General features: G+C 35.5%; 5 protein-coding genes and 2 pseudogenes across 11 annotated transcripts; 3 read left to right on the top strand and 4 right to left on the bottom strand.

Annotated features, from left to right (window-relative positions):
• Window positions 1–39,460: 39,460 nt before the first annotated feature.
• ZBBX (zinc finger B-box domain containing) lies at window positions 39,461–134,527 on the bottom strand. Of its 2 annotated transcripts, XM_069472978.1 has the most exons (20): window positions 134,460–134,527; window positions 129,903–130,016; window positions 126,293–126,383; window positions 119,990–120,038; window positions 119,322–119,431; window positions 113,086–113,181; window positions 95,375–95,533; window positions 89,975–90,149; window positions 85,837–85,957; window positions 79,115–79,224; window positions 78,618–78,718; window positions 76,977–77,053; window positions 75,171–75,313; window positions 68,388–68,695; window positions 61,723–61,876; window positions 60,893–60,895; window positions 57,680–57,793; window positions 51,348–51,605; window positions 41,353–41,491; window positions 39,461–39,584 (listed from the first exon to the last, which is right to left on the bottom strand). In XM_069472978.1, the coding sequence occupies exons 1-20, from the start codon at window positions 134,525–134,527 to the stop codon at window positions 39,461–39,463; spliced, it is 2,514 nt and encodes an 837-aa protein (XP_069329079.1). The 2 variants fall into 2 exon arrangements, with proteins under 2 accessions (XP_069329079.1, XP_069329080.1); XM_069472979.1 differs by lacking the exons at window positions 57,680–57,793; window positions 60,893–60,895.
• On the top strand, window positions 82,007–83,264 carry LOC138387740 (malate dehydrogenase, cytoplasmic-like; annotated as a pseudogene).
• A 50,571-nt stretch (window positions 134,528–185,098) lies between the features above and the next one.
• On the bottom strand, window positions 185,099–213,153 carry SERPINI2 (serpin family I member 2). The gene is made up of 8 exons (XM_069472976.1): window positions 212,907–213,153; window positions 207,438–207,668; window positions 205,862–206,056; window positions 205,590–205,782; window positions 194,774–194,871; window positions 191,499–191,585; window positions 189,123–189,212; window positions 185,099–185,175 (listed from the first exon to the last, which is right to left on the bottom strand). Exons 1-8 carry the CDS (start codon window positions 213,151–213,153, stop codon window positions 185,099–185,101), a joined length of 1,218 nt encoding a protein of 405 aa, XP_069329077.1.
• Window positions 213,154–220,169: 7,016 nt separating this feature from the next.
• On the bottom strand, window positions 220,170–366,500 carry WDR49 (WD repeat domain 49). 2 transcript variants are annotated; one of them, XM_069472974.1, is made up of 19 exons: window positions 366,395–366,500; window positions 365,840–366,072; window positions 348,351–348,791; window positions 342,316–342,492; window positions 341,217–341,391; window positions 328,838–329,005; window positions 326,643–326,791; window positions 314,386–314,619; window positions 289,631–289,795; window positions 284,859–285,007; window positions 271,628–271,758; window positions 268,307–268,405; window positions 266,545–266,709; window positions 264,425–264,612; window positions 262,768–262,965; window positions 248,760–248,926; window positions 238,898–239,010; window positions 237,104–237,250; window positions 220,170–220,492 (listed from the first exon to the last, which is right to left on the bottom strand). In XM_069472974.1, exons 2-19 carry the CDS (start codon window positions 366,002–366,004, stop codon window positions 220,374–220,376), a joined length of 3,150 nt encoding a protein of 1,049 aa, XP_069329075.1. In that variant the 5' UTR covers window positions 366,005–366,072; window positions 366,395–366,500; the 3' UTR covers window positions 220,170–220,373. The 2 variants fall into 2 exon arrangements, with proteins under 2 accessions (XP_069329075.1, XP_069329076.1); XM_069472975.1 differs by having other exon boundaries at window positions 284,892–285,007.
• A 6,896-nt stretch (window positions 366,501–373,396) lies between these two features.
• Window positions 373,397–374,737, top strand: LOC138386513 (tubulin alpha-1C chain pseudogene; annotated as a pseudogene).
• Window positions 374,738–386,133: 11,396 nt separating this feature from the next.
• Window positions 386,134–460,216, bottom strand: PDCD10 (programmed cell death 10). Of its 5 annotated transcripts, XM_069472970.1 has the most exons (9): window positions 430,726–430,789; window positions 429,465–429,524; window positions 413,853–414,063; window positions 405,299–405,352; window positions 397,845–397,962; window positions 396,363–396,489; window positions 390,207–390,285; window positions 389,831–389,913; window positions 386,762–387,207 (listed from the first exon to the last, which is right to left on the bottom strand). In XM_069472970.1, exons 3-9 carry the CDS (start codon window positions 413,946–413,948, stop codon window positions 387,126–387,128), a joined length of 639 nt encoding a protein of 212 aa, XP_069329071.1. In that variant the 5' UTR covers window positions 413,949–414,063; window positions 429,465–429,524; window positions 430,726–430,789; the 3' UTR covers window positions 386,762–387,125. The 5 variants fall into 5 exon arrangements, with proteins under 5 accessions (XP_069329069.1, XP_069329071.1, XP_069329073.1 ...); XM_069472968.1 differs by lacking the exon at window positions 429,465–429,524 and having other exon boundaries at window positions 386,134–387,207; window positions 430,726–430,811; XM_069472972.1 differs by lacking the exons at window positions 429,465–429,524; window positions 430,726–430,789 and adding an exon at window positions 460,206–460,216.
• Window positions 431,633–508,678, top strand: SERPINI1 (serpin family I member 1). The gene is made up of 9 exons (XM_069472967.1): window positions 431,633–431,732; window positions 479,430–479,697; window positions 480,722–480,952; window positions 483,812–484,006; window positions 485,515–485,719; window positions 492,361–492,458; window positions 506,503–506,589; window positions 508,047–508,136; window positions 508,371–508,678. The coding sequence occupies exons 2-9, from the start codon at window positions 479,448–479,450 to the stop codon at window positions 508,445–508,447; spliced, it is 1,233 nt and encodes a 410-aa protein (XP_069329068.1). The 5' UTR covers window positions 431,633–431,732; window positions 479,430–479,447; the 3' UTR covers window positions 508,448–508,678.
• The last annotated feature ends 68,038 nt before the right edge of the window (window positions 508,679–576,716 follow it).

Raw genomic sequence — 576,716 nt, 5'->3', positions numbered from 1 at the left:
GTTTGTTTGTTTGTTTCCCTTTGGTTCTTCCTCTATAGGGGAGGTTTCTGACTCTATCTGCCGGCAAGATACTAGCTATGGGGAGAGGACGGTGACTTTGCTTGCTCAGCGCCCCAGTTGCTGTAGCTCCCACGGGCAAAAGTCTGTCTTGGCCCAATGTCCCCAGGGATCAGGTTCCACACTCTCGCTTCTGGAGAAGTATTCAGTGTTTACACTTGGGCAGGGATCCTATATAAGGTCCGTGGACCAGGGGAGAGGGCCGTCCGGGGAGCCTCTTGGTACCCTATTGCTCCGCAGTGACTTGGCTGTGGGCCCTAGAGTGGCAATTGCGTGCCCGCAGATCTCCGGCCCTGGGGGTGACTACTCAGGATCCGGTATGTACCAGAGCCAGGGACCTGGCCCGTTCCGAAGCTCACCGTGGGTCCCCAGTTAGAAGGCGAAAAGAGAGGAGAAAGAGAAGAGAAAAAAAAAAGAAAAAAGAAAAGGAAAGAAAGAAAAGAAAGAGGAGAAAACGAAAGAGAAAAGAAAAAAAAGAAGAAAAAGTAAGAAAGAAAAAGAAAAAAAAGAAAAAAAGAAAAAAAAAAAGAAAAAAGAAAAGAAACGCAAAAAGCCAAACCAAAAAACACCAAAAACGCCAACAAAAATGAACAAAAACAAACTACATAGCACTTCACCACACCGCAAGGCAGAAAGATACACAAATCTGAAGTATATAATTCAGCGACTCAATGTTTTTTTGTTTGTTTGTTTGTTTTACGCCTTAGCACAGCTCTGCCCCTTCACTTCCGCTCGGCTGGGTCCGGAGCGGCCATTAGATGTTTTTGTTTTTACGCCTTAACACAGCTCCGCCCCTTCACGCCCGCCCGGCTGGGTCCCGGGCGGTTTCGCAGTGGATTTCAAGATGGCGTCTGCGCGCCCGCACAGCTCCGAGGGTGGTGGGGATCCAACCTCCGCGCTCAAAAAGGCGCGGCAGCCAGAGGCCCAGAGGGCAAAGGTGCCCGCCGAGGCTGTCCGCCGCCGGAAAAAAAAAGAAAAAGAAAAGAAAAGGAAAGAAAAAAAAGAAAAAACCCCCAAAAAAACAAACACAAACACAAACACAAACAAACAAAACCCAGAAGAAATTTACCAAGAATAAAATATACAGTTCGGCGAGCCTATTCTTCTTGTTCGTGTTTTTTTTTTTTTTTTTTTGCCTTAGCGCAGCTCTGCCCCTTCACCCCGAGCGCGGCCCCGGCATATCCCGCACTCCTGGCGTTGGTTCAGAGACCAGCGGAGGGCGCCGGGCAGAGAGAGCCGCTCGGCACTTTATGGCTCCCGAGCAGTTTCGCCCTCGCTTTCAAGATGGCGCCTGCAGAGCTCCGGGGCTGGAGGAGACCGGCTCCTCGGCAGGCAGAGACCACCACTGCCCGGGGGCTTGCGAGCAAGAACGCGCACCAGGGGGTCACCGGCTGGAGAACCGCCGAAAAAGGCAGCACGGGCAGAAAGAGCCGCTGGGCACTTTTTGGCTCCCGAGCGGTTTTGCCTTCGCTTTCAAGATGGCGCCTGCCGAGCTCCGGGCCGGAGGGGGCCGGCTCCCCGGCAGACGGAGACCGCCACTGCCCAGGGGCTGGCCAGCAAGGACGCGCACCGGGGGTGACCGGCTGGAGAACTGCCGAAAAAGTCAGCACGGGCAGAAAGAGCCGCTGGGCACTTTTTGGCTCCCGAGCCGTTTCGCTCTCGCTTTCAAGATGGCGCCTGCCGTGCTCCGGGGCTGGAGGGGACCAGCTCCCCGGCAGGCAGAGACCGCCACTGCCCGGGGGCTGGCCAGCAAGGACACGCACCGGGGGTGACCGGCTGGAGAACTGCCGAAAAAGGCAGCACGGGGTACAACGCTATTTGCTGTCCGGGAGTCTTTTGTGTTTTTCTGCCCTGGGGCAGATCCGTCCCTCCTCGCCAAGCGCTGTCTCAGCTGAGATCCCCCAGGTTCTAAGGTAATTTCTCAAAAAAAGCCTCCTGTCTCCAATGCGCCACGTATCCCTCAGTGATTCTGCGCTGGCCTGGATCAGGGCTCTGTTCAATTGGGAGCGGAGGGCTAGCCGCTTTCCCGCGAGGCTGCACCCGCCCCGGCTGGGGGCGGGTGTATCCGACCCGCGCTCCGCTGGCTAGTGTCTGTCCCGCGTTCCCAATTTTCGTTCACCTCAGACCTCACTCGCTCTGTTTGTCCCACGCTGATTCTCCGTGGATTCACACCGCTGTTCCTGTGTGGGAGCGGTCTTCTAGCGTTGTGGCAGGTCCGGATCGATGCCTTCCTTCCCGGGAGCGCAGATTCAGGCCGTCACCACCACTCCGCCATTGATAGGGTTTTTTGATTTTTTCTTGCTGATTTTCCTGAGTTCTAAATAAATTCTTGTTATCAGTCCTTTATCTGATGTGTAGTATGTGAAAATTTTTTCCCATTCTGTTGGTGGTCTGTTTATTCTCGTGACTGTTTCTTTGGCTGTGCAGAAGCTTTTTAATTTAATCAGGTCCCAATTCACAATTGCGAAGATGTGGAAACAACCCAAATGCCCGTCAATTCATGATTGGATTAGTAAATTATGGTATATGTATACCATGGAGTATTACTCAGCTATAAGAAATAACAGTGATACAACATCTCTTTGGTTCTCCTGGAGAGAGTTGGAACCCATTCTATTAAGTGAAGTATCCCAAGAATGGATAAACAAGCATCACATGTACTCACCAGAAAATTGGTTTCCCTGATCATCACCTAAATTCACATCTGGGAATGATGCTAATTGGATATCAGACTGAGGTGGGGGGTGGAGGGAGGGGAAGGGTGTATGCCTACATGATGAGTGCGTTGTGCACCGTCTGGGGAATGGTCACACTTGAAGGTGCTGACTCGGGGAGGGGGGGTGCGAGGAGAAGATGGGTATATACCTACATGATGAGTGCAATGTGCACTGTCTGGGGAATGGACACGCCTGGAGCTCTGACTTGGGGGGATAGGTGGTACATGAGCAACGTATGTAACCTGAACTTTTGTACCCCCCATAATAAGCTGAATTAAAATAAAATCCATAAACCTACATCAACATACTATTATCACTCAAAATCCTTAGTTTACATTAAGTTCACACGTGATGTTGTATATTCTATGAATTTTCAGACAAATATATGACATGCATCCATCATTATAGCAGACATATAACGTTAATAGATATTTTCATATTTTACATGGTTGTTTGAAACTTCTTTTTTCAGTAAATATACTTCTGTTTAGGTCCATGTAGACCTACCTTATTTTTCAGTAATGTCATAGAATCTCATAAACATATGTACTTTAGAAATACATTATCGATAGTTTTTTATTTTACTTTTTTATCACAAACAAGGTTACAATGATATTCTTGCTATATATTATATATTGTCATGCTGCCATGTGTGAAATTCTGGAGATCCTGTAGATAAATCTAGATGATATAGAGGAAAGATCATGGTCTTTGGAAATATAAAAAAGATTTTTTTTTTTTTTTGGTGATTTAAACATTGAAATTCACACTGAAAAGAGTTGGGGTGCAGAGAGCACTGAGAGGAGGTTGCCAGTGAGCTGGCCAGCCATCAGAGTGAACTTCAGAACATCTTGGTGCAAAAACGCTACTGGGGCTCCTAAATTAAGTACAGGAATTAGAGTTTGTGCTTCTCTTTATTAAGGCAAGGTGTTTGGTATTTCTGTGGTCTCGGTTGTTATGTCTCCTTTTTTAATTCTGATTTTATTTATTTGAATCGTCTCTCTTTTTTTCTTAGTCTAGCTGAAGGTTTGTCAATTTTCTTTATCTTTTCAAAAAATCAACTTCCTATTTTTATCTGTATTTTTTTAGTCTCACTTTCATTTATCTCTGTTGTGATCTTTATTACTTATTTCCATGTACAAATTTTGAGTTTTGTTTGTTCTTACTTTTCTAGTTCTTTGAGGTACATCATTAGATAGCTTATTTGAAGCCTTTCTACTTTTCTTGTAGGCATTTATTATTATAAACTTCTCTTTTACTGTTTTTATTGTATCTCCTAGACCTCGGTATGTAGTATTTCCATTTTCTCTTTTTCAAGCAGTTTCTTAATTTCCTTCTCAATTTCTTCATTCAGCCATTGGTCATTGAGGAGCATATTTTTTCATTTCCATGTGTTTGTGTATTTTTGAGGTTCCTCTTGTTATCAATTTTTAGTTTTATTCCATTGTGCTAGAAAGGATTCTTGTCATAATTTCTTCTTTCGTTGAATTGCTAGAGACTTGTTTTGTGGGTTAAAATATAGTCTGTTCTGGAGATTATTACATGTACTGATGAAAAGAATACGTATTCTGCACCAGTTCTGTAAATATCAATTAGGACTGCTTGGTCTAGCATAACTTTAATGTTTCCTTGTTGCTTTTCTGTCTGGATGATATCTCCATTACTGAGAATGAGGTGTTGAAGTCCCTTACTATTGTTACATTGCAAACCAACTCTCCCTTCAGATCTATTAATGTTTGCTTTATGTATTTTGAGAGTCCCTTTTCCTTTTCATTATTTTTTTTCTTTTTTTCTCCTCTGATTGTGTATTTTCATATAGCATACCTTCAAACTTATTGTTTCTTTTTTTCTGCCAGATACATTGTGCTGTTGAAAGCCTCTAATGAATTTTTCAGATCAGCAAATGTATTTCTCAATTTTAGATTTCTGTTTGATTTTTTTAATTATTTCAATCCCTTTGTTAAATTTCTCTGATAAATTTCCTAACTGATTTTCTGTTATCTCAGATATTACTGAATTTCCTTAAAGCTGCTATTTTTGACTCTTTGTCAGAGAGTTAACATATTGCCATCTTTTTAGGGTCACTTTCTGGTCCCTTGCTTTAGTCCCCCTATTTACTGTTGTTTCTTGTAGACGTACATCAGTGTCTTTGCATTGAAGGATTAGTCACTTTTTTCCAGTTCTCTGTCTGGCTTGTTGTGGTTTTTATTAGAAATGTTTGCATAGAGATTCTTTGTAACTTAAGTATTGATTTTTTTTTTCTTTCCTCCCTTCACTAGGTTGCTGCCTCCTTTTCAGCATTAGATGATTCATTAAGCCTAGATTTGCCTCAGTTCTGGTAAACAGAGTGTCATCCATTCCAAATTGAAGAGGTCCCAAATGGGATGTCCTGGTAGTATGGGAAGGCTGGCTATGGGTTTGTGTCCCAAAGACATGTAGAACAAAATTCCTACAGTGTGGTGCTACTGAACAGCCAATCTGATTTGGCTTCACCTTTGTCTAAGTCACAGACCAAAGATTCCAGGGCTGGGGATTATAGTTTGGCCTCCCCTCTTTGTCTCTGGGTATCCTTACTGATATTTCTCTCTCAAGGCATTCCTGGTGCTTCCTGTGAGTTAATACAGGGATAGATATCCTGCCAGGGAATGCAAGAAGTTGGGGAAGCTGGTTTTCCACCTTGATCTCACTTACTCCAGTGTAGAACCCATGATTTGGAGGGGATTTTCTGTGAGCTTGGCGCTGGCAAACTGGAGGAGGGCATCACGGATACGGAAGTCTGATTCTCTTAGTGTATGCTTGACGTATTTTCACTTTTCTGTGATGCTGGGAAATGTCTCATTCTCATACTTGAGTTACATAATACTGATGGTGATAATCTTGGCACTGTATATGTTTAGTTTTTTGTGGGGGCTAGTGAAGCCAGCTTGCTTTTACAGTGCCATTTTGGAACCAGAAGTTCTCCCATGTTTATCCAGCACTATTTACAATGGCCAATATGTAGAATCAAGCTAAGTGTCCATCAATGAATGAGTAGATAAAAATATATATTGTCTATATACACAATGAAATACTATTCAGCCATAAAAAGAAGGAAATCATGTCATTTGCAGCAACATGGATAGAACTGGAGATCATTATATTAAATTAAATAAGCCAAACACAGAAAAACAAATATTGCATTTTTCACTCAAATATAGTAACTATAAAAGTTGATCTCATGGAGATAGAAAGTAGAATGGTGGTTGCTAGAGGCAAAGAGAGGAGGAAGGAGAAATAAAGAGAGGATGATTAATGAGCACAAACAGTTAGATAGAAGGAATAAGTTCTAGTGTTCAATAGCACCATAGGGTGACTATAGTTAGCAATAATTTTATTGTATATTTCAAAATAGCTAGAAGAGGTTTCAAACGTTCTCAACACAAAAAAAATGTTAAATGTGTGAAGTGATGGATATCCTAAGCACCCTGATTTAATCATTACACACATGCATGTATCAAAATATTACATATAACCCATAAATATGTATAATTATTATGTATCAATAAAAAAAACTAGTGCATGTAGCACAAAACAATCAAAACATAGACCCCGTACATCTCCCCTTGGAATTATGTCCACCACTCTAGAAGTAGCCTATGCAGGGGTGGGAAGGGAGACCTACATTATCCAGCTTTCTTGCCTATAACTGGGTGAATGAATCAACTCAAAGAAAAGGAAGCAGGAAGCAGTTTGATCTCAATTCCAAAGTTGTTTCCCCATACAATTTTGCAAAGTAATGGTGTTTTGATTTTGGAACCCTGTGAATATTTCAGAATTTGGAAGTGAGAAGTATGTGAAACTGAACAGATATAAAAAGTGTGGCAGTGATCAACCAGAGAGATGTCAATGCCCAAATTTTTTTCTGCTGAAGCAGAAGAAAAGCAATGACTTTGTCAACAGACTTGCCTTGTTTCCAGTCTTGTCACTAGCCCTTACTTTCTTCAGGTGGACATTTTTGAGTATCCCAACTGTTAGCATGGCCTTCGTGATGCCACCAGGACTTACCTTTATCTGATGTAGCAAAAACTCAATGGAATTTGATTCTAACCTAAAAGACTAGAGATTCATTCATGAAGAAGCTAACAAAACTGAAGCATTAAGTTGTTAAGCAAGTTTGCTTGCACAGGAACTTCCCAAGGCTCAGTGCATTCTTTTTCTTGAACATTGGGAGGAAGCAATGACCCTGGCCATGCACCAGAAGCACTGAGCACTCCTGTCTTCTTGGGGATTATTCTTTAAGGTCCTGGGCCACAGGAAGGGGCAATCAGCTTCCAACACCATTTCTACACAGTCCCCAGAAACAATCTTCCCAATCAGATCTCTTTGAGCAACCAGATTCTATCTTTTACTCCAAAGAGAATGTGAATTAGATGCTGCTTGCTGTATAGCAACCTCCTCCCTAAAGACTGGCCCAAGATGGGGAGGAGGTAGTGTTGGAAGTATAATCAGTGACAGTAAGGACCTAGGTGAGCTGGACCAGCTGAAGTATCAAATGTGATTCCAAGGAGTAAAGCCTGTAGTTGTCCAAGAGCTTTCTTCTCAGAGTTAATTTATCATTAATTCTTAGATTAATCATAAAAATTGACTTTAATCCTGGAAATATGTGATTGATACAACTTCTGAGTAACTATGAACTGGAAGACTTCCTTCCTATCTAGAATAAAACAATATGAGAAATCCCAAAATATAACATGAAATGTTCTTAATAATCTGGAAACAAAACATATGCCAAACTAACCCTTTTCCAAATGATATTTTACATAGAAATTCAAGATGCGTGGCTCTGTTGAAAGAATACATTTAATCAGCATCAGTCTTTATCAGATTGAAATTTAATGAAACCATTTTTCTTCCTAGCAGACACAGTAATTCTTATATTGCAGAGTCACACCATCTGTTGTGACATTAACATTTTGGGGATTTCTTAGAGAACATATTTATAAAATCATCATATATGCTGTTAAAATTGAAGCCAATTGGAGCTTTTAAATGCATCACATCTGATGTTTATAATGGCCTAAAGAAAGCCCCAAGCCATTTCTACATGCCAAAGCGTCTAAAGCAGTGGTTCCTAATATAAACTAATCAAGAACTGTCACAAGAGTTTAGACCATCTGGCATCACATAAACTCAAGTCTTCACTTAATGTTGAAGTTCAGGAGTTTCATCCTCTCTATATTAAATCAATTTGGGATTCCACAGTGTATTTAACAGGAAAAAATGATACATACAACAATACTTAGTGTATGTCTTAAATCAATGAAGTCATTCCCAAATATTTTCTCACCCCATTAATTGTTAAAATTACTGTGAACTAAAATAAAATCTTAAGGCTCCCCCCACCCCACCAGTTGACTGAATGGACCCCTCTTGGCCAAGGGGATACCCTAAAACTGAGTTGCCAGCAATTAGAAGGAAGGTCAGACATGCCTCATTACGGCCCTCTCCGTTCTTGGAAATATCCTTTGTAACTCATTAACAGGCCTAAGTCTATGCAAGCAACACAAACCTGCAGTTCCTCAATTTTACACAACAAATATATGATCAGTAGCCTGTCTCTGATTAACAGACTTCCTTATGTTAACTTAAAACATTCCAAACCTTTAGACAAAGCTTCATTTCTTTAACCAATTATAAGTCAAAAAGTCTTTAAATGCACCTATAACCTGTAAGCCACATCCCTACCCCCTTTGAGATGTCCCACCTTTTAAGCCAAACCAATGTATGCCTTCCATGTATTGATTTATGACTTTATCTGTAATTCCTGTCTCCCTCAAATGTATAAAACCAAAATATAACCCAACCACAGCAAGTCCACTTGCTCAAGGCTTCTTGGGCGTGACTCTGGGCCATGGTCCTCAAATTTGGCTCACAATAAACCAGTTTATTTTACAGAGTTTGGCTTCTTTTCTGTTGACCGTACTATGGCTGCTATACATTCTTCTGCATGACATCTATCTCATAGTGATGCCACTGAAAACTCTAATGAGTGTTGCCTTCTCAGTGCTGGTTTCTATAGCCATTGGTACTCACCATTAAATTGGAACTAATCAATCCACACTTATGTTTACATATGAAAATAACATTCATTGGAAATCAAGCAGGTGGGAAGGGGGAGGAGGAGATGGGTAAATTCACATTTAACAGGTGCAATGCACACTATCTGGGTGATGGACACCCTTATGACTTTGACTCAAATGGTACTTAACCAATTTATGTAACCAAAACATTTGTACCACTGTAATATTCTAAAATGGAAAATATATATTTTAAAAAGGCTGCTTTGAAACTGATTCACTGGTGTCTATGGAATTATCAAGAGAAGAGCCCATTAGAACAAATTGAGGACTAGTTCACTAAGGTTCTTGATAAGAATCTGAACACTAACATGGGAACTCAACTCTATCTCATCAAGATTCAGATATCACACTGATTGTTAAAGTCACAAATGTAATTTCTGGAGCAAAAGAAAAATTTTAAATAAGCCTAATCATCTTGCAAAACCACTTTTAAGACTTAAATAGTAAAGAATGCCAATCAGTTTTCTGGTATAAGAGACTCTACTTAGATATGATTTCATCCTGGCTGTATTTTAAATTATCTATAAAATAATTTAATAACAGATGCTTGTGATTTATATATACCATGGTTCTTATTTAAGTAGGAGATTTTAAAGTAAATTCATAACTTAAGTGGACCCTTATCTACAGCTCTTGGTTATCAATAGTTGATAATTACTAAAGTGGTAATATCATCAATGGTAAAACAACTGTTATTCATTCAGTAATACTTCAATTTTACTATTATACATTTTGTAATGTTGTCAGCAATAGAAGTTCCTAGGGTGTCAGGATTCCAGGTATACGCTAAAATATTTTAATCCCTGGCTTAATAGAGGGCTAACTTATTTAACACATATTTAAAAGCATAAGGACATTGTACTTAGGTACCTGAGTTAACAAAAATGGATAATTGTACCTTTTGGTATTACTTTCTGTGTTAACACATAAATGATAATGGACTCACCCAACAAAAAGAATTTCTGATGAAATAGCTCCAAAAGAGACTAGCTACTCCAAGCCTTCCTAAGGTTACACAATTTCTCTCACAATTTTCTTCTTTTTAGGACAAAAATAGCAAAATTGTATCATTAACTATTGACATAATGAGAAAATGTCAAAACATCAAGTAGATATTGACATATGGCAGGAGCCAAAACTGCTGGTATATGGAAATAAATGCAATAGACTATTTTTCACCAGTGATGCTTTCCTTTTGGTGAGGGACATTAAGAGGGACATTCAACTAAAGATTTCCAATGATTGTACCAGCTGCATACCACGGAAGAAAAATGATATCTACTGAAAGGAATTATACAAAAATTAATAAAAGCTCTCCTTGTTAAGGTGTTCAGAATTTAAAATGAAATTTATCATTTCAGGCTATCAAATTACATAGTTAACTGCATGTAATCCTCTATTAACAAGTACCTTTGAGAGTATATGCAAACAAAATCCAGCATATTCAGGGAGGTATGGCCATAGAAGATTGTATTTACAATAAAGATAATTCCCAAAAATGTTGTGCTATTGGCAAGCCATCAAAATGAATTGTATTTCAAAGATTATTTTATTTTAAAAATTAAGTTGTTATTAAAGATAATGGTCATGAAATCTCACTATGCTATACAGAAAATTATATTACATTCTAACGTTGTTTGTACAAAATTACATGAAATAGTATATACATCTAGGAACCATAGTGTGTACCCAGATATTTGATATAACAAGTTATATAGTCCCTACCTCTACATTGGAAATAGGTAAGAAGTTTTGGTCAAGTATTCATGTTGATATTGGAGAGCCATTATCAAAGAAAAGCCCTTTAAGTCTTACAAATATTCTAGTTTTTTACACAGCATTATTTCTAATAGCATTGCTTTTACCAAAATTAAAGTAAGGACATTTTTAACATAAGAAATCTTACCAGGGTATTTGCCTAAAGCAGTTTATAAAGGCAAGTCATATTGTTGGATAAGATAAGTAATAGAGAATTATCATTTCCCATTTCTCAATATGTCATTCCCAGTTCAAGTACTCTAATTAATCTTACTGAATTACTAATCAATTGATGCCTCAATATTTGTCTCAATGATCTTTACTAAGGCTGACCTGGCTTTAGAAGATACGTATATTAGATGTTTCTCTGTCTTTACCTGCTTGTCATTATCATTTTTGCAATAAGAGTTTATCTTCTAGCTTTCTAGGATTAATGAAGCCAGACCAGGGTAAACAGCTGGGTCCATGATACAGGTCTTGCTGCCTGAGCTGTAAGTACTGCATAACTACCAATGTAGTTTTGGGATATTTTAGAAAAGTTTTGTTAATCAATCATGAAGAAATTATTTATAGGATTCATTCCTTAATAAAAATAGGGCCATTTGAAGAATCTCTTTTAGAAGTTGTGACATTAAGTTTTCTATAACATCATTTAAGAATTAAACAATATCCAAAAGAGGATATATAATAACCCTCCCCCAGCCATCTCAGTTATGTCAAGAGGGGTGTCTGGATACCTGTATCAGTATACCTGATACTGTCTAGAGTATGGCAGAAACAACTTCTCAAAATCATAACTATGCTTTCCCTTTTTGGTTTGCTGTATTTTTAATATGCTTAAATGACTTTAGGTATAGCATAAGGACTTTATTAAACCTAAGGAACCTTTCTTTTTCTTGATTGTTTTATTGTCACAGACACATGGATATCCTAATATGATAATGCAAAAACATTATTTGTAATATTCTTGAAACATTTAGTATGGAAGAGACAAGAAAATCAATAGAACTTTCACCCATTAGATTTGAAGATAGTACATCTTTTTTAAAAGTCAATTAAAATTTGTTAGTATAGATTCTGTGGCTATTTCACAAAGGGATTTTTTTTACAAAATGGAAGCCATATAATAGTGACTGTGTTTTAGGAATTGGAAAAAAAAAAATGGAAAAGGTCTTGTCTAAATGATCCCATTTAAAATTGTGCCAGGTTTCCAGCCAAATAAAAGAGACTAAAATACTTATGAGATTTGAATGGAAACACAAAGCTTTCAAAATCACTGGGCATAGTTGGTTTTTGAGTTAGGCATTTTTAGCAATTTATTAAAACTTCAACTGCAGTACTTGTTAATGACATAAATATACCCTCAAAAGTGCTTTGTCCCTATCAGGCAACTGAGTGTTATCTTTGTCACACAGTATTCAGAAGTTTGAGCAATGCTTTAAGTCAGTTTAAAAAAAAAAAAGTAAAAGTCATTTGGTAAGAATGAATGTAAATTTAACCTTTCTGAAAAGCAATTTAATGATATTTATTTTCAAACATAAAGCTTTTTAAATGCACATTCACTTTGTTTTTATTTGGGTTCTCCTAAAAGCAGTAGGAGATAAAGAAAGAAAACCCACAGAGATGAAATTTTAGGCAAAAATTATTATTTTTTATTCATTCTTTTTATTATTATTATTATTTCAGCATATTGTGGGGGTACAAAAGTTTAGGTTACGTATAGTGCCATTGCCCCCCTGCCCCAAGTCAGAGCTTCAAACGTGTCCATCCCCTAGACAGTGCGCATCTCACTCATTATGTATGTATACACCCATCCCCTCCCCCACCCACATCTGCCCGACACCAGATCAATGTTATTCCTAAATGTGTTCTTAGGTGATCAGTGAAACCTATTTGATGGTGAGTATATGTGGTGCTTATTTTTCCATTCTTGGGATACTTCACTTAGTAGAATGGGTTCCAACTCTATCCAGGAAAATACAAGAGGTGCTATATCAACATTGTTTCTTATAGCTGAGTAGTACTCCATGGTATACATATACCACATTCTATTAATCCACTCATGTATTGATGGGCACTTGGGTTGTTTTCACATTTTTGCAATTGTGAATTGTGCTGCTATGGAAGGTGATTTGGAGAAGCACATAAGAGCATGGGGAAGTGAGAAAAGAAAGCAGGGGAAGCCAATAAAAGATGAGATAATGAGCAGATCCCCTCTGCAGGCAACTGGGGTTCAAGCCTGTTGGGGACATCTGAGAGACTATGAAATGTACCTCACAATTGTACCACTGAGAACTGATGAAGTTGGTGGGTTTATCCACCAACTCTCATCCCTTTTTGGTTGAGAGTCACTGCAAGGGCATGAACTTGCTGGTTCACCTGGCCCTACGATGTCAAGTACACCAGCTACAGCATCCAGAGAATACTCTCAGGCAGAGAGACTTGCAGGAAGGGAACCATCACAGATTGGATGGAAGTTATATACAGGTTACTTCCTTCCTAGAATTATATGCAGGTGCATAGAAATGCATACACATATCTGCAATTGTATGCACATAAGCTAGGAAATCCCAGGTAGAAATTTATTCTTCCATCATGCTTCTCACAGTGAGTACAGTAATGCTAGCAGTGGAGTTTCTAAGAGGTTTTTTCACATGAATATGGTTATATAAGAAACTAGTAGACTTTTGTTTAATGTTGGATTCTATCAAAAAGCCATCTTCTCCCACAATCAATTAAAATGTCTACTGAAATTATGGTCTTTTAAATAATTTGTTTTACAAATATACAGCTATAATCACAACACATCCTATTACCATTAGATGCCTGGTAATATGACTAAATGAATATTCTTAAAAGACTAGAGAGATCCTCCATAGGGTTGCCAGATTTGGCAAATAAAAATACAGGACACCCAATGTATTAATTACCAAGGGTTACCATAAAAATGTACCAAAAACTGAGAGACTTAAAATAACAAAAATGTATTCTCTCATAGTTCTAGAGATTGAAAATTTGAAATCAATGCATTGCCCTTTCTCTGAAGACTCTAGAGAAGGATCCTTCCTTTTGATTCTTTTAATTTCTACTGGCTGCCAGCAATACTTAGTGTTCCTTGGTTTATAGATCCATCACTTCCACTTCTGCCTCCATCTTCACATGGCACTCCTCCTTGTGTGTCTGTGTGTTTGTGTCTCTTCTTCCAAGGACATCAAGTATGGGATTTAGTGCCTACCCTTATCCAATAAGACCTCATTCTAATTCAATTACATCTACAAAACCTTATTTCCGAATGAAAATCACAGTCACAGGTTCTAGGTGGTATGACTTTGGCAGAGGAGTAGGGACCATGATTCAACCCAGTTCACCCAGTTAAATTTGAATATCAGATAAAAATGAATATTGCCTCAAATATTGACATAATTATACTAAATATTTTTTATTTGAAATTAAAATTTAACTAGGAGTCCTATATTTTTATCAGGAAAGCTTACTGGTAACAGGCATTTAGATGTCAGCATCATTTTATTTCTACATGCCTTTTGAAGAGGCTCGGGTTCTGAAACTGGAGGCTAAAATTAATTAAAAGTGTCAAAGACTCTCAGATTGTCTTAAATGCTGATCCACCTTCTCTAAGTAATGGCTTAAGCATCAGGATCAACCTCCTCAATTCTTTGTCTTATTTTCTCTCTGAGTCAGAAGTGATTATTTGAATTCCACTTGATAAATATTTATTGAGTTCTTCACAATATATGGGAATATATGTGAATAATGAGTACAGGCACTTATATGGGAGAGAAAGAGAGGTACATGTTTCCTTTCCCCATAGAGCCTACAAGTTAGTCCTAGTAATGAGAAAGATATCTCCCAAATAATTTTGTGAGACAGACAGAATATTTGCCACCATAGTGTGCCTTGAAAGTGGAAGGAACCTCAACTAATTGATACTCCTCCCATCCTGAAAGGTTCAGGTCAGATTTCATGGGGAGGTACCTTTGGAATTGGGCTTTAGAAGATGTATACAATGGAAATGTGAACTTGGTTTGGGGAGTATATCCTAGGTAGAGAGAATAACTTAACCAAAAATAGGAGTCAAGAGCCTGTTTAAGGATGAATGAGTCACTTAATTCAGCGGTTTCCAGACTTCATTATTCTTCAGAATCACCTCTATGTTGAATTCCTGGAGTTTATCCCAAAGGGTGCTGGTCCAGTATGTCCAAGGTGATTAGCTTTTTAAAAAAATTTCCCAGGTATCATAAAACAGATATAGACCCAAATAGATACAGACTCAAACACAACCTAAATTTATATGTTGTTCATATAACAATCCAAGGTCAGTGTGTTAGGCTAGGGTTGGGTTAGGTAGGAGTAGATTCAGAGAGAAAATCTACCTTGTATTTGTATAACACAAGTTATTTTTAGAGCTATTCAGTGATCTCAAAACTTTTTGGCCAATCCCTTCTATTCTTCCTTCCACAATACTAAAATGTTTTTCCTTTTACTTATTTCTCATTAAATAGTTAAAAAGTCAAAGAATAGTTCCCTGTTCTTCAAACTAATTTGTCAATGCCCCACTACTAATGGTTTCCAATTAGTAACCTAAAATGAAGAAGACTGAATGTTTCTGTTCTAAAAAATGAACAAATCTACGCTAGTGGGTTACTCTATTTTAGGTAACTGATATAAACAAATCAAGAACACATGAGGTAACTTGCACCAAAAGAGAGGAACTGGCTAACTTTTCATGTAAATCACCAAAAAATGTTTCTACAAATTACAGTTTAAATAATTAAAAATAACATTACAAGTCAAATTCTAGGAAATGCAGATTGTTGCTTGCTGTGTCTCTGCATTGCAAATAATATTAAAAAAAAATCTACCTCAAAACAGTCACAATAGGAATGTGAACTTTTAGAGATATTTCCCTGATAGGATAAAAAATGATTAAAATCTTTAACTAGAAAATTTTTTTGTTCTCTTTATTTTAGAAAAGCATTTTCTAAACATTCCTAAACAATATTGTCATGCCATGCAACATCTTCATCTAAACAGAGCACCAATGTACACATTATCTATTTTAACAGGTTGACATAGCTCTTACCTACACATCAAGTAATAATGATTTCTACCACTTGTAGTTTTTAAAGCATATGTTCTTGCTCTGTCTCATTTGGCTCCTAAAAGTTGTGGTGAGTGGGGAGGAGTAGGCGGTACAGTTAGCATTATTTTTACCATGCAATAATCAATCTGAGTCTCGATAATGTCACTGGATATATACAAGGTCACACAGCCTCATAGTGAGAGTAGCAGGGCTTGAACTTCTGATTAATAATTCAGTGGTCTTCCTATAATGCCATGAAGTTCCATTGTTTCAGGAAAAGTTTGTTCTTACATTAATAAAATAAGGCATTAGAGCAGTATACTGGGCAATTGTTCTCTTTGCCTTAGATTTGTGAGAAACATTATCAGGATGTGTGTTAAATAGCTGAGAAATGGCCATTGAAGGTATGCAAACTTTATTAGGATTTAATATCTCTGTGGTTTTATTTTAAAATAACTTAGTAAGCTGCAACAATCAATATGATCGAGCAATGGTATATAAAATTCTATTTTAAACTAAAACTGTTAGATTTAAAGAATCCAAAGACACAATCTGAAACTGGTAAGCTCCTGTTAGTAATCTCCTTTATTGTTTTAATGAAATGTAAACCCAGTCACAAACTTCAGAAATGAACGGTTTGGGGGGAAAAAAAGTGAAAATTTATTCTGTAGTTTCATTTCAAATCATCTTGATAGCTGTGTTTTAACACTCTGAAAAATGGAGGTTCAAAATGGTCATGCTGACATGCCACTAACTGTCATAGCAGTAACAAGGCACCACTGCAATGAAGCAGCATTGTTTGCAGTGGAAAAGGTGATGCCTGTTTTACTACTCGTGATTGAAATACACTGTCAGAGTAATTATACTCCAGATAATATCCCAGTGGTTTCCTACTTAGACCATCTATTACTAAGGGACCCAAAATTTCATTAATTCTCAATTTTGAAAGTTCTTTTAGCAAACAGGAACAAAAGCTGAATGCTTTACAATAGGGAACAGTTAATTAAATTATAATGTTTCCCTATAGTGGCATATTATCTCATGAGAAATTTTTATTGACATGGCAGAATGCTCATGATCTAATATGAAATGTAGAGAAAACATGATACCAATCATTTTCGTTTACTAGAGCTGCCATAACAAAATACCACAGACTGGGTGGTTTAAACAGAAATTTCTCATGGTTTTGGAGGCTAGAAGCCTGGAAGGTTTGGTTTCTCCTGAGGCCTTTCTCTTTGGCTTCCAGATGGCCACCTTCTTGATGTGTTCTCACATGACTTTTCCTCTGAGTGCATTCAAGACTGGTACCTCTTCCTCTTTTTATAGGGACACCAGTAATATTAACTCAGGACCCTACTCTAATAGCCCCATTTAATATTAATCACCTCTAAAGACCTCATATCCAAATATGGCTAGATTCTGAGGTGCTGAAGGTTGAGATTTCAACATATGAATTTTTGAAGGAACATAATTTAGCCCCTAACATCAATTATATGCAGAAAGATTTTTCTCTGTCTGTGTGCATATATGTATGTTGAGACAAATTGAAAGGAAATGTGACAAAAAGTTAACAGAAATAAATTTGTAGATTTAGTGAGGTTAATTTTATGTATCCTTATATTCTTCTGAATTTTAAAATAATGTATGTTTACTTAAACAGAAATGAATAAAATTAGTAGCCATGAAATATCAGGGTTGGTTAAGGAAGTTTATAATGGTAAGCCACAGGAATTCTACAATAATCTATATAAATGATTATCTTCCTTTCTAATATTTTTCATTTCCTTTCTTTTTATTTTTTTTAAACTATAAACTATTTCTTCAATAAAAATCTTAGACTGTAGCCCAAATGTAATGTTGGCAAGAGCAGAACTACTCTAGTTGATGCAAGGTCATTTTCCTTGTAACCTGTGAAGAATTCAGTTGCCTACAATAAATTTTTAAGTACTTTGAGGGCACTAAGTCATATTCATCTTTGGAACTTTTAATCTCTAGCATAATACTTTCAATGAACACATACCCAATAAATATGTCAAAAGACAAGACACTAAAATATCTCATAGCTGTTCCTTAAATAATAAGACAACAGACAATGTACTAGATTTAAGTTCAAGCATTCAGTTCAAGTCCTTGTTCTACCAAATATCACATGGGTAACTTTCAACAAGTCACATAAGTTCTCTGTGCTTTGGTTTACTCATGAGTTTATAATGCAGAAGAAAAATCAATTTTCTTAACAGTTGATCCAGGTCCAGGGAAAGAATGTCTTTGTTTAGAAAAAGTCTGTGATAAGATACTTGAGATAGAAGATAGGATATTGAGGACAGAGCTAAAACAAAAATAAAAGGAAGCTTGGTTTTCTTGTATGAGAAAATGAGATAAATTCAGTTCTTAATATTGATGGAAAGAGCAATAATGGAAGGAAAAATTAATGAAGAAATAGGAGGGGAGAGGAGAGAGAGAAGACAGCAAGATCTAGTGAGTATGGGGACACAACATGAGAAGACCCAGGCGTTAGAAATTTCTGTAGCAGAGCAGGAAAAAGATTTAATATACAATTTTAAGTTGTTTGTTGTGTTGGATGCAATTTGACCCTTTGTCAAAAGCCTCAAGTTTTCCATAGAAGTTCTATTACACTGAGGAGATTTATATTGATGGTTGATGGCAAATAGTGAGGGATTTATGACTCAATGGGGAGGGAGGAGGCTTGATTCCATGGGAAAGAGAAAATTCTCAGGAATAGGCTGAAGGAGCTGAGAATGTAAGCCATGAGGAATCTGGAAAAATAAAAATCTTAAGAAGGACTTTGGTCTTCTATCATCCATGATCAATCTTACAAAGATCTTAAGTGGTTTTGAGATCCCAAGTGATATCAGGGTCATAAGTTAGATGGGTTAATTATGTACTATGGCTGACTTTATAAAATTACTGTATCAATCAAATGAGATGATAACAATTAACATTTATATTGGGCTTATATGCCTAGCACTTTTGGAAACACTTCAGATATTTTTACTTTTTCAGCCCTCACAAGAATATCATGAGGTTCCTACTGCATGTTTTGCCTGCATTTTGCGGGAGAGGAAATGAACACTCAGAGAAGTAACTTGCCCTTGTTCACATACCTAATAAGTAATTGATTCAAAGTCTGTAACAACTATTACATCACAGAAAAATAAAATAATAATTGAAGTATATTGTAAGCAAATGTAACGTGTCACTTTCTGGCAGTTAGACATATTGGGCAGTTACAAAAAGAAAGAATGGGGGAAGTTTATAGGAATCGTTCCACCTCTCTCTCTCTCTCTTTTTGATATATATTTAAGATGTACAACATGCTGCTTTGATATACATATATATAGTGAAATGATTATTTAACCCATTTGTCGTCTATACCTTTGTATGTGTGCAGGTGTGTGTGTGTTTGTAGTAAGAACACCTATTAATAAAATCTACTCTCTTAGCAAATTTCCAGTATGTATTAATAGTACAATATTATTAACTATAGTCCTCATGCTGTATATTAGATCTCTAAACATGTTCATCTTATATAACTGCAAGTTTGTTGCTTTTGACAACATTTCCTCCCCTTCCCTACCCTGGTAATCACCATTCTATTCTCTGTTTTTATGTATTCAACTTTTTTTAGATTCAACATATAAATGAGATCATGCAGTATTTTTTCTTTCTGTGTCTGGCTTAATTCATTTAGCATACTGTCCTCCAGTTTCATCCATGTTGTTACAAATGGCAGTGTCTCCTTTTTTAAGGCTGAATAATTTTCACACACACACACACACACACACACATACACACATATATACTGAAATTTCTTTACCCATTCATTAGTCAGTAAACACTGGGGTCATTTTCATATCTTGGCTATTGTGAATAATGCCACAATGAATTTGGGTACTGATTTCATTTCCTAAGGAAATTGAGGAATATGCAAATAAACAGAAAGAGATCCCATTTTGTGTATTGAAAGAATTAATATTGTTAAAATGTTCACATTACCCAGAACAATATACACACTGAATCTGAAATCCCTATCAAAATTCCATTTGCATTTTTCACAGAAATGGAAAAAATGATCCTAAAATTGATATGGAATGATAAAAGACCATGCATACCAAAAACAATCTTGAGAAAGAAAAAGTTGGAGGTATCACATTTTCTGATTTCAAATTATATTACAATGCTATAGTAATCAAGACAGTATGGTACTGGCATAAACTCAAAACACATAGACTGATGGAATAGAATAGAGAGCTCAGACATAAACCCAAACATATATAATATATTCAACTACTTTTTGACAAGGTTACTAAGAAGACACAATGGAGAAAAGATATTCTTTTCAATAAATGGGAAAACTGGGCATCTACATGCAAAAAAATGAAATTGGGCCCTATCTTATCCCATGCACAAAAATCAAGTCAAAGGGGATTAAAGACCTAAACATAAGACCTGAACCATAAAACTTGGCAAAGAAATATAAGGAAAAACATCCCTGATGTTGGTCTTGGCAATGATTTTTTTAATACCAACATCCAAAGCTCAGGCAACTAAAGCAAAAATTAACACGGGGGACTACATTTAACTAACAAGTTCCTGCAGGGCAAAGGAAACAATCAATGAAATGGAAAGGCAGCAACATATGGGTGGGGAGATAATATTTGCAAACCACATGCTACTGATGGGTTAAGGTTCAAAATATGTAAGCAGCTCACACAACTCAAAAGCAAATAAATAAATGATTAAAAAATGGGCAAAGGATCTGAATGGACATTTTTCCAGTATTAGGGAAATTAATAATGACCTCACAGAAGTAAGATCATGGTTTTGTTTTTGTTGATGTTGCTGTTTGTTTTTTTAGTATGGCTCCTAACTTGGACCATTTTAATGCTTATTTTGTGGAGATTATGCTTGACACAAAAATTCAGGCCCAGGGATAGATTTGATTCAGTCTGAAATCCAGACCCTTTTCTTATTATCTAAGTGATGTATTCGTGTGGTTGTAGCTACCCAAAGAAGATACATTTTTAAATATCACCATTTTAAAAGAAAATTTGATATATATACACAATGGAAAAGTATTTAGCCATAAAAAATGAAATCATGTAATTTGTAGTACCATGGTTGGAACCATTGAACATTATGTTAAGTGAAATAAGCCAACAGAAAGACAAATTTTACATGTTCTCATTCATATGTAGGAACTAAAAAAGTTGATCTCATGAAGGTAGAGAGTATAATAGAGAGGCTGGGAGTAGGTAGAGAAACTGGGAAAGGTATGGGGGGGATACAGAGAGTTTGGTTAGTAGTTAAAAACATAGTTAGATAAAAGAAATAAGTTATGTTTGATAGCAGAGTACAGTGACTACAGTTAATAACAATGTATTGTATATTTCAAAATATAGTAATTAGAAGAAAAGACCTAAAATGTTCCCAGCACATAGAAATAGTAAATACTAGAGGTGATGGACACCTCAGATATGCTGGCTTGATCATTAAACAGTCTATGCATATAAAAAATATCATATGTACCCCATAAATATTTATAAATATTTGTATCAATAAAAAATCTCGCAGGTCATAATTTTTTTCCTTCCTAACCTGACAATCACCTACTTATCACTAGAGACAGTGCTTGACCTCCCTGAGCACCCACCAAATGACCTTCCTCTCAGTCTCCTCACCCATATCCATTCCTGGCATCCTTCTTAACGACTATGCCATGCCACCCACCCTCCTTTTATGTAAGCTCCTTGTAGTGAAGGGCTTAGTTGTTCTTAAGTCTAAAATTCTCAGCACAGTGCTCAAAACACAGTAGGTCTTCAAGAAAATGTTTTTTATTTTTTATTTTTCAATAAAGGAATAAAGAGCCAAATAGACATTTTTTGGATAGAGGTTCTAGGAAACCATAAGCCAAATATCCTGGAGGAATTTTATGTGACAGTCTCAAGAGTTGAAATTTAGTTTTATCTCTGACTCTAGCTCCATGACTTTGGGCAAATCACTTAACCTTCCTGGTTGGGTTAAATTGATCTTTCAGGTCAATTTTAGCTCTCGACATTCTATTAACACTTTTTCCTCTGTCAGAAGTATGATTAATGAACAAACACCCCTTATAACCCATGAGTTAACTTGGAAGTTCAGTCAAAATTTCTGCCTTAAAACCATTATTTTATGTTTTTCTTGGTCCAGGTTCAAATATTTGCAGTCCTTGAGAATTCATAACGTCTTTGCTGTACTCTTGCTAAAGGTGTTCTTAGCCCCAAGATTCAACTTGTGTGTCTTTATTGCTCCACATATAAACTGCATGGCATTGAAAGAGAATGACTTCTCTATGATATGTAATTGTTTCAACTTTTTTTTTGAAATGTTAAAAAAAGTTAGCAGTAAATGAGAGTGAAATGACTGGAGACTTTAATGCCTCAAGCACTTTAACCTTATCCAACAGCTCAGGTCAATCTGCTTGGCAGACATGCCAACAGGAGGGAACATAGCGGGTGGGAAACAAGACATTAACAGGCTCAAATGCATGGCAATTAGCAGTCCATTATTCCCACATCAGAGCTAGATTGGTTTCTCAATAAGCCGCTGAATTAACTAGCCGTCACTTTCCAATGCATGTCAATTAATGACATTTTACTGTATTATTTTCAGACTTTTCATAAATAAATTGATTTATATTTGTTTAATTCCATATATTTTTTATAAACCAGCATACTAAAGGCTTTGTTGTTCTATAAACATGATAGATATAATTTCTGAGATGCTGGTCAAAGAATAAAAAATTATTGTTAGAAGGAATAAGTTCAGGAGATCTATTTATTATTGTACTGCATGGTGACTATTGTTAATAATGATATATTGTACTCTTGAAAAATGCTAAGAGTGGATAAGTGTTCTCACCATAAAAATGCTAACTATGTGTGCATATGTTAATTAGCCAGATTTACTCATTTCACAATGTAAGTGTACTTCAAAATATCACGTTGTGCATACTAAATATATACAATTTTACCTATCCATAAATAAATAAATTTGAAAAAAATCATAGTTAATAATAATGTAAGTTAAAATCATCATTAATATGATGGGAGTAGGTAATTTTAACCCTGGCAAAAAATACATTTTTGTAATATTATTGCATAAATTAAATATGTAATTATGCAAAACATTTCTTTCAATGTTTATTCCTTGTTATGACATTCCTGTAAATGGTAGTACCATCTCCCAATTTGACATAAAACTTGAGTGCCATTTTCCATTGCTCTCTCTCTCATCCACCACACCCAAGCTATTCCAAGTCCAGCCTAGTATCTCCTTCTTTCCACCATCAGAGATAAGATGTCATCCACAAAACTCACTTACCTACCACCTCTCCCCAAAAAATCTTCAGCAAAATGTCAGCCTTCATGATGTGTCTGGTTGCAAGAAGCCTCCTTGTGGAAAGCTGTATGGTTCGTCCACAGTTGGAACTAAAGAGGAGGAACAGAAGCAATATGTGTTGATGTGGAATAGACACAAAGAAAAAAAGAAAGCATAAAATTCTAGGAAACTGGAGAAACTGTGGAATCTCATAGTGGCGTGACTTCAGTTTAAGCCAAGTTTAACTAAATATAAGAAGGAAAGGAAGTCCCAGCTGAATATTGATTTCCAAGTTGGTTTGTGATTGCTGCTGTGGCCACGACTGCTTCTTTTCCTCTGCACTGCTACTTCCATCCCTTCTTGATTTTTTTTTTAATGCCTGCTACATATAGAGCACTTTGCAAAATGCTGTCAATATAGTGTCTCTTCTCTTCACCATCTTCATAAAGGGTAGGAATAACAACTGTTCCTGTATTGTATATGGGATAAAGTAGTGTAACAGAGAATAAGATGGCTCTAACACATTCCCTGCCTCCAGTTCACGTTCAGACCCTGAGTCCCTTGCTGATAGACTCTTACTTGTTTTGCACTTGTTGAAAAACACAATGATTAAGCCCTCACTACGTGATAAATAGATGGGAGGTTAATCTGGCTTGGACCAGAATCATCCCACTAGTCTCCAAGACTGATTTGACCATCAGGGTGTCTAAGATTGTCTTTCCTCTCTCTCTACACTATGTATCTTCCTACTCAAACTACTGCCTCAGTGAAGACCAATACCATCAGATATCAGGTACTCAGCAAGTCATAAACCCATGCAAATCAACTCACTTTCTATGCTTCCATGGTACTCCATTGCCTAGGATCTTCTTCTGATGACTGAGGACTCCAGAGTACACTGGGGATTTCCTGGGAAACTAAGGTTTTTTAGGTACTTTATTAGTAAGACCAGGTGTTCTTATTGCCCAAATTCAGGTGAACAAGAGTTCCAGTTATCCCCAGGACATATTTCACTTATAAAAAGATATCAAGGTGGATGTAGATTCCTCATGAGGGCATGTGGCTTGACAGAGTACAAGACAGATTTTAGCTGACATTCATTTTCTCAGTCTGGCACAAACTGTACAACCATAAATAGCATTCCTGCCAGTGAATGTGATGAAAACCCATCTGGCAGAGCCAAGCCCTGTTAGATGATGATGATGATGATGATGATAACAACAACAACAACAATAAAAGAGGTGGAGCCGTATTTTCATAGACTTCCTGGATTTTCCATGTGAGATGAATTTCTGCAGGACCAATGTGGCCAGGCAGGCCCAGGCCCAGAGATATATATATATGTGTGTATGTGTGTGCGTGTGTGTGTTATATGTGTGTGTGTATAATTGCATTTCTTTGTGATTTTATGGGATTATAATATGCCATCATAGCGTTTTTTTAGATTCTTAGAAATAATCAACTGATGACATGATGTCCCTCTCCTGATTATTAAGCAAAAAGTAGTTAAATCATAAAGTTGTAAGAAAGTTTGTCACCTGAGACCCACATAACCCAAGGAAACCTGTAATGGAACATTGTTACACCTTACTGGTGAAGACAATTGTGGCAGATACATCATTTATACCATAATCTCCTGCCAAATTTTGAGAAAATCTGTTGATAACAATAAATCTAACCTTGAAATACTTATCATTATCTATTTCCTTGTTACTCTTTCTTTTACACACTCTAAAATAGGAGATTCTGGAGGAAAGAAACATACTTTTTTAATCTTTGAATATCTGTGTGCGGTATAGTACCTGAGACATCCTAGGCATGCAGAACATGATGGGCAAAGGAGTGAGTGAGTGAAAGAATAAATGAATGAGGGCCATGATGACATTTAAAGTAAAGGAAAGAACAGAGGCTGTAGGACTATCTTAGTCTATCCCCCCTAGATTCCATGGATGAAACTCCCTCACTCTTCATACATCTTTGTTTATTGGCAATTAACTCACAAAAGCACAAATTAATTCCAGGTTCAACTCCACTAGCGGCTACTCAGTGTCCTAGAAAGTGTAATTAAAGATAGCTGTGTGTGAGAATTAAGGATCCAGGCCTGCCAGGGTTCAGAAATGGTTATCTAGAAAAATTACAGCAACAGTCTTGTAGTTAAGTAAATTTCATAAAGTCTTAAATAAACAAAGTAGCCCAATATACTTTAGTCCTTACTCAGCCAGTCCACCATTGCCTTTTTGCTGTACTAGTATAGACCTACAGACTCTAAACCACTCTTCCCACTTACAGTCTTGCCCTATAATAATCTTCTCCACAAGAGTGAGCTTTTAAACTCTACATTCAATCATTTCGCTTCATTCCTTAAAACTTTTAAGAGCCTCCTATTGCACTTAAAATGCAAATACCAGGCTACCTTTCTGGCCTCATTTTTAACCACTCTCCTCCTTACTTACAGTTTTCAGGTGACAGCAATCTTTTCACATTCGTAGAAAATTCCAGGCTCACTTTTGGTGATGTATGTTGTTCTCTGACTAGAAGCTTCTTCTCCTCCTCCCCTCATTCTCTTAGTCACATAATTAACTTTTTCTCATGCTTAAGATCTCAACTGAAATGTCACCTCTGTATAAAGGGTTTTCATAATTATCTAATCTAAAGTAGCCCCCCAACCATTTTCATCTTTCTTTAACTAAAGAAATATGAGTGGAAGTGACATGTCACTTCTTGTCAGACGTTCAAAGAAAGTGTGAGTTGCCTCATGAAGAGTGAGGCATGAGTTGTATCAATCCATTAATTTTAGGCAGATGTTTGCTATTGTAGCCTAACCCAGTCTGTCCTAACTAATGCAATCTCAGAACCCTGCTTATTTCTTTTATATGTCTAACTACAGTCTTTAATTACTTATTATCTTTTTCATAGCCAGATTATTTATGTGATCTAGAACTTGGTATATGCCTACACAGGGATACATTGTAGGCACTAAATAAGCATTTGATCAATATGGGAAGGAATCCGAGTCATATGCTACCACAGATGATGTTTAGTGGAAAGGAAGCATGCAGATCCCCACTGATGAGGTTAGGAGTGTTACTTTTTGATAATTTCCCTAACTCTGGCTAAAGCTTTCACGAAGGACAAAAGGGTTATGTTTTGCCTGATTTCCTCTACCTCCCCTCAAAGCAGGGGCTGGCTAACCTTACTGGTAGGCCGACTCCTGCACATACTGTCTGGGTGCCTCCTGGCCTTCCTTGGGAAGCAATTTACTATTCAGATATCTCAGCATCATGTCCATCTTGGCTTTACTCTAATCCAACCTTTGGTCACAGAGAAATTCTGAACATTTTTTTATACATGGACTTTTTGAAAACTCAGAAGAAAGCCATGGTCTCATTCTACAGGACAAAATTATGCAAGTTCACAATTTCACAGGATTTGCAAACTCCCTAAAAGTTCTTCAGGAACCTGTTCCTCCATATCCCAAAGACCTTTAGCTCAGAAAAGGACTTCAACCCTAACTCTCTGACTACATCTCCATGTATCCCATTGTTCCTCAGCCCTGATTTGATAACCTTTTCAACACCGCAATCTTATTTTTCTGTGGCCCTGCCTTGATCTTACTCTATTTACTGTCCTGAATATTAGGCACACGGCAAGTGCTTGGCTAACTATTCCTCGCCATCATATTCAGCATACCGTCTCTAAGGGTAGACCACTTCCCTTGCCTCCAGCTAGATGATAGCTCCTTCTCTGAGTCCTAATGCTTGTCCCACTGAAGGGAATATATCTTAGGTCCGGATCTTAGGCCCTCTTGATCTCTATAGTTCTACCCAAAAAAAAAATCTTCAAACATCACTCTAAAACTAGAAAGAGTCCTCTGATACTGAGTATTTTTTGAATCAATAGACTTTAGAAATCTCTCATATTTGTTCAACTTACATCTATGAGTAGATGAAAATAGGTTGTAGAATCACTTCATACATTATAGTGTTTCCTCTTAAACTTCTTTTCAGCAGAGGCTGGAGAGTTAAAGTGCTTCTTAAACTGATAAAATAAAAGTGCATCATCAGAACAACGACGTAGCTTCTGAGTCAGGCTGAGTTTTCCGACACAAAGTGCTCTACAGTTCATCATACGTGTTCGTGCATTATGCTGCGTGGAGCATGTGCACAGTACTATTCCAACTACAATGGCAGTCATAAGAAGGACTCATTTCTCATTATAGTGGACTTAGAATTAGAACAGTGCTATTGAAACATTTTATATGAGAAGTCTTTGGTAGAGAAAAATCTTACACAAAAAAGTGTTACGGAAGAGATGGAATCAGACTGTCTGTGACTGTCTGTTCCCCAGCTACTGAAACTTGAGTAGCTGGGGAACCCTGCTCCCTGATGCCCTACACTCTTAAGGGTCTTCTTGGAGCTTCTCCATAGAGCATTGTTTGAAGAGCATTGACATAAAATATTTTTCTCTTGTGTTGAATTCCAAGTTGTATGAGACAAGGCAGTAGATGAATGTCTCAGAAACAGTTTAGATAATGCTTTCTGTTTTGACAAAATCAAAAATAAAGCATTCATTTTCCTAGAGGTTCCTGGTGGTGATTGTTTTTCCAGGAATTTGAGAAGGCAAAGAAGCTTATTGCTGCTATGCTGAATGACACATCCCTTCCATGAATGCTGGCTTCAGCTTGCCCCCGTGTTTCAGCGGAGGTTTCCCTTGCTCTTTTTCCATTCTTGTCATCACTACTTAATTTATAACTTGAAAAACAGACCATGTTGTTTCCTGCTCCTGTAAGACAGAATGTCAAATCCCTAGAACTTAGAAGGACATACAGATCCCTGATGGCAAATCTCAAGATAAACTCAGCACATGGAATAGTACATGAATTTGGAATCTTCCATCTTCAGGCTATAATTGCCTGAATACAGAACTAAATGATCATTAAAGACTTTATTAATGAGAAACCTCAAAAGAAAATTGTTGCCCTTCACATTTGGGATATTTCTGCCACGTAAGTTTTGTTAGGAATGCTTTTCATTTCCCACCCAACTATCACAGTTGAGATGACAGAATTTCACTCATCCTAAAGACCCAAATTAAACATCACTTCTTCTGTGAAGCCTTAGCACAAATCTCACAGAGATTAGGTCAATCTGCATTCGTTAGTGCAATTATTTATGTGTCTATTGTCCCTATCATATCATAAATTCCTTGAGGCAGAATTCATATTTTATTCATTTATGCCCTTAAGGCTACTTCAGGGCCTAACACATAATGAATTGTCAAAAATACTTATTAGGTGGATAACACCAACTATTGATATAAATGAAGTGCCTCAGAGAATTATTTTGTGGGTAGGCATACTTGGGAAATTTGATGATCCAAGTGTTATCTGAGCCCACAGCCCAGGATAGAAAGGCCACAGGCTGGCTCTAGTTTTCTCACCAGCCCTCCCATCCATCAACAAATGTAGGGCATCAGGGAGCATTACCTTTGGAAGAAAAATGACCACTGTAATAATAAGGGTATAAAAATAATCACATATCTAAATTTTGCTTTTGATATTTTATTTAACTAAGGTTTATTGAATATATACTAGATCCATGGCAATGTAGGATATTTAAAAATCTTTTTTTTTCAAGGAAACATTTTAAATAATTAAAAGATGACTCACCTGTCATAGGCTATATTCAGATATTTTACTAGAAAACCCTAAGTTCAGTCCTAGAACCTAAAATTAATATCTGCTCTATAAATCAATAGTAAGCTATTATTTAAAAGTTCATTGAAATGGAAATGAAATATTGCATATGTTGGCAAATGTAGACTCTGGAATTGGAATACCTATATTTGTAATCCATCATCCCTACTTACTGGCTCAATAACATTTAGCACATTATTTAACTACCTGGTGCCTCAGTTTTCTCATATGTAAAATGGGGATTAATAATAGTATCTACCATATGGGTTTGTTGTAAGGCATGTGAAAAATGCAATCTATGTTATGAAATTACTATAGAAAGCCTCTCCTAGCAACTGCCCTCTCTATAAATCTTTGCAAAGAGAAACACACTTCTTCATTAAATCAATATTCACTAAATAACTTCTTTGTCCCAGACGACCACTCGTGACATAGTTATGAACAAGACAGCCATGCTATCAGGAAGCTTATATTCTAATAATGGAAGACACCAGTAAAAGATGAATAAATACTTTCTGCAGTAATATTGTAAAAAAAAAAATTAATGTGCAAGCGGAGAGAGTGAAGAAATGTATGGCTCCTTTACATGCAGTGGCCAGTGAAGAGTTCTTTGAGAAATATTTAGGGTGGGACTTGAACAATGTGAAAGGGAGCAATGCAAGGATCTAGTGGGAGAGTGTCAGAGAAAGAAGAGTAAGTACAAAGGCCCTAAAGCTATAACCATCTTGAGTTCAAATAGCAAGCAGGCCACTGTGCTCAGAGCAGGATGAGCTCAGGGACGAGATCAGGGGATAAGGCCGTAGAGTTAGGTAGGGACCTGATCAAAGAACACTTTTGTGTCCATTGGGAAAATATGGGCTTTAGTTCTGCACTAGGGAGGGATATGACCTGATCTTCATTTTTGAAAGATAATTCTGACATCTCTTGTGAAGCAGAGATGTTGGGTCAGGTGTGAGAGGAATGAACTGGGTTAGGTGGGAGTGGTGGAGACAGAAGAGGCAATTTTCAGGGTCTATTTTAAGATAGAGTTAACAGGACTCTGCCAAAAGTACATAGACTTGTAAGGAAAAAGAGGATTCAAAGGTGACTCCTAGAGTCTTTAGCCTGAACAATCAGGTCAATAGTGTGTAGTTTACAAAATGAGAAAGACCAAAGGAAAAATCAGTTTGCAAATAAAAATCCACAGTTCTGTTTTGAGCATATCAGTACACTAATCTGGAGTTAAGTTATGATGTTTAAGGTAAAAGTATACCTTTGGGGTTGGATAGGATCACCTGGAGAGATTGTAGATACATAAAAAGGCATAGACTCTGCCCTAAGCATAGCAACATTTAGAGGCTGGAAAAGGAGAAGAAATTTCAAACACTATAAAGGGGCAGTCAGTGAGGAAACAAGGAAATCATGAGAGGGTGGTATCCCTAAGGATATGTGAAGCACAATTTCAAGGACAACAGACGGGATAATCACATTAAAGGATGCTGAGAGCCTGACCAAGGTGACCTCTGGGAAATACGAAGGGGGTTGTCGACAAGAACATTGCAGTCAAGTAGTGAGAATAAGAGCCTAATTTGAATGGGCCAAAGAGAACACAGGAGGTAAGAAAGTGGAATTGTGTATAGACATCTCTTTTGAGGAATTTTACTCATGAAATGAGCAAAAATAATTATGAGGGGAACAGCTGAAAAGGTTATGATTCAAAGAAATCTATTTTGCAGTAGAAGATATGACAGTACGCTGTCCCACAAGAGGGACTTTTTGGATTGACAGGAGATAGAAATTCTGCCTCTTTTATGAACAAACCTGTGGTGGGTGTTCCAAAGGTGTTCATTCCAAGAAATTAGATGTTTAACCCAAATTTAAACTTTGTACAGTTGGGATTTCATAAAGAAGATAGGAAAACACTTTTCTTCTTCTGAGGTAGCATTTATGAGGACTGGTATAGAATGAAGTAGAATAGCTTCTATAAATCTAATAAAAAACTGAAGCATTTTTATTTCTACATTCCAGAATAGGAAATAATATACAATGAAAAATCGGCCATTTAGATGTGATTGTAGTTTATCGTTCTCGTTAATAGAAAAATAAATTAAAATTTCATTTATTCAAAGAAGTCTCAGAGAATCAGATGCTTTAATTCATGAAAAGATAGGAAATATTCTTTAGAAATATAAAAAAATTGAGACTGCTTTTTTTCCCTCTAGCTTTGTGTCAAAACTGTCTTTTACATAACAGTACAATGAATTGTCTTTCACTAATATGAACTAAATGTGTTTTTAATGATGTTATAATAAACCTAAAATCTTGAGAGGAGAGTGATGCTGTTAAAGTATAATTGTTTCAAACTTGGAAAATAAACCATTTACCCCCACTGCAATGTTTATATGCAGATAAATGGTTCATTTTCACCTTGGCATTTATCTGATAGCAGGAAGGTACTCAGCCTTGGTAAAAGGTCTATTATCATTATCTCATATTTTAATCACAAGCATCTGGTTAGAGTTTAGTTTCTCCTTCATAAAAAAGAAAATGGGACCATGTCAAGAACCAATAAAAGGGAATTTGTATGAGACAGGCTTGAGCTGCCATCAGAATCATCTGGCCCTGGATGTTAGAGAAGCCGAGGGAAAGCACCTGCCACATTTGTAATGTCACTTTTGGAAGTCGCTGGAACCACCATAGAATACTTTGCTCAGAGGAGAGTTCGGTGTGAAATTTCCCTTCAAAGCTTCTCAAATAGATCAGTCCTGGTTTAGGAGTGTCTATGATGAGGACATAGAGAACAAAGTCAAAATAAAGCTCCAGGTTACTCATCCCCACTAATGGATTTTTCAGAATATAGTGAGATTTACAACCGAATGATGTATGAGATGATGGCCTTGAAGAGGTCTGGTAGGAATATTACCCTCTTAGGTTGATGCTGGCTTGAGACTAGAGCTACTACCTGCAGTTATCACACATTCAGAGTGGCCTTACTTGCCACCAGCCTTTAGTACCCATTCCCTTCAATGTCACCTTCCTCACACCGACCTAACCCTTGGCACTCTGCCTTGGAAACCTCCTTTTGATATTCAGTCCCTTCCCTGAGAGTCCTTCAGAGATGCCTCTGGCTAAACAGATGCACTGCACTTAAACCATAGCTCTGGGCCTGCTGAGATACAGAGGCCATGTTTTGTACCATAAATTGTCCTTTCTTCTCTTTACCTCTTCCCTCACCATGACCTGACACCAATTGTTTGGATCTGATCCAACTCTGGGCCTTCCTTAGGCTACCGAGTGGCCTGGCTTGAAAACAAAAGGTAGACCAATATAATGTCTCCCTTTTATTTAGAATTGAAAACCCAACTTAAAAGACTAAAACAGCTGTCTGAGTAGAGCTGAGAGAGAGGCTATGAGACCTGAATGAACCCAAATAAATTAAATCCCTGGGCATGAGCCGAAAGTGGGAGTGAGCAAATGATGCCAATCAAGAGAGAAAAACAGAGCCAGGGAGCAAAGGAAAGCAGCTTGAGCATCCAGGGCCATCCTGAGGGAGAGCTGCCCATGTCCCAGAAACTCTTACTTCCTCTTGAGGCCAGCCCTTCTGCAGTTCCCGTTCTGGGATTTCCATCCAACCCCACTACAATAATCCCCTTTTACTTTTAGTATCTCAAGTGGGTTTCTGTACTAGAAGAAAAAAAAGTATCTACCTGGAAGTCAGTTAGCAAATGTAAACAGCTGTCTAAATGTAGACAGGGTAATTCTATGATGGGTTTCATCAAATCGAGAAGATGAAATTATCTTTTCTCTGTAGTTCTCTGGAGTCAGATTTTACAGCAAAATGATGTATATCCAGCCACAAATATTAACAATTCTGTGACCTTAATCCCAGAATAACAGCCTGAGAATGGGGCTCAGAGATCTAGGGTGTAGGCCACAAATTTCAAACTTTTTTAGTAGAATTCTTTCTTCAATCTTACAAGGATGCGGCTTTATATAAAATATATACAGGCATTTATGCTTTCTTGAACAATTCAGTCCCCCTTTCTACTCCTTCCCCAAATCAAAAAACCCTAAGTGTCCCTAGAACTCAGTTAGAAAGCAATTAATCTGTCATTTTATACATGGAGTATACAAGATTTAAACACTGCCTTATAGAAACATAACAGTGAGAGTTTATCTCTGGGACCATTTGTAATTCCTGGCTCTACTATACTAATATTCAACATTGCTATAAGCAGATATTATTTTATATTTGTGCTCTGTGTATTCTTGTGAAAATTTCCAACATAATAGGTTTCAAAATATTCTAATATTGGAGCATTCATTTGAAATAAATATGTCATATCACAGTCTTTTTTACACAAAGCATTGAAAGCCTTTACCAAATCAGAATGGATTTGGGCATTAGCCCAAAGACTGAACTTCAAAAGGTTATGGAATGTGTTTCAAGAAGTCCTAAGGTGAAAACTTGAAGCTGAGTAATGATGAAGTCCCTGTTTATATAACTAAAGCACACCTTTGTAAAGGCATAAAAAAAGACTAAAAAAGAGGTATAGATTATATAAGAAATTGAATAATTTAAGTATAGCAGTGTCTCTTAAATGAGATTTATTTAAATCTCAAAAGGTTGGTTTCTACCATATATTTCAAACCATATTAACTACAAAATCCATCTATTCTGAAAACAAGCAGTTATAGATCAGTAATGAGGATTACACTAGAGGCTGTAGCAAAGGTCCCAGTTGCCTTCAGTATCCACTTTCCTCATTTTCCCTAGTATCACAACCCCAATTTTATTCTAAGCAGCAATGTGTCCACTTAATCAACCACATTTCCAAATATACTTGCATCTAGACATGGCTAAGTTCTGGCCAATAAGATACGAGAAGTGTTGTGTGAGACTTCCAGGAAGACTGATTTAAAGAAAGCTACCTCAGCTGGGAGGGCCTATTTTGCTCTTTCCACTTCCTCTTTTTTTTTTTTATCAGATCAATTTTTATTGAGATCATATTCACATAACATAAATTCACCATTTTAATCATTTAGTGTGTTCAATTCAATAGTTTTTAGTATTTCACAATGTTATGTAATCCTAGGTGCTGTCAATTCCAGAGCATTGCCATCACCCACCCCAAAATAAAACCCCTCCCCTAATCCCTGGCGACCCAGATTGTGATGGCTAGAGATTTACAACTATCTCGGATGATGAGGTGACTTTGAAGATGGAAATAACATACTAAAATGTAGCTGCCGTAGTAGCTCTTGACTTGATTTCCATACAAGAGAAATAAGCTTCTATTTTATTTCAGTGTTATTTGGTGTTTCTTGTAATATAAAGTTAAAACAAATCCTAACGGATCCAATAAGGGCTAACCTACCAGATATTCTTCTAGGGCTATGGCACAGAAAGTCAGAAAAGAAAGTAAATGTGATAAATATTTTTGAAAAATAAAATGTGCATCTGCTCATCTCCTGCCTCCACTTTCAGCTCTTTTTTTTTTAAGTACAGAAGCTGTTTAGGAACATTCATCATTAGAATGAACAACAAAATATTATCCTATAAAAATATGACATTTACAGAAAAAATGTGAAATTATACCAAAATTTACACTAAAATATTTCTTTCATACTTATGTTTAGTACATAAGGTTTAATTATTTGAAAAATATGGATGAAGTAAATTTCCCCCCTCAGAGATCTTTAAAAGTTCTGTATCTAGAATAATATGTGTGTATATATAAATATATATATTTATTTTTTTCTGGCTAGAAAGCAAGACACATATTGCTTCCTTCTGGTAGAAGTAAGTGTATAGAGAGTCTTTTCAGAACTATGTTTCCATAACTGTTACTGTATATTATATGTATTTGAAAAAGAAACCCCATCCATCAATTAATTCTTTTCATTTTAAACATGTCACCTTATAGAAAACATTAAGAAAATTCTCTCCTTTTCCTTAAGTATAGAAGACATTTGCATTAAAAGAAGAGGATCTTTATTTCCTTAGAGTTCATCTATGCCTGCTGGTTATTCCCCAGCTAAAGTCATAATCCTGTTTGCAACATCATAATCATTTACCCAGCAAACAATCAGGGCATCACTAACAAAGAATTATGACTTTAGGTGGGGGATAAACTACAGGCACAGATGAACTCTGAGGAAATAACATTGTTTTCATGCAAATTTAGCTAGTAATAAATAACCAGGGATGAAAATTATGATGAAACAGAATATCCTACAAAACAGATTTGAGGAGGTATAAACAGTATGTTTTTAATTTTTTTCCTCTCTGGAAGTATTATGCACAGGGTGTTTATAAAATGCTGGTACAATTTTAATATTTAAAAACTTTGAATTTACACATGATAGAAGAAAGCTATAAACATACAGAACAATGTTTCAGAAAGTTTTTTTATGAAATGAATTTAGATATCTAGCTTTTAACATAAACACCAGTTTTAGATATAATTTAATTGTCCAACTCACTGAAAGCATTCTCCACTTCTGATATTGAATAATTTTTGTGGATCATTTATATCAACTTGACCCTCTATTCACTTATTGATCCAACATTAATGTTTTCAAAGTTTTTGGCATAAACTCATGAAAAGTGACAATAATAAGCGTAGCAGAGCACTGTGCATTTCCAAAAGTGTTTTTGCATCCATTACTTCATTTGATTCTCACACAACATTCCTTTTAACTAAGTCAAGTCAATATCTAGTTCTCCATTTTATGATGAAGAAATACATTAAATAAGTGATCTGCCAACTAGTAAATAGTATAACATAATAATCTGAAGATAGACCTTGTGTTTCTCCTCACTACATATATCATATTATCTCTGCTTGGGAAAGTTAGGGACTGAGATGGCTTATCAGCTGGATTCTGCACATTCGTTTATTCAGTCACTCATCTAATGGTCTTCCAGTCTGAGCGAGGCATCTGCTAGAGGCTAAGAGTATAGGGGCAAACAAAAAAGATATGATCCATGCTCTATTGAAATTTATAGTCTAGTTGGACGTACCTTCAAAAACACATACATATATTAATAATTATAATTATTTTAAAGGAAAAATCAGCATACACTGAGAAAGAATAAAGAAAAAAGGACAAAGGGAATTAATTTGGATAGAGATTAGAGAAAGCCTCTTTGAGAAGATACATTTTGAGATCTAAGAGATGAGAAATAGGATGTGCCAAAACCAGGATGAGATGAACATTGCTCAAGATCTTTCCAAACATTGAATCAAAGGAACAGAGAGAACTGCTTTTCTGTATCAAGGCCTTACTTAAAATATTTGAGTGCCCTATTACAGAGGTGAAGTCATTTTGTAACGTTAATTTATTCAAGAAATATTTTCTATGCACCTCACATATAAAGTACAACATTAAGTGATCTTAGGGTTAGCAGACACCGCTGGCCCACATTGTATGACACACTCAGAGTGCACTAGATGTGAATGATTTCAATAGAAATCAAACAATGTATTAAAATTATCAGATATAATTTCGTGTCAATTAGTTTCCATCATGTGTATGTCCAGAGCCATAAAATTATAGAATTTCTTATGGCTATCACAGCACTATGCAAGTCTGGGTATAAAGTATCAAATCCCAACATACATGTAAAATCACATGATCATTTATTCAATACATTGCTAAAGGCAGACTGCACTCTCTCTAGAACTGGAAATAAGGTTGAGATTCTTCTGGAATATCTATAACTCTCCCAATTCCACAGTCAGAACTCGGTAGTCCTTTAACAGCAACTTTAAGCTTCAAAATGCAAGAACACATTGAAGGTGCTTCAGGCAAAGTCTCTAACCTTATTTAGGTTTTATTTCTTCATTAGACTAATGGCAATGGAACTAAGGAACTTTTCTAAATGTGTGGTTATGGGAAGCAAATAAAGCAGAAGGGGGTCTGCTCTGTTCTGCCACGAAGTATCCTCGTGTTTCATTTCAATGTCATATTGGAAGTCAAATGACAAAGTCAGCAGCATACTCTTTATCTCAAATTTTGGCCAGAGATGCACTCGATGACAATTAATTATCAGCTTAATATTTGTTTCAAAATTTTTATATTGTAAAAGATAATGACATTGTGTAAAATTTTCTTCTGAGCCAGTTCATAAAAGATTCAAGCTACGAATGAACGCAAGAAGAAACAGTAGTGGTCCAATCCTTCCTTAACAAGAACAGGACATCCCCTCCTTCCCCTTTGAGAGAAGCACTGGATTTTTGTAAATTGTACCCAGAGGAACAATTTTTTTCTTCATCAGAAGAGAAAAGGAAGATGTCTTCGAGCAAAGGAGGGTAGGGAAAATCAAGAAACTTTAAATCTGAGCAGGCATGCTGATATAAAATTTTTTATCCTATGTTAACACATGAACAGGCAATCACCATTTTAACTACAGTTACTAAAATTCAGAAAGCCAGAAGCCTCGGGACAAAATGCCAAGAGGTCTTTTGAAACAAATGATTAAGATTCAAGAGTAACTCACTGTAGTCTTTCTATGGGATTGTGATACAGAAAGTGTTAAGAAGACAGTAAAAATTACTGAAGAGTCACACTCTTTTAAAAGATATTTATTTCTTTTGCAATATTTTATTTTGACTATATTATTGGCTTTCTTGATTGTTTATTGTGCATTTATTTTAATCACATCAATAAAGGCTGTTTTTAAATTAAAAGACATAGAAATTGCTATAGGTCTCCTCATCATCATTTTCTGTCCTGTCAGTAGATGATATGTGTGAATTCCAGTACAATTCACAATGCCAAGGAAAAAATATTGAAGATAAATTCACACTGAACAACTATTAATCTTGTGTAAGAAGTTAGTAATATAGAATTACAGAAAGACAAAAGAGTTTGAGCCTTGAGGCATAGCTATGTTGTGGTGAAGGCATAGCCAACCTTCAGGGACATTTTTCTGATATCAACAGACTCTGTAAGGTGAAACTGTCCTAAAATGTCACAAATTGATAACCACAAAACTATCTCTCCATGTCTTCTCCTCTTTCTTAAGCCCCTGAATTCTAAGATTACATATAACCTTGAACAGTCACCAACCATAGGATTTGCCACTACCCCACACCAGGAAACACTTCCACATGTATTACTTTCTTTGACTATCACAACAATCTGACTGCATAGGGTTCTCCAGAGAAACAGAACTAATAAAGGGTGTGTGTGTGAGAGAGAGAGACAGAAAGAGAGAGAGAAAGGGAGGGAGAGAGAGAGAAGAATGAAATTTAAGGAATAGGCTCATGAAATTGTGGAGCTAGCAAGTCCAAAAGTTGCAGGGCTAGCCTGAATGCTGGAGACACAGGGAAGAAATGATGCTGCAGCTCAAGACAGAGAATTCTGAAGATAAAATTCCTTCTGCCTTGAAGGACCTCATGTTTTTGTTTGTTTGTTTGTTTGTTTTTTCCTTATGACCTTCAAGCTAATTGGATGAGGCCCACTCACATTATGGAGAGTAATCTGCTTTACTCGGTGTCTACTGATTTAAATGTTAATCTCATTTAAATAATACCTTCACAAAAACATTTGGAATACAGTTGGGCCTTAAACAACACAAGTTTGAACTGCGTGAGTCCACTTATATGGGAATTTTCTTCCACTTCCAACACCCCTGAGACACCAAGACCAACACCTCCTCTTTCTTCTCTTCCTCAGCCTACTCATTGTGAAGATAACAAGATGAGGATATTTATGATGATCCACTTTCACTTAATAAATAGTAAATAAATGTTTGCTTCCTCATGATTTTCTTAGTAACATTTCTTTTCTCTAGTTTACTTTATTGTAAGAATACAGTGTGTAACATATAAAACATACAAAATATATTAATTGACTATTTATGTTATCATAAATAAGCTTCCAGTCAACAATAGACTATTATTAGTTAAGTTTTGGGGAAGTCAAAAGTAATACACAGATTTTGACTGTGCAGGATGTTGGCATTCCTAGCCCCTGTGTTGTCAATGGTCAACAGTAATGTTTGGCTAAATATCTGGTCACCATAAATAGCCAGGTTGACATGTAAAATTAACCACTATATTGACCTTCTGAAAATAAGATGTTTGGGGGTCTTTCCTGTGTTTTACTAGAACAAAGTATGACAAATATTATATTCACTTTATTTTGGATCTTCTTTTATTCTTCTAGCATCAATTTTTGAAGCTACCAGAATTTTTATAAGTATCAAAAATCCTAACTAAAAAAATAGGACAATTACAGAATCAATTGATGATCCTGACTAGTATTCTGTCAAATGTACACTTTTGTTGATGACATAATTATTCAAGATATAATTAAACAATGAAATATGACTTTAAATATAATCATGTTCTATTCTGTGGTAGGTTTTACAGACACAGTTATATCTGTTATTTCTGAAAATTCACCAAATTTCATTATGATCTTCAATATTAATTAGGGTTTGACATACAATATATCAAATGGAAGAAAAAGCACTTAAACTGGTAATTTTACTGAACTTTATTAGTTGTCAAGACTTGAAACATCAGAGACGTTAATTATCAAAATCTCTTGTACCTATACAGATAATAACTTGGTTACTTTATTCAGTTGTTTGTATTACTCTGAGTACAAAATGGAAAAGGTAATGAACAAAGCATCATTAAGTATTCTTTGACCATGGTAGTGTGATGACATGTTGCTTGTCAAGAAATTCTTCCTCTTCATCTGTACTGCTCTCAGAAAGTGACAGCAAAACCTTAATTTCAGTATCTCTTCCAGAACAGCTGAAAATACATTACAAGATCAATATACAATATACAGAACCAGGTTTCAACTCTTCATTTATCTTCTGATCAATATTACATACGTGGAAGTCACTGGAGGCAGGCAGGTATGAGAGGACGGTATAAGACTGAGGTCATAATTTTCAATGTGCCTAATATACCAGTCTTCCTTTTAATGAGACATTCTCATCATTCTCCCTCTCCCAAGAAATAAAGCCACAGTGGAACTGAGGAAGGATTTTATGGTCTCTGGTTGTGTCTTTCATTGAATATTCAGAAGGCACTTCGGAAACTTGCAGAGCCTCAGGGTCATCACTAAGAACGTTCATCATTACATTGGCTGTTTAATAGAATACCAGTGAATAGATTGCCAGATAAACCACCTCTTTTGTGTACAGTAAATTAGGAGTGCATGGATGGCCAGTCAAGATATGTCAAAGCAAAAATTAATGACAGCACTTATTTGTTGTTTTATTTTGTTGTATTTTATTGTTGGGGGTGTGGGAGAACTGGTGGAAGCTCTAACGCATGGGTATCTGAGGTTTGGGAACAAAGGTAGTGTGGGAGAACAGAGAGAAGCCTGCATAATTCAGCTTTTTTCGTCCTAAGATATCTATATTTGCAGCCCATGTATGCCACTAAATAATATAAAATACTTCACCTTGTGATAGATACAACTGTTCTTTGTATTAGTTTTTATACCCAACACAGGCTAAATCAGTTCATAAACTTTGATCTGTGGACCAGTATAGATCTGTGAAAATATTTTCAGTGGTTCAAGAAAATATAAGGACAAGGTAGTAACTTCTTTGTGACATTTTTAATATTAAATAGTTGTGCTTTATTCTGTTAGTATGTTCCCCTTATATTTTTACTGTTAAATGTTCCTTGTTTCATGAAATGATGGTGAGCATACATGTAGGTTAATTACTTTGTAATGACATTTTTAGAGAAAAATAGCAACCTTATACTGATCCATTTTTTTTAATGTGAGTGATGTTAGAAATGAAAAAATCCAAGAACCACCACTGAATAATTTCCTCCTTCAGAAAGAATAACAAACTCTTGATTCCCTTTACTGCAATATTAGACTTCAAACCAAAGGAATTTACAATACAAAGAATTTTTATTTTGCATTTATTTGAGTCCTTCTAGAAGAAACCCTCTGCTTTCTTCAAGGAGGTCCAGTATGTCAATAGTAGAGTGACACAGTAGACTACTTTTTTGAAGCATTTATAAATATAACCTACATTCCTTATAAACTGATCAACTTCCCTAAATGTCATTACCTTATGTGAGGAAAAAACAAAATTATGCAAATTAAAAACAGTATTGTTAATCTAGACTCGATTTCAAGAAAGAAACTTAATATTTGATTCTAAAAACTTTATTCATATTGGGTCAGAGTGTATTAATGCAAACTATTGAAATTTATTAGGTTAACTAATTCAGTATTAGGTTAATTCAGTAAGGCAACTATTTTTTCAAGAAGAAATAAGGATTATTAAATTCCAAATATCCTTTCATTTTTATGATACCCATTGTGCAGCAGAGAACTATTTCTTCACATTAAAGTAACAACTTTATAAGCCTTTTATTAATAGGCCTGATAATAGGTCAGAAAAAAATCCAAATATTTTAAAAAGAATAGTCATATATAGTACACACATGAGAAAAAAATTTCTTTATATAGTAAAGATAACCAGTTGGGTCTTGTCAACATTTTACTATGCACTATCTTTATATAGAAATTATAGGCTTAACTTACCTCAATTCTTCAACTCCACAGGGACCCCTCTCATGTGAGGTTTTAAGGAAATCTGTGGGAGTCTGACTTACGTTCCCTGAATGGTTGTTGAAAGCTGGTAACTCTTCTGAGGTTGGGCTGTAAATTTTTTCTGAAGGATATGAAATATTTTATTTCATGCATTGTCAACATATAAAATCAAGAAACAAATGCATAGCATATGGTGCTAGAGGTTCACCTAGAGTAAACTGTACGCAGTGTAAACAGGGTCAGTGCAGATTTTTAATCATCCCGCAAGTTTCTGATGCTTGTGGGGTGGTGGAGTGTGGGGTTTAATCTGAGATCCTAAATTAGGACATGGATATCAAGCCACCTTTATTGTACTAATTTTAACTATATCTTATGTTCTACTTATGAAATGTGTCAAATGTCCTGATGATAAAATTTCCAAGAAAACAAAGTGATCCTCTTTAAAGCTGGAATATTGTGCAGCTCCTCTAACTTGCCTACATGTTAGACATTTTATTATTTCTTTTTTCTTCCTAAGAAATAAAATCTTCATCTCCACACAGTCTAAGGGAAAGGCTAGCCTTGGCAAAACTGCTCTTTTTTTTTTTTTTTTTTTTTTTGCTTTCTTGCTTTGTTTGGGTAAATAAAAACTGCTTGTATTTGAAAGGGGAGAAGTCTTACATCTTCTCCCTTTTTATGAAGCTGGCCTAGGATTTCAACTAGATATGGAAAAATAGTGTAAGTTAAATAAATAAAATTCTTAGGTAAACATATCTTTATATAAACTACCAAAAATTCAAGTAAAGAAATAAATATCAGTACTATATTAGAAAGGCTCGAATGCTTTCTTTTTGCCATTGATAAAGTGTTAAGAGACCTCTGACTTACACGTAAGGTTATACCATGATGATGTTTAAAACTGTCAAAATTCCTGGGTGCTATTCTTCCCTTTACTTGTATGAAAGTGCCAAGTAAACATCCTCCTAGTCAGAAGGACCAAACCCCAAGCTGCATGTATTAAATACTGAACTGAAGAGAGTTTGTTTGTTTGTTTGTTTGTTTTGGTGGTTAGTATCAACTTAAAGTTTTTGAGCAAGTAGAGCTTCCACTACTGAAGGTAAATTAGATTATTTCTATCGAAATACAGACCTCAATACATTTACACATGGAAGTGTTCTCAAAATTATTTATCCCAGTGACTTTAAAATTATGATACATGGATATAAATTCAGTAAGCTTAAGATGGGGTTCCTGCTCCCATCATCCCCGAAGCAATCAGGATGGCTTTACTTGATCTAGTTTAAATTTGAAGGCTCTATATAAGATTAATTTTGAAAAACACAAAAGATTCTTGAGTGAAAATTTTTGAAACCACCTAACTACTCCCATTCCCACTATTGGAGATTAGAAAACTGGGAGCCCACAGAGAATTTGTTGAAAGCCCCACAACCATATGGTGGAAGAACTAGAATGAGACCTGAGCTCTTTTAGCTCATCAATATTTAAGTCACTATGTTCCAAAATCTAATTCTTTAGCTTTAAGCAATTATCCTCTCTCCTATTTTTCCACAAGGTAAAAGAACACAAGTACACAAGGCACTTTTACATGCCCCTATAGGGAATACTCCTATAGGAAAGCAGTCAATTCAGGATTTGGAATAGGCAGATTTACACTGCTGAAACCCGATAGTGATGCCTGGATCTAAAGAATACCACCAGGAGAAGTATTCAAACTCTATTAGACACTTAAGTGCCAACTGAATGAGCACAGAGCTAATTCAGATAGTACAGATAGAATGAGCCTATTCAACAGAATTATTCATTCTCAAAATTATATTTCAAAATATATCGGTGAACTTAACAGGAGCGAAGGTGACATCACTTGATTTTAGGTAACAGAAAATTCAAGGCAGAGAAAAATAAAACTGCTTACAAAAACCCTATCACAGATTAGTATTAAGCCCAAAAGGTCAATAGTACAAAAATCTAAGTCTCCCGATTTCCCTAATACAGGACCAGGTAAGACAGGATTGACATTTATATTAGAAAATTTATTTTATAACTAGGAAGTCAGCTGATTTTTGAGCAGTAGCTTATAGTTAAACCTTTTCTATTCCTGGAGTAAGAGTGTATAGTTCTCTGATCACTGAGGAATCTCTTAGACACAGCAATTAACAATTAGACAAAGGGGAAAAACTGACTAAATATAGACTTCTAAGGTGCATATCTAAAACTGAAATCATTTAAAACACATACATAAAAGTATATTCCACAGGAAAATAAACACTTCTTTAAATAAAATTAAGAAAGGAAAAAAAACAATTACAAACTTCAAAGAATAAAGCCAATAAGAGAGGCTGCTTCCCAATAAGGAACAACAACAATAACCACAAAAACAACTTCTAAAGAACTAACTGGCATAGCTACATATCTACATCCCAACATTTAGGAATGTGACAAACAGTGATTTCCAGTTCCCAGCCTCTCAGCCTGTTTGTTTTCCATTCCACTCTTCTCTCCTTCCCTCTGCTACTATGTCTTGCTTTGTTTATCCCTCTTTTTCTTATTCTCGCCATGCTTCCATCCCTTTGCCTTCAGTCTGCCCACTCCCTCTCCCTCTTAAGTGGTTACAATATCGATTCAAAGTAAGGATTTCAAACTATTTACGTGCATTGTCTTACGGTGGTAGATTTAAAAAATTGTGGGCAGCTGTGCCTGGGGTCGTGGCTTGCCTCTGCCGCATACCCAGGGAAAGTTACCCTATCACCCAGAGCCTCAGTTACTAAATCCGAAGGAGAAACTAAGAGTAGCATCTGCTATACTAGCTACCCGGAGTAGCTACTAAGATCAAATGAAGCAACATTACATATAAAAACAATCGGCAATTATTATTACTCATTAAATAATTTCATATTCCTCTTATCAATTTTAATATGTAGATTTTCACATGTATGGGCACCCAATTTGTTTTCCGCGATTCCAATGGCAAGCAGAAAGATTGCCATTCTAGCCTTCCTTAACTTGGTTGTCTTTACAAGGGTTATCTAGTTAGTTTGCTAAGTATTAATATAAATTCCGATTAGATTAGCCCTTTTTCAATTTAGTATATTACTTGATGGTCAACCTATGAACAGAGGCTCCAGTCACTCAGAAAGCCACTGCTCCTCACAAGACAGCACGCCATAGTGACAGTATGACAGCATCTGCTAGAATCAGGTAGAGTTTTATTGTTTATTTAAGAAAAAAGTGCTTTCCACTTTCCTCTCTTTAATTACTTGGCTCAGTTAACTATTTGTGGACTTGTACAAACATAAGTTTGCCATGGGAATTTAAGGACCACAAAGACTGTTAAGCCACAAATCAGACTGAGCTTGAAACAAATCAACTTTATTGAAGAAGTAAATGCTTTAAAGTGCATTATTCCTAATACTTTTTCATAATGCATATTTTCTCATATTTTCCAAATCCTTCATGCTATAACCGTATCTAAAAACTGCGTGCTTTAGTGAGTGATACAGTTTGGACATTTGGCCCCTCTAAATCTCATGTTGAAATTTGATCCCCAGTGTTGGAGGTGGAGCCTGGTGGGAGGTGTTTGGGTCATGGGGACAGATGCCTCATGAATGGCTCCATGCCCTCCCAGTGATAATGAGTGAGTTCTTGCTTTACTGGATCATGGGAGAGCTGGTTGTTTAAAAGAGTGTGGGCTCTCTCTGGTTCCCTTTCTCACCATGTGACACACCTGCTCCCCCTTTGTATTCTGCCTTGATAGGAAATTCCCTGAAGCCCTCAGAAGAAGCAGATGCTGGCACCATGCTTCTTGCACAGTCTGCAGAACTGTGAACCTCTTTTCTTTGTAAATTACCCAGCCTCACATATTTCCTTTACAGCAATGCAAAACAGACTAATACAGTAAGTTATACTAGTATGTTGAGCTTATTGAGGAAGTGACCATCATGTTATTTACAAAGATATTTGTGGAAGGAATAATAAATGGCATGGACTATATCTTAATTTAATCCTCAAAGCAGTCCAGAAGAAAGCATAGTTTTAGAATGAAACAGCTTTTAGAATTGACTTAAAATTGGGCTTACCAAGATCACCTGGCCTTACTATAAGTAGGAAGTACCATATACTGGTTGCTTGTATAATTTAACAGCTTTTTGAGGACTTACTACTATGTGTTAGGCACTGTTAAGTGTGTGTGGAGATAGAGATAAATTTTCATAAATATTATTAAATAAAAATTTCATAAATATCTCTCATATATAATTTAAATCAATCATAAATCATCAAAATTATTAGACAGATATTGTAGTCATCTTGCATAGATAGCATCTGATACAAAGAGAGATTTAAGAAAGTAATTTGCTCAATTTCATGAAGCTAGAAAGTGGTGGTATCAAGTTTCAGAACTAGACCTGCTGGCCTAGAATTCTGGCTCTCGTCACCCTGCTTTCTGTCCCCTGTCTCCCAGTCTATCAGGAAGTTGCACTGGCAATCTGCACACACACATACCTCTGTCCACCCCAGCTACTTCTGAAATGACACTGACATCAGCCAGAGCAATCTGAATCAAAGGAGAAACAGTTTACTTAACGTAGCTATTTTCTGTTTTTTAGTCTCACAACTCCTTGGCATAGTTGTTTTTCATAGAACTGAGAAAGAGGAAGTGGTTGTGTCCTAGAACTAACAGAAAATAAGTCAGAAGAGTTGCTGCTCACAAAAATGCAGCTTTCACAGGGATGCGAACACATTTACATTTGTATAAGCATCAGATTGTGTGTCTGTGTCTGTGTGAGACCAAACTCGTGAAGTGTTTCTAGATTGCACTGTGAGTAGCGAAATGTGGGTGGAGTTTCTCTGCCCATTGATGTCACCAGACTATAAAGGTCTTGCTCAAAATCAATGAATTTTCTACAGTGAGGCTTTATTTCACTGTAGCACCTGCACCTCACTGACTGGTTGATTCAGCCAATATGTCATCCTCTTCCTTTCTCAGAGCTCCAGGTGAGTCTGTTCAAAAGCTGTGCATTCATCCAAAGCCAATCCTCCCAACAGAAGGAAAGTCATTCCTGGGTTAAGTATGGGAAAGTGGCTGCCAGCTGCTGCTGGACCATCAAAAAACTCCTGGCACTTCATAGGTTACCCAAAATGAATGACATGAGAAAAAAGTGAAGCACAAAAATGATATAAGAAATTAAAACACTAGAATGGGTGGAAAAAAAAGACTACTGTTTGTAAGCTACTTATTTCATTTATAAATAACAGAATCTACCAATTTATTAAATCAAAAAGCCCCTTTTTACATTAAAAACTGTATGGTTATCCTTTTAGGATCAGTTCAGACCTGACATGTTTCATTTCAGAATTGGCCTTTAATGTGAGAATTACCTCCAAAAGTATTTACATTTGATTTTTAGTAATTTAGAGTAAGGCAAAGGAATTGATGGGTAAAGATGGATCATTGACTCTCCTCCCCCAACCCCTACTGAAATTAACAGAAAAAGCAGAACAATAACAATGAAACCAAATCATCAAAGGAACCAAAGAAAAAAAGGGATTCAAGCCCATATAATGAACTTTGACAAAGAAATAAAGAAGATCCATTGAGGTGTGGCTGAGTGCTATCCCTTTCTACCTCACCTCCCTACCCAATACACAGACACCAAACTAGGAATAGGAAAGGAGAGTCATTAAAAGAACTAACAAATGTCCCCAATAACACACCAATTTGGAGACAAGTACATGAATGGAAGTGAGGAAAACCATCTGAAATCTTTTCAAAGTCCGTAAACACCTAGCACAAGATCTTAGCACAGGCAAGAAAACTGCAAACCTGTAGATGTCTCCACAAAGACAGAACACACTTGAATCCAGGTGGAATGAATTTTGGCATTTAATAAGATCCAGGAAAAGGCAAACAAGCCAGGAACCTCCAATAAAGGAGGCTGAGCTCGCCGGTCCTATCTTCCTCTCCACACCTTTGAGCTGGCAGTTTACAGAAAAGAGTCCAATACCCAACCCACAAACAATAGCTCCATTGAAAAGACTGACATATCTCAGTACAGATACAGGGATTTCAGGGAAAATTTAGTTTCACTATATCAGAAAAAATGGAAGATGGGGAAATGTCATTCACAAAAAGCATGAGCAAGTAAGATACAAAGAAATGACACAAGTTTGGATACAAGAATCTATAATATGTAAGGAATGATGAAATAAAAGACCAATTTGATAGAAAAAATGGATCAAGACCATAAAAAATTTCCCCTGAAGTCCATTGGCTACAAAGGACACAATGAAAATAACTTTTTAAAAAGAGCAAAATAATCTCAAAGCTCAAGCAACAACATGTCAGGCATCAAAAAGAGAACTAATTAAATGGTCACCTGTTCCTGGATTAGATCCTATACCAGAAAAAAACAAGCTGTAATAAATATCATCAGGATAATTTGTAAAATATTAAATATGCCCTGTGGATTAGATAAAATATTATATCAATGTTAAGTTTCCTGATTTTAATCATTGTACTATGGTTATGTAAGAGAAGTTTCTTGCTTTTGGGAAATGTGTACTGAAGTAATTTTTGTAAAGAGTCACAATGTTGACCTCTTTATGTCAAGGTGGTTGGCCAGATGCATCTGGTACTCACCTTGTCCACAGAGAGGGACCAAAATAGCAAGTAGATAATTACACTTCCAATAGACTATTTAAGGGAGAACACTAGAATTTAGCAGAGAAGTGACTGGGAATGCCAAAAAGAAACAAAGAAGAGGGATGAGGGACATGAGACAACCTGTTTGGTCAGAATTGGCAGGGAGTCTGAAGATGCTACCTAACATGGGGAAAGGGTAAGAGACCTCCAGCTGTCTGCATTCTTGCCACAGACTTCTACAATCCTAGCCATGGGAGAGCCACTTGATACGTGTGAGCCCTGAGACTAACATAGTAAGCTGCCTGAAGACCATGCAAAGGCATTGCTCCAAAGAGTGAGCTCACACAGGTCCCACAAACCCCTGAGTTCTAAGCAGCTGCAGCATGCTGCCATTTTGAGAACTCAGCCCCCACTGACTGTCCCATCCTGGAGCTCAACAACCTCTGCATCTCCACATCTTTGGAGCCTCACTGACATTCCCTGTCTGCCACTGTCATCACCACTGGGGCCAATGTGGGAGTAATGAACAGCAACCCTGGCCCCCTCCAAGAGGGGGTGGTGATGCATTGTCACATGCCCAAGGACAAAGTCTACTGGCCACAACCGCTGCACTGCCCTTGCAGGCTGATGTAAATACATAAAATATTATGTAGTAATAAAAATAAATAAATAATAAATTTAAAATAAGAGTCATGATGTTTATAATTTCCTCTCACATGGTTCAGAAAAAAAAATGTGTGTTGACAGGACAAAGGACAGACAGCTAGTGAACTGGGTAAAGTACATACAGGTACAGTAGTCCTTGTCCCATTGCACTTTTGAAAAGTTTCTGTAAGTTTGAAATTCTATCAAGATAAAAGAACCACAAAAAAAAAAAAATCAAAGAAAAAGTTAAAGCAACACATTTTGAGAACTACTTTTTTAAAAGTCAGGTGATAAAGAGTGGATTATAGCTAGGTGAAAACTGAAATAATGACATAGAAGATAAGCTCAGTAATACTGACATAGAAGATAAATAACAGTAAATACAAAGGGAAATAAAAACTATTAAAAGAATTGAAGAAAATATGATACTTTGTTTAAAGAGGATCCAACATAAAGAAAACAAGTTTCTCAGCAGGAGGAAGCCAAATGGCATGGAAAACCAATTCAAAGATACAAAAACAGAAAATTTCTCTGAAACTAAGGAATAACTCATTCTACAGACTGAAAAAGAATCCTGCATTTTAAAAACTGCTGAATTATTGACACTGAAACACAATTCTGGTCCAGTGACTGAATTTCAAGGATTAAGCAAAAAAATTCTTCAAGCATTCAGTCAGGAAAGAAACCTGTGAGAGAGAACAGAGGTACAAATATCAAGGTGGCCTCAGATTACTTCACAGCAGAATTCAGAGCCAGAATATGGCAAATCAGTATAAGGTTTAAGACATATGTGACCAAGGGATATTACCCTCAGCCAATTTGGCTTTCAAATATAAAAGTAGCAGTCATTCTCAAACATAAAAGAACTCAGGTAATAAAGCTACCATGACCCTACCTAGAGGGAAAAATTATTTGACAATTAAATTCAACCAAACATAAGTTAAATGGAAAAACTGTGATAAAGTACTAACTGGCTCCATATTCAGGGTCAGAAGACGGTGGGAAATGTCTACTAAGTGCAGGGGAAAGGAATTGTGATACACTAAATATATCTAGCTAATGTGCCAATCAGCCATAAAATAAAAGACATTACCAAAGAACACCATAATCAAACCTTCTAGAGATGAATCGAGATAAAAGGCTCAACATTGAAAAGTCATGGGAAAAAATGTAGATGCTGAGCATTTAATCCTTGTAAGTTTTCACTAAGAAAAAGAAAATGAAAGGAAACCTTAATAAAATAAGAAATTATAACTATAACAAAGATGTATTTGATACTGTTAGACAAACATGTGGTTTCAAAACATGAGCAAATGAGTCCTCATCTCTTATTATGGAGATTTAATTGGCACTGTCTAAAACTAAAACATATAGTTAGAAATTGTCTCAATTGCTTATGGTTTATTTTTATCTTTCCTCTTAATTTTTAAGAGATATTTGTAAAAAGTTATAGATTGAACTGTATAAAACTTCTAATAGCCCACTGGTTTTGGTCTACAAAGTGTGATTTCATATAGTTCAACTTAATATATTTGTGATGAAAATATATTTATGTGAAATGTACAATTTTCATTAATTTCATTTCAATTTTTCTTTTGTTGAGTAAATATATGCAGAATAAATTTATGCAGAGCATAAATCTATCTTTATAAAATTATTACATCTTTTCTTCAATCTATCCATCATCTAACTATATATTCTTATATATATATTTATGACATATAAAAAGATGTTTAAAATGATGCTCATTAAATGTTAATAATGATTATTTCAAGAGTAGTAAGATTGTGTGGGGGGTTAGAGTTTCTTTTTGTGTATATTTTGTATTGTTTGAATTTTACAAAACAAAGATGTATCATTTTTAGAAAAATAGCAAAGTCATTCTAAGGTCAAGGAAGGAGACCACTAATAGAAAAAACAAAGAAAGAGCAAGTGTGAAATGCACAGGACCAGAGAATTTTCCAGCTTGCCTCTTGGATCTGCAGCTGGCTTCTTTCAAACTGAGTGAATGACTTTCTGATGAAAATAAAAGGATTACCTTCCCTGATGTTACATTACTGAACTAGACCTTTGCATGTTCAAGAATATGGTTGCTGTTTGCTAAACGATATCCATTAAGGTTGGAAATAAAATGTACAAGCATAATTTCTCCTCCTCAAGCTGTGGTCTGCCAGCTAACAGCACTAGCATCACCTGGGTCACTTGTCAGATGTGCAGAATCTCACCCGACCCCAGACATACTAAATCAGAATCTGCATTTTAACAAGATCCCCCAAAGGATTTGTGTACATTGAAGCTTGAAAAGTACTGCTTTAAAAAAATCTAACAGCTCAATTCTCCAACAAGAGTGTTGGACAGCGGCTTTCATAAAGCTATAGAAATTAATCCTTCATTGGTTTGTATAAAGGAGAGAAAAAGATTTTTTTCTGTGCACATGCAAGTCCTCATGCCACAACATAGCTGTGCGTCATGTAGGCCAAGGACACCACCTCCGATGTGGCTGGGTATCCACAGATTTTATAACATTTTCAAGGTGATATTAGGGGATATCCAAGAAAGCAGACAGAAAGGCAGATGGTTAAAGCAGGAAAGGGAAGGCCGTTTTTGTTTGTTTGCTTGTTTCCTTACAGTGAGATATGAAGAATCAGGTAAATGGCAGAGTTAACATTACCTACAGTGAAAAAAAAAAAAAAAAAGCCATTACCTGAAAGATTTCTCAGCACATTTAATTCTTTTTCCAAACTGTCTAAGGTTTGTTGGTCAGCAGTGTCATCAAAGAAAAGCTCATACTGGTCAGTAATATCAATATATTCAATTTCTGAAATTTCAGAAGCAGCTCTAGATAATGATCGAGCAGCTACACTTCTTGATCGAAGATGAGAGGATGAAAGGCAGCTGGAGCTTTTTGTAACAGAGTTGGAAAGTGGTAAATTTGCTGTTGAAGGTCTCTGTGATTTCTGGCCTAAAATGAAAAGTAAAAATTTTTTAAATCAACTTTTTAAAACTTTGAGTACTTAAAGATGCAAAATACCAGCCCCCTGCACAAAGAGCACTTAAGTTTATGCAACAGAGTTTATGAGAAAATTCTTTTGATTATTATACATTCTAGCTAATTATAATTTTTTAATCTCAAATTATTTTCCCAATGTCATAAAGAGCACTTCTGGGTAATTATTTTTTTAATTTTTCTACAGCCAGGAAAAGACAAACTAATTTTAATATTAACTAAAGCAAAATATCTGTAAACCAAGTAAACTTCAGACCAAAACAACACACAGTCTTATAATCTATCTCAAAGCCAAAGACTGTGCCATGTTTCTTAAATTCTAGGACAATTATCACACTGCACCTTGTAAGAGAAAAAAAAAAAACATAAAATAAACATGATGCCAATTCTCAGTGAACCAATTTTACTTGATGGTGTGTAATTCATTCTTATATTAAAAAATATGGAGACAAAAGAGGCTAATATGCAAAATCTGTGTGAATTTTTAGACAAACACCTTAAAAAAATTAAGATCACATCTCTAATTTTCCTAAATATGAACTCACTCTCTTCTGCATTATAGGGCACTTCAGTGGAAAAGTTCCAGAAGCACAGATCTGTCATGTTATTACATTGTTCCACTAGGGCAGTAACTATTGTGTCTCCATCTATTTCAAAGATTGACTTAGTTGATTTCTTCAACATATATGTTTCTTTCACAACAAGAAAAAAAAAAAAACTCTTCAACTCTTACACTAATACAACATAACTAGTTTATAATTTTGTATTTCTCACAAAAGATTCTTCAATAAGGCCAAGGTAATTTTCAAAGTACAAATTAAAAATTCATTGTGCCGGTAAATTTTTCTATGTATTAAATCATTGTTCTGATATGGATTAATATATTTATAGTAAATATCATTTATATTATAACTTTGCATTTCCCTAATACAAACTGGCTTTGTATAAAATATTGAACTCTTTAAAGTGCAATTGTCATTACCATTAAAATCAAGATTTGTCTGAACATATGCCATATAACATTATGCCCCCACTCTAATGACTCAAAGGAAAATGTAAAATTCAAAAAAGTGACTACAGGTAGTCATTGCATACTGAACATTTAATGACTATTGAGTTTGCCTTTTTTTAACTTAAAAAAATCTACTTAGAATGTAGCTAATATCCTAAGAAGAATATGAATACAGTGCATAATTATTTAAGCAATTAAAAATGATTAAGATAAATCCCAAAAGGCACCAATTTTTAATGAACATTTCAGAAATCAATTTTTAAAACAATTTTTGTTGCAGTGGAGTTATGAATACATTAAAATAATATTCTGAACTTCTTAGTGTCTGTGCTCAGAGACAATTCTGAAGAAAAATAACTAAAATGTGCCTATGTTTTAAAAAATATATAAAAATATCCCTAGAGTTATTTTGATGACTAGAATTTGGAACTGATTTTCTCTTTTATCTATAATATGTAAAGAATCAGTATTTTATTCATAGCCATCAAGGAAAGCAAACTTGCCATTCCTACATAATGAAGCAATAGTAGGAGTAGTAGGAATAGCAGTAGCAGCACAAATCAGTGAGTATAACAATAATTCACTACATAAACAAAAAGTTCTAGATCTATGGAGAAAACCATACTCCTGTATCTATATTATTATATGTCTCAGTCAAGGTAAAATTTAAAGGAATATAGAACTCTTATTTTTTAAAAAAAAGTAACATGTTATTAGTAAGGACTAGACTTCTGCCAACAAAGACAAGTACAAAGTAAGAAAAATTTAATATAGATGCCCTTCAGAAAATTCAGACAAGCACAAACACTGCTGAACTCTTACAACATCAGATTGCCACAGTATTTGAAGTTAATTGATCCCAATTGAGAAAAAACGTAACCAGAAAATGTTTTTGCTTAACGCACAGCAGACAGAGACAGACCTCCTTTCTTACTGGAAATATGCTCAAAGTGTAATTTAAAGAAACCAAAACACAGAAAGAGATAAAAGAGGCTTTGATTTGGTCCTTTATTTTATTTGTTTATTGTTCATTCATTTAGGTCATTATATAATTCTCTGTAATGTTTAATGTATAAGCCTATTAATGTTATTAACAAGGTTAAGATCTTACCCAACAATAAGGTTAGCACTAATTAAAAATGCCACAATCATTCCATAATTTTTAAAAAGCCCAGTTGGTAGATTATAAACATAAGAAATTACTTTTGTAGTAACTGTGCCATCACTGGCAATTTAATCTTAGGAAATTATTAACACTGATCACACTTATACTCTACATGTAACACCAAGATTTTCCTTGATGTTAGCTACAAAATATATGCTCCATGATGAAGCTATGCCAGATATTGAGAAGATAAGATTCAATGGTGCCTTCAGATTATATTAATATACACAGGAATACTAATAAGGATATAAAAAATATGAATCATTCACTGAAAAGTATTTAATACAATGATAATTGTTATTGCTATTCTAAGTAGAACACTGGAATTACATGAAATATAATTATAGCAATGTGATGTTTGAATAGTGTTTTAATAACAAATAAAATACTTATCAAAGGATCCAATATTTTAATCCCAAATAAAGGCTGCAAAAGATTGCTGTCTATTGACATTCTTGTCACACTGTATAAAGTGCTAAGAATTTATAGATTAAAAAATAGAAATGTATTTTCTAAGAGTTCTTGAAACATATATGGAAATTTTATTTAGCAGCATGGTTTGGTGGAAAGAATGCTAACCTGGGTAGCTTAAAACCCATTGTGTCATCTCACTGAATTAGAAATCACCTTATGACGTGAGACGTGTGAAATTAAGGCACTGGACAGTACAATATCTTAAAGCCCCATCCAACTCTGAAAACTTGTGAATTAATACTCAATCCAATTCTATAATAAAATAATTTATCAGCTCCTGAAACTGACAAGCACTGTATCAGGGTCAGAGTATTCAAAAGTGAATGAGACATTGCCCTACCCTCAAGCTACACTCCAAGCTAACACACAGCTTCACTCATTCAGAAACACTCACTCAGCACTTACAATGTGCCAGGTCCTGTTCTATCACCGAGGATACATCAGTGAGCATTACAGGCTAATCTTTGCTCTTTTTTTCCAGCCAAGGGTGGGAGACAGCAGGGGAAAAAGACAATATTAGATGGTGATAGGTTCTGAGAGAAAGATAAATGAAAGTAAATGTGATAGAGGAACTCAAAAGACCAGCATTAGTTAGGGTGGTCTCAGAGGGCCTTTCTAAAGAGGTAGTGTTTCGACTGAGACTGAATAATGGCAAAGAACTGATCATATGAAGAGAAGAGTGTGAGGATGGAGAAAAAGGTTGCAGAACATCCTGGATCAGAGGGAAAAGCAAACTCTAAGGCTAAGAAATAAGCATGGCCTGTCTAAAAACAGAAAGAAAGCCATTGTGGAGAAGATGCAGTTAAGAGAGCTGAGTAGCCAACTCAAATATTGCTGAGTGATGTATGGTAAGGGATATAATTTTTTCTACCTTCTATAGAAGTTATGGGGTGATTTTAAGTGGTAGAATGACATAATACAATTTATGGTTTAAATGTATGAAAAGTATGATTCACTCCCTATAGGCCATAAATATGAATAATTTTGTAAGTATAAATATAAAAAAATTGATCCATTGACTACAAACAGTAGAATTTTATGGAAATTAATCACAGTAATATGGCTTTGGGAGGGGTAAAAGTAAAAATGAGACACAAATCAGAAATGACAGACAACTGGCTGGGGTTCATCTTGAGCAGTGAAGGTAAAAGTGGTTAGATTGGAGCTTGATTTTGAGCTGAAATCAGCAGAATCTAGGGATAAATAGGATGTGGTGAGTCAGAGTCAAAATGACTCCCAGGTTTCAGATTTAATCAATGTTTGGAAGGTGTTGCCATTTATAGAGATAAGAAGACGGGTGGGGGAGGATTAAGTTTTGTCAGAGGGTGGGGAGAATCAATGAACTTGCTGCTAAACACACATAGCTACCATGTGTGTAGCTATCATGTTTTTACATTCACAAACTTTAAAATCTATGGAAAGGGGAATTCCTTTATATGCAGACATCAGTTTAAAATATAAAATTTCTATAACTTGTGGCAGAGCCAGGAAATTTTTATTTTATTTTAGTCCATTATCCCTATCCAGACAGCCATTTCTAAACTCCCCTAACTGGTAAATGTTATTATTTTTTAAAGACTCAACTGAAATGTCACCTAGTCTCTAACATGTTGCTAGTCTATATTTTTCAATGGAAAAGTCATATTTTATCATCTCTATTCCTAAATACACTGAGCATTTATCTATCTCTATTATAAATGATAAAACATACTATCACTAATTATCTATCTCCTAAATTACTCATAGTCCTTTTATGGAACTTATATTATATATGGCATAATTGATGTGCTTGTACATATATATGCAGGAGTTTTCTCAAAATATGATTTTTGGACTATCTGTATCAGCATAACAGATTTGTTGATAAAATTAATATGACTTCTTGAGACTTACCTCAGCCTTAATGAATCAGAATCTCTAAGAGTGAGATCTGGAAATCATCATTACGTTAGGTTTCCCGGGTGATTATGCTCACACCTACTTGTGTGAACCTCTGCCTTGTCTCTAAGTTCTTAGGGAATAGAAACAAGAGTGTCTTTTGTATCACCAGTGTCTGGCAGTGCCTGGCCTAAGGTAGGTGCTGTTTGTTTTTTATAGCAAATTATTGGTTTCAACTGATCTGCCCAAATTGATACATAAAAGCATTTGGCTACTACTTATTTATAAAGATATGCCTAAAGAAATTTGTAACAAATTTCTCACAGTATGCATATGAATTTGTTTTCATCAATGTACGATGACTTATAACAGTTCCTTCTGACTGCCTCAGAAAGAAGCAACCAGAATTTTTGAAGCTGCTCTAGACTTTGATGTGAGAATAGGTTCCTAATTATAGAGCCAAAATATTTATCATAAATGGATTGTTTTTCCACTAAAAAAATTTTATATCTGACAGATTCTCAACATAAATGCATATGGAAAGGATCTAAGCTAGCCAAGAAGTTTTAATCATAGAGATTAGGGCAAGAGAAATATATAAATTTTATATATATGGACAAATCATATGTAATTAAATATCTAACTTGAAGATAGCCTTTAAACCAAAGCAAAAAGCCCACTTTGTCAAGTATTCCTCTTAAACTGTTAGTTCCCTAAGATCAGGAGACATGACTTATGCATCCTTTTATCCGCAGGGCCTAGTATAGTGCTAATTTACTCTACACGTGTGTGTTGAATTGCCTTAATTCATTAGTTATCTACTGCAACTTCCTACAAAAATCAGCATAAAGCAAACCTACTACAGCAGATATAATGGGATTTTAAGGGTGTCATACAGTCTGTACACACTCATCTGAAAAATATTACAGTAGACATTTGACATGCCAGAAGAATTATCCCATGCAAAATCTTGCAATTACTTTGGTTAGACAATGGAGTTAATGAACTGAGATCAAGACTGCAGTGTCAACACATACAACGTTAGAACGGAGTTATCTAAATATCAGCTATAAGCAACAATCTTAACCTAAGTCAATCATTTCACATATGGCTCTGTCTGATCACAATATGGACCAAATCAAAGAGTATGCAAAATCTAATATAAACACACTGCTTTCTGAGTGTGTAATGAAACTGAGTGTGTATTTTATAAGGATTGTTCAAAATATACTATAACCTGAGCTACATTTTACAAATATTGTTCCCTAATACATTGTTATAGAAAATAACTAAGACTATAATTCATGTCATTTGAGGGGAATAATGAGCTCAGTTGGATTTTTGGTTTTGGAAGAAAAGTCCATAACATTTAGTTAAAATAAATGTTTAAATTATGTAACTGCAAAAACTAATTTTCAGGTGCCTAGTAAGCTACTAAGAAACAAACTACTAAATGAGCAAGCCACCAACATGGTACTGCTGCCTTAGAGTCAATCTTACCTGTCTTTGGCTGTTTTCTATTTGATGATGGGTTCTGGGCACTCTGCAGAACGCCTAAAACAACTGCATTATCAGCATGTGCACTTACGCTGTGGTCTGGGATCCATTCTGTGTCTTTTGAAATGGAAAAATGGTAAAACAATATGAAGTTTATAAAGAAAAAAGTCTATATTGTCAGTTTATCATATTTTTTCTCTTACTGTACAATATTTAAGTGAATAAAGAATATTTATGACAATGATATATATTATGTATACTAGGATATATATTATGTAATATAGAATCTCATAATTATAAAATAAAAGACAGTCTATTTATATAATCTGATTTAAAAAGCTATGACTTGTAAACACAATATATACTTGAATAAAAACATATACATATATTTGCTTGAATAAAACAAATATTATAAAAAGTATATAATAGTACAACATAAGGTATAATAGTCTGTACATGAATAAACGTATTTGAAAATATAGAACACCAAAGAATATAGATGACACCAATACCTAACTTTCAAAAGGAAATAATAAAATCATAAAAAATAGAAAATGTGAATATGTGCATAACTAGTAAAGAGATTGAATCTGTAAGCAAAAATCTCCCTACAAAGGAAAATCCTGTAATGAATGGCTTCAGTGGTGAGTTTATCATGCTACTTATAGAAGAGCTAATGTCAATCCTCCTCAAATTTTTCCAAAAAGTTTAAGAGGAGGCATACCAACTCATTCTATGAGGCCAGCACTACCCTAATATTGAAGGCAAACAAAGACACTACAAGAAAAGGAAACAACAAAACAATATTCATTATGAGCAGTGATGCAAAAGTCCTCACCAAAATACTAGTAAACCAAATTCAGCAGCATATTAAAAAGAGTAGACACCATGATCAAGTGAGATTTATTCGTGGAATGTAAAGATGCTTCAATGTGTGAAAATCCATCAGTGTAATATACCACATTAACAGAATGAAGGAAAAAAAATGATAATATCAATTTATGCAGAAAAAGCATTTGACAAAATTCAATACCCTTTTATGATAAGAACATTCAACAAAGTAGAAATAGAAGGAAACTGCCTTCATATAATAAAAGCCATATATGAAAAACCCACAGCAAACATTGTACTCAATGGTAAAAGACTGAAAACTTTCCTGCTAAGATCTGGAGCAAGCCAAAGATGTCTGCTTTCACCACTTCTATTCAACCCAGTACTAGAACTTCTAGCCAAAGCATTTAGGCAAGAAAAAGAAATAAAATGCATACAAACTGGAAGGAAGAAATAAAATTATTTCTGTTCACACACGGCATGATCTTACATAGAAAACTCCAAAGATTCCACACAAAACCTGTTAGAACTAATAAATGAACTCAGACAAATGGCTGGATACAAAGACAATAGGCAAAAAGCAATTGTATTTCTCTATACACTAACAATAAACAATCTGAAAAGAAAATTAAGAAAATAATCCCATTTACAATAGTATCAAAAAGAATCAAATACTTAGGAATTAACCACAGAGGTGAAAAACTTGTACAATGAAAACTATAAAACATTACTGAAAGAAATTAAAGAAGACACAAATAAATGGAAACACATCCCATGTTCATGGATTGGAAAACTTAAGAGTGTTAAGATGTCAATACTAACCAAAGCAATACTAACCAAAGCAATCTACAGAGTCAATGTAATTCCTATCAAAAACCCAGTGACATTTTTGGTAGAAATACAAAAATCCATCCTGAAATTCATACGGGGTCACAAGGGATCCTAAATAGCCAAAACAATCTTGAAAAACAAGAACAAAGCTGGAGGACTCATGGTTTTTGATTTTAAAACTTACTACAAAGGTAACAGTAATTAAAACAGTGTAATACTGGCGTAAAGACAGACATATAGACCAACGGAATAGAATAGACAATTCAGAAATAAATGCTCACATATAGTCAAATTATTATTATTTGACAAAAATTATATATATTCATGGTGTATCAACATGATGTTTTGAAATATATACACATTGTAGAATGGCTAAATCAAGCTAATTAATATGTGCCTTACCTCACATGCTTATTATTTTTCTTGTGATGAGAACACGTAAATTCTATTCTCTTAGTCAAATAATTTTTGGCAAGGCTGCCTAGACCATTCAACAGGGAGAGGACAGTCTTTTCAACAAATAGTTCTGGAAAACTTCATATTCATATGCAAAAGAATGAATCTGGACCTTTACCTCATACCATGTACAAAAGTTAACTCAAAATATATCAAAGTCATAAATATAAGACCTAAAACTATAAAACTCTTGGAAGAAAATATAGTAGGACAAAAGCTACATGATATTGGATTTGGAAATAATTTCTTAAATATGATTCTGAAGGCACAGGCAACAACAACAAAACATAGACAAGTTGGACTTTATGAAAATTTTTTTAAATCTCTATCAAAAGATACTATCAAAAGAGTAAAAAGGCAACCCAAATAATGGCAGAATATATTTGCAAACCATATATCTTATAAGGAAATAGTATCCAGAATACAATGGAGAACTCCTTAAACTCAACAACAAAACAAACAAACCAAGTATAAGATGAGCAAAGGACTTGAATAGACATTTTTCTAAAGAGGATATACAAATGCCTAAAAAGCACATGAAAAGATATTCAATAACATTAATCATCAGAGAAATGTAAATATAAACTACAATGATATACCATCTAAGACCCAGGAGAATAAGTACTTTTAAAAAAGTAGAAAATAACAAGTATTGTCAAGGACATGGAGAAATTGGAACTCTTGTGTCCTACTGGCAGGAATGTAAAATGATGAAGCCATTGTGGAAAACTGTATGGCTGTTCCTCAAAAAATTAAAAATCAAATTACCATATGATACAGAAATTCTGCTTCTGGGTATATATCCAACAGAATTTAAAGCAGGGTCTTGAACAGCTATTGTACAACTCATGTTCATGGCAGCATTATTCACAATAGCCGAAAGGTAGAAGCAACCTCAAGAGTCTATTGATGGAAGATTACACAAGCAAAATGTATTATATCCATACAACGGAATATTACTCAACTTTGAAAAGGAAGAAAAATTCTTCTTTTAAAAAACCCTTTCAACTTTAACAGTGATATGCAAGCTATGTCCCGTAGACTCTTGGACTTTGGAGAGGTGCGTAAAGGAGAAGCTGAGCAGACAGAGCTTCAGACCTTCTATCCTCACTTTTCTATATTTCCTATTTCTTTTATGAAAATGAAAGGAAATTATGACACATGCGGCAATGTGGTTGAAACCTGAGGACGCTCTGCTAAGTTAAAGAAACTAGTCACAAAAAAGCCAAAATACTATATGATTCCACTTATATAAGGTACTTAGAGTAATCAAAATAATAGAAAAAGAAAGTAGAATGGTGTTTGCTAGGAACTGGGGGCAGGGAGGAATGATGACTTAATGTTTAATGGGTGTAGAGTTTCAGTTTTGCAAGATAAAAATAGTTCTGGAGATGAATGGTGGTTATGGTTGCATAACATCATACATGTATTTAATTCCACTGAACTGTACACTTAAAAATGGTTAAGATGCTAAATTTTAGGTTATGTGTATTTTACAACAACAAAATTGGAAAAGAAAAGGAAATTACAGATATGCTTCAGAAATTTCACAGATCTTGAGATTTTGAGGTGTGTTCTTATGATAGAATTAAAGAATCACTATATAATATTTAACAGTTGATAAAATGATTCAAAGAGTTTCTACTATTTTACAATTTAGTAAGTACCACACTTCCAAATTCTAAAAGTAATCTTTCCCCAGTTTTAGTATAGTCATGTTTTCTCACATTATGATAGTAGCCTTAAATATAAATATATGACAACTCACACAAGGTTAATAATTTTAGCTAGGCAAGAAGGAAATTATTTTATTCATTGAACAGAATTGCCTGGTTTCCTAAGGTGAAGAAAGAGTGTTTAAAAAAAAAAAAGAGTGAGAAATTTGTTGGGCTGGTACATAGGTCATCTGATTTCATGTATGAATTTACCTGCAAATGTAATCCCAGTACTGGAATAGCTGCATTCTAAAGTATGAGAAGGAAGTAAGTTGACTCTTTCATTTTCATCAAAAATAAAGAACCTCTCAAGTCCTTGATATTGTTCAGTTATAGGCTTACTTCTGATGGCTATTTCTTGTAACAACTAGGAAACAAAATATTCACCAAAATTAAATTCATTTTCTACCTCATTAAAAAGAAGCACATTTGTTCATCAAATACCAGCTAGATACTTGGCATGAATTCTGCCCTTATAAAGTTTAGGTTCTAAGAGTGGAGACAAATGATAACACTATATATATAGTAAGTTCTAAAAAATGTATAAACCACAATTGGAATAATTATCTGAAATTTGCCATCAATGCAAAGACAGAAGTTAATAAAATAAAAGGAAATTGTCATTTCTCTCTTCTTTATTTTCTTCCCTTGATGTCTTTACACATAAGTTATTCTGGAATACATAGTGTCTTTCAAATGCACTGGCTTTGAACTAGTGTCTTTGTCTAAACATAAAATAATTTCAAAGATGAAAGTAAAAGACCAATGGGAATATATGTCTGACAATGGTTGTAGACAAAATGTAAGTTAACAAAATAATCATCATGAAACAAATATTTAAGTAGGAAACTGAGGCAAGAGGAAGATAAGCAATTTCTGAAGTTTGTATAGCTTTATATAGCTAGAAACTAACAGACAGAGGCCTTGAATACAGATCTGGCTGATTTGAAGTCTAGGCTTATTCTACAACCCTATTAATTCATATTTTATATGCTCTTATTCTGGGATAGAATATAACAGGGATAAAAAACCCACATGAATCTAGCTAAGAAACAGATTAGTAATTCAGAAGTAAGAGCTCTAGATGAGCTTAAAATATAATCAAAGTAGCTATCAGTATTTAACAAATCCTTAATGAATCTACAGTACAGTCTGTTTCAAGGAATTAAACTATATAAAACAAATTGCTATAACTCTATACAAATTTATAAATTATATAAATGAGAACATATTAGAAAACAAAGTTAATGACCAGCTAAGATAAATCAAAGTCCACACTCTCATGACACCTTCCCTGGCTTTCCCAGACATTTATTAACAATTACAGAATTCCCTCAACTCTAGTGAGGGAATTGAATGTTTGAATTACGCAATTGCAAATCTGGAAGGGTTTTAAAAGTCTTGGTTTACAGATAAGAAAACTTAAAGTGATATTTTATTTTATTTTGTTTTTGTGCAAACTCACAAAGTTAACTATTGAAAGTTTCAGAAGCAGAACAAGGACCTCTGACTAGTCCATGTTCTTCCCAACTGCTGCCCTACAACTTAGTCCTAAATTCCACAGGAAGTTCCACTTAATTAAGAAATCAATTCGTTGAAACTGAAGTGCAAAATGAACAATCTTACACTCAATTTGGATAGAGCACAATAGATTTCTAAGTAGTTTCTGCTCAGTGAATGGCTTCTACTAGAGCAGGAGGAGAATAAAAACAGTTCAGGTCTAGTCATTAAGAATGAAAAGAAAGTGGATTCAACCACTTAACTATTCAGAAGCAAGAATTTAGTCTGCAAACTATGAAGTGCCAATTCTTCTGATGGCCTCTTTAGAAAGCTCTCATGTTTTACAGTCCCCCCCAACCCCCGCCCCGCCCATGGGTCACCTTTTGTTTTGCACCTCCTCAAATTCTCTCTAGCTGTGACCTAACAACCTCAATCATTACAGGGAGGATCTTCACAATCTTCACCACTCAGTTTAAATCCTATTACAATTGGAAAGTGGTGGACAGTTTCTGTGAACCTGTTTACGCTTTTTTATCACTCAGAGATAATTACCTAGGAATGGATTAAAATATAGTTTATTTTATTTATAAAAAGGGCAATCCTCAAGTTAGAGATCCATTAGATTCCTTTAAAATCCTAGAACAGATGCTTCCTGAACAAACCGCAAGTCTCTCAGTTGAACATTCCCTATGAGGAAAAGGCAAGTGTACAGACAACTACTTTGCTACTGTCCAAAACTACATTTAGTCTCATCTAATTGAAAAAAACAATAACCATGTAAGCCTTTTTACGGGTCACTGGCTTTTGATTATTTCGACAGGTTTGAGCTGGTGAGGATGTTATGGATCCCAGAAATTTAAATGCTCATTCAGACTTTTCCTAAACTAACTCTGTTAGAATATATTTTATACTGAGCAATTTATAGTGTTAAATGAAATAAAACAAGAATATTTCCTAACCACACATACCCTTCTTTGAATAAACATCTAAACTTACTGCTATACCTTTTACATTAAGCTGATAGGGTGGTATATTTAATATGTCACCACACCAAAGAAGTAAAAGAACACTGCTGGAATTGGGGGAGGGGAGCTGCTATTTAAGTCACAGCTGCCCTGACAGATTCTGGTCAGTTGAGAATAGACCAGGAAGTCAGATGGGATGCAAGTCACTGTACTAATTACATAAATTGAAGGTTCCCTGGAAAACTGGATTGGAAAATGGGAAGGGCCTGAGGGCAATACATGATTCCCTACTCCTCTCTCACTGAACTGAGGAGAATGATAGGGAAGAATTTCGCAGTGAGTTTACTACATGAAGACTTGTAGAAGAGAAGTATAAAAGGACAACACTCCATTGAGAGCTTACTGGTAAAGAAGAGGTCAAAAGAAAGAGAGGAGATCAGAAATGGATCCAAACAGACACACATACACAAGAGGAGAATAGCAGACACACATAAAAATGGGGCAGGTGGGGTGGCAGTGCAGGGAGAGGGAGAGAGAGAGAGAGAGAAAGAGAGAAAGAGACACCTTAGCAAGATAATGAGCCAAATTTATCTCAAGGCACTTTCCATGCCTTGGTAAATAAAGTCTCATGGAGGCCAGGTGCCATGGCTCACGCCTATAATCCTAGCACTCTGGGAGGCCGAGGCGAGTGGATCGCTGGAGGTCAGGAGTTTGAGACCAGCCTGACAAGAGCGAGACCCCGGTCTCTACTAAAAATAGAAAAAAATTATCTGGCCAACTAAAAGTATGTATAGAAAAAATTAGCTGGGCATGGTGGCGCATGCCTGTAGTCCCAGCTACTCGGGAGGCTGAGGCAGTAGGATGGCTTAAACCCGGGAGTTTGAGATTACTGTGAGCTAGGCTGACGCCACGGCACTCACTCTAGCCCGGGCAACAAAGCAAGATTCTGTTTCAAAAAAATAAATAAATAAATAATAAATAAAAAATAAAAAGTCTGATGGATATCAAATTCTGATAGTCTTTAACCAGTTGTACTCCTCTTTCTATACAGAGAAGTGAGTAGTGGGTTGGGCTGGCTGGGTTCACTACAAATCTGCACCCTTCTTGGGATGAAGCTTAGTCTCCTCCCCTTTAGGGGAATATGAGGAGCAAGGGAATAAATAGTCCTCTCCAGAAAAGCATTTAACTATCTGTGACATAGACTAAGGAGCGTCCTCGCCTCAAATTGCAGGTAATTACTGCCTTCTTCAAAAATAGCTAAGCAATAATTCTGTTATACAATGCCAAAATCAAAATAGTTGCAATATATGCAGATTCTTTTCAACATCCAAGTGGAAAATACTAAAAAATTCTCATAAACCCACAATAAACCTGGTAAGAATATTTCAGTAAATTTGAGTAATTACTTCCTCAATAATTTACAATATATAAAGCACTATGCTCAATAAGCTCATCATTTACCACTTTTAACAAAGGAACATTTTTTACAATAGCAATATAAGGGGTAAAAATACAATTAGTAACTTTTTAAACATTCCATTTTTAATTATGAAATACTTTAAAGATGTAGATATGTACAACACATAACTTGTTCACACAATTTATATCAGTAATTAGGGAATCCAATTCTTTCATACTGAGCAGTAAGCCTGCCTGACCTTCCTAGAGGAAGATATTATCTTTATGACACCGGACAATAAACATATCTGCTCTTTGCTCTGGAGAGAGACACAATCTCTACCTTCTAAGGCAGTATGTTATATAAACACCCTTGAAAAGATACTTTGGAACAAACGGAACCGGTGCTTTTCCTCAAAAAACGTGCAAAAACACAAGAGACACAGAAGAACTGTACTCCTAACACTCACCATACTATTTTTGCTTTGATGCATTTCTTTCCTATTTTAATTAATTAAGTTTTCTATATTCCCTTTTTCCTTTACTGTTTTGGAGAATACATTGTACCTGTAATATCTTTAATATTTTAACTGTAACTCAAAGTATTTAACATGTATAATTTTCTAAAACACTATAGTTAGGTAATGATCTCCACTCTTCTTTACAATATAAGACCTTAGTAGTTTCAACACTAATCATATTCAACAGTATTGTAAGTTATGGTTGTATATTATTTTCATTCAAATTTATTTTCTTATAATTATCAACTTGGGCATAGTAATAATTATTTTATAATGCATCTAATATATTTGCCATTTTCCCCCCACACCAATTTCTTCCATCCTATTTCTTCCTTTTAGGTTCAATTTCTTTCTTCCTGAAGTATATCCCTCAGTTGTTCTTTCAAGGAGGGTAGTACAAAGTAAATTACCTGAGCCCTTGTCTAAACATACCATGATTTTATTCTATCTTGAATGATAATTTTGCAAGCCTTAAAATTCTAGATGTTTAGTCAATTCTCTTAGAACATTAAAGCCTTAACACACTATGTTATGTGTTAAGGCTAAAAGTTGCTGTGCATGAGTATTTTACTGTCAATATAGTAATTGTTTTTTGGAGATAATCTTCCATTATCTCTGGTTGCTTTTAAGATTGTTTATCATGTTATGACATGTCTCAAAAATTTATGTCACAGTGTGGATTTATTTTTATTTGTACTGCTCTGGAATCATACTTTGCTAATAATTTTATAATCTCTCTTTCAAATGTACTAATTTTTTAATGTATCTCTGCTGCAATACAAGCAATTTTTAAAAATTTGTCTTCCAGGTTACTAATTATATATTTATTCATATTTAATATGCTGTTTATTCTGTCCAATAGTTATAATTTCAGTGAATATAATTTGAATCGTAGAACCTTTTGATTGGCTTTCATAAATAGAGGAGTTCATAGTATCTTATTATTAAGTGTTTGGATTTCTTCCTTTCTACCTTCAAGTATTTTAAATATAATCTCACAGGATAGATTGTGTCTCTCTCTAGAGCAAAGAGCAGGTTTGTTTACTGTCCAGTGTAATAAAGATAATATCTTCCTCTAGGGCAAAGGTCAGGCAGACTTACTGCCCAGTATAAAAAAATTGGACTCCCTAAGGTCAGAATTCCTGTCCTATAACACAACCCACTATATGTGCAGGTGGCGCCTAACTCTATCCATGATACCCTGTGGAAACTGGGAAATTGGAGCTCTTATTTGTTCTATTTGTTGAAATTCATGCTAGGATCAATTCTTTTCTCCATCAGGGGATGGGGAAGATAAGCCCATCTGTAGTGGGGCTTTATTTTGGAGTACTTATTGTGGGTTAGCTTGTAGGGATGTCTTTCTAGAAAGTATTAGGATTTACCTCTGCCAGATACATTAAGGTATTAAACGCATGCATTAACAATAATGTTAATTTCTTGGCTTGAAAATTCCAAACCAGAAATGTGTATTCAAATATGTATTTGGATAGGTATATCCAAACTTGTGCCAAATGAAAGCCTAAGATCTCCACTTTTGAAGTCAGATGTTTTATTGACCTGACCCAAATTCCCTAAGGAAATCAGTTTCCCCTAATCTTGTTGCACCTTTGGGTATTTCTCATTTCTTCTAGTCTATTACTTCAGTGACTGAGCAGAATTTTAGGGATCTGAGTTTTTGCAGTGGTCTCAGTCCCAATTTCTCACCTCACCAAAGGCACACCCCTTAACAAAGTGGGCCCAGGAAGCCAGTCCTCTAAGCAGAAGTAGCAGCTGTCAAGGATTCACTCTTCTGCTTTTTTAGTTCTCTCTTCAGTGTGGGCACCATAGAGATTTATTATAAGGAATTTTAAGGTTTGTTAAAATGTTTGACTTACCTAATTTCCAAAGAATGTATTAGTAATAATCACAATTACTGAAGGTTTCTATTATATAGAATGGAGGTTCAAATATAGTTTTAAAATTTGGAAAGAATGCAATAATGATCTATTTTACCTTTTTGTTCTCTGACAGGAAACAAAAACTACACCTCTATTTCTTTGTTAGCCATAATCCTGAAAGGATTATCTTCTTCACCTTATACTTATATTAAGCCACAGAAACTAGTTCTATCTACATATCTGCATTTATTTCATTTTAACCAGTGACTATAGTATAGTAAAAAGCTAAAAAGGATTTATTATACTGTATTATTCATAGTACTGAATTTCATTTGGAAAAGTAACAGCACTCTTATTACAGTGTATAAGGTGAGCCTTAAAGTATTATTTGTTGCAGAAAGCCATTTGTTAAAATGGCATTCACCGTATTAAAATTTGTCCTGGAAGTCATTAATGTTTTTTCCCATATGAGTCAGCCTTCACCTACTTCATAATAATATAAGGTAACATATTTTAAGGCCAATGGAAAGTAAGTTAAGAATGCATTGTATCACTATGACATTTTCTTATGAAATGTCTTATTAGACTTTGATATAATAAACATAATAGAGATTTACCAGTGATGACTCTCTAGTGGTAGAATCTTCAACATTTGGCCTCCCATGCAGATTGCTAAATACCAAGGATTCTTTGATGTCTTGAGATAATTTCTCTTCAATGGAAGGTTTTTCTAAATCTACACTTGGCAAAGAATCTTTGCTCCCAGGTGATATACAGGAATCATCAGACTTTTGATTACTTTTTATATCTATACTTTTTTCTTTTAAATTTCTTTCAAAGATGCTGCTTTCCTCCATTTTTTCAATGTCAGAAGAATAAACATCAGAATCCACAGTGTTGTCAAAATCTGTATTTGAAGTTCCTGCTGTTGAAAACACAGATTTACAGAAGGTACATAAATAAATTTAAACAAATTAATTAAACTGCTCATAAACCAAAAGTTCTGTGGTAAAAAACCTTTATCAATGAACAGTATTTTATCCAAATTCCTTCACCGAATTTTACGTTTACTATGCTTACATTCATACATGGTAATCATAATTTATTTATACAGCCAAACACTAATGAGGTAGACTAATGGAAGGAGGCAAGATTATATTTTGCAACGAAATCTTAAAATTGATGCAAATTTTAATTTCAGCTTGTGGTTCAGTTCCAACTTCTCCACCCCAACTTCCACTCAAATTTTACAACCACAATTCCTGAAAAGTAATGCAGAGAGAACACTTCTTCCACATTCTGCCTCTTTTCCCTAGCATGCCTAATGATAAGGAGAGGGCACGGGGAAATCTTCCAGATGAAAGAATAGCAGCAGCTGGGGGCACAGATAAAGTGTGGCAGGGACACCTGCCTCTGGAAAGCTATAAAATGAGCAAGATTATGTCAGCAACCTACCTCATTATGTCTGCTTTAAATAAATCATTGGTTTTCAACCAGGCTGCACAATGAAATCATCTACAGGTACACTTTAAAATTGTCAGTGTATGGGCCTGATCCTAAACCAATTAAATCAGATAGTGGGAGTGGGGCTCAAGCTCTGGTCTTTTATGTTTTCACCCATTAAGTTTTCCAGGTGATTATGATGTGCAGGCAGGGTGCTGAAACCCTTGTCTACATTTTCTGAAGAACAAAAATTCTTTAAAAATGTTTACACCACATTGCTTTCAATTTAAATAAAAGTATGTATATCATTATCCAGATTGAATACAGCTTCATCTGGTTATCCCTTATTCTTTTTCCAGAACAAATATAGGTAGTCTATAAAATAGTAGAAGCTTTTACTAAAATGGTCTCCAGTGATGTACATTCTTCTTTAAAGCCCAAATGACTTACCTGTTACATTCAAATGTTTATATAACCTGACAATTATGCATAGTATTTACAACTTTCACATCCAACTACTGTCACATCTTAAATAGCACAAATGTTGTGAGAAATAAAATAACATGTATGCCAGAGAAATATTTTTATAAAAATATATCATAAAGGCTATTCAATATGAATGAAATTTTCACAATAATGCTACATTTCCCTCTTAAACTTGAATATAAATTGTCTGATTTTTTGGAAGAAAAAGATGCCATTGCCTATATAAAAATGTCTACACCCGCCCCCCATTATATTTCTGTAGCATTGCAAATTCCACTGTTTGTATCTATTGCCACTGAAAAGTAACAAAACAGCCTTTTAGTAATGTTAAAAGTGCAATGCAGAAAGGACGATTTAATTTAGTCTATTCATTGAAAATATAAAGCATAGAAATAACAGCTTAACATTCAAAAATCTGTCTGATGCATCAAATAGACAGACTAAAGAATAAAAATCACATGATCAAATCAAGAGATGCAGAAAAAGTAAGTGACAGAATCCATCACCAATCCATGGAAAAAAAAAAAAATCCTCTCAACAAACTAAAAAGAGAAGGGCATATCCTGAACTTGTTTTTGTTTTTTTTTTTGTTGTGTTTTTATTATTATTATTATTTCAGCATATTACAGGGGTACAAATGTTTAGGTTATATATATATTACCATTGCCCCACCTGAGTCAGAGCTTCAAGCGTGTGCATCCCCCAGATGGTGCTCACCCATTAGGTGTGTATATATCCATGCTCTCCTCCCCGCTCCCATCTGCCCGACACCCGATGAATGTTATTACTATATGTGCACTGAAGGGTTGAGCAGTTAATACAATTTGATGGTGAGTACATGTGGTGCTTGTTTTTCCATTCGTGTGATACTTCACTTAGTAGAATGGGCTCCAGCTCCATCCAGGATAATACAAGAGGTGCTAGATCTAGATCACCACTGTTTTTTGTGGCTGAGTAGAACTCCATGGTATATATATATATACCACATTTTAATAATCCACTCATGTATTGATGGGCACTGGGTTGATTCCACATCTTTGCAATTGTGACTTATGCTGCTATAAACATTCGAGTGCAGATGTCTTTTTTATAGAATGTCTTTTTTTCCTTTGGATAGATGCCAGTAATGGAATTGCTGGATCAAATGGTAGTTCTACTTACACCTCTTTGAGGTATCTCCATATTACTTTCCACAGAGATCATACTAGTTTACAGTCCCACCAGCAGAGTATGAGTGTTCCTATCTCTCCACCTCCACGCCAACATTTATTATATTAGGACTTTTTGATAAAGGAAATTCTCACTGGCATTAAGTGATATGTCATTGTGGTTTTCATTTGCATTTCACTGATGATTAGAGATGTTGAGCATTTTTTCATATGTTTCTTGGCCATTAGTCTATCTTCTTTTGAAAAGTTTCTGTTCATGTCCTTTTCCCCCTTTTAGATAGGGTTGTTTGATTTTTTTCTTGCTGATTTTCCTAAATTCTATATAGAGCCTAGTTATCAGCCCTTTTTGGATGTGTAGCATGCGAATATTTTCCCCCATTCTATAGGTTGTCTGTTTGCTCTCATACTAGTTTCCTTGGCTGTGCAGAAGCTTTTTCTTTTGATCAGGTCCCATTTATTTATTTTTGTTGTTGCTGTGATTACCTTTGGGATCTTCTTCATAAATTCTTTGCCTAGGCCAATGTCTATAAGAGTTTTTCCAACATTTTCTTCTAGAACTATTATAGTTTCATGCCTTAGGTTTAAGTCTGTTTTCCACCATGAGTTGATTTTTATGAAAGGTGAAAAGTGTGGAGACTGTTTCAGTCTCCTACATGTGGCTATCCAATTTTCCCAGCACCATTTATTGAATAAGGATTCTTTTCCCCAGTGTATGTTTTTGTCTGCTTTGTCAAAGATTAGATGGCTATAGGAGGATGGTTTTATATCTAGATTCTCAGTTCTGTTCCATTGGTCTATGTCTCTGTTCTTATGCCTGTACCATGCTGTTTTATACCAAGCTATAGCCTTGTAGTATAGCTTGAAGTCTGGTAAATGGATGTCCCCTGTGGGGAGTTAGCTACGCTCCCCGCAAAGAGGTTTTTTCTCTTTCCGATCAGGTCTCTCAGGCAGGGGTCATCGCAAAGCATGAAAAAATAGTAGGAAACAGAAATAAAAAATAAAATAATAATAATAATACACAGAGCCAAAGATATAGTTTATAAAGTAAAGTTTTATGAAAATAGACAAAGGAGGAGTCCAGATGGATATTCTTCCCACAAAAATATATCAAAGACTGAAACTCCACACAGGTATTTTGTAGGGTAGATACAGGCTCCCATTGCCAAGGGCAATGGGATTTACATACTAACAGGCAGTTTGGTTTAGAGTCAAAGTCTTCTAAAAGGCTACTACAGATCCTTTAACTAACTCTATCTAGGGGAACAATGAGTTATAAAATCTTCTCAGGGCAAACTTCTAAGTTTTATGATAAAGCTATTACTTTAGCAAAAATACAGAGACATCTTGGCTCTGGTGATTGTGTTCTTGGAGACAGAGAGGATCTCAGAAGTCAACATGAGCTGTGCTTTGTGTTAATTACTTTAACCGCATGGTTCATGGTTCCGTCTGGGCCCGGCTTGGGCATTAACATATCTATTTGATCAAGTTTCATCTCCAGGGGTCTTGGGGGTCTTTGTTGGTCAGCTCTGGCAACCCATGGCCCTAGATAAAGCCTGTCTTGTCTTTCAAAACAGGTGAGAACCATAGCCCCAGTTTACAGCTGTCTCTTTGAAGTGCAGCTGTTACTGACCAATGAGATGCCCTCCTGAGGTGAGGCAGCTTTTGAACTAACACATTTATTTTTTCTTTAAGGCAAAGCCTTATTTGACTTCTGAAATCAAATCTTGTCTCCAAAAATACAGCGGGCATTTCTATAACTCAGTATTCTTAGGCTCAACAGTCTCCCAATTTCTTCTTTTTGCTTAAGATTTCAGCAAAGTCTTAGCTTACAAAATCAATGTACAGAAATTAGTAGAGTTCCTATATGCCAACAACTGTCAAACTGAGAAGCAAATCAAAGACTCAATACCCTTCACAACAGCAACAAAGAAAATAAAATATCTAGGTATATATTTAACTAAGGAGCTTCCTTAATTTGATAAAGAACATCTACAAAAAACCCTATAGCTTTAACATATTCAATGGTGAGAAACTGGAAACTTTTGTGCTAAAATCAGGAAAAAGACAAGGATGTCCCCCTCTCACTAATACTTTTCAACATCACACTAGAAGTTCTAGCTAATACAGTAAGACAAGAAAAGGAAATAAAATGTGTACAAAATGACAAGTAAGAAATAAATCTGTCTTTATTCACACATGGCATGATTGTCTGTATGGAAAATCTAAGAGAATCACCAAAAAAAAAAAAAAAAGTACCTGGAACTAATAAAAAATTATAGCAAGGTTGAAAGACAAAAGGTTAACATATAAAAGTCAATCATGTTTCCCTATACTGGTAATGAATAAATTAATTTGAAACTTAACACATAAGTCCATTTATATTAGCACCCCCAAAATGAAATATTTAGGTACAAATCTAACAAACTATGTACAGGATCTATATGAGGAAAACCATGAAGTTCCAATGAAAGAACTAAATAAATGGAAAAATACTCCATGTTCACCCATAGGAAGACTTAATATTGTCAGGATATCAGTTTTTTCTAAATTGATCTATAGATTTATTGAAATCCCAATCAAAATCCCAACTTACTTTGTGGATATTGTAAAATTTGTTCTAAAGTTGATATAGAAAAGGAAATGACCCAGAATTTCCAACACAATATTGAAGAAGGACAAAGTCAAAAGATTGACACCACTCTATTTCAAGAATTCCTATAAATCTATAATAATTAAGACAGTGTGTGGTATTAGCATAAATACAGGCAAATAGATCAATGGAACAGACTAGGCAGCCCAGAGTAGAACCATATAAACATAGTCACTGATCTTTGATAAAAGACCAAAGCCAATACAGTGGAGAAAAGATAGTCCTTTTTAATAAATGAAACAACTGGATATCCACATGCAAAAAAATGAATGTAATTACAGACCTTATAGTCTTCACAAAAATTAACTCAAAATTAGCTGGTATCAGTGGCTCATAACTGTATTCCAAGCTCTTTGGGAGGCTGGGGCAGAAGGATAGCTTGAGGCCAGGAATTTGAGGCCAGGCTGTGCAACATAGAGAGACCCTGTCTCTACCAAATTTTTTTTTAAAAATTAGCTGGGTGTGGCAGCACATGCCTGTAGTTCTCTAGCTCCTTGGGAAGCTGAAGCAGGAGGATGGCTTGAGCCCAGAAGTTTGAGGTTGCAATGAGCTATGATTGCACCACTGCACTCCAGCTTGGGAGACATAGACCAAATATAATACATAAAAGGAAACCTGACATTTGTCTTGTTACGGCAAGTGTTACAGTGAGTGGTCCCGAGGACAAACCGAGAGGCACACGGAGAGTCGGAGAATCAACGTTTATTCACCAGCGGGCTCAGAGGGGTCTCACCACCAAATTCGGAGCCCCATCTACCTAATTTTTCCCATTTTTATTAAGTTGGGGTGATCCAAGGGGAGGGGGTCTCAGGTGAGTAATGCCTGCCAGGTAATAAGTTTAGTGTCTGCACCAGGCAATAGGATTAGTGTTATGCTGATGTGCCAAACGTTAGGTTAGTGAGATGTTACTGTACCAGGTGTTAGGTTAGTGACATGCTAATGTGGGTCCTCCGTGAGGGGTGGGGGGTCTCAGGCGGCTGCTGTGCCAAGTAATAGATGGGAGTTTTCCTTATCAATCTAGTTCCTATATTTTTGCTTAGAAAAATGAGGTCTAAGAAAGTAAGTGACATGTTCAAGGTCACATAGAGATTTAAAGGTAGAAATGGAAACAAAATATGACTCCCAGGTCAGGATCTCTTTAAATGATGATCTCCCAATATGGAAATTGATATGCACACAGCATTCTAATTTATATTAATAGATCCCAAGGAAATTACTAGTAATAATAACATAGAAATATAAACAAGATGATTTGTTTGGTTTAGGTTTGTCTCATATGAGACTTTATATCAAATTTGAATATTTTTGGAAGATATTTAATGCAAATGAAGGCAATAGGGTGCCAATCAGACTTTTGTCATTAAAAGGTCTACCATGTTATCTTTTAAGACTATTTCCATTCATAAGCACTTTTAGAGAGCCCTATATTGGCTTATTTTTCTCATGAATACACCCAGTGTTGTCCATTGACTAAAAACAGTATCTGCTCGAAAATTATATATTTTCAACCAATTTTCTTCTGAGCACTAAATTTTCTGGTTTTAAAACGAACAACATAATGACAAAGCTTTTATAGACTACCATACCTATTAGTTTCATTAAATTACCAACATGAACTGTAAACACTATTAAGCAATTTAAAAAAAAGCTACCTTTTGAATTATCTTTACAATATGTAGGGCTGTTTCTCAGACAAAGATGTGAGATGTCTATTTTCCCCTTGTTGAAAATATGATGTTGATAGATGTCATTTTCATATGGAAAATTATTCTTCTGATAATCATGAAATGCATAACTTCCATGTATATGGATAAGCAAAAGAATAAAGTTAAAAGAAATGATACAAAAAGAAGAAAATAAAAAAGTCTCAGTTTATTAAAACAAAAGTAGTAAAACTTTAATGGAATAGTGTTGTTTACATTAATTTAATATTTATTTTAACCTTACTGTGAACATATTCTAAACTATAAGCAACTAAATAGTATAATGGATATAAAAGGAATAGGCAACCAAACCAAATTCATTTTAACTGCAAAATTTCAGTTGAAAGTTTCTTTTTTAAAACATCCTGAAATAAGTTTGATTTCTCATTTTCTTCTAAAAATGGAGTGTTACCTTTCAAACCCATTAAAATCTTATGAAATCAAGGTTTTACTACTGTATAAACATATTGTTAATCAATGATTTAAAAAGCAGCATGTGGTATTTAGGTTTCAATTTTTAATAATGCTTACTATCTATAAGCATAGTTGCAATTAAGTAATATTCTTTATAAATTGAATAATATATTTAATAATGCTTGATATTTATGTAAGCGCTACAGAGGACCACCATAAATATCATGGATTATACTTAACCAAAAAGGTGCTCTTGTGTCACTCATCCTCCCCAGGAGAGAGATAAAGTTAATGTAGTCAACTATGGGCATCTCCAAACAACACTGTAAAACTACTGCCAAACCATGATCAGTAACTTCTTCCACCTTCTCTAACACCATACATAGGGGTCAAAGCAAAGACATGTGATAAGATACATAAAAGAATCAAATTAGAGAACAGAAATGTCATTCATTTCCTTGGAGATACAGAAGTGGATATAAACCTCTTATCTGCTAAACAAAAAGTTGTCTCCTGCCAAAATCCTGCTTCCAAAAGCACATTTGCTGCTAGATATCTGGTTTTTTGTATCTAAACATGGGGCTTTTTCAGCCCAAGGGCATCACTCAGGCCCATAGCTATTGCAAAATGCTGATAGGAGCCTAAGTTGATCTGAACAAAGAATTGGTGTAGGAGACACTTAATAGGAACTTCATTCCACTGTTTACTCAAGTTAATACTTTGTAGTCGGACACCTGAAATCCTAACATTTTAACAGCAAAAAGGACTTGAGTACTTTTTAACATTACTAACAGATACAATTAGATATTATTTTTCACTTGGAAATAACAAAATTCTACAAAACAATTACAAAGTGAGCCATTATACTTCATTTATTTTTTTTATCACACATCAAAAAATCTACCTAGGAAACAGTCTGTAGTACAAGAGCTCTTTTAGTTTCTTAATCTAATTATTTATAAAACTTTTTATCTAGGGTTCATAGCAAACTAAAGTAAAAAGAATCTGGAGTATCTTTGGAGAAAAACAGAAAGCTTATACGAAACATATCAGACTTGGTCAAACATTTTAAATAATAACAATTCCTAAATTCAGTAGAATCTATTTAAATAATCCAAATATTAGGTGAGAGTACAAACATATCACTATAGACAATTTTCTAATTGCTAAATATTAAATATTAGCAACATTGCACGCAAATTTAAATATGGCTAAGTAAAATATACTCTTAGCATTAAAGACACATGTTTTTGACACAATGAGTTTCTCATTTAAAAAGATAGTTGTTTTTTTTGATATGGTTTTTTAGTAATCATACAAAGTAAATTTGAAAGATCTTACCTTTGTTGAGTGTCTGCATCAGCTAATTCAACTTTGTAAGGCACGTTTCCTGGTTCTTCAAATTCCTCTTCATATGTCTTATTAAATGTATGTTTATTAATTTAATATTTACATAAATGACATGTATATATACATATGTTACATAAATTGTATAATATTAGTATATTCTATAAATGTATTCTACGTTAACCAAGTAATTTATGGGTGATATTTAGAGTACTTTCTTCCTCCAAATGTCATGAGAACTCTATTATATTTTACAACACACGAGTTCTAGGAAAACTAAACAAATTCAGCTGATATTTGTTGAGGGTATTTGATGTGTCAGTCACTTTATCACTATTATCACACCTGGAACCAACAATAATAACTTATATTTAACAAGGTAAGTACTAGCTGCCAAGTAGATTAGTGACTAAGGAGTTTTCAGTTCTCTGGCACATCATAAGCTTACTCCTCTATGTATAAACAATTTAATGAATAGCACACACACACCCCCACACATGTGTGTGTATTTGTGCACTATCTCAAATTTATCCAGAAGAGAAATAAAAGTGTTACTAGGCAAAAGAAAAAACAAAAATCAGAAGATATCAATCTAAAGAAGAAAGAAGTATTTATAGAGATACTTTGTCTACCCTAGTCTTTTTCTGTGACAGCCACAGTAAGAGGTATATCTAAGACAACTGGTACATTCAGCGATGAGATGACTAAGAAGTCAGAAATGCACTGAGTCTATCATACCCTAAACCTTCAGGCTGGAGCTTCAGCTCTGACTGGCTCTGGCCCTAGCTGATTGCATTTTGGTGTCTTCTAGAGGTTTGTGTTCAAGTTATCATTACACTAAACCTCTTAAATATTATATACTATTTCTTCCTTTAAACAGAAAGTAATATTAAATGACATTCAAGAAACTAAGATTTTACTTAAATTTTATAAAATAGATACCATGTAATCAAAGGGACTGATCTTTGCTAAAAAGCCTGATAACATAAAGAACTAAACTAACAAATCACCAAATTACATTGCTATAAGTTAAAATAGTGAGATGCCTTCTCACCTCCCATAGTGCATGCTTAAAAAAAAAAAAATGACAATACCAGTTCAGCTCAAAAATTTACTCTCTACAAAAAATAATATTTTGGGCCGGGAGTGGTGGCTCACGCCTGTAAGTAATCCTAGCACTCTGGGAGAGCGAGGCGGGAGGATTGCTCAAGGTCAGGAGTTTGAGACCAGCCTAAGCAAGAGCGAGACCCCATCTCTATTAAAAATTAGAAAGAAAATAACCGGACAACTAAAAATATAGAGAAAAAAATTAGCAAGGCATGGTAGCACATGCCTGTAGTCCCAGCTACTTGGGAGGCTGAGGCAGTAGGATTGCCTGAGCCCAAGAGTTTGAGGTTGCTGTGAGCTAGGCTGATGCCATGGCACTCAATCCCAGGCAACAGAGTGAGACTCTGTCTCAAAAAGAAAAATAATAATAATATTTTGTTTTATCAGTATTTTTAAATTCACTGGTAAATTTCCTACTAAATTATATTGAGTTACAAAAGAAATCCTGTAGAAAATAACATGTAGATGTAACTAAATGTTATGAATTTCCTGTTTGTTAAGGTACATGAATAATGAACAGGCACTCACATTATCCAGTTCCACTATCTTTAGAGATGGTTCAGGTCTTTCTATGTTTAATTCTTCAACTGGCAAAAACAGATCTGGATGTTGTACTTTGATCTCTTCAACTAGGAAATAAGATTTAAAAATATTATCATCAAAGAATATATCTTACTTGATAATTTCCTTTCTTCAAATAATATAACCAACAATAAAAGTATGGTGTTCTGTGCATCTACACAAAGATAAATACTGTCAATTTTCCTAGGTCAAATGACATAGGAATATACATTTTATTAGCATTCAAATTTTAAATGACACTATTAATATTTAAATTAAGGCAGAGTAAATCTAGAGAATGGGAAGAAGTGAGTGTGCATGATTTTTGATCCAGAGATAAAGAATTACATAGTGCGAATGAGAATGACATATTAAAGAAAAGCAAAAGCAGATGCTCCTTAATGCTTGGTTTATATAATTTGAAAAAATAAATTTTAAAAATATCTAATCAAGTCTGAACTAACCATCACTATCTTCATCATTTTCATTTTGAGAACACTGTGCCTCACTAGTGGTTTTACACGGATGTGTAAATGTATCCGGTAGCATGTTAAGATGTTGCTCTTGTGGAGTTCTACAAAATAAGAAAGAAACAATTAAAAGACTAAAATACACTATCTGAAACTTTCCTAGACAAGATCTTTATTTATCAAATGAGTATACAAAATTAATGATGAAACCATAATTTTACCTTTAATTCAAAGAAGGTAAGTGTAATTGTATAACAGAATCTTAATGTACTGAAAAAACTCTGTAAATCAACTTGACATCACACATTTTAAAATTGCATATCCTACTGCTTTTTGTTTAAGATGAAAATCAAAATTATGATAGAAGTCAGTGTTCTCTCAGAAGCCACATGGAGTCCATAAAACATAGCATTCTATTTAAAAAGCTAATTTATGAATGTGAATTTTATCTCACAGTCCCGGCATTTTGTCAATGAGTTCCAAGGGAACCTGAGGGCATTTGTCTAAACTTTCACCACACCAGCAGGGTGATAAAATGAGTTCCTACGATATGAATGTGAGGTGTTCTGGCTGTGGCATCTATTACCTAATTAACAATGAGGATTGATGCAGCCCATTTCATATGGAAGGCACTGAAGCCCAGCAATTCTCAAAGGTTGAGAGTATATATTTGCTTCCAGAGGATATTCCCAGATTACGGGGGAGATAGGTCACGGTTTAGCCAAGGATATAAGCAGCTGCACAGTCCTTCTAGACCATGCAAGCTCATGAGGTTCCCACGTGAAAGGCAGAGCCTTCTTGATGCTATTTGTAGTTAACACTAATACAAAACTTAAAATGTACCAGGCTCTTCTCTTGCTAATTTTGGCATATTAAATTTTAATAGGTATTAAATAGGCACTAATATTATCTTAGTTTTATAGTTAATGAAATTTAAACACAAGGCAGAGAACCAAATTGTTCAATCAGGTGTTGAATGCAGAAGAGGAATTTGAATTCAAGCAGTCTACTTCCCCAAGGCCAGATTCTTAACCATGTTCTTACTTTATATTGCCTTTTCTGCAACTTGCAAATGCTCTAAAAATTTGATAATCTTCTAGGAGTCTATCATTATGCCCATTTTCCCAATATATGTAATATATATATCAGAAGACTATAAAATATTTATGTATCATTTAACTTTGTATCTTAACAAATTTGATGAGCATGACATCTTATATCCATAATTTAATGAAATTATAAATAAAAATATTAAAGAATATATGGTCAAAGATAAACTGGCATCAGGCCAGGAGAAACCTCTTTTCAGTCTGACGTGGGTCTACTGAATTAAATTTCATCATACACATATAAATATACTTTTATTCAGATACTCCTTTTTTTTTTTTTTTTTTGAGACAGAGTCTTACTCTGTTGCCTGGGCTAGAGTGCCATGGCATCAGCCTAGCTCACAGCAACCTCAAACTCCTGGGCTCAAGCAATCCTCCTGCCTCAGACTTCCAAGTAGCTGGGAATACAGGCATGCGCCACCATGCTCGGCTAATATTTTCTATATATTTTTAGTTGTCTGGTTAATTTCTTTCTATTTTTTGGTAGAGACAGGGTCTCGCTCTTGCTTAGGCTGGTCTCAAACTCCTGATCTCGAGCAATCCTCCCGCCTCAGCCTCCCAGAGTGCTAGGATTACAGGCGTGAGCCACGGCACCCAGCCACTCCTTTATAAACTGAAAAATTCTCTAATTTTATGAGTAAAGGCCCTGAACCAAAGACTTATAGAATTGAGATAATGAAGTATTGGGGCTTATATGGCCTTATAAATTGTTTATTTTAAGCTCAACATTTTACAAATGAGAAACTTGGGCCAAGAATATTTAAGTGATTTGCCCATGAACAAACAACTAGTCAGGGAACTAAGTCTGGTTTCTGGTTATTGGAACCCTGGCATCAATGTGTGTCTTGTCTTGTCTTTTCTTCCTTTCTTTTCTTTTCTTTTCTTTTCTTTCTTTCTTTCTTTCTTTCTTTCTTTCTTTCTTTCCTTACTACATGGTAAACATATAGCATATTTTGTTAATCCACTCATGAATTGATGGGCACTTAGGTTGTTCCATCATTTGAAGGACATTATGCTAAGTGTACTAAGCCAGACACAAAAAGAAAAATACTGTATGATCTCACTGATATGTAAAATCTAAAAAAGTTGAACTCAAAAACAGAGTATAATGGTGGTTGCCAAGGGATAGGGGTTGGAGGAAATAGGAAAATGTTGGTCAAAGGGCACAAAAGTTTCAGTTATGCAGTATGAATAACTTCCAGAGATCTAATCTATTAATACAACATAATGACTATAGCTAGTAGATCTTAAGTGTTCTCACCACACACACACAAAAAATAATAACCATGTGAGGTGATGCATATGTTAATTATCTTGATTGTGGTGATTATTGCACAATGTCTATGTATATCAAAACATCACATTGTATACCTTAAATATATACAACTTTTATTTGTCAATTATACTTAAATAAATATGGGGGAATAGAGATCTATTAACACATATGGGTTGCAGGTAAAATCCACATCAGAAAAGAAATTTTAAAAATGCAATAGGACATATATTTATAAGATTATTTAAAACACAATGGACGAAAGTAAAGCCAAAATCATTATTATGGTTATTAACATAGGAAACTTTTCTGAAGCACAGTATCAAAAACACATCCAATACTTTTGACTTGCAAATGGATTGGCCTACATTGGCATGTAAAATTAAGAAATAAAGCATTAACTCAAAAAAATGATTGCCATTAAAAAATAACCATTGTGAGAGGTGGCCTGACTCCCTGAGGCTCATTTTGCAGGTGCTAAAATTGTCTGTGCAGCCCCCAATCATGTCTCAACCAATCAGAGTCCTTAGGACTGGAGAAGCTAGTCAGATTATATATTCACTGCTATACAGTATTGAAAATGTATCTGTCTTTGGTAAAGACCAGCACCAGCCTATAATTCTTGTAGGATTGGATATCACTCTCGTGATGGGGTTCCTGGATGGTATCCTAGTGGAACTGCAACACTGTTCTCTTTCCCACCTAAAAGATGTCATTACATCAGAAAAGAGCTTTCCTTTAAAAATCTGGATGTGGTCACTCTTGTGGGCTCCATGCCAAGAAGGGAAAGCATGGAGAGGAAAGATTTACTGAAAACAAATGTGAAAATCTTCAAATGCTAGGGTGCAGCCTCAGAAAAATATGCCAAGAAGTTATTATTGTGGGTAACCCAGCCAATACCAACTGCCCAACTGCCTCCAAGTCAGTTCCATCCATCCCCAAGGAGAACTTCAGTTGCTTGACTAGTCTGGATCACAACTGAGCTAAAGTTGTAATTGCTCTTAAACTTGGTATGACTGCTAATAATGGAAAGAATGCCACTATCTGGGGAAACCATTCCTCAAATCAGTATACAGATGTCAACCTTATCAAGGTGAAACTGCTAGGAAAGGAAGTTGTTTATGAAGCTCTCAAAGATGACAGCTGGCTCATGGGAGAATTCATCACAACTATGCAGCAATGTGGTACTGCTGTCATCAAGTCTCAAAATCTATCCAGTGTGATGTCTGCTGCAAAAGCCATCTCTGACCATGTCAGTGACATCTGCCTTGGAACACCAGAAGGAAAGTTTATGGTCACAGGCATTACCTCTCATGGCAATCTCTATGGTATTCTCAATGATCTGCGCTACTCATTCCCTGTTGTAATCAAGAACAAGGCCCAGCATGCTGGTTCACGCCTGTAATCCTAACATTCAGGGAGTTCAAGGTAGAAGGATTTCTTGAGCTTAGGAGTTTGAGACTAGCCTGAGCAAGAGCAAGACCCCATCTCTACTAAAAATAGAAAAATTAGCTGGGCATCCTGGCACATGCCTGTAGTCCCAGCTACTCGGGAGGCTGAAGCAGGAGGATCACTTGAGCCCAGGAGTTTGAGGTTGCATGGAGCTATGATGACACTACTGCACTCAATCCAGGACTACAGAGCAAGACTCTGTCTTAAAAAAAAACAAAAGAAGACCTGGAAATTTGTTGAAGGTTTTGTTAATGATTTCTCATATAAGAAGATTGATCTTAAAGCTGCAGAATCTAAATGTTGTCTTTGACTCTAGTACCTTACAATAGTAATACTATATTTAAATTACTCATGAAAACAACACATTTTAAAGATTGTTTGCTTCTTGGTACAGTTTTGTGAGTAACAGTTTATCATCATGCTATTAGTGATGCATTCTAAATAAATGTATATTCAAATGAAAAAAGTAACCATTGCAATCTATCACACAGTAATATTAGTAATTCTGGAACTACTTTATGTATATATTAGGTTTAATTAATTAATAAATATAGATAATGAAAGCCATATTTCTCACTGTAGGTGGAAGAAATTTCAAATAAGGAAAGGGAAAATGCTAAATAAGCCGTATGATGTTGGTTTGGAATCAGAAGTATCAGTGTGAACTCATGTTACCTCAATAGATAGCTAGATAGATAGGTACAGAAATAAATTTAGAAGTGTGTGTACTGGGTTAGTGTGTGTGTATGTGTGTGTGTATTTCCTCGCTCTATCCTCTGAGAAGTCCTGCAATCTTTGACACTTGAATAGCAATGAACACACATACAGTCCAGATTTTGGTTTCTGTACATCATCCCCCAATAAAAGGAATCAATGTTCTTTGGAGAAATGGATTCCTCGACCGAAGCAGGGAAAATACATCTTGAATACCAGAAGAATAAGGAGATATTCAAAGCAAACTAACCAAAAACAAAAAAAGATGAGGACTTGTCAAAAGGATGGAGGAGTCAACCTGAGAGCACCTCCAATGGCCAAAGCAGGAACAATATGAGTCACAAAATAAATAGCAATATTAGATATTAATCCCCAAAATAAAATAAATATCCATGAGTCCACAAAAATAAACAATTGAACAAATAAATAAAAGTTGGAGAAGGAATACTTTCTTGAAGAAGAATTCCTGTTAATAAGTGAAGAAGGACCAAAGGAAATAGGAAGTCACTAATAGAGTGGCAGAGTAATAACTGAGGCAGGCAAAATCTACTCATGAGTGCTAGAATCAGGAGGTGCAAATTTAAGGGAAAACGGAATATTTACATCATCTCAAAATGCTTCCTCTAACATATTTATTAACTGTAAAGTGAAAGCAGTGATTTTACAGTGGAGAAACTTAGTGAGCATCACCTTAAGCATGTGATCAAGGTTAAACATCACCAGTAATAAGATACATTGACATCATGACTCCAGAATGTCATACTCTGAGAAGGACACATCCTCTCTGTGGTATTCTTCCTCAAAGTGTATAACCTCAATTTAATTACAAAAAACATCAGACAGGCCCAATTGAGTACATTCTATTAAACATCTGGCAAGTACTCTTCAAACGTGTTAAGGTCATGAAAAACAGGGAAAGACTGAAGAACTGTAATGAATAAGGAGATATGACAAAAAAATGCAATGTGAGACCCTGGATTGGATCCTGGAACAAATAAGGATGTTTTTGGAAACACCAGTAAAACCCAAATAAAATTTATAGTTTAGTCACTAATATTGACTAATATGTCAAATCCTTGGTTTTGATAAATACCCTGTGTTTATGTAAGATGTTACCATTAGGGAAAGTTGAGTGGGTGATAGCTGGGAATTTTTATACTGTTTTGCAACTCTTCTGTACGTTTTATTTCAAAACAAAAATAATTAAATGAAAAAAATTTTTCAACATTTAAAACAGTTGAAGGAAGGAGGGTGGTGGTGCAGTGCAGATATTAACCTATCAAACAGAGGCTTCAAAGGAGACAGGAGAGCTGATTTCAAAAATCTGAAGAGACCCCATAGAGCGGAGAAATCAGATTTGCTCTGTAGGGGCTCAATGGGTAGAATTAGGACCAAGTTTAGAAACTAGCTGGAAAGAGATTACAGCTCAATAGGAAATATTATATAACAGGCTGAATATTCCAAAGATGGTAGGGGCCACCTTAGGACATGGCTTTGTATGACTGAAGGTGAAGCAAGGTCTTGATCACCACTGCTCAGGTGCATTCTAGAGAGTTTTTCCATCACCTTGCTCCTCAAAATGAGACCAGAGACCAGCATCATCCACACCGGTATCACCTGGGAGCCATTAGAAATTCAGAAATGCAGGATCTCAGGCCTCACTTCAGACCTACTAAAAAAAGCTGTATTTTGTCACGGTTTTAGGTGATAGCATCTAATGATATAGTCTTTGGAGAAAATATGTTTAGTTATTAATAAAATTATAATATTAAATGTCTACTTAACTTAAAAGCAATTCTGAAAATTATAGGCTTAAGTGTTTATGCTAATGTAAAAAACCTGACAGTAATACTCTTCAAAGTACTCTTCCATTTATCACATTATTTTTGTTGTTATTCTTAAATTCTATACTGTATTTGTCCCTTTTCTCCATATACACATTTCCATTTCTCAAGGCAAACTCTAAATTAATGATGCATCATACACTTAAATGGAATTAAAATTCTTATTAGAACAGTAGAGGCTTCATAGCTATTTAATATTGCTTTAAAATTATTTATGCAAATATGAAACATACATATAAAATTGTTACAGAAAGGCATGTCACACAAGAAAGAAACATAAATAACTTTTATATTTCCTAATAATAATAGTAATTCAGAAAATACCTCCTGTGTTTTTTAAGCCATAATTTTTCCATGTAGGATAGACTGTTTTCTTTAAATTCAATATTAAGTGGTTCTCTCCAAATTTTCAGATTAGTCTGTACTTCACATTCTTCTAATGAGTCTATAAAAATAAGCACAATGTGCATAATTAATGTAACCAAGTTTATATATATCTTCTCTCAAGATACAGAAATTATCATTTTTGAGGCATATGTGCTTTGATACTTATCTACATAATTAATAGGTTAAGATTTAAATAATGTCAAAATGTTAAATATTGGTGACTTATGAAATACTTATATGGTTTCTTCAATAATCCCTTGAAATGAACTTATGATTCACAAGGTGTTTTAAAGCAACTAATTCTTTTAAATGAGGAAAATAGATACAAACAGATTCAGTGTACATTCTATACACACATATGTAAAGGTATAATATACACATACATAAAGTATTATAGCCACTGACAATAATGTTTACTCATTATGAGAAACAGAAAATAATTCAGAATGACACCTGAAGGTGACAACTATCCTCATAAATTTATATGTACATAATAATTACTTCCAGATGCTTAGGATATTTCTTAAGTACTACTAAATTAAAATCACTATTCAGAGATATTTAAAACTGATAAAAATTTCTGGGAAAGAAAGCAGCATAAATTCAGAATTTTTACTCTCCATCCTCCCATATATCACCCTGCTCTCCAAACTGAACAGCATAGAGGAAAAAATGTAGGAGGAGAAGAAAGAGAAGTAGTAAAGACGGGGGAAAAAAACATATTTTTTAAATTATAAAGCTAAAGGGTGTCCTAATCTCATGCTGTAGACTTTAATGATTCTCTTCCAAAACAGCCACAGGCTGGCTACTAAAACAAACCAAAAGAAGTATGCCATCCCACTTCCATTCTTCCCAAAGAGTAGAGCAGTGTTAAAAAAATAAATAAATAAATAAAATAAAAGCAAAGAAAGAACTTCTGAGAAACACCAACTAGAATCCATTATACAGAAAGAGCACAAGCTAAGGACATGAGCAAGTCATGAGAAAAAGGAGATGCCACCACTATGAATCCCCCTTTCTACCATAAAACAAAAGATTTCTTGACAAGAGAGCTGAAAAAAAATGAAAAAAAGAAAAAAGAAAGACTCACTTTTGCTTTCTGTCTGGGTCATAGAGAGGAGCCACTGTATTTGAAATATAACCCCCAAAGCTAGCAGGATGATGGGGAGGAAGGAGTTGATGCAGCTGGCGTGTGATTTGCTTTTCTCCTGTTACCAACGGCTCATTCCCAGGAACTAAAGATGGGAGGTGACCTGGGTTAATTTGCTTGTGATAATCAGACCTCCTGGCAAATAGATTAATAATATTCATTAGAAGGAGAATCTTTAGCTATATAGTATATTTAGTATGGTAGCCCTTGTTTAGAATTGCTTATAGTAAACAAATCTAGAATATATGGATTTACGAGTCATCGCTCCCTGGAAAAAGGCCACGTAAGCTAAGTAACTTAGGTTTTGATTTTCTCCTTTGTTTCATGGTTCACTAGCTAACTTTTGTGAGAATTTGTGTAAGATTCTCTATCACTCGTATTGATGGGATTGTGGGTATGTTCCCTAATACACAGTGCAAAAGTCCTAAGGTGTTTGAAGAACAGCCAGGAATCCAGAGTGGCTGAAATTAAACAAGCCAGGGGGAGAGTAACAGGAGATGGGATCGCTGAGATAATGGACTTCAGATCGCACAGAACTTTCTAGGCCTTTGAAAGTACCTGCCTTTCACACTGAAGAAAATGAGTCTTTAGAATATTAAAATGAAATCAACACAGAAATAACTAGAAAACATGGAAATTTAAAGCACACTACCTAAGCTAAATGGTCAAGAAACATATGAAAAGATGCTGAATGTCATTTGTAATAAGAGGTACACAAATTCATCTCTATCAGACCAGCAAGAATTTTTAAATCTGACAATATTGTTACTGATAACAGAAAACAACCAAAATTCCCATACGCTGCAGCTGGGAATTCAAATTCTTTAGTAAATAATTCAGCTTTATCTAGCATAGTTGAGGATATGCACACCCTATGACCCAGCTATTCCACTCCTAGATGTAGACATTCCTAGAAATGTATGCACATGTGTACCAGGCGATCTGTACAAGAAAATTCATAACAGCATCATTTGCCATGTCAAAAATGGGAAACAATACCTACTCAGCAGTAGATTGTTTAATTGCCATGACTTTGTGTAGAGTTGAGTGTTTCTGTTGGAATTGATTTCTAATTTTATTCCATTGTGGTCTGAGAAGATACATGGTATAATTTCTATTTTTTTTTAAATTCGTTGAGGCATGTTTTGCGGTGCACTTGAATGTTTATAGCAGCACAATTCTAATTCCAAAGAATTAGAAAATATGGGGAAATAGTCAACTTATACACTAACAGTGAGAGTAACTGACACAGTAATCTTTTTAGAGGACAATTCGACAATATTCGTCAAAATTTTAATAAAACAAGTTGCCACTGAGATAACATTTCTATATTTAGAAATATATTGTAAGGTCATCGTGTAAGTCCACAAACAGCTAAAATGGCCATCATAACTTCTTTTATAATACTGAGAATTAAAAATAAAATATCCACCACCAAGGGTCTGATTAAATTATGACACAAAATACCAGGCAACAATTACAAATGATGATGTATATCTATATTTAGAAGGCAGGTTGTCCAGGACAGAATCTCAGTGAAAATGAAAGCTAACTAAGAGCATACCCAGTTCTGGCTAATTTTTGCTCCTGTGTGTGTGCTCAACTGTGTTTACTGAAAAACATGTACCAAAATGTTAATATTGGTTATCTCTAGAAGGTAGGATTGCGCTATTTTCATTTTCTTCTTGGTAACGTTCTGTTATAACTAAGTCTTTAAAAATAATCATCATATTATTTTTATCATATAGCTATTTCCATTATGAAAAACAAATTTTTAAAATGGCTTTGGACTTCTGATCTAGCAATTTTTCAATTCAGCATTAATATTATTTTAAATACTATGCCTTTCAAAGTAGACAATTAAGAAGGTATTTCTATAGAATATTTAGTACTTTTCAGGGTTGAAAATAAAAAAATACATTAGAATATGAAATTACAAATATAAAGCACATAACATAAAAAGTCAACGAGAGATGAGGTACATACTAAGGCACATACTACTAAGAAGAGAGCATACAAAGACTTGAAAATATTAATGAAACTGATGTATATCATGAACAAATGTAGGAAAAATCTTTGAAGGAGAGAGCATTTAGTGAAAAATCCAATTGAAATTGGGAAGATGATAGGTACTTTGACATCAGAAATTATACTATGTAATAAAGGAGGAATGATAAGGAGAGTTCCTTCACTAGAAAAAAATGAAGTAAAAACAGTAAAATTGGATGCTTCTGTCAAGTATACATTATTGAAATTTCTTATCTAGCATTTTATATTCAATGAAAAGCAATTGGAAGACACAAGAGTCCAAGTAATAAAATTAATGAATTGAATACCTTAAATACTTACACTTTTCCTCAAGAGATACTAGGAAATTTAAAGCAAAGATACTCTATACTTCAGTCATCTAGATCTTCAATGACTAGTAAATGAGAGTTAAAATCATCAAGAAAAAATTAAAAATAGCTCTTCAAAAAGAAAGGAAAAAAAAACACAAATCAATTTTCACCCTGAAATTTTTGGGGGGGCCTTGAAATCATATTTTTCAAGGCATATATAAAAAAATTCTTTACTTCTCTATCTCACAGACCCTCCCATTTCATGTGTTACAATTACAGCTTTAAAAAAGAAATAGTTGTTCTGACAAAAATTTCTGGCTCAGAGAGTGGGAGCTGAAAGAATCCAATTAGCCTCTCATTTGACAGTCTGAGTTTACACAGAAAACAGTGTAAGTGCCCTAGTGCCCAATTCAGGGTCTGTAAGTATTAAACCATTCACCAGTGGGCATGTACTGCATACCCCTTTGAGGAGCTATAGCAAACTGCTGTCCCAATGTTTATTGTTTTTGAGCACTGCACTTATTAATATATTCATAGAGAATGGAAAGCTTTATTTATAACATTCATGTTATAAAAATAGCCATACCTGGTTTTGCTGCATGTAAAATCTGTTTCTCGTTGTCATCGTGATTGCCAGTTCTCCACTGACTTAACGCTTCCTGAAAGGACTGGGCAGAAGCTTCTTCATCGAACGATCCTTCACCCGACATCCTATCTCTTGGTTTTGTACATTCTGCTTTTTTTGTTGTTGTAATTTCTACCTAAACCAATTAAAAAGGTATCTAAGCATGCTTTGTTAAGTTTCTGGTTTCTTAAAATACAGGTAGGACTAATTATTTCTCATTGTAAATCAGAAATTTTTAAACTTAGAATGTTTTTAAATTGTACTTATATGCTTTCCTGTTTCCTTTAAATCTCTATTGGCAATTATAGTCTCTTCAGAAATTATTAAAATGAGAGCCTACAGTGTTATCACCGTAAAGATGCAATAGCCTTGTATCCAACCTTTCTACAGCACCAGACTCCTGCTCCCTGCAACCTTCCCACATCAGAAAGAGCAGTTTTTAAAAAATGTAAATCTGATCATGTCACTCCCCATTCAAAACCCCCTGTTGACTTTCTATGAAACCCCAAGTTCCTACCAAGACCTAAAAGGCCCTACACAACCTTATATTTTCTTGCCTTTTACTTCACCTCCTTCCGGTCTCCCCTTCATTCACCTTATTCCAGCTCAACTCACATTCCTGTAGTTCTGGGAACCCTTCAAGCACATTATCTCTTTGGGGCCTTGTATTAGCAATACCCAGTGCCTGGAATGAACTTTCTCCATATCTTCACATAGTCGTTCCCCTCATTTCTTAGTCTTTGCTCAAATGTCATCTACTCAGAGAGTTAGTTCTTCACTGATGATCCTAAAAATAATAGTCCCCCTTTTTCCCACTTTATAATCCCTTATTTGTTTTTTCTTCCCATTACTTACTTCTATATAAATTAATTCTGCATGTTTGTTTATTGCCTGTCTCTTCCCATTAGAATATGATGAGATCAGAGATGTTGTCTTTTTCCTCAGTGCCAAGAGCAGTGCCTGGCACAAATTAGGTGCTCAGTAAAAGTCAGTGGAATGAATGAATAAGCTCATCAATGCATATGAAATAGTGCATGCTTCTCAGCTTAATGATGATGAGGGAGAAGAATTCAGTGCAAAATATAAATTCAGTTGGAACACACAGAAGAAAATGAAGGTTGTGTTTGACAGTTATCCAGTGAATCAAAGAAAACAGCCATATTAAACTCAAACAAAACAAAAGCCCAGTGGCTAAATTACCACATGTGGATTATCTACATTGATCAAATTGCTAAATCCCCATGGCTATCTTTTAGATACAAGAGTAGAAATCTCAGTGTTAAGCTTTTAATTGAAAAATGAATAGGCAGATTGTTAGAATACAATTGAAAGCATATTGTCAAAGATGTGTGTCAAAATTTTTAAATATAAGCAAAAAAATTCTGAAGACCTATAAGACACTAGACATTGTGTTAGGTGTTAAAAACAGAAACACAGGTTAATAAGTCCCCAACAGAAACAGACACAAGGAGCAGGTGTCACTCAGAGGAAGTGACTTTTGAACTGGGTTTTGAAAGATAAAACAAGAATTCCATAAGCAAAAAGTGTGAGGGCAGTATTCCAGAGAGAGGGAATGATATGCATGCTAAGACATAGAATAGAACAACATTGTAGCATGGAACTATAAGTAATTTGCATCGATATAGCAAAAAATGGAGGATGAGAAAACATAAATAGTAGAAAGACAAACAGTGAAGGACTGTGAAGGGCTCTGCTTGCCATACGGAGGAACGTAGACTGAAACCTATCAGAAATGCAAAACCACTGAGAAGTTCCACACGGTAGTGTGGCAGAGAGAGGAGTTAGGGAATAGCCGGTCTGAATCCAAGGAAACCAATTAAAATGTTATAGCCATTTGACAATATTGACCAACATTATAAATATATAATCATCTTACCTAAGAATTTCAGGATTTTATCATCTTAATATACTTATATATATGCAAAACAATATTTTTCAAAATTATACTTTATATTTTGTAGTGGCAAAAGATTAGAGCCGGATAAATGTTGATCAGTGGAAGACATATTTTTAAAAGTCTTTCACAGCCAATAAATAGAGTATTTTATAGCCACTATATAGAATGAGAAGGCTGTAGAATGTACTTATATGGATATGAAAACTATATTGATTAAGTATAAAAAGCACGTTTTCAGAGCAGTACACAAAGTATATTAACATTTGTGTAAAGAAATACATATATACAAAACTGGAAGTGTTAATTGACCCCTAGAAGGGGAGAGAATGAAATTACTTTCCACTTATAAACATTTTGTTCTTTAAGAAAAAGCTAATTGCAGTATCTAGAATAGCAATAAGGATAGAATAAGTGATTAAACATTCAGGAAAGTTTTTAGATGGTAGACTGCATGGGGCATAGTAACTGTTACAGAATGAATTGGGCCTCCCCCCAAATTCATGTTAAAGCCCTAACCCCCAATGTCTGTCTGGTCTTTCTCTCTCCCTACATGTGCACAGAGGAAAGGCCATGTAAGAAAGCAGCAAGAATGAGGTCAGGAAGAAAAGCCTCATCAGAAACCAAATCTGCCAGCACCTTGATCTGGGACTTTAAGCTTATAGAACTGTGAGAAAATAAATTTCTGTTTTTTAGGCCACTCAGTCTAAAATATTTTGTTGTGGCAGCCTGAGTAGACCAATGCAGTAACTTAACAGATGTGCAGAGGAGGAAGAGAAACAACTATAGGAAATAACTGCCTTTGTTGTCTTGGAAAGCTAAAATAGTGAGCTGCCAACAGTAACATCTATAGGTTTTAGAAGAGAGGGGATGAATTTAGTTTGAAGATTGTAAGCTTTAGGAGTAGGTGAGAAGGTACTTACAGGTATCCAGTAACAATATGTCAGTGTGTCTATGTATGTATGCTGCACTGTGAAGAAGCACTGAAAACTCACTGGCTTAATACAAAATGGTTTAAGTGTTCAGAATTTTCAGCAGCTGTCCAGGGCCGCTCCCTTCCAAGCAATGAATCAGAGGTGTAAGACATTTGCATCTTGGAGTTATGCCATTGGAATACCTGGCTTCCACATAGCTGTGGCAGGGTAAGAAAAAGCTAGAGGGTTATACATTAGCTCTTAGATGTTTCAGCTCAGAACTGTCATATATCACTTCCACTCAGAGCCCAACATGACCCTGCTCATTTCTCCGAGGAGGCAAGGAAATTTGAAGGAGCACATAGAAATCCAATGATATATATTCATTACTGTCTAAGCACATGATATACCTGTAAAATGTGTCTTAATATCACCATTTTCCAGGGGAGAAAACAGAGGTCAAAAAGGCTAAGTAATTTGCCCAACGTTACAAAGCTATAAGAAAACCAGTGCCAGCATTTCAAACCCAGGTTTCAGCCACTAAAATGAACTCTTCCATGAACTGCTCCTCTTTCCAACAAAAAGATGTGCATTGGTTTGAATCCATTAAAAATGGTTCTAATCCACTAACAATGCAGTAAGACAGATATCAGTCTTGGACACCATTTTGACTCTTCCAGCCATTAGTGCTGCTTGGGAATGCTAATTAAAAATCAGACTCCAGTGCCCTAATCCAGGTATTTAAAAAAAATCAAAATTTGGGTGGCAAATCCACGAATGCACATTTTTAACAAACTCACCCAGTGCTTCTGGTGCTTATTACAGTTTGAGAACCAATGCCCTTCTCCACAGAGGAATGCTGAGCCCTTGATGGGGTTATCGCTTCGGTGTGCACTCTGTGTACAGGTGTACACCTGAAAGGCTACAGCAGTGACTCCCAACTAAGAATACTCACCAGAATCACTGAGGAGTTGTTACAAAACCACACATGCCTGGACCTCACTCACAGAGATGCTGAATTCAGCCATGTGTATTTCTTTAATGTTTTTCCAGTTGATTTTAATACACCCCTCTGGATGAAACCACTGAATGAATGGCTTTTAAGTTAAGACAAGAGGTGGGGGGATCTATACAGCATACATAGTTACCTATGGAGACAAGAGGAAGCATATATTGTAAGGATTAAAAGCACAAAGGAGTCCACTCTATAGCTTTCTAGTAAGACTAGTTACTTAACCTCTTGCCACCTTTCTCATCTGTTAAATGGGGGTAATAATAGCACAAAATTTATATGGTTATAGTGTTTATTGGATAAGATAAGGCAAGTAAAGCATTAAGCACAACACCTAGTATTTGATGTGCAATAAAAATTAGCTGCTGATTTATTTCTGATAGGATAAATTAGATAAAATGGCAGGCATGAAGGAGAAACCTTTAAAACTACTACCTCTCTGTAGTTGTTAAAAGCAAGAAATTTGGAGTCAGAGGTCTGAGCTCAAATCTAAGTTTCATTATCAATGATATCCTGGACAATTTACAAAAACTGTTCTTTGTCACTATTCTCTCTTTTGAAAAAAATGAATAATTAAGAAAAGAGACAAAAGGAAATAATACATGTAAAATATCTAGGGCAGTGTCTGGTCTTCCATACATTATTATTATAATAATGAGACTGTACCTCATTCAGTGATTCTTTGCAAAACACTCTTGGGAGGTTTATTAGAAAATCAAACCCATGAAAATATGCTGACCATCCTGGAAAATTCAAGCATAGTTTCCCTGCTGAAAAGAGGTTCCACTAGCACAGAGCACATTTTCTTTTATGTTCTCTGAGCACGGATTTGGAACTCAGCAAATTTAAGTTCAACCCAGACTTTGTCACCAAGTAATAAGCTGTGTGACTTTGGCCAAGTTACTCACAGTTTCTGAACTGGAAGGAAAAGGTGATTGGCATCTAAAAGAATGAGGATTATAACATAGATCAAAAGTTGAAGCTTGTTTTTTGCTAAAGAATCAATACAAGTCTGTTACAAAAAATACAGGCATGAGCTGATAAAAGCTTATCCAGCACATCATCGGGTCAGTAGTCAATCTGAATAACTGCCAGAATTTGATATAAATCTGGTTTTAAATAACTGTGAAACTGCCTGTCACCTAGATCTTTTGGCAAGGTTTTGTATTTTTAGCCTTTCCGAAGTCTTAACTAATATAAAATTGCTATATCACATTGTTGTTTTTGTCTTAATGTTTCCCCTAAACATCTACTCAATTCCTGACATGGTAAAAATGCTCAGAAAGTCAAATGATTAAAAGATCATTCTTCAAAATGATCAGTGTTCAGTGGAACCAAAGCAATCTCCTTGAAAAGATTTTTATAGTCATGGTGTATTTGGTTAAAAAAAATCAAATCCCTATTTAATAACAATGTGATAAAATAATCTGCAAAACTCTGTAACTTTAGTTAAGTACATGAATGACATTCACCACGATCATGTATGACACAAAATGTCTACCGTATTTTCCTCAGTTTACCTCAGAGATGCTCCCTTGCATAAGTGGAGATTTGGGTTTATGCTGACTTTTGCTGGTTTCTTTTGTAGAATTAGTCTCCCCTTTGGGTTCATCTGGATTAACTTCCTTTATAAACCGATGCGCAACATCCAATACACTGGATAATATTTGAGATTTTGCCTATTAAAAAAGGAACAAAATATGACCAAAGAGCCTAATATGTCAGTTTAAGCCATTCATATACATTAAATCATATTTTAATTATTCTATGTTCCCTAAAATTCAATAAATTTTATTTAATATTTAAAAAAATTGATACTTGTATCAACCAATATAATAGTGACAGCTGTCATCTACTAAGGGGACTAGTTTGGGTTCATACTATCCTAACCATCTTAAAACCATTATGTTATTTAATCCTCAAGGCAACTCTAAAACAACTATTTTTATCTCTGTTTTAGGGATAAAGAAAGTAAAGCTCAGAGAGTTTAAATTACTTGCCCTTCGTCACACGGTGAGTGAAGGATAGAGCTGGGAAGTGACCCCAGGTATATATAACCCTCATGACTCATGATGTGTTGTTGTGTGCACACAATGGCTAAAGAACTAAATATAGTGAATCTAGTAGGAGCCTGAATAAGCTGTAATGAGTATTCCTTGGTGATAAAACATCTTTAGAAGGTATTCACTACTCAAAAATGCACATCAGGAAGTGCCTTTATCTGTAGTTCCCTAGTAAACTCCAAGTTGTGCTTCATTTCGTGCCTTTACTTATGAGGTTCACTTACCAGAAGGCCTTCCCTCCTCTAGCATCATCTGTGCCTGGCAGACTCTTACTTCTGCTTCTGGATTCATCTTAAGTTACTTCCAAAGGTCTAAGAACCCTTCCCCACATGCTCCACCATCCCCTTACCCATGTGAGGTATCCACGCTCTTTACCCCCTTAATATCCTGAGTGGATCTCTAATAGTCCTTACTATATAGATCTTACATCACCTTTGGGTATCTGTCTATCCCATCATACCACATAAGTTCACAAAAGGAAAAAACATGTTTTTAAAACTTTGTATGGCTACCACAGTACCTGGGAAATAGCACATGGTAAAAATAAGGTGTTAAAGGAAGAAGGACAAGAGTTACAGAATTAGAAAAAATAATTGAGAAAAGGGAATTTTAAAAATAACTTTCCACCTGCTATTGGAGCGACTGACAAGGAGCAGGCAAATGTTGGGAAAGTCCTATTGTCTAAAGGGTTTTCTATCAGCAACTACCCCATCTGCCCAAGGACGCTGCAGAATTCTGGATCCCATCGAAGCTTGAACTAAACTCCAGGGGGAGGACTCAGGATCTTCAGAGGCTCTGTGAGAACCTGGCATTAGGAAGACAGGAAGTAGGTCTTACTTCTCAGCAAATGTCCTCAAGACAGGAAAAATTCAGCAGGGATCAGAAATAATTATTTTATTCTCTCCCATGAAAATACTCCTATTTTTAAATTTTTGTTTAGTTACCAATTTAAATAGCTAAGATTACATAGAAACTTTTCAGTTATGACCTTTTCTAAATCGATTAAGATTCATTGCAGTCTGGTCCTGGAATACATCAGTGAACAACAAATTAACTAGTGTTACTTCACACTGAATTAATAAATTACCTATGAAAAATGACAAATGTGACCTATGCACATATATTGCTGTCTGTATACAAACCTTTATCTGCTCCAGATTTTTCCAATGATTATCAAAATGCCTATACAGAGCTATGTAGTCCTTTTATTTTTAAAACAAATTCAAGCTAATGGAAAAGTTTCATTTTTGTGGGAATATCTGTAGTTTTACCAATAGTTTTGAAACAGAGAAAGCCAAACTAAGCTAGATTTTAAATTTTCTAGAATAAGGTCTGTAGATTTCAAAGTCAGTTACAATATCTGGTTTTCATTTTATGTTTACAAAATATCTAAAACAATAGGATTAATTTTATATAGAATTATCAGGATAGAATTAGAATTTAAATATTAATATATGTTAAGTAACACAAAACAAAATGTATCCCTGTCCTAAAATGAATTCTGCTATTAATATACCAATAATTTTTATAACATTTTTAGGTAGCATATTAATAGACTCTGAAATGAATTTTTCTTAAGTTAAATTTACTGGTAAAAATAAGAGAAACATCATGGATAATTGATAAAATGGAGTTCCATATTTGAATATCTGTTAATTCAGTATATAATGGAAATAAATTAAATGTCAGTAAATGGGAATTTCTCTCCTACAGCATCATACACTTAAATATTAGTTTTCTGGCCGGGCGCGGTGGCTCACACCTGTAATCCTAGCACTCTGGGAGGCCGAGGTGGGCGGATCGTTTGAGCTCAGGAGTTCGAGACCAGCCTGAGCAAGAGCGAGACCCCATCTCTACTAAAAAAAAATAGAAAGAAATTATATGGACAGCTAAAAATATATATAGAAAAAATTAGCCGGGCATGGTGGTGCATGCCTGTAGTCCCAGCTACTTGGGAGGCTGAGACAGGAGGATCCCTTGAGCTCAGGAGTTTGAGGTTGCTATGAGCTAGGCTGACGCCACGGCACTCACTCTAGCCTGGGCAACAGAGTAAGACTCTGTCTCAAAAAAAAAAAAAAAAAAAAAAATTAGTTTTCTCCATTTTAAGACTGTGTATGTATACTTTATTTTTTTTAATCTTAACACAATAATACAAGGAGAGAGAAAGCAGATATGCTTCCTATTACGTAGACAAGAAAACCCAAGTTTAGAAAGCTTAGATCAAAGTCAAATGGCCACAAAATGTGGGGGCTTGAATAAGAACCATGGTCTTCCTTATTCCAGCCTAATCCCTTTTCCCTATTGAATTTATGTTAGCCTTCACATCACAGAAAACGTTTTTTACCTTTGATATCCTACAACTAAAAATATTAAATTTTATCTCTAATAGATTTGAACATTGTTTTTCCCTTTAAAAGAAAAAAAAATTCCCAAAACTATAATTCTGTATATAATTGCCAATACAAGAATTTTTTGTTTGTCTGTTTTTAACTTATTTTTGCCTATTTATTTTTATATTTGACCAAGTACATAAAAATAAGTCATAGTCACACCATATTAAAACGTAAGAAATGGAGCTTCCTTCCAATTTATGAATAGTACTGTCCAGGGGTAACTACTGTTAACAGTTTGAAATATCTCTGCAACCTTTTGTCTCTACTTAGAAGGACATGAATCTAGATTTGCAACACAAAACACATTATCTTTTATTTAATATAACAACAATCATTTGAATAATAGCCAATGAACAAGAATGTGAAGGTTATTGTTACAAAATATTTAAAATAGACAACTATGAATATTAAGTATCATAACATTATACTATGTAGTAATAAAATATTTTCAAATTTTAAAACTCAAAGATAATTTTCTTCCCAATTTTTAAATATGAAAATTTAAATATAGCAGTAGTAATAGGTAGCAACAGGAAGAGAAGGGGAATGCAAATGTACAAAATTACCTATGTAACTGTTCTGCATGTTAAAAATGTTTTAAAATGAAACCAAAACAGCCTTCAGGGCACATAGTAAATCATATATCTCACTGTAGGATAGAAGCTTAAACTAGAGCCAAAAACTGTGATTTACTGCCAGCATTTCCAGACTCCCCCACATCCTTCACTACACTGTATGATGGTAGGATTTCATCTGATAACTGCTCTAAATTCTCACCTACACTTTTTCCCCTTAGAATGATATTATCTTTCAAATTATACTCTAGAAGAATTCATCACTCTGACAATGTATCATTAATCAAAGTAAAGAGGGTTGATACTTTATAGCATTTTGGAATGGATGGCACCTTGTAGAAGTTAAGGTCCAAGAATGAAAGTTTTAGTTTAGTTAGAAAAATGATATACTTTATGGTAGTGTCAGTGCTTCAAAACTCTAACTACCATCATCATCCAAAACCCTAGCTATCCAGTCATAAATATTAATAATCATGTTGACATAGCTATGTCTCCTTAAGTGATCCAGAACTTCCAGCTCAAAGAAGTTCACACATAGTTTATACCTATGTTACTTTGCAAGTTTGGGGGGAAAAATGGGATGTCTCCTTTCATAGTGTTAATTTTCATTGATTTTCCCATTATAAAATTTTAGAAGACATTTAATGGATTACAACCCTGCATTAAAAACTCATAACTCTAAACTCTGCTGCAGACTCCTGTTATTTAACTTGAATTTAATAGGCAAAATAGATATATAGAGATAGAAATACATACATATATACACCAAAAAAAACTGTTACAGCAGAATTCAAGAAATATAAAGTCATTGGTTGTAATGATTGTGGAATATGGGCAGTACTTGGATAGCTTTAATTATAAAATTATTTCAAAAAGATCAAGTTATGTGCTTGATTTTAAAAATTATATTAAACTTGTATTAAAATTTTATTTATATAAAAAATTCTTTTTTTTTTTTTTGACCTGGCTTTGATAAAACACTCATAGTGGGAATATTTTCCCAAGTATAGTTTGTTCTGGTTTCTTTGATGTGAATCACCTCATGTGCATTCGGTAAATAGGGGAATGATGTCAGTATAACTCCAAAGTTTTATTGATTCTTCAGCTTTTCTTTTTTCATACACTACAGTTTTAAAACAATCAGGGGCAAGCTTTCTTACAGTTAAAGCCAAAACCTCAGCAATATATGAAGACCTTAAGAAAAATGATGAAAATCTATAGAAATGTCTCCCCTTACTGCAAGTTCTGACTGTTTTAATTGCTCAACAACTATGCATTCCATTAAACGGAAAACTAAAAACAAAACTCAAAAAATTATGTGTGGTTAAGCTGTAAAGACATTCCCTGTAACTTAAACAATGGATTAATAAAAGAGGCTTTATTTTGATTCAGATTTTTCTTTTTGATGTAATGATCTCTGTTAGGAACAAATTAGTCCCAGGATCTACATCACCAAGAAGGATGAACAGGTCCTCTAGATATAGGCGCTACTGTTTTAACTAGGATTATTAACTGTTTTTGTTAGGGCTCTGGTTACAGAGTGCCATAGTAGTTGAGTGGCCTTCTTCGAACCGCAATTTTCTCTTAAGCCGTGTTAATTAGCTGGGTGATTTTCCTGAATGGGAAGTTTTTCAATAATCATATATGGTACCATGGCAGAAACACATGTATACTGATGAATTTCTCTTTAATTTATAGTAAAATAAACATTTTATTAAAAGTCATCAAAATATTTGCTCTAGATTTACTTATCCAAAGAGACTTCTACAGATTATTTTGCCAGCATATTTCTACTTATACATTGCATTGAATATATTGCATTATGACAGTGTAAGAATCAGGTTACCTAAATTAACAATAACAAATTAGACAAAATCTCCCTGAGTTGGGAGATACAAGGGAAAGAAATACTAGCTACACCAAGCAGACAAATTCCTCAAATCATGCACCTATGACAAGATGCAATAAACTCATTAAATTCCCACTAAGTAAAAATATCTTTGCAAAGTAAAAGTAACTTATAAAAATGCAGAATTTTGAACTTTCTAATCCATTAAACAAGGATAAAAAAAGATGAGCATTATCTCTCAATTTTTTCACATTACTTAAATATATCTTCTATTCTTAGAGTAAATTATTATTTTGCTTTTCTTATGGATCCATCTTTACAGATAGTCTTAGTACAAATTTATTTCCTAAAAATAAGATTTATCATAGTCAACTCTGAATTTTCTATAAAAGATGAAGAAAAAAGATATCCACAAATGATTTGATCAAAGGTTTCATCTACTGCTAGGACCAAAAGAAAGGAAAAAAACGTTAACTTCAGGCCAGCTGAAAAAGCTAAAAAAGCAAAGGGAAGAAATTTCTACATAGTAGAAAAACAGAATTTGAGGAAAAGTCCCCATTAAGGAAACAAGAGAAAATTAAATATTTACAGGGTGAAAGAAAATTGCAACAGAACTTGCAGAAAAATCATGTTCTGAAATCCAGTTTTTCTCATAATATTTCTAAAAACAGATGTGATATTTGCATGAGGCAGTAGCACAGAAATATCAATGGTATAAAAAAACTACTTATCACAAGCTAGATAGAAATCAGATCCTGGAAATGTGAAATTCATGTGGCTGAAGTTTATTGCTTATTCCAGCATCATATAAGTATAACTTTAAGTAGAACTTAAAAAGCCCTTATATTAATCTTGCCTCTAAAGATATAATTTCTATCAGGTTTTATTAATCAAAGATTTATATATTATTATTTCTCCTTGACACATTAAAAGACAATAAAAATAAACAAGGACCTGGACACATGTCCCTGATTATAAATGCAGTTTATCATTCAATAGATAGATGATGTCAAATAAAACTAATCTGGACTTAGTATTTACTACTTTCATAAGGCAACATGTGAAAATATGAAATAGAACACATCTAATCCAGTAAAAATATTTTAAAATAAGACAACATATCACTGTAATAGCTCAAAAAAACAACATATTGTCAAAAAGTTTTAAACCATCTGGTTTCAAGAAAAATAACGACATAGGACTTAGGTCTAAATAATTGTGCCTTTAAAATTTTATTACAACATTAAAAAATTCTACCTAGAGAGCAATCTTGAAAGTGAGCCAGAACAGCAACAAGAAAATAACACAGAAATTTCACACCTGCAATCTTGCTTTCGATTCACAGTTTTGATGCCATGTAATTATGTACTATATTAATTATCTTAGCAAGTACTTACAGTTGTTTTCAACTAATATTACATGTATAATGCATCCAGATGAGTTAGCTGCTTTCAGCAATTACTTATATTTGAGCCACATAAGGAACAAATGATTTTATATGTGATAATTTGAATAACATTTTTAGGAATAGCAAAATAAACTCACTAAAAATAGCAATCAATAATTTTTCACATTTGGTTTTTAAATATGGTATTGCTGTTACATCACAATTAGATAATTTATATCCCATAAAGACCAATGAACATAAAATACAGCAAACAAAACTACTGTAAAATTTGTCAGACTCCATTGAAAAATCATTACACAGGTAGGACCTGCAAATTATAAATGCTCCTCAAATATCCTGCATCAATGTAATTGATTAAAGGTTCAGACATTAGGTTAGCGATTTTTACAGTCCTCTCCAAAATTTAGATTTTACTGTTCTCTGTGTGGATAAAGAGGAAGTCTGTATTTTTACATATACTCCTATAGATTGAACTCTAAGACTTTACCCCACTGTTATTTTTTACAAAAGCCTTCCAAAATATGCATTACTATAATACTTTTAAAAATAGTCCTAAGGGCACAATAACATATTATTATTAATAACTACAGGCACTATATTGTGTAGCAAGTCCCTAGAATTTACTCATCTTATTAACTATATACATTAAACAACATCTCTCCATTTTCTCTTCCCCTATGCATTAGCAACCACTATTCAATCTTCTGCTTCTAGAAGTTGACTGTTTTAGATACCTCACATAACAGAATTATGCAGTTTTAGTCCTTCTGTAACTTACTTATTTCAATTAGAGTAATATCTTCCAGGTCCATGTTAAATGTTCCTACCACAAAAAATTGAAAAAGAAGGGGCACATGAAACTTTTGGAGGTGATGTATATGTTTATTACTATAATTGTGGTCATGATATAATGGGTGTATTCATATGTCCAAATTCATCAAATTGTATAAATATGTGCATTTTTATATATCAATTATACCTCAATAAAGCTATAAAAATCATCCCTAAACACATAAGTAACATTTTCATTAATTCTTTGGACTCATTATCATTAATATTACTTTGTTTTCTAGGTTTTAAATGTAGATGGTACAGAAATGGGGTTAAATTTCTACTAATACTATATCCTAACTAATAAAACCTAATGTATAGAACATGTACTATGAGCATAATACATTCATATTTGTTGTCATTTAATCTGACTCTCACAACAGTCTTGCAAGGTTCTGAGCTTGCATATATGAGTTTTATCTTAAATATTCCTTTAGCATGAACATCAAAGAAACACTCACCTCTCTGTTCGAGATTGATTCAGGCCATCTCTGTATTAAACCCTGTACTGCACATACTCTTTCCACTGTATCAGTTGCTCTATCTGTCACTTGTTTCTGTAATATTCTCCCTAAACCACTTATGTTTTTCCAACTCTTCACTGAGGAAAAAAAAACAAAAAAATGCTTTCCCTTCTCCCTACCCTTTTTAATTGTCTTCATTTCCCTTTCCCTAGCTTTTCTTTGTACTGGCATATAAAAGTCATCACAACAGATGCAATTTCACTAAAGTGGAAGCTATTAAACTGTCCCACATCTAAGTCTTCTTAATTCTTGTTGACATTTCTCCAAGGAAGATATACAAAAGGCCACTAAGCACATGGGAAAATGTTCAATATCATTAGTTAACGAAGTGAAAATCAAACAACAAAGAGATGCTACTTCATGCCCACTAGGATACTAGAATCAAAAAGTCAGATAGTAACAAATGTTGGTTAGGAGGCAGAGAAATCAGAACTCTTATACACAGCTCATGGGAATGTAAAATGTTGCAGCCACTTTGGAAAACAATCTGGCAGTTTCTCGAGCAATTGAAAATAGAGTTACAATACGACCCAGCAATTTCACTACTAGGGATCTATCCAAGAGAAATAAAAACATATGTCCACACAGAAACTTGTACACAAATGTTCATAGCAGTTATTGATAATAGCCACAAAGTGTAAACAACCCAAATATCCATCAAATGATGAATGGATAAACAAAATATGCTATATCCATACAATGGAATGTTATTCAGACCTAAAAATAAATGAAATATCTGTATGTGGCACAACATAGATGAACCTTGAAAACATTATGCAAGTAAAGGAAGCCACTCATGAAATGAAATATCCAGAATAGGCTAATCTATATAGAAAGTAGATTAGTGGTTCTCAGGGGTTTGGGGGATAACAGGAGGATGAGTATAGTAGCAAAAGGGTATGAGCTTTCTTTTTGATGTGATAAAAATGTTCTAAAATTAATTGTGCTGACAGTTGCACATATCTATAATATAAATATATTAAAATCCATTGAATTGTGCACTTTAAATGAATGAATTGTGTGGTATATGAATTATACCTCAATAAAGTTGTTTTTAAAAATTTCTTGTTGGCCAGGCACAGTGGCTCACGCCTGTAATCCTAGCATTCTGGGAGGCCGAGGAGGGTGGATCGTTTGAGTTCAGGAGTTTGAGACCAGCCTGAGCAAGAGCGAGACCCCGGCTCTACTAAAATAGAAAGAAATTAGGTAGACGACTAAAAAAAAAATATAGAAAAAAATTAGCCAGGCATGGTGGTGCATCCCTGTAGTCCCAGCTACTTGGGAGGCTGAGGCAGAAGGATCGCTTGAGCCCAGGAGTCTGAGGTTGCTGTGAGCTAGGCTGACGCTATGGCACTCTAGCCCGGGCAACGAGTGAGACTCTGTCTCAAAAAAATAAATAAATAAAAATAAAAAAATAAAATAAAAATTTCTTGTTAATGATTCCTAGACAAGCGTTTTTCATTTATCTTTTGGATATCCCAGCATTCTATTTTTTAAAAAATTCTGATTAATCAAAGACTTAAATGCAATGCTCACCAACAGGTCTGCCTGAGTCAACTAAACTTTCAGACTCTCAAGACTATGATCAAATCACTCTTGACATCCTCCTCCTCAGAAGGATAAGGACAGGAACAACAATTCGCCAGCAGGACAGCATCAGTTGTTAGTTTTGGGCAGGAATCAAGCACAAGTACAGCTCAGATAGGTGAGGGATGTATTTGGTTAGGAAGCCTTATTTTCTTTTTTTTCTTTTTTTTCTTTTTTTTTTAATTTCAGTATATTACAGGGCTACAAATGTTTAGGTTACATATATTGCCTTTGCCCCAGCCGACTAACAGCTTCAAGCATGCCATCCCCCAGACGGTCCGCACTGCACTCATTAGGTGTGAACATACCCGTCCCCTCCTCCCCCCCCCCCACCTGCCCCACACCCGATGAATGTTACTACTGTATGTGCACATAAGTGGTGATCAGTTAATATCAATTTGATGGTGAGTGCACATGTTGCCTGTTTGTTCATTGTCGTGATATTTCACTCAGTAGAATGGCCTCCAGCTCTATCCAGGGCTAGAAGCCTTATTTTCTACCAGAGCCAATCCCCATCTCACGGCTTTCAGAGCCCCACAGTGGATGTGCCAATTACAAAACTCATTGCACTCAGGGAGCTAGAGTTTACTCCAAGTACGCACAGTTCCCCCTGTTTAGACACAATTTGCCAATCAGAGGTCATATTTATCATAAGTATTTTGCCTAGGAACATAGTTGACGTTACTATCTTTACCTGTTTCCCAGAGAAAGGCTAGATAGTTAACTAAAGGTCAAATTTTCACACTTCAGTGGAAAAGCTTTTATTAACCCTTTATCAATATAACACATTAATGTAGCCTAAGTTCTTTTAATTATCCAATCCCTGGTTAATGAATTCCTTGGCTTTCAAAATACAGATAAAAATAAATTTTGCCCCTAGAATAAAGTTTTAACTTATTTCAAGAGCTTGGTCATACCACGAGAGAATCATTCACATTTTCACTGATTCAAAAATCGATTTATACAGGCTAGTTACAATGTTAAGCACTAAGAATACAGTGATGAATGACACAAAATAGTCTTTCTCACAGGATTTAAAGTTTATCAGAAGACATGAAAGAATGAATAGTAAATATTATGGCAATATAATTTTATAAATTCTTTGATATAAGAAGAGTAAGGTGATAATCATTGAAGGGCAGTGAACATAGACTTGTAGTGTAAAGAATAGGCATTGTTCATATTTAAGAAACAGGTAAAAAAAAATATGACAATACCCATTTATATACACTTTAAGTTTGGGGGTTTTTTTGTGTGTGTGTGAGACAGAGTCTTGCTTTGTTGCCCGGGCTAGAGCAAGTGCCGTAGCATCAGCCTAGCTCACAGCAACCTCAGACTCCTGGGCTTAAGCGATTCTACCGCCTCAGCCTCCCGAGTAGCTGGGACTACAGGCATGTGCCATCATGCCTGGATAATTTTTTCTGTATGTATTTTAGTTGGCCAGATAATTTCTTTCTATTTTTAGTAGAGACGGGGTCTAGCTCTTGTTCAGGCTGGTCTAGAGCTCCTGACCTCCAGCGATCCACTCGCCTCGGCCTCCCAGAGTGCTGAGGATTACAGGTGTGAGCCACCGCGCCAGCCTAAGTATTTTTTCTTAAGTGTAATATTAATTGATATTTGCAAATAGAAAATTTATATATTTTTCAGGATATTTACATAACCTAAAATCAAATTATGTGAATTTATGACAATTTCTTTTTGGAGGAACATTTACTTGCCATCTACATATTTCTATGTTACTGGCAACTTAAAGAGAAGGAACTGAGCATGTTCCACTTTGCTCCTTCTAGGAGGTCTCTCTTTAAGGGCTGCCTGCCCCGAGAGGGGTTCACTGCAATCTAGACTAAGGCTTTCAGAAGGCTCTGTCTTAAAGGGAAATGTCTACAATTTGCGGGAAAAAACATTCAATTTAAGGAAGTATCAGGAAGCTGAATTTGTCATAACATTCATGCCACAATCACTAATTTTGATTATATCAGTAATAAAGTTGATATTTTGATTTCTACCTTCTGACTCTGATACCTACTTCTCAGTTGGGTCAGAATTTGGAAAGCAAAGAGACATTATGTACTGACCTTCAAAAATTTCATCATACTCTAAAATTAGGTCAACAATTATCTATAATTTTACTCTGAATTCCATATTGTCATGAGTCAGCTTCCCTGAGAAATAAATGCTGAGATTGGCCTGCCTGAGTTTTAGTGGTGAGTGCTCTGAGAAAAACCTCTGTGGGAAAGTAAAGGAAAGAATATTGGCAAAGAGAAAAGCTGAACTTCAATACAATAGCCAATCCCAAGAGAAGCTGTAATGGTCTATCAATATTGTCCCAAACTAAGGCAAGGGGGCTGCTGGGATTTTGTAACCTCACAAAGACCAGAAATTGGACATGGGCTACCTTGAGGGAGGGAGTGTAACTTAAGAAGCCACAGTTCCCTTTGAGCAAAGGCAGTTCTTGGAGAGGGCTTCAGCTACGTTCCAGGCAGCTAAGAAAGTGAGCATCTCCATCCTAAAGAGGATGATGTGGGAGGCACACCCTCACATCTACAAAAGGTATACGCACAGCATTTAAAACCGGCCTAGTAATATCATCCAAGTAATCATGCCATTATCCAAAACTATCAGCTATGATCTGAAAATATTGTTTTATTCTGGACATTAACAGAATGATACCAGTATGAGCCTAAAAGCTGATACTGGTTATTGTCAATGAATAGAAAAAAAAACTACCATAAAATTAGTACTCATAAATTGCATTCTGATAATAACTGATGTTCTTCCCAGTAATTATTTTCTTATAAGTATGTTCAGGCAAATATATATTTCCACTTATACTCATATTTATATAGGCATACCTTTCTTCAAAGATTCAGCAAAGGGGCTGGATACACAGTTACGTGCTGCACAATGACTTTGAGTCAATAATGGACCGTATATACGATGGTGGTCCCCTAAGATTATAATATCATATTTTACTGTACCTTTTCTATGTTTAGATACACAAATACTTAGCATTGTATTATAATTACCTACGCTAGTCAGTACAGCAACATGCTATACATGTTTGTAGCCTAAGAGACATAATAGGCTATACCATCTAGGTTTGTGTAAGTATACTCTGTAATGTTCACCAATGATGAAATCACCTAATGACCATTTCTCAGACATATCCCCATCACTGTGTGTGCCTCTGCCATGATTTGGATATGGTTTGTTTGTCCCCATCAAAACTCATGCTGAAATTTGATCCCCAATGTGGCAGTGTTGGAGGTGGGGCCTAGTGGGATGTTTTTGTGTAATGGGGGTGGATCCTTCACGATTTGCTTAGTGCCCTTTTTAGGGTTAGAAGTGAGTTCTTGCTCTCAAGAGACAGAATTAGCTCCAGCGGGAGTGGTCCCACAAGAGTGAGTTGCTATAGAGCCAGGATGCCACCCCTTGGGTTTTGCCTCTCGGCACGTATGCATTTCCCTTTTGACCTTCTCCTCATGTTATGATGCAGCACAAAAAGCCCTCACCAGAAACTGAGCAGATGCTGGTGCCATGCTTCTTGTACTTCCCAGTCTGCAAAACTGTAAGCTAAGTAAACCTCTTTTCTTTATAAATTACCCAGCCTCAGGCATTCTGTTACAGCAACACTAAATTAAGAGAGGCTCATACCAGAAAATGTGGAAATTCTCCCTCAATTATCTCTTCTTCCATTACTACCATCCCCCATCCCATGGTTTCTCCTTTTCAGTTAAGAAAATCTCCATTCCAGTTAAGAAAAAATGTTTACCATAATGTATTAATGATTTACTTAATCTAACCTCCCTTGTGCATGTCATACTTCACAATAGAATGCCTTTTGTTTGCTTTCTTCTATCTTCTATTCTCTCTGATTAACCTTGTCTCTTCTGTCTGATCTTATGTTGTTAAACGGAAATAGGAATGTCTGATGTATTAAGACCTCATTTTTCATTTGGAAAAAACTCTCATTTCAAAGCTTAGTGTTGACAATCTTTCTATATATAGAAGCAGACTTTTCATCCTTAGTAATTCCCTTCATGCATTTATGCTTTATTTTACAGATAATTAACTATTTAACAGAGGTTGTAGAAAGCAAGGAAACTTGAAGTGTTTTGAATGACTGCCAAGTAGGAATCGATCATAAATCAAAAGAAAGGCCCTTTGAAATTATAATGTTAGTCAACATGTAAATAGTAATAGCTTGCCTTCAATTTTTCGGGGATTTATCTCTTAAGTAAAACAAGATATGCTTGTACAAAATGGTCCCTACTGACTGTGAACTCACAGGACTCTCTGGGCTGTAGGATAGAAGGTGAAATGGTTTACAACTATCCTAAATTTGGCTACACTTTGTAACAACTAGAAACACAGGTTAAGAATGTAAAGTAAAAGGGCCATTAGCTAGAATACTTGCTTTTTATATAGTACTGATTAATATTTATCTATCAGATGTCTGTCCTCACTTCTCAATTGAGGTATGAATTCAGCAGTCAGCAAAGCCTCATGACTTTGATAATTAACCGAAATGGTGAAACACTGAAAGCACTGCATGACTGGTTAATGAGGGCTAAGCAGAAAGAGATAGACATCCAAATGGCCATTAAGGCCAAGGTACAACAAGAACCCTAATGCACACAGAAAGATAGGAACGAATGATGGAAACAAGGAAAAAAAATGCAAACTGACTGCAAAAAACTAAAAGGTTAAACAGACGATAGAAATAGGAAGAAAATGGCAGATGGCCAAACGGACAGTTGATTAAAGTCAAGAAGTGTTGATAAAGAATGGGTAAGGCCACGATACAGGAGAAAAATGAAGTACTAACTCTCTTAGAAGGAATGTATAATTGTACATACTACATCAGCTATTTGAGGCCTCTGTCTTATTAAGTGTTATCATAAAGGCAGCCATTATAAGAGACATAAGTCACTAATATACAGTAAAACTACGTTCACTGTACTATATTTACAGGAGGAAATATGTAATACATTTTGAAGTAGTTTCCTGCAAAAATACTTTATATATATATATAGTAAATATTATATATATATATATAGTATATACTTAAAGTGTAAAACATGATGTTTGATAAGTATATACATACCTATGATACACATATACATAATGAAACTACAGTCAACTTATTAAAATATCCAACACCTCACATAGTTACTTTTTCTGTGTGATAAGAACACCTATAAACATACAATAGAATATTATTCAGCCTTTAATAAGAAGATACTGTCATTTTTGACAACATGGATGAACCTAGAAGACATTATGATAAGTGAAATAAGACAGACAAAAAGAAAAATACTGTATGATCTCACTTATATGCAGAATTTAAATTAAAAAGCTTTTTAATTTAAAATTTTTGTTTTACGAATGGACAAATTTACTTGAATTACCTAAAAAAAAAAAGTCTCCTTCAAAAAATTTCATTCCTTAGCAATTCTAGTAGGTGAAATGATGTTATATAAAAAGAGAGTAACAGCAATGTACAAAATTTCCTCCCAGTACAGAAGGTCTATGTGAGCTTTGTGCTAAGTGCCAGCCTCTCAATTCCATTTCCCTGGCAGATAACGCACTTCCCGGGACTCTCCCTGCAGTGGCACTTTAGTCTCCACAGACTGGAGGGCAGTACAAAGGGATGACACGAACAAAGAAGACACATGGCTGTTTATTGTCATTTAACTTTAATTTTATGTACACAAAAGAATACCTGTATTTGAAGAAACATTTCAAGAATTCATGGTTCCTTGCCCTACTCTTCAATTTGTATATATATTATGAAATCCGTTTATGCTAACTTTCAGACATAATTGAGTATTCTACAATTTGAGAGTCACTAGAAACTTAAATACCATTTTACTATTTCTGGCTTACCACCCTTTCCTCCCCTGCAATCAAAACCAGAAAATGTGATGCTGGCAATACCTTAAGTGTTCTTACCACAAAATAAAAGGAAAAAAGAAAGGAAGGAAGGAAGAAAGGAAAGGAGGAAGAAAGGGAGGGAGGAAGATAGCAATGTGATGTGAAGTGATGGAAATGTTCATTAGCTTAATTTTGGAGATTATTTCACAACATTTATGTATATCACAACATCAAATTTTATACCTTAAATATATACAGTTTTTATTTGTCAATTATATCTCAATAAAGATGAAAGGGGGAAATCTGCAAGTTGTCATAAATGCTCCATGTAAAAGTAGTATGTAATTTGAAGGGAATTGTACACAAGAAACAATAAACAAACGTTTTAATTACAAAAAAATGTATGACATGAAGCATATATTCAGTAAATATTTTCTCACTTTTTCATTCAAATCTACATTTGGAATTTTATAAGATCCTAATCTACAAAGATCACTTTTTTTCTATGTTAAGACGTAAAATACATATACTTTAATACTATTAATATGGAATAGAAGAATGCTCAATGTTTAGAAAACATACTCTGTGTCATGCTGCTTATATTAAGCATCATTTGACTCCTATCATATCCATGTCTGGATAACAGTAAGTCGTGTCACAGCGAAGTCTGTCTTATGAAATTATTTGTGTGTGTGTGTGTGTGTGAGAGAGAGAGAGAGAGAGAGAGGAAAAGGGAGGGGAGAGAGAAGGAAAGGAGAGAGAGAAGAAAAGCAAACTTAATAAATCCTGAGGCTCAAATACTGAAGAGAAGGAGCCATGTCTCCTTCTTCTTCGTATCTTCCGTATCAGCACTAGTGCTTAAATTGACTGAGTGATAACTCAGAAAATGTGCTGAATAAATCATTGCATGAAAAATTCCTAATATGAACTCATGGTGGGATCATTTTACTACAGTATTTACCTTCAAAGTAGAGCACCTTTAGTTAGATTCTGTATTATTTACATATTAACAATTAGCTCACTTTTATATGGATTAATTTTCATTTTTATGACTATCTAATTATAATATCATGAAGGAAGGAATTAGCAGGTTGTTTTCTGTTTTCCCTCCATCGTTTCTGCCCAGAGGCTCTAAACATTGAGTGACCACTCAAAAGTAAGTGATTCTGGTAAATATGAGTTAGGTCTATTTTATGTTTTGTGGTTATCATAACTTGGGTCATTACCAGCCTTGACAGATACCGATATTTATTGAGGTAACATGTAAATTTTGAAATCTACCAGTGATACTTCTAAATATAGATCTGATCATCTCTTTTCCCTTGCCTATAAGATAATATTTAAATCCTTAACCCATTACATGGGGTTTTGGTTGTCATTTTTATCTCCAGGCCCCAGTATTATTAATCTGTATAAGATCACTGCCTGCGTGATCTTATACAGTACCAGTACCTGCGTCCTAGAAGGTACTCAGTAAACATTTGTTGACTACATTACTGTAAAATGAATGAAGTCTATGACAAATCAATGCAGCAATAAATGTAACTGGTGTAATTTCATATCTCTATCTAACCATATTTACTGTTTAAGTATTAGAATTTTAAAGCCATCTGACATGATGAGTTTAGACATTTCAAAAAGTAATGACTATAGAAGAATAAATAATAAGTCCTTATATGTAGAAAGAAGGGTAGAAACCTGAGATATTATCTGATCTAAATGACAGTGAGTGAAGAGAAATAAAAAACTATTTTTAAATAAGTATGAAAAGAAAACATAAGAGATTGCAATTTATAAACTGCACAGGATATTTAAAATAATCCATGTGTTCATTTGAAATCACAATAGATAAAAATATTGTCTAATTTTTAAATGTCAAGTTCTCGGATAGAATGTATAATCTGAAGACTCTAACCAAGCTAAGTGTTTCAGCAACTACTCTTAAAACATACTTTAAATAGCAAAATAATTTTAAGATATATGTCAAGACTGTACATAATAGAATTTTAGAAATTAATGTAAATCATCCTGAGTTCTAGATAATTAAATGTTTTAAATGTCTTTATATTGAAACATTTTACAAATACACTACAAGTAAAAGCATTTTACTATAGAAAGTCATACCTGCACAAGAGTTGTTCTGTGGAGCCTTAGTGCCCCCTTCTGGTGAATTTTAGCAAAGCATCCGGAACAATAATCTTCTCCACATTCAAGGCACACCTTAAAAGATATTTTTTAAAAAATACAATCTTATAATATGATTTTGAAAAAGTGATTGCATAAAGATGTCATTGTTTTCACATTTGTTTTTCAAATTACATACATATATGTCTTCATACTTGAGGACCCCCCTTCAAAAAAAACCTGGGACAACTATTGGTACCATTAAAAATTTAACTCTTTGAGGAAAACTAACTTGTAAACGCTAATTATTCTCATAACAAAATAAATATAATAACTGCAATGTAGGTTTTAGGTATATATTTTAGATGCATGTTTGTATGTGCAATTTCTGAATAATTCATAAAACAACCAGTAGCCTCAGGTCAAATTTCTTGACCTGGTAAAAACTATATGGTGTTATGTTTGTGTGAAAAATCCTTCATTTTTATGAGCTTGTTTATCTTTCTGTATGGGTTTACATGACACAGTTAGTTTCAAATGATATGCATACTATTTGCCTCCAAAAATCCCCATCCTTGGAAGGTACTTCTTCACCTGTGTTTCTCAAAATATGGCCTTTAAAAAGTGTTCATAGAAGAGTCACCAAAGGGAAAAAAGATGTAAGGAAAATGGAACTTTATATTTTTTGGATGGAACTACATCACGCTGTCAGCAATGTTTATGATTGATAAAATGCAATAATTATGAGCAAATTTATATTTATTTTCCAATTCTTTATGATGTTAAAATGTAATTTTTCAAATGTGTGGATGAGTTGAATAATGTAATATACCTGTACCTATGATGGTGCCAAGCAATTCTGAAAGTAAAAAGAAAAGAAAATGGAAATTTTCCTACAAAAGAAATTACTACAATTGTACTGCTGCTTCAACACTTTTAACAATGTGACAAACAGCAGTGCAAAAAACCAAGAGCTCTCATTTTCTTTACATTGGCCCAGGCTGAGAAGAATGAACAGCAGCACAAATAAGAAAGAATGAGGGCTTGGAGAGATGGTATCAGCATGTCTATGTCAAAGTGATCATAGTTCCTTCAACCCTCATTCATTTCCTCTCAGAGTGTCCATCACCATTCTCCCCACTCCTTCCTTCTTCGTGTCAAGGAGTAATAAGCATAAAGCAGATGAGTTCGGTTGGCAACAGGTCAACCAAGCTCTTCTGCCTTGTACTGGTCATTGGTGGACTGAACTATGCAATAGAGTGAAGCTTCTCCGATTGCAATATGCACGTAAATCACCCAGGATTTTGTTACAATGCTCTGGTTCAGTAGGTCTGGGATGGGACCTGAGATCCTGCATTCTAACGAGCTCCCAGGTGACGCACATGCTGGTGCCATGCAGAGCACACGTTGAGTAACGAGGCACTAGGACGCAAATGACATAGAAAAGTAGACTACACTTATATTAAAAACCCAATAGCAGACTTTTAATTCCTTTAATTTTTTAAAATTATGTTAAAAGTCTCCATGTAATGACATGGTTTCCTGCAATAATGTAGCCAGGTTTATCAAATATAAAATGATTACGACAACACTAAAGAAATTATTTAAAAAGTAAATTCAAAAAACTATATGGAACTAAAAGGAACTAAACAAGGAGACTAGAATCAAATAACAATGACAATATCCACATTTAGTGAGCTCTTAATCACTGTTCTAGAGGAACAGTGAGATGTTATGTTCCATCTCATTTAATCCTCACACCCACCCTATAATGTTAGAATGATCATTGTATCCTCATTATGAAGATGAAATAACAAAGGAACATAATGATTGAGAATTTGTCCACAGTCATACAAGATAATAGTGGTGGAGACAGGATTTCAACCCCACAGTCTGACTAAAAGCTCAAGCTCTTAACCATGACACACATTACTAATTATTAAATTAATCATTGACCATTCACTGAAGTACTAATCATTTACAGATACTCCTTGACTTGTAATGGAATTATTGTCCAATAAATCCACCAGAAATTGAAAGCAACCTAAGTTGAGAATGCATTTAATACACCTAACCTACCAAGCATCCTAGCCTAGCTATCTTAAATGTGCTCAAAATATTGACATTAGCCTAAAATTGGGAAAAATCATCTAACACCTATTTTATAATAAAGTGTTAAGTATCTTATGATTTTTTTACCCACATAACCACATAGCTGACTGGGAGCTATGACTTGCTGCCGGCCCCCTTATCACAAGTATCATTCTGCATTTCACTAGCCCTCGAAAAAATCAAAATTCAAAATTTGAAGTACGATTTCTGAATGCATATCACTTTGCACCATCATTAAGTATAAAGTCATAATTGGAACCATGGTAAGTCTCGGGCACCATCTGTATTGAAAGATCTTGATAAAATCTGCAATATCATAAAATCTAATATTTCCAATGACTGCATGGTCTGGTATTTATTAAAATCCAAATATATTTTTTCAAATATGATTAGCTATATGGAACTCAATTATTTATTCAAGCAGAAGAAAAATAAACACTATCCCTAGAACAAGAACTAGCTAGCCCTACCCTTTCATCTATTGTTTCAAGAGCTTCAGTCTTTTGGAGAAATGGAATAAAAAAATTATCCCAAATCCATAGTTTTAAGTATAAACTCAATTTTAAAACTATTATTTTAGGCAAGTGAGGTGGCTCACACCTGTAATCCTAGCACTCTGGAAGGCCGAGGCAGGAGGATTGCTTCAGCTCAGGAGTTCCAGACCAGTCCGAGCAAGAGCAAGACCCCATCTCTACTAAAAATAGAAAAATTAGCCAGGCTTGGTGGTGTATGCATGTAGCCCCAGCTCCTCAGGAGGCTGAGGCAGGTGGATCTCTTGAGCCCAGGAGTTTGAGGTTACAGTGAGCTATGATGATGCCATCGCACTCTACCCAGGGCGACAGAGACTCTGTCTCACAAAACAAACAAAAAAACTACAATTTTACATAATTATATGGTTGTTATATTAATATAGATTTCAAAATGTACTCTGCATAATTTTTACTTAACATATCTGCTAATATTTTAATGAATTTCTCATAAATATTTGGCACTGTTTTTACAATATAACATGAAAAACTGAGAATCAGTTTTAGCATATAATTCTAAGCCAAGTATTTGTTAACAACAGACTTTTAATGAATGTAGCCAAAAGGATATTTGTAGACTGGAAGATCAAAGCTGGAGTTGCAGAGTAAGCTTATATATTTTGTTATACAAGCATATTTGGATTTAAATTGGGTTAAAATGACCGCCAACTGGAAAATCTTTTTAGGCAGTTTGTATAACTGGCAGAAACATATTAAAAATGTAAATAAGGACTCCATTCCACCACAGATGCTTCTTCAATGATGGAATACCCAAGTGCAGTTTTAACAAATATTTGATGAATGCCAAATCAGTTGTACTAAGCCTTCAGAATCCATTTGAGTTTAATTAAATTATCCACATTTGCCAAATTAATATATAAGAAATTTGGAATTTGTGGGCTTTGTCTTTGCCATCAATATATGTGAATGCATCTAAATATAACAGCTTATTGTTATGTTTTTGACAACTATCATAGGATATTGTTTTTATTTCAAATCAAAGAACATCCTTTCTTAAATGCATAGCAAAATTTCTTACATATGTTTAGGGCCTAAATCCTGGCTTCTGTATAACACGTTTTCAGGCATATCAGCTCACTAATAACTGCACACATTGTCACTCTCATCTGCTTTCCAGTCAAGGTACATGCTATTTATATTGTCTGGATATCCTCCTTCTTACTTTTTCTTCTCTCCAGCAAAACAGATCCTTTATTTCCAGGTCAAGCCCTATCTACTTATGCCATACTGTTCAAGTTCCATGGCCTTTGAAAAGTGCTTAACACAAAGTAGGATTTATAAGAAATATTGATTCATAGCTCTCATATGTTATAAATCCTTTTTCAGATCACTAACAACCAACCTCAACAATTCAATTAAACTAATAAGTCCCTTTTAGCTCTCATACTTCCAACTCAAGGAATATTAGCATTTGTTTATATTTTTTACACATTTCTGGATAGTTGTAGTTTGTTAAAATTCCTTAAATTATTGTCCACCAGTATGTCAATTAAGAAAATAATATGATGTAATAAAAGAGCATTATACTACCAAGAGCCAGGTTTTACATTCAATATTGTTATTAGCTATTTATTAGATACATAGCATTCTAACTCTCTGAGTCCAATTAAAACTGTCATTAAATAAGTCTAGCAACATAGCCTTAAGTCAGAAATGATTATGGCTATGTTCTTTTAAACTATAACATAATCTGGAAATATTAGTTATAGATAATCATTCAATTCTTTCAGAGGGAAACTACTTTCTACTGATGTGTAATATTTAAAATTGTAAAAGATACTGGGGTATCATCAATGCTACCTGAAAGGAAAATATGTCTAAATTAAGGAAAAATCTATATTAGAAAATAGTTCTTAAAGAAATGATTCACTCAACAAATTTTGGTGAGTGCCTGCTACACTGCAGGCATAATTCTAGGTGGTGGGCACACAGCAATGAAAAAAAACTACACCTCCACCCTCATGAAATCTACATTGTATATAGGTAGAATATAAACAAATAAATATATATTAAATGGTGATAAACATTATATAGGTGGATAAAGTCGCTTCACAAAACTAGAGAGTACAACTCAGCTTTTGCTACTTTATAAAAGGCTGTCAGAGTAGGTAACCTTTGAGCTGACATACATCAATATGAAGAAAGTGTGACGGAAGAATATTTATTGGAAAGAAATTAAGGGCTCAATTTTGAACACATTAAGTTAGTGAAGCCTACTAGATATCCAAGCAGAGGTGCTGAGTAGGCAGTTTGAGTCAAAAGTTTGGGGAAGAAATTTGAGGTAGATGTGTAAATTAGGAAATCAAAAATATAGATATGGTGTTTCAAGACAAGAGAGTGGGTAGATTTATCTGGACAGTACATATAGATAGACTAAAGAAGAGGTCTAAGTACTGACTTCTGTGGCCTGCCAACATTAAAAGGTCAAGAATACAGAAAACCATCAAAGAATACTGAGAAGAAACAGGTATCAAACTAAAATGAAGCCAAGAGCGTATGATGTCCCAGAGGAAGCCAAGTGCAGGAAGTCATAGGTGAAGAGAGAGATACTATATCAAATATTCCTAATAAATTAAGATAAGAACTGAGAGTTGAGCATTTTGTTTAAGAATGTGGAAGTCTATGGTGACCTTTATAGAAAGAGCTGCTGGACAGTAGTGGAGACCCAAGACTGAATGGAAAGAATTCAAGAGAAAATGGAAATCCAGCAATTTCACTTCTCCATATACACCCCAAAGAATTGAAAGCAGGGTCTTGAAGAGATATTTGTACACTCATGCTCATAACAACATTACTTACAAAAGCCAAAAGGTGGCAGCAACCCAAGTGTCCATCAATGGATAAATAGATAAACAAAATGTGGCATATCCATAGAATGACATACTCGGTAATACAAATGAACCTACTACTGATTAACATAGGTGAATCTCCATGAGGAGCAAAAAAACCAAAAAATGTATACTATAGCATTTCATTTACACAAAGTTCAAGAACAGGCACCACTAAATCTAAGGTGTTAAAAATCAGGGTAGTTGCCCTTGTGATAGGGATTGATTGGAAGAGGCACATGGGAACTTTCTGGGGTGAAAGTAATGTTCTATATCTTGATAGGGGTGCACGGATTTGTCAAAAGGCATCTAATTGTACATTTAAGATCTGTTTTACAGTAAGTCCATTATATTTCAATTAAAAATAGACACTGACAGCAAATATAGACAAACCTTCAGAAGAGTTTTACAATAATGGGGTGCAGAGGCAGATTTGGAGGTCAAAAATAATTTTCAGTGTAGTTTTGGTTTTGGTTTTAATTTTAGATGGGGATACTGCAGCATGTTTGCGTGCTAACAGGCATGATCCAAAGGAGAGAGGACAAGCTTTAAAGTGATGTCGTTAAGAATGAGAGAATGAGATTCAGTGAATAAGTATAGGTGTTGGCCTTACCCAGCAGCGCGCACACTTCACCCTCAGTAATAGTAATGAAGAAAAAGTATACGGCTACTAAAACAAATTAAGTTGGGAGAGGTCTATGAGGCCATGTGAAAATTCTTTTCTAATTGCTTATTATAATGTACATACTAGTAGAGCAGCTTTGTTCTCACACTGTCCACAAACCTTCCCTTTTATCTTGGGTTTTTCACTTTCAAAAGAATTTGCCATTTTATAATTAACTGGTTGTTTCACTGGCTCTGGAAGAAAAAAAATGTTAGAGCAATCTCTTTTAAATATGTTTAGTTTTCTGATTGATAAAGTAATGAAATTGTGCACATTTCCCATTTCTGGATCAAACTGAAGCCAACATAGAACAAATTCTAAACATTTATCACATTACTTATTTCTAATAAATATATGTGTATATAAATATGTAATAAATATTGTATCATGCATATTTCTAGAATTTCTTCTACCAAATTATCTTAACTATTCAAAGGTAAATGTGTTTATCCTCCAGAAAGACATATTATTTCCTTTGGAATTATTACAAATTCAAATTGTATTTTTGGTTTTTGCTATTGTTAAAGGATTTGTTAAAATATAAAGCAATTTTCAATATTCTTTTAATTTATTAGAGTGAAATTTCAATTTATATCAATTGAATGTAATTTATTTTGAAAATTCAAGTGTCATAAGTTAGGGGTTTAGAATCTTCCTATGGCATGAACAATTATAGCACTTTAATTTTATGTGTAATTCAAATATAAAAAAAGTATCTTTAACATCTAATAATATCATGGTAAACTATTTACCTTGAATCTGCTCCTTCAGTAATTTTAATTTCACTTTTCCAGCAGAAAGCTGTATTAACAAAATAGATACTGTTCATGAGATATGCATTCTCTTTATTCAAAGAAAGTTTAATTAAGTTACTAACAAAAATATTAGAAAGCTGTACCATTTCATTGCATCTTGAACAAAAATATTTTTGAAAGAATAATATAAAAGTAATAGGAGATCATCACTAAAGCATATGTAGACCTCTTGATAAATTATAAAGAGAAACTTATAAAAAATAAAATAAATTTTGGAAATATATGTAAACCAGTTTTTTAAAAACATAAAATATTTTTAAACAAAAACCATTATATGTCATCATAAAATGATTTTAAGAAATGCTAGCATTCAAATATTGTAAAGGTTTAATAATTCTTTTCTAAATTTCTGCTCTTCCTCAAGCACACAATGTCTAATATTTATGTAGACTAAATCCAAACTGAATTGTTACTAAGGCACTCTGATTACATAACTGTAGAAACTAATATTATTATCTTATTTGCCCAATATAGAGAACCACATGTTTAAGCATCACAGTCTTATTAACTTTCAAATATATTATTTGTGATCCCTGACCTTCCTATGTTGTAGCCAAAATATTTGAGTAAATATGATTCATTACTAGGTATTTCAAATAAATAATCACTGAAAATCCATGGATCTTAACATTTTAGGAAATAAAACAGGCTTGCCACTTAAACATACTTGCCTTGATCTTATTAAAACCAACATTTAAAGTACACGAACCAGCATGGAGGATGCTGTGCATTTATATAGACACTGTCAATTCACGCCTAGTTTTCCATTTGCAATTTGCATGCTCAATTGCTCAATTTGTACATGAGAATATGAGAACAATGGCTGTCTCTATATCTATGGCTGTACCAACTGCAGTCATCTTTGAAAATTTAGGCCTAATTATTCTCAGTGAATCTAGTGGTTTTGCTTCAAAGGGACACTTATTGTTCACATTCTTTAAAGTAGCTGCCCAAACACACAAGAAAGAAAATAGGATTGAAATAATCAATTTTTCTATGAATCACATTTTTATTTTTGAACTGGTAATGTTATGCAAGTTACAGATAATTTAATCTCATTTTCCATAACCAAATTATCCAATATGATTACCTTAATGATACATCTGAATTGAAACCTGATCAGCGTGGTTATAGGTTACCCTGAACAAAATGGATAGATACGCCAAAGCAAAATGAACAAATTATTACAGAAATTTTACAATTTGTTTTTATTACTATGAGTAATATTTTTCTGCTCTATGAATATAACCATATTTACTTCAAATGATTCAAATTGCATAAAAATATTTCAACGAATAAACTGCTAACTGCTATTTTTAGATAAATAGAATTTCCTCATAAGACTGAGTTTTTATATGTTTGGGAAAGGGTTGGGGGGTGGAGTAAGGTTGGACCGAAGATGCACATATGCGTGTGCACACACACATGCATGTATACATGCACACACATATACAGATATCTGCATATATTTATGTATATGTATGTATATACAAAACATCAGGAATTTGATATACTAAAGCCTGTGCCTTAATAACCCACTTATGCCTCCACCAGCAGGTGTCGAAAGAGTGCTGTCAGGGGCCAGGCTGGTTTAGTGGATCTACCCCTCAGGCATAGCATCTGGGCCAACGCGGTCAGATTGTGCTGCCCTTATCAGCTCCTTGGCATTCACAAATGCCTCCAAATCCCCACCAATGCCTTCATCTGCCACACTGGGCCCAAACTCTTCCCACAAGCCACCTTTTCAGATATTCTCATTCTCAACCCAATTAGCTCCTGAACCTTTGCTATTCTTTATCAATTGTCGTTCCATCCAGGCTCCCTTGCCATCCCAGGGAGCTCCTATTAAAATAACATTAATCGAGTGTCGGGCAGATGGGGGTGGGGAGGGGATGGGAGTATACACACGTAATGAGTGCGATGCGCACCGTCTAGGGGATGGACACGCTTGAAGCTCTGATTCGGGGGGCGGGGCGGGGGGTGGGCAAAGGCAATATACATAACCTAAACTTTTGTACCCCCATAATATGCTGAAATAAAAGAAAAGAAAAAAGTCATTTACGGCTAGGTGCGATGGCTCACGCCTGTAATCCTAGCACTTTGGGAGACTGAGGCGGGAGGATCCCTCGAGGTCAGGAGTTGGAGACCAGCCTGAGCAAGAGTGAGACCCCCGTCTCTACTAAAAAAATAGAAAGAAATTAACCAGACAACTAAAAATATATAGAAAAAATTAGCCAGGCATGGTGGCACATGCCTGTAGTCCCAGCTACTCGGGAGCCTGAAGCAGAAGGATTGTTTGAGCCCAGGAGTTTGAGGTTGCTGTGAGCTAGGCTGACGCCATGGCACTCTAGCCTGGGCAACAGAGTGAGACTCTGCCTCAAAAAAAAAAAAAAAAGTCATTTACCTATCTTATGCATTAAACCTTTCATAAAAATGTTTCATACAAAAGTTACATCAACTGAAACTCACTTTTCTTTAGGCACAACGTTTGCCAAAACACTCTCCAGAGGAATTAGTTTCTTTTCTACTCCCTTTCATTCACCAGGAGAGAAGACATATTTTCTTCTTATTTTCTTGTCAGTGTTGCTTCCAGAATATTGTTTTGCTATCATCATTCAACAAAGTCACTTCTACTGAAGGTCTTCACCATCCACTTAATACCTTTACCAATATCTAGGGTCCTTTTCACCTGAACTTCAGTAATCTGCTCAGCATGTCTCTTCATCACATTTCTGGCATATAATTTTAGAGATTTCAATATACATGTTTACCTAACATCCTGGTACCAAAGATGCTCCAACATGCTGGCTACTGTGAACATCTAATGCCTCTTCAGCCACCCCACCATTATGACCAAACCTCACACCTAAACAGCATGCTGTATGGCCACACCTTCAAAATCCCAAGCTCAGAAGTTTCTCAGTGCTAACCTCAATCACCCTGTCTCCTTCCTCTTAGAGCTCCCATATCTACCTACCATTGTGATGAAATAATACTGTCGGGTCTCTTACAAATCCACACTGAATAACCCCAGTGGGCCCTTATGGCTTTTCAGCAATTCACTTATTCATTTGCTGCTACACCCCAATCATGATTTCCACAGTGGCTACTCCAAACCTTCTCCATTCCCAAGGACCCAGATTCATTCCATATCCCCTACTCAATCTGAACAGACGATATTGTCTTCAACTTTACTAAGAATGTTGGACTCTTCCCATTACAGCTTTCCAGTGTCCTACCTCACCACCTGCCAAATACAACCTCTACAATTTACTATTATTGCACTTGTTTTTCTTTCATCTTTCTTATCTCAGAAAACAAAGTATCCTCCTTTCCTTGGTAAAAGCCTCTTTAATGAAGCATCTCTTTAAAGACCACAGAGCAACTGGCACCTCTCTCGTCTTCATCTTTAATCTTTCCTCTACTAGCATGTCTATCTGTCAGCCTACAGACTGGCTCACATTATCACCCCAATTATAAAAAAACAATACAGTCTTTCCTTGATCCTGTTAAACCCTAGATAGGTCACCCTCTGCTCTCAGGTTCACTGCAAAGATAGTCTTTACTCATTGCCTCTCACACTTTTCAACCACTTAACATCTACTTTCACATCTAATAATGACCCAATCATCAAATTCAGGTTTTTTTAATTTTCATTCCCTAGAAATAGACATTTTAATGTGATAGTCACATAATATTACAAAGTGGTTTCACATATATTTGCTCGAAACTCTGTGAAGTGTTCAGCAGATATTATGCATGTTTACAAATGTGGTAATATAGGCTCAGAAAGGTTAAGTGATTTGGCTAAGATCACAGAGTTAATGAAATGAGAATTTCAGAATTTCGATCTATATAGTCTAATGCAGGGTTTCTCAGCCTTAGCACCACTGACATTTTGGACCAAATAATTCTTTGTTTTGGGGGCTCTCCAGTGTATTGTAGGATGTTTAACAGCATCCTTGGCCTGTACTCACTACATATCTTTAGTGTAAAGAAAAAAAAAAAACCCCTCAGTGGTAACAACTGAAAATGTCTCCAGACATTGCCAAATGTCTCCTGGAAAGCAAAATAGCTCCCTGGAGAAAAACTGGTCTAAAGTGATACTCAAAATTTTTTTGCTACACAATGTATTGGACAATAGTGACTTCTCCATATTTTCTAAAATGGCCTTCCTTTACTTTCGTCTTCTATAAAATTGCATTACTTTGATTCTACTCCTGCTATTCTTTTTCTTCTCAGGCTCTCTTCAGTGAACAGTTGGTAAATTGTCTTAGAATAAGCCTGGCCCTGACTTTTGACCTTGAGCAAGTTACTTAACTTCTTTGAGGTTAAGTTACTTCATCTGTCAAACTGGAATAATAACAACTACCTCTTAGGACTGAAATAAACACTGAATGAGAAAAAAAGGAAAAACTAAGTAATTAAAGCTAAATACTAAACTGTTGACTTGTATTAAAACATATCGAGTAAATATTAAAGTTCTCTTTGCCAACATATTCCACACTCGGGCTTTCATTCAGTTGTATTCTTCACACTTCTCTTTTTTTAATAAATTCTTAGGGAGCACATTTACTCCCTCAAAAGAAACATCTATTTATGTTTACTGCATTCTTGGCTAATTTCTATATTTTGTTTTATAATGTACATAATACATCATAAGTATTATAACTAAGTATATAACTTAGTATATAACTAAGTATATAACTAAATTCTATTTATAAATAAATAGACGTACATGTGTAGGAAGTCCATGCTCAAAATATATGCTTTTCTGATATGTTACATGATTAAAACAGTTTGGAGACCACTTGGTTCTATGCTCTTAACTCCAAGCATAATGGATATTTAAATAAGATCAACCATCATAAATTATTACCTTAACCTTGCCATCCTCCTGCTCAAACACTGTCAGAGAATTCCATTCACCAAGTAAAAATATTAAGACTCCTGAGCGTGGAATTCAAAGTCTTCTACTTTCCTGCCTAATCTCATTTTCTAGACCCAAACTTCACAGCTCCCAACCCCTCAAGGTTTTATCTTCCTAGTTAGTTATGACGTTTGTGGGAACTGAGATAATGATTTATTCATCACTTTTTCCTTATAAATATACCTAGTTGACTATCAAATATTTGTAGAACTAAACTATTATTTCTCAAGCACATATTGTTCATATACTAAGTGATTATAGCAAAAATTACATACTGAATTTTTCTCTAAATATTTTTATGCACCTCATCTTTCATATTAGATGAGGACCTCCTTGAGAACAAGTATAATGCACTATAAAACAAAGAAAGCATTTAATAAATTCAATTAAATAAATAAGTCAATAACAAAGTCCACATTTTTAATACATTATATTTACAATTATATCTGAAACATTGAACGCTATTGCAAAAAGAAAATGAAAAATGGAAAGTGAAATTATAAAACTTTCAACACAAAAATTAAAGAAACCTATTTTACTAAGGGCATGACACTAAAGAATAAAATGCTTTTTTGGAGCCAAAAAGTTTAGAAGTGCAGAGTAAGATGTTTGTAGATGCCAACTGACCCAATGAAAGTTTAATGATAGGTACATAAAAAATAAAAAGCTGTGTAAGTTAATACTTACAAAGTCACGAATCTTGCACTAAAGAATCCAGAAGCAAAAGTTTTCTTTACTTAAAGACACTTATCTGGTTATAATCTTAAATATAATATAATGTTATATTTTATGGGTACAGTAAAGATAAAGCAATTCTATGACTGGGAAACTGAAAAGTATTTTTTTCTTGGGTATCTTCACACATAAAATCAACAGCAAATGAATAATAATTATTCAAGCAGAATATAAAAACATTAAACAAATATAATATAAAGTTCTCTCATTGGTAAAATCAAATAACATTAGCTTTCACCGTAACATAGAATAATATAGTTCTATTTCTGATACTTTAAACCAGAAGCAAACTAAATAGAAAAATTCAATTTAGAATTTGGAAAAAATCAGAATGGAAAAATTCACCTCAAAGTAAATTTTTAAAAATCAACTTATAGATGAAAAATGAAAACATAACTGAATAATGAAAATTGCCTATTAACCTACAAAAAAAGGAATCAAAGATCTGATAATATGCAAGGTTGTTAAAACAAGAGTAGTAAATTCTTGAGTTTGGAAGGAAATGTAAGACCTGGAAAATTAATTTGTATCTCTTGCTTAGCAAATTGCCTGAGAATCAAATGGTATGTTCTTACCTTAATAAAATTTCCTCTATTCTGTGACATCATGTGTGATTGATTACCCAATTTGTCCACTTTTCCAGATTTCCAGTGATATCCACTTGACCTTCAAGATATATAAACAAAACGAAATGTAATTACTAAATACATTTCTCCTTTTTTTTCATTTCTTCTTTTAATGAAAACAAATATAGTTTCCCTGTCTCAAGAAATGGAAATGCAGTTGTTAACATGTAACAAACAAGCACAAAATGAAAATGAAATATCAATAATGTCTCAATATCTTCAGTAATTTTAAAATATGACTCTACCATATTTGTAACTTTTGTGGAAATGAATAAAAGTGAAATGCCCAAACACAAATGAAGAATTCCATTTTTTTTTGACATTCACAATGATTAAAAATAGCTTTACTGGCTTATATGAAACTTTACAGGTTGTCACGCAGTTTTAAAAGCGAGTGCCTGCAAATGTACAGAGGAAAAGCAAACAAACCAACACTCAAAAATATTCAGCAAATCTAGTAAGTGATGAATTCTTTATTAAGACCCCAAATAAGTTCCCTCGTTGAAATGTAACAAAGATTGCAAAGAAGACACACTTTAGTTTTACAGTTTTCAAAGCACTTTTACTTGAGACTCGCCTGATTTTTTTTTTAAGTAACAGGGCAGGGAGTCCAATTCCCATTTTAAAAACAATGAGACAACAACTTACCCAATGTCACACAGACAATAAATAATTAAGAGTGGAACACTGATCTTCCTGGCCAGTGAGTGGCAGGTTCTCATTCTGGCTATGACATTTAATATCTGTATGATCTTAAAAAAGAATGTATTCTAAAAACTAAGACACATCTAGAAATTTTCCAAAGCTAAAGAAAATGCACTCTTGGGGGCTGATTCTAGGAACTCTGATTCCCAGTAAATACCATGATCCAGTGAGAAGTACAAACTAAGTCCAAATCAGTGAAGGTGAAAGAGCTGACCACAGGATCATTAAGAGAAAAGCAGCAAGACACACAATAAACCTTGTCATCTGGGATGACATACAACATGAGATGCTTAATGCTCTGGTTATTGGAAAGGGTAAGCATTATTATATATGTGTCATGCATGCTTTTCAAAGAATTGGACTCTAACGATGAATACTAGTGAGACTATAATAGACATATTGGAATTTTCTTTAATGGTTCAAAAGGTATTTCATGGATATTTAATGGTCATAACTTTGAGGACCAAACAAAATTAAATTTACTATACAAAGAATTTGGTAATATTTAGGACCAGCAAAGGCACATAAAACATGCACTCTAACACTCTGTAGAAGAAAGTTATAAACTTTTGAAACCTATTTGAAAAACAATTTCTCAATGTCTATCACAATGTAAAATGCACATATACTTTTACCTAAAATTACAGAGGTAGGAATTCATCCCAGAGATACCCTTGCATATGTAAGCAAACATACATGTAGAAGTATGCCCATGGTAGCATTTATAATCACAAGATACTAAAAACTAAATAAGATCTGAAAACTAAATGCTATTATATATCTGCACAAAGCAACATTACTTAGCCACTAAGAGAATGAGATAGACCAATGTATGCTTATGTGACAAGAGCACTAACATATATTAAATAGAATAGTAGGATATGAAGTAATTCCCATATTTTTACAGATGCTCTCATTTGTAAAAACATAAGAGAAAAGACACATCAGATATATACACTTACAGCACACACACACACATTCATACACATGTATGTACACTGATAGACAAAGACAAATTTGTGTGGAAAAAAATGTAATCATTATAAGTGGTGCTAGAAAATGGGCTGGTAGTCAGCCTAGAGCTAAGAAGAGATCATTTTCATCATGTAACTATCAGTTCTATTTGACTTTTATTGTATTTATTTATTATTTCATAGTAAAACAACAGTCTTAGTAAAATTAGTGCAAACATACAAGTATAGTATTGGAGATGTTATTAGACAGTTCTCTCAATAAAATTTCAGCTAACTAGCATTTGCTAAAAATATTTCAAACACACTTGAGAATTTTGATTTTGATATATATACAAACAAACTCCTGCTTCCTATTATATAAAGCCTTTTAATAAATAAAAATGGGATCTATCTTCTGGGATACATTCTTTCCCTCCTGTCCTTGGACAGCAGCTCCAGGCTCCCCAACCTTTAGACTCCAGGACTTACACCAGCGGCCCTCCCAGGTCTCAGGTTGGCCTCGGGCTAAGAGTTACAATGTTGGCTTCCCTGGTTTTGAGGCCTTTGGACTGAGCCACACTACCAGCACCCCAGGGTCTCCAGCTTGCAGGTGGTCTGTCATGGGACTTCTCAGCCTCCATAATCACAATTGTCCAAGCCCAATGACTCAGTAAAGGTGTCTGGCAACGACAAGCAACCACAAGCCTCAGGGCCTGTCCTTCAGATCAGATAAGCTTGGCACCAAATGACACCAATACAAAAACACCTCCTTCCCATAAATTTAAAGGGGAGATGGATAAAGGAAATAATGAAAAAGCGAGTACCTACTGTGTATCAGACAACTTGAGAGGTGCCTTGTATTTATTATTTCATCTTCAAACCAATCTACAAGGTAGGTATTACCATAATCAGCTATTTATGTAACAGGAAATAGATGATGTAAAGCAGTCTAACGGAAGCAAACTTGTTCTGGGCTGGAATTTTACTCCGTGGAAGCAGGCTGGAAATTGCTACTGGAATAAAAGTCACATGTAGCTGCTGAGAAGTCAACTACACCAGCCTTGTTGGAGGTAGACATAGGTGAGGAACAATGTCAGCATGGACCATTACCTACAGTATTTTTTGCAAAGATAAAGAGTGTTGGCAAAAATAGAAACACGTTGCCATTCCTCAGCTGTCCCTAATCACTCTCAAATTCACAATCAGTAGCAACCTGTGAATCCAAATGTTCCATTATTCAGAATCAGTTTGTCCACTTTCATAATATGGCAGGTAAAGTTCATAAATCTTCCTGGGGTGTATGGATTTGACCCCAGTTACTGACATCAAGACAAGTATCATATTCCATAGGCAAATCAAAATTTCTTGCTCATAAGATTTTGAATCACTATTCCACAACCAAAAAGCACCTAGCCTGCCCTAGGGAATACCCAGGTTTAAGAAATATATACCTATATATACATACATATATACTTATTTATGTATATTAAATATATGCATAGATTTATTTGAAATAGATAATTAACAGTGGTCCTAAACATAAACTGGCATTCATTTGTTGTTGATGGCAATCTTCTGAGAGCAAAGGGCAAAGTTTGCATTGCTGTCTTAGACATTCCAAACCACAAATTTTTGAAAAGCATAAAGTAAAAAGAGAAATAAGTAAGGGTAAGATCAAATAAAGTTCAGAAGAAACAAAAGTAATGGTCATTTTAAAAAGCAGCATGACCCATATAAGTGGCACAAAAACAAAAAGAGGGAATTTAATATTGCTTGTTCCTCAGGGAAAGCCAGAAATTATCCATCCATTAAACATTTTTATTGGAATCATAATAGTATATAAAATAGTTCTTTACATAATTCAGTTTATTCCTCTAAAATTCTCTAAAAGTTTCACCCACTCTCTTTTTTCCTTTTCTTTGCTCTTTGTTGATCGAAGTGCTTGTAGTTGCTTTGTCATCTCTTGGTTCTCCAACTCTAACCGTACTTTCTCCATTCGCAGTTCTTGAGCATTTCTGAGGACATAATATGTAAACATAGAAAGTTCATTTGGAAAAAAATAAATAAATAAAATCCAGGGCAAAATAATTTTATATAATCTTTTGCCATTAAATGAAAAATATTAATAATAAATAAAGGATGAAATATTTCAACTACTTTCTTTGTACTTCTCTGAGATATGGTTTATAAGGTTAGCATTTGTCTTCCATTGATATTATCTATAAGTAAGGTATCTCTGCAAATCTTAGACTTTTATTTTACATTGCTAGAGGTTTAAAATCATATTTAACTTCATTTATGAGCCATGTTTTATATGTGCACAAATATCTATGACACACAAATAGAAAACAAAAGAAAAATTATTTTCTAATTTTCATGCTGTCTTGCTTCTAACGTAGTCAAGTAGTTTGAAGTATAATATTTAAAATAATGATCTTTTTATACATTGGCAAAATATACATTTGTGCTGAACTAATGATCTTGGAAACCTTAAATAAATCTCTACCTTTTTATCATGTACGTATTATGTGGGGGCAAAAAGGCAGTACCTGTCTAGAGCCCATTAGGAAGAAAGCCTCTAATAATGTTTTCATACAGGAGATTCCTGTACAAGAGATTTTGATAATAATATCTTAGGCTTATGAAGCTTTTGACACAAGCTATTTTCTTCATTTTACAATTCTGGTCTCTTATTAGCATTAGTCACTGACTCTCTCTTTCATAGAACTAACCCAGATTAGTTCTCTTTTATTATCAATTATGAATTTAAATCTCTTCCTTCAGTATTACATTAGTACTTTACCTTAATTAAGTAGTGTGGGCACCCATGCGTGCTATGACATGGAACCAAACTAAAGAATAATGGAGATCAGAAAAGGGAATTAATTTATAGAGGTAGTGAGCAGTCACCAAAGAGCAAGTGGGCCAAGGATATGTCCCCAAGTGGACACAATCCAGGGAGACATATAGTAAGTGATATGAGGCAAAAGCTGTCCAGAGGGTTCAGAGAAGCTGGCCAAGATATAGAGGGAGAGGCATTATTTTCATTATATCTACTCCACAAGGAACAATTCAGTTCCTACTACAAACAAGCCCCGTGATAGGTGATAGGATATGAAAAACAATGGAGCTTCCAGTATGGAGAGGAATTCAGATAAGCATGAAAATAATTGAGACAGAGTGTGACAGTGCTCTCATTGGGGAAGTATAGGGGGCTACCTGAGCACAAAGAAAGAGCATGTACTCCAGCCCTTGGACTGCAGGGACAGTTCCTGGAGAAAGTGAAGTCTGAGCTGAAACCCAAGGATGAAAGGACTTAGCCGGTCAAAGGGAGGTGATGAGAGTGGTGTTCTAAGAAGAAAGTAGTGTGGATACAGGTAGGAAAGAGCAATGTGTGAGTCAAAGAACTTGAAGCTCCCTGTGACCAGACATTAAGTGCAGGATGGAAAATGTTGCAAGCAATAAAACTACAAAGGTGGACAGTGGTCAGATCATGAAGAGCCTTGTAAGCCATGAGGAGGAATTGGTATTTGTATTCTATGAACAATGAGGATCATTAAAGGGTTTTAAAAGAATTGATCAGACTTGCATTTAGAAAGATCACTCATGCTGTATCATTGAAAATCAATTAGAAGGTACAAGGCTGGAAGCAAGACAGCCAGTTAGGAGACTATTCCAGTAATCTAAATAATAGAAAGATTATGCTGGTCTGACTGAGTAGAGGCAGTGTAGAGAAAAATGGGAGATTTCGAGAAAAATAAAGAAACACAATTAACAACTTGGAGACAGACCAAAACAGGCCACTGAACAGGGAGTGGGCAAGGAGAGAAACTAAAATAATCCCAGGTTTGCTAGTTGAGCAGCCAGGGGAACAATGGTGCCATTTTTTGAACTAGATCTTGATGGGGTAGGTGGAGGCACAATTCAGGACCAGTCTCGCAGCTGGTATTCCTGCCTAAAGTCTCAACAGCCCACAACACTTTCCACACTGCTTCCAGAGGAAGAGTTCAAAAACACAAATGTAATTGTGTCACTTGCTTACAAGGCTTTTAATGTTTCTGATGCCTCACTGTGGCAGAGGAAAGGGGTAAGACAGAAAAAAAGGACTAGCCCACTAACCAAGTGGTCAAGTTTAATGGTTGGATTCTATGGTTCTCACAGAAGACAAAGGATTTCTTTTGGAGACAGAATTAGACACAGAGCCAGAAGGCAGGCAAGGTCCCTGAGGAAAGCTAAGGTTGACTTTTGGCTTTACTTATTTATTTTATAATTTAAGAGATTTAATTAAGATTTCCAAGATGATCTTTTCAGCAAAAATGTATTTTTTGCCTATATAGGAAAAAAATGTTTTAAATTTTATGCCTCAGGCTGGGCACGGTGGCTCACGCCTGTAATCCTAGCACTCTGGGAGGCCAAGGCGGGAGGATTACTCGAGGTCAGGAGTTCAAGACCAGCCTGAGAAAGAGCGAGACCCCATGTCCACTAAAAATAGAAAGAAATGATCTAGACAGCTAAAAATATATACAGAAAAAAATTATCCAGGCATGGTGGCACAAGCCTACAGTCCCAGCTACTCGGGAGGCTGAGGCAGAAGGATTGCTTGAACCCAGGAGTTTGAGGTTGCTGTGAGCTAGGCCAATGCCACAGCACTCTAGCCTGAGCAACAGAGCCAGACTCTGTCTCAAAAAAAAAAAAAAAATTATGCCTCAAGCTATTTGAATATGTTAGAGGCAAGACAGTATGAAAATTAGAAGATAATTTCTAATCAATACAACAAATCTAAAAGCCGGAAATAAGATTGAAATGGGTTGAAGCTGGAAATAAGGTAGAGAGGAGTGGACAATGCCAAATTTTCAAATGATGTGAAGACAATTGTGAAGACAACGTCAAATGAAAAAGAGCTTAGGACAGGAAAAGGGTGAGAAAAAGAATTCCACAGCACTTATCATGGAGTGAGTATCCCTGTCCCAGTTTTTAATGGGTCTGTGGATGATGGATGGGTCAGGAAAACATACAGGCCCAGGAAACATGTTTCACCCTCATTTCTAAGATAAATTCCAAACTCTTTACCATGGTTTACAAGTTATTTACTAACTAAACTCTGCCCTTTTCTCTAACTTTGTTCTTAGCCAATTAGCTATGTCTGAAAAGTCCCCAACTATGTCTCCTTGCCTTTGCACAAGTTCCACCCAATACCTGCCCAACTAACTGCATCTCTCAGGCACAACTGGGATACCTTCTCACTCCAGCCCTACCGGTTTAGGCCATGTTTTCCCAAGGTCCTGTGTGTACACAGTGCACCATGCTTCAAACTATACTATATTGTCAACGTAATTTTACTCATTCATATCCTCTGCAAGCTACCTGAGTGCAAGGACTATACTTCTTCCTTTTGTAGCTACCATTCCCTAGGACATTGTGTAGGACATTAGCACTTAATACATGTTTATTGGATGAATGTTTATAGGTATAGACACATAGACTTGAAACACATCACTGAAATCAAATAATGCATATCCTTTTCTCTTTTTCTGTTAAAAAAATTGGTAGTACTAGCAATTAGATAGCTCTCTTCCTCACCAAAAGAAATTATATACCTAATAATGATAATGTCATATACTTGTATAACATTTTTCAGTTTACACAATACTTTACCCCAGTATCTCAAAAGTGAAGAAAGCATTAGAAAAGCTTTGAAGACACTGAGGAATATAAGAGTATTGATCTGGATCAGGGAACTCAGAAACTAAAATTAAAAACTGACAGTCTATCACCACCCCATGCTGGATCGCTCTTAATTATATTTGATAGGAAGGCCCTGAGTATTTCCAGTGACTCTAGGTGATCTCAAAGGGAAACAATGGGTTAAACCTTCCCATATGCCTGCAATGTCATGAAATTCCCGGGACACCCAGAATTATTTGGCTCTGGTTGAATGCATCTCCTAGTCAATCTATGACAGTGGGTACCCTTCCTAGGAAAAGTAAATTCAACATAATGTCCTTTAACTATGTGAAGGGTTAGGGTATGTGGTGCTTTCTATTCCCTGTTTAAAGGTTTCTCACTCTAAGAGTCTCCCTAAATTTCAGTTTCTCCCTAAATTTCAGGGTGATTCTTTTTAAACTTTGAATAATAGTCACAAAAATATTTTTAACTTTCTGTTGTAGTGCTCTAATAGGTAATGAGCCCAAACTTTATTTAGAACTTGTCACTTTGATTCTTATGGAATAAATATTTTTAAACCTCATTTTTAAACTATTACAGATTTACAATATTTCAAACTTACTCTCTTACAGATAAAAATACAGCATTGTGAGAAAAATGGAAAGAAGAATTCACAAAATTTGAATTCAACTCTATATAGTCTGTGGAAAAAGAACAATTTACATTACAACATACAGAAACTTTGGCAATTATTTCTATTTAAGAAATATGTTAATAAATATATATGTACTTACTTATATTTTAGCTTTATAGAATTTCCAGGTTTTCCCCATGGAAGAACTACAAAATCTTTGGTGTTCATGATTACTGTCTTAATGTTTTCTGGAAATTATTGGGATTCGTATAAACTTCTGAAAAAGTAACAAAGACAAAAGAATTATGCCAGTATTAAGCAGTGTAAGTTACAAATTCAAAACTCCACATAACTCAAGGAAATTTTAAAAACAAAAATCTGTATGAGGGAAAAGGTCAAAAAGCAAAAAATTACTATATACACTTGGCCTTTCATATCTGCAGGTTCTGCAACCCCATATTCAAACAATAGCGTATCAAAAATATTCAGAAAAAAAACAATAAAAGTAACACAAAAAATACAGCATAACAATTATTTACACAGCACTTATATTAAGTATTATAAGTAATCTAGAGATGATTTGAAGTATATGGGAGGTTTTGTTCAGGTTATATGCAAATACTATGCCATTTTATATAAGGGACTTTAGCATCCTCAGATTTTGGTATCCACAGGTGGGGTGGGGGAATACTAGAACCAATACCCTATGGATACCTAAGAATGACTGTACGTTAAATATATTACAAGTTATGTTAAATTTATATACTAATAAAGTTAGAAAGGTAACATATCTGATGGGACTGAAATGTCACCAATATTTATATACAGTTGACCTTTGAACAAAGTGGGGATTAGGAGAACCAATCCTCCATGCAGTTGAAAATCCACATATAACTTTTAACTCCCCCAAAACTTGACTACTAATAGCCTACTATTGACCAGAAGCCTTACTGATAATATAGTCAATTAACACATATTTTGTATCTGCATTATATACTGCATTCTTACAATACAGTAAGCTGGAGAAAAGAAAATGTTATTAAGAAAATCATAAGGAACAGAAAATATATTTACTATTCATTAAGTGAATCATGATAAAGGTCTTTTTATTTTTTTTATTTCAAAATATTAAGGGGGTACAGATGTTTTTTAATACATGGCTTGAGTCAGGGTTATAAATGTGCCCATCGCCCAAAAAGGAAAAACAAACACCACATGACTCTCTAATAAATCAGAACTAACCAGTGGGTACACAAGCACACAGAGGAAAGTAAAAGTTATTGGAAATAATGGTCTTCATCCTCGTTCTCTTCACATTAAGTAGGCAGAGAAAGAGGAGGGATTGGTTTGCTGTCTTGGTTTTGGAGTGGCAGAGGTGGAGGAAGTGAGGAAGGTGGAAGGGGAGGCAGGCGAGGCAGACACATTCAATGTAATTTTTATTTTTAAAAATCCACATATAAGTGGATCCATGCAGTTCAAACCCGTGTTGTTCAAGGATCAACTGTATAGCAAAAGGCTGAGGAAATATTCAACGAAAAGTAAGGAATGAATTCATTAAGACAAACTGAAGCATATATTCTGGTTCTTTCTATGGTTAAGGTTATAAAAGTATATATATCAGGTATTTGTTCCCATCTAAAGATAATATCCAAGGCTATAGAGAGAAAAATGAAATGAACCTTTGAGATACAATCTAAACTCCAAACCCTTTTTTTTAACATATATAGTAATGTAAAATAAGGATTAAGGTATGTGATAATTACCCAAAGGTATTCTAATATCCTCATTTATCAAAGAAAATTTTAATGATGCTCTTTGGCTAAGATCAGAAATTAGCATATTTCAGAAAGAATTTTTCGGTAAGAAATGAGACAAAAAGGATTTTCTGCTTAACTCTGAGTTAACTAGAAAATTAAATTATTCAGAACACCCTGTTTCCAAGTATCCCAATTATTCATGGTTCTCTAATAATTTACTCTGTAATGCTGAATTACTAAATCCCATACCCAACTATTAGATTTTTATATGAATAAAAATGTTCAAATTCCAAAAGCTCTTAAAGAAATGTAAGGCAATATTATAGTGGCCATAGTATTAAATGCCCAAGGCATCTGATGCTGTCAGTATATATACGTGCTCCTATGTGCTCATAACCCCAATAAATATTTATTAAGGTCTGCTATATGCAACGCAGTGTGCTAAGAGGCATGGAAGAATCAATGCCCAAGGAGATTTGTTTTCTGGGCTCAAATGGTTTAGAATCGAATAGGGCGTATAAGACTTGTATATAAAAGCTATAAAACAAGGTAGAAATTGTAAGGGTCATAAAATTTATAGATGTCATAATATAGGAAGTGAAAGAAAAGAGAGAATTCAAGCTGGCTGGCATTGAAGTGAAGAGTCGAGGAAGAAAGAGGGCTTAAAGATATGAATTAGATGAACACTCCATGCTGTGAAAAAGACCAGCTCTTGAGTGGAAACTAATGACTAGTTTCATTTGGTTGGTATGCAGGCTTCATGGAGGCAAAAGGTAAGCATAAGTTTAGATATGGAGGCTGAGGTCCAATAATAGGTGGTTTTAAATGTCAAGTTATAGCATTTGGAATACATCCTGTAGCTAGTAAGAGTCCAATGAAGGTTTTAGAGGGAAGAACAGAAGATAAGTCTAGAAGTTTTGCTCTGAGACATAAGGATGGATGGCACTAAAATTGGAGTAAACAAATGGAAAGGAAGGCTACTGTGACATCAAAGTCCACACAACAAAATGAGTAGTTCTTCACTGTTGTTCCTTTGGGAGACTATCTTATAATTTCACTGACGCAACCAGTGATCAAAATATGCTTGGAATGCCTCTTTTGAAACTGTCTAGAGTCCATGATACACCTAACAAACACAAATCCATTTTGTTGTGCTTCATTTAAGACTAAAAATGATTGTGCAATAGGAGCAACTACTTTGTTCACTCAAATCTAGCTCCAAATTATTTGGACTACCTCAAAAAATCAAATTTAACCTGAAAGAGTAGATTTTTACCACTTTAAAGGAAATTCTGAAGGAGGTCATTCTCTGAAGACAATTGCAAAGTGGAATTACACAAATAATTTTTATATTCTAAGCAATGTAGTGATTGCATCATGTGACTAAGTATATTTGTACCTTCAATCAACAAACATTTATGTAGTTATTCCTCTGTGACCCCTATTACAGGTAGTAAAGCCACAATAGCAATTAAGACATGGTGTCTTCCCACAAGAACCTCATAATCAAGGGGAAATTCACAAAAGCAATTACAATATCATGGGACATTCTGACAGAAGGAAGCATCCAGAGAGGCATATAACAGACTCATTTTTCAACCACCAACTCCTGTCTCTCAAAGCTACAACGTGTCAAAGAGAACTAAAAATACCACAGGAATGGAAAACTAAGATTTGGTTTACTGTTGGAGAAGGAGGTGGCAGCATTTTCAAATGGAACTCTCTTCTACTCCCACACCTTTAGTAATCATCTTTGTAGGTAGAACAGGGACTACAAAAGGTACCTTTAAATAAGCTCCAGAAATAATCCTGCTCAATGACATGGAGTCTGTATCTCTTTCTGATCATAATCAGGAAATCTAACTACTGGACTCTTATCTACTATAGATAACTTCATGAAAAATTCCATAATATTACTGTTACCATTAAAAAGATAAAACAAAAGAATGTCCAAAGTTAATTTGTCTGATTAATTAAAATAATATAAATTGCCCTAATTTCATTTATACATTCAGGTATATAGTATAATTTTATATGTATGTACATATGCATAAAGCAAAAATGATACATGATTTTATATTAACAAAGAATATGTATATATAACGTAAATCTCATTAGAATGAGATGATTTCAGATTTACAGCTTTGATGATAATGTTATTTAACCAATACATGGTCTTATTCAAGGGGCATTTCACTTCATTGAATACAATTAGTAAGGCTTTTCCTCAATTAAATGTTTTATCAAGTCACACGTAAGCCAATTTACTTGTATGAAGAAAAAGAGATGATTATAATTGTGAGTCATGCTGTTCTGCCTATTTCCTTTGGTAAATCCAACAGAGAATTAGTCACCTTTCTTGGGACAGCAAGGATATAACAATGTCAGCAGCAAGAATAGCAAAGCACAAAACTTTAGTCACCTAATGAAACCAGAGGAATACAAAGCCCCTGATATACCAACCTCATATTTCCTTGTGTTCTTTGGTCGCTCAATTTTTTTTTTTTTTGGTAAGTAAATACCAAAAGTTCAGTAGTGATTCAGAAAGATTTCTAGTTACCTGATTATATTGCATCATTTTTCTGTCCCCAACCTCATTTATCCCCACAGATATACACACAAACTGACCCTAAATTGTCCATGATGGTTTAATGATTCTTCTACACATGTTCCTATTTTGAGAAAGCAACCCAAGCATCAAAGCCTGCTGCCACAGATTGGAAACAAGGAACTCACATTAATCTATAAAACTAGAAACTAGAGCATTCAGCAAGAGGTCTCCTAGGCCCCCAGAGAACTTACATTACACCATTGGCAGAATGGAAGGTTTGGGAAACCAGTGTTTTCAAGATGGGCCACTTTTTGTAATTGAAAACCTATCTAAGGTTAGTTAATTTTTCTACTGACTCAGAACATCTTAGGCCCAAAACTTAAGGGCCATAAATAAGGATTTTTCCTTGCTTTCCTTGAACATATTTTAAAAGGGTCTAATTAGCAAGCTCCTTTGGATGAGTTAACATGTTTAGGCCATTTAGAACTACAGTACTTAGAAATCAAAGACCCAAGCAAGAAATGTTAAATGAAAATTTAATTAAATTTTCATGGTGGCTCACGCCTGTAATCCTAGCACTCTGGGAGGCCGAGGCGGGTGGATCGCTCGAGGTCAGCAGTTCGAGACCAGCCTGAGCAAGAGCGAGACCCCGTCTCTACTAAAAATAGAAAGAAATTATCTGGCCAACTGAAATACATATAGAAAAAAATTAGCCGGGCATGGTGGCGCATGCCTGTAGTCCCAGCTACTCGGGAGGCTGAGGCAGGAGGATTGCTTAAGCCCAGGAGTTTGAGGTTGCTGTGAGCTAGGCTGACGCCATGGCACTCACTCTAGTCAGGGCAACAAAGCGACACTCTGTCTCAAAAAAAAAAAAAAAAAAAAAAACAGTTGCTTTAAACAATTAAAAGAATTTCACTTTTAACATTTCCTCTGATTCTATCCTTTTTCTAAATATATATATGTATTTTTTTTTAAATCTTAAAAATAGCTAAGGAAAGAATTGATAATATGTGATCCCTAATAGAGTGCTTGAGCGATCCACTAAATAAATATTTGCTGTTTCCTCCTAGCACAGTCCCTAAAAGTAAATCAGGTATTGACTTCAACCTGCATTCAATCTTTCAGCCCACCAAGATAATCTGATAATGAAATACTACTTCAGAGCACTGAACGGTATCCAAGTTGCCCATTTTTTACCCTCTATATTCAAGTTCTCTTGAGAACAGCTGAGAAAATCTGACATTAGCTATCAGGGGGCAAGATACCTGTTTAAAAATACTTTCAAGTTAAAAATAATAAGCAATATTAAAAGATACTGAATTTAAGGTCAGAGAACCTTAGGTGTCCTAGGTGTCCTAAACTCACTGGATTTAAGGTCAGAAGATATCTGCGTGAGAACAATCTCTGAGCCACAGTGTACCCATGAAGAAGATGGTGAGGATATCCCCTCACTAATTTGCAAGATATCAAACAAAAAATCTCTGATCTTTGACCTGTAAAGCTGTGGTTTCCTAAAAGACCTCTAGAGAACTCAGGGTTAGGGGAAGGGGGCAGCCTTAGAAACTACCTAGAGAAGAGAAGGAGGGGAGCGTCAAGTCTCTGATTTACCCTTAACATCTCTGCTTTCATCTCTCATGTAATGAACCTCAGTGTCCACCTCTCTTCTCACCAAATTTTATTCTATTCAATGCTCAGTTTGAAGGTCACCTGCATCATGAAGATTCCCTCTGTCAAAAGTGAGCTTCTCTTCCTATAAGAACATCGTTTTTGTGTTTGTTTGTTTGTTTTTTGAAACAGAGTCTTGCTCTGTCACCTGAGGTAGAGTGCAGTGGCATCATCATAGCTCACTGCAACCTCAAACTCTTGGGCTCACGTGATCCTGCTGACTCAGCCTTCTGAGTAGCTGGGACTACAGGTGCAGCAATTTGGATAGAATTGGAGACTATTATCCTAAATGAAATGAAGTATCTCAGGAGTGGAAAAATAAACACCATATATACTCTGTAATTGGAAGTTAATTGATGGGCACACATGGGCACAAAGAGATATAAAGGTCATAGGAAATCAAGAAGGGGGAAGGGGAGGAGGAGAGAAGGGATAAAAACCTATATCTATGGAGTACAATGTACACTATTTAGGTGGCATGCATACTAAAAGCCCAGATATAAGCATTATAAAAGATATCCACATAACAAAAACATTTTTACCCTCTTAATATTTTGAAATCAAAACAGAACATCGTATTAAACCCATGTGCTATTATATGCTGTCTTGTGTTAGCTTTGACATCTTTGCTTAAATAGTTGTCATTTACCTAAGCAGCCCAAATATTTGAGGGCAGTCCGACCATTGATATTTGAATCCCCAGCAATTAGTACAGTGGCTACACATAGTGCAGTGTTGATAATAACATGCTAAGTTTTAAGTATTTAATTTTTTTCTACTGCTTTCAGTTTATTGCACAATCTACCCTATCTACCCCAATCTACCATTTTAACAAACATATCCTCTTTCCCACTTCAGCAAATCTTGTTTTCTTTTTTCCATGTCTCCTACCAGACCTAGATGAGCAATCAACAAATATACATTGAACACATCCTCTGTGCCAGGTATCAGGTTAAGCACTGAAGAACAAGATCAGCCAGACAGCATAATACCAACCTTCACTGAACTTACACTCTGGTGAAAGAAGTACGAAAAATGAAAAAGCAAATAAAATAATTGCAAGAAATATTTAAGTGTCTTGGAAAAGTAAAGGAGCTACACTTTCAGGTCATTCATTTGTAATACAATTGGTGAAATTCTGGGAGATCAGCACAGTTCTCTATGTAGTGTATAAGGTAAGGCAAGCTAGAGAGAAGTGAAAGGAGTTGTTAGATTTCCATAATCATATGTAGCTTCAACTTTACAAGACTTTTTGTAATGAGCCTTGCTAACCTTAGATTTAAAAAGTCAAGCTATATAAAAAATACATAACTGAACCTATCTGAGCACCTCTAATGCTGATTTTGGGAAGAAACAGAACCTCCACAGCTTCAGATTTCTTAGGAATCAGGCACCACCACCACAGCCTTTACTTAGGAGAAGTGGGCTTCAAGAATGAAGTGGGTGCATGTGGACCCGCAGGCAGAAAACAGGGGATGCAGTATGATTTCTCAGACAGCCAAATTTTTCCTAAGGCGCATATGACTTCAAAGGACAAAAGAGGCTAACTAGCATTTGAAAAGGTTGGGCTGCAGAAAGGGTACAATTGATGAAGTCCCCAGTTTCGCTATCTGGGGTTCACCCTGGATTCCTGACTCCATTAACATCATGGGCTGAGAAGTCTTCTGTTTATATAAAAGGCTTTCAGCTCCAAAGGCCAGGGCCGGTCTTGCTGCCTGCGGGCCTGGCCCTGTGCCAGCACACGGCAGGGGCCCAGCAAACACTTGCCGGCCGGCGCCCCCAGCTCCACCTGAGCTGAGTCTCCTTTCCCGTCGTGCGGCCCCGCGCCCGGCACCACCCAGACCGGGCTCGCCGCCCGGCTCCGAAGACTCAGAGGCCCTCCGCCCGCCACCTCCACCCGCAGCCAGCCAACCCACCTGGAGACCCCAGCCTCTCGCGTCACCACCGCCCGCAGCGGCTAGCAGCCAGGACCTTCAGCCTTGGTCTCCTTGGTTACCGCGTTACCTCGGTACCCATAGCAACCAGAAAGCTTGGTCCCTGCCACTATCCGCCGGCAGGGGGAGCAAGGGAGGCTGCGACAAGAGAGAGAAAGGGGCGGTCACGGGAAGGAAAGGACAGAGAAATTCAGGCTCTGGAAGCTTTTCGCTAAAAGGGTCTTGGAGATTAGAGACCTGCTAACACTGAGCCCCTGCCGTATTCCAAGCACCAGTCTGAGAGCCCTGTGTGTGATATTTGGTTCATCCTCATAACAACCCAATTTATATCTAAGAAAATTAAGCACAGAAAATTTGACTAACTTAATCCAAAATTACAAAGCTACCAAATGGCCTAATTAAAATTTAATCCAAGTAGTTTAGTCACAGAACTCCCATTCTGTGCTATGTTTAAGTGCTTATCAAAGGCTGCCACAGGAAAAGTCAAGAAGAGAATCCAGGTCTCTTGGTAAAGCCAAAACTCACTTTTTTTAATACCAAATACATGATCCATGAAGAGTGTGGTGTGTGTGTGTGTGTAACAAGTCAAAGCAAAAACAAACATGCACACACACACATCGTCAATCCATACTTCTCAAACTTTTCTGTTTCAAACAAAGCCTCACCTGTGATGAACTTATTTTACCTTTGACTTTCTAAATATGCTGTTGTTTTTTTATCTGTTGTAAGTAGGATGTGTGGTTGGTCCTGTAGTCACTGTATAAACTTCTATGTTTAACCACATTTCATCTATTTTGGTACTGGACTAATAATCTTAACTATTATAGTTAATATACTAATCTTTGTATCATTGCTTTCTGCATTAATATGCCTGCTAATACCCACTTAAGAAAACATTTAATGAGTTCTTTGGAAAGATCCAATGATGTAAGATTATAACCACCATGGATAAGAGAAGACAATGATAGTCTTCAGGTTATAAGTCTGGATTTTGGAGTCATGCAAACCTGAGTTTGAGTCCTGATACTGCCACACGTCCCTGCTGTGCTACCTTGAGAGAGTTAACCAGTCTAATCAGCTAAATGAGATAACAGTATACTTAGTCCACACATTGTGTAGCATGAAAGAGTAAATGAAACAATATATATATTAAGCCTTTAGCTCTAAGCCAGGCCCATAGTAAGTGGTTAATGTCAATAAACAGTAAGAGATAGTGGTGGTAGTATGGCTATGTTGGGTGCTACCGTAGTGCTCATGGTATAATTTCACCAGGTCCTTCGTTTAAATATAATACAAGGACAAGTTTCAAGTACATGTGTAATACTACTAGTCTTCTTGTGCAGACTGTATTTCCCATACAGGTAAGATCTTCAAATTATCAGGAAAGATATTTTCAGCATTCATCCATTTGTCCATTCATTTATTCATTTATTCAACAATATGTATTGAAAGTTCATTGTTCTAGCCCCAAAAATACTGCAGTGAAGAAAACAAACCTCTTCTTGTTTTCAAACTTACATTTTAATAGGGTCAGAAAGGCAATAAACAAGTATAAATATATGTCAGGTAATGTGAAGAAAAATAAAGTAGAATAAAGAAAAAGAAAATAATTAAGAACTCTATTTAGGTTAGATGGCCAGGGAAGTCTCTGAATTCAGGGAAAGAGAAAGACATAGGGCAATCAGGGAAAGGAAAATTCCAGACAGACAGAGAGAACAGTAACCAAACTTCAATTCTGCCCCAATAAAGAGCAACATTTTTCATAAAACCTTTCATTACTTCTGTAAAGGACTTTTTACTTCAAAAAAGAATTCTTACAATGCATTTACTTGCACAATAGTAAAATTAAACTCATAAAAAATAATGTATTAAAATACTCCAGCACTTTTAGAAAGCATTAAAAGAACATTATCTTACTTATATTTAGAAAAATATATTAGCTTATCCACAGTTATGAAAAATAAGAACAGAGCCAAAACATAAGCCCATGACAAGTCACATAGTAAAATGAAAAGTATGAAGTGCTTGTCTTTCAGGACCATGATTAGTGACAAAATGAAAGAAAACATGTAAAAACAATGAAACCTCTACAGAGATGGTACTCTCCCCACTGAAGCAAAGTGCATTTAACTGACACACAAGCAATTCCGCCAATAGTTTACCAAGTCTATGTCAGAAGCACACTATTCCTGAGGATTTTTCCAAAATCATGGCTTCATTGTGCCAGTGTGAAAACAAGACTTGAAGGCAAGTTTTCTGAACTAGGGCTATTCTATTTAAAGAGAGAAAATTACTCGCAAATGCAGAAATTAAGAGCATAGACTTCCTGAATTCAAAGCATAGCTGCAAGGTCATGCGTAAAAAGATACTCTCTCTGTCTCTCTCTCTCAGACACACACACACACACTTTTATTGAGCAAGCCCCACTCTTAAGTAATTTTATTTTGTATTTGGTAGAGAGCTGCCTGATGGAAAATTATGGCAGACCCCAGGATGTTTCTGATCATTTTCAGGTAATAAAAGTTCTTAGATGAGTAGGAAAAATGTTCTTTCACATAATTGTCAAATTGTACATGTGATTTAGCATTATAGTTTTTCCTTTTGCAATAGTTGGGCCTCCCGAATGAATAGAAACCTTAAGTCAAGAACTTGTTGAAAAGGGTTTCTGTTTCTAGTCCTCATTACTCATTCTTCCTTCAGTCTTATTAATTGCCTACATTATAATCACAGGAAGGGATAAAAACTAAGGCTGAAAAACTCTAGTTCGACTAGCACTGAGCTTAGCAGGTGTTTAAAGCAGCTTATTGTCCAGAAACGAATTCTCCCACATCCACTGGGACCGCTTACCTACGTTCCTCTAGATGCAGGTGATGCATTCTCCTTTGACCTTTGCTTACTGAACCCATAGATACCAAATGATTTTTCTTACTTCTCACTTGGCCTTCCTGGACAGAATTTGTAATGACCCACTTTCTCTCACATTTTTGCATATTCCATGTTTAACCTACAGCCTAACACTCGCTCTTCTGACGACTCAGAGAAGAGTCAAAAACCAGCGCACTGTGTCCCCAACTACAGGGACCCATTGATGCACATCTTACTAGGCTTGAAATGAGGGTCAGGGGTTGTCAATAAATACTATCCAAAACTTAGAAATAAAGTAAAGCAACTGCATGTCTATTCAATGCCATGCTAGAACACTGTCAAAGATAACCCAAGGGTTACCTGATTCTCTAAGAAATTGTTTCTTTGTTAATAATCAAAGTCCTATTACTAAGGGCTTTGGTTTTGTAATGTTATATGTTTATTTGTAGATTTTTTTTCACCTGCATCTTTCATATCATTTATATTTAGATATGTAAATAATATCGTCCTTTAGATAAACTAATTCCAAAGGTGATGGTTTTATTCCACTGTACAACTTTAACCAGTTTTGTATCTAACCTAGAAATCTTCTCCTGATATTTATCCTCAATGTCTATATACAGTCAGTCTACTAAATTTTCTTTGAACCAGATTTACTATTCTAATAATTCCTTTCTTAATGAATTAAATTAACTGTGGCATGGGAATAGATCCGGTTTTTAATTATTGAAGTTATATTTCAATAGTACCAAAGCTTCCCCCTTTGTTAGGAAATAGGACTCATGGCAAATGGGCAGCTTTCCAAAACTACTCTCTCAATTTGCATTCACTCCTTATCCTTTTTGTGGACAGATATTGGTGGTCAGTTCAGGATAGCCAAACAAATTTTCTACTGTCTCCTTTTTTACAATCCCTGAAATGTGGTCTTAATTTTACATGGAGCATCTACTTTTTTATGTCTCTGCAGATACTAAATATAACATCCTATTACATATGTATGGGTTTTTTCAACTTGTCAAAGATAACTGAGCTTTAGAGGCAACATAAAGTTACAAAAAGGATTTCTCAAAAACCTAAATTAGTGTGATATAAATATATTTAAATGCATCTGAATGACTAAACTTAAAGAAGAAAAAAGAAGAAACTGATAGTTAAGAGGTAACATTGTCCTTTTATAATTTTTCTCACCTTTGTAATTTCTGCCTGTCATCCATGACACAGAATTTTTCAACAAATATATTTACATAACACAAGGTAATTATTGCTGATGTTTCACAAGTCGAGGAGAATCATCAGGATGTATAATAAATTTTCAATTCCTGCAATGTACAATGTCTTCCAAGATGAAAAATAAATGCAAAAAATAATAGAACAAGCATAGCTTCATATAATCAACATTTATTCAATATCCATTCTACTCTAGGCGCTGCCCTAAGATGGATACAAAGGTGAATAAATTACCATCTCTGTCCTTGAGAAACTCAAATGAGAGTTTACAAATGATTAATACATAATGTATGTTACAATGATGCAACTGTGTAGGTTATGTATATTGCCTTTGCCCCACCTGAGTCAGAGCTTCAAGCTTGCCCATCCCCCAGAAGGTGTGCACCGTACCCATTAGGTGTGTATATCCCATCCCTTCCTCCTCGCTCCCATCTGCCTGGCACCCAGTGAATGCATTAACTACTATGTTCAAAAAGAATTGGAACATTCCATTACATGTTTGTAGCATGGCCAGAATTCCTGGGTAGTTCAAACATATTGTATGTGGCAAAGAGATAAGGATAAAAAGCTGTGTAGGGATCACATTAAAAAGCACCTTGGACATTACCGTGTTCACAATGGAAACTTCCAAATGATTTTTAAAGCAGATTTTTAAGCATCTCAGTATGCTTATAGCAGCATCTTTCAAAGATAATTCTGCTGGCAATGTAAAGATATAGCAAAAGGAGTAGATGGAGACAAAGAGACAGGTTTAAAATGACTATATTAGTCCAAGATAGAAATGATAAGTCTGAAATAAATCAATGCAGAAGACACAGGACTAAGTGAAATAGATTCAAAAGATTTTGTAAATTCCTCACAGGAATTTCTTTCTCCCAAAGAAATGTGGTTGGCCAGGAACAAGGAGCAGAACTGCTGATCCCTAGGGTTGATAGCTTAGTTAACTAAATAGATGGTACTGATAACCAACCCAAGGACAGCAGGAGAACAAACAAGTTCACACCAGCTGGGTGGGTAGCTCATGCCTGTAATCCCAGGGACTCTGGAGATCAAGGCAAGAGGACTGCTTGAGCCCAGGAATTCGAGGCTTCAGTTAGCTATGATTGCACCACTGCACTCCAGCCTGGGCAACAAAGTGAGGCCCTATTTCTACAAAAACAAAAACAAAAGCAAAACAAGTTCACAGAGAGTGGATTCAAAGAGGCAGGGTAGAAATAAGTTCAGTTTTGAAGTTTTTACTTTTGTGATAGCAAGAGTTATTAGGGAAATAATAGGATCTGGCCATATATATTAGGCTATCATCAGCATATAGAAAATAAGCAGAGCTAAAGGAACAGTTGGAATTGTCCTAGGAGCCTTCAAAAAACTACGGAGGAGATGGTTTGAGACAGGCACCCATTCACTATTCCTAAATAGACCAGTATGAAACCCACAGTTGGCCTTCTTTATCCAGCAGTGTTTACTGCAAGGTCCTCACAAATGAAGTGGACGACCTTCATGAATGTATTACTGTACTCCTCAATTCCTTTCTGTGTCATTTACACATTTACTGCAAACAAGCATACACTACATGGAGGGGTAAACAAGAAGCACTGGCACTGGTCCCTGAAGCTTATGTTGCCAACACCAATACTCCCAATACAAAACGTTTTGAATTGTTCTTGTAAATGAGCCCTCAGAGATAGAATTCACATGATGACATTTTTAAAAAGTCAAATTCAAAAAGGGAACACTTTATTTGAACATAGATAACACTATTTTCTTTCCTTTTTCACCATAGCCTCTAATTTAATACAGTCATGCATTGCTTAACAACAGGGATATATTCTGAGAAATGCATCGTTAGAAGATTTTGTTGTGCAAATCTTACAGAGGTGTTTACACAAACCTAGATGGTATAGCCTACTATACACCTAGGCTACATGGCGTAGCCTATTGCTCCTAGGCTACAAACTTATATAGAATATCATTGTATTGAATACTGTAGGTGATTGTAATACAGTGGTATATATATTTATCTAAACATATCTAAAGACAAAAGTTATGGTCAAAGTACAGTGTAAAAGATTAAAAATAGCATTTCTGTATAGGACACTTACCATGAATGGAGCTTGCAGGACTGGAAGTCACATTGGCGAATCAGTGAGTATTGTAGATTTTATAAACACTATACACTTAGGCTATAATAAATTTATTAAAAATATTTTTCTTTTATTAATAATAAAAAAATCCTTAGCTGACTGTAACTTTTTTACTTTATAAAGTTTTTAATTTTTTAACTTTTTGACTCTTTTGTGACAACACTTAGCTCAAAACACAAATACATTGTACAACACTACAAAAATACATTCTTTATATCCTTATTCTATAAGTTTTTTCACATTTTCAAATATTTTTATTTTTTAATTCTTAAACTTTTTTGTTAAAAACTAAGACACAAGCACACTCATTAGCATAGGCCTACACAGGGTCAGGATCATCAAGACATACCCAGGCAATAGGAATTTTTCAGCTCCGTTATAAGTTCATGGGGCCACCATCACATATGTGGTCTGTGATTGACTGAGACATTGCATGGTGCATGACTGTGTATGGTTACTACTGCTTAGTTCCACCCAAGGATTGATAAACAACGGTAGTGGACACCAATAAGCTACCACTCCTCCCCATTTTGCTTGAGAACAAGCTGTGAGTCTTGACAGCCATGTTTTACCCCATGATCCAGCCCATCATTACAATGGTTTATTGGATAAGAGTCCAAACTGGACCAGTCAGATTCTCTCTTGTGAGAATGTGGAATTGAGACTGAGAGAGAGAGATTCTTAGGGTAGTAGTATTCTGCTATGTGGACAAAAGAAAGGAAAAAAAAGTAGAAAGGGTCAAAGGGTGGAAAAAGGAGAGAAAGAGAGGGACAGGGAAGGAGGGAAGCAAGGATGAGAGGCAGATTTTCTGGAAACTTTCCCTTTCCCAAAGATTAGCTACATTCTACACGGTACACTCCTATATCTTTAAAATAAATTCCCCATTGTTAAACTAGCACGAGTTGGTTTTCACAGTGCAGAACAAAGAACCTTGACTAACATGACTACCAGAAGAATCATAAAGTAGAAATAAAGTAACTTTCTTTATAAGGCATGTCCAAAGTATAGATTTCCTGAGAATTCTTTTAAACAGGAGTAAAGCATTAATCTATGATTCTATCATAATTTTAAACTAATATTCCTACATAAACATAGATAGGAAAGTCATTCTGGCATGCCTTTGAAGTCATCTCCTCAAAAAAGCTGAAATTTCTTGTTTATTTTTTAATCAGTTCAATTTCTTAGTTTATTTGCTTTAAGTTTAGCTGTGCCAGTTTTGCTAACAGATAATTATTTATAATTGATATAGCTTTAGGGTAAAGCTAATCTTAAAAAGAAAAAAACTGGCATTTCAGAGAAAAAGTCATTCATTTCTGATCCTTGCCAAATTTTAATAAGTGTATCCTACTGTCTTCTTGAGATTTATACACTGTTAGCTGTACCTCATTTGGAAAATTTGCATTTTTCTCTTATGCACTCAAGCTGGGAGGCACAAAACAAGAATTACAAGGTTTGTTTGACATGAGATGTCTAACAGTAATTTTCTTTCATCAACTTTATTCTCCTACAGTTCTGATCCCCAAGGGCAGATTTTTCATTAGATTTTGTGAAATATTTTATAATAACAATCTTACCTTTGCAGAAGTTACTCCCAAGATATTCCAGAGGAGCTGTCATAACTCTCTCCACTGCAGAACAAACTAGGGATGCCATTCTTATTCCCACTGTGGTTGATATTACCATGTACCCATTTTCACATTAATTCAGAAAATTATAAAGCATCTTATATAACTAGCTTTGGTGAAAATGATTCTCATTCAGACATTCACCAAATACTGACTAAAGACCTGTGCTTTGGGTATTCTTATATATCATGGCTATAATCATGAACAAGACAGATTTGTATGCTGTACTTGTGGAAAATATAGTGTAGATTGGGGATACAGACAATAATTCAGAATCATAACAGCTAAAACTGTGAGAACATGATCAGAGGAAGGTGACTAGCTCAACAGTTGGGTTTCAAGAAAGTCTTCTTACTATAAGTAATGTTCAATCTAGTTTGTCCCATACAGTGGAGTAGGAGCACCAGAGTGGTTTGGAGGGGTGGGTGAAATTAGTGAGTGTTCTGGATAGAAAAAAGCATATACAAACTTCCTTGCAGTGAGTTAAAATATTGTAAGTTTAGAGAACCTAAAAATTTCTAGCATTACTAAGCATGCAAGGGGCTTAGGAGAAGGGAGCAAAGAGGGAAGAAAAGAGATGAAAGGAAGTCATATAACTCTGGAAAAGGGGAGATTAATTAAAAGGCCATTGCTGTATGTATGAGATACCAGTGGCCTAGGCCAAGATAGAGGAAGCAAGGCTGAAGGAAAGTGAAAGGAGCTGTTATTTATAGATAAAAATTCATCAGCAAATTTGGAATTGATTAGATGAAAGTCTGAGGAATATAAAGCATGACCCACTAGTATTTATGGGTCTGAAGACAGGATAAAAAGTTAAACTACATTGAATTAAGGAGAATATTCATTTGTCATTTAACACAAACTATTGAGTACCTGTAATATACCAGGTATTATTTTGAGGGGGGTTGGTTAGAACATTGAATAAAATTTGCAAATTCAGTCTTCATTGAGTTTATATTTTATTGGGAAGAAAAATACAATATACTCATAAACAAATTTTGGCTTATTCTATGAAGATAATAAGACAGATCAATAGGAGAGACACCTTCCTGGGGTGCGATCCTATCTTAGGTAGCATAGTCAGAGAAAACCCCTCTGGGAAAGTGATGTTTGCAATGAGCTTATGTTAAATAAAGAGTCATCCATGGGAAAATCTGGAATGTTTTTAGAAGAGAAACATCAATGTCTTAGGGTGGAAAGAGAGAGAATGTGGTCTAAATGTGGTGAATAAATGGAAAGAGTTAAAGGATATAACTGCATGGAGAGGTAGGCAGGAAAATAGGAGATGAAGGCCTAAAGAAGGTGTTTGTATCCTATTCCAATTCATATAGGAAGTCATGAACAAGTTTTAAAAAGGAGAGATAAAGGATTTACATTTTTTGAGATGACCTGGGTGACCAGAGAAGATTGGATATGAAGGGCCAAAAACAGACCAGTGAGAAGAGAAGGCCAATGCAATAGTCCAGGAAAAGCAATCATTAAGTGATTGTATTAAGGACCTAATCATTTTGTTAGAAGACAGGATGGCTAATAGAACAAGATCCAACATAACAGTAGATTAAAGGAAATAAACATTGACTTCTCTTTCACTTAGCATGTAAATGTAAGCAATGAAGACTGTACTTGTGTCTCGAGAGTAAAAGGGACCCAGGCTCCTTCTATTGTTTTGCTCTCCCTTCCTCAATACTTGGCTTTCATTTGCTAGCTTTCATTTGCTGGTCTAAGATGATTGACCCAGTTCCTACCACCAAGCTAGCATTCAAGCCAATGAGATTCGAATAAAAAAAGAAAAGTGAAGACAAAACCTTGTTTGTTTTTTTAATAGTTGATGTGTGAAAATCATATCTTAAATTTACATTTCCTTCAAAATGAGTTTAAACATGTTCTAATGACCATTTATATTTATATTTTTGAAAATTGCTTCTTTCCAACAGGATTCATTTTTAATTGTTACCATTTGGTCTCTACTGCAAATAAGGTCGTCTTTTCTTTTAATCAAATTTATTCAGATATATATATATAATTTACTTAAAATAAATACAGGCATTTTACAGTTCTGAGTTTTGGCAATTGAATATGGTATATTTGTGTAATTACCACTAGAAGCAAAATATAACATTTTTAGGATGAAGTATTTCGTCCCCAAAAAGTTTCTGTTTGGTGCATTGCAATCAATACCTCCACCCACCTGAAGCTTCAGACAACAACTGATCTTCTTTCTGTCACTATGGAATAATTTTTCTTGTTTTAGAATTCATTGTAAAGGGAATCATGTAGCTTGTAGTCTTCTGTATAAGTCTTCACTCAACACAATGTTTCTGAGATTTACCCATGTTGATGTGTGTATCAGTAGTTTGTTCCCATTTTTACTAAGAACTATTCCATTAGATAGAAATACCATGATTTGTTTATACTTTCACTTTCTAATCAGCATTTGATTGTGTCCAGTTTTTGCCTCTTATGATTAAATCTGCTATAAACATTTGTGTGCTAGTCTTTGTGTGAACACATTTTCATTTCGTTTGGGTAAATATTTTTATTCTCTCGAGTAAATATCTAGTAGTAGACTCTCTGGGTCCTATAGTAAGTTTATATTTAACTTTATAAGCAATTATCAAACTATTTTCCAAAGCATTCCTTCCAGCAACGTATGAGAGTTCCAATTGCTCTACTTTTTTATGTGCATGATCTGGAAGTTGCATGTATGACTTCACCCTATATCCCATTAGACAGAGTCACTGGACCATGCCTGATGGCAAGGGAGGCTAAAAATATAGTCTGAAGCTGGGATGCCAGACTCCCCTCTAAAACTCAAGGTTTTTATTACACAATAAAGAAAGACAAAAAGGAAATATCAGGGATTGACTTCATTTAAAATCGAGGAGTTAAGACCAGCTTTTAGATTTGAGGTGGATGTTGGTGCCATTAACTGATTTGACATGTTAAATTTGCAATGTTAGACATCCAAGTGAAAGTGTGAGTAAATTGTTCACTATACCAGTCTGGAGTTCAAGGCAGGAATCAAAGCTGGAAATATAAATTTGAGAATCATCAGCATACAGAAGGAATTTAAAGCCATGGGCTGGGATGAGATCAACTAGAGAGTAAATGTAAGATGTTGTTTTCATCCAATAATGCAATAATTTCACAAATTGTTTTCAAAGACCAAGCTATAACTAGAAGAATGCTAGCAAGCCTAAAACAAAACAAAACAAATCCTTTTTGCCCATTTTCCCCTGGTAATACAGTAGATCACTTAAAGATTACATTCGCCAGTCTCTCTTACAGCAAGAGACAACTATATGAATAAATTCTTACCAATAGGATTTGAGTGACACAGTCTCTCTGCCAGTCTGGATGTTCATCTTCAGATAGACCCTTAGATAACCCTTAGATAAAAGGAAAAATTAACTTCTATCTTATTTAACCCAATATATTTGGATTTTTTTTTTTTTTGGCAGTTTAAGCCTTTTTAGCAGCTTAACTGACTCATGAAGTACATCCAATTATTTCTTATACTTAACTAACAAATCTCCACTGCCACTTATTTTATTCCTTTTTATTGATTTTATTGCAATCTTGTTTATTTTTTAGCATTGCTCATTTGAGTTTAATTTTCAAAAGGTGTTAGGTCGTTAGTATTTCTAAACTGCTCCAAGAAAAAAATATTATTATCTTCTTGCAGAATATTAATGAATATTTTCTTCGTGTACTTGTGATTCTTTCCAGTCATTGCCTCAATTAGTTCTTGATGCTGGAGTGAAAATAAAAGCTAATGCGGGTGTTCGCATTTCACTGAAGAGGAAACTGAAGTAGAGATATTAAATTATTTGCCCATAACAGCAAACCAAGTTAATGGAAAAGGTGGAAGTAAAATGTAATTATCTCACTTCTATTTTTATTGAACTATTGGATTACAAGTCACAACTAATTAAAAACATGATACAAGAGCTAAAGCAGCATAACCTTTTTATCATGTAGAGAGCTCAAAAAACTGCCTTTCAGCACTTTATAAAATGTTTCTTGTAAAATGTTTATTGTCCTTTTTTCACAGAGTTTATATAGACATAAACATAGATAGACACAGACAGATGATAGATAGGTGGACACAAATGTGGAAAATATTTGAAAAATAGAAAATATATTCACTCCAAGTTTTCCATTCATATCAAAATCTGTTTACATCTGGATACATTTTCTTGCAGTCCTTTCTCTACCCATATCACTAATCTTTTACTTTTCATATAATTATAATCAGTTAAATATAAATCCAGATGGCATTTGGTATATATAATGTTTCTCAACACAAGTGAAATTCAACAGAAATCCATTGGGTGGAGTTGTACTATAACTTAACATTTCAAAATGTTTCTTAATGTTCTCTCTTTTACTTTTTCCCCCAATCTTTACACAGCTAATGGCTAAGCAACGTGTACTATTTGAAAACTTTAAAAATGTTTTATTCCCATTGGAAATTGTTTGGAGACTGTTGGCTTAGTGTTATTTTCTTTCTGAATACATCAAATAGAAGCCACAAGCACATTGACACAATTTAGGATTTAATAATACAGTTGCTTATTTTTTCAGAAATATGCAGATTAGAGAGATTAAGTAGAAAATAACAATTGACTTGGTAAAAAATGCTGTTCTGCCTTTTCATCTCTCAAATTCATGGTGTTTTCTGCTATCTTGAAGAGAAGTAAGCATCTGATCTTTCAAATCTTCTGAGACAAAATGCTACATGCCCCAAAGAAGCAAGTCTTCATTATTAATTTATTTTAACAGGTGCTACAGAAAGCTGCCAAAAGTTTGACATGTACTTGGAGAAGCAGCTCCTCAAAAAAAGGCTTGTTCCTGCATACACAATCAGGTTAATCTTTCTCTGGCAATATTTCTGACTAGTGTGCATAAATATCAAGGACCTAATCCTGGAAATTCTGATTTAATCCATCTGAGGTGGACCTCAAGAATCTGTGCATTTCATAAGCACCTGCACTTGTCCGTGGATCATAGGTGGAAGCACCACCATGATGGAAGGACAAAGAAGATGGCGATTTAGCCATCAGTTAGCTCTCAGTCTCAAGAGCCATAGAAGGAAATGGAGGCACATTAAAGCTAGCCTCTGTTTCAATTATCCCTCTATTTCGAACTTATTCATCCTGTGAGATGAGGCCTAAAATTTTATTCTTTGCTTCTTAGAGCTCCTCCTCCAACTGCCTCAGAAATGTACCAGTTATTTATGACACTAGAAGAATGAAGGCGAAGATTGTGATGGAAAAATAATGAGATAATAGGATTTATAGATTTGAGCTGGATGGGTGTTTTATTTACCTTTATGGAATTACTGAAGTTATTTCTTAGAAGGAGATGATGTTTGTGAATACTACATGCTTTGGTCTCAAGTTTGTAAATAACAGCAGTTTCAGTACTAGCTGGTTTTACTTGTATTACTGGTCTTTTTATGCTGAAATAAGGTAGTTCATTCACTTTTGCTGGGGGTACAATGATTATAGGCAGAAGTGCCAGTGTTAGAAAAGCAGCCTGGTACTATGGAAAGATCATAGAGGAAAGAATTCTGAGATCTGAAGTATAATCTTAACCCCACATGTTTACATGAGTAAACAAAGGGCAGATTTTTAACATTCATGAGTTTCACAATTATAAAATATTAGTAATAATGCTTTACAACATTATCAGGTTGTGATGAGGTTCACATGAGAGCACATAATAAAAATACTTTATAAACTGTGAAGTGTTTTGAAAATCACAATAACCTTGTTTCTGATGATCTATTCTCACTTCATGTCACTGTGGAAAATGCCATCCACTGAAAACTGTGCATATGAATTAAATGAAGGCTGAGAGTATCCTTTGAGTCTGGCCTATTTTGCCTTTTTTCCCATACTTAAATCTTTTTTTTTTTTTTTTTTTATTCATGATAAATTATTAAGTGAACAGTGCAAGTTAAAAACAATAGTTTCATATTTTTTCCCCACCCCCCCTTTCCCGAGTCAGCACCTTCAAGTGTTACCACTCCCCAAACGGTGCGCAATGCACTCATTGTGTAGGCATACCCCCATCCCCTCCCCCACCCCCCACCTCAGTCTGATGTCCAATTGGTGTCGTTCCCAGATTTTTATTTAGGTGATCATCAGGGAAACCAATTTTCTGGTGAGTACATGTGATGCATGTTTTTCCATTCTTGGGATACTTCACTTAATATAATGGGTTCCAACTCTCTCCAGGAGAACCATAGAGATGTCGTATCTTCATCATTCCTTATAGCTGAGTCCATACTTAAATCTTAAGTTACAAATTTGGAGGCGCTAACACGGCAGTATGGTATTAAGAGAGAAAACCATGTGGCCCACTTCGGTTTGAGGGTTTGGCTTATTTGGCATATAAGGAACCTTCTGCATGGTTCACCCTAGTTTACTGGAGTCTACTTTAAGGCTTGGTTCCAAACCTCAGTTAAAATAAAGTATTCCTTTATTTTGTTTTGCCTCCATTGTATTTTACTCAAAATGACTTGGGGAGGAAGATAGTTGTCATGGCATAATTTTGGAATTCATTGTTCTCCTGGCAAAATTTCTCCTTAACAGAACCCACTCTAATCCATGCAAAAATACAGTTCCTGGATATATCTAAGTTATGCTGGTCCTGGGCTTGTTTGCCCTCAGATCTTCATTCTTTACCTACTCCACACTGTCTTGCAGTAGAGCAGACTGCTACAAGATGCATTTCCCGGCTTTATGTCAGCTGCTCCCACCTGGGTTCTGTTGTTGAGTGTACAAATGAATGAAGATAGAATCGAAGTCTGTTTGCATGATGGTCAGCCTGGATGATTGAGAGAATCAGGATTGCTATGATGCACAACTCCAGGGGGCACCATTTACTTTGAAGTATATCTGAATGGCACATAACAGGATTGTACAGAATGTATTAATAGCTTGTGTAGTCATTTTCAAGGCAGAAGGCAGCAGGCTGCTAGCATTGGCCATAGATCAAAATGCAAGGATGAAAGTGTTTTGAGGATGATAATCTTATAGGCAGAGTGGAGTAGTAGAAGGAATACTGGATTAGAATTGGAAAGCTGGAAGTATTAATATACAGGTGATAGAGGGAAACCAATACAATGGAGAAAATTACTGAGAGAAAATATGTGTCAAAATATAACAGAGATAAGTTTGAACTTAGGGTAAGGCTAATGATCAGAAATACCAGGAAAAAATAAATAAAGGAAATGCAGAAGAGGGAGAGATGAATCACCTAGTGCACTGCCTTGAATGTCAAGGAAGGAAAAAAAAGACCAAGTTTGTCTAATAGGTAGAGAGAATAGGGGGGACGTTAGCTGGTGAAGATGAATGCAATGCCTGGACAGTGACTATTAGAGAGAGTTAAAGTGACTGTGGGGAAAAAGACCATGTGCTTGGCTGTGGAGAAAATACACTTTTACAAATCCTTTTGCTCTGCAAAATATTATAATTGGATTAAGTTCCATGGGCTTGTGATTAAGAACAATGACGATATTTAGATTTATCAAAGGATAACAATTCTTAAACTCTAGGGTATACAAATATCACCTGGGGGACTTGTTAAAAATGTCATTTTGTAAAATCCACCTTACAAGATTCTGATTATTATGGATTGTGAAATTCAATGCTATTCAAAGTGTGCTCTAAGGTCCAGTGCAAGTTCATGAACTGTTTGTTACCAGTCCTAGAAGAAAGGAGTACAGATATTGAGAGTAAGGGACTAGAAATTTTCCTAGCAATCAGACATTGCTGCAACATCCAAGGCCCATGATTAGTGAACTTCTCTCCTTGTACAGAGTATAGATCATAAATTTCAGTCCTCCACAGAATATAGAAGGATTTTCATTACATAACATTTAAGAAGCCCCAATCTAGATAATTCTGATGCAGATGGTCCATGATGGTCCATGTGCTATTAAGAAGTTCTATTAAAATCCTGATTTGCTTTGGGAGGCCAAGGCGGGAGGATCGCTTCAGGTCAGGAGTCCAAAACCAGTCTGAGCAAGAGCCAGAGCCTATCTTTACCAAAAATACCAAAAATTAGCAGGGCGTGGTTGTTTGTGCCTGTAGTCTCAGCTACTCAGGAGGCTGAGGCAGGAGGATCGTTTAAGCCCTGGAGTGTGAGGTTGCTGTGAGCTGGGCTGATGCCACGGCACTCACTCTAGCCCAGGTGACAGAGCGAGACTCAGTCTCAAAAAAAAAAAAAAAAAAAAAATCCTAATTCAGTCACATTTGAAACACATTTTATTTGTATAGCAAGGCAACATTGTTTCTATATAATGTTTATATGTTTGTACATCAAAATGCTATCCAAATGAGCTCAAATACAACTTAAAATAAGTGAGTAAAATTTAGATTCACAAACCTAGAGTTTTTTTATTATCTTTTATACCCAGATTTGGCCTATTTTTAAGAAGTAGCACCTCATTTTGTTTGTTTAGTTGAAACTAAGCTTGAACACTTTGGCTTGTTATAAATATTTATGGTTTATAAATGGGAGTGTGCAAATGACAAAGTAAAAATAAACTTTTAAGATAAACATCATGGTGATGGTATGCTAAAGGCACTAAAGTCCTCTAAAGTTTTGTCAATGAACATTTTAATTGAAAAAAATTACATTAGCAATTTTCCTTGCCCTCTCTTCCTAAGAGCAAAGCATTAGAAAGACTGAGATATAGCAAAATTACTTCAAGATATTTTATTTTATTTAATTTAGATGAGATACAGCAAAATTACTTCAGGGATATTTTATTTAATTTAAGTCCTGCGAAAAGCAGAGACCATTTGTGACTCCTTCAAAAAAAACCAAGTTACAATTTGCCTCTACTTGTCACGTGACTTAAATAAAATAAAATATCACCTCAATGTCCATTCTGCTTGTTGTTATTGGAAAGAAAAGATCAGGAAGAAAGGCCTGGTGCTATTGTCTAACACGGCTAGCATGACATTGCTTACCTGAGTTTTTCCTTTCCTAATCATTAATCCTTGAGTATTTCACTTACAAACATGAAGAACTCAACTCCTCTCCTGCAGAAATGCTAAAGTATTTGTTATGAATAAGTGATTTTTGGTGCCAAAAATATGATTTTTTTCCACAAATGCTTTCTCCTACATCTCACTTGTCTTCCTTGGCTCCATTTCCTTTGCATTTTTCTGGGCTTTTTCTACAGCCACCATTTAAATTGCTAAGTTTTGTTTGAATGAAGAAGAAAACCACTCTCCCACTCTTGGTTTGCAAATATACAAAAGTCACCTGATATACACTGTATGGATGGCCCATGATGGCCTTTTAAAAATAAATAAATGACCCCCTATCCCATTCCAACACATTTGCATGCACAAACACACATTTTTTTCTTTACCATGTCATGAGAAAATATCAGAATGTGTTATTTTCTTACTTTATCTTCCTTGAAAGATGGTCTAGTCTCATATATTATTAACAATATTTCATTCCCAAATGTAACATATCCAATAAGAGAGTTTTGTTGACCAGCAAGAAGTCAGAGGGTAGGAAATTTCTCTGCTTCCAGGAAAACTATTGTTAGTACACTAGTCAATAAATAAGAGGGAAAGGCAGGAGAGAGCCTTTTATGCTGAGAGAAATGCAGACGATGACAAAACTTATAAGGGTAAGAAAAAACAAATCATTTTTAGGAGAACTTTCACTTGAAATGGCTTTGCTTTTCAAAAGGAAAAATGTCCTGCTGAATCAGCAGCATTTGAGGCGAGGGGAGGAGGGGGAAGTCTTGTGTGATTTTCAAAATACTAAACAAACTCACTGACACCAAAAAAAATAGGTTACATGTGTTTGCTTGAAAAATGAGTTTAAGCACAGCCAATTGAAAATTACATAGAGGACAATCAAGCAGATGGGATGGGTGGAAAATACACAAAGCACGTTTGGGCTGGTAGCATCCTGACATCTAAAAGAAAAATGCACATAGTTGGTGGTGCGCCCATTTTGTGCTGGCACTTTGTTGCATGAATGTGTTTCAAGAAGAGAAAAAAAAAATGAATGAGCTCTAATTCTTGTTCAGTCATAGAGCTGTTCAGTCAAGCAAGATAAGATATAATGAATTTCCACAATGGAAAATTGATTTGTGGGCTCTCAAATTCTTCACTTTATTTGTGTTTCAGAATTGTGTCGATGTGTTGGGATGTCTTACTGGGTTTTTTTCAATATTTTATCACAGCAAAAAGAGATCACTTGACTATAACTGTGAAATGTAAATTTATTTTATCTTGAAGTCTCAGATGTATTATTGTCGGTCTACCACAAACATAAAAAGAAATAAGATTTTCTGAAGGGCCAGATAACATAGTCAATAATTTGCTTTTACCATGGAAAATAAAAAATTCCCAATCTTTCAGAAAAATATTTTGTTTGTATTTTTATAAACTTTAGAATTATAGGCCTTAAATTGTGATATGTATGTTCTATTTGCTAAACAATATTGTCTATACCTAGTAAATTTTATTAGGTAATATGTTTAAATCTATTGTAGTAATATAAAGATTTAATGAACATTTATTATCACTAAGTGGTTGGGATTTTTTTTTTTTTTATCTAAAGAATTATGATTAGGCCGGGCGCGGTGGCTGATGCCTGTAATCCTAGCACTCTGGGAGGCTGAGGCGGGAGGATCACTCGAGGCCAGGAGTTCAAGACCAGCCTGAACAAGAGCGAGACCCTGTCTCTACTAAAAAATAGAAAGAAATTAACCGGACAACTAAAAATATATAGAAAAAGTTAGCTGGGCATGGTGGCGCATGCCTGTAGTCCCAGCTACCTGAGAGGCTGAGGCAGGAGGATAGCTTGAGTCCAGGAGTTTGAGGTTGCTATGAGCTAGGCTGATGCCACAGCACTCTAGCCAGGGTGACAGAGCAGGACTCTGCCTCAAAAAAAAAAAAAAGAAAGAAAAGAAAAGTGTAATTGTATCATTACAGCTACTGTTTATTCTCTTGCTCATTTTTCTTGAAATAATTTGTGAATACTTTGTAACAGAATAATAATAACTGCCATTTATAGATTACCAGTTATGTGTCAGGCATTGTACCTTTACAGTTTCAGAAAATGTAAGAAACTTGCTAAAGATTTCAGAGCTATTAAGTACAAACCCAGTCAATTTAAACTCCAGTGCATCTGAAACTGAAACTAATGGTCTTTCAACCACTCTAAGCTGCTTCCCTTCTATCTTCCATAGCTTGCAAGCAGGTACTAGAGGTAGGGACCGTAACAAAAATTATTGTATGTGACAGGTGTTCTGAAAGAGAATCAGGAAATCTGTCTAAAAAGAGATTAACTGAGCTGAATGTTGAAGTATTATCTGGAATTTCTCAGGTATTCCAGGTAAAGAAATGGAAAGGAATTTCATGCAATGGATGAAAAACTTTAGCATGTGCAAGGTCATGGAGGTATGAGAAAATAGAATATGCTCAACAATATTTATTATGTATCTACTGTAAAGCAGAATCTACACTACTTACTGGCACTAAGTGGGTGAATAAAATGTGGCCCTTGGACTCACGTATCTTATTATCCTATAGAAGATTAAATCCTATAAATAGCCTAGGTACTCTAAAGTAATACAGATGACATTATAAGATTGTATATAGGGCCTATGACAGAAGAATTAGTTTCAAACATGAAGTTCAATAAAGGCTTCTAAGAAGTAACATTTGAACTGAGTCTCAAAAAATGTTTAAAAGTTCACTAGGCACTTTCTGCTTCCAATTAGGACACAGTGAGAACACACACACAAAAAAATCTGGATAATATAAAAATCATACTTACATATGGGACTATCAAAGAACAAGCAAGATGCAAGAAAGGATGCAAGAAAGGCTTCACGAACTGATTTCTGAGAGGAGCCCTTCATAAGTGAGCAGTAAGTGGCAGGTCTGGACACAGGGAGAGCAGAGGTTGCTCAGGACCCAGAACTGTCCTGGGTGGAGATGAAACCAGCTGAGCTATTAGCAATGGTGGGGATTGAGGAAATGTATTGGAGTCTAAAGACTACCAAGCACAATAATTTGCTCAGCACAGTAATCCTCTCTACCTTATCTCAAATTTGCTGAGAAAAATGGAAGTGAAGTCAGAACTAATACACAGAAAGAAATCATTCAATCTGCCACATCTCCCACATTTCCCCTGTTCTTGAAATTGAAGAATTCAAAGGTGTTACATGGAGTCCCAAGTCAAATCCTGACAATAACAATGAGAATAGCTCCTCCTTGGGAAATTGTATATTGGAGGTTGGGCTAACCAGAGGGGAGCTTCAGTTCAGTCCCAGATCAAATAAATCCTTGGTAAAGTCTAAATAATTACCTCCTCACTTTATCAACAGGTAAGATAATAGCTTGAAATTTCTGAGGGGAAAAAAGCCCGGATGTCATTCCTCTATCTCCATTTTTCTTCTATACATAATTTCCAGGATTCAATAAGACCTTTGAAGAGGCAGAAAAAGGACTCACAAGCAAGAAAAAACACCAGCGAAAGCAAACCACAGATGATTCAGATACTGGTATTAGCAGAAAAGAATTTAAAACATCTACCTTAAATAGGAAAAGGTGAGAATAGATGAATAGAAGGGTATTCTCAGCAGAGAAAAGAAAAATATGAGAAAAACCAGTTAGAAATTATATATCTGAAAAACACAATATGTGAAAAAAATTAGATGAACTATACAGAAAAATCAACACAATAATTAAATGATTAATGATGCTGAAGATAGTTCAAGAGAACTTATCCAAAATAAAGCATAGAGAGAAAAGAAAAGATAAAAAACACAGCAAACAGAGCATTAGTCGACCTGTGGAACATCAAGCAGTCAAATATATATATAATTGGAGTAACATAAGGATAAGAAAAAGAGAATAGGGCAGGGGACGAAAAACAACTTGGAGAAATATTGACTGAAGAGTTTCCTTATATGTTTAAAAATACATAAATCTACAAATCCAAGAAGCTCAGTGAATCTCCAGTGGAATAACTTAGAAAATGCACCTAGACATAGCATTGTCAAACTGAAATCCAAAGAGAAAGAGAAAAGTCCTGAAAGGAGCCACAGTAACAAATGCATCACATGTGGGGAAGTAACAATCTCATTAAAAGGATTCCAAGCCAGAACACAATATGATTGACATTTTAAAGCGCTAAAAGAAAACAACCAAAAAATAATGTCAACCTAGAATCCTACATTCAGCAAAAAATATCCTTCAAAAATGAAGACAAAATACATACATTCTCAGATAATGAATAAATAATAAATGAAAGCTGAGAGAATCTGTTTCCCTCAGACCTGCATTATAAGAAATTCTAAAAGTACTGCAGTCTGAAGAAAAATGATACCAGTTGGAAATTCAGATCTGTAGGAATAATTGAAGGATGCTGAAAATGGTAAATAATAAGGTAAATATGTAGGCCTTTTTTTCTCCTAATTTCTTTGAAAGATATTTGACTATTTAAAATAAAATATTTCTATTATGGGGTAAATAACATATATAAAAGTAAAATACTTAAAAGTAGTAAAAAGCATGAAATGGGAATAAATAGAATTATAATTTGGTGAATTTACTACATTATACATAAAGTGGAATAATATTAATTCAAGATAAAATGTGATAGGTTAAATGTGCACACTTTATTTCCTAAAGCAACTACTTGAAAAATAAAATAAAAATTAAAATCTAACAAGTTATATGAAATAGAGTGTTACTTTAATACTCTTTTAAATTAATACTAGATTAATGTAAACTAAAGTCAGAAAAGTAAGATCAAAGGAACAAAAAAAGGAAAGGAAACAAATGGGAAATAAAATTAAGATATTAAACTTCAAGCAAACCATATCAATAATCACATTAACTGTAAAATGACTAAACATTCCCAAGGGAAAAAACTGTCAGAGGGAATTGAAAACAAGCCAGTATACTAATAGTACACTCTCTACAAAAATTGCATTTTAAATGCAACATTGATATGTTGCATCCCTCTGTCAATAATTAATGATATTTCAATATGAAATTAATATGAACAGATTTGCATTTTTTCACTCAGGTGGCACTGTTAAAAAGATACTGAAGGAAGGAGAGAGAAAGGTAGGGGGAGAGAGAGGAAGAGTGAGACTGCCGATTAGCAGTCATTACAGTAATCCAGTGAGACGGATGGCAGCCTTAAGGCAGAAACTGTGGGGGTAGAGTGCAGCTATTCAACTGGAGATTTTTCAGTGTCTCAAATTAACAGAAACTGGTCACTTCTTAGATATTTGGTGCAAGTGGAAGGTGGCAATAGGAAGACATCTAGAATTTACAAGGATTCTTGCTAGGAGACTGGATGGATACTTTTAATCAAAACACTGTGAAGGAGGAGAATCACCTCTGAGAAGAATGGCAATGAGTTTTCTTTTGGACCCTTTCGAAATGTCTGCAAGAAATTGTTGGAAATGTCTAGCAGATAATTGAATATGTGAGTGTGGAGTCAAGAAGGAGATTGAGTTAAACATAGCTGCAGTGGTTTTGAAGTCGTTGGAATGGTTGAGATATCCCAATGAGAACACGTAGAAGGCCAAATAAAGAACCCTTGTGGTATATGTATACCATGGAATATTACTCAGCTATAAGGAATAATGAAAATACGACATCTCTATGGTTCTCCTGGAGAGAGTTGGAACCCATTATATTAAGTGAAATATCCCAAGAATGGAAAAACAAGCATCACGTGTACTCACCAGAAAATTGGTTTCCCTGATCATCACCTAAATACACATCTGGGCACGACACCAATCGGATATCAGACTGAGGTGGGGGGTGGGGGAGGGGATGGGGGTATACCTACACAATGAGTGCATTGTGCACCATTTGGGGAATGGTAACACTTGAAGGTGCTGACTCGGGAAGGCGGGGTGGGGAAGGGAGGGATATATACCTACATGATGGGTGCAACGCACACTACCTGGGGAACAGACACGCCTGGAGCTCTGATCTGGGGGGAAAGGCGGTACATGGGCAACGTTTGTAACCTGCAATTCTGTATCCCCCATAACAATAAGATGAAATAAAAAAAAAAAGAGACAACCTTAAATTTAAAAAAAAATAACATAGTATAGATATTAATATAATAATAAAAAACTTAGTTTTTCTAAGAAAAATAAAAAAGAACCCTTGAACTCTGACATAAACAGGGCAGACAGAGGAAGAGGAAACTGCAATGGAGATAAGAAAGAAAGGGATGAGACAATGAGATGGTAACCAGAAGAAGTATGTCATAAAAACCAAATAGAGATAGGCATTCAAGAAGGGGATCACGTCCAAGGGAGCTACGCGCTGCAAAGAGTGAAGACTGTAGCATATTCATTGCCTTTCAGAGGTTGCTCCTGACTCCACCAGTTTTCCTGAAGAAGTGGAGTCAGAGCCTGATTGCATTGAATTGGAGACCTAATGAGAGATGAAAGTGAATAAAAAGTTACCACAGTTTTTCTTTAAGGGAGTTTAACTTTTAAGCTAAATAGGAACTCTTGACCTGAAATTAATAATTGAAGAAGTTATTCCCAGAGAGTCAGTGTCACCAGTAATTTAAAAGTCCACTACTGGAGTTGTGAGAAAGAAGCAATAGGTACTTTCTTCAACTTAAGTAACCAATAAGTTCTTCCCAAATAGAGATAATAGTTTTTTGTGTGTTTTGTTGATTCTCAACATAAGTAACATCTTCAGAGAGGATTACACTTTAATAACATTTTTTTATGAGCAGTACTGTCTGTGTGAATGGCCTAGGAAAGGCATAAATCTATAAAGAAGAATGTGATAAACACTTAAAGGCTATCTGGGCAAAATCCTACCTATGTTTTTCACCACAAACAGTGATAAGGTTTGGCAATTTAAACAATTGGAGATACTCTCCAGGGAACTCATAAGAGTAAAAAATATGTGGAAAAAATCTAGATGGTAGGGCAATCTAAATCATAGTCCCATAAACAAGATATTTCTCCTTAGGTTAATTCCCTAAGTTTTCCATAATTTGAGCACTAAAGACACATCCTGGAGAATATTTTACAATTCACATTTCATTGCAAACTGGTAGTGTCTCTCAGTTCTCTACTGTGATCTCTAGAAATGAAGATGAAGAGAGTGGGAAGGACCACGGGGAGTGGCAAGGAGCCAAATCCTCACCCTGTTCCTGAAAATCAGGGAAGGAATGGAAATTGTGCAAGCTACGAAAATTTTAAATTTGGGTGTAGTTTTTGGCATTTGAAAAAATAATAATCTAACTCAAGAGATCAGTTTTCTCCTAGTAGTTCCTGAATAGCCTGACTGCACACAAGGAGCAGGAGGAAGGCTGTCCTCTGTGAAGAGTGACTCGCACCACCACTGCCATGGCCTTCCTGCCTGTTTTCTGTCCGCCTCTGTTTTACAAGTGGCCACCAAGTCAATGTTCACTTGGTCTGCTGGGTGGCGCCAGATCATCACATAACCATAGAATCTTAGCAGCATCAAGTATTTCAAAAGCCTCAAATGAATGAACATAAATGTATGCTTAGTACTCTCACTATGTATTTTAAATTTTTCTAACAAAATCTAAATAAGGATATCAAAAATAAAAAAGTATTAAATATATCAAATGCAAATACACTAATTTAAAATGATTGTTTTGAAATTAGTGCATTAATTTTTACATGTAGAAATGCCCAAAGCTGATGTCCATACCTATATGGCTTTTCCAGCCATAGAGGCAAATGTAGGCACAATATTGTTTGCAAAAACTGAATATGTGAGTACAGTTGCCCCTTGAACAACATGGGGGCTAGGGGCACCAATCCCCCATACAGTCAAAAATTTGCATATAACTTTTGACTCCCCCAAAACTTGACTAATAGTCTACTATTCACCAGAAGCCTTATCAACAACAAACTGTCAACTAACACATATTTTGTGTTATATGCAGTATATACTGTATCCTTACAGTATAAGCTAGAGAAAAGTAAGGTAGAGAAAAGAAAATGTTTCAAGAAAATCATGAGGAGGCACATTTTTTCAGGACGTCTTGAGTCCATGTGCTAAGGGCTTATCACGCACATTCATCTCAGAATAAACCTTTTTAAATTAAAAAAAAAAGAAGAAAAAGAAAATCATAAAGAAGAAAAGATATGTTTATTATTCACTAAGTGGAAGAGGACTACATTTTCCAGACGCCTTTGCAGCTGTCTCTGGAATGTGACTTAGTTACCACCAAGGAAATATGAATAGAAGTGGTAAGTGCAATTTCCACTTCATTGGTTTAAAGGAAAATTGTTTGCCCTCAATATCTGCTCTTTTCCCTTCCATAAGCCAGAAAGAACAAGGACATGTCTACAGTTCAGCTTTGATCATGCAGGTGAAAACAATTCCTAGGAAAGTAAAGGTCTTTTAAAACCAATGTATTTGGGACCTGCTTCTTTGTTTTTATAGCAGCTTAGCCTTTACCTAACTAATACAGATGTTAATAGACCAGTGAGTTTCATCTCCCATGATTGCATTTTTAACACAGACAGTATGGAGACCTAATTACTTAATGACAAGAAACATCTCTACTACAAGAATTCTCCACACTGTGAGAAGCCAATCATGTCTGCTATTCTCATAGCACTAATGACTTGGAAGGCAAACACTACGTCTTTCTAGCTCTGGCATTTAGCACAGATTTTAGCACAGTGGTAGTTGAAGAGTAGTTGTTTAAAAATATTAGGAGTAGAAAAGCTTTATGGCCACTGAAATCAGGTCACAGAGGTAGCCACCTAACCTGCTTACACACAGGATAAGCTTTATGAGCACTAACATTGCTGCATAGCTAGACATAATACCAAGCTTGTAAATAAACCACCTGGCTAATGCTTAAACCTGGCTTCCACAATTTCACCTGCCAGAAAATGTAGCAGTTCATTAGAAGATCAGCAGTGAGTAATATTGACATTGTTAACTTTATTGACATCTGAACTGTGCCTTAATATTAGGTGTCATAAAATTGCTTGAATGGTGAGATACCTAAAGATTTAATTAAAAAAATAAGAGATGACTGTGGGATTAATTTACTAGATGAAGGATAATAAGAAATTTGGATCTGTAGTATTCATGTTGCTACTTGGATGCTGCATAGTAGCAAGGCTGGCTCTCTCTGTTGCATCATCTCAGGCTGTGTTTGTATAAACTAGGGCACACCTGAGTAGACACTGACTTCAGTGAACCATTATTTTGTAAAGGGCACTGCTTTCTCAGCCTGCTCTATGCACAATAATCTTAGCTGCAGTTGTATGTCTGCCAAGTGTAGATACTCATCTATAACAACCCTGAAAAATGATTTTTGTTCGGGACTTGGTCATAAACAGCAAAATGACTCATGGAAGAGAGAACTCTCAACCTATAGCTTTTTTAACCAAATAAATGCCCCAGGAAATACAAATAATACCTCATTAATAATATTTAATGCCTCTTCACTAAGAAATCACAGCCAAGTATAGATAGAGAAAATGTCTTATCAGGAACCAGGGTAGGTCTCAGAGAAAGGAATCCTAGAATAGGTGCTTTTTATTTGCTGTTCTCTAAGTCCTGAAGTGAAACTTTTCTCCTCCATTCACCTTTGGCAGTAAATTTTTTAGATTAACCTTGTTTTGCTTTTGAAGACTGAATATAAAGGAATGAAATGTAGGTCTGGGCTTGGGAGAAACATAAACAAGCTGCTCTGCCTGCCTTCATTCCAGTTTAAGTTGTCTTATCATAAGCTAGAGAGTCTTGTTTCTGACTTTTCCTGTCCAGTTCAGTCTATGAGACAAATACTTTAGAGTTAGGGTAAAGAGTTGTTTATTAATAAAGCATTTGAATTTTTCGGGAAAATACTAAGAATCTGGGCATGCTGACCTCCAACATTTGTGGGTCTCTAGGCAAGAGTACAAATAGAAGTCCACATACCATGTGTCTAAGTATTTAAAAGTTGTAAACCAACCCCAAAATTTAAAAGAAATATGTCTATTCTTCTACTTCAATAAATAAATCTTTATACTAACTCAGAAGGCCAAGTTTGAATTTAAAATTCTTTTATTTTTTAGGTTTCTACAACAAAAATATAAGCATAAGAGAACAAGTCCCTAGTCCCCAGAAGGGAGTAAACTACTCCTTTCTCTTCTACTCTGTTCTGTCTCCATCCTACATAGGAAGGGGCCTGCTTGCATGCCCATCCCAACCTGCAAATCCAAGCTCCATCTCTGCCGCTGCAAACACCAGTCTTTGGCCATTTCTTGGGTCTTGGGGTGGGCCCTCTTATAGTGCAATATTTCCTAAAGAGGATGCACTACAGACAGTGCCTTACAGAAACCTTAGAAGCAGGCTTGGGGCTGCTTGAGAAGCAAATTTTAGAGTTTCAAGTATCCAAAGCATGGTCTTAAAGAGAGAGTCCCAAGTTCCAAATGGAGACAGCCCTTTTGACTTTGCATACTTTTAGCTTAGAGAGAGAACATGGATAGAGGAGAGCCACAGAAGGATTATAACATAGGAAACAAACTCACTTGCCTTGGTCTAAGGATGACATTGAGTGCAGAGCAGCAGTAGGCAGCCAGGAAAAGACTTGAGGGTTGGGTTCTAGTCCTGTTTCCTACTACTGCCACTTGCTTTCAACATCTGAAACAGTATTTTTTTGAGTATACCAATTGTTAGCTATGTTATACAACGGCATGGAGATTGGTACTGTCAGATCAGCTCCCTAGGATCTGTGAAAGAAGAAAGATAAGATTTCTGGGCACAGCTATGATAAGCACTGAGAATGTGGATTTCAAATGAATTGTTCATAAAAAGAACTATCAATATAACATATGTAATATTGTATTGCCCTAGTTACTAAATTAGTCTAATTAAGATCAACTTTCTAGTCCCAAGAGTGGAGATATATAAATGATATTTTGCCCTTTAAGAAAGTGGATATTATCACAGGGACACATGTCTACAGGTATTACTAATACACAGGCAAGCTTTAATGAGACTTCCAATTTCTCCTATTAACTAGGGGGATAAAAGAGATGGTGCATGGCAAAAAAAAAAAAAAAGAATAGGTATTACATTTTCTTAGTATTTTCCAGGCAGAGTTGAAGGAGAGTGGATCACATTTACAAGAAAATAGGTCCATCTTTTGGCTATTCCAGGAAAGGTCTGTTGCTACATGTCAGAACAGGTAGTATGTGTCTCATTGACTCAGGCTGTCAGGAAGGGATGGCATTTAGGTCTTCCATTGTATGGGTAGAATTGGTTATAGTTATAAAACACCAGTAGTTATCAGCTCTTCAGATAAAGAATATTCTGGACACAGTACTTCAAAACTTGTCCTAATGCTAAGCCAACTACATGCTTCCATTTCAGACATGCATATATCCACAGCTATTTTCTCAGATTGCATCAGCCTCCATTTATATATAGTTTTTGATTAATTTAGGTGCGAGCCTGGTGCTCAAAGAAAGAAATTTTATTACAATGTGGCAATTGCTTAGGGAGCCCCATGTTTCATAAAACGAATTGTCCAGGGCACTTCTACCCAGACAGTTACCTAGAATTATATGTAAAGAGAGTGTTTATAACAATTACTAAAGCTGTACTGATTATGTGCTGAAATTAGGATTGGCTGAAATCCTGGGTAAGGTAACTAAGTTACCTACAGATGAGTAGAAACAAATTGGCTATATCGACATATCTCTTATTTCTAGTGAAACACAACATTTGTCCACCTCACAAGTCACTTCTCTGAGAACTAATATATTCTCTCATAAACTTCAGTGCTCAAACACCTCTAGGCAATAACTACCTTGATCAGGGCTGAAAATATACACCAAATTGGGACAATAAGATTATTCTGGCCGGGCGCGGTGGCTCACGCCTGTAATCCTAGCACTCTGGGAGGCCGAGGCGGGTGGATTGCTCAAGGTCAGGAGTTCGAGACCAGCCTGAGCGAGACCCCGTCTCTACTAAAAATAGAAAGACATTATATGGACACCTAAAAATCTATATAGAAAAAAAAAATTAGCCGGGCATAGTGGCGCATGCCTGTAGTCCCAGCTACTCGGGAGGCTGAGGCAGTAGGATCGCTTGAGCCCAGGAGTTTGAGGTTGCTGTGAGCTAAGCTGACGCCACGGCACTCACTCTAGCCTGGGCAACAAAGTGAGACTCTGTCTCAACAAGAAAAAAAAAAAAAAAAAAAAAAAAAAAGATTATTCTAAGCTTTCGGAATTGGAATTCAATGATGCTATCCAGACTCTGCTGGTGACTTGGCTTGTAAACAAGGGAGATTACATGGTTCATATTTAGCGATATACATGGAGCAGCAAAAAACCAATCTACAGAGGCAAATGAACTTATCAGAATCCCAGAGAGAAGCAAAGATTTAAAAAAAAAAACCATAGTATTCCAAATAGAAGGACAAAAATTTAATAACCTTCTGAGGACCTCCAGTCCTGGTCCCTCCTGAAAATTGGTTACACTTTCTTTCTTGGTAATCAAATACCTCTGTATCTTCAAATAAATTCCTTTTTCCTGTTTAAGCATGGGTGAGTTTCTGTAACCAAAGAGCCTTAACTAAACATTACTTGAATTTCTAATTTACCCTGGAAAGATCTTTGTAAACACTGGGAAAATGAAATTAGTCTTGCTCTTCTCTTAATGAATGTTCTGTAAAAACAATTTCTATGATTTTATATTCCCTCAAGAAAAAAAATATATATTTTTCAAATTTGCATTGATTCTCTTGTGGCCCTCCCTATGGCTATATTCTGCTCTCATCCATCTGTCCTGTGGATGTATAAAAGATTTTATAGCTATTCCGCCTTCTTTTCTGATGTGAGAAAAAAAGTTTTTGGTGCTATAGTACCTGATATAGTTATCCACATTGTACGGATATCTTTGAGTCTGTGATGTGCCTATTTCAGTGTCATGCACTACTGGGTTCCCAGATTCATGCTTCCACTTGTCCCTCCCATTAGTCATCCAGGTTTTTTTTTTAGTGCTTAGCTGTCTGATGTCAACTTGGCCTATATAAATATACACCAGGGTTTCACAAACTTTTTGGTCTGAAGATACCTTTCCACACTTAAAAATCATTGAGCATGCCAAAGAGTTAGATATTTGTCATTTTATAAAATAAGGCCAGGACAATGGCTCACGCCTATAATTCCAGCACTTTGGAAGGCCGAGGTGGGAGGATTGCTTGAGGCTAGGAGTTTGAGACTAGCCTGGGCAATACAGTGGGACCCTGTTTCTAAAAAAAAAAAAAAAAAGGTTTAAAAATTAGCTGGAGGTGGTATAAACCTGTGTTCCCAGCTACTCCAGATGCTGAGACAGGAGGATGGCTTGAACCCAAAAACTAGAGGCTGCAGTGAGCAATGATCATATTACTGCACTCCACCCTGGGTGACAGTGAGACTCTCTTAGGAAAAAAAAGAAAGAGAAAAGAAAACTGAGTAATTTAAAAGATATTTGCATTATTCTATTTTAAAATAACAATAATAAACTTATTGGATATTAACATAAATAACATATTTTATTTTCTCAAAACTATCTTTTCCAAACCAAAAAAAAAACCCATAGAGTTGCATTTCATTATATTTTTTATATCTCTTTAACATCTTGTGTAATAGAAAATATCTATAGTCTCATATCTGTCTCTATATTCAATCTGTTACAATATCATACATCTTGTAACCTATGGAAACTCTACTGTACACTCATAAGAGAGGGTGAAATGGGCAAATAATTTCTTCATATTATTATGTAAGTTATTTGACCTTATAGGGTCTCAGGTGTTCCTGGGGGCCTCAGACCATACTTTGAGAAGTACTGTTATATACTATACAATCATATCATTGACCTAACAGTTGAAAAGTAAAAAATTAAATATTTTAACAAAAAAAAAAATCTTTTTCTGTTTTGGCTTTTAATTGAACTGACAAAATTTATATATTTTGTACATCTTATACAAAAACACCTTTGAAGAAGAAGCTACATTCTTATTTTAGATTTGCAAATGTATAAACTACTTTGGTAAAATTTAAATTGAATCTGAAAATATCTATATATCAACCATACAGTAGACTTGTTTAACTTTTCATCATTGTGTAGATATAATTAATAAATTAGTACCTGGATATACTTAAATCTAAGAGATTGCCAACATTACTTTTTTTCATTAAATGGCCTCATATAGAATTGGACTAGTCTAGCATTTTTCAGTTTTGATACAATTTTGTATCCTAACCTAATGGTATAATAAAATCTCAAAATGAAATTACAGAATTCTACAAATCTCAGAAAGAACATATGCCATGATTTGGTATATTTGAGAAAGCTCAAACACTCCAACTTACAAATTATCTTTCTTCAATAATCAGTATATAATTTGATCAAGTAAAAACTGACTCTTAGAATTTTTTGAAAATGTACCAGTGTAGCACTCATACAATTGTATTCTGTCTGTTCTTATATGAGCTCCATGCCAAATTCAATATTTACCATGATGTCTAAAGTTATCTCCTCGTCCTTTTCTCCACTTTGGGCATGCACAGCCTTCCAAGATGACATTGGAGGCTGCCTGGATGGCGAACCATTCCACAAACCACTGCTGAAGAATATGTATCTACATTGTTCCTGTGGAGTTCTGGATTTTTGCTGCTTTCTTTTAAGGGACGATCCTAATGTGGAAGTATAAGGGAAAAAATGTGGATATAAAACTAAATAAGTAACTATTTATATTGACTTTAACTAACCATCGGCAGGAAAACCAATTACTCAGCAGTTTACAGAAGTTCTCTTGTGACTTAATCCTTTTACATACGAATCTTATCCTTTACTTTCATGTTATAATTTCTATATATAGGTGAATTTTCTGTCTTTGGACTTGAAATGATGAAGCTGATCTGAAAGTAATTTCACCTGCTATTAAAACAAAACTCACTCTCTTTAAATGCAAGCAACAAAATTCATAATTACAGCAGCATAATAAAAACAGTAACAATGTCTGGCATCCAAACAAAATAACTGCAAATACAAAGAAGTAAAAAATGTGATCCACAAATAAAAGAAAAATCAATCAATAGAAAAACAAATCCCAAAATGACAGTGATGGTGGATTTACCTGGAAAAGAGTTAAAATAGCTATTATATCTATATTTAAGGTTTTAAAGAATAACATGCATAAAATTTGGAGTGAAGTGGAAGATATTTTTAAACATAAAACTTCTAGAGCTCAAAAATACAATATCTAAAATTAAATTTTTAGTGACTGGAATTAAATACAAATTAGACTCTACAGAAGAAAAGTTTAATGAACTTGAAGACATTACAATACATAAATACAAAGAAAGACATGAAAAATCAGAAAAAATAGTGGCCAGAATATTCTAAATTTTATGTTAATTCTTAACCCACAGATTCAATAAGGACGGTAAACCCCAAGCAGGATAAATACAATAAAGATAACAAGGAAGCATATTGTACTCCAATTGAGGAAAAGTAGGTAGAAATAGCACCACATTACCTACAGGAGAACAAAGAATAGCATGATGCAGACAACCGTGCAATAGTGTCTTTTTTTTTCCTCTACTGTATAGTATTTTTATTTTTGTATATTAATCTAGAAATTAATAAATCTCTAAATTTTGACTTCTAAATTTCCATATTGTACTCAAATCTGTTCAACTGGGTAATGCCTTTTTCTTTTTTTTTTTTTATTTCAGCTTATTATGGGGGTACAAAAGTTCAGGTTATATATATTGCCCATGTCCCGCCCATCCCCCCAAGTCAGAACATACTCTGGGGACAAGAATCCCTGTTCAATAAATGGTGCTGGGAGAATTGGTTAGCCACATGTAGAAGACTGAAACAGGACCCACGGCTTTCACCTCTCACAAAAATCAAATCACGGTGGATAACAGATTTAAACCATAGGTGTGAAACAATTAGAATTCTAGAAGAGAATGTAGGAAAGACTCTTACAGACATTGGCCTAGGCAAAGAATTTATGAAGAAGACCCCTAAGACAATCACAGCAACAACAAAAATAAATGAATGGGACCTGATTAAATTAAAAAGCTTCTGCACAGCCAAAGAAACAGTCACGAGAGTAAACAGACAACCTACAGAATGGGAAAAAATTTTCGCATGCTACACATCCGATAAAGGACATAACAAGATCCAATAACAAAAATCTATTTAGAACTCAGGAAAATCAGTAAGAAAAAGTCGAACAACCCTATCAAAAAGTGGGCAAACGACATGAATAGAAATTTTTCAAAAGAAGATATAAGAATGGCTAACAAACATATGAAAAAATGCTCAACATCCCTAATTATCAGAGAAATGCAAATCAAAACCACAATGAGATATCACTTAACTCCAATGAGAATGGCCTTTATCAAAAAGTCCCAAAACAATAAATGTTGGCATGGATGCGGAGAGACAGGAACACTCATACACTGCTGGTGGGACTGCAAACTAGTGCAACCCCTGTGGAAAGCATTATGGAGATACCTTAAACAGATTTAAGTAGACCTACCATTCGATCCAGCAATCCCATTATTGGGCATCTTCCCAAAGGAACAAAAGTCATTCTATGACAAAGACACCTGCATCCGAATGTTTATAGCAGCACAATTCACAATTGCAAAGATGTGGAAACAACCCAAATGCCCATCAATTCATGAATGGATAAGTAAATTGTGGTATATATATATATACCATGGAGTATTAATCAGCTATAAGAAATAACGGTGATATAGAATCCCTTTTGTTCTCCTGGAGAGAGTTGGAACTTCTATTAAGTGAAGTATCCCAAGAATGGAAAAACAAGCACCACATGTACTCACCAGCAAATTGGTTTCCCTGATCATCACCTAAGTGCACATTTGGGAATAACACCAATCGGGTATCAGACTGAGGTGGGGGGTGGAGAGAGGGGATGGGTGTATGCCTACATGATGAGTGCATTGCGCACCATCTGGGGAATGGTCACGCTTGAACGTTCTGACTCAGGGGGATGGTGGGTGGGGGGAGGGGATGGGGGTATAACTACATGATGAGTGCAATGTGCACTGTCTGGGGAATGCAATAGTGTCTTTTAAATGCTGAATTATCAACCAAGAATTCTAAATCCAGAAAAAAAAATCTTTCAAAAATAAGGGCAAAGCAGAGATATTTTCAGACATAAGTGGAAAGAGTTTGTCACCAGCAAATCTACACTACAAGGAATGTTACAAAAGAAAAAAAGTTCTTCAGGTAGAAGGAAAATTATACCAAATGAAAATATGTATCTAAAGAAAGAAATCAATAGCCTTGAAAATGGTAAATACGTGGGTAAATATAAGACTTTTCTTATTTTAAAATTTTTTAAAAGTTAATTGACAGCCAAAGGTAAAAATTATAACAATATATTGCAGGATTTATATTATATGTAGAAGTAAAAGTTATGAGCACAATGCACAAGTGATGATGAGAGTAAATGAAAGTATACTATTATAACGTTACATTACACATCAAGGTAGAATGTTGCTAGGATAAAGACGCATACTGAAAAGTAGAGTAAGAAAAAATAAAATAAAAAAATAAAGCAGAAAAAATAAAACAAACACATATAACTACTTAATCTGGTCAGTATGTCTGCACAGGCAGGCATGCTCCTAATCACTGTGCCATGTCTGGTGTTCTTTTCTCTGCTATATACTTGTCTGGATTCTTTTGGTTGCAAGTAACAGAAAACAAATTCAATGCAGTTTAAGTAGAAAAGGAAATTATTGTCTATTACCTGAAAAAGACACTGGGACTTCACACAGCCAATATTTTTACCCTGACAATCTCACATCTATACTTGGCTTCATTCTACAGAGAGACCCATGGCAGACAGAAATGGCCATCCTGAAATCTCAGCCTCACATCCTCTCTATTTAGAAATCTGAGAAGAATGAGATTATTTCTTGTTCAATGTTCATATAGCAATCCTAAGGAAGGAATTTGTTCAGCCCTGCTTGAACTACTTGTTTACCCCTGAACCAATATCTGTGTTTGGGAAACTATGATTGGCTGGGTCTTATGCCTAGGAAGGAAAAGTCTTCTTACCAGAGAGTGAGTGAGTGAAAGGCTAGAAATATCACAAGCAGCCAAAAGAAGAGTTACTACGATTCACTATACTGTATCTGAGTATGTCAAACATAAAAATTCTTTTGTCTAAATTATATTGAAGTATACTTCTTAAAAAGTTATTCAGAAAAAGTTCTAGATGACCTGAATTTATTGGGTATTTCTTATCTCAACATTTTGAACACTTGCAACAATATCTCCAAAGGGTTGTCTTCTGACCACAAACATAAAATTAACTGGTGATATTTAGAAAACATATAAAGCCCTGGGCCTACCTTAGACCTATTATATCATAGTCTCAGGGGTTAGGGGAAAGGAAGGTGTGGAGGTCAGGCCTAGAGATCTGCATTTTAATAAGTACCTTCTAGCCTTGCAACACTCACCATGGTTGTAATTCTATAAATATTTCTTAAATATTGACTACTAGGTTGAACATTAACTTTAAAACAAGGAAATATAGAGCACAACTAGAATTTTAAAGACATCATAGTATATGATACTCCAAGGTTAAAATAGAAAATCATTCTCATGGTTATATCTTGACCAGGATATTAGAAATTTCTTCTATTCTTTACTTTGGTAAAGTATGGATTTGAATATTGTGGCAAAGATTATTTGCTATGTTGTCCATCAAATACCCATTTTTGCATTCTTCTCTCAAGTTAATTAAGCCTGATTATTTTCAGCTTGATACATTGCCTAGTCCCCCAAATCCAGGAGTGATGATATGTCTAAACACTGCCAATGAGTTGGAAAGTCAAGTTTTGTGTGGGATTTTTTGAAATCTCCGGAAGGAAGGGTGTGAACCTTTCTCTTTTCTACTTCCACTGTGCTTTTTTTAGAATGTAGATTTAATGGCTGGTGCTCCAAAGCTATCTGAGACCATGATGATAAAAGCAACACCATGGGGATAGCATTACTAAAGGAGATTGAGTCTCTAATAACTAGGGAACCACTATACCAGCCATGGACTGACAACCTCCAGACTACCTTTACTTGACAACGTAGTAAACTTTGCCATTGTGGAGTTGCTTTTGAGTCACTGTTACCGTTGAAAGATATCCTACCTTATACAATTATCTACAACTTTAGGGCCCTCATGTAGACTAATAAGACAAACATGACCTGAATTGGTAAACAAAATTTCTTATTTACTTTTCTAAAGAAAAAGAAAAATAGAAGCCATGGTTTAGATACGCCTCAAGGCCAACTTCCCATAGCCACATAATCGAAACTTCAGTCATCCTGATTTCCCCCAAATGCTGTCTCTAATCATAAACACAGAACCTAAGCATTATATCCTTATCAGCATAAATCAGTGAAATTAAACCAACTAGCCATATAAGAATCAGCTTAAACAGCTCTGTTTGCCTTTAAAAAATGCTAATGCATAAAAAGGTCAAAATAGTTTCCCCGTTATGCTGTATAAACTGTGCTATTACTGCTGTAAGGCGAGCTTCTTATCACTTGGTTTGAAGTCTCCCAGATCACAATCTATACTTTTTGTATGACAATAAACTTTTAAATTTTTCCTAAATTGATCTGATTTTATTTCTGACAACTTCAATTTGGTGATCCTTCATTAAGCAACTACCAGGATGTATCAGAGTTCTAGGTCCAATGTGAAACATAAAGATAAATAAGACTTCATTATGGTGCAGTTACAAAGAAGACAATTCATCCTTGTCCTATTGGGGTATGAGCAGCTCAAAAAAAGCACTATTACGAAATGGGAGTAAGTATAATGTTGATGGAAAAAGTAGAAATTGAGAGCACCTTGGATGGCTTTTTTAGGAGAGAAAATATATAACTAAGTCTTGAAGAAAAATTAGGTTTTGGCAGACAAATTTTGTAGGAGGGGAAAGAAAAGCATTCGCAGGCAGAGAAAGCAGTTTAAATAGTCACTGTGGGAGACTGGAGGTGTGCTGGATTACCAAGCATAGATGAGTGAAGCTTAGTCTAGAAATATGGGATGAAATTATGGAAAACTTTGAATATTGGCTAAAGAGTCTAGCTTTTATGCTTCATGCAATGAGTCATCACCATCTTTATAATTTATTTACCTTCTTTTGTATGGACTTTTTTTTTTTTTTTTTTTTTTTGAGACAGGGTCTCCCTCTGTCTCCAGGGCTAGAGTGCAGGGGCATCATCATAGCTCACTGCAACCTCAAATTCCTGGGCTCAAGTGATCCTCCTGCCTCAGCCTCCCTAGTAGCTAGGACTACAGGTGCACGCCACTACACTGGCTAATTTTTCTACTTTTAGTAGAGATGGTTCTCGCTTTTGCTCAGATTGATCTTGAACTTCTGAGCTCAAGCAATCCTCCCACCTCGGCCTCCCAGAGTGCTAGGATTATAGGCTTGAGTCACTACCCCCGGCCCATATGGACTTCTAATGTAATCTTTTCTCATTAACTTCTTTCTTCATTGAATCTTGCATTCTATTGGCTTCTTTTCTATTTTATTAGTTATTAGATCATTCTGAGTATAGCAAATAAATGATCGAGTGAGAGAAACCATATAACTTATTTCAGTGGTTCTCAAAGTATGGTTCCCAGACCAACAGCAGCAGTATGTCCTAGAAATTTGTTAGAGATGAAAATGCTTAGGGCCCAATCCAGACCCACCAAATCAGAAATACAGGGGTTGGAGTGCAGCAATCTGTGTTTTAACAGCCCTCCAAGTGATTCTGATGAACATCAAAGTGTGAAAACTACTGGCTTAGTTATTATGAGATGAGGTCTGGAGTCAAAGAACCAGAGTTCAAATATCAATTTGGTCTGTGAGCAAAATTTCTTAGCCTTTTGGAAAATCCAATATCCCCATTTTTAAAGGGTGGCAGAGATGCAAGGATTATGTAAGCCATAGTACATATTACTAAGAAATGGTGAGATTTCTCTACATATAAGCTACTGTTAATCACAAATTAACATAGGAAACTTACTGCCATAAATTTTGCTTTATATATTGTCATGGATATAGGAATATGAATAATTCAATACAAACTATGACAAACCAAATAATCCAAATCTAATATATGAATACAATCTAAAAGAAAATCTGTTTTGATCTCCACAGATACCTATCGAGAACTTGCTAAGATCAGCATTTCTTCTATAATTTTCTGTGGAACATCAAGCACATGCTTTTAAATATGATTAGCAAGGCAATGTCTTCATTTCTTACCTAAGGGCATAATTTCTTATATTAGTCAAAAATTTATTCAAGACAAATATTTTAAAAAGATACCTCCTCCATCTCCACCACACACACACAAACACACACAGTAAGGAAATATCTTATTTGCTGAGGTCCAAAACACTGACTTCTACTGAAGCCTGCCTACTGTTTCCTCTGTATCTTTCAAGTTTTCCAGATCTTTTTTACTCAATTCAGGAGAATTTTATAAGCTTCATCCAAAAAAAAGAAATAGTTCCTTATCCCAAGGCTTTGACCTTCTAGGTCTCACTGCTTGGTGTGACAGACTCCTCTAAAATATGCCATGAATTATAACTATGTAAAGTCAATAACACTCAATTCTAAAGTTTCCAAAAGAAGTACTACTACTTTAATGATTGTCTCAAGGAAGAAAAAAATATATATGTGATACATATATGATATATTAGATTTTTATAAGAGCTATTAATTTAACAATATTTTTATCCCACATAGATTATGTACTATTGTGAATCTTATTCATATAGCTTGCCAAAGAAAATTATTTCATACTGATATTCTTTCATAAATAGATATAGGTTTTATAAATATATTTCAGATATTTGTAACCTTTATGATATGAAACTATAATAACTACTGAGTTACTTGCAACTGTAAGTAAAGATTAAAGGTTTTAATCGTAGAAGTGCTTTGGCAACTATATTTCTAGAAGAGGGTAGAAGAAAGGATTTTTTAGCTCAACCTCCCAACAGAAGGCTATTTTTTATTCCATAAGGAGCTTAAACTCTTTCCTTTTTTAAGGCAAATAGCACAGACCAGAAGAAAAGCATGAAATCACAGAAGAAAAATTACCAAAACTTTTGTACAATGTAGTCAGGCTCTTTAGTAAGGAACTCGAGGTAGACATTTAGTAAATCTTATTAAAGAAAGCAAATACATTGGGAGCGCATTGTAAGAACATGTACTGAAAGTGACACTTGGGCAGTCACCTAATTATATTATCTCCATTATTGAAACCTCTCTTATTTCCTTATCCAGTTTTATTAATGTCATCAGTTATCTCTGTTAGGTCCGGAGCCGAGAGACACATGAAGCCTCATGTGTAGCAAAATGCTGTTTATTTTGAGCATCTGGGTGCAGATGGGTGGAAGTCAAAAAAGGGGTCCATGAGAGAAAAGGGGAGGGCCTTGCATTTTATAGAGAGTTTTTCTGGGAGGAGTAAATAATTATTTTCAAACGACTGGGAGGGATAAGGAAAGTAAGTTCCCCTCTTGCATTCCATTCCTTTATCTCCCTAGGGAACAACAAGGGAGGACAAGCATCCTCCTTATCAGGAGGGATAGGAAAGTAGTTCTCCTTTTGCATTTCATTCCTTTATCTCCCTAGGGGTCTGGCAAAGGCTACCTGCCTAATACACCCCTAGGAAGGGGAGAGGGGTGGGTTTTATTGGAGGTTTGGATGGAAGTTTGGGGAGGGTGAATTCCTTACGCCTAACAGTCACCATTTGAAATTAACTTGTTTTTGTATTTGTTTACTAGTTTACTGTCTGTCTGCTACCAGTAAAATGTCAGCTCCACGAAGACAGAAACATTGCCAATTTTGTTCACTGGTACATGCCTAGTACCTAAAATAGTGCCTGAAACATGGTGGGAGCTCAATTAATATTTGTGGAATGAACGAATGAGTCCCCAGAGCAAATTGACATGTAGCACATGGAAAAGGATCACAAGAACTCAGGCAACCTAGGGGAAACTGGAATCTGGACCAGGCCAGAATAAAACTACTATACTCTTAACTGAACTTATTATTCTCTTCTTCCTGAATCAAAGAAGCATATTTTTAAGCCAGTTCCATGGTGAGGAAGAACTAAAAATTTATGCACAAATGTGTATCATTAACATATAGATTAGCATTTACTGTGTTATAGCTAAGTAAGCTCAAATTGACAGTATAGGAATGAACATTGCTTTCAATTATGTTACGGTTTTAAGCAATCATAATTCATTCTAAAGTTGTCTTCATAATGTCTGGAGTATTGCACTAGGTTTTTCTGTAGATGGGTACCTAGACTTTGGAGACTAAAGTAGAAGGTGAAGGGTGGCAGAATAAACCACCCCAAAATATGCCACTTTGGCATAAGGAACATTTTGAGCTGAAGGTAATTGAAATGAAGCAAATACAGAAAAAGCTGTTTGCCCTTCTTCTATTTGCCTAAAAACAGAACATAAATTTACAAAGGTGTCCCTCCTCCACTCTCTACCAAGTAGGACAGAGGTTGATCACTAGAGATGACTTCAGACCCTTAACAGCCTTAGAGAAAGCACCAGAGGAATCGAAATAAGAAACCTTATTAACTACCATTTATGTACCATGTATTTGCCTTCCTACAATTTTTGGTCTCTAGAAATTCTAGATCCTTTTCCTTTGTCTTTTCACTTCTCAAAAAATGTATTGTTCTTTGTTGCAGATGCTATGTAAGCTGGAGTTCTAAGCCACTTGCTTGCAATTGACTCATTTTTCCCTGGATCTCTCCCATGTATACACAAGATATACACGTTAATAAACTTCTGTTTGTTTTTCTCTTGTTAATCTGTCTTTTGTAACAGGTAGTTCTAGCTAAGAATTATGAAAGGTAGAGAGAAAATTAATTTTTCCTCCCCTACAAAGGGAGCATAACTCAGTGATTAAGGTCACAGGCTCCTATCTCAGGTAATCATGAGTTCAAATTCACTCACTGTATGTATTTGTATATGTTCTTGACTAATTTATAGAACTTTTTTGAGTCTCAGTTTCTTCATCAGGAAGAGGGGTAATACTATTTCATTAAATTTTTAGTACATTTAACATAATGTATATAAAGTGATTACTTCAGTGTCTGATGTATAATTAGGACTCAACAAAGGGTAGCTATTATCATTAAGCTCTCTGCCAAAAATTGCTATGGCAAACAAACAAAATGGTGCTGTACGTGATTAACATGAAAATGAAAAAACTGTGAAACATGTTACATGAACTCATATTGGAATGTAGCATTTTTTTTTATTTCAGCTTCTTATGGGGGTACAAAAGTTCAGGTTATGTATATTGCCCATGCCCCCTCCATCCTCCCGAGTCAGAGCTTCAAGTGTGTCCATTCCCCAGACAGTGCGCATTGCACTCATCATGTAGGTATACACCCATCCCCTCCCCCCACCCCACACATCTGTCTGACACCCAACTGGTGTTATTCGCAAATGTGCACTTAGGTGATGATCAGGGAAACCAATTTACTGGTGAGTACATGTGGTGCTTATTTTTCCATTCTTGGGATACTTCACTTAATAGAATGGGTTCCAACTCTCTCCAGGAGAACAAAAGAGATTCTATATCACCGTTATTTCTTATAGCCGATTAATACTCCATGGTATACATATACCACATTTTACTAATCCACTCATGAATTGATGGGCATTTGGGTTGTTTCCACATCTTTGCAATTGTGAATTGTGCTGCTATAAACATTTGGGTGCAGGTGTCTTTGTCATAGAATGACTTTTGTTCTTTTGGGTAGATGCCCAATAATGGGATTGCTGGATCGAATGGTAAGTCTACTTGAATCTGTTTAAGGTATCTCCATATTGCTTTCCACAGGGGTTGCACTAGTTTGCAGTCCCACCAGCAGTGTATGAGTGTTCCTGTCTCTCCGCATCCATGCCAACATGTATTGTTTTGGAAGGACTGATAACAAGAGTCTATTTAGAACTCAGGAAAATTAGTAAGAAAAAATCAAACAACCCTATCAAAAAGTGGGCAAAGGACATGAATAGAAACTTTTCAAAAGAAGATACAAGATTGGCTAACAAACATGAAAAAATGCTCAACATCTCTAATCATCAAGGAAATGCAAATCAAAACCACAATGAGATATCACTTAACTCCAGTGCGAATGGCCTTTATTTTTGATATTTAGATCTAATATTTCAGAGTAGTCAGAGAAAGAGTTCTGCATTTAATTTTTATAGAGTACAATCTCAGCTCTAACACTTCCCTTAGCTCAGCGTTGTAAAATCATGGAAGGTCGGCTTCCAGAATCATACTAATTTGGCTGCCACTTTCACCTATAAAAATAAGAAAGCTTTACAAAAGCCCTCAGCTTTTCTATTTTTCATACATTTTGAAGCATCAATCAGAAAAAAATGATATGTTCCAAACAGTATTGAAGCAAGGCAAACATTGAATGTAAAACATGGAATAACAAGATTAGCAAAATACTGAAAGCTGGACTACCATCGTAGATACTGGATTTCTGTCTTAAGTAGCGCCCCAGAGAAACAGGTACGTGCCCTCTCTCTCTTAACCTTATTTCCCCACGGTCTGGATAATGTTGCTATGGCGGAGAGTCTGATAGTCCAATATTTTAGGAATAAAAGGAATTTAATATCTAAGATATCTTACACTTGTCCTAACATATGAATGATATTTTATTTATGCTCACTGCTTTTAATTCATATAGACTTTATAAAACATACAGAAAGGACAGAAACAAACACATATCTAATTTTACTTATTCGTTAACACAGGTCTCTATTAATATAGGTTAATACAGACACTATTTAAAACAGAAAAAAGATAAAATACATGAAAAATGTTTTCAAGATGATGATATTTTGCCAATCAACTATTTTCCATGAATTGTCTTCTGAGTCTGTGCTTTTTATTCACAGTGAATCTAAATCTCTTCTCTTCATCTTTTGGGTTTCAGGATTTGTCACCCTTCCCATAAATAAAACTGATTCTAGAAAAAGAAAAAACAAAACATATTTAAGAAATTTCTGGAGAAAAACTAACAATAATTAGTATTTCTTAATATCTCAACAAATCATTTGGTCTTTCTTTCTTTATAAGATAAATAGGCAGTGTCTAATAGCAAAGCCCTCTCCTTTGTCTTAAATACATAATTATATCATTATTAATCATTTTCAGGTAATTTATGAAGTAAATTAACATCCACTACAGCTTGTAATGAAAAATGCATTAGCCCTGTTTTTCATATAGGAAAACAAAAATAAAGTGACAGAGAGGTGTTCTTCTAAATATAGAGACCCAGGCAGGCAAGCATAGCATAATAAAATGATGCTGAGCATGGTAGAGTTTTAAATTTAAAGCATTAGCAGTCATCTTTTTATGCATGTAATGTAGCCCTCAGGGTTAAAAGTGCAGCTTCACAGATTTCTTCTTTCAGCTCTGAATCAAAGCTTACTTTACTGCTAAAGACAATATTTTTATATCACTAGTACTTTCAAATCCTCACCAAAGTGATATAGTATATACCATAAATGCAAATGCCTCTTTCCAGGCTTTCTGTGTTTGCAAGTGAAAAGGAACTAAGAACTAAAGGACAAAACAGAAGTAATGATATGCCAAAATCTATTCACCTTTCTTTTCAACTGGATTAAGGGAAGTGGCTTGAATGGATCAAAGTCAAATGTTGCCTTGACTCAATTTCTTACACTCAGTTGTAATAAAGGTTAATTTCAAAAGTGGTAAAATAAACTTTGCATAATTTTAAAGGTAATGAAAATGATCTTTAAATATATTTGAAATAACAATGGGAGAGCCCATTTTCATTAACTCTACTGTTTAGTCCAAAGCCAGACACACTCCTAGAAGAGCCAGTAACATGGAAATAAACATAATCTTCAGCAGATTTTATTTTTTTTCTTTCTAGGAATAATTATAATTAATAATGTCCTGCCTCAAAATTCTGGAAAAAGAGAAAGAAAATAAATACCTCTATTTTTCACATAGATAGGGATATATAAGTACTTTTCCCAGCATGAGTATTATATTTGGTCATAATAGAAACCAAGTGACTCTTATATCTTCATAACGCTGTGGCATTCAAATGCTTATCAGAAAATTTTGGAAAATTTTTAAAGTAACTTTTATAGATACTAACCTCATAATTGAAGACAGTAGTTTAAATTTTTAAACATTCAGAAGTATAGAATATTACATAAAAGCCATTTGTCTTAGCCCTTTCGTGTTTCTTTCATCAAGGAGAACCGGATTTTGAATTGAGTCTTCATGTAGTCACCAATTTACTCACTACTAAATTGAGCAGATCAGTGAACTCTCCCTTGACATAATAGCAATCGATGGAGTTAGAGGCAGGCTGAAGCAGAAATCATTACTGGTTTGTTTTCTCTTTATCCCTCCTTCTTAATAGACGTCCTCTATATTTAATCAATGTATTTATACAACACCTTTGTCAGATGCAAACAACTTTTACCTTCTAATATTAAAATACAATAGCATAACCAAAGCCAATGATTAGAAAAATAGATTTTTTAATGAATATTCTTCAGTCTGCTTCTCCCCTTGGCCAATGACCTGAAAGAGTTTTAAATGAAATAACTTTTATTTTGCGTGGAGTACTGTCAGTTTCAAAATCATGACTCACTGTTTTCTCAGAAATGGTAACTTTCATGCAGCATCTTTCACAATTTTTTTCTCAATGTCTATAAAGTTGGCCTACACCTTCAGCCTAAAAAAGTTCTTCATTGTCCTGGAAGTTTAACTTAGACATTTAACTTAGAAGTTTAGCTAAAGCTTAAGGGTTTGGAAGAATATACTGCAATATAAAATTCACCTGATAGGAAAATCCAAATAATGTATAGATTTTGCACAAGAGTATTGTTTGACCAAAAGAAATTTCAAATCTAAATAAAAATTGATTGTAATAAACCTAAAATCATTCATCCTTATGTTTCAGAAATTGTCAATAGAATATATTTTATGTAGAGCCTGAAGCCATTTAATAGTCCACTATGACGATGCTAAATCCCCATCTCCATTAATTTCAATTATTTCTTGAGTTGATTTGTGAAGGAAAAATAGATAAATCATTGAATATGTATTGTCTTAAGATAATCGCCCTTTCTACATTTTATATGGGAACAATTTACAGTCCCTCATAAATGAGTGGCCATTCATTTTAAACAATAAAGGAGAAATGCTAGTTTAGAAAGTTTTATTACAATAGAAAAATAAAATAGTGAAAATTGTCATAAAGTTCTGAGAGTTAAGTATTATCACAGATAAATAAATAAGTGGATTATTTTGGGTTTTGAATTTTCACTGCTGTCTTACTGATAGCTATTAAATGGCCTTAGAATATAACAAGTCATCAACTTGGAAAATAGAGTCAAACATAATTATTCTAAAAGCCATTGTTTACTTGTGTGTTGATGCCCAATGTAGCTTTATTTCCTTCTGTCTTCAGACTCAATAATTATATACTAATTATAAGAAATTACAGTCATCGAAAGGTTAAAGATACATAGATCAAATTATATACTCAGAATACATTTTAACACTGACACATCCACTACCAGATTGAAGTTGTGCTAATGCAATCTCAGCAATCCTAAACTGCTCCATCTCTGTTTTCAAGATACAACTTTAAGAAGGGTCACTCAGCATTAGTTTCATGGAGCCAAAAAGAGGGTGATGTATCGCTTAGCGGGACAATAATATCAATATCCCTAGTCAATCTAACAGATTCAGATCCTGAGAATAACTATGTCTCCTCTCTATATAAACAAGCTTATACAAAGAATCTTTTCCATTTTCCTTCCTTCATCTATCCAGTCATTCATTCATTAATATTTATGGACTTATTCATAATGAACACTTAGTATGTGCCAGACAGTGTTACTGGCTTCATACATTCTTATTATTTAACTCTATGAAACAAGTACTATGTTCAAATAGGAGATGGGAAAAATGTGGCTTAGAAAGGGTAAAGCAACTTGTCTTACAACTAATAGTTGACTGAGCTAATAACTAATAGTTAATTGAGCTGTAACTTGAGCCTAGGTCTGATACCCAAATCCCCACTCCCAATCTGTAGGGATGCTGATATCATATGGCAGGCATTTTGCCAAATACTAGACTGGATACAGAGATAAATAAGATATAATTTCTTCTATTGTATAGTTTATAACCTTCAGATAGGCATTATGACTACTGAAGAGTCCTAAATATAAACTTAAAAACAATTTCTCCACTGTGTCTGGCCTCTCTTATTCATAAAAGAAAGCGCTGAAACATCTATCTAGACAATCTGGATTTCCATTTGTTGACATTGTGCCAAATACTAATCCAATCCACTACGTCTACATTCCCTTTTGTACCCAACTGCATCATTTTTCACCAGTTGTTCAAATTGGAGATTGGAAATTATGTTTGATTTCTCCCTTCCCCTCAGAGCCTATACTAGTCACTTTTTTTTTTTTCATCTACCTCTGAAATTTTTCACAACTCCACAGCTCTCGATTTCATTTCCATTGTGGCATCATAGAAAGAGAGTTGACCTCAACTCTCACTCTCACGCTTTCTGATCGTATGTACCTAGAAAAACTACATAATCTCTCTCAGAGCTTCAATGTCTTTATTAGTCAAATATCTAACCTACTGGAATGATTTTAGCTTAGAGATAGGTATATAAAATGGCTACTACATATAATAACTATGGTGGCAGCTATTAATGCCACTGTCCTATTTTAGGTCCTTGTGACCTCTTAAAATGCAATGCCTGGTACATTGGCCCTTAAAAATAGGCCCTTAAATAGCCATTGAAAGAACAAATGATTTCAGATGTGTAGATTGCAATTAGCAGCTAGAGCTAGGTCTGCTTGACCTGAACAGTTTTCCCCAAAGAATTCTCAAAGAATTTACCTGTTGGGTTATTCTTCATGATGAACAGAAATGGATGATTTGCTATAAATTGGTTTCGAGCCAGACTCATAATCACAGGGATGTCTATGCCTATGAAATAAAGTCAGTGGGTATTTAGATATTCACATTAAAAGATCAGTAAAGGGAATATTAAATATATCCATAATACTTTTTGTAGACAGGAAAGGTCATTTTGTGTAAGAGTTAACATGTGAAAAAATAACCATTTTCTAAATATAGCAAAATTTGCAATAAATTTTAAAACCAAAGTGCAGAAGAATAAATATTAGATCATTCATGGAATAGTTCTAACTTCATATTTATGCTCAATGAAGAAGAAAGGCAGATACTAGATTCAATTTAGTGGAAGCAATTGAAAAATTTTATCTTTTAAACAGTAATTTTCTGCTCACTTTTAATTTACATTATATGATTTATTCTTATGTTTTCAATTCTTAATTTCTATTTGGATATGTTTGCACTTCATTTCTATACTTCAGGCTTGTGGTAATCACATCTGAGTTCAAATTAATTTATTTTTTACTTACTCTTTCAAGATTATTCTGTAAGCTCAGAGCTTTTAGGATTTGTGCAGTAAATGTACATAGGATTTTTTTTATGAGATTTAAAACAGAGATTTGCTGCTTTAAAAAATATTTATTATGATAATTAATATCATGTTGCTCCATTATGGCCTTTGTCAATATTCAGGGTGGGAAAATTTAAAAAGTCGTATTTTTTCCTTAGATTAAATGCTTTTATGTTCAATTCAGACGTTTTCTTTACCAATAATGTAAATAATTTTGTACTGAGCAACCCCTGAGCAGATTTCTGAAAGTCAAAATACTCAGGCTGACTATTCTGAGGAGTAGTACATCATGATCACTGCTGATTCATGCTGCCTTCCCTTAATGACGTCACAGCCTCCTAGAAAATTATAGACTTACAATGACAAGCAGTGGGCAATAGCAGAAAGGGCTCTGAACCTGAAGTCAGGGATTCTAATTTGAGTCAACCTCTGCTGTCACCTAATATTATGACCTCAGGAAAGCCACTTTACGTTGCTGGCCCTATTTCTTCACCAATATAATGAGATCAGATAATGATCTAGAAGGACTCCTTCAGTTCTGTTTAAAAGCAGCAAGTCTACCTGAGCCAGCAACCTCATCCAAATGCAATCTTATTATTTCTCCAAGGATTGATATAGCCCATTCCCTACAATCTGAGTTCCTTGAGCACAGCAATGCAAAATCCTTCAAGAGATGACAAAATAGTAATGGAGCCCAGTGTGTCCTACCCAGATGTCAAAATCCATTGGTGCTATGTAGCATTACAAATTAATCATCCACTTAATGGATACAGTTTTTAAGATATTTATCAATAAGACATTTTAAATGATGAATATCTTTTAAATATTGATTAAAATCCAAATAGTATGGAGAATTAAAATAGACTCATGAAGGATTCATTAAAATTGCTTGTTTATTTCTAATTGATTTTAAGGCTTTTTTTCAATTATTTTTCAAATATTACTTATATACATCATAGACACTATTTAAAACGTCTTTTGTTCAAGGAAATGCAGCACAGAAGAGTGGTTCTCAAACTTAGAGTGTATAAACAAATCACCCAGTGATCTTGAAAAATGTAGATTTGATTCTAGGTCTGGAGTTGGGCCTGAGATTCTGTATTTCTAACAAGTTCCCAAGTGATGCTATTGCTGCTGATCTATGCACTACATTTGTAGTAGCCAGGGCAAGCTGCAAGCCACGATGAAGCACTGGTTCTCAACCCTGGATACACACTGGAATTACTTAAGGAAACAAGAAATATTGGAGCCTGAGTTTGACCTCCAGATATACTGATTTAATTATTTGGGGGTATGGATTGGGCATAAGATTTTTAAATGCTTCCCTCGTGATTCTAACGTGAAGCTAAGTTTGACAGCCATTGCCATAGAGATAATAACAAGAATCAAATTTTAAAATGGGGGACTAACTTGATGTAATGGAAGAATGAAATGAAATACAGTTACAAAAAATGAGCATTTCTAAACAATAATGATATCATATTTGAGCCCTAAAATGTTCTCTACAAGTCCTGTCTCCTACTTGGTAGGTTATCTTATTTACAAATAAGCAGATATCAGTAGATGGGCCTCAACTCCTAATCAAATAACTTCCCTTCCTTTTTGTATTATTCTGTAACTGAAGAGACATATGAATAGCTTATACAACTATTTTCTTTTTTTCCTCCTATAGTGCACTAGACAGGAGAAGAGAAAAAAAGACCCGAGTACTGCAAAAGGGCCTGCACCCTAGTGTTCATCCTTCCCTCCTCTTTCCTCCTAGCTTATGCAGAAATTATTTGTCCTACCAGTTGATGCTGCAGCTTCGCTGCCATCTTCATTTATCTCAAAGAAAACTTTTTGCATGATTTGGGAAACATATACTTCAGATGAATCTGGTAAAACATATGAAAGTATGTTTAAGGGTTAAAGTCAAGAGCCATTACCTATTAGGTCCCAGATTAATAACATTTTCAAATGAACAAACAAAAGGAAACAAACTGTTTTCTATTTAGTCAATTTGCTAGAGATAAAGGTGGTTTAGGTTTAGCTCTTACAGAGATGAGTAAATATAGAGATAGTCAAGTTTTCCCCTGACCTAAAAGTTAAGGATGGAAAGGTATAAGCCTCAAATCAGATATCCAACTAAGTGAAATATTTTAATGGACAGAGGGTTTTGCCTCCCTTAGCCATGGTCTACAGACAGGATGAAAAAAGCTTTCCAGATTTGAATTAATCCCACCCTATGTATTATATTCAACCTCAAAGCCAACTTACTTCTTAAATTCTGTATTTAGTTTTGATCAAAATTTAAAACAAAATTTACTTTCCTTCAAGACTGGGGAGGCTATGAAAATCTAAAGAACTGTGTCATATGTTACAAAATCACTTCAGAACCATGCTTTAAAACCTGTTAAAATGTTCAATGTCAGTGTCTTACAATGTTTTGTTCTGATGTGGATACAAGCTGAGAGAAAATGCTTCTCTTCTCCTCTTGGTAGAACCGATGTGTGTGTGAAGCTTTTCTGGTATAGTGACGGGGCAAGGGTAGTCTCCTTGAGAAGGAGGAAGTGAAACCATCATTCCAGAAGGCGTGTCAAGCTGGCCTCCTCAGACCAGATAGATCTGACAGTGTTCCTTAGAGGAACAATGGAAACATGCTCTAGAAAATTGCCTGGCACTTAGTTGGCTTACAACAAATAATTTTTGAATAAATAAATCAATGAATCTGAACATGTCTAGTGATGGAATCCTGTAAAATGGAGAAAAGGGGACATCCCCACTATCAGTGTGGATTAACTGAAATGCAGGAGAATGGTCCCTCAAGGTCAGGCAATAAAGCACCTTCTTCTCCTAGGATTGCCTGAAATAAAACAGGATTTACAAATAGAGCACAAAGGAAATGACCTAGGTGCCCACACCAAGAGTGGAGGCCAAAACGAAGGTTGGGGGGTAATGAAGAATTTCAGCCAGTTTAGCAATGGCGCCAGCCCAAATGATTCCCTGGCTATTAGACTGAGACATTTGGTTCCATCTCACTGCAGACAGGGCCTGGTCTTAGGGAAAGAACAGGACCTGAGAGATGATAGGGTTAGAACAAGGAATCTGATACTCCATAAACTCACTGGTTTCTACACCTTTGTAATAAGTCTTTCCCTTAATTTTTATGAAAATTCTAAATATGTATTTGTTAAATGAGGAGAACAGACAAACTTGTGTTGCTTTGCTAGATGTGCAAGTAAATATTAATGGGTCACTTTCCCCACTTGCTTTTTTTTTTGTATTTAACATTTAGTAAACATCTACTATGTACCAAATGTTAAATTAGGTGATTTACATACATTCTTTTATTCATTGCCCCCCAAATCACTACAGCATATTATCTCACTTAACAGATTAGAAAATTGAGGCTCAGAAAGATTAAGTACTTTACTACATGTGACACAAGAAGTAATGACAGAGAAGTCAAATATTTATCTCCAAGTTTCCAAAATAAATCTATAAGAACATTTCCTTCAAAACTTGTGAACTACATGAGTATGAGGTAGTGTTCTGTCACGTAGATGTCCTGTAGCACTAGTGTTGGACTGGTTCACAGTAGCTATTAGTGAATGTTTACTGCACAAATGATAAGTGGTGATAGCAGGGAATTTACTGTGCTCCTAGCCGCCAGCTGTAGTGTCAGCATGGGCTATGGCTGTTCTATTCCAGGAGATACGACACAGGCAAAGTAGTTAATACAATTCAAATAAGTAACTCAGGCAGGAAAGAGCAGAAAATGCTGGACATTTATTTTTCTCTGCTCAGGGTTCATTCCTATGAACAAATTCTTTTATGAGGCATTTTGGAGGTATTTTCTTTAAAATCCTGTCTGTAAAAGGAGATTTTGTAGACGTTACAAATTGCTGGGAATTTGCAGAATGAGCGGCTCTTTGAAATGTCTGAGGCATATCAAGTGAGTTTTCTAAGGCCAGAAAGAAGTTTGAGAGGACAAAGTGCTTGAAAAATGGTTTGGTTTATCTGAGGTGGCTGTGTTCCAAGGCATACTTATATAGCATCCTGTTGCAGTATTTAATGTTGACTGTTTCATACCTGGTGCTGATGAAATTGTCAAAGTCAGATCTGTCAGTGTGAGAACAAGTACCTACATCATGTGTGAAGGTGATAATGAACATTTTTGACAACTGTGAACCTCATTCACCTCCCCCACCAGGAAAGCTTACTCATTCTATTAATTTACCCACACAATTGATAGGTGACTAAATTAACGAATACCTCTCCAAAGCCCAGATATTTATAAAAAAGTGCACAAAATATTTCCATAGTATTTCACGTTACGATACAAAAACCCATCAGATAGGCAAGCTCCCTTTTTATAAAACATAAGACTGAGTTTAAAAGAGGGTAGTTTGGGACAAATTGGCCCTCTTCATCCATTTTTCTTCTCTTAGTTATTTTTGAACTAGTGAGTACTTCCAGGACCAGAAGAATTAAAAGACTGTCTTGGCTTTGTTGTGCAATGAGCATCTTCACCACGCAGGATCCTCCAGGTGCAAGTTAGCAAAATAGCTCCATCTTCTCTGTTTTGTTGTCAGTCCAAAGGCCTCTGTTGCTAAATCTAAAAGCTGTAGCATTACAATTTCTCGATTGTGTTCATCATCCAGCAGCTTGTGGAGGCCTATTTCATGGACTCTAATATTAGGGAATTAACATTTGCAAATTGGTTTACTAGAGTTTTATTAGCTCTGCCTATATGAGAGACTCAACATTGTAATTCCCATTATTCAGATAAGAAAATCCAAACAGGGCAGAAATAAAAGCCTGTATAATAAATTTTATCTACATAGTTTTATTAGAACTTTGACTGGAATGCTCATCTAAAATTCTAAATGCTTTTTGACTTTCATTAAGGAAAACTACTTAAATGCAAAATGGAGTGCTTGTTCACAGATCAACATGACATTTATTCACTGTGTGTATGTTTACTGGGAACAAATCCTCTTCCAGTTTTAAGATCAGTTAGTTAATATAGTCCTAAGAAAACAAACTAACATAATAATATCAGAATTATTTATCATACTACCTGTTAGTCCAGAAAGGTCACAGCCACCACTAAATATCTCAGTTATGTTCAAAGAATACAAAGCTTCTTTGAAATCTATTTTTTGCTCCACTTTAAATCTGTTTAAAAAAAAAAAGAAAAAGAAAAGTCTTGAAACACTGTACACATTTGCTATCAAAATTTTTTTAAATGAATGACTCAGAAGAGATTATATTGTGAAATATTTTGTTTTTATTATCCCAATTACATTTTCTCACATTTCATACCATTTTTCCAGCTTTACCAGTCAGTTTTGGGTTGCTAATAACTTGTTTCCTAGGTAAATGGAGGAAGAGAATACTTTAATTTTTTTTTAAGTAACAATTACCCGATAAAACAGGATGAGAAGTCTAAGTTTTCAATTGCTTGGCTCCTTCCTAAAGTCTAGAATTTCCCTCTAGAATCTATGTACTCAGGTTTTTCACACCATCAAAGATGGTTCCTGGCAGATGTCCATGATACTATGAACAGAGAACAGGAGTTAACCGTCCTTGGAGAAAATTGTTGGCTATTAAGGAACAGAGAGGCATTTATTACCTATCATCCATTCCACTCGTTGTCACACTTGATGTGACTTTCTTGAGTTTATGCACACACCTAATACCTTCCCAATAGGCCCTGTAAAAGGGTAAAGGAGAGGAAACTAAATTTCTTTCAAAGGAAATAAAAGATAAAAATTGTAGGAGAGAAAATGAAAAAGGAGCTAGCAAGTGTTTCCAATGCAGGACCATACATTAGCCTTAGCATGCTGCTCGCCTCTCTCTCAATTTACCTCACCTGTGAAGAGAAAACTTAACCAGAGAATCTCAAAAGATTCTCATAGGCACTGATCTAGGATTCTAATCCAAAGCCACTATTGAACCTCACTTTCCCATTTAAATGAAAAGTAAAAAAGAAGCTCGTACTTATTGACTTCATAGATGCTTAAAGCATCAATTTGCATTTTAAAATCAGATTGGAAATTTTGGTTATGAAACAAAGGGCAAATGTAATATTCTTAAACAGGGAGCTATATATATTTCCTACATTAGCAAAATTCCCACACAACTCCTGCCGGAGGAACTTTGTCTGTGCCCCAAGACATTCACCCCAGTGCTCCTCAGTTTGGATACATACACTACTGCTTGGGGATCCTTGCTTATCTAACAGGTAGGCCCATGTCTGGGGCTAGAAATTAGCTTGGGCACTCAGCCTAATTAGATCATTATTTTAATTGCCAAATACTAAACAGCTTCTTAATTATAATTCTTCAAAACCATGAACATGTTGTGGCAAAACTTTACTGGGCCTAAATTATTTGTTGATAAAATAATATGTACTTTTGGAAGATGTTAACTCATTTAGAACCCTAACTAACTGGAAATGGGTACAACATGCACATTAAAATGCACAGATAATGAAAATAACTTATGCCAACTGTTTTCAACTTCTTCATTGCAACTTTCTACTAAAAAATTAATATTCAGCATTATGATTTTGAGGGTTGGCATTTTTTTCCTTCTGTTTTTATTACCACACTCTTTAAACCAAATGGAGTACGGGCTTTTAAAAGGTGGAGAATATATGTTCTAATCCACCTCCGAATTGGCTATTTTTAGTATAATAGTAGAATAATTTCGGGATAATGGCAAGAATACTGCAAGACTTATTACAGCTCCTAATAATGCCTAATTATCACTGGAGAGTCATTTAAGTAACAGTCCTGCTCATAATACAGTCCAACGAAACTGACAGCAATAGAAGCCCATTCAGGCATCTAATAAAAGTATAATCTACAGATGATTTCTAATTATCCATAATTATTGGAGCCAGGTGTGAAGTAGCACTTCCATGTGTTAGGTACTTAATATAGATTACAGTTTTTAATTGTCTCAAAAATCCTAGGAAGTCGGCAGTATTATTTCCATTAACATATAAGAAAGTAGAAGCTTGAGGAGGTTGATTTCCAGGCTCAAGGTCAAGATAGATGCCAGAGCTATGATTTAAACTCATGCCCAGTTGAAGTAAAAGCTAGTGAGCTAACTCTCACTGCCTTCTAACCAAAATATAATTCAAAACCACCAACTTGATCAATATATATATATAATGTCCCTCTTCCAAAGTTTGTGAGTCTTACTATTTATCCCTTTTTTGTGGTCCATTTTCCATTTTCCTCGAGCCTCCTTAAAATCATCAAAAGAAGATCAGTCAAACATAAAAAAGTGAGCAACAAAAATGCTGGCTAGACAATTAGCAACCAAATAATCATGAAATGGATTTTTTAGTGTATGAAAACATTATCTATTTGCTTAAAAGCCAGCCATTTACTTCCAAATGTAATCATTGGGATTAAATGGTCTCACACAGGTAAAAGCTACAGAAAATGAAAGAAAATAGTGCACATTTTTGTTTTAAGAATGACTCACTCCTGGCCTCCAGGCTCTACTGGAGACTGGTGTTGTCTCCTTCTTCCCCTTTATCACCAGAGTTCTTGTTTAATGAAAAAAACATCCTGAATTAATCTCCTTCTCAGTCCCTATCCTTATTACTTGAAATCTCAGCTTTGGTGCGATGGGCTTGAGTCATTTTTGGATTGTTCAGATCTGGAACCGACCAAACCAGATTTTAGAGTTTTTTACAGGATAAAACAAACAAACAAACAAACAAACATAATCCTTGACAGTGTTGGACCTAGACCGTTATGTGGGTACATAGTAACTTTTGGTCACTTTCCAACCAATTACCTCGTGTCGGGTGTGTGCGTGTGTGTGTGTGTGTGTGTGTGTGTATAAGTGTGTGAGAAATGATCTGTTAGCCTCATGGGCTGAGTCAAAAATACTTTCTGTCATTTATAAAATGTATCTGGACACTGTTTAATGCACACTTGGTATTCCAATGTGTATCGTGTCCAATAGGTCAAAGTAAATGAACACTTTGTAATCATTACTGCAGCTGGTCATGACATATCTATTCTCCTATCCAGTCTCATTTTTCCTGCCTTCCTTTTCTCTCACCCATACACAATTCACATTCACCCACTTATAGATCCAAGGCTGGCCAAGCCTGGGATTGATTTCTAACCCGGCAAGAATATGACACTTTGTGTCCTAGGGTAGGTGTCACCTCTTTTGAAAAGTCTCCTTGGCCTGGCTATTCCAGATCTCATATCCTGTCACCCTGTCACTGACCGTTCTGTTCTGTGCTCCCTTCATGCTTGCCCCACAGTGCACCTGTTTTAAAGGCTCCTGTCTGTCCTCTTGGAATACTGGCTCAGCCATTTATTAGCGGTATGACCACAGGCAAGGTGTTTACCTGCCTGCATCTCATCCATAATCTGAATAGAAAGCTAGATATCTATCAAATTTTTTGTAAAAATTAAATGAGATATGGTCAGGGAGCATCTAGTACTATGCTGGCATTATAATGGATGGTCAGTAAATGTCAGAATTGAAATAGAATAATAATGCAAGTAATAGTAAGAAATTAATATTCAGTACTAAAAGTTATATATATATATATATATATATATATATATAAAATTTCATGGAATCCTCACAACAACACTAAGAGGCTTATATTATTATTCCATTTGACAAAAGAAAAATCTTAGCTAAGTAAGGTAATATGCTAAAGTTACATAGAAGGTGACAGGGCTCTTGGTCTTCAATATTATGGTCTATTATCAGTGATATGGTTTCAAAAGTTGATGAAAGATACTGTGAGATGCCAGATCAGTCAATATTTTAAAGAATGATACCTCTCAGAAAGACTATGACTATTATTTAAATATTAACGTAGTTTTGAATAGAACTGCAATGCTTCACAAGTTTAAAGAGCTGGACCTCCAAAAACTCAGTGACAACTATATAGTCTCCCCCAAGGAAAACATGTATAAAACTATATGCATAAACTTGCAAATAATTTCAGGGCCTCATGGACCTCTCTGAAGTATGCCCCAGAGCTCTCTAGAATTCCATGGTGCCCTGTTAAGGATTGCTACAAAAAGAGCAAAAATTCACAACCCTCTCATTTTCCTAGTAAGTCAAGCTTAGAACCTCAGTTCAATCTATTCCTTCTTAACCCATATCCTAGTTAGTCACAAATTCCAATAAATGTTTTTCCATTTCACCATTTCCTTACTATTCCCAGTGAAGGTGCTCCTTTTAAACACTTATTATTTAATGCCTGAATTGTTGTAGTGGTTTCTTAACTGATCTTTTGGGCCTCAGTCTTTTCCTCTTTAACAAATCCTAAACATCACTATTACTCAGTTTAAATCAACAAATGTTCATTGAGTAGCTATACTAGTTTTTAGATATGTGCTTTGTGCTGTGGTCACAGAGAGGAAACATGTATAGCTCTTGACCTCCAATAGTTTACAGGCCAGAGGGGAAGAAAAACAAATAATTTTCATGTAAGTGCTATTCAGAAATACACACAAGATACCAGGAGAACTTTTTCCAACAGGGAAAAGGGAAGATGTTCATGTGATCTTGCATGGAAAGATCAGAAAGTCTTTCTAAAACCCTTTCTAAAATCCAAACTTGATTTTAAGGACCAATATAAGTTATCCAGAAAAATAGGGATAATGTGTTAGGGGTGGGAGGTGGGGAAGAGAGAAAATTTTCAGACCAGTTATTTAGCATTAACAAAGGCATTGTGACTATCAAATATGTCTAAAATACTGATTTAATCATTCCACTATGCTACTTGGATACTTTCAATAGTTTACCACTGCATGTAGAACTTATCTCTGGATTCTTTTAAAGCCCAGCTCTAGTCCTTATTTCATAAAGCCTCTATCTACAATTCCAGTTTCTGGCACTCCCTCTCTCCTCCCCCCTCCTCTCCCTTTTGCATGAACCTTCTAGTGCTTATTGGTTATACCATTCTTTTAGTACTTAAAATTGCTGTATAGTCTTAGTAAATTTATTGTGCAAATCTCGCACTATTCCATCTTATCCATAGGTAGTAACCACCTTATCAATAGGAGTATACCTATCACTTTGCATTTGTCTCAGCCCCTTGCCCATAATAAGGTCCCAATCAATCTGTGCTTTTGAACAAAAAAATATATTTTCTAACCAGTGTCAAACTAATAAGATGATAAGGCTGTGAGCCAATCGACATGAGAGCTAATCCTTCTCTTCCAACACTAGTTGAATGACAATCAATTTATCTTTTCATTGCTCAGTTTTCTATCTGTGAAATGGAAGCCATAACCAAGTGAGACTATAGAACCATAGCACCTAGTATTAAAATATAAATCCTAAATGCTTTACAAGATTAAAAGTTACTTGTTTATTTACCTTATTTGTGTGTATTAAATGATCACTTTTGCCCCTACATATAATCATAAAAGTATATTCTCAGAATGTTTCTTATGCAGAGAAGAATCTGGTATATAGTGATTGTGTGTTAGACTCTTCAACATAAGAATATTTGACAACTAAATCATATTACATTTAGACAAAGTAATATGATCATTTTAGTTGATATCCAACAATAGGATAATGTCTAAAATTAGATATCTAGTATGTTACAGATAATAAATACTAGAAAGCAGTCAACTGTTTTTAGACCATATTCTGTCTTATTGGCCTTGATTCTAAACTATACATCAAAGAGGAGAAAGAGAAATGTTTCTTAAGAAGTAACTATACTCTAGTCACTCACATGCTCCTTAATACTATAGCATATATATAAACATTCTTATGATTATTTTTCCTGCTTTTGGCATTACCTAAATGGCTTTGTTACCAAAGAGACACTGTGTTTTACAACAACATAGAATTTAGTATAGCTGGTGTTATGGGTTAAATTGTGCACACACACTCTCTCCCTCAAATTCATATGTCGAAGCCCTAACCTCCAGCACCTTACAATGTAATTTTATTTCAAAATAGGATTATTATAGATATAATTAATTAGGTTGAGGCCATACTGCAGTAGGATGGGCCGTTTATCCAATATGACTGTGTCCTTATAAGATATGAGAATGCTATGTGAAGACAGTTGGCTATTTGACAACAGAAGCAAAAATTGTTGTAATTTACAAGGAGAGGAATACCAAGGATTTACAGCCACTACCAGTAGCTGGGGAGAGGCAAAGAAGGATTCTACTCACAGTCTCAGAGAAAGCATGTCCTACTAACACCTTGATTTTGGACTTTTAGCTTCTAGAACTGTCAGAGAATGTTTCTGTTGTTTTAAGCCACCTACTCTGTTATGTTGCATTGTTATAGCAGCTCTAGGAAACGAATACAGTTGATTTAACTCTTCCAATTTTACCAAAATCTTCAGTTATCAGTTTGAAAACCACTATGCATTTATTTAGATATAAAATAACCCCAGCACTGAATAATAAAATATACACCTGTCAGTCCACCCAAAATAGTTTTTCAGCCTGTATAATTTTCTCTCTTCTGTACTAAAACACATACTTTAAATGAGTATTTTTCTGTTGTGAAGAAATTGTTCATTTTAGGGAAAATGGATTTCAGAACTTTTGCCCCATGATTTTAGTGCTCAGGAAACTTAATTCAATAAATATATTCTGATGGGCTAAAATTGTTAATGAACTTAACACATAATGAGCCTAGGAGTTTGAGGTTGCTGTGAGTTAGGCTGATGCCACGGCACTCTAGCCCAGGCAACAGAGTAAGACTCTGTCTCAAAAAAAAAAAAAAAAACAAAGAAAGAAAGAAATCAAAGGCATTCATTTAGTAAAAAATGAATACTGTTAAATGTAATGTTGTATTCATGTGATTAAATAATTGATAAAAATATTTTCAGTCTTTTAAATTCAAAAAGAGTCTCATTTTTCTTTCTCTAGCGAGAAATTTCCAAGTAAACACCTACTGTCCTATTTTTTCACTATGTGGCATTATGGAAAGGAGGGAAAGCTTCATTAGGACCCTCAGAGGGAATAAATTAAAGAGTGACTGGAAAGTTGAATTCTGGTTTTTGAGATATTTAAAATTAGATCAAGAAAAATAATATAGGATCTCTTTCCTTGTAAATATTTATATAATTTAACTCCACTATACTCATTTAGCACATGCTATATACCATGAAATGTTCTAGGGACTACAGAAGCCAAATGAATGATATATAACCCCCATCACAGAACTCACGTCTTAATAGGATAGACAGTATGAGCAAGAACTAAAAATGCAGTGTAATCAGTGCTATGATGCAAATTTGATAAAGTATTCTACAAATATAGATAAGAAATGGTTCACTCTAACTGAGCATGTTTGGCCAAATCTACATGGAAGAGGCAACTTTGAGAGAGACCTAGAAAAATACATGGAAATTTATTGGTCAGGCACCATGGAGAACCACCCACCACACAGAGGGAAAAGGAATGAGGGAGACTCAAAAGTCAAAAAGTCAGAGAAGACACTATTTCTTGTTTGATACTGGCTGGGCAGTGATCTTCTTAACAAAGAAAAAAAATAGCCATTGTTTATTTAGCACCTTCTTATATGCCAGACTTAGTGCTATGAATAGAAGTATGCAATGAGACACTGCAATTGAAACTGCCACCAAGTTTTAAAAAATCTTTGGTGGCTGGAATTTGTATGGAAAAGGGGGATACAACTGCCAACCAATGTTTCTGTTTCTATATAAATAAAGATTAAATTCGTCTTTTAAGGCAAATTGTTCATTTGTTTGGAAAATGCAATACAATGGGCTTTTTCACTATGCAAATAGAAGTAGTGGGATGGAGATGGAAAAGTTTGAGATCATGAGGAGTAAGCTATTTTATATGATATGAAAACATTGTTTTCACTGAGAGTTGAAATCTATTGCTATAGATTCTTGTCATGACTAGGAAGTTGGCCTTAGAGAAGATGGGAGAAAACTCAAGTTACTTCCTCTCTACACTGGGAAAAATTGGAAGACTCTGGATGCTGACTAGGTGAGAGACAGTACAGTCCTCTGCAGCGTGGTGGGGAGGGGGGCGGGTAGGGGCCACTGGCATCATGGCAACGGCAGGCTAAGGATAGCACAGTACAAGAAACTGTCTACACTGCAGGACATCATTCCTGGTACCTTGTTTAAATTACATTCTATCTCATAAATCCCTTTTGCTATCACTAAGCTTTCAGTAAATTTGGGTTTAACATTGAAATTGTTCTTACTTCCTAGGGCTGCGATAACAAAGTGCCACAAACTGGGTAGTTTAAATAACAGAAATATACTATCTCACAGTTGTGGATGCTAGAGGTCCAAAATCAAGATGTCAGCAGTATTGTATTCTTCAGAGGACTGTGAGGAAAAGATTTGTCCTATGACTCCTTGGCTTGTACTGGTTATCTTTTCCCTGTGTCTCATCACATCATCTTCCCTCTAAGTGTATCTGTGTCCAAATTTCCCCTTTTTATGAGGATATCAGTCATATTGTATTAGAGGCCACCCTAATGACTTCTCTTTGATATCCTGTAAAGATCCTATCTCTCCAAATATGGTCAAATTCTGAGGTACTGGGGGTTGGGACTTCACCATATGAATTTAGGCAGGAAAATACAATTTAATATATAACACTTGTACTCAGAGGAATTAAGAGAGAAGTCTGTGTCTACACTATGGGAGTGGTTGTATGGGAAGTGTGGCCATAGTCTGGAGAAGCTGATAATAAGGTCAAACAGTTTGGAGAAACTGTCTAGACTGCATTAGCCTGGACAGATTTCTAAACTGTGAAACATTCCTGCAGAGATTCCTAAAAATGCTGGAGAAGGTGTTTCTGACAAAAGCCTTTATTTCTCATTGCCAATTGGGTTTGGGGCCGTAAATAATTATTGAGGCATTTTTTTCTTTAGGTTGAAAAACTGGGGATAGCTTGGTTACAGGTATCATTATTCACCTTTTGTATCAACTAAACTATAGCTCAGAATAGTCAAGTGACTCTAAGCCCCCACAGGTAGTACATGGCACAGACAGCTTTCAGACTCAGTATTTTTGGCTCCAAAACAGAGATCTTTCCAAAGCTGAGAGAGAGAGAGAGAGAGAGAAAGAGAGAGAGAGAAAAGTAAATTTGAAAATAAATAATTTAATTTCAAAAATTAGTATTTCCATTATTCGAAGGTAAACTATCTTTCACACACACTGTCATATCCCCAGTGTTTGGCACATTGTAGGAGCTAAAAAAAAAATATTCTTTGAAAGAATGAATAATATCCAAGTAGAGATATACAAATGGTAGGGAATTGGAAGAGAGGTTGGAGTTAGAGATTCAAATTTTAGAGACATAATAATAGGGGACAAATAATATTTCTTAGCAAGAGTAAGAAAAGGAAAATTCTGAAGATGAAACTCTGGTAAGTATTTTCTTTTGGGAAGAGAAAGAAAAAAGTAAGTTAGGGAGCAGGGAAAATTTCAAGTAAGAGAGAGGGAGAGAGAGAAAGAAAGAGAAAGAGAGGAGAGGGAGGGGGGAAGTGAGCAGTGTCATAGGGACTAAAAGAAGAAAGATTTCCAAGGAAAAAGGGGCAATTAATAACACTTGGATCAAGAACCCAGTGTTAGGGTGAGAAAAGCATAGGATACCTCTTTCTCCACTATATCATGGAAGGTAGAGAAAGAAAAGGTTAGTAAAAATTTACATAAATTTTGAGATTATTTATGTAAATAGAGAGGAGAAAGAGTTTGCTTGATAATATGTTTTCTTTAAGAAACAAGAGATTGAGATATATGTTGAGAGTAAGAGAAATCAAACGAAGAATAGAAGTAATGCTTTGGTGCAGTATGGATATCAGAAAAGAAAGTTCTGTAGAGATAAACAAGGAGTCCTGAGCTCCAGCCAGGATCAGGTCAGCAGTGACTCCTTCTTGGATTTTTGCTCCAACAAAATCAGTGGTTGCAAAGCAAAAGTGGCTTTTTGTGTAGACTCAGGATTGAGGATGGCTGAGGAGAAAATTAGGAAAGGGACAAAGACAGGAGAGAAAAACATTAAAAATGTTGGTGAGACTATGATTGAAATGACTAATGACTGGATCCTGGATAAGGGGCAAAGGAAGTAAATGCCAAGAGGTTTAAGAGACTAATAGGAATAGAGGAGTACAAGATACGTAGGTCTTGATGAGTTCAAAGAGAAATTTAGAAACAAAAGGACAGCATATAATCTAAAAATTATTTGTTATCTAAAATCTTAAAAATCTCTTTTAAAAGTTCAGATAGAATGTATATGGAGTCATTGGGGTACACTTTTCTCTGAAGTTTACCCTCTCTCTTAGAAGCATGATATAAAGAAATTAGTGTTTATAATGATTGCTTCCTGAGATAATCCTTTGCAATTTCCATTTTGTATTCACTAACTAAAATTGACCATAGGATTTTATTTATAATTCAACCACTACAGCATTATCTGTCAAAGGTAATTTAACATATATTTTAACTGTATAATATATGCCATCATAAGTGTTTCGGGGTTTTTTTTTTTAATTCTTAATGAAAAATAATGGAAGATAAATATTTCAAGTTCCAATCAGGAAAAGAAAAATAGAGAAAGACTAATCAGTATAATAAAAAGATAATAATACATTTTAATCCCAGCATTCTAGTTTTAAGATGTATAATTCTCATTTCTTTCAAAGAAAATTGAGCACTTAAACTCAGTCCTCATGGTGAAGCAATGCTAGCATAGCTAAGAGCTGCCTTTGTGTCCGCAAAGTACAGTAACACTAACAAATGCATTATTCTTTTCATTTGTGTCAATAGATAGCCTTCTCAAACATTTGTTATCTTTCAGCTACCTATTCAAATTCCTATGTAAGTGGAAACGTAAGAACCAGTATTAAAAAATGACATTACCAACCTAGGGAGGCTTATTTCCACTTCCTCTTCTTGCATCTCAGAGAACCATTTCAGGATGTGGTGAGCAGTAATTCGTTTTTCCACTTCCTCTATGTTCATATCTTTTGCAGGAAGTATGATGATTAAACTAAATTCATCATCTTTATAAGGCAATTCCAAAACCTGGTAGTTCATGGAAGATTCAGAAAAATATCCTGGAACAGAGAAAATAAAATATCAAATATATTTGGCAATTCCCAAAGCTATGCTTTAAAATGTGATTTCTCATGTTACCATATTTTGTTCTTAGAAGAGCCTTCATTATTGGAATTTTGACTGCTGAGCCATCTTTCTTAGTAAAAGTCATCAGCTGTGTGTCCTCTTTCCTGAATTTCTGTTTCCAATCCCCCTTGAAATAAATAGCGTTCACCAGGACAAGCCGAGTCAGAGGGCCAAATTCTTCGCCTGAAAACATGTCTTTAATTTTTCCTGTGAAGGAGGTTGAAAAGGAGGTAGGAAGAAATATGTAATAGTGATTTAGTGGAACTGCTTTGAATGGAATTAAAGAAAAATGTCTTTTGCTGAACAGTTTTGGACAGGGTGTCTTATCATCTAAACTTAGCAATTTTGACAGTAAAAAGGAATGCTATTAAATATTTCACTAAGAAACAGGTGCAAATGGAATTTCCCTAGGAAATGGGAAATATGAAACTGTTTTTGGCAAACTTGAACAGACCTAGTCACAGACTCTTTTCAGTGAGATTTATTTGCATCAATTGTTTTTCAGACAGAAAGCATAAAAACAAAATATTTCTCCCTTCATATTTATTGGTATTATTAACACTAGATTTCAAGGTCCTCCAGCAGGCCAATCATAGTTAATCAGTTAATGGTACACCCAAACTTTCCACTCTTGCACCTGTAGCCACTGACCAAAGGAACAAGAATGGAAGTTACTAGTATGGTTTTCCTCTTCTATTTATATGTTCATTGAGTATTTCCGAGTTATGAGAAATAAGCATGATCAGATACCATGGAGCTGTCTAGTGATGTCCTCATCCTGTACCCCTAAAACTTCTCACCACACCCATCTCACATTTCCAACTTATGCTTCCCCATATAAGGCTTCTCATAAATAATACAGCAGTATCTTACACCATCACAGTGTTTTGTAGCTGAACGAATACATAAACAAACTACTATTAATCAAGGGCTTAGTATATGCTTGGCACTCCATATATATTATAATTAAAACTCCTAATAATCCTGAAATGTTTTAATAGTATCCTCATTTTAAATAGAATATTGCCTATACATTTTCCAGGACTTGAACTCAGATCTATTAATATATGACTTTAAGCTTACTACATCTCTCTGTTGTCACTTTGGAACTTTTGCTAGCTTGTATTTAAATTAGTTTAGACTGCCATCTTTATGATAGGACAATTAACTTTTATTATTAAACATTAACACATTCAACTAAAATGTGTTCATTATTTGAAAGATATGTGGGAAAGAAGGCATTTGGGATTGACATATCTAACTTCTACCAGGCCAAAAATATTGTTGCTGCTTCCATACTTGAAAACTCCATGCTTGAACAAAATTATTATTAAAATTTTTATTAAGAACTGTATAAATAGGTGCCTCTCAAAAAATAATAAGAGAATCAGTATACTTTTCAAAGCAGCTTACCATTTCTCGGTTTTACAATATAGTACTAATTTAAATAACAGTGAAATGAAATAGGAGATTTGATCCCTCTGATCCATAGTGTAGCAGGAAAATATTCAGCCATTCTTTACTTTAGGATATTAAAAACCATGAATACAATGGCAAATAATGATTTTATGAAAATGGGAAACTTTACCGTCTGTTTTGCTTTCCACCCAGGTACTTATTGTCTCTGCACAAGCCTTTGCATCTTGAAAATCCACCAGTTTTATAGCGCTCTGAAAAAATTCCTTGTTGCCATAGAGATACTGTTCTTTCACAACGAATCCTTCTTGAAGGTAGAGGGCATTGGCAAGATTAAATGTAAATCCTTGTTTTTTCTTTGAGATGGCAGAGAAAAATGACTTCAGTACAGAAAATTCTTCTCCTAAAAAATAATTATAATGTATACTGGCATACTGAACAACATAAAACAACAGCTTTTCAGCTTTGCTATCTAAATGCTCTTATTCATATCACCATTTTTGTACCCTTAGGTATAACTAACAATCTTTTCTAAGTTAGTATAAATATTTTAAGAATTCATCTCTTATAGAATATGCATTTTGTAGAGACATCAACTTTTATACAGAAAAAAGAATATCCATGTAAATTTGCAATTTGTCAAAAACAAGGATATGCATTTATTCAGGTTGAAGGGAAGTTCCTCTTTATAGTCACATTTAGCTCATTTCTAGGTGTTGGAAATTTATGTTTAGAATCTTATTCTTTACATAATATGAACATGTGTTATTTATGAAAAGGAAATGCTAATGAATGTTGATGGTGGTATGACAGTGATGAGCAATCCTTTTCAATTATTACTTTTATTTCAGCTTAAGAAATAATTGCTCTCTTATGAGCAACTGTCCAGGTTTTTAAATTTACAAGGCAATCCTTATAATCTTCTCTAGAGATGCGTAAGAATCAGAATTGTCTATGTCTTCAGGTTCATGAATCTATATTCTTTTGCTGTCTACATGAACAATAAAAATCTTTAACCGTTCCAACCATAACCACTAGCCAAAATAAGTCAGTCAGTGTCAACTAAAAGAATCATTGTAGGCCTATGATTTATTTTTGGATTGTTCTGACCACAATGTTGTCAGAAAGCTGTGTGTGCCTATGAGACAAGTGTACTCTGAGATTTTGCTCCACGGCTTCTTATTCATTACCAAAGGGTAACAGCATTTTTCATCCCTTCTGGCTTAGTCATGGAACTCAATCATTAAGTCTGGGAACTCTATTTCAAATAACAGTTTCTTTCAGGGCCTTCATTAAATTTTCAGTTAAATACCAAAAATACCTCTTTCATAACTTAAAAGTTGATTATATTCAATTAATCTCTATTCAAGAAAACAAAATCCAGCTGAGGGCAGTGGCTCATGCTTGTTATCCTAGCACTTTTGGAGGCTAAGGCCAGAGGAGGCCAGGAGTTCAACAAAACAAATGGTTCGTCATTGGAAGATACCAATTGAATAAAGAATTACAGAAAAAGTATTACTAAGAAGAACTTACTGCTAGGTATCTATTGGAAATAAGGAGGGTGTGTGTGTGTTTATATGTGTATGTAAACACATTGTTTTAATCAGAAGCTAGCAGCCCATAGGGTGTCTTTGTGCAAATAAGAACAGTGCCCTCACCGTGAGGGGCTGCAGCTCCACAGCCTTACATCTTGTCCAGCTGAGAGGAGGCTGCATTTTAGCCCCTACTTGTTTCCTTGGCCTGTCATTCTTAGGTAAGTACAACCTACACAACCTTACAGGAAGCTCTACAAGGTATATTGCATTATATTTCAAAATCCAGGATTCTCTATTCGTTGGGATATAGACACAGATATGAAAGATCTTAGATATATAAAAACTTACTTCTATATGATTAGATCTGAAGACATTCAGTAATTCTTTACAACCCTGGAATTCCTTACATAAGGAAGGGAAGAAAGTTAATCTATTTTGCTTGTTTATGCAATGATTTCAGATGCAATCATTTACTGCTATTTGAAGCCTGTAAGAAATATCTCAATAACTGAGAGGCTACAGAGATGACTTCCTGAGTAAAGACATGAGAGCTTCTCCAAAATAATTAATTAAGGTAGTAATGAAGTGACAGAATTTAAAACTAATTTTCAGGAATTTGTAATTTATGAACATCTTTAAAGGAGTAAAAAAATTAGCAATGGGAGAGAAAAAAAATAGTTCCAACTCATTTGCCAGAGCAAATAGATTTATGTCTTGCACTTAAGGTCTAAGACTGTGTGACAAAGAGCTGCCCTTTGATAAATCACTGGACTCAAAAGTCAATGAAAAAACGTCACCATTTAGCATAAGTTTGGAGTTAAATATAAAGTTATTGGCCTTATAAATTTGATTTAATTTATAGATTAATGACCTCTTTCAGCACAGATTGAAAAGAATACATATGCATGGCTCCTAATAAGCACTGAGAACAAGTTTATTCCATTTCCTGAAATAGAGCCATGGAGAACCTACAGGTCATGGGTAAATGTAACTCTTGGTGTGGCTGTACCAGACCTTCAGAAAATGTTCTAAAATGTAGTGCATGTTCTTTTCTCCTGCTCGTAAGAGGCCAAAGACCAATTTTGTGTGCATGTGAGAAATCCAAAGATGTAAACAAAGGTAGCTGTAGGATTACAGATTATCTCAGCCAAAAGGTCCAAATAAATTACCTAATCCAAACTCTTCCTTTTACAGTGAGGAATATGAGATACAGAAAGTTGAAGAAATTTGAAAGGTGACATGACTTGTGATAAATGCAGAGCTGGCACAGGAATTCATGTCCCAGTCTCTTTTCTTAACTCCCTTGGAATAAATCACCTTCAATTTAGCCTTTGATTAGTTGGCAGCATTTTTGGAGGTAAAGAAAAGTAGAGCATTATCAGGTGTTCAGCAAAAACGGAGAAGGTAAATTCTGAGCAGATTTTTTTTTTTTTTTTCTAAGACAGAGTCTCGCTCTGTTGCCCTGGCTAGAGTGCCATGGTGTCAGCCTAGCTCACAACAACCTCAAACTCCTGGGCTCAAGCGATCCTCCGGCCTCCCGAGTAGCCGGGATTACAGGCATGTGCCACCATGTCCGGCTAATTTTTTCTATATATATTTTTAGTTGTCTGGCTAATTTCTTTCTATTTTCAGTAGAGACGGGGGTCTCATTCTTGCTCAGGCTGGTCTCGAACTCCTGACCTTAAGCAATCCTCCCGCCTCGGCCTCCCAGAGTGCTAGGATTACAAGCGTGAGCCACCAATCCCGGCCTGAGCAGATGTTTTGAAAATGGGAGAAAGAAGGAGAACTGAGGACACTGAGAGCCCCAGTGGTGTAAGGACGCCAGCAGCCACGTTCTCATCTGCGGACCCCCATAGAATAAGCCAGGTGTCCCCATGGAGCAATAGGGCCAGGACTGGGGATCAAGGGCAGAAAAAGTAAAATAAAGACTGAATTAACAGACAGTACATTTTGAAAATTAGTGGGGGATTGAAGGCAGGTCCAGGACTCAGGTGAATCAATGAGACACTGGACAAAAAATTTAAGGACATGCCAAAAACTCAGTAATCAAGATAAATAATGTTCCAATGCAATATTTAAAAAAAAATAAATAAAAAACAAATGCAAAAAAATCCATGATTAACAAAATATAGAAAATTTAAATAAATACAGGATTAGTATTCCTGATTTTTCCTTGTCTCTCTGGTTCCACTGTGGCTCTGTCAGGTGCCACCTTCTGTTCTACCTTGCCCTTTGTTCCACCCTAACACTCTTACACTCTTCTTCCTCCAGACTCACTGGGCCTTCTCTTCATCTCTTTGCCATTCATTCACTTGTTCACTCTGTTCCCCTTCTTAACTCTGTCTCTTCTTTTCCTTTGGTTCTTCATTTTCCCTTGTTTTATTTTCTAGATTTTATTTTTCACATTTTCTCCCTTTTTGACTATCTTTCTTTTCCCTTAGCATTGTTATCCTCCATCTGTGGTTCTCTCCGTCCTTTAACAACTAGGTTGGGAAACTAGTTTGGTAGACTTTGTTATATGTATTAAAATGTTAAGTTTTAATTGTCTATCTATACTCTTCCAAGGAAAATATAAAAATTTTGGTTATTGCTCTTATACTTTTAACCCTCATTAAATCATTTTTGGAATTAGTCCTGAGCAAATTAATTAATTTTTCTTTTCCTCAGTTTTCTCAGGGGTATGTTTACCTCACAGAGTAATTATAAATATTAAATGAGATAATATATAGCAAGCACAAAGCACATAGAACAGTGGCTGATACCCTAGATATAAGTTTGATAGTGTCATCATTACTATTAGTATGATTATTATGTTCACAATTAGAGTTGTTAAAACTTCTGCGTTTTTCTATAAGATGCATTCATTTAAAGTAATTTAGTTTTCAAAGGCTCTAATTTACATTTCTTCATAAATGTTCTATTACTTTTCAAAGCAGTATCGTGTGATTTAAATGTTTCTGGGAGTGGTATAGTGGGATTTGCTGAAGTTAATAGAGACTAAATCTGGAATACAGTGGCTTCATTATACATTATTTGCAAAGGAAAACTCTTGCAATTAACTTCATTATCACCAACTTCTTTTCTGTATAAAAGTGTCTTTATTTATAATGAAGCAAATAAAATCTTGTAAATAGTATTTTCAGAAAAACAGATTTCTAAATCGAGCTACGATATGCTAGAGAAAACATATGGAAATTAGTTATAGTGACAAAATTTCCAAATAAAAAAATCCAGATTGTTCCTCTGATGTTTAGGATACATTATCTGACTAATATAAAAGTCTAAAATTAAAACCACTGAAGAGATTGAGAGCATGAGATAGCCAAGGAAATGGGCAGCAACTCTTTCAAATGCAATGCCAGCACAAAAGCACAGTATCCCAGTATGTGAGATACACGGTATCTCAAATAGACATTTGGAAGACTCCAAAGTAACCACCCCCTACAAGCACAAAGCCCTCTGATATATTATTTAAATGTTTTTTTTTTCCAAATTTGCTTTTAAAACTATTAACAAATAAGCTCTTAAAACGCATAAATTAATGCTTTTTCTTGGTCTCACTGTGGGTGAGAGTGCATTATTTTCATGAAAGAAGTGTTAGAAATTTATTGAAGAAAGGATAAGTAAGTAATGGTACTTTCACAAGAGACAGAAAAATATAATAATTAAAAATTGTATTTTCAATCAGTTGCATGATCTGGGAAAATGATCACAACATAGCAAGTGACAGTGGAAGAATATGTATGTATGTGTATGTATGTATAGCATATGTATATATATAAATACACTTATACATGCACACCTGATATGATCTCAATTAATTAAAACTGACTAAAACAAACAGACCAAAAGAAAACACACAGACATGTAAATAATTTTTTGTATCTGTAGTGATGTCAATTTCTTAGTAAATTATTTTTATAACATTTCATTAGGAAACAATTTTAAATGAATAAAATTAGTTACATTTACAATTCTCCACTTTAATATAATTTTGTACTTTTTCACTCATTAAAGTTCTATGACCCTGAGTTTTTCCCTAATATGTTAAAAATAAATTTGGCCATATTTTATCCAGTATAAATAAGCATGCGTAAGACTCTCACCAGTTGAGGTTTCCTGCAGTTTCAAAGTTTGTCTTATCTGTTGTTGTGCTTTTCCTTTTGCTCCCAACTGTACCATTCCAAGAACCAAAGTTGTTCCAAGGGGGGAAAATATAATGTTGTTCTTATGAGATAAGGAAACTGCTTGATAAAGATCCACTGCAAATTCTATATTTTTTTGAGCCATGAGTCTTGAAGCTTGACGTCCAAAAACAATCAATAAGAGACTCCACAGGAAGATATTATCCATTTTGACTTCTGTGCATTGTTTAATTCAAAATTTATTAGTTTTCAAAACAAAGTTTATTATACTAAATGCAACAGAAAACTTTCTGCCTATTAGATCTTTCTATCGCATTAGAACATGCTACCACAAGAAAACACTATATAATGCCAGTTTTCTGACTAAGCATCATCTATTAGGAGAAATAGTCCATTTGCTAATGATACCTTCGAGAACCAGTACAAAATATATTTGCACTCTTATAATAAAATCAAAGGGGAAACTGTAATTATGGAACATTATCAATGCCAATACTTCCTTCAAATATTTATATGAAACTTTTTTTTCTATTTTTTCTCATGGTTTTAAATGGGATAACTTTAACTCTGATATCAAGATAAACTTCTGTTCAGACTTCTCTGAAAGGGTTCATAGATCAAGAGGGGAATTGGAATAATGACAAAATACTCCAGTGTGATTTTGGATATATAATATTAGAAAATTAACGTATTCTAAATTAGCTGAGTATCTGGTTAACTTTTGACCACAATTTCATCATACTTATTTCTTGAGCCAAAATACTCCAAAGCTCACCTCTTACTTTTCCAAAGGAAGAAAAAAGCTATGCAAAAAATTGTAAAGAAGCAAAATATGTACCCTATAAAGATATACAACTATTATGTACCCATAAAAATTAAAAATTTAAAAATGTTTAAAAAATAAACAAAATGACAAATACAGGTAGTACAATAATAACAAAGAAAGAAAGCAATTTAAAATATAAAGAATAATTAGATTAAATAATTAACAAATGGAAGAATAGCAGCAATTGAAAACTGTAAACAATTCACAAAGCTAATGATACCCTATTAAATTGCTCTCCACTCAAATTGCAGTAAATTCAACTATCTGATTATATCTTGAGCAAAATTAGTTTTGCAATATTGCCACATACTTGGTAAAATCCTGACTCCATGGCCTGATAAATATTAGTAACACTTACCTTACAAATAATACACGTTAGTAGTCCTTAACAATTCATTAGTGGGTAATTAGGAAGTAATCAACTCTTCATGTGGTAAAGATGAAAGCCTCCAGAATAGCCTGATGTTAGCTGAAAGTGAAGACATACATTTCCAGAGTGTTTTGCAGATCATTTGGGGGCCACCATAACCCATAAATGGATTAAGAGTCACTAAGAACAACTATTATATATAAAGATTACTATGAGTCAAATATTCTTCCAAACTAAGATATGGAGTCATTATTTAGGTATCTGATACTCCTTTTTTTATATATATAGTTCAAATCTATTTGTTTAGATATACATTTTGCAAAAGACAAAAACTTCAAAAGGTAATCTAAAGCAATGGTTAGAAAATCATGTGTTGATAAACTGCAAATATAGACATATGCTATCAAGCAAATGTGAAGTAGTATATAAGGTTGTGAGTGAGAATGCAACAATAGAAAAAACCCAGTGAGTAGGAGTTTTACTTGCAAAATAAATGTATCATTATGTTCTGAAACATTCAATTTCTCAGAGGATTTCTGACCAAAATATCTGTTTGTAGATATGTAAGTAGTCAAAATGTGATTAGTACTTTTAAGTCATCAAGAGGCAATTGATTAGGTACACCTTTATGTACTTGGTTTATATTAGAGTAAGAAATATTATGAAAAATATAATTTTTCCCTAAGATTCTACTGAATCTTAGCATAGAGTTGTCTTTTCTTTATCATTAACAATCTTAATATTTAAAGTTTATATTCTTTAAGCATCCATTTTTCCCAGAAAATTTCGATGCACTTAATAAATTATAACTTCAGACAAATAATTGGTCTTAAAATTCAATTACCCCACTTAGTTTTGGACCATATCTCATCAGAAAGCACAAAGTATTGGTAAACTAAACAACCTGATAAATAGTCCTATGAGAATTTGGCCTCGTAATTTATACTGAAATCATTTAAGGAGAATAAAAATAATGTATTAATTTAAAAATTCAAATGATATCTGCACCAAAGTGAATTGAAATGCCATTCCTCCACTTTACTAAATATTCATAGTCAATGTTATTGCATACATACTTCATTCAAAAGCTATTTAATTTTAAGGTACTTACCCCAAATTGGTTTCTAATTATTCACTGGAATGTTACAACTAATATATGCTTGCTGGGAAACACTTGTACATGAACATCTGATCAGTCAAGGTCAACTGTATTTATCTTGAACATTACTTGATTAATTTTTCTAGAACCAGAGCAGATGTTCACTATATTTATATAAAAGAACTAACATGATTAGGTTAATGATAAACTGATGAAATATGAAATAACTGAGAAACTAAACTATAATAGGATTTTAAAATCATTGTTTATGTTATTATTTCATCCAGCTTTTCACTTTTTTTTTTTTTGAAAGTAGAAACAGAATTTGGAAGAATGTACCAGTGGTTGTAAATTTGCTGGTAATTAGTTCTTTTTGTTTCTCATAGGACTCTCATATCAGATTTCCAATGTACCCCAGCATAAATATTTCAGAATGCCTAGGAGAAAAAGAATAAAACTAAATCAAGTCCAAAATGCAGAGATAAATTACTGCCACATTTGCAGAGTTCTCAACAATTCATCAAATTATTCAATAGTCAGAGGAGTTTCCTGTGGGTATTTAGGGGAAAAAAGTGGATATTGAATAAATATATTCTTTATTTTGAGCAAAAAGAACAGGTTAAGATTATTGATTTACCAAATTATAACAGGATAATACTATTAACCATAGGTAATTTGATAATAAATGTTGGTATTACTTTCACGTGCTTTTAAAACTCTATATGATTTTCTCTATAACGTGTCATTAATAAAAAATAGGTGCATAATTCAACGGGTTTTTTTCTCATTTTTGTAGTTCAAATCAATCACCTCAATGGAATCATATATTAAGCACATTAAATTATTCATCAGTAGCCTCTGAAAAGAGAAATGGAGAATTTGGTCTAGTTTTAATTAAACAAATATGTCATTGTTAATCACCAAATTTAATATTATTTCTGGTAAACTCATGTAAAAGAAATAAAATGAGCATAGCAAGCTTTAAAAGGAATTCATTTTTAAAAACTTTTTTAAGGACCTTATTGATCTCTTTCAGTGTTCTAATAATGGCTATATCTTAACAACAGGCCTGAGAAGCCTGATGACTGTTATAGGCCATAATCTCCTGATTAACTAGAAGTCTTAATTGCTCATATAGGCATCTCCACATGTTTTCTAAATCTTGGGTTTTGCTTTAATGTTACTTGCTCAAGCATAAGCAAACTCTTTTCTAGCTTTAACTTGACACAGTTAAAGGTAATTTTCCAAAAACAGAGTTGTGCAACACAAGAACACTATCATCCTACTTATCTACACTGAGAAACATAAATAAGTCTGAATGTCCAAGAATGTCATTCAATCAGTGCTTTTCTACACACGTAGTGACACCAGCAAATATCTATCACCAGTACCCTTGGCTACCACATTATTATGTCTGTACATTACTCAGATCACAATGTGATTTATCCAGGAACAGGCCATTACTTTTCCTTCCAATGGCAGAGATAGCCACTTTGTCCTACTAAAATCATTTAATAAAGTTGTTCTGTAAGGACCCAATAATAGAGCAGTTCAAGCAGAATGTTCATTTTCCTGTCTCTTGGGGAGTAAAAAGCAATAGCCATGAATTTCTCCTCATTGGTTTAAGCTCTTTTAAAAGACAATGAAGATACCACAATTGTCCATAAAATATTATTGCAACCCTTTAACATTTTCACAAATGTGTTCCTTCTACAACTCTATTTTACCCTTAGAGAATCAGGGAAAAAATATTCATTAATGAAAGCTAAGTGTTTCGGTATAAAAAGAATAAACCTGGGAACATACATAAAAACAGTAGCAAGAGATTACAGTTATAATATCATCACCATTCTTAGCACTTTATAGTTTTTTTCAAAGTAAAAATGTACCTAATTTCAAACATTAAAAACATATAAGCAAATGCTGTCATCAATAAAGAACTTAAAGTTAATTCTTCCATTTGAGAATGGATTAATTTCAGGCAATTTTTCTCTTTCAGTTTGCTCCATATATTTTGAGTGATAAGAGGAAAATGTTCTGAAAGGAAAAAAGGTTAAATTATGTTTAGTATAAATCTACATAATACAAACAAGCTAGCCTATTGAAAATTATGACACATCCTCTTTTAATGTGACAAGTTCCTTTCGCTGTAGAAAAATAGATCTTAAATAATTGAATCTAAATGTTAATTTCAGAAACAGTTTATAATGTCTTCAGTTCTATTAACAGTTGATGGGTGAGACCCTGCTACCTGCCTGGCACAGTCAGATGCTGCAAGGTACAAAAGAAGAGTAGACATAATGACTAACTGTCTTTTTTTTTCTCCTTCTCTGTATGTGTTTTTGTTCCAAATTATTAGAAAAAGTAACATTAAAATAAACTCTCATACCTTTAAAATATCTCTTCTCATTAAATAGACTTGTGAAACAGTTATTTTTAATTCCTTTTACAGAAGAGGCCCTGGTTAATTAAGGATGGAATTGGAGTTACACACAGCGTAGTGCTATGTACACATAGTAGGCTATAAAGAGGTCTGTCTGTAGGAGCCAGACTATCTCAGACTAATCACTTCAAACAAATTCATCTCCAAGGGTAAAAAGTAAAATGTATCTAGTAAAGGAATTTCCAAATTACACCAGAAAAAAAGTACTGGGCTCATTCAATCTTTGCTTAATTAACCACTACATTTTATGTGGTTTCACTCCAGAAAGCTGGGGACAGGAAAAGTGCATTCTGTTTATATATAAATACCCATTGTCTAAAACAATCCCTTGCACATGCTTTCAGTAATTGGATCAATAGGGAAAAGAGCCTTTGCAAATTATTTGGTATCCATATTATACCTCTTTAACATCATAATATTCCTTTAACTTTCTGGGAATGTGGCTCATGTTTCACTCCACTGTACTATCAACAAAGCTATGATTCATAAATCTTATGCTCTGAGTTTGAAATGATGGATTACTCAATCAAACCTCCTACCCAGTGCATGAATTCTCTGCAATATCCCTGTGAGAGAGTTGCCCAGTTTCTTTCTGCTGGAATGTCTCAAAGAATCATTTTTCCAAAGGCAACTTTTTGCATTTTTAAAAAATAATTTACTTTGCAATACTTTCAAATTTACATAGAAGTGGAAACTATAGTACAAAGAACTGCTATCTCTACCTCTCCTCCCCTCTCAGTTTCCCCAATTGTTATCATTCATCACATTTGTGTGTTCCATCTATATATCTATACTCTCTTGATAGGCAGATAGATAGCCAGATGATAGATAAAGTATAGACAGATATGTATGTGTTATGTGTGTCTATACTTATACATAATGTATATGTATATGCATATTCAGAAAATAATTAGTATTTTCTGAATCACTTTAGAGCAAGCTACAAACATAATTTTCTGTCATACTTAAACATTTCAGTATATATTTTTCTAAAGCAAGGACACTGTCCTACATAACCACCACACCACACAACACACACACACAGATGCACATACCTACACACACACATACAAATATACTTTTCTTTTCCATCTTTCCCACATATGATCGTCATTCTGTGGGCAGGAAAAGCAAGAAGAATAGAAGTTAATAATGCCTAACTCAGAATGCACTTAAATGTAGTTGGAATAGGCAGCTGTCTTTTGAAAATTGTTCTGTCACCACTTTCTCCGCCAAACAAAAACATTTGGTCCCCTGATGCTGGAAATTCTATTGTTAGAGCTCTTTCCAGTGACTTTATACTGTTAAGAAGTAAGTGAACAGAATGATGAATGGCAAATATCATGGTTTGGGGAGTAAAACAGACCTGAGCTCCCATCCCAACTCTTCCATTAATAATTGGGCACTCCCCCAATTGATCTGGATCTCATATTTTAACTCTAGATTGATATATCTTACATGGTTACTGTGAAGTTTAAACATGATGAACTTTTGCAGTTGCTATACAGAGTAGGCCCCTATATGCTGTTAATTATTTTCCTTTACAATTATGTGTTATTATAAAATTTTTAAAACTGAAATATTTTTGAAAGTACTCTTTAAAATACAAATATGTAGTAAGTAATTGAAGTTATACAAATTAATTTATTAATTCTTTCTATAGGACACAATAACTAAAGCAGAATTAAAATATTGGTTGCCTGGAGGATGATATTTATAAAGAATAATGGGTCAAAAAGGGAGGCGGTAAGTTTTAGAACCAAACCAAACATTTTCTACTTGACCTTTCACATAGAATGAGTCCTTTATATAGTCCTAGGCCCTTTCATTTTTTTTCAAGGTTATTACTGCTTTGATTGTGGTATGCCACTCAATTTTAAAGCATAGTATAACAAAGTTTATAAGTAGATCATAAGCACTAATTTCCCAATAAGTGTATGGAATAATGAATAAAAGTTGATAAGAATTAGTAGGAAAGGCTGCTATTGACAAGGTCTAATTGCCATTATCAGAATCATTTTTCGTGACATTTATTTAATTTAAGAATATTAAGGGGGTATGAATGCTTTAGTTACATAAATTGCTTTTGTATTATTTAAGTCAAAATGATGTGTGCCCATCACCCAGATAGTGTTCATTGTACCTGTTAGGTGTGAATTTACCCATTCCCTACCCACCATCTGCTTGATTTCCAATCAATGTTATTTCCATATGTGTACATAAGTGTTGATTTATTAATGTTGATTTCTTTAAAAAACTAGAAAGTATAAAGAAGTGGAAACAGTCTTCTTATTCAAATTTGTAGCTATTGGCTGTGTGAATACTTTTCATATGTTTCAATACAGGTTTTACAATGAAAATTGACCAAAAAATGTTTTGTCTGTAGAAGTTGCCAGAAGGGCAACTGGTTAGAACACTTTGTTCTGGAATCACAAATTTTTATATAAAAACGTTGGAGAATAGATACCAATTGATATTGCCCCCTCTTTAGTCCAATCTTTCTTTTATTAAGAATACAGAGAAAGTGAAAGATGATAGATAAAAGCAGCACTAAACTATCTCTTCTGAAGACGAAATTTCCTAAAGTTCAAATATAAAGTAAAAAAAACAAAAGGCAGAATTCTTGATTCTTTTTCTGCATTTTATATATGTACTTTAACAATGAAATTTTTTTCAATTATGATTTCCTCTTATTTTTTTTTTATCTTTGCTTCATGATGTGTTTCTTGACATAATTGCTTGGCTTTTTGTTCACGATCCAGAATTTCTTCAGGGAACAGGTTTTTCTCAACAAATACAGCTTTCAAAGCTACAAAGTGATGAAGAAAATGACATGTAAATTACATTTGGTAAGAGACCCAATTAAATGAAATAGTGGGAAGAAAATTCTCAAGTTTTACTTTATCTAAAAATTTTAATGTTTCTAAAACACAGAGTGCATGTGGGGAAATTTTCTCTAAGCTTCTGCTATTCCTTTTACTTCCATTTAATTTAAAAGTTAAATTTTACAGAGTTTTTTCTTTTAATGCATTTATATCATAATAGAGATCTGCCATTTAAGGGTAGAGGATTTTAAAAGCTTGTGTTTTCCATTTTTGTTTTTTAATCTACTTAACAGCTATGAAGGACTCATAAAAAGCCATGAAAAATTATTCTGTATTGAAATAAGACAATTAAAATAATCAAAACACAGTTTGACTGCTGAATGAATAAACAGTGCATCTACAACCACATCTGCATGGTTCTGTGGCTTCAGAAAATAGAAAGAGCCAAATTATTCCCATGAGTGGTTGTATTGTGTATCAGTGAGAAAGATGAGGAAATTGTGCCATGCCTTTAAGAAAATAATTTTGGCCCCTTGCATAATTATATCATTTAAACAAATGCTTACTGAGTGTATATTACACACGATGTTCTATGCTCAGGTGTAAATGGGGCACAAATATGACTAAGTCACCAGCTTTCTCCCAACTGGTAGAAAATAGAAGCATCATATACAATAGGATATACTTTTAAGAGAATATAAGCAATGTCAATTATGCATAGACATATAAAGATGTCATAACGATACATAGAGATCTGAGCTTTAAGAATTAGGTACTATTTAAAGTAGTTCTTGAAGTCCAGGTAGGACTTTAATTGATAATAAGAAACATAGAGGTAGAGAAGGATTGGCAAGGGTTGGAAAGGAAATGTCAATTAGAGGGAACAAAGTGAATAAAAGTATGAAAACATAAAAACTCATGAAGTAACTCTGAATAATTCAGTACAATTTAAAAGAAGCAGAAAATACTTGAAGGAGAATAAAGTGAAATGAAGTTGGAACTGGACTGAGGAATAATTTAAATGCCAAACCAAAGAATACAAAATAAAGAAAACTAAACATGGAATAACTTTACAGTACAGGGGCATCTTTACATATTTGCATTAAAAACAAAACAAAAGAAAAAATTTCCACTTCCAGTACAAACTATATGGCTGTATAAGTCAACATTTTCCCCTTTCTTCTCCTAGAAATTATACAAGCACAGCCATGAAGATGAGGGAAAATAAGTCTGCAAACAAATTCCACTTTCAGCAAAACTCAGAGAGTATGTAAAATGAAGTCTATAAAATATGGAGAAGGGCAGTCAAACAGCTTAGATTGGGCAAAAGTTACACAAGAAAAAGTGACAAGTATATAGGGTGTAAGAAGGCAAGCAGCAGCCTCTCAGAATGTGCTAGCAAAAGGATATTCACTGAAGGTGAGGGGCTCACCCTGCAGTACAAACGCTTTATTCTTCATTTATATCCATGGATACTAAAAAGAAGTGAACAAGGGTGGAAGCAGAAGCTCTCCCTGATCTGGTTTGATTCAGTGAAACAAATAAGGCAGGGCTACCTAAAGCATTATAGACATGAGTCATTTTTTGCTAAAAGCAGCCTGCCCCCCTGGGTTGTAAAAATTGAAGAACACCCAAGCCCCATATCCCAGCCTTTTACTCAGGGACCAACTGCATATTTCAAATCCAAAAAAAATCCAACTCATTAAAGCTAAGTAATTAAAAAAGGAAATTTTAAAACCTAGCATATCATGGGCAGAATAGTATTATAAGCAAAAAACAAAAATCAAATTGAAAAAACAGTAGCAAAATTTATCAATACATGGACCACCACCACCAGAAAAATGTTGCCTTGTACAGATAAATATTATTACTGAGCATTTTAACAGAAATTAAATTTAAACATTTAAAATAGCAAATGCCCCTGTAAAGGAAGATCACAACAGAAACAAAGAACTCAGGAAAGAGATGAACACACAAGAGGAAGTGATGAAATATGAGGTGACAGAACTCAGGTAAAAATAGAAAAAAAATCACAAGGAAGAATACAGTGTGTAGTAACAGTAGGAATCATAGAGTACACAAATGAGAAAAACAAATAATAAAATGAAAATTAAAAAGAAGGAATTAGAAAAATAATGGATATTGAAGGCAGACAAAAAAATACATCCAACACACACTTAATTGGAGTAGGTTTTCAAGAAAGAAAACCAAAATATAACAAATATTTAAAGGTATCATTTAATAAAACTGTCCTCAAATAAAAGGACACACTGTGTACCAGAAATAATTGGTATTATACATTAATATATAGTATATATTTATATATACTATATATTTATATATTGAAAAGGACACACTGTGTACCAGAAATAATTGACTTGGAATACTCAAAACCAAGTCATATACCACTAAAATTATTAGACTCTAAAGACAAAGAGAAAATCATTTGGCAACCAGAAAAAGAATTATCACTTAAAAAAAATAAAAATATCTATCTTGCTTTAGATATTTTCATAGGAATGATCAATACCAGAAGACAGTAGAGTAATACCTACAAGATAATTCAGGAAAGAATGTGTGAGCTAAAAATATCATACACATCCAAACTGTCCTTCAAATCTAAAAACTATAAATAGTTTTAACATGCCAGAAACTTAGGGACTACTATTCCTAAGAGTCCTTTTTGAGAAAATTACTAAAAGATAAGCTGAGAAATGACCGAGAAAATTTTGAAAAAACAACTTGGTGGTGAGCACTGTATATGTTTATATTAAAATGTAGAAGTGAGATTAAAACAATGTGGAGTTTAAAATGACAAAATAGAAGGTAAAGGCCACAGGCCTGATAGTGTAGAAACGATACAGTTAAAAATTGGGAGGATAAGGAAGCAAGAAGCCTTGTTCATGATAAATCAAAGACAAAGACTAACAAAACTGACAAGTCAACTATGAATAATAGCAATATAAGCAAATTTAACAAAATAAAATAAGTGCAAAGAAAGATCATATTATTAAATAGAATTTTGTGGTAAAAGATGGGGAGGGGAATGAGGAAACATGCTCATTCTATCATCACTCAGTATGGAGCTAAGAGTCACTGTCCTAAGGAAATGAAAAACTAGAGGAATTATATGACCCTGTGATTATAAAGGTAACCACTGGAAAACATACACACACACACACAAATAAAATAAAGAAAAAATTACATATGCAGTGAAAATTTTAAAAATATAGAAACAACAAATAGCATAAAAGAGTCTGAGAAATACAAGACCAAAATGTCTAATATATCAATAAATTTAAACAAGGTAAATTTCTCAATTTAAAAAAAAGAAATTTAATTGGATCAAAAGAAAAACTCAACACATGTCAAAAATAAAGGGATTAGGGAAATTTTTAATAAGAGAATGGGGAAAGCATATCAGACAACTGAAAACCAAGAAAGCAGGGGTCAAATTCAAAATCACAGATGCATACAGAAACCTTCAAAGAATACAGAGAAACCTAGAAGAGTTCTTGCCACAGAGAGATGACAATGGGAATTGGACAGAACATCATCATGGCAGAAAGGGAAACTTCTCACTGAATTATTTTTTATATGCTCTAATGTTTGAGCTGTGTGAATATGTTCTGCTTTTAGCAATAAGACAAAAATGAATAAACCTGAAACTAGCACTAAGCAGAGCTACAAATGAAAGACCACATTTTCCATTTGCCTAATACCAGCAGTATAAGGTCATGTGGATTTCTGTGCTTTAGCAGATGACCCTGTCTCATGTGACTGCAGATTAGCACGTTAGAATCACAAGAAATTATGAGTGCCTGAGAGTTCTCCTGAAATACACTGTAAAAGCCAGAATGTTACTTCTGAAAAAAACTCTAGCTGTTTTACTGAGATCTGTCTCTCAACTAGATGGGAAATTTTCATTGCAACTCATTGGCTTTCAGGTCAACTAAATCAATGACTAACTGATAGGCTTTTGTAAGATTTTGAGAGACATCTCCCTTGGATGGCTGATTTTTTTGAGTTAAAAGAATAGATGTAAAAAGGTTCCTATGGAGGAATAGATCCCTGTTTCTTGGGCCTGAAGCTTACAGTTTTGGGAACTTTCTTTAAGAAAAAGGCTATAAACTTACAAATGCAAATTTATTCATGAAAGTAGCTGTTAATATTTAGAATAAGAAAATAAATTTTAGCAAATTAATGAAAATTTGTCATTTGGTCCTTTTCTTCTGAGACCTCTTTTAGAGAAAGTACCTGAAATGCTTACACATAAATGATTTCTGCTTATAATCTGGCTTCTACTCTTCACCTAGAACAATCTCAAAGTCCTAGTAACTCCTAATACTCAAAGGTCTTTTTAGATGAGGCCATAAAACTTAACCTTCATTGGCTTCCTTTGTAAATCTCCTTCATGGGGCAAAAATGATGTCATTAACATAACACCTTTTAAATAGATAATGGTAATCAATTCCTCTCACTATTCATAGTAACAACATCTGCTAGATTAATGGCATAATGTTTTCATATGATGATGCAAGTGAGTCTGCAATGGATTATAATACATGTGAAAAATAATTAACTATTTATTGCACTTGTTAAAGATTATTTTTAAAAGGTATCTTTAACCTTGCTATGATGACTGACTTTCTTAATGCATTAGGTTGGCTAGGCTAAAGTCCCCAGTTGTTCATTCAAATATTAATCTAGGTGTTTCTCTAAAGAATTTTTCAGATGTAAATAAAGTCCCTAATCAATGAATGTTAGGTAAGGCAGATTATTCTAGATAACGTGGGTGAGGAAGACAATCCCTTGAAAAGCCTTGAAAGCAGAATGGAGGCTTCCCTAGGAGAGGGAAGAAATTCCACCACTGGACAAGACAATAGTTTCAGCCTGTGCCCAACCTACTCATGAACGTCCCTTCCTGGCTCAGCCCTATATATTTTGGGCTTGCTCAGCCAGCCTCCACAGTCCTATTTGCCAGTTCCTTATAATAAATCTCGATAAAAGGCCCTATTGGTTTTACTTCCCTGGTTCAATCCTGACTGATACACTTGCCACAAAGTACAGTGTTTACCACAGAATGGTGGCAAAGAGTAATGTGTTCTTATTAGGAAAAACAGACTGATTTGTCGAGGTTCCCCAGGGTTGTGGCATCAGTCTGTTTGGTACTCCTTGTAAAGAAAACGTATGTTTATTTAAATGCACAGCTTATCTTAAAGCACCCTCAAGTTCCCATATGGGTACTAGCTTAGGAACTACAAAGCTCCACGTTCTTGTCTTCCAGGCCACACAACTTACTTTAGAATCTTGGAAAGTAGTTTGCTCAGAAGGGTTAGCAACAGCCACTTTGTATGGATTCATCAGGTCGCGTCCCTCTTTAAACCTTTTAAAGGCTTCCTTTCATATCTAAAATAACCAAATTCTTTGTCCAGGCAGCATGACATGGCTCCTGCCCTCCTCCGGTCTCATCTCCTACCGGTTTCCTCTTCTCACTCCATTCCAGCAAGTGACCTTTCTGTGCCTAGAATATGTCAACTTTGTTTCCACCTCAGCAGCCGTATACTTCTGTTTCCTGTGCTTGGATGGTTCTGCCCTAAAATCTTTGTGGAACTTTATCTTTCCGTATTTCACTTAACTATCAGAGGGATCTTCTCTGACGTTCCTCCTAATCTTGCCCTATTACATTAGCTTGCTGTAATTTCTTCACAGCTCTTATCCATATCACTATCTAAACTTACCTTCTTTTGTTTATTTACTTAATCATTGCCCATCTCTCCTACTAAACAATAAATTCAGTGAGAGCAAAGACCTTGTCTGCCTTTGTACACTATGTATCTCTAGCACCTGGTATTGTGTCTGGTTTGTGGAAAGGGGCTCAAAAAACAGACTTGTTGAACAAATGAACAAATGAACAAATGAATGGAGAAACTTCCAGGCATGCCAAGGGGCCAGCTCACTCCTCACATTTGGAATTCCTGCATTCCAGAGACATGAGTTCTCTACAATAATGATACAAAGGCAGTTCTCCATGTCATATATCCACACATCCATCTGTTTAACCACAACCTCAGCTCTTAAAAATGAACATCTAGTGTTATTGATAGCCATTTACATTCACTATTTCTTACCTGGGAAAACATGACATTTATACACTTGTCACTTCATTTTATAGTTGGCTGCCTGATAAGGTTTGTTATAATGATAACCGAAAGATGCATTAATAGCCATGAAAATGAAAAACGTGATTGGTAATGAAGTTATCCAAAATATTTTCTCTAAAATAAAATGATTCAGGGATTTTAACACAGCAGAGCTGGTTTATCTGTTGTCTTCTGGTCTTTCCTTTGCCAGCCAATTGGTGGCTACTACATCAGATGAGCAACAGTGGCAAATCTCACAAAGATCTCTGGTAACAATGGACTTGGCAGCTATGTAAATATAGCACACAATGGCCAGCTGTTGTTAGTCTACAAATGTACACTATTCTGAAAATCTCCTATTTTACATTCTCTATGCTATTCTGAGTTCTCTAGACATGTCCGTAGCTATCAAACTTTTATGTGTATGGGAATCATTTGGGGATCTCATTAAAATGCAGATTCTGATTTAACAGATCTGGGTGGGGCCTGAGATACTGTATTTCTAATACCTCCCAGGTGACAACCATACTACTATCTACTGCCTACATTTTGACATCAAGCTTCTAATTCCTAAATCTAAGTTCTAGATTAGTATTGTCAAGCTGTCATTCAATTTCAGCCCCCATCTGGTAAGAATCAGGTAACAAAGCAGCAGGTTGGTGGCAAAAAGTGGTGAGGATTGATCAAAATACTTTAATACTCTTCATATGACTCTTAAATAGTGGTTGCTTGGGACCTGTTGAAATTTTTGAAAAAGTTTTTTCACATACTAATGATTTGTAGACCCCAAATTTTGGGAGTGTGTGTGTGAATTTCGAGATGATTTGTTATTGTGTAAACCAAGACATGGAATAATAGGAAGGATTTCTACTTTTAAAATGCCTCTGAGTTTTGTGTTCATTCTGACGAGACTGGGCATGTTCAGGGTGATATGGCTGTAGACATTGTGCTCATTCTGAATCTGTACTATCTAAAATTTTCTGAGGTAAACCATATGTAGCAATCTCTCATTTCTTACTTAAATGAATATATCTACAAATGCTTTCTTTCAGTATTTTAATCATTTGTTCAAGTAAGAACTTTTACATAATATCAAAGATTATTTTTCTTTACTGGTACTAGACTTAAGATTATATTCTAAACCAAAGATACACTACACTAGATTTCACTAAAAACCTATGTGTATATTTTGTACCTACAACTAAAGAGCTAATGTGAGAAATTATGTATTATCTCTAGCACAGCCTCTGAATTGTCAGATTCTGGCTGAGTTCACTGTTGTTTTTTGTTTTTTTTGTTGTTGTTTTTGTTGTTGTTTTGTTGTTTTTTTTTTTTAAACTATTTTGCCCTCTTTGTAAATTGCAAGTTCCTGATAGGTATGCAAATTCTGCCTTATCTGATTGAGATTTAATTGACTTTCTCTTCTTGGAAATACCAGTTTGGGTACCTATCTTCAAACTGAACTGGAGCCTGTGTTACTTTGTACATACTGTCCACCTTTGCCAAGTTTTCAATTCTACCAGTTTCCTTCAATGTGTGGCTATAATCCTCCAAACTAATTTTTCCAAGTTTTCTTCCTCCTACCTGACAACATTATTAAGGACTAAAATATGACATCCCTGATCCCTATCCAGATTTCTACATTGCCTTGCAGTCATTCCTTTGTTCCCAGGGTCTTCAGGACTCCAAAACAATTGACTTTGTCACCACCTGGCAACATACGGCTCAACTGGTTTCACAGGAGCAACACAGAAAAAAAATCCCTGAGACACTAGTTCTGAAACTTTGCTTTGCCCCACCCAAGAGGTGCAAGAGCACCTCTGGGTTGTTGAGCAATGAGTGATATTCATTTGTCTTGAACAAAATGAGGAAGACTGACAATGCTGAACTTTACCTGAATCCTATGCTCCTGGAAAGCAGAGATGGTTAAGAAATTTCTCCACCCTTTGTGTTCCAGAAACAACTAACAGTAAAGGACCCCTCTGCTCTCATATATTCTGAGATAAGAGCCCCTCTATCCTTCCTCGTGATTCCCATAAGACCTGCCTCTAAAAAAGCTCAGGTCTTTTTCTTTTTCTTTGGGATGTTCCTCTTTAATGAACATTTTCCCTATTGCAATAGCCTGAATAAAATCATCTCTTTAATTACTTCATGCATTTTGTCTTTGACAGAACAACAACAACAACAAAAAAAAAATGCAATTCACCTGAGGTATCACTTATACAACATTTGCTTTACACTGGAAGTTTTAAAGATTTTGCAGACACAACATGAATGGGTTCTGGGGAATTTATTGGTAAAACTTGATCCAGAGCCAGTTCTAAGTAGTTTCCAGGTTTTTGAATAAGGTGTATCAAAGAGGGGTTTCAAGCTGTTTGAGAACCCACTGGGAACAACTTGGAAGGTAAAGAGAGAGTATAAAAAAGATGTTTCAAGTTGAAAGAGAAAGAAACAGAATACAGAAGGACATTAAAAACCCAGTAGGTAAGACTAAAAATCACTCAGAGATTTTAGTGTTTGAAAACTGTCCCAAGTTCCAAAGTGATAGTTTAGAACATTGAAAGTAAGTCTGGCAAAATGCCTCTTATTGTACAATTGCCAAATAACCTTCTGCATACTATAATTATGGAGATTGCAGGAACGTGGGTAAAATGCAATGTAAAGACTTAAGGCAGACTCTGTAATGATAGTGTGGAGGGGGAATATATTGGTAATCGAGATTTTTTTAAGTGGTCTTTTATAATAACAATTTTTAAATTCACCAGCATCCTCCTAAAAAGGAGATGAACTATTTTAAATGGAAGTGACAAAAATAGGTAATACTGTAGTACAATGGCTGGTTTTAGAAATAAGCACAAGAATAAGCTGCATGGGGAACATGATTTGAACACTGTTTGAGCAGGGAAGGCCACATCTAGAAATATTAATAGCATGGACACCTGACTCAGTCTTCCAGCATTCTCCTATGGGCTCTACTTTTACTATCTATGGGAACATAGGTCAGTTATTTAAACCCTTTATGCCACAAATTCCTCATATGGAAAATTGGGGCAATAATAATTCACATATCGTAGAGCTATTCAGTGGAATAATAATATAAAATATTACCAATAAATAAAATGTATTCAACTCTTACTAGGTATAAGGCAGTGTGCTAAGGGCTTCACATCGTTCATCTCATTTAATGTTCACAGCACCATTATGGCACTGGTAACTAATATGAAGCCCATTTTCAGCTGAAGAAACTGAGATACAGAGAGTTTAACTGTCCTGCCTAAGGTCACACAGCTCGAAAGTAGTAGAGCTATGATTCGAAGCCAATCTTATGCTTGAAATGTTATCTTCATACCTTCATTGCGTCCATGTTTTATTCCCTACTTGGTAGTGATAATGTCTGTGATTTCAATGGTCCAAAGTGATGTAAAAGGACCAGAGTGGAGAAAAGGCCTGAAGAAGCAGGTAAGGTAAGAATGTGCCAGTTATCAATGTATTGCCTCTCAGCTCCAAATCCACTTTTTAATGCCTGCTCTGTGCTAATGGACTGGAGCCCTACAAATCTCTCTCCTTTACGAGCCGGCATGATGTTGAGCTCTGTCACTAGAGGGCACTGGAGGGACACTGGAGGAGAAACAGATTTCTCTTCTAAGGTCCAAGTTCCCTGTGCTCCTACAGTGCAGTTTCTCCAGCACTAGGTTCCTACAGGATGACTCCTCCAGTACCAAGCTCCTGCAGTGGCTCCTCCAGCTCCAGAGTCCAGAGCCAGTAGATTCCCCCGTCAGCAGAGTGCCACCCATCTGGCACCACCCGATGAAAAGCTTTCCATATACTTCCCTGTGAACAAACCCCTCAATGGCTTTGCAGTGAGTTCTGAGATACAGCACCTCCCTGTGGATGCTTCCCCCTGGCACTCTGACCCTGGATTTCTAGCGAGTCCCGCCTGCAGCATCGCTGTGGCCTTGCCCTCCAGTGAGGCGTGGATAAGCCCTCTCCAGTGAGGTCTGGGCCTCAGCCCTGGAGCAGATGGGCCTCTTCCTTGGTCACCCTTGCTCAGGCCTGGAAGTAGTACTTGCTCTTTAGATTTCCTATTCTCATATTCTTTAGAGTTCTGTTTACTTCTTACTAGCCAATTTTCTGTAATGTGCACATATCACATCTAAAATCAGAAGAAAAAAATTGAACTTAAAATTAATTCTAAAACATGCCTGTCTTGACTGCAGTTTCTCTTCAATTATCACTCTTTCTCTTTCTTCCTACTATAGCTAGATTCCTGGAAAAGGTTAGCTTTTTGTGGTAGATGTCCCACAGGCAGCTCCATTTCAACATATTCTGAAAACTGACCTCATTTCCTAACTGTAAACCATCTTCTCCTTCTGTATTTTCTCTGTCAATGGCAATCTTTTTAAATTTGACATAGTTATCCGAGCTAGCAACCATATACTCATACATTTATCCATGTTTCATCAGGGCACACAATCCTTTAAATTCAACCTCCGTAATATTTCTCAAATTAGTTACTTCCTTTCTAGGGTCTCATCTTCAAAATAATAGTATATACCATTTACTGAGGGGTCCATATGTGTTGGTCATTATGCTATAATTAGCCCACACAACTCCAAGAGGCGGGTATCATTATCACGATTTTACAGATGAAAAGCTGAGATTTAGTAGGTTGAATAATTTATCCAGATATAAACTACTAGTAGAAGGCAAAGTGATGATTCAAAAGCAGATAGCTGACTGCACATAACAAGCTCCCACTACTATAATCTGCTGCCTCAGCCTAACCCATTACAGCGCATCCACCACAGTTTGCAGAAAGCTTTCTGAAATGCAAATCTGGTCCTGTCAATTTCTGTTTTTAAACATTTCAACAGGAATTTTGTTTCTGTGTAGGATTTAATAGGTAGTAGCAGGTTATCATTCTCACCGCACCAGATAGAAAAGAAAAAGGTAAATTACAATTAATATTTTTTAAAGCCATCAGAAGGCTGTGGAAGCAAAGATGACCAAAATAACTAAAATTCCAGAGATGGTAAAGCCCTTGCTGGATGCGCTGAGATTGCTGAATATTTTCTTCCCTCTGGGGATTTATCATGTTTGGGCATTGCTAAGAAACAGCCTTGCAATAGAATGAGAGATTCTGCTATGGAAAAGTATACAAATTCAGAAAAGTCTTGATGGCCATGTGGGTTGGTGTGATGTATTGGAATCCAAGGAAATTTCAGATCTTTGGCCAGTGTTGCCCATAGGACATTCTCTGAGTCCTTGGGTGGTGTGGGAGACTGTGGTTTGGATTGGAAATGCAGAGTAACGTTGCCTTCAGTCTCGTTACTTAGGAAACAGTATCCCACTGAAGGGAGAGGCCGAAAACAGACATTTGAAATCAGCAGTGGACTGAACAGAACCTAAGCTATAGCGCAGCACCCACCCGTCTCAATTCCTACTTAGATTAAGGTAAGCAGCACCTCATTCTTTCTGTGGAACTAAGGAGAGAGTGAACTGTCTCTGGGAGAAAATAACATTGATTTCAGGGTCTATAGATCTTTTATACTTTGTCATACAATAAAAAATTACAGGACTTGCAAGAAGCAGGGAAATGTGACCAACAGCCAAGAGGAGAAAATAGACATTAGAAGCAGACTCAAGAATATCTATATATTAGTGTTAGCAGACTGGGACTTTAAAATTTGCTATTATAAACATTAGAAAAACAGAATAAATGGAAAAAAATCAATGAAAAAAATTCCAGTGAGACTATAATAGAACCTATATAAAAGAGATTCAAGTGGCATTCTAAAACTGAAAGTGTGTATATATGGGTGTGTACATATGCAAATATATGTACACACCCACATATAATGTGAAATTGGGAACTGATTAGATGGGTTTAAAAGTAGACTGGCAAAAGACCGGATTAGTGAACTCAAAGACACGTCAAAATAAAATATCCAAACTGAAGCCCAGAGAGGAAAATAAAATGGAAAAAAGAGAAGAGCATAGGAAACATTTATGATATAATTAATCAGTCTAACATATGTGTAATTGCCATTCTAGAAAGACAGGAGAGAGCAGGAATGGGAAAAAATATTTGCAAAATATAATGGCTGAGAATTGTCCAAAATTTAAGGAAGATGCATTCAAGAATTTTTATGAACCCCAAGTAGTATAAATACACAAAAAACCATATTTATATTCATCACAGTAAAACTTCTGAAATCCAAGGATAAAGAGAAAGATCTTAAAGCAGCCAGAATAAAAAACATCAATAATATTAAGAGCAGGATTGTAAACAGGAACTATGGAAGCAAGCAAGGAATCAAGTTATCTTTGAAGAGTTGGGGAAATAAAAAAAAACTGACATCTAGAGTTTTCAATCCAGTGAAAATAGCCTTTTAAAATCAAAATGAAATAAATGCAGTTTGGGGGCACATAAAAGCTGGGGAAATTATTCACTAGCAGACCCATATTTTAAGAAATATAACAGCAAGTTCTTCAGACTGAAGGAAAAGGATCTCAGATGGAAGCCTAGTGCCACAAGAAGGAATAAAGAGCACAAGAAAAAGTAACCTTCTAGAACAATCACTAAAAGAATTATACAAAGAAATATAAAAACTAAAGAGGTAATAGAGGAGATAAAATGAAATACTTCAGAATGATTGATTAAAACATTTCAAGGGCTCCCCATTTCTGATTAAATAAATGTCAAGGTGTTTAGCATAGTTCACTAGGTGCTCCGCGGTCTGGCTCCCATGCACCTATCTAGCCTAGTTCTCTTCATGCCTCTTCATGAACCCAGCCAGTGGGAACCACACCATGGTACTCATAGCACCTTATTTTGCATATGCTACTCCTTTACCAGAAATACCATCTTTCTCTTTTCTTACCTGTCTTGTAGCAGCTTAACTTTTAATATCTAACTCAGGCATACTCTGGTTTCCCTGAAAAACCATCTCTGAATTTCCTTATGTTCCCGTAGTACCCAGTGCTTATCTCTATCACAGCCCTTGTTGCAGAACATAATTGTTTACTTATCCATTTCCCCCAACTACACTTCAAGACCTTTGAAGGCGGGACCTCTACATGTTATCTCTGTGTCTTCAACACCCATCACAGATGTTAGCATGTGCAATATCTACCTTAGGAAGGGCTACATACATAAATTAACAAATGTTATTTCAGTATCTGCTAGTCAAAGACGCTATGATATTACACAGAATATATTACAACCTGCTCCAATCCTCCAGACCTTTAGTCCTAAATGGCACACCAGTACCTCAAATTCAACACATTCCAAACTTACTGCATTTCACCTCTACTCATGTGTGTCAACCCTGGTTAATGTCTCAACATCTGAAGTCACTCATTGCAGCCAACTTGGATTCGTTTTGACTTCTGCCTCTTCTTCATTCCTGATGTGTCACTTACTCACATTATTTCCTTGGCCTTGACTTCCTTGTCTGCTCCCTCACCCTTTGAACTCCCACTCATCCTTTAAGTCCTAACTCGATTGTGACTCTCACTCTGAATTCCTTCCTGTGCTCCAGCCAGAATGAATCTGACTTCTTGGTGCTTTCACAGAACCTAATGTGTCGTGTCGCATGTCATGTGTCCTGTTGTGATCAAAGTTGGCATTGGTTTCTCTCACAAGCTGGTGCAACTATATCCATTTGCAGAGAAGTCAGGTAAGCAGAAATATTCTAAAAGGAGGTGGAAGAGGCAAAGAAAATAAAGCCAAAGAAACAAAATTAAAAAGCAAAGGAAAGAAAACATCTTTTTAAAATTATGGGGAAATGACAGGAAAATTTTATATGAAGAAATCCAGGAAAAAAAATTCTCTTTGAAAACATATGAGAGTCTTTTAGGTATTTTATTTATTTTGACCCAGCCATCACCCCCACATTCCCACCCACACATCCTCCTTGCCTGTAAGAACAATTCTTCTATAGCTTCCTGCTGCTGCAGAATGTAAAAGACTCTTCACGTGAGCAGAGGCTCTCACTGTGGAAGGGTTAGGGTCTTTGTTGCTCTCACTGTTTACTTAGCTCTCGCTCTCCCTCTAGCTTCTTTGCTCTCCATCTTTGGCACACTGTCTGTCACCTAGTTCTCTTGCCTCAATTCTGACTCCTTTTTCCATCTTGGTTTCCTCCTATGTACACGTCCTATATCCAAACTGTCTTTACCACTTTGTCCTGTCTCTTCAGATCCTTATTACTGACGGTTCCCCATATTCTCTTCTGTAGCTTATAAGGACAAGATAAGTATTCCCATATTCATTCTTAAAGGTGAATCATTCTGGTAAAAAAATGATGGGATTATAGACCAAAAGCCTTATCAGATGCACTAAAGTTTATTTAGAGCTATAGGGAAGTTCAAACTTTCCCTCTGGAGGTTTGGTAATTGAGTCTGTTGAAACAAACTGACAATGAACAGATTGACAGGAAAAAAGATACAAAAGTAGTAATGTGTACACGTGCATGAGAGCCACACAAAATATGAGACTCACTTGTAAGGGCCAGAGGGTTGAATTTAAATACCCCTTTCATAGGAGAGAGGGAAGTGGGGGACGTAGGCAATTTTAGGGGAATAATAAACAATTTTTAGGGAAAATGAATGGGCCCAAAGAACAAACAATAGCCTGGGACAAAGTTCCTCTGGGCTCTGAAGGAGGTGGTGACAACTAACGGAAAGGTAAGGAGTGGAACTGCATTTCAGATACAGGTTGTTTTATTATGCATAAAAGTCTCTCAGGTTAAAAAAAAAAAAGTTGTTTTGGAGCAACCTCCAGAAAAATAGATGATAGCCTATATGGGTGTGGTGATGACTTTTAATTTCTTCTCTTGTCATTAATCCTCCCATGTTGTTTGAATGAGATTCCTAGGGAGGAAGTTCACTACAATTCCATTTCTTTGGGAAGAACTTCCTTCAGTAGTCAGATAAAGAAACTTTAGAGAGAGGGCCCCTCTCTGCACTTTGTAAAGGAAAGTGGGGGAGGGAGCAGAAGAAGGTCTGAGAGAGACCTCGGTTCTGAGGCTTATTTCTGAGGCCTTTTTTAATTTTTATTTATTTATTTATTTATTTTTTGGAGAATATCTTTTATTTTCCTATAGCGGAGATTAATTTATGTTAATTTATTCACACTCTTTTATTGGAAATCCATTAAAACAATAGTTTAAAATTGAGAGACAGGGGATTGATGTCAGGGTACAGCCTGTAGCCATGTAACATCAGTCTCCTTTGTGCAAAGCATTCACCATGTCAAAGTGTTGTACTTTGGGGTATCAGTTTCTGAGCCCCAGCAGAGCCCTAAAGTTTATGGCTTCATGTTTTTAAAAGAAATGAGCAGAAATCATAGATGACCCTTACAAGAACAAGCAAATGATTATAAATTTAGCAAAAAGAACTTATAAGAAAAGGCAAAGGATGCTGACAATAATGAGACTGGAAACTATGGTGATGAGAAATGACAGCTGTACCTTGCTTATAAGTCAAACTTCAAAAAAAAAATTCGTTGACCAGCTGTTCTCCTTCTCCATAGGGGACCAGGTGAGGAGGAGAGGCTTAAACTTCCTCAACTGTGGACATAAGGGCACATCTTCCTACTGCAAGGGTTATTATTTCACAAGGATGATGTTGAACCCCAGCTCAGAGGATTTGAAAAGTTTAGAAACCACAGATCTCAGATGGCTTGAGTTTAGTTCTAATTTTTTGACTGTTACAAGTTGAAAACTTGCGCTTTTCATTAATTATTTTAAATGAGCTTCCCTGCAGTGCCCATATGCTTTCTGAGAGCTTCACTGAGAATAAGGTTATGTTGCTGTGTTCCCATAAGACTCCCCTTTGCAGGAAGGATTTTTGTACAGAAATTACTCTTCAAATTCTTAGAAACTCAGAAGACTATAGTAGTCTGAAAAATTGAGAATACTTTTGCACATCTTGTTTCCAAATCTTCAGAGATTATTCATGTTTTTTTTAAGTTAAGATTTCTTCTTATCATATTTGCCTAAGCACTGCAGCTGGAAGCCTTTAAGACAATACACTTTAAGTGGTCTCTATTTATAGTGTTTCACATGAAAAGAACAAAACCAGATTGCCGGAGACTGTGTTCCAAAGCAATCTTATGATGGCTCTTTCTCTGGTATCAGTTTTGAAAATTAAGATTGTTTGGGGGGAGAGGTTCTCATCCATGGCAAATTCATGATACACGTTCATGGCATTCTGACGTCAAAAAAGTGATAAAATAAAAATATCCCTTTCATATATTTCAGTCTGTTGGCTGTCCTTTCTGACAGCACAGATCAGCAACTAAGCTATAAATCTTAGTCAAACTGCACTTTGTTTCACTGTAACCTACAAGGCAAATACGTGTTATTTTCATGCTTTTCTACGTTATTTTTTAAATAGTTGAGTCTTACGGAAAGAGATGATGGAGGCGTATGATTGCTGAGCACTTACTTTCACAAAGTGATGGGAGCTCTGGAATTTGGGGATGGTCCTCCTCTGGCTCTTTCCTAAAGTATTTCTCAGGGTCTAGAAGGAAAGCAGGTTTATTCACTTCAGGCAGCTCTTTCAGGGCCCCGATGCTTAATGACCTAAATGTGCCTTCACAGCAGCAGATTTTAGGGGAGTGTAGGAAAAAAAGTACAATATCATTAATTCCTTGTAAGTAGCTAGCACATTTCCAAGTTAACTTTTATAAATTTAACCTTCCTGTTACTCAGCTGGTACAGCTGCAGTGATCAGCACACCCTATAAACACAGCTGTTGAAAATAAATCCATGGTCCTTTTTATTCAAAGGGACCAAAAGCAACTCAAGGCTTCCCATTCATTTATTTTGTATTTTGTATTTTTCTGCTATTTTCCCTTGAAAATGAATATTCTGCAGTTTTGGAAAAGCTCCAGTTTCTCTTTTATCTACAAGAAAATTGTATCCTTTGTGAAATGGAATCTATTTTTTTCAATGTTTAATTTAACAAAACATCTGAAATTTTGAATTTGCAGGTACTTTTTTATTCCCTTATGATGTAAACCAGAGCTGTTATTATATTTATTATACACACACAATGAGATTATGGGAATCTATTTTAAGCATGCTCTTAAAAGCAAAGTTTTGGACAAAATGAAAAAGTTTTCTTTTTGCTTCATATGATAATTGGATAATGGAATAGAAATCTACAAAAGCTTAATTCAAGATATGATTTTATGTTTGTTTAATTGTTATTTCTATGAAAGTAGGAACTGGGCTTTTTCTAATCATGGTGTCCCAGTACCTAGGAAAAGGAAACTAATCCATATTCAGCACCTTCTATAGAACAAGTCACACCGTGGTTCTCAAACTTTAGCAGGCGTCAGAATCACCAGGACAGCTTATTAAAACATAAATTCTGTGTACCACCCCTGGCTTCCAATTTAATAGGGGAAGGTTGAGGATAAGGGTTCTAAAATTTACATTTCTGGTAAGTTCCAGTTTATGCTGATGGTGCTAGGCCAGGAATCACTCTTTGAGAACCAATGTGCTATGTCTAATTGAAGAAGAAATCTTCACAGCTTGTAAGGTATCATCACGCCCTTAAGACAGATGAGGAAACTGAGGCTCAGGATGCTTTGGTAACTTGTCTGAGTTTACATAGCAGTTAAATGGCAGATTATGGGCTTAAGTTCAAGTATATTCAACTCCAAAGGTCATGCTCTAAGATATAACAGTAATAACAATAACATTACTAATAAAACTGTATTGAGTTTCTATAATATGCCAGGCACTGGTCAAAGTGCTTTGCATATGATAACTCATGTAATCTTGATGAAAACTATGGATGTTTCCTTTGCTTCATTTACTTTTTTAAATAATTCTTTTCTAGTTAGCAAAAAACTAGACAAATACATTGTTTTGTGTGACTGTGGGATTTCTGAATGCAAAAATAGTTTTTATTTATCTTTATTCCTTAAACACTTAAAAGAAAGAATTCACATTCTGGTGCCATCTTTATTTTGGAAACTATAGTAGGCACTTCACATGTTTTTTTGGCTTAAACCTTGTATTTTTGCCACTTGCATACTGTGCAGCCTTGGACAAGTCACTTAATATCTCTGGGCCTCACTTTCCTCCTTTGTTAAATGGAGATCACAGGACCTTACATTCATGTTTATTAATGAATAGGAACATTCTTAGCACACAGAGTAGCTATTCATTTTATTCACACCAATCTATAAAATAATATTTTAAAAATCTATCAACAGTGACTACTTACTATATGATTTTTTTATAACTTCATCAGTATAGTAATATTTCTGTGTTTTTTTCTTATAGGCATTTCTTTCCTTATATTTTATACTTAAACTTATGTCTTCTGATGATCTGACACTGGAAGAAAATAATTCATGATAAAATAAAATATTAACTACAAGGATGAACAGACACTTTCTGGCTATATGTACATATCTTTGACAAAAAACATTTCTATTTCCATGTACCTAAGCAGTGACATTTGTTTACACTATCAACCTGTATCCTGGAATAAAAAGCCCACAAGCCAGGTGATGATATAAAAGGGTGAGAGCTAGAGAGGCCAAGAGTCTAATTAAGCAAAGACCCTGTTCCCATGGCAACAAGGCCAGAGAAAAAACTATGCAGAAGAAAATTTCACAGAAACACACATACTATCCTTGCACTGTGGATAAATTACATAGTTAATGAGAAATAAGAATCAGTGCTTTATGTCAAAGTTTATTTATCCAATGTTAGGCATGAATCTTCACTTATGGTATCCAAAATGCAAAAAAGTTCAGGATTTTTGAGGCTTGCCATATGTATCTATAAGAAAACTTTAGATTAACTTGAATCCACAGAAAAGAGTATTATCAGTAAAACATAGGAAGTGAAATCATTATATAGCTGTATAAAATCCTGTCAGAAAATAAAAAGTGACTTCAAATACATTTAACATTCACTGTCATAGACTTTAACTTTAACAGCTACAAGTTGTATGGCTATAAATCGTTATTAATCCCTTGGGAGCACCAAACCAGAAAATACATCCATCTTCTCAAAATCGTGAGGATCTTGGCTTGCCTTCTTCTGCCTCTGTTCCCTGCATCCTTTTTCCCTTCATGATTAGCAATCTCCTACTCCCTCTCATTCCCAATTCTGCTACATATTTAGTAGCTGTAGGACCCTGAGTTTTTTCCTATACTCAGCCTCCATTTCTTCCTCTACATAATGGAATTCTTGCTGTGGTTTTAAAGGAGATAAGATGGATGAAAATTCAGTGATGTGCCTAATAAATAATATTATTCAATAAATGTTCATTTCCCTCCTTCCTTTTCCTCCATTCTTTTTTTACTGTATCTTTCAAAGTCAAGAGTTAAAAAAAAAAGACACTTGCACTCAAATGTTTATAGCAGCACAATTCACAATCGCAAAGATGTGAGAACAATCCAAATGCCCATCAATACATGAGTCGATTAATAAAATGTGGTATATGTATACCATGGAGTATTACTTAGCCATAAAAATGGTGAATTAATACCTTTGTAACAATCTGGATGGAACTGGAGACCATCCTTTTAAGTGAAGTTTTGCAAAAATGGAAAAACATACACCACATGTACTCACTACTAAATTGGAACTGATAGATCAACACTCATGTACACATAGGGTATACAATTCAATGGAAATCAAGCAGGTGAGGGGGAGGGGATGGTTAAATTCATACCTAACAGGTACAATGCAGACTATTTGGGTGATAGACACATATAACTTTGACTCAAACAGTAAAAAGCAATTCATGTAACCAAAACCTTTGTACCTCCATAATACTCTGAAATTTAAAAAAAGTTTAAAATATCAGTACAAGTTAAAAGTCTATGGAGTTCTACAGAGCCACAAAAGTCTATGTATCTCTCTTAAAGTTAATATCAGATGCTATTTATATAGCTTTAGGTAGCCATATCTATTATTTATTTATTGCTTTTTTATATATAAATAAACTTTTCACTTTAGAAGTTTTAGATTTGCTGGAAAGTTAGTACAGAGTTTCAGTATACCCCTCAAATTTTTATCCCATTGTTAACATCTTATATTACCATTTGTCACAATAAAGAAATCAACATTGGTACATTACTATTAACTGAATGGCATATTTTATCAGAATTTAACTAGTTTTTTCCTAATGTCCTTTTTCTGTAATGTCAACATCATATTTACTTGTCTGACTCCTTAGCATCTTCTGGCCTGTGACAGTTTCTCAGACTTTTCTTGTTTATCATGGCCTTGACAGTTTTGAGGAATACTTGTTAGATTTTTTTGTAGCATGTCCCTCACTTTGGGTTTTTCTCATGGTTAGGCTAGAGTTATGGCTTGTTAGGAGAATGACAACAAAAGTGAAGCATTATTCTAATCACATCCTATCAAGGGTTCATGCTACCAACCTGACTTACCTGTTGATGTTACCCTCGATCACCTGGCCAAGGTTGTGTTTGCCAAGTTTGTAAAATAAAAGTTCACAATAACTACTGTAAGGTTACTTTTTCCCTTTTTTCCATACATTACTCTCTGGAAGCAAGTTATCAAGCACAACACACATTTGAGAGGGAGCGATAAGGGGAATTAACCACTTTTTTCTTGAGTCAGGAGAGTATCTACATACATTATTTGGAATTATAGGTTTTTTTCTTTTAGAAGAGCTTTGCCATCCAAAAGACTTGGACTAGGTGGGCAGTTTTTGCCCAGATCACACTGGAATCCCATTCCTCACAATATGCCACTTCCGGTGAATAAGAACAGAACATTTAGCCCCTATCAGGGCTTGAGGACAAGAATGATGATATCCCTTGCAGAAGGAAACTTGGCTACAAAGGCAAAAGGCAACATGACAACTGAAGCAAGGTTCTACACTGCTGGCCTTGAAGATGGTGGAAGGACCCATAAGCCACAATAGTCCAGCTCTATAAAAGCAAGGAAAAGATTTTATCCTAGAGCTTCTAAAATTAATGCAGCCCTGTTGACACCTTGACTTTAGCCTAGTGAAATTGATTTCAGATGTCTGACTTGGAAGAAAATAAATGTTTGTTGTTTAAAGCCAAAAAAAAAAAAGAATGACGATATTCTTAGAGAAACATTTTAAGACAATTAAGGGAATCTGTGACAATAAGAACTTGGAAGGGTGTTGTGTATTGCCTAAAGTTTTTGGATTAAGAATACATTTTTTTAAAAAACAGAAAAGAATTGTTGATGTAAACTGAGGTTCAAAAAATTGAAGAAAGACTAGAAATTTGGAGGTCCTTCTTTTAACTGGTTTAAAAAAGACCTTGATTTTTTTTCCCAAAACACCCTAAACTCTTTCCTATTTTTGGACCATTTTCGTTCTGACTCTCATCCAGTGGTATTTAAGTTGTGTATTTTGTATGAAACAAAAGACTTTGCCCATCTCCACTAAAGAGTTTTATCCACAGAGGGAGAAAAGTAGGCATAGGGTAGAAAATAATCTCCTGGGAATCACAACAAATTGTACGATTTAGATGGTTGCCTATGAGATATGGCTTCACTGATAAAGCTTCAAGACAAAAGGCAGCTTTATGCACAGCCAGATTGTGAAATCAGCTTCATATTGAAAGGCCAACCATCTATTGCTTCCTTTCCATAGACATCTGACATTTACAGGAATGAAATGCACAGGGAACTGGAAAGAGATAAATATTCCTAAGAGCATATGTGATGGATGATGATAAAGAAACAGAAGAATGTAATGAAAGGCTTGAATAGGCTGTTTTTTGTTTTTTCTTTATTTTTTTTTTTTTTAGCTCTGTCACCCAGGCTGAAGTGCAGTAGCACAGTCATGCTCATTGCAGCCTCAAACTCCTGGGCTCAGGGGATCCTCCTGCCTCAGCCTCCCAAGTAGCTAGTACCACAGCTTACACCACCACACCCAGCTAAGGTTTTTTAAAGACAAGGTCTCACTATGTTGCCCAGGCTGGTCTTGAACTCCTGGCCTCAAGCAGTCCTCCTGCCTCTTAGCCTCCCTAATCACTGGGATTACAGGTGTGAGCCACCATGCCCAGCTCTTAAATAGAGTTTTAAAACTTTTTTCAAAAATGCTTTATATGGACTCAGGCAGCCTTGGCATCAGCCCTATCAGGAAAGGCTCTAGCTGAGCTCCGTTCTCCAGGCTCTGGCTGTGGAATGGAGGCATAATGACCATGACAAGTACTCGAGTGCCCTTATAGGTGTAAGATAGGAATGAAAGTACTTAGAGTAGTGGCTTACACATAGCAGGTACTTGAGAAGAAATTTGATGACTTGACTCAAATATTTTTCAATATTTTCACATAATGCTTGCTAGACAGGTCACATAAAATAGTGGCAAAGTACTGACTCTGAAACCAGAATATCTGTGTTTGGATCCCTGGTTCACTTCTTGCTGGTTGGTTAACCTCGGGTGAATGAATGAATGATTTAACTTCTTCCTGCCTTGGTTTCCTCATATGTGAAATGGGGAAGATAATAGTAGCTATCTTTTAGGATTATAGAAACAGTTAAATGAGTTAAACACATAAAGATCTTAGAACAGTGCCTGGAATATGATAAGAGCTCAATTAGTACTGGCTATTACCACTTTAAGCAAGAACAAGACAATATTTTTCACTCAAAGCAGAGAGTTCCAACATTCCCGTGTAGCCAGTTCTAATACTCTTGGGAACTATCAGAATGATCAGACAAAAAGGGGATGTGGCAATCTCCAAAATAACAATTTGCTGCACTAGCATTTTGAAGAATTAAGTTTCAAAAATTGAGTAGACTTTTATTTGGTTCCACTTGTCGTACATGGGCATAGGATAGTTATTACCATAGATTGCTGACAAAAGTAGATTGTCAATCTTCCAAGTGTTTTATGTCATATAAAGCTGAATTAAAATAGGATGTTAATGTTTTGTGTATTTTTTCTTATAGATATCTATTTTCTAATTTAATTTCTTACATAAAATCTGCTGGCAGAATAATTAGGTAATTAACACCATATAAGTAATATTAAATATCAGTTCCCTCCTAACTATAATATGAAATTTAGAACACCATAATTATTTAATATGTTTAAGAAACATTAATTTGAAGTGTGCCTTCTGCCTTATATAAACTTACTGGGAAATTAACAGAGATTTCTGTTATTTCTCACTGATTCCTTATCCTGGTTTCTAATAATGAGTTTCTCTCCTATAAGCAAATTTTTTAATGTTAGCCAAAGGGAAAGGTGTCAGATAATAAAAGAGGGAGTAGACTTGCTCTTTGTTATCTTAGAATAAAAATAAAGATCAATGAATGAGAGTTCTACAAATGAATAGATTTGACTTAACATTGGAGACATTCTGTAATAAAGAATGTCTAACTCAGTAATAGAGACGCTTTATGCACAGCTTACAGATAGCGAAGGCTATCTGTAAGATGGTGAGTTCATCACATAGCAATTATTCAAGAAGAGTCTGGAATGTGATTCTCTTAAAGATGTGATAGGAGTTAGTCTAGTAGACTTCTAATAACTCTTTCAACTTTTTATTGAATTATTAAAAGTTAATAAACGTGAAAAATGGTCACTTTCACAAATAATCAAAAACTCCAGTTCAAGGCCAGGAGCAGTAACTTATGCTTGTGACCCTAGCACTTTGGGAGGCCAAGGTGGGAGTATCACTTGAGGCCAGGAGTTTGAGACCAGCTTGAGTAACATAGGCAGACCCTGTCTCTACGCAAAAGAAAAAAATTTAAATATTATCTGGACATGGTGGCATACCTGTAGTCCTAGCTACCCAGAAGCCTGAGGCAGAAGGATTGCTTGAGCCCAGGAGTTCAAGGTTACAATGAGCTATGATTCCACCACTGGACTTCAGCCTGGGTGACAGAGGGAGACCCTATATCTAAAACAAACAACAACAACAAAATCTCCAATTTAAAATAATAAGATAACATGGCAATGGCTTTAAGACAGCAGTAGCATCCATTCTTGGTTCAGAGGCAGGAGAGCAGCCATTTTTCTTATTGCTGGTGGGAGAGCCTACATTTCCAGATAGTAAGATGACCTCTAGTAAGATGACCCAAAGGCCTTTAAACCTTTTGACTCAGCAATTCAACTTCAAATAATTTATTCTAATGATTAATTCAGTCAAGTGTTCTAACATATGCACATGAAGATATTTAAAGAAATATTTTCCCAGTTAAAATCTGTAAACACTACATGTTTGAAAAAAAGAAGATAGCTAAAAAGTTACACAATAAGTTCTTAGGGAGTCATTAAGAATGTTGCTGTCCATGGACACTCATGTTAATTATTATAGAATGTGTTCACTATATATTTTTGAGTGACAAAACAGGTGATAAACTGTGTATGCTAAGTCTCTATTTTTATAAAATGTACGTCCGTTTAATTTTGTAAGTATGCCTGGAACAAGATCTGAAGAGTGAAATGTCTAAATGTTAGCAACAGTTTTGCTACAGGTGATTTCTTTTTATCTTTTTCTCCTTGCTTATTTATATTAATACTTTCAAAGTTCCCTGTAATGACCATATATTACTTTTGTAATAAAGAAATATTCTGAGATTGTATTGTTTAAATTATTTATCTTGTCTATAATTGTTCTAGATTAGTATAATTTTGTATGATTCCAGAAACCAAATTTGTTATAAATTAAGAAAAACACACATGCACTGTGGCTTTTGTTTCCTATTTTATCCCTTTATTTCTTCTTCTTTTTTTTTCATTTTCTAATGCTAGTATGATTTTTGCAGAATCTAAGGAAGGTAAAACTATTTCTCTGTATCAATTGTTAACGTAATATTAGGACTTCCTATTAGTCTCTTAAATGCTATACTCATCTTCATCTCCCCAGGACTTAAATTGAAGATAACTCTTCATGACCTACCTACTTCTCACGAATAATATTATAAAATACTTTAAGCACTATGAAAACCAGGGTATTTGTGTATAAGCCAGAAGATAATATACACCAAAATTTTTATCCTGAGAAGAAAATTTTAGTTGTTAAGATGAGAATATAGCTTTAAATCATTTAATTTTTTCCTTCATGTTTCTTGCTTCTTCCACTTTCTATAGAATTTTTCTTTTTGTTTTCTTTTCTTTTTTCTTTTTTTTTCTTTCTTTTTTTTTTTTTTTTTTTTGAGACAGAGTCTCACTCTGTTGCCTGGGCTAGGGTGCCATGGTGTCAGCCTAGCTCACAGCACAGCAACCTCAAACTCCTGAGCTCAAGCAATCCTACTGCCTCAGCCTCCCGAGTAGCTGGGACTACAGGCATACGCCACCATGCCCGGCTAACTTTTTCTCTATATTTTTAGTTGTCCAGTTAATTTCTTTCTATTTTTTAGTAGAGATGGGGTCTCGATCTTGCTCAGGCTGGTCTCGAATTCCTGACCTCCAGCGATCCGCCGGCCTCAGCCTCCCAGAGTGCTAGGACTACAGGCGTGAGCCACTGCAGCGGGCCCCAGAATTTTTCTTTTTCCTTCTCCATCTTTCTTACTGTGTCCCTCCCATCTAAGCATATCTCCTGCATACACACACCAGGTGTTCTTTGTCCTCTTTAGTTGCTCTAAATTTTTTCACACGTTTATTTTTCTTTCATGTTTTTGCATATAGATGAAAGCTGGCATAATTCTCTTTTTAAATTTATCAGTCTGATTAGGTAAAGGGTAAAAGAGCACATTCTTCAGAACAATATTTCTTAAGGAGAAAATGATCTATAATCTTTCCTGTATTAGATGGAAAACACAATGAATGTTCTATAGCTGGCAACTTTATTGCACTTGTGTGTTTTCTGCAAAGGATGCCTGGTCACCTTCCTGGGAGAAGTGAAGGCTGCACCTAACAGGTCAGTTCTGAGGATGTGTTTTTAACTATTTTCTTTCAATTAGTTCAATAATTCCTAAATGACATTATTGTGTACTATCTCATTACTACAAAGTCTTAAAATTATTTGAATCAGATAAAAACAGAAATTTTAAAGATCGCAAGTACTTTTTCATGTTTTATTTTGCCATTTTAAAAAAATGCTCTGCAATAGAAATAACTTTGCTCCTCATCCTCTGAAATCTATCTACCAATTCCTACAGAAACTTATAACCAACATGAGAAGATTACTCTATGATACTCTCATTTAATTTGCTAGAGAACATAGCTCTAGTTTTAAGAGAAATCTGTGAATTTAAAAACCTATATGTCAGTACTAATTTTTATAACACAAAGTGTCAAGGAACCACAGAAAATGAAATAAAATGATAATGAAGTCAGAAAAAAAGGAAGCAGTTCAAATTGACAATGTTTGAATCTAAGAAAGGCTGATAAAAAAATTTTTTAAAGGGTACTGAATTTGTCATAAAAAATGAGAAATTAGTATATTGGCTAAAACAGAAAAAAAAAAAACAATACTCTATCTGTGTTACCCTGAGATAACTTTATTTCCTCATCTGTAAAATTTAGTTGGGTAAATGGGTGAGGACAATTTTTCCATTCCCAGTGTTCTATGAGTGTACAGCATTGGTCATGCTAGATTTCTAAACAGAAAAGATCCTTCTGTCTGAAAGTAAAATGCCACTTGACATTTCTGTAAGCCATAATTCAAGGAAATGGAAGAACAAATACCAAAGTAATTTAGAATAACAGGATGTTAAAGGGGAATTTTTTTTTTTCTATCTCCCTGTCCGCAGAGATCTTAAAGTCTGAAAGCAAAATAATTAATGGATTGAGAGGTTAAAAAAAAGTATTTCTACATTCCAAAGTGAGGTAACAGACTCTGTTCAGGGCCACTTTACTGAGAAGGTAGCTCCAAAACCGATCTTGTGATGCTCAGGCAAACTACCACGCTAAGGTATAAACAAAGGATGTAGAAACTGTAAGAGAGGATTGAGTCAGAAAGAGTCTTAGGTGCGCACTGAGTTCCACTTCCATGGAAGGGGAGGGAACCTTCCCTTTCCCTTATTTCTAACCTCCATTCACATAGAACAAAAAGCTTAGTGTATGTCCTCTAGTGTAACCATTGGAGGTACACAGTGGACCAGGGTCTCATTAATACCTGAAAAGTCTACAGGCAAAAAGCTGTGACTGGAGCTACCCAGTTGGGCAGGGAGCTAGGGGGCAACAATGGAGCAGTTAATGTTGCAAAAATGTGTAACTTTCCTATGAACCAAGCAGAAGTTAAACCAAGAGTTATGCAAGAGGGTATGCATGAGGGACTATATCAGAAAAACTTATGATATGCATTATCATGAGCATGAGCTGGTGGATGTGAGCCATGAGAGACTAGCCAAAGACAGCATTAGTTTGGAAATGTGCAGTGTAGAGGTCTCTGAGTGGAGTCATCAAAGAATCCTCAATAATGCCCCCCTAAAAGAAAGTGAAACTGAGTATACATCTGCCAAGCCTGGAGAACAGCAATGCCAGCTTTTTCCGGCTCCTTTCCATCCCCAACTTCCTATACTCAATGAATGGGAAACTGTGATTCATGAGCTAAATGGAAGAAAAATCATCTTCTCAAAATAAAGTAGTTGTTTAGTAGAGAGGCTCAAATTATGAAAGCATAGGTCAGCAAAAGCATAGGAAGTAAAAGAAATAACTAAACTGCCTGGCATTCGAGAGTAAGTGGAATGTAAGCATGGTATCTAGAAGAGTGATATGAAGACAAGAAGTGTCTGAGCTACATAGAAAGTCTAGAAGCCTTAAGGAGTATGATGTCTAACATTCAAAGTTAAGCTCTTTGCACTATTGTCCTATAAACTCCTGTGCACTTTACCAAAACCAGGAGTAAAATCTGACACACATTCTGAGATAGACACATACATACATTGTTTGAAGTGAAGGGCTAATTTCCATAATTAGGTTTATGATGGAGTAGAAATAAAAGGCTAGATGGGCACTGAATAGAAACCAAGAATTCAATGGAGTTAAAAAATAAGAATAAAATATGGTCCTGACAATATAAGACACCCACCCACACATACTTACCAATCCAAAAAATTTTGGAGAAATTTGAGGTAGTCATTGAACATTCCACAGACTATAATCTTATCTATGTCTTATCTAAACTCCAGTTGACATCTGTGTAATGCTTAAAATTACTTACGTATATATTGAGTCATCTTTGTTTTTCTTAAGTAGAAAATTTTCTGTTGGGTCCAAACATAATTCTTCCTTAGAAAATAAAGGAATTTCTTCTTGAATCTTACTTTCCATTAAATTAGTATCTCTTTTAGGAAGAGAAAGGCATTTTTCAATATGCCAATGCTTTGCCTGAAAAAACAAAGAAAATCTATTTAATTTTTATGAAATTTATCTTCTTCAAACATTTATGTGTGTCTACCATGTGCTAAATTACTAACTGAAGTCCTGGGGACATACACAGAAAGATGAACAGACATGATTCCTCTCCACAAGGAGCTTACAGAATAAGAGGGGAGATGAAACAGATTTATGTAATTTTAATAAAGGCAGAAAATTAGGTGAGTCATAGGAATAAAACAATGATTCCCTGAACATATAATAATGAACTATGAAAGCTTTTTGCCATTCCCACTTCAAAACCCTGAATAGCAAGGTGTATATTTAATAAAAATAAAAGAAAGCTTCTGTTAAAGAATTGCCACAATTAATTTTTTCTATAATTATTTTCTTTGCATTAAAAAAAATCTTCAAAGGCAAATTCAATTATTACATTTCCCCCCCCAAAAAAGGTGTTATATGATAGTTTTCACAGAGTTTACCTACAATTTTTAACATGCATCCATCTAACAGCTCCCCCATGACAATATATTTTATATTTTAACTACAGAACTGACTTCTTCCTCACCTTATATTAATGATACACAGGAATGTACCAGAGAACACAACTTGTGTGATATGAGGGGAACATTAGGCATACCTAGGATATCTGACTGGCCTGTAAACCAATCAGTCTTGTCCTAAGTGTTTGTAATGCAAAATGCCTTCAGGGCCAGCCAAATAATGTCAGTGAATGAATAGAACTTCATATAAAATAATAAATGGATAATAGATAGCAAATTTAATTCAGCCTCAGTATTCATAGGCAATAGAGGAAAGTGGGGACTAGAGTGAATTCATTAGAGAGTACCCATTTTACCTAAAGGGAGGGCCATACTGGGAATGACATACGTTGTTTTTTTAGAGAAGTAAGAAACCTGGATCTTTGTATGAAATCTCTTAATGTTTATATGTGGGCAACTAAGTCAAATTTTAAACACTAGATTATTAGGCATAATTCAAGTCACTGGACATCAAACCAATCAGATGGGGAGAGTTGCCAGTACACCAAACTCTGCCCAGTACAACAGCAGTTAGTGCTTAAAGAGAGGTATGGAAGAAATTTCTGGTATCATCTAATTTTTTCTTATCCTACAATCACCTGATAGTTTCCTGGGATAAATATGTATTCATGAATAAATCATCTTCACTTCCACTTTTCCAACTCTAGAAATAGACACACCACACCACTTCCATTTAAAATCTAACTTGAAAACCTGCCTAAGATCAATGGCTATTTTATAAAAGTGATTCACAGTTGTCAAAAAATGGGCAAAGGACATGAACAGAAACTTTTCAAAAGAAGACAGACTAATGGCCAACAAACATATCGAAAAATGCTCAACATCTCTAATCATCAGAAAAATGCAAACAAAAACCACAATGATGTATCACTTATCTCCAGTGAGAATGGCCTTTATCAAAAAGTCCCAAAACAATAAATGTTGGCGTGGATGCGGAAAGATAAAAACACTCATAAATTGCTGGTGGTACTATAAACTAGTACAACCTCTGTGGAAAGTAATATGGAGATACCTCAAAGAGATACAAGTAGAACTACCGTTTGATCCAGCAATCCCATTACTGGGCATCTACCCAAAAGAACAAAAGACATTCTATAAAAAAGACATCTGCGCTCGAATGTTGATAGCAGCACAATTCACAATTGCAAAGATGTAGAAACAACCCAAGTGCCCATCAATACATGAGTGGGTTAATACATGAGTGGGTTACTAAAATGTAGTATATGTATACCATGGAGTTCTACTCAGCCACAAAAAACAATTGTGATCTAGCACCTCTTATATTATCCTGGATAGAGCTGGAACCCATTCTACTAAGTGAAGTATCACAAGAATGGAAAAACAAGAATCACATGTACTCACCATCAAACTGGTATTAACTGATCAACACTTAAGTGCGCATATAGTAATAACATACATTGAGTGTCACCCAAAAGGGCAGGGTTGGGTATATACACACCTAATGGGTGCAGTGCGCACCGTCTGGAGTATAGACACGCTTAAGCTCTGACTCGGATGGGGCAAAGGCAATATATGTAACCTAAATGTTTGTAACCCTGTAATATGCTGAAATAAAAAAAATTTTTTTAATTTCTTTCATAAAATATACAGACATATTGCACTAAATTTTAAATACTTCCTTTAGATTGCACATAATTGAAAAATTATCTTAATGTAGGAAATTAAAATGCATTACTGCTTCTCCTCTTCTTTTTATAACTGCTAGACTGGTATTAATTCAGCTAGAGAAATGCAACATTCAAAGGTAGGGCAAAAGTCACTACCTTGTACAAATAAAATTTGTTTGGTAAAAATGTTTTGATCTTAGTTGTATTTACTAATTGGGCCCTTTCTCCTTCTCATCTATGTATTTCCATCTGCCTTCCATAACCTTCTGTTCTTTCTATAAAAGGGTGTCTCTTCCTAAGGACAGGCACTATTGCTGTTTTCCAGGGCCTGTTAATTTACTCTCTCCCTTCCCTCTTCAGCCTTTCCTTTCCCTCTTATGCCTTCCCCTCCCCTTCCCCTCTTTTCCCATCCCTTCCTTCTTCCCCCTTCTCTTTCCTGCATATCTTGGGACTCCTAGACTCACATTTAAGACAGCTTGCTAAAAGTGAATCCTTTATAAAAGGGAAGAAGAAGAAGAATTCAAACAGAATGGATTACAAAACCCAATGTCCCCAGATTTTCGAGCCTTTAATTTCTAAAACTGACCCAGCTCTAGTGGCTCTTCTGTCTTGAACAAGAGGAAGAAAATAAAATTATTTTCATGCAGGCTTTCAGAGACTGAAGTCCTTCAAAAAAAAAAACCAAAAGACTCTACCAAAAAAAATTCATAGAGACTGTCAACGGCATAAAAATGAATAGTTTTGCTAAGACACATTTCTTAATTAAAATGAAATTTAGGAGAGGGGGTGGAGCAAGATGGCTGAATAAAAAACTGCAGTGATTGTCCTTCCCAATGAACACTAAATTCAACAACTATATCCACACAAGGAAGCACTGTCAAAAGAACCAAAAATTAGGGAGTGACCACAGTACCTGGTTTTAACATTATACCAAGGAAAGAGTTACAGAAGAGTACAGTCTTGCATTGCCTACATCACCCCTCCTCCATTCCCCAGCAGTGCTGTGCCAGCAAGTGGAGTGGAGAGAGTCTGTGTGCCTGGGGGAGGGAGAGTGAAGTTACTGTGGGACTTTGCTTTGAAACTCAGGGCTTCCCTGGCACTGGGGAACACAGCACAGGGCAGAAGTCTGCTGGCACCATGGAGGGAGCATTTAGGCCACACTAGCCAGAGGGAAATCCTCTGCCCCAGAGGTAGAAACTTGAGTTCTGGCTATGTCCACCCCCAGCTGACAAAAAGCAGCCTGGGACCTAGAAAATATTTATAAGGCAATCAACACTAAAAGACTACAGTCCTTGGGCAATTCCTGTGGATGTGCTGGCTTGGAGCCAGTGGGCTTAGGGTAGATATGACCCAGTGAAACACTAGCAGCTGCAGCAAAGCCAGTGCCTCTGTCACCCCTCAACCAACTCCAGGCAGTGAAACTCAAGGAGAGTCTCTTTCCACTTGGGGAAAGGAAAGGAAAAAGTTCCAAGGACATTGTTTTGCTACTTGGGGTCCAGCTCAGTCATAGTAAAGTAAAGTACCAAGTAGACTCCTGAGGGCCCTGATTCCAGGCCTTAATTCCTGGATGGCATTTGTAGACCCACCCTTGGCTGGAAAGAAACCCACTTCCCTGAGGGGAAGGACCCAGTCCTGGCAAGACTCACTACCTGCTGACTAATGTTTGAATAAACCTCAAAGGTAGACAGGTGGCAGTCACTATAGGCTTTGGATGAAACTAGCTGGCTTCAGGTGTGACCTGGTGCAGTTCCAGCTGTGGTGGCCATGAGGGAGTACCCATGTCACTCCTCTCCCATCTCCAGCAGCCCAGCACAGAGAGTGAGGGAAGAGAGTGAGAGACTCTACCTGGAAATCCAGGTAATTCTCCCTAGTTAAGTCCACTAAGGTACTACCACCATGAGTCTTCAAGGGTCACAGCATTACTGGGCTTGGAGCACTCTCACTGCTGATATAGCTGCAGTGACCAAAGACTTAGACCATAATGCTAAATTCCCTTTGAATATCTGGAGAGCCTTCTCAAGAAGAACAGGTACAAACATGCCTATACTGCAAAAATTAGAATAAATTCCTGACTCTTCCATGCCTGGACATTGATAAAAATCCACAAGCATCAAGGATATCCAGGAAAACATGACCACCAAACAAATTAAATAACGTGCCTGTGACCAATCCCAGAGTGATGAAGATATGTGACTTTTCAGACAAAAGGTTCAAAATAGCTGTTCTGAAGAATCTCAATGAACTTCAGGACAACACAGAGAAGGAATTCAAAAGACTATCAGAGAAATGTAACAAGGAGAAATCATTTAAAAAATCAAGCAGAAATTCTGCAGCTGAAAATTCAATTGAGAAACTGAATGATTCACCATGGTCTCTCAATAGCAGAATTGATCAAGCAGAAGAAAGAGGCAGGGAGCTTGAAGACAGGGTGTTTAAAAATACATGGTCAAAGGAACAAAACTGTAAAAAAGTATAAAAAACAATGAAGGATATCTACAAAATCTAGAAAATAGTCTGCAAAGGGCAAATCTAAGAGTGATTGGCCTTAAACAGGAGGTGGAGAGAGAGAAATTGGGATAAAAAGTTTATTCAAAGAAATAATAGCAGAGAACTTTCCAAGCCAAGAGGAAGATTTTAATATTCAGGTAGAAGAAGGTCATTGAACACCAAGCACATTTAACCTAAACAAGACTACCTCAAGGCATTTATAATCAAGCTCCCAAAGGTGATGGGTAAAGAAAAGATCCTAAGGGAAGCAAGAAAAAAAATAACATATCTGACTCGGGGGGGACAGGCGGTACATGGGCAACGTATGTAACCTGAACTTTTGTACCCCCATAATAAGCTGAAATAAAAAAAAATAAGTAAAGACAAAATATTGTATAAAAAAAAAGAAAAGGAAAGGAAAAAGAGGGAGGTTTGTTAAAAAAAAAATAATAATAACATATAAAGGAGCTCTAATACATCTGGCAGCAGACTTCTCAGTGGAAACTTTACAGGCCAGGAGAGAGTGGCATGGCATATTCAAAATGCTGAAGGAAAAAAACCTTAACCCTAGACTATTATATCCTGCAAAAATATCCTTCAAACATGAAGGAGAAATAAAGACTTTCTGAGATAAACAAAAGCCAAGATATTTCATTAACATGAGACCTTTCATACAAGAAATGCTAAAAGTAATTCTGCAATCTGAAAGAAAATGATGATAATGAAAAATAAGAAATCATCTGAAGTATTCCAACTCACTGGTAACAGTAAGCACACTAATACAGAATACTCTATTGCTATAATTGTGGTGCATAAACCACTTATATGTTGAGTAGGAAGACTAAAAGCTAATCCTATCAAAAATAATAACTACAATTTTTTGAGAGATAAGTAGTAGAAAAATATATAAATGGAAACAAAAAAAGTCAAAAAGGGGGCGGGGACTTAAAGTGTACAATTTCATTTAGATTTCTCTTTGCTTATTTCTTTGTTTGTTGGAAAATAGTTTTCATCTGTTTGAAATAATTGGTTATAAAATGTGTTTTGCAAGCCTCATAATAACCTCAAATCAAAAACCTGCAACAGATACACAAAAAATAAAAAGCAAGAAATTAAAACACACTACCGGAGAAAATCACTTTTACACAAACAAAGACAGGAAGGAAGGAAGGAAGAAAGAAAGAAAGAGAGGACCATAAAACAAACAGAAATCAAATAACGACATGGAAGTAATAAGTCTTTACCTATCAATAACAACATTGGATGTAAATGGACTAAACTCTCTGATCAAAAGTCATAAAGTGGCTAAACAGTTTTTAAAAACACCCAACTATATGTTGCCTATGAGAAACACATTTCAGCTATAAAGATACACATAGGCTGAAAACAAAGCAATGGAAAAAGATATTCCAAATGGAAACCAAAATAGAGGAAGAGTAGCTATACCCCTATCAGATAAAATAGATTTCAAGACAAAAACTAAGAGGAAAGTTTATAGCAATAAGTACCTACATCAAAAAAGTAGAAAAACTTCAAATGAACAAGTTAACAATTCATCTTAAAGAACTAGAAAAATAGGAGCAAATCAAATCCAAAATTAGTAGAAGAAAAGAAATAATAAAGGTCAGAACAGAAATCAGTGAAATTGAAACAAAAAAATATAAAAGATCAATGAAAAGGTAGTTTTTTGGACAGATAAACAAAATTGACACAACTTTAGCCAAACTAAGAAAAAAAGAGAAAATACTCAAATAAATAAAATCAGAGAGGAAAACAGAGACGTTACAACTGATACCGCAAAAATTGAAAGGATCATTAGAGACTACTATGAGCAACTATATGCCAATAAATTGGGAAACCTAGAAGAAATGGATAAATTCCTACACACATACAACCTACCATTATTGAACTGGGAGAAATCCAACACCTGAGTAAATCAATAAAAAGTGAGATAGAAGCAGTAATAAAATGTCTCCCATCAAAGAAAAGCCCAGGACCCTGTGGCTTCACTGCCAAATTCTACCAAACATTCAAAGAACTAATACCAATCCTACTTAAAGTATTCCAAAACACCCAGAAGAGGGGAATACTCTGAAACTCATTCTACAAAACCTGAATAACCCTGATGTCAAAATCAGACCAAAAGACAACAAACTAAGTAATGTACAGGCCAATGTCTCTCTCTGATGAACAATGATGCAAAAATCTTCAACAAAATACTATTAATAGCAAACCAAATTCAACAACACATTAAGAAGATTATCCATCATGATCAAGTGGGATTCATCCCAGGGATATAAGAATGGGCCAACATATGCAAATCAATCAATGTGATACATCATCTCAACAGAACAAAGAACAAAAAATATATGATCATTTCAATTGATGCTGAAAAGTCATTCATTAAAATTCAATATGTCTTCATGATAAAAACTCTCAAAAAACTGGGTATAGAAGGAACTTACATCAACATGATAAAAGCCATATACCACTGTGGACTGGTACTGGTCCATGGCCCATTAGAAACTGGGCTGCACAGCAGGAGGTAAGTAGCAGAGGAGCAAGTGAAGCTTCATCTATATTTACAACTGCTCCCCATCGCTCGCATTACTGCCTGAGCTCTGCTTCCACCCCACCCCCCAGTCAGCAGAAAAGTTGTCTTCCATGAAACTGTGTCTAGTGCCAAAAAGGCTGAGGACCACTGATATATGACATACCCACAGTTAGTATTATGTTGAATGGGGAAAAACTGAAAGCCTTTCCTTTAAGATCAGGAACAAGACAAGGATGCTCACTTTCACCACTGTTATTCAATATAGTACTGGAAGTTCTAGCTAGAACAATCAGACAAGCAAAAGAAATAAAGGGCATCCAAACTGAAAAGAAAGAAGTCAAATTATCCTTGCTGGCAGATGATATGGTCTTATATCTAGAGAAACCTAAAGACTTCACCCAGAAACTGTTAGAACTGATAAACAAATTCTGTAAAGTTGCAGGATACAAACTCAAAATACAAAAACAATCAGTAGCGGCCAGGTGCAGTGGCGGCTCATGCCTGTAATCCTAGCACTCTGGGAGGCTGAGGCAGGAGAACTGCTTGAGGTCAGGAGTTCAAGACCAGCCTTAGAAAGAGTGAGACCTTATCTCTACTAAAGGCGTCATGGTGTGCACCTGTAATTCCAGCTGCTCAGGCGACTGAGGCAGACGAATCACTTGAGCCCAGGAGTTTGAGGTTGCAGTGAGCTATGATGATGCCACAGCACTCTAGCCCAGGTGACAGAGTGAGACTCTATCTCAAACAGAAAAAAAAAAGGAAAACAAAAAACAATCAGTAGCATTCCTACATGCCAGCTGTAAATAATATGAAAAAGAAACCAAGAAAGTAATCCCATTTAAAATAGATAACTGTAAAATAAAATACCTAGGAATAAACTTAGCCAAAGAAGTGTTAACTTAAATAATAAGTGTATCAACAAAAAAGAACCTGAAGTCTGTAAAATAACTTAAAGAGGTTTATTCTGACCTGAATAAGTGTGAGAGAGCCATGCCCAAGAAGTCTTGAGCAAGTGGTCTTAGCGTGGTTGGGTTATATACATTTCAGGAGTTACACATAAAGTCATAAATCAAACAGGGGAAGTGTACATTGGTTTGGCCCACAAAGAAAAGGCAGGACATCTCCATGATCTGCATTATATTTATACCCACCCAATGGTGGGTATAAAGATTCTTTGATTCGTAACATTTATCAGGTGTTGGGCAGATGAGATGAGGGGAAGGAGCAGGTAAACTCAGACCTAATGGGTGTGGGGCATGCTGTCTGGGGGATGGGCATGCTTGTATCTATGACTCCGGTGGTGCAAAGGCAATTTATGTAACCAAAGCATTTGTACTCCCATAATATTCTGAAATAAAAATATAAATAAATAAAAATAAAAAATACCTAAAAAATATCCTGGAACTCCTCTACTTTGTGGAAAAAGAATGAATGATTTCCTCTTTTTCTTTGTTTTTTCTTTCTTTCTTTTTTTTTTTTTTTTTTGAGACAGAGTCTCACTCTGTTGCACGGGCTAGAGTTCTGTGGCATCAGCCTAGCTCACAGCAACTTCAAATTCCTGGGCTCAAGTAATCCTGCTGCCTCAGCCTCCCGAGTAGCTGGGACTATAGGCATGTGCCACCATGCCCGGATAATTTTTTCTATATATTTTTAGTTGTCCACCTAATTTCTTTCCTTCCTTCCTTTCTTTTCTTTTCTTTCTTTCTTTTTTTTTTTTTTCCCAGTAGAGACGCAGTCTTGCTCTTGCTCAGGCTGGTCTCAAACTCCTGAGCTCAAACGATCCTCCCACCGCAGCCTTCCAGAGTGCTAGGATTATAGGCATGAGCCACTGTGCCTGGCCTTTCCTTTTAAAATTACTGTATTATGTCATAGTCTTTAAGACTGTGTAATTAATAATGTAAGAAAAAATAAAAAAACGTAAAGATTAGGGGAAAAAAAAAGAAATGAAGCTTTGTCTAAAGGCTTGAAATGTTTTAAGTTAAGATAAGGATGTCTGTTAATCAGAGACAAGCCACCAGACATATACCAGATTTATGCCCAGACTCAAGTGATCTGTTAAGTAAATTGATGACCTACAGATGTGGTTTAGACTTTGTCTTTTATAGCCTTAGGCCTATTAATGAGTTACAAAGGATATCTCCAAGGGAAGGGGACATGACAAGGCGTGTCTAACCCCTCTTCTCATGGCCAGCAACTCAACTTTAGGGTATTTCTGGGGTCCCTTTGGCCAAAAGGAGGTCCATTTAGTCAGCTGGGGTGCTTATGATTTTATTTTAGTTCAAAAGTGGCAGAAATGAGTCACATTCAATTGAGGTTTATGAAGCCAAAATTTTTGAGGCTACATCAGAGAAAAACACTAACTGCAAACAAGCTGTTGCTGTTTTTCTGAAGCGGAAGTTGGACCTTGCAGAGTTTTAAAAGCATACAGAAAGAAGGAAAAAGGCAGGGGCTGGGGTTAATGAGTCAAACTGGTTACATTCTTGTGAGGCCCAGGAAATCTACATTTTACATAAAATAAGGGGAATGTTAAAAGGGGGAAAGGGGAGTAAATGAAGCATCTGTTATGTAGATGTAGCTGGGTAGGTGGAAGAATGTCTGATTATATCTTGTCTATAGTTCTGTTATCTGTAAAGATAAACTTATAATTCATTATTAGTGTGAAATCAGATAGGCTTTAGTTTTAGGTGCCAGGCATAGGTATAATTTGCATATCTTTGTTTATTGGAGATTAGCAAGGAATTTCGTTAATAAATGACCTATGGGGCCACTTCTTCACAGTTGCTTGAGGCTTTTATCTTCTCCTTTGCATAAGGAGGGGTGGCCTTGAGACTTTGATTTTCTTTTTATAGAAATTAAAGATCTTGATAATGAAAACTATAAAACATTGATGAAAGAAATTGAAGAGGACACACAAAAAAATGGAAAGATGTTCCATGCTCATGGATTGAAAGAATCAATATTGTTAAAATGTCCACATTACCCAAAGCAATCTACAGATTTGATACAATCCCCATCAAAATACCAATGATATTCTTCACAGAAATGGAAAAAATTATCCTAAAATTCATATGAAACTACAAAAGACCTGGAATACCCAAAGTCATCCTCAGCCAAAAGAACAAACCTGGAAGAATCACATTACCTGGCTTCAAATTATACTACAGAGCTGTAGTAACCAAAACAGCATGGTACTGGCATAAAAACAGACACATAGACCAATGGAACAAAATAGAGAATCCAGAAATAAATCCACACATCTATAATGAATTTATCTTTGACAAAGTTGTCAAGAACATACAATGGGGAAAGAATAGTCTCTTCAATAAAGGGTGCTGGGCAAATTGGATATCCATATGCAGAAGAATCAAATTAGAACCTTATCTCTTGCCATACACAAAAATAAAACCAAAATGGATTAGAGACTTACATGTAAGACCTGAAACCATGAAACTACTAAAAGAAAACACTTGGGAAATGCTTAAGGACACTAGTGTGGACAAGGATTTTTTGAGTAATAACCCCAAAGGACAGGCAACCAAAGCAAAATTGGACAAATGGGATTTCATGAAGCTAAAAAGCTTCTACACAGCAAAGGATACAGTCAACAAAATGAAGAGATGTTACCAAAAGTTCAGCATTTGTCCCCAAGTCTGCTTAAGAAGAATGAGGACAAGTGGGTTAAGGAAAAGGAAAGAGAAGTTTATTAATTTGCCAGCAAATGAGGAGGATGGGAGACTCTCATCTTAAAGTACCATTTTCCTCTCTATAAGCAGAAATACAGACCTTTTAAAAGGAATTTTCAGCTTGGGGCTATTGCTGTATAACTCCAGTTGATGGTTGTGATCAACCCCATCTCCAGCAAAGACCTGGAGTGACCTCTGCCTGGACAATTCCATTAAGTCATCTCCTGTGCTATAAAAAAAAAAAAACAAAGAACACTCCCCTGACCTTCTGACCACTGACCTAGGGCAGGGATGCAGGTTTTAATTCCCAGAGTTAGGTGTGTTTTAAAGAGACAGTTCATAAAACATTTTACCCTTTTTCAGGCCATTCCCTCTATTACAGAGACAACCCACAGAATAGAAGAAAATATTTTCAAACTACCTATCTGATAAGGCATGAATAAGCAGGTCCAATTACTCAACAGGAAAATATCGCATGATCTGATTTAAAAATGGACAAAAGATCTGAATAGATATTTCTCAAAAGAAGACATACAAATGGCCAACGGATATATGAAAAAACACTCATCATCAGAAAAATGCAAATAAAAACTATAAAGAGATATCATATTACCCCAATTAAAATAGCTTTTATCAAAATGACAGGCAACAAGGAATGATTGTGAGAATGTAGAGAAAGGGAACCCTCATATAATGTTGGTGGGAATGTAAATTAGTGCAACCACTATGAAGAATGATATGGAGATTCCTCAAAAAACTAAAAATATAGCTACCATATGACCCAGCAATCCTACTGCTAGATATATATCCAAAAGAAAGGAAATCAGAATTTCAAAAAGATAACTTCCCTCCAGGTTTATTGCAGCACTATTCACAATAACTAGGATTTGGAATCAACCTAAGTATCCATCAACAGAAGAAAGGAAAAAGAAATTGTGGTACATATACCCAATGGAATATTGCATAACTACAAAAATAATGAAATCCTGCCATTTGCAACAATATGTATGGAACTGGAGAACATGATGTTAAATCAAATATATCAAGCACCAAAAGACAAATCTTGCATGTTCTCACTCATGTGTGGGAGCTAAACAGTGGAACAGTTGATCTCATGGACACAGAAACTAGAATAATGGTTACTAGAGGCTGGGAAGGGTAGCAGAGATGTGGGCATATCATGGGGAATGGCTAATGGGTGCAAAAATATAATTAGATAGTTATTAATAGAATGAACAATATTTGATAGCACATAAAAGTGACCATAGTTAATAAGTTATGAATATACTTTAAAATAACTGAGTGGAATTAGTATGTTCCTAATACAAAGAAATGATAATTGCTTGAGGTGATGGATACCCCAACTACCTTGATTTGATTGATACATACTGTATGCCTGTATCAAAACATCGTATGTACCCTATAAATATATACAACCATTATGTACCCCTAATAATTAAATTTTTTTTAAAAAAGAAATGAAATGAATAAACAATAAAATGTTTACCTGCCATTCAAACTTCTGCCTCATCTAACCACAACCCGTGTGGCCATAGAGCAATGTCAGCAATGCATAGGCTTCTCCAATGGCCAGAAGCTGGCTTCTGACTTCTTTCCTGTCCAGACTGACAGCTGTGCCCCACCCTGTCTCACCCATTGCACATCTACCCACACACCCAATTGAGTTCCCACTTAGCCTCTGTTTTTCCTAACTGGGAAAAGTCTAGCACTTGCCTTATTTATAGAGTAAAAAAGGCTGATACTCTCACATTGCCCAACCAAGATGGGTCCACCTCTCCAGACAATTTTCTGACAACACCCTCTATGTCTTAAGGATTGCATAAAATTCTTTCAGCACAGGTTGACATCATCAATCTGACTTCGCAAACACAGCGACAATAAACCTTGTCTTTCAACACTGAGAGAATTGTCATACTCTCCCAGCATGAGATTGGCATCTGAGGCTCCTGAATAGAATCAAGTCAGCTGGCCAAACAGGAATACAGGCTTCTGCTTAAACTCACACCACTATGTTTAAACAGTCCTTTTTAAAACTAATGACATGTATTTTGTTCCCCAAAGCACAAAGAAAGCAAGAGCAGAGTTCCCATAAAATGAAAATGAAAGTAAAAAAAAAAAAAAAAAACAGAAAATGTGACATAATATTTTCTTTCTTCCATGCCCACCATTTCCATGTCATTTCATAGAGAGGGGTAAGTCAGAACTTGGTTTCATGGGAGGAAGGGGTGAAATGCATGAGCTCTGGAGTGAGCTAGCTTGAATTAAAAGCCAAACCACCACTTTTTCAATTCTGTGAGCTCAGGCAATGTATTCAAACTCTGTGCCTCTGTTTCCTTATCTTTAAAATAGGAATAATGAAAGTTCCTCCCTCATGGGGTGGGCAATTGTAAAGATTAAATGGGATAATTCATGTAAAGATCTTCAAACAGGGACCCCAGATACATGGGGAAAACTCAGCAAATGTTAGCTATCATTATTTGGCAGGAGTAAACCAGATGATGAATAAGTAGATTTGGTTTTTCTCTAAAATTTTCTACATCTGATTTTTACCTTGTTAATTAACAGCCATAGTCACTGTTTATAAAATGTTAATTTTAGCCACATTAAATTTTGAATAAATTTTGAAATTGAAGAAATTATTTTATTTGAGAGGAGAAATTTTTCTCAGAAATACTGGAATATTTTGAGCTGCTCAGAGCCCCCATCTTTCCATGTCCCTGGTGTCCTCGGCTTGATGGAATGGTCCTGGTTAATGGTAAATAGGACGACAGACGCCTGGAGCTACAGCATTAGAAATGTAAGTCGGTTTTTTCATGACTAATGAGCATTAAACAGCTGATGAAATTTAAATGGAAATCAGCACAAGTTCATTAAATGTCAAGTAAATACTAGAATAATAAAGAAGCAATATTTCTACCTGACCAAAGATCCAAATAGAAGCACTGCAGACATCAGTCACACAAATGCTGCAGTCTGCGGAGGAGGAGATGATCAGTAAACGGCCGCTCAGCTCACACATCTCCAAGGAACTGATGCGGTCCTCATGAGGTTGGAATGATCTTATCAGAGTTGGGGCCTGTGTGATTTTGTTCTTACTGGAATTAAGACAGTACTCCTGAATGAAGATATCCCAAAATCAAATGATTACAGTGATATAACACTTAAACAGCCTGATTGAGAAATGAAAAAAAGGTACATTTGGGAACAATAATCTTTGATCCAAATACAAAAGAAAAGTTAATAACAGAGGCTAGAAAAATGGTATTAACATTTTTTAAAAAAGGTTTCTAACTAATAAGACTACCTGGGAAGTGGAAAGAAAGGAGGAGCGAGGGAGGATGGAAAAAATTAAACAGTAAAGTCAGTTATTTGATAGAGCAGAACTTTACCATGTACAGGTAGCCACATATTATACAATTTTATATTATTAGAAAATTGAACATATAATCACTTATCCATAAATCCTGAACTAACTCAGGATAGTAATGTTAAATGAAAGACTAGTGCTTTAGTATTTATTTATTTATTTTTATTTATTTATTTATTTTTTGAGACAGAGTCTCACTCTGTTGCCCGGGCTAGAGTGCCGTGGCATCAGCCTAGCTCACAGCAACTTCAAACTCCTGGGCTCAAGCAATCCTCCTGCTTCAGCCTCCTGAGTAGCTAGGACTACAGGCATGTGCCACCATGCCCAGCTAATTTTATATATATATATTTTTAATTGTCCAGTTAATTTCTTTCTATTTTTTTAGTAGAGACAGGGGTCTCGCTCTTGCTCAGGCTGGTCTTGAGCTCCTGAGCTCAAACGATCCACCTGCCTCAGCCTCCCAGAGTGCTAGGATTATAGGTGTGAGCCACCACACCCGGCCTATTTAAAGACTAGTGCTTTATTATTTAAATTATTTTTTTACATTATCATTTCAAATAACGTATATCCTAATTATTTATGTTCAGATGATGCTGCAGTATTTTACTGTATCTTACTGACAATGTTGTATTTCTAAATTGCATGATTGACTTGACATTGCATTAACAAAAGTTTTCCATTATTGAGATAAATCTGATTTTCTTGTCAATTATTTAAAAGTCTCTGCTCAATACATACAAATGTTTTCTTTAAAATAGACTGGGCTGGGCGTGGTGGCTCAGGCCTGTAATCCTAGCACTCTGAGAGGCCAAGGTGGAAGGATCGCAGGAGTTCAGGAGTTTGAGACCAGCCTGAGCAAGAGCAAGACCCCGTCTCTACTAAAAATAGAAAGAAATGATCTGGACAGCTAAAAATATATATAGAAAAAAATTAGCCAGGCATGTTGGCAGATGCTTATAGTCCCAGCTACTCGGGAGGTTGAGGCAGAAGGATTGCTTAAACCCAGGAATTTGAGGTTGCTGTGAGCTTGACGCCACGGCACACTAGCCCGGGCAACAGAGCGAGACTCTGTCTCAAAAAAAAAACAAAATACTCAGACTGGACATTTCTTCCTTTATTTAGGAAACAGATGAGATCTGATTCATGGTTATCGGCAATGAAAGGCAATCAAAAGTAATAAAAGCAACGTGAAAATTTTTTGATTTACCTCTATATTCCAGATTTTCAACCATCCATTAATGTCTCCTGTGGTGAGGTATCGATTCATTTTATCAATAGACATAATAATAGATCCAACCCCACTATGAGCCAAAAATTCAGCCAGAAGTTGCTTCTTAAATGTATCCCAGAATCTGACATAACCAGATCCTCCACATGATACCAGGTTAGCTCCTCCTAACATGTGGGGAAAACCTAATTAGAAAGCTGTAACAACAAGTACCAGAGACAACTCTTTCAGCAGCTTGCCCTGTGGAAGGCATATGATGTTGGAGAAGTGAGTAGCCCTGAGACCCATTCCCAGCATCTCTTTGATTCTCTCAAATATAAAATGGATATAACCCCATGAAAACCTCATTGGTTTGTGTTGAGACTTAAATGAGATAGGATATTTAAATGTTCCATTATATTTAGTTCCCTTCCTTCATTCATTATTATGATTTTTCTAGGGTTTTTTAGTTAGAATTAATGTTTCTTCAAATAAACATATGAAATATTAATTTTAACACTATGATAATGCCCTCATTACATAAAATTCATCTTCCCTAATACGTCATTGGTCACATATGATAAAGTAAAAGTTCTCATGCACAGATTTTGATGCATATATGCAATGATAGCAGCATAGCTATTGATTTCTCTGCTTATCAGCATGCTTAGAATTCTATTCACAGCCTTTTAAAAATTTTTTTCATCAAGAATTCATGTAAGCCCTTATGGAACCCTGTTTTGGTTAACAGGCTTAGCACTAACCTTTTCACTTTCCATTTTTATATGCATTGTAGAAGCACTTTACCTAAATTATTCTTCTGTGGCAAGGTTCCTATTATTCGATAAATCTGCAAATGAGTTCCAATTTGCCTCACAAATGTACTGCCAATTAACAATCATATCTGTTTAAGGTAGAAATAATGACATGTAGCTGCTTCAGTGAAAACAATTTGGGAATACAGATAACATTAGGAAAAATTAGTATTGAAAATATGAGAGTAATTTCAGCATAATAATTCATATTGTGAGGATAAGTAAGTTCTAGAAAATAGAAAGTTTTAGAATCTAACTGTTGCAAAGTCTATTCAAAATATCCCACAATGTTTTTAAAACTATGGGGGTACACCTTTATTGATTCTTAATGATGAAAATTTTTATATGAAAATAATGCAGATTTTCTATTTGCAAATTAAGGAGACATGAACATAGAAAACATGGTTCAGATATTTATTTATTTTTCAAGTTATGACATATATGTCCAGATTCCTAATGATAAGAAAAAAACACTTCTAAAATACAATTTTTATTGTAGATGAAAATTCCAAAAATATGCATTTTGTCAAAAGCAGATTTTTATTTAGGAAGGTGGTAGTTGCATCAACACTGTGCTAATATTGCCATTGACAACAGAGGAAAAATTAAGCAAATGATTATTTCATTCATATAACATCAAATAAGTATAGTAAATTATATGGTAGCACCAATGTTAACATACATCTCAATAAACGAGATGACCATGACTCTGACTTATTCTAGAAAGTATGCACAGCTGGTAAAGCTACTCAGAGCACTACTAAAAAAATATAAAAAATAAGACAGAACAGGCAGCTCTTGTCCTGGGGTTAGCAGTTGTTTCAAATTTTGCTACTGCTCCCAATCTCCAAACTCCTCATTCTTTTCTTTCAGCCCATTTTGATATTAGATGTCTGTACAGTCAGTCTCAGATTCCACTCTTCTGCTATCTGTGGACCTAAAGTTTGACTCATAAATAGGGGGCATATATCTTGCTTGGTCTGTCCCTACCATACTAAAACTTCTTTATACTATGGCTGGAACAACAATTCAGTTTTTGCCATATCAAATAGTTTGTCAGAATTTTTCTCACCCTGATCTTGACACGTACAGCACTAGATAAATTAGTAGTGAGATCTAATCTGGCCCCTGCTCCTGGACCCATCCTTCTCAACCCCAACTCTTTTGCCATGGGCCATGGCCTCCCATGACCCACTATTGACTTGTTAGCTACGTGCAAATTCTACAAGACCTAGGTAGAAATAGATTGAACTTTCCATATTGCTCCCTTTTCAAGTATATGCAAAACATAAATGTATATTTTACCTGTCGCTGCAATGTTTTTTCTTGCTTTAAGGAAGAAAAGCCTCATAACAGCATTATTGCCCTCAGTGTCAATCTGAAAGGTGCAGACTTCCATGGTAGACTGGTCTGCCGTGGGGTGGGTGGAGTGGCTTCTCCCAGCACTGAGAAGTTTTTGAGGTTCTGTATCTGTGATGGAAACAAAGCCAAGTGTCCTAAAAACATCTACTTTTCAAACTGGTGCCTATGGAAAACAACAGGCCCACCTCCATCACTGTTACCAATGACTCCATCAAGTTTCACAATGCACTTCCAGTCAACATCCACCAAGCCTTCTTCTGCTATTCACCACCTCAACTTCAACTTGAAGAATTGTTTGATTTCATTTTTGTTTTGCATTTTCCATACACACTTACTATATTTTCTCTTGATATGAATTAATAGGGACTTCATATTGCAGCCACTGCTAACATCTTAGAGATCTTGATATGCAAGGCAAATGTGATTCTAGTATCGTGGCATTTTCAGCTTATAGATCATTAATATTGGTCTTGCAAATATGGTAATAAACAAGAGATCTAATGACAATTTTTATATATTTAAATGATCATTTTTTAGTGATACTATTTGTTACTGAGTTACCCTGGAGAGGACATGCCTAACAGTACTTCAATTATCCAATGCTATCAGCCACTAGGGAACACTAATGAAAACTGGGGAAATTCATCTTAGAACCAAGACTAATCTGTACATAGTTATAAAAAATCTGTATACAAGTATCTTAAAAATTTTAAAGCAATAAATCTATATAAATGCTCTTCATGTCTTTTAGGAATTTTATGTTATTTGCTTTTCTCTCATTTATTTCTCTGTGTCTTCTGAAGTCCAGTATAGAGGAAGAGGCAAAATTCTACCTTCTCCCTGGAAGGTTCACATGAATTCTAATGGTTAATTCTTTGTATATAAAGCAGATCAGAGCTTTATGGTTGCAGCCAAGTAACTTCTAAATCTCTTTAGTTGATTTTGTTACTCTTAATAAAGTACTTCCTCAGCTTTTCACACAAAAAACTGCATCTGATGGCCAGTCTTTTCCTAAAGTTCAATTCAGCCTCCGTGAGCTTATTCAATTGAGACAACAGAACCTCACTGGGCCATGAGGAATGACATATTCATTACCCAAATAAATTAGTCTAAGGAAAAACCTTTAGTATCTAAGGAAACTAAAATAAAATGTGAAAGGCAATTGTCAAGACATTTTGTTTAAGTATAAAATATTCATGTGCTCTACTAAACTCCCATAAAATACAATATACTCCCATCTAATGCTCCTCACAGGTTTCCAAAGCAAGACATAATTCAAGATTTACAGGTGGCATAATATTTAATACAAGCTCTAGATTGAGTCTGAACAGTCTATAAAGTGAACACAAATTCCCACTTTCTTACTAAGGGGTACCCAAGGTTCACTCAAAGGCAATTTGGCAAGGTTTATTGGAAAAAAACTAAACTAGATACAAATGAGAGTCCTGCTCCCTGCTGTTAGTAATTCAGAAACACTGATGTAGCATAAAGAGAGGAAACAGCATACCATGGAGAATTTGCTAAGCCAAGTAAATCTCAAGGCTCTCTTTAGTCACTTTGACAAGACAATGATATCCCTAATCCTTTGTGCTTATAGCCAATAGTTTATAATTTAGGAGCAAGCTGCATCAAGTATATGCATAAACAGCCAGGCCTATTGTGGTTTGACTAAGCCACATTATTTTAGTTTCAGACTTGCATTTACCTGACTTTGATTTTAGCAGCCTCTGGTAATCAGGGTGAAGGACATGGTGAGCATTCTCTGTGCTGTTGTTCCACAGCACAATTTCTCCATCATAACTCCCTACACAAGCCAGGATAAATAATATAAATCACCAGAAGGTTAAGATAGAAAATACATGCAATAGCAATGAGAAGTCATTATCAGCGTATCTTATACAGAATCTGGCACTTAGTAGCCACTCTATATTTTTAGAAACATGAATAATAACTAGTATTTTTATTAACTTTAGGGCTTACAGTCCTCACAGCATGACCTGTGCAGTAGGTATATAGAAATTACTATCATCTCCTTTTATTTTATAGTTGTAAGTATTCAGAATAAGGGTTTTTCACTTAAACAACTTGAGTTTGAGTCCTGGTTCTGCCACTTACTAGGTGTGTAACCTTGGGCATGTTATTTAACTCTACTTGATGCCACAATTTTCTCATCTATTATACAGGGTTAATAATTGTATTTATTTAATAATGTTGTTGTGAAGAACGAAAAGTACCTAGCATAGTGTCAAGTATATTTTCAGCACTGAAAAAATGTTAAATTATTATTATTCATTTTTATTATTGAGTAAGGGCAAGCAAATCAAGTACTTCTGGGTTTCTGCTCCCCACATTCCTTCGGGGGGGAGTGTATACATGTGCATGCACATATCTTCTCTTCTTTTCTTCCCTCTTCTATTCTTTATTGAATATTGCTTTCTCCAATCCTAAAATTTTTCCTACAGAAAGTCCTTTGGTACTGCTCTTCACAGAGAACAAAGAAAAGCCCAAAGAGTGAGGCTAAATCTGACCGAATTTGTCCTGCAGGGGAGCAAGACAGCAATACCTAGATCACTGCTCTCAGTGGCTCAGCGGGGAGAGCTCCCTGCTAGTTTCAATGGCAAGTGAAGATCAGAAGAGAAGAGATGAGTTTGGATGTATTGATACAAGTGGTGACTTTCTTGTGATTTGGGGAAAGGAAAGAGAAATACATACTAAACTCTGTATTGTCCTGGAAAGAGCAACCTGTGTAACTCGCAAATTGGCAAAGGGAGATGGAGTTCACCTGTCCATGAGAGTATCCATCTTCTTCTCTATGATTTTGAAATGCTTTATTTATAAAATGCTTGACCAAACATTTTCACATAGGACTGATGAGATCGAAATAAATGAAAACATTATCTATTCACAATACAATAGTATTTTATGACACTTTCACAGTAACAACCACACAACTTTATAGTTCACCCTCTCCATCACATTTCAATGTGATCCTCCCTGCAGGGGTGAAATTTCAGTGTTTGTAAAGCAAATTCAGCTACAGAGCTGGCCCTACCAGAGAGTAATCAGGTAAGTCCTGAAAACAGTGGAGCTACAAATGTAAATAGATCAGTAAGCCTCATATTGTAACACTTCATAGATGTCCTGGCTCTTTTCCTATAAATTTTCATTCTTCTTAATCTTGACATTTTTGTTCCATTAAAAAAAAAAATAGGCTGTAAAAATACGGACTTGAAAATTTCATGGTGTAATCTGTCTCTATAAATTGCTTTCTTTGGCCAGAAATAATACAACAATTTTTTATCCTCTTTAGTATGTCATATCAAAGCATGCCTATGGATCATTTTAAGAGCCTGGATTTGTAGACACTTTGTGAGGACAGTCTCTAACCAAGATTATTGAGTCTAAATTATACCAAAGGATTAATTTCCTATTATGAAACATCTAAGTGACACCAAGGTGTGATTCATACCAAATAGCCCTAATGCTACTCCCAGAAAATGGACAATAAAAATAAAAGATAATATTTATTGATGAGCTTATTATGTGCTGAGCACTATGTTAAACCTTTGCATGGGTAATCTGTACTATAAATAAAAATATAGATGTATTATAATATTATTAAACAGAGAAAACTATGATTTAGTGTTTAAATAACTTGTTCAATATTATGCTGCAGCAGGTGGTAGAACCAGGATATGAAACCATAAAGCCAGGCATAGGATGGTCATAACCACTAATGTATTCCCTTATACATAAGGATGAAAAGGAGCAAGAACTGCTTTTTTAAGAAATCTATTCATTTTCAATGGAAAAATTTAAGAGAACAAAGAGACAGCCTACAAAATGGGAAAATTTCAAACTATACCTCTGATAAGGGGCTAATATGCAAAATATATAAGAAACTCAGCAACGAAAAGGCCAAATAACTTGATTTTTAAATGGGCAAAGGATCTGAATAGACATTGCTCAAAAAAAGACATACAAAGTGGTTAAAAAGTACATGAAAAAATGCTCAACATCACTAATCATCAGGGAAATGCAAATGCAAACTACAATGAGATATAACTTTACTCCAGTCAGAATGGCTACTATCAAAAAATCAAAAGATAACAAATGTTGGTGAGGATGTGGAGAAAAGTGAGTACTTACAAATGGCTGCTGGGGATGTAAATTAGCATAGCTTTTATGGGAAATAGTATCGAGGAATTAAAAATAGCACTACTATATGATCCAGCAATCCTACTACTGGGTATATAGCCAAAGGAAATGAAATCAGTGTGCTGAAGAGATATATACCCTCCTATGTTCATTATAGCATAATTCACAACAGCCAAGACATTTAGAATCAACTAAATGTCCATCAATGGATAAATGGATAAAGAAAATATGGTATGTATACACAATGGAATTCTACCTAGCCATAAAAAAGAATGAAATCCTGTCATTTGCAGCAACATGGATAAACCTGGAGGGCACTATGTTAAGTGAAATAAGCTAGAAACAGAAAGACAAATACCTCATGATCTCACTCATTTTGGGAATCTAAAAAGTTATTCTCAGAGAAGTAGAAATTAAGATAGTGGTTACCAGAGGACTTGGGTGGGGGGTGGGGAGGGAATGATATAAGGGATAATGTTGAGAGATTGATGAGCAAGTACAAAGCTACAGTTAAATAGGAGGAGTAAGTTCTAGTGTTCTATTGCATTGTGTAGTAGGATAACTAGAGTTAACAATAATGTATTGTATATTTCAAAATAGCTAGAAGAGAGATTTTTGAGTGTTTTCCTCACTAGGAAATTATACATGCTTATGGTGATGAATATGCTAATTACTTTGATTTGATAGTTACACAATTTATACATGTACTAAAACATCATGTTGTATCCCATAAATATGTACAACAGTTATCATAAATTAAAAAAAGAAATCTATTCATTTTGCAGTTGAGAAAAGGCCTTTCTAAAAGTGAGCGAACCAAAACAAACTAAACTGTCACCAATAATTATAAAGCGATGGTTCAATTCACCTGTAGCAAGAGTTTGTGGAGGTAAAAATGCAGCACACAAGATATCATCATGGTGCTGTACTCCTCCTTTCCATTCTTCAGACTGGATGAAAAATTGATTGAAGTTCTGGGGTCGAAACACAGTAATAGCCCTGGTAAAATGGATGTAGAATTTAGCTGTGGATCTAAAATTGATATAGATATTGAGTAGCCATTATCCACTTGGGTGGTATGCTTCAAGAGGTCTAAAAGATTATGCTGCTCAAATTTTTATCCCCATTTATCATCCACAATACTGAGCTTCCCACACTAAATTTCCTTTTTGATTCTCTAATTGAATTTTTTGGTAGATTATGAATATATAATATCATAATGTTAATTATTCTTTCCCAACCATTAATACCAAGCACATAGCCATTTATCAGATTAGTTATCTATCATCAAGACCCTAAAGCAAAGTTTCCCCACATAGGTACAATGAAACCACTAAGAGTTTTGCAGCAATAACAATTAAAAGGGGGTGGAGCTATGAACACATAATGCTTGATAGTTTAAATAAAATCAATAAAATTTCTTTCATCAAAGCTTCTCATTTAGCATGTTAACATTCATTGTGGGATTTCCCAGACTACATTGACCACAGAATCCATTCTCTTAGAGTCCACAGCATCTTGAAGAACTACTATATGTGGAATACATTCAGAAAATGCCACTTCAGATAAATGGGACATAAGACAGATACATTTTGAACAGAAAGAAAGAATAGTATTAGAGAAAGCAGTGTCTCAAAGCACTACTGATAAATTTGAGGACAGGCCAGGATGAGCAAAGAATGAAATGCTTGGTGCCTGGTAAGGAAGGGAGGAGTGTAAAAATTAAATTGTAGGGGCATCAATATTACCTTGTTTCCACTTGATGATTTGAACTCTGGCTACCAGCATATGTGAAGCCTCTCCTTCCATATACATCATCCACATCTCAAATGAGCATTTGCAACCACAGGCTAGGTATCTTTACCCTCATTCTCTCTTCACTTCCCTATTCTCACCACTTTAAAAGTGTCCTAATTATCCTACCAGTGCTTGCTACCTCATGGTTGAATAATTATAACAGCCTCCTAACTAATTTCACTCCCTCTAGTCTACCCATATCTGGTACATTCTTCATCCTGCTACTAGATTAACGATTCTATTCTGGAACTCTTCCATTTATTCTACAAGCATTTTTTGTTTTCTATGAATAAGTACCCTGTTCATGGTGCTTCAGAGTATAGAGCCTTCAGCATAAAATGACTAAAATGCAAGGCAAAATATGGTAAGTACCAATGAAGTACTTATCAACTGCCATGAAAGTCCAGAGTAGAAATCACAGAAAGCTGAGTTGAGGGCTTATATTTGAACTGGACCATAAAAGAAAGATAGAACTTAAATGATGAAAGCACTCTAGATCAGGAAGGAAGGAAACAGCATGATAAAAAGATAAGGCTAATGCTCAAACATTCACTAACAGTTGCCAGGAACAGCATCCTAGTGACAAAACTGGAAAGATCATCCAAGCAGAAAATAAATAAAGAAACATTGGACATAAATGGAACTCCAGAACAAATGAGCCTAACAGACATTTACAGAACATTTTACCCAAAAAATACTGAATATATAATCTTCTCATCAGCACATGGAACATTCTCCAAGATTGATCATATTTTAGGCCACAAATCGTGGCTCAAAAAATACAAAAAAATTAAAATCATATCATGTGTCTTCTCATATCACAGTGGAATAAAACTAGAAATCAAGAGAAACACTCAATTTTACACAAAGTCATGGAAATTAAATGACCTGTTGCCGAGCTATTATTGGATCAATGATGAAATTAAGATGAAAATCAAAAGATTCCTTGAACTGAATGGCAAAGGGGACACAAACTATAAAAACCTATGGGATTCAACAAAAGCAGTCCTAAGGGGAAAATTCATAGCCTTAATTGCCTATAAAGAAAAGATAGAAAGATCACAAATTAAAAATCTAATGACACATTCAAGAGATTAGAAATGGAAGAGTAAGCCAAAGCCAAAGCCAGCAGAAGAAAAGAAATAATTAAGGTCAAAGCAAAACTAAATGAAATTGAAAACAATAAAATAATACAGAAGACCAATGAAACAAAAAGTTTGTTCTTTGAAAAGATAAACAAATTTGATAGACCTCTTGCTACATTAGCCAGGAATAGAAGAGAAAGGACCCTAATAAGCTCAATCGGAAATGATAAAGGAGATATTACAACTGATACCACAGAAATACAAAATATCATCTGTAAATACTATGAAAATCTCTATGCACATAAACTCAAAAACACAGAGGAAATGGACAAATTCTTAGAAACACACAGCTTCCCTAGGCTCAATCAGGAAGAAATAGAACTCTTGAATAGACCAATAACAATCAACAAGATTGAAGGAGCAATAAAAAATCTTCTAACAAAAATAAAGCCGCCAGACCAGATGAATTCACAGCTGAATTATTTTTCCTTTTTTTTTTTATTTCAGCATATTATGGGGGTACAAAAGTTACATATATTGCCCTTGTCCCCCCACCTCCCCCCTGAATCAGAGCTTCAAAAGTGTCCATCCCCTAGACAGTGCTCATCCTCTCCCCCCCACATCTGCCTGACACCCGATTAATGTTATTCCTAAATGTGCTCTTAGGTGATGATCAGTGAAACCAATTTGATGGTGAGTACATGTGATGCTTAATTTTTAATTCTTGGGATACTTCACTTAGTAGAATGGGTTCCAGCTCTATCCAGGAAAATACAAGAGGTGCTATATCACCATTATTTCTTATAGCTGAGTAGTACTCCATGGTATACATATGCCACATTTTATTAATCCACTCATATATTGATGGGCACTTGGGTTGTTTCCACATCTTTCCAATTGTGAATTGTGCTGCTATAAACATTCCATTTTATCAGACCTACAAAAAACAGTTGGTATCCATACTGCAGAAATTATTCCATAACATCAAGAAGGAAGGAATCCTTCCCAACTCATTCTACAAAGCCAGTATCACCTTGATACCAAAGCCAGGAAAGGACACAACAAAAAAAGAAAACTACAGACAAATATCCCTTATGAATATAGATGCAAAAATCCTCAATAAAATCCTAGCAAACTGAATTCAACGGGACATCAAAAAAAAAATAATAATAATTCACCATGACCAAGTGGGCTGCATTCCAGGGATGCAAGTATGGTTTAACATACATAAATCAAAAAATGTAATTCATTCATTACATAAACAGAAGCAAACAAAAGATCATGTGATCGTCTCAATAAAGGCAGAAAAAACATTGGCAGAAAAAATTCAACACACTTTCATGATAAAAACCCTCAACAAACTAGTCATAGAAGAAACATATCTCAAAATTACAAAGTCAATATATGGAAAACCCACAGCCAACATCATAGTGAATGGGAAAAAGCTGAAAGCATTCCCACTAAAAACTGGAACAAGACAAAGATGCCCATTGTCACAATTTCTAGTAAACATAGTGCAGGAAGTCCTAGCCAGAGCAAGCAGGAAAGAAAAGAACATTAAGGGAATCCAAATCAGGAAAGAGAAGGTCAAGCTATTGCTTTTGTTGATGATATGATCTTACATTTAGAAAACCCCAAAGATTATACCAAGAGACTCCTAGAATTGATAAATAAATTCAGCAAAGTCTTAGGGTACAATTTACACAAATCAGTAACATTCCTATACACCAATAACAGTTAAGCTGAGAAGCAAATCAAAGACTCAATATCATTCACAATACCTACAAAGAAAATAAAATACCTAGGAATATACTTAAGCAAGGAGGTGAGAGATCTCTACAAAGAGAACAATGATATAGTGAAGAAAGAAATCACCGATGATACAAATAAATGGAAAAACAAATCATGCTAATGGATTGGTAGTATCGACATTGGTAAAATGTCCATACTACCCAAAGTGATTTACAGATTCAATGCAATCCCCATTAAAATATCAATGTCGTATTTCACAGAACTAGAAAAATAATTCTATACTTCGTTTGGAAACAGAAAAGAACCCAAATAGCCAAAGCAATCTTAAGCAAAAGGAACAAATCTGGAGGCATCATATTACCAGACTTCAAACAATACTACAAGCCTATAGTAACCAAAACAGCATAGTATTGGAACAAAAATAGTGACATAGACCAATGGAACAGAACAGAGAACACAGATATAAAACCATCCACATACGGCCAACTGATCTTTGATAAAGCAGACAGTTATATACACTGGAGGAAAGAATCCCTATTCAGTAAATGGTGCTGGGAAAATTGCATAACCACATGCAAAAGAATGAAGTGGGATCCACATCTCTCACCAGTCACAAAAGTTAATTCAAAATAGATAAAATACTTAAATGTAAGGCATAAAACCATAAGAATACTAGAAGAAAATGTTGGAAAAACTCTTCTAGATATTGGCCTAGGCAAAGAATTTATGAAGAAGACCCCAATAGTAATCACAACAACAACAAAAATAAATAAATGGGACTTGATTACATTAAAAAGCTTCTGTACAGCCAAGGAAATAATCAACAGAGCAAATAGACAACCTACAGAATGGGAGAAAATATTTACAAGCTATATATCCAATAAAGGGCTAGTAACCAGAATCTACAAAGAACTCAAAAAAATTAGTAAGAAAAGTCGAACAACCCCATCAAAAAGTGGGCAAAAACATGAACAGAGCTTTTCCAAAGAAGATAGACAAATGGCCAATAAACATAGGAAGAAATGCTCAACGTCACTAATCATCAGGTAAATGCTAATTAAAACCATAATGAGATATCACCTTACCCCTGTTAGTATGGATTTTATTAAAATTCAAAGAACAATAGATGCTGACATGAATGCAGAGAGAAGCAATGCTTCTACATTGTTGGTGGGACTGTAAGTTAGTACAACTTCTATGGAAAACAGTATGGAAGAGATACATCAAAGAACTAACAGTAGGCCTACCATTTGATCCAGCAATCCCTCTATTGAGAATTTACCCAAAGGAAAAGAAGTTATTTTATCAAAATGACACCTGCACTTGAATGTTTATTGCAGCACAATTCACAATTGCAAAGATGTGGAATCAACCCATGTGCCCATCGATTCATGTGTAGATCAACAAAATGTGGTGTATGTACATCATGAAATACTACTCAGCCATGAGGAAGGGTGGCTTAATGCCTTTTGCAACAAACTGGATGGAACTTGAGACCATTATCTGAAGTGAAGTATCTAAAGAATGAAAAAACGAACATCACATGTACTCACTATTAAATTGGAACTAACCGATGAGCACACATGTGCATAGAGGGAAGTAAATCTCAATGGATATCAAGCAGAGGGAATGGGAGTGGAGGGGATGGGCAAAAACATACCTAACAGGTACAATGAACACTATCTGGCTGAAAGGCACATTTATAACCATGACTCAAGCATTAGAAAAGTGAACCATGGGCCGGGTATGGTGCTCATGCCTGTAATACTGACACTCTGGGAGACCAAAGCAGAAGAATCAGTTGAGGTCAGGAGATCAAGACCACCCTGAGCAAGAGCGAGATGTTGTCTCTACTAAAAATAGAAAAAATTAGGTGTGCGTGTTGGCACCTGCCTGTAGTCCCAGCCACTCAGGAGGCTGAGGCAGGATTGCTTGAGCCCAGGAGTTCCAGGTTGCAGTGAGCTCTGATGATGCCACTGCACTCTAGCTCAGGCTGAACAGAGTGAGACTCTGTCTCAAAAAAAAAAAAAAAAAAAAGAAGATCCATTTAACCAAAAATATTTGGACCCCTATAATACTTTGAAATAAAAAAGTAAATAAAAACATGTACCAGTTTTCCATTTCCTACATTATAAAATTCAAATATGTGGGCCTGCTATTCAAGACCCAATAATATAAAGGTCTAATGCACTTTTTTTAAATTTCAGCATATTATGGGGGTACAAATGTTTGAGTTTCATATATTGCCTTTGCCCCACCTGAGTCAGAGCTACAAGCGTGTCCACCCCCCAGACGGTGCACATCGCACCCATTAGGTGTGAATATACCTAACCCCTCCTCCCCCTCCTACCTGCCTGACACTCGATGAATGTTGCCATTATATGTGCACATAATCTAATGCATTTTTAAAATAATTGTTTATTTCTATTTTTCAATCCTTGCTTTTCAAAGTTATATGTGAATGTATGACTAAATATGACAGGGCACTCAAAGCCGCACTGTAAATTTGTATACCTTAAGTGTTAATGCTACCCCCAAAACTTGAGGGAAATATTTTTCTATTAAAATAAAGATAGATGAATTAATGCAATAGAATGCCAAGTTTGCCTGAGTTTTGGAAATAGAATACAAGGTTGCAAATCAATTTCTTGCTTGCAGCAGCTGTTTTAAACTGTTAAAGGTATTCAAGGGCTACGTTTCTGAAGCACGCCTTCTTATCCAACCCAAACAATATTTTTATTGTTCTCTATGCACCCCTTACTTTTCTAGCTGTTTGTTTTCACTTGTAGTATGCTTTTCCATACCTCTGTGGATTTCCTTTCACATGCACTCCCACATCTACCTATCTACATGCCTATCCTATTCTCTAGAGCTCATCTTATTCTGGTAGGCTTCCTTAATGACTAGGATGGAAAGAAATAATACCCTCTTTTGACCTCTTATATCTTTCACACTTTACTGATAACATTTAATGTTACATAGTTTCAGCTCCTCTGCTACATTGTAAATTCTTAGAAACCAGGGATTGTCTTATTCTGTAGCCTCACAGTAGCAAGCATAGTGACCTACACGTATTAAGTGTTCAATAAATACCTGTCGAATGAAGGAAAAATTCTCTGCTTAAATGTCACTTCCTCAGGTAAGCCTTCCCTGACCACTCTATCTCAGGGCTCTCCTGTGAGTCTCTCACCCCTCATCCTACGTCATTTTTCTTCATAACACCTAATAATTGCATGACATTTTGTCCTATACTTATTTATGTCTCTCCTATCATTAAATAAGCTCTAGGAAAGCAAGGACTTTGTTTTTTACCTTCTGCATCAGCAATGCTTAGAATAATACCTAGCACATCATAATAAGCATTTAATAAATATTTGCTGAATCAATGTATAAATTATTCTATTTTTAAAATACTCGATATTATATTAATATCATTTTAATAATATTAGTGAAGATTCACAAGATAATATAAATTAGGTAATTTGGATCTTTGAAATTGTAGTTTAATCTCTTAAAAGCTTTATGTGAATATATGCTTAATTTTTTCTTTACCTGCTGGTAAGTTTCGTTGAAGAAATCACCCTTTGGGGATGGAGAGTGTGGGGTGGGAATGGGAAGGAAGAGGTCAATCCTATATCTTTTCTATTATATCTCAGCCAAAATTCAGTGTCAAATGTCTTTTGCCAAGATACTCATATTAAATAGATATACTAGATACATGCAGAGAATACCACCAAAAGGCACAAAATTCTCTTTATAAGATGGTATAACAACTAGCCCTTCTGATATTTGATTTTCTGTGTCAAAAGGTCAAAAAACTAATTAGCTGCCACCTTACTCTTAAAACCTAACCTGAAACTTTCATTTGAAATGACAGTTGTCCTTAAAATAACTTAAGAATCTACACTGTAGTTCTTACTTTTTCCATTTCAAAGATAACTGTTTTTAAGTTTATACTTTTGCCAAGAGTAAAATTTAAGTTCAGAATGAGCCAATTTTAAGGCCATTTTTGAAGTCCAAGAGACTTTTTCTTTCCAGCATTGACTTAGTTTACTTGCTCCATTCCACACTGCACATTTGAAATCTCAAGAGTACTGCCACTGAGTCATTGTGTCATCTTGTGAAAATGAATCACATCTCTAATTCAGAATTTAAATATGATGACCAATTCTGTGAGAACAAAATTAGTTTACCTGTCAAGGGCAAAAAAATACAAAAAGAAAAAAAAGGATTAAAAACCATCCTGTTTCTAGGATGAAAGAGCTAGAAAAATAACTTTCTGACCAAAACTTACCATGTAGAAATTGTTAGGGAGAGAACACAAAACACAATTAACTACATGTTCCCTCAGGGATTAATTGTTCACATTGTTAGTCCAATTATAGTAAGTCTTCTTAATACCTGCCCTTCAATTCATTGCTTTTTTGTCTTAAAAGGAGTATCTCAAAGGCAGAGAATTAGTTCAATGTATATCAGTTCATTTTTTTTCCTATTTACCTAAATTTCTGGAGTCAATTTTGAACACTGAAATAATCACAAAATTATTTTTAAAGATTATTTGTGAATTTCAAACAAATCTGCCCCCTCCTTACTTTCAACATAGTTTATCTAGAATAAGTCACAAGTTTGGAAATATTCATTCTGATTCTTATCCTAATAATAGAAAACACTTGAGTCAAACAGGGTTATAGTTCCTTACTAAGGCGATTATTAAGAATTCAATATCTTGTGATATAGATAAGCTTTATTCTTGAGTAACTTCAAATCCTTAATCTCATTTCACTTAAAAATTGCTTCTAAAAATCAAATTTTATCAACAGCTATTGGAATATTGAGCACCTACTTTTTACAGTGCTCTGTGAAGGATACTTCTATCAATAAAATTTTCAGAATTATTTCAAATTATATGAAAGCTTCTATTTTTTAGTATACGTACACTTCTAGATGCTTTAAGGAGATAGTATCTTCATAAACAAAGGTTTTTCACAAAACAACCCAATAAGTATATAAGGTGATGGATGTGTTAACTAATGTGATTTAATCATATCATTTTACAATGTATCCAGATATCAAAACATTACCTTGTATACTGTAAACATATGCAATTTTTATTTGTCCATTATACCTTGATAAAGCTAGTGAAAAGGACACAGAGATTTCTCCTTTACAGAAAAAAGAAACAGTGGGGGAAATTAAGAGCTTATGTTTTAGGGAGTTGTAAGTATAGAATCATAGAATTTTGGAACTTGATAAAATCTTAAACTTAATAGTTGTTAATAGAATACTTGATTTTACTAGAACTACACATATTACATATGTAGTTCAAATGCAAATGCAAAGCTAACTGATTATGTATTCATTTAATTTTGCCAATGTAAATATGGCCAAGAATTCAACCAGGTATTTTTGAATCGACCCTATGTCAATTCACAAGTACACAATTCACAAGTACACACAATTCACAAGTACTTTGTCTCCAAGTACATTTCTTTTAAAATGATAAGAAACATTTCTAAGAGTTCTGAAATTGAGGCTTCTCTTTTTCTAACAGAAAAATTCTCTAGATATGAATTACCATATTTCTAAATATGAATTCCTAAATATGTATTCCAACATGGGCTCTCTAATTTATTTTGCTTAGGACCAAACAATGGTGCTTGCCATTTCTCACCTTGTGTGTGTTGACTTGCCCAATAAAATGTGATTCCCTTGACAATAGGAATCATGATGTTTCACATTCAGTCTACCATGGTTTCTAACTCAGTGCTTTCAACCTTGGTATAGTTTTAAAATATTTGTGAAGGCCGGGCGCGGTGGCTCACGCCTGTAATCCTAGCACTCTGGGAGGCCGAGGCGGGTGGATTGCTCAAGGTCAGGAGTTCGAGACCAGCCTGAGCGAGACCCCGTCTCTACTAAAAATAGAAAGACATTATATGGACACCTAAAAATCTATATAGAAAAAATTAGCCGGGCATAGTGGCGCATGCCTGTAGTCCCAGCTACTCGGGAGGCTGAGGCAGTAGGATCGCTTAAGCCGAGGAGTCTGAGGTTGCTGTGAGCTAAGCTGACGCCACGGCACTCACTCTAGCCTGGGCAACAAAGTGAGACTCTGTCTCAACAAAAAAAAAAAAAAAAAAAAAAAAAAAAAAAAAATATTTGTGGGAAGGAAAGGGGAAAAAATATAATAAGCTAAATCTTTGGGTTGCTAACATGTGTTTGTGTGTATATGTGTGTGTGCTTATTTATATGTACAAAACTGATCTATAAGCTCTGACTGGAATGACCAACCTACTCAATTAATTATTTGTTTAATAAATATAATGGCTTTCTCATGATTTTATGACTCCAATGGCACCCAGTCCACAAGGCAGTGGTGAAAACAGCATAGACTTTGGCATAGAATTCTAATTCAGTCACCTATTAGCTTTATAACCTTGGCCAAACTACCCAGCCTCTCCAAGCCTCAGCATCCTGCCTTATAAAAAATGGTTGATGATTCTTAGACGTCTTAGACATTGTGAAGAGAGAATAGACTTTACTATCTATGCTTCTTGCCTCTTACTAGGAATGTGACCACGGGTAATTAATCTCCCTAATCTTCAGTTTCCCTGTCTATCCAACAAACATTATTAAATCATTCAACATATACCACTGAGCATCTAATAAGCATATATATGCCTCATATATTTATATACACATACACATATATACATATGTATACCTATGTTAAATAAAATGCAAGGAGCTAGAGAGGGCACAGACAAAAGGGGGGGCTACTTCCATCCTGTGACTTAAGAGAAATATTCTGGTGGAGAAGATACCTGAAAGAGCCCTGAATTAGGAATACCACATGAAAAAAAAAATGGAGAGGAATTTCTAGGTAAGGGGAGAGAATAATGTCATGGTGGTGTAAAATGGTTTAGTTTGTTTGGGAACATACTGACAAAAGGCTGCTATGTGATAGAATTTACAATATACACAAAAATGGGTGAAAATGAAACTAGAGAGTAAAGAATAGGTCCAGGCCAGAGGGAGTTCAGATTTATTTTGTAGATGCTCTGACAGGTTTTAAATAAGGAGGTTACATAGAATTCACTGTAGAAAGAAATCATTGTGGCTAAAGTGTATACAATCTATTTAAGGGGTGACAGGTGGGCATTACTAGAAGAAAGTGCAAATTAGAAGACTGTGGCATTCATTCAAACAGAAATGATGCTCTGAATAATGTGGCTGTGGTACTTATGGGATCAGCTTTCAGAAATATTTAGGGTATCAGATAGATAAGACATTGTGACTACTTGGTTGTAAAGTTATGAAAAGGAAGAGCCAAGGTGGATAGCCAGGTCTATGACAATTAACTGAAGCTCCAAATCTAAGAGAAGTAGGTTTTGGAGAGGAAAATAAAGAATGATTTTAGTTTAGAACATGCTGAATTTGGGACTGCAATAAGACATGGCCAGCAAGCAAATGGATAAGTGAGCTTAGAGAGACAACAGCTGAAGACAGAGATTTGAGGTTTGTATAAAACATTGCCTACCTTCCAAAATGAAGCTAAGGATTAAATTACATAATGTGTGTAAACAGTCTAATGCTACACAGCACTAGAAATAAAATAAATTGGATGGCATATTCAGGTACCTCACTCAGTAAATGTAATTTCTATTCCATCCCGGGAAAAATTGAACCAATCTGTATTTAGACACAGCCTGAAGTTAAAGCTACAACTTCACCTCACAGCATCTCTGTGTGTTTTCAAGAAAGCTAAATAAGATGACTGTCAATCTTCCAATTATTTCTTCTCTAATCATCAAACTGTGATGGACTTGGCTTAATGGTCCATCCTTCCCAAACCATAACTAAAGAGTTACCTGCCCTCTTGCCTCTTTAGTTAAATGCCTTCTGGTAAAAAAAGGCTATAAAGCCTCTGACTTAGAAAATATAATTTTTAAATCTACCAATATAAAAATGGAATAATATAACTGAGAATGCATTAATTCAATTTTCAATTTCAACTAAGGTTTCCAAGTCCTGACAATCTTGAGGAAGATGGAAAAGATGGAGGAGGATGAGAAGAATGATAACTTTCTTTACTCTCATTTCAGTTTTCCCAAAGCTTCCTTCCCAAATTATAGAAAGTGACCACCCACCAACATAGATGAGAGCATCAGATGTTACTTTGAACCACTTTTATGTGACTGTATGCATCTAATCATTTAAATTTCCTTTTGTCAGCAATCAAAAAATCTTTTACTTAATCCTAATTTTTAAGTATGGATATCTAAAAATAAAGAAAAATGTATGTCCAAGTTTTACATTAAATTGATAAATTTTTTAAATTCCTTTTTGTTATGTTTAAAGTTTAAATTGGATCAGTTAGATATCACACATCTACCCTGCCATGGCATTAGAGAATTAAAATTATTCCTTGCCACAGCTTAAATGTAGAGATCATTAGTTCATAGAGTGTTGGAGTGGTTTTGAGTAGATAATGGATCATGATTGCTCTCAAAGATGTGAAGTCTTGTCCTTCAAAGGTAAGGGTGATTGAATTAGTTCCTATCAAGTAGAATAATCTGGACTATACTTTCTTTCTTATTGTCAAACTACTCTTGAACACGAGGAGTGTAGAGGATTGTGTTTGCTAGTCTGTATATGCACATTTTCATTAGAAGAAAAGTCTTTCCTATGATTAATAAAAATCCCCAAATATATACTACTGGTTGTCTAGGTGTAAAATGTGATTTAATCCGAGCTTCAAACTATTAAGATAATAATTCTATAGTGAATAATGTTGGGTAAATTATCTATTAGAGCAATACTTTGTGAACTGTTACATTTATGGACAATACATTTTCAAAACATATCACACTTTAATTTTCTTAGTGCTTATACAATGCTATAGAAAAGGCCCTGTTTATGATCCCTTAGTTCTCTCAGGAAAAAAGAAAAGAAAAGTAATTTTCTTTATAATGTAATGGAAGAGTTGCTCCTTGAGAAGAGTAAGTGGCTTGTGAAAAGCCCTTTTCTGAACCAATACAAAGGAGGTGCTGACACAGAACTCAGTGGGGTATTTTCCTCTTGTGCTGCAATTGGAAACAAGTCACAAGAAAGGAAGCTGTAAGCTTCCTTTACAGCTGAAGTAATGTAATCTACATGTTAAGAATTCATTGACTATAAAATTTGAGAAACTTTTAGAACTCAGGAAGTGGTATTACATTCCCGTCTGAAATGGTTAAAGAAAAAGACATTCAAATTCCCAAAGCCAGAAGAAGATAGCCCTATAACACTTCTCAAAGCCACTTAAGCTATGTGATCTTAAAATATTTTATTCACTAAGCATTCAGTCAATTCCAACTAGAGTATCACTAACCTAGGTCACCAGCCATTTAATGACCCAGAATTAGTTAAGATTTCTATGTTTTTTTATTTTAGATTTTAATTCAAATGAAAACATTCTCCTTTTACTTTCCTACAGTTTTGCATGAAGCATAATCATACCTCTCCCAGCCTGTAACCAGTATTGTCTTCTTAAGAACCAGGATCTGTGAAATATCCACGGCTCCATCTTGCCCAACATTTAATGCGTGGTGACAATATCCATTGAAGTCCCATATCTTGAAGAGAAAAATTAAAACCACCTTAGAGACAGGAAGAGAAAATGTCTTCTTCAATGTGTAAAATAATATTGTGTAACAGGATTATTTTAAAATTTTGTGTTTACTTTCTGAACTAGGGTTGATTCACTTAGGATATGTACTAATTAAAGAAAGCCCTCTCACCATTTAAATTTAGTCATTATATTTACTCATATGCGATATTGTGAAATATATATATATATATACATATATATATGCACACACACACACACACACACGTGTATATATATACATTTGGTTTTCAACCCCATTTCCTGGCACACAGCTCCTAAAACCCTTGGACTCTCCAGAGTGATAAGAGTGTCTTTTGTATGCTAATGACATCACTGGTGACTGGGGACTTCTAGATAGCCTCAGAGTAGGGAGCTGGTCACAAGAAAGACCAAAATATGATTAGAGCAGAACTTTCAACCCCACCCCTCAACTTCCAAGGAGGGCGGAGAGTCTGAAAGTTGAGTTGATCTCCAGTGGCCAGTGATGGAATAAATCATGCTTATGTAATGAAGCCTCCATAAAAACCCAACGGACAGGGTTTGGAGAGCTTCTGGGTAACACACCCAGAGGTTGCTGGAGGGTAGTGTGCCCAGCATGGAAAAGCCACGTTCCTTCCCAATACGCCTTGCCTTATGCATCTCTTCCACCTGTCCACTCATCTGTATCCTTTGTAATATCCTTTATAATAAATGGATAAATGTAAATAAAGTGTTTCCCTGAGTCCTATGAGCCAGACTAGCAAATTAATTGAACCCAAGGACGGGGTCCTGAGAACCCTTGTTTATAGCCAGTCATTCAGAAGCAAAGATCACAATATGTGCTTAAAACTGGCATCTGAAGTAGGGGGCAGTCTTGTGGGACTGAGCTCTCAACCTGTGGGATCTGATGCTATCTCTAGTGTCAGAATTGAATTGAAAGAGAGGACACTCAACTGGTGTCCTCTGGGGAATTCACTGCAGAATTGGTGTGTGCGGGGATTAAGTCATGCATCACTTAACTATAGGAACACCTTCTGAGAAATGTATCATTGGGCAATTTTGTCATTGTGTTAACATCATAGAATGTACTTACACAGATCTAAATGGTAGAGCCTACTACACACCTAGGCTATATGATATAGTTATGACTCTAAGGGTACAAACCTGTACACCATGTTACTGTACTGAATACTGTGGGCAATTGTAACACAGTGGTAAGAGCTGGTGTATCTGGTTGGTTGTTGACCGAAATGTTAGGTGGTACATGACTATACATATCTCAGACTCTACTTATAACTCTATCAGTTTGTTCTAATAATAATTGATTCAAAAATCTATAAGTTGGCCGGGTGCGGTGGCTCACGCCTGTAATCCTAGCACTCTGGGAGGCCGAGGTGGGCGGATCGTTTGAGCTCAGGAGTTCGAGACCAGCCTGAGCAAGAGCGAGACCCCATCTCTACTAAAAATAGAAAGAAATTATATGGACAGCTAAAAAATATATATAGAAAAAATTAGCCGGGCATGGTGGTGCATGCCTGTAGTCCCAACTACTCGGGAGGCTGAGACAGGAGGATCCCTTGAGCTCAGGAGTTTGAGGTTGCTGTGAGCTAGGCTGACTCCATGGCACTCACTCTAGCCTGGGCAACAAAGTGAGACTCTGTCTCAAAAAAAAAAAAAAAAAAAAAATCTATAAGTTAATATGTATTTTTCAAGGAGAGACAATATAAAATCAAGAAGAACCACATGTTGGTGTCTGTTGCAATCCTTATTTTTCACTGTGTGTCTCTCTAAATTTCTGTTTCCTCATTTGAGACACAGGAACCTTACTCCTCAAGGATGCTTAGAGGATTAAACATCTGACACAAAACCCAAAATACAGTCATCATGTATTGGGTTTCCCATCTTCTGCCAATAAAACCTCCTGTTGATTGTGGATGCCAGACCTAGTCCTAAAAGGGACATAAGCAGTTCTAGTTTCCCTACTGAGGCAGTGGAGTGAGGACTCAGGCCCAATGGGTGTGCTTTAAGAACAGCATCCAGTAACAGTTAAAATCAAGCCCTACAATGAAACATTGTTGGCATATTGTGCACAGAGGGCAAATTGGCACAATCCATCAAAATTTAAATGTATACACCCTTTGATTTAAAAATGAAACTTCTAGGAAATCATCCTACAGATACACTCATATATGTGAAATGATATATTTTTCAAGAGTATTCTTGCAGCATTGTTTACAAAAGATAAAGATTGGGACCAACCTAATTGCTTATTAGTAAGGGTCTGAACAATCAGAATATGAAGTATCTATGCAGTAGCATATAATATAACCATTAAGAAAAATGAATCATCTCAATAGTTCTAGACTGTCAAAACTCAACTAGCTATGGAACCTTGAGTAAGTTGCCTTCCCTCTTTGGATTTCACTTTCCTCATCTGTAAAATTGGGATAATATGAGTACCAGCCTTATGGATGTGTGTGTGTGTGTGTGTGTGTAAAGTGCTTAGAACAGTGCCTGGTTCATAGTAAACATGCAATAAAAAATAACTAACATTGTTCTTACTGTATTCATTCATATGAATCAATGTCCAAGAGAGAGAAAATGCAAAATGCAGAACAGCATTTTATCGTGGACTGCCATCAAGAAACAAATGGTATTCATGGGCCAGAGGGATGCACAAAAAAGCTGTAACAGTGGTAACCTCAGGGAAAGAGCTAGGAACAGAAGTGAGAACGAGACTTTCTTTTCACTGTATATCTACTTTATATTTCAAAAATTTTATTGTGTGCATATATTAATTATTTAAAACATGAATCAATTTAAAAAGAGATCCTTCAGAGTCATGATAAATAGAAAGGAAACTTTAAGTCTTTGACTACATAGGTACTGATTTTGGATTCTAAATTATAAATGAGATTGGGAAATGTCACTCATTGGTATTTCTTCATAGAATATGGCCAGAGCAGCTCAGCCCTGATTTATGTGTCCTACCCAGAAGTTGCCAGATTTCAGAATTCTGTTGTGTTATTGCGATAAAGATAAACACACCTTCAAAAGCAGTGATTATACTACTAAATTCACATTAACTTCTAAGATGTCAAAGCTTGTGTTGAGACTTGAGGGGTGTACATAGTCTTCACCATATCATTTTGTTCTCTTCTAAACATGGCTATTACCAAGTCCACCTGAAATAATTTCCATGAATAGGTATTGCAAAGATCTGACTTCCCCCATAGTCCCTTAGTTGGCACCATTTCAGCAACATCTACAAGTTCTTCCTTACCCTAGTCTCTATATCCCCAGTTACTTTCCAAAATAGAGGTAAATGGAACCTAATGTATTGGCTTCATTGTTCAGTTCAGTCTCATATTCAGGACTGGTAAACGAGATACTGGCTTGTTTCTTTTGCCTAAACCACTGTCTAATACTCCAGTTCCAGTTAGTCTTCTTTTATTTCACCTTAACTACTGGGATTTGGGTTGTCTTGGTACCTTCACACATCTTAGTAGCTCTCCTGTAAAAGAGATTACTGAAACCCAAGTTTCCATTCCACTCCTCATTCCATTAACCTTCCCAGAGGCCAAGTTCTACTGATTTCCAGAGATTCTCACTTCACCCACTGTAGCGTAGCACCTCTCTCACACTAATGGTTGCCACCCTGGTATCCCTCTGAATACTTCCCCCCAACTGCTAGGATGTTCTACCTACATATTCAGGGAGCTTTCTATCACCCTTCCCTTCAGTTTAACTGAATGCATCATACATCACACCACAGAAGGTAGTTAAATACCTTTCTAACCCCAGTTATGACATGTTTGAGAACTATTAAAAGTTTATTCAGGAAACTGCCTTCTGTTGCCTCAGAGTGGCACAAGCCATCTCCAATCAAAGACTGTCATTACTATCAGGGCTTAAGGGAACAGAGAAGATTCACAGGGGGCCATGGTCTCAGAGAGCAAGTATCTAGGTTTGCATGAAAAGTTGATAATTTTGCAAACCAAAATAGTACCTTCCTCCCAGAAGAAATTAATAAAAGATACAAAATAAGAAAATTAGAAGCACAAAGTAGTTTAGGACAGATAATAAATAAGATTATTATTGTTCTTTCAACTATCCTTCACTATTTCACTAGCTTTCACATAACTGGAAATTTCCATAAATGGAAATTACAAAATAGGTTTTCTTTTAAATATTTATTTTCTGAAAAATTTGCATCTATGCTGTTCTTTAAAGTTTACTTAATTTGCCCTGATCTCTCATTTAATCAACTTAGAAAAAGAAAACTAGAGATATTAGCTAAAGCACATAAAAATTGTCCAGGAATCTTACCCCCAAAGTAGTCCTCTATTCAGTACACTGAAAATGGAGCTTTCTGAAATAAGCAAGCCACGTTTATTTTTATTCTAAATAATTTATTCATTTTTTCCACAGAGGTTTATTATTTTCCTAGCAGCTTTGTTATTAGTTTGACTTATTTAGCTCTTATCCTGTCTGATCTCGTTTCTTACAACACCAAAAAGGCAAAAACAAGGATATCTATAGCCATGTCTCCTCATATAGTGCTTTAGCCCCCTTGTATCTGGATGGAAAAGCATCATTGTGTTCGCACCTTTATGGTACCATCTGTGCTGCCAGTCAAAAGCCGTGTCTCATTTGCATCAAGGGCCATAGTGCTGATTTCTGCATTGCCATGGCAACCAGTAAACTGTTTGATTTTCTGCCCAGTGTCTATTACCCAGAAGGAAACTGTAGATCCCACATCAGAGCTGATTACCTAAGAGAAAATAACATTATAGAGAAATTAGATATAGTCCCAGAATTAACCACTTTTATTTCAGCAAAGATATCCAGCCTGTGCATTTCTACTACCAAGATCCCCCAACAGTTAAGAGACATTTTTGTAATGTATTTTCTTTCTTTTTGTCAAGCCGATAACATTTCAATTTCTAGGCCAGACCTCAGGTAATGAAGTCATGATCCTGTTTATCAGAGAAGATAGGAATCTGTTTTCCTTACCCATCATTCAGCTTAATGTCTAGAGGCCATCCTGAAATCAAATCCTACTGAAAACAAACTATGAATCTTTTGCAGTTAGATAAGAAAGCTGATTTTACTAGTCATGGTGTTCTCACACTATTTACTATATAAAAAGAAACATTTTGTTACATATTAGCTTCCATTTAGGATTCAGAAAACAGGCACTGCCAGCCATTATGGGAAAAAGTTAATTTCAACAAATTACTAGAGCTATTGCTTTTAATGCCTTTAGTCCCTTGCTTTCTCTTTTCTCAAGCAACTGTGTATATTTTTACAGCTAAAACACAATTATTGATGGGTCTGAACACAGGTTAAATAGAAATCTACATATACACTTCCAGAGGAAGGCAACAAAACAAATGCTAGAAGGGATAGTATTAAATAGTAGTATTATAGAGCAGTTTAGGAAATCTTATACTGGCAAGTAGACTGTTAATTTCAGCTCTAGGTATTTAGACACACTCTAAGAGATTTATAGGTTAAAACAAACTAGCTAATATGACTTTGGAAACCAAAATAATAACCATATAAATACATAGATAGGAAGTTGTCTGAAGCAATATCTAGATTTTGAGAAAACTTAAAGCATTTCTTTTTCTGTTTAGGTATTGATTATCATTGCGTAAATATAAATTTATTAAGAATATGTTAAATTTGAATGCTGCATTTTCATAATCAAATGGGTTGAAGTTCATCAACTGTATTATATATTCAGAAACACTGGGTAGCTGGCCGCCATGCATGCTTGCATTGATACATTCTATAGGCACTTACAGAGCATGCACTTTGTGCCAAACTCCATGACGGCGATGGGGTTTCACTGTAAAACCCTGCTCTCAAGGAGTCTATGGTCTAGACCTGGACATAAAAAACACCTTGGGAACTTTAAAAACCACCACTGTATATCAGACCAGAGACTCTGATTTAATAGAACCAAGCAAGGGTATTTTTAAAGAGCTCCAAAGGTTGTTTAAATGTGCAGTCTGGCTGGGTGCAGTGGCTCACACCTGTAATCGTAGCACTCTGGGAGGATGAGGCAGGAGGATCACTTGAGCTCAGGAGTTCAAGACCAGCCTGAGCTAGAGTGAGACCCCGTCTCTACTAAAGGTAGAAAAATTAGCCAGAGCTCATGGTGCGCACATGTAGTCCCAGCTACTCAGGAGGCTGAGGCAGGAGGATTCCTTGAGCCCAGGAGTTTGAGGTTGCTGTGATGTAGGTTGATGCCAAGGCAATCTACTCAGGGCAACAGAGTGAGACTCTGTCTCTAAATAAATAAATAAATAAATGTACAGTCTGAGCTAAGAACTACTGGTCTAGATGGAGAAACAGATAAGGAACAGTTAAATATTACCCCTGAGTTCCAGAGAGGAAAACCCAAAATCCACTCACTGGCATGGGGGATGCAGTTAGGAATTGAAGGGGTGAGTGGCAAGTCAGTATTCACAGAGAAGGTTATAATTCACCTGGGATTGAACATAGAAACATGCATTTATAATAAAGTGCTCAGCCCTTTATACTCATTATATCATTTGATCTTTATAAAAATTCAGTGAAATAACATTACAACCATATTTCACCAATGTTGAAATTGAGATTTTAAATCAGCTAAGTAGTGTTCCCAAACTTATATAACTAGGTTTGAATCCTGGGCTGTCTATGACAGCCACATCACAAGGTCTTTCTGTATTCCAACGTAGTATCCCAGACAATTAAGGGTTCACTTAGAAGAGGACTCGGAGAATATTCCAAACATGAGAAACAATAGGAAGGTTAATGGTGCCTGAGTGCAGAGTATTTGAAGGGACAAATATGGTGGTATATCAAAGGAGAGGCAAACTGGAAATGGAATTTTAGAAATCTCTAGTAAGTAATATCAGAGAATATTGAGTAATGTATAAAGGTAATTTTACTAGGAGGGGGCCCATTGCTTGATTGACAATGGAGTCTATGATTATAGTAAAAGACTAAAAACAACATTATTGTTCTTAATAAGGAAATGAGTGATGTGTTGGTTGGTTTGTGAAGATACTTCTTGCAGCAGAGTGGAGAACAAACTGAGGTTTTGGGAAAACCATTTGGAGGCTACTGTAATAGCCCAGGTAAGAGATTCTCTCACCTAACACAGTAGTTCCAGAGGCAGAAAGGAGAGGTGAGATTGAAAGAAAACACCACCACTCAGCAACATTTATATCTCAGCAAAGAACTGATCATGAGCATTTGATCCTTTTTAGCCCTCTTTTTCCTGAAATTACAACTCTGATGAGAATTTTTTAAATGATGTAAAGCTATATTTATGCTACACATTTTCTCTCAGTGAAATAAAAAATACCTTAAATATTTAATTACCGACCTTAAACTACTGTGTAGTTTCTAGATCAAATGACCTGGATCTTTGAAATAATATGACCTAACACTTTAATTATCATTCCATGTAGCTGACTGTGCTCCTATTTGATTTTGTTTGTGCAATATACACAGTGATGAAGACCATTGGGTCTGGAGTCAGGATGCCTAAGTTTGAGTGTCAGCTGACTCACTAACTAGTTGTCTGACCTTGGAAATTAAGGTCAAACACATTATTTAACCTCTCAAAGCCTCAATTTCCTCATCTATAAACTGGAGATAATGGTTTGAGTAATTACGTCAAACCATTGTTATGATGTTTAAATCAACTGCTATTGTTAAAGCACTTACCACAGCACATGACATAGCCATACATAAGCCATGAAAGTTAGTTAGTGCTGCTATTTTATCTCAGTTTTATTTGTCTGACCTCTAATTTAGGTTCTTATCACTTTTCATATCTAAATTATCTAAATCAATTTGATAAAAAATATCTTGCTTTCTTCCAACCATGACAGTGAATATAGACAATTATATTTCAGAAACTAGGTTTTAGATGCACATTGAAATCTTAAATTATGCTTGTGAATTTCTCACAGAATTTCTTAAGAATTTGGATTGTATTTATTAAAGTCAAAATCATGAAAACATAATTTTACAAGCATGTGAAAATTTCAATAAGTGGTCTTTTAAGAAAAGGTTAAAGGTTGTAAAGGATTTTACTATTTCTATTCAAAAGGATTTTTTTTTGGTTTTTTTCTCATTTATTTCTTTGCCTTATTATTTTAAATTGACACATAATTGTACATATTCATAAGGTACAGTGTGATATTTTAATACATGTATACAATGTACAATGATCAAATCAGTGTAATTAGCATATCTATCATCTCAAATATTTATCATTTCTTTATGTTGAAACAGTCAAAATCCATTCTTCTAGCTATTCAAAAGTATACAATTAATTTTTGTTAATTATAGTCACCCTAGAGTGCTATAAAACACTGGAACTTACTCCCTCTATCCAGTATACTAAAAAGCATCTAGTGAGCAGGTATTATATGTTAGGCATTTCAGTACCAAAAGATGGGCATTCCCTAATAAAAACAAAAGAGCAGAATGAAATAAAATATGGCCATGTTCAAAGGAAAGACTTGCTTCCTTGTTCAAAGGCTGGCATCACCCACATTACAAAGCATCTAGTCGTCCACCCCACCACCTTTAGCTAATGCAGACATACAATCAGTAATTAGTAATGTCCACTTTTTGCTGCTTTGCACTCTCTCTCCTGCCCAGCTGGCTGAGCCCCAGCATACTATTCATCAGTTTTCATCACCTTTCTTTGTTCATTTAACAATGTCTCATGAAATCTGAATCAATAGTGACAACAGTGTATAGCCAGTCTGATTTCTGATTACCGTATGGCAATCTGCCTTACGGTACAGTGTTTAGGAAAACAATGTGTTGAAACTGACTATGTCACAATCATAACAACCATTATTAACTAGAATCTACTCTTACTTTGACAATATTGGAATACAAAAATAACAAAGCAGGTGAAAAGACTTTCAAAGTTTAGTGAGAGAGAAGTGCATTTAATATTACTTGGCAGATGAAGAAAGTGGGGACTTTATTTTCAGCAAGTCGTTTTTGTCAGTAATAAAGCCCAAGAATGAGTCTTGGCATCACATTTATATGCCACATTTTGGTGATACCAAATCCCTTTAAGTGTGCAGTTCATTCCTGGTTGTCTCTTATCAGACGGGACCTCAGCTGATGAGGACGAGGCCCTTACGGTCTGCAGAGCAGAAATGTCACGAATAGTCACACTCCAGTGCAAATGAGCCTCATGAGCAAATTGTTGTTCTGAAGGAAACATGCTCCATCTTATGTACCTCAGTTAATAACTGTTTAGGAATATATGGCTCCTTTTTGTTTCTCTCATCTGAAGCTGTCACAGCTAATCAAACAATTCTAAGAGATGTGAGGCTGTATTCATGTCACCTAATTGTATTCTTGCTATTCCAACAATAGTAGGCATTTGGTTGTCTTTTTAATGCATCCCATGTCCTAGGTCTAAGCTAGAACTGGAATCAAAAATTACAGCAGCGAGTGCCTCTGGCTACCACGGAATTGAGATATTTGATTTAATTGCCATTTATGATTTTTTTTAGTCAGTGCTGTTTATGGTCCCATAATACAAACTAGGTTACTTCTTTTATTTCCATTTTGTATCAAATCTCTAGAAGTTACATCTCAGTAAGTAGGCAGGTGAGGGGAATGATAATATCTCAGAGTACTGGTACAGACAGTGTATTCAGACATTTTAAGGCAGCCGTTCTTTATGTCTTATTTCTCAGATTTCACCTCTTCTTAGATTAATTTGTAATTTGATCTCTCAAAGTCATTCCTTGAATGTATTGCATACCTCTAATATGCAAAGCACTGGACCTAAGCACTGAGGGTACAGCAGTGAAAAATTCCTGCTCTTACATTTTGTGAAAGGAGAGATGCAACCATATAAGTAATAAAAGAAAAAAGCAGTGGTGGTGCTAAGAGTTATGGAGAAAAATACAACTCAGAAGGAAGCTGAGAGCATTGGAGGTAGGTGCAAAATCGGGAGCTTTGAGAAGAACTCCCGAGAATCATTTGAGGAAAGACATGACTGAGAAGAAGGAGTGAGCCATGTAGATACCTGGATGAAAAGAGTTCCGGGCAAAAGAAATAGCGATGCAAAGGCCCTGAGGCAGAGTGTCCTTGGCATGTTCAAGCAGTGGCAAAGAGGCCAGCAAGGGTTAGACAGTATGAGGGAAGGAAGGAGCCACTGCCTGTGGTCAGAGTTCAGAGGCCCAAAATAGTCCAAAAAACGACAAGCCCCAACAAGAACTAGGAGACAAAAAAAATCACTTTCTTCTTTTTGGCAAATATTTATTTAGCTTTTATCCTTGTTTTGTTTCATGTATCTTTATATAACGTTCTTTGTCTTTAGAAATTGTACAAGGGAGGTATTATAATTCCTATTATATAGATAAGAAAGTCAAAGCTTAGAGAAGTTAAATCAGCTGCTCTGTGTAAAGTATCAGGAATTCTGCCTGACTACAAAACCTCACCAACTCCCTCATTCTTAAAAAAATAGCTAACAAGAACTCACTGCTAAAAACAGTTGAGACTGTGTTGATGAGAGGGGCTGAGGGAACAGTCCTCTCCTGTTCTGTTGATGGATTTAGTGATGCTTTGACAGAGAATTTGGCTATATCTATCTAGATTACAGATGTAAATGCTCTCTTCCCCAATAATTCCAGTTCTAGGAATTTATCCCACAGATATTTTTTTTTACCAGTATTAAAGTTACATGTGCAAGGTTGAAACTACTACATTATTTGTAAGAAAAAATACTGGAATCAACCTAAATGCTTAAATAAGGTTTAAAACACCCACATGACAGAATACTATGTAACTGTGAAAAAGAACAAGGATACTTTTTAGGTAATGAGATAAAACAATCTTTAGGTTGTATTATTAGGTAGAAAAGCAATGTACAAAGCAGTTTTTCTGTGCTTAAAATATGTTGTCATTTCTCCTGGAGAGAGTTGGAACCCATTCTATTAAGTGAAGTATCCCAAGAATGGAAAAATAAGCACCACATGTACTCACCAGCAAACTGGTTTCCCTGATCATCACCTAAGTGCACATTTGGGAATAACACCAATTGGGTATCGGACAGAGGTCGGGGCTGGGTGGAAGGGATGGGTGTATACCTACTTGATTAGTGCGATGCGCACTGCCTGGGGAATGGACACATTTGAAGCTCAGATTCGGGGGGATGGGGAGGCATGGGCAATGTATATAGCCTGAACTTTTGTACCCCCATAATGAACTGAAAAACAAAAAAATAAAAAATAAATAAATAAATAAAAATAAATAAATAAATAAAATAACATATGCTCCTAAATGCTAAGAATTATTAAATATTATATATGTATTTAAAAGAGTACCGTTGACCCTGGATCAACACAAAGGTTAGGGGTGCTGACTCTTTGAACAGTTGAAAATCTGTGTTTAACTTTTTGTCCCCCAATACATAAGTACTAATAGCCTACAGTTTACTGGAAGCCTCACCCATGACATGCAGTCAATTAACACATATTTTCTATGTTATATGTATTATATACTGTATTTTTCTTTCTATTTTTAGTAGAGACGAGGGAGGGGGGTCTTGCTCTTGCTCAGGCTGGTATCGAACTCCTGACTTCAAGCAATCTGCCCACCTCAGCCTGGCCTCTCAGAGTGCTAGGATTACAGGCGTGAGCCACCGTGCCCGGCCTCTATTAGCTCTTGAATTTCTTCAATATTCATATCCTGAAATCCTTCACCACCCCCCCCACAATCTTTTTTTGCCATGTCCACAATCTTTTTAATAACTTCCTTGATTGGCTGTGTTACCAATCCTGTGGAGTCACGTACAACCATCTGGACACAGGTTTCTCCAGCAGGAATCTATTGCATTAGGTTTGATAGCTTTCATGGCTTTTTCTATTACAATGATGGCATTTTCAATAGTGCGATCTTTCTAGACTTTCATGATGCTGTCTCTATCAGCATTCTCTTCCATAGGGATGACAATCCTCTCCACAGAGTATTGTGTGTAACTAGCCTTACAGGTCTTTATGACCCTATGATCTAGTGGCCGAATTAGAGATGTTGTGTTTGGGAGCAAGTAGATCACTGTGACGCTTTTGGTGTTGAACTCATGGGGTTCTGGGTGGCCAGGGGCATTGTCTAATATCAAAAGAACTTTAGAAGCCCATCCCTTACTGGCAAGGTACTTCCAGACTTTAGGAACAAAGCATCAGTGGAACCAATCCAGAAAAAGGGTTCTCATTGTATAACCTTTTTGTACAACCAAAAGACTGACAGCTGGTGTTTGTTCTTTTCTCTTCAAGGCAACTTTATAGATAAGGGCAGTCCTGATCATAAACCTGATTGCTTTTGCACAAAACAATTGAGTGGCCCTTCACAGTTTAAACCCATGCTGTTAAAGGATCAACTATATATAAAACTATATATATATATATATATTCACTTGTATAAGAATAGAAGAGACTTTAAAGGGTGCTCATGAATTCATAAAACTGGTTTACTCCAGGGAAAGAAATTGAGTGGGTAGAGACAGTGGGATAAGAGGAAATTTTCATCATATGCCTCCATGTCCGTTTGAATTTTGTAACATGTAAATGTGCTATTCCTTCCAAACTAATTGCATTAAATAAACATATGTGTATGTGTGTGTGCATGTATATTTGCATGCATACATATATGTTCAGGTATAACCTATTAGACTAGGGCACTTCCCATGTCTTCATCCAGTGACCAGAACACACAGCCTCAGGGCTGACATGTAACAAATTACAGCTGTAAGCCGGCCAATGACAAAAAGCTGTATTAATAGAAGTATGTCACTCGGAGCCCAGCAGCAAGGCAGGAAAGGAGAAAATTGTCATTAATGTTCATCCAGTTCTGTTCAAAAGAGAAACTCATTGACTTTGCACTAAATACAAGCACTAAAAAGGTATACTGTCTTGTGAAGTAGAGATAAATTTCTTTCAAGCCTGTCCTCTTCCCTTTCCTCAGATTTTGCAATTACCAAGGGAACTACTAATTGAACTGTTTGGATTCTCAATTACCTCAATTCCCAAGAAATGGTGTTCAAAAAAGAGGACAAGAGATGTACTGTCACAAGAAAATTATACCCTAACACTTATTTTATTAATAACAGAGTGCCATTTTTTTTGGTAAAATTTTGGACATCTATATGTATACATAGAGCAGTTTTGACTGCGACAATCTGAATTTAGACAAGGTAACTATAAATTGTAAGTAAAGTTAAAGTGTAGAAAAATTTACTATAAAATTTTGAATATTGTGGTATGGATTATAACATTGTGCAGCTGCTATACATGTATATATAATGAAATTTTTTTAATAATGAAGAATTCTTTTTAGGGTTTCCCTGTGACCTACACTAGCCTCCATTTCTTTTAAATTTCTTATTTTTAATTATTAAGGGTACATAATAGTTGTATATATTTATAGGGTGCATGTGATGCTTTGATACAGGCATACAATGTGTATTAATCAAATCAGGGTAATTGGGGTATCCATCACCTCAAGCATTTATCATTTCTTTGTGCCAAGAACATTCTAATTCCACTCTTTTAGTTGTTTTACAGTATACCTTAACTTATTGTTGACTATAGTCACTTTGTTGTGCTATCAAACATTATTCATTCTTCATTCTCTCTGACTATATTTTTGCCCCTATTAACCATCCCCATTTTATTCACCCCTCCCTGCTACCCTTCCCAGCCTCTGGTAACCATCATTCTACTCTCTGTTTCCTTGAGATAAATTATTTTAATATTTAGCTCTCAAATGAGAACATCGGAGATTTGTCTTTCTGTGCTTGGCTTATTTCACTCAACGTTTTCCAGTTCTATCTGTGTCATTGCAAATGACAGAATTTCATTTTTGTGATGGCTGAATAATATTCCATTGTGTATATGTGTCATTCATCCATTCATGAAAACTTAGGTTGAATCCAAATCTTGGCTATTGTGAATAGTGCTGCAATAAATATGGGAATTCAGATATCTTTCAATATACTGATTTTTTTTCTCTTGAATATATACCTAGCAGTGAGATTTCTGGGTCATATCGTGGTTCTATTTTTATTAATAGTTTTTTGAGGACCTCCACACTGTTCTCCATAGTGATTGCACTAATTTACGTTCCCACCAACATTGTACAACTTTTTCCTCATCCTCACCAACATTCATTATTGCCTATATTTTGATAGGGCTAAGACTATATCTCACTGAAGTTTTGATTTGAATTTCGCTGATGCCTAATGATATTGAGCATTTTTTTTTCTACCTGTTGGCCATTTGTATATTTTCTTTTAAGAAATGTCTATCCAGATCTTTTGCCCATTTTTTAATTGGATTATTTGATTCTTTTCTTATTGAGTAGTTGGAGCTCCTTATACATTCTAGTTATTAATTACCTTGTCAGATGGGTAGTTTACAAATATTTTCTCCCATTCTGTGGGTTGTCTCTTCTTTGTTGATTGCTTTCTTTGCTGTACAGAAGCTTTTTAGCTTGATGAAATCCCATTTGTTCAATTTTGCTTAGGTTGCCTGTGCCTTGAGAATATTACTCAAAAAATCCTTGTCCAGGCAAATGTCCTTAAGCATTTCCCAAATGCTTTATTTTAGTAGTTTCATGGTTTCAGTTCTTATAGTTAAGTCTCTAATCTATTTTGATTTGATATTTGTATATGGCAAGAGATAAGGTTCTAATTTCATTCTTCTGTGTATGGATATTCAGTTTGCCCAGCACTCTTTATTGAAGAGACTCTCCTTTCCCCAAAGTATGTTCTTGGCAACTTTGTCAAAGATAAGTTCATTATAGATGTGTGGATTTATTTCTGGGTTCTCTATTCTGTTCCATTGGTCTATGTGTCTGTTTTTATGCCAGTACCATGCTGTTTTGGTTACTAGAGCTCTGTAGTATAGTTTGAAGCCAGGTAATGTGATTCTTACAGGTTTGTTCTTTTGGCTGAGGATGGCTTTGGCTATTCTAGGTCTTTTGTAGTTTCATATGAATTTTAGGATAATTTTTTCCATTTCTGTGAAGAATGTCATTGGTATTTTGATAGTGATTGAAACAAATCTGTAGACCACTTTGGGGAGTAAGGACATTTTAACAATATTTATTCTTTCAATCCATGAGCATGGAATATTTTTTTTATTTTTTTGTGTCCTTTTTAATTTTCTTCACCCGAGTTTTATAATTTTCATTATAGAGGTCTTCTGTTTCTTTGGTTAAGTTTATTCCAAGATATTTTATTTTATTCAAAGCTATTGTAAATAGGATTACATTCTTTATTTCTTTTATAGATTGTTTGCTGTTGGCATATAGAAATGCTACTGATTTTCATATGTTGATTTTGTATCCTGCAACTTTACTGAATTTGTTTATTTGTTCTAATAGTTTTCTGTGGAGTCTTTAGGTTTCTCTAGATATAAAATCATATCATCTGCAAGGATAATTTGACTTCTTACTTTCCAGTTTGGATGCCATTTATTTCTTATCTTGTCTGATTGCTCTAGCTAGAACTTCCAGTCCTATGTTGAATAACAATTATGAAAGTGGGCATCCTTGTCTTATTACAGATCTCAGAGGAAAGGCTTTCAGTTTTTCCACATTCAGTATGATACTTGCTGTGGGTCTGTCATCTATGGCTTATGTCATGTTGAGGAATGTTCCTTCAGTACCGAGTTTTTTGAGAGTTTTTATCATGAAGGGATGTTGAATTTTATCAAATGCTTTTTAATATCAATTGAAATGATAATATGGTTTTTGTCCTTTGTTGTATTGATATGATGTATCACATCAATTGGTTTACATATTTTGAATCATCCTGGAATTCCTAGGATGAATCCCACTTGTTTATGATGAATAATCCTTTTAAAGTATTACTTAATTCAGTTTGCTCGTATTTTGTTGAGGATTTTTGCATCTATGCTCATCAAAGATATTTGCCTATAGATTTCTTAGTTTGTTATGTCTTTGTCTGGTTTTGATATCAGGGTGAAACAGACATTGGAGAATGAGTTTGGAGTATTCCCTTATCCTTGTTTTATTGGAATAATTTAGGATTGGTATTAGTTCTTTCAATGCTTGAAAGAATTTAGCAGTGAAGCTGTTGGGCCCCGGGCTTTTCTTTGATAGGAGGCTTTTTATTACTGCTTCTATCATGTTACTTGTTATTGGTTTATTCAGGTTTTGGATTTCTTTCTGGCTCAATCTTAATAGGTTGTGTCTAGGAATGCAGCCATTTCTTCTAGGCTTTCCAATCTCCTGGTGGTACCACCTTGGTGGACTCAGGTAAAATATAGAAGGATTCCTTGGATTACCAGGCAAAGTCTCTCACTCTCTTTCCTCACTCTATGTTATGGGATGATGGAGTTAAGGGGAGCAAGGAGGAAGTGACATGTGCACTCCCTTATGGCCACCACAGCTGAGACTGCACAAAGTCACACTTGAAGCCAGCCCAGTCTCACCCAAAGCCTCTGGTGACTGCTGCCTGGCTACCTCTGATGTTTATTCAAACACAAGGGCTCTTTAGTCAGCAGGTGGTGAATCCTGCCAGGACTGGGTCCTTCCCTTCATGGCATTGGTTCCCTTCTGGGCCAGGGTGGATCTAGAAGTGCCATATAGGAGTTAAGGCATGGAATCAGGGCCAGCCCATATTTTTCATGAATGATTTGGCCTTACGTTTTCTGTAATAGTGTGAGAATCGATCCTCAAGAAACCGTACCACTGTGGATACAGTGAATAACGGTCAGTCTTCAAATTTGCAAATCTAACATACCTCTTGATTATGAGAACCCACAAAAATCTGCTCAGGAGTCCTGCTGGAGGAAGCCAGACAGCCACTGAATGATATATCTCTTTATGTAACCATGTATGTGATTGATATGTTCACTGTTAGAGATGGAATAAAATACTGAAATACTGAGAGGAAATACTAAGATACTGAGAGGAAATCTGCTTATCAAATTATATGATACACACTCCTTTAACCCAGAAATCCATTCCTAAAAATTTACCATAAGGAGATTAAAGTCATAAGTGTGCATGTATTTATGCACACTAAAATATTCATAATAGCAAAGTCTCCACCAAGGGATATGGATCAGTAAATTATGATACAAACATAAAATGGGATACTGTGCTGCCTTTTAAAAATGATAAAGTCGATCTACATTTAGGTGCAAGGAAATATATTCCAATATATTATTGAATTAAAAAGTAGGTTACAGAGCAACATTTATGTAAAATAGCCCATGCACAGAAAAATGTTTATAAGATGTTGACAGTTCAGCATTATTTAGTTCCTTATTTGAGCTTTATTGCATTGTTCTAATTTCTTACAATAAGCATGCAATTTTTTGCATATAGTTACAAAAAAAGTTATTTCAGTAACAAATTAGTAAATATTGGTCTGTTAAATTTGATGATACCTAAATGTCTAGCTTGACTATAAATGTGTCCAAGATGTAAAACAAACTGAAACATTATCTATTTTACAAAAATCCATAAACTTATATCATTTGGATGAAAATCACAGTGACAACACAAAAATTTTATCTATTCCAGTTTGTATGATATCTAGAAATATATGTTTTAAGGTTTTCTAACATTCCTGGGTTTTTTAAGAAAAGCTTCATTTAAAAACTCAGTACAAAGATGGCTCATTAGAATTACCTCCAGGATATTGAGTTACTTTAATACTTTCAAAATTATACATTCCAGAGACTCCCTCATCCAGTCCCAACTTGTTCTGCTACTAGCAGTGAAGGCAAGATTTGCCAAGTGAAATAAAGTATGTGGTTCCTTTTAAAAGATCTTGCATGGCTTAGCAGCACTTCCTTAGATTAGGATACAAGGCTACTACAAAGTAAGAAGATAAAGAATAGTCACAGTGATGTGCCAAGCTGCTTTTACACAGGAATTATGTTAGGCCCCCACTGAAGTCCAAATACAATGAAATAATGAAGTGTGGGCAACTTGTTGAAATGACAACAATAGAAGGGAAGGTTTCCATTAAATTCAGACAAAGGGAAAGGTTTCAAGAAAGACACTAAACCAAATAGCCGAAGAGCAAGAGCCAGTAGACTAAAAAACCATGGATTCCTATTAAACTTGGGATGAAAAATGCAATAATCAACCAAATCTAGCAGTTGAGCAACCATTTTGTGCTCAGAACAGTCAGTATTAGGAGCTGTGAAGAAATACAGAAGTGGAAGACAAGGATCCTTCCCTTACACCAAAAGCATACAAAAAGAGAAAAATAAGTTTAGTTAGGTCTTTAACTGGGAAGATGACTAAAAATGTGACCAATGCTTAGAGAGAGGAGAGGTAAGTGTGGCTGGAGATGGCCCTGGAGACTTCAGCGAGCTGAGAGGACCAAAGCTGAGCCTTGAAACTGAATATTTACAAGAAGCCACTTTAATGACAAAGAAAAGAAGGATAAAGTACTTTTCCACCTTTGGGGACATTCCTGAGGAGGAACAGGGCCAGGCACCAGCCTCAATTCAGGGTACCCATCCCCCATTCTAATTCTTTCTAACATTTGTTATCACATGACACAAAGTTAAAATAAAGATTAAGGAATCTCAAGAAGGTAATAAGAAAAAGAGGTGTCATAAAGCAACAAAATTCACCCTAAGAGGTACAGGGAGCTGGAGGAGCTGGTAGCGTGGGAGGCAAGAAGCCGGCTTTGAAGAGGCCACCCCAAGCAAGGCGGTGCCAGAGAGGCATTATCTACACCCCCACAGACACACACATTTTTAAAAGCCAGTAAACGGAAGCTCAGACAGGTTAAGTACTCTGCCCAGTTTGAACCCCCATCTCCTTAACTGAGCAGTTCTCAAAATTTTTGGTCTTGAGATCCTTTTCCATGCTTAAAAATTAGTGAAGAATCTAAATAGCTTTCATTTATGTGGGTTATAGATATACACACACACACACATATACACACATACAAATATATATACATAAACATGGATGTATATATATTTATCACATTTGAAATTTCAACAGAAATTATTAAAGCACAAGGATAGAAGAGCACATATTCCCTTAGCTACCAGAACAAAGAGTCATCACATATCACGTATCCTCCAGAACACTTCGCTGTACACTTGTGAGAGAATGATAGTTTAAAAAACAAGCAACAAATTAATATCATGATAAAAATAGGTTTTTTAAATTTGTATAAATTTAAGGAGTATAAGTGCAGTTTTGTTACATGGATATATTGCATAGTGGTGAAGTCTGGGCTTGTAGTGTAACCATCACCTGAATTGTGCACATTGATTCCCTGAGGTGATCTGAGTCCCCCAGGGGTCTGAGATCATGCTACGAGAATTGTTTTAACCTCAAGTCTATGCTTTATTTTTCCAAGACCAGACCACGATACATTCAGTGAATGACCTTCACAGTCTGACTTTAAGCTCCCTTTACTGCCTCAGCTCCTCCACAACATTGCTAAGTACTCCCATACTAGCCCTACCGAAACCCTTTCCCGAATATGAACTGTGAGTGCTCAAGCTTCTTTGCAGAGGTTCATGTTGTATCTTTTGTCTGGAACTCCTTCCTTCTCCTTATAGATTTCCACTCTAGCTTTCTGAGCCTGCCCCAGGCCCAGGCAGAATTGATCACTTTCGATAGAAATCACTTTACTTTTACCTCTACTTCATTTTACCACATCCCATCGTTTCCTTGTTAGAAACGCGTCTGCCTCCCTTTCGACGCACAATCTTGTAATGAGCACCTGCTCAGCAATCCGCACTACCTGGACCTGCCCTTAAAGAGCTGAATCTCTCTGAGCTACAAGGGAAAGAAACCACAGTTTATTAATCTTCAATTCTTGAGACTGGATCAAAGATGGCGGAGTGGTGGTGACGGCCTGAATCTGCGCTCCCGGGAGGGAAGGCATCGATCCGGACCTGCCACAACGCTAGAAGACCGCTCCCACACAGGAACAGCGGTGTGAATCCACGGAGAATCAGCGTGGGACAAACAGAGCGAGTGAGATCTGAGGTGAACGAAAATTGGGAACGCGGGACAGACACTAGCCAGCGGAGCGCGGGTCGGATACACCCGCCCCCAGCCGGGGCGGGTGCAGCCTCTCGGGAAAGCGGCTTGCCCTCCGCTCCCAATTGAACAGAGCCCTGACCCAGGCCAGCGCAGAATCACTGAGGGATACGTGGCGCATTGGAGACAGGAGGCTTTTTTGCGAAATTACCTTAGAACCTGGGGGATCTCAGCTGAGACAGCGCTTGGCGAGGAGGGACGGATCTGCCCCAGGGCGGAAAAACACAAAAGACTCCCGGACAGCAAATAGCGTTGTACCCCGTGCTGCCTTTTTCGGCAGTTCTCCAGCCGGTCACCCCCGGTGCGTGTCCTCGCTGGCCAGCCCCTGGGCAGTGGCGGTCTCTGCCTGCCGGGGAGCCGGTCCCCTCCAGCCCCGGAGCTTGGCAGGCGCCATCTTGAAAGCGAGAGCGAAACGGCTCGGGAGCCAGAAAGTGCCCAGCGGCTCTTTCTGCCGGTGCTGCCTTTTTCGGCGGTTCTCCAGCCGGTCACCCCCGGTGCGTGTCCTTGCTGGCCAGCCCCTGGGCAGTGGCGGTCTCTACCTGCCGGGGAGCCGGTCCCCTCCAGCCCCGGAGCTCGGCAGGCGCCATCTTGAAAGCGAAGGCAAAACCGCTCGGGAGCCAAAAAGTGCCCAGCGGCTCTTTCTGCCCGTGCTGACTTTTTCGGCAGTTCTCCAGCCGGTCACCCCCGGTGCGCGTCCTTGCTGGCCAGCCCCTGGGCAGTGGCGGTCTCTGCCTGCCGGAGAGCCGGTCCCCTCCAGCCCCGGAGCTCGGCAGGCGCCATCTTGAAAGCGAAGGCAAAACCGCTCGGGAGCCAAAAAGTGCCCAGCGGCTCTTTCTGCCCGTGCTGCCTTTTTCGGCGGTTCTCCAGCCGGTGACCCCCTGGTGCGCGTTCTTGCTCGCCAGCCCCCGGGCAGTGGTGGTCTCTGCCTGCCGAGGAGCCGGTCTCCTCCAGCCCCGGAGCTCTGCAGGCGCCATCTTGAAAGCGAGGGCGAAACCGCTCGGGAGCCATAAAGTGCCGAGCGGCTCTCTCTGCCCGGCGCCCTCCGCTGGTCTCTGAACCAACGCCAGGAGTACGGGATATGCCAGGGCCGCGCTCGGGGTGAAGGGGCAGAGCTGCGCTAAGGCAAAAAAAAAAAAAAAACACGAACAAGAAGAATAGGCTCGCCGAACTGTATATTTTATTCTTGGTAAATTTCTTCTGGGTTTTGTTTGTTTGTGTTCGTGTTTGTTTTTGTTTTTTTTTTTTGGGTTTTTTTCTTTTTTTTTCTTTCCTTTTCTTTTCTTTTTCTTTTTTTTTCTGGCGGCGGACAGCCTCGGCGGGCACCTTTGCCCTCTGGGCCTCTGGCTGCCGCGCCTTTTTGAGCGCGGAGGTTGGATCCCCACCACCCTCGGAGCTGTGCGGGCGCGCAGACGTCATCTTGAAATCCACTGCGAAACCTCCCGGGACCCAGCCGGGCGAGCGTGAAGGGGCGGAGCTGCGCTAAGGCGTAAAAACAAAAACATCTAATGGCCGCTCCGGACCCAGCCGAGCGGAAGTGAAGGGGCAGAGCTGTGCTAAGGCGTAAAACAAACAAACAAACAAAAAAACATTGAGTCGCTGAATTATATACTTCAGATTTGTGTATCTTTCTGCCTTGCGGTGTGGTGAAGTGCTATGTAGTTTGTTTTTGTTCATTTTTGTTGGCGTTTTTGGTGTTTTTTGGTTTGGCTTTTTGCGTTTCTTTTCTTTTTTTTTTTTTTTCTTTTTCTTTCTTTCTTTTTCTTCTTTTTTTCTTTTCTCTTTCGTTTTCTCCTCTTTCTTTTCTTTCTTTCCTTTTCTTTTTTCTTTTTTTTTTTTTTTTCTCTCTTCTCTTTCTCCTCTCTTTTCGCCTTCTAACTGGGGACCCACGGTGAGCTTCGGAACGGGCCAGGTCCCTGGCTCTGGTACACACCGGATCCTGAGTAGTCACCCCCAGGGCCGGAGATCTGCGGGCACGCAATTGCCACTCTAGGGCCCACAGCCAAGTCACTGCGGAGCAATAGGGTACCAAGAGGCTCCCTGGACGGCCCTCTCCCCTGGTCCACGGACCTTATATAGGATCCCTGCCCAAGTGTAAACACTGAATACTTCTCCAGAAGCGAGAGTGTGGAACCTGATCCCTGGGGACATTGAGCCAAGACAGACTTTTGCCCGTGGGAGCTACAGCAACTGGGGCGCTGAGCAAGCAAAGTCACCGTCCTCTCCCCATAGCTAGTATCTTGCCGGCAGATAGAGTCAGAAACCTCCCGTATAGAGGAAGAACCAAAGGGAAACAAACAAACAAACAAACAAAGAGAATTTCGGTCTAATATTAGTGTGGACCCTGCCTGCCTTCTGAAAGACCACAACACAGTGTCATAACTCACCAAAGCGGTCCTGGATCACTCCAATCCTCTAGGATTGGACCCATCGGAAGCAGTCCCCCAACGGAAACAGAAAAATCTCTGAACAATACACAACAGTCTCCCCCTCTTGCCAAAAGAAGCAACATACCTAGACTGTTTCACAGCCTAAGAATAGAGCACAAAGAGTCCTGTTAACCAGACTAAACCTATAAGTAAAGATCCAACGACAAATCTAGATGGGAAGGGCCCAGCGAAAAAACACGGAGAGCAAAAAGAATCAAATGGAAAGCTCATCCCCAAAGAGAAATACCAGCTCCCAACCATTTGACACAAACCAGACTCAAAACACCAACATGTCACAGGAAGAATTCCAATTATGGATTATAAACAAGCTGAATAATATACAAGAATCAATGGATAAACAACACAAGGAAAACACAAAAAAAATACAGGATTTGGAGGAAAAATTCACTAAAGAAATTGAAATATTGAAGAAAAACCAAACTGAACTCCTAGAAGTGAAGAATTCACTCAGAGAGATACAAAACACTGTGGAAAGTCTCAAGAGCAGGGTAGATCAAACAGAGGAAAGAATCTCAGAAATTGAAGATAACTCCTTCCAACTAAATAAGTCAGTCACAGAGATAGATCAAAAAAGTAAGAGAAATGATCTGAGTCTTCAAGAAATGTGGGATTATGTGAAGAAACCTAACTTGAGAGTTATTGGCATTCCTGAGGGTGAAGAAGATAACAAGCAAGGGTTGGACAAGCTATTTGAAGACATAATCGAGGAAAATTTTCCAGGCCTTGCCAATACTCTAGACATACAGATTCAAGAAGCTCAAAGGACCCCTGGGAGATTCATAGCAAATAGGAAAACACCACGCCACGTAGTCATCAGGCTGACCAAAATATCCACTAAAGAGTCACTTCTCCGAGCTGTAAGGAGAAAGAAACAAGTAACTTACAAAGGAAAACCCATCAGAATTACGCCAGATTTCTCAGCTGAAACCTTACAAGCAAGAAGAGGTTGGGGCCCCATTTTCACGCTTCTGAAACAGAATAATGCCCAGCCTAGAATCTTGTACCCAGCTAAGCTAAGTTTTCTATACGAAGGAGAAATCAAGACATTCTCAGATAAACAAAGGTTGAGGGAATTCACCAAGACAAGACCAGCCCTCCAAGAAGTACTCAAAAGAGAATTATACACGGATCAGCACAAGAAAGATCCACGAATGTAAAACTACTCAAGAGCTAAAGATGAAATTCCAGATACCACAATGGCCCAGGAGAGAAAACATCACAATGAAGTTCTACCCAACAAGCTGAACAAAAAACTGTCTCACCTATCAGTTTTCTCAATAAATGTGAATGGCTTGAACTCCCCGCTCAAGAGACATAGACTGGCCCAATGGATAAAAAAATACAATCCAAGTATCTGCTGTCTTCAAGAAACTCACCTAACCTGCAAAGATGCATTTAGACTGAAAATAAAAGGATGGAAATCGATATTTCAAGCAAATGGTAACCAAAAGAAAGCTGGTGTGGCAATCTTAATTTCCAATAACTTAGCTTTCAAACCAACAAAAATAATAAAAGACAAAGATGGCTACTACATACTGATTAAAGGCACAATTCATCAAGAAGTCATGACTATACTCAATATATATGCACCCAACCTAGGTGCACCTAGATTCATAAAGCAAACCCTACTAGATCTCAACCAAATGATAGATAACAATACTGTAATAGCTGGAGACTTTAACACCCCACTGACAGTACAGGACAGATCCTCTAAACAGAAAATAAACAAAGACATAATGGACCTCAATAGAATGCTAGAACAAATGGGCATGGCTGACATCTATAGGACATTCTACCCAAAGTCCACAGAATATACATTCTTCTCATCAGCTCACGGGACATTCTCTAAGATTGACCATGTCCTAGGACATAAATCATGTCTTCAAAAATTCAAAAAAATAGAAATTATACCATGCATCTTCTCAGATCACAGCGGAATAAAAGTAACAATGATCACAAACAGAAACCCTCACTCTTATTCAAAGTCATGGAAGCTAAATAACCTTCTCCTGAATAATTATTCTATAAAAGAAGAAATCAAGATGGAAATCAAAAATTTCTTTGAATTAAATGACAATGGAGATACAACTTATCAAAATCTATGGGATGCAGCTAAAGCAGTCCTGAGAGGAAAATTCATATCCATAAATGCCTATATCAAAAAGACAGAAAACATGCAAATAGACAACCTAACGAATAGACTCAAAGAACTGGAGAAAGAAGAACAGAACGATCCCAAACCCAGCAGAAGGCGAGAAATTACTAAGATCAAATCAGAACTAAATGAAAAGGACAACAAAGAAACTATAAGGGAAATTAATAAAACAAAAAGTTGGTTCTTTGAAAAGATAAACAAAATAGACACACCTCTGGCTAGACTAACCAAGAGCACAAAAGTAAAATCTCTAATAACCTCCATTAGGAACATGAAAGGAGAAATCACAACCGATGCTACAGAGATACAAGATATCATCTATGAATTCTACAAAAATCTTTATGCACACAAACTGGAGAACGTGGAGGAAATGGACAAATTTTTAGAAACACATAGTCTTCCCAGGCTCAACCAGGAAGAAATAGAGTACCTGAACAGACCAATATCAAGAACTGAAATCGAAACAGCAATAAAAAACCTTCCCAAAAAGAAAAGCCCTGGTCCAGATGGGTTCACACCTGAATTTTACCATACATACAAAGAAGAACTGGTGCCCATCCTACATAAACTATTCTCCAATATTGAGAAGGATGGAGTTCTCCCTAACACGTTCTACCAAGCCAATATAACATTAATACCAAAACCTGGAAAGGACACAACAAAAATAGAGAACTACAGACCAATTTCCCTCATGAATATAGATGCAAAAATTTTCAACAAAATACTAGCAAATCGAATCCAAGTACTTATCAAAAAAGTAATCCACCACGACCAAGTGGGCTTCATCCCCGAGATGCAGGGGTGGTTCAACATACGTAAATCTATAAATGTAATTCACCACATAAATAGAAGCAAAAACAAAAACCATATGATACTCTCATTAGATGCAGAAAAAGCATTTGACAAAATTCAACACCCTTTTATGATAAAAACGCTTAACAAAATAGGCATTGATGGAACCTACCTAAAAATGATACAAGCCATATATGACAAACCCACAGCCAACATCATACTGAATGGGGAAAAACTGAAAGCACTCCCACTTAGAACTGGAACCAGACAGGGCTGCCCATTGTCTCCATTACTTTTCAACATAGTATTGGAAGTCCTTGCGAGAGCTATCAGGCAAGAGAGCAGAATCAAGGGAGTCCAAATAGGGAAGGAAGAGATCAAACTCTCACTTTTTGCTGATGATATGATGTTATATCTGGAAAACCCCCAGGATTCAACCAAGAGACTCCTGGAATTGATTAACGAATACAGCAAAGTCTCAGGCTACAAAATTAATATACACAAATCAGAGGCATTTATATATGCCAATAACAGTCAATCGGAAAACCAAATTAAAGACTCAATACCCTTCAAAATAGCAACAAAGAAAATAAAATATCTAGGTATATATCTAACTAAAGAGGTAAAGGACCTCTATAAGGAAAACTATGAAACACTGAGAAAAGAAATAGCAGAACTTGCAAATAGATGGAAAAATATACCATGCTCGTGGATCGGAAGAATCAACATTGTTAAAATGTCTATACTACCCAAAGTGATCTACAGATTCAATGCAATCCCTATTAAATTACCAACATCATTCTTTACAGACATAGAGAAAATAATTATACACTTTGTATGGAATCAAAGAAGACCCCGTATAGCAAAAGCAATTTTAAGCAACAAAAACAAAATGGGAGGTATTAATCTGCCAGACCTCAAACTATACTACAAGGCCGTGGTTCTTAAAACAGCCTGGTATTGGCACAAGTGCAGGGACACAGACCAGTGGAACACAACAGAAAATCCAAATATAGAACCATCCTCATATAGTCACCTAATTTTCGACAAAGCGGGAAAGAATATACTCTGGGGACAAGAATCCCTATTCAACAAATGGTGCTGGGAGAATTGGTTAGCCACTTGTAGAAGACTGAAACAGGACCCACAGCTTTCACCTCTCACAAAAATCAAATCACGGTGGATAACAGACTTAAACCTTAGGCGTGATACAATCAGAATTCTAGAAGAAAATGTAGGAAAGACTCTTACAGACATTGGCCTAGGCAAAGAATTTATGAAGAAGACCCCCAAGGCAATCACAGCAGCAACAAAAATAAATGAATGGGACATGATTAAATTAAAAAGCTTCTGCACAGCCAAAGAAACAGTCCAGAGAATAAACAGACCACCTACAGAATGGGAAAAAATTTTTGCATACTACACATCAGATAAAGGACTGATAACAAGAATCTATTTAGAACTCAGGAAAATCAGCAAGAAAAAATCAAGCAACCCTATCAAAAAGTGGGCAAAGGACATGAATAGAAATTTTTCAAAAGAAGATATAAAAATGGCTAACAAACATATGAAAAAGTGTTCAACATCTCTAATCATCAGGGAAATGCAAATCAAAACCACAATGAGATATCACTTAACCCCAGTGAGAATGGCCTTTATCAAAAAAACCCAAAACAACACATGTTGGCGTGGGTGTGGAGAGACAGGAACACTAATACACTGCTGGTGGGACTGCAAACTAGTGCAACCTCTGTGGAAAGCATTATGGAGGTATCTTAAACAGATTCAAGTAGACCTGCCATTTGACCCAGCAATCCCATTACTGGGCATATACCCAAAGGAAAAAAGGTCATTCTGTAACAAAGGCACGTGTACCCAAATGTTTATAGCAGCACAATTCACAATAGCAAAGATGTGGAAACAACCCAAATGCCCATCAATACATGATTGGATTAGTAAACTGTGGTATATGTATACCATGGAATACTACTCAGCTATAAGGAATGATGAAGATACAACATCTCTATGGTTCTCCTGGAGAGAGCTGGAACCCATTATATTAAGTGAAGTATCCCAAGAATGGAAAAACAAGCATCACATGTACTCACCAGAAAATTGGTTTCCTTGATCATCACCTAAATACAAATCTGGAAACGACACCAATTGGACATCAGACTGAGGTGGGGGGTGGGGGAGGGGATAGGGGTATGCCTACACAATGAGTGCATTGCGCACCGTTTGGGGAGTGGTAACACTTGAAGGTGCTGACTTGGGAAAGGGGGGGTGGGGAAAAAAATATGAAACTATTGTTTTTAACTTGCACTGTTCACTTAATAATTTATCATGAACATTTCCCATATTATTTCATATCATTGTACAAGAAATAATGTATACATTATGAGGACATACTGTATCTAACAAGATATACTGTTAGACTCTTTGATTCTGTAAAATTAAATAAAAAAAATAAAAAAATAAAAAAAAAAAAAAAAAAAATCTTCAATTCTTCATTCCTGGCACCTGATACTTGCTCAAAACTGTTTGATTTGCTTTGACTAATTACTCTAAAATGATATGATATCACTGGCTGATGGGAATGTGGGTAATATTTATGTCTCAAATGGAAAATTTCAGATCCTCTTTGTGTCCCATTTTCTAAATTTCTCATGGAATATTGCTCCTCTTACGGCCAGGCAACAAAGGATCTTAACATCCGCACAGAAACATAGCTTTTTAACTTTGCAGATCTCAATTAGCAGAATGTTCTCTCGGAAACAAACACATCTCTCAGTGGCCACCAGGGAGCCGAATTAACTGGTTGCCTTCGTAAAGTTCAGTAAAACATTTCTCCACAGATGGAATTTAAAATGGATTGTTTTCTAAAGGATTTTATCTCCTAGAATAACCAGAAAATGGTGTTTAAAGCAGTGACATAAAACACTACTCATTACTAACAGAGGGCTTTCCACCCCTTGTACAAATTCTGAACTACTCATTTCTACACGAGTGCAGAAGGGAAAAGAAAGAATGGGTTGGAATTATTGTTTAATTGGCCATAAGCTGGAGACTTGCTTTCTGCTTGGCTCCTGCTGTGCTGCTACCATCAGGCCTGAGGTGATCGTTGCATCAGACTAACCTCCAGTGGTGCCTGCTCCCTCCACAATACCCGCAGGCTGCCCTACGCTGAGCCTCTTACAGCCTCCCTGGCTGGATCTTCCTGTCCTCTAAGAAGGGCTGCGGTCTGTGCAGCATCTGTGCTCCAGGGGAGCCCTGCTTCTTCATTGAGATGCAGGTAGCAGTCCCCTAAGCAAAGGCTGCAGAGCATCATTAAAGTGGTGGGGAGACAAACAACACTCGTGCTGCATACCAAGTGGCATCACACTTAACTGAATCATTTGATTATGAATACATTCCAGGCCGCCACTGAGAGCCACCGGTGTAAAATATGCTGGCAAAATGAATCTCTGCTAATTACATTTCATGCATATTTCAGAACTTTCCACAGGGGTACAGGAGGATGATGTTCATAAAGGAGAATTTTACAATCAGGTTTGCTTGCCTTTGGCTCAAGACTAGTGGGTAACAAAGATAAGTTCAATTATATTACATGTTGTGTTTGTTTTAGCTGCAATGTTGTAATTCCTTGTAACCCCATCAGTGCTGCTGTGGTCACTGGCTAAAAATAAAAACACTCTTCAAATCTACCTGAACATATGTTATTGCAGAAAAGCGCATGGCTGTTAAATCATTTCTTCCCCACGTTTGTTTTTCCTAGATTTGTCTTCAGTTTTACCTTAGAACGAATTAAGGAAACGAGGACATAGGAATGTTTTAGGAGAGTGACGGAAAAGAAAGCATCATTACCTGCTTCAAGATAGAATTGTAAAGAACACAAGTGACTTCCTTCTCGTGGCTTTTCACCCTCTTGCTGGCTTCACTTTTCATTGCCAACAATGCTAGCTGGTTAGTAAATGAGATGAAAAGTCGTCCATGGGCTTCATCAAAGTGGAAGAGACATCTGAAGTCCTGACTTTTGGGGAAAGAACAAGTTATCCTCTGGATGGACAACTGGTATTGAATATCCCAGAGTCTCAACACCTGGATAAAACATAATAAAATCGTATAAATATGTCAAAGATAATTCTATGTTTTTAGCCAATTTTTTCTCAGCTCACCTTCAACTCCAGGCAGACAGTTATTTCCTCCATAGTATGATGATTGGTTCACACTTCTGACTTAGAATATATTATTTTGTATATCCAGTTACCTGTTTAAATATCTCCTAAATTGTAAGCTCCTCTAGGAAACAGATTGGGGTTTATCTCAGTCCCTGGTATAGGGCTTGGCATTTAGTATATGCTTGCAGTAGGCAGAATAATGTTCCCACAAAGATGATTGTGTCCTAATCCCTAGGACCTCTGAATATGTTACTTATGTGGCAAGAGATATTTTGCAGATATGAAGGACTTTGAGGTAGAGAGATTGTCCTGGATTATTTGAGTGAGTCCAATGTAACAACAAGAGGCTTTAAATGTGGAAGAGCGAGACAGAGACAGAAAATTAGATCAGAGTGATGCAATGTGAGGACTCTTTCCAGTGTTGCTGGCTTTGAAGAGGGAAAAGGGTGGGTGGGGGCAGGGTAACTCAAGGAAGGTAGAAAAGGCAAGGAAATGAAGTCTGCCCCAAAGCCTCCAGAAAGAAACACAGCCCTGCCAGCACCTTGATTTTAGCTCTGTGAGTCCCATGTTGGAATTCTAACCTACAGAACACAAAATAAATTAGTGTTGTTTCAAGCAGCTGTCTGTGCTCATTTGTTACACTAGCAATAGAAAACTAATATAATTCTCTCTTTATATATATATGCACACATACATATATATGATTTCATTGAATGCCAGTTATTTTATTTCACCAAAAAATAAAAGAAGTGGTGTTAAATGAAATCAAGTTCAAATAAGACATGGATATTAAATTCTTATTCAAACACATAAATGACATGCATTTAGCAATGGATAGTAGAAGGCAAACACTGAATCCTTGCTCAAGAAAAAGGTTGTTTTAGATTCAATAGAAATTAAATAATTAGTTTTTCTATTTTTCCATTCGAATTAGCAGGAAAGTTCTAGGGTCAGACTTCCTGGGCTCTAATCTCAGCTCTGTAACTTACAAATAGGGTGACCGCCAGCAAGTTTCTTTTTCTCTCTGAGTTTTTAATGTAGTATCTACTTCATCCGATGCTATGAGAATTAAATTAGAGTCTGTGAAAAGCACTTAACATGACCAGCCTATAATGTATTCAATAAATGCTCTTTATTATTAAATTTATTTTATTGTTTTTTTCATTGCGTAACTATTATAACCTAAAAGCAGAATGGTTCTTTCAAATAAACAAGTCTATCTCATCCACTATGAGAAGTATTTCAAATTGTCTATAAATGATGATTTCTGTTTAAATGAGTGCTTCTTACTCCATAAGGCAGGTAACCTCATAGTTCTTAACTTATTTTAAATCATATACTCCTTTGGAAAAAAAATCTGTTGAAAATAATAGTTCTCTCCTCCCTCCCCAGATGCATATGCCCATATATGCACACAACTTTCCATATAATCTCTTTGGGTACATAGGTAAACACACCTCACATACATAGTAACAGGTCCTGAGAATCTGCAGGGTAAGAATCCCTGCAATAACTATTATTAATAAATATGTTCAGCCAAAGACATCCTCTTCTGCCTTTTGATTCTATTCTAACCTCTTCCCACATCTGCATAAGCCTCCTCTTACCCCTTTTCTCCAGGATAAATAATCACAGTTCTTTCCACGATCTTAGTATCAGTTTTCAGATCCCATTACCATCTACCATGATAGCCTCTTGATTCTCTCTCACTTTGTCTTTGTTTCCACTTTCTCTCTAGAAGAGGGTAGTCACTCAGACCTCATTTGTTTTTAAAAACCATAGTAGGGTGCGTCTATTGTGTAAAATCAAATAGCACTGAAGGGCTTTTTTTTTTATCTCAACCCGTATCTCTCTCTGCCCCAAGTTCCACTCCTTGAAAACAACCTTCTTTTACTCTTTAATGTTTCCTGAGCTAAGGTTTTCTCCATAACATTAAATAATCTCATTTCGTGTGTGTGTGTGTGTGTGTGTGTATACATATATATAAATAGTGCCTATATTATTCATAAATATATCTATTGACTTGCCCCTGAAAGAAATTACTTACATTTTTTTCTTGTGTTCTCTTCCCATTCCTCTCAAGCTAAGCATTTTAATTTTTTAGTCTTATTGGTTATTATAATTTTAAATATTATACTTATACCTTAATTATTTCAACACTAATATAAGTAACTATCTCTGAGCATCTTAGGGTCTTCAAGGATCTGTTTTAAGCAAGGCACTCAGAATTGAGCCAATATGTTAAGTGTGTTCTAATCATTACAGGTACTATGATTTCTTTAAAGCAGCCTATTTTTGCATTAGCTGATTAAGCCCCTCCATCATGCTTTTCACTTACCCTGAGGTCCTGATTAAACAAAATTCTAGATCTTATTCCCATGAACAAATCATCAGCCCAGATGTCTATGATCTTTTCTTCAGAGATATGATTTTTTAAGCCAAGACTAGGATTTTTCCTAGTTTTGGTCTAGAGTTTCAATGTGATGATATCATTTTGAATCCCAATTTACTAATAATTATATTGACAATTCCTCCCTGATTTGTCCACACAACCCATAGGACATAGTGGTTATGAATAAATATTTTTTGAATTAAGATTGCAGTTCATCTAATAACTATGTCCTTATCCAGGTAATTAATGAAAAGATTAGGTAGGACAGATGCAAGAATATAGCACTCCCACAAAAAAAAAAAAAAAATCTGCCTCACTTCTACACAGTTATCGACCCAGTTACAGGTCTCATATAATCCACGATGAAATTTTATGGGACATTTTCAAATATCTGGTTGAAATAATTATGCTTGATATATAACGTGACCTTGGCACCTAACAACCCTTGTCACAAGTTTGAACTAACTTAGTCAATCCCTACCAGGTAAATAGCATTACCAATCCTTCTAACCTAAAGAAAATATATTTATAGAGAAAATTGGGTTTTCTTTGCAAGAACTTTTTATTAAAGAATTCATCCTGTTGAACGTGGAGGACATTATGTTAAGTGAAATAAGCCAAGCACAGAAAGATAAATATTGCATGATTTGACTTGTATGTGTAGTGTTAAAAAAGTTGAACTCAATATAGAAACAGAGTGAATGGTGGTTAACGGGGAGGCTGAGGAAGTAGGGGATTAGGGAGACATTGGTCAAAAGACACAGATTTTTAGTTAGACAGGAGGAATGAATGAAAAGATCTATTGTACATCATGGTGGCTACAGTTAATAATATATGACATACTTCAGAATCACCAAGAGAGTAGATCTTAAATGTTCTCACTACAAAAAAAAAGAGATACATATATGAGGCAATGCATATGTTAAATAGCTTAATTTAGCCATTTCATAATATATATGTGTATCAAAATGCCATGTTATTTACTCTATGTACAATTTTTACTTGTCAATTATAAAATTTAAAAAAAAAAGAATTCATCCTGATTCTTAATCTGACTGAAATATTTTTAACTTAAACATCTGGCAGCTCTTGAGGGAATGCTTATCTTCAAAAAAATAAAGTCTGTAAGAACTAACACATTTTAATGTATTCTAAAAATAAATAGAATTGATAAGTTCTAATTTTGAATGTTATAGCTGTAAGATTAGACACATCTAGGTCATTTTCAAACATTCATAATACTAATGATAATCATGTCCTCAAAATTCAAAATCCTGTCTTATTTAGTATAGAGTCCTTCTAAGAAATAGAAACTAACATCATGTGAGAATAATTATATGGGGTATAGGTAAGTATAGATTGACAAGAACTCAACAGTATCAATGAATTATAATTTCCCCAGAATTATTTTCCTTTGTGTTGTTCAAGTAATTTATATTGGCTTTAATATTTCATTGACATTTAGTCACATAAATTATATGAAAATTTACAAACAAATGAGCCATAACCTCTCTAGTCTACAACAGGTTACTTCTTGCTATTACCAATTAAAACTAGAAATATTTTTATCAAAATGTGTGTATTAATAAATTTTGCTTAGAATCCACCATCCATCTTTAATTCTCTACTTTTGCTCTCTGCTGGAGATCAAGCAACAGTGCTGATATATAGCCATCAATACAGAAAATGGTGTTCCAGCATACTCCTAGAAATTAGGTGATGATATGTGACCCTCTCATATGTTTTCGATTTTCCCTGCTAGTGGTTCTTAAACTTGACATTAGAAACACCTATGGTGTTTGAGCTCTTTTCCCAGGCCAATGAAATCAGAATCTCTGAGGATGGGGCTCAGACATTAGTTGTGTGATTTTCTTTTTTTAATTTCCCAGTTATTTCCATTGTATTATATCTTAACTGTTCTATTTAGTTTTAAGGTCAATGCTAATCTCTTTGAACAAGAAATCTTTCTCTCAGCTTAATTAGTAATATCATATGGCTTGGTTTTAAACCAGATAACTATATTCCCCTTCTTTCCTAATCAGACTATAAACTTTTAATCATAAAAAAACCTCACGTTAATGCAGTTTTATTAATCAAGTCCTTGACAAAAATGTCACTTAAATATCTAGTCAATATTTGAGAATCCTGCACTCTCACCTTCTTTTATATTCAAGTTAACTTCTGGAGTAGAATTAGGCCACAGTGCAGAAAGGACTATATTTAACATAATTTTTTATTCCAGATATCCTAAAATTGACAAATTCCAAACCTAAAAATTATAATCAAATAATTGGTTCTTTTTTATTTATATTTTCCACAAATTTTGATTTAAACTATGCCATATCTATTTACATCATGACACCTGAGAACTTGTGATATCTGTCCAAACTCAGGTTTACTAAGTCCGGTCCTTGAAAGGACACACGTGAGGGCTCTGTGTTTCACCTCCATTTTTATATTAGTAGAAATAAGTACCTTAAGCTTATGATTTTACATTAAGGCAAAATTTAGCTTTTCACACGATGATGACATTTTTCTGCATAATCTTCATCTTGTTTCAATTGTTAACTTTTTAATAATGCAGTATTATAAGCAAACACTATGTTATTTATATACAACAAATCTAGAAAACAGTGCATTGAGACTACAGATCCCCGGATCCTAGTTTTAATACTGGTCATGTTTGTCAGCTTAGGTATGTGTTCTTACCTCTCCATTTCCTCACCTTTCTGCGAAAGGCATCCCTGCCAGCACTCAAATTCTGACAATTCTGTCAAGAATGTAGCCAAATTGCTCAATCTATTATCTAAATATTCTAAAATAACAACAATTCAAACAAATTCAAGACAGTGTATTGTGAGGATTAAATTAAAGAAATGTAGGATATCACCATGTTTTCAGTCTAGCTTTGATAAAGAATTCCCTGCTCCCTGCCAGAGAGGGACAGAATCACTGTTATTCACATAGGCATAACAAAACTATAATAAATAAATAAATAAATAAAGCTTTTCTTTTGCACTACAAATATTGCATTTATAAATGGATAATTTCATGGATAGGTTGGTGCATAAATAGATATGTGGATGGATAGAGAACCTGTTTTCAGTGCACTTTTTAAAACCAAATCAGCATAATTTGCATACTGGCAACAGGTTCAAGTTTAATTTAAGGTAGTTAGAAAAAAAAGATTCATAATTTCCTAATAATGACATAAAAGTGAGGGAGAAGTAGAAAACAAACTCAGATGACTGCATTTAAAGGAGACTTGCTTGGTTTCATCAAATATTTACTACTAACTCCTGGCATGCTGTAGGAGATAGATGTAAAATAACAATAAGAAAACAAAGAGAGAGAGAGAGAGAGAGAGAGTGTGTGTGTGTGTGTGTGTGTGTATTGCTAGGGGATTTTGAAGACAGCAGTGCAGCAGCCCAGCTCTCCGGGAATAATCCACAAAAATGGATAGCCTACTTGCACATAATAGGATAACAGGAACAGAGGGCATTGGCTCTCTTGAATACACTTTTATGTATTAACAAGTCTATTTATTGAGAATTTAAGCCTTTCAATAATCCACAAAAGCATAATCAGTAAATGCTTAAAGGCAATTTTGTTTGACATGATATATGCTAGCAGAAGCATTCTACTGAATACTTCAGCTAATGTTTTTATCTTAAAGTCATATAATAGTTCTTCCTTTAAGAAATATATTTACTATTTTCCCCAAGACTGAAATCAAACTTAAAATACTAGTCTGAAATTAAAACCTTCTCCTCTGTTATTCACCCTTAAATTGCTACCATAACTGTTATCTTCTTTTTTTCTCAGTTCTTTCCAACAGAAATGAGAGAAGACATACAATTGTAAGACTTGGATTTCTATTATGTGTCTGTTTGTGTATTCTATCATTGACCTTGAAAGAGGCAAAAGGATTCCTAACACTATGAATTGTTCTGCAGAAATCTCATTGATTTCTCAGTTCAAGTTTGGCAATAAATTTAACTAATACCAACATTTTATTTCAGGTGATTTCTTTTTTCAGAACAAAAGTTCATCTGGAGTATTTTAAAATTTCAATTAAATTGATTCTTTGCCACTATCATTGTTCACATAACAAAAATCACAACAGAAATTTTCTCCATCTTTAAAAAGTTTTTCTAACTTTACCTTTCAAAGATCACAGTTCCTCTTCTAATTTATAAAGTAAATTAACTTTACATTAAAACAAATTTATTCATTTAGTTTTATAACAACAACTTTAAAAGAAATAAGTCAAAAACAGCTAGAACGGGGGAATTCTGATTCAATTATCATTAAAAACTAGGTTTTTGTAGGGGCCTTCCTGCTTCAAAGAAATGCAACTTTGAATAAAATACAATTTCTGTTTTCTTGCTGGGCCAGCAAGACAGCAGGGTGAGGAAAATCTCCATGGGTCTGAAAAAAGAAAGAGAGAAAAAGAAACAAACTTAAAATGGGGATGGTGAACAGTAGGTATAAATGAAAAAGCTACAATCAGAAATCTAAGACTTGGCCCAGGAAGGTGTTAGCATTGAAGTGAGACTGTTAAACCGGAGAGTGCAGCGGCCTCAAAACAGTCGACTTCTACATTCTACCCTGCAGAAACAAACACAAATCTTCTCTGGAGGAAAGCATTTTCAATTTAGTTCCTCAGAATGCTTACAGATTAGCAACAGCAAAAAAGTGAGGCAACAGTGAAGAATAACCAAACACAAAAAGAAACAAGTCACTATGAGGGAGAGAATCAGCAGAATAGCAAATATCAGATTTAGATCACCATGGACTCTGGATATTGGAATTATTAGACATGAATTTAAAATAATTAGGTATAAAATTAAAGAACTAAAAGTCAGAATCTCTCAAATGAATAATTAATAAGAGACTATCCAAGATTATCAGATAGTTAAAAAAATCTTTTAGAAAAAAAGTTACTTAAAACTAAAAACCCAATGTATGAGTTATATAGAAAGTGGGCACTTCCCCATTAGAAACACCCTCATTAAAGTTGTGAATACAATAAGGACGCTGCCTATAATATGGAGGAAAAATCTGAACAAGTAATAGGAAATAAATTAATGCATACATTCTGAGACAATCTTTCAGAAAAGTGAATGATAAATGAATAAATGCAGAAATATAATGTTCTTTCTCAATATTTTCAAGTTGTCAAATATCATCAAATTCAACAAAATTAATACTAATAAGGCTTTTAATGGAACAGGAGTATTGATCCTAAAATCAATTAGGAAGGATAAAAATGTCAGAGGATAGTTAAAATGGGAAAAGAAAAACAGTAAGTAGAAATTGACCTATGAGGTATCAAAATAGGTAATAAAGCTATGGTGGTTAAACAGTGGTATGTTAGTGTAGGAAAAGAAAAGTAGACTCACAGAAAGAATAAAGCATATAGAAACAAATTCATGTATATAAAGTAATTCAGATATAATAACAATGGAATTTCAAACCAAAAGAAGAGACAGATTATTAAAAAAATAATCTTGGCTATCCATTTGTAGGGAAAGAAAACTTTACACAAAAAACCCTGCAAAGTTAAATGCAAAAAATTATCAATAATAGAAAAAGTATAAACATAAAATAAAGGAGAATATTTTATGAGTAGGAGATGTGGAAGACATTCCTAAGCTAGACACAAAATCCAGAGCCATAAAGAAAATCATTTCTTAGATTCAATTTCATACTGATAAAGGTAAAAAATTGGAAATAATATATTTTAATCAATAGGTGATTAAATTATGATCATCCATACCATATATTATTATAATTTTTTTTTTTTTTTTGAGACAGAGTCTCACTCTGCTGCCCAGGCTAGAGTGCCGTGGCGTCAGCCTAGCTCACAGCAACCTCAAACTCCTGGGCTCAAGCAATCCTCCTGCCTCAGCCTCCCGAGTAGCTGGGACTACAGGCATGTGCCACCATGCCCGGCTAATTTTTTATATATATATTTTTAGTTTTCCAGCTAATTTCTTTCTATTTTTTCAGTAGAGATGGGGTCTCGCTCTTGCTCAGGCTGGTCTTGAACTCCTGAGCTCAGATGATCCACTGGCCTCGGCCTCCCAGAGTGCTAGGATTACAGGCGTGAGCCACCATGCCCGGACATACCATACATTATTACGTAGTAAAAAAATGGATATATAGGTCTGTGTATATTCACATAGAAAGCTCTCCCAGAGATATTGTTTAGGGAAAGCAAAATTGCAGAAAAATATGGTTTGTGTGATGCCATTTATATACAAACTAATCATAAATACTACTTGTATTTGTACACACACACATAGGATAATATATTTAGCAACATATAGTAATACCACATATTAATATAACACATTATTATACATAATATATTAAGTACATAAAAATATGAGAAGATATATACCAAGTATTAATAATAGTTATTTCTTTGGAAAGGAATTGAATTGAAGGGGAAATAAGCAAAATGAATATTCACTTTTTGCACTATGTGTTCCTCATCATTTGTAATTTTTGTGGGAGGGCATTAATCCATTTAATCATGTCATTTAAATAAAATGAAAATATTTTGTTTCTGGACAGATAGATGAAAATTGGGGTGGAGAATGGTATGAAGAAGAGAAAAGAAGACAAACAGGTAAGATGTAGGCACCAACACAAAAGCCTGACTATATTTTCCTTAACAACCGTAGTTCTACAATATAAATCCGGGCTGGGGGAAAAGTCAGAAACTCAAACAAAGGATTAAGCTGCAAACTGATCTGATTCTCCTGACCAAATCAGGATTAGTAGCCTAGGACAGAATAGTTAGGAGCAACGGAAAAGGTGAACTAGGTTCATTGGTTGGAGTGTCCACCCCCAGCAGAGAGATTCCCCCTAAGCTTTGAAAACCCTTTTACCCTCCGTGGTGGTTCCTTCTGCAAATGAAGTTACTGGCTCCCAGCAGGTCCTTGCCACCAGTTACTGCCACCTTAAGACAAACAGTTTAGAAGCCCAAAACAAAATGCAATTGGACTATTATTTAGTATAATACCAAATTCTATAGGGATAAACTTACTGTTTAATCATCACTGGAAAGTGACAATAAAGCAGTCTTCCAAAAAAGAATTGAAGTCTCAGATCGTTTTTGGAGGAAATTGTTTAGATCTGAATCACTTTGGTCTGAAAATCCTCTAATTTAGCTAAAACATGTTTCAATCAAAAGCTCTCTGAAAAAAAGGATGTTTTTCTTATTTTTCCTGTTCCCTAACTTAGCCCCAAATTCTTATTTAAAAGAATTTTGTAACAAAAAAGCAGAGGCTTACCCTGGTAGGAGAAAGCCCTGTTGTTTGCTATAAAGACATAAAGACTGAGATTATCATGCGTTTATCAAAGTGATATAGATTTAGACTAATGTGAAAGAAAGCATGACAAGCTTTATTATAACATAATGGTTTAGGAGTGAAAACAAAAATAGAAGGATAAAACTGCTTTTGGAAGAGGCCAGGTAGTCTTAACATTGATGATCGGTGCATGCAATCAATTCTCATTCTAAAGACACTTTTTCACTTGCTTTTAAAGTGATAAAACCTTCTAGGGAACTCTATAATGATGAAATATCTGGTATTTATTTCATATTTATGCTTGACAAAGATTTTTTGTATTTAACTATGACTTATTGAGGACGTGGTATGTATATGGCATAATCCAAGAAAGATATAATTCCTACCTTCATGAATTCTATCATTTAGTTGATAGTTATACTATTTCATATATTATATTTAACATATGTCTAATACATTAATATTTTCTAGGTCCTGGAAAACACAAAAATGAATTCAACAAATAATCTTTGCCTTCAAACAATCAAAATCTAGTGAAAGATATAATATAAATATACAATGCTCTAATATCCAAGCCAGATGGTATTAATTTCAATAATGAAAGTTAGAACAAAGTGCTAAAAGATCTGAGAGATTAAAACAAATAAATATAACTTATGTCTAATAGTGTCATTCTGAGTTTTTTTGGTACTTTAGATTCACAGTAATGTGTTGTCATTTTTCAGGTTGTCAACCATTAATTATTGAATAAACATTAGAAGGTGCCAAGCACTGTGATAGGTACCAAGAATGCAAGCTGAAAAAATACTGGCCCTTCTTAAGGCAGCAAAGTAACAGTTTCAGTACAGCAAAACACACGCCCTAATGAGGCATACACAAGTGCAACAGAGGTGCACAGAGAGAAATACTTTGGTCTGCATGAGACTCCAAAAAATCTAAAACCTGGAGGATAAGTAGACATCTGCCAATTGGTGGAAGAGACGGAACCGAAGGCAGAAGGAAGAGCATGTTGCAACGTCATGAAACTGCATGGGGGGAACAAACAATAGTTTGATAAGGCTGGAGCATTAAATGAATGAAAGAGAAAAGAAGGAAATGAAGTGGGGCTGGTAGACGGGGGAGAGCTTTGTACAAAAGTTTAATAATCTTGGAGTTGATATTTAGAGGCCTTGAAGAATTTTTTTGGCAAACTACTTAAATAGCAGAATTGAGGACAGATTAAAGTCAGACAAGTCTGAAAGTCGGGAGATATGTTAGGAAAACTTTGCAATATATTGGGAGAAAAAGATGAGATTTTGAATTAAACCAGTGGCACTGAGATGGAAAGGTGAAACTGATAAACGTATTTTGATGGTAGAATCAACAGGAATTGGTAGCTGATTGTTGATGTTTAAGGGAAAGGGAGAAGATTTCTATGCTAGGTAATACAGTAAAATAAGTAAGTTTGGCAGGACTTATAGGTGGGGTGTGGCTAAGGAGTTGAAGATGAATTTCTATGCAATTTAAATATATATATAAATATATATACACATACACATATATTTATTTATACACACACACTTTAGCATGGAACAAAAATTCAGATTCACTGAATCTCAGAGACTATCCCCAATAAGCTCATCATCTATGCTTCTTTTCATAACCAAGTATCTTGAAATCTATCATATGTTAACTGGATCTTTAAGTTGAGCATTATATAAAATTGAAGTTTTATTGAGGAACAGAAGGAAAGATTTTTAGAGATTAAGAAATTTGCCTAAGTGGCTATAAGTAGTAAATGGTGTGGTCAAGATTCAACCTGGACTGTCTGGCTCTGTGCCACATTTTCTACCATAGTTAAAATAGTCCATCAATATCATAAACTAGAAATGGACTGATATACTTGATTGAAGTGTTCTTAATGTACCTGATATATTTTAGATTAATTTCAATTTCTAATTTACTGAGACTCTTCAGTATGAAGGCAATGATAGCTAATTGGCTATGCCTAATCATCATATTTGAACAAAATTTTAATGAAATACTTTGTCCAGTTGTCCAGCACTATTGTTAAGTAACCATCAATCAACACATTTTCCAAATATAGATTTGCAAAGACATGGTAGCTAGCCACTATATTTTAAAAATTGACACCCTCTGTCAGAAAAATTCAGGACCCAGTTTCTGGGTCCTGAGTAGGAACTGCAGAGGCAGAACTAAATAAATTAAAAGTACATTGTTACTTACTTTATCTTTGGAGAAGCTGAAAAGTTGTTTTCTTTCAACAAAGAATTGGACAGCTATTACGCTGGCTGAGTGACCCCAAAGGACACCAACTGGTTTAGAGACCACATAAGGATTCCAAAGGCAAACTTTATTGTTAATGCCAGCAGTCGCTAAGAATTAGAAAGAAAAAAAATGTTTTTAATAGCATGAATAACCCACAACATTGTCTTTTTAAAGCAAATTTATCACATATCTGTAGGTTGATAAGTGCCATCTGATGAACACTAATACACCCTGTCTTGAAGGTAGGAAAATCTTGCCATTGACCAACTAGACCAGACTAATAGGGCATGAGTTCTGTTAACGAAAATAGTTGATATGAAGGGAGTAGGGAGGAGGAGTTTGCACAGGGGAAAAGGGTATGCATGAGGTGGAAGGAAAGATACAGTCCCACTTAGGAGCCAACCAGAAGCCTGACCACGAGGGGACAGAATCCTTCCTCCTAGTCCCACTGTTTCCCCTTTCCAGGAATGTAGACAGTGTTAAAGTTATCCCAGGAGTAAGAAAAAACTAAAACAATATTGAAAGTTCACAAATTAATTAAAAAGTATAATGAAGCAAATTATTTTCACTGCCATGTAAATAGTCAAGTACAGTCATGCACCACATGACAACGTCTTGGTCAGTGATGGACAGCATGTACATGGTAGTCCCAGAGGACTATAATATCATATTTTTAGTGTACTTTTTCCATATTTAGATACACAAATACCACTGTTACAATTACCTACAGTATTCAGTACAGTAACATGTTGTGCAGGTTTGCCCTCTAGGAGCAATAGGCTGTACCATTTAGCCTAGGTGTGCAGTAGGCTCTACCATCTAGGTTGATGTAAGTACACTCTGATGTTTGCACAGTGATGAAATCACTTAATGACACATTTCTCAAAATGTATTCCCATCATTAAGTGACACATGACTGTAAGTACACACAAGTAGCACAAATATACTTTTGACCTGTTTTATTGATAGAATAAGGTACTTTTGAAAATGAATTGGTTATAGTTAGGGAGCTCTTCAGAGCAGGAAGTATAGTGCTTACTCGGGCTTGTGGAAACCCAATATAGCACTCTTTGTTGTTCCCTGGTTTAGGGCCAACTATGGAGTTGAACTCATTCACTCTTATTTTTCCAGCCATATAGCAGGTACAAAGTAGTGATTACTATACAGAGATTAAAATAACTAATCAATCAACTAATTAAATGGTCAATATTTGAGTCCTTGCTAAATTAATTCACCAACTCCCCCAGCCTTCTCTAATAAATCTATACTCTTTGAAATTTTGACGTTGGCATATTCCTGAGTCCATATGCAAGGCATCTTTTACTGTGGTTGTCAGCTATTATTGTTGGGAATTTCAGGGACCCAGTCTTTTAGTTAATATCAATACTCTTTATATGAATGATAACTATTGAATGAGGGTTAATATGACCCACTCTGTAGGCCACATATGTTCTCTATAACTACCCTATTAATTTTTCAATAATACAGCTACACTTCATTTTTTATAATGTTTGAAATAATATCATATACACATATCAAATCATCAGCTGTCAGAATGTCTAAATTTTTTATTTAAATAGTTAATCCCTAAGAACCTTTATGTTTCCTGAGCTAAAATATGCCCTTTGAAATCAATTTCTCTCCTTTAGTAAACTAAAGCTAGGATAATCTGAAATTTTTCAAAAATCATTAGAGATTGTATTCTGAAAGATTGTTGAAAAGCACTCTACATTTTGTAATTCTCTCATGTGTGGGATATGTGTGTAGTAGCAGCAGTAAGTAGTAGTAGTAGCAGCAATGAAAATAATGTATTTGTTTGGATGGAACATTTGGTGGTGTTAGGAAGAAGGCAGAACAGCAGATGCTGCACAAACTGCCTTCTTTATCTATATCATTTTACACCCTCCACCAATTCTAATAAAATGACTCATTAAAGCATTGGGGCACTTTCTCATATTTTTACTCCAATGTAGTTCAAATACACTGCACATCATAATGCATCATTACCAGACATTCTCAGGCAATAAAATGTGAGCTGCTCAAGTTGGTCTCTCTGACAATAAAGCAAAAAGGTAGAGAGGCTCCATGCATACAAATATACATCCCAGACTATTTATGAGGCCCTCATAGTTATAATGATTTATTTTACATACCAATTAAATTGAGCCGAGAGTGGTAATCAAAAGCATGAATGCCCTGGGCAATGTTGAAGGATGTCATTTTAAGATGCTTTTTTGATTTCTCTCTCCAAGCCAGCACCACAGTATTTGTATTGCTGGTTGTACTGGAAATGATAGCATCTAAAGATGCATTGTAAGTAACTGACAAAAAATTAAGAAGAGGAAAACAATCTTTAGTTCATTTTTCCAAGATATCAGCAAAATAGAGCTGTTTTAATATGCAAAATTAAAATTAAACTCAGGTTATGATGATACAAACCAAAACCTAGAAAACACCTCACTTATGCCTCCTCCCACTTCCCATGAAAGAATTTACAGTTAGAAGTTACAGCAAATCTGCATTCAGACTTTTCTCCTACTCTAGGGGTACCTTAATTTTTTTTTTAATTGGAACACATGGCAGGAAACAATATTAATCACAATAATCATGTAAGATTCCAGAGATGTAAAATGAGTAATTGGCCAAATTCCTGTGTTCTTCCTCGTGGGCCTGGGGCAGGCAAACAAGACCTTACCAACCATCTGCTGCTCCCCAAAGGTCCAGCTCATGCCCAAAGAATGGCTTATTTAAACTTTGGTCTAGAATGTTTGAGAGTGAAATGGCCAGGACTCAACTCCCTGCCGAGATTCACAAACACAGCTAGAGGCTTGGGTCAAAATGGCTCTTCCTACATTCCTGATGACCCAATGCCAGATGTTGTGGAGCAAATTCCCATTTTCCAAGCAAGGATAATGATCCCGCTGCATTTTGTCAGGAGGATCTTTCCATTACTCTCAGACCCACAGGCTCCAAAAGACAAACAGCCACAGCTGCTCTTTGACCAACTTGGAACCACTATGTCCTCCATGGTTAGGTACAAGTTCTCTCTTGTGTTCCGCTCAATGATTTGTGCCCCAAAGTTGAAAGATTTCTGACTTGACCTCAAGATCAAATTCCTGCCTCACAAGAAAAGGAATGTTATTACTTTGGGTAGCTTAAGGAAAACTGCTCTAATAGAATGACTCTCAGAAATATTTCTGATCAACTTATTATGTAGAATCAAGGGTGACATTCTTAGGAGGTAAGTCTCAATGATTTGCCAGCATTTCTGTACTTCTTGTAACACTAGGCACTGACTGCCCTTTTTCAGGATTATTTTTTCAAATATGTTTGCATAGCAAACAGCTTTGGAATATAGAGACAGTGTCTCCTTTTGGAGCAAATGGCAGGCATGCTCACTGCCCAGAATAATAAAGATTACGCCTTCCTCTGGAGCAAAAGGCAAGTATCCAACCTGTCCACTATTATATATTCAGATTCCCTAAATTGGGGGTTCCCTTCCTATAATGCAATACACTGAATGTGCAGACATTCATCTGTGCCCATCTGCATTGCATCTGTGGACATGTTGGCAAGGAGAGCTAAAAAAATATGTTGATACTTACGCTGCTTGCTCTCCTGTGAATAATAGTCCTTTTCCTATGACATGGGAGTCTTATGTCCTCTGTCATTATAAGATTTTTTAAATTTCTCTTTCTAAGTGAGCACCACAATATTTGTATTGCTGGTTGTGCTGGAAATGGCTAGCTAAATTGTTAATAGCTAACTTGAAAACAGTATAAAACTTTAGACCCTTCACACTTCTTAACAGGCACTACTATGGTTTGAATATTTGTATCCCTGTTCCCCAAATTCATATGTTGAAACCTTAACCACAAAGGCGATAATATTGGGGGGGGGGCTTTGAAAAGTAAGTCAGTCATGAGGATAGAACCGTCTTGAATGGGATTAGTGCTCTTATAAAAGAGGTCTGAGAGAGCTTGGTTGCCCCTTCCATTACGAGAGGACACAGGAGGAAATCACCATCTATGAACCATAAAGTGGACCCTTACCAAACACTAATCTTCTGGTGACTTAACTTTGGACAGTCTTAACTCCCAGAGCTATGAAAATAAATTTCTGTTGTTTATACCCAGTTTATGGTATTTTGTTATAGCAGTCAGAACAAAGTAAGACTGGAACCATTGTACAAAAGTACAATGTAACTTTGTAAAAAGTACTCGTAACTTTGTAAAAAAAAAAAGTGTCTCTCTTTAAAGAGTTAAATATAGCATCTAGTTTTACTATTCTGGGCAAAATAACTTAATTTGCCTTAAATACTTGTGGGTGCATGTGTATGCATGTATATGTATAGGTATATGTAAATTTCCAATAATTACTAACAGAAGGAAATTCCAAGAAGCAGGAGAATAACTCAATAAATTCCTTTCTTTTTGACCTATTCAATTGGGTTAATTGTTTCTAAAAACAATTAGAATTTATTCATTGAAGAGCTGACATTGACATGTAAATAGCTTAATTTAGCATATTTCAATCTCTCTCTCTTGAAAATAAATGGTTTAATGTGACCAATTGATAACTAAATTAATGAGATTGAGACTATTCAGTGTGTCCTCTATAGAGATCCTCTCTAAAAACATGGCATCCAATCTTCAAAAATTTATTGAACATCTACTATATGCCCTGTGCTATGATAAGGATAATAGAAGAAGAAATAGACACATCCTGGACTTTAATCATATGGCACCAAGATTGGAAGAAAAAAATAAGTAACTCAAACAATTAGAGAATATTTTAGAACATAGTAAAGTGATAAGTTGAATGGTACAAAAAGTATAATAGAATTTCAAAGAAGAAAGAAATCAGTGTAAATTTCAGGGTTTAGAAGACATTTGGTAAACATTGACAAAAAGATAGCATTTCAATAGATGAGAGGCCATGACAAAACACCTGTGTAGAAAACAAAAGGTAAATTCCAGAAATTAGAGTTGAAAGAGAGCTAATGTACTTTATTTTACAGATGAAGAAATAGATATTCACCCACACAGATTCAGTGATTTGGCTAATGTCAGCAACTAATTATAGTCAAACTCAGGTCTGCAACTTGGGGATTAACTCTGAGTTTGGTGTAGTTTAATGTTACATAACATGCAATATTATAAATCCAAGCTATAGACACTAATGTTAGCAGAGCCAGGGTACACATTCAGAATACAGGGCCTGATCTCTTGCCTACTGGAAAAGGGCTTCTCAGATTTTAATATGCACATGAATCACCTGGAGATAACATGTTAAAATGCAGTTTCTCATTCAGTAAACCAGAGATTCTGCATTTCTTACATACTTCCAGGAGTTGCTGCTGATGCTGTCTGAGAACCACACTTAAAGTACCAAGGCACTAGAATACATTCTATAAAGTATTGCCATCATTTTGTACCCTACAGAATTAAAATTTGGGTGGCCAAACACCCTTTCAGAATCTGATGAAAACTATGCCAGAAAGACATGCATGCACACAAAATTTTGCATAAAATATCGAGATTTTAAGAACCTACCTGATTAACTCAAAAAGTCCAACCATAATAGATCCGAGAAACTTAGATGATGAGCTTCCAGCTACAAGGTAATTTTGGACTGGGAAACAATTCCCCACCTGCTTCCTCAAGTGATTCTTAAAATTTCTATTACTAATGATGTACACCATTTGCGTTAGTCATTGTCTGTTTTAGGCTCCTCTTTTTAGCTTCTGCTTCTTGAATGTAAATGATTTTAACTGGCCTTTAATGCTGGGGTACTGTAACACCTGAACACAATTCCTAAGAAGAAAGGAGGGGCTGGGATGCAAAGGAGGCTTTCAGAAAGGGGACCAAAGCAGAGCTGCCTCACCGAGCATCAGGCACACTCCCTGTGAAGTGCAGCATGAAGCACAGAGCGATTGCCAAAGGCAGAATGGTCTGCTTCTCCACCCTGCCTGAAAGTTGCCTGAATGGTGTCACAGAGGCATGAAGGGGATGATCTCTTTCCTCCCCATCATAAGGGTTATGCTCAATACCCCTATGACAACAAAAACAAGTTAACCATAGAGAATCACAACAAATTTATTTGATCATATTTTTATGTGACATGAGAGCCTTCAGATCGAAGACTCAAAGGTACAGGAAAAGGTGTCCATTTTTATGCTTAGATTCTATGAAGCTGGGACAACCATGTAGAATTGTGATTGGACATAAAGGGTGTGAGCTAATGAAATAGACTGAGTGGGGAAACCAGCAAAGCCTGTCTGCTCGGCCTCTTCTTGGCTTCTCTGTGTGACATTCCTTTCTCCTGGGTACAGGGCAGGGCTCCTCTGGAATAAGAGTTTCAATTTCTTTATGGCCAGGTGTTACACAGGAAGGTTAGAATAGTATTTCTAGGTTTTACAGCTGGCTTTGGGGGAAACGGAATTCTAGTTTCTATGCCCGGCCCCAGAAGAGAATGAGAGGGTGAGACAGGAGGGCAGGAGAAGGTCAGAGACAAACTTTGCTTCTAAGACTCTTTCTGAGGTCTTTATTTTAGGGAATCATTTCCTGAGCCCCTATAGTGTGTTTCTTGCTTATCCCCAATTACGTAATTTCTTTTAATAATGACTAGGATAATTTACTGAATCCCTCCCATGTACCAGGCATCATGCTGGATACTTTCACCTTGTAATAATCTTTAGTGGGTAAATTATTCCAAGTTTATTGATGAGGGGATAGAAGTCTGACAGCCAGCTTGCCCAAGGGCATGAAGCTAATTAAAAGTGCAGCTGAGATTGAACCCAGTCCTGTCTGCCGGTGAGCTCTCCTTTTCTGTGCTACTGCATTCTTTTCTACTAAGCCACACTGCCATGTGCATGCCAGGTCCAGATCTGGGGTTCTTTCTATTACCAACTACATTTCTGTCCCCCATACTCTCAATCCCAGACCAAGACCCCACTTTCTCTTGAGGCTTCCCTTTCCTGATCTCTTCACTTTTCTATTGCCACCTATCCCTATAGGAATAGTATTCCTATGTCCTCCTTGCTCTCTATCCATCATTTTTTCTCATGTACTGTTTTTCTTCCTGAATACAAGGAAGGAAGGAAGGAAGGAAGGTAGGAAGGCAGGCAGGCAGGCCAGGACCCAGCAAGTTATCGGTTCCTTTATAAAGGGGAGTTCTTTGAGCTTCATTTGGGAGCAGTTAATTGCAGGAACATTGAGGCCCCTGATCACCTGCTGCACGGCTACTACTGTTTTACCAGCAGTACCAGCAATATAAAAGCTGATGGCAATTACTCTCCTTCAGGAAGCAACCTCACTGAAATACCCCCTTTGTTTACAGAAAATGTTAAGAGTTATTATAACTTGACACTCAGTGAAGCAATATTATAAGATACAAAGTATACAGCATAACACTATAATTATCTTTAAATCCATGGAAATTCCATAATATAATTACAGTACAATCAAAATAAAATATTTCTATCCAGAAAATTATTTGTTATACGTTTCCTCGTTATATCCAACTATAATCTTTAGTTTTGAGACCATAAAGAAAGACACCTAAAGAAGTGCATTGTGCTCTGGTATTCAAAGTATTGCTCCTAGATTTGAATGTGCAGGTTACCAAGTGACATTTACAGGCCTGCAGTGTTACATATTGGAGGTTCAATAATTCACACTTCATGTCTAAACCAAGATATAACTTGTTTCTGATTAAATTGTAGAATGTCAGAGTTCCTGAGAATGCCGGAGTAAAAGGTGAGAGAAAAGCTATTTCCTTGAAACCAAATTATCTGATAAATAAAAATCTTTCTCTCACTTCTTGAATTGAGGTAAGAAATGATAGGTTATAACGGAAAAGCTTCTAAAATATGGAATGGGCTGAGCTAGTAAAGTAAATGGTTTGTTTTTAATATTCTCAGTGAGTGTGGGGGTTGATAGAGGAAAATATTTTAAAATTACTTTTATATAACATTTTTTAGAGGAAAAAAAGAAAACTTTTTTTGTCCATTAAGATATTATTCCAGGCTGGGCGAGGTGGCTCACGCCTGTAATCCTAGCACTCTGGGAGGCCAAGGTGGGAGGATCGCTCAAGGTCAGGAGTTCAAGACCAGCCTGAGCAAGAGCGAGACCCCATCTCTACTAAAAATAGAAAGAAATGACCTGGACAGCTAAAAATATATATAGAAAAAAAAATTAGCCGGGCATGGTGGCGCATGCCTGTAGTCCCAGCTACTCGGGAGGCTGAGGCAGGAGGATCGCTTGAGCCCAGGAGTTTGAGGTTGCTGTGAGCTAGGCTGATGCCACGGCACTCTAGCCTGGGCAACAGATCGAGACTCTGTCTCAAAAAAATAAATAAATAAAAGATATTAGTCTATTAAAATGCTAACTTTCAACTTTTCCACTGTCTTGCCACATAGTTATAAAAAAGGATATGAAGGGAACCTGCCATCTATCCTTATCTTCAAGTGTGCTATCAAAATGACCCTGTGTAGCAGCAATTAGTTACTGTGGGAAAAGTGATTTGAAAGTAAAAAGTGATATGTAAAAGCTAAGTAAGTAAAGACATTAAGTGCACTTATAATAAGATAGATAAGGCCACTCTGTAACATTTCCCAAGAGGTGGAGACTTTAGCAGGATAGAAATTGGGCCATTTCTAACTTGAAATTCTGATTATCATTTTTTAGGCTTTCACTTTATGAGTCATGTGACTTAGGAAAACACCCTACTTTGAACTTTCTTTGATGTTCTCTTATTTGAGGGAGTATATTTTCAGTTTTATTTCTTATTTTGAGGTTGGAGTCCCATTCCCTGAGACCACCATAGGGCTCCCTCTGTTCTGAGCAACCACAATTCAAAGAGGAAAGATAAGAAAGACTAACCAAATCTAGTCCATCTTTAAAAATCAAAATGCATTTTTAAAAATTAAAATTCAGCACTGCTGGGCATATTTAAAAATAATAATGCAATTAATTTAAGGATTTTTCAAAATACCAAGTAGACCCATGTTCACGGTACAAATGAATCCTACCATGCTATAGAACAAGCTGCAGGAAAAGAGGCCTTTCTTCAAACCTAGGCTGCTGGCTCACAGCTGATTTCAACTGCTTCAAACACAGTGAGGAAACTGACAGGAAAGGCAGCATGGTCTAGCTAGCTCAGTGGTGCAGCGTCATTGTGTGTGGAGGACTGATTTAGATGCAGGGAAGCGGAGCAATGCACGAGCAAGGTATTACATCTGACTTTTCTTCCAAACTTAGTGCCTATCAATTATGAAGACTCCCCGAGGAAACACAACCTGATGTCTGTATTCTAAATTCTCTGTCTGGCACCTGCTCCATTAAATAGTGCAGCAATTAGCGATTTTGTTATCACTTCAAACTGTTTTGTATCTTCTCCTAGCCCTGGTCAAGCAGAGAGAAAACACCTTTGAACATAAAAAAAAAAAATCAATGTTTTTTTTCTTAGAAATTTCATGCTCGTTCTTTGAATATCTGCATTCCCAGACTATGGTTTTTAAGGTTTCCAATGATAGTGTCTATATGAGAAGGCAATTATTAAAAAAGAAAAATTCTCTGAGATTCAAGACATTTATGTGTCTCCACTATTGCATAAAATCTCTTTAATTACTGTACAACCATTTCAGAATGTAATTATTTTTCCATTAAAATATGACACAGAACCACTTGGACAAGATGAAAACATTTTCTCCTTCAAAGTTTTAAATAAGAAGTCTGAACCTTATGTTGAAGCAGTATGCTAATACTCATGTCTGAAACTGAGTTTTTCTTTTGACATTTCAGTGTTACAGATATATTGTCCTTAGCTTCAGTAAAAATTATTACCATACTTGCTCATATATTTCTTTCTTTCCTCAATTGAATATTCCCTCCTCACACTGAGAAGAAAATCACCAAAGACATTTCTTGAGGAGCTCTAAGCATGTCAAGGGATGTCGCTGAGATGAAAAGAGAAATGAAGGCAGCACTGGCAGCTCGCTCCTGACAGAGTAAGTCTGGAAGACCGAGGAGCGTAATCCATAATCACCACAAATCTTACTAGACTATATTGGACTCCACCCTCCTCTCCTCCTTCCTCCATCCTCTTTATTCCAGTCTTCCTCCCTTTTCTTCATATTGAATTAACTGAGCTTCAAATGACAACAAAAAGCCATATTTAAGCTCTGAATCTCTATTTCTAAAGATAAGAAAAGGCACTCTTTCACTGGTTAGGACTGAAGTAGATTCCCCTTTCCGAGGTACTTGAGCTTCAAACTTGAAACAAGAGAAAATCTAATTTAGATCCCTCACCTTTCTGTACTCTTTTACTTCTTTTTCAGTAATCTTCTACTGCATTTTTCTCAACATCCATTCATATAATATTGAACTAAACATGATTTTAAAATATTTTTTCTTACCCCAACCATATTCTTTTAAATATACATAACCCCGTATTTTTTTTAAAAAAAGAATTATACAAATACTAATCATGATTTCTTTTCATTTGAAATATTTTTCAATAGCATTCACACAATAATTTATGTAACACCTTCACAGCCAAATTGCAAAATGGCTTTATTTTCACAATCAAAACATAAAATCACATAGAGGAAATTAATAGAGATTATTAATTATAGACACAAATAAAATATTTAAAAAGAGAATAAAATTAATGTAATATAACTCTGTCACATGAGTTCAGATAGTTCCCCATTTTGGCATCTTCCAATGTTAAAACATAGTTCAGTTTCTCAGCATCAAAGAGATAAGCTACCAATTCTTCTCTGCCCCTAACCAAGCTCAACAAGACACTCAGTCACTCCAGCATGCTTTGGCAAATAAATTATCTAGTGTTCCCTACAATAATTACCACTGAGTTCCTAGTACACAAAGCTCTGTGAAAAGGGACATGCAGTAAGTGTTACTGAGTGATTGCTGGGTTTTGAGTGCTTCAAAGTGAACGTAATAATAAACTTTGAAGTAATTATTTTAAAAAACCTCCTTAGTCAATCAGCATATTAGAAGTTAAGTTTCTTAGGACTGATATAGACAACAGGATTCAATTGAACCATACCAGTGCTTAGTACTATGCCTGTTACATAATAGTTAGCAAATGTTTTCTGGGTGAATATCACATAGAAGCTCCTATACTTACACTTGGTAAAGAATAGTTAAAGTGACTAAAAGATCTCAACAACAGAAAGAGGCTAAATAATCAACAAATATTTATTGCATACTCATTCTTTTAAAAGCATTATGCTGGGCCAAGTGCAGTGGCTCACACCTGTAATCCTAGCACTCTGGGAGGCTGGGTGGGAGGATTGCTTGAACTCAGCAGTTCGAGACCAGCCTGAGAAAAAGCAAGACCCTGTCTCTACTAACTATAGGAAAATTCGCCAGGCATCATGACCCGTGCCTGTAGTCTCAGCTACTTGGGAAGCTGAAGCAGGAGGATTACTTGAGCACAGGAGTTTGTGGCTGCAGTGAGCCGCTGCACTCTACCAGGGGTGACAGAGTAAGATTCTGTCTCAAAGAAAAAAAAAAAAAAAAACATTATGTTGGCTTTCTGCTTCCAACCATGATGGAGTAATAAGGACTGAATTTAATCTCCTGCCATAAAGAACTAGAACTGGAAAACTGACAAATATTAGAGTAACAATACTGTCAGACATTTGACAATAGGCAGTGAAGACCTGTGAAGCCTGAGAAAAGAGAAACAAATGAGGTAAGCCCTATAATCACTTCAGCTTTCTTAAAAGAAATTTCCAAACTACGGGCACAAAGAGAAGGAAAGCACACAGAGCATAAAAACCTCCTAAACTGAGGAGAGGAAAATTGGAATGATTGGAATTAGAGGATGATGAAGCATCTAGAAAACATAGGGCAGAATTCGGTGGGGGGAGGGGGGAAGAAGTGAGGGAGAAAACTTTAAAAAAATAACAATACAAAAGTATCTAAATTTAATGAAAACTACAAATCCACATATCCAAGAATCACAATGGATTCTAAGCTGTCTGCAGCAGGTCTGCCCAATTTTCCTCAAAAGCCTTCAATGTTTCACTGCCAATATCTTCCAGCATATGTCCCCATTCAATTCATTGGCTTTTATTTCCTTAATACTCAGTCTCTTATCTATTCGTGTCCACCTCTCATTCTGTCATTGTTATGCCTGCTTGTCTACCTTTACTCCTGTTGACCATGTTTCTCTTTCTCCCTCCCCCATCCATCCTTAAAGCTTTTCCTCCACCCACCCTCAAAGCTTTTCCTCATGGCTTTTCTGCTGAAGAGCTACTATAGGAGTCAAAATCTTATTTGTAAAATTTAGTAGTTAATTTTCAGTACTATTGTATACTGTTCTAATAAGTTCCTTTATGTTAATCTTTAATTCTTTTTCAGATATTAAATATTTTTAGGGTTGAGCCTATAATTAATCTTCCTTCTGCAGTCTCAAGTACCTAAGACAGTTTTAAAGCATATAAAAAAACAATAAATAATTGTTGATTGATACATCAAGTACATAATTCAAATAAACTGGCCAAAGTAAATATGTGTGTGTGTTTGTGTGTATATATATTTCAGCTATTCTTCCAAAGATTATCCCCTTGATTATAATAAATTTTTATTCAAAGAGCTAGGAAATATTTAATCCAAATATGATAGCAAAGATCCTTAATTTTTTATATGCATATATCTAAATAACTTTTCAGTAGCCAATTCCTAATTTGCAGTAATTTGAGGCCAGACTCTGAAGTTAAATTCCTTAGTTCACAAACATGAATCTTTACTGCCAATACTAAACTAAATTTCCACATTCTTTTGTTATTAGGTGCGGAAACCAAAAATCAGAATGAAATGATGGAAGCATGATGCGTAGCAAATCCACATTGACCTGTTGAACAATCTGTCCTGCAACTTAAGAGACAAATGCTCATTGACAGGTTACTTCACCAGTAGGGTTGGTTTTTAAGAGATTTAAATAAAATTGAGGCAGGGTCTATAGTGAGAACTTTTCATTCTCTCCCTGAACATGGGAATTTTGCATGATACCACTATACCAGTGGTGCCACTATCTCTCCTTGAACATGAAGAAAGCATTTAGATATTACCCATCATCAGAAAAGACAATCTCAATTTTGAAACCTTACTTGTTACTTTCCCAACCTTTTCAAAAACAGCTTTCTATATGCTACTTTTCTGTATCCATATTCATTTAAGATTATAGAGCTCAAATAATACACTAAACTTTAGATAACCCAGTAGGAGTAGATTTCAAGAACTATTACTTTATTATTATAGTCTAATCTTTGGTTTACATATCCAAAGAATAAATGAATATAAATATGAATAAAAGAATATAATGCTTTTTTGGAAGCAGCTGCAATAGCTCCATTTAGTTCATTTCTAGTACTGTGATTCTTATTTCAGTGTTATGAAAACTTAACGCATAATTTTGTGCTTGTCACACTTAGCAGATGACAAACAACATCATCTTTTGTTTTTTCCACAATTTATATTATGCCAGAATTAAAAAATGTATAGAAGGTAACAAAGACATGGTATGATTTATATTGAAGAAAAAAGTGTTGTTCCTCAAGTAGGATATTACTATTATGGGCATACATTAAAGAATTAGCTGTAACCTTTTAAAACCCCAAGAGGGTAAAATTACCATAAAAGAATAATTGGGTCCATTTTGACTGTCTCTTCTTCAAACTATACTAGGTTTAGACCAATAACATTAAGTTCATTAAATTTTATTAACATCAATGATATTGTTAATTTCCATTCTTTTCAGTGGGCATTCTTTAATGTAGCAATTTAGAAGTGAGAAAATTACCGCAGTCTTTAGTATCTAGACCAAAAGAGATATCAGTGCAGATACTGCACATTTGGATATTGAATCATCAGATACAAATTTTGTAAAATTAAAGTATATTATGAAACTAACTCATTAGTTGACTAGGTGACTAGGTGTTAAGAAAATTCTGGTTTTCTACAGATGCTGATTTATAGCATAATCCTATTACATAGAGAACTGCCATTCAAGCACTTTAGAGGAATTCAGTCATTATATCAAATAAGAAGAAAAAAAGAAAATTAAGACAATACCATTTTGAAGGCAGTCAAACTAATATACTTCCCACGAGAACATAAAACAAAGGAGTGATTTTGAGGGAACTTGTTAAATTATTTTATTAAGCAGCCCTGAATGTAACTGGATGAGATTAGTTAGATCAGAGTTGGGTTGAAGTTAAATGGATTCTATGACAATTTTCTTCCTTCTCTTGAGATTTCTTGAGTGTACAGGTCAGCTGAATTAATTGTATGGGGCATAAATTTTCGAAAGAAAAAAAAGAAAGAAAGGATTCCTGCCAGTGTTCAAGGGATAGCAGAGTCCAGGCGGAAACCTCCAGAGAACCAATTATCGGATTCTAGACTTAAACGGTTTGTGTGAAATCTTTTCATCAAAGAATATAAATGTAGAAGTGGAAGGTGACAGTTTTCTTTCATTACTGTTAAAATTCAGTACCTTGCCTGACCCAATCTCCGTGATGAAGTTTATGCTCTAATATATGGCAACATTTGTGACATCCAGAGAGCAGTTCTGCCCAACTAATGGTCATGGTGGCTTCTTCATCTTCACATGCACTTGCAGGCCGTTCAAAAAGGGAAATCAAGGCCGCTGTGAAAGCAATTGCTTGAACCTTGAGAGAGAGATTGAAACAAAGACACACATGGGCAGGGTAATTACTGCAAGAATATTTTTATGTTCTTTAAGTTTAATAAAGAATAGATGATGAATTAATAAGAATTTCTTCAATATTATTTAAAGGATGCAGGCAATTATATTGAAAGACAAAACAACTATGAAGTTGATGGTACAATTATGAAGGACAGTCTATTATTTGCTTTTAAGATATACTCTATTAAAAACAGTAAGAATGAAATGCTTTCATAATTGCAAAAGGAAATTGTTCAAATTAGCCTACTTCAGAGGTCACAGGCATATTCTAGTATAAATAAGTAATACATTTTCACAAGTCAGGTGGAACTTGATAGGAAGACAAAAATCATTGTATCCAATGTCTAGGTTTCAGTGCCGTCCTCTCTAATGCATCTATCTCTTTGTTACATGATACAGGAAATGAGCACTCCCTAGGAGGCTTATACTGAGAAACTCAAAACCTTATGAAAGAAAATCAGGAAAACAAATTGACTTATGAGAGATAAACTTAGACACTTAATCTTTTTTTTTCAGCATATTACAGGGGTACAAATGTTTAGGTTACATATATTGCCGTTGCTCCACCAGAATCAGAACTTTAAGCATGTCCATTGGGATCTAATAGATTAAGCATCCTATAGTGAAAAAGTTAGCAAGGCTTCTTTTTTTTTCTAAATGAGGAAAATGAGACTATATACAGACCAAAAACCACACACCACAATGAAGATTTGTTTTTATAAGCAAGAAGAGGAATTGTGACCTAATCCATCTCTTCTACGTGTGACCTTATAATCTATAATGTACTTCAATTAGGAGGTAATGTTCATTACATTTTAACTTCTATTTTGAGTTTTAGTTTGATGATTAAATGCATAGTGTTCAATCTTATCCTTTTCTCGCTTACCTTTCCAGTTATATCCCCAAAAGAAAGAATTGATTCATTGGCATCAAGAGAATCATACCAATAATCCATGCAAATTGGTGTTCCTTTCAGGCCTTGGAGTTTGTATTGACAAGAAAATTCTTCTTTGGACAGCAGATCATAGAAACAAATCTCTTTACTTGTAAAAGCCACTGCCATCTAAAGTAGCAGAGTAGAAAATCAGGATGTATTTCTGACGGGTTTAGTTAAATTAACATGCAAATCAGACATGCAAATCTCATTACCAAATCAGACTTTGTTCCCTGAAGGTCCTTAACAGTATTACAGAAGTATATAGCACAGTGGCACAAACATAATTTACTCTGACTTTTGACTCTAGCCAAGAAGAAACTTTTCCCATTAGAGGCATTTGAACATCCTTTCTTTCCTATCCCCATTCCACACACTCCTCCATCCATGGGAGACTAGACCACGAATCGCATAGGAAAGACTAAGACACAGAGAGCTATAGCATCATATAGTCATACTGGAGACTTTACAAACCATGCTTTATGAAGTAAGCAGAAGCTTCATGGAAATCAATAAAGATTCTGTTAAATAGCCTTATCCTAATCAAATAAAATCCTAAAGGCTATTTTAAAAAAAGAAGAAATGATTTAACAACATAAAAATCATTCAGTAGAAACTGTCCCTGTAGAAACCCACATGTTAGATTTACTAGACGTAAACTTTAAATTGGCTATTATAAATATGATCAAATAACTAAAATAAATAATATCTAAAGAACTACAGGAAAGTGTGAGAATGATGTCTCACCAAAGAGAGAATGTCAGTAAACATGTATAAATTATTAAAATAAAGATCCATTCTTTAAATTTCTGTCTTTTAATTGGAGTATTTAATCCATTCAAATTTAATATATTAATAATTACTGACAAGGTAGGATTTACATCTTCCAATTATCTAACAACAGAGCCCTAAAATATACGAAGCAAAAACTGAAAGAACTGAAAACAAAGATAGGTATTTCAATAATAACAGTTGGAGATTTCAATACTCCACTTTCAATAACGAATAGAACAACTGAGTTAGAGATCAACAAGAAAATAGAAGACTTGACAAACACTATAAACCAATTATATCTAACCTATGTCTGTAGAACAGTTCATCCAGCAACAGCAAAATACACATTCCTCTCAAATGCACATGAAACATTCTACAGGATAGACCATATATTAGGTTTAAGACAAGTCTCAATAAATTTAAAAGATTTGAAATTGTATAAATTATGTTCTCCAAACACAGTGGAATGAAATTAGAAATTTCATTCAACAGAAGAAAATTTGTGAAATTCACAATTACAGAGAAATTAAGACAATCCTAAATAACCAATGGATCAAAGATAAATCACAAGAAACATTAGAAAATACATTGAAGTGAATGAAAACAAAAACACAACATACAAAACTTATACGATACAGTAAAAGCAGTGTCTAGAGTGAAATTTATAGTTGTAAACACCAATATAAAAAAACTCAAATCAGTAATCTAACTTTCCATCCTAAGAAACTAGAAAAAGAAGAATAAACTAAACCCAAAGCAAGCAGAAGGAAGGAAATAATAAAGATGAGTACAGAGGTAAAACAAATAGAAAAGCAATAGAGAAAACCAATAAAACCAAACCTGGTTCCTTAAAAAGATCAACAAAATTGGAAAAACTTTAGCTGGACAAACAAAAAGAGAACAAGAGAAGATAAAAATTATTAAAATCAGAAATATAAGAGTGGATAGTACTATCAACCCTACAGAAATAAAAACATATTATAAGAGAATACTATAAACAATTGTATGCCAAGAAATTAGATGACCTTTATGAAATGGACAATTCCAAGAAACATATAAATTACCTAAACTAACTCAAGAAAACTTAGAAAATATCAGCAAATCCATGACAAAATGATTGAATTAGCAATGAAAAAAATGTCCCACAAAGAAAATCCCCAGCCAGGTGGGGATTTATTGATAAATTCTACCAAACACTGAAAGAAGAATTAATACCACTCCTCAAACTCTTCCAAAAAACTGAAGTGAAGGAAACACTTCCCAAATCATTTTATCCCCAGGCCAATATTACCCTAATACTGAAACCAGACAAAAACATCACAAGAAAAGAAAGCTGCACACCAATATCCCTTATGAATATAGATGTAAAAACACTCAACTAAATACTAGCAAGGAGAATTCAGCAATATGCAAAAAAGATTACACACCATAACAAAGTGATATTTATCCCAGGAACACAAGGTTGGTTAAACATACAAAAATCAATCAATATAATACATCGTATTATTAAATAACAGAATAAAAGACTAATCTACATGATCATTTCAATAGATGCCAAAAAAGCATTTGACAAAATCTAACACATTTTCTTGATAAAAACACTCAACAAACCAGGAATAAGAGGGAATTTTTTCAACCTGATAAAGAGTATGTACTACCAGGAAAAAAAAAAAAAACAACCCAAAAACAAAAACTACATTCATCAGAAACCAAGCAGGTGGGAGGGGGAAAGAGGAGATGGGTATATTCACACCTAACAGGTACAACGCACACTATCTGGGGGATGGGCACACTTATAACTTTGACTCAAGATACAAAAGCAATTTATATAACTAAAATGTAACCCCATAATATTCTGAAATTTTAAAAATAATAAAAATTAAAAAAAAATTTAATAATAAATAAATAATTAAAAAAAAAAAACTTTGGCATCATACTTCACTGTGAAAAACTGAATGCATTTCCCCAAAGATCAGAAACAAGATAAGGATGTTCACTCTCACCACTCCTACTCAACACTGTACCGGAGTTTACAGCCAGGGAAATTAAGCAAGAAAGAGATAAAATGTGTCCAGATTGGAAGGAAGAAAACTTATCTCTATTTGTAGATGACATGATCTTCTATATATATTAAATCCACATAAAAACTAAAGAGCTAATAAATAAGTTGAGTGAATGTGATCATTTTTTAAAAATCGATTGTATTCTTTTACAATGAACAATCTGAAAACCAAATTACCAAAGCAGTGTTTAGGGGGATGAAAAGACAAAACCGAGACTGAGAAGAAATATTTGTAAAGTGTCCGTCTGATAAATGTACCCAGAATGTATAAATAATTCTCAAAACTCAGTAATAAAAAAGCAAACCCAACAAAAGAAATGAGCAAAAGATCTGAACAGATGCTTTACCAAAGAAGAAACACAGATAGCAAACCAGCACATGAAAGTATGTTCAACATTATTAGTCATTAGAGAAATGTTAATTAAAACCACAATATGATACCAATATAAATCTTTTAAAATGGCTAAAATTAAGAAGAAAAAAATAACTGATCATACCAAGTATTGGTGAGGATGTGATATGTCCACACAATGGAATAGTACACAGCCATAAAAACATAAACTATCAATATACCCAACAACACGGATAAATCTCAAAATAATTATGCAAGTTAAAGAACCCAGACCAACAAAGGAGTACACACAGCATGATGCCAATTATATAAAACTCTAGAAAATGCGAATTAATCTATAGTGACAGAAGCAGATCAGTGGTTGCCTGACTAAAAGGGATGAGGGGGAGTTACGAAAGGGTATAAGGAAACTTTTGAAGGTGAATATGTTCATTATGTTCATTTTGCTGTTGATGTTTCACAGGTATATATATATATGCATTAAAATCTATCAACCTGGTACACTTTTAATATGTGCAATGTATATTTTGTGTAATTATACCTCAATATACCTATTTAAAAAAAAAAGGCAACATTCTTTAAGATTCTATGTTGAGTGAGTACAAAGGAAAGGCTCAGATTTTAGTTATCAGTCCTGAAAAGAAGAAACAGTGCAACACAAACATTACATAATAATAAAAGAATGCTGCACGTTGATATAAAAAAATATTATCTGGATTAGAACTACCTTTTAATCCACGCAAATTAAGCATTAGCACCAGACCCTTAGCAAGAAGGAACTGGATCCAATGTCAGCAGCCACTATGGAGAGAGCAACGACTGAAACACAGGCCTCAGGCTGCCTCAGTTTACAAACCTTGGCAACACTGATTACATCCTGTGTGATCCAGGGCAAATTACACAACTTTTCTTTGCTCAGTCTCTCATTCTTAAAGTGGGAATAATATCTACTTCATGATGATCATACGAGAATTAATATATCAGGCTGTATCACAGAGAGAGCTAACAGTGATGAGGATGATTTATGGTTCTAGGCAGTAGAGCATACTATTTCCCACTAAAAAGAACTCGGCTCTTTGGAGAAATGGCTGCATCTAGGTCTGGCATAGGAAATACACATGATCCTGGAAAATCTTGTCATAGCAGGAAGCAAACAAGCTTTCAAAGACTTATGGTTGTAAAAGACTTGGCAGGTGACTTGCGTTAGTTCTCATTGTCTAAAGATAGTACAATTTTAGGCATGAGATAATAGTAGATTGAAACATATCAACTTTTTTAAAGCCCATAATTTTTCAATTATACTGATAACAATGATGATAATAGTACTCACTGTTCAACTTTATAGGATATTAGAGAAACAGCTCATTATTTAGAAAACTAAGTAAAAGTGAAGAATTAGGCATTTATTTTGCCTTTATGCTACAATTCGTACTACAAGATAACTAAATAATTCATGAGGGAAATTTCTTTTTATAGAAGTATTCTAGCTTTTAAAGGAAGAGAAAATGATAAAATTAGAATGTCATCATCTGGCAACCCCTAATAAATTAATGTATCTAGGAACAATCAGCAGTAACTGCTAACACCTCAAGAAGAGAAAGCAGACATTTTGTACCTCCTGCCCGAAGCACACATAACCGCCTATTTTACACAAACAAACCTGAAACTGTTCAAGGCTTTAGACTTGACAGCTGATTTACTGTAAATACTAGAAACAGGTGGACATAGTAAACAATCATGTGTAGACACAGTTTGTAAAATTCAGACTGTGGGAAACTCTAAAAGACAAAGACACAAAAACATCAATAGCAACAGCCAAAATAATGCAAGAAAGATTGAAGAGAGAGAGGAAAACATATATTAAAAGAGACATATCAACCATTTGCAATAATTGGACCTTATTCAGATATTGATTCAAATAAACTATTAAAAACTGTAAGGCAATTAAAGGAATATGTACATGACTGGATATTTCATGATATTAAGGAAACATTGTTATTGATATTAACTATGATAGTGGTATTTTGGTAATGCTAAAAAAGACATCTTTTAGAAATATAGAAATATTCATAGGGAAATGATTTGATGTTTTACATCTTAATAGGGTGAAGGCATATATGAAATAAGACTGGCTGTGAATTGAAAATGGTTAAGGGTGGATACTGGTTACATCAGGTTTCTAATACCATTCTGTCTGCATGTGGCTGTATTTGAAGTTTTTCATAGTAAAATTTACCATCTGTTTAATATAAAATATTAAGAATATAGATTCTCCAAGCTGCAATCTTCCCCAAAAAATTATTTTTCTTACACTATGTTATCTTACTCATAGGTATAGTTATATGAAGATATTTGTACTGAGTGGACCCTACCTATCAGAATTAAGACACTGACTTCATGTGGTCAAAATCAGATGAGCAGTTTCTCTTAATTGCTTTGAGCCATGCCATGCACTGTAATAGCCTCTCAGCTATGTGTCTAAATCCATGATACTGCTATAAACTATAGAGGAATAAAGTTCTTGTAAGCTAATAATGCAGAATGGCCACATGGAAGACAGAGCCAAGAATCTGAGTCATTATCAGCAGTTTCATTTTAAGGCACCCAAGAGAACAGCTTGGGAAGTCGAGTAGTTGATTTAGCTCTACCTATACTCCCTCCAGGTCAGAGGAGAGGCACCAAAAGAGTAAAGCAGCTTTCTGTTACTGCTAGTGTTATGTATTTGATACTTATCAGGAGCCTGGTCCCATAATTTTTCCCCTTTTACAAGCAGTACATTTCTTTATAAAGACTTTTTACCTTGTTTACATTTTCCAGAGAAACCATACTTGTCACCCACAGGTGTTTGAGCTTTGTGGCATCTGAAGTGATGGGAAGTGTTTCTTGCAGCTTTAAATTCTCTCCCCAGACTCCTAATAGACCTTCTTTACTGATAGTCAGATACCGACATGAACTTTTTAAGAAAACTACTTTTTGAATGGTGTCCTTGTGTTTTACTGGGAGGAATTCAAGGTCCTTCCACTGGGGAACCACAGTTGACTTTGCTCGTTCCTCTTTCTCATAAAGCACTAGCAGTATAAATGAAGTCAGCTTGTCCCAAGTAATAAAGCCATCTTGGGCCATATCCACTTTGTCATAGAGCTCCCCATATTCTTCTTTTGTGCCCCAACCGACAACCTCTGTCATCCTCTGCATGAACTCTTCTCTGGACATACAGATGGTTTTCCTTGGCTCTGGAGACTAGAAACAGGAGTGAAAAAATGAAACAACAGTGAAAGCATCATAGGCACAAGAACATCGTGCTATTCTCAAAGGTGGATTTTATCAGCAATTCTTCCAACATACAAGGAAAAATGTCTTTTATTTCTCTGGTCCTCAACCCCCGGGCTTTAAACTGGGCCACATAGCTCTGCCCCAGATCCACACCCCACCCCACTTCCATCCGTGGAAAAATTGTCTTCCATGAAACCAGTCCCTGGTGCCAAAAAGTTTGGAGACCGCTGTTTTACTTCATCAAAGTATTATACTTAAGTGAATTTAAGCTGGGGAGCAAATAATTGACAGGGTTAGAAGCTGCCATTCTCAACCATAAACGTTCTTATAATTGGAAGAAGGAGGCAGGAGAGTCAGAGAAGATGTGACAATGTAAGCAGAGTGATATGGCGCTATGAGCCAGAGAATTCAGGTGGCCTCTATAGAAGATGGAAAATGTATGAAAAGGCGTCTCCCCTGGAGCCTCCTGGAGAAATGCAATCCTGACAACACTTTGATTTTAGCCCTGTAAAGTCCATTTTGGACTTCTGACCTCCAGGACTGCACATTAATAGATTTATGTGTTCTAAGCCACTGTTTGAGGTAATTTGTTATAGAAGCAAAGGAAACCAATACCAGCATACATCGTTTTATTGAACTTTGTTTTATCACATTTTGCAGATATCGTGTTGCTGCAATGGATGTAGATTCCATCTCAGGAAACCACTTTCTTTGCTGATAATGTAGAAGCTGCAGCAAGTCATCTAGAAGATCTAGCTAAGATCACTGATGAAGGTGACTACACTAAGCAACAGATTTTCAATGGAGACAAAACAGCCTTCTGTTGAAAGATATCATCTAGCACTTTTATAACCAGAGAAAAACAGCCAATGCCTGACTTCAAAGCTTCAAAGGACAAGCTGACTCTCTTATTAGGAGCTAATGCAGATGATGACTTTAAGTTTAATCCAGTGCTCATTTATAATTCCAAAAATCCTAGAGTCATTAAGAATTATATTAAATTTACTCTGTTTGTGCTCTAAAAATAGAACAACAAAGCCTGGATGACAGCACATCTCTTTACAGCATGGTTTACTGATTATTATAAGTCCACTGTTTAGATCTACTGCTCAGAAAAAAAATATTCCTTTTAAAATATTACTGCTTGACAATGGACCTGGTCACCCAAGAGCTCTGATGGAGATGTACAAGGAGATTAATGTTGTTTTCAGGCATGCTAACACAACATCCGTTTTGCAGGCCATGGATCAAGGAATAATCTCAACTTTCAAGTTACATTTTGTAAGGATATAGCTGCCATAGATAGTGATTCCTCTGATAGATTCGGGACAAGTAAATTGAAAACCTCCTGGAAAGCATTCACTGTTCTAGATGCCATTAAAAATGTTCATGATTCATGGGAGGAACACTAACAGGAATTTGGATTGTTGATTCCAACATTCAGGGATGACTTTGAGGGGTTCAAGATTTCAATGGAGGAAGTAACTGCAGATGTGGTGGAAATAGCAAGAGAATTAGAAGTGAAGCCTGGAGATGTGACTGAATTGTTGCAATCTCATGATCAAACTTGAATGGATGAGAAGTTGCTTCTTATGCTGAGCAAAGAAAGTGGTTTCCTGAGATGGAATCTACTCCTGGTGAAGATGCTGTGAACATGGTTGAAATGACAACAAAGAATTTACAATATTTTATCAACTTAGTTGATAAAGCAGCAGCAGAGTTTGAGAGGATTGCCTCCAATTTTGAAAGAAGTATTAATATAGGTAAAATGCTATTAAACGGTATCTCATGCTATAGAGAAATCCTTCCCCAAAGAGTATATCCATGTGGCAAACTTCACTGTCATCTTATTTCAAGAAATTGTCATAGCCACCCCAACCTTTAGCAACACCAGCCTGATCAGTCAGCAGCCATCAACATCAAGGCAAGACCTACCACCAACAAAAAGTTTAAGACTCACTGAAGGCTCAGATAATTGTTAGCATTTTTTAGCAATAAAGTATTTTTTTAGACCTAATGCTACTGCACATTTAATAGACTACACTAGCCAGGTGCAGTGGCTCAGGCCTATAATTTCAGCACTTTGGGAGGCCAAGGAGGGAGGATCACTTGAGGCCAGGAGTTTGTGACCAGCCTGTGCAACTTAGCGAGACCCCATCTCTACAAAAAATAAAAGAAATTAGCTGGTCACAGTGGCATATTGTGCCTTTAGTCTCAACTGCTCAGGATGCTGAGGCAGGAGGATCACTTGCACCCAGAAGTTTGAGGTTACAGTGAGCTATGATTGTACCACTCCACACTATAGCATGGATGGAGCGAGACCCCATCTCTTAAAAAAAAAAAAAAAAGATTACATTGTAAAGTAAACATAACTTTTGTATGCACTGGGAAACAAAATGATTCATGTAACTTGCTTTACCATGATATTCACTTTACTGTGGTGATCTAAAACTGAATCTTCAATATTTCCAAGGTGTGTCTGTACAGTGGTATAGAAAAATGGATGAATCTCTACAGAGGGTTTAGCACAGCCAGTAAAATTACACCACTGTGAAACTTTAATGTAAGGGCAAGAAGTTCAGTTCTGTAAATAAGTCATTCCAAAGGAAGAGTGAAACCAAATACAGTTGATTTGTGGTAATTATGTTTTATAAAGTCCCTACAAATGCTAAATTAGCAGATACTAAACCGTTGCTCCCAGGGGAAACGCAGAGTAAAATTTCTGCAAACCTCTAGTCACATCTTCATCAAATGCTCAATACCTAACTTTATCTTATGTGTGTTTCTGTTGGAAGACACTCTATTTAATATATATTGTTAATTCATAACAATTACACTCATGGCCAACAGCATCATAACTCATGCCTGAATGAAGCTAACACAACTGTTTTCTCAGTAAGGCACATCACAGCCTTCTTGCAGTCAGGAACAGCAGACAGCACTTCATTACTACACTTCTGGGTCATTTTAAACAGAGTAATCACCAAACAAAAAGTACAAAAATGTGAAAAACGAGGTATTAAAGAGATGGCAAAAAGGACACTTGTTTACAATATGAGAGCTGGAATAAGAAAGCAGAATGTCACCTTGTTTGAACTCAGCTTGGAACGTGGACATTGGGAGACTCAAATTTTTTGCCACTCTCCATATGTCTGGGAAGGACCATGAATGTGACATGTTGATTTGGGGATTACAAATAAAGTTTAGGAAGTAGGCAAATTCACAAATACATAATCCACAAATAATGAAGATCAACCATAATTCAAATAAGTATATAGCTTAATATTGATGGGCTGTCAAGTGAGATTCATGATAAAAGAATTAACTTTCTCCCTACATCAAAGCCAGAGAGTCAGGACTGACAGTAAGTGCTGCAGGCAGCATATTGCAGACCAAGTCAAACCAATGTAGGGTTTGATCCTGGTTGCACCAGAAATCGTGATAACTACTGGCAAGTTGCTTCACTGCTGAGCCATAATTCTGCTTCTGTAAAGTAGGTATAGCAGTTATCAGTCACAAGAAAATTGTTATGAACATTAACTTAGATATGTGTGCAAGAAAGTAATCAATTGTTTAATAGTAGAGGTTCATTTGGGCATTTAATTAATTAAATTTTCTGAAAAATAATTGATATTGAGCCTTTCGAGCCTGTCAGAAATCCATTATTCTTTTCTTCGTTAAATTATTTTTAGTCTAAAATGTTTAGATAGATGGAAATTTTTCAGTGACCCAGATTTTAAATGTAGAGAAAGAATTCTGGTCCTAAAAACACTCCATCTGAGCCAAAACTGCAAACTGTTTCTGAAAACTAAGTCAATGCTGATCTTTTATTTTAAACTATTACATAATGACATCAATCAACCTCATATCTATATTATTATCTCATTAATAAGATAATATTTTAAAGAAGAATCTCTGTGTATTTTCTTCCCATGAGCTGGTAGTTCATTTTTATTTCTAAAAACAAGAAACTGCTCTGACAAATACCAAAACGATTTCTTTTTTACAATCAAGAATGTGGAATTACAAACAGATCATGAATAATAAATTTCTTCCCCAAAGTAACATAAGTTGCTACATAGTTTTCTGCACATTAATAATACCAGTATGCACTGGGGAGAGAGACCTGAGAAACTTGTGAAATTTATGAAATTTGACAAAAATCACAATTGTATGGTATCCCTGATAATTCTATTACCAGTTGTTCACCTGTTAGAATTTTATTTGTTTGTTTTAAATTTGAAAATAAAACCATATTTTGCCATACCATTGGTTAAAATTTAGCAGTTTGCCTTTACTAAAATCTCCTAACTTATTTCAAGAATCATTATGCCTTGATCAATGTGTGATTTATGTTTATTAATTCTATCATATGCCAGTTTGAATAAATTAGTTACGTTAAAGTACTTGATCTTTTGTACAAACTTTAAAGGACAAATGCATTAACTTTTTTTATTTCAAAACATTAAGGGAGTAGAAATGTTTCTGTTACATGGATAGCTTTTTATAACGCTTAAGTCAGGGCTATTAGTGTGCCCCTCACCCAAATAATGTTCACTGTACCTATGAAGTAGGTTTTTACCCCTTCCATTCTACCCACTCCCTGTTTCTTGATTTCCAATGACTCTTACTTCTCTCTGTGCCCATGTGTGCCCACCAATTAGTTCCAAATTATTAGAGAGTGCATATAGTGTTTGTTTTTCCATTCTTGAGATACTTCACTTAGGATAATGGTCTCCAGTTCCATCTAAATGGCTGCAAAAATACATTAATTCATTTCTTTTTACGGCTGAGTGGTACTCCATGGTATATATACATACGACATTTTGTTAATCCACTCATGAATTGATGAGCACTTAGGTTGATTCCACATCTTTGCAATTGTGAATTGTGCTGCAATAAACATTTGGGTACAGGTGTTTTTTTGATAAAATGACTTATTTTCCTTTGGAAAGATACCCAGTAGTGGGATTGCTGGATGGAATGGTAGGTTTATTTTTAGTCCTTTGAGGAATCCCCATGCTGGTTTCCATAGAGGTTGTACAAATTTTCAGTCCCACCAACAATGTGTGGGCATTCCTTTCTCTCTGCATCCACACCAACTTCTATTGTTTTTTGGCTTTTTAGTAATAGCCATTCTGATAGGAGTAAGGTAATATCTCATTGTGGTTTTAATTTGCATTTCTCCAATGATTAGTGATGTTGCAATTTTTTTCATATGTTTGTTAGCCATTTATCTATCTTCTTTTTAAAAGCTTTTGTTCATGTCTTTTGCCCACTTTTTGATGGCGTTATTTGTTTTTTTCTTGCTGATTTGTTTGAGTTCTTTGTAGTTTCTGGATATTAGCCCTTCATCATATATATAGTTTGTGAATATTTTCTCCCATTCTTTAGGTTGTCTATTTGCTCTGTTGATTATTTCCTTTGCTGTGCAGAAGCTTTTTCATTTAATCAAGTCTCATTTATTTATTTTTGTTGTTGCTGTAATTGCCATTGGAGTTGTAGTCATAAATTCTTTGCCTACACCAATGTCTAAGAGTTTTTCCTACATTTTCTTCTAAAATTTTTATTGTTTCACACCTTACATATAAGTCTTTTATCCACTTTGAATTAGTTTTTCAAAGTGGTAAAAGATAGGGGTCCTGTTTCATTCTTCTGCATGTGGCTATCTGATTTTTCCAGCACCATTTATTGAATAGGGATTCTTTTCCCCAGTGTATATTGTCTACTTTGTCAAAGATCAGCTGGTTGTAAGTAGATTGTTTTATATCTGGGTTCTCTGTTCTGTTGAATTAGTACTAATTTAGTTAATATCTGGGTTTTATTCCTGAATTTGCCACATAATATTTGTATGTCCTTTGGCCAGTCATAACCTCCCTCGGGGTTTGTATAAGGCGCCAGTAAGATAATCTGTACAAAAGGCCATCTTTACATTAACCAACTCTATTCAAACATTAATTATTGCTGTTGAAGACACAATCTCATCAAGATAAATTCACAAGCATATATTCAATATACATATGAACATACTAAGAGTTTAGGAAATTTTATTTCATTATATTAATAAAACATAGAGCATAAAATAATTAATTCTCATTGCCTTCAATGGAAAATTTAATTACTATTTCTTTAATAAAAACTTCATTATCCTAATAGACAATGTTGTCTCATTTGAATGTAGACCTCCAAATAAAAACTACTTAATAGTGTTTTTAAATACACATCCTTTCACTCCTATTAATGAATATTCTCTGTCTTGTCTTTCTGAGGTAAAAAAACAAAAAAATTAGTACTCCTGCCTCTGTTAGAATTCCTCTTCTAATAAAGGTGATAAGTGCATGAGCCATTAGAAAACATAATCTCATTCAGCTCTTCCTAAGATAATGTTTGTAAATTTATTTTGCTATATCTGTTTAACTATTGAGTAAGAAAATAACCAGTTATTGTCTCCAATTGCTCTTGCAAGAGCCAGAAAGCCAATATACTCGGAATGCCTGGTTGGTTATCTCACTAGGCACAACTTTAGACCTTTAGAAAATCTTCCTGTCTTCCTGAATCCCTTTCAAAGAATATTCTAAAAATCATTTCCTTTTGCCTAGAAAGCATTTTCTGCAGTTACAGTCAGTTCTAGTGAGCTGCCTGTCTTTTTAGGAAAAGCGTGAACTGTAAAATTCCCTTCAGCCTCTGAGCTTTGAATGATTTGGATTTCACTGTAACTTATATGAAAACTAATCTCTAAACCTAAGTACAAAACTCTAAAAATATGCCCTTTGTAAGAAACTTGACAGGCATTTTTGTCATTAAGAAAAGATCATGTGCTTTGAATTGGCAACATGTGAATGTGCCAACACACTTTAAAAATTATTTATTTTTGCACAAAATAATTCATGTTTGAAAATACAGATAAGCTAAAAATTAAAATCATTCATAATGCCATCAGCCTTTCAGCTTTTTCTAGGCAGAAATAGAAATGACTGTGTATTATTTACAAAATAGTATCATGAAATACTTATCTTTATATGTTGCTTTTTCCATTTATATCATACCATAAAGCTATGCCTCTTACAATATATAGGTTTTTATCATCATTCTTAATGGTTGCACAATATTCTATGGAGAAGATATACAATTATTTATAACCCTCTATTATTAAAAATTTCAATTGCTCCCAATGCTTTACTGTTTTATATAAACAACTCTGCAACATACATTCCTACACACACATCTTTGCTCCGTTGTCCAATTATTAATATTTCCTGAGGGAAATCCTCAAGAAGCAGAATTACTGAATCAAAGAATTTACAGATTCTTAAAGTTTTTAAAACATCTTGCCAAGTCCTCCTCTAAAAGGCTGAACAAATTTACATACCTATCAACAAAGTATAAGGTTGCCTGTATCCAAGACTCTCACCAAGCTGGGGTATAATTCTTAAGATTCATCAATTGGTTGCTAAAAATCATTCTAATAAGCCAAAATATTCACATACTCTCTGGTAAAGAAATAGGGCAATACATTTCCAAAGCAGACACTTAACCATATTTTTTAAAATCTGTCAACCCTTAGAAATGTTGCTTAGATTTGTTTTTTTCTTTAACTCCTTCTTAGCAATATTTAATAATGAAATGAGGAAAATAATATTTTCCCTTACTCTGTAAGTAAGGACTTGTCTAAGACAAGGATAAAAGTCCCAGTTTAAAACTATGGAAAGAGCACAATCCAACCTGGTCAGAAATATGGGTATTTTCTCCTCTGTCAAAAGTTGGCAGTGGGTTAGCATGTCACATGTCACTGACCCAAGGTTCACTGCCCTTATTCATTGGTGAATATTTGCTTCCAGATCCTGAAAATAAATGTCAAATCATGAGTTGTAAGCCACTGGGAGAAATATGTTCCTCCATCCATCCATCTATTCATTAATAAATATTAGTATATATTGAGCATATGCACCATACAAAGCAGCATTTGGTAGGTTTATTTATTCATTAATTAAACAAACATTTATTAAGTGGCTGTTCCATGCCAAACATTATTCTAAACATTTGGCACTAACTTTGAATATGACAGACAAGATCAATCCTCTTCAAAAACTTACACTTCAGTGGAAAGCCCAGGTGTGCTGGTCACAACTAATGATACATGTTTCCAGGTTATCAAAAGCAATAGGATTACAAGCACTACCTATTGTTTTTCCTAATTTTTATCTGAATGAAGCCTTTAAGCATGCTGAATTATCCATAAATAGAAATATTTTATAGAGCAGAAACATGTCCATAATTCATAAGATTTTTGCTTTTACTTCATATCATTGGAATTCTGCAATGATTTTTTTTCTTTACATGAAAAATAGTTTATACTACGATTTCAAAATCTTGTTTTCTCCAGAACCTGCTAGTTTTATTAACCATTCACCAAAATAAATATTCTTTTTCTTTTTTTTTTTTTTTTTTTTTTTTGAGCCAGGGTCTTGCTCTGCCACTCAGGCTGCGTGATCATAGCTCACTGCAGGCTTGGACTCCTGAGCTCAAGGGATCCTCCCGCCTCAGTCTCCCAAATAGCTGGAACTACAGGCATGTACCACCACACCTGGCTCAAAATTAATATCACTTTTGTCAGGCATTCAGCATGATTTTTGGTTAATGTTCTGTGACAGCTGAATGAGCATACACTATCAAAATACATCCTTTTGCCTATCTCTATAATTAAATTTAAAATTAACATGCTGCTTTCTCATGCTTCATTCTGTTGTACTTGCCTCAATTTCCCTTGGTTACAAAGCATATTGGCTATGAATATGTATTAGGCTTTGCTGTCAAACCCTGTGAACATCTTCTGGAGCAGAAGATTAGATATATTTTTTCAAAACCAATGCATCAGTTTATATCATCCCCTGCAATTTTCACTTACCAGTGAACATTCATGAGAGACTGAACAACAGAACAGGAGAGATTAGTCTGCTAGTCAAGGTTCATAGTGCTCTTTTTTCCCTGCTTCAATGGGTTCTAGCTGGTTTTAATTTTCATTTACACTATGATATCAATGATTCAAGAGCTCATCGATTCAAATGGGGTTAAAATTTTGTGACTAACACAGGCACAGGCCTTGAAATTCCTGTACTGAATTTAAGGTTTGGAACCAAACTCTCTCAAACCAAAAATTCAACAGTTAGATTCCTATGCAGCTGGTGAATTAGAAGTCAATTGAATCTGCGTGGGGTTGGGGGTAGGGGATCAATAAATCTATCTTTCCCCTTTAAATAAAAACTATTATCATCCCTGAAAAATGCAATTGTTCTTATTATTTTCCTCTAAGTCTATGAAGGTCTTCAATTCTCAATTCTCTGCTACAGATTTAAGATGTTTATCACTACTATCTGTTTGTGCCTAAGCTAGAAACTTGGAGGGATAAGCCTGATCAGGTGTATTCAACAGACAATAGGCTTCATTGATCTTCATTTGGAAATCTCACTATAGCAGGATAAATATAAAATTTTTAAAAAATTGCTGTTCCAATTGCATCAAAGAATTTCCTGCATTAATGGGATCATAGATTAATACCAGTGTTGAAGCTGGAAGGAAGTTTAGACAATATACACCAAGTCCTTCATTTAAAAGAAATAAACTGAAGCCCAGACAGATAAAAAGACTTCTCTGAGGTCACATAGTTCACTTTTGGTAGAAACAGGCCTAGAACCAAGAATTTCCAATTCTTAACCACTTTTACCATACTACAGACACAGTAACTTCAACAAAACCTGATTCTCTTTGGGATAACACAGTCATCAACAAACCCAAATTATATGAATTTGTAACATGTATACCCAAATAATCTCATACTGTTTTGATAAAAGCTATCTATTTAGAACCCTATGGCTTTATAATAATATACTTAAGTTTTACATGTGAACTTTGAATCAATAAAGTAAGCATAAAATGACTAAAAAGACAGAAAGAGTCTAATCCAGGTTCTAAGGGAAACCTTTTCATCAATTATCACCTCTTTCCTGTTCTTTTGGCCTCAAACCAAAGATCCAACTTCAACCAATCTCTGGCCATTATCTTCATTCCTTTGATGTGCCATCCTTTCATCCCAGGTATCTAGCAAAACACAAGCCCTGGAAAAGCATCTTGTTCATGCCTATATCCAGGCTGCTGAACACTGATGGATAAAGTTCATCCAAATGGGCAGAATGGTGCCACTACAATAAAACACATCATCTCCAACCTCAAAGGTCCCTCTATACTAGTAGGAATCCGTCCATGCTTCCTTCCTGAACTCTCACTCTTATTCTTCACTTTTTTCAAATTCTTATTTCATCATTTCCCTGTCCATTCCTAATAGAGAAGTTTAACTCCTAATTTACAAGAGTAAAGCCACAGAAGAAAGAGAAAGAAAAAGAGGAAAAGAAGGAGGAGGAAGATAAGTAAGAATCAATTAAATGGGAACTTCCTCAATGTTTTGCATCCCACATATAAGTTGACCTGTATCTGTAGCCATCTCCTTTTCTCCTGTGACAACAGAACTTCTCCTGTATTTAGATATGACCTTCTCTCACCACATCAGAGAATCTCTTTTATTATCACCGCCTTGTTCTTTGTTGACTACTTTTCATCAGCATGTAAACATGATCAAGTCATTTGAATGATTAAAAACTTTCCCTGGACATTGTCATCTGCTTTTAGCTACTGTCCCATCCTTCTCCTTTCAACCAACCAACTTGAAACAATCATGGACACACATTGTCTCGATTTCCTCACCTCCAACTTACTCAGTCTATTGCAATTTAGCTTCTTTTCCTTCCACTACCCTGAAGCTGCTCTTCCCAACAAGACTAAAAATGTTGTGGTTAAATCTTTCAGTGGGTTCTTTCCAGTTCTTACCTGACAAAATAAACAATGTAGCAAGTTAACATTTGATTCCAGAATATCTTTGTTTGGGAAAATACTTTGAGATTTCCATTCAGTTGGAGAATGAAACCTGAGGTACGGACAAGACACCAATAGAGAAAGAATAAGGACCAAGTTGCTCTGAAGAAGAAAAGAAAAATTTTGTATTGGTTTTTATTGATATGGTTTTGTTGTTTGATTAGACAGAGGGGGAGAGAAAAAAATAGTGGCAGCAAAGGGACATAGAGAGGATGGAAGACAGCAAGACTGCAGAGAGTGGCATGAAAATAACGGGCCATCAGGAAAACCCCACAGGCAATATGGCTAAAATGACCTTCAATAATGGAAGTGTTGGTGAGTTTCAGAAATGTAAACCTTTCTCTCATGTTCCCCACTCCAACCCACACCCTCTTCCCAAAAAATTCAGTTGCATCTAGCAAACTTGTAAATGCTTTCTAAAGGGGAATTCCTGGGTAACTAAGTAAAGAGCTGAGTCTCACGCATGTTAATCTGATGGACAGTAGAGATGGCAACTGGCTATTTCATAATTAGCAAGTGAGGATTAGGCTACTGAATGCACTTTGTACTATATAATACAGTTAAAGGTTAAGCTTTACCTGTTTATCTTCATACAGGTCTCCACTGAAATCCTTTTGGAAAAAAAAATTTTTAAAAAGCAATGGGTTATTCTTTTTATTCTTCAACCCTTTCTCTACATTGATTTTTTTCATAGAAGTTGTTTATTATTTGCTGATTATGCATTAGCCTCAAGTTAGCAGGGCACAGAGGCTGTATACTATTAACTTAACAAGCTCGTTTTGTTAATGAAGTCTTTATCTTACGGGATTCATGCAATTCATTCTGCAACATCCCAAAGGAAGGTTACCTTTTGGCTGGTGGAAGTTATGCCAAAAACAATGGGCTGGAAAGTTGACAATTCACCTCTGGTTTCTGGCTCTGCCCCATGGGGAAATTCAATTAAATATTTTTGGGCCTCTGTCTTCTTATGTGTAAACAGGAAGTAAAAATGTCCACTCTGCTACATTTCAGGCTGGTGAGAGGACCAAATAACATGATGTCTACAGAAGTGTTTTATAAAATCTTGGCATACTTGAAAGTTATTAAAATTTTATTCATTATTTTTACCTCCAATGATTTCCACAAAGAGTTTTAGTTCAGCTTCAACAGAAGGTACATAGTAAGTAATGCAAAGATAAAAGAGTAAGAGTCAGATAATAAAAATAGCAGATAATTGTCCCAGAAAACCCAAGTTAAGAATAATTATATCAATTGAATACTAAATTTAGCTTTGAACTTCCTAGCAGCTAAGGCAAAACACAAAACACAATTAGGCATGTGGCTTTCCTTAAGTTACAAAATGAAGCAAGCTGGTTCATTAGGAGAGATGTAAATTTTCCTACCACTAAGTCTACCACTAAAGTCTAAGAGGATACTGGGTAAGATTGCTATCTGAGCACACACCTGTTTATAGTTCCCAGATTCCCTCACAGTTAGGTGTGTTCATATGACTGAGGTCTAGCCAATGGGATGTGAGCCTGGCCCACAGATGCCTTCCTCAGTGCTCCTCCATGCTCTTCCCCCTGCTACCAGCTAATGCCTGGCAAGCTTGAAAGGCAAAAGGTGGAAGAAGCCGGGACCTGAATCACTACTTGCAACTGTGTGCCAATTAGAAAATCTGCTTTCTACTTTATGTGAGCAAGAAATAAACCTCTATCATATTTCAGCTATTATATATTTTACATATTTTGCACACCCTAAAAAAAATAAAGATTTTATAATTTGAAACATTATTGAATAATCTAATATCCAATTTTATACTTTATCAGTTTTATCCAAGAAAAGTTTCTAAATGATCTTCATGGACCATCTCATATTTTATCAGAAACAAGAAAATCTAAAGGATCTGAAGAAAGGCAATAAAACAAAAATGGGAGATTTTATTTATGTGTTTTGGATGTTGATACCCAGGGTTCAAAGGAGAGAAGCATGAAACAAAAACAGTTCTAGAGCATGAGACACATTCAGGAAGACCTGTTCATTTGGGTACCTTAATAATGATGGTACAATGGACAATGAGACGGGTTAGAGAAGACTGGATCCTTCATAAATTGGGAGGAAGCCTGACAGTTTAGAAAGAAGGACAAATGACAGAAAGATAGAAAAGGGCCAGTTCTGACTTTCTGCATTCCCTTAGAGCTTTGCCTTCCTGGCAGTGTATCAGAATCCTCAGCTTTGTTTTGTCGAAGCAAATAAGCATAGTTCATAGGCCCTGCTACAGAATCTGTCCAGGCATCTTGGGAATTTTATAATCAAGGATAAAGATATCAAAATTCAGTAAATTTAATTATTTTATTACTCCTCAAGTACAATTTCAGGATTAAAGAATTAACTCTTGAACTTCTCTGGTCTTTGGAGATTAAGTTAGCATAAGTGCATTGTGTTTAGATTTCATTCATTGTGCCCCTGCTCCCTCCACTGACAAATTTGTTTTAAGAATTCTCACTGGACACGCTTTGGGGACTTCCTGCTAGGATTCTTATTATGTCTTCCTCACACTGAATCATTTAGGCTCTTCCTACTTTGAACATAAATACTTCATGATTTATGTGCAGCTTAGGTTTCATTTCTAGCTATAAAGGTAAAGATTTAGCAGGGATAGGGCCACATGGCAGCAGGGCGCAGACAGGGTAGGGCCAGCCCTGGCTCTGGGCCCACAGTCTGGGCCAGAACAGAGTGCCAGGAGATGACACAGACACAGCTGCTGATAGAGGCAGTTCAGGACCTCATCTAGAGAGCCTAGGGGCATAGGGTAAACTATGCTCTCAGGCCAAACACCCAGCAGAATTTCGGAGAGATCCAAGGCAGAGTGTCCTGACATGAGGTCAACAATGGAGAATGCGAGGAAAGAAATACTCAGACACCCACATAGGCAGACTCTGAGAAGAAACTCAATGTGCATCAGGCCCCAAAGGGGCTTTCCCAAAACTCCATTTCCCTTAGACCATAATTTTTACTTCTCACCACTTCTATAAAATCAGCAAACCACAGATACTCTTCCTCATATAATAGCTGGCTTTTGAAGTTTCTAAGAAAATGTAAAATATGGTTGACATCAAAATAATATGAATATCCAGAGACCATGTCATTTCTCTAAGCACTGAAAGTGCTACAGAAAAGTTTGAGTAACAACCATTTTACAGTTCTTTGAATAATGCAAGTTTCCCTCCCTTCATCCTGATACATGGCTTTTTGACACCATCATGTAAGGGAAAATGAAATTCACAAGTTACTTTTCTAGTTCTCATGCCCAGGTAACTTATTGGTTCCAAAGAAAAAGATTAAGACATCAATTAGAATCTTTTGCCTGCTCGTAAAATATGAAATAGGAGATGGAAAGATGATGCTTTTTTACTCTTCTATGTGAATTTGTCTTTGCAACTCTTGTTCTTACCACTTCCTACCACAACTAAAAGGAACGTAGAAGCACAGCAGCAAGTGTCACTGGGAGTTTAATTTTCTTTAGAAAATGTATGAGTTAGGGTCAAGAGAATGTTAGAAGTAATATGGTTCAATCTCTACTTATTAAATATGTAATGCCTAACGTTAACTGAGCACTTACACTGTGTGGCAAGCCCTCTTCCAAGTACATTCCAGATAACGCCTCATTTAACTCTCACAAAAACCCTATTATCCCCATGTTAGAAATAAAGGAAACTGAAGCCAGAGAGGGTAAGTGATTTCCACAAAGTCACATTGTTAAGTGGCAAAGCAGTGATTCAAATCCAGGAAGTCTGATTCATAGCTCTTAAACACCAGGTGATTCTGATCCATGTATACCATTGTACAATAAACACAAGCACTACTTGCTTTATTCCTAAGTGTTACTAGTAAGATTAATATGGTATGTGGTATTTCATTTGGGAACATATATATAAAACATTCATTGCACAATTTAAAGACCCAACTTCCTGTTTTTCAGTTAAGCATTGCCACTGCTATTTAAGGGGATGGACTTCACCTAATATTAGACAACACTTCAGCCCCAAATAAGAAATTTGTATAAAAAGAAAAACAAAACAAAAACAAAAACAAACAAACAAGCAAACAGAGTAAGAGATAAAGGAATCTGGTGCCAGAAGCGTGACATTTCCAAGAACATGTATTTGGTAATTGGACCATAAATCACTGCTTTTGGAGTTCTGTGTTGCAGGAATACCACTGAGGGTGTTTTTTCCTCCTACAGCAATCTATATTTGTGGCCTGTAGGCCTAGCACTCATGACAGATGGACTGGATTCCACTGAAATCATCTAGTGCATCATTCTCTAGGTGTCCATGCTGTGTTTGGAAATCATGTGGGCTCAAGGGTCTAGCTTTTAGTACTGGCTGCACATTTGCCACTGTATTGTTCCCTTCTCTGTCTGTTGAGTATGTTAAAAATGGATGAACTTCATTTTTTCTTGAAAGTACAGCTGCAAAGCCCAATTTCTTTTTACTAAAATGTCAATAGATTCTCTATGTTCAGGCAAGCTCTGAATTACGTTTTCTTCCCTTTGGTCCATCAGTACTTGTGTTTCCAATTGGCAATTTCAAAACAAGTGGTCTGGCCTTTAAAGTCTTTAAAATAAAAAAAAAATACTTAACACTGAATTTTCCAAGTTTCACTTGGGTTCACTCAAGACTAATCTGTAGTTTGAAAAGAACACCCACCCTCAACCTCCTATAGCAGTTTCATTAATATGTGAACTTTATAATGTTGCCTCTTCTGATAGATTCTAGCTCTCAAATTCTGTGTTCTTAGCACCAGAACAAAACTGCCACATTTCTGTTCATTCCAGAGTCAAAGCTGTCATAATCTGCTGTTAAATTTTTTCTGAATGTCCTCAAGCTGTCAAAATGTTTCCTATGTCTATCAAGATATGCCAGATTCATTTGGGGCACTGGGCATAAGCACCACGGAAATTTTTCACACAAATGGGGTTGGAAGAAGAGCAAATATATGAAGATTGAAATGAGAAAAGTGTAGGATAAAGCATGTCTTTGCAAAGTAGGATAGATTCTATTGTAAAGAAATGATTTATATTATTAGGACATTAATTTATCAATATAAGTAGAATCTAGCTTGTTATATAGAATAGGGTATAGCAGAGTTTCGGTGGTTAGCAACTCTTCTTTTTTGATAAAGATTAAAATTTGTGCCACTTATAGGCCAGTATAATTGTTAGATTTTATCATGTTTTATTAATTTCAATGTGGTATTCCAAAATATTGTATGTCTGTTTCAAATTAATACAGATGCTCCAAGCACTCCTTGAGGACCTATATTTTGCAAGTATAATGAAGTAGAAAGGATGGAGGCTCATGCCCACCTAAATTCCACAGCACAGAAGAGCACTTCTTCCTAGCCACGTTCAAAACTAAGAATCATTTTGATGTATGCTATTCATTACACACAGCTGAAGAATTCCAGGTTAATTAACTAAGATCATTTATAGTTAAATTGCTATGATTTATTTTATATGTAGATTAAAATGAAAACTTCTAATTTTGTTTTTATTGGCATAACTCCATAATTTACAAAAAGAATGCCAGACTGTTCCTTCACGTGGGATCTTGGGACAACAAAGTATCAAAATCAGCTTTGAAAAGGATCTGTGCCACTCAGGGTGAGGCAAAGGGAATTCCTGCAAACTGGATATGCATATTTGAACTTGCCAAGTTCTGTGTCCATATTAATTGCAAAGGACAATTATTACTGGGGGTCACCTTGGAGATCTGGTTTTCCTCACTCACAACCATAATTTTTTGTTTTCCAAAAATATATTGATCGCTAAGAAAAATTTTGTCCAAGAATAAATCATTCTTCCTTGATGGTTATGCTATGCAATTGTAGCAATTTAAGCTAAATAATATTATGTGGCACAAAGAACTGAGGGTTAAAGTTACTGAGCACATCATGTTAAAACCAGGCCTGACTGATTATTTCCAATACCCTGCTATAACTATTAAATATATTTTTAAAACTTTTAAAAGAAAAATCTCTCTGTTTTTCATCCTAGTCTCCTTTGTGATCAACTCTCAAACTCTCTGGTCAATAAGCTTCACACTTACCTCAAAGGCCCTCTGTATTTTGACAAAGTCCCCGACGCTGAGCTGGTTCTCAAGCAGGCCTGTGCCATAGTCTTCATCTGCAGTTACACCTTCTGTTCTCTCAGGGATCTTTGGCCCAGGCTGTGACCTCAAGTTTAACTCAAGTGCAGCATTTTGGCAACTCATAATGGCTTTACCTCTTTTCAGAAGCCTTCAACTATTTCTATATGTTTTTCTTTCCTTTCAACAGGTGCCTTTGAAAAGAAACCCAACTTAGCAATAGAATTCAAAAATGAAAGTACATACCTTTAAAGGCAACACAATTAGGAGGCAAAATGTTCAAACCTAGGTAGGAAATAAAAGCCCTCAATCCTCTAACTTATTTGATTCCACTGTTTATTTTCAAAACCAGTTGCATGGTTTAAAAACACCCCTTCCTTATACTCTATTTAACCTGGCTTGATTAAAAATGTGTAAAGCTTCTCCCACTTTTATAGTAACTGACACAGAAAACAACTTCTGATCCTCATTTTAAATGCATGAGATAAACAACTTCTCAAAATCTCTTTGGCTAACCTTGCTTCCATTAACATGCTGTAGTTTTCAAATCCATTTTCTTGTCTGGAGGTGGTAGATGACGAAGATGCAGTTTCGTACCAATGAAGTGCTTGCCTCTGAAGGCCACCTTCCCAGAAATGTGGAGTTGTTTGTTTCATCTGTTCCTGATGCCTTTGTATGTTTCCTGGCAACCAACATAAAGCCAGCTAAAACTTTTCCTTTCCCTCCCTCTTCCCAAGTAATGACCAAAGGTTTAAACATATAATGTAAATGTTGAGATTTTTTTTAAAGGACAGTTCAGCCCACTCATTTTTTATTAAACTTGTGTTATTTAAAGAGAATGTTTACAAACCTATTTTCTATGAAGCATGTTATGTATTATGAAACAACATGATTAGCAAAAGAAAAGAGCATAGATTTCCAGAATTGTATCTTTATGCACAGAAAATGTTTTATTCTTATATAATAAAAATCCATTTTTTATATTCTCTTTGTCTTAGTTTCTATGTGTAAAAAAGGAATGGTTCATAAAAGCTTTCAGCTCATTGAAAATGTGGGAAAAACACAGCATAACATAATATGATAATCTAATGATAAAACAGCTTGCAGTGTCATTCACTGGTTCAGCTAATAATAATGAACATGAGGTGAAAAAGGAGGAAAGTTACTTTTTTTTTTTTTGAATATTTACCATGTGCCAGGCACTATCCTAAAACTTCACATCATTATCTTGTTTAAGCTTCACAACAACCCTACAAGGCAGATATGACCATTATCCCCTTTTTACAGATAAAGAACAGAATGCCAAAGTTGACACAGTTAGTAAGCTATGAAATAAGACAGAATGGCCCCAAGCTTCAGAGCCTGCACTACAGATGGAAGCCCTCTTTGCACCTTCTTTTCATTTCTGCAAACTGGAAAGTTGGCACTAGATATTCTCCAGGGTCTCTTCCATTCTACAATCTGTTGTTCACTAGATATGTGGTACAGCATAGAGAAGGAAGAAGCCCGTGAGCATTCCTATACCAGTTTTAGAAAAAAAATAAAGTTTCATCCATGCTTCCATTAATTCATCCATCTATTTGTCAGCATTCATTCAAAAAACCATTTAGTAAGAGCCTAATTCACATCAAGTCATGAATTGGACCTGGTGCCCGCCCCAGGGCCTTTACAGTCTTTTAGGAGCAATTACTTGTCTAGCTCATCCTTCATGCCAGTTCCAACCTCTTGCTGTTTATAGTGTGGTTTGAGAGGATTCTGAAGGCATAGATAGGCCCAAAGAAAAAGAGTGGCATTATAAATTATAGATACGCATCATGGGCACAGAAGGGCAGGGGAACATATTTACCACAAATTTGCTTTTTCTGAATTAGCCCTTCATGTAAGTTAGGAAAACATCTTTAAGTCCTAATATTATAAATTCCCCTAAATTATCTCACAGAGGTACACAATTTGTCTTCTTACCATCCTGGTTAGTGACTTAGTAATAATTTAGAGCTGGATCAGGCCCATAAATGTTTGCAAAATGTTTTATAGTGATATTCTGGAAAGCTGGGCTTAGTCCGGTAACAGACACTAATGAGGGAAGGAAGAGGAAATAAAAAAACACGCTATGAAGCTGCACTGGAGAAATAGGTATCCCGATGGCTGACAATGCAAAATTCTCTAATTATTCGAAGTCAACCTTCCTGCCCTACTTAGCTTCCATAAAGATGCAGCTCTAAACTACTCTCATTAGTCAAAACAGGAAAGTATAATGAGCAGCTAACAAATAACAGAAGTTAATCAATTGACACAGTTTTCTTGCTGTAAAATTATGGCATTAGAAATAATTCTTGATCATAAAATCTTAAATGGCTCTAGCCTTCTTTGTTACTCTGTGGTTAATTTTCAGGTTAAATTTCCGCAACACTGTAAAATCCATAACTAGTCTCTTGACTGATAAAATTTACCCCCCTGCTTGCCATGAATCAATTATGATTTTGTGAAAATCTGCCACATGCCCAGTCCAATACTAGGCTCTAGGGGAATGTTGCAGGGATGAAGACAGTCTGTGTTCTCACGGTGCTCACAGTTTAGTTGCAAAAAGGCCAACACAAAAATCGACACTTGCTCCCTTCTCCTGTAGGGACCAGACAACACTCGCTGGCACAGTGGAGCACTAAGCGCTCAAGAGGGCAGAGTAAGTCAAAACATCCGCTGGCCTTTGCTGCCCTTGAAACCTCGGGAATGAATAATTGTCCCCACGGAACAGATGCCCCCGTCTGTGTCCTTATCAATACTCATCTGGCAAAACCCAAATCCCTGCCCTCTTCCTTCCCCATAATTTATTGCCACCAACATAACATGAATGTCCCCTTTCTTCTAATTTCTCTTCCCTGTGTTTGTCCCCTGTTCAGACTTGAGCCTATTCTTAATTTTTGCCTAAATTCTCCCTCCAACTTCTCACTTGAACTGAAACCAGCTTTCCTTTACCAACCTCCCACCAAACCATCTCAAGCCAAGGCTGCTTCTTGCCATAGTTCCCGCTTCTCTGGGAAGACAAGGAAAGGTTGTCTTCCCACCATCTTCTTGCCCTTTGAACCCGTGCATCCCCACGTGGCCCGGTGATGAAATATCCCATAGCTCTGGTTAAAGGGAACTTCCTCCCAGATGCTAGAGGAAAGCACCAGCTCTGCCTTTGGCACCTTTTAAGCCCTCAGTAAATATTATTACTTTCTTCCTTCTTTGTTGCTGATCATCCCTGTTAGAATTAATTATTCCTTCTACTCTGCAACCACTGTATTTTGTTTATACTTTAACCACAGTGCTTTTTCTTTTTGCTTTGTAATATAATTAGTTGTCTGTTATCCGTCTCTCCCACTAGGTTAACTCCCTAACAACAGGGATGATATGATATCTCACTAATGCATGTAATGTTACATTGCCCAACGCAAAGCTTTGCATAAACTACACAACAGTACAATGATGTATGCTCATTTGTAAACTAGGATGGGTGAAAGCAACATTCACCTATAACCTTGAGTTATCAAGGAAGGGCCCTGTGAATAGGTGGCACTGAGTCAGAAAGAGAAGCAGAATTCTGTGGAAAAAGAAAATTCATGTAAGGAAAAAACCGAGACTGTATCTTCAAGCCACTTACCACAATAAACTGCTCAAGCACTTTTTGAAACAAAGCATTTTTTTTATTCATACAATTTCTGTGTAATATGCAAATGTGTCGAGGCTCTACTCTTCTGTTGCAGAGGCTGCTGTAGGCACCAGAAAAGCTAAGACAAAGGAGATACATCTCTGTAACCACCATTGCTCAGAGACATATATCATAGTAAACGTTGGTTTTAAATTAATCCTATCTTTTGAGAAAGCAGTTTCTATGTTAACCTTGGAGAACATAATGTTAGCCATTTTTTTTTGATCTCCTGAACAATGTTCAAAATAAAAAAAACCTGTATTTGCATAACAGCATTTCTCAGACTTTTCCAAGTATTCGAAGACAGAAGTCATGAAATAATGGTATCATAAAATAATCAAATACATAATTTTACAATAAATTGCATGTCATCATATGTTAAGTTCTAGTCGAAGCAAGCAGTGGTAGCCAAATTTAAAAATCTACGTGGAAGCAGAATATAAAATTGAGAAAATCCTAACTATTGACTTCAATGTTCCAACTTATTTGAAAAAAAAGGCCACTGTAACTTAATCTGTAGGCACTTAGGATCCACTGAAGTTAATATTGAGTACAATGCTTAAATTATTCGTATGTTCGATCTGCTTGTGGAATTCTGATGAGCATTCCCAACTGCCAATCACTTCTGAGCCCCTCTTTGCTTTGACGACCCTTCTCTTTGAAATTCAGTGTCAGTGTTTTCAGTCATCAGTGGGGCTTTCACTAGAGGCCACTTACTGGGCAATTATGCCAAACTAGATTACCAAATCCCTTCCTGTTGCCTCTCTGAGAAAACATTGCATTCTATTCTGCTTGGAGCTTTAGAACAGTTTGTCAAAATCACCTTGATATCGAACACTTGCATTCATGTTTAGAACCACTAGAAAACAGTCATAAAATCATTGCTTGAAAGGAGCCACTGAGAATCCAGTTAAGCATTTATTGATTGCCTCCTTGAAGAAAGACAGAAAGCAGGTAAGTTGGAAATTAATAATTATTGAGTTCATAATATATGCAAAACACTGTGTGAAGCACTTTCACAAATGTTATTTTATTTAAGCCTCATGATATCCCTGAAAGATACTTAATATTTTCTCTTTTTTAACTGATGAGGGAACTAAAGCAAAATTAAGCATCTCATCCAACTTCATACAACTTACAAATTGTATCATATAATTATAATGCCAATAGAATAGTGCTATGCACTCTAAGAAACTTACGTAGATTATTTCATTGAATTCTTCCGGAAACCCTATGATATGGGCACTATTGTCACCATTTTTAGATAAAGAAACTGAGGATTATTTAGATTAAATAACTTATCTAAGATCATCCAGCAAGAAGTAGCAAAGCTGGAATTCCAACCCCACATCTTTCCATGTACTCCCTAGTATAAAGCCATATTCAAGGTAGCCTGCTAAACACCATAGTCAATGCTAATACATTTTGGGAGCTAAAATGTGCAAAATGTAAGGAAATAAGAAAGCACACACTAGAAAATGAAGTCTGAGGGGCTTAGAATTTGGAGTCAGAATACTAGCTTCAAGTCTTGGTTCTCTTATTTTCAGCCCTATAGCTTGGGCAGCTTGAGTCATTTCTCAAAATGAAGATAGCAGAATTATTTATCTTATAGAATGGGTTTAGGGTTAAAATGAGAAAATACAGTGAAAGCTCTATGTAAATTATAAAAATATTATGCACATGAATTAACATTAATATTAATACACAGTCAGAGTAAGGCAAATTTCCTGCAACTTTGGGGAAACAAGGTAGAAGTTCATAGAGGGATTAGGATATTTTAATTGTAAAACAGAATGAAGCAAAATTATCCACATCATGACGTTTTATGTTGAAGCTGAGATTCTGTAATCATTCTCATTGCTTCCAGGAAGGTCTTATATCTAAATCTATTTCAGAGAGCAATGCTATATCAATATTTCAAGGTTAGTTATTAAATTTAATGATTGTATTTGTGGGGTGTGTGTGTGTGTGTGTGTGTGTGTGTGTGTGTTATAGTTTTATCACTTTGAGAAAAACATTTTCTGCCTTAGGATCAGTCAGCACTAATGGCAACTATAGAAGTCTTCCCTAAGAGAGCCTGGTCTACTTGATACTGTCTGAATCTACTTTTAATAGCAGCAGAAATGATAGTCAAAGCAGTGTAACTACTGTCTCTTATAATGTGATGCTCTTAGATTGCTTGAGTGCCCAAATCCCCAAAATCAGACAGTTTGTTTATAAAGCATTAAAAACTCTATTCTAGAAGAGAAGTGGATTTTAATTTAACATGGTTTCACTGGATGGCTTGGTCCCAATGGAATATATATGTATGCATATTATATATACACATACATACATAGGTATGCATATTATATATACATATATACAAGCACACATACACAGAGAGAGAAAGAGAGACATGGGAGAGTGTAAGAATGGGAGTTTCTCCGACAGGTTGCCTCACAAGGATGAATTGTGGCCAGTTGCTGTCCTTTGGGTAAGCAAGTGACCACTAACTGGGGCAACAGAGGTGTAAAGACAGAAGTATCTCTAGAGGGGATAAAATACAATGGGACAAGAGCTCTAAGTTCAGAGACAAGAGACCTGGATTTTAGTGCAGTCTCTACCATGTCAATGTAGCTCTAAAAATTTACCCTCTTTGGGCTTCAGTTTCCACAGGCCTAAGTGAAAATAATAATTCCTACATGCACCCTTCAAATAATTGCTTTGAAGCTCAAATGGGATCATGTATGTGGAAACAGTTGTTAACCAGAAAGGGCTATGTAAATATTTTATTTGTTGGTTGGTTCATTCATTTAAAGTATTTTTATGTGACTTAACATGTGTAGGGCATTAACTGGTGGTACGAATGGCTATCAGTTGTGACTAGTAACATTAAAAAGCATAAAGTCTAGAAAATAACATAATCCATCTACATGAATCATATAGGTAAAAATGGTATAGATGAAATACTATGTGAGTTAAGGAAAAGATTGCTTAAATATATATAGTTGAAGAGGCATGGTAGATGGAGTAAAAATGGCTTTGTAAGTGGTGACATTTGAGTTGATGTTATGGTTTGAATTGTGTGTCCCCCAAATTCACATGTGGAAGTCCTAACCGCCAGTACCTGAGAATGTGATCTTATTTGGAATAGGGTCATTGCAGATGCAATTAGTTGAGATGAGGTCATACTGGAGTAGGATGTGACCTAATCCAAGATGACCGCTGTTCTGATTGGGAAAATTTGTATATGAACACACATGCACACGTGCGCACACACACACACACAGAGAAAGCCATGTGAAGACCGGAGTTTTGCTGTCACAAGATAAGGAGCTATCAGAAGCTAGGAGTGAAGCCTGGAATAGATCCTTTCCTAGTACCTTCACAGGGAGTATGCTCTTGCTGATGCCTTGAGGTCTGAAACAATAAATTTCTGTTGTTTAAACCACTGAGTTTGTTATGGCAGCCCTTGGAAACTAATACAGTTGGTTACATGGAAATACAGAAAAGACAGTTTATGGATAGAAATGTATGTTACCAATATGTTTACCATTATTATTAAACTAATGTAAAATATATATAAATACAATCATTATAATATAATAATGTAATATTAAGCACTTAATACAGCATTTGGCACATAGTATGCACCAAATAAATATCTATTAAATGAATCATTTGTTTAATAAACAAAAAAGAGAACACATAAAGAGAAATGGATTGGCATCAAATACATATATTTTTGACCCCTGCTCCTCCAGACTCCTTGGTAGTCTGTTAGTGGGAGATCCTTGCTGCTGTCCCTTCACCATCTCTGGTGCTGCAGGGCCCTACAAGTCCCCACCATGCATGAGTGCATCTCCATCCAGGTTGTTGGTGTCCAGATTGGCAATGCCTGCTAGGAGCTCTACTGCCTGGAACACAGCATCCAGCCTGATGGCCAGATGCCAAGTGACAAGACCACTGGGGGAGGACATGACTCCTTCAACATCTTCTTGTGTGAAACAGGCTCTGGCAAGCATGTGCCCAGGGAAGTATTTGTAGACCTGGAACACACAGTCATTGACTAAGTTTGCACTGATACCTACTGCCAGCTCTTATACCCTGGGCAGCTCATCACAGGAAAGAAAGATGCTTCCAGTAACTGTGCCCGTGGACACTACACCATCGGCAAGGAGATCACTTACCTCATTTTGGACCAAACTCATAAGCTGGATGACCAGGGCACAGGTCTTCAGGGCTTCTGGGTTTTCCACAGCTTTGGTGGGGGAACTGGTTCTGGGTTCACCTCCCTGCTGATGGAACACCTCTCTGTTGATTATGGCAAGAAGTCCAAGCCAGAGCTCCCCATTTACCCAGATCCCCAGGTGTCCACAGCTGTAGTTGAGCCCTACAACTCCATCCTCACCACCCACACCACCCTGAAGCACTCTGATTGTGCTTTCATGGCAGACAATGAGGCCACCTAAGACATCTGTCTTAGAAACCTCGATATTGAGCACCCAACCTACACTAACCTTAACTGCCTTATTGGACAGATTGTGTCCTCCATCACTTCTTCCCTCAGAATGGATGGAGCCCTGAATGCTGATCTGACAGAATTCCAAACCAACCTGGTGCTCTATCTCCACATCTCCTTCCCTCTGGCCACATATTTACCCCTGTGATCTCTGCTGGGAAAGCCTACATGAACAGCTTACTGTGGCAGAGATCACCAATGCTTGCTTCGAGCCAACCAACCAGATAGCAAAATGTGACCCTCGCTGTGGTAAATACACGGCTTGCGGCCCGTTACACAGCAGTGATGTGGTCCCCAAAGATGTCATTGTAGCCATTACTACCATCAAGACCAAGCGTACCATCTGGTGTGTGGATCGGTGTTCCACTGGCTTTAAGGTTGGCATCGATTACCAGCCTCCCCCCTGTGGTACCTGGTAGAGAGACCTGGCCAAGGTGCAGAGAGCTGTGTGCATGTTGAGCAACACCACAGCTGTTGCCAAGGCCTAGGCTCACCTGGACCGCAGGTTGGACCTGATGTATGGCAGATGTGCCTTTGTTCACTGGTACATGGGTTCAGGATGGAGGAATGGCAGTTTTCTGAAGCCCATGAGGACGTGGCTGCCTTTAGAAGGATGATGAGGAAGTTGGAGCAGACTGAGGGAGAGGATGAGGGTGAAGAATATTAACCTGTCTGCTATAATTTTACACTCTGTTGTCTTGGGAGTATTTAATTTATTCTGTGAAACTGTCTATCGCGGCCCTAAATTGTCAATATAAGTGATGTTTCCATTTAGAACATAGACACCCACACACATATATATTTTTTTTTAATCTCTTTAATACTCTTTTTTTTTCTGGTCAACCTTCTACTTACAACAACAACAACAACAAAAAATCAGAAAAGTCTACACTCCTATGAAAAATGCTGCCACTTCACCTTTGTTTACTCTAAGAAATTCTGTCTAGGAAAGCAAAGAAATGAAAAGAAAAAAAAAGGCAATAGAAAGGAATTTAAAACTTGTAAAAATCAAAGTTCTGAAACAAACTGCACTTTAAAAGATTGAAAACTGTAGTTCCAAGACAGAATACTGCCACAATAAATATTTCTTACAGAACACAGTGCTCCTGAACATAGTGCCTCTGATTAAAAGCCCTGAAGACCAAGGGCCTCTATTTCTCCACAGCTGGAGCAGCAATTGTCAAATTAATATCGGAAGTACACTCCTAAATCAAGTTGTTGCGAGTGTACTTATAGAGAAAGCTTCTTACAAAATGCATATAGAGCTTTTGCAATCCTTGCCTAGGCCAAATGCTGTCACAGAAAATGGATCTCAATTTACTCAACACATTTGGTTTTGTAATTTGCAAGATTAACTCTTGCCATTGTCTGAAAAATATGAAAAAAAGGCAAGCTTTAAAAATACACTCTTGAATTAGGGAGTTATGCATGTTCAGAGCAGATGATAGGAGTGCTAATTATTGTGTCTATGTCCACTACAGATGTGTGTGGGGTGGAGGGGCAGTAAACTCAAGAAAAGGAGCTTATCGATCTATTGGGAAAACACAGTGTGGTAATGGTGTGGCTTACAACTTTACCAAGTGGGATACTAAATTTAGGGAAGTGAGTCAAGTTTTCAATTAGGGGGAAATGATACAGATCTATGAAAATAGCCAGCTGCATGACCTTGAGGAAGTTACTTAACTTCTCTGGTTTCAGAATCTTCATCTGTTAAATTAAACGATCTTTAAAGTCTCTTCCAGTACTTAATTTTAAAAGGAGGGGGAGGGGGGAATGTTGTGAGCTCTGTAGAAAAAGAAAAGATGCTATGCCCCAGGTAATATTATTGAATTCATACTTGACTGTGAACATTGTAAAAACTTCTAAAATAATGATAAATGAGCTAGGTGTTCATGCTGAGGTCACTGGAGAGCTATGGAAACTTTTAAGCTGGGAATGTAACGTGATGAGATGTGCACTTATGAAAGATCATTGATTGCCCAGTGGGTCTCACCTAGTTAGTTTTACAAATGATCTAGGCAGTTTTTAAAAATCCAATGCCCAGCCCTATTCCAGAACAATTATTTAAAATCTCTGGAGGTGGAATCCAGGCACCAGTAATTTTTAAAATTAGTCAGATGTTTCAGTTGTGCAGCCACAGGTCAGAACTACTGGTTTGAAAGGAGGCAAGACCAGCTGGGAGACAATTGAGGTAATAAAGTCAGCAGGCGATGATAACTTATGTATAGACTAGAAAAACATCAGAGATATAAGACTATTTGATGAGTGCAGAATCCAGAGTGGACATCAACACAATCCTGAAATATCTATGCAAATTTTTGAATTCAGAAAGCATGTTAATATTTTAAAATATTAAAAAATAAAAATTCAATAAGGATGGGAACACACTAAAATTGAATACAAACAGAAAAAAGTGAGCCTAACCAAATGCATAACATAATCACAAGGAAAAAAAAAAAAGTCCAAGGAAGTTTAGGGCACAATACCTCAACTATATAATCTCAATTTAAGGGGAAAAAAAGAACTACCTGTGCAAAGAAATATTGATCTCTAATAGATTTCTTGATTGTGGTGGCATAGGTCTAGCTATTTTAAAACAATGTTGTGCCTATTATAAGATTGTGCAAATAAATATTGTTTTATTTTAGGAATCAGGGTTTCCATTGTAGCAGAAGGGAGATACAAATATGGAATAGAGGAAGGCAAGAAAGAACTCTGTGCACTTGGATAGGAAGTAGATCAGTAAAAATTTACACACACACAGACACACACACACTTTCATAGCTCTGACTGCTGAGACACCTCAGTTGCAATGAGCACACTCAGAGCCCAGATCTTCATTTCTAAATACCATTTTCCTTGTAGAAATGGATTCCGGGCTAAAGCAGGAGTAGTACAAGACGAACCTGAAATGTTTTGTTGCCTAGAAAGTAAGAAAATGCTTTTCAAACGAGAGACACATCAAAAGGAAATAAAAGAAAGCATAAAGGGGCTCCCAAATCAGGATCAATTTGAGTATCAAAATAAATAATGACAGGAATGGGTAACACTGAGAGAGGGAAATGTTGATAAAATTAGAAAATCATTATTTTACAACCAACTTTGGTAATAATTGATTTGGGAACATCAATGGATGAAAGTTTCTTAGGAAATAAAATACTTAAATAATTTAAATGTATTCTCCCTGCAGGTGACTTATATTTACAGAAAGAACAGGAGTACTTTTCAGTGGAGCAAGTTATAGAAGTTAACATCACCAATAACCGGACAAACTGACATCGTGTATATCCTGATGAGATGCTCTAAGCACCCAACACCACTTCTGCAATACCCCTGCCAAGATGTGTAACTGAGATTAATCATAAGTCAACAGTCTGACAAACCCAAATTGATGGAATTCTATAAAACAGACAACCGTCCCCTTCAAAAAAAATGTCAATGTTATAAAAAGACAAAGAAAAATTTAGACTGAAGATACATGGCAACTAAATGCACTTCATGATCCTGGATTGGCTCCTGATTTGGGGGTGGCAGCGTGGGGAGAGGGGACAGTATTGGAAGAATAGGCAAAACTTGAATATGAACTGTATAATTGATAATAAATAGCATTGAATCAATATCAAATTTTTGAATTTTATCATTGCCTTGTGGTTATGTAAGAGAATGTATTCTTAAGAGACAGATGGTGAAGTATTTAGGATAAGGATCATGACACCTGCAATGTTTTTGATTGGTTCAACAATAATGACAATATATATGATAATATATGCATATGCATATATTACCATATGTATTAAATGCAGTTCTGTATCTTTAAAATCTTTTCCTGCTAAAAATTAAATGAAAAGTGCAAATTTCAGGATTTGTGCTTGAGCAGTGATAGCACCAACAGATACACAGCTGAGTGTGAGGACAATCGCACTCAGGAAATCCACTGGCTCTGGGCTCACTTTGGCTTTTATACCTGAAAGTCACATAGCACCTTCCACCTGCCCAGGTGTCCATGACTAGTGCCCATTCTCCAGTGCAGCCTGCATCTCAATACCAGCTATTCATTTCTTCATAAACACTTGCAACAGTGAAGTACGAGTACATGATTCGTTACAGTCTTTAGCCAAGTCTCATTTGCCTTAGGTCCAGTATATATAAACTTCTCCTAATTCCTGGAATTAATGTGGCAAAGGTGATTTTACAAAAGGTCAAATGCTGAAGTATTTCTGAAGCTTAAGAAAAGGCTACTGAACAAATTGTTAACCTTTTCCTTCTAGACGTCGTAGTTTGGGTTCCCTACCCAACATCTATTCCCTGCCTCTTCCTTGTTAACAGAACACCCATTTCAAACAGAAGAACACTGTGCCTCACGCTAAACAAGACAACCTACTTTCCTAGATTCCCTTACTAGTAGAAATGATCATGTACCACAATTCTGTCCAATGAAACCATATGTGGAAGACTGTTGGAGACCTTGGAAAGGCTTTTGCTTTATTGATAAGACAGGAAAGGTGCAGCCTCTTCCATTTATCCTGCCTTGAATGTGGACATGATGATTGTAGTAGCTAAGGAAAAGACTATGAAAACCTCCCAAAGTCCAAATTTGAGACACTCTATCAAAATCAGCAACTTCCTTTCTCTAAATTTCTTATGTAAAAAATTTTTTATTTATTTAAACATTATTTAGTTTTGTTGCCTGCAACCTAATGTATTCCTAACAGATACAAGCAATTACGAACATGACAGTAATAATAGCAATATTAGTTTTCTGAGAACCAGCTAAGTGGGATGTCCAATCAAGAACTGGATATGTGTGACAGAATGTGTTTTCTTAGGTGTTTTGTATTTTAGAAGATTGGTGGGGGGGAAGGAGGGAGACCAAGATAGGAAGATCAGTGCAGAGCAGCATTCTGTCCACTGTTCACAGCAAAGCCATACTTGAAATCTCTATTTCTCTGCTTTTTGTATTTTAAACATACAAGGAGGCAAAGAAACAAGTAGCGTTGTTTTTCATTTGTACTTTTCCTGCTGTTACCCAGGAAGTATCTGTTGTTTATGTGTTTTGTTTTTTCTCTCATGTAGGAAAAAGTGAAAAACAAAATAGAAAACTCCGCATTAAATTCTGATTAATCAGGGGAGTTCTGTAGCTAATAACCGTGTAGACGAGCAGAAGGAAGAGATTTGGATAAACAAGAGAAGAAAAATGAAATAACGCAATGAGTAAAAAAGGTCAGCGAGAAAGTGGTTGAAATGGAAAATATTCAAAGAGGGTCCAACGTATTTTTAATTGATGCCCCAGAAGGACAAAAACAATGGAATAGAACTAATATTAGCTTAAACTGTAATTTAAGAAAACTTTCCAGAAATAAAGTACCTCAATCTACCCATAGAAAAGGCCCATAAGGTACAAAAAAAAAAAAAAAAAAAAAGACCTGGAATAATCATTTTGGTTCATATTCTAACTTCTCAAAAACAACTTACGAAGCAGGGCAACAGTGAAGCCACATTTTCAAGAAACTTAAGGAAAGAAAATGTGAACCAAGGATATTATAAACCACCAAGATATCCCTTAAGTATAAAGACTATAGAAAAATAATGCTGAACACAAAAGAACTCACAGAATACTATATAGATGTAACTTCCCTGAGGAACCTACTAAAGGATGAACTTAATCCAATCAAGAGATGAATGAAAACTTTGTTAAAAAGACTAACAGTGAGCACTTTATATAATTAGTTGTAGAGTTTAGACAAATAATAATGGAAACATGGGTAGAAGAATAATATGCAAACTTCTATGTTTCGATGAAATAGAAAAATGTGAGGAAAAGGGAGAGAAAAAGAAAACAATAGAATAAGAATGCTGACTGTTATTTAGGTAATAGGTGAAAGTTAAAGGATATGTTTTAAAACTGGCATACCAGATAGTAAAAGTTTAAGTACAAAGAAAAGGGGATTAAGACTATAAAATGAAGCAACAACTAGAATAAAAATATAAACCTTTCCAAACAACAAAAAGAATGTTTTAAAAAAGCAAAAAAGACACATCAAATAGAAAGTAACTATAACATAATACACACAAAAATTTTAACAAATAATATAACAGAATTAAGCCCAAACTTGAACAGTTGTATCAGTAAATGTGAATGGGTTTAACTCAAGGTCAAAAGACAAATTTTAAAAATTATTAAACAAGACAAAGAATAACACTTTGCAATATTAAAATCCACATTTAACATTTAGGATATAACCGGTTTTGTATATACAACAACGCAGCAATCACCTATATCAAATAAAACCGAGATGCAAAGAGAAATAGAAACAAACACACCACTAAAAGGAGACTTTAACACACAGTACTAGCCAGGTCAAGTGAATAAAAATTAAGTAAAGATATATAAGAATTCAACAACATAGCCATTAAAGTAGACTTTTTGGATATATATTGAATATTACATCTTAAAAATAGAGAAAAATATAATCTTAAGTATGCATGAAATATTATACATGAAAAAAACTGAACATATATTAGGGCACAAAGAAAACAGGTACTATAAAGTAAAATTACCACAAACATTACTTGGTGATCACAATGCAATAAAAACAGAAATTAAAAATGATACCAAAAAGGCCCTTCCACTTGAAAATTAGATAGTCTTTTAAAATTAGCTCTTGGACAAAATAGAAAATACAAACAAAAATTATAAAATTTGTGAAAAATTATGATATAGAGAGTACATTCTAAGCACTAATCAGAAAATATTTCATAGCACTAAATATCAATATCAATTTAAAAAATGAGTTAACTGAAAGAGCTAGAAGAATAACAACAAAATAAAATAAAAGAGAGACCAAGGAATAAAATAATAAATATTGGACCAGAAATTAAGAGGTAGAGAATAGAAAAATTAATGAGTATCAAATTAATGAATGAAGTCATGGAAAAACCAAAACAACAAAACAAATGACTTGCTAGTTTAATAAAGAATAAAAGGGAGAAGTGCAAATATACAGAATAAAAAATAAGAGAGAAATAACTACTGATATAGAGAATTTAAAAAAGAAACATAAAAGATTACTTCAGTGGAAACACATTTGAAAAACCGAGAGGAAATAAATAATTTCTTAAAAACACAGCTTCGCAAACTGATCCCTGTAAAGATAGAAAGCTTAAAGAAACCAATCTGAACAGAAGAAATAAAGTTATAAAGAAGCTACTCCACAAAAAAGCACCAAATCCAGATAGTTTAACAGGAGAGTTGATAGACTACATAAAAATTGGAAGAAAAAAAAAGTTTGCATGTCAAAAGAACAACATAAAAAAGTCAAAATTACAAAAAGATATAAAAATGGTCCTTAAAAAAGATGTTTAACTTTACTCATAAGAAAAATGCAAATCAAATCTACAATGAAATACCACTTTTCACATATCACACTGGCAAAAATTCAAAAGCCTGACAATATATTGTTAGTGAAGCTATGGGGAAAGTCTTGCATGTTGCTGCTGGAACGTGAAATGCCACAACCTTTACAGAAAGGCAATATTAACAAAACTACACGTGCATATATCCTTTGATTTAGTAATCCCACTTCTAGAATCTACTCTGAAGCTTTAACTTAAACATAACAGAATTATATATGAAAGGTCATTCATTGTAGCATTATGTGTATTTTTGCAAAGTATTAAAAATTATCGAAATGTCCATGTATAGAAGATTCATTAATTAAACTACGGCAACTACACACCAAGGAATACTACCAAAAAATAAAATAAAGGAGAAAGATGTCTATGAACTTACATGGAGTGATTTATGGAGATAAGTGAGAAAGGCAACATGCATTAACAATATGTACGTGTGAAATAGCTAATAAGCACATAAATAGATTCTCAACATCATTGTCATTAGGAAATGCAAATTAAAAATACTATGGGCTACCACTTCACACTTACTAGAACATCTGTAATTTTAACAAATGATAAAAGGATGTGGAGGAAACAGGAAACCCTCATACATTGCTGGTAATGTAAAATGGTACAGCCACTTGGAAAATAGTTTGGCAGTCTCTTAAAAAGTTAAATATAAATTTACCGTACAACCCAGCAATTCCACTCCTGGGTATTTACCCCAAAATGAAAACCTATGTCCAGAAAAAGACTTGCATGTGAATATTCACGGCAGCACTATGCACCATAGCCAAAAAATGGAATTCAAATGTCCATCAACTATTACACAGATAAACAAAATATAATATATAATGGAATACTATTCAGCAATAAGAGTACTGACAGACATGCCTATATATGCTAAGACATGGATGAAGCTTGAAAACATTATACTATGCAAAAGAAGTCAGACTCAAAAGACAACACATTGTATGATTGTTTGTAAGAAATGTCCAGATAAGTACCAACATCAGCTAGTGGTTGCCTGGAGTGAGAAGTGGGAACAAGGAGGAACTGTAACTGGGCATGAGGGACTTCATAGGAATTATGGAACTATTCTAAAATTGGATTGTGGTCAGGTTGTACAACTCTAAATTTATTAAATATAATTAAATAGTACACTTAAGATGGGTAAATTTTTTGGCATTAAATTATACCTCAGTGAAGTTTTTTTTTTAAAAAAGGACATGATAATTTTATATGTAAATTATGTATCAATAAAACTTTTTTTAAAAAGGGCATATATGTAAGGTGACCAACCGTCCCAGTTTGCCTGATTGTCCCTGTTTTGGCACTAGAAGTTCTGTGAGGCCTCTCGGTCCTAGGAAAATTGGAATGGTTGGTTCCCCCCATTCAGGTACATTACCTTTTGTGTAAGAATGGGAAAAACAGAAAATCTACATTTATTGTTTTCCTTCATGGAAAAAAAAAAAAAGAGAGAGAACTTGGACACCTACAAGGGGTGTGGAATGGGGCAGAAGGGATATGAGAGAAAGTTAAACTTCTCGGAGTGTATGTTTTCACATAGTTCTGACTTCTAGAAGCATGTTAAGGTTCTCCATATTTTAAAAATAAAATTAACTCAACAAGCATGGGAAGCGGTTGGGAGAAGAACCTTAAACCTGAAGGCAAACTGAAAAAATGAACTCAATTGCATTTTAAAAAGAAAACGTAAATCACAGTGAGGGAGGGGGAAGAAACAGAATCCAGGTAATCTGTATAAACACACAATGTAACCATTATCCTTAATTTGGGGCAGGGTACAGATTGGGTGAGAACTGTAAGCAAATCTTGCTTTTCAGTGACACTTGGGAAAAAGCAATCCTAAAATCATGTTAGATATATTACAGGATTGAGAGAGTAAATAAATCGATTATTGGGGGATCCAGGATTTTGATGAAGGGACACAGAAACATGGAATGGAGAAGCCAAGAAAGAACCCTGTGAGAATGGATTGCAACTGGAGGTATTGGTATAAACTCATGATTTCTAAAATCAAACATAAGCGCATATAAGCACATGTAAATGTAGTGTACACACATTATTTGTATGTGTATGCACAGTCATCCTTTGGTACCTGCGGGGGATTGGTTCCAGGACCCCCGGGGATACCAAAATCCACGGATACTTGAGTCCCTTACATAAAATAACATGGTATCTGCCTATAACCTATACATATTCTCCCGCCTACTTTAATCTCTAGATTACTTATAGTATCAAATACAATGTAAATGTTATGTAATTAGTTGTTATACTGTATTTTTTTATTGTACTTTTAATTTTTTTCTGAATATTTTCAATCCCCCATTGTTTGAATCCAGAGATGCAGAACCCACAGATGCGAAACCCATGGATACAGAGGGGTGACTGTACATACATGACATTTTCTAGTTCTGTCTGCTGAACAGCCTAGAAATAAACACCCAGTAGCAATGAGCAGATCCAGCATCCAGAGCTAGGTATCTAATATCATTCCCTACGGTCCTATGGAGAACTTGCCGATTGTAGATCTTGGAATATCTTTTATGTAAGATAATAAGTGCTTTAAACAAAATGATAGAGGATGACAAGAACACAAGAGCCAGCTTGAAGGAGTTCCTGTTGGTCAAATTTAAGATAATTTGAGCACCAAAGTAATGAATTAAAAACCACTGGGAAAAAAAATAGAAAAGCATGAGTATATAACAATAACAGACATAAGAATTTAGGTGGCTGTAGATACATGGATGAATGGATGGATGGATGGATCAAAAGAAAGAGGGCTCCTGCTTACATTAGCATGCTGACTGCCAACTGGTGCATGTGGAAAGCATACTGAAGGTGGGAAATCACCATCTTGCAACTACCAAAGACAAGAACGAATAAGCGAGAATCACAAATGGATGCTAAATCCTGGGGGAAAATGTTAGCATGGACTTAAAAGAGTCTTCCACAGATTATTAGTTACAAGGTAAAAAATAACTATAAATTGAAGAAACTGACCACCACCTTGGTCAGGTGACCAAAACTAGCATCACCAATAAGATGGGCACTTGTGTGCCCTCATGTCATGCCCTGATGATGCTGTACCATCAATGCAGTATTCTGACCAAGAATGCATAACTTCAATCTAATCAGGAGGAAACCCAAAATGAGAAACATTCTATTAAAAAGGAAGGGCAGAGGGAGAGAAGATTATAGTCTTCAAAAACATGTCAATGTCATGAAAGACAAAGATGGTTATGGAAATGATCCAGAGTAAAGGAGTCTTAAGGAAGGGCAAAGGAACAAGTAAATAATAAAACTAAGAGGGTAAAATTTGAACAACAGGTAAATCTGAGTAAAATATGGATATTGTTTGTACTATGTTTCCAAATTTCCTATAAATTTGAAATCATCTCCATATAAAAAGTTTATAAAAAACAATTAGAAGGGACTGATATTGGATTGCCAACCTTATGTTTTGCCCAATAAGGTTATTAAAATGCAATCATTAAAAAAAAAACCACATATCATACTGATTAAAAAAAAAAAGTGTGAGAAGGCATTTTAAATATCCAAAAAAAATAATCCTTTAAAATGAATAAATTTAGATTTATGAAAAAAAATCATTGTCCTAATTAGTCTCATTTTTCTGTGGACAAAAGAGAGAGGTGTGTCACATTGGTGTTTGAGAACTAGTATCCTAAACAAGGTGTATTTTTGGCAATGAACAGTTCAGTGGAAAGAGATGGAATCTGGACACCAATGAATTTAAACCCTGGCCCTAGCAGTTACCAGTTGTGTGATCTAAGCTCTGTTTCCTCAATTGCAAGGCAGATAGCTAAGTCACAAGACTGTTAAGAGAATTAAATAAATCTACCTAGAATAGTGCTCAACACAGAGAAGGTGCTCAACAAATGGTCTCCTCTTCCTTTCCTCTGAAGCCGCTTTCCTGTTCTCTGGAGATGTATCTGAATGTGACCACACTGGCCCTTTCTTCACTGACACAAATGAGCTCTGCTGGAAGGATGAGAAACTGAAGTATTCTGAAAATAAGCCTCCTTTTTGGAGGTATATTTCTTGAAAATTTAAGCTAGAAATATTCAATAGTGGAATGAAAAGATAGAAGACTAATAAAAACAGGTGATTTGAGGCATGCTTGGTAACTGGTTGAGTTCTTTTAAGGAGAATAAAGATAAGAAGAGTAGGGATGATGGGTATTTGGTTTATGTTAGAAGAGTCTGCTGCAAATAAAACAGTATCTTTTTTCTTCATATATTCACAAGTCTACTCTGCAAATGATCACCCATCTACTTCCAAGAGGAAATGATAGTTTATGCCAAAAATAAATAGTGAAGATCACCAATTCTACTTGTTTTACTGGCTATGTATCTTTGAAGAAAAAAAATTAAATTAGTAAAATGTCCATGAATTATGAAATTTCATACAATTTTCTATTGGTTTTTTGCTTCTTTCAACATATTTCCTGTTTACATTTAACAGGATGATTTACTTTTATGTTTCCAATGATAGTAATTCTTTCAAAAATTTATTTTTCAAAATGGAGAAAAAAGTAACTAAAATAATTGCATTTACAGCAAAAAAAAAAAATATGCTTCCAACAGAAATTTAGTTCAACACTTAAAATCTTTATAAAAGATAAATAAATTCTGATTTTCCCTTTATTTTATACTTGAAAAATGAAATCACTTAACATGAATACTTATTATATAGTTTCCTTAAAACTTCTCTATGGTGAAACAAAACTACATATTTTAAAAGTGTGTAGAATATTAACACTTATGACAATTTCAAACCAACACTTGGAATATTTTCAAATTACTATTGATTGAGGCTATTTTGGAGAAAAAACTGTGCAAAGCTTATTAGGGCCCAGCATACCAGAAAGACTTAATTTTTCAGATTCAAATGTACATTGTCACAGTTTAAAAAGTGGCATTATAGTCTGAATATACTACAAGTTGCCATCTCTTTCTCATAAGTCTCTTAAAATAGGTTGCAAATATTGTAAAAATATTCAGTACTTCATTATGCAAATAACTAACAAAAATATTTCCATTGAGTACTTTTTCCCTAAAGTGATTAAGGACAAAAAATAGGAATTCTCGTTGCTTTATTATTTGATAAACTGCTAATAACCTCCTGTTAGAAGTTTTTTAGACATTACACCAAGTTGTCTTGGTCTTCTGATCATATATACACACATATATATATGCATTTTTTCAAGTAAAGAAATGTTTAACAGATGTAAACTATTTATTGAATATTTGCCACCAAATATTGTTAAATACATTATCTTGCAGCATATCGCTTTCAAGTTAAAATGTCAGAAACAAACACCAATATTTACAATTCTCTTAAGGAATGTTATATAATGACACATTAAGGCGTAAATTCTTTTGGCTTATAATTCTTAAAAGAATGATAATAGCAAAAGTGATGCAAAATCTTCAGTGTGAGATTATGATTAAGCTACATTTTACAAAAATATGGTGTAAGATGGCAATAATCCCATTCAACATCCTGGATTAGATCCCTTCAGGAGGGACTGATAATTTATACAGTCAAACTTTAAAATTTACAGATAAAGGCAGTTCAACACTGCCACTGAGAAGTACATCTCTTAACATATACAACTTTCAGGCCACAGTTTTGAAGGTCTGAAGTATTAAGTTGGTTTGATGAATTAGTCGGTTGGCACTTATGAACACATTTATTGCCCTGTTTAAAAAGAAAAAACAAGCATTAATTTCATCCAAAAAACTGACCCTTTTAAAATATTTATACTTAATGTCATCTATTAACAGTAACAGTGAAATCAATCTGGGAGAAAAAAGATAAACTGGCATTGAGCATAGTAACTTTCACTCCAATTTGGGATTTAATGGTCCTGAATCATTTGAAACTAGGAATTACTGCCCCCTGGTGGTTCTGGCTGGCAATAAAGTGTTGGAGGGCTGCTAATGGTAGGTGGCACCTCAACAACCAGAGTTCATTTATAGGTCAAACACATAACTAACCAAAAGGAAGATTCAGATGAGGTCTTCAGCTGTGGTTTCACAGACTAACAAATAAATCTGAAAAAGTATTTTACAGTCAGTCTCAAAATCTGTACGTCAATGGGCATGACAAATACTTAAGAAAAAGTTAATTACTTCCAAGCTGATTCAACCCACTCTCTTTCAACCACTGCCCTCCCCCCACTCCCCAAAAAAAACACAAGAAAAAAAAAAAATGGGTGGGAATGATAAACTACAAACTACTTTTAGGATAATCTACTTTTAAAACAAAATAATCATATAGTTTCAGTATCTTGGACCTGATAATATATAAAAATATGTTCTTAAAAATTGCTTTGTGCTCCACCACATTTTCCTAATGGCTTATCTTCATGTGCCTGGAATACAAAGCTGATGCCCCAGTCCCACTGTGTGGCCTTATCAATTTCTTAGTATCATAGGCAGAGCTTGTATCTTTATCCGACATTTCTCAAAAGACAGGGACCAGGGAGAATTAGTTGAACCAATGCAAATTCACCCCGTACTGAAAGATGGCTTAAAGACTGGGCTATATTAATAATTTTCTGTTTTGAGGAAACAAGTTTAAGACCTATGGCACATTATTCATCCACAAAGAAATAGAATTTTAAAAGCCACTCAAGAGGAAAAGTAGTAGCAAAAAGCCTGAGTGATCCCTATGTGGGAGTACATAATTTCAAATTAATGAAAATTAGGCTCTAAGTTAATTTCTATCTTTCAATGTGCTTATTCCATAGTAGTAACAAAATAGTATCAGAAGTAATGATCCCATCATGTAAATTATTCTTTTAATGTGTGTTTGGTTATTTGGGCTTAGTACAGGAGATCAAGACAGAAAAAACAAAAGTTTATTTTCAAAACACAGCTGCTACCTTATTAAACTAAGTCATCAAGGAGCCTTTCCCCTGGATAACCTGAATGGTAGTATGGAACAACATAAAACCATTAACGAAATCTAGCTCAATATCTTTATTAATATAATGTAAATATTTCAACCTGTTTGAACTGTTCAAAATGACACTGAAAATTAACAGAATTCCATCTAATGATTTTTATTATTTTTAAATATTATTACAATAATATTGTAATGGTGTGACCTGTATATGGGGGTCTTAAAACTTGAATGGTAGAATAGGATGTTTGAATCCTCTATGTAGATTACTTTTCTGACCTTGAGCACCATTAGAAAACGGCCTTGTCCACAAAATTCTAGCATTCTATTTAAAGTACAAAGAACCACCTATATAATATTACAGAAGATATGGCCTCTGCATCAGTTTACACATTATATGTATGTGTGTAGGTATGCAAAAATACATAAAATCACTTGGCTTTCTATAGTGTTCTGCAACTAAATGAATGTACATTTAAAAATAACGTCCAATTTATATTTTTAGTATACCTCCTATTTTATAGAAGGATGCTATGAAAGCCAATTTAAGTTTCTCTCCTTCCAGGACAGTGGATCAAAAGCCTTACAGCACTTTAAAACTATGTGGAGTACTTTCACAAAACATTTAAACCACGGCTCTATTCCAGGCCAACTGAACCAGAATCGGTGGAGGGGCTTAGGCAATGAGATTTTTAAAAACTCACCCCAAGTGATTCTAATGTGCAGACAGGATTTTAAGAACCACTGCTTTAACCTTATGCAGTAGTTCTAAACAGAATTGCAACATCAATATCATCTGAAAACTTCTTACCAATACAAATTCTTGGGCTCTACCCCAGACCTACAGAATCAGAAATTCTGGAGGTGGGGCCCCTTGGAGCAATTTGCAATTTGAGCCTTAACAAACCCTCCAGGTAGATTAAGCTACTAAAGTTTGAGAACCACTGCTTCAGAAGTGGGCAAAATAAGCCAGTAAACTAAAAATGCTTTTATATTTTTAATGATAAATAATAAAATAAAAAGGATACTATGTGACAGTTGAAAATTATACAAAATTCAAATTTCAGTTTCTATAAAGTTTTATTAGAACCCAATCACACCTCATTTCCATTTTATCTATGGCTGCTTATGCGCTCTAACAGCAGAGGTGAGGTGAGTAGTTGTGAAAGGACCACCTAATCTAAAATATTTACCATCTGGCCCCTTTCAGAAAAAGTCTGACAACTCCTGCTCTAGAAGAGTTATGGCTGAATTAGCAACCATTTACTTTCTATTTTTAATGGTCTGCCTTGTTTATCAGTTGCCTTGAGTACCAACAATAGAATAAAAGGGCTTAATTTATATGATTTTAGTATCATATAAAACCACATCATCTATTTAATTTTTAAAGAAAAGGATAAATGACAGTACTTACTTGCCATCTTTAAAATATGTTTTCAGAGTATCACTGAAACTTTTGGAGTACTTTACAAATTCTTTCTTTTGGTGTTCAAGTGCCTACAGACATGAAAAATAATAAGAAAAAAATACTAAATAAGAGAAATAATACAAAAGCCAAAGTCAAAGACAGGAGATCATACATAATATGGGAGGCACTTTATATTACAAATAAGCATTTTTGGAGTATTTAAACACATAAAACAGCATATTTAAATTCAAGAATAAATCCAGTGGTTAATGACACAAAACTATTTCCAATAATTAAAATCCCTTAGTATTTAATTCAATAAGACAACTAGTTGTAAACCAACATTTAGGGTGGCAACCAGCAAGGCTTCTACGAAACTTACCCTGCGGTTCTGGTATTGATATTTCTTAAAGACATTATTCACTGTATCAAGAAGTTCTTTTATTGCACTAGCTATATCCCTGTTGGAAAAGGAAAAAAAAAATCTTTAACATCAGCTACATTTGAAAGAAATTTGTCTACATATATTTTAAGAATAGCCTATACCCTGCTGTGGTCCTGATTCTCCTGACCAAACATTGCCAACTAACACCAATTTTCCCAAATCAATCACATTTCACTCAGAATTCCTCACTCAAATTTATAAGAGGGTAAACGTATCTAAGCCTTTCTTTTCCTGTTTTTTTTTTAATTTATTTTGTCTGATTAATGTAGCTGAATTCAAACTATAATAGTCTCTCCACTTTTGTTACTTGAACAATTTGTTAATGAACAATTTTATGAAATTTTACATTACATGTAACACCTTTCTGTATTTAACAATACTACATGTCAGATACCTAATAGGTTTAATGTTTAACAGAAAACATTTCCTCCTCACAGGAAATATTCCTCTTCTTCTTTTCAGACACCCTTCCCTTCTATCTAGCAAATAAATATCTTCCTCTTCCAAACCTTTGCTGTCGGTCACTATCTCCTTTAGAAGATATATTTAAATTACTGGGAGAGACAATATCAGAATATTATTCTACCTTAACCTTTCCAGCAATCATTCTTTGACTATATATGTATCAACACCTTTCTCCCTTTTCTAAAGAGAGAAGGAGAAGAAATCAATAATTCTCATGAGTTGACTTTTCATCCTATCTATGCACAATATTTTCTGAACTTTTCTTGTCATTTATATCTATGCCCTTTTCAATTTTCACCTTCTAACTTCATAGCAATTTTTTTCTGTCAAATTTAACTTTATATAATTCCGCATCTCAAATAGCCTCACAATCTCCAAGACAAGTCTTCTCTTTTTCACATCCACTCTCTTAGCTGTTAATCACTACAAAAACTTTTGTTGTTCAAATGGAATGCAAGAGTGAAAATATGAATCTAAGTAAGACCATCCCAAATATTTATTTTTAATTATATTTTTAAATCTTATTACTGATTTTTCAATTACAAATGTCAAATTTCAGATATTTCATATCTAAAACATTTTAGCTTTATTTCAAAAAAGAAAAAAAAAAAAGCTCAGTATCCAGGTTTCTGTGTGTATGTGTGTGTTTCCCAGCATATTTCCTGGTAAATAAGCACGTGGAAATTCTGTGAATTAAAGGCATATAAGATTTTGGTATAAAAAATATTTTAGCCTATCCTGAAGTAATAATATTTTTATTAAATTTTCAATAAATACTTCTTACCTCCTGTATCTCAAACATTGGTATTAGGCTGAAACATTAAACATTACATATTCAAGTAGGACAATAAATTCTACATAACCAACTGTCCAATCATTTTTTGCCTCTGTTAATAGCAGTTTTAAGTTATATAACTGTTCAATTATGGTTTTAAGCAAATTGAATCCCTCTGTACTGCTGTGATGGACAAAATCCACCACTGTTTAATAAAATGGTGTCATATGATCATACTATTACCTGAGAAAAACTACAATTTCAACAAATAAAAAATGGCAAGTCTAAATATGCAAAGTTTTCCAAATCCACAATGGAGCTATTTAAGATGGAATATAACAAAGAAAATTACAGTGATCAGTTAGCTGTTTATATATAGTCTTACTTGGTAGTGTATTTTAATATTCTGTAAAAGGGGAATATAAAAATGTGCCTTCAGTACTAATCATCATGATGAACATATCTTCCATATACAATGATAATGGCTGGATTCTACAGGTCAAAAGAGTAGTTCTGAATCAGGTTAGTGAACTCATATAGGAAGGAAAAAAAAAAAAAGGTGTGTGGGGGGTGAGGAAAATGGAGGGTTTTGCTGGACTCTATCCCAGACCTGCTAATAAATATTGGAAATCTGTCTGTACTTTAAGAGGGGTGGGGGAAACAACTCCCCAGGTGATTCTGCTGATGAGTCAGGTCTGACCTACCAAATTAATGAAAAATGTCCCCCCTAAAAAAATCTGAAGCAATTTATGCCAAATATTATGTTATCTGTATGTACACAGAAAAAGCATTTTCGTTTATGGCACCAAGGTTTATACTAGGGAAGCTAAATTATATTAGTAATTTGTTTCTTATAGGAAAAATACTAGCACAAAAATATACTACAATTAACCAGATGAGGAATTTTAAAAACTTGAAGGTAAAATAACCATCATGTAATTATGCAGCTTGAAACTGATGAATTCTGTGGTCAGAGCCAGCCGTTATGAGTAGAATGGGAAAAGTTTAGCAATTTGCAGCTATTTAGTAAGGGCAACTTTTGGGAAACATGTATGCTGAAAGACAAAAGAATCAGCGAATGTAAACATACACCTTATCAAAAAACTACATAGAAAAGTAGAGCTTCTGATCGTGCCACCTGGAGTGTATGTTTAATTTGGTTTAGACTGTACAATTCTAAAAAATCTATACTGAAACCATCATGAAAACTCCTGAAACAAATAAACCCTGGTGAATTTTAGCCTTAAGAATATGAAATGCAAATTACAAAGAGTAAATAGATAAATGCATGGCTTTTGATCTACTAAGTTGCAAGTCTCCACTAGTTATCCATTAATTGGAATGTATCAGACTTTTAAAAAAAAAACCCTACAAATTAATTTTATAAAATATTTGGATAAGCTCAGAGGTAATCAAACAGAAACATTCATTAATCAAGAGGACTTTTAAAAATCTGCTTGCTGGTTCATTTTTCCTAATCAACTCTGTACAAGGAAAGTGGGAAAAATCCTTATTTAACAATGCTAGCATGTGTCCATGAATGTATGCTAGGTTCTGTTACGCACTTTCAAGTCTCACAACTTATTACCCTCATTTACAGAGGCAGAAACGAGAATGACAGAAGCAACATATATTCAAGGTCACACAGCTAAATCTTGGACTGAAGATTCAAATCTAGGTCTACTAATATATTTAAAACTGCCTGAATATTTATTAGCTGTAAGGAATCTGTTTATTATTTTAATACAACCTATAGCATCACCTATAGTACCTGGTGTAGCAGATTTATATGCTTATTGAAAAATGTTGCTAAAATAGATGGATGATAAATATAAGAAAGTAAAATATTTTAAAGAGAAACTTTAAATTGTACATGTTGTGCCTAAAAGATAAGCGATTTTCTATTTCAGTGCAATTTTACTCACTAATTTGGCAATTAACAGTGGTAACAACATACATCAAAATGTAGAAACATACATTATAGTGATGCAAATAATTAGACCTTAGCCATCTACACTATTTGCACATGGTTGAATTTTAGTCTCAAAAATAATATATATATCAATGAACTTAGTAGGGCAAATTACCCCTCCTAAAATGGTTAGGAAATTTTCACTGCCATTACTCTTAATTCAGTTGTGCTGAGTACACTCCAGAAAACAGAACTGAAATATTACTACTCCCACATACTTGACATAAGACCCTCATAAAGCCTGTCAATGACTATGGACAAGACTGTTAAGTACAACTTCCTTATGACAAAAATATAGCTGTTAATAATGTGGTTTTCAAACTGTATCTTCTTAGAGTCACAGAGGATTTAGCAAAGATGTCTCAGAGATTCCACAGGAAGAAAAAGGGCGTAACAGGATGAGGGCTCTGGGCCTGCCATTTATACCCTAGCTTCAACCACAATACTGTTATCTCTTATGTACTGGCATTCTGTATTAGATGTCCTTTACCATTTTATCTTGCTTCTTTCAAATAGCAGAAACTCTTTTTTCAACATTGGGGAAAAGCTTCAGGACATTGGTCTGGAAAATGATTTATTGAGTAATATCCCCAAAGCACAGGCAACCAAAGCAAAATTGAACAAATGGGATCACATCAAGCTAAAACAAAGAAAGCAACCAACAAAGTGAAGAGACAATCCACAGAAAGGGAGAAAATATTTGCAAACTACCTATCTGACAAGGGATTAATAACAAAAATATATAAGGAGCTTCAACAACTTGATAGGAAACAATCAAATAATCTGATTAAACAATGGGCAAAAGATCTCAATAGATGCTTCCCAAAAGATATACAAATGAGAAGATATAGGAAAAAAATGCTTACCATCATTAGTCATGAGAGAAATGCAAATCAAACCTACAATGAGACATCATCTTACCTAGTTACAACGGCTATTATCAAAAAGAAAGGCAATAAGTAATGTTGGCAGGGATGTGGAGAAAAAGGAACCCTCATACATCATTGGTGGGAATATAAATTAGTGCAACCACTATGGACGTTCTTCAAAAAGCTAAAAAATACAACTATGGTATGACCCAGCAGTCCCACTGCTAGGTATATATCCAAAAGGAAGGAAATCAGTATATCGAAAAGATATCTGCACTCCCACATTTATTGCAGCACTTTTCACACTAGCCAAGACTTGGAATCAACCTAAGTATCCATCATCAGATGAATGGATAAACAAATTGTGGTATATATATATACCACAGAGTATTATATAGCCATAAAAAATGAAATCCTGTCATTTGCAACAACATGGATGAAACTAGAAAACATTAAGTGAAATAAACCAAGTACAGAAAGACAAATCTCTTTTGTTCTCACTTATATGTGGGAGCTAATTATTAAAACAATTGATCTCATGAAGACAGAAAGTAGAATGGTTAGCATAGGCTGGAATGGGTAGTAGGGAGGGAAGGATAAAGTGAGAATGGTTAATGGGTACAAAAACATAGTCAGATAGACAGAATGAATGATATTTGATAGCATCACAAAGTGGCTATAGTCAACAATAAATTATAGTATACTTTAAAATAACTGAAAGAGTAGAATTGGAATGTTCCTAACACAAAGAAATGATAAATGCTTTTGGTGATGGATACCCCAATTACCCTCATTTGATTAATACACATTGGATGCCTGTGTCAAAACATCACATGTACTCTATAAATGTATAACTATTTTATGTACCCAAAATAATTAAAAAGAAAACTTTTTTTAAAAAAACTCTTTTTTCAATCACCAGATGAACAATATAAATCTATGATTGGGAAGCAGCATAGAACACTCTGGCATCAAACTGCCTGGGTTCAAATCCAGTTCCACCACTTACTGGCTATGTGACTTTAAGAAAATTACCTAATTTCCTATGCCTCAATTTCCTCATCTGTTATAGGGTTGTTGTACTAAGCTAATATATGTATAGCACTTAAAACAGTGCTTAGCACTTATTAAGTTCTATATGAGTGACTGCTATTAAGATGATATTGATTGTGTAAACCTCTACTTCAATAATATGAAGCAAAATCTGCTGAAAATATTATTTGAAATACCAAATCTTCATGGGAATGTAGCATGGCTCATCAGCATATATATCATTATCAAAGCAAATGAAAACTTACTAAACTATTTGAAAACTCTAGAAATAAATTATCTAAACTGGATTTGAGATCACTGACAGTTTTTCCTTTTATGGGCCAAACATGTTTATTTTAACTATAAAGGTTGAGGTATCCCTTACCTGAAATGCTTGAGTCTAGAAGTATTTCAAATTTTGAATTTTTTCAGTTTTGGAATATTTGCACATACATAAGGAAATACCTTGGGGATGGGACCCAGCCAGTCTCCTGTTCCTATATAGGTTCCTGGTCTTACTAAACCTATATCCCAAAGGCAAGGATTTGAAGGTCCACAATTGGATCAATATTAGAAAATGCTATTACACCCAAGAGTACATTACTTATCCTAATGACCTGTGCCATTTCTGACATAAAAACAATTTTGGTATCTCTTATTATCCTGTGATTTATCCAATTTCTCTATTTATTTTAATCTTTTACATTTTTCCATTATTTATATAGTTCATACTATATTCCAGTTTATGTACATTTCATTATTTTTAAATGAAACAATCCATCTAAAAAATGTTATTGTACTCTGAAACCAAATGCCATAGCTTACAAGTGAATAATAAGATGTAGCATATAAAAATTTCAAATTTTATTTCAAATTAACATTTCAACTTAATATTAATGTCATAACAAAATTAAAACATCTAGATGAGTAGTTCCTTTGAAGTACTTTTACAAAAAGATCCAAAACAAAAAATCACTTACTTGATTGTCTGCAGAAACCTCACTCTGTCATTGATCTCATCTGGGATCTTACTAAGAATCTGTTTAAGTGCTCGTGCCTTTTCATTTAGGTCTTGGAATTCTGGCTCTGGTCGTTCAATCATATACTCTGATAAAATAAAAACGTAATAAAAAATATTATGCAACTCTCTGCCAATGTCACATCTAAGAATTCCCAATGCTGGTCAAAGGTGGGTAGGGAAAGAAAAAGGCCAGATAAACTAGGAAAGACAAGGTTGCAAAATAGAATTCATTAGCATTTGATTTGACTTAGTCCAGCAGTAACAACAAGGTTCCCTCCAAGTAAAATACTACAAGATAAAAGACTAAATATTTTCAATTTGGGGTAAATGGAAATCCCATGAAATCTGAAAATCAAAATAAATAGATTAAAAAGGGAGGCTTTATCATCAGTCCCCTGAAGATACATTCCACAAGGAAACCTTTAATTAAGTAATGATATCCATAACTAATGCAAAGGCAATATATATCTGCCAAAAGGAAAGATGAGTTTTATAATTTAAAACCCCTACATTGAATATATAACTGTTCATTATAGTAAAACCCCAAATAACCTAATAAAACCTGTATTTAGCTCATTCTTGAAATCTCACCTAAAAACAAAACCACCACCGTAAATCCAACAAAAAACCCAGGAGCACAGAACAGCAATTTTGGAAAGGAGGTTCAATCAGACTTGGCAGAGGCAAAATAAGCTTACCACCAGATTCACTGTAGACTTGGAAGCACTACAACTTTACTAATTCATCAAAATATTACAGCTTTACAGGCTGCAAATGCTCAAGTCTAAATAATGATGAGGGTTTTCTTATAAATCATGAAATCAGTTAAAATATCTACTTTTTGTTATTCCTCAATAAACATGGGAAATTATATATGTACATTTTTTTAAATTAGTGGGAAAATTGCTACTAAATTTAAGTAAAAATTAGAAATCCACTTCTAATTTTAAAAAGCAAAACTGAGAAAAGCAAAAGCCATGGTTGTATTGTTCTCCTAAATCTATGCTTAAAAATAAAAAGGTGCTATACTAACATTAAAAAAAAAAAACTCATTACTTTCAAACTGCTATTTGCTTAAAGACAACACAAAAGAAAATAACCATTGCAATAGAACTCACCTTTTAGTAAAACTAGAACTCAAAAAACATCATACAAATGGGGAAGAAATCAATGCATGTAGCATAAACAAAACTTTTACTTCAATTAACTAAATCTCACAAATATAGAATAAAAACAAGAATTATTTTTTGATTTTACACAGATTTGTTTCCACTATCATCATTGTCGTCGTCGTCATCATCATCATCATCATCGTAAGAAATAAGAAGAGTGAAGGAAAGGGAGAAAAGGGGAGGGGAGGAAGATCTTTTTGTCAAGTAATAGTGATTTAGAAAAAGTGCTTTTCAACAATTATAAAACTAAATAAGGTTCTTTCTGATACCTTCTACATCATCAGCTGCCATACGAAGAAGGGATTCCGTGAAGTTAATTTCTACGCTTTTTTTCTCTAAAATTTTCATAATGATGTCTTGTGTGAGACCTGGATTTTCTTTTTCAGCCTATAAGAAAGAGAAAGCTAGTTTTGAAATATAGATTTGGAATCAGTATTTTAAAACCAAAATTTAATTGTTTAGAACCTGTTGGGAACTTCTTAGACCGGTAACTAAGAAGGGCAGGAATCTTTGTAAATTAAAGCAGGTGTGGTATTCACTAACGTTTTGTTAGAGCTTCTTCATCAGTAACTTTTTACTATGACCATGGTTCCATTTTCCATTTGAACATAAAATACTTGACAAAGATAGAAATAAAGACTGTATATATTTTGGTAACTCATCAATTATTCTTCTTATTAGTTTATATATATTGAAGATTTTTAGCTTTTTATATTAGCTAATATCTCAACTTAAGATCCTTATCGGTATTTTGCAGATTCTTTGCATTTAAATTAACAGAATGCCAGAAAACCAAAACAAAACAGAGTTTCTTTTTCAGGTTTTACTGAAGTTATATAATCTCTGAACTATTTTCCCACACAATGATTTTCATTTCCTATTTTTGTAACAAGACTATTTCCTTCACTAGTTGCCAGAACATCATTAATCCTTTTACTACCTTCTGAGCTTGTCTCACTAATGAGTTTCCATTGGTTCTATGTTACTTAAATTCCCTAGGGCACTGAAATCTAGCCATTTCAACTGAGCAGAGTTCTGAGTTTACCAAAGTTAATTTTCAGATTTCAATTTTCCCCAGTAACTTTGTCCTATTTTGTTATTTTTTAAATTCTGTAATCATACTTGAAGTTTGTTTCCTTTAGAATGCCTGCCAATTTTAATCAGCATGCTGATGATTTCCTTTCTTTTTTGCTCTGATAGTAAAAAGCAAATAGAAACAATTTATGATCTTAATCAGATGGCAATACTTTTGCTTCCTTGTGTGTCAAGCAGACTTAACCTCTGTTTCTTCAATTCCTCTATCAGTGCAGATCCAGTTTTCCTCTGTTCCTATTGCTCTTTCCATTATAACATCTTGTTTCCCATTAGATCTCAAGTATCAAAAACTGAAAGGTTGTGGAATGAAATGAGAAAAGAAAATACCCACATTTATCTCAATCCTGAGATCATTTTAACTGCCGTCAAAAGCTATTCAGGAAAATCATTTTGATAGACGATTAATAACAATAAAGCGTGTCTGACTAGATCTCATTCTTTTACAGTCTATTTTGACTTTTCCTTCCATGGATATATTCAAGATAGAATCTATTTTTTAAAAAGAAGTTGCCTTTAAAAGAAAAGCTGTCCAAATATGGCTTAAGATGTGACTTAATATTAATTTGGTGAAGTGCCACAAAATTACATACAAGGTACTATTTGGTAATAGTGGTTTATCCTCCATCTCTAGCATTAAATCTACCTACACAATGAATTATCTTGGGGGACAAGGGTGCATTCTCTGTATGTGCTGGCAAGGAATGCCAGCAAAAAAATCTCTCTCTAATTAAGCTACAGAAAGGTACTGAAAGAATGAAGTGCAGGCCGGGCGCGGTGGCTCACGCCTGTAATCCTAGCACTCTGGGAGGCCGAGGTGGGCGGATCGTTTGAGCTCAGGAGTTCGAGACCAGCCTGAGCAAGAGCGAGACCCCATCTCTACTAAAAATAGAAAGAAATTATATGGACAGCTAAAAATATATATAGAAAAAAATTAGCCGGGCATGGTGGTGCATGCCTGTAGTCCCAACTACTCGGGAGGCTGAGACAGGAGGATCGCTTGAGCCCAGGAGTTTGAGGTTGCTGTGAGTTAGGCTGACGCCACGGCACTCACTCTAGCCTGGGCAACAGAGTGAGACTCTGTCTCAAAAAAAAAAAAAAAAAAAAAAGAATGAAGTGCAGAAAATCTGAGAACAAAGTCTCAACAACCAGTTGGTCTGGGGCCCCAAAATGCCTAAGCTAGAGCATTACAAAAGTCTGGCAGAGGTCCCTTTCTCAATTCACAATGCCCAAAAGACATACTTAATAATGGTGTTTAAGTAATTAGGTCCAAATAACTTAGTAAGTACTGTTTCCTAACAACTTAGCCTTAAAAATATATGTACATAAAATGGAAGAAAAATATTTTATTTCATTCTTAAATAACCATGGCTACTTATTACTAGGATATATGACATGTCTACTGGGCATTGCACAATTTCTCAAACATTAAATTTAGATTGAACCCTGCCATTGTCATTTCTTCTTGCACATTGATTTTCTTGTGGTACTTCCTTCTTATCATAGTAGAAGCTAAAAGTCCAGCTTCACAAAGATGAAATTGCAATCTAGCTTAGGAGTTCATGCCGTATCAAATAGATGTTGAGCATCACTGTATTTACTCAAATTTTTAAACTCTTTCATGACACCACTCTGAGTTTGCTATAGGCCCCCAAGGTGCCTAGGCACATTATTTGGGAATAGCAGTCTTAGTATCTTCTGGCTAAAGTCCTGGTTACGCTATTTACTTCTTATTTTAAATACTTAAATTTACCCAAAGCCTCAGATTGACAAAACAAATAGATCTGCTCTTAAATCAGAGACTCTGTAACTACCTACACCTCGAGGTTTTCCCTCGGAATACAACACTGAACTTGGTGGATGTCCAATCTTTGAAAAGAATCCAGTTGAGATAGAAAAATATCCCAAAGGGCAATACCATACACTCTCAACCTGGGAGACAAGACAACCTATCAGAACCTCTCAGAGGGAATAAAGGGGACAGGAAACCAAGAAGAATATAGTTGACCCTTGAACAACAGCGGTTTGAACTGTGTGAGTATACTTATATGCAGATTTTTTTATACAAAAATATTGAAAAAAATTTTGAAGATCTGTGACAATTTCAAAAACTTGCAGACAAAGCTCATAGACTAAAAGTATCAAAAACATTAAGAAAAAGATATGTCATGAATACATAAAATTATGTAAATACTAGTCAATTTTATCATTTACTACCATAAAATATACACAAATTATAAAAAGTTAAAATTTATCAAAACACACACAAACACTTATAGAATGTATATGGCACCATTTGCAGTAGAAATATAAATAAACATAAAGAAAGATGCAGTATTAAATCATAACTGCATAAAATTAGCCATAGTACGTATTGCATATGTAAATTTGCTATTATGGTGAGCTCACGTGTTACCAGTATACACTTAAAATGCCGTGTGACTTTAATCATCACCATGTGATGATCAGTTCATCTCTCCAGTACAAATTAATCTCTCACAGTTCTCACATATATTTCATCATGTTTGGTGGAATACTGTAAACCTTGAATAACACCATGGGATCCATATGAAATGCCACTAGTGATGCTGGAAGTGCTCCCAAGAAACAGAGAAAAGTTATGACATTACAAGAAAAAGCTGGATTGTTTGATATGTTCCATAGATCGAAGTCTGCAGCTACAATTACCTTCCATTTCAAGATAAATGAATCCAGTGTAAGGACATTACAAAAATAGAAAAGAAAATTTATGAAGCCGCCACTGCAGCCATACCAGCAGACACAAAAACCTTGTACTTTATACCAAATACCTTTTTATCTAATATTGAAAATGCAGCTTTTATTTGGGTGCTGAACTGCTCTAAGAAAGGCATACCTGTAGACCCTAATATGATTTGAGAAAAAGTAAAGTCATTATATGGCAACTTAAATCAAAAGGAAGATGAAGGATCTAAAGCTGGAGAATTTTTTGCTGGCAAAGGATGGTTTGATAATTTTACAAAGAGGTTTAGCTTAAAAAATATCAAGATAACAGAAGTAGCTTCTGCTGACCAAGAGGCAGCAGATAAGTCCCCAGATGCCATGGAGAAAATCACTGAGAAGAAAAGATAACTGAACAGGTTTTTATACAGATAAAAGTGCTTTAACCTGAAAAGGGGGGGAGGGGCAAAAAAGCCACAAAGGACATTTATTAGGAATAAAGAGAGAGAGCACCAGGATTAAGGCAGGCAGGGATAGGCTAACTCAATTTTCTTACACAAATGTGGCCAGGTTTGTGATCAGGACTGCCCTTATCTATAAAGCTACTAACTCCCGTGCCTTGACGGAGAAAAGATCAACAAATGCCAGCTGCCAGTCTTGTAGTTGTACAAAAAGAAGGCCTGGACAATAAAAACCCTTTTTCTGGATTGGTTGCATGGATGCTTTTTGTCCTTGAAGTAAGGAAGCACCCTGCCAGTAAGAGACTGCCTTCTAAAGTTCTTCTGATATTGGACAATTCCCCTGGCCACCCAGAACCCCATGAGATCAACACCAAAGATGCTGAAGTATCTACTTGCCCCCCAAATACATCTCTTATTGAGCTTCTAGATCCTAAGTTCCTTTAAAGCTAAAGGTACTCTTTACATACAGCACTCTGGGGAAAGGACTGTCAATGCTATGTAAGAGAACCCTGATAGAAGATCATCAAAGTCTGGAAGGATTACACCATTGAAGATGCCATTGTTACAGAAAAAGCCACGAAAGCCATTGAGCTCGAAACAATATAAATTCCTGAAGAAAACTTGTGCCCAGATGTTGTACATGACTTCATAGGATCTGTAACAGAGCCACTCAAGGAAATCATGAAAGATACTGTGGATATAGCAAAAAGGTAGGGGGTGAAGGTTTTCAAGAAATGGATCTTCGAGAAATTCAAGAGCTGACAGGCACCACACCAGAGGAATGACAGAAGATGACCTGGTGCAGATGAGTGCTTCTGAAACAGTGCCAGATGATGATGAAGATGTAAAAGCAGCAATGCCAGAAAACAAAGTGACACTGGACAATCTGGCACAAGAATTCTGATTATTCAAGACTGTTTGACTTCTTTTACAACATGGACTGTTCTATAATACAGGCACTGAAACTAAAGCAAATGGTGAAACATGAATTGGTACCATATAGAAACATTTTTACAGATATGAAAAAGCAAAAAGTCAGACAGAAATTATGATGCATTTTCATAAAGTTATACGAAGTGTGCCTGCCTCACCTGCCTCCCCTTTCACCTCCTCTGCTACTGCTCTTCCTCCTCCTCCTCAGCCTACTTAATGTGAATACAACGTGAGTAAAAATCTTTACAACTCACTTCCACTAAATGAATAGTAAGTATATTTTCTCTTCCTTATGATTTCTTAAAAACATTTTCTTTTCTCTAACTTACTTTACTACAAAAATACAGTATATATACATGTAACATATAAAATATGTGTTGTTCATGTCACTGGTAATACCTCTGGTCAATAATAGACTATTAGTAGTTAAGTTTTGGGGTAGTCAAAAGTTATACTCTGGTTTTTGACTGTGTAAGGGGTTGGCACACCTAACCCCCACATTGTTCAAGGGTCAACAGTATATGTTAAAACATAATATTCAAAAGTACTATTTTATCTTGAGAAAAATTACTTTAGTCCTCTTCTCCAAATAACAAAGTTTGATAAAATTACCATTGCTGTGGACCAAGAACTGGAAACATGGATGTAAAAGATCTTCTAACTGATGAGGCTTTTTTCATATTTTTCAAAAAGGTTATAGTTTAAAAAACAAAAATCTTCATTTTTTTTAAACACATATACCCCTTCAATTTCATTTGAAATTTAAGAAATTAAATGTGATAATTAAAAATAAATGAATGCAAAATTGGTTAATTTGTTTTCCTCCAAAATAACTTCTACTACCTTCAATTAAGAATCAGTACTGTGGATAAGAAGATTTATGCATGAATCAAAGCAGATCTATCATAGTCACATAATTGTACTTCAACATTAAATAATCAGCTTATATGTTACAAGAAAAAGCCTTAGAAAATTCATTATTTTATCTCTTTTATGAATATCATTGAAGATGTCATCTACTCCTTCAGAAAAGGTCCTTTTTATGAAGACTCACAGGACAAATTTCTCTCTGTTCTTGGTATCAGGAAAACTGAAAAATTGTCTTATGCCTTGCAGATACTATACAGTGCAGAAGATCACTTTTCCTTCTTTTCTTCAGCCACAAAAATGCTTAAGATAGTCACTGCCATGCCTCCTTAGTGACCAAATATGCCATCCCAAAACCAAACTGATGCTCAAAGAAGAAAACAACAACAAAACTGATTATGGTATTGCTTCATTAATTTTCTTCATTAAGTCAATAATTGTGCAGGATGTATTTTAATGAACTAGTAAATATTTATGCACACACTGAACCACAGGGTATTAAACACATCAAAAAAATTCTATTTCAACGTATATAATGTAAATTTTTGTGGTGATATAAGAGAGATGTCTAGTGACATTACCTATGCTACCAGTTAACAGTGGTATCAATTAACTAATCCTATGTGTCATAAAAAGAAATTAAGCTAAATGGATTTATAGCTTCAACTCCAATAAAACTTCATTATAAATTTATTCCACATTTAAACATTAAAATATTTTATCTGACAAATAAGTTATTTTAGCTACTGATAGGAACAAACTCACAAATAAGAATTAAAACATTTGAGGTGGAGGGGCAGATAAAGTTTTATATTAAAGAATGCACCCAACATGTACAATAAGTCTCTAGAGTAGGGCTGTCCAATAGAAATATAATGTGAGCAACAAATATGAGCCACCTATATAATTTCAAGTTTTCTAGTGTTCACAATTAAAAAAAGTAAAAAAAAAAAAAAAAAAAAAAGGAAAAACAGGTGAAATTATCTTACTAATACATCCAAAATATTATTTCAACATGTAATCAATATAAAATACCTATTACTGAGATATTTTACTTTCTTTTTATTGTGTGAAATCTTCAAAATCTGTATTTTATAGTTTGAACACATCTCAATTTGAACTAGTTATATCATATGTGCTCAACAGCACCATGTGGCTAGTAAAAATCCATGAACAGAACAGCTCAGGTCTGAAGACAATGAAAACAACCATTCTGAGTGACTTAACTGTGTATTCTCCTTAATCCATCATATTAATAATATGAAGGTATTATTTTCCCACTCAGGAACACTGTTTTTTTATACTTATGTTCTATAATTAAACAATATGAAGAACACCTTTTCAAGTTATAATTTTACAAATAAATTTTTAACAAGTCAAAGACTAAAAAAAAAAAAAAAAGAATTCGAAAACATAATATAAAGTTAAAGAGAACACTCTGAAGCAGTGAGTTTCAAAAGCACAAAGCAATGAAAAGATGAATACTAAGGAAACAGCATTTGTTCCAGTTCACCTTTGGGAAGTGTTTTAAGCTTTACGGAGTACAATAAAACGGGCATAAGAAGACTTAAAAGGTTTTCATTAAATGAAAATAAACTGGCAACCATTACATAGTATATAGATTTATAAATAACATATGCTTTAATCATAATAAATTATTTGCACCTCACCTTAATGAAAGCGGCTCTCAGTGTCTGAGCTGCAGACAGATTTACTCGTTCTAGCTGCAATAAAAATTTAAAATCATTAGTATCAATTTTCTTAAGAAAAGTACATTTCTGATAATCCATTCTGTAGTAATCATATTGATATATCCATCCTTTAATCAATAAAAATACTTGTTAATAATTGCAAATCACCATAATTCTTCAAGTAGGCTAAGATTTTCAATGGAAAACATGAAAAATCATCTATTCATTTATTACTTTTTTAAAGAGTAAGATTCACTTTACCTTAAAACTAGATTTAAGTACAAAGTAACAACAACATAAGTCCTTATAGAAAAAATAAACACATTTATCTAAATTATTGAAAATAGGGTTCAAGTTTAAACTCTCAATGCTTTCTTGCCACAGCTATTGTTTTGCTGGGCAAATCATGGCAAGTGTGCGTGTGTGATGAATTTAAAATGACCGACATAAGGAAAAGATTTGTTTTTTTGATTCTTTCTATTTACTACCTTATTCCTTTTTAATTGATTTTCAATCCCTCAGACAGGGATTAAGCTAAGATTAGTCTATTTTATTAACTTGCAAATAGTGCTGATAAAAGGTTTGTTTGGTTCTCAAATTGAAGACTTGTATCATCTGGAATTCAGAGATGCTTATCTGTCCTCTATATCATCCGGATAAAGAAATGGTTATCTAAAATACTGAAACAAAAGTTCAATCCAAATGTTTACAATTTTTATATCAAATATGTGAAGCTTATAATTTCAAAAGATAAATGTCCTTATTACATACTTTATATAATTCAGTTTTCAGTGAACCAAAGGAGGCACAGAATTTTATAACAATAACTCCATTTGTTGAAGAGTTAACTGCCAGGCTTAAAAATAACTAGCTTCAGTTAAATTCTGATTTCCTCAATCCCTAAGGATTGAGCTAGTTAACTAAATAAAACTGTATATACATTTTTATTTGGGATAATATTAAATGTTGGAAAATAATGTAACCTTCATAGATTTTTACACAAGTAGAATATTTCTACAAAAACCTTATGAACACATATCATATTATGCAATAAATAGTCCTCGCTTAAGGCAATGAAAGTGTATGTTTTGCTTCAGAAATGACACACACACACACACACACACACACACTCTCACTCACACACAATCCCCTACAGGATCTCCAACACTTTAAATCAATTTATTTTTTAAATAAGACAGTTAGAAATGCCAAGAAACATATCTCCCTATGAATTATTCACCATAAACACAAACCAAAATAAAAATCTACTAAAATAATTCATCTCTCAAAAAACAATAAACCATTTAGCTTTAACAGTTAACTTGGTTTCTACAAATCTTATAAAATCTAATATTGCCTCAGTAGGTAAAAGGGAAAGCACAAGGAGCCCAGTACACAAATACAGCAAAGAAGTAACTATATAAGTAGTTTTTTAAATTAACAAAAGTATGTTTCCAAAAATGAAAAAAGTTCTCTACTCCTATGTAACTGATGTAATTATAATGAATACTACTTAAGATTGACATAACAATACAGGTCATTGGGTCTCAAGTTCTTGTCATGCAACAGAGGTAGGGACAAATAGGATGAATGTTTCCATTCTTATAGAAACCCATTTCCTTATTTGAGTTTACACCTCACTCTAACTTCTTTCAACAAGTCAAATGTCTGAGTCAGATGTGTGCCTTCAAGTATCAGCATTATTAACTCATTCTGTACTGGCCATCACAGGTATATAAAAAGGTCAAGGATAGTAAGATGCCCATAAAAGTTAGTGAATAGCCAATAAAATCATACAAGATATATACCAACATCTCTAGATTTCTAGAGTAAGTTTACATATATATATATATATATATATATATTTTACCAAAAAAGAGGAAGTCACACGAAGGTCAGACATATACTAAATCAAAAATCTGTGAGCTGTGAAGTACTTCACCAGAACTCTGCTGGGAGTCATTTTGGGATATATTGCAGTTATGCATCATTTAAGGACAGGGATATGTTCTGAGAAATGCATCATTAGGCGATTTTGTCATTGTGCAAACATCATAGAGTGTACTTACATAAACCTAGATGGTACAGCCTACAACACACCAAGGCTATATGGCATACAGCCTATCATGCCTAGGCTACAAACTTGTACAGCATACCGCTGTAGTGAATAGTCTACCACAGTGGTATTTGTGTATATAAATATATCTAAACATTGCTACAATGTTACAACACTTAAACATCACTAGATGATATAAATTTTTCAGCTCCATTATAATCTTATGGGACAATCATATACAAAGTTCATTGCTGACAGAAACATTATGCAGCACATGACTACATATACCCACACGTCTTACAATAAACCCAACAGGCTTTCTTACTCATATAGTACCCATACTGCCCAAGGCAGTACCAGGCATATAGGCACAAACAGTGGGTACTGTTTGAATTGAATTTAATCTCTCATCCACAATTTTATCAAATTGTTCTTAAATATATTGATAAATTCAGCCTGTACTACTTAGGCAGCAAGATATGTTATCTCCCGTATTAAAAAGGGCTTCTCTATTAGGCTTCTCACTTGTGATATATGATTTGACAAAATTATGTTCATCTTATCAGTGCCTTTGACGACAGTAGCAGGTGTGATAATACTATCCCAATAACAGCTACCCTTTATTACTAAGTATGTATTATAGACTTTATATGGAGTATCTTTATATAGAATATCTCTAATCCTCATCATAAATCTGTAGGTATCATCTCCATTTTACAGGGGAAGAAACTCTGTATAAATCTATCTATCCAATGTTAACAGGTATTAAGTACAGAGACAGGATTCATATCAGATCTGTCTGGCTCCAGATCCTGCACACAAGCCACTAATGCCACCCTAACTCCCTATACTCACTCCTTCCACATTGAAGTCTCTTTAACTGCTGGTTCTTTAAGGACCAACATGTTCTTGAGGTTCTACCACATGCAAGGAAGTCAACGACAAGAAATACAAAGAAATAGACTATAGTCCTGGAACCTCAGAAGATCAATTTAAGCAAGCAGCTATGTTAAAAGTGGTGGGATCACCATCAGCTAAAGTAGAAAGAAAAGTCTTCATGAAGATGGGATGGATCTGAACTGGAGTTAAAGAATGTGGCTTGGCCTCTTAAAATCATCTTCCCTGGAAGTTCTCCCACTTAGGGTTTTCTTCAGGATTGGTAACACATAGGTGTAATGATTTTATGTGAAGTTTAGAACAGAAAAGGATTTAAATTTTGTTTCCAATATTTTTACTGAGTCCAGCTCTCTCTGAGTTTTGGGGTTAACAATCTTTGCCTGGGGTATCTTTAAAGAACCAATGCAATAATTTTCTTAGTAGTAAATGACAGCACATGTACCATCTTTTGGGTCCAGTGAAGGAGGAATATATGACTGCACCATGCATTAATGGATACTGGCACAGGGAGAGGCACTGGTTGGCCTTTAACTATTAAAGACTTCCATGTCACCAGTAAAAGAGTAAGGAAAAATAAGAGAATGAGAGAGATAAGGGTACATAATATTTCATCTCACCTAAAAGGAGACAAAAACTGCCTCTGAAGCACATGGGGAGGGAATGGACAGGCTGAGTGAGCTTTATTAGGTCTCGCCTCAACCTCACATTCTGCCTACTCCCAGTTTTGTGAGCTCCTTCTGCAGCTTATTCTTGATACCTTCTAAGATACTTACTATCAATTGCAAATTTGTCAAATTTACTTTGTTTCATTTATATAAATGAAATGTTATTTTAAAATCTTACACAAAATTTCAATTCCATAGAGAGTTCACTTATGGTATTATTCTCTCTAAAATTTTGAGTTCACTCCTATACTTTTCAGCATCAAGCTAATTTCCTTAACCCATTAATAAAAATAAAAAAAAAAATTTAGCCCTTTGTTTGCTTAGGTTTTGAAGACTCTTGCTTTCACAACAATGTTTTTTTAAGGGTCAAAATAATTAAGTTAACTGGTTCTGAATTGTCTAGAAATCTGCTTCCTCAGAATCAGGCAAGATTTGATTATTCCCACGGTGACAGCCTTCTCCCTACCCATCCTCCACAAAGACTATTGATCCTGTTTTCTCAAAAAGAAAGTAAATTTCCCCAAGCCATAAGAATAAAAACTTCAGGTACATCTCTTGTTATTCAAATGAGAATGAGGTGAGTCAGGTCAAAAACAAGCATGCCAGAAGGATAGAAAGCACAGAGAATAATTTTTTGAGCTGCCACAGAGAAAGTAAATGTAATCAGCTGTGTTTTGTACACAGGCATTCAATGTTTCTAAAAGAATCAGTTGCTGGGGTTTGCCAAGATATCTGGCCAAAAATGTAAGCAGAACCACCTATTATAAAAACATTCCATTACAACATTGCCTATAAGTACACAAAACTGTAGAATATGTTCAAAATTTTGTCAGAAAATCTATTTGAAAGACTCCTTAACAGTAATAGCTAACACTTACCACATGCCTGGTACTACTGGAAACACTTTATACTACATTAACTCATTTATTTCACAGAGCTGTTGTGAGAATTAAGTATACATTTGATTACAGTCATTTAACAGATAAGAAAACTGAGTCAAGATTATATAGTCTAGTAAGTAGAAGAGCTAATTCAAACCCACAATGTTAACTATGATCACCTCTGGATGGTAGGATTCCAGGTGAAATCCATACCTTCATTATGGAGAAGTATGTTTATTACTATGCTCAAAGTCTGAGGTCTGATTTGTTTTCAATAAGAAAAATATATAAGATATGCGGGTAAAGTTAAAACAAGTATTCCTAGCTTTCATTTGCTTACTAAGAAAAATTAAGAGTTGCACATCTGCCAAGGGTTGACAGAATAGCTGCTTTAGAAGCTTCTGAATAGAATACTATTTATTCAGAGGCATACTTTTGTGTAATTTATTAATAAACATATAAACCTGTGGTGATTTAAAATTCACATTTAGTTGCAAAATTGTTTATTTCTCAAAATATAACATGTTGCTTCAGAAAAAAATTCCTCTAAAAGGTCATAGGAAAGAAGATACATAGCTTTTTTGTCCCTGGAATGAAGAACTGAGCCACTGCACTCTCTTCTTCCATATACAAAGAATCAGTGAGAAATAATATAGTTACAGGAGAACCTGATCTAGGACTTGGAGTGAAGTTTCTAGAAACCCATTATTCCATAATGTAACCAGCCAACCTATTTCACAGTACATTTACAACACCAGAAATATACTTGGACTCTGAACTCCTCAGCAGCTGATTAAACAAAAAGCCTACTCCTTCTCAGCTGTCTTGGCATAGTTTTGTTAAGTTTAGCAAGCATCAAGCTCTCCGAATGCCATAAATAACTTTGCCTTGTAAGCTGGAGTAACAGTACTAAAATTTCCCCCAGGTGTAAGGATGTCGTATTAGTTAAGAATCTTTTAAAAGATGATTTCTAGACTACCATTGAAGATAACATGGATCTAATATTAAGATGAGAACGAGTAAGCTTTTTAACTCTTAAAATACATTGTGGACAAGATGTAGTGAATCATTTAGCTTCAGAGTAAAACATTCATCCCGAGGGTGGTACTACTTTTCTGGAAGATTAATATGACAATCATTTTCATCTTTAAATCTGCACAGCACAGAATAAGAGCCAAACTGAATATATAATATTCCCCATTAGATTTATAGAAAAATTCATGGCTGAACCACAGTTAGACATTAATTTTAGGTATTAGGTATCTTATTTAGATGTTACACCAGAATACCAAAGAATAATGCTAGTATTTTATTATTTTTAATCAAACACTTCATATTTGAAGGCACAGTAATTATTTGACTCCATTCCTAAATCAAGCCCTAGATTTCATCACTATCAAAGAGAAACTTACTAATTACCATCACTACTCCTAAAACCCTGTAGAGTTCTGAACATGTTTTTTTTAATACATGACCAAAATAATTTTTAAAAAAGCTTGATATCATGATGTTAGATCAGTAAATTCAATTTGAAAATTAGACTCCGCCAATTTGCTATGGTCTCTCTCAGTGTACCATGTTCAGCCACTTCATTTTCAAACTTTACTTCTACCAATTTAATTCTTGGACCAACTATGAATCATCTGGTATTGTGGTCTAATACTGGGCCCACTGACCCACATGTTTTAAGATTTCATCTGGAGATAATCATTGCCTTTATTTATGGAAGAGACTTACTGGTCCACTCATGGCCACTTCTTTTTGTTTCAAGTTAATTTCCCTTACACATGAATAAAATTAGAAAAGGTATATTAATATTAATCCCAATAATTTTACTGGAATCCCACGTTCTATATAATTCTTTTGCAAAGTCAAGGTTCAAAAGACAACTCAGATTGTTAAAACAAAAGTTTTTCTTTCTCATTTTTTTTCATTAATCAGAGGATCAAACTGAAGCTCTGCAATGTAAGTTCTCCTCCCTTCAAGTAAAGACTCAAAATACCAGATAAATACAAAAAATTTTCCCAAAAAACTTTGCTCAATAACCTATCAATTTAGAGATACAGACATGAAAAGAGGGAGTACCTCTGAGTGGAATTATGATAATGGTTTCTGGAATACCTGAGAAGTTCAAACTCTAATTGTTACCAAGATAGGTTACTCACTAGCTTTTAGTCATTGTCTCCTTACCTAATTCCAGTACAAGGATAAATTAAAAACTTATTTGCTTAAATACCTGTGTTCTCTGATAGATTCTCCAGAACAGGCATGTTGGCTTTTTCTTCTACACATTTCCAGACCCTAACAGAGGACTCAGCAAATAAATGGATGGCATTCAGTGAATATTTACTGAACAGACAGGAAGCACTTGCTTCTAACAACAGCTACTTAAGTATCAGAACAAAAAAGGTGAAATTAATTACTGGAGTGTTGGCCATAGCTGCCACAGATGGGCATAACCAGACCTAAGAGAATACCTCCAATGCTACTATAGTAGCAATATAATCGTAGGTTTTTCAAAAGATGCTTCCTCCTTAGTAACAAAACTCCTAAATCTTCCAATCTCCTTTACAGCTAGGTTTGGTTATGAAACTAAGCTATTGCCAATTTAATGTAAGTGGAAATCTTGTGTAGGCCTTTCAAAAGGGCTACTTTAAGGAAGCAGGACACTACTCCCTACCCCATTTTCCCCCTTTCAGACAACAACTTTGGACATGATGGATGTGCTTCAGCAACTGTCCTGCATGCCAAGCTGACATTGATAATAAAAGCCAAGCACTAGGATGGTGGAGCAGAAGATAGGAACCTGAGTTCCTGATGACACTGAGTCATAAAGACACTAGCCCTGGACCACTTGCCTCCAGAATCTTTTGTGTAACAGAGAAATAAACTTTTACCCAAGCCACGATTTTGAATTTTCTCTTTCAGTTGCTGAATCTAACACTACTTGACAGTGTTTGAAATTTCAAAATCTATGTCTGAATTGGCAACTAAGTCTGTGGATTTCATGTCAAAGAGGGTAAATGTATTACTCTCTACCCCCAATACTTAAGATCATAAAATACATCAACTGCAATCAAACTCAAAAATGTGCAAAAAATGGTTTTGAAATTCAGAATTTTACTCTAATAAAAATATTTTACAAAAAGAGATGAAAAGTCATTGGAAATGGTATGGGTTTCCAGACTATAATAGCAACAAAAAGGTTAATGTTGTTAAAGGCTGATTAGATTAATAAAATAGCAAAAGTTGATTATTAAATTTTTAAAAAAGGGTGAAGCCAATGGATTTGGAGTCCAGTGACCTAGATTTGATTTTAATCGTAAGTAATTTTAGGAAAATAAGTTCATATATCAGAGCCTCAGCTCACAATTAAAGGAGATTAATTAAATGATCTCTAAGGAACTTCTAGCTCTAAAATTCTCTATATACTATAGTATATTAACTTAAATGAAAAACCAAAAATGTATTAAATCCAAAATAATTCCTCAAATAAAAAAGCAATCATGTCCTTACCCAGATACAAAGCAATGGTATCTTCCAAATATCAGTTAAAAATTTTTTTGTCACCACCAACAGTAACTTACTAGAATCTCTGTGCCTGCTATTCTGGCTACCTAGAACGTACTTTTCTTTAACTCTTCAACTCTTATCTCTTTCAGATCTTAGGATATATGTCCCTTCTTCAGTGAAGCCTGTCCTGACCCCTAAAATAGGTTCCACCTGCTATTTTCTTTCTTAATACACTTTTTAAAAGCTTCATAATACTTACTACAATTTTTCATTTATATAATTATTTATGTTCTTTATTCAATGTCTATCTCTCTCACCATGGTGCAACCTCCAGAGGGAAGTGGCATATCTGTTTGGTTTTGTTTTCACCATGTTATGCCCTGATACAATGTCTAACATATAGATGGAGTTCATTTATGCTAGTATTTAATATTTGCTATATGAAAGAACAAGCAGATAAATAAATGAAGCAAGCATTAAAGAACTGCAGAGATCATATGATGAAATGTTTACCCACTTACCTCATTAAACACAGGATACATGACTGCATAAAGGGGCATAGAAACCATGGAAGTGGTCTCAGCTTCATTCTTCATCTCTTCCATTGTCATCCTCATTCAAAAGCCAACTACAGTAGAAAAAGTAGTGCTAAAATGGAGAAGAATCTTCATTCACTGCAATGTTTCCTCTTTTTTTTGTGATAAAAGAATAGGGCACCAAACACACACTGACCTGGTGAAGGAGGAAGAAAGAAGACATATTTACTATTTTAAGGAGAAATGACAAATACCAATAATTTTCCTTTCCAAATCACAGAGTTCCTCTCTTATGAAAAGCTGATCTGTTAATGTATTTTACTTGTGAAACAACTCTGGTCAGCGAGACATCTATCTTTTCCTCACTCAGCAGACTCAAGAACTGCCGGTTCCTACAACTAACCTCCCCGTGTAGGTACTCTTCACAAAGCAGTGATACAAGAATCCATTTAACTGCAACTCAGAGAGCTCTCTATGAAGCACCATGGAACAATAATGTATCTGATGCCATCATATACAATCTAGGAAAAAGTATCAAGATGCATAATTACAGCATTTATGTGTAATATAAAATTACACTCAGAAAATGTACAATGTGTAAGCATGTATAGGGAACCAAATTAAAGAATTAAGAAAAAATAAAGAATTAGGGTATTTAACATTTTCATTAAAATATTATTGCTACTTGTTCATTGATTTTTGTCACATGAAAATAACAATAACACATCAAGTGCCAAAGATTTAAGACAAATCTTAAAATTAGAAAAATTCTACCAAATATAATCCATTTGGGAAACCACAAGCTACTTTTGCCATGTATTTTTTGGTATTTAGAAGAACTCTGGGAATCTTTGTCCAAATCTGACACAAAAACTCAAAGAAAAAAAATTCAGAGAAACTAGGAGTTTGGGATTAAAATCAAGAACTCAACAATATAAGAAAGAAATTTTGCCTTGAGGAGTTGTGGTAATGTGTTACTTTGTAAAAGAAAGCAACTATCTATTTCCTTGTAAGGTTTAAAAAAAAAAAAAAAAAGACCCTAACTATAAAGTGAAATAGTAATGACATACCTATAATTTATTAAAGAAAAAACCCATTAATTTTTTACTAATTTCTACTACTTACAAAGCATTTTCATAGTATAAGACATTTTCACATGCATTTATTCCTCACGATAACTTACTTTACAGTAACTGTCATTCTAATTTTAAAGATGTAAAATTAGGCTCACAGATAGATGATAAATAACTTGCCCAAGATAACACATGGAGAGGCCAAGGACTTGCTCCTAGGGCTCTGAATACAGATCTGATACTCCTACATCACAAAACCAAGTTTGAAATGGAAATAAAGAACCCCACCCCCACCTACTCAAGTGCCCAGAAGTCATTAATTCACTAAACAAATGTACGTTTAGCACCCACTAAGTGCAAGATACAGTTCCTAAGGATTAAAATTGTATCTGTGGCAGACTGTGAAAGACTCAAGCAGTTTGAAAGATATAATCTTCAATTAAAGGCCTGGAATGCTGCTTTAAAAAGCTACAATAACCTGTCCATTTAAGAACTGCCTAGTATTCTACCATACTGACACCAATGAAAGGGAACACAACACCTACTCAAACTATTTAGTTTCATTTCCAATAGTTCTAAACACGGATGAGCTTTTCTGTTTGTGACCTGAAACCCGCTCCCTGACTTCACATCACAACAAGAAAAGGCCAATTGCTATTCCTAAATTTTATTCTACAGGAATAAAATTCAACAGGGAAAACCATTATCTGATCATGATTTCTTTAAGTAGATTGCTTTGGTCATAACATGAAGAAGAGAATGGAGGAAAAGAAGCTGAAGGCAGGGTAAACTTAAGAGATCTAGTATATCTAGTCAGAGATAAACAAGATCTAAATAATAAGCAAGAGGAAATAGGTAAATACCAATTGTGGCCCTGCTAATCCTATTTAGCTACTTAATGTAACTTAATGATCTATTTTCCACTTGGAAATAAATTGGAAATAGTTTTTCATAATAAATAAACTTGGAACAAAGAAGTGGGGCTGAAATGCAGCACTGCCAGTCAAAATGAAAAAGATGGAATGAAGCAGAAAGCATGATATCAATTAAAAAGCAGGTGAGAAATATCAAAACAAGACCAACAGAACCTGAAGAGCTATCTCACTGGGTGACAAAAAAAATCATTTATTTCATAAATATTTTATTGATTACCTATCAATAAAATTTAGACATGATACTAAATATACAGGAGTGAACAAGACAAGATAGTTTCTGACCCCATGGAACTTATTCTACAAAACAAAAGATGGAAAATGTACAATTGCGAAGAGCACACAAGGGAGAACTCCGGCTGCTATAATGTTACCTGAGAATTTAATGACAGAAACAGCATCACAAAAAAAGAGTTTCAAAGAGAAAGTAGCCAAAAGTTTTAAATGCTATCAAGCATGGCCAATAACCTTTAAAAAATTATGTGATTTCTTGACGGGGTTAAGAGGTAGGTAACCTTCAGAGTACTGTACTTATTTACACATCAAGGGTAAGAACTGTATGCATGGGCTAAAAGAGTCAGCTGGTAAGAAAGGAATCTAAGTTTTCAAGAATCTCAGTTTAAAAGAAGGTGAGGCCGGGCGCGGTGGCTCACGCCTGTAATCCTAGCACTCTGGGAGGCCGAGGTGGGCGGATCGTTTGAGCTCAGGAGTTCGAGACCAGCCTGAGCAAGAGCGAGACCCCATCTCTACTAAAAATAGAAAGAAATTATATGGAAAGCTAAAAATATATATAGAAAAAATTAGCCGGGCATGGTGGTGCATGCCTGTAGTCCCAGCTACTCGGGAGGCTGAGACAGGAGGATCCCTTGAGCTCAGGAGTTTGAGGTTGCTGTGAGCTAGGCTGACGCCACGGCACTCACTCTAGCCTGGGCAACAGAGAGAGACTCTGTCTCAAAAAAAAAAAAAAATAAAAAAAAAATAAAAGAAGGTGAAATACTAACGAGCAGAGTAGGCTCAATGGAAACATTTTTATGTTTGACTCTTTCGAGCACATAAGCATATCACCCACCTCATGGCAGACGTAAGGGCTGACAGAGGTAAAGGGATCAGGTCAGTGGCTAGAGTTACTTTCCGATTTCCTGCTGATATCTCCACCTACCTCTCCCAATAAACTTGCTCAAATACTTAATTTTTACCTTTAGCAAATATTGGCATTGAATTTTTTTTTAAACTTGTGTTACAATAAATAGTCACTTCTCTAAAACAGTACTACCACCTCTTATTTGTCACCAAAATGAACAGTATTTTAGCAACACTGTGAGCTAAACAATGGCTGGCCTACAGCATACACAACCACCTTTTAATATTGTTCCTATGAAAAATATTCCAAAGAACCAATTTACAATTGAACTTTTTAGAACACACATTCACAAGTTGGGGCCACTGAAGTTTTCCAGTAAGGCTTTTAAAATATTGAATTATTCTGGCAATTTTAATTCAACTTCAAGTTAAAACATGCTTCTGTCCTTCCTTTCCCATGCTTCTTCATTTGAAATTGTTCAATGGACAACTCTACGCAACAAAAAAAGCCTGCTACAGAAAGAGCAAGGGTCAGCTGAGCTGAGTGAGGTCTGAGGCCCCCTTTGATAAGGTTCCTTCCTTTCAGTATGGATGTGGTGAGGTTCTGGCAGTTGGGCAGCACTTCAACAAAGTTTCAGCCATATAAGGGGTACTAGCTTTTGGCATGAATGCTTATCATGCACGTATAGACAATTGAAGATCACTGACTACAAACTCCAAATCTGGAAAGATCTTAAAAAGTGATTTCATCCACCTCCTAATTACAATAGAAACCAAAATCTAAAAATGGCATAGTGACTTGCCCATGGTCGATTTCTAGCTAAAAATAAAATAATAAAAATTTAATGTCAGTATGGTGGCAACATAGCAAGAACTTTATGTCTCACATTTCAAATATGTTGCTTTGGGGGAAAATTTTTCAGTTCAAAGTAAGCTTTGTATCTGAACTGTTAGCATCCACAGAATGAAAAAACAAGAACCGGAATTGTAGATAAGAAGTTAGACAAAAAGCAAATCTTTAAACAAATTTTTCTTCAAAAACACAGTTTGTAATATGAAGATATATCAATACAAATACAGCAACTTTCTCATTTATACTTTCCCCTTTATTTCCTTGAATATTGAAAATAACAGTGCTAATTTCTAACATAAAATGAACCGGCTTTAAATATCTACCTGAGTTTAGGACAATTATCACTTGTTTAGAGTAAGGAGGCAAAAAAAAAAAATTGTTCTTGGCCATTCCACTGTCAAACTCCTAGTGTTCCGAGTTTTTGCCCTGCATAACCAACTCGAGTCTGCTGATATAAAGAGCTACACTTGGGTGTATCTCAGGATTCAGAATCAGCATTTCCTGAAACAGCTTCACTTTACACCATCTGGGGCCTGAGATAACTCTACAGCCAAAGCTATTTACTCTCAAATGAAAGGAGCGGGACAAACAGTCCTTGGTATTGGTATATGCAGCTCTTCCTTAGAAAAAAGCTTCGTACGACAAATTCTACACTTAAAATGTTTGTAGAAGAAGGCCTTTTTGTCTTGTTTTTCTCTGTACTTAAGTCCAGTACTTAGCCCTCTCACCAGGCCCTAAATTCTTACAATTCCCATAATCTCCTTCTCTGAAAGGGAGAAGACTGATAGATTGACTGATTTATGTTGGATCTCCAACAAAATGTCCAAGAACATTCAGTTAAGTGTATTCATAGCAGTGAGCAGAATCCATGTGTTTATGTTCCCATTTATAAGTCTATTTCTTTTTCCCAACAGAGATATTAGAGTCAGCATAGCAGGCACATAGCAGACAGTTAATTTTTGTTGAATGAACAAATTAATGAAATAAGAGATGAGCAATTCGTAAGTTGAATCAGTCTTGCTACTACTTTTCAAATGCCAATAAAAACAAACATAAAAAGTTAATTAATTCTATTAATAAAGTCTGGACCCAGTCATATTTACCGGTTTTTAACTTTCTTTTTTAGCTATCCCAGGATCTTTCAACTATAGTAAGCTAAGAGATCCGATGGTTATATCTGCACATTCTAGTAAGGAAGTCCTCCCCAAGAGTTGGTTGACTGAGGGTTTCAAATAACTGACAACTCCTTCCTTTCTCTCAATAATGTAGCATCAAGAATCATACCCATCAGGCTCCTAAAAAAACTGGATTTATCCAAAGAATATAAAGAGAACATAGTCTGGCCATTTCACACAGCTAGGAAGGCTGGCATTTGCTATTATAACCTACATCCCTTTCAGGGCCTTCTCATGCCAAAATGTTGTAGTCACTTCCAATAACAGACCAAAGATTTAGAAGAGAAAGCTAGGCAAAAGGGAGGCAGAAGAACAAAGGAAATTTTATGATTCTACTTGGACAAAAAATAAACCTGAAGTCTTCAGGATATACCTACATTTCTCTCCTTCCCCTGTAAATTGTATTTTCTGTACTTCAAGGTTCTTCATTCTAGTTTTCTTTTTTAATAAAGTTATGTGGAAATTAAATCTCCCTGAACATACACTACTGTCAGTATAGTATTTATAGGATTTCACATTTGGAGATGCCTAGAAACAGTCTCTTGTTAATAAGTATAATATACAGTGCTTTGCCACTGTATTATTTACTTATATGTTTTTAGGTTTTTTTCAAAATATCAACTGAATAATATGTGCAGAGACACAGGGGGAAAAAACATAAGAATTAAGATCTGAAAACGTAAACTCAAATTCTGGTCCTGTCATTTATAAACCATTTTGTCTTCAAGCAAGTCACCTTACCTTTCTGTTTTAGTTTGTTCTTTAAGATGGACAACTGAGCTGCATACTTAAAAGAGATATAGTTGAAATTAAAAGATAATTTCTAAGCCAAACCACAAAGCCTCTATATTAAATGATTTTAAATTACTAAGCATTGTGCTTTTGCACTTTTAAATAACTATCCAAAGAAAGTACATATTCCACAAGGAATTCTCACTTCACTGGAAAAGTCTAATCTACTCAATGAAATTTGGAGTCACCTTGGCGCCCCCGTGTTAAACCACATTTTTCACATAACTGGGTTCAAGGATTCCAGCTACTTAAAAAAAAAAAAAGATATGAAAGATATTACCTTCAAGTGTCTGTAAATATGACGGACAAAACGTTTGCTGAGCTATTAAGAAGTAACAGAGGTTCTAACTAAAACAACATCTACAAGTTGAGTTAAAATGTCTTTGAAAACATAAAATGGACAAATTAGAACACAATGACCCACGATGGAAAAATGCTTAAATATAAAAGTCCTCTAAATTTAACTCCATTCAGTTTTCACTGTTAATTCCAGTATGTCTGTTATAGAGAGGTGTTCCTTAGCTGATGAGCAGGCTTGGTACTAAACATATGCTTATAAATTAGTCATTTCAAACTTACAACTTATTTTTCTGTAGAGGGTTAAGGTTCTAAGAAAGACTTCAAAATACACAATGTTACCTAAAGAAAATAGGAATAGGAATGTTTCAATTATACCTAGCAACATTAAGAGCACCGTTACTAGAGAAGTGAGTACATTTTTCTCATCTATGAAATGGGAATAATAAAATCATCTCTTAAGGCTGCTGTGAGGATTAAATGCCATTCTTACAGATAAACGGTTAAAACAGTGCATGGCACACAGGAATTATTCAATATTAGCTATTATGATTAAGTGCAGAAAGTCCAATCTAGATGACAAGATCAGGTCTCTCTACAAGTCAGGCCTCCTCCACAACCCCCCAGCCAGGGGAATCAAAGACTCTTCCAAGCCAGATAAATGGAGGAAGATAAGTGATTTTAAATGTCTTTAAGAGAGCAGAACTCTTTTTTTTTTTTCCAAATAAAATCTTTTATCAAACTTTTTATATGAGAGAGAAAATACACTAAACTGCTCATTCATCTGATAAATGCAATTAGAGTTTATCAGCCCCTCCCACTCACAGGAGCTCTTAAACATCTCCCTCCCCCTCCACAATTTGAAAATCACTGCTCTAGAACTGTCACTACACAAGCATTATGAAGAACGAAGGTGAGTGGCCCTATAATAAGGTTAAGAGGTAGCAGAATGCATTTGGACCCAGAATTTTTCTTTACTCAGTTCCAGATCTCAATCTCTCTTGTTACACACGCTAATGCATTTAAGAAACTAAATGTTAAGATTCTAAAATTTTAAAGCAAAACCAACCATTATATATTATCTAGTCCATCTCCAAATTTCACAACTTAGAAATAAAAGTCCAAGGCCAGGAGCAGTGGCTCATGCCTGTAATCCTACCACTCTGGGAGGCCCAGGCGGGAGGATCGCTGGAGGTCAAGAGTTCGAGACCAGCCTGAGCAAGAGCGAGACCCCATCTCTACTAAAAAAATAGAAAGAAATGATCTGGACAGCTAAAAATATATACAGAAAAAAAATTAGCCGGGCATGGTGGTGCATGCCTGTAGTCCCAGCTACTCAGGAGGCTGAGGCAGGAGGATTGCCTGAGCCCAGGAGTTTGAGGTTGCTGTGAGCTAGGCTGACGCCACGGCACTCTAGCCTGGGCAACAGAGCAGCGAGACTCTGTCTCAAAAAAAAAAAAAAAAAAAAAAAAAAAAAAAAAAAAAATGGCGACAGTTATTTTAACCAAATATGATACTAGACTATTATATTATAGCCTATTGTACTGGTCATGTTAGTTAGTCTGGCAAACTGAACTATACTTCTAGACTAATCTGCCCTGTCCTTTGCATTATCCATGGTCCAATCAGCATACAACCAAGAACCCTAGATTCCATTTAGAAATGTCTGGAGACTAAAGCAAGAATGTGGCTACTGATGCAATGGTTACTCTAGGGTACTCAGCAGCACTGCTTTGTGGATCTTCAATTTGGTGATACTGAGACTCACCCTAAAAGTTAACTGCATCATGTTCAGGGTATGCACTTACATATTATGGAGAGTACTGTTTCTTAATACAGAAATCTATAAAATAAACAAGACGTAAATAAGTTTTTCTACACACAGATGGACAGTATAAAGCAGGAGGAGATCTGAAACAAAATGACCTGAGTTTGACTTTTTGCTCACCTGAGTGGTACCATTTAAGTTATTTAATCTCTTTTTTTAAACTCAGTGAGAACTTATTGGAAATATTAATTGAAGTACTCACTTTACTAGGTTAAGAATACTAAATGCATATAAAAGACTTAATACCCAATAAGCATTGGATAACACCCAATAAGCATTCAATTCACAATATCATTGATATCTTATCCAAAATTCTATGACCCTGACATAGAATAGGGAATTAGGGCTGCAAGTAGGATGAGGCAAAGCAGATGCCTCGAGCACAAAATTTTGCTCTGATCTGCATGACATGGAGAGTTGGTGTCTCCTTAAATTTTGTACCCTAGGCACCTCTCTCGCCTCACCCTAGTCCTGCCCCTGCATAACACACACAGTGATACTCTAATACTGACATCACAATGTCATAAAGGCCATTTACATAGTATATTTTCAAAATCTTTTCTCCCCATTTGTCAAAATGAAAGCATAAATAAATTATTTGGGCCACCAGAAGAAAGTTGCATATATAATCCAAAGCAAATTACTTAGCTTTGGAATACATGAAATAATTTGATCATCAGATACATTTTAAAACTTTTTGCCAAATCAGCGTTAAAATTACTCTTTATTCTCTTATTGTACATAGGTCATCTTAACAAAGGAAGCTGTGGCCCAGAAGCAGGCTGGGTAGCAGAATGAAATCAAGATGAGATCAAAGAACTTCTCAAGTTAATTCATACCAGGGGTAATCTATACAGGATAATCAAAAGTTGACAACAGAATCAAAGAACTCATTACCTCTTAATTAGCTGATGGGGAATGGGGACAACAACAACAAAATAGCACCAACTGGCTTGATATATTTCAAAACAACAGGTTTGGGGGAAAAAAACATATCTCTTTAGTTGTGACAATCCTCACACAATCCTTTATTTCCTATTCCGATGTCTAAATTTTTGTTAAATCATGGTTTGAACAAAATTTAAATAAAAACACTTGTTAGAAGACAGGAACCAAATTTGTCCCCACGAATATGTTTATCTTTTGCCCATACAGTTCTCAATCTAGTGGCTTAGGAATAATAATGCCTAGTTGAACAGGCATTTAGTGTTTAACTGAGGTACATGCCCTTCTATTTTCCTTTTTATTTTAGTATTTGTGATCTCTTGCTTTAATTTCATCAATACAATATTAAAGCTTCCAAGTCTCTTAGAAATTCAACTACACTTAAGCCCTCAGAATGTTCTTATGTTCTCTATGCTTAAAAGTACAATTTAAGGAAGCTGTACTACCCTGAGTATGTATCACTTATAATCTTAGATAACTGCTATTTAATTTAATTACTTCTAATGGCCTAAGATCCTCTACCATATGCAACCTGTACTTTGTCTTTACAAAATTTCTTTGCACCAAAACACTGCCACAAGGCACTGAAATGTTGAAAAAATTATTAGTGACCCCCCCCCCCCAAAGAAATAGCCTCTGGCTTATTTATTTAACACTATGTGTTAATGAAGCCAAGGTTCTATCTGGATGAGGGCATTTAACTTCACCTTTAGCTTCTAATTGATCTGAAATACAAATGCTGTTAGTCCTAAGAAGAAATGAGGGCCAGAATGGTATCTGCTTACACTATATTTACAGTTCCTACTGTAATCCTCACTTTGCAAAAGTGTAATTCATTTTTTAAGGAAAGAGACAAAGTAAAACCTCTCTCTCGGAAATCTCTCAAGTTTTGACAATATTGCATAAATGCCAAATATGGATAAAGGTACATACAAAGCATGTGCATTTCTGAATAAAAGACTACAGCACTATTCAAAATTCCTTGCAATAACCTGAACCAGTATAGAGCAGTTGCCTCCTAGGGGCCAGGTCTGACTCATTTAACATTCCCAACTGGCTTTAGCTGTAGTAACCTTACCTAAGTCTGAGAGGGCAGCAGGGGTGTAACATTTTAGGGTTTTGTCACTCCTTAACTCCAATCTCAGATTCCAGTTTATCCTGAAGTAATCTAGGATGGCTGAATACGGCAGGAAAACTCATTTCAGTGCCCAGGACCAGACGGCAAGTTAGAGAAACTATCATTTTTCTCCCTTCCTATCACCTCTGACCCCACATTATCAAATGAATTGATGCATGTGGAAGTACTTAATATGTTAGAAAGGCTAAATGTCCATAACCCTTCCCCTTCTATCTGCTAAAGTATAAACTCCCTAAAGAGAGGTTTTATCCATTTCTCTATCACAGTACTCTGCATAGTCAGTCTGAGTCAGCAACAGTGTTAGAGATGTGGTGAGGAAAAGGTATAATCTATATCCTTAAGGGGGTGCAGTCTTTCAGGGAAGAGACAGTAAAGAAATACAGTGATGTGTCAGGCTGCCACTTTGCATAGTATTCCAGGGAGATCTGCACCATGATATGTACACACTACAAAAGTTCCACATTTTTTTTTGAAGAAAACGAAAGTAAGTAACTACTGAAATATGTAGGTGATCATAATTCCATCCCACATGCATAAGCCCCAGAATGTGAGAGGTAAGAGACATGGATCTGCTATTCCCTCCACTGAGGGACTTCCCTCTCACAATTAGTTCACCACATTGACTATGACTCTTGCACTAAGATATACATATTTCTTTTTCAACACGGTCTCTGAATAACTTGTCAAATACTACACCGGATTCAAAGGAAAAGTAATCTATTCCAATGCTAGAGAAAACCTGGCTGTGTTGAAGTTGTTAGTCTCCAATGTGTTAAATTCTAAATAGATTTTTTTAAGACTAAGTTTAAAAATTCAGTAATTTCTGCCTGCCACCTGACGTTAGCATCTAAAATACAACTTCTCTGTAACTGCAACTCATAATGCTAACTGCCCTCCAATGGAGTCCAATCACTAACATTTCTACTGCAGTGATCAAAACTAGTTTCTTGAGTCAGCCAGCCTGGATTCAAATCCTAATTTCAAGAAATTACTGATCCTGCAGCCTTGGTTGGGCAAGTTCCTTAACCTCTCTATACTTTACTTTCCTCATTTATAAACTGGGCATAATAGTGCCTCTACCTCGAAGGGTTATGGTAAGGATTATACGAGATTATGCAAAATGCTTAGCATGATGCCTGACACTTAGTTACTGCTCAATAAATTTTGGCTATCATATTAGATTCCAGCTCATTCCAAAGTAGATTTAAGGCAATTTCACACATGATATATACTCAACAAGTGAATGAACCAAAAATCATTATTAGGCAATTTAGACTGATCTCTGTTAACTTATTTCTAAGGGACTGACCTGAGTATACGATAGTGCCTACCATTTAACATGTTCCATTCCACTGCTATTACCCAATGTCTCATAAGCTTGTTAGTAAAATCCTTTTTCACTTTTTTTTTTAACCGTACAGGCAAAACTTGATTCTAGGCAACTGTAGAAGAATGAGACCGAATAGGTTCACATCATTTTGAGTGATTAAAAAAATGATTACATATACGAAAAATATAAGGGTGACCTTGAAAAATAAGATTGGACTAATACAATACACTCAAGTACATTTAAATTTTGTAGCTTAAATGAGAAAACTGAAATTTCCATCTTCACAAAGACAAGATAAACCACCAAACCACACTGTTTATCTTTCAGCAAATAAATTATTTCCAATTGCTGTAATAAAGGTACTTTCATTTTTTACATTATGTGTATGTGTGTGTATATATATCCCTAAAGTATAGGCCTCAAAGACTGCAACATACTTTACCATTTCAAATGCAATAATACACAGAATCAATTACACTATTTTACTTATAAATCACTTTTATAGTTTCTATTACAGAGAAAAATTATTTATCATAGAATTGGCTTAAAATTCTTAGTAACATTACCTATCACGATGATCTTAATAGTCAAACAACATATAAGAAGCAATATTTCAATTTTATCCTTCATATACTTGTTATGCCAGGTAAATATGAAAATTTTATTCAAGATTCAAATAACATCAAGACTTGCTTTTAAAAAAAGTAAGTTTAGGACTCAGTAAAGACCTATATTTAAAAAAAACTAGGAGCATTATCAAATTTTAAAGCCAAATATCAGCAATCACTTTTTGACAATATCTTCTGGGAGAGTGAACTGGTATATCTATGAAGGCATGTAAGGCTACAGCAACTCAAAGCTGTTGAATTTATTCTACGCCATTACTGTGGTACCACAGAAGATTTCAGAAAGATTGCAGAATTTGTTTTCAAGACCAAGACCTAACACAATGTATCCCTGAAATTTAGTTTTAAATTTAGTTCATTTTAAAAATGATCTTTTTATGCTTATAGGTATCTAGGTTTAAAGCAAATAAGACCCACTTAAAATTTTTCTTTTTCTTTCTTTCTTTTTTTTTTTTTTGAGACATAGTCTTGCTCTGTTGCCTGGGCTAGAGTGCCATGGTGTTAGCTTAGCTCACAGCAACCTCGAACTCCTGAGCTCAAGCAATCCTCCTGCCTCAGCCTCCTAAGTAGCTGGGACTACAGGTACACACCACCATGCTCAGCTAATTTTTTGTATTTTCAGTAGAGATGCAGTCTCACTCTTGCTCATGCTGGTCTCGAACTCCTGACCTCAAGCAATCCTCCTGCCTCCACCTTCCAAAGTGCTAGGATTACAGGTGTGAGACACTGCACCCGGCCTAGGAAAATTTTCAAGAACTCCAAAATATAAATTCCTTTAAAATAAGAACTACTCAATTTTACAAAGTCACCTTGTTTAAAGCAAGCAATATTAAAGGTAAAATTCATAGGAAGATCCCATGGTTAAAACAAACACAACGGGGCGGGGGGGGGGGGGGGGGGTGAGGAACCATGGAGACATATCCAGATTCCAGTTTTGGCTGGAGCATCTACCCCCTGCCCCCTGGAAACTCTAGCAATTTCATTACATTTGTTTGAGTTAAAAAGTAAATTAACTTAATTCCTTGGTGTCCTCAAATATAAAACAGTCTTAATACTACCTAAAGGAAATAATAGTTTTGAGGACAAAATGAGATAACATTAAAGAATAGAGTCCATTAAAAATTAGTTTCTTCCATGTCTATATTTTGCTATAATGAATGTTGCCTGCAAAAAGCACAACAGTGATAAGGTCTCTAAAATGCTGCTATACAGAAATTTTGCTGTAAATGAAATTGACTCCTTGGTCATTTCCACATAGAAAACTACTTAATCCTGATTTTAAGACACCTCAGAAGAACAAAAATTTTTCTACAATTTACATTAAACTTCTGCCAATAACTCCTTTATAGCTAACCTAAATTGCCTAAGCTTTATAGTTCATTTGAAAGTTCCTATCAACTTTAATCCCCCAAGAGAGTGGGAAGCATATCTGTTTTACTCATTTCTGTACTTCTGTCCTAGCAAAGTGCTGGAGGCACTGTGCATGAATGTATTCATTCATTCATTCGTTCAGCAAATATTTATTGAATATTTATTTTGTGCCAGGTACTGTGAAAGTACTGCGGTAAGACACGAGACAAATGGGAGGACCCTGCTCAGGTAGCTTGTAATCTAGCAAGAGAGACAAACATTTATCAAATAAAATACTGAATTAAGTAAGTCCCTATTATAATGATGCCACAAAGGAGTACAGAGTATAGTGAAGATACAGTGGGGATCTACTCTGATTTGGGGAAGGAGAGCAAGGTTCCCTGAGGAATGAAATTTAAACTGAGACATAAAAATTGACTAGGGGTTGTCCATATTTTGGAAGGGGAGGAGGGAACAGTCCAGGCAGGGAGATGGAACATGTAAAGGTCCCCAAGTCATAAAGGAGACTATGTATGTAATAACTGAAAGAAAGGCACAATAAATGAGAAAGGCTGGGGATAAGGATGGAGAGCTGGACAGGAGTAGAGGAGATAAACTATCAGCAATAAACAGTAAGAGACTAACAGTATTTGAATATTTAAATCAAATTTAAGTGTTTTTCTCAAATAATCTAAGGGAACTAAATCTATATTACACAATATTAAAGATCTGCAATCAGAGAACGTGGATTATACCTTAGTCCCACTAGTCACTACTTGCATGACCTTGGACAAGTCATTTAATCAATCTGAGCCCTTTCATTCTCTTTGTAAACAGGTATCCAATTATCCTAGCTACCGAGACTACAATGATAAACAATATACAGCTCCTGTTCTTATAGACCTTACATCCTTGAAAGAGAGAGACAGATGTATACGGAAGACATCTTAAGTCCTTTAAGAGATGATGTCCAAAAGCTGACACAGGCTCCTGCAAAAAGCCCAAAATGAGAACAAATGTGGATGCTGGTGAGCTACAAACTACTGTAAAAATGCAAGAGTATACATTGCTCTGTGAACTCTTAATTATCGAATGTGCAAAGATCCAAAATGACCACAGTACTCCAGCATGTGACTGAAAGGCAATAAATACAAGACATCTTACCCTTCATTCCAACATTGGTGAAATATCAAAACTATAACTGACCTCAGAGATAACGAGAAGTTAGTGGTAAAACTGAACCAGGACAAAAACTAATATACAATGAACAAGTGTATTATATTAATTTTATTTATTTCCAAATTTTCCTTAGTTCAAAATCTCTTCCCATAACCACAGAGCTACATGTCAAGAGTTAGAAGAACTCATTTCACACCTCCCCCAACAAAAGGCAAATGCCTACATCACCATCTAGAAAACGCATTAACATCTTGCTTTACCATCACTGACTCACGTTCACTTTATGGTCTACTTCAACTACCACACCCTTCTAATCTAGCACAAAGCCAGTTATCCCCACACAATTTTCCATTTTTTTAGTTGGTTCTTCCTTGCCTGTGTACTTTGTCACTTCTGGTGCTATGTTATTCCTGATTTTATTTCATTCTATAGTATCACACTTCTTGTACTTTAAAAGTCATTTCCAGACCATCTTAACTTCAGTCACAGGGGAACAAAATACCTCTGATCCCAGAAAGTGTCTCTGTATTCAAAAGTTAAACACATTGTTGATGATAATTGCAGAGTGCATTCAAAATTCAGCATATTTTGATGGTCAACATACGTAACAGTAAACCATGATTGATTACCTGCTGTCTATAAGCAACCTTTATGGATATAAAATTATCATGAAGAAATCCTGACATCAATGAACATATTTCCCTAATTCTATTAAAAACCTATCCAATAATATTCATGAGCCATATTGGCCATAATAATTATAGAATATAAGACTGGAATAAGCACAGTGCTTTCTGCTCAATGTAAAATATAAGCTTTTTTGCTTTTTGATGTAAAATAAGAATGAATCAGAAGTCACAGATGATGCAAATAAAAATGAACAAAATATGCAAGAGCTTGATTTTATCATTCACACACCCAAATACACACATACTCCTTAGAGTCAAGAAAATGAGGGCAAAAGTAAACAAAAATCTCAAACAAAAAGTAAAATGTTACCTCCAAGAAATGCAATGTATCTTCTTTTCTAGTAATGAGCACACCAAACTCTCCTTGGTGCTACATTAGTTGAAAAAAGAGTAAAGTTCTGTGAAAATTTTCACACTTTTCACAATCCCACTGTTCTCAGTTTTACAAAATGAGAATAAAAACAGACCGAAGGTAGAAAGGTAAAAGGGTAGTCTTTTAACTGTAAAGATGGGCTATACTGTTTAACTTATGTTCTCCTATCTCATTACCTACTCTTAAAAATGCCTTGTGGGAGTAAAATCTACCATTTAATATATCCCTAATAAAAGGAAAAATATGTAAGTTCAAACTGACCCTTTCTTTTTATTTTTACAAAAGGTTAGAGAGGGTCCTTCCTTTATTGAGGAATTTCATCCCAGCTCAACAAAACAACTCTTCATCTCACAAATGGCTTCTTAGAAATACTACATAAAATACCATTACTTGCAACTTCCTTCACCTTCTTCAGAAAACACAACCAACCCTACTTTTTCTTTTGGGGGCGGCAGCTCTGGTTCAGAAGTTGGACTCAAAATGGACTAGATTCAGATCTGTCCCTATTTGTGTGACCTTGGGCACGTCATATATTCCCTCAGTTTCCTCATCAGCAGCCCAACATGAAAGCGCTTTAAAAACAGTAGAGGAGTAAACATATCTTAGGTACTACACCTCAGAGGGTCAAGCCTTTCTGCTTAAGGCAAAATTTTACCTCCTTAGAGGGCCACATCATTACACTGGAACAGAATCCTTAAACCTCAGCCAACATTTGACTCTTCCTTCTTCAGTTTTCCTCTTCCCTCAGAGGACATAACCTGAGTCACCCCAAAAGCAGACTCCCAAGCACCCCCTCCTTCTCCACTCCTTCCCTACCTTACTTATAAAGCAGAGGGAAAACAACAGCCTCACCTCTCTTCCAAGCCACACCTTCAAAGGACCCCACCCCAGGCACATCCGCCCTCTCCCTTCTCTGGGGGCACAAGAGGCCAACCTCGCTCTTCCCCTCCCGCCTCCACCTAGAGGAGACTTCCTGGAGGCGTTCAGGCCCAAGCCGGGCAGGCGGCATTTACAAACCCGCTTTACGCCACTCGCGTAAGGTAACCTCCCTTACGCCCATAGGGCCCCGCTCCCAGACCCGTCGGCTCCGCCTGCCAAAACCAAGCCCGAGTGCTTCAGCCACGGCCCCTAGGTGACCCCAGACGTCTTTTGCTCCGCGCGGAGCTACAGGGACTGGAGCAGAACAGCTACACCTTACCGGCAACTGAAACACTGACTTCACTTCCCACCTTTGGAGCCCTCTTCAACTCCGGATCAATTCACTCCGGCGACGCCGGAAGGACCTGAGAGGAACCAGGCGTTGTCCGGAATCCTGCCCAGCCGGAGTCGCGCAGGTGCCTATGGGGACTTGTAGTTCCACTCGCCGGCGTTGTTGGCGAGTCTCGCACGCGCAGGACTACACTTCCCGGCAGGCTTTACGGAAGCGCCTGAGGCCATGGGTGGGGGCACCTCTAGCCAATAGTAGGAGAGTTCCCTGCCTTTGAGGGAGGAGGTGAGATGAAGAGAGAGGGTTCACGGAAAGGAGAGGAAGGGCGGGGCCTACTCTCACCTGCGCCAATCAGGGTGCAGGGTCGGCCCGGCAGGCGCCTCACCCATTGAGGGGGCGGGCTAGTGGAGCAAAGGAAGGAAGGGGGTGAGGGGCCTGAGGCGGGGGACGTGGGTTGCCGGGCTCAGTACCGTGCCGGTGCAAAGGAAGCCGCGGGGAAATCGCCGGGGTGGAGGGAGAGCGCAGTGTGGGGACGTGCCTCGGCGGAGCAGCAGCTTCCCCAAGAGCCCCCAAACTCTAAACACACCGAGCAACCAGACCGTCGGGTCGGGGAGGGATAGACTGAGCCTGGGCTCCCCGCAGAAGCGCCCAGGCTGGGCTGGAGGCAGTTCCAGGTGTGAGGCTTCTGAGGGGAAAGGGAACCGAGGGGAAGGGAAGCGGCAGAGCAGCTGCAGAAGTGCGGGCAGAGGGAAGGTACCCGCGCAGCTGCTTCCCGCTGTCTCCAGCCGGGGCAGCAGCAGGAACAGCAGGGGGAGGAGCAACAGCCGCCAAATTCTCCAACTAGAGGAGGCGGGGCGGAGCTTGGGTCCCTGTAGAAGCCAAAGGCTCAGGCTGAGCTGTAGTTTCCCGGGAGAGGAGAGCAGGAACGAGAGCAGAGCGGAGAGCAGTCTCGGAGCATTAGCTCCAGCATCCCGCCAGGGGTTGCAGGTGTGTGGGAGGTAAGCGTGGGTGTCTCTTCAGGGCGTTTCACATTGCCCCGGAGAAAGCTGCCAATAGGAATTACACCAAGGCATAGCTAAGAGTCTGCCTTGGGTTAGGAAACCGGTGCAAACCCTTTCGGGTGAAAGATTTACATTTTTGGACTTTGAGGAGAAAAAAGCAAAAGGAAGCTTGACTCTGGGCATAAAGGGCGTGGTTGGTGGTTTTGGTTTGAGTTACACCATTAAAACTGTTCTAGGAGATCTCAAGATTGAGGGAGACCCTGTATAAATGAGGAGAAGGTAGATGATATCTGAATAGGTGCGTAGCTGATAAAATGCAAAAATTTTCTCATTGACATAGAATTACTTCAGAACTAGGAAAATAACTTTGCAGTCTTCTTCAGTGACTACCCTTCATGTTGTTTATCAGATTGTCCTGCTACCGAACTGTTTCTCTGGGTGATTGTATTGCAGGTTCCTAGAATTGCAAGGGATGTGTATTAAAGAAGCAAATGCAGGCAGGAATAGTCAGGATAGCATGGGTTCTGACTGAACCTATCAGAAGTATAACTTTTGCCAGCAATAATGTAAAAATATATTTTAATGGATGCGTACTTAGCTCTGGAATATTGGAACAAAGACCTGGACTCAGCCTACACTGGGAACATATGGTGTACTTCATTGCTGCTCTTTATTCTCTCATTTGTGTCCGGTGATATTTGTACATTTTAAAAAACGAGTACAAGGAAAGCTGTGTGAGAATCTTTTCTCTGTGTAGAGAGTATATGTGCTAAATGATTACCCTTAGTACATGTTATGATGGGTTCAGGTTTACAAACACATGTAGTATCATAGAATAATAGTTTATTTTCCGTATTAAACCGTGTATATTCCTTTGAATGTAATTATAAGACCTATGGATAGAATTATGCTGTAATGGGAGATAAAGATGAAAGTCTTACCTGCCTTTGTGTAACTATGACAAAATTACAGCCTTTTATTTTTAGAAAAGTAATAAGAAGCTTTTTGCCTAGTTCATTTTCTTTTTGTTACAGAGGTTCCTCAGATTACATGGCTTTTAATCATAGCAGCATATTGCAGCACATTTTGCTCTGAAATGCCTTCATTGTGACAGTTGTATATTTCAAAGTGTGTTTGAATACTTTAGTTTTTTCTTTTTTAACTAGGGTCAATAAAATGGAATAATTGCCTTTTATTTTCCTCTATTTTCATGATTTCCTTATTTACTTAGGATTTTGAATTTTATTTTTGTAAGGCACCCAAAATTTTTCTGAAAAGAAATGGCTCAGAGGAATTATCTTCCTATCTTCAACTTCAGTCCTATTGAGTGCTACTACTGATAATCCTAAGTGACTTATCAGTATGTTTCTTCCCTCTCACGTTCTCACACGCCAGATGAATATATAGACAGATAGATATTAGGAAAACAATGCTTTTAGATTATCTCTAAGCAGATCAGGTAAGTTTTCAGAAGCAGCAAAGAGCTTAGAAGAAAGAAAAAACAACGGTAGCCACTAAACTTAGCAACCACGGTAAGAATCAGATTTTATCTGTGCTGTCATTGCTAGAGAAATTAATTCCCATAGTTGATACGACCCTGTGAAAATGATTTAGTGAGTACTAGGGTATAGTGAGGCTTGGAAAAGATTGTGTTTGCCCTTGTTATTTGTGATTAAGTGGATTGTCCTAAATCAGAGTCTTAGATTCTCTCTCTCAGACTCCAATACTAATTCATTTTGTAAAATTGACTATTTGCTGTCACTGGGTTATTTCTCCCATGTAATGATAATTAATAATAATATGGGCAATGAAGTTCTTTCAGAGTTTTTATTAAGAGATCTTTTTGAAAGAATTTTGTTGGAAAACAATAAGCAAAAAAATGGAGAGAAAATAAATATCAAATCAGTTGAAATTCGGATGTACTTTGAATCCCAACTATTTATATAGGTCTTCTGAGATATCATAAAGACTAGAATCTCATCAGGAATGAATGAGTTTGTGGTATCGAAGTACTGAATTTTTACCTGTTTTCAAGATTTGGATCCTTTTTAGTGTGTCAGTAAAAGAGATTGGATTCCTATATCATGTGGAAATATGAAGACCACATTTTTATATGAGAGAAAATCATTAGCAATAAATGTACTTGGGCATTTATTTGTTACTTTAAACTCTTGACTCATTTTAATTCAATCTCAAGTAATCTGAAAAATTTTCCTGATTGGTATTTTGAAGGTTCATTATACGGCAGTTTATAATTTTATGTAAAGCACTACCTACATTAAGAGCATATTATTTAGTCTGCTTTTGATTTTTACTATTTGTATCTGGCTATCAGTAAATATGTGATATGATGAGAAAGAAAAGCAACAGAGTGCACAATGTCTCTCTTGAATGGAAATTTCTCTGGGGATGATTGTTCTTTAGCCAAAGACTTGGTTAATTTCATCTTATAGTAGCCTTTGGACTTTTCTTTAAAAATTCTAATTCTGTGCCTGTTTAATAAAAATGAGTGGTAGCATGGATTTCTAACAGGAGGATTCACTGATGCATGTTGCACAAAAGAGCAAGACTTAAAGGTTCAAGATCAATGGTTTTGATGCAGAGGGGAGACGGGGGATAGATATGAAGAAAACTGCTTGAGAAACATATGCTTAGCAAAAGAGAAAAGAAATTTGGTATTTTTTGTTAAATCCCTTTAACTGATTCCATGGCCTTCTCCCTCCCCCCAATAATTAATTTCTAGAGGCCTATATCCATAGTGGGAGACATTACTTTTATACATTGTCATTTTAAGTGGAATCAGACTGGCATTAATTCATTGGATTTTTAATAATTGTGGGTTGCTAAAGCATAAAAATTCTGCATGTACACATTTACTTCTAAGTGAAACATTATTATTTGGACAAAATATTAAAAATAAGTAAAAACCTAAAATGAGTGGTTTACGCCTTAAAAACAGAGAACAGAGGTACTTGAACTAGACAATAAAGATAAGCAAAAAAAAAAAAAGGCCAGAGCCCTTTTATTTAAACAAATTCCAAAGCTTTGGGGATCAGGATTAACTATTATACACAGATAAGGGGTTTTGTTTTGTTTTGTTTAATCTTACCTCTAATGTTTCAGAACTTAGTACTTAAAGTTTGGAAAGTGTGTTTTAAGTAACAAGATTATTATTAGCTCCTAGAGACCATATACTTCTTTTCTATCTTTTGTTGGTCCTGAGTACCTTATGTCATGCTCAGCATAAAGAAGTTTCCCTATAATCACTTACTTAATTAGAACCATTGGCCAATACTTCTATAATGTAAACATTGAGACATTTTCCACTTTGATAGATAAGAATTAGTTAACCTCACAGAATGATTACTATACAGTACATTAGTCCTTCTGAGAATGTCTTTGTGTTAATTAGCCTTTGCAAAAGTGTTGGTTGAGCCCAGTTTGATTCAGACTGTGTTGGCTGTAAAGACAACAACTTTGGGTGCCAACATTTCTAAATTCATTTCAGAGATAGGCAATATGGATGAGGGGAAAGTGCTCTGCAACTGGTGGCACCTAAGGTCTGCCTTTCATAGCCAGGGAAACCCATGGCTCACCATGGTTTAACATCAAGGCTCTGGAGACATACCTTTGTTGAAGTTTATCTATAAAAAGCGTATTTCATTCTATAAAAACTGAATTTGTTCTTCCAGTTTTCTAATCATTTCTTCCAAAATAAAAAATTAAAAAAAAAAAAAAATAAAGGAAGGAATAGAAGAAGGAAAGAAAAAGAAGTCAAACTGATCCTGATTTTGTTTAAGCATGTGTGGAGTTGGGCATTTATTGTTTTTTTGTATTTGGCTTTTCAGAAGCATTAATCTGATTAGGCTTAGTATTAAGAATACTCCTTTTTTTCATTATTATAAGACTTGGACAATTCTAATTAATTGTAAATAATTCTTTAGTAGTAAAATTAATTATAGAAAATATTTGTCTTTTGTTTGCTTTTTAACATACTTTTACTCTCATGTTGATGGATACAAATTGGTTTAGAACTAATGATTAATCTTCCTTCTTTATGTTCTTTTGACGTTGTCCTTAATGCTTAGCACTGAGCCTTGTGCAGTTAGCTGAGTTCATAATGTCTTCACCCAGATACTTAGTATGTTTGGAACTAAGACCCAGTTTCATTGACCTTTGTATTTATGTTGAGAACCTCATTGTCCATACTTGGTAGGTGGTAACAATTTGTTTAGCTATTTGGCAGCCTGTAATGTAGCATCATTTTACAACAAGTACTGCTAGAAAAATGAATTTTTCTTAGACATCTCTTTTAGCACCAAATTCAGCCCTGTGCCCACAACAGTTGCTTTATATTAGAGCTAAATATAAATATTGTCACCTTATGTTAGATTTCTGAATGAATAGAGCAAATATTGCTATTAACTGCAACCTCGTGTGTGTGTGTGTGTGTGTGTGTGTGTGTGCGCGCGCGCGCGCGCGCGCGCACGCTTTAGATATGAATTCATTCATTGGATGCCATTTGAAGTTTGTATGGTCCTTTTCTCTCCTGGGCTCCAGAACTCTGCTGATTTAAAGATGTACTTTTAGGTAACAACCGCCCACCCCCAACCCCCATACAAACACACACACATTACACATTCTTTCTCTGACTTTTCTTCCTTAACAAAGATAATTAAAGAAAAACAGGTAAGTGTATTAATAATACGAGGCTTATCTTAACTAAAATTTAACTTGCTTTGATCTATTTTCAGTGAGATGGTTGTCTTGGGAGGTCTTATTAAGGCATATTAAACCTGAATTATGCGGGTATTTGTCGTCTTTGAGCCATCATGGGGAAGGGATCCTGAGTTTTGAGACTTGGCATTGGCAGTGCTCGGTGCTGACCCCTGTGCAGCTCCTACTTTCAGCTCCAGCCACTGCTTGGAGGCCCGGTTCTGGTTCTGCCTAGGAGACGAGCCTTCTGCGCTCCTCATAGCTCTTAATTTAGTGTGGGAAAGAAGGCAGATTGAATTTATTTTGATTTAATAACCTTATTTTCCTAAGTGTATTGTTTTTCCCAGATATATCTCATACAGGGTTCCCAGTAAGAGTAGCTCAAATGTCACAAAGTGATTTCTGTAGCACAATCAGGCAATTCAATGAGTATCTATCAATTTGTAGTCCATTTCTCCCCAGCGTCTTGGCTTTCTCTGCATAGACTCAGAAAAGTTCACTGGAAAACTTTTAATATTTTACCCACATTGGATTACTTCTGTCATTTTCTTTATAACCTAAATTGTATTGTTTTATTTGAGGTTTTTTAACCTGCTCTAACTTGAAGAGATAGGTAATTTTATTGTTTTTCCACCTTTTAGTAGTATGCTATAGACAGTGCATTATGATGTATAATTTTTGCCAATTCTCTTGAATCAAATCAATTATGTAGCATTTATTTTGTTGGTTTGGTTTGGTTTGGTTTTTTAGAGACAGGATCTTCCTCTGTCATGCAGACTGGAGTGTGGTGGTACAGTCATAGCTCACTATAATCTCAAACTTCGGGGCTCAAGCAATTCTCCTACCTAGGCTTCCAGGTAGCTGGGCCTACAGGTACATGCTACCACACCCAGATAAATTATTATTTTTTAATGTTGTTTTAATGTTGTTTAGAGACGGGGGTCTCCCTATGTTGCCCAGGCTGGTCTTGAATTTCTGGCCTCAAGTGATCCTCCTTCCTCAGCCTCCCAAGTCTCTGGGACAATAGGCAAGAGCCTGTTGGAGCATTTAATTGTTGTGTGCTTCACAAAACAATTTAAAATCATTGAAGTCATTAGTGTTTTGGAGATACATTTAACCTTCCAGTTAAGAAACCACTACTTAGTATCCTAATTTGCTTACAGATATAAACTCACTTATTCTATGCCTAAGGCAGGTTAAATAGTATCTTACATCATAAGTCCTTTGATATATGATACCAAATGGTACAATACCAATAGTCTCACAGCTACATAACACTGGTATAATTTTTGATTTTGGTAAGTTAGTCTACTTTTTAAAAATTATATTATGAATTCTTGAACACAACGTACATTAACTAAATCTAAGTCAATAAAGTAATTTTTTCTATATTTCAAAGTTTTTGATGTGTTCTTTTAAAAATGCCAATAACTTAAAATTATAAAGGCCTAATAATAGCTATTTATGTCTTTTTAATATAACAGCAGATTTAACTAATAATTAGTAATACAGAATTAAACATTTTGAAAGAGAAAGAAATTTTACCCAGTATTATCTTAAAAGCAAATTTTTACTCACATTGTATTGGTAATTAACAATTTAAAAATAATTGTAAAGTATGTATCAATAAGAAGTGCTTTCAGCACAATGACATAAAACAATAGGGATTTATTAATATTTTTCCAGAACAAGTAGTCTGAGGAGAGTAGTGGTTTGCTTTTTGTTTACAGGTTCAATATCATCAAGGTTTTGTCCTCATGATTTCTCTCCTGCTTGTTGTAAGATAGATGCTTCTGCTAATGTAGATATCACATTCCAGTTCAAAGAAGGAAAAATGGGGAATGGTTGTGCCTGTTAAGTCTTTCTCTTTTAATCAACAAAGAAAAGTTTTCCCAAAGACCACCAGCAAATGTCCTCTGTGCACTTGTCCATATCATGTGGCTGTCCCTATCTTTAAGGGATTCTGAGATATCAGACTTTTGGCCTCTGGTGGAACAAGGGAACAAAAGTTTGAGAATGACTTTTGGGTAACCATCAATAACTTCAGCCATGACTAAAACCATGTTAACTTTAAATTTCATTCTTTCTTATTCTAACCTTTTCTGGTGCCTTTTTTGTTTGTTTGTTTGTTTAGCAAACTCTAACCTTCCCACGTCAAGTTTTCACTTATGTGATTATCAAATTTCAAGTCCCTCAGAGACTAATGGTATCTCTGGTTAAAAAGCCATCTACCCAATACTGCATCTAATATTTTTTCTGTACTTTTCATTACAAACATTTTCTGTAAAACTTGGTGATTTTATTATAAATCTGCTTTAAACCTAAAAGTATTTAAGAATCTCTCTGTATAGACTGCATTCAAGAATACAGGTATAGACCAGGCATGGTGGTGGCTCATGCCTGTAATCCTAGCACTCTAAGAGGCCGAGGCCAGAGGATTGCTTGAGCTCAGGAGTTCTGAGACCAGCCTGAGCAAGAGAGAGAACCCATCTCTACTAAAAATAGAAAAATTAGCCGAGAGTGGTGGCATGCACCTGTAGTCCTGGCTACTCAGGAGCCAGAGGCAGGAGGATCGCTTGAGCTCAAGAATATGAGATTGCAGTAAGCTACAATAACGCTACTGCACTCTACCCAGGGCCACAGAGCAAGACACTGTCTCAAAAAGGAAAAAAAAGACAGAATATGGGTATAATACAAATGAAAAAAATTTGAGTATAGATAGGGATTCCTTTTAAGAAGATTTGCTTAAATGCCTGAGAAAGCAAAATAAGCCATTGTTCTCCTTCAGGGGAATTCACTCTAAAAATTTGTTACCCTAAAAAATGGTGCTATTATCCATTTCTAAAATGTAAAAAATATCATCAACATCTGTAGAGTTATTATTACCTAAGTTGTGACTCATTCATAAAATGACACATCTTGAACTTATGGTTTTGATGAATTATGATTTCTTGAGATAGGAAAGCCTGAGGAGAAAATTGAAATTGAGAAAATGGAAACAAGTACATTGATTTTTTTTTCCATTGCCTAAAGAAAGCCATAATCAAAGATGTTGAGCATAGAACCTTGATATATTGCAATTGTCTTTGCATTTCCATATTGACATCTTTACTGTCTAATTTTTGCATTTCTATTACGTTACCTTAGGTGGGTGGCTTTATTGGAACAAGGCTCTACAGATATAGTCACATGTAAATTTCTAAACTCTTCTACAGTCAATCTGTAGCATAGGCTTGGGCACTAAGCCTATGGGAAATATAACAAAATATGTAAAATCACTTACTATTTGACATAATCTTTTGCCAATATAGTTAACAAAAGAAGATATTATAACACACATTTATATAAAAACAAGAATACATGACTTAAGGCTATGGTGTTATAATAGTTACTATGTTAGAAGGCTAGAAACAAAAGAAATTGATCTATGTGATAATCAGGGAAGGCTTTGAGGAAGAATTAGGGCAGCATGGAATATTGGTTAATTGCAGAGGATGGCAAGCTATGGTCTGCAGGTACACTACCTTTTCTTTATAAATAAAGTTTTATTGGAACACAGCTATGCCAATTTATTTACATATTGTTAAAGCTACTTTCTCACTACAACAGCAGACTTGAGTTATTGCTATGAAAACCAAAACCTTCCGTAGTTCCTGTTTGGCCCTTTTAAAAATGTTTGTCAACCACTGGGTAAGAGTGTCAGCTCTTCAGTCAGACAAAACTGCGTTCAAACTTTTGTTCCATAATTACTAGCTGTATGATATTGAGCATGTTACTTAATCTCTCTAAACCTTGGTTTTGTGATATGTGATGTTACTGAAAGGCAGTTTATGGTGATATAATGAGATTTCACATAGAATGCATTACACAGTACCTGGCATGTAGTAAATGCTTATTAAATGTTATTTTATCAAATGTTAGATTTTATTTTATTATGATTTATTATTTTATTACGATTTATTATTTTAAATGAACTATAACTTTTGATTCAAATGAGTATTTGAAGCTCTAAATTTAAGTCCCCCTTCCCAACAAAAATAATGTTGAGGAGACTCGGAAGGGTATCACCTAATTGTAAGACGTTTTTAAGAGTTGAACAAAATATTTTAAAGGGACAATAAAATTCATGTTATAGCCAAACAACCTAAGTATATGAAAAAATAATGCTACACTTTTAAATATGGCTAATTAAGACTAAATAGCATATGGAGTATTGTTGGAAGCCATGCTGTCAAGTAAAAAAAAAGTTAAGATATTTTCTTAGGGCCAGGCATGGTGGCTCACGCCTATAATCCTAGCATTCTGGGAGGCCGAGGCCAGAGGATCGCTTGAGGTCAGGAGTTCGAGATCAGCCTGAGCAAGAGCGAGACCCCATTTCTACTAAAAAGATAGAAAGAAATTAGCTGGACAACTAAAAAATGTATATATATATATTACCTGGGCATGGTGGCGCATGGCTATAGTCCCAGCTACTTGAGAAGCTGAGGCAGTGGGATTGCTTGAGCCCAGGAGTTTGAGGTTGTTGTGAAATAGGCTGACACCATGGCACTCTAGCCAAGGCAACAGAGTGAGACTCTGTCTCAAAAAAAAAAAAAGATATTTTCTTAGAACTTAAAGAAAAATGACTAAATATCCACATAAATACAATAAAAAGCAGACATCACTACCAATCTTACAGAAATAAAGGATTACTAGAGAACACCATGAACAATTATATGGCAACAAATTATGTAACCTAGATGAAATGGAAAAATTGCTAGAAAGACACAAAGTACTGAAACCAACTTAAGAAATAGAAAATCCAAATATAGAATAAAAAAAAACGCAACAAAATGCCACCAAACCAAATCTGGCAACAAATAAAATTAATTATATACTATGACCAAGTAGGATTTATTCCAGGAATGCACAGTTAATTTGACATGAAAATTAATTAGTGTAATATACCCTATTAAGAGAATAAAGAATATGATCTCAATAGAAGAAGAAAAATATTTGACAAAAATCCAACACCATCTCATGATAACATTTAATAAACTAGGAATACAAAGGAACTTCCTCAACCTAATAAAGTACATCTGTAAAAAACCCACAGCTAATATCTTTAGTGGTAAAAAGCAGAATATTTCCCCCTAAGAGTGGAAATAAGACAAAGATGTCTGCTCTCACACTTCTATTCAACATTGTATTAGTGGTTCTAGCCAGGGCAATTAGTCAAGAAAAAGATAAAGGGTCCAGATTGGAAATGCAAAAGCAAATCTATATTCATAGATGAAATGATCTTGTATATAGAAAATCCTAAGGAAGCCACACAAACAATTAGAACTAATAGTTCAGCAAGATTGCAGGATACAATATCAACTTAAAGAAGTCAAATGTATTTTTATATGCTAGCAGTGAATATCCAAAAACAAAATTTTAAAATTCATTTATAGTATAAAAAAGAGTAAAATACTTAGGAATAAACTTAACAAAATAAGTGCAAGACCTGTACATCAAAACACCAAAGAATGTCTAAAACATCACTTCAAGAAATTAAAGAAGACCTAAATAAATTGAAAAACATGTTCATGGATTGGAAGACCTAACATTGTTGAGATGTCAGTAATCTCCAAATTGATCTACAAATTCAGTGCATCAAAATATTAGCTGCAAAATTTTTGCAGAAATTGACAAAGTGATTTTAAAACTTATCTAGAAATTCAAGGAACCCAGACATATATGTATCAGTGAAATAGAACTGAGAGTCCAGAAACAAACTGTTACAATTATGGTCAATTGATTTTTTACAAGGGTGCCAAGACAATACAATGAGGGGAATATAATCTACAATAAATGATACCAAGACAACTGGATATCCACATGCCAAAAAATAAAATTGGACTCTCCCTCAAACCATATACAAAATTATAGCTCAGAGTGAACCACAGGCCTAAATGTAAGAGCTAAAACTATAAAAGTCTTAAGAGAAAATATAGAAGCAAAATTGTCATTACCTTGGATCAGGCAGTAGTTTCTTACATATGGCACAAAAAACACAAGTAAAGCACAAGTGACAAAATGCAAATAAATTGGACTTCATCAAATTAAAAACCTTAGTATTTCCAAGGACACAATCAAGAAGTAAAAGACAAGACAAAGAATGGGAGAAAATATTTGCAAACCAAATACTTGAGAAAACACTTACATCCAAAATATATACATAACTCTTACAACTCAACAATAAAAATACAACCAATTAAAAATAGGCAAAGGATTTGAATGGACATTTCTTTCTCCAAACAAGATATACAAATGGCCGATAAGTATATGAAAAGATATATGGCATCATTAGTCACTAGGGAAATGCAAATCAAAACCACAATGAAATAGTACTTTACACCACTAGAATGGCTAAAATAAAAAAGAAAGACAAGTATAGCAATAACAAGTATTGGTGAGGATGTGGAGAAATTGAAATGCTCACAAATTTTTGGTAGGATTATAAAATGGTGCAGCCACTTTGGAAAACAATTTGGCCATTCCTCAAAGTGTTAACCACAGAGTTAGCATATGACTCAGCAATTCTACTGTAGGCATATGCCCAAGAGAATTGAATAAAATATGGACAAAAACTTGTAAATGAATGTTCATAGCAGCATTATTCATAATAGCCCAACACTGTAAACAACCCAATGTCCATCAACTTATGAATGGATACACAAAATGTTCTATGTCTATGCAATGGAATATTATTTGACCATTAAAAGGAATGAAGTCCTGATAGATGCTACCACATAGATGACCCTTGAAAACATACTAAGCAAAAATGTCAGATATAACAGGCCACATTTTATGTGGAATGGGAAGTGACTGCAAATGATCATGGGGTCTCTTTCTGGGGTGATGAAATGTTCTAAGATTAGATAGTGCTTATGGTTGCACAGCTTTATGACTATATTAAAAACCACCGAACTATATACTGTAAAAGGGTAAATTTGACAGTATGTGAATTATATTTCAATGAAGCTGTTATTTTTAAGTGACTATAAATAATTTTTAAAATATAAAGAAGACTTATTGAATTATAAGGAATTCAAACTAGCAGATTAATATAGGGGAAAATATTCATTTTATAACATTTGCTTACCAGGAGAAATTAATGAAGAGGGACCCATGATACATAGTCATACTTTGCTAAGTTTTTTGTGTTTTTTTTTTTTATTTTAAAATGAAGAGGGGCGGTGAGGAAAGGCCTAAACAACTCCAAGCAGATAAAAATAAAGGGAATGGAAATATCACATTGTCTTATGACTTCTCTTTGTTTTATTCTTCACATTCATACAAAATATTGTATTTAAGAACAAAAGAAATGTGATCGAAGCAAAAAGAAAAAGAAAAAACAAGAATCTTTACTAAAATAAATTACCCTCTTTGACTCTGGTTAAAGATTAAAGCTTTTTGCCTTGGATTCTGTCTTGTTTAGCCATCTTATATTTTTACATTTATTTTGTTTATTATTGCTGTGTCATCCTTTTACTTTACACTATCATTATTAGGTCATTAAATATGAAATGTCCAATTTCAAATCAAAAGTTTATTATATCTCAAACAAGAAGTAGTACAATTAATCAAAGTATGTGCCTAAAATATCGGCACAGTTTTGCCATCTTAATAGTAGCTTACTATGCCAGCAGCAAAGAAGCCTGGAGAGCAACTTGTGATGAAATCGCCAAAGGCATTTTCCACAGCTTGTTGAGAATTGAATATTATTCCCTGCAAGAAGTGGTCTAAAGCCTGGAAGGAAGTGGTAGTCAGTTGGTGCAAGGTCTGGTCAGTACAGTGGATGACAGGGAGTTTCCAAGTCTTCTGTAGTTTGAGCAGCACTGCTTTTTGCATCATGTGGTCTTGCAAGAGGACTGGCCTGTCTCTATTGACCAATCTGGGCTGCTTAACTGCAAGCATCCTCATCATTTCGACCAATTGGTTGCAGTAGACATCCGTTGTAATCGACTGACCAGGTTTCATGATCATCCGCTGTAGTGGATGATCCCAGCCCTAGAACACCAAACAAACACCATTAGCATTTTTGATGAACATTTGGGTTTGAACTGTGTTTTGGCACTTCATCTTTATCCATTCGTTGTACCAAACACTTGCAGTTGTCAAACAGAATCCATTTTTCATCACACATAATAATATGGTGTAGAAATGGTTTCCCTTTATGTCGTGACAACAGAGAAAGGCAAAATTTGAGACTATTTCTCTTCTGAAGCTCATTTAATTCACGTGGTACCCATCTATTCCAGCTTCTTTACCTTGCCCATTTGTTGCAAGTGGTCCAATATTGTTGGAATAGTAACATCAAACCTTGCTGCTAATTCATGCACAGGTTGCGATGGATTTGCTTCCACTACAGCTTTCAGCTCATCATTATCCACTTTGGTCTCAGGTCGCCTACATGGCTCATTTTCAGGATGAAAATCACCAGAACAGAACTTCTCAAACCGTTGATGTACTTACTGTGTGTTCATTAGCCACATCCTTCCCAAACACTTCCTTGACATTTTGAGCTGTCTGTGCTGCATTGGTTCTGAATATGATGGGACTCGTATTCAAAAATAACACAAATTTGACTTATCTATGGTTTCACAAAAATTGCTCTAAAAAAATTTTGAAAGATAATTCCAAGCCATGTATTTGAAAGAATGAGGACGTAGCTTCACACACACAAAAAATACAAACCCAAGAAGTGTCAAAGTAAAATGTCAGATATATCCACTGCCAAACTTAGTACTTAAGGAAATTGGACATTCCATACTTAACAACCTAATATTTTGCTGAACTTTGTCTCTTTTAAACATTACATAGTTTTACTTCTTTTTCTACCCAGTATGGCAGTTTTTATGTTCCAGTAGTATACTAAAGCTATTGATAATTGTAATATATTTGTTTAGCATTTTTGTCATTCTGTTTTAAAGATGTAAACCTTAGTGAAGATTTAATAGTCATGAACCTATTTGTACTGATCGTATAGAATTAAAACACATAAAACAATCTGAAAAAGAAGTATAAACATGGCCCTTGGTGTAGGATCTAAATTCAAGAGGAAAAAGTAAATAGACATACAAAGTCACAAATAAGGAAAGGATAAAAATGGACTTGAAATGAAGCAGAAGAGATGACAGTGGCCCAGAGGTGGTAACAATAGTGATGCAGATTCAAGGAAAATTTGAGGTACAAAATTAACATGTTTTGTCCCTGATTCGCTACAGCTCAGGGATTACAAATTAGGTCAGAAGTCAGCCCACAGGTGTGTGCGTATGTGTGTTTACCGTACTTGAATGCCAGTTTTCCACAATCACTACCATGCTCTATTGTCTTACACTGAGCTAGTTTTGGTCATTGACCTTGCCTCCTTGGCCTCTGTAGGCATTTGAGTTTGTTACCCCAGGATAAGATAACCGAAAAGCTGATGAAGAAGACTAAGAGAGTTGTGAGTCCGAGCAGTAAGAAAAGAAAGAATACTTATAGTAGTTCAAAAAGTAACAATTATATACACCTAAAAATGGTTAAGATGGCAAAGTTTATGCTATGTAGTTTTTACCACAATAAAAAAATAAGTTTAGAAACCTTAAAAAAGTAACGATTGTAAATCAGCTGAAAATATAGAGCATTTCAATCTGTCTTAAAAGGGTTGTATTCATTCACCTGTATTCAGTTTGCTTCATATTGTAAGAAGTAATGGCGTTTTAAGACATTGATACATCACTATTTTAAAATACTCCCCTTGATTTTAGATTAAGGAAGTCAACTTTCATTAAAATATCTAGTCTCATTTCCTCTTTTTCAGTCTTAAGTTTTTGTTGTTGTTGTTTCTGTTGCCCTAGTTTACTCTCATATCAGCTGCTTTTTATGTCTTACCTTACCCTAATTGGAAAATTTCAATTTTTAAAATGATTCCTGTCTCTTAACTGCCACAAAACATATTAAGACACCATGCTTTTTACCCTTATAGAAACATAACGTTCAGCTAGCTAACTAGCATCAATAATCCATCACTGAGAACCCTTAACCATATATGACAAGCTACAGTACAGTAATTGCTATCTTTATACAAGACAATCATGTGACTATAAGGCTGATGGCTTAAAACCATAAATCCAGTTTCAGTTTAAATATAATAGTGGACCATCTGATATTTTAAGTAATATTTACCTCTTTCCTCCCCTTTAGAATGACTCGTAAATGAAAACTTTTAACAGGAAGATCTCATTTATTAAATGGATCCAGAATTCCCACCAAAACACACGCTAGAATGTGGGAAGGAAGCTAATAGCTAATAAATCCAGCCAAATCCTTGCTGTTAAAATTTACCTTATTCATCCATTAGCCCCTTAAGCCCCTTATTTAGAGCTTGTTATTTATGATAAACTGTTTAATTTACTACTTAATGCTATTTAATTTGTATGTTTAGACAAATTAACAATGATTCAATTACGTAAACCGAAGATGAGAGGGGGGAAACTATGGAACTAAGAAAGCATAGTTGTCTGAAGGTTATGTGTCTTGACACCCCAGAGATGTCCAGAGACACATGAGCCATGGAACAGTGTGTGGTGCTCAGCAAATATTAGCTGGGTGAGTGAAGACAGAACCAGTAAGTTCAAAAAGATGACCTTCAGGCATGACAAGAGGCTAAACAGTTATATTTCCAGTTTTATGGAAAAAAGATTACATACTTTCTTAAAGTTTCATGTAAATGGTTAAAATAAACAGAAATTTTGGTGCTGAATTCACAGCTATTGGCAAAACACCCAGCCAGGATGATTTATTTTCAGAGAAATTAAGGAAATCAAAGCTTTGCTTTTCTCTGTGTGTAACAACATGTATATTTTACCCAAATACCTAAAATAACAGTTAACATTTAAATGTTTGCTTTAGAGATGTGCATAGGAAACGATTAATTATACACTATGTAAGCTTTCTCCTTTCCAGGTTGAATTTAGGAAGCTCTACGAGAAGTATGTTTTTAGCCATGCGGTTAGTTTAGTGTTAGAAAATAAGAACCAGATTGTACACAGAAATTTATGAAATAGAAAAGACAACATAGAGCAATGAGTTTACCATAGTGTATATGATGTGTTTGTGTATCATAAGGAGATTATTTAATATTATGTAAAGAGAAAGTGAAAGGTTTTAAGGAGGCAGTGGGTATCATGTAGAGGGAATTCTAGACTCTGTCCCTGTTTTTTGAGAATGGAATTTTACTATGACCTAAGCACTAGTATCTTTATATACATATGTTATCCGCCTTAATTTTTATAACAATCGTTTGAGACAAGTACTATTGTAATCCCCATTTCATAGATGAGGAAAGTGAGTCATAAAAGTTATATAGGTTACCTCAGGTATCACCATGTAGTACTAAGTTTGCGGTTGTTTCTGGCTGAAACATGGTTCTGCGATACAATCATTAACACAAAAGTAACCAGAATATTTTGTATATTTCTATGGAATGGTCTATAGTTACTACACAGTGTTTGTGTATTATAACTATGAATTCTCTTGTATTCTTAAAATTAAAAAATTAGGACAGCTACAATCATAAACATGAACCCTATAAAAATAACAAAATCCATACTTAAAAATTCTCATTTCAAACAAAACTAGAGAATGTCCAGTGATAATACAAAAAAAAGTTACTGCAATATTACTTTAAATCAGGAATTTCAAACTAGCAGCTTGGCAGATTGAAATTTCCTACTTCACCTCATCTCAACTGAATTGTGTTTTGCAGAGTTTATATTTTATAAAAAGAAATATTTTCTTTAGGTGAGGGATACCCTCCTTTAGTTGCCACAGACCTCACTATTCTCTATTATACTATCCCAATTCACACATTCATTTTATCTGCTAAGGCACTGCAGACTTCTGAGTTTGTTAGAACTTTATATCATAGCCGTTTGGTAAATTTAAAATATGCTATTGAATTATTAACGTAATATTTGGAATATGTTTGGTAAATTGAGGTAGACTTGTAATTATACAAAGTAACTCAAACTATGTCAGAATAGTTTTTCAAAGCTTAGATCTGTACAAGCTAAGATTAAATTATAAAGCATAACCATCTCTGTTAAGTTCCTTTAAATGTTATTCCCTATAGAAGAGTAGGAAATAGAGATTTTTCTTAAGCCAGATGAAAAAACTGAGATATGTTAAATTGCAAGTGCTTATTCTGTTGAATATGTAGATTTATCAGGGAATAATATTGAGGTTATTGACAAAACATGGTGATAGGTTGTCAATGCCATTTTTGGGCTGTTAGCTGGATTATCAGGATAAAACTAATTGGTAAGTGATATGCAGCATTATCATGTATGATTGGTTCTAGTATCTTTTCCCATACATAAAGTATTAAAGAAGCCTCTAATATTAGCAAAAAATTGCCCTTCATGTGTGAAAGGGTAACATTTTAGAACTGTATACTCTTCCATAATATAAATGGATTTTGTTCCAAATTGTGTTGTATGAAGTTGAACTCTATAAAATTGCCAGTATTTCACTATTTTTGACTTACCAAAAAAGGCAGTTCATGTGGTTCAACCTGACACATTCGCTATTCCAACGTAGATAGTATTGTCCCAAACTGGGAAGGTATTATTTAACAGAAACTAATATACAGGTTTATTTCCAGATTAATAATAAACATGCATTGTGTCCCTGCTTTCTTCCAGGCCCTGAGCTCACATGCAAAATCATTTTCTCTCTTCATTCTCCTAAGTCTGGCATATGTTGGGAGTTCCCAGAGGTTGGTTATAGGTCTCCTACTCTTTCCCACACTCCCCAAGAAATCTCATCCATTCTGATAGTCTTCAATGTGCTCACAGCTCCTAAATGTATCTTTACCCCAGACCTATACTCTAACCACGTTTATCTAACTACTTTCTTAACTCTCCAGTGGACGTCTCATAAGCATCTCAGATTTACCTTTCCAAACCAAAATTTCTGATCTCTTTTCTCACCCCTCTTAGGCCAACCTTCTCCATCACAAAAGGCACCTCTACCCATCCTGTTGATCCAGAAGAAACCTGGGAATCATCCTGACTCATCCTTCCTTTCAGTTACCTGGGTCATGTCCAATCTATCTCTTAGATAAGTGTACCCAGAGTCTAACTACTCCTTTTCTATCTCCATTGCAACTACGTTAGTCTGCTGTCACCTCTTACCTGGATCGTTGCAATAACCACACAGTTTATCCTTAGGCTTCTACTCTAAGCTCCCTATACTTCATCCTGTAAATATCAGCTTCTCAAATTGTACTGCATTTAGGAGAAAATGCAACACCCTGGCTGCCTGCAAGGGACCTGGCCCCTAGTATCTAAGCCAGCCTCCTCTTTCCCTTTGTTCACTAAATTATTTCACTTCCTCCTCATCACAAAGCTCTTTCCTGTCCTCAGGCCTTCACATTATTCCTTCTGTCTGAAATACAGTGTCCCTCCTCAGCTCTTTAGTCCTTCAGCTCTCAGCTTAAATAACACTTACTCATAGAGGCTTTCCCCAACCCCTCCTTAATCTAAAATAGGATTATTCTTTCATATAGCACACTGTGACATTTTCTTCATTGCACTTAACACAGTTTGCAGTTAGATACTCACATGTGCATTGATTTGTTTAATGTAAGCTCTGGGAGGGCAGGGCCCTCGTCAGCTGTGTTCAACACTGTCCCGTGCCCAGCACACAGTAGATGCTATCTGCTTGAAATGAAAAACATAGTCTATCTTGGATGTTGGTGCTTATGGAAAGCCAGATGTTCAGAAGAGGATGTAATGATGAAGGGCCTCTGGAAGTGTGGTGTCGTACCTGGAACACAGGGTTGGTTTCAAATCCCATCTTTACTTTGGGTGACTTAACTTTTCTGAGCCCCTAGACTGTAAGCTTTTGAAAACTCCCAATCTTCACAGGGGCCCAGGGCTTTTGAGAATCACTGTTTTAAAAGATGTGAGAACTGTGTTTTGGAAAAGGCCTTAGGGTTTCTGGCATTTACTGAGTACCTGCTATATACTAGGCACTTCCTGTATTTTCTTTTATTTATCCTCTCACAGTATCATGAAAAAGGAACTTAAAGAGGAAACAAAAGTTCATTTACTTAACAAATATTTGAAAGGGGCGGCCTTGCAAAAATAACAGGAAAATACCTAATCCTACAATTTCCCCTGTAATGGTTAAAGATCAATCCTATGAGTTGTCTAACAGGTACCCCCGAAGGAGTTCTGTTTTGCACAACTTCTATAAAGAGCCAAATGGACGGAAAAGAGATGTAAATCTCTCTCTTTCAAAATTGTTTGATTTTTTTTTTTTTTTTTTTTTTTGAGAATCTGCCTTTACAGAGTTCCTGAGTAAACAGCAGAAAAACGAGATACAGCCTCAACCATATCTCAGGGACAGAGTTACATCTCCTGTGATAATCCCTTCTCCAAGGAAGGGCAGGAAACTAACTTTTAGACTTTGACATCCTTGCAGTTTTTGTTATCTACCTACCACTTGTGTTATCAACTGACAGCCATCACTATTTTTTTCTCTCTTCTTCCCCCTTAAATTCAGCAAGCCACTTGGCCTTGCTGCTGACACCCCCTTCTCTTTCTTTGAGGTGCCACGCCATCTCCCTGCTCTCCGCCCCCCTTTTTCTCGCGCTTTCTCTCTCTATCTCTCTGTTCTTCTAGAGGATAAAATAAATTTTATTTTTATATCTTAATCTCTGAGTGAGAAATCTTTCCCTATCTGCGCCATGAACACCTGCTAAGCTTTCCACCCTAACAATATTTATTGAGCATCTACTATTTATCAAGCACTTTTCGAGACATTGGAGTTAGATCAGTGAACAAAACAAGACAATGTATGAAGATTGGGAGTTAGAGGCAGTGAGGTAGGTACATTAGAATAACCTCTGTGGCCTTTTTAAAACTACCTAAATCATCTCCACTGCCTGCTACTGACTGGCTATTTTTGATGAGGAAATTCTCATATTCCTCAGGTATGCTGAGATAAAGGTTAAAAAACACATGTCTAAATCTAGTCTAGAACCAATGTCACTAGAATTATAGCTAACAAATGAGGACTGTATATCAGAAGACTGTCGATGTTGTTAGGCTAAAGTATATATGTAAAGATAGAAACTGTGGAGCCATTGTGTAGTGATGCTACTGTCTTCTGGTAAGAAATATAAGAATGTGTGCTTGATAGAGTGTTCCTCTGGATATATGATTTTGGATTTAATTTTAAAGACATTTGGTAGCCCATAACTTTTTTAAAACAGACGGGAAATAGATTTCTTACTCTCCAAAATTATGTATTAACTTTACTTCAAGCTTCTTTTTCAAGAGGAATATTTATACTCCTAATGACTATGGCTGGAAGAGACTCAGTTATGCCACATTTACCTTTGTTTTATCCAGTTCAAGAATTTGTGAGTTCTGCAATCATTTTTATATCAGTTAATTAGGCATGAAATCCAGGAGGGAGAAAGGAATGAGCGTTAGAATCACCACAGGATGTCACAAATCCCAGAGACAGGGGAAGTGAAAATTCATCAACCAATTGAATCACACATTACAGCCAGACCCTGGGCTACTGAGATGCAACTTAGACAATTGAAATCGATGAAAGTGCCTCTTAAAGCCCTCTGCTGGTCTATAATTGTAAAATGTTTACAAGCATTTTCACTGTTCATGCAATCTAAATACTTAAGCAATTGTAAGCACCCTACTTATTTCTATGGTGTGTATATTTTCACTAAGTTACAGATTCTATCATAAAGCTGTGCTTTCCATAGTATATGAAGATTGTTCAAATTTGAATATTTTAAATGTCAGCGTAGAATAACATTAATGTTTATGACTTGACTTTAAAGAAATCCATAGTGCAAAAAGCTGAATTTACATATCCTTGGGACATACAAGGAGTTTCACTAATCAGATAAATTCTTTAGAAGAAAAACTTCTGATAGAGCTATAATCAAGAAAGGAAGTTGATTAACACACCTGTATTGTTTGTTTGGTTATAGCATAACTTATTTTCAGGCTGCTACTCTGTAGGGTTCCCAGATTTGACCAGCTAAATCCCTTAGTTTTCTTCTGCTTCAGGATTTCTCAGTCTTCCCTGGTCTGCATGCCCTCCATGGAGTTTAAGGTTGAACTGTCCTTGTCTGTGTACTCCCCAACCCAGAGTAGCTGCCTGCTTCTTGGATTCCCACTAGCACTTTTTCTTTCTCTACTAACAGGCCACCTAGGCAGCTTTCCAAGTTGCATTTTTCTTTTTTTTCTGCTGTTCACAAATATCTTTGATAACTCTTTCTTGCCTCTGCAGGCAACTCAATGAGCCATTCTGTTGTCTGAGCTGATATTTCCAAAACATATTCATTCAACAAATCCGATTCCTCCTTGACTTTTATTTCAGCCTTTCAAGAATCCTAGCAGTTTTTGGTTCATATTTCTCACTATACCCATTAACACATAACTCCACATCTACATTTCATACCTGTATGGGAAAAATGATGCATTTTCATCCATTATATATTCCAGGATAGTAGTTTGGGAATCTTCCTAATTAAAACCCTGAAAGAAAGCACATGGCATTTGAGGATCACTCCAATTTGACCTTCTTTTAGAATAATTTCAGATCTTTTTATCTGCAACACACCTTCATCCCTCATTTCAAGTAGGCAAGTGACCAAGGATACCAGCAGATTCAATATTTTAAAATCAATTTACAAGGGAAAATCAGTTCTTGTTTTAAGAAAAAAAAAATGATGGTCTTAGACTACTTTAGGGGAGCCCACTGTGATATGGCTATGCTTTTGTAAAAAGATCTGTTATTTTAGGAGGTTGGGAGAGAGGAAACCATGAGAAGCCCGTGGTTGGTAGTGGAACCCTGTACAATGCAGACTAATATCACTGACTGTTCATGCTGGGAATTGTAGTAAATGTAAAATATGACTTTGACATTACGGCATAAATAGTCCTTTGAAAATATCTTTTCATTTGTTTTTCACTTTCTTCCTGTAATCTCTCAGATTCTGGTAGTACTGAAATAGTTCAGGTTTAGGTTAATAAACCTAAAGACTGTATTATTAGATACTAAAACAAGTAGGTGTTGCTGATTTTGTAAAATTGTTTTCTTAACTAAACTTCCAAATAAACATATCTGATCATCAGTAATACATATAAGTCATCTTTATTATCTTGGAAGATATAGATAAGTATATGCTCCTTGTAATTAATATGGCAGTCATAGCCATGAAAATAATGTCTAGTCCACCAGTACAATTATTTAGATTAGCTATTTGTTTTCCATAATCAAAAGAAGACAACCCTCCCCAAAATACAAAAACAAAACTGAGTAGCTACAATATGCAACCAACTTTCTGCCTCAGACTTTAAAAACAATGTATTCTGAGCCTCAGCTGACTCTTCATTATGTCACAAGTCTAAGTCACCCTGTGAAAAATAGAGTTGGTGGCTCTATGTAAATTAGGTTTTCCACCCTTAGGGAATCAGCTCTGTGAGATTCAATGGGTATTTAAACAGCTACAAAGGATTTATTAAAGAGAGAGCAGTGCATCTATCACTGATTAGTATATTTTGAGAGAAAGGCACAATGAACAGCAACCTTTGGATGATTAAGTTAGTTAATCACAGTATCAAATGACATTAGTGCTAGATGGAATCTAAAAGATAGAAGACCAACCCTCCCATTTTACTGAAGAAGCCTAGAGCTCTTCCTAAGACCAGCTTTTTGAAAGGACCTCAGTTACACTAAACTGTAAGATCGCTGAAGACACTGTATAATTGTTGCTTATATCTATGGTGTTTGTACAATGCTTGGGACATATTAAATATTCAAAATATGAATTCATATGATTGATTAGTAAATGACTTTATGAACAAACATGAGTAAAAGAAACAATATGATCTCCTGTCTGTTACATAGGGGTTTGTGTTATATAACTCATACTCAAGGTTGATTTTACCTGTTTTCAAAAAGTTCTCTCATTTTTTTAAGTAGCCTGAATTTTCGGTGACCTCTCTCTCTCTCTCTCTCTCATACACACACACACATATAATGAGATATAGTCATTGAGCTTGCAATCATACTTCTTACTGGCCTCAGTATATTGAGATGAACCAGGGACATAAATGTCCCTAAACACCCTTCTTATCAGTTGCCAGATAACCAAATCTTTAGCCAGAGTAAAAATATCAGGGACATCCAGCATCCTGATTTACATAACATAAACCCCTATTCAATAGGCAGATTCATATTTTGAATGTATCTGTGTACTTATAGGTCTTTCATCTTCATTCTTAGACCCACAGGTATCTGCATCCAGTGCCCTATGTCCCCTGACATCCCACACATTGTTTTCTTCTCTAAGCACACCTTTTGATTTTTTCTTCTATGCTACATCTTTAAACAGGCATTTCTTTGGATGTATTGATTTTTAGCAAAACATTGATGGTGAGTTGAACCATCCAAAATGGCCATAACAAATCTGGGACAATTTGGAAAATAAATAATGATATCAACATATTATAGCCCATAGTATAAAATAAATACCTATGAGTTCATGCTAATACAAATAATCTGAATACATAAATAAATGGGGGGGAAGGGACAGCTATTCTTTATACTAGAATCCCAATTGATGAATGTAAGAATGATGGAAATAGAAAAATCACAATTTTGTCAAACACCACCTTGTTTCAGATAACTGTCATCAACAGATATTAAAATTAGTGTCCAAAAGTATGATGAGAAACAGGATAGTTTCATAATCTTAAAGTATCCACCCAAAAAATACTTTTTCACAGATTGGTGGAGACTAAGGACACATGACAACTAAATACAATGTGGGATCCTACATAGAATCCAGGACCAAAAAAAAGACATTAGTGGAATAATTAGAAAAACTTGAACAAGGTCTATAGACTTTAATAGTACCACATCAAATTAATTTACTGGTTTTGGTCATTGTGCACGAGTTAGAGACAATATGTTAACATTTCAAGAAACTGAGTGGAGGGTACATGGGAACTCTGTGCTTTTTTCAGTTTCTTTGTAAGTCTAAATGATTTCAAAATTAAAATTACAAATATGTCTAAATAAATAAATAGGTTATAACACTCTCTTACATTTGTATGGCCCTTTATAAAAGTAGCTTAAGAGATAGGGAGGTTTTTATGATCCACGTGTGACACAGGAAATACATGCCAACCTTTCAGTGACTTGCCCAAGATGACCCATTTATGGAACCAGGTATTTGGTTAGATCTCATTTTCCTCACTACAGGAACTGTCGAACTTTACTGTTTAATTCTTATAACTACAAAGAAGATGGAGAAGGCATTATTATTCCCATTTTATGGATGGGAAACTGAGTTCCAGCAAGAGTAAAAACTTGCCATATATAACACAGATTAGTAAGTAGTGGAGTTAGAATTCAAGTTGAAGTCTTCTCTTAACACAGTTTCTTTCTTTTCTTTCTTTTTTTTCTTTTTTTGAGACAGAGTCTTGCTCTGTTGCCCTGGGTAAAGTGCAGTGCATCATCATAGCAACCTCAAATTCCTGGGCTCAAGCTATCCTGTGGCTTCAGCCTCCCAAGTAGCTGGGACTACAGGAATGCGCCACGACGCCCGGCTAATTTTTCTATTTTTAGTAGAGCCAGGGTCTCACTCTTGCTCAGGCTGGTCTCAGACTCCTGAGCTCAAGCGATCCTCCCACCTTGGTCTCCCAGAGTGCTAGGATTACAGGCCAACCCAGTTTCTTTTCATTCGTCTTACAAAAATGTAGCTATTTCTTTCATTTAAGAACATTTGTTTGGAACCTACTAGTCAAGACACTGCACTGAGCACTATGTATACAAAAAATGGATATGGCTTGTTTGTTGGGGGTCATCTTCAATGAGGTGAGTTTTGAAAGAGAAGTTGTCCAGGTGAAAGAGACTAGGAATATCATTCTAAAGGATCGTGCTTAAAATTCTGCTTCAGTAGCTTCAAAATAGCTACAGACATGAAAGCTTGCAGAGAGGCAAACAAGAGTTCATCCATGTGCCAGGAGGGTGGCACAACTCAATTCCCCAGTGACAGAAGCTCCTGTGCCCGGGAGCCTTCCAGACCTTGCCCTATGTATGTTTTCATCTGGCAGTTTATTTGTATCCTTTAAAATATACTTTGTAAACATAAATAAATTTGCTTCTCTGACAAATTAGTTTTGCTGCTTTCATATTTCAGTGGTTCAGCTGGCTGGCCTCATCAATTTCTCTTGAGTTGTGCCATTAATTTGATCTTACGAAAGTTGCAGTGGTTCTGGTAGGAGTCTGCCTGCTGACAGCTGGATAACTAATTTTAAGAGAAAATGTGTCTGCATGGCTTTAGAACTCTGAGCATTGCAGACTGTTCTAGTACCAGCGCAGCAGAAGGAAACTGACCAGAGAATACGTGCAACCCCCAGTCCTCCAATACTAGGTCTCTGGGTTGAACATGCTACCTCAGCTTAAATTGGTGAGCTGGAGACAGGGGTTTCCTCAATTCTAGAGGCCTGGCTCCAAATTGTGTGTGTGTGTGTCTTGACTACGTTTACAACCCTTAATTTGTTGAAACTCTGTTTAAATGGAACACCTCTCCTGAATTTATCTAATCTCGCCAAAGATTACACAATTCAAACGATCTGAATTTGCCTTTCCTTCATTAGTTTCACACGTGTTCAGATCAGCCTGCAAGGGGGATAAATTCAACATCATGGAGATTTAAGGCATTAACATATTAGATCCATTCATCACCATAATTCTGCAAATAACAGTGTAGCCAAGTTCAGGAAAAATAAGACCAAATGATTATTCTCTGCAGGGTGTGTAGATTTGGATCTTCAACTTTGGAATGCCATTGTTTTGGTGGCAGAGGGAATTTATACATCTGTATTTGAACAAGATTTAACACTACAATAGCTGTTCTTGGTGTACAATTAAGGCAAATGAATTCTTTGCTTGTACAAGAACTCTCTTCCCCCTAACCTGAAGGGGGAGAGAACAGTGTCGCTTATATGGTTTACTCAGGTGTGATCTTTTACTATGAGGCTGCTTTAAGACATTTGAATAATAGACTTAATACATTTGAGATCACAAGTATTAAGTTTATACATTGCAAGACTGGCCAGTGGGTTGCAAGAGCTTTGAGGCTTGAAGAGTACGAACAACAAGCTGAAAGCTCAGTGATAGCAATTTCAGTTTGTTAAACCATTCATTGTCCCCAGGTTAAAAAGTTATAGGCCTCTATTTAATGACTGATACTTTGCCCAGATTCTCTGTTAATAAAACCAAATTTCCAGTTGTAACCCTTTCCAATGAATTGGTGTAAAAACTTTAAGCCATGTTAGCCTTAAAAATTTGATTGATGTGGTGGAGTGGAGGACTGTAATACCGTTATTGTCTGACTTATGTATATCTTTATATAGTGTGTTATCTTTCAACTATGATTACTCATTCTGCCTTAACCTCTAACAATTGTATAGTCTACTGATGTCCTGATTTCATAAGACATGAGAGTGATTTCTGTTGCATAAATGATAGCTTTCATTGCTTATAAAATGTGCTTCAACACACTCAATAGTGTCTTCTTCAAATTTACATTGCATTGATGGCATCTGGCAACCCCATATGGTGAAACTTAATTATGACCTTTTCAATTAAATTATGGTTGGAAACCCACTTCTGGGGTGTAGCTCAGCGATCTACTAAATTTCTCAGTGACATTCAGAACATGAAATAATTTTGAGAGAATAAATTTGCAATACAAGTGGGAACAAAGGAGAAGGTTTTCAATCTGTAATAATTTATTTTTCAAAATTCATTACTTGTGCAATTTACTTTCCAAGCTAATTATAAGCAAAGATGAGTAACACTGCCTTGGCAAGAGTCTGTGCTTAAGATATTTCCATATGTTAAAGCAGAAATACCTAGCACAGTACTTATATGCAAGTAGAATGTCGTGGAAAATGTTCCTAGGGCAGGTTCTCCAGCACCTCCTCCCAGCTTTGGTCTTGGTTAAGGACTTTGCATCCTGTTTCATGGAGAAAAGGGAGCCCATCAGAAAACTTCCATGATCTGCCACTACCACGTTCCCTCCTAAAAGCACGTGTACCTATGTACTTTGGCTTTTCTCCTGTTTCTGTAGATGCATTCTCTGTGCTTCCATCTAAGGCCAACCCCTCTACTTATATTCTAGACATCATTCCCTCTCCTCCTCTCTTGATACCACTCCTGCAATGCCCTTCTCCCCTAAATAATCAATATCACTCTCCTAGATCATTACTATTAGGAAAAAAATGCTGGTTTTTTTTCTACCTTAAACAAACAAGCAAACAAAGAAAACTCTCTCTTAAATACCCACTTCTCCATCCAGCTACTGCCTCATTTCTCTCTCCTTCAAATGAGGTTTCTCTTTGCTCAGTTTCTAAATCTTTCCTTCCCATTCTTCCTTAATCACTCTAATTAAGATTAATTACCTTCCTTCACTCTCCTCTGCAGTCTCCACTCCAGCTGTGTTGGATTCTTGCTGATCTTTGGACCAACCAGACAACACTCCTTCCTTAGCATTCGCACTTGCTGATTCCTGGCCTCTGACTCTAGATATCCAGAACTTGCTTCTTCGCCTTACATCTTTGAAGCCATTTTTCAAAAATTACCTATTCAGTGAAGGCTTTCTTTTTAACTTTTTTTATTTCAGCATATTACAGGGGTATAAATGTTTAGGTTACGTATGTTGCCTTTGCCCCACCTGAGTCAGAGCTTCAAGCGTGTCCATCCCCCAGACGGTACGCACCGCACCCATTAGGTGTGTATATACCCATCCCCTCCTCCCCCATCCCACCTGCCCGACACCCGATGAATGTTATTACTATATGTGCACTTAAGTGTTGATCGGTTAATACCAATTTGTTGGTGAGTACATGTGGTGCATGTTTTTCCATTCTTGTGAAGACTTTCTAATCTTTCTATTTAAAATTTCAATACTCCTCGCTCCCTCACTTCCTTATCCCCTTTCTCTGAGTTTTTTATTTTTCTGGGACAGTTATCACATTCCAATATCTTATATAACTCACTTTCTAACTAAGTTCCATTACAGAGGTTTTTGAAGTTTTTAATGTTTATCAGGCAAAGTAGACAGAAGTCTCCTTTACAAACAAATCAAATATCCCATGACAAGGAGATGTTGTGGGAATGGGGACTTGGACTTAGGAGCCAGATCTCATTGACTCTCTGCTCACTATTTATGTGGTCTCAGGTAACTACCCAAAGTCTCTGCATCTCAGTTGGCCTGTGTGTAAGCAGGGATGATACACTCGAGTCATTCACTCAACAAACATTGAGTGCGGACTTGGGCCAGGCAGCGGGCTGGGCCCAGAGAGTCCTAGTGGGACAAACGTGGTTCCTGTCCTCATGAAGCTTACAATCTAGCGAGGGAGCAGATATTAAGCAATAATCCTAGAAACAAAGTGAAAATCACAGCCACTCGATTGTAAAGGAATAAATGAGCTGGCCTGTAAAGAGCCTGGCTTAGTAATTAGCGCTCAGATAATTCCTCCTTCCCCATTTCTCTCACACCACCACTCCCTTGTTTCAACTACACTTTTACTGACAGGCACATCCCAGTTGATATCCTACCAACTTGCTTTTCACACTTGAATGTGTATAACAATCACCTGAAATGGCCCTTAAAAATACAGGCAACTGAGACCAATGTCTAGAATTTCTGGTTCGAGAGTTTGGTGATGTGGCTTCCAAACTGTATTTTAACCACCTACTAGGAAGTTCTGATGCAGAAGTCACCAGACCACACATTGGGAAGTACTGATTTAGAGAAGTAGTTTTATTGTCTCCCTTTTTAATAATAGGTTATAAAAACATTTTAAAGTTATGTCATTCAGAATAAATTATGCTCTCCTAGAAGCCATTTAATCTAGCACTTTTGACTCACATTAATGATATTAATGATCCATAGAGACCACATACTCACTATCAAATCTTACTAGGTTCTAAATCTTAAAATAACTCAGCCCCCTGGGAACAATTTTTGTTGCCTGCTAGCCTCATTGCAAAAATTACTGGAAGAATTTTAAAATGCTATCAATTTTAATGGCTAAAATGTAAGGAATAGCAAGAGAGCCACAACCAAAAAAAAAAAAAAAAAAATTGACCACAGCCTTCCTGCCGCAGACACTGAGGACCACAATCAACAGATGGTGCTGACTGCTGCAATTATTAAGCCATGCAGATTCAAATATGAACATAATGTCACTCTGTTAACATAATTATACTAAGTCAAAGAATTTTGAATTACGGTTTGTGGCCATGTTCTGTGCTAAGGTCGTAAACCCACCAAAGTATTCCTTAGTAAGTAGTCAGAAGGTAAGTTAGATTTTACAAGCACATCTTGTTTTATTGCACTTTTCTTTCTTGCATTTTACAGATGTATTTTTTACAAATTGGAGATTTGTGGCAACCCTGCATTAAGCCAAGTCTATTGACACCATTTTTCCACAAGCACGTGCTCACTTCATGTCTCTGTGCCACGTTTTGGTAATTTGCATAATATTTCAAACTTTTTCATTATTATATCTGTTATGATGATCTATGATCAGTGATCTTTGATGTTACCATTGTAATTGTTTTCAGTAGCCACAAACCACACCCATAAAAGACAGCAAACTTAATCCATACATGTTGTTTGTTCTGACTGCTCCCAATGACTGGCCCTTCCCCCATCTCTGTCCCTCTCCTCAGGCCTCCCTGTTCCCTGAGACACAACCATATGGACTTTAGACCAATTAATAACCCTTCAATGGTCACTAAGTGGTCAAGTAAAAGGAAGAGTCACACATCTGTCACTTTACATCAAAAGCTAGAAATGATCAAGGTTAGTGAGGAAGGCATGTCAGAAGCCAAGATAGGCAGAAAGCTAGGCCTCTGGCACCAAACAGCCAAGTTGTGAATGTGAAGGAAAAGTTCTTGAAGGAAATTAGAAGTACTATTCCACTGAACGTAAGAATGATAAGAAAGCTGACATGGAGCTTCTATCTGGTGGTCTGAATAGAAGATCAAACCAACCACAACATTCCTTAAACCAAAGCCTAATCCAGAGCAAGGCCCACTCTCTTCAATTCTGTAAAGGTGGAGAGAGGTGAGGAAGCTGCTGCAGAAGAAAAGTTGGAAGCTAACAGACGTTGGTTCATGAGGTTAAGGAAAGAAGCCATTTCTATAACATAAAAAGTGCAAGGTAAATCAGCAAGTGCTGATGTAGAAGCTGCAGCAAGTTATCCAAATCCAGAAGATCAAGCTAAGATCATTGATGAAGGTGACTATGTTAAACAACAGATTTTCAATAAAGACAAAACCGTCTTCTATTGGAAGATGATGCAGTCTAGGACTTTTATAGCCAGAGAGGAAAAAGTCAGTGTCTGCTTTTGATGCTTCAAAAGTATCGGCTAACTCTCTTGTTAGGGACTAATGCAGCTGGTGGCTTTAAGTTGAAGCTAATGCTCACTTATAATTCCAACAATCCTAGAGCTATTAAGAATTTGAAAATCTTGTATAAGTAAGATAAAACCATAACACCCCAAACCTAGAGATTAAAGACATGTCCTATAGCTTTGAAGAGGTGATTGCTTTTTGCCCTCATCTACTTTTTTTCACAAATCAAATAGCCTTAGGGTCATTCTCTAAGAGTTTAAGCCTTAATTTATTTTTATCAATCTGGTAAGTGACTACTGGTAACTCAGTGTGGTTTTATTTTAATTAGTAATTATCAAAAAGTTTGACCATAGTTTTATGTGTTTAAAAGCCATTTGTAATACCTTCTTGGTGAAATGTCTATTCATATCCTTTGCCTATTTTTCTATAGCATTTTTGATTTTATCAATTTATAGAAGTCCTTATAGAGGGAGGAAATCATCCTTTTGTCAGTAATTTATGCTTTTGCAGTCTGTCACTTGTCTTTTGACTTTACTCGTATGTTTTTTGCTGTGCATTTGTTTTTATTTTAACGTTGTCATATTTATTAATGTTTTCTTTAATGGCTCCTGGGTCTTTGTCACACTTAGGGCTTCTCCAATTCAACACCATATGTGTATGTATATATATAAAAATACATATATACACACATATAACATATACATATATTTTATATATATATACATGTATGTATATGCATATATATGAAAAAATCTGTGTACAAATATGTATATGTCTATATTTACATATGAATATAAGTTTGAAATGTGTATGTTAAAAAATTGTCATCATTTTTCCCTGGAACTTTAAAGTTTCATTTTTTACTTTTGAAGTCTGGAATTTATTTTGATTTAAAGTACAAAGTATACATATTCCTCATTTTTTAAATACATTGATATCCTGTTCTCCCAACACCAGTTATCATTGTTATCTATTACTAAATAATCTCTCTCAACCCACTGATTTGTTTTTTTTTTTTTTTTTTTTTTTTTTTTTTTGTTGAGACAGAGTCTCACTTTGTTGCCCAGGCTAGAGTGAGTGCCGTGGCGTCAGCTTAGCTCACAGCAACCTCAAACTCCTGGGCTTAAGCGATCCTACTGCCTCAGCCTCCCGAGTAGCTGGGACTACAGGCATGCGCCACTATGCCCGGCTAATTTTTTCTATATAGATTTTTAGGTGTCCATATAATGTCTTTCTATTTTTAGTAGAGACGGGGTCTCGCTCAGGCTGGTCTCGAACTCCTGACCTTGAGCAATCCACCCGCCTCGGCCTCCCAGAGTGCTAGGATTACAGGCGTGAGCCACCGCGCCCGGCCTCAACCCACTGATTTGAAATACCAAGTTTTATCACATACTAAATTATATTTCAAACCACCCTACTTTAATTATTGTAGCTTTTTAACACATTTTAGTATGTCATCACTATTCTTTTGTCCCCAAAATTTTCTTTGCTATTCTTGCTTCTTAGTCTTTCTATATAAACTTTCAAATTAGCTTGTCCAATTTTTTAAAGTTGCTATTTTTATTGAAATTGCATTAAATGTATAGTGTAACATAGGAAGAACTGACATTTTTTTATAATATTAAATATTCTTATCTAAAAATAAAGTATCAAATTCCATTTATCCTAGTCTGTTCTCCTCACTGTCTCATAATTACTGTAAATGACTTTTACAGATTGTTTCAGCCAAAATCCAAATAAAGTCCAGGCATTGTAATTTGTTGATATATCTCTCAAATCTCTTTTAAGCCATCTGTCTCCCTGTTTCTCTGGCTCTCACTGCCCTTAATTCCTGCATTTTGTTTGTTGAAGCTGAATCAATTTTCCTGTGGATTTCCCCACCATCTGGATCTTGCTGATTGTACCCTCACAGTGTTGTTTAACATGTTAATCTGTTCTTATTTTGGTAAAAACACTTTGTTGTACCTATACCTCGGCAACACTTTGACTTTTCTTTTGTATAGATATTCCTTATTTCTTTTTGAGTGTATTCCTAGGGTTTGTAATAGTATAACCTCTGTTGGGGGCAATTTGGTGTATTTATCAAAATTACAACTACTTGTATCTTTTGAGCCAGCAATTTAACTTCTAGGAATTCATCCTGCAGTGATAATTGCACACCTGTGAAATGATCTATTACTGAAATTACTCCTTGCAGCACTATTTGTAATAGCAAAAGTTTACAATAATATAAATTCCCATTGGTAATAGACTAATTAAATAAATTATGACATATCTGTACAGTGAAATGCTGTGAAGCTGATAAAAAAAATGAGGAAATAGTTTCCAACATACGTTGTTAAATGAAAAAATGAGGGTGTAACCAGTGTGTATAGAATATATGTTACTATTTCTGTAAGAAAAGGGGTAATACATATACTGTATATGCATAAGATATCTCTGGAAGATAACATTGGTAAGTTCCAGCAAGGAAAATTAGCTGACTAAGGGACAAGGGAGTGTGGGAAAGATTAACCTTGCTATATGCTTTTTTATACCATTTAAATATTGTGCTCAGTGAATGTTTTACCTATTTAACTTTTTTTGGCTAAAGAGTTTAAGTACTGTAATGATTTAAATGGTAGGTTAAAATCCCAATTAATATATTTACATTTAAATCTTGTAGAATTATTTGGCATAATTAGGATCAATATGTTAAAGACACGTTAAAGACAGTGAGATTTCATCCTAACATTAAGGGATACCTCACCAAGTAAGGCAATCTAAAACTGAGATGGACAGCTTTATATGTCTTGTACGAGAATTCCTGCAAAAATTAACAGGAGTGGACCAGATAACCTCTAAATCTCATGCAACATGGGCAGCATGGCATAGTAAAATAGTATTTTAGGCATTTAAAGCCTTCAGACAAAAGTTCAGGTCCCCTCTCTACTCCTTAATAAACTGTGTGAAGATGATAAAATGTCTCAAACTTAACAGGTTTCAGTTTCTTAATCTACAAAAGAGGATCGCCTCCATCTACCTATAGATTTGTTATGAAGATTAGTAATAATTTATATTATGTCTAGATGCCTGGTCCATTATATTATTATTCTAGCTCTAGAATTCCATGAATTAATGGTCCCTGGGGAGAAAATTGAGGTCAAAGTTATATTTTATGGGAAGAATTTTTCTTTTCATTTTGAAACCTAGACATTTCTATCATATTTCTGAATTTTACCAACAATTCCCTAAATCTTCTAGCCCATGGCCACTCACATGTAGAATCTACACATAATAGCAGAAGTGAGAAAATATGACAGTATGTCCCATCCTAGTTGGATAACCTGTCTTGCACATATCTCAAGTTGAGCTTTGAGTCTCATTATTTTTCTTACTGGGATTATAAAACTGTATATTTAAATATAGATCTATAGATCTGTTATAGTGTAAAATCTATCATACGGCAACCCGATGCCCATCATTCAGTCATTCTCTGCAGGGCCAATTACCTGTATTTTTTTTTAAAAGTTAAGTCTAGCATTCATTTTACCCTAATTTACTCATAGACAAGTCTTATCTGCATGATAGGCTCTGACTCATATCTTGAAGTCATTAAAATAGTCTCTGAAAAAAAGTATTCTCTGAAATTTCTCTGACACAACTGGCTTTAACTTTTGATAATGCTTAAGCAGGTAAGAAACAATGCAAAAGTTAAAAAGAAAAAAAAAGCCACCCTCCTCACCTGCATTTCACCATGACTCTTCTGAGATCCTTCAGTGCTTACTAAGGAGAGTGATGCATGCTAACTGTATGCCAGGACAGTGGATGCTGGTACAAGTATAAGATCCATAAAATATCCCTCCCATTCTACCTGTCCAATGATGTGAATAGCTTTAAGCTGCTGTGTAAGGAGCTTGATAAGGGACAGTTTCCTGTGAGTGATGACTGTTAAACTAGAATCCAATGCAGGAGAAATTAATTAAATCCATTTCTCTCTGCATCTTGAAAAATAAGAGTGGTCGAATTTGAAGTGCTTTGTGGAGAAGTACGATACCTTCCCAACTTTTTTTTTTCACCTACCGAACATTACCATTGGCTGACTTTCTTAACACATCTTTTTACATGTTCCTAGAGCTGTTACTATATTGTAAATGTTGTTCTGAAAATTAGGAGGAAATGTAACTAGAATACTCTTACAGAGCCTTTTTGTAACCACTTATGTTTTACTTGCTTGTCCACACTCTGCAATACAAATTACAAGTTGCCTTTTCAGTCATTCACAGTGATGAGCAGGAACAGGAAACCAAAGTTGCTTTGAGAAATCCCCTTTTACAATGTGTGTGGCAGGTTTATTAAATAGAGTTAACAGGCGATTATCAGGTAGCATTAACACAACGTTAGTCAACGTCAGAGAACTTTTTTAAGTTTATGGGAGCTTTACAAAACAAAGCAGTAAAATTATTTTTGGACACATTTTCTTACTTTCACTTTCCACACAGTTTGTAGTCCTGAAAAAGACAGTTTAAAAAAGTGACGTAGGTAACTTAATTTCCCCAGGGCAAAATAAATGTGAGCCACAAGTACTTTTATGATTAAGAGCCATTTAATTTAGGTTGGTGTTCTGTATCAGTAAGAGTTCTTTCTGTCAATCTCTAACATTTCTAGCACAAAGTGAAGAGAAAAGAGTACTTAGAAGAAATCATAATAAAGAAATTTTTCCAGGTTTCTAAATTAGTATATATTTTTAAAAACCATCAAAACAGCTGTATGAAATGTAAAGTAGTAAAACAACTAGCTTGGCACACAGCAAATGCTCAGTAGTAGGTTGAAGCATATGAGGTTGCCGGTATTTGACCACTTCAACTTATGGAATTGACAATTTCACAAGATTCAAGTTAATATTAATGTCCTTCCTTATTTACATTGGTATCAAAATCCCATCAGTCTAAACTGTCTTAGGAAGAGGGCCCTCGGATCTTAGGAACATTACAGTTATTAGCCAAGATAAGGAAGTAGCTTTGTGTGGCCTCAGTAAACAATGGGGCAAATTGCGCCTATGCATTTCAGCTCAGGCGAGTTTTGTGATGTCCTTAAATCCTCACACATGATCTTACAAAATAAGGCAAGAGGTTAAAGCTGAAAAAGCAAAATAACAACAGCTATGAGGCTGACATCGTAGTGGGGAGAGACAGAAAATCCAAAAAAAAAAAAGAAAAAAAAAGGAAGCACTCTGTAAGAATAATTCAAATATAATTTGATTTGGGATACTTTGATGTGTTTGGCATCAATAGTCCTATGCTGCTGTCCTCTATTGGCATATCATTCTATTACAATAGTATATTTGCAGTTCTTACTGTACATTATCAAGATAAGTTTAAAACTGATTTTGAATGCTCTAAAGTCTGTGAGAATTTTTTTCTTGAGGTTTGTGTACTAAATAACTACTCTTAAAGTTTTACCTCATTCCCAGCCCTTCAGGATACACTCAGGTGTCACTTCAGTGCACATGAATGACTGAAGCATGAATGGGGCTACTACTCCCTTCATTAGCAAAATGATTGAGAAGTAACCTTACACCTGGGTATTTTTAGATTTTCAGGAGACACAGCCAACTTTTAAAAACTGTATTGCATAAGGAATATTTTAATAATAAAAAATTAGAAAATCCAATATTTTAAACATTTTGAACAAATAGTTGACTCTATGCCTTTGAACAGTGTATACATAGCCCATGAAGGACAATGATACAAGGTGTTTCCAGCGTGAACATTCTACAATCTTGTAAACAGACAAGCCCACTGTCTGGGGAAGAGATCAAACAGCAGGGATTTCTTAAAACATTAATTAGTAAGTTAAGACCATTAGTGCCTGGCTTAGTCCCACAGCGGTTTTGGGCCACATGTGACCCTGATTGATGATGACATTTACACTCTTTCTGGAACTACTCACTGAATTTTATCTTAGGGCCTGTGTGTCACTCATTTTGCTCTCCTGACAGGAATCCAAAGGAAGTCATTCATTGGCAAGTACAAATTCTCCTCAATTGTGCCAAGGAGAATTATTCATTACCATTTTATGGAAAGTCCAAATCACATTTCCAGGAGGGCTGGGGACCTGCCAGATCACTGGGTTTTGTTGGCATTGATTGATTTTATTTTCTCCAATAATTACCTGCTTTAATCAAAAGCCTTTGGAATTCCAAATGAAGTCTCTACCATTTGAGATCTCCTGAAGAAAGGGAGTTTGTTTTCAAATAAAAACATCTTAGCTAAGGAAATATGTTTTATGGGGTTCATGCTACTAATTGTTCTCTGCTTTTGTTTTAAACACTTATATTAAGAGTTATGTGGTCAAGAACCAATGTTATGAAAAGTTGATCTGTTTAGCCTACTTGTTCAGCTCTGAACTATCTAGTCACTAGCCACATGTGGCTGTTTAAATTAAGATCAAATAAAATTAAAAATTTGTTTCCTCTGTTTCACTAGCCACATTGTAAGTACCCAGTAGCTACCCATGGCTAGTGGCTACCTCATCAGATAAGCATACATATGGAATATTTCTGTCATCACAGAAATTTCTATTGGACTGCATTGACAAAGGCTCTCTCCTTGACCAAACTTGAGGCAGGCACTTCTGAGCCCTCTTATCCACTAGGCCCTGACCCTGGAGTCTGCCCTTGGCCTGCTGAGTCCAATTTTAGTAAGAATTTGGCTGGGTGAATTTAGCGAGAATCCTCCACTTTTGATATCTGATCAAATTCCTCACTCCCCATCCTTGATCTCTTATTGCCCTGGCCCGCCTTCACCAAGATCCTGTCACATCAATTTAGGCAGAATCCCCCTTACTCCTGATGTTTCCTCTTAGTAATTTTCTATCCACCCTTTGTCTTGGCTATAAATTCCCATTGTCCTCATTTTCAGAGTTATGCTTGATCTCTCTGCACTACTGCAAAACTTCCATTGCAGTGGTCCCTCTTGAATAAAGTCCTTTTTACTGTCTTTAACAAGTGTCATGAATAATTTTTTCTTTATCAGTATTATTTTAACCTGTAAAAGAACACAATTGAGTATTTTAACTTTTTATGGTGTAAGGTGGGAAAAGGATTGACCAGAGATTTATTTATTCAACATCTATTTATTGAGTCAAAACAATTTCACAAGAGGCTGTTGTAGCTGTGAAATGCTCTTGGAGGTTTAGAGCCCCTATCTCCCACTAGACAGGTGATATTGTGGCCCAGGGAGGCTCCTGGGAAAACTCAGAATCTTATAAGCCTCAGGCACTGCCAAAGAAAGGGAGTCTTCTCTTCTAAGTCACAGTTCATCTTCATTCCAATTAGCCTTCTCTTGATGCTGAGGAATTCAGACTTAATATAGGAAATATATATCAAAGCACTTTAGAAATTCTGGAGAGTTTTGCCACTACATATTCCCTTGATTGTTTCCCAAGGGAATATATAGTTTCAAAACTCCCCAGAATTTCCAGCTGGACTTGTGCTGTGGTTTGAATGTGTCCCCCAGAAGTTTATGTGTTAGAAATTTGATTGCCATAGTGGTGGTGTTAAGAGGTGGGCTTTTGGGAGGTGACCGGGCCATGAGGGCTCTGCCCTCATGAATGGATTAATGCTGTTATCATGGGAGTGGGCTGGTTATTGCAGGAGTTTGGCCGCCTTTTCCTCTCTGTCTGGCCCTCTCTCACCCTCCCTTGCCTTTTTGCATTTTACTCTTCTACAACGGGATGACTCCCACCAGATGCTGGTGCCATGCTCTTGGACTTCCCAGCTTCCAGAACTGTAAGCCTAATAAATTTCTTTACTTTATAAATTACCCAGTCTGTGGTATTCTTTTATAGAAACATAAAATGACTAAGACAATTTTTTAGTCCCTAAATGAGCAGGTCATGAGGCCCAACTTCCCTCTTGGATGCATGCAAAATACCCAAAAACTTTATACTTGTAGAACAGCCAGGTTAGTGCTAGTTGCTATGTGATCAGTAATTTCAAGCTACAGAGTTCAACCCAGTCATTTTGGGGTATTACTGGTATAGTACTAATTCAACCAATAATTAAGAAATATTTAGTGATTAGGAAAGGCTAATATTCTGGTACCTTTCTACTCTTATTATTGGATTATCTTATGAAAATAAATATTTTTAAAAGAAAAATTTCTAGCTTTGAAGATTTTAAAATCAATTAAAGAATATATTTTTAAAAGGTTATAATCTTGACTGTCATACAAATATAAAATGAACACGTGAAAGATTTTGTTTAGTTTATTAATTCATGAGAGAACCAGTAAACTGTTACAACCAATTCAGGAGAGCATCCAAAAAGCAGATGGATATATAAGCCTACCAGAAATACTGAAATATGAAATATATTTGCTTAGTAGATGCAAAACTAGTCAGTATACACAGGGCAGCGATCAGTTGCATTCCACCATATATGTATGCTGTGCATTTTTATGGACAATAATCATTTGCATCACTATCAGTTTTCTACAACTCAGAGGGTTGTAAACTTGTTCAAAGGCAGGCTCAAAACCCATCGAGTGAGATAACCAGGAAGTGTTTATTTTAGCCCATAGTTAGTTTTCATTAAAGATACTCAGTAATCATCTTGGCCTAGTTCCAAGTCTTTCATAATTTTTTCTGGTAAATTGAATCTTTATAGGTTCCTTTCTCCATGGTGCTGCCCTTTCGATTTACCTTGCCATTTCAGCAACTTCACCTTATTTGAGAGATATCTGAAGAGCTTCCTTTTTCGCTTGATTCAGTAGTGTAGAAAAAAACATAAACACATATCCTGTTGAAAACTGAAAGTTAAGAGTGTAGGGAAAGGGTCACAACAGGCAGTGTAGCTGGAGGGAGAGGCAAAAGAATGAGAAAAAGAAAAAGGATTAAATCATTTATATCATAATTTCATTGATAAGAGATTTCAGAATTAATCTCTTAGTTTCTTACTTCCTTGGTTCTGGCCCATTAGTTTTAAGAGACATCTCAATTTAATAACAGCTTTTTATGAAAGAAAAAAAAACTTAAAAAGGAAAAAATGTACAGTTCTTTAAAAAACAACAGTGGTGTATATTTATTCATACAATGACGTATTATTCCTTCAGTAAAAATCTAAACCTTCTTAACATACTTCAGAATCACTTTGGCCATCAGTTGTCATGCATATGACATAATACCTTCATAATACATTTTTCTGATTGAAACTTTTTGGTGCCTTTTTGTTGAAAATGCAATCTTAAGGCATTTCAAAGAATACTGGGATATTCTCTGCAATTACATTTGATTACTTGAATATTCTACCCCATTCTCCTATCCTCCACACACACTCCAATTTAATTATATGCCTGAGGTTATACAGCTAATTTTGAAAGTTGTGAGGAAGCTTTTTTACAGTTTAGCACTTGAGCAATTAGTCCTTAGCATAGCATTCACGGGTTATTCACCTTTCCTAGCTTTGAAAACACACTGTGATTTATTCTGAAAGATTTGGCAAATTCTTCTGCCTTTAGCTGTGCTGCTTGGCATCCAACAGACAGTCCTTTTGAATATCCCAAGGACAAAAGATTTATCTACTTAAATAGATTTGTCTACTTGCATGTGTCCTCTATTCTGGGGTCCTTTGTAAAACATTTGATTGTTGTTTTACAAGAAAATCAGTCGGTTCATTTTTCTATGTGATGAATATTTGCATCACTTACAGTAAATTTATATTCGTCGGTACCCTTTTTGTTCTCTTTTGCATACACGGTACTTTTTCTGCTCAGTGCTGCCACCATAGGACACTCCTATTGAGGACAATTCCAGATCCAAGTTTAACAGAAAACTCAACCGTCAGAGGCAGCACCAATTGAAGGAACAAGGATAAACACACAGCCTAAAGTGCACACTTTCCCAGGCTAAGACACTTGCACAGGAGAAAACAGCTGTGCCATAACTTACCTCTCTGTATGAGAATTAGCTAGTTTCTTTGACCATTGATTATAAGATTTATTCCAGTTTCAGAAAAGTTAGAGTTGGGGGGCGAGAAGCACAGTGCATGTTACAAGTGAGGAAATTTGCTAAATTATAGATTGTTTCACAAGGTAGTGACTTTTTTTGGGCATATTCTTTGAAAATTTCCCACTTTCATTGCTGCTGATCTAACTGAAGCCTTTCTCTTAGCAAATCAGAAAACAAAGGCCTGGAGACTTCAACTTGTTCCAAATTCACCAAGTGAGCTAGTACTAACCAAAGTTAGAGCAGCGTTTTCAAACTTCCAATTTTCCAAATACCTGTGGCAGAGTCTTCACTAATCTATGGCAAAATGAAAAAAAAAAAAAATAGTGAATTTTCATTAATTCAAATATATCCACTTTAAGGAACTGTTTTAATATTGAAATATTTATTCTTTCATGTGATGATAAGAAGCATTATTTTTGTTAACTTTTTTTGTCTCCATCCCAATGTATTTAGTTGGTAAAATGAAAATTTAGCAACCCTATATTGGTTCCCTCAATTAAAATAATTACTAATCTTTTACATGCAAAAGTCTGAGAATTAACAGGCCAGGAGACTTCTATTACAGTGTTCTTTGTGTTAGGCATTTCTCCTTAGTCATTCCCAGTGACTTTTTTTGCTGGAGTAAGGACCTCCTTCAGGCATTTTTCTGAGTTGCTAAACAGCACCTCCCTCTTTTTCGCAACTCACAATTATAAAACCCTTTCTTTATTTCAAATAATTGGGTTATTAACAAAAGCAACAAGACTCATTTATGCATAATCAATCTCGTTATAAATAAGATTAACTACCAGGGAACTTTAAAGAAAACTATCTTTTTTATAAAGCTGGCTTTTAGTTTTGTGATTTCTCATATCTCAATCACAAGAAGTGTTAGTTCTCTGACCTGTTTTAATGAAGTATTTTCTAAAATAGTAAACACATACATACATGCATACAACCTACACTACCATTGGCAACAAGGAGAACACATGCAAGAATTAAGGGTAAACTAATTCTCAACATAGCTCAACACCTACTTCTATTTTTCCACCACCACAGCACTTTCTACTACTATGCTGCTGCCGCAGCCCTTTGTTGTTTTTATGTTTTTATATAAAGACATTGTATTCAGTAGCTTGAAAATAATAAATCTCCTAAGTAATGTTTTATGTGAGAGTAACCCATCTGAGAATGTGTCAATGATTATGATTAGTAGCAGAATCCTGGCATTTCGTAGACTAATGTTAATAATGTTTGGATATCACCTTTTGTGATTGTTCAAGGTGGTATGCTTGTTAATGCATCACATGTCCAGTCATCACATTGTGCCAGTGTTGGTGACAGTGCCACTTTGTCGAGCTGGTCTCACACTCAGTGAGGAAACACTTTATCATAAAGGCAATAAAAAATGAAAATAGGTTACTACCTCTGGGCTCAGATTAAATTAGCCTTGAGAATTTAGAAGCAACAGCTACTCTTGCTGTTTCTTCTGATGCAGCATTGTGGGCCTTCACATATCATGTTATGTTAATTCAACAAATATTTATTTGGCACCTACTACAGGTAATGTATTAGGTGTTCATTCTGATTATCATAAGATACACAAAATAAATACTCTTCCATTTTTACCCTTAAAAAGCCTAGGAAAAGAGAGAATCCATGTATGGAATTATCTGTAATAGAAGGAAGCAGTGGTATGTGCTACTGGAGAGGTAGAGATAAAAATATGCCAAGATTTTGGAGGAGGAGGAAGTTGCTGTTTTTACTGAAACACCAGGAAGGTATTCATGAAGGAGATGGAAATGGAACAGAGCCTTGAGAAGTGGGTAGGATTTAAACATATGGAACTAGGCTGGGGTAGTTCCAGAAAGAGAACTACATAAGCCAGCCATAGGGGAGAGAAATTCTGGGGTGTGTGTTGTAAAATGGTGCCTGGCTGGAGTTGCAGGATCCATGAAGGAAAGTAGTGGGTAGAAAGTTATGGTGGGTCACAGTGCAAAGGATTATGTTCAAAACTAAAGATTTTGGGCTTCAGTCCACAGGCATGAAGGAGCTCCTGAGGTTTTGTAAATGTAGGAATAACCCGTTCATATTGTATGTCAAGACAATTGTTCTGCAAACTGTGTATAAGTTGTATCGCAGAGGGCAGTAACCAGGGGTTGAGTGGCTGGAAACCAGAACTGTTGCTGTAGTCCTTGAGAATGCATTGAGAGTAAGAACGGCCACCATGGCCATGGGAATGGCCACGGATTATCGAAAGGAGAGGTGCTGGGGCTGCAGCATGGAATAAGTGTTGACAATTCATTGAACATGCAGGAAAGAGATGGGAAAATGTCAAAGACTTTGATGTTTTAAGAAAAAAGAGTGTGTTTGATTGAAAGAAGTCCTGTTTGAGCCACCTGGATTCAAAGTGCTGGCAACAATCAAAGAGTAAATATCCTAAGAAATATCAGCAATGCATATCAGAAATTAGGATAAAAATAAAGCCAGAGCTAGAATTTTACTTATTTGGGAATAATTTTAATAAGGATAATAGTTGAAGTATTTTTGTTTTGAGAGTTCACCAGCAGGTGTGAGAAATGTACTACAGAGAAGAGAGGAGGGCCAGGACTAGATCCATGGAGAACACCTACACTTAGAATGTAGAACAGGGAGGTCAGTTATGGTGGTTCATACCTGTAATCCCAGGATTTTGGGAGGCCAAGGCAGAAAGAAGGATTGCTTGAGGCCAGGAGTTCAGGACCAGCCTGGACAACATAGTGAGACCCTGTCTCTACAAAAAAATAAGAAAAATTAGCTGGACATTGTGGTGCTCGCCTATAGTACCAGTTCCTCAGGGGGCTGAGGCAGGAGGATTGCTTGAGCCCAGGAGTTCAAAGCTGCAGTGAGCTATGATCACGCCACTTGCCCTCTAGCCTGAGCAAGGGAGCAAGATCCTGTCTCTTAAAAAAAAAGAAAGAAAAAAGAAGTCTCCAAATCTGAAATAGTGTCAAAAAAGAACATAGAATAGGGAAAGGGAACCTCTGACCCCCACTCTCAGCAAAAAAAGAAAAAAGAAAAAAAAAAAAACCCACCTAGGCATAGTCAGAGGCAGCAGAGGTGGGAGGAAGCAGACACCAGGGGCAGGGTAGGTGGGATCAGAAAGGTTGAAACAGACTAACAGAGGTAATTTTGCTGGCAAACTGGAAATCTTGCCTTTAAAAGGAGGAAAGATAAATGTGTGTTTCCATAGCAGAGTTATTTCAATCTCTACTAAAGAGTTCCCTGACATGACCTGTTCCCACCATTCATAGCCACATGGCTCCTAATTTCCTGGCAGAATGTGTCACCAGTGGCCTGCTGCTCACTGCCCTGGAAGAGCCTTCTCTCACAAACATAATGGATGCTCTTTCCAGGTGTTCTAGAAGCCCAAAGATGTGTTAATATTTTTGACATCTCTGTTTTCCCCTGTAAAGGAAACCTGCAGAACTGCAGATCCATCAAACACTGCTTCTTTCTCCATCTGGACCATTTGTTGGAGACCAGGGGTTCTTAATCTGAGGTCAGTCAGTATCCCGGCCAGTGAATATAATTTTCTGTTATCCAAATGCATGCATTTTTCTGAAGGGATGATTTACTCTCCTGATTCCCCAAAGGATCTGTTTTTTTTAAAGAGCCACTGCAATAGATCATACACTCTTGCACAATGATGTGAATTCCTTGAGTACAAGAATCTGTCTTTATATATTTTGATGTCTTCATGGAACTTCTATCAATCTTGGTTGAATGAATGGCTAATGGTGCTACATTAGATGGGCCAACAGGGTTGATAAAATACTCCATAGCCTCTTGTTTAACTTAGAAAATACACATACCTCGGAACATTTTCTCATAATAATGGCCTCTATTAGTATAACCTGTGGCTTAAAATCAGTGTTTCACACTCACACTATTTGTTTCTTTAATAGTTTTGCAGAGTAGGGATTAGAATCTTCATTTCATGAATGAGGAAGCTAAGGTTGAGAGAATACACGTGGCTTGCTAAAGGTCAAACAGCATGTTATCAGACCTGAGATTTAAATCCAAGCCTTTGTTCTCCAAGTCCTATACCTTCCCACTTGTTCAATGACTGGAGAGGCAGTTTAGCTTAGTAGTTAAAGTTTTTTTAAGGATGACTTGGGCTTCAGTCCTCGATTTAGCACTTCCTACATGATCTTGGGCAAGTTCCTAAGCTCTGTAAGCCTGGATTTCCATTTCTAAAGTGGGGACAATAAGAGGACACATAGGGTGATTACAAAGTTTAAGTAAGATAGTCCTTATAAGTACTTAGCTATTATTATTATCTCATTGTAAATTCATTTCTAACAAAAATGCTTATTAACATAATAGACCTGACCCAGTTTCTGGAATGCTTATGGGCAATAGGTTGTTTTTTGTTTTATATGAATAAATTATTTTTATTAGCCTAAAATTTGATACTCATGTTAAATAACAGTGGTTTCCAAATAGTTGTGTTATGGACTGACAGAGCAACCATCATACAGTAAATTTAATTTCTTGGTCTTATACAGTGATGTATTGCTTAACAATAGCGATATGTTTGAAGAAATGAGTCTTTAGGCGATTTCATCCTTGTGTGAACATCAGAGTGTACTCACACAAGCCCAGATGGACTAGCCTACCACACACCTAGGCTATATGGTATAGCCTGTTGCTTCTAGGTGACAAACTTGTACAGCATGCTACTGCAATGGATGCTGTGGGCAATTGTAACACACTAGTAAGTATTTGTGTATCTAAACATAGAAAAGATACAGTAAAAATAAGGTATAAAAGACAAAAAAGGTACACCTGCATAGGGCACTTACCATGAATAGAGCTTGCAGGACTGGCAGTTGTTCTGGGTGACTCAGTGAGTGATTGATGAATGAATGTGAAGTCCTCTAGAACATTATTGTGGACTACTATAAACTTTATAAACACTGAACACCTAGGCTACACTAAATTTGTAAAAAAATATTTTTCGTTCTTCAATAATAAATTAACCTTAGCTTACTATAACATTTTTAAGTTATAAACTTTAAAAAATTTTTAAACTTTTTGCCTGTTTTGTAATAACACTTAGCTTAAAACACAAACACATTGTACAGCTGTACAAAAATATTTTCTTTCTTTATATCCTTACTCTATAAGCTTTTTTCTATTTTTAAAAATTTTTCATTTTTTTACTTTTTAAACTTTTTTTGTCAAAAGCTAAGACACAAACACACATTAGCTTAGGCCTACACAGAGTCAGGATCAATATCACTGTCTTTCACCTTGTCCCACTGGAAGGTCTTCAGGATAATAACATGCCTAGAGCTGTCGTCTCCCATGATAACCATGCCTTCTTCTGGAATACCTCCTGAAGGACCTGCTTGAGGCTGTTTTACAGTTAACTGTTTTAAGTAGAAGGAATATCCTCTACTTACAAAACAATTAAAAGTAAATACATAAACCAAAACATAATTGTTGATTATCGTGATCTAGTATTATGTACTGTACATATTTGTATGTGATAAATTTTTATGCGACTGGAAGCGCAGTACGTTTGTTTACATCAGTGTCACCACAAACACGTGAGTAAAGCTTCCATCTTTTCCTGGAGTTCTCTGGAGTACAAAGGGAAGTGAGAAGTCCACAGCAGTAGCAGCCTCCCAATGGTGGCTGAAGTCAGTAGACTGGCAGGGCTGCTGTGCTCTTGGCACCTGGCTCTGTCCCAACTCTGCATGAATTAGAGCCTGTCCTGCAGCAGTGCACTTCATCTCCCATTAGCAGACATCCCATTAGCAGTGGAGGTTGCAGGAGTCCATACTTACATACATGCTAAGCCATACCTTCCTAAATAAGCAAGAATTATTTAACCCCTAATACAAATGCTGGGGGAGAGGAGGGTCAAGTACCTTTGAACAGACAGAAAAACTGATGCTTCTGACCTTAAAATGTGAAGGACTTACAAAGTGACTAGGCAGTTCTCTGACACTGGAATTGCAAATATTACAGGACTGATTAGGATCTTCCAACTTAAAAGCCTGTTGGAAACACATTGCTCTACATTTATATGTGCATGCGCTCTTTTAATTGAGTGTGTACTCTGTTAATTGAGTAGTGGAGACTGTTAATGCTCAACCCTAATTAAAATACAATTTACCAAATATATTTGCACAATATTACTTTACATGTTGTTTTAATGATGATTTTTAACAAATGATCAAAAACAAGTAAGTTACTTAATTGTATAAATAAGCAGTTTAGCTTTCCAGCTGCCTGCAGGGACAAAGTGGAAGGATGCATACAGAGAAAAGAGGGACTCCTGTCCACAGTGTGTGCGAGTCAGCCTGTTTGTGGGAGACCGGGCTTCTGGAATACTGGCATGCTGAGAGGCAGAAATATTACTCAAGAGCTATCTGGACATTGACATTTCTCCTCCCAAGAGAAAATGTGGCCTTGATGCCCTTCAATTTGGTGCAAGAACCAAATGAGTCTGAAAATTAGAAATATTCAGTGGAGTGAGGAACCTGTGGCCTTAGGACCACATGTGGCCGCCTGGATCCTTGAGTGCAGCCTTTTGACTGAATCCAAATTTTACAGAACAAAACCTTTTAATAAAGGGATTTGTTCTATGAAGTTTGGATGCAGTTGAGGTGACACACTTGGAGATTTGTAGGGCCGTGTGTGGCCTTGAGGCCTTAGGTTCCCCACCCCATTAATGTAGCAAGAATTCAGCTTCAGTCTCAACTTTGGCAGGAGGCTCCTCCCTGCCCAAAGATTGTCGCTGGGAGCAGCAGCCTCATAGGGAACCAACCTGTGAGGACCAACCACACAGGATGTGCTGAGTCTGCTCCCCTGGGTTACCACTTCCTGTGGGCTCTGCAGCCTGGGCTGAACACGCTGCGACTTGTGGCAGGTGTGTGTCTGATCTCTTCTTGCCAGTTGGTAACCCAGTTGCAAGGTGCGTTGATTTTATAAATTGTAGTAAATGAGTAAAGTGGCATTTTCCATTGCTTAACTCTGCTAGTTAATCTTAAGCCCTATAAATATCTTTTGGTTTTCATTGTATTTGTCCTGGACCTACATAGTTTAGTGGAAGCTAGAATAAGTTGGTACAAAATCATGATCAAAATATATTTGGCAAGACAAAATTGATAAATTAGCTTCACCAAACATGACTTATAATTACTTGGATATATAACTTTACATACTTTCAACCCCATGAAGGTAGAGACCATGGCTATATTATTCCTGGGAGAATCCTCACACTTTAGCAGTATTACTTATTCATTTGACTACTAATTGACTTTTTAAAAGTAGAACATTTTAACATATCCTTTCATGAGGCTTTTGTTACAGAGATATTAAACACACAGAGTATATGTTTAAAAATCTTTGGTTTGCTTTACAACTTTGCCAAGAAATAATTTTTTGTATTTTTACCTGTCCCTCATTTCTTTGAGAAATTTAATAATTAATATGCAAATTATTATTTTTTAGGCTTGAAATTATTCCAACATGGCTTTCCTTGGACTCTTCTCTTTGCTGATTCTACAAAGTATGGCTTTAGGGGCCACTTTCCCTGGTGAAACCATGGCTGAGTTGTCAGTGAATATGTATAACCATCTGAGAGCCACAGGGGAAGATGAAAATATTCTCTTCTCTCCATTGAGCATTGCTCTTGCAATGGGAATGATGGAACTTGGGGCCCAAGGGTCTACCCAGAAAGAAATCCGCCATTCAATGGGATATGACAGCCTGAAAAATGGTAAGTGTGCTTAGGTTTGATTTCTCAAGACTTTTGACTTTAACTTTTAACTCAGTTATGTTGTCCTCTTATGCCGTAAGCAGCAATATTTGCACAGGGTAAGAAGTGATCTCATTGAGATGGTGTGGCTAGGAGAAGGATTAGGAAACCCAAGAAAGGTATTAATTCTGGCTCCATTTCTGGCTGAGGGAATCTAAGGAAATTATATCTTCTTAAAAATTATTATTACAAATAAACTCCACTGTAATAGACAAAAGCAAACATTGTTCTGGTGTTTCCAGTCTAGAGGGAGAGGCATATATTAATCATTTATAAATAAATGAAAATTTACAGCTATGAAGAGTGCTACAAAGACAGACAACATGATTCTCTAAGAATATCTGAAATTTTTGTTTAAAATCAACTGTATCATCCTTGCTTAGAAAGCATCAAAGAACTTTTTTGAAATGTTATCTTATAAAAATTATATTTATTGGAGGAAATTTCCAGCCAAAAGGTATTTTGTAATCACTTTGACATGATGTATACTTTCTCTTTTAATACTTCTAATATACATGTGAATTAACTCATTAAAAAGATAAGAATTAGTATGTTCTAATTTTCTATTTATAAGATTTTTTAAAAGTCTACTGAATAAAATTTAAAGGAATATCTTGGATTTTAAACTAAATAATTAATTCATTCTTATAATTATAAAATAAGACTGATTTGATGAAAGTAATATGAGTACTTTGAAAGAAAACAACTTAAAAATCTCTACTTTGTAGATTCTAGCAAGATGACAATGAAATAAAAAATAACATCAGTTAATAATATTAAGCTGCAAAAGGTTAATTTGAACATCTAGAAATAGTACAAGTACTGGCACTTCCTTACCATGTCAATGTGGGGAATAAGCCTGGCACTCTTCCCTTGGGCCCTTGCTTGTTCTGTTAATCTGCCTTGTGCTTTAATGCCTCTTCCCTGTCCTTGATCTTTCACGGTGTTTGTTCCACTAATAAACTTGTCCTCTGTCACCTTGCAGGTGAAGAATTTTCTTTCTTGGAGGATTTTTCTAACATGGTAACTGCTGAAGAGAGCCAGTATGTGATGAAAATTGCCAATTCCCTCTTTGTGCAAAATGGATTTCATATCAATGATGAGTTTTTGAAAATGATGAAAAAATACTTTAATGCAGAAGTAAATCATGTGGACTTCAGTCAAAATGTAGCTGTGGCCAACTACATTAATAAGTGGGTGGAGAATAACACAAACAGTATGTCATTTGGTTCCTTTCCTTCTCTAGTATCTTAGTTTAACTATCTTTTACTTCTGAAAGTATTTGTTCTCTCACTCCTTTTACGTTTTGAATGTTAGCTAGCATTTAGTTGAGTATCTAATAATTATTTTGTATAGATTACAGTCTATTTTGGAAACATTGTTTATGAATGAACATTTGAGAAAGTTAAATCTTTTGGCGTGTATAGAATTTGACACTGATAATCTGAAATCTGTGCTCTCTGATGGATGCGTTTCCTCTGTACAGTAATCTCAACTACTGTATGGAATTTTGCTTGACCTGAATAACAGGTTAGTTAGTAGGTAGAATGGCAGTAGGTAGACCTCTTAACAATATGATTAATATAGAATAAGAAAGTTAAGAATCAGAGTTTAAAGATATTTGTTGGCTTTTGAACCACAGAACTTGTTTGGTAATCAAAATAATTTGTATAGCATCCATTTTTTGAAAAGCTGCCCATTTTAAACCCAAACAAATGGAGAGGAATTAGGATGAGATGCATTTATTCTAGATTTTATTTCTATTTTATAGTTTGAAAATGTACTAAAGGTTTCCAAATGTTTACTTTTCAATTTTACTAGCAAAATAATTGAAGTTAGGATCTAAAAAATGAGACTACATTAAAAGTAGATTACTATAGCTGTTCGTTAAAGAAAGTCATGTTGTCAAAACTCTCCTAATAATATTAATCTAAAACTTTATGTTGGAACAGAAACACCTGAGCATGTGTTCAGTATCCTATAATCCCCCAAATGCTGAGGCACCTTTTACCTTAAGTGCTATGATTAATAAAATGAAAGAATACAGAACAGATTTTGGTCCTGTGTTTTTTAACTATGAGATTAAAATGTAGGGTAAAAGAAACTTATATTTAGTTTTTTAACATTCAAAGAATAAATTAAGTGTAATAATCCACCTGAAATAGATTGAATTATTAAAATCTGTTTGTTTTTAAACTTCTTTAGATACTTTAGCAAACAGCAAAGGCCCAAGATCTTTTAAATGTAGACTTGGAAAGGAATATTTCAAATGATAGAAAATAATGCATCATGAGTTAAATTGGCTTTCACTAATCTGTTTTCCCCTAGTCAAAAGCAGTTGTTATATTGGCAGAAAGATGTCCAATACACATGCAGGAAAAGTTTGAATTGGATAAAATTTAATAACGTACGTTGTTCAAGAATAACTTTAGAAACATTTATTGAATGCTTATTCTGTGTTAAGAGTTTTACATGTATCATTGCAACTAGAAAGTGGGGAAGCCGAGATTCTGTTTTATGTGGTTTCATAGATTTTGTGTCAAGATGCTACCAGTATTATTTTAGGTGGTATGAATGTTTGGATGCCCAATATTTCTATTACATATATAATTTTGTGTGTGTGTATGTGTAGTTTTTTTCTTTGAAAGTAAGATACCTTTAATGTGTATTGGGTTTTAAATTATTAAGTATGAAATGTCCGATTTCCTTAAGTACTAAGTTTGACAGTTGGTATCTCTGACATTTCACTCTGACACTTCTTGTTTTATTTTTATTGTGAAGGTACACCCTCATTCTTTCAGACGCATGGTTTGGTTTATGATTATCTTTTAAATTTTTTAGAGCAATTTTTGTGAAAACATGGATAAGTCAAAAATTTGTGTTATTTTCAAATATGAGTTCCGTCATGGAACCTATGCAGCGCAGACAGCTTGAAATATCAACTAGATGTTTGGGAAGAATGTGGCTAATGAACGCACGGTATGTCAATGCTTTGAGAAGTTCTGTTCTGGTGATTTTAATATTGAAAATGGGCCATGTGGGCAACCAGAGACCAAGGTGGATAATGATGAGCTGAAAGCTGTAGTAGAAGCCAGTCTATCTCAACCTGCATGTGAATTAGCAGCAAGGTTTGACATTACTATTCCAACAATATTGTACCATTTGAAACAAATGGGCAAGGTAAAGAAGCTGGATAAACGGATACATCATGAATTAAACGAGTGTCAGAAGAGAAATCATCTTGAGGCTTGCCTTCCTTTGCTGTCATGACATAAAGGAGAATCATTTCTACACCATATTGTTATGTGTGATGAAAAATGGATTCTTTTTGACAGTCGCAAGCTTTCCACACAATGGTTGGATAAAGATGAAGCACTGAATCACAGTCCAAAACTGAGTATTCATCAAAAAAAGATAACTAGTGTCTGTTTGGTGACCCAGGGCTGGTATTATACACTACAATTTCACAAAACCTGGTCAACTGATTACAGCAGATGTCTACAGCAACCAGCTGGACGAAACGATGCGGACGCTTGCGATTAAGCAGCGGAGATTGGTCAATAGAGACAGGCCAATCCTCTTGCAAGATAATGCTGAACCACATGTCACACAAACAACGCTGCTCAAACTACAGAAGTTGGACTTGGAAACTCTGTCATCCACCATATTTGCCAGACCTTCCACCAACTGACTACCACTTCTTCCAGGTATTGGACCACTGTGTGCAAGGAAAACTATTCAATTCTCAACAAGCTGTGGAAAACGCCTTTCGCAATTTCATCACCACTCGCTCTCCAGCCTTCTTTACTGCTGGTATAAACAAGCTACCATCAAGAGGGCAAAACTATGTCGACAGTTTAGGGACATACTTTGATTAATTGTACTGCTTCTTGTTTGAGATATAATAAACTACACTTTTGATTTGAAATCAGACATTTCATATTTAATGACCTAAATACATTTGGTATACAGTTTTTCTGAACCATTTTATCAGATGGCAGTTTGGTAATCTTTTGGTCCCCCTTCACCTTCCAATTTACTGTGAATTTTTATTTGTTCATTTTTTCCTAAATAGATGTGTTGAAAGATTTGGTATCCTCAAGGGATTTTGATGCTGCCACTCATCTGGCCCTCATCAATGCTGTCTATTTCAAGGGGAACTGGAAGTCACAGTTTAGACCTGAAAATACTAGAACCTTTTCTTTCACTAAAGATGATGAAAGTGAAGTACAAATTCCAATGATGTATCAACAAGGAGAATTTTATTATGGTAAGACATTTTGGCTTTTATTTCCCTCTTCTTGCAGTATATCAACAAATTTCTAAGAAAGAGCATGAAATATTCATTACCATAACTCTTTGTCAATTTAATTTGGGCTACAATTCAATTTGCTTTGATCCATTTTCAAAGGCCTCTAATTAGATCTTGAGTTATATGCATTGACAGTTTTTCAATTTTTTTTTTTAATTTATAAATTTGATCACATCTGTAGAATGGCTTTATTCTTCTGAAAATAGCTGACATTGTGCAAAAACATTCCTATTTACTCTAAAAAGTCACTGGCTTTGGGATGGTTTTTAGTGAACCAGATGTTCCAACAAGCACATGATTTGGGCCCTGCACTGCCTTTGGAATTTCAAGCATTCTTCTCATTCAAGGACTTTTTTTCCTTTAAAATTTTGATTTCATACTTTTATGTGTATAGCCAGACATAATTGTTCATTCATTGTTTTATTTATTGAGAGCCTATAATTTGTGATATGACTCAATATCCTTGGCATTGGCATTATTTTCAGATGTTTCATTGGACTCTTCAGAAGTTTAGGGTATTATTCTTTCCTATATGGTATAATAAATTATAATAATTTGTTAAATCATAAGCAGAAATATAATTTTAAGCCAAATATATGTTAGAACTAATTGTTTATTGTATTTAAAAGTATATTGTCATATTAAAAGGTTATAATCAGAGCTAATCAGGTTAACAGTCAAAATAAGGTAGAAAATACGTATTTATATGAAAATCAAAATGTTTAGTGTAGTATCTAAAGGACCTTGATTAGATATAGGAAAATATTCATAACAAAAACATTATATTTATTTTTGAAAATAGAAAAAATTTTAAAGTAGTGGCAGAACAATTTTTTTTAAAGATTTTTTTTTTAAATATATAAGCCCAGTTAAGTTGGCTAAATTCATAGAATACAAAGCCAATAAACTTATTTACCTAATTACCTAATTTGGGGACCTTAGTTATCACAAATGCACTAGATAACTATTGTAGAATGCTTAGAGTTCATTTTGGCTGCACAATCTTTTCCTCCAAACTTGTAGTCATGGTGATAATAGAGAGACAAGTATTATATGGTCAAATTTTCCCTTCTTAGAAACCAAGTGGATATTGATAAATGCAATTAATATCCAACTTGGAGCCAGGGCTTTATTTTTCTAACCAGGACTTTTCACTGTTTCTAATGATATCCTTTAAATGTATTGAATTATCTCATTTAAAAATGAAAAGCAAGTCTACAGAACATGTTATAACAAATGTGAAATACTCTGTGGATTCTAAAATAAAATAAATTCTGCAGGGCTGAGGATTCATTTGAATTTCAGGGCCTGTTTTCAAATAAAACCTCATTTTCTGAGATGCGTGAATTTCTTATATTCTATACACCATTTTGGAAGACACTTATAACAAAAATAAATTTTTTTTTAAAAAAGCTTCAGTATAGGCCCTTTACGGTTTTTTTGTTTGTTTGTTTGTTTCATTTTAGGAGAATTTAGTGATGGCTCCAATGAAGCTGGTGGAATCTACCAAGTCCTCGAAATACCATATGAGGGAGATGAGATAAGCATGATGCTGGTACTGTCCAGACAGGAAGTTCCACTGGCTACTCTGGAGCCGTTGGTCAAACCACAGCTGGTTGAAGAATGGGCAAACTCTGTGAAGAAGCAAAAAGTGGAAGTATACTTGCCCAGGTGAGAGGCTTCTATGTAACCCCTCCCACAGCATGGAGGGAGGGCTATTACTGAGGGTCTGACCCAAAAAATCTCTTGGAACTGCTTTTGATTTTTAAGTCTTGTACTATTCTCTTCTTCTTCGGATTTTTTAAAAAATATTTTTCATACTCACATGATCCTGCCTAGAGACAAATGCTCACTTACCGATTGATTCGGTACTATTAACCAAGACCTAATTTCAGATATAATTCAACATTCTTAGCTTTGTTTTAGAAGATTTTTTCAATCTATTGTCTCTGAATATCATTTGCATTAACAGTCTTCTGTATCTCATTAATATTTAAAGTCAATTAAAGCTGGAGAGAAAACAATCTCTGACATTGCTGGAAGAACCGTAAGCAAGTCACTGTGCTGAGTGTTGACATGCAAACATAAATTGGCAGGAAGAAGCAACTCTGCTCAAAATTCTCCCTGTGGCTGAAAAAATAAAATCCATGAAAGGCCTTTAACGTCCTAACTATCATCCACTTCCTCAGCCCCAACTCTGGCCACTCACATCAAATATTTTGTAGCAAATTTTACCCAGGTACTTGTAGTTACATCACTCCATCACACTCTTTTCATGCCTCTGAGTCTCCATTTATGTTCTTGCCTTGGCTTAAAATGCCCCCCTCACATTTCTTTGCTAATAGAGTTTCTTAGCCTTCAGGGTGCAGCTCTGGCATTAGTTCTTCCAGGAAGCCTGCTATGAACTACGTGATGGAGCAAGTGGCCCTCACTTTTGCGTCACTTATATCCTTCCCTGTTATTTATTACCTGTTATCATCCCACAATAACATTACCTTTTTGTGGTTCTCCTTTTCTTTCTGTAAGTTCTTCTACGGTAGAGCTAATTCTCTCCTCTATAACAGAAATACAATAAGTATTTACAAAATAAAACCCAACAGAAGATATTTATTCTGTCTTTGAATATCTTAAAACCCAGTAGGCGAGGTAGGCCAATAAACACATATAACATGTTTATAAAAATAATGTGTAAATTTTAGGTTATAAAAGAATATCCTCCAAAAGCCCAGACTCTGCCACTATACAATATATACATGTCATAGAATTCAATTCGTACCCACTAAACCTGTTAATAAAGAAAAAAATCAATAAACAGATAAGTATATATGTTTGTATATATGTGGAAATATAGTTCTAACACCCATTCTATATTAAGAAAATTGTTCAAGTATGATTAATTACTACAAACATTGAAAGGTGATAAATAAGACATTAGTATTAAAGCTAAATTATTGGCAAGGTGTGATGGCTCATGCCTACAATCCTAGCATTTTGGGAGGCTGAGGAAGGAGGATTGCTTGAGGCCAGGAGTTAACGAGACCAGCCTGAGCAAGCGTGCATTAACTAACTCACTCATCTTTATTCTAATTTTAGGGATTATCATTTAAAAGTTACATCTTATGTAAATATCTATTTTTATAAAAACTTAGCTTATAGTTTGCTTATGTTAATGAAAAAGATCTATTTGTAACTGTAGATACTTTTAGCTAGAAAATCATATTATGTAATATATTCAAAAATATATAATATATTATATATTCATTATATAGCATTATATTATACTATACATTCATAATATATAACCATACCTAATATATAGCCATAGATTTCTTAGTCTACTTATAAAAATTAAGGTAAGCCTAACTCCAATAGTTGAGTTTTTTCTTTTTGGCTAAGATATTTAACATGCACAACTTTCCATGACAGTACATTTATGTAAAAAGATTCTACTATAAGTTTATTCTCAAGAACAGGTAGTCAATGAATACGTAACAAATAGAGCCAAGTTTTTTAAATATATGAGAATTGACTTTTACACACTCAATATGTAAACAATGTATCTTAACTTCAGAGAACAATTTACTTTTGAACTAAATATAAATTACTATCTAAGTCAGTTCTAAACTTGTAAAATATTTAGTCTGTGATTATCTTTATCTGGTGACGTTTTATCATTCATTTAGTATTTTTTCTTGTATTTTATAAGGAATTCCTTTTGATAATATGAAAAATTCAGTACAGTATAATGCTTCCCTTATTAAATCCATGAGTTAAGTGCAGTGTCTCCAAATGCTTCAATTCTGTGATGATGTACAGTTATTTAGGAGTATTTTAACAGGATTCTAAAGGAGTGCTTAATAAGTATCATGTATTCTAATTCAATCATATTCACTAGAAAATGTGGCCTCCGGGTCCTGTCCACTGAGAAATTGAATGTGACAGCAGAAGAAAATTAAATTTGCATTTTCTAAGAGATACTCTTCAATTATGAAATAGTTTAGCTCTCTTGCTTATTATATTAATGCCTGTTACTAAACTAGGCACAGCTAATTACCATGTATCCATTTTCCAGGAGTTCCATGAACTCTCCCTCTGCATAAATAGAGAAGCTAAATAGCTAGATAGGGTAAATTTGCTTCCTGTTTATAAGAGATTGACTGTTTTCAAATACTTACATGTTATAATAATGAGAGGGAAACTATCCATCCTCCATTTTGCAGCATTAGTATCCACTAAGTGTTCAATGAAGGTAAAGGTTTATGTAACCCAATTTTAGCAAAAGTAAAAATATTTATAACAGTTATGTTTAGGTTTACTCAAGTGTCAGTCTTTAATGGTTTATATAGTTTTATTCACAGACAAATATCACTCTGAAAATGCAACTTTGTATTTCTGTAATTGGCCCACATTCTTGTCCTTCTTAACAGGTACTTTTACTTTGAATTGTACTAGAGGTTATACAAACAGCTTTACAATAGTGTCTTTATGAGGCAGAGGGTATGGTGGAGGGTGGGGAAGTGTAGAGGAAGTAATTACTTTACTATTTTTGCAATTTTTCTCCCAAACATCTTACATCCTACACAAATTTGATGCTAAATTAACATCATATTTTTGTCCAAAATACAGGAATCTATTCAAGAGAGAGTAAGATAGCTATATCGATGTGATATCACCAAATCCCATGAAATACCACAAGATTTGTGCCCAGTTGTACATCTCTAAGATTTAAATAAAATTGCCAGATCTTCCTATATATCCATGGTAACAAATATAGTTTGTCTAATGTATAAAATATATATGTAAACTATCTAAAAATATTTTAGAATAAAACCTGGCACAGAGTAAGCCTCATATAATTATTACTTATTATTAATATTATTGTTTATTTGTTTAGTGTACCTCCTAAGTCCTAGTATTTATCTTATGTTAACCTTATAGGTAGCATTATATATACTTTTCTCTAAATAGAATTTCTTTAAAAATCTGACTCTCTTATATTTTACTCTCTTCAATGTATATGCTTCCTTTTCAGTCTTTACTAATATATCTTAGGTGTAAGAATATTTTTCTAAAATCAACATCAAAGATCTTAATACTTGGAACGCAGATGCATCTCATTGTAGTCTACTCTGACTTTTGCAGTCTCAGATTTGTCATTTGTGATTAGAGTGTTGGAAATCAAAGGTTGTGAAGTGGTTGTCCGTTTGTAACCAGAAACCATCCTGATATTTTTAAATGATTATCTATTAATAAAGCATTTTAGTTCCATGTTTGTAAAAGAAAACCAATACATGAGCCATCTGATTTTGTTCTTTAACATCAATCTTTTCATTAGGTTTTCCTACAAAGAGTTTGATTTGGTTTTTAGTTGCTTATACATTTTATAATATCCCATGTATGATATATTTGTTCTTTTCTAAGACTTGCTTCACAAGTCTTCTCAATCTTTATTCTTCTCCCAGCAACAGACCTCTCTGACTTATTCAGACAGAAAGTTGCAAATGCATAATTACATTGTATGCCTTTACTAAAACAGGTATGCCTTTTGGCTTTAGAAAAAGTGAGTGCTTTGGCTTTTTATTTTTACACTCAGTGAAATGTAAAATCTGACTCTAATATTGTTTTATTTTTAAAAGCCATTGTTGTATTTAGTGATTAGTGATGGGGGGCTTTGCAATTAGAAAGACCTTAGTTCGTATTCTCATTCTTCCACCTATTACCTGTGTGATTAGAGAAAGTTGCTTAGCTTTGTAAAGCTTTAGTGTTGTTCTTCTGTAGCCCAGAGATAATAATACCTATTTCACAGAGTTGTTTGAGATCATTATAGAAAGGATTAAATAGATACTATGTACACAAAATTATTTTCATAGTGCCTGGAACATAGTAAGCACTCAATTTATGGGAGATCATAATGATTATTTGTATTAATATTAGTCTATATTAAGAGGAGAGAGATAAATGAATAATAGCTATTTTTCAATAGTTTGGTAAGGGAAAAAAGACAACAAATGGACAAGTGGATATTATTTACATCCTGTCTTCAACTTTGAACAAAAAAAATCTTAAGAACACCTGAATTTAGTGTCACTTCAACCTATGTGGTTTGTCCAATGCCAAACACTACAAATATTAAAATCAATAAAACACTAGATGTGACTAATTTAAGTTAGCAGGAATTAATACAGCTATTTAATAAAATCATGCCAACTACTACTAGAATGTAAATATACAACACCTTAACATCTACAATAATGTGACATGCATAACTGCGATATAGCACATAGTATTAATAGTATGTCCTACATTGCATGCCTCATGCATGCTAGCACCATCCTAAGACTTTTAGAAACCTTATTTAATCCTTCCAACAATGCCACGAAGTAGGTATTACTATTGCCATTTTTCACATGCCAAACTGAGAAATTAAGGAACTTCCCCAAGTTCACTTGAATCAGTTACTTAACCACCACCTGACCAGCCAGCTGCAAAAGTTGAAACAAACCAAGTTGCTTTTAAGAAGTAAACAGAACCCCCTACTGATATTTTCCTTCACCTTCTTATTTTAGGTGGATCAGGACATGTATAATACCACACGGATTCCTATCCCTGCTCTGCCACTTGTTAGCTATATGACAGTCAAGTTATTTTATCTATCTGCTACTCAAATTCTTCTATTACCTGAGGATAGTAATAAGACTGACCTCAAACAGATATGGTGATATTTAAATTAATCTCTTTTTTATAGTCTTAGAGCAGTTTCTGGTATATAGTAAGCTCCATATAAGTGTTAAAAACTGAATAACAATAAATACACCACACACACACACACACACACACACACACATATCACATCACCTTAAGCCATTGAACGTATTCTGTAAGATATTGTGTATTTTCCTATTCATACCCTTTTTGAGATGTGCGCCATAGAACAATGCTACTTTCACAGTCAATATCTGCTTTTGGTAGAGAACAAAAGAAACAAGGTTAAGTCTAAGTGTGAAATTTTGATAAAAATTAGTACCTAGTTTAGTATGTTTGATATATGCATACTCGTGTATTGGTCATTTCTCCATAAACATAAACCTGCTAAAATTATTTCCTCCTGATCATTCCTCTTGTTTACAGAAATCATTTTCTTCTTATTCTTATAACCAGACATCAGAAAGGATGCTAATGTAACTTTTAGTGACTATCACAGACTTAGTCCTTTTAAGGACACAACTTATTGCCTAAAAATTTATATTTATAATCTGTATTGATCAGGAGGCAACATCTTAGGAAAAGGGAAACATTTAGTTCTAACCAGTTGTTTTCACTTTTAAAAAAAAAAGTAATAAATGTCTTTGCTTTTTAAAAATGTATTTGTTAATGCAGGCATGGTTGGGCTATTTCTTTCATTAGAAAGATTGGTAATACAATTCATTGGTTTAGGGGAGATTCTATATTAGGATCAATCTGGCTTGCCGTGGAAACTATTTTCTAAGTTAATATTCTGTTTATGACAACTGTGCTTATTTTCATTTAAGTTTTTAAATAATGGTTTCTTTTTATAAAAGTGATATACATTTATGTATTATGTAATAACTCATAAAGTCAATAAAAACAAGAAATAAACACCTATTATTCTTTTGTTTAAAAACCTGTACTATAGTTATACAAGCACATAATTTTTAAGGCATAATAATTAACTCACTTTAATTAAATAATTGTTTTTCTATGATGACATCAAGAAAACAGGCTTGTGTTCTAGAGGTTTGATGTTTCCTTTCTCTGAGTTGTATGCAGTTAAAATGCTGAATGTATTTATTCTACAGTGCAACTTGGCTTTTATGTGACCCTGTCCATAGGGGTTGGGAATAGCGAGTGAGCAGCATTAATTGAGAAAGATACTAAGAAGAGAATGAAATACCCTGGGCAAATGTATGATTCGTCATTACCAGCTTCAAAAAACACATATATTACTTACTACGTCAAAAGATTTTGAAAGCTACTCATTTACAAGTTTTACATAGTACTGTGGTAATGATTCTTGATCCCAAAACTCATTTATTCTAGGATGTATTACAGTTTATGTCTATATCATATATTTTCCTACTTATGAATTTAAATCCTATTTTGTTATGTCATTCTCTTTGATGCCCCCTCTTTTTACAAGCACAGTCAAATACTACTTGCAGTCAAAAGCCAGTTTTAACATAATTTGCCCTCTAAAAAGTAGATTTTTTTAAATCGTCACATCTAACATTTTGTTCTTGTCCCAGGTAACAAGATGCTGTAACTAAATATTTTTTCCCCTTTATGTTCTCCAGGTTCACAGTGGAACAGGAAATTGATCTAAAAGATGTTTTGAAGGCTCTTGGAATAACTGAAATTTTCATCAAAAATGCAAATTTGACAGCCCTGTCTGGTAAGAAATAAACACTAATTTTAAAAAATGTTATTCCATAAGAGCTTTTGAAAATGATGATGTTAGATCCTCTATTTACTATGGAGTTCTGAGGTAAAATATAGTTACTGCTTGCCAAATAAGTCTAGTGAGAAATATATTTAACTTCTACAAGCAAAACTATAAATACAGCCATAACATTATGTTTACATTATCTGGTTCATGTCTTATCTTTGATTATACTCTCCAGAAGACCTGTCTTATACATTTTTGGATTCCCCATCCCATCTGACACAATGCCTTGTAAAGTAGATAATCAATGAATATCTCAATATGTCCCATTGTAATAAATCACGTAGGAAAGAAAGGAGGAAGAGAGGGTAAATGATTGCTTGCTGTGAGAACTAGACCAAAAACTCTTTTTAAAAGAATAAAGAATACCCAGTGAGATGGTGTAAACATTTTCCTAAGGTTTTGATAAAAAACAGTGGTTTTGAAGCAGTAACTTCCAAGTGTACCTGGCACATTGGGGTGTCCAGTAATTTATTTTAACTATTCCAAGAAAAAAAAACTCCAGTTGAATTATTTGATTCGGATACCCTAATTTGTTCTAAGTGAAAATCATAAAATGTTAATAACATTAAAGCATTTAGAATGTGTAAAATACTTCTGGAAGTATTTTTAAGTAGCTAACCTCAAGAAATTTATCATTTGAAAAAGGCAACAATGAACTTAAAGCTTAGTAAGTAACCTCATATAATAATTTTCTATCCTTTTTATAGAAGAAAGAAAATAAAATAGAATCTGTTTTCTGATGAGGTAAAGAGAAATATATACAGAGACAAAAGACACTCAACATGTAAGGCTTCTTTATATGCAAATTATTGAACCAAATTCTCCAACAAGAGAACACTGAGATGATAGAAGATTCCTTAGCAGTTCATGTGTTACAGGAGAGAATTCAGTTTTCCTCTCCTGAAACAGCAGCCTATAGAAAATCAAGCTGACTGAACTATATTTTCTAAACCTGGACTGTGAGGGCCCATGGACTAAATTCAGGGAAGATGATGCCCCCGTCTGTGAAGCTGCACATAAGAATGTGCATGTGCTTGTGTGTGCGCATGGGCACAGACACACAAGAAAGACAAAGAGAGAGAGAAATGGGTGGAAAGAGGATGGTCATAGGTTTCAAGAAATTCTCAAGGAGTCTGTCATCAAAAAATCCCTTGTCTCAACCCCACACTGCTAAATTTGACTGGCTTTAAAAAAAAAAAAAAAAAAAAGCCCTTGTCCTCCCAGATTTAGGATTGGGCAGATTGTTTTCTTAACAACACTCAGCTTCTAGCAGTGAGTTGATATTGATGTATTGGGTACCACAACTTCTACTCCTCGTTCAGAGAGCTTACAGCCCTAAGCACTAATAGAGCTTTTCTAAATGTCTACTGTATAAATGTTCCTGTCCACACAAGAGAAATGAGTTTTCCCTGAGTAAATGGTTTCATGGGTCATATCCAAGCTCCTAGGGCTCTAAACTCCTCAGTGGGATTGTCAAGAAGGTAGGACTGGTGGACATTCAAAAGGTAATATGGTATCTTTGTACCTGAGTCAGAAATATATTCATGGCTGATGCTTAACATAATTTAAAGCTATAAATCCCTCTTCTTGAGGAATTGAGAGAATCTGTCTCACCGTACTGGCTGAATTCCAACTGGATAATTATATTCTGCTTTCTTAACGTGGCTCTATTTTCAGTTTGATTAGTGATTCCTCACTCTCTCACCCAAACATCTAGGCAGTTATTTCAGATAAATAGAATATCTGCTATCTTTCAGTCCTGAGGGAGTAGCACTGCAGTGGCAAATCAATTATTGTGGTCAGTGTAGCTTATAATTTCTGACGTATGTGGAAGGTTTATAAGGTAATATTTAATTGCCTGCACTGTGTACAGAGACAATAGACCATAAATATGCATTATGAATGCAGATGGTTTGGAGATTTGAAATAACACTAGAATCTTCCAGAGAAATCATACATTCTATTTGTGTAGCATCTGTTCGCTTGATCAAACCTCCGTGAGAATAGAATCCTCCTCGGTATCCCCCTCACAGTTGCATTCCTGGTACCTGGCACAGGAGTGACACATAGTTGACACACAGTAAATGTTTGCCAAAGGATAAAAAGGATGAAGGAAGAAGAGAAGAGGTTTCTTTGGGCCCACGGTATACATTACATTTCTTGGAACATTTTTCTCCGTAAAACATCAGTGAGAAATCCAGGATTTGCCGTTCTCAAATACCACCCAATTCAGGGCTTCAGGATGACTTGATGAAAGATCTAAAGCAAACCCCCCAAGCTTTCAGTGGGAACTCTTTGATTCTTAGAGCATTAGTTTTGCGAAAGTCTCAGTAGCTCCAGCATGCCAGCCACACCAGCCAATCCATCCTCCCATTTTCTGCCGCTTCCATATACACACACATTAACTTATTAATCATTCATTCAAAAACTATTGCCACAAAACTTGCCTCTCTACTTCCTTTAAATTCAATACCTTTTATCTCTGCATCATTTATTTGGGCACCATATGTTCTGCCTTACAAGGTTGGTGTCATTTTTGCATGTCTAGTATTTTGCCTCTCCAAATATTATGAAAGCTTTGATGATTAAAGTGTCTATAACTCTTAGTAACCCCCATAAATACTCAGGGAAATTATCTGCATGTATTTGGTTATTACTTTATATTTTAATGAGAGTCTCATGGTGTTTAGGATAGATATAGGCATACCTCATTATGGGTTCGGTTCCAGACAACCACACTGAAGTGAATATCACAATAAAGTGAGTCACACGGATTTTTTGTATCCCAGTGCATATAAAAGTTACGTTCACACTATACTGTAGTCTATTAAGTATGCAATAGCATTATGTCTAAAAAACAAGGTATATTCATTTAAAAATACTTTATTACTCGGCCAGGCATGGTGGCTCATGCCTTTAATCCTAGAACTGTGGGAGGCAGAGCTGGGAGAATTGCTTGAGCTCAGGAGTTCGAGACCAGCTTGAGCAACAGCGAGACCCTATCTCTACTAAAAATAGAAAAATTAGCCAGATGTGGCACGAGCCTGTAGTCCCAGCTACTTGGGAGGCTGAGGCAAGAGGATTGCTTGAGCCCAGGAGTTTGAGGTTGCAGTGAGCAATGATGACACCACTGCATTCTACCCAGGGCAACAGAGTGAGATTCTGTCGCAAAAATAAATAAATAAATAAATAAATACTTTTTTACTAAAAAATGCTAAAGATAGCAATCGTTTGAGCCATCAGTGAGTCATAATCTTTTTTCTGGTGGAGGGTCTTGACTTGATGTTGATGGCTGCTGAGTGATCAGGGTAGTGGTTGCTGAAGGATGCAGTGGCTGTGACAATTTCATAAAATAAAACAACAATGAAGTTGGCCGCATCGATCAACACTTCCTTTTATGAAAGATTTCTGTAAAATTATGATGTCTGATTGCATTTTGCCCACTTCAAAATTGGAGTCAATCCTCTCAAACTCTGCTGCTGCTTTATCAGCTAGGTTGATGTAGCATTCTAAATCCTTCGCTGTCATTTCAACAATGTTCATAGCTTCTTAACCAGGAGTAGAGTCCACTTCAAGAAACCACTTTCTTTGCTGATCTGGAAGAAGCAATTCCTCATCCTTGCAAATTTTATTATGAGATTGCAGCAATTCAGTCACTCTTTGTGCTCCACTTCTAGTTCTCTTGCTATTTCTACCACATCTGCAGTTACTTCCTTCACTGAAATCTTGAGCCCCTCAAAGTCATCCATAAAGATTGGAATCACTCATGTTAGTGTTGATATTTTGATCTCCTCCCGTGAATCACGAATGTTGTTAATGGAATCTAGAATGGTAAATCCTTTCCAGCAGGTTTTCAATGTAATTGCCCAGATCCATCAGAGGCATCACTGTGGCAGCTATGGCCTTGTGAAATGTACCTCTTGAATAATAAGGATTCAAAGTCAAAATTCCTCCTTGATCCATGGGCCGCAGAGTGTATGTGGTTTTAGCAGACATGAAAACACCATTAATTTCCTTGTACCTTTCCATCAGAGCTCTTGAATAACTAGGTGCATAGTCAATGAGGAGTAATATTTTAAAAGAAACCTTTTTTTCCCAAGCAGTAGGTCTCAACAGTGGGCTTGTAATATTCAGTAAACCATGCTGTGAAGAGATGTGCTGTCATCAGGCTTTATTGTTAAATTTCTAGAGCACAGGCAGAGTAGATCTAGTGTAATTCTTAATGGTCCTAGGATTTTGGGAATGGTAAATGAGCACGGGCTTCAATTTAAAGTCACCAGCTGCATTAGCCCCTATTCTTAGACTATTCTTTGAAGCTTTGAAGTCAGGCATAAACTTTTTCCCTCTAGTTGTGATAGTCCTAGATGGCATCTTCTTCCAATAGAAGGCTATTTTGTACATTGAAAATCTGTTGTTTAGTTTAGCCACCTTCCTCAATGATCTTAGCTAGACCTTCTGTATAACTTGCTGCAGCGTCTATATCAGTACTTGATGCTTTACCTTGCACTTTTATGTTATGGAGATGGCTTCTTTTTTTAAACCTCATGAGCCAACCTCTGCTAGGTTCCAATTTTCTTCTTCAGCTTCTTCACCTCTCTCCTTTTTCATAGAATTGAAGAGAGTTAGGGCCTTGCTCTGGATTAGGTTTCGGCTTAAGGGAATACTATGGCTGGTTTAATCTTCTATCCAGGCCACTCAAACTTTCTCCATATAAGCAATAAAGCTGTTTCACTTTCTTATCATTTGTATGTTCACTGGAGTAGTACTTTTAATCTCCCTTGAGAACTTTTCCTTTGCATTTACAATGTGGCTGTTTGGTGCAAGAGGCCTAGCTTTCTGCCTATCTGACTTTTGACATGCCTTCTTCACTAAACTTAATCATTTCTACCTTTTGATTTAAAGTGAAAGATTTGTGATTTTTCCTTTCACTTGAACTCTTAAAGGCCATTGTAGAGTTATTAGTTGGCCTAATTTCAATATTTCTGTGTCTCAGACAATAGGGAGCCCTGAGGAGAGGGAGAGACGTGGGGGAACAGATGGTCAGTGGAGCAGTCAGAACACATCTGTCAATTAAGTTTGCCATCGTATATGGCACAGTTTGTGGCACGCCAAAACAATTAACAATGGTAACATCAAAGATCATTGATCACAGATCATCCAAACAGATATAACAATAATGAATAAGTTTGAAATATTGTGAGAATTACCACATTACGACACAGAGACATGAAGTGTCACATGCTGTTGGAAAACTGGAACCAATAAACTTGCTTGACACAGAATTGCCACAATACTGCAATTTGTAAAAACTGCAATATCTGCAACTGTCAATAAAGTAATGCACAATGAAACTAGGTATGCCTGTACCATTATCTTCCCTGCCATGTCTATTTCCTTCATTAAACAACTCTTTCTAAGGCAGGTAGCATGAACAAAGTACAATGTCATGAAAATAAAGGAATGATTATAGTATCATGACTGACCTAAAGGAATAGTAGACTTGTCGGAAGAAAGACACAACTAGATTTAATAAAAGGAAGACGAATAGAAATGTTTTATTAGAACAGTGGTTCTCATCGAGGACAATTTTGGCTCCCAGGGAATATTTGGAAATAGCTGAAGACCTTTTTGGTTGTCACAACTGTGGAATGTTACTGCTATCTGATGGTTGGAGGCCAAGGATGCTTCTAAACATCCACAGTGCACAGGACAGCTTCCCCACAACAAAATTAATAGCCCAAAATATCACTAGTGATGAGTTGAGAAACTCTAGAGAAAACATTGTGGAAGCAGAGAAGGAAAAAAATTAAAAGGCAGAATGGAAACATAATAGATAAAAACACAGAGGTGAATATATATATTTATATAGAGTTTTAAATGCATAGAACATTTTTGAATAGCATCTTAGAAAATGATAACTGCTGTTGCCCCTCTAAAATGCAGGACAGAGGCTTTAGATGAAAGAGGCATTTTCATTTCATCTAACGCTGTGTAGTGTTTGGAATTTTACCTTATATATGTATTATAATAGTTTTCAATTAAAATTCTTAAAAATCAGTAAAAACTTTTTTTAAAAATAGCATTAATAGTAGAATTAATTAGTAAATTTAAAAATACCCAGAGAACAATTCAGTACTATTGTGACACTGCTAGTTTCTTAAATTATGTAATAACAATTTTATCTTTCTTCAAAAATAGCAAATGTGATTTAGCAGTGGGGGGAGGGGAAACCTTGCTTCTTCTCTTGCTACTGGAAAAACAGAGCGACTTGAGATCCTTTGCTAAGCTCTCTCGAGTCCACTCTCATTTTTTATTCTGTGGCATCCACTTTTGTTTCAGACTCTCATTACTGCTGCCCTAGACCATTTCAATAGCCTCCTAAATGGTTTCCAATCTCTCTCCAATCTAATCTGTTTTATCTACCACTGTTAAGATTAATCGCCTTGGGACTCACTCTCAGATCACTCCAGTTCCTGTTCAAAGCCCGCCCTCAGTCTGCTGTGCCTGCCCTCTGCACGGCAGGGCAATGAGACCTCAGGTCCCTCCAGCCTTCACTCGGGCTAATTCCCTATCCACGACTCAAGCTCCAGCCAAGCGGAACACTGGCTCTGCGACTCCCACCTTTCCAGCTCCCCCCTTTATGAAACATTTTCACCTGAAATACCTCTTCTATCGACCTCAGCTCAAATATACCCAACTTCATCAAGGCGCTGTGATAACACGAACCAGAGTAATTATGTCTTAAAGTCATGATATTTTGTGCCTTTCTTTATTTCACAGATGACATCTTATTTCATATTATTGTTATTTATGCATCTAATATCCCCTGCTAGAATTTATACCCCACAAAGATCGATTCTTATCCATGTTTCCTGCAGTGCCTGGCACTATGCTTTCCGCTTAGTACTCACCTAATGAAGAAATGAATAAGATGAGGTGCTCAGTACTTATTGTATTTATTTTTCATCTCAATTTGATGTCCGTTGCTTTTGATGCTGAATTCCTTAACATAAAACACGGTAAAGACTCCTACAATAAGCATGGAATGTAGAGAGTGCTGAGAATCGTTTTCTTCTCTGGCTCTATTTAACATGCTCATCTAGTTGTGTCAAGAATTCTGTTATAGAGTAGGGCTATTTTTGTAATGGAAATGAATGACTGTCAGCATTTGGATTAATAGGTAATCCTCTTGGAAGGTGTAGGGGAAGGAGAAAGAGTACTAAATCCTTCAGCATAAAGTAGGAGCTTTAATAAAAGAGCCAATAAAATAAAGGAATTAACAAGACACACCAAAAGCCATATTCAGGTCAGACTCAAGTGCTGTAGATTTATGCTGGACTGACTCTTACACCCTGCCCATGCTTGTTCTCTTTCTCCTTGAACCTGTAGGCCACAGGGCTCTTTTTCCCTTCCATTGACCTAATGCCAGTCTCCCCCTACTTTCTTGCCTGGATTATGGCAGCAGCTAACAAACTTCATCTTTCTGCCCCTACCTGTCTGTCATCCAATGCACCCTTCACAGCTGCTGCCACAGGTATCTCCTAAAATCAAAGCAGCTGTGTCCCATTACTTCTGGACAAAGCCCAGGCTCTCCAGCATCATGGTGAAAACTCTTAAAATTATGTTCCCTGCCACTCCCCCACCTCAGCAAAGCCTAGGCTCCAACTGGGCCTTCAAGTCATTTCTGCTGCTTTTCTCACTGTGCAAATATAATGCTCTGCTTGGAATGTCCTTGCCCACTTCTCTGACCTTCACTCTTCTGCTTATTGTTCAGAATCCAGCCCAAATGTCACCGCCTCAGAGAAGCTTCCCCCGATGTCCCTCCTCCTTCCTAAATGGTTTACTTTTCTGTATCTGGAACCTGGTAGCACTTTCAACACACCTCTGTTATCACACATTTCACCTTTTCCTAGACTCTATATACTTGTCTCTCAGCTGTGAGCTATTTAAAAGCAGGAGTTGTGTCATAGATGTCTTTCTGCCTGCAGAGCCCAGCACAGTGCTTGAGGCAGGAGAGATGCTGAGTAGGTGAGTGCTGTCAGTAAATGACACTGTCCCCCTGCCTGGCTTCTCTCACACCTCCTGCCTTCCCCACTCCCCACACTCCAGCCACACAGGCCTCCTTTGGGGCCTTGAACATGCTCAACTTGTATCTGCCTCTGTGCTGGCTTTTCCTTCTGCCTGAAACACTCTCCTTTCAGGTCTTCCCGTGGATGGCTCCCTTGTATTCCTTCAGTCTCAGCTCAAATCCACCTTCTCAGACCCACCTTTACGACACACAATGTCAAGTAGCTGTTCTTTCCTGTCCCAGTCACCCACCAACACATCACCTTATCTTATTTTCTTAGTAACAATTACCACACCCTCAAATTGTGGTCATTTACTGATTTGCCTTTTTATTGTCCTTGTATTTAATGTCTGCCCTCTTCTTGTTTGGAATTGTTTAGTGGAAGCATATTCAGTGCATTAACAGGGTCTGGCGCATATTAGATGCCCAATATCTGAATGAATAAATGGAACAAATAAGCGAATATTTGGTGCGTCTGCAACAAAATCTATCCAGAAAAGCAAACAAAGAGATGCTATTCCAACTCCAAAAGAATTCAAATTCTAGAAACTTTTCTAAATTTCATGGGTGGGGCTAAAGCTAAAAATATTTTAGCAACTAAAGCATAGAGACACTTTTGGTATTCCAGGGTTCTGTTATGACACTCTCGTCATTTTGTTATTTTAAGCATGCCCTTGATGACGCAGAAATCTATTTAAATTGGCAGTGTTTAGGAACAGTGCCACGAAGGAAGGAGAGGCCTACACTTGCGTCGTGGCCATCCTGCAGGCATTATGTTAATCTTAAATACTTAGGGCCTTTGGTGCCCTGCACAATACCTCATATGCAGGGAGTACTCGATAAATATTTGCTCAGTAACTGAATGAATGCCTTTGTACTTCGCCCTGCTTTCTTCAGAAGGGCTTGAATTATTGCCCAGCTCTTCTCTGGGGAACCTAGGGTTTGCTGGCTCTCTTCCCATCTCATCCATTGTAAAAAGCCTGGCTCCACACTGCCTGGAGGAAAGTAGGACCAGTCATTTGGCAGCAATGTCTGCTGTGACCAGAAGGAGCAGGCTGCTTGGGGCTAGAGTGCAGATTTTTTTTTTAATCTGTTTGCCTTTGATTTATTGATTTATTTATTGAGAGAATAGCTAATTTTTCTCTAACCAGTAGGACAAATTCATCAGTGTAAATCTTCTTAATATCCCTTCATATTCTGATTCGATTCTTCCAATATCAGAGTGCATACCTGGTCCCTGGAGGGTAAGGCATTGTGGATAAGATGAATAGAACAGTTAAGGCCCAGGCCCTTGAGGAGTGTATGGCCTAGCAGAAAAGATGGTCTTGATTATCTCATAATTCCATGCAATGACGAATACTGGAAAGCAAGCTAAGGGATCATGACCTTGCCTATATCTCTTCATGAACTGATCTACTTGTAAGATTTGATGACCACAGACACACGCTTGCTTGAACTACTTTCCGCTGGTATTTTATTTTAATGTGACTGCTTGAAATTTGTCCCAAGAGAAAAAAGCTTTATTTCCTTTTTTCCCCTCAGTAACTGTGATGTGATTTCTTATGTGTCACATTTTCTCTTATTTGTGTATCCAAAAAGATGGTGTTTTTCTGAAGGTTAAATGTCCTGAGGTCTTATAGCAGATGCAGACATTTGCTAACACTGTGTTGCAGTTAATAATACTGTCGGAATCCAAACACTGGATTCAATCTTTGTCTTGCTGTCTCTGAAATATGTACAGTAGCACTGGTCTGCTGAATTCTATTCCCTTTCCTCTTCTTACTTGATCGGATTTTTAAGTTTTTTAGTATGTTGTGGGCTTTGCACTTTCCCTCTCTTTTGCTATTCTCAATTTCCTTAGAACACATACTTTGGATTAGTGTCATATGTCTTATTTATTACAAGAATAAACTTTATAGCCATAACTATGAACAGAACTGCTGTTGTAGCGTCCATAGAGTAATGATAAAAGACTGTGCACCCAAATACAATATGAAGTAGCTAACCTCTTTCATTCAACAATTACCGAAATACTGTTAATTGCAGTGTACTGGGTTATACAGGAGAAAATTGCACGTTACCAAAAAACTTTGTCTACTTAGGTTAGTTCATTCTTTAGACCCAACTATTTACCAGAATCCAGAGATACTAAGAAGAATGACAGAATCCTGTGTTAAGGAAGTTGACAGTCCAAGACGAGAGAGACATCAGTGCAAATATGTTATATTATAAAGGCTTCGATAGAGTTAGTTCCTGGGCTCAATGGGAAAGAGTGACCAGATCTACTTTAGCGATTTGGAAATTAGAGGAGAGTAGAAGAAGTCTCATAGGGCTAGAAGCTGAAACTTAAAAGTAGATTAGGTGTCTCAGGGTACAACAAACGTTTAGGGAGTTTCTGGAGAATCAAAGACACAGACGTGATAAAGTATGGTGTGTTCAGGCTATGTCGGTTTGGATAATCTGGAGCACGGTGTAAGGGATGAAAAACGCTAAGAGAGTGAAGCAGAGGCAGCTTCATGGAGGTCCTCATATTGCATACCGAGCAGGCCTACAGGTGTGCAGTATACCGGGCAGGTCTGCAAAAAATTATACATATATATTTTTCATTATTTTTAAAAAATTCTCTTTTGTATCTTTAGATATGTTCTCCTTTTTGTTCTTGGTATTTCTTATTTGGGCAATCTCTCTTTTTTTCTTCATGAAATTTGTTAAAAGATTTGTCCATTTTATTGTCTTTTAAATAACTAGCTCTCTGAGAAGAACCCTCAGCATCCTTGCTTTTTTTTTTCTTTTTCTTTTTCTTCTTCTTCTTTTTTTTTTTTTTTGAGGCAGGGTCTTACTCTGTTGCCCAGTCTAAAGTGCTGTGGCATCATCATAGCTCACTGCAACCTCAAATTCCTGGGCTGAAGCTACTCTTCTGCCTCAGCCTCCAGAGTAGGTGAGACTACAGGCACACACCACCATGCCCAGCTAATTTTTAAAAAAATTTTTGTAGGGATGGGGTCTCACTATGTTGCTCAGGCTCGTCTCGAACTCCTAACCTCAAGAAATCCTTTCACCTCAGCCCCCCAAAGTGCTAAGACCACACATGTAAGCCACCATGCCCAGCCAGCATCCATGCTTTCTTGATCTTTCTGCCACAAGCACCTTGCAATTTCTCTGCCACTGACATCACTACCATTTTGTGTGAATAAATGAGAACACATGAGAGAGCAGGTGACTGGAGGAGGTTACAACACTTGGGGCAGAGGCCAGAAATAATGAGATGGTTCTTATTTTATTTTAGTTTTTGTAGAGATGGGGTCTCTCTATGTTGCCCAGGCTGCTGTTGAATTCCTGGCTTCAAGAGATCCTCCCACCTCAGCCTCCCAAAGCACTGCCATTACAGGCATGAGCCACCACACCTGGCCCAAGGGATGATTTTTCGTATTTCTAGGTGCCCAGTGAGGCCAGAAGGTTGGGTTTAGTAGCTCTCGGAGGTAGTTTTCTCTTTGCAGATTGATGTGGTTGAAATATCATTCAGTGTCTTTGTGGAGAATTCCCCTCAGAACAATTGAGAAGGGCTTAGCTGGCAATGTGAACTTTCATCACCCTTTAGGAACTGGGTTCTGCTGCTTTTGCACTAAGGGCCACTGTATGGGCTCTGGACGCACGGCCCTCCTTTACCTGGCAGACTATTGAAAATGGGCAGCAGAATCTGAAAATAATATAGCATTAATGAACTACTAAATAGTTAATATATTTTACTGTCTTGAAATTCATGTGCTTTTTATAAACTAAATATATTTGGTTACTTACAATTTAAATTTTTCGTTTTGTTAAAAAACAAAACTACTTTGAATTTGAGGGAACTAATTATGCTTAATTTCTAAATGTGAAAACTTGATTGCTTTTTATTTTTCTTCTAGTCATCAAATGCATTCTAGAAGAAAATATCATAACATGTGAAATGGACTATTTAATAATGCAGTGCTCATATCTTAATACCAAATATGATCTGAGGAAGTAATATTCCTATTAAAAGTATATTCAGAGATGCCGTTGTGAGTTATCTGGGGGCTTATTTAAAATAATTAGGTGCTGTGCAACAGATGCACCAAAAATATTGTTGAGCATCATTCCCCATGCATATAAGGTAATTATGTGTTTTTAGAAACTTGAAGGGAAAATGTATATTGTGGGTAGGATTTGGTTACTTACAAAGTCTTACTAAGCAGCCTAATGGGAAATCAATTGTGCTTTTACTGAATGATGCTGAACATTAGCAACAAAGTTATTTGTCTTAAATTTGAATTAGACTTTCTGGCATAGGGAAAAAAAGCGGGAGTATAAATTTGAGTAATCCTTTATTTTGCTTTGTTGTGCTGGTTTTCTTTTTATGTATTTGGGGTATATTTTGTTCATTTTCTTTTAATCTTGGAAAAAGGTGAAAACCCAAGACTAAAAGGACTACCATGACAAAGTACCATAGACTGACTGGCTTAAGAAACAGAAATTTGTTTTCTCACAGTTTTAGAAGCTATAAGTCTGAGATAAAGGTGTCAGCAGGGTTGGTTTCTTCTGAGACCTTTCTTCTTGGCTTATATATGGTGGTCTTCTCCCTCTGTCTTCACATGGTATACTAGCCAGGATTGTATATATATTTATTTAAATATATGTAACATATATGTAAGTCAAATGTATACATTATATACATATTATATACATATAATATATATACACACAGAGAGAGAAAGAGAGAATAATTTATTTGAAGGAATTGGCTTACATGATTGTGGAGGCTTTAGTAACTTAGAACCTTAGAGATCCAGGGAAAAACTGCAGTCCAAAGGCAGTCTACTGGCAGAATTCCTCCTTGCTGGGGGGGAAGGTCTGTCTATCTTTGTTCTATTAAGGTCCTCAGGGGATTGGACGATTCACATTGTGAGAATCATCTGCTTTACACAAAGTCCACTGATTTAAACATTAATCTCACCCAAAAACTCCTTCCAGAAACATCCAGAATAATATTTGTCCAAATATCTGGGCACCGTGGCTCAACAAAGTTCACACATAAAATTAACTATTACACATGGTCGTCCCTCTGTACCTATCTGTATGCAAATTTCTTCTTCTCATAAGAGCACTAGTCATATTGGATTAGGGCCCCCCCCCCCAGTGACCTCATTTAATTTAAGATCTGATCTCCAGATATAGTCACAATCTAAAGTACTAGGGGTTAGGAATTAAATATAGGAATTTGGGGGGAACACAATTCAGCCTATAACAGCTATTAACTTGTAAGTATAAATAGAAAGGCAATTCAAAGGGAAAAATAATCCTCCTGATACTAAAAATGTGTTATTTCCTAATCTTAGGGTAAAACATATTTGTGAATCCTCAGATAAGCCAATTAACTGAAATAGAAAGTAACTTTTTTATATGTTCACATTTCTACAGGCTAGAAGTCCATTTTATTTTATTTTATTTTGTCAAGGATATTTACATTATCATAGTAATTAGAGATGAGGTTAAAAAAAGAAAAAAATATTTTTTTATTCTGTTCATATCTGAATTTTTACCTGTTTTCATTTTATATTTTTAAATTTCAAATTAGAAAGCAAAGTGTAAGATGTTTTTATCTTGAGTTATGAACTAATTTGAAGTCACTATTAAAAACAATTTTCACTTTTACTGGGATTATAAGAAATAAACAATGAGAAAATTACTAATAAAAATTAAAGACAGAATATAAAATGAGAGCAAATTAGAAATCATATCTTCCACGGTTCTCTCAGATCATAAATGAAATCTTGTAACATTATCTCTTAGGTTTTATATCAGTATCTTAGTCTCTTATATCTTTCAAACCTATTTAACAAAAGAGTAAAATGTTTCCCTATCTCTGATGCTAAAGAAATGCTTCTGATTCTCCTTTTGCAGATAACGAAGAGATTTTCCTTTCCAAAGCAATTCACAAGTCCTTCTTAGAGATTAATGAAGAAGGCTCAGAAGCTGCTGCTGCCTCAGGTACTAAGCTGTTTTCTAAAGTCTTCTCACCTCTTCTAGATTTGCATTTTTAAAGCAATCTTGGGAGGAGGTGCAGGTCATTTTTAGAACCAAGCCAAAAAACTGACTCTGCTCTAACTTAGACGTCAAGCAGATGCTGAACCAGCTAGGATTTTCTAAATAGGGTGTGAAGCACGTACTTATTCCAGTGCCCCTTTACAGAGTAACTATCGTCTTAGTTTTTTCTCTAATGAGAGATAGGAGGACATTGGCAGCTCTGTGAGAATAGGTTTTCTGCTGTGCTACCTGTTTAAATATTTTAAATATTTTCTTGTTGCCCATTTAAACATTTTTCATTCTGTCTATTTACTTGCTGAAGTTTGTTCTTAATTTTGTCAGTGAAAAGTTTTGATTTTTTTAAAGCACATACATAAGCAAGAATGTATGATAGAATGCAATAAATATTTTTAAATACTTTTAACTAATACTAATAAAATAATTTTAAATAAATAATCTTAACATTTTGACATAAATCATGTGTCCAAAGTACAGTGGTAAATGTCCTTAATCATTTTGATAGTTTTGACTGCACTAGGTAACTGAGAATGATTTTTCTCTGTTGCCTTTTCTATCTCCTTTTGTTTGCGTTTGTTTCAATCTCATGCAAACAGCTATCATCAAATTTTAGTAGGATTTTTCCCTCCTCAGTAAAATGTTAGCATATTATATTTGCACACTATTCCTAATTTCTGCATATATTTGTCCACTAAAAGAATATCACCAGGGATAACAGTATTTTCAGGAGGAAATAGAAACACAGTAGTATCAGGCAGCCTGAAAGCTTAAGATCTTGCATAATTTAATCTTGACTTTTTTCTGACAATTAACTGCATTGCAGCAAGTCTACAACCATCATCCTGTAATAAGGATCTCAGGGGAATTCAGTATCCCAGCTGTAGGAAACTCCATTGCATCTCTCACGACTGTATTTTTCCTTTAATCACTGCCATCCTGACCTCTTACAAGAAGCCTGGTGACTTGCTGTGTAAAAATACCCTTTACAGACAAAAGAAATAATGATTTGAAAATATAAATAAGCTGTCTTAGTTTTTTGTTTAGGGAATTTTTTTTCTTTCTTCTTTTCCTTCCTTTAACTCAAAAGCCATTTTAATAAAGGCTTACATGTATTTATCTGAAGCTGAGAATAAAAATTTTATAACAAGCAGAATAAATTGTCTCATTATTTTTGGTGGGGTAGAGGGAGGAAATTGTTTGTGTGTGGTGTGTGTTTGCTTTGTTGTTTAAAAAGATCAAGTAAAACGTTAACACGTTTATGATTTTTCTCTCTATAAGTCTTTAAAATCTTGTTTCCTGTAAATCGTTGCCTTTGCCTTAAATAGATAGACACAGATCTGAGAAATTACTCATTGTTCTCTGCACATCCACAGACGTGTAATTACTTCTTCTCTGCACCGTAGGAATGATTGCAATTAGTAGGATGGCTGTGCTGTATCCTCAAGTTATTGTGGACCATCCATTTTTCTTTCTTATCAGGAACAGGAGAACTGGTGAGTCTGTTATGAAAACAGAATTTTATTTACTAGGCCACAAAGAAACTTTTATTAAAATTGAGAACTTTTTTCACAGTATTTATCATATAATTTCTAATGTTTAAATGATTTTTAAAATGAAAATAACTTATATTTTCATTTTTAGAACATCAATAATTATAAGGAATTAGTAAAATAAATATCCCATTCTTTTGTTCATCCCCTTTTTTGTTCACTTCCAAACCAATACAGGTACAATCCTATTCATGGGGCGAGTCATGCATCCTGAAACAATGAACACAAGTGGACACGATTTTGAGGAACTTTAAATTACTTCATTTGAATAATAACTAAGCACATTATGTTTGCAACTGGTATATATTTAGTATTTATGTTTTACAGTATATCTTAATATTTAAAATAGCTCCAGATGAAAACAATGTATGTAAATTATAAGTCAACTTGTCAAGGAATGATACCAGTATTAAGGTGATGGTCCTGTTACGTCATCGTGTGTGTTGTGCTGCTGTTTAAAATAAAAGTACATATTGAACATGTGAACAGGTCTGTTTTTCATTTTAGAAGTTGTTGTTTAAAGGCCAGGCGAGGTGGCTCACGCCTGTAATCCTAGCACTCTGGGAGGCCGAGGAGGGTGGATTGTTTGAGCTCAGGAGTTTGAGACCAGCCTGAGCAAGAGCCAGACTTCGTCTCTACTAAAAATAGAAAGAAATTATCTAGCCAACTAAAATATATATATAGAAAAAATTAGCCAGGCATGGTGGCGCATGCCTGTAGTCCCAGCTACTCGGGAGGCTGAGGCAGAAGGATCGTTTAAGCCTAGGAATTTGAGGTTGCTGTGAGCTGGGCTGACGCCACGGCACTCACTCTAGTCCGGGCAACAAAGCGAGACTCTGTCTCAAAAAAAAAAAAAAGAAATTGTTGTTTAAAATAAAAGTACATATTGAACATGTGAACAGGTCTGTTTTTCATTTTAGAAGTTGTAGTGTAAAGATACCTCTAGGTGAAATTTGGAAACATGTTTCTGAGCATCTTAAACCTTAAATAATTATTCAGATTCAAGCTCCAAAGTAAATTAGCATTATATATTTATACATAACAAGCAATAACAAATGAGGTAAAAGACAGGTAGGTGGTCCACGAAAATTCTAATTGTCACTTATGTGAAATCAGTTTCCAGTGTAAGCAGAAGAATGCAAAATAAACATCTTCTGTAAGGCTCCATGACAAAACCTGTTAGAAAAAAAAAAATAGGGCCATGCAAATCATAGATTATACCCATAACTTATTTTTCTAAATCATTAAAAATCCACTTGGCAGGCCAGGCCTAGTGGCTCATGCCTGTAATCCTAGCACTTTGGGAGGCTGAGATGGCAGGATGGCTTGAGGTCAGGAATTCAAGACCAGCCTGAGCAGCATAGCAAGACCCTGTCTCTACCAAAAAAAAAAAAAAAAATCCACTTGGCTTTATATGCCTGATGTAGTTTACAAATCTAGTACATCATCAAGTTTTGCTGTTGCAAGTAAAATCCAAACTACAAGTTCCCAAAAGTCCCCAAATGAACCATATGAACAAATTAACAGTAAAAATAATGCACTTCAGTATGTCACTAGAGAATTAATTAGAGAAAACATACTAGCACAGATACTGGAAAATGATAGGTTATGAGGCTGAAGGCTGCCCTCAGAGGTGTTCTTGTTTGCTCTTCATGGGATATTTAGGTTTTGAACTTGAATGTCTGTAAATAGGGTATCACATTCCTTGCTTCTACCATTGGTTACCTGAGTGGCTGCTGGTGCATTTGTGTTTGAGACCCCTAAATAGTTATAAGTAGCATTCTGCAGATACATTGCAGTGTCAACTTCAAGGTCTCCGGTAAACTGCTGTGTTATCTTTTGGCCAAAATAATAGTATTTATTGGAAAAAATATGATTTAATCATGTCTCATGCATGGAACCAGGTCTATTTAATGCCAAATTTTTAATTCTGTGATTAACAGAATGTTTACCTTAAAATATTTCAGTACAATTTAAATGTTCTTTAAATGAAACATGGATTCTCTCTTGTTATTAGCATGCTTGTGGAATGCGTAAGAGTAGAGTACTCAATACCAGGTTTTTAATTTTGCTTGACTTCGTCTATAATTTCTTCAATATTTTCCTGTCTCTTGAAAAAATAACTTCTTAAAGTTCAATCCTTTTTCTTTAAAATGAATAAATTACTGCACACACATACACACACACAGTGTGCACAGTGTACCAAAACTTTTTTCTCTTTGAACCTATTCTAGAGGAAATCAAAAATAATTACCAATAATTATAGAGCTTTTGCTTTTATTTTAAATCTTGATATTACTCTTCTGTATATGCCATAGGCTGGACTTAATAATTATAGAGAATATAATCCTATAAATTTTCACATCCACCATGACCAAATAATTGTTAGAATCAATCTTAAGTAGAAATGTTTATTTGAACACCAGAAAAAGTTGTTTTTAAAACTAATGAAAATAAAGAGAAAATATGATAAAGAACATATTTCATTCTCATTAATATTATACATAACACAATTCACTGCCTTTTATATATAATTAGCTTCTTCAATTAGTAATGATAAATATTTTTCTTATCTAAAAAACTACCTTATTTTTTAACCAGAATGGCTGATATTGACCAAAGGCAACTTGAAATGCATCTTTGTAAAGTATAGGTCTTTGTTGCAATGTTGAAAAAATAAAATGAATGACTACTTATAATTAAAAAATGGCTACCAAAAAATCGATAACCTTACCATATTCTCAGAGGCTCACCACCACACTATTCATTACAGAGAGAATCCACTTAAAGAAGCATGCCTTAGACAGGGTGCAAGGTTCTTTAGTTAAACAGCTTCATTATAAGACTGCCTCAGGTAGGGATTCAATAAAACAAATATCCTAATAAGGCTTCAATGTAGCGCTTTACTTCCAGGAAGACTAGATTGCCTATTAACATTTTAATACTTTTTTAAAAAAATATATTGAACTAAACTTTAGTTGTTTCTAAACAAATCTCCAGTTTGACTAAAATGCATCATTAAAAAGAAATCTGAGACCCATCTGAGCGGAGACCCAAAATCCATTGTTCTAATTCAGTTCTTGCTTCCCAGGAACGGTGACATCAGTAGAGTGATGTGGTATCACGATAGGGAGAGGAAGGTGTAGAGAAGAGTGCAGTGTTGTGGGCAAACCTAAAACCAGCATCCCACAAGTTTTCACCATTTGAAATGTGGGACCCAGGTACCAGGGAGCAACTCGACTGGCCCGCTTCCAAGTCATATGTCATTGAAAAGGACTTAGTTATTTTTCTGCCTGAAAACTGAACCAGAAAGCCACTCCATTGCATTCCATTTTAGTTTGTATAATTGTGTGTGTGTGTGTGTGTGTGTGTGTGTGTGTGCCTGAGTGCTTGAGTCTGCATTTTTTTCCTTTTCTTTTTAATGTTTGTCTTAATGATTTATTCTGCGCTCTATTTCCACATCCATTGTTATTTACTTGGGAGCAATTTACCCTCCCCCAGGATGCTTAATGGCATGGTTTTAAAAACTTGAGGAAACCCCGTTAGAGGAAAAGAGGAAGAAATTTGATTATTATGTGAAATTCTTTCACATAGAGACTCTCTGCTCTGCAAAGTGCTTTTATGTTGAGTTTCTCATTCAAATTCCACAATCTTTACATAGAGCAAGAAATCTTGTCGTTTTAAAAATGTGTAAACTGACTAACCAAAAGTGATATGCAATTAGGTAACTGAAAAGAAATTAATAATTTAACTATATTGTTCTATTTGATACATATATCACATTTATCGCCCTTTTACCTATGAAATGTCCAATTTATATGTGAATTAGTGAATGCAATTATGCCTTTGCCGTTGAAAAAACATTTTAAAAATGACTTTTCCACTAAGCCTGACTAGTTAACAAGATTCACAAAAGTGGCTGCTCTCTGTAGCAAAGGAAGCCCCAGTAGACCCTAAGCCAATTAAAGTATCTGAAATGTTCACTTTTCCCAGCTCAGTACTATTTAACAAATATTACAGTTTGTATTATTACTATGTAACATGACACAGGAAAGAAACATTGGAAAAAGCAAGCTTGTTATAAACTTATAATTTAAGGGAAATTATTAGAATCTGTTGCCAGCCTTTGTAACATTGGGATTTCTTTTTACAAAGTGTTGGAAGTTCTGCAGTTCTATTTTCAAGTAAGCATAAATAATGACGTTAGATTCCTAATCAAAGTTTTATTGCTTCTAAAATATTTTGAATTGCTATTATTTAAAAAATTTACACACATCAAAATTCATTCTTCTGGGTGTACTGTTCCATAAGTTTTAAAACATGTATAGATTGATATAAATTTTATCATAATCAAAATACAGAACAGTTCCCTCCCCAGCAAAAACTCTATCGTTTTGCCCCTTTGTAGTTACACACAATCCCTACCTGCAACCTCTAGCAACCGCTCATCTGATCTCCATTGCTGTGGTTTTTGGTTTCTTCAGGATGTCATATCAACAGAATGATACAGTATGTAAACTTTCAAGACATTATTTTATTCAGCAGTAATGCTTTTGAGATTCATCCAAGTTAATGTGTATCAGCACTTCGATTTGTTTATCCACTCATTAAAGATATTTGTGTTATTTCTAATAGTTGCCAAGTAAAAATAATGCTGCTATAAACATTCATATACAGGTTTTGCATGAACCTGTATGAAAATTTTTGGTTTTTATTTCTGTATGATAAAAATCTAGGATTGGCATTGCTGTGTCATATAACAAGTATATTAAACTTTATAAAAAGCTGCCTAAATGTTGTCCAGAGTGACTGTACCATTGTGCATTCCTGTTAGCAATATATGAGGTAAATGAGATAATACTGATTGATCTACATCCTTGGCAGCATTTGCTAGTGTCAGGTGTTGTGTGTGTGTATGTGAGTGTGTTTCAACCATTCTAATAGATGTGTAGTAGTATCTAATTATGGTTTAAGTTGTATATTTCTAATGACTTAGTTTGATTTCACTAATGTTGGGTATTTTTTCATGTGCTTATTTTTCATCTGTATATCTCCTTTGGTAATATATCTGTTAAAATCTTTGGCCCTTTTTTAAATTGGCTTATTTGTTTTCTTGTGTTTGAGCTTTGGGAGTTCTTTTATATTCTAGATATGAATCTTTTCTAAAATATGTGACGTGCAAATATTTTTTTCTCCATCTATAGCTTATCTCCTCATTCTCTTAACAGTGTCTTTCACAGACACTAAAAACATTAAAAAATTTCAAAAAAGTCAATTGTTTTTAAAGACTGTGTTGCCGGTATTGTATCAAAGAACTCTATCCAACCTAAAGTCATGAAGACTTCTATATTTTTCTTAATAGCTTTATAGTTTTTACTTTTGAGTATATGGTCCATTTTGAGTTAGTTTTTGTTCAAGGTATGCTGTATAGCTTGTTTGTTTGGCATACAGATGTCCAATTGTTCCATTACTAGTCACTGAAAAGACTATTCTTTCTCCACTGAATTGCCTTTGCAACCTTACAAAAGCTCAGTTGATTATATTTGTGTGGCTCTACATCTGTTCTCTCTATTTTGTTCTATTAATCTATGTGTCTATCCTTTTTCCAATACCACACTGTCTTGATTATTGTAGTCTTATAATAAACTTTAAATAGTATGAGTGTTCCAATTTTGTTTTTCTTTTTTTGAAATTGTTTTAGCATTTCTAGTTCTTTTTCCTTTCCATATACATTTTAGAATCTGCTCTGTGTATCTACAATATACACAACACATAAAAATTCTCCTCAGATTTTGCATAAGACAATGTTTAATCTGTGGACCAGTTTTGGGAGAATTGATAGCTTAACAATATTAAATCTGCCAATCCATGAAAATGGTATTTATCTACATTTAAGACTTTGTTTTATTTTTTTCATATGTAGTTTTAGGACACAGATACTGAACACATCTTGTTGGATTATACAAAAGTATTTCATTTTTCTGGAGCTATTATAAATGGTACTTAAAAAATTTGGCTTCCAATTGCTCATTGCTAGTATATAGAAATAATGATTAATTTTTGTATATTGATTGTGTATCCAGTGATCTTATTAAATTCATTTATTGTAGTAGTTTTTGTAAATTACTTGGGATTTTCTCCATAATCCATCATGTTACCTCTGAGGAGAGATTTTTTTTACCTTCATTTCTAATCAACATTGCTTTTTCTTTTTTGCCGTATTAGCTGGAACTTTCAGTATAATGTTGAACAGAGAAGTGGTGAGAAGAGACATCCCTGCATTTTTCCAGAAAGAATTAGCATTCAGTCTTTCACTATTAATAATGTTAGCTGTAGGTTTTTTGTAGATGTCCTTTAACAGGTTAAGGATGTTTCCTTTCTCTTTAGTGTGGTGAGACCTTTTATTATGAATAGATGAAATTTTTTCAAATGATTTTTCTGTATCTATTGATATGGTCATGTGGTTCTACTTTTTTAGTCTCTTAATATGGTATATTACATTGATTTTTAAATGTTCGAACAGCCTTGCATTCCCAGGATACACTCCACTTCATGATGCTTTTTAAAAATATGTATAAAAATTCTTGTATATATTGGTGGACTCAATGTGGGAATATTTTGTTAAGAATTTTTGAATCTGGCCGGGCTCGGTGGCTCACGCCTGTAATCCCAGCACCCTGGGAGGCTGAGGCGGGAGGATGGCTCGAGGTCAGCAGTTTGAGACCAGCCTGAGCAAGAGTGAGACCCCTGTCTCTACTAAAAAATAGAAAGAAATTAACCGGACAATTAAAAATATATAGAAATTTAGCCGGGCATGGTGCGCGCGTGCCTGTAGTCTCAACTTCTCGGGAGGCTGAGACAGGAGGATCACTTGAGCCCAGGAGTTTGAGGTTGCCGTGAGCAAGGCTGATGCCACGGCACTCTAGCCTGGACAACAGAGCGAGACTCTGTCTCAAAAAAAAAAAAAAAAAAAAAAAAAGAATGTTTATGTCTATATTCATGATATTCATGGAAGATATTGATCTCTAGTTTTCTTTTCTTGTACTGTCTTCATTTGATTTTCAAATAAAGTAAAACTTAAAATGAATTGGGAATTGTTCCCTCCTCTTTTATTTTGTAGATAGTCTGTAGAATGGGCATTATGTTTTCCTTAAATGCTTGACAGAATTCATCAATGATCGCTCCTCAGGCTTTTTGCTAAGGGTAAGTGTAGAATTCACCAGTGAAACCAGGTGGGCCTGGACTTTTTTTTTTTTTTTTTTTTCAAAAAACAAAATGTTTAATACTAATTCAGTTTATTTAGAAGATAAAGGAATATTCAGATTGTCTGTTCCTTCTTAAGGGAGTTTGAGTAGTCTGTGTCATGCCAAGGATGACTTTATTTCATCTAAACTGTTCAGTCTATATGCCTAGAGTTTTTCTTATTATTTCCTTATAGTCTTCAGTGTCAGCAGGATCTTAAGTGATGTTCCCTCTTTCAATTCCGACAGTTGTAATTTGCATCTGCTTTCTTTTCCTCGTGGTCAGTCTGGCTAGAGGTATATTAATTAAATTGATCTTTACAGACAACAAGATTTAGATTTAATTGATTTTACTATATTTTATGCTTTTCCTTCTGCTTTCTGTGGGTTCACTTTGCTCTTGTTTTTCTGGTGTCTTAAGATGGAAGCTTATATTATTGATTTGAGGTGTTTCTTCTTCTTAATATAAGTATGTAATCCTATAAATTTCCTTCTAAAAGTACTTTAGCTACATCCCTCAATCTTTCATATGTATGTTTTCATTATCATTTAGTTTAAAATATTTTTAAATTTCTCTTGAGATTTCCTCTTTGACCATGGATATTTTAGAGATCAGTTGTTAAATTTCCAACATTTGGGGAATGTATTTATAACCAATTTTTAGTTCAAATCCATTTTAATCAGAGAATAAAATTTGCATGATATTAATTCTGTTAAATTTTTTAAAGACCCAGAATATGGTGTATGTTAGTGAATGTTTCATGTGCACTTGAAAAGAATGTATATTCTCCTGCTGCTAGGTAGAATGTTCTATTAGTATAAATGTCAATTAGATCAAATTGGTTGATTAAATTTTTCAGGTCTTCTATATCTTTGCTGATTTTCTGGCTACTTGTTCTACCAATTACTGAGAAAGGAAAGTTAAGTCTCCAACTGTAATTGTGTACTTTTCTGTTTCTCCTTTCAATTCTATCAGTTTTTGTACCATGTGTTCTGAAGCTCTGTTGTTAGGTATGTTCACATTTAGGATTGTTATGTCTTTTTGGTGAAATAACACTTTTATCATGTTTTTATCATTCTTTATCCCTGAAAATTTTCCTTGCTTTGAAGTCTACCTCGATGGATATTAATATAACTGCTTCAGCTTTCTTTTGATTAGTGTTGGCATGGTATAACTTTTTCTATCCTTTTACTTTTAACTGATCTATATTATTATATTGAAAGCATGTCTCTTATAGACAGCATTTAGTTTGGTCTTGTTTGTTTTATCTAATTAGATAATCTTTAATTGGCATGTTTAGATAATTTACATTTAATGTAATTATTGATATGGTTGGATTTTAGATCTACCATTTTATTACTTGTTTTCTGTATGTCCACTTTGTTTTTCATTCCTCTGCTCCCCCTCTCTTGTCTTCTTTGGGAATGCTTGAATTTTTTCCTACTATTCCATTTCAATTTACCTATTGACATTTCACTATTTCTCTTTGGATAGTTTTTAAATGGTTGCTCTAGGGCTTATAACAAATTTTTACATTTCATTTAGTATTAATATTTCACTACTTCATGCAGAATTACCTGTGTTACCTTACAACAATGTAATTCCCTTATCCTCCTCCCTTATGTTGTAGTTGTCATATGTATTATGTGTATATACAATGGAGAACTCCCATTAGACAATAATTATAATTTTTGTTTTCAATTGCCATACGTATTTTTAAATACTTAAGAGAAAAACATAGTCCATTATATTTACACAAATATTGATCATTTTGTTTTCTTTCTCTTTGTGAAGCTTTGAGTTTCCTTCTGGTATCATTTCCCTTATTCCCTAAAGAACTTTCTTTAGCATTTCTCTTTGAACAGGGCTATTAGTGAGAATACCTTTTAGTCTTTCATTATTTTAGTATGTCTTTATTGCACTTTTATTCCTGAAGGATATTTTTAGTGGATATAAAATTCAGGGTTGACAGTTCTCTTTCTTTAGCATTGTTCTTCCATTAGACATTTAAAAATGTATTTTAAAAATGTTGTTTCATTGTCTTCTAGCCCCCATGATTTCTGATGAGAATTCCACAGTTGTTTGAATTAATGTGCCCTGTGTGTAATGCATCATTTGTATCTGGTTGCTTTCAAGATTTTTTTTATCTTTGATTGTCAATATTTTGTATTTGGGTGTAATTTTCTTTGAGTTTATCCTCAAAACTAAAGCTTTTTAAATCTGTAAATATATGTCTATCACAAAATTTGGGAAGTTTTCAGCCACTTTTTTTCTAAAAAAGAAAAAAAAAATCCTGCCTCAATGTCTTTCTCCTCTTTTTGTAGGACTCCAATGTCATTTATGTGAGACCTTTCGATATTGTTCCACAGGACAGTGAGGATTGTTCATTTTGTAAAACAGTTTTTATTCCTGTTGTTCAGATTGCCTAAATTCTATGGTTCTATGTTTAATTTCATTGACTCTTTATGTGTCATAATCATTCTACTATTGAGCCTATTTAGTGAATTATTTACATCAGTGATTACATTTTTCAGTTCTAAAATTTGCGTTTTGTTCTTTTGTAGTAACTTCTATTTCTCTGCTGAATAATTTCAGAAGTGGTTGCCCTTACTTCATTGAACATGGTTATAACAGCTGCTTAAAGTATTTGATGAATTCCAATATTTTGGTCATTTCAGATTCCACATCTGTTGTCTATCTTTCCTTAAATGAATTTTTAAGATTTTTCTGAATTTTTTGTCTGTCAAATCATTTTGAATTGTATTCTAGCTATGTTCAATGTCCTATTTAAATCTTCTGGAGAATGTTGATTTGTTTTGTTTTAATAGACATTTTACCCTGTTTGGTTCAGGCTACATGTCTTGACTTGCTTTCTGTGGGCTCTGAGTTCAGTTTTGAAACCTCTTGTGGTATTATTTGGATCTGCCCAGTATGTGCACTTGCTGGGGGCTACTCTTGTTCCTGGACCTTGTTCTATACCATAATTCACTTGTCAAAGCCTTTGATATCCTGTTTAAAGTCAGTTCCACAGAACCATTTAGGGATTATCCAACACTTCATACTCAACTTTGTGGAATCCATTTCTTAGATTTTGCAATGGATGTTTTGTAAGTTTTCTAAACTAGTGCATCTCAAATTTTAACGTATATAAGAATCACGTGGAAATCTTGGTTAAATTCAGATTTTTTATTTAATAGGCCTGGAAGTAAAGACTGAGATTCTGTATTTCTAACATGTTCCCATGGGATGGTGATACTACTGGTCCATGGACCACACTTTAGAAAGTAGAAAAGCTCTAAGTTACTGGCATAAACCTGAATAAATATATCTCACCCATTTTTCTATATTTAAAGAAAGTATGAGTTCAGTATTTCTTGATTTTTGTTTTTTGTTTGTTTGTTTGTTTTTTAGTATTATTAGGCATTAATCTGATTTCAGGTAAGAGTCTCCTCCCTTTAAGCTTTAAAAGGCTTCACTTTGATTTTTTCTTTTTCTTTTTTTTTTGTGGAAAGCTTTCCAAAATATCTTATACTCATTCTTGAACATTTTAAAAAATGTTCTGAACATAACCTTTCCAGTAATTCTATCTATTCATTATGAGCATCTGTTATTGCACCTGCTCTCATGTAAAGGTACACACATGATTTCTGAAATATTTAATGCTGTTTGTTCAGAATGGGCAAAGACTGGTTTCTGTTGAGTTTTATGCCTGCTATGTATATATGCATGCATTTGTTTCTTTTATTATTTTTTCCTGTATCTTTCCTCTTAATTATCTCTTCTTTGATGTAATGTATCCCCCTGCACATTTAAATTTCCTTCTTCATACCTGTGGGCCAGAAACTCACATGCTATGTTGGAATTGCAAGTAAAGTAAAAGCAATTAGGCTGAAATGCCATATATTTTTTACAAAAGTACATGATCTTTAATGCTCAAATTTTCTAAGTTATTATTTGTTAATTCAATTCCATTTTCTACTTTTACTTTAATGTTAAAATAGTTATGATTGTGCTAGATACATTCTATATTATATAAAATTTATTCCTAGGAAGAATTAAGAAAAATATTAGTCTCCCATCCTTTTGTTTGACACTATAAAATAAGAAAACAAAATGCAAGGATTTCCAGATCTAAGTTCTCAGAATCTCCTATTTTTGAATAATTATTTGCTTACTGTTCAACTATATAGTCAGTTCTAACATTGTTGGATAAAAACATTTTAAGAAATGAAAGTTTTATATTATCTGTGCCTATTTCAAACTTCATACAAATTTTGAAAAATTTCTTTAATTTGTGTAAACATAAAGGATCTGATGTCTAGCCCAGCCACTTTTTATTCTTGAGGGAATGCTGAAGCCTCCATACACACATAAAAATAGATTATGAAAAAATAATCTGTCTTACCGAAAAAGAGATTTACATAGGAGAATCAGTTTAATTTTTTTATTAACTACCTTAGTTCAAAGTATAGAATATAATTTAACACTAGTAAACTAAAAACTAAAGGCAAATCATATTCATATTGGTTTCTGATCTGGGTCAGAAAAAGATTTGTGAAAGAGATGTTTAATTAATGGAAGTGAGACCAATCCAAACAAAAAACTCACTGTTCTGGGTCCACATTCACTTTTTATTATACATTATATATAGATGCACTTTTCTTGTCTTCAAAGATTGCATGATTTTTTTGTTTCTTTAAGGAAAACTAAAGTGATTATTTGTGACATATGGCATGTTCCAGAAAATGTTTCTTCAGCAGTCATCACAGCTTCTAGCTGATGTTTTTTTCCCCTCCTCAAATAGGAGACAATGTTTCCTCTCTCTCTTTTTGTAAAAGTTTTGTTAGAATTCAAGATTATATAATCTGACATTTGTTCACACAATTGCTCTTTGCTCTGTTATTTAAGGAAAATGGCTGATGGAGAGATGATCCTTTTCCATACAATTGAGTAAACCTCTCTCCTGGTATTTTTTGCTTAAATATAGCCAGATGCCTATGGAAAAAATATTGAGACAGAATTGAGTTTAAACCCCAGATATACCTCTTACTAGATGTCTGTCCTTGGAGCAAGATGTTTTATTTCCATCTACATATTCAAATAGTAGAATCTACTTCATAGGATTATACTAAGGATTTAATGATATAATGTACATGAAGAATATCACAACTTGACACACAGTAGTTGCTTGGGAAAGGCTACCTATTAGCATTAATGTTATTATATTTTAGCTCTTTCAGGTATATCATTTTTCACATTTCAACATTTATGAAGATGGAGTGATCAATGTAACCAGTGTTACAATTACTGGTGGCCAAGTAGCAGTCATGACTTAGATACCATTTTCTGTGCATATGATAATCTGTCCCCTGAGTGTTTCTGGCTGAGATCCCTTGGTATCTCAGTTTACAAACCATTTGAGAAAGAATCATAATGTTCATTTGAGGAAGAATCATAAATCTTGGTTATTTTATAAAAACCTTTCATTGATTTTTCTACAAGATAAAGTGCCAGTTTCAAAATTTTCAGAATAGGTGGCAATAGCTTGAAAGAAAATCCTGGAGACAAAAGCTGGAGCATTCTTTTTGCACACAGCTGAATCACCAGTGTTCTTGGTAGCAGAGAGGGCAATGGTGTGGGCAAAAACGAACAACAATCACAGTGCATGGAAAATGACTTGGAGCCGAGTTCTGTGTTTTAGAAACATTGTATTTTCATTGCGCACCGTTTGGGGAGTGGTAACACTTGAAGGTGCTGACTCGGGAAGGGGAGGGTGGGGAAGGGAGGGATATATACCTACATGATGGGTGCAATGCGCATGACCTGGGGAACAGACACGCCTGGAGCTCTGACTTGGGGGGAAAGGCGGTACAGGAGCAACGTATGTAACCTGCAATTCTGTATCCCCCATAACAAGATGAAATAAAAAAAAAAAAAGAAACATTGTATTTTGTTTATATTTTCATTTTAAAATATACATAAGCATGATATATAATAAAAGTTATTCAAATAAGTCTAAAAGACATATTTAATGGGTTTTGAATGAGTTAAAATAAACATTCTAGTCAATGTGTCACTGTTAACAATGATGTTTTTCTTTCTCAGTAGCACATAAACCAAGGGGGTGTCTTGCAACTGATGTCTTGAATCAGATGAGATAGCATATTATTCACACCAAGACTTATAACGAATCATATTTATTAATGTATACAGCAAGGAGAAATATTGTCTATAATTTTCAAAAGGGATTACTTTCATTGGCTATGAGAAGGATTATTTCAAAGTTCAAAATCAAAAGAAGGAGGGGGGGTGAGTGGGAGAGAAAGAAAAGGAAGAAAGGAGGAGAAAAGCCACCTGCAGATGGTAATGATTTTCAGAAGAATGACTTCATTACCCGAAGGAGACTAAACTTGGTCATCACTAAACCACAATGTGGAAGTGAACGTTAATGGCTGGAGTGTGTGTTTGCAGAGCAGGGGTAGGGGCAGTATTGACTCTGGTTCAGTTTGTCTTTTAAAAAATTTACATCTCTTAATGTAGCTTAATAGCATTCTCACTTTACATGCTATACTTCCTAATTAGAGGCAGTTATTGAAGAGGCTAAAAATTATCAGGTTTAAATGGCAGAAGTTTAATTTTGCTGTGAAAAATCTTTTTCTTTCAATAAAATTCTTTCCTCCAATGAGATTATTTTAATTAGCTGGATTTAACAATTCATAGATATTGTGATCACATAATACTTCCTTAGTAGCAGACTTTTGATTTCGAATTTCATTGTCTTTACACAGATTAAATTACAGCCAATTTCCAGGGCATTTCCTATGTCATAATGATGCTGATAGAAGAAAATTTAAAATATATGGTAGATTTTTTTGTCTTTTTTAAAGAAAATATTTTCTAGTTTAAATTATTTAGAAATATTTGCTTGAACTAAGTAAAGTAGAATGGATTTTGTTCATTTAGCTTCTACTTTACATAGCAGCATCTCAGATTTTTTGATCAATGCATATTATACTACCACAGCTAAAATTCTTTAGCAAGAAGTGAAGTGTTAAATTTTTACCTGGGCAACAGTTTTAAAAGAGAAAATGATATGCCACAAGATGTCACTGTAATCTTAATAAACTGATAAGGGTAGTAACCACTTTTACTTCAACATTTGAAGAAGTTAGACAGGTGAAATAGGCACAAAAGCAGTAGGTAATGTTAGTCTGTCTTTCTGGATCTACATGTAACTATAAAAAATGCCCCTTGAAATGAGCTTCTTGCGTTCAAGGATAACTTTCAGAGAACAAACCAAGGATTTTTCACTCATACAAAGTAAAATAATCTTCATTTTCATGACGTAGTTCCATTTAGCCTATTTCTGATTCAGATTGGAAGTGGAATAATACTTTTGACTCACTAGAAATAAAAACTCAAGGTTAAAGAGTCAGCTCTTTATACACATTTATGTATGTCTTTGACGAACATGAAAGATTTCATTGCCTGTCAGAATGGAGATAAAATTGTGAGAAAAACACAGCCTGGGCTATCTCTAAAAAAAAAGAAAAAAATTGTCTCTTGGTAATGTACCCTGAGACACACATTGTGGATAAACTAAGTGTTTTTGTTAACTTCCCTCTTGAAAGTCCTCTTCTAATTCACATCTCATAGGCAATGCACCCAGATTAAAGGAGAATCTATAAACCTCTGTTTCAACTATAGTGACAAACCAGCAGGAAAAAAGTGCATTTATTTGGTTCTTCCAAGATTGCTTTCACTATGACTAGAAGAGATAAATAACATACCATTTATAAGAGAAAGATCTTCTTTGCCTTTGAACATGTAAAATAATGTTATATTATGGTGTCCTTAGGTTTTAGTTACAGGTGGCTGAATGGTTGACATACATAGATTTGAAGGCAACTTTCTTTTTTTAAGTTGTCCCTTATTTTTTAAAGAGGAAGGGCTTAGCGAAACATTTCCAAAAACAAATTCTTTTAACTAGGTATATGAGAGCTTTTGCCACCAGTAACTTTGGCGATTGCTTTTCCTTTTACTGGATTCTTTTCCCATACTTATTCACTTAACAATCACTAATTTATCATGCATCGGAGATACATGGATAAACTAGACTCAGACCAACCTGCCTCTTAAGGCACTTAAAATCTATTTGAATGAGGCAGCTCTATTAGCAGACGATGGTAGGAGAGAAGCTAATATTGGGTGCAGCAGGGACATAGACAAACCAGCACCTCCTCAGGAGGCTGGTTAGGGAGGTCCGATTCTATATAAATCCCAAGTAGAAGACAACAAAAATCTTCAGGTGATGATTGTTTTTTCACTTGTTACGCTGATTTATTTCCCTCTGTACTGAAAGGAAACCTGCCAGAATGCATGGTTTAAGTTCTTTTTAATTTGATAAATTTGCTCAAATAATAAAACCAACCATTTCTAATTTGCACATTGTTAAAACGAAAGAAATGTAAGAAATTATTTACTTGAAAATAGAAAACATTTTTAAAGAGATATTCTTTAAAGTAATACTCATGTGGCTGTGTAATTAAATTGAATTCTATACTTGTTTGCTTCTCCACATAACTTATTGCAAAAAGATGCTTCTATATTGATCCACTGCTCTGTAAAAAGGAAAAGGTAAAAAAAAAAAAAAATCGCTTTAATGGACAATAAAGATGCAGCAAAGCCTGTGAGTTTATCCTGCAGGCCGGTTCTCTCCACTTTAGCAGAGCATTTTTATATCCCCTGAACCAAGTCTCTGGAGTTAGGAAAATGGTTTCTTGCCTCTGGTAGGCCACATCTAGCCTAGCCTGTGGAAAATCCCATTGTAGGCATAAATGGAAAATTCCTTGGGCATTCAGGCCTTGGTAAGGGAGATTGCTCCAGTCCTGGCAAAGAAAAAATTTTAAGGACGTAATGCGGATATTACTCCAAGGTGACAGTGTTCCTGAGTAGTAGATTTATACCATGGACAGACATATAAGCTATTTCAGGGTACGGACCCGGCTAGGGGTAGATGGGAACAAGTTCATAGGCCGTGTGTTCTCCCAACCTCAGGGAGCTCTCACTCCGTGAATGCCACCGAGTCACCACCCTTGGGCAACCTCTCTGAGGGAGACAATGGAATGCTGCGTCCACGTACCCACATGTGGTCTTGTTTATATCCTTTGCACTGCTTCTTCACTGTTGGGAAATAAACTCAAGTGCTCGCATCCTAAATTAGGTCCATCACTTCCACACTCACCCTGCAACTCTGACCAGCTTCTTTGCTTCTGACCACCTTCTGTAGTTTCCTCTTAAAGTAAAAATTCCAGATTACTGTCAAATAGAAGTTATTTTCTTCTGACAATTTGTCTTTATTTAAAATTAATTACCAAAGAACAAAAAGAACTTGGCAGGTTACAGGAAGAGAACAGGCAGAGTTACCGGCTATATCTGTGGCAAAAAAAAAAAAAAAAAAAAAGCTAACTTTTCACCACCAGTTCCCTTTCTTCCTGGGCACACAGTGGCTACATATTCCAGCTTGCCTTGCCATTAGATGCAGCCAAGTAACCAAATTCTTGCCAAAGGTACGTGAGCAGACGTATATATGTCACTTCACCATCTCCACATCTTTCTCTCCCCTCACATTCTGGCTGGGTGCAGCATGTCCAGAGAGTGGTCCAGGCCCTAGAAGCTGGAAGGACCCCAAGAAGGAAAGAACTTGGTTCCCTGAGGTGCCACTTTAAGGAGAGATGCCCAGAAGAGCCATGGGACGAGGAATGCCCAGTTGGCTTGGGCATGAGCAAAAACTAAAACTTGTTTAATTAAGCCGCTAAATTTAAGTCTGTTTACTATAGCAGTTGGCCGACTTTTCCAAGCATGTACATGACTAATTTCTTCTCATAAGCATAGCTTATACCTTTTCACAGTTTTCTTTTCCTTGACATTTTACGAAAATAGTACACTGTGTAATATACTTACCCAAGATAACAAGAGGTCTCCAACCAGCAAGACAAATTTATTTTAAATTAGTGCTTGATCTGTGTGAGGTTGCTCTCATTAAAAATTACTGAGTAATGGGAGTTAAGTCCTATGGAGGATTTTCAAGCCCTGGCAGTTTAAGCATCCCCTTGCACAGGTCCACTGGGTCAACTGAGAGGTACTGATTAGATTTTTCTGACTCTGAAAACCAAATACTTGAAGCAGCCTTTCGTTTCCTGGACAAATCTGCTCCAGGATTCTGCATCTTTTACCTAATTGCTCAGCTCTGAAGGGCGGTTGAGAGACCTGACTGACTGCCCTCCAACCCCCTCAGGCTGAGGTTGCTAAAGTATTGAAAGCCTTTAACTTCATCATCTCTTCCTAGGTCTGAGCCACTAAGAAAAGCAGTCAGGGACTATAATAGGACATCCTATTGATGAATATTTATTTATTCATGGATTCATTCACTACTTTTGAGCATAACAGGCTCTGTAAAGGCACAGAGAAGCAAGTAAGACCCTGCCCACAGAGAGTTACACTCTAGCGGAAGGAGGTGGGAGGGAGAGGCAGACACGTATGTAGACATTTAGGATTTTATGCAAGTTGTGTGACAGAGGGACACTCAGGGTGGGTGTCTGTCAAAATTAATTGAGCTGTGCAAACTGAATGTTTGTGCATTTTATGGTATGCAATATAATACATCTTTAAAAGTACTGTTTAAAAAAGGAACCTAATAAAACCTTTTTAAAAAAATAACACTTAATAGGCTTCCTCTACCTCTGTTGCAGGGAACACTTCACTTTTTCATACTGCATTTATTTAAATATATTTACCAGTTATTTCTGATTTTTAGTTTGGGCCTCAATTTTCTTTTGGAAAATCAAGATGTTTACTGAGCCTTTACAAACTAACCTACTTTTGGGGGTATTTTTGGCATTCTCATTTCACAGGCATAACACAAATTAAAACAGTGCTAAAATACTTAGAAAAGATAAAGTGTTATGGAAGTTTTAAATTATAGCAGTGCAGGTGAGGGAAGAATTACAGACAATTTACAGTCTCATATACATTTTCCCCCCTTGGAGACAAACTGAATACAAGTTATCATTACAAGAACTTAGCTCTGAAAATAAGTTCCAAAATCAAAACAGAACACATAAAACTCCAAAACCCAAAATGTCAAACAAAAACAAACAAAAGCAACAGTCTAAACCAAACTACCTGCTCCAAATATTATTAAATATAATGGCAATGATGACAATAGAACAATTTTTAATAGAAGTATAGAAAAATAATAAGGCATCAGATATGATCTTTGAAATACACATATTTTGAACTGGTTTTCAAAAAGAAATAGTTCTAATTTTTAAGTGTAAAAATCCTGCCACACTCAATAAATAAAAAAAATACTATAAGTACCATATGCAATAGTAATTTGTCTGGCATTATGATTGTGTTTGTCTACAAGACAGCCCACAAAAGTTTTTTTTTCTTTTTTTTTTTTTTTTAATTTCAGCATATTACAGGGGTACAAATGCTTAGGTTATGTACGTTGCCCTTGCCCCACCCAAGAGAACTTCAAGCATGGGAAAAATATAATCAATGGTTCCTTCAGCAGCAGCTATTCAGCTTCAGCCCTGAACAAGATCGTTGTTTGACTATGTTGAAGAAAGAGACTGAATGACCATCGCTAGTATTTGCTGTGACTCTCAAAGACATGGCAATGCAAGCACTACGGACGCTTACACTGTGCACATCTCAGCAACAGGATTGCTATCTCTGTGCACAGTATTTCCACTTCCGACTAGCCCTGAGAGACCTCCCTGGATGCCTAATTTATTCTCAGGCAGTGCAGATACAAATGTTTTCTGCTGGAAGTCCCTGTTCTCAAATAATTATTTATCTGTTCTTAAAGAGAACCTAGTTCAACCTTTCATTTCTCAGTTGAGGTAAACCAAGACCCAAAAGAAGTGCAGCTCTCACCCAACATAGCCATCATCCCCATTTATAAATGAGGAAACTGAGGCTCAGAGCAGTTATATACGTGTTCAGGGTCACACAACTAAAATTTTTTTATTTCAATATATTATGGGGGTACAATTGTTTAGGTTACATATATTGCCTTTCCCCCACCCGAGTCAGAGCTTTAAGTGTGTCCATGCCCCAGACAGTGCACACCATACCCATTAGGTGTGAATATACCCATCTCCTGCCCCCCCCCCACCTGCCCACCACCCTTGTTTTTCCATTCTTGTGATACTTCACTTAGTAGAATGGGTTCCAGCTCTATCCAGGATAATACAAGAGGTGCTAGATCACCATTGTTTTTTTGTGGCTGAGTAGAACTCCATGGTATGGAGATACCTCAAAGAGCTACAAATAGAACTACCATTTGATCCAGCAATCCCACTACTGTGCACACAGCGAAAATTTAAGTCCTGGCAGTCCTTCTTCAGAGCCAGTATTCCTAGCTACGACACTAAACTGCATGTTAGTTGTAGTGGGATAAAACACAAAGGCGTGGAACTACCAGGCATAGTCAGCACAGTTATTACACAATCCATTTGTCACATTTTAGGCACTCAAAAATATTCGTTGAGAAAATGAATGAATAAAAATTAAATGCACAAAACATAATACTACGTCCTCACAAATTGGTCTGCAATAAATTTGCATCAACGCATTTGAAAGAGTGGCTCCAGCCATATAGTAGTTAGTTAGACATCAGTTTCATTTCCTGTGGAAATTACCTCACTATTTAAATCAATCCCTTAACAGAAATAAAACATGACAGTTCTGAGGAGAAAATGTGCATTGCTTGCAAAAAGGTTGTGACTTGAGAACATGACTGAGATATATATATATGAGAGCATATATTGAATAAAATAAGTATAAATAGAAAATAACTTATGATAAAACAAAAACCATAACATTTTTCAAGGAATCAATATAACATCAACTTTTTAAAATTTCTAATAAAACAATGATATACAGTATATAATGATCTGTATATATACATATTGTGTATATTATATATATATATATTTTTTTCTCTAAATGGGTGTTGATGTATAAGCCAACATATTGCTATCTGATACTTCTTTATTAAAGCCTTAATGTCATCTAGCAGGTATTGATTAAAGGGACAAGAAAGGCAGGTAAGAATCTTATTGTAATCTACCAAAACCACATATCTTAGATTTTTTTAGAATAATACCAGTTTAAAGAATGTATTCTGCCCACAATCTTCATTATAAAACATCCAGATGTTTCTGAAAATCCCACATTTTGACACAAACATGCCCTCTCCCCGACTTTCTCTCAAAGCCAAAAATCAATACATTCAACATCAATTTATTAAACAAATATTTACTGGTCATCTATTATGTGCTAGACGCCTGGGATAGAGGAGTAAGAATTAGTCCCACCTTTGAGTTCAGAAAAATAAGTAGCTGTATGTCAGCTTGATGGTGAATTCCACAGTAAAATTCAGTTGACCTTTAAACAAGGCTAAAACTGTCTTTTTTGCTAGATGTGTGATTACCTCGGAAACTTCCATTACAGAGAGGTGAAAATAGGTTTTTGTTTTTCCTTTTAAAGAGTTTTTTTAAAAATTAAAGATGAAAAAATTTTAAGTTCTGAGTTGTAACTATATAAGGAGAACTTGTCCATGGATATTTGCATTTTAGTGGCAAAATCCCATAATTCCTGCAAGGTATTGCAGCCCAATGTAATATTTGAATCCCACCATCTAATATTTTTATCACCATTCAATAATCTCAATAACTTTTGTGATTTTGTAAAATAATATTCACTCATTGTATAAAATATGAACTAAATGTCCATCAAAAGAGGAATGGATGAATAAATTATCATAGATTAATACAATAGAACACTATGTTTCAGTTAAAAAGAATCAACTAGAGCATCAGGGATTAATGTGAAAAATCTCATAAATAGTATTGACCAAAAAATATATATTGTGTGATAGCATTTCTATAAAATTTTAAAACATACCAAACAAAATTATATAGTATAATACTTTTATGGACTGAATATTTGTGCGCCTCCCCAATTCATGTGTTTAAATCTTAACTCCCAATGTGATAGTATTAGGAGCCTTTGGGAGGTGATTAGGTCTTGAAGTGGGGTCCCTCATGAATAGGATTTGTGACCTTATAAAAGGGACCCTGGAAAGCTTTCTCACCCTTTTTCCACCATGTGAAGAGAAGAGAGCTGTCTGCAACCTGGAAGAAAACTCTCACCAGACCCTGACCATGCTAGCATCCTGATCTTAGACTTCTAGCCTTCAGAAGTATGAGAAATAAATTTTATTTATAAGCCCCCTAATCTATGATATTTTGTTATAGCGGTCCCAACTGATGAAGGCAAAAATAATGTATGTAAGTAGTAAAAATATAAAAACCTGGGCAGACTGATAAAGAACAAATGCAGGATAGTGGAGACGGGGAGAAAAAACTAGAAATGAGATCAAGAAAGCATATCCAAGGGAGAAAGCTGTCAAATGTATCTGTACCACATTCCAACAATTACCTCCAGGCAGAAAGCACAGGTGATTCTAGGGCTCATCTGCTTTGTTTGCCTTTCCTAAAGAATCGCAGTGCTGACTGCCTTAGTCCAATGGCAGAAAGTGGTTGTTTCCTATAATTTACCTTTTTTTTTGTTTGTTTCAGTTGTTTAAGGTAGGAAAGTAACACCTGACCCTCTTCCTTATGAAGTGCAAATCTTATCGCACTCTTTTAATTCTGAAAATAACAAAGAAAAGAAAAGGAAAAGAAAAAGGAGAAAACTTTGAAATTAACATAGTAAATGTTGAGATTTGTCACTGCTTTTGGTTCCGGGATGTTTGTTATATTATACTGTATGCTTTTCTGTATGTTTGAATTATTTCATAGTTTTAAAAGTAAACTATTGAAGGTAGAAATAGGAAAATTTTTAAAATTCTGATAAGCCAAAAGGAGAAAAGTATTTGTCACTATTCTACCACGCAGAAATAACCACTTTTAATTTTGATATGTAGTCTACAGTCATATGTGGGGAAAAATGAGACCATACTTTTTGTTACCATTTAAAAAATTGTATTTTAAATGTATTTGCATAACATTAAATATTTATCCTGATATTTTTACTGAATGACATTTCATTGTACATCTATAACATATTTTATTTAATCAGTCCTCCCTTCCTGGAAATGTAGGCTGCTTAAATTTTCATAATTTAAAATGTTTTATTGAGTGTTCTTGTAAATATATTTTTTAATCCATAACCATGATTATTTACTTGATTTATAGTCCATAAATAAAATTTCTGGGTCAAAAATATACACAATTTTTGGCCAGATGCAGTGGCTCATGCCTGTAATCCAAGCACTCTGAGAGGCTGAGGCAGGAGGATTGGTTGAGCTCAGGAGTTTGAGACCAGCCTGAACAAGAGCGAGACCCCATCTCTACTAAAAATAGAAAAAATTAGCTGGTCTTGGTGATGCACACCTGTAGTCCCAGCTACTCAGGAAGCTGAGGCAGGAGGATGGCTTGAGCTCAGGAGTTTGAGGTTGCCATGAGCTAGAATGATCCCACAGCACTCTAGCCCAAGCAACAGAGAGAGACTCTCTCTCTCTCTCTCTCTCTATATATATATACAAACACACAATTTTTTAGGTTTAAAGTATATTTTGAAGTTGTCAAATTTCAAATAATATAATCAAAAAGATTATATTAAGTTCCATCAACAGAATATGAGATAGCCCATACTCTCAGAGTAGCATGTATTATTTTTAAAAATCTTTGGTAGTTATGTAAAATGGATTGTACTGTTTTCATTTTTGGAATTTTCTCTTTCATGTCTTTCCTTATATCTTAACTAGTTCTTTATCTTTTTAAAAAAATAATTCTTTAAGATTTCTATATTAAGTATATTAGCCTTTTCTCATATGTTGTGAATATTTTCTCAAGGTTACAGTTTCCCTTTCAATTTAGTTTAGAGTGTTTTTAATCTCCTGATTTTTATAAAGTTAAATCTATCAATTTTTCCGTTTGTATTTTCTGCATATGTGTATAATTACTTATGTATTCTTTAGCATTTTTGTTTCATTTTGCATTTGGATATTCAACCCATATGGAATTTATTTTAGTATATTTGGGCATATGGTGTTAGAAAGCAAATTCCATTTTTATTATGGATTATTACAAATAGTTGATCAGCTGTCTTAAAGGTATTTATTGAATGATCAAGACAGCCTACTAATTGGTATTTTTCCAATACTTAATTTTTAAAAAAATTATGCTTGATGCATGATCATCATACATTTTTACGGGGTACAATGTGATGTTTCCATACATGTATACATTGTGTTTTGATCAAATCAGGGTAATTAGCATATGCATCATCTTAAACATTTACCATTTCTTTGTGATGAGTACATTCCAAAACCTCTCTTCTAACTATTTTGAAATATACATTATTTTTAACTCCAGTCATCCTACTATGCAATAGAATACCAGAATTTATCCCTCCTATCTAACTGTAGTTTGTACCCGTTGACCAATCTCTTACCATCCCCACCCTACATCCTCTGGTAACCATTTTAGTCTCTACTTATATGAGAACAACTTTTTAGAGTCCACATATGATTGAGATCATATGGTATTTTCCTTGCTTATTTTAATTTACATAATGTTCTCTGGGTCCTCCATGTTGCTGCAAATGACAGGATTTCATTCTTTTTTATGGCTGAAGCATTCCATTTGTATACATTCCACATTTTCTTTATCCATTCATCTGGTCATGGACACTTAGGTTGATTCCATATCTTGGCTGTTGTGAATAATGCTACAATAAACATAAGAGTATAGATATCTCTTTGACATACTGATTTCATTTCTTTTGTGTATATATCAATAGTGGGATTGCTGGATTATGTGGTAGTTCTATTTTTAACTTTTTTAGGAACCTCCATATTGTTTTCTATAATGGCGGCACTAATTTACATTCCCACCAACAATGTGTAAGTGTTCCCTTTTCTCCACACCCTTGTCATCTTTTGAATTTTGGATAGTAACCATTCTGACTGGAGTGAGGTGATACCTCATTGTAGTATTGATTTGCATTTTTCTGATGATTTCTTTTATATATCTGTTGGTCATTTGTGCCTTCTTTTTAAGAAATGTCTATTCAGGTCTTTTGCCCATTTTTAAATTGGCTTACTTATTTTTTTTTGTTGTTGTTGTTGAGAGTTGCTTGTGTTCCTTACATATTTTGGATATTGTTGTGAATTTTCTATTCTCTTCCCAAACTCAAATAATTTTTTCACAAAAAGATCTATTTCTAGTACATTTTGGAACAAACTTAAAGAATAAGTTTTCCTAGTGTTCACTTTGTATTAAAAATTTCAATGCAATCTAACTTGAACTATTGATTTTTCTTATTTTTATTTCTTTTAGAGTTCTAATCTATTTATACCTAGAGAACAAAAAGCATGTTGGGACATGATCTATTGATTCCTTACATTTAAAACCATTACACTCAAAATCTCAGGAACGTGAATTTATAAGCAAAATAATGACATTATATCATGCATAAAGACTTAGCAAATTCTCACTCTTTGTTGGCTTAAATTTTGATAATAGAAAATCATGAGACTAGCATGTATCATCCTTGATTTAAGCTTTTGCATGTTATCATCCAAGTTACTGAAATTTCAGTTTTATGTCTATATGTCTTATTCCTTCTTGGGTAAATGAAAAGAAGTGAAAAATTAAAAGAGACATTATCATAACTTATTCTTATCCTCTTTATCACCTATGTACAAGTACTTGCATTTCTTACATTCTGCCTTCTCTGATTACATTAAAAAAACACTGTTATTGCCATAGGACAGAGACTATACATAAGGTATTTCTTCTTTGGATAAGCCTCCTTGAGTCTTAAGATCTTCATTTGTTGCATCTTTAATTAATTGAACTGCAAATATGTACAATGTGAAGCTGATAGAAATTTATGAATGATTTGACTGAATTCTCCTGAAAGAACACATTTCAGCTCCTATCTTTCCCAGTCTCCAGAAAACTCAACAGAAACTTCACATTATAGACATTTTAATATACACAAATATAGAAAAAATAGTAGTAATGAACTACCATGTATTCATCACTAAACTTTAATTTCAATGATTATCAGCATTCTGCTGATAATAGCCTTTGATACTGTTATAAGTCCCTCCTTTTCTTGTGATAACAATTCTCCTGTCTTGCCTACTACCTATCCTCTGGCTGCTCCTTCTCAGTCTCCCTCTCTTCTCTTTAAATTGTCAGTTTTCCGCTGAGCTCAATCACTCCCATGGCTTTATTTACCATCTTTGACCAACTCCTAAATTATTATGTACTGCTCAGATATCTTTTCTGAGGAACAGAACATCAAATTCAATATGACCAAACAAGAATACATTATCTTTCATATTCTCTTCAACCCAGATCCTTCTTCAGTGTCTCATGAAATGATCTATCCATCTGATTAGACATGGTGGAAAGAGATATGATCCTTGATAATCCCCTCTTCCACAGTAAATCATCGAATTAGTCAACTTAGTTTTAGCTTCCTAAATGCTTTATAAATGTACCTATTTCGTTCTATCTGCATTGTCAAACTCTTGTTCAGCATTGTCCAATCAAATATAGTGCAATTCAGACATGTGAGTCACACATACAATTTCAAATTTTCCACTACCCACACTAAAAAAAGTAAAAAGAAACAAGTAAAATCAAATTAGTGAATATCTTATTTAACTCAATATATCCAAAATATTGTCATTTCAACAAGTAATCAATATAAAAAATTACCCCACCATAGCAACCAGGTGCAGCACATTCAAGCACTAAGGCTCGATGGGAGACGCGGTTCCTCCCCCACCCATTCAAACTGGGAGAGAAGTTAGAGTCAAGAATTTGGCAAGCAGCCGCCTCTCAACAGGGGGCATATTCTCCAGGCTGAAGAACCCACAGAGAGTGAGGCCCATGCCTCTTCCCTTGAGGACTTCTAGTGGACCCACGGTGCCCAATTTGGGAGCTTCCTACCCACCGGTGTTTTACGGCGATGCACACTAGAAGTTCAAACCTGCAGGCCAGGGGAGGTTCGAGAACTGAACAGCCAGATTGTGAATCCCAGAGGGTCCCGCCTTGACAAGTAGACTTTCTGGCTAGATGGGGCCACTTCAGTACCTCCCTGGAGGTTTTCCCCAGAAGCTGGGAGTAGATCTCAGGACCCTGCCAAAACAGCTGCCATACAAGCTGTTGAGGAGCCTGAGGGCAAGCTCACCCAACCCAACCCCACCCAGCCTCACTGCCCCACCCACCTCTGCTGTGGTGGAGAGTAAGGACTCACCTGGAAGTTCCAGGGCCCCACCCACCACTTGGGGAACTGGAGCGCTCTACCTGAGGAACTAGAGCCAGTCACAGGTCTCAAAAACAACACTGTAGGCCGGGCGCAGAGGCTCACGCCTGTAACCCTAGCACTCTGGGAGGCTGAGGCGGGAGGGTTGCTTGAGATCCGGAGTTTGAGACCAGCCTGAGCAAGAGTGAGACCCCCGTCTCTACTAAAAAAATAGAAAAAATTAACCTCACAACTACAAAGAAAAACGAAAAATTAGCCAGGCATGGTGAGCTACTCAGGAGGCTGCGGCCGGAGGATCCCTTGAGCCCAGGAGTCTGAGGTTGCTGTGAGCTAGGCTGACACCATGGCACTCTAGCCCGAGGGACGAGTGAGACTGTCTCAAAAACAAAACAAAACAAACCATTGTAGCTTGTTCCTTCAGGTAAGCACCACCTATTGACAGGGAGGTCGATTTACACGGCCATTTATAGCAGTTATTGACTCAATCATACAGGGTGAAATCCATTCTCATCCACAAGTGCCACCTACTGTCTGGGAGATTAAACTGGGTGTACTAATGCAATTCACACTGCTAAGAAGACCACAGGGATGGGGAAGAAGAAAGGATTTCAAAGTCCTCTGTCCTCCACCCACTCCCATCAAAGTGAGACAGGGAATCTGTCCACACACATAGCTCACCTCTGCTACAGCCCACAAACAACTAGCTACTGAGAAAACCACCACACTAAGGATATCTATAACCAAGGTGTCTATCCAGAACTTAGATCACCATCAAAGCATCCACAAACAAAGTCAAAGGTTCTTATCCAACACATGCTACAAACACACTGGTATGAGTGCGTGTGTGGGAAGCCTATCTACACAAAAGGAAATCCCAAAATAAGAAGCAATGTCTGCTCCAGATGAGAAGGAATCAGTGAAATAATTCCAGAAATATGAAAAATCTGAGGGAAAGGGCACCCCCAAAAGGGAAGACCAGCTTTCTAGCCATATATACCAACACAAATGAAAATATTGAAATGACAGGTAAAGAATTCCAAATATGGATGCGGAGAGACAGGAACACTCATACACTGCTAGTGGGACTGCAAACTAGTGCAACCTCTGTGGAAAGCAATATGGAGATACTTTAAACAGATACAAGTAGACCTACCATTTGATCCAGCAATCCCATTATTGGGCATCTACCCAAAAGAACAAAAGACATTCTATAAAAAAGACATCTGCACCTGAATGTTTATAGCACCACAATTCACAATTGCAAAGATGTGGAAACAACCCAAGTGCCCATCAACACATGAGCAGATTAATAAAATGTGGTATATGTACACCATGGAGTATTACTCAGCTATAAGAAATAATGGGGATATAGAATCTCTTATGTTCTCCTGGATAGAGTTGGAACCCATTGTACTAAGTGAAGTATCCCAAGAATGGAAAAATAAGCACCACATGTACTCACCATCAAATTGGTCTCACTGAGCATCACCTAAGAGCACATTTAGGAATAACATTAATCGGGTGTCTGGCAGATGTGGCGGGGGGAGGGGATGGGTGTATACATACATAATGAGTGCGATGCGCACTGTCTGGGGAATGGACACGCTTGAAGCTCTGACTCGGGGGTGGGGGGACAAGGGCAATATACCTAAACTTATGTACCCCCACAATATGCTGAAATAAAAAAAAGAATTCCAAATATGGATTGTAAGGAAGCTCAATGAAATTCAACAGAAAATGGAAAACCAACTCAAAGAAAACAGAAAAACAGTCCAGGAAATGAATGAAATATTCACTAAAGAGATAGACATATTAAAGAAAAACCAAATAGAAGTTCTGGTAATGAAAAGTTCATTTAAGGAAATATAAAACACAGCGGAAATTTTTAAGAATAGACTAGACCAGGCAGAAGAAAGAATCTCAGAGCTTGAAGCCAACTCTTGCAAACTTTCTCAGTCAAAAATAATGAACAGATTATTAAGAGGAATGAATGAAACCTATGAGAAATATGGGGTTATGTAAAATGGCCAAATATAAGATCATAGGTATCCCTGAAGATGAATAAGAAAACACACAAGAGCTAGAAAACCTATTTGAGGGAATAACTTACCTGGTTATGCTAGAGATTTAGACATCCAGATACAAGAATCTCAATGAACACCTGGGAGACTCATCACTAAGAGGTAATCACAAGGACACTATCTGGGTGATGGGCACACTTATAACTTTGGCTCAAATGGTACAAAAGCAGTGTATGTAACAAAAACATTTATACCCGTTTAATATTCTGAAATAATGATAATTAAAAAAACCACAATGAGGTATCACCTTACCCCTGTTAGAATGGCTTTTATTAAAAAGTTCAAAGGGTTTTGTTTTTTGTTTTTAACTATAAAAGTAAAGGAGAAGAAATGCACATTATTAACCAAGATTTACAAATATTTTCCTGTATCACCTCATTTGGTCCTCCCAACAATTCTGGACAACCTCAGTAGGTTGGTGTTATTATCATCCCACATACTTGACAAAGAAAAAATGACAAATCAAAAAGGTTAATAAATTCATCCAAAGGCACTCTGCGATTACATGTCAGGACTTGGAGAGGGACACAGGTATTCTGATTCCCAAAGCCAGACCCTTTTCCTTTCACCAGTGGTTCTTACAGTATCAGCATCACCTGGGAACTTAAAAAAGAGCATTCTCAGGCAAAACCCCAGACCTAATAAATTAGAAAATCTTGGTGTCCTTCCCAGTAACGTGTATTTCACAAGCCCTCCTGGTGATTCTGCTAGTTTGAGACGTACTTACCTTTGCCTGAGTACGCACAATTCTTTTCCCTAAGTTGAACATTTTTTTTTTTCTAGTTGCTATTTGGTTTGGCAGAAAAATAAAAGTACTGCATTTTCCTGAAGCTCAACTCAGAAACCCCTTGTTGGCCATTCAGGTACATCATAAAAATCAAAGTTGTTTTTGTGTTACTTCCAGATTCAAAGTAACACAAATTGGGCTTCATTTCCAAGTTTACATTCTTGAATCAAATGAATAGTGGGCAGTTACCCACTATATACAGCCTCAGTTATATTTCTGTGAGTACACAAAGCGAGCTAGGGAGAGTCTGCATCTCATAGAATTTATTATTTCGTACTTAATAACGAGTCACATTGAACGCTCGCTCCTGCAAAATTGAAAGGCCTTTGTCCTCTATTTCTCATATACTTCTGTGATGCAACCTTTTTACCACAAAAACTACAATATTTTCTCCTTCCTAAAACAAACAAACAAAAAACACCCATTTCAGTGACTAATAATCATCCCTGACCAAGAGGCCCTAATTTTAGCACAAGATAAATTTGTCTTCTTCCAGCTTGGATACTGTCTTTTGCTACATTATCAGCACTACAGTAATTCTAACCCATAAATCATGGATCTATGCCCTGTGTACTGTCTAGTCTCCATGTTTCTGGCACATTTGTGAGAATAAAAGAATTAATAGACCTAGTGTCAATTTCAGACCTAATTGGTAAATCAACAATGTCTATCTCTCCCAGGTTTAGGACCCTGGTATTCCCTAAAACTCTGGTTAGCCACAGATTTTTGCTGCTTCTTGGTTTCCCTAGAGTTCTACATCATCACACTTTATTGTCATTCTCCAACAGCACATCTTACATAGTACACATCGTATGCTATTAAAATTTACTTGTGCAAAGGAAGCATTGTACTGACTTTGAAGTCAGGCCAAACTCTATAACTGATCACCTTGAGCAAGCTGCTTACGTCTCTTCAGTTTAGTTCCTCATCTATAAAATGGGTATGATGCAGTGGTTCTCAGGTTCTAGGATACATTAGAATTACCTGGAGGGTTTGTGAAAAGAGAAAACAGACTGCTATGCACTCCATGACTCAGTGGGTCTGTGATGTGGCCCAATAATTTGCATTTCTAAAAAGGTCTCAGGTGATTGCCCATGCTGCTTGTCCTGGGATCACTGTTTGAGAACCACTGGTATAATGTTATTAGGATTAGAAATACTCTCTGCAAAGTGCCCAATTCAAAGTAACCACTAATGAGTATTAGTCTCCTTGTCCTTCACCTCTATTCCACGTTTCCTCAAAGGAAAGAAAATTGCTGATAAAAATGAATTAATGACATTAGATTTAAATGGACTTGAGCTAAATGCAATTATCTTTGGGTAAGCCTTACTGGAAATAAACTAAAGAGATATTTCTGTGAAAATAAATGAGAAGATATATTTTATATAAATGAACATTTAGTGCTAATGATAGATATTGGTAAAGGCATCAGGCGAAGGGCACTCCTACATGCTGTTAGTAAAAAAAATAAACATATATATAGTTTTGGAGGGCAATTTGGTATTACCCACCAAAATGTGGAAAATACATACACTTTGGCCTAGCAATTTCACTTCTCAAAATATATTCTTCAGAAATACACACAAATGAACAAGAATACAGTGCAACATATTTGCATAGCAGCCTAAACTCAAGAATGCAAGAAATGTAATTTTTTTTCCATAACTCAGTTTGATTTATATTTCAGGCCTATTGCACCAGGTGGTAAAAATAAATCTCATTCATTTCAGGATTCATTCCCTGGCATTTTTCTGGAGTTGCATCTGAGAACCGGGAGGCAGGCACAGAGCAGAACTGTTGCGTATGTGTGTAGAGTATTTGGCCTTGTGTCTAACCCATTTATGCTGTCATCTCCTGTCTCGGCCATCATTCTGTTGAAACTTGATGGAATTTATATTCAGATTGCTGCTCGTTCATTGCATGATTTTCTCCTCATGGTCCCATCCTGTCTGCTCCATCCTCATTGCCTGCTGTTTCTGTTGCCCCTATAGCATGGTGGGCTGCCAGATACCGTGGGAGGTGGAGACCCCGATTCCTTTGATACCATTTTCAGATGCTTGGGATCGTTCTGCTGTTTCTGTGTCTTGTAAATTCTGATCTAGTCTAGGGCTCTAATCAACTAAATACCTACTGATTTTAGTCCTACTAATAGAGCAGATCAATAAAGTTCAACCACTGGCTTTGAAAGTGTCACAGATTGCCATTTTAAACCTTATATTACTTTCGTTCTTATCAGATACGGAAGAAAAGAAAATAACCATTTTGATGGTGAAAGATCTTGTTTTCAAGACAAGCCCCAGATGTAAGCTACTTCTTAATCAGTGACTCAGTGATTATAACTTAGCAACATGCAAGTCTGTGTTAACTATATATAGCTCTATTTTTGTATGCATTAAAATGAGCCTCTGATGGTCAAAATAGTTTTTTTTTTTATTTTCAAAATGATAGCAGCTGTTTATCCTTAATTTTCAGAAAAATTTGAGGAGCTATGTACTTTACTTTTTGCCCTAAAACCAGAAATGACTTCATTGTTTAGATACAGAAAGAAATATGTTAAATCATCCAACCAATGTGCTTGGAATAGACTTCTTTAAAGCATATTTTGATTGTGTAACTGTTCTGAACTAAACTTGGCTTGCCAAGTCTCTGGATGTTATATAACCTCAGAGAAAATATAAAAATAAGAAATAAAGACAAAATTAAATAAAAGACAATGAGGTTGAGGCATTTCAGCCTGCATTTTTTAAGCACCCATAATGTGCCAGATGTTGCAGATACAAAGATAGATGGGACACAGTTCCTGTCATTAAGATCTCAGACTAGGTGGGAAGATAAATAACAGAGACAAAGTTCCATCAAACAATAAACACAAGGTACGGAGCCAGGTAGCATTTATCCTATCTGAGGAAAGGCTTCAGAGTGCAGGACATTTAATCTGTGGTAGAAGAGGGAGGGGAGAATACTCAAGAAGCAAGGACAGAATTTACCAAGAGAAAAAGATCCTATTCATTAGGCTATTACCTCAGTGATGGGAGGAAGAATGTCTGATTGACCCACTGTGTCCTTAATGCCTTGAATAGTGCCTGAGGCATAAAAGGTAGCAAATATATATTTTTTGAGTGAGTAAAAGCATGATTTCAGGCAGAGGTGAGTGCTTCCAGGTTGTTTTATCTGACTAAAGCACAGAAAGAGAGGGATTAACAGATGAGAAAAGCTAAAAAGGTAGGTAAAGACCCAATGCCGTAACTATTATCTTCTAAGAAATTAGGATTTTGTTTTGCAGACTATAGGAAGCCGTTGATAACATTTGAGTCGGGCAGTGACACAGGTGAGTATGTAGCAAAATGTGGAGTGGATCTTTCCAAGTGCTTGGGACTAGAGTTTATAGGTGAGGACAATGCTAAGTACCTCATATTATGAAGAGAACACTCAATTATTCAAGCAACAAGCTTTCCCTTGACTTCCCCTGGACCACACACACATAGAAACAGCAGCGGGGAAGAGGAAATGAGAGTATGGCTTTTTGGTGTGGTGGTCAGGATGCCTGGACAACCTTACAGCCTTTGCTCCGTGACCTCAATGCCCCTCTACAGGGAGCCAGAGGAGCAGAAGTGGTCCTCCTCTGTTCTCTCTTAGGGCCATAGGACTTGGGGTAATGATCCCCCTCCTTCCTTTTGACTTTTCTTCACAGGCAAATTACAGAACAATCCCTTTGCCAGCAAAACTATTGCAGCAAGCCTTCTGCCTTCATGAATTTCTAGACTAGAAGGAAGGACCAATCTCCATGTTTCAGTTCAAGAGCCACCAACAAGGTACACCCATCAAGCATTCCTGATGATTCTCTCATCACACTCTCCACTGCAGATTGGTGCACTGTGAGCCCCAGATTCTGCAACTAATCAAGCCTGCCTCCAGGGAAGGAAGTAAAATGCATAGCTTCATGTCTTGCAGGGATCCTCAAGCTCTTACTCCCGATGCCTAACCTCCAAGCCTTATTACTTAGCATGGAGGTGGATGGAATGTGAACACAGAGAGGAGAGCAGGAAAGTTGCTCTCTACAAACATTGCCAAGGGTATTGCTTGCTTGAAGTTGGGATTGTAGGAGAAATACCTTTCCCACCTCTTAGTTTACGGGGGTTGGTAGACTGATTGCTGGCTGCTCTCTTTGGAATGTGGGGCTAATTAGCACTTCTTGTTCTCATCTATATGTCTGAGAAGCCAATTTCAGGGCAACAGAAAAATTCCACTGAATATTCAACATTGGTGTCCAATAGAAATAAAATGTGAGCCACATATGCAATTGTAAATTTTCCAGTAGTCACATTAAAAAAAGGTAAAACAAAACAAACAAAACAGGTAGAATTAATTTTAAAATGTACTTCAACCCAATGTAGCCAAATATATTTTAACAAGTTATCAATATAAACATTATCAACAAAATAGTTACATTCTTTTTTTCATACTTTTTCATAAGTCTTCAAAATCTAGTGCATATTTTACACTCACGGCACATCTCAGTTTGGACTAGCCTCATTTCAAGTGCCCCAATAGCTGTTTTGGACAATGCACTTGTAGATTAATTTATTACCAAAGCTAGAGATGTTTCCTTTTAGCTCACAGGATAAGTCCAAATTTTTATTACAAACGTATTTGTGTTTTAGAAAGTCATCTTCATGGGTGGTGGGGAGGGTGTCTGATGCAGCGCTCTTCTCACCACAAAAGATCACCCTCTTTACATTTCCTTAATTTCTAATTGATTATGTAGAAACTCAGTTGTTTTAAAAACTCTGAAAGGAAAATTTTTCCTGACTCAGGTAACCACCTAATTAAATGGTGGTAAGTTTCTAGGGTAACTTTTCTTTGAACTTTGTATCACAGCTTTTTAAAACTGATGAAATTTTTTTTCTCCTTGGGAGGCCGAGGCGGGTGGATTGCTCAAGGTCAGGAGTTCGAGACCAGCCTGAGCGAGACCCCGTCTCTACTAAAAATAGAAAGACATTATATGGACAACTAAAAATCTATATAGAAAAAATTAGCCGGGCATAGTGGCGCATGCCTGTAGTCCCAGCTACTCGGGAGGCTGAGGCAGTAGGATCGCTTAAGCCGAGGAGTCTGAGGTTGCTGTGAGCTAAGCTGACGCCACGGCACTCACTCTAGCCTGGGCAACAAAGTGAGACTCTGTCTCAACAAAAAAAAAAAAAAAAAAAAAAAAAAAAAAAAAAAAAAAAGAAATTTTTTTTCTCTTAAAACACAGTCAAACTTTCCTTCTGCAAAGGCCATTCATTACGGGGCTTTGCAGATGGATGGGTCTACTTCAATGGCCGGGTAACTGAACACAGGCTGGATGTGCCCCGTCTGCTCTGTTCCAGATTTATTCCTTCAGACTGAGCAAGAAAGAATCAAGATAGAAAAGATAGAGTAAAACAGTGGTCATTATTTTTTAATTTATTTTTTATTTTTTTGGTTTGGCAAGTTGCCTCATTCCACACAGACTTGATGAGGCGCTTGTGTTTTCGTTTTTGAGGGTGAGAACTGTGATCTAATCTGTATTCTATGGGTTACTTAGCACAGTGAGAATCCCCAGTAGATATTAAACAGGAAGATTTTATTGAACCACTAAACACCAGACACTTCCTGGTTCATCTGTCGTGCCAACTTCCAGTGCAGAACCATTATGAATACATGAGTGGCTGGATAGATTAATGAGTACATTTATTTGATAGTTTGCTGCCAAAATTTTGCTACTTATAATTAAATCATATTTCCTGGTCTTTCACTCCCTCCCCCCGCCCCAGTGAATCACATGTAAAATAGTCTCACTTACATTAGTATTAATAACAAGTCTAAGTTTAAACAAATACATAGTAGCTCCTCGTCTCTGGAAATTTTTAAGCAGAGGTTAAAGCCCAGTAAACTCCATTCTCATCGACTCATAAAAGTACAAACCCTAAAATAATATTTTGGCACCTCAATATCAAAACACTTTTATAATACCAGAATATGTGATAGCCATAATACCAATTCTGAATTATTCAAAAGTGAATTACAATCAGTACCATTTTAGTGCTAAGTAGGTTTCGTTTTTTTCAAAGCTATTCATTTATTAGAACCAATCATCTAAAAAGCATTTTAGTATATTATAGAGCACCCACTATGCTCCAGGCATTGTTCTAGGCTCTAGAAAACAGACAAAAAATCCAGCTCTAATGGAGTTTACATTCTATTGGAATATTTATTTCATTAGGTACTCAATTAAAATATTCAAGATATTTGATTTACTCAAATATCTTACTGTAATTCAAGCCTTAATTTCTTTTAATTCAAATTCCATTTCATAGAAAATCCACAGGGTAGGTAATAGAACTAGGGATCTAACCAAAATTTTTTGATTACAAAATTCATGTTCTCTTCACAGTACCGTGACAAGTACTTGTTTTTCTATTCAACTTGTTTAGGATTAGTTTAGGAAAGCTACAAGATGTCTCCCAACTCTAGGACTTTCTTTTCCTGGTTCCGTAATAAAATGTTTTAATCCAAAGACAATCTCCAAAAACATTGAGTTTCAACTTGAAAATGAAGATAATAAGGCAAAAGACAGTACTGATAATGTAACTCTTTCCTAAAGAGTTTTACACGGAAGGCTTATGAAAAATTTGAGAATAAAAATGTAGAATAATCATATCCTTATAGATTTGATTAAGATGAGAGAAATTATATGGTAAGCTTGAACTGTTTGTTTTATATTCAAATATATTAACCTCTATTCTTCCAGAATTGTTCTGGAATGTGTTTCTCAGGGTAACTAAGAACTGTTTGTTAGAGAGCAGAGTGGCGGTTATCAGGGGCTGATGGCAGGGGCAGGGAAGAGTTGATGAAATATTCGTCAAAGGATACAAAATTTCAGTTAGATAGGAGGAATAAGTTCAGGGTATCAATTGTATAGCATAGAGACTATAGTTAATAATAATGTTCTGTATTCTTGAAAATTGCTGAGAGCATATTTTAAGTGTTCTCACCACAAAAACGATAAGTATGTAAAATAATTTGTAGTTTAATTAGCTCAATGTAGCCATTCCACAATATATACATATTTCAAAACAACATGCACATGAAAAACATGTACAATTTTTATTTGCCAATTAAAATAAATAAGCAAACAAGTTTTAAAAAGGAACTGATTGTTTTCTTACAAATTACATACTGTGTATCTATACTATGGAAACACTTCAACCTCATCAAATAATATGGTCTTCTCCCTTCCACTGGAAGCTTCTTACAGAAAGTAGTGAGACTTTCTTGTCTCATTACTTCATACCTCTCTTGAATACCTATTATTAATATATTTGGGCTTTAAAATGCATATTAAAAGAGTGATAGAGAGGCCAGGTAATGTGGGAGACAAGAAGGAGTCTGGGCAAGACAATCTCTTAAATAATTGGAGACCATCTAACTATTTAGAAAATCACTTGTTTTAAAAATTCTGAAAGAAACTTTATTGTTCCAGCTTCATTGCCCTATTTGAGTAAAGGTTAGCTCTAAAATTAACTTGTCTTTGAATTTTATATCATAACTAAAAAAAATAATTAAATTTATTACCTCTTAAACAACCAATCAAGCTTCGCTGACTACTGAGAGGAGGCAAAGCAGCCCACGTGCAGACGAGAGGGCGGACGCCCTCCACACCACGGCATTTGGAGCCCTACCCCCTCCTCTCAGTTCCAGTCTACATTTAAAACTGCTTCTTAAATGTTGACTTCTTAGGAAAGCTGCTGGTACCTTAGAATCAAAATGATATTAATACCTCCCAGTTTCCTTTCTGAACTTCCTTTGTCTCTCAATTTCAGACATTTCAATAGCATTTCTTAAATAATTTTATATGCCAGGTGCCATTTTCAAGAGAAGAAAAAGTGGATGTCATACTACCTGCTCTCAATTTACTCACAGTATGGAAAGAAGAGAGATGCAAGGGAAAAAATGGAGTTGTTAATAATTATTGGGATAGAAACATGCAGAGAATATAGTGGAAGCATCAAAAAAGGGTCCCTAGTCCAGACTGGAAACTCAGAGATTCCCTGGTGAACGAGATGCCCAACAAAATTTGAAAGAGAGATTGGGGATTCCTCAGGGAAGGTATGGTGTGAGGGCAACTTGCTTCTGTCTTTTTCTGGAATTTATGCCTATCATGAAGATCTTCATTAGTGTACTGTATTCCATATGCTTCATATCTCCCATCCTAGATAGTGAGTTCTGTTAAGTCAAGGCCCATGTTTGACAGAAATTTCTCTCTTGCACAGGATCTAGAAATTCTCATTCAAGCAGCCCCATAGTGCAATACATAGGTGATTTGGGATTAAGAGACCTACAAACCAATCAAAAAGGTTTATATTAATTACATGAGAAATACATCTTGCAAGAAGTGAAATTTTTCTCACATTGAAACAGATATAGACATTTGAAGCCTTTAAGGAATAGCTGAATAACTCTCAATTTTCCTTTGCTTACTAAAGCAAAGGCCACGGAACAGCTCAAAGGGAATCATTTCCATTTTGTTCTGCATGCACATTTGTCAAACCTCACACAGAACAGTGTAGATAACATAAGCAGATACAGAATTGTGCTAAAGAGAACAGCTTTTCATACCATACATCAAAATCATAGCATTGAAAAATCGATGCAAGACAAAGCAATTTCAACCTAAAGAGACTGATTGAATTGTAGCTTTCTTTACCTCCACACTCAGTTCCAAGAGTTTACAGCAGGAATTTTAAAATATTGATAACACCCAGTGCTGGTAACTGTGTAAAAATATGTACTCTAAAATACAGCTGTTGGAGGTGTAAATTGATGCATTTGGGGAGGACAGTAAGAATGTATCAGCAATTCAACTTTTAAAAATTTATAGAAATATTAAAATTTTTATCATGCAAATCTACAGGTACTGTTATGAAAATACATCAGAATATATTGTTTATTTGTTTTTAAGCCTGAGTTACACAGAGAATATATAATATGATTCTATTTTTAGTAATTAATAAAATATATCATCATATGTTTATATATGAGCATAAGTGCATAAAAAAAATTCTGGTAAAGTATAGTCCTAAATGCTTATACCAATTGTCTCTGATTGGTGATATTAGAATAGAAGAGCTTCTTTATTACTTTTCTGTATTGACAAAATTTTTAGAATAAATATGCATGGCATTGATAATCAGAAGATCTCTTATACTATTAAAGTTCTAATCCCAGCTTTCCTCCTTCTGTGTGTATGTGATGTGTGTCCTGGTGTGTCCTGCAAGTTTCTCTCCACTCCCTGCCCCATGACTAGGACCCTGATCTCTACCCAGTGTATTCTGCCTGAATGAGCAGGACATCCTCATGACAAATTTAAGCTAGAGGAGAAAGAGGATATTTGAAATTAGAAGTGCTAGGAAAGGCATTTGTAGTTTATTTGCACATAGGTGCTGGCTGATAACTAATTTTATAAATTACCATGCCCACATTCCCCTAAAAGCCTGACTTTCTTCATGTGGAATGTCCAGGCCATACATTTGGCCTGCAGGCCTTCCAGCCTCCTACAGCAAGCAATGGTTTCTCCCTTCGTTGACCTTTAAGATAGGCAGTACAACCATATTGTAATATTTTCTCTATTTTGTGGACATTACTCTGGACTGTAAACTCTTTGAGAAACACTGTTTTTTCTTTTACCCCTACAGAGATTGGACTGCAGCCAGTTAAACAGAACACCCTACTTCCTCAGTAGCATGGTAAAACAGAAAGCTGAGTGCCCTGTGTAATTTGAACATACCATATTTAAAAAGATACTATTTGGGTTCTTTTAAACAATGGCCTCACAAAGCATGTATATACTATAGGTTTTTGGAAATCTTCACCATGATGAATGGAATATTCATCAACCTATACTTCACTGTAAACAAAATGGTGATTAGGTATTTGCTGTTAAATGTTGAAATCATGTCATAGAAACTAACAGACTGTGTCTAAATCAAACACAGGAACATAAGAAAAGAAACAAAAATGTCCCTTCCTGAGCATTAAATTCAACATTTTTGGCAAATCTTGGCTTGCTTACAAAGTATCCTTTCCTTTGGAAGGAGGGAGATGAATCATGTATCTGACAGCTGATTGTCTTCTAGGAAACAGAACTACTGAGTATAAGGTGGTGTTTCCTAATGAATTTAAAATATGATGCCGTGACATTTTGTAAGATGAGAATTAACTAGTGCAGGGTCCTGGAAAGGATAAACTCATCCGGAGCAAGTCCGCACTTGCTCTCCTTGCTGTCCAACTGAGTGGCATTTACATTACATTCTTCAAACAGCGGAGCCCCCAGAGAACCTTGAAAACTAAGAAGTTAGAATCAGATTCTGGGCTCCGGGCATGGATGAAATAAGCCAAGTATTTCAACAGTAATTCTCAATCATGCATACAGATGCAGTGTTAAAGACTTTTCCAGGAACTTAAACCTAAGAAAAAGGTAAAGATCTGGCAAAACCACACGCCACTAAAAGATTTCAGCTTTAAAACACTTTCCTACACTTTCTTGGCCTAATTCTGACTTGGCAAAAAGAAAATGATCCAGTAGGATAGTGCTTCTCAAATTTCACCGCGTACTCAATCACCCGGGGGTCTGGTCTTCCCGGTGCTGATGCTGTTGGATTTAGGACTGAGTAGCAAGCTCCAGGGGTTCCATAGAGCACTGTATTGTGTATTGAATCCAAAGCATTGAGAAAGCCCTGTGCTTCCTTAGAGTCAACTGTTTAAATCAATGGAAGGTGGCATCTGATAGGGTGTGAGGTGGAGGGAGGCCTCAGGCCCCAACTAGGGCTCTGTCCTGTTTGTGGGTACTTGGCACATGCTTGGGCCATATTTGATACAAGTGATGCTCAAGGAGCAGGCAGGTTCCCAGGAGCGCAGCTCAGATGGTAGAGCTCAACTTCACACCTTCCTGGCGCAGCATCACAACCTGTAAAGACTGTGTTCTTGCTTCAGGAGGAGAAAGGAGGAACACAGGCCAGTGTTCTTTGTTCTTGTGGCTTCCCAGCCTCCAACTCTCCAGAAGACGTCGTGTCCCTTCCATCCCCACCTCCCTGCAGAAGGACAGACCAGACCCCAGAACATTGCCTCAGTTCATCATTGCATCATCTAGGTGGCTTCTGGGTTCAGAAAGGTGGCAGCCCCTGGTTTGCAGTCTTTGGCTACCACCACCTCCATGCCATTCACAGCCCTGCTGCATCTTTGTGTAAACTGGGTACAGACGACCCTTTTGGGGGGATGGAAAAGAGGAACAAGCCAAGGCATGATTTGGCCACAAGAGTGGGGCTGGATTGAAGGTCCAACTGGCCACTCAGTAGGTATTGGGTAAGGCACAACCTGCATCACAGCTGCTACTGCCCAGAACAAAGGCCATCAGCTTGCTGAGAATCACTGAACCGGGAGCTCTGCCCTTGGGTGAGGCTGCTTCTCCCAGATCCCTGCCACCTCACCTGCAAGGCTTGCAGGAAGCCTCGGGAAGAACAGGGAAGGAGGCCGAGGCTCTTAGCTCTTCATAACAGCCAATGTGGGCTGATACCCTAATAGTTTCTACACTTGACTAAGATGTCTCCTCTGCATTCCTGGCTAGGAATCTGCCCCATGGGCCCCACAGGGCCAGAGCAGCCTGATTAATGCTCCTGTCTATGACATGGAAATTGTCAAAAATAGACCTGAATCCTTGCCAGGCCTCCTCATGATTTCTGTGTAGTATGACCTTAAATATACTAGATAAGCCAGAAGCCTAAAATAGCTCAGCTCTTGGAATAATAGAATTTGGTCCTCTTCTCCTTCCTTAAATTGAATTCTTAATTATTAAATTTCAGGCTTTTGTTGTTTATACACAAATTTTCAAGGCCACAACTCCATAGATTTTAAAGTAAAATACTCATAATATTAATTGCAAAAGTAGTTTGCCATAAATAGCTCTCTGATTTCTACTCTGATCCAGTGGTTGTTTAGAAGGGTGGTTTGGTTTTTTATTCACGATTTTGTTGTTGATTCCTAGTTTTATTTGCTTGACTAGAGAATGTGGCTTCTGTGGCTTTCTTTGAGGTTCAGCACTTAATTCACAGTTGTATATGCTCTGGGAATGTAAGAAAATAACACATATTCTCTGTCAGAGAGAATACAAACATGTTAAAAATATATGTGTTTTTAAATATTTGAAAAGGAGTCTGAGGATCCTATTTATAATGCATTGCATCTTTACTAGATTAAATTATCTTTATGTTTCTAGAGGGTTTTGTTTTATATATTTTTGATGCTGTGCACCTGGTAAATAAAGATGTAAACTTTTCTTTGGACTACGACTTTTACCATGTATTTGTTGTAAATTTTCCTTTCTCTTATGTATTGATTTTGTCAGTCCCCTTTACTTTTTTTACTTGCATGTGCCTTTATAATTCTGCAAATCCTTTTCTTTTCAACATTTGACTCCCCTTTATTTTGGATGTGTTTCTGATAGACAGCATATATCTGTTTTGTTTTGTTTTGAAACAGGGTCTTGCTCTGTCGCCTGGGCTGGAGTGCAGCAGCAGCATCATAGCTCATTGCAGCCTCAAACTCCTGGGCTCAAGTGATCCTTCTGCCTCAGCCTCCCAAGTAGCTGGGACTACAGGCACGTGCCACCACACCTGGCTAATTTTCTATTTTTTGTCTCACTCTTGCTCAGGCTGGTCTCAAACTCCTGGCCTCAAGCAATCCTCCCATCTCGGCCTCCCAGGATTATAGGTGTGAGCCACTGCACTGGGCCTTTATCTGTATTTTCTTTAAAACCGAATGTGATAGATATTTCTTGTTTCATGAAGGAAAATTTGGTTCATTTGAACTTATTGCAAAGTGTAATATTTTTGCTTTATTCTCATTATATTTAATATTTTTTATGTATTACTTTTTTTCTGGTTTTACCTTTTCTTATATTCTTACTAATCGTATTATGCTTTTTGCTAGTCCTCTTAAGTTTCTTTTCTACCTCCTCATCCTTTTAAATTAATGTTATTTTAAGATTCCCCAATGGCCCTCAATATAACCTTACTCTTCTAAGAATCATATTACAACTTATGTGTATCTATTAACACATAAAAATTAAGAAGTGGCTGTAACCACCCAGGTATTTTATCCACACATTCCCTCCTTCATCCTTGAAACCTTGAAGAGGAGACATTGCACTGGCTCCTGCTTCTCCATCTTGTGCAAACTCCCCCTCCCCAATGGCCAATACTTGGGTTTTGCAGCAACAGTTTCACATTTTTAGTGTTTCATACCCTGGCTAACTTTTCTTAGACAGTATTTTCTTCTGTTTAGGAATAAGTACTTAAAATTTAAATATATTCCAGTCATTATCATTTTACCCATTTATTTAATCTCTATATCTTAAAATCCATGTCATCTCATGATTCAACATCATGAAATCATCACTATAATTCATTAAGTAAACAAATTAAAGGTGGAACATCATATTGCCTTTTTATACTTTTGGTTTTTTGTTAATATCCTTTCACATTCATAATCCAGATAGTGAGATAAGCAAGATTTTATCCACCAAGACTCCCTATTATTGCTCTTTCAAACTGAAAAGCACAGCTGTCATGTTAGTCAACAGTTAAAACTTTACTATAGAAGATTTGGATACTCTTTTCTGCTATCTTAGGAACCTGCAACTCACATGGCAATGTTCAAATCCCATTTGGGAATTTGTCAATCTAGCAGAATGGAATTCTAAGAGATTTGGGCTATGGATGTGTCCAAGATTTCCATGGGAACTGACATTAAATACTTCACAAATACTATAACTTATAGGAATTCACATTTTCTTTATTGAATGCAGAATTGTGAAATCTTTAAGAAATGGCTGCATCATTATTTCTTGACTATCTCCTGCCTGTTAAAGCAAGAACTATGAAATAACTCAAGGGAAGCAATGAGAAATTGGCATCCATTTTATACAATAGCCTTTATCTGCCCAAATCACATACGAAAGAATATGGGCATATATAAATTAAAATTGAATTTTGTATAAGAACTTGAAGAATGTCACCAGGATATATTAAATGTACAAACTGAAAATTGATGTAAGTCATGAATTCAGTCCTACACAGACTAAAAGACTGAAGCAGATTTGTGAACATTTCTCCTTGTTTTTCTTCCACTTTCTCAGACTTCTACAGAGAGATTTTCTAGGAGATACAAAAAGATGTATAAATTCTAGTGATGCTGAAGATATGGGCAAATTCTCTTCACTAATTGTAAGGTTGTAAATTGTTACAAACTTTCTGGAAGACAATATGAAGATATACACTTGTTTTTGAAAAGTGCTTTTTAAAAAAGTGCTTTTTAAAAGTGTTTTTAAAACCTAATTTTTTAAAAACTTTATTTGAAATTTATCTTAAGAAAGTATTTAGGCAAAGATGTATACGAAGTAGGTTCTTTAACTGCTCTCAATACAAAAAAAGAAAAAAATTCCATAAACATCTATTAAGAAAGGTCAGATTAAATAATTTATTGCACATCCATACATTCAGTCATTCAAAACGGTCACTTAGATCTCTGGTGTATTGACATAGAATAATGTCCATAATATATTAATTGAAAAAGCATAAACATATAGAGACATATATATCCCTATGTCTAAATAGAGAATGTCTACACATCTGCTTATGAATACATGGAAAAATATCTGTAAGGATATGGTCTAAAACTTTATTGGTGGTGTTTCTTTGCTGTAGTGGGAAAGTAATACAATGGAAACGTTTAACTCTTTCCAGTTATAGGGAAGAGAGGGGGAGCTCACAAAAACAGAGAGGGAGTATTTTTGACATTTTAAGAGTTATCTCTTTTCTTCATTTTTCTAGCTACACATATTGATTCAACTGATTCAACACACACTAATAAGCGGCAGGTAGTATTCAACAGAAGACTTCCACACTTTCCCAGCACTTTATCTGCAGTAGTTCTAATTTATTCATATGAAAACTATTCATTTTACAGATATCTTTCTTTCTACTAAACTAGCATTCATGATGTAAGACCAGGTTTTATTTTTGAGCTTATTAATAAGTTAAAGTATTAGTAACAAACATAAATTCTTGAACTTTACAAGGTTAATGATAAAGAAGACACCCAATATTAGATGGAGAAATGCTTCCTATAACTTGCAGGTTAGAGAAAAATTGTTAGGCACTTAATTAATGACAGATATTTAATATTTCACTGGAGAAAAAAATGAAACGTCTTTCAAATGCATGCTCTCAGCACATATTTCAAATAGCAGTTTTTAAGTTTGTTAATTTACAAATATGTGGGGAGGAAAAAAATTCTTTTCCCTTTACTCATCTTAGATTTGTTAGCTAGGACCCTGCAAATTACATTTACAAAAGACAGATTAAAAAGAGAAAAACAGAATTCTGTTAACATGCCTACCACACATACAAATGGGAGCACTCAGTAATGAATAACTCAAACGAGTAGTTGGAACTTGGGGTTATATAGCAATCTTAAAAAGACTACAAATTTGTAGAGAAAAGATAAGACAAAAGAAAGGAACTTTGAGACCTAGGAGTGGCAAATTGTGGGAAGGCAAATATATGGGGAAAATTAATGGAAGATAAGGGCCAGTTAGTAAGATTTGCTATGTAGATTACCCTGGTGCCATCTCTGGGATGGTAGACTCTACAGTTGCCTCCAGTGATTAAGAATCATCATCCTGCCCTTCCTAATAGAGAGAGGGAAGACACAGTTTTTCTTGTGTCTCTCTTTTTAAAATGGCCTTCGACTCAAAATAATCCTTATTCCAGAGTGGCATATTTTGGGTTGACATTCTCTGAACCCCTTCACATATAAGGTCCACCTCTCCCTTCCTACTTTGTAACAGAAAATCTCTTTCCTCTCCCTGAGTGTTACAATTCCCTCCTGAGTCTGACAACACCCTCCCCTTCCCTGAAGGTCACAAGACAATTGTTGGTCCTTCAGATGCTTGAAGGAATCGAGGTGTGGTGGTGGCTAAGCTTTGGGTAGTGAGGTTTCCACCCTTCATCCTGTTCCTAAAAGCAGATATTTAGTACATGACGAAGATATGTTTTGGCCTCTGGTGATTGTACGGAACAGAATTATTCAAATGTATTATTTTAGCAATGGAGACAAGTAGATTTGATGTAGAATTCCTTGTCACCAGAGGCCAGAAATATTTCTGTTTCCCTTAGAGGCTAGATATTGAATATGTCTACCCACATTAAACTTCAACAAATCTTCTGCATAGTGCTTTTATAAATTATTTTTAAATACAGCCAGTGTAAAAACATGGTGCTCAATTATGGTGAAGTTTTAAAACTTTGGAATTTATGACCTAATAAAAACAAAAAAATCTTTTAATAAAGGCAATATAAAGTAATTGCTAATTACTCACTCTAGGTTAAAGAGGTTTATTTAAACTTCTCAAGTACCTTTTTTCCCCAAAGCCCACATTATGTTATTATTTTCTTTAAAAACTACCTCAGTCTATGACTCCTTAGGTTTCCTCACCTTTCTGACCTGCATTCCAGCATCCCTTTGCTATTATTTCAGCAAGGATGGACACAAAGGGCCACGGGAGAAAAACAGCAAAAACCCTAACTTAGGAATTGAGTTCTCATTGTAAAATAAAGACATTACTGAGACTCGGTTGAAAACAAATATATTTTTAAGCTCCATTACTGTGTTTTCTTGTCTCAGTCTTTTTGTTGAACCTGTCAGCTAGTGGTTTCTCACCTGCCATTCAGAGCTGAAAAGCCCTTTCCTTGTCAATTCAGGTAGAGAGTATAATACATCATCTGTCTTTGAAGTGGAACAAACATCCCCTAGTAACACAACCAATCCAAAATGAAAAAGAATATATTACAGCAGACTGTGGTGGTTGTCAATAAAGATGTTTTCATAGCAACTATTCCTTCAAAACGCAATGAACAGCTGCAGTATTCTCTTATCCAAATGACAAATACTTTTTCCAATAAATCGTGTCTTTACAAAATAAGGAACCTCTATTTTGAACCTTGCATTATTTGACATTGAATATAATTCTAATTATAATGAAAGCTCCTAATTTCATAATCATTAATTCAATTTGTATTTTTTTCCTGAATTTCAACCCTTTTAGAAATTTTTATGTTGCTAATGATGAACATAATGATTAAGAATTTTGTTGCTGAAGTCTCCCCATGCATGGGTTTAACCATTTTAAAAATTGATATGATAATACCTAGTTCTTAGGGGTTAAGAGAATGAAATAACACAGCTAATATGCTTACAACAGAACATGGCAAACTAAATGCTACCTAAGTTTTTTTTTGTCATGATTTAAAGGTAAGATTTATGTTATTTTAATTAATTGGTAAATATTTTATTTACTGTGAAACTGACCTTAAGTATTAAAATTTCTGCATGTAGACGAGGAAGAGGGTGATACCTTTCCTGCTGATCATAAGGATCACGGCAGATACTCCTATAGCCAAAGACAGGTTAACAAGAGAAAAGCATAACAAATTTATTTAATCACAGTTTTGGGAGACATAGGAGTCTTCAGAATGAAAGCCCAAAGATCCAGGGAAAATTATCCATTTTTATGCTTAGATTCAAAGAAGAGTGGACAGCTATGTAGAAATGTGATTGGACAAAGAGGGAATGATCTAATAGCAATAGACTGAGTGTGGAAACCCAGCAAGTCCTGTCTGTGCAGATTCTTGGCCTTTCTGTGTGGCATTCCTTCCTCCCAGGTATAGGGCAAGACACCTCAGTGAGGGTCTTACGACACACTCTTGAATAAGGGTAGGTCAAGAACTTCTTTATGACCAGCTCCTACACATAAAGGCAGAGAAAAGTTAGAGTAATAATTCTAGTTTTTATTTTTGGCCATGGGGAAAAGGGATTCTGGTTTCTATGACCCATCTTAGGAAAGAGGAATTCTAGTTTCCATGGCTTGCCTTGAGGAGAATGAGGGGGAAGAGACATAAAAGCAGGAGAGGGTCAGAGAGAAACTTTGCTTCTGAGATCTTCACTCTGGAGTATCATTTTCTGAGTCTCAACATGCATAAGTAACGAGGTACTTAGTACTGACTTTTGAGATGCATAGTACCTATGCTGCAATCTCACAGATAATGCTCTTTATAAAAATATGTTAAAGCTGAAAAAAACAAAGCAACAAAAATTCGATGAAATATTCCTCATTGAAAGTCCAGCTTAAGTTAAAGAGGAATCTATGATAATTGGTTTTCTTGAGAAGAGCCACCCAGCAAGAGCAAATTCCTGAATGTTCTCTCTGCGTGTCCTGTGCCTTAATTCTGTTGACATTAAAATAGGTCTAGCGAATTTACTTCCATTCTTACTGACCCATTCTTTAAAATTCACCACAGATTCTAGAAAAATAATTAGAAATTATTTTAGCAAACAGCTCTTATTATAAGTGCTACATGCATAACAATATTTCAATATCAGAGACTTCTGCCCCAGGAGCAAATATTTTCAAGCCAAAGTTCATTATAAATGATCTAACAAAGAATTATTTTTCCAATAATAGGCAATTATGGTCCAATCTGTTACACCTACTTTACACTAGCAACTATGTTAAATTTTTTTGTTGCCTGCGTGAAAGGGTTAAACAGCAAACCTCCTGACTTCTGCCTGCCAAGGAAAGCCTACTGGTATTACATATGAAGTATCATGGCATTCTCATTTCTGTTCAATGAGGGAAATCTGCTTTCAATTCAAAACGCAATGAGAAAGCTACTCTTCCAGACAAACTAAGCTAAATAACCCATCATGACAGCAGAGAAGACAATGGACAAAAACCCTGTGGAAGCCAGTGAGAGAAAGGCAGGGAGAGACTGTAAGAGCTGCAGCACGATGCAAACACTGAGAAAAGACATTCCTTGTTAATAAAGCTCTTAACCCTAGGCATTTTCTGCAGAGCATATTGGGAGTGAAGCAAAGCTTCCTTAGCAGTTCTCTCATGCCTTCTTAGCAGATTAGTGGGGGAAATTCACAGTGAAGGCAAGGCGGTAGGAAAGTCACAGCCCTGGAAAGAAATGCGTTGCCCACAGAAGAGGAGGTGCAACAGAACTCGGAGAGTACAGGGAAAAGAGGAAAGCAGCCTGTTAAACAGGGAGCAATACATTAACCGAACATAACTAGTAAGGTCTTTTCACAAGTTTTTTAGTGGAGAGGCACCAAAAACCAACTGTAAATCCTTTATACTTATACAGACTTATGCTTATATTACTTGTATTTTTAAAAAAAGTATTTTCAGGCTACAATGTGAGTTCAGTCATTCTGAAAAGATGCTTCCATTGTCTTCTTAGCACTTGATCATAATCTTCAGTTATCTTATTTCTACTGCATGCTTCCTGGTTGTCTCTCTTCTATACTAGACTGTATTAATAGTTACAGATGAGAATGGGGACTTATCTTTCTTTTTCACCTCCTAGGACCTGCAACAGTGCCTGGCACAGAGCAGGCACTCAGTAAACATTCATACTGTAATTTGTGCCAGATGCTGTTTTCAGTCCTTTAATTCTCACATCAACTATATGATTAAGGGTCTATTATTATCTCCATTTTACAGATGAGGAAATTGAGGAATAGCAAAGTTAAGCGACTTGCTGGAGCTTACGCAATAAGGGGCAGAGTCAGGATTTGAACCCAGGCAGTCCATCCCTAGCACTCACACTCCAACATCTACCACCTCCAGTGGTTATATATATATTCATATATACACATATATATATCTTTATTGCACAAATAATTGGAAACTTATTTCTGCCCAGATGCATGATACACTAAAGTATAACTAAATCCATTTGAATATAATTCAAACAACTTCTACCATAGACAAAGTAACGGCCCATGATGGACATAATGATTATCCCATCACATACCTTGTACTGCATTAGTTTTCTTTGCAATCTCAGTTACACTTGCTTTTTTATTATTATGGTTTTATAAAACTTTACAACTGGAAAGTACCACATTATAAAGAGTTGTGCCTCATATATGCTAGAAATTCATGCATTTTTAATGAGAAATTAGAATTTTTATGCAGCCAGATAGCCCCAGGTTTGTGATTCTGTATCTTTTGTGTTACGTCATCTTTTGTAGCTAGTTCATATTATAATGTTTGCTGACTTAATTCAGTCAGTTATTACTTTCTATAAACTAAAATTTAGGGGACATTTCAATGGACTATGGGAAAAAAAAATTGAAAATTGGAAATTGAGAGTATCTGAGAAAATTCATGGTGCTTCTATATCCTGGACATAAATCCCAGGAAGAGCGACACATTTTCCTTCCTTGTCTAGTCATACAACCACAGCTACACTACTCCTAAAACTAGTCAAAAATTTAAACATTCAGACAATCAGTTTAGTGCTGCTTTACTAAATTTACTGAGCTACCAGTTACTTACCAACCAGTTACAGAACAGTCACAGTTTAAAATGATCTATATATTATAATATGTGGAGGACCAAGTAGTTACGCAGCCAGACAACCCCACCCTTTCCTCCAATGCAGTCCCTGAGGAACTAGACAGCTTCTGAGCATCACTGGAAAAAATATTGAAATAGACTGATTCTAAATTCCTTTTCAGTTTGAAAATGTGATAGTGCTCCAAGAAGCCCACAAACTTAGAACAGCTGACAACATACATAATGTTGAAAGAGTAGCATACGTACAATTGATTGACAAACTGCTTTTCTTGTTCATTTAATGCAAATATGTTTTAGAGACCAATTCATAATTTTATGAATGGACTTCGGTATACATTGAAAATATTTAATTCAATGGTTATATTTCTGTCTGATGTGAGTAAATATGAGTAAATTGTAGAATTTATTAAGCTTAACAATTAAGCAGCATGTCCCAGACTTCATCACTCACTAGCTGGGTAGTTAACCACTCTAAACCACAGTTTCCTCATCTGTAAAATGGGAAAGAAAATAATGACAACTCATAGGGCCATTATGAGGATTAAATAGATTATGCATGAGCCCTGCCTAGCTCATAGTAAGTGCTCATTAAATGTTCATTAAGTACCAGCAGTAGTAGCTCCCATATTTAGAGAACCATCAATTTTGTTTTCTAAGAATTCTGTTAGTGAGAATTATGCTGGGTTTTTTTTTTTTTAATTGTATTGATATATACAAGGATGCAACTTCCACTTTTAGAATTATTTAAATAGTGAACAAGGGCAAAATAAACTCAAGTCCAAAGAGTTTGACTGAACTGGCTGAGAACATTTAAGGAGGATAAAAATAGATGCATTTTGTTTGTTTAAATAGATTTTGGTCATGAGAAAGAAATGAAGAGGTTCTTCTCAAAAAAAAAAAAAAAAAAAAAAAAAGCCCAGCTTAGCAGTCAGCAAATGTTGGGGACAGTTTAGCAAAAGGAGAGCCAGCTATTACCTTCCCAATTCTGTGGGGAAGACCACATAGCAGCCCATCCAGAATTAGGGTGGTGGTGGGCGCAGGCAGAGAAAAGCAATAAACTGTCATTATTCACCATGTCCACCCTGAACACTCTTTAATTAAAAAATAAAGTTGTAGGAACAAGGAAGAAGAGAAAAACCACAATTTTATTCCCCACTTGAGATTGAATTAAAGGGAGATATGCAAACTACAGTGATCCCACTATGGACTCACACAGTGGCAAGTGTCCCTTAGTTCTAAGGATCTTTTTTTTTTTTTTTTTTTGAGACAGAGTCTTGCTCTGTTGCCCAGGCTAGAGTGAGTGCCGTGGCATCAGCCTAGCTCACAGCAACCTCAAACTTCTGGGCTCAAGCAATCCTCCTGCCTCGGCCTCCCGAGTAGCTGGGACTACAGGTATGCGCCACCATGCCTGGCTAATTTTTTCTCTATATATTTTTAGTTGCCCACCTAATTTCTTTCTATTTTTAGTAGAGACGGGATCTCGCTCTTGCTCAGGCTGGTCTCAAACTCCTGACCTCGAGCGATCCTCCCTCCTTGGCCTCCCAGAGTGCTAGGATTACAGGTGTGAGCCACCGCGCCCAGCCAGTTCTAAGGATCTAATTAGAAACAGGACTGAAGTTTTAGCCAGTTCCTGCCACTATTAATAGAAATAAAATATGGATCAATAGCAACCCAAGCCCTGGAGACCCCACAACGGTGAACTCTAGGGTGCCTTCTGAGAGGATTCTGTATAAAATTGGGAGAGTCTAGAAAAGTCATACTTGAGCAAATACTGGAAAAGAATAAACTGAGCCAGGAACTACTACTTGCTTCTAGATTATGACTTTGTCTAATCTTCAACTGAGATTTTTCTTTCATATTAATAAGAACAATGAACATAATCAATTTAGTGTATCTTCTATATTCCAGGCACAGTTTTTGCCACTTTATGACATTTTATCTTATTTAATGCTCACAGCCTTATTGGGTAAATGGAATTATTAGCTCCATTTCACAGGCCAAGAAACCAAAGCATAGAGAGATTGATTAACTGGCCCAAGTTCACACAGCTGGTGACTGGCAGAAATGAGATTTGAACCTATCTGATGACAGGTGAGGTATATCCTTTAATACTTTAGAATAACTTTTTATTTCATTTTATTTTATTACCCTTGAAATATGTGTTCACTGCAAAAATAAAGCAGAAAACACATACAAGGAAAATAGAACGTATCTTTACATTAAAGAATTTAATAGCATAAGAACAATTGTTATTTAAAAATCCTACTCAGCAGTTTTGCATACTTCTCTTCCTATGGAGGGTTAACCTCTTGAGGACTTTCTCTTATCCGTCCACTGTTTCTAGGACAGTTCTTTGCACATAATGGACACTCAAATGTATTTAGACCAAATCCATCCAAGAAAAAGCTGTTTGTTGGGGCTATCAAACATGGTAACACCTCACAGTCACTATGCCTAACTGCAGTCACATTTTCCCCAGAGTAGGGTGGTAAGACTTGCCAGCCAGCCCAAGCTTCTGGATATAGTGCGATAACAGCTTCACAAGTGCGGTCAGAAAATTTGGTTAAGATTGAACATCATGGAAATGTTTGCTCCAATTTTTTCCCATTCTCAAAATATCCTTGAGAAATAACTTTTTCACAGTTTTAAAAACACAACTTTTTCTCTCCAGTTTTTTTTCTTTTCTTTTTGAATATTGTATTTGATTTGGGAGATAATAGGCACTGTAAAAAAAAAAAAAGAATAAAGAGAATATAGTAGACAATACAAAATTCTTTAAACTTAGAAAGTTTAGGTTAGGCAGTCATACTCTTTAGGTAAATCTTTATGTAAAGAATAATCAGAAAGCAGAAGGAAAAGAAGAAATGAAAATGTATAAATAAGAGTCTAGATTGGTTGTTTCTTTTTTTATATATATTTTAGCCTCTGTTTGAGCTACAATATTTATATATCAGGAATAAGAAAGTTTTAACCATACAAATTACATAACATTACTTCCAACATTTGATTTTGTTCTTTTCTTCACATCTGTGGTGGAGAGTTATCCCTTTGTATGTCCAGAAGTCTTTGTTCTCTTGGGGAGCTGTTCTTGCACTCCTAAATACAGTTCTGATGGGAGCTGCCAATCACATTATCCCACTCCCAGGATGGGCATGGTGCCAGACTGGGGTCAATCATGTACCCCATCTTCTTAGTCATGGAAATTAGCCTAGGGATACATGTGTGACTCAGGACAATTGAAGTACTTTCATGGAATTTTCAAAACGGGAGCTGGCAGGAAATAGCTCCATTCCTTGCTAGTTGCAAGGCTATAAGCATTTTACTCCAGATCCACCTGCTGTCATTTGTTGCCTCATGGAGATCACATGCTTAAGATGATGAAGGCAGCAACCAATGATAATAAGCAGAGGTGTATTTGTGTGTGTGTGTGTGTGTGTGAGAGAGAGAGAGAGAGAGAGAGAGAGAAAGCGAGCCTACTGCTTCTGAAGCCAGATCCGTTTTCCAAGGTTTGGTTTTAGGAGCAAATAAATTATCCATTTGCATAGCTGATTCAAGTTGGATCTTTGTCATTTAACCGAGAGCCCTGACTAATAGCCAAAAATCAGGGTGTTAAGTAAACACAATCTGTAAGAATCTATTTTCCAGCCTTCATTCCTCTTGACATCTGTCCTGAAAGAAGATTTACACAAGAAATGCTGAAGTCTCTTTGGCAAGTGCATAATAACCATAGTATTTAACAAATTTATTTCATGCCTCTTGGGACCAGGCATCTTGTTAAACACTGAAAATATTAAGGAGATTCGGGCAAGAAAGTGCCTCATCTCTACGGTGGAGGCATACATAAAAAACCAATCACTACAGAACTGTGTAAGAAGTGCTTTAAGCAAAGCCTGTAGAAGTTTTGTGGGAACTCAAAGGAGCAAGCAAATGCTCCCAATGAAAAGTTCAACATTTTAGTCTTGAGGCATCACAGGGTTTTATCAAGCAGAGAAGAGAGGAAACAGCAAAAAATACATGCCAAGTTTGTGGAATAACAAAACTTTTTTTTTTTTTTTTTTTTGAGATGGGTCTCACTTTCTCACCCAGGCCAGAGTGCAGCGGTGCCATCATAGCTCACTGCAGCTTCGAACTCCTGGGCTTCAGTGATCCTCCTACCTCAGCCTCCAGAGTAGCTGGGACTACAAGTGTGCACCACCACGCCTGATTAATTTTTTAATTTTTTGTGGAGACAGGTCTCACTATGTTGCTCAGGCTGGTCCCTAACTCCTGGCCTTAGCAATCCTTTCACTTTGGCCTCCCAAAATGCTGGAATTATAGGTGGGAGCCACTGCACCAGGCAAAGAATAATAAAACTTTTGATGTGATCACAGCATACCGTGTGGAGCTGGGTAACAGTGAGGGATTAGTGCTGTGCTAGGTTGTTAGGGCTTTATCCTGTAGGCTATGAGAAGCCATCTGCAGTTCTCAACCAGATGAGTGACACAATCAGATTTGGGTATACATATATGTAATGAACATCCATGTACCCATCACCCTGAGTCAATAATTATCCCTTCATGGGTAAAGTTGGGCAACTTTTCATATGTTTAAAAGCAATTCCTATTTATTTTTCTATCAATTTTAGATCAGCCCATTTTAATATAGAGTTCTTGGCCGTTTTCTTCTGTTTTTAGGTTTTTATTATGAATGCCTTTGTATTATGTACTAGCATAATTTCCCTGGTATACTTTGCAAAATCTTTGTTCCCAGTCTGCATTTGTATTTTTACTTTGCTTATGGTATATTTTTACTATGAAAATTTTTAAATTACATAATAAAATGTGTATGTTTTCTCTTGTTGCTCTAGATTTTGAGTCATGTTGAAGAATGTTTCCTCACTCTCAGATTATAGAAGAATTCCTAAGTGCTTTTTAAAATACATGCATGGTTCCTTTTCAAACCCTTGATTTAAATATCTGATCCATTGGGAATTTACCCTGACTTATGCTGTTAGAAATGCATCCAATTTTATAATTCTCCATATGGCTAGCCAGTTTTCACAACATTTATTTAAAAGTCCATCTTCTACCCAGAGATTTGAGATATTGTATACTAAATTTTTATGTGCAATTGCATCTATTTCTGATTTTCTACTTTTTCATCAGTTTGTCTGCCTATTCAGGTTCTAATATCAAACTACTTAGATTACAGAGGCTTTATAGTACTTTTTAAAAAATCTGCTGTGGCTTTTCTTCCCAGCCCTTGTCACTAACATTACTTTATTTTTTCAGAGTTTATATAGTTATTCTTACTTGTTTTAAAATTCCTAATGAACTTTATAATCAACTTGTTTAGCTCTAGAAAAAAAGCCCAAAGGTATTGAATCAGGATCAAATTTTTTAAGCTAGGGAGCACTGACTCTGTTTGTCGTTGCTCTTTCTCTCACAGATTACGGTATGTCTTTTATTTATTTAGGTCTAGTTCATTGAAGAGCACTTTGCAGTTTTGCTCATATAAAAATTGGACATTTTTTGTTAAGTTTATGTTAAGGTACTTTCTTCTCTTTTCTCTTCTATCTCAAATGATATCTATTATTCAATTACATATTCTTACTGGTTTTGTTTATATACATACACACATATACACTTATACGTGCTGTTGATTTTTATATCTTCGTTTTACAACCTGTTACTTTACCAAATTCTTTTATTGTTTATTATATTTTCCCATGGATTCTTTTGAGTTTTCCAGGTATATAATCACATCTTCTCTTAATAAATATAGTTTTACCTCTTTGTTTTCCAATCTTATGACAGTAATTGCTTTCTCATGCCTGATAACTGCATTGGTTAGTGTTATGGACTAAATGTTTGTGTCCCCCCGAAAATTCATTTATTGAAGCCCTAACCCTTAGTGTGGCTGCATTTGGAGTAAGGAAGTCATAGAGGTTAAATCAGATCATAAGGGTGGGACCCTGATCCAATAAAATTAGTGTCCTTATAAGAAGAGACACAAGAGAACTCTTTCTCTCTCCCTGCTCTTTCTTTCTCTCTCTCTCCCCACCTTCCTCCACATTCACACAAAGATGAGGTCATGGGTGCACACAGCAAGATGGTGGCCATCTGCAAGCCAAGGGGAGCCTTCACCAGACATTAGCCCTGCTGGAACCTTGATTTTGGACTTCCAGTCTCAAGAACTGTGAAAAAATAAAAATTTCCATTGTTTAAGCCACTCAGTCTAAGGTATTTTGTTACGGCAGACCTAGGAGACTGATACCCTTAATATCTGCAATATAATGCTAAATGTTGTGGATATAGAAGGCATCTTTGCTTTGTTTCTGACTTTTGAGGAAAAACATTATAAAGTTAAATATCAAACATTAAAGTTTCCCAAGCTTTTGGGATGAGGTAAATATATTGTAATATGCTAAGAAAGTTTATTATTTTAACATGAATATGTATTGCATTTTATCTAGTGCATCTACTGTATTAGTAGAGATAATCACATGATTTTTTTTTCTTTTTAGTTCCTTGATTTAATGAATTAAAATAATGGATTTCCTAATTTGGACCACCCTTGTAATCTTAGAATAAAACACACTTGATCACACCCATTATTTATAACTATGCTGTTGGAGTATTTTGGCTAATATTTTAAGATTTAGATTTGTGTCTTAAACAGAAAATTCTGGCAAACTTTGACAGATATGGTAGAAGGAGGAGATATTGAAAAATACTTGTAACAATCTAGGTGAGGAATTGCTGAGGAGTCAAACTAAGGTAGAAGTTACTTGTCATTTCTGTTTTATGTCAGCCTTCCCCAGTAGTTTGTAAATCCAGGGATAGCAGAGCCCAATTTTCTTCATTGCCATGTCTATAGATCCCATTACAGTTGACAATATATTCATTCAATGAATAAATGGATTTTAAAAAATTTATATGAATGAATAAATAGAGGTGAACTGGAGGGAATAAACCCAGCTGATAGTTACCACGCAGAGTCAACAGGATCTAGGGAATGAATAGATGTGACAGAATAGAGCGACAAAGTTAGGTGACATTTTTGCCATTAATTTAGGGAATTTAAGAAAGAGAACTGATCTGGGGAGAGTAAGATATTGATTTGTAGTATTTAGATATTTTATTGTGAAATTTTTGTAAGATATCTGCATGGAGACATCCAGTAGGTCTGGCTCTATTTTCTGAGAAAGAGCCCTAAATGGAATGAATAGTTTATCAGATTTTATTACTTTTTGCTTGATATTGTGGTAAATGCATTATAAGAATTGCTTTTTTCTAACCTAACAAGATAATAGCACTATTAATGTTCTCAAATTAAGACAAGGAAGTTAGTAATTTATCAAGATCACCTAATCATTAAGTGCTGGAACCAGTGTTTGAACCCAGGCAGTCTAGTGCTAAAGCCTAAATATATCTTCTATGCAACATGGACTTCTAGAATTTAAAGAGCAATGAGTGTATTTATCATAGTTGAAACATTGGGAATGAATTAAATTATCTTTCAAGAGTGTGTAGAACAATAGTGAAGAGTGAGGAGAAAAAAAAAACTGAGAGCAAAAGAATTTAAGAAGCAGGCAGAAGAGGATCCCAAGGAAGAGACTGAGAAGAGGCAAGCAGAGAGATGAGAGGAAAACCAAGGGGAGAGCATGTCATGGAACCAGGGAAGACAAAGTCTCAGGAGGGATGAAGAGTTCAGGTAGGGAATTAAAGTATCCACAGATATCTTAATGAAATGAAATCTTCACAAAATTATCAAACAGCAAGAATGATCTTTACCATGGTAAAGATCAAGATGTTTGTTAACTTAAGGAAATTTATAAACTTAAAAAGATTCACATTTTATAAGCCTATGTTGCTTACGCTTTGCCATATAAAGAATAAGTTGCCAAAGTGATCAAATGAATCAATAATATATCACAGTGTTTTTATAGTATAATTACTACAACATGGAATTAAATAGTAATATATTGGCTTTGCTTTGTGATCTCTATTCATTTTCTTCCTTGTAAGGTAATAAGATGCAGGATCGATGAAGTTGTCCATTTGGTCTTGGATGAAAACATTCCAGTGCAACATTGCCATTCATCTTCATAGTCATTTAAATGCAATTTGTTGCCCAGTTTTGTCATTCCACTTTATATTTTATGGAGTTTAAGATTCCAGAATTGCTTTAAGAATAGGGGAAAGCCTTAATCCTTCCATCCTTATGCAAGGAAAACTGTCTTAGAAATCAGGCCCCAGAATGAATTCTTCAGAAGCAAGAAAGATGAAGAGTTGAACCAATAGAATTTCATTTCTGCAGCTTGCAATTCTAAATGATCTTTAACTAGTTTCAAGAAAGGATTTTTTGAATGTGGTGACATATGCCATCTAGTGGCTAACTTAGGCTATTACAGAATAAACTAGAAAATTTTATTTTTATGTAAATAATAACATGGAGGAGGACAAAGTTTGGGTCATTGTACTTCATCTAATAATATCTTTTTCATAAAAAATAAAAATGTTGATTTTTATTTGACAAAGTATTATTTTAGTGCCAAATTTGATCTAATAACTCATTCCCTTTTGTATAGGCATCTTCAAAGTAAAGGGGGAGAATAAAAACAGAAAGAGAAGGGAAAGAAAAAAGAAAAATAAGGTAGCATTTTCTGCCTCCCACAATTGAAGGCATAAGCAGTGCATAATCTAATAGTTTTTAAGTTGTTTCAGTTCTAGGGTGATTCCATTTTGTCATTTAACAAATGTTAAACTATTCTTACTTCAGATATATTTAATAGCTAGAATAAATAAAACTGATACATTTAAATAGAAATTTCATAGGTAAAAACGAATGTATAACATCTCCCCCTTAGTTTCACTGTAGTTAAACTGTTAATATTATGCATATATATACTTCACTCTCTAAACTGACAGAATTAACTTTAATTAGATAGTCTCCATGCCAAATGGCAATGATCGATTTTTGGTCATTATCTTACTCAACTCTCAGTAGCATTTGACACAATTTAAAGATCACTCCCTCCTTCTGGAAGTATTTTCCTTACTTTCAGGACATCATAGTCTTCCTCCAGGGCCGCTCTATAGTGCAAGATGAAAATGTGGGCTCTCTTGTTCAAACAGCAAGAAAAAAATGTCCTTAAGGTAAATATAAGGTATGTGAATTAAACATTTTATATTTTGTAGCTCATACTTGCACATGTATTTAATTCTTCCCAGAACAGTGGACATGCTGCAAAAAACTAACTCAACTATTTTTATTTCACTTTTTACAGAAAATTTTTATTTATTTATTTAGTTTAGAGACAAAGTCACCCAAGCAATCATAGCTCATTGCAGCCTCAAATTCCTGGACTCAAGTGATCCTCCCACCTCAGCCTCCCAAAGAGCTGGGACTATAGGTGTCCACTGCCATGCCCGACTAATTTTTTTTTTTTTTTTGGTAGAAATGAGGATCTCGCTATGTTGCCCAGGCTGCCTTCAAACTCCTGGCCACAAGTGATCCTCCTGCCTTAGCCTCCCAAACTGCTGGGGTTACAGGCATGAACCACTGGGCCTGTCCTTTATTTCACTTCTTGATACATATACTCTCTACTTTTGGCTTATGGATGAGGAAGGAAGGATTGAAAGGAAAAGGAACTATTGGCTGCTGTATCTTTCCCTTTCCTTGTACATCATCATTTTCATTGTAAGTAGTAGGCTAATCCAGGGAAGTAGCATAGGTAAGCAAGGATATAATAGGGTTCCTTGGTTGTTCACCTTTCTTAGAACACCATTGCCTTCTTTCTGCTCTAAAAGCAAATTCTGGTTTTAATGAAAAGTGTGGCCTCTCGGGGCTGTCAGCATCACCACTCACTCTACTGTACCTGTGGTGTGCTTCCCGGTACTTGCACTGAGTCTTACTTAGCACCCGTGCATGTGGATCCACTGGAATTCTGTGCTCATGGGGTATCATTAATGCTCTAGGTACATGAGTGGTAGACACACATATTGTACACATCTTCTCTCCTCACTTTCATGCTCCATTGTCCCATCAAACTTTACTTACAAAACAAGTTCAAAGATAAAATTATTAAGAATTAGTGTCAGCTGAACAACCAAGCGTAGGCTCCATCTGAGTTGTACCTCCAAGACCTAGGATAGTGCCTGGCACACAGAATGTGCTGAATAAATATTTGTGAAATGAATAAAGGAATGCTTTATTTTTGTATCCCTGGAACCCAGCATAGCACAAGGCTTTGCTCTCTATAACTGCTCAATAAATAAGGTGGAAGGAAGGCAGGCAGGCAGTTGGTTGGACGGAAGAATCTCCATTATTTACTTCTGTGTGATTGGCACACAAAGTATTATTTTAAAGTTAGGTAAATTCTGCCAATGTCCGTATATTTAAATTTTTATAAATATCTTATTGTTCTACTAATATGGTATAAAACTACTTTTATTGCAGGACAAGTAGGATTAGGACTCAAATTGCAAGAGTTTCTTCTTCTTGTTCTTTACTTTCAGCTCTGATTTACTCTACTAAAAAGGTAGTATATAGACAAAATATATTTAATTCTCTATTTAGTTGAAATAATTTCACAGGCAAAAGTCAAAATAAGATTTGAAGTATGCTTTGTTGACAAATGACTGATTGCTCTAAATGACATTTTATTACCTTTGTTGATAAGTATGACATTGTACTTTTGTCTATCATGCATGAAAATTGATAACACATAATTACTATAGTTTTTGGAAAACAAGTGCTTAGAAGATCTCTTTAAGTGCAACAAAACAATAATACATCTTGGTAAGAAGTGCTCTGTTCTAACAGATGCACAGCAAATACATAATAAGTGAGTTTGCAACTTTTTTTCATTTGTAATTCAGAATATACACATTTAATGAAATAGCTGTTCCATTATAAATAAATTCAGAGAGATAGAAAGTAGATATAAGAACTAAAAGTAGATGGGTAAGTTGGTAGATATAGCTAAATGGGCGTAGCTATAATAAAATTTGTTTTTAATTGTTTGTTTATACTATAGCAATCTTTTTCTGAACTACCGCTTCACATTGAATTATACACCTTTAGGAAAAGTCACCTCATTTTAAGATAGATTCAATAAACATTTATTAAATAGCTCACATCTGTGGCAAGTATTATGCTAAGACTTGGGAATATAATCAAACATTTCCTGCCTTCTGAGGCTCACAGCCTAGTGAGAAAAGTAACAAGTAGATTATTGTTTCAACAAAATTACAATACACAGGTACAATGAAGATATACATAAAACAATAAGGAAGCAATGTGGGCTAAATTTTCTTGAAGGACAAATAGGACTGAGGTGAAGGATTAAAGTGTGGGGAGAGTGTTATAGAAAAAGGAAAAAGAATGAGACAAGACATATGTATTTTGGAGATTGCATTGCAGCTTCTGTGATAATGTCTTTACACTTGCTCTTACCAAGATCCCTAGAGGTAGTGATCTTCTATTAATGCCTTCTGCAGCCTTTGATGCCTTCCTGTAACACTCTTCCTTTGGTGTTTGAGGTATCCCTCATACTCTAATACTTTCTTTTTTTGTTTCTCTCTAATCAGTCTCCATTTTGTTGACAAGGTCTCTTTTTCCTCTTCTTATCCATTTTAGTTTGTATTCCTCATGATTTGATCCTGACCTCTCTTCTTTCCATATTCTTCCACATTTTCTCTAAGCAATTTGATTCACTCCCATGGCTTCAATGATCACAAATCTATTGAAAGCTCTCAAACATGTATCTCTAATTTACCTCTCTCTCCTAGGTTCCAAACCATACAACAGTGCGTTTGCCAGACAGTTCCATCTAGGTGACCTTGAGGGCCCTCAAACCCAACATGCTCTGCAGATGGTTTGCTTTCCAGCCACCATCAGGGCATGGTGCTACCACTCTCTTAGCTGTCACTTGTAGAAATCTTGGATGTCATCCTCAATTTTTCCTCCCCCTCATCCTCCACATCCAGTCAGTTCTGTCAGTGATAACTTCTAAAGAATCTCTCAAATTCCTCTATGCTGTATTTTCATGGTATAATTGTTGGACTTCCTCAAGACTTTCCTAATTTGCCCCTGGCCTCCAGTTCTGCCACCTTCAATCCATTTTCTACAATGCAGTGTGGTGATCTTGTTAATGTCCAACTCTGACCGTATCATTCTCTTTATTAAAAATCCTTAACAGTTCCCATTTATTAATATATCAAGTTAAACTCTTTCATAAAATAGGGTGAGCACGTGTCCCCATTTGCCTGAGACAGTCAAGGTTATGCTGTTAGCTCCAGGTTCCTCTCTGTTAGCACCCCCTTTAACTCTCCAAAGGGTCCCACAAAGGTCCTGGTTCAGATGAGAACTTTCTTTCTTTTTTATTTATTTATTTATTTATTTATTTTGAGACAGAGTCTCGCTTTGTTGCCCGGGCTAGAGTGAGTGCCGTGGCGTCAGCCTAGCTCACAGCAACCTCAAACTCCTGGGCTCAAGCGATCCTCCTGTCTCAGCCTCCCGAGTAGCTGGGACTACAGGCATGCGCCACCATGCCCGGCTAATTTTTTTTTTTTTTTTACATATATATATTTTTAGTTGACCAGATAATTTCTTTCTATTTTTAGTAGATATGGGGTCTCGCTCTTGCTCAGGCTGGTTTCGAACTCCTGACCTTGAGCTATCCACCCGCCTCGGCCTCCCAGAGTGCTAGGATTACAGGCGTGAGCCACTGCGCCCTGCCAAGGTGATAACTTTCATTGTCACCCTACGTACATTGTCAGATTGCTGCCTATGTCTTCAGCCTCATCGCTGCTATTCTCTTGTCCATTCTAAGCCCTAGTCATCCTAACCTACCAAAGATGCCCAAACCACAGTGCTCTCTCTCGCCCCCAGCCTTCTGCCCTTGCTGTCCTTTCTCCTGAAACATCATTGCCTTTTCTTTGCCTCCCCGGCTCCTGCTTTTACCTCCAGGTGTCAGGCTAGAGCCAGTTGTTTTTAGTAGAAAGACTTATCTAGGCCGGGCGCGGTGGCTCACGCCTGTAATCCTAGCACTCTGGGAGGCCGAGGTGGGCGGATCGTTTGAGCTCAGGAGTTCGAGACCAGCCTGAGCAAGAGCGAGACCCCATCTCTACTAAAAATAGAAAGAAATTATATGGACAGCTAAAAATATATATATCGAAAAAATTAGCCGGGCATGGTGGTGCATGCCTGTAGTCCCAACTACTCGGGAGGCTGAGACAGGAGGATCCCTTGAGCTCAGGAGTTTGAGGTTGCTGTGAGCTAGGCTGACGCCACGGCACTCACTCTAGCCTGGGCAACAAAGTGAGACTCTGTCTCAAAAAAAAAAAAAAAAAAAAAAAAAAAAAGACTTATCTAACTCTCTTCCGCCCCAATAGATTAAGTGTCCCTTCTAAATGGTTCCATACTAGTCTAGTTACTTTGATTATAACACTGTTCATGCTAATTAATAATTTCCTAATGTGTCTTTTACCTTCACAATATGAGTTTCTTTCTTGAAGAAATCTGACCTATTCACTATTGTATTTCTATCACCTAAAATGGTGTCTACCATACACAGTAGGAGCTAAAATGCCTTTTAATGAACTATGATAGAATTTTTAATAAATCTGAACCTAGTTTTAAGTTTCGATGAAAACTCTTTATAAAAATTGATTGATCCTATAATTTAATAAGCAATAACCATTCAGCATTTTGGCTTCATTCACCATATTTGTGCTGTCAGATTTTGCCATTGGAAAATACAGTGAACAATGAATCCTGGAATTCATTGAAAAAATGATAATAAATATTTAAAATATGATTTTGGATGTTTGCTTAGTATTCATCATAATAATTCTCTTAAATTACTTCTCTCAGAGCTGCCAGGCTACATGGCAGTTTCAGGTAATTAAATGATTCAGTGAAATTACTTGGTGCCTTTAGATTTATTTCTACCAGCCTAGATAGCTCACATTAAAACATAAAGCAGATTAGTAGTCTACAGGACATCCAGCTCAGCAAAGTCAAAAACTGTATCTCATTGCTAAGGATTATTAGTAAGCACCTAGCAGTGATTTTACTGATAATGAGTGAGAGGTTAATTTACTTCAAAAAAGAAAATAACAAAAACATTGTGAGTTTCTAGGAATAAGCTTTTTTTTTTTTTTGAAGGTTGACATGATATAGGCAAACTCCTGTATATTGACCAAAATTTGGATATTAAAACTAGAGTGCAATAAAAGAAGTATCAAGCAGCTTTTTTACATGTCAGACATTTATTAATCTCCCTTCTCCTAAAGAAGAAATTCATAATGGCTGGGAAATATCAATAATTTTAACAGCCTTTGACAAAACAAAGTAGAACCCTTAGCACATATCACATCAAATTTTTTGGAAATGAAAAATCTTAAAAAGTGAGTTTTATTGGATTTGGCAAGCTGCCACTTCCATTGTAGACAGCAAAATCCTTAGCACTTATCAGTTGGCTTGCATTAGGCCTAAACAAGATGGTATATGAATGAGAAAAATTTTAATATTCCAAGAATCAGAAGTGTTGCATTAGATTTGGGCAGCCCCCAAAATCATTTAGTTTTTTCTCTTGCATCTTTTACCAAAACCATTCTGTACTTACATTGTAGGACATCAGAGCAGAGCTGTTAACTCATCCAATTGTTCTCTGAAAGCAAGAAAACCATTCTTCATATCTCACATAAATCCCTTGCATACACATGATGTTATCATACTGCAACACATGAGTTACATCAGTATAACATGCCCTATGGCCCTCTGTGGGTTTCAGGGATGATAAATCTACTGAATAAATGAAATGTTCCTACTCCAGCATCCTGTTCCTTCTCTAGAATGGACTCCAGAACAATCACTTTCAAAGACCCAAAGTCTGGACCACAAATTGGTGTTGGCAAAGTCAAGGGCAAACAAGGAAAATAAAAAAACACATAGTGGAGTTTTATAAAGAGATACTTTGTTAACTTAAAGGATCATTATTTTAAGACAGTTTTTCCTGTATTTGGATTACCTAATATATCTTTTAATTTTAGAAATCATGATGAATTACATAGTATTTCTGTTGTTTTTAGTTAGCTCATTTGGAAAATAAAAAATTATCAATTTGGTGTCCATTAATTAATTGGCTTTTAAAATTTTGCATATTTATAAATACTCAAATTGGAAACTACTACTAATCTATAGTATGTGTTTATAATAGGTAAATTAAATTAAGTTGTGAAAATCTATGACTGTAATTTATATATGCATATATATACATTCATTCATACAAAAATATATATAATTATGATAGAAGATTTCATATGAAGCAAGGTCTTTTTTAAAAGATCTAAAATGGCAAAAACCTGGTTTATCTTATACTTTCTATCAATTGTCATTACCTAGTAACAATTACCTAATAGTTTTTACCCAATAATAACTTACTACTACCTACTAACAATTTTTTCCAGTTTAGGTTTCAAGCTCTCTTAGCTTGATGCTAAAGTCCTTACTCTGCCTGTTTCCCCTTGGAGGTAAGATCTTGTTCTGCCCTAATTAGAATAGTCAATCTCTCCAATCACTTCTGCTTCACTGGTTTCACGCTACCATTGAACACCTATTATGTGCCAGGCCCTGAACCTGGTATTCAAAATTCTGATAGACCAAGCACTCAGATTAACTTCACATCTCAGGAAAAAGAAACAGAAAAATTCTAATTTGTCTCCAATTTAATCTTTCAGGAAGAAAATGAGTGCTTTTTCCATGACTATTTTCTTCCCAAAGAATGGAAATATAAAGCAGGATCCATACATTTATGTTATAAACATACCATGAAATTTTTTCTCAGTTTTTGTCTTGTTTCCCAACCAGTTATTCTTTATACTAGTATAGCAAAATACACATTACTTTTTCTGAAGTTGTCAGGTAGATTTTTAGAGGAGCTAAAATAAAGTTCTAGTGAAAGAATCCTCTTGAAATATTTTCTATAAGCAACACATATGTAAACACACAAGCATTTCCCAACAGTTACACTGTGACGTATTCTCCAGCTTAGTAACCACCTCTGAGCTGTGAACTGTTTCCGTCTTCCCTGTCAACAGCAGGGTGACTTTGGATACTTGTTCTACCACTCATTCATTTAACCAATACTTATTTCATGCATATGATATATCAGTCACTGTGTTTGGCATGAGAGATACCAAGTGGTGAACAATATAGACAGGACACCTACTATTGTGGTTATCAGTTACCTAGTAGTATGTAATGACCAATATGAAGAAAGAGTAGAGGAAGACTAGTTAGCTAGTTATTTGTTTAGAGAAGTCATTTCTTAAATTTCTAGATTTGATTAGACCTTTTCCCCTGCAATAAAGCCTTAAATCAGCACCCTAATACCTACATCATAATATACATAACTATTATAATTAGTTGTGAATTTGATGTGAGTTAGCATTTCATGCCTGATCTCCATACAGCTTCTATGTATCCCCTGTTCTATGTATCACTCTGTTCTCAGGAACCAGCACAATGCCTGGCATGTCATAGTTACTCAATAAATATATATTGGGATAATGGTAAAATCTTAGTCCCAGGAGCAAGAATATTTAGTTTCTTCTATAGAATGTTCACTACCATCTTCCCAGTCAGGATAAGTAAGAATCACTCTGCTATTATCAGGATCTCAAAATAGATTGAGACTTGGAATTGGGAAAAAACCTGGAGGGGAACATTTCAGCACACTGGCATCCCCCAAACCACACCTGAGCTGTTGTCCAAATAATCTGGTTGGCATCAAACTAGATTTATCACTACTCTGTACAGCTACCTCATTTTAAATATATTATAAAAACAACAGGTAATGATCACAGAAAACATGGAAAGTTTAGAAAAGTATACATCTATGTTTTTAAGATTTTTGGTAGAGGTATTTAAGATCATCTACAGTAGCCTTGCTTGGTAGTTATTCATTATTGAGCACCATCTCATTTATCCTCTTAATTTGATGCTTCTCTTTCCCAGTGATCCTCTGCTTCCCCCATTGAAGTTCTACAAATAGTTTTTTTTTTTCTTTACACCATGTTCTGAATCTTTCCTTTTTCTCCTATCATTCTTTGGTTTCCATTTTCATGGGAATTACCAATGACTAACAAGCTTTGGTCAATTAACTCTTATGCAGAAACCATTTATAAAACATATAAAAGCACAACTCTCCCGGCAATATTGAGGGAGTATGGGGGTTTAGGTGAAAGGCATTTTCTAGCTTTTTTCAGTTTCTATAGGTTGCCTGCATTCCTTGGCACCTTCCTTCTTTAAAGCCAGCAATGACCAATTGAGTCTTTCTCCCATCACATCACTTCTTCCTCCCTCTTACACATTTAAGAACACTTGTGATTACACTGGGGCCACCTGGGTAATCCAAGAAAATCTTTCTACTTTAAGGTCAGCTGGTTAGCAGCCCTAATTCCATTGGCTACTGTACTTACCATGTAAAGCAACATATTCACAGTTTCCAGGTATTAAGTTGTGGACCTCTTTGAGGAGCTATTATTCCTCCTAACACAGAAGGGGTTGTGAATCCTTTCATTTAGTTTATTCTACTTTGCCTTGCAAGACCTTTGAATTCCCTTTGTCTTTTCCTTTTCACCTGTGTTTTAGGCAGGGCTCTCCAGAACGATGGAACCAATGGGATATAGATATTAATAGATATAGATATATAAGAGGGGATTAATTGGCTCAAGTGATGATTATGGAAGCTGAAAAGTTTCAAGACAGGCCGTCTGCAAGCTGAGGACCCTGGGATGCTGGTAGAGTGGCTCAGTCCAAGTCCGAAGGCTGCAGAACCAGAAAAGCCGATGGTGTGATTCTCAGTCTGAGGCCAAAGGCCTAGGAACCCAGGGGGCCATGGGTGAAAGTCCTGGAGTGCAAAGATCAGAGAGCCTGGAGTTCTGATATCCAAGGACAGAAGAGTGTCCTCCCCTCTCTGGCATCCCCCAAACCAGGAAAGGGAGAAACTCCAGGAGAGAGCGAGAAGAATTCACCTTTCCTCTGCCTTTGTTTTCTATCCTGATCTCCCAGCTGATCAGATGGTGTCCTCCCACACTGAGGGCGGATCTTCCCCAACTCACACTCCACCAACTCGCATGCCAATCTCCTCTGGAGACACCCTCACAGGCACACCCAGAGACAATGCTCTACCAGTTCTCTAAATATTCCTTAATACATTCAAGCTGACAGTTAAAATTAACAATTACAACCTTTCAGCTGCCAAAGGGCACTTCTCATTTCCTTTTTTGCCTTTTTTCTCTCCCGGAAGCTATGTGATTCAAAGATGGCCTCTTTCCATTATATCTGTGCTTTTACATCTTGTGTGCTTTGAAGCCTCTTCCCTGTAGTCCTTGCTCTGACTTGCCTGAACACTATTATAGTATTTCTGATTTAGGGTTGACTGTCTTTCTGGTAATAGTTTTAGAACAACTCTAGGCCTCTTCCCTTTCCTATCCTCCCCACAGATTTCCTTGGTTGCTTTGCTGTGGGATGAGGCTGGTGCTGGC

The sequence above is a fragment of the Eulemur rufifrons genome, chromosome 7, assembly GCF_041146395.1.
Source record: "Eulemur rufifrons isolate Redbay chromosome 7, OSU_ERuf_1, whole genome shotgun sequence".
Classification (NCBI taxonomy): Eukaryota; Metazoa; Chordata; class Mammalia; order Primates; family Lemuridae; genus Eulemur; species Eulemur rufifrons.
This window is presented reverse-complemented; position numbering and strand designations above follow the sequence as displayed.

Coding starts and splice junctions, on each gene's coding strand:
- WDR49 (XM_069472974.1), bottom strand. CDS start 366,004: ATGAGTTGCCAAAATGCTGCACTTGAGTTAAACTTGAGGTCACAGCCT. Junction 262,966..264,424: donor TGAAAATCTGGAATATAGAG/GTAAATCAAAAA, acceptor ATCTTCATTCAG/GAGTACTGTCTTAATTCCAG. Junction 239,011..248,759: donor AAAGATGACTCAATATATAC/GTAAGTAATTTT, acceptor ATTTTCTTCCAG/TGTCAGATCATCAGAAGACA.
- PDCD10 (XM_069472972.1), bottom strand. CDS start 413,948: ATGAGGATGACAATGGAAGAGATGAAGAATGAAGCTGAGACCACTTCC. Junction 397,963..405,298: donor TGAGAGCCGCTTTCATTAAG/GTGAGGTGCAAA, acceptor TCTTTCTTATAG/GCTGAAAAAGAAAATCCAGG. Junction 389,914..390,206: donor ATCAATACCAGAACCGCAGG/GTAAGTTTCGTA, acceptor TCATGTCTGTAG/GCACTTGAACACCAAAAGAA.
- SERPINI1 (XM_069472967.1), top strand. CDS start 479,448: ATGGCTTTCCTTGGACTCTTCTCTTTGCTGATTCTACAAAGTATGGCT. Junction 480,953..483,811: donor GGTGGAGAATAACACAAACA/GTATGTCATTTG, acceptor TTTCCTAAATAG/ATGTGTTGAAAGATTTGGTA. Junction 508,137..508,370: donor TATCAGGAACAGGAGAACTG/GTGAGTCTGTTA, acceptor AAACCAATACAG/GTACAATCCTATTCATGGGG.
- ZBBX (XM_069472978.1), bottom strand. CDS start 134,527: ATGAACACCAAAGATTTTGTAGTTCTTCCATGGGGAAAACCTGGAAAT. Junction 75,314..76,976: donor GATGCAGACACTCAACAAAG/GTAAGATCTTTC, acceptor TATACATGGAAG/TTATGCATTTCATGATTATC. Junction 61,877..68,387: donor CCACTAGAGAGTCATCACTG/GTAAATCTCTAT, acceptor TTTGTTTCCTAG/TTGTTACAAGAAATAGCCAT.
- SERPINI2 (XM_069472976.1), bottom strand. CDS start 213,153: ATGGATAATATCTTCCTGTGGAGTCTCTTATTGATTGTTTTTGGACGT. Junction 189,213..191,498: donor CGAAGCTGCAGCATCAACTG/GTAGGACAAATA, acceptor TTTATTTCATAG/GCATAGACATCCCTGTGATT. Junction 185,176..189,122: donor CATGAAGAATAACCCAACAG/GTAAATTCTTTG, acceptor TTCTTTTTCTAG/AATCAGTTTTATTTATGGGA.